The following is a 567,538-nucleotide window of genomic DNA, read 5'->3' as shown; positions in this document are numbered from 1 at the left end:
CTCAAGAAAATTAGATTTTTGCTATGTAAAATACGGTATTTACTGTATGCTACTCGAAAATTCATCTCAATCATAAATTTGTATCAGTGCGGTGCTAGTCACTCATTATTGATTATAATGATTGCGCTGAGCTTAACCATTGTTAATGATCTGGCCCGGTGCGCGCTACTTCGTAGCACTTGCCTTCACATAGCCATGTGTATGGTGTATACACGTACTGCGTGACGCTACTTTGTAGATTTATAACCTACCAGGACGCGCGCCGAGTTGGACTCGTCGACGGTCCCAAAATATGAAACAAATATTACGAGTATCACCCGTTAAGACGCTACTAGCTGCAAGCGAAAGGGCTTTGGTTAGAGCAAGCACTTGCCATCGGAAGAAGAAAGCGGCGCGCGCTACTAGCTTCGAAGAAATTTAGACGAGTAACGAATTCAAGATTAAATAAAAATTCTAAAACAGAAGTGAAAATTATTTAAAGAATAGTTCATTGATTGACTTGTATTTTAAATGTTTAAATTTCATAAATCGAAAGTCCCTAATGCCTTAGCTTGTTTCACTTTGTAGCGTTAAACAAAGCATTTTTGTCCCAGAAATCAGCAAGAATCTAGCTTGATCTAAGCTCCATTAAAAACAAAAAGGCCATGTCACAGTTATAGCTGTTTACAACCTACCAGGACGCGCGCCGAGTACGGAGCAGATATTTTACGAGTATCACCCGTTAATGTCACAGGAGGAGCAAAGTGCAAAGAAACTGCCACAAACTGCCACTATCTGCTGCAGTCGCGCCCATGCGTTCGCGCGCCGTTTGCAGCAGTTAGTGCCAGTTTGTAGCAGTTGCGCGCGTGTCTTTACTTTACTGGGCCGCGCTCAGCCTGTCATTCCGCCAAATCTTTATTCGCCATGTTAATGAACATAATAGCCTGGGGTCCTCAGGTAAGCTACAAAACTGCCACAAACTGCTGCAAACGGCGCGCGAATGCGTGGGCGCGAAATTGCAGCAGTTAGTGCCAGTTTCTTTGCACTTTGCTCCTCCTGTGAGGTAGCGTAGTTGGTTAGAACGCCAGCCTTACAATCGTAAGGTTGCAAGTTCAAATTCCACTGTCTGCCTGGTCGTGGGCGTTCAGCTAAGGATCAGCGCATGAGTGGTTTGTGCAGCCCCCGGTCTACTCAGCCGAATATTCGAGAAATCGGGTGTGAGGGTTAAATGAGGAGCTGCACATTGCAGCAAAGTCTCGGGCAAAGAAAGTATGGTACACAATACCTTAAGTGTAACCGTCACTGGCCAAATAAATCCTTCACCGAAAATGCGCCCCCCTGTTGGCACCCCTCCCCTTGTAGGTTTACAACCTACCAGGACGCGCGCCGAGTATGGAACAGATATTTTACGAGTATCACCCGTTAACCCTCGGCCTCCCCTTTTGGTGCCCCTCCCTTTAATTGAACAAATTTAAGACTAAGAGGATACACTGGAAAATATCGAAAAAAGTGTATTTCTAGAGCAAAACTCGCAGTTTGGTAGTACCTCAGTTAAGTTTTTCAAAATTGTCCCACATTCAAATGACGATTTTGCGCCCCTCCTAAGATGTGTACATTTATTTACTTTTAATTCAATCAACTTTTTTACATCCTTCTAATTTAATTTTAAAGCCTAAAGCTATCGGCTTTTACTAATTCGCTCGCCCAAAAATTTCACATGACTTTTTTATTGTATCACGTGGTGACCCCCACGGTCGCTTCTTTATATCGTCTTTGACGATACAGGGGGAGCCGCGCACTTCGTGCGCGGCGGGTCATACAACGTATCACAAGGTTTTTATGGTTTTGCAGCCGTACAAAACGGCTTTACATAAACCCTAATCCCAACCATAACCATAACCCCGTTACTGGGCCGCAGGGCCGCGCTCAGCCTGTCATTCCGCCTAATCTCTACTACTTACTTGGGTTACTTGGTGTTGCTTCATAGATCCTCTATCGGGTCATCAGAACGGCTGACCACCCGTGCAGCGAAGTTGCTGTCTTTTCTGCGCTCCAGTTCAATAACGAATTCCCGTTCTGGCAACAATATCCAGTAACAGGAGGTTCGTCCGGAATAGATGTAACAAACTCCGTCAACAATGACTTGAAGCGTAGGGGGTCCTCGATAAGGTGCAGGTTTGCGGGAATGATGTTCCACAATCGAGGTCCCATCACTACAAATGAGCTGTCAAAGATCGATTGATTCCTTTGGCTACTGGACGTTGACAAGCTAGGGACTACTGCTTTCTGGCCATAACGGAGTGTATCTGTAAACTGAACGTTGACATCATTAGGGCACTTCTTGTGTAAGATCTTCCACATATGAATGATAGTGTAACGTTCTCTCCTCCGTTGAAGTGACATCAATTTTAAGGCCTTCAGTCTCTGCCAATAGTTCAGATGTTGCACACCATGTATTTTGGACGTAAATGTACGTTGTACTCCCTCTAGCTCAGCGATATCAGCTTGCTTAGTTGAATTCCAGAGGGGACAACAGTACTCGAGATGGCTTCTGACTAATGACTTGTAGAGGGTCAGCATAGTGATCTTGTTTCTCGATCTAAAAGCGCTCAGAACCCAAGAGGCAACTTTACGGGCACGATCTGCTATCATAGTAATATGGGAGCTCCACTATGAACATGATAGCCTGAGGACCCCAGGTAATAACCCCGAAGCTATAAATAACCCTTACCACAACCCTAACCATAACCCGAGCCCTAAACAATCGAATTCATGTTTTACTAGCCTGTCACGTGACCAAAACGGTTTTTTGTCCATAACCCGGGCCTTTTCACAAAAATTTTCTTAAAATTTGGGCGAGCGATTTAGTAGGAGCGATAATAATTAGCTAAAAAGAAATAAACATAGGTCACTAGTCATTTTAAGAATAAACTGTCCATAGCTATAGTGTTAGTTCACAAAATAACTGAGAGTTAGCTTCCAATATTTTACAACAGGAGGTTTAGCAGGAGGAGTAGAGTCCATATTTCACATTTTAGTTTCCCATCAACTCCTGAACCCTTTTCTACTGAAAAACATAAATTTGAGCTTAGAACAATTTCGGTAATTGTGGAGCAAATTTTTTTTTAATTATTTAATGTAAATGTTGTTATAGTTATTTGACCAAAACCCATAATCATGGGTAGAGTGAACCGCTGCCAGTGTCTCTCTTTTCCAAACAAAAAGGAAATGATATTAATTTGAGGAACCGTCCGCAAATGCAAATTGATACCGAGAATGAAATCGGTCGCTCGCTTTTCCCATTCAATAAGCTTTATTACAATTCCTAAGCCGTGAATGAATGGGAAAAGCGAGCGACCGATTTCATTCTCGGTATCAATTTGCATTTGTGGACGGTTCCTCAAATTAATATCATTTCCTTTTGTTTGGAAAAGAGAGACACTGGCAGCGGTTCACTCTACCCATGATTATGGGTTTTGGTCAAATATCATCTCTTTTTGATTATAATGTCAGGATAATTTACACAGTCAAAACTTCATTAATAAGGAGGTAATTTCAACGATTTCGAAATTTTACCTTTGAAAACATTTCCTTGTGTTCAGGTAGGTATATCTGTCGATAACAGACTGAATATGGCACTTTTTACTCATTCAAGTTGGCATTTAATTCATATATAATGCCATTTAAATATCGTGGGAAAGCAGAATATATTCGAAATCACGAATGAGCAAAATTATCACCTTTCGCACGTGCAAACTTTGAGCGGTCATTGCGTGCGCATACAATATTGAATCACCGTAAAATTTTGCATAGTGGTATTTGATATATAGTTTGATAAGCATGCAAAGTTTCAGAAGATTTCAAAAAGAACTTGAATCACAGCGGGACTCCAAAGTTGATAAAAATCGTGAAAATAACAATTTTCAGTGATATAAGCTATTTTAAATCAATTTGGGCGTGTCCCCACGTGTGCAACTTTTCGATTTTCAACTTTAAAACTAGCCTATAACACAATTTAGAGCTTTAAGAAGCAAAATTGACCTCCACAACCCAAGGGATGGTCCAACACCAGAGAATACTATTACTAATTCACAACTTTTGAGTTTTTATAAAATTATTCTTCAAAAAAGCACTAACTTCAATAGCGAATATCTTTATGAAGGAGTAAGGTAGGAAACTTTTCCGGTAGATTTTCAGAATGCTTGAACAATTATCTAGGATGAAAATGTCCTCAGATTTTGAATAAAATTACTTTTTAATGGTGTAAAATCGATTTGAAAAGTTATTATTTTGTCAAAAATCAAGTTTAAAAAACACTTAACTTGATGACGTCATCAAGTGATGATGATGACGTTAAATTATTTTTCAATATAATTAAAACTGAAGTATAAACGATTATCTTCAAGAACTGTGGTTCAAAATGACTGCATCTTTTATGCTTTTGAATCTACGGACACTTGAATCTAGGCTACAATTGACTGCCAATTGACTGCCAAAGCGTCTATAGATAGATACATACCTTACCGGACCTTATTTGGACGGACATTACATGAACGGACATATTTATGAACGGACATTAATATGAACGCTCGAAGGCAATCAAAACCATCAAAAATCCGAATTTTTTTCAATTTTGTTGACGTTTTTTTAATTTCAGCAAATGATTTTTAAATCCATTTTTATACAGTAAGTAAGAAAAGCAGTCATTAAGCAGTAAAAATGTTAAAATATGTGTACATGATCAGTTTCTAATATCACATATCATCTTTATCAAATGGGTTTTCGTGCATGAAATAGTCCATACTTAAAGTTAAAGCATCAGTGATTTGTAGCTTTATGGAAACCTTTTTTATCAAACTACCCCGGTCCTGCATTTTAGTGTTAACTTTTACAAGCCATTCGGCGTGAAGTGGTTTTATCTTAGACAACTTAAGGTTAACCTTAACATCACGTGGAGCTTTCCTAGCACTTATCTGTTTCATTACCTCCCCTGAGTAATATGAGCTATAACAACGTCGGACAATTTCCTTGGCAACACGATTTACCGTAATATCTAGAGGATGGAACAAGTTTGTCATGTTGGCGGGGACTAGTTCATGAACTATGTTGTTGAGTGCCATAATTTCGTTGACTTTTTTCAAGTGACCCTTGAAAACATCATATACTAGTAGTAGTAGTAGTAGAGGTTTCTGTGCCTCCGGCAGACCAAGAAGAACCTTTCCGTCGTTAACTTATGGCACAATAAAGTTCTCCAAGTTGTCATATTCTGGACAAAAAGTTCGAAATGGAAAAATTTTTGAGAAAATTTCAACGGACTTTAACTTGGACGGACATTAATTGAACAGACTTTATTTGAACGGACATTAAGATGAACGCCAGGGCCTCCAGCGCTCAAGTAATGTCCGTTCAAATAAGGTCCGATAAGGTATACTTCACGACAATCTGTTGTAAAACAGGGGTTCCAGAAAACCCACTTCCCGATACTCCTGAAACATGAAATTTTTTTTACAGTCGATTTGGACAAGGTCTAGACGCCCTGCAACGTTTCAGATCTCTGACTCAATTCTAACATGGTTTTTAAGTCACCTGAATATGGCGATTTTGGGTTTTTTACCTAATTTCGTATAACATGCTGGCGCGTATTTTGCGCAAATTTCTTAAATACCTCCACATAACTATTTCTTATTCCTGTCATCTTTAACATTGAATTAGAATGTTTTGAACTTAAATATACCTAGGCTGAACTACTTTCGATGAGTCTTAATGCCTGGAAAACAATAAAGGGGATATAATAGTATAGGGGGTAAATAGTGTTGTGAATATAAGGGCAACGGTTATGCTTGCCAGCATTGTGATACTGTAGCCTCAAGCAGTGTAAGGTTTGTCCCTTTGGTATGAATTATGTAAATTTATGATTTACCGGTCGAAGATTTAGGTTAACTTTCTTAACTCAATATTCATGTTATTTTCTGGGATGACTAGTTTAAACACTGCTAAGTATAAGGTTATTAAATTTCAATTTATTATTATCAGGTTTGTAATTTTTATTCTACCTGTGGTTTTAACGGGGTCACCAGTTACCATCGGTCCCTGATAGACATGGAACCGTTGGTCGTTCAGTTCAGTTTTTCCGTCTACGGACCTCTTCCGTCTGCTGTTGGAGCACAAATCTGTGCAGCCAAAACTGAAAGAATTAGGAAATGATAAGATGCGGTTTAGTATAAAATATTAATAGGATGATTGACCTTTAATTAGAACTAACTTGCTGGGAATCTATTGAGATTATGACCGTATCCAATATTCATGAACACTGGATAGTGGATACGGGTTTCATTACTGATTACGGAAGAAAAGTTAGCAGGAACGGTCAGCCTTAATGATTATTTGTTTTATTATTTAAATTCTAACAGAACGTTTTTGAATGTTAAACATTTTTCTAAATAATGCACTCTTATAAGAAGCCTAAAACAGATATTAAGAAAAGTACCTGCTATCCGAGACACTGCAGACTTTGACAACTGCATGAACATATATTGCAGTCTGGGAATCCAAAAAGTTGAAAGATTTAAAGGTAAATCTTTTTATTTTGGAGTTGGAATCTTTGTTGATAAAGGTGAAGGTTGAGTCTTCAATACAACTGTGGTAAACTATATAAGATCCCAACATTTTAACTAGTTATTGAGATATATGTAACTTAATACAATTACCTTACTCGGGAATATTATAGCGGGCTAATTTATGACTGGGAAAATTAATGACCGGGAAAAATATGGTGGACTTTCCCAAAACCCGCCAAATTATCCCGGTCATGAATTTACCGGTGGCCGACCTTTCAAGTTTTTTTTCAACCGAAATTTCTGTTTTTTGTTACTTGTTAAAGAAGTTATTTCAATTTACAGTTATTGATATTACTCAGAAATAGAAAAAAAGACACGAAAGGAAAATAAATCACACGAAAGGAAAATAAATCTAAGCAATCATTAGTCAAATCTTCATTAAAGCGTATTCTCATTCTCATTATCGCTAATGTCACATTAGGGATAATCAAATGTCCCCTCCATTATCATTATTGATATCCCCTTGCTGCTGACCGTCAAATTCGAAGTCGTATTGTTGTCTTAACAAGACTTTCATTTTGTCCGCTAGTGAGCTAGTGGGGCTACAGGGCTACTGCTCTGAAGGTCAGCCGGAGCTTGATTTCCTGCCCACCGCTTGGTATTTGGAAACGTCTTGGCTTTGCATCTTCAACTGCTCCAGTAATCAATCCACCGTGGACCATGAAATAGTGGCACAATTTACTCACTTCTAGCGGGATGTGGCCACAAGTTACTTTAACGGGAAAAACTCCCTCTTTTTTTAAGTCTACACACTGCAAACGAGAAGCGATCAATCTTGAGCGACTCAGCTGATGTCTCTCGCTCCACTGATTTCTTCTATAACATATAAATTGTTTTCTTCTCTACGATTCACTGATTCATGGGCAAGGCCAAGAGAAATGAGAATCACGGTTCATTCTGAAATCTGATTTCTATAACCAAATTGTGATTTTTATAACGAAATTATGGTAGCAACAGCCAATAAAGTTACAGCCCTCCATCCACTGCTTCAAACGTCTTCTCTAGCACATATGAGACTTCAGGTAAAATATGATGATCACCACCCCCTTGGAACCCCATAATCTGACTCGGCGGGTTTTATTATGACTCGTAAAATTTTTGACCGGGAAAAATATGGCGGAATTTTTCAAAACCCACCACTTTATCCCAGTCATAATATTCCCGAGTAAGGTAGTTAAGCCGCAAATATCTAAGGAATTATTTAAAGAAACATACTTGAACTTACTTAACAAACTATTTTTGTAATATCCGTCCTTGTAACTCAATGAAATTGTTATGTGAAAATGATTACCAGCATACATAAAAAGTAAAATGTCAATAGTATCCAGTGTGTATCTGACCTGGTTTTTATATACTTATATATAACGTGGGTGCTATTAAAAGACACTTTTGTTCCGCATTTCTCTTAATCTGTTTTTATCTCTTGTATTTCTCCCGTGAATTCGCAATCTGCAACGAAGTATCGATAACGTGAAATATCTGATAAACGTTCAAATAGCGCAATGACGGCAATGTTCGGGGAAATTAACAATTTCTATTTACAAAATATAAACAAATAAAATACCTTTTTCGTTCAGTCGAATAGTATCAAAACTACTCTTCTCTGCAAGGGTCAACTTCAGTTCGTTCTCGTCACATGTCACTTTGGCCACTGAAGACAACGAGAATTAAAATAATAACAGGCAGAAGGAAGAAATCAATTTGTAATGGCAATATCAAATTAACAGTTTGTATCATATGAGTTTTATGATTCGAGCTTAAGAGAATTCAAACATTACATTTTCGATCCTATTTACAACTTAATCTTTTATTGAGCAACCATTCAAGTACCTTTAAAAGTCATGTTTGGTAGAAATGTACCTGGTACACACGTTGGAGATACGGACAGCTGGCTGTTGGTGCAGGTGATTGTTGACGATCCAGAGAGCACGAACCCGTTGTCGCATGTTGTCTCGTATATGGCTCCCGAAATAATTATCGAATCAAGAGTTACCGTGCCTTTTTCGATGACTGGTTTGATACATGATGATAATTCTGAAAAGAAAACATCCGATCAAGAAAACTGTGTAGTGACTAAGGCATGATTCATAATATATTAATTCTAATCATAATTATAATTTTAAGATTGAGAAAAACGAAAGCTTTGTATTCAATTATCGCTAAATTGACTGTAGAAAAATAGCAATAATAATAAGCCAATGATATAGACTCCTACCTCTCCCAATGACAACGATTTCAGAAACGTAAAGAAACCCATGAGTACTCCCATCAAATTGAACAGTGTCTCCGATCATGCAATCAGAAGGAGCATTGTCCGGGACCGTTCCATCCTCAGAGTACACTGACATGACGGGCCAAGAGGAGCAGTAGCCAGTAACCACCACTGCAGGTACACGCGTCCCTCGAACATGTGTGTGTGTTAAGACTACTACGATACCAATTACGTACTTCCTCTACACGATACTGCTTATCTAACTTAGCCTTAAGCCAGGTGTCATATCCTTGTGACCAAGCTAAAGTACCTGTATTCCTGTCTATAGCATTGTTTACTACACAACTTGATTCATACTCTTTAGTCATAGATACAGAGACAGGTTTTATCTCACCATCTACCTCTCCTATAATTTCACCTGAAATAATGACAACGATAAATTGTCGTGTTTCACTACTTAGCACCCGCAGTTTAATTAGAGACATATAGGACTCCAACTTAATTTGTGTACATATTATGTATTTAGTGTTAATTCTGATAAGGTCGTGATATAAAATAAATATTACAATTTGAACAAGTTAACCTTGGATGGGCGGTAACCACAATAGAGTCGTGAAGAGGATTATCTTTATCTTCGTGATCATTTGGTCGCTATAATACATGAGCATATTCATTATTCATTGCGCATTTGTATATTCATTTATTGCTTGTTTAATTTGTTTTTTGTGTTTAATTTACGATTATTTGTATTTGAGATTCTGCGATTAAATTTATTTTGTTGATCGTAATGTTGTGATATTGCATAATTTATTGTAAATGTAATATATGTTTCAGAAAATTATGTAATGTAACGCGATGGAAGTTCTTTAAGCGGGCAATTCCAGTCCATACCCTGGATACATGACATAAAAGATTCGTTTTCACTTGTTTGCATGAAAAGCATTAATAATATAGCAATTATTTAAATCAGTCAAGTGTTTTAACGTTTAAAAAATAATCAAGTATCTGGCTAAAATTCGTCACTGATTATAATGGAAGAGTGAGGATACCGAGTGAAAGCCAGGACAGAACTGTTTACCCTCGTAGGTATAGAATTAGATTTATCTAGCATATTCCCGGACTCATTTATTATAACGGATTATAGACGCTTCTCGCTCATATTCTAGTCAAGTTTTTGTCCTAACGGGCGTGAGATTCCTGATCACTTAAATTTAAAACTACAGGGTGGCCCAAAAGTGACTACCCACACGCAACCTCTTAATAACTCACGTAATTCGTCTTCAAATTGCATCAAAATTTCTGAGATTATAGATATGGGTCAAACTTAGATTTCCTGAAAGTTTTGTAAGCCACGCCCAATTACAGTGGGCGTGGCGTGACACTCCCTCTTTTTCACTATTGTCTTCATAAAATGAGAACGCTTTAAGCTAAGAACTTAAAATTTTTTGCACACATTTGGCTTGATAATTTAAAACCTTTCCCAAAGTTTCAAGTTCATTGTTTAAAATTTGGCTGAGTTATGACCATTTCAAAATTCATCGGATACGTGATCCGAGCACTCAGTCAGTAGTGATCTCTGCACTTGGTTAATGGCCTGTTTGGCTCACATGCACCGCTTGATTGGTTGCAGGGCTTGTTAGCCTTGCTAGTCACAGGTTCGTTCCTTACAATCGATAAAAAGGAATGAACTATCCATTGAATCATCGAAAATGGTTCACTATCCTCCCTATACTGCGGAACAACGATTGTTTGTCTACCTGAACAAAGAGAATGGGGAGTTCTGCCCTCAGCTTAAACGACAATTTCAAATGAAATTCAACCGACCATCCCCTTGCCGGAAAAGCTGCTTTGATAAGCATCACAAGATCAAGTTCACTTTTTCTGCAAAAGACGAACTGCGAGGACCGAATAATACATCACCATGGTTGTTTGTGACGTGATGGATACACCTAAAATTGGCACTCAGCAGAACATCCCTTCAACGAATCCTAAAGCGAGATCTTTCTAAGTTTACTTTCGTAAGGTAGGCCCTTAACTGCCCGTCCGAGAGATACTGCACCACAAAAGTGAAGGTTATGGCTAATCAAGTCATATTCTGTGCTTACTGGACACATCTATTCTTTTAGCGACCACAAGACGGATCAGTGTAAAACCATAGATTAAGATAAAACTGAAAGTAAACATTGTTACGGAAATAATGCCTTCCTCTGCATCTCCTTGCTATTTATAAGCAAGGTAGACAGGTTAGCATCAAGTGACTGTATTCCGAGTTTCGTATTTCGAGTTGATTATGAGGACTAGGATTCTGGTGAGGAGGACATTGCCATGCAGCTCAAAAACGGACATGTGATGGCTTTGACATTCTTTGCGATTGTCATTCAGATTCTCTTTATGAATCTTGCTACTGGTTTGGCTATAGAGGATGTGAAGGAGATAAGGGACAACTCTAAAGTGGAGGTGAACATTGTAAAGATTCGGAATATCTACAAAACTGAACAGCTTCTTCTGAAACTTGGAAGGTTACTGAGTACAGATTTCTTCCAGCCAAAGCTTGTGGGTGAACTAAGAAAGTATGTGAATATTCCTCTCTCAGATTTCAAAATCAAACACAATACCTGAGAGCTGAGAAAAACGTTTATTCATCGGATGCAATTTCTAGGTTTGATGTACTAAAATATAATATAATATATGTTGTGACTTGTTGTGTTTCCATGGCGACGTTTATATTGATAATAACTTAAGCTGTGTTTTGTTAACAAAGAGGCATTGTGAAATTCACAAAATATACATTGTATCATTGTCCGATGCAGACGTGCATTTTGTAGGGCTCACTTTTTAATTTTATGAATTTGGTGACATCCTCTGGATCAGTCAGAGGTCGAGTGTTATCTGGTATACTTCTGTAGTGGTTGTACAGCAACACTTAGGCAATGGGACTACTGCGGACCCTCCACCGAATTAACGTGTATCCATTTAGCCAAGGATTATACAAATTTGAATCGTCCTTTCAAATCGCCATTTTTTTGTCTTCGTATGTTTTACTCTTTTTGGATTGTTATTGTGTAATGATTATTGTGTAATGATTCTTATGATATTTATAAGTTCAATAGGTGATTTTATATTTTTTTTCCTTACAGCACATCTTATAGAACCAGTTTATTTTTAATTTACTCACAGACAGTCCTAATTTCATCCCCTGTTCACACTTCCATAATGGAAAATGTTTTAGTTAGTTACCATTAATCACATATTATTTAACAGTAATGGTTTTTTTGATTGGCTTACTTTTACCATATCAGTGCTATAATCGTGTCTACTGTCTAGATTATAAGTTTGTACAATTAATTCGTAGCTAATTTACAGTTGGCGGTAATATTTTGTATTTCTAAGGGTTGTAATGCCCGTTTAATCTACGATTTTAGGATTCAATTTATTTGTTTGTTTGCTTTTAGAACCCATCCCCAATCTCGTATCGGAAAATGACTAAACTCAGGTCTGAGTGTGAATACGGGTGGTACCTGCAAGAGTCTTCATTAAGCATTTAGAGTCCTGTAAAACTGCAGTTACAATTGTGCTAGAGTATTTTATCAGATCTTTATCCCTACATGCTTCCAAAATTTGTAAAGCCGTAGTACATACGTATCAAATTACACCGGAGCTTGACGGATGTTACTCGTCTAAATTTCTTCGAAGTAGCGTGCGCCGGGCCAGATCATTAACAATGGTCAAACCGGAGCCTACATAGTGCAATCTCCTCCAGTCGATCTGCGCTGCGTATGTTTATAAGCGCGTGGCGCAGACTGGAGGAAACCACACTCTGCAAGCTCGATCTAGTGCAATGCAACATGTACGTACTACGGTTTTATCTCCAACTTTCGGCACAATGTACTGGAATGTTTTGAAGAAGAAAAAGAAAGAAAAAGAAAGAAAAAAAAAGAAAAAAAAGAAAGTGATATAAAAATAAAATCAGCGATTTAATGATAGGAGTATGACGGTAACTTTAATTCCCTGGTTTCTTAAGTCAGCTTTTTTAAAAAATAATAAAGTATGTAACGTCGATACCAAACCGATTATTGAGCGATGATTACTGAGTAGTTGATTCCTGGGTTGCGGAGTCATTCAGATGTTTCAGTCTTCGAATGTGGTTCTTGTTCAGTTCTGTCCATATTTCCTCGTGTTATGTTCAAAGTTGTAAGTGTCATGTTGTCCTCAAATTATTTGTTTGTTAGTTATTAAGTAGTGTTGAAAGTATTAAAACTCTAGGATTCAATTTATGGCCTTTATTAATTCCAAGCTGAATTTGTCGCAATTTGTAAAAACAGTACATGGTAAGAAATTCCAGGTGTGACCTCAAGAATTGTCAGAAAAATGGTCGTTCAAGACCAAGGTTCTCTACATGATATACCTGCAGCAGGCACCTGATCCTACCCTATATCTGCTGGCTACCATATATTATCATATTATGCTAACTACCAAAGTTTTTTAGTTCCCGCAACAGTTCTAGTGTTTGTGCTGATTTCAGTTCCGGTAATAGTTGGAGATGGTTGAAATAAACGTTTAGTTTAGATACTTCTCACTACTACTACTACTCCACAGACATTATACACAACCTAACAACTATAACTATAGCAACCATCACTAATCTCTGTGCAGGAAGTGAGACAATTAGCACTAATACCATTTGCAATTTAAAAATAGAATGAAAATAAACAATGCGAACAAATTTATTCCTTTTAGTTTGCTGACGTTATATCTACTTCTCTGCACTTAGAATTTTCTGTTTAACTTTTTGTCGAACTGTTCATTTGATTTGTTTCCAAATGTTCATTCGTTTGATAAGAATCGTTCTTGGACACATTCATTTATGATTTTTTTGTCGATTGCAACAATTTCTCAAACATTTCACACTTATACACGTTTTATCCTTTTTGTACATTTCAGGTTTGAGCTTGCTCAAGATGGCAGAAGATCCGGAACAAGGAATAGAAATATCAATTCTTCCCCACCAAGATAACAGCCATGTAAACGGAGAAGCTTCCTGCCTCCTCCCACCACGAAGCAACAAAATAGACTTTGCTAATGGAACCTGTCCACTGGACGAGGTAGCTAGTCCACTGGACGAGGTAGCTAGCTCCGAGAACGAACAGCAGGAGTTCGTACCGGAACTTCCCAAGGTATGGGAACCTTTCCCGCCATTTAAACGCTCCAATAATCAGAGAAACAGGCAAGATAACCGGTACTGGAGTCCTCTCCATGAGGCTATTGATCAGCCGGATTTGAGAAGGATAGAGGAGATGGGTCCTGAAAGGAAATTTTTGAAGAGTTGTATTATGATCCAGGATCCTGAAAAAGGCATGACCCCGGCACACCTAGCAGTTTCTAAAGGTAAACTTGACCTTGTTAAAATCTTACTCGAGCAAGACCTTGATTTTACGGAGGAGCAAATAAAGAGCCTCAAAATACAGAATTTTGACGGTAGGACAGTCCTACATGAAGCTTGTATGTTAGGACATTTAGATATAGTAACCTGGTTATGTGATGAGAATGGTTGGGTTGGCTGGGATCCAGCAGATAAAAACAGCTTGAACTGCAATGCAGCTTTCTTCGCAGCATCTTATGGTCATTTGGGTGTCTTGAAGTATTTGCTATCACGTTGTAGCGAAGAGAAAAAGATAAAACTGATTAGACAGCGACACAAACAGAAATACACGATACTGCACGGGGCTGTTTACTACAAGAGGCTGGATGACTTAGATCAGGAGACGGAAGAAAAAGAAGCGGAGGAGACAGAAAAGCGGAAGCTTCTTCAAAAAAGAAATGAGGATTTGGAATTGAAGAAGCAAAAGCCTAAGAAAATGACCATGTTTATGTTAACAAAAGCTGTGCAGCAGCATGCATCAATAAAAGCGGAGGAGCGTACAAATGCCGAAGAAGAGGAAGAAAGAAAACAAGAAAAAGAAAAAAAACGGATTGAAAATGTACAAAAACAGGAGGTAATCGACGAAGAGAGGCTTGAGCTTGTTCAATACTTGGTTGACGAGATTGTGAGACTGCAGATATTAAAAATAATGGATAAAAAGTCAAACACAGAAGAGATAACTGCATTGTATCTTGCCGCAAAGCTGGGTCACGTGAAGCTGGTCGCGTTTCTGTTAAAGTACGTCACAAACATTGAAGTAGACTGCCGGAACGTTAACAATGCAATAATGCTGCACGACGCTGCAGAGCACAACCGAGTAGACGTTGTAAAGTATCTTTGTGAGGAGTCTGTTTTCAAGGACTTTATAATGGATAAAAAGAATATTTGGGCCGCTATCCCTTTCAGCGGGGCAGCTTCGGGCAACAACCCCAAGATAATGAGAATGATCCTCGACTACGGCAAAGAAGTAGGAATAGCTGAACAAGATATGATCCTCTACCAGAACATTTATAATTGGTCATCTCTACACGACACCGCAGTGAGAGGACACATTGAGGCCACCAAATTCTTATGTAATCACACGGACGGAATCCACATTGTTCCTCTGAGGGATAGTTTCGGCAGTTTAGCTTTGCACCTGGCTGCAATGGGGGGACATAACGATATCTTAAAGATCTTGTTTCCACTGACCGAAGCAATCAACGAGAAGAACAACAAGAGGAATACATCGCTGCACGAGGCAGCCTCTAGAGGAAGATCTGAAACTGTCCAACTCTTTCTTGAAACCCCTCACGTGTTCCTGTTTAGAAGAGGACAAGATGACTCCTCTGTGCTCCACGAGGCAGTCCGATCAGGCTCCACGGATTGTGTGCGGAGGTTTCTGGATTTCAAAGACAAGATGCCTCTGCCTTTAACTATGGTGATGAAAACAGACGGCAATACTCCACTTCATCTTGCTATATCCTTGCAGTACACGGAGATTGCTCTCATGTGCCTGGAAATGGAGACAGGTGGGGGGCAATTCCGTGCTGTCAATATAGCAAATAAGAAGGGACTGACCCCTTTAGCTCAAGCTGCTATGGCTGGTAACTTCACTATAGTCGATGCTATCATGGCAAGGATTGAAAAGATTGAGTTGACGCCGTACAGAACAGAAAGATCAGATTTTAACTACGGAGATTACAATCCTTTTGGTACATTTCCTTGGATATGTGAGGAGGGAAGATCCGAATTTATCGAGAAAAATAAAACACCCATTAAGTTTCACGGTAATGGCACTATCAATGAGACCTCACCGATCAATTGTCTGATTCGAAAGTACCCAGAGGTAGTTGTGGCAGCTTTGGATAAATGCTGGTGTAACCACCTGACTAATGACGAGGAAAACAAGAAGCCAGGGCAAATCGGGTCAACAGAAGGAGAAAGAGTGGATCCGGAAGGCGCTGGAAAAAGTGAAAATGAATTAAAGAGTATTGCTGACTACTTTCGAGTAATCATTGACTTCAACATTATTGAAAAATATGTTAAGAAGACTAAAACAGATTCGAACGGCAAACTAATTGCCGATGAAGGAAACTCTTTCAAAACAGTGGGGCACCCCTACGAACCCGGTGCTTACATAGAAGATGAAGCACCACTTCAGGTTATGTCCCGTGAAAAGAACGTCGCGCTGTTGACCCACCCTGTAGTACAAGCTCTAGTCGACATCAAATGGCGGAATTATGGGTTCCACTACTATGCTAGCTCAGCACTGATCAAACTCATTTTTGTAGCTCTCCTTCTCAGCTACACTCTCATAGTTCACAACGACGTGTTCAAAGATTCAACCTGGAACTGTACAAAGCCTAGTAATGAATCCTCGGAAACAGTGAAATGCACGATGCTGTTATCCAAGAAGTCGGATACCGCTTCAGGTCTGGGTACTGCCCTACTGGTTTTAGTGACGGTGCTACTACTAGCAGAGCTTGTAGACTTTATAGACGACATTTTGGATAAGAATCGAGGATTCAAAAGATACCTCCAATCCAATCTGAATATCGTAGAAAGCGTTTCCTACATTGTAGCGCTGGTATTTGTCTCTATGACAGTCTTCTCCGACGAAATTTCGTCTGGAATGTGGCAAGTGAGCGCCGCAGCGGTCGTGTGCTCCTTCGTAAATATTCTCTTTACTCTGCGGGCAATCAGCTTCCTCAACATAGGTCTACACATCATCATGTTCTTTAAGATAGTGATCACATTTATCCGGAGCATTGGAGCCCTGTTGGTGGTCTTCGTGCTAGGGTTCGTCTGTGTGTTCCATCTCTTATCTGCGGGAGGTATCAACTCTCAGTACTCCTCGTTTACCACCTGGTCAGCGTACTATAAGACCTTGTCTATGGGTGTGAGTGGAGTTGCTTATGAGGACTATGATTCCGGTGAGGAGGACATTACCATGCAGCTCATAAACGGACATGTGGTGGCTTTAATATTCTTTGCGATTGTGATTCAGATTCTCTTTATGAATCTTGCTACTGGTTTGGCTATAGAGGATGTGAAGGAGATAAGAGACAACTCTAAAGTGGAGGTGAACATTGTAAAGATTCGGAATATCTACAAAACTGAACAGCTTCTTCTGAAACTTGGAAGGTTCCTGAATACAGATTTCTTCAAGCCAAAGCTTGTGGGTGAACTAAGAAAGTATGTGAATATTCCCCTCTCAGATTTCAAAATCAAACACGATACCTGATAGCTGAGAAGATCGTTTATTCATCCGATGCAATTTCTAGGCTTGATGTACTAAAATATAATGTATGTTGTGACGTGATGTGTTTCCATGGCGACGTTTATATTTATAATAAGCTGTGTTTTGCTAACAAAGAGGTATTGTGACATTCAAAAAATACACACTGTACCATTGTCCGATACAGACGTGCATTTTGTCTCACTTTTTAATTTTATGAGTTTTATCATTCATTATATCAGCATGCAGAATTATACTTAAACATAAAACAAAAATCCTTTAGTGGTATCCATAAGAAATTAGTTAAATTGTTAGAAAGACCAAAAAAGTTTGCTTTTTTTATTCATTAGGTATTTTCTTATCTAGGTTTCAGATAGATACAATTGTTCTATTGTGTTATTATTATACAGACCCTACTCATAAACATGGCATTACAGGAGAGCTATCAATTATCAGTAATGATAAACTTCGTTACCTCCTAATGAAAGGATTAAATTATAGAGACCAAGCTAAACCATGCACTGAAAAAGCTTTAAAATCAGTAAAGATGGCACTCAAAAGCTATTGCAATAAATTGTCTAATTTATGGCATAAACCTATAGAAGAGTTTCAAGAGTGGAAAACACTAATCATAGAGCAAGTAATAGTTCAACTTCAAGGAGCTAAACCATATCCCTATTATTCAGTATTATCAGATGTTGACGTCTCAGCAGATTTAGATGAGCTTTATAAAGAGTTTGTATTGGTTCCTACTGATAAAGCTAAAAATAATATTACTATTGTTTGTAAAAAGTTCTATATTAGTATGATTGAAAAGGAATTATCATCGAATACATTTATTAAAGTTAATCGTTCAGAAGATTGTATAATTAATGAGCACAAGCCACAAAGCGTTCCTACTTAAACATCGTATTAAATTTGATGAAGATGATGGTAAATTACCTTATTTATATATTACACCAAAACAGCATAAAAAGCCAGTCGGAGTTAGATATATAACGTCTGGTAGTGGAAGTAGTTTACAACAATTATCAGTCTATCTTAGCATTTGTATTAAATCTATGCTTCACTCAGCTAAAAATAAATCTATATATGATAATAAATTTCACGTTAGAAATGATTATTTTGTTATTGATAATAATGAACCTATTTTAGATTTTCTTAGTTATGATAATACCCAGCTCCAGGAGGGTTTAAAGTCTGTCAGTACATATGATTTTTCAACTTTATATACATCTATTCCCCATGTTCAATTGAAGGATAATCCTCGCATGTTTGTAGAAAGAGTATTTGATTTTAAAGATAAGTCTTATATTATTTCTAATCTTTATACTAAGAAGGCCTATTTCTCTAACAATGTTTATAAAGATAAAGTTCAGTTTTCTAAAGAAAACTGAACTTATCAGGGTCAAATTTATAGTCAAGTTATTGGAATACCAATGGGTACCAATGCAGCACCACAAATAGCTAATGTTTATTTACATGTTTAAGTAGGGTAATATTGCTCATTATACCTCACTACATACTTGGAGTAGTTTTAAAGTTATATACTTATAACTCAGTTTGGTTGTAAAGCTATATTCACTTTATAACTCAGTCTGTTTTCAAAACATTATAACTTTTCAACACCATTAGAGTCGGTTCTTTCAAGCATGCATGAAGGTTGCCGCTCTGACTTTAAATAAAGTATTTTAAATTAAAAGAAATAGGTGCAGAATATACGAGCATTTTACCATTGGTCAACTGCTTTGCTCGGAGCTGTGCAGTGATCTGAGATTAATTGTTTTTTTCCTGTAGGGATGGAAACAATTGCATTAGTACTATACTAACTGTCAAGATAAAATCACGTGACTAAGAACATGCTCCCTCCATTACCCGTGCCATGATCGTAAATTAACAAAAACCTCATTAAAAAAATGCTTTTAGGAACACGTTCTGGTCCGCTGAGAAGGTATTTAAGCTTTTAAGGAATGTCCTCTGTTCGGAACCGTGCAGTGCAAGTGGTCTGAGATTAATTGTTTTTTTCCTGTAGGGATGGAAACAATTGCATTAGTACTATACTAACTGTCAAGATAAAATCACGTGACTAAGAACATGCCACCAAGCTCCCTCCATTACCCGTGCCGTGACCGTAAACTAACAAAAATCTCATTAAAAAATGGCTTTTAAGGAACACGTTCTGGTCCGCTGAGAAGGTATTTAAGGAATGAACTCTGCTCGGAACCGTGCAGTGGTCTGAGATGCATCAGTGGTTCGACGGACAAGTATTCTAGCATCCGCCTTCAGCAAGAGAATTTTACCTGTTCGAAATATAACTCGTGTTCTCTCGCCACTTCTCGTACTCTCTCGTCACCTCTCTTGCCCATGCCAGTTGCCGTTACTATGACATTGCTTACCATGCTACATGACAGTAGTTGCGGTTACCATAGCAATGATTGCACGCAAACAAACTCTGTGTTATTACTTAAGTTAAGACGAAGTTAGGAGAGTATTAATCTCTACCATTTGCTATTCCTTACTTTCCTAATTAGATGTTGAATGACTCTTAGCGGGGGAGGAATCTCACTTTGTTCTAGAAACTACTGTACCTCAGATTTTGAAGTTCTACCGTTGTTTTGAAATATCTCCTAGTATCATCTATATTGTTAAAACCGTTTTATGTATTTAGACTGAGGTTTGCTCTATGAACTAGTATTGAACTATTTTCATGTTTTTTCTTATATTAATTCGATTTTTACTTTAGCCATGGAATCTACAAGCGAAAAGAGATATACCTATGTAAAAGGGGTAATCAAATTCCTCCGCAACAAGTCCACCAACAACGGCAAACCGATGCAAATGTTTGCCGTTGTTGGTGAACACACTGAGGTGTGTTCATTTTTCCCGGACGAAGAAGACCGGTTTGCGGTAAGTCTTAGCGGATATTATATTTTTTAATACATGATTCACAAATGACTTTATTTATAATAATAATTAATCCTTAAATAAATATAAGATACTTTAATGAATAAACAAATCTTCATCTTAGTCAGAAAAATGTTATCTATGTTGTATCCAACTGAGAGAAAAGAACATGTTTTCTCATGAGTAAAAAAGATTTCAGAACGGGGACATGATCGAGGGTATCGCTGCCACAACAAACGGCTACGTTACTCTAAAAGTGTACGAAAAGGAACCAGCTGCACATGTCACTAGTGCCCCGGCTAAGAAAAAACGAGCACCCCGAGCACCCGCACCAACCACCAGCAAGGGAAAGGCCCTGGTGAGTAACTAATTGTTTTCTTTCTAAACTAGTTTTTTCATGACTTTGTAACAAAGCACATATGTATATACACAAGTAATACTATTATATTGACGTTTATTCAGAATGAGCTGAATTTATTATAATTCAACTATAGTATACTTATTTCAAATAATATTGTTAAAACCGGTTATGTATTTCAGGATCTCAACCCCCGCTTTCAATCATCAAAACCGGAACAATCGTCTAGTCTACATTGATTGGAGGACTACCCCGCTACCAGTCACAATATCAGAACGTCTATAATGATTTTAGAGATAATCCGAAGAGAGCCCCCACGAAAGAAATGGTCCTGGCAATGAAAAAGGACGATGTAATATTCTGTCATGTCGTGTTCGCCAAGAACCTGGACGGAGTTGGACGAAAGGCCAAGGAGTTTTACTACCTGGAGGGGTGGCAGAAGAAGGATACTCGCAAAAATTGCCTCATCATTTATGAGAGCATACCAGCATGGCAGATATTTAATTTCCAATATTTTTTATTACTATTTTACTCATTTTAACCTTATTGTCCAATTGATTTACTTTTGATTAGAATAGAAAACACGGGTAAAGCACAATAATTGTACAATAAATCTTGAAAATAAAATAAATCAACAGATTATTGAAGGAATGCAGCTGTTGCAATTTAAGAAAATATATAATGAGGAATGTTTAGGGCACCCTGACAAGGAATGCTGAATTGACGAATAGTGTAGGATTACTTGATGACCTGGAAGTGCTGGGAATTATTATAATATCATACAGTCGCAAGCATATAACACACAGAAGGCACAAATAAGTTTACTTTGTCACGTCATACTCTTGATGATATCTAAGCTTGTGTGAAATTTAGCAAATAGTTATATTGATTGCGAGAGTGGAAAATTAAATATTGCCCAATAACTCAACAACCTGAAAGTGAAGTATTTAAAGTTTTAAAACATGCTCTACCCCACTAAATTTGATGATTCTGAACAGTTTAATAAATAATGTCTAACAAGATTTCTTTACTTCAATCAGAAACCGATTTTGATTTCAATTGCTGGTAATCTTATCTCATTAAAAAAAAGGCCTGAAGATAGCTCCGAAGCTCTTCCTCCTGGAGCTGGGGTGGGACGGGGACTTTGATCTATCAGACAGCATCGTTGGGACCCTCATTGCAAACAAAGATGTGTATCACAAAAGTTGCGATGTGCAACATTAGTTAACAACCCTTAAAAGAAAGATAGCATAAATGCACACACCTGTAGAGAGGCGCAAGAGAAAATCGATGGAGATCACCCCACAACCGTCGCTCCTTCCATAAAAAGCTGATAATTCACAGGAAGCAAGTGAATCAACCCCGGTGAGAATTGGGGCCTGTTCCCTAAAGTCACCGTCTATAGACTCGGATAATTCCGCTGCTTTACTATCAATAACTGCCCTACACAAGATGATTTATATCATTGAGGAAAGTGAACGCATGTTTTTAGTTCAGAACATGCTATTAATATGTTTTCTTGCTCAGTTAAGCAACTATGCATCGGTTTGGAAGATATAGAATCTCAACTGTTACCCTGCTCAGAGTTCACAATCTTAAAACTGTTAAAACCCACAGCAGCGAGCATTTAACGGTTGTGTCAAATGCTAATGGAAAAAAAGGGTTTTATTTGTCTCAACAGAAAACTATTCAACGGTCTAGCCCAACTTCACTTCATTCTCTCGTCTCAGGGTAAAGGTGACAAGAATACCTGGGCCCCTTTGGCAAACTTTCTGAACTCAGGCAGCTTGAACGACTAAATTTGAAAAAATAAAACTTCTTGTCTGAATGAACTATTAGAACCTCAAGAAGCTGATCCGCATGTCTCCGCTACTAAAATGTTTAATGAGCCCAATCACTCATCACTTAACAGTTTTATCTTCAAAGTGAGTTGTACAATCTAGGTTGTTTTAAGTAGCTGTTGATAGTGTAAAACAGGAGTGACTTGATCGTTTTCATAACTTCGATTTACAATTTGTACCATAATAAAACTAGCACTGCCATGGGGTTCAAAAAGGGTCATTGTAAGCCTCCAGCGTAATGGTCCTAAGTCTCTGCCCCATGCAGTGCCTGTCAGCATCAGCTAACAGAATAGCCCTAACATAACGATCAAGCCACAAATTAGGTTCTATAATGATTTAATATTGTTGAATAAAGAGATTTGAATATAATATTTGTTTTATTCTGAATATTTGTTTTATTCTGAGTGAGGAAACCTTGGATGACACAGTTATGGAGGTTAGAAATGAGGCACTTGCCATGAAGAATGAGTTTTTTGTACCTTTAACGATGAAATTATCCGCAACCAATCTCCCGCTGATGATCTTATAGAACTTGTAAACCTACTCTTGTATGGACAACCTGTTAGTTAAAGGAGAATTTGCATACATTGCTCGTAGTATTGCGAGTGTAATTCAATACAACGCAACATGATGGACAGGATAAAAAATCAGGTAAATGTTATTATTATTAATGATTCAAAATTGGATCCATAGTAAATGGAATTCCTCCGAATATCGCAGTTCATGCAGTAGCTCAAGCTTAATATTTTCCATACTATTCATTTAACGAATCAGTTTATAGATCCTTTTTAATCAGTTTATATACAGGATGCTGGATATAGGAGACGAGATCCTAGTAAAGAGTCACCACTTATACACTATACAGTACCTGTCGTTGAAAATATATGCTACCACACAAAGTGCTAATTCGGTTGATACCTTACACTCCAGTGGACAGGTTTCAGACTCTTTATTATTAACTTATTAAGAGATCATCAATATTGCAAATTGCAATGTGTTAGAGATAGCATACTTCCAAACAACCTCTTTCCAAAATAATCATCTGAGTGTTTACTTCAGTTACCAAATTATAGACGCTGCCTTAGTCTTATGATCAACATGGGAGAAGCAGCAAAACATACTATGAAAATAAACGTGGTGCCAACCATCTGTGTTCTACGGTGTCATTTTACTTTGGGGAAAAGACAACCTGGATGCAGACAGGACTAACACACAAGGAAAGGGACAATTCCATGGAACAGTATTTCTGGAGAAGATGTATAGAGATTAGAGGTGATGCTTATTGATGCGACGAATCAACAAGCCTCTCACGTGCAGTGGGACCCAGGAGGTCCGTGCGAGAACAAAAATACTTTATAAGGCAGCATGCAGATTACGTATACTTATATAGTGTTATTTGATATCTTATTATTATAATTCTGTTTGTTTTGTGTTGTGGAGAGACAGTGTTATTACATATTAGAACAAGAGAAAGAGAGACTGGCGGAAAGAGTCTATATGTGTAGGAATCGTTTAGGTAAATCTTCTTGCATTGAGATTTTAGTTTAATCTCTTTTGTTAAATTATTTCTTTTTATTTTTCCAAATAATTTTCATTTTTCTTTTTCTTTTTAGCCCCTCTTATCTATTACAAGGAAGAAGTTGGTCAGACTATAGCATTTTTGAAAATGATTCGCATCCAGATTTTTATATTTAAACGATCTTCCAGCATATAGTTTAAGTTTTGTATCTTTTTTAAATAAATCCCTTCTCTTTCTTTTCTTTGATTAATGTAATTCTTATTTTCGTTCATCTTTTTATTTCATGTTTCAAATATCTTTGAACTTTTTCAGTTTTTAGTACGTAACCTCACGTTAATAAAAAGGCGTCGAACCAGTCAAATTAAGCCACTGCTGGTAAAGATACCTTTACCACCTCGACTTATCGTGGTGTGTAGTTAAATTATCTGACCGAGCGCTCTGAGGCATTGCTAACTGATGAGCTCAGCGATGCAATCTTGCAGATTGGGGGAGTAAAGAACTTAATTATCCTGCAAACGACGAAAATGCTCAGAAACCTATCTATTATTCTAGTTAGCACTATTTAATATAATTTATAAGCAACGTTTTATTAACCCATTTTGTTAACTTCCAGTACCTGATTATATTTCTCCTTAGTTGTAGTGAACGTTCGGGAACGTGCGGAACTAAAACTCATCTCACGTTCTGAACGTTATGGATAAATTACTAGTAGTGTTAAGTAGCATAAATGGGGGGTAGGAAGCTCAATCTCAATTCTGAAACATGATTTTTCCGAAATTGAGATTGAAAAAATTTTAAAAATTTAAAATCTTTTAAAATCATTTTTCCGTTTAACTCAGTTCACTGATCAGTCCATAATGTTCCGATTACTGTTAAAATTACGTATACAGGAGTACAATAATCTGTATGTATCACTTTAAACCATCACTTATATTATGATAGTTATACTTTTAAATTCATAAAAGTATTCTTTGCAATGTATTCTTAATATACCTACCATTACTTTTAATTATATCCCGAATCATCCAAATCTTATCTTTCTTACCATACTGATACAGAATATTAATAACCTTTAGCTAATGCCCAAGTATGTCCAATGTAAAAACTGGCGGTGTGGCAAATGCCACCAAGAAAATCGTGGCACTACCTCCAACAAGTGCCCCCGGTGTGGAGAGGATAAAGCAAAGGGAGAAAGCTTGGACAAGTTGCCTGGCGACTTGCGTTGTCCTCGATGTGGGGCAAATAACTTTGCTCGTAAAACCAACTGCTTCAAGTGTAGAGCACGAAAAGTAGAGCTGTGAAACTCAAAACGTTATTGAATTTGTTTTGTTCTCATTGTGCAGTTTAGGGTTATACTCATGGTGAGCATGATCAGAATCCAACTGAGTCAATGAGCCCCATGGAGAAGAATGAACACAGCGGATCTTGTTTTTGAGAAAGATTATGTTTTTTAAGACTCCCACTTAGACCTTTATTATATATAATACTAGAAACCCGCTAGTCGAAAGCTTTGTTCGAGGAAATTTTAAAAATCAGTTATGTTTTAATTTCTCTTCATCATACAGCTCTGTTATACAGTAGACATAATGGAATTTATTTAACAATGGCGACAGCGTTGTTAGTATTCGGATTCCCAAAACGATACTTTTTACCGCATCAAAAAATACCAATTACAACCAAAGTTATGAATATAAGTCATAGCGTGAGCGTAAATGTGAGCTAGTTTTGAAATTATGACGTAGCATACAGCATAACAACGCGCGTTGTTAATCTGTGGTTGCTCGCGCACGTGCATTTTTATCGTTGCTACGCAACAGCGCAGTAAACCTTTGCTAAAATAACGCCATTATTCTAACGATTATTTAACCTCACTTCCGACGTTAATTATAAAAAATCTAAAGCCTAAATCAAAATTCTAAGAATGCTATAGCCTATTCCTATCCTTTTTCTACAACCCTGCTAAAAATGGCGAGGTTTCAACTCCATTTGCGAGCTGGGTTTGATTTCACCAGAGGGTCATTTTGAGGTCGATATTCGGTGTTTTTTCTTCTATGTCCCCGTTGCCGGGGAAATTTCGTCAAGTTTAAAATATAATATAGATATTATTCTGAATTCTTAGTTGCCCATACTAAAGCGTTCGCTATTTGTTACAATTGTAATTACCAACCGTACCTCTTTCAATTGTGGACCGTGGTGAACAAGATTTGATACGACAATGTGTTCATCTTTGGACGAAACGATTCTTGTTTGGAACAAGAAACCATTTTGGGGTTCTGGGACGAAACGATTCTTGTTTGGAACAAGAAACCATTTTGGGGTTCTGGGACCACCACCAATCGATTTCTTGTCATATTTAAGTACAGAAATAGCTACCTATATATCGCCTAGAAACCTCAGAGGAAAGATCCCCCCTCCCAATTTGTACCTTTCTCCTTTCTCTCAAAATGGGGATGAAGGAGACAATTTATATATAATACATTACCGACTAACAATCATATCTGTCCCCTTTAGCAAAACCATGGGTCGTTCACGGAAAAAGTCTACCTTTGATGAGGAGTTACTTTCTACTCAGTACTCCATCTACTTCAACAATCAAGATTATTACTAAATCTCCTGCACCTTATAGTGCTAAAACGAATGTGAAAAGAAGAAGTAACGCAGTCCCGACGGCGATGAAAGATGAAAAGTGTTCGAAACTGAACAAAAAGAGCAGATCCAGCAGACTTACCAAACAGAAGCTGAAAAGAAACTCTGTACTTAATAAGAAAAACGTTTCTCAGCTATCACGTAGACAAAAAGCAAAAGCTGTGAGGCATAATATTAATGCTGAGCTCGGTGAGGAAATGATTGCTACATCAAAAAGATTTATTGAACAGATTAAGGAGACAAATAGCGTGCCTTCCATCAGGCCGAAAGAACCAACATGGAAGCAGATCTAAGAAGTATGTGCAAAGTTTGTTTGTGAACTTAGTAAATCAGTGATTGACTGCACATTTAAAGCCAATTATAGAATAAAACCTAGCAGGAGATTATATGAAGTGATGAAAGTAGCATTGTCAGCATATCGGTAAACATACAATTGTTCAAGTTTACCAAGGCACGACCTACTCCTGTCACTACCCCTGTCACGTCACCAACCCCTCGGATAATAACTGCCGTTTTCTCAGAAAAGGCAGTAAGTCCAATTTTTCGAAATATGACAATATTGGTATCAAAATTTTCAGTAGAAAATTCTCTACACATGAGCTACATATTAATGTATAGAAACATTGTTGCATGCAATTCCTAAGGAAGTAAGTCCCAGTTGAGAAACATTATGTTCGGTTTTGGCCAATTATTTTCTGAGAGAAGGACGTAAGTCCGGACTTACTGCCTTTTCTGAGAAAATCTTGAAAATTTTCTGAGATAAGGAAGCAATTCCGTGGACTTACTGCCTTTTCTGAGATAAATTATATGTGATAGGAAGAAGTAGCTGGACTTACTTCCTATAAAAGCATGCTAAAAACGGAATTTTAGAAAGCGATTCCCCAAAAAGAACATAACTTTACTGCCGATTGATATTTTCGCTTGAAATTTTCAGAATCGATGTATAATTACATTTCAACCTTACGTAAGTGATCAAAATTTTCATTTAGGCCTCAAAAAAAATTTGGTGGCCGATTTTCAAAAACGCCGGATGTATTTTAGTCGCAAAACATAAACATTCGAGCAGTTATTGAGCTGTAATAATCGCAGAGAATGTTTAGTTTAGGTATAGTAAAACAAATTTTTTTTTTTAGTAAAACAAATTTTATTTTATACCCACAATCAATTCATATTTAGTTCAAATATTTAAAGTCAAAATAACCATTTCACATAAGTGGTTATATTATAATAAAATAATTTGTGATAAATTAATAAATTAATAAATAAATAAATAATATATCTTTTAGATCAAGTTCATTTTCATCAAAATATCGATAAGATATCATTTAATGCACTGAAATCGTTCAAAATTGGCGAGTTTGCCTAAATAAGGGCATACTATTATTCAAAAACATTTATTATATGATATGGAGCAATTTAGATTTACCTAATTGTTTATATTTTGCCCACTGAAACTAATTTAAGGAATTTAACAGTTATACCCTTATTACATCTTAGTTCAAACTTCTTATTTACTTACTTGAACTCCTCCTAGTCGTTGGAGTGGCCTGCACCACATAGTAACTCTTTTCTCCGGTGTATTAGACCTCTCCAGTGAACCCTGTCTGTAGCTTGTTGTTCTGCATCTTCTATCGTGATGTTATCGACACCTGTGAAGATTGCTGTATCCTCCCGGACACATGACAACCAGTTTTTCCGAGGTCTACCTCTTGACCTTTTACCATGCTTTGGGATCCAGTGCAGAAGATAGTTGGGTATTCTTTCTTCTGGCATCCTCATCACATGGCCAAACCATTGGAGCCTAGCTGCTCGTACGAAAGTATTAACAGGGGCGATGTTAGCCAGCTTAAGTACGTCATTATTAGATACATGATAAAACCATTTGATTTTCAGGATTCTTCTCAGACATCTATGATTTTCAAACTTCAAAGTGGTTAAATTTCCTTGATTACTCAACATTACTGACGAAGAATCTCCAATAATGTAGGAGTGTAGTGCAATGAAGTTTTACGAGTAAAACTTCTTGAGCGGGAAATTTTCATGCTCTGTGATAGGCTCTTAAAATAATTCTTAATTTTTATTAGTTATATATTACATAACAGCGATTGAAATAGGTTAACCCGACTAATGACATGTTTAATTCTTTGCTTGGTAGAATAATTTTCGAAAATCATAGAATGCCACATTATTTCAGCACAAGCTACGTCACCACGGAAACGAAGAGTTCCATTGTGAGATTTGTCACAAGGGGTATCCGACGAAAAAGGCACGGAATCGACATGTGCTTAGAGTTCACCCGAAACGGACTATTGCCTGCCCATTTTGCAACTACAAATCTAAGCGAGGTCTGTGCCTACTTTTAGGAGCATCACCAATTATCATCTTTGACCAATATTCAAAATGTTATAACTTATTATGGAATTAAATCATTTCCCTCCGTCAGTGTTTTTTATATTCACCAATCCACAGCTGACCATCTGAAAAGGCACGTGGAGAAACAGCACGAGCAGGCCATCTAGGTAAATACTTGATCGATCAAAAGACAAAAAAGGATGCACAGTTTTTTTCAACTGTTCCTTCGCTCCTTTATAAAATTATTTTCTCATGTCAATAATTTAACCGGCTCAACCGTTAAATATTATTATAAACTTCCTAGATTCGTGAGCAGATGAATTATAAAATAAGATAAGCATCAATTTGTAATTTCATTCATTTATCAGCATCTTTCAGTTCAAAAATCGTAAAACTTTGCAGGTAGCTGAGCCAACTGAATGAAGGAAGTTATCCGACCTGAACTTTACCTACTACTATGCTGCGTCTACTACACTAGACAACACATGACATAACACCAACTAAGCCTCCTAAGCGATGAGGTAAGATTTTCTAACTATATGAGCGTGCCCTGCAACTATATTAGTTTTTAGCTTTTAGTAACTAATTTTGTGTTATTTTATTACTCAAATTTAAACAGCTCAATAACCCAATAATTTTGCGTGTGTGATTGTAGATAGGAGTTTTTGTGTGTGAGTATGTTTGAGTGCATACATGAATGTGTTAGTGAGTGAGTTTCAGTGGACGTTTTTTGATAATTTTACTACCTTGATCATAAGTTGCTTCTTATAAATTGTAAAATATGCTCTTGGACTGTTTACGAACCATTAACTTGTATTAAAATGACTGGTTCTATAATTCCAGAGATCGATTTTACCGGATACCACAAAACAACTCACACAAAAACAAGTTTATCAAACAGTGGTCAGGCTACCTTGAATGGAACATTGATTCTTTGCTCCTTCATAAATATTTTAAACACACTTGTCCACAAATTTTTGTCCAAGTCATTTTTGTATACAATATACCACTTGAACTATATCCTAGGACAATTTCTCGATATCCTGAAGTACAATTAATTTATCCTGTCCATTTTTATTTATAAAATATTTTATGTTCAAGGTGACAGAACGACGACTAACCTCCCGCTCCTACCCAGTACTCAGTGCTATCACAGGGACTAAGCACCCTTCAGACTCTGCAGGTCCTGAAAAGTACATCAAATGTCGCTAGGTTGGTGAAGTAACATTACAATAACCTATTATAAAACAGGTCAATTTCTTTTGAATACCTTCATGGGTAGGTAAAGACTACAGACCCTATGAATCATTGTAAACTAAGAATGTCTAACTGTCGTATTAAATTAATGTTAATCAATTGATATTTGAATTTCTTCAACGACCAGGAACCTATACCGTCCTACCTCCACAATTTACTCCGAAGTGACAGTTGGAGACGACCAGTGTGAGAAGCTAAAGCCATCAGTATGGGACTCATCGAAACCATCCGGAAGAGCTAAAGAAGTCAGACCTTACGATCGGCATGCTGGTCCCCGGGGTTACAAGGGTGTTAGGGACGTGGGGAAATATAAAGTTGATGAGTGCAGATTCTCAAAACTTTAGCTAAGGATTTAACAATGTGGAGGGGATTATTCTTTTAATGTTGTGTATTGTATAAGACTCTATGTATACAACTGCTGGTATACAACTGGTATACAACTGCTGACGGTAATCAAGAAACAATGTTTCCGTGTTTTATAAAAATTTCGTCGGAGAGTTTATAATTAATTACAAGATCGTGATCATTTGTTCACTTCTGTCACACAGAGAAAACAAACAGCGCTCTTATTTCACAGTATACACTCACGGCTCACGCCGGGTGTATTATGTGGTCCCCCAGTTAACTAGAGTTTTTAAGAAAGTGTTGTTTACCACATACATATTTACCGATACATTGAATTCCTTCCAAGGAAATCAAAACACCGCCTTTATGTCTCGGCAACCTTCATGATAAGTACAATACACTTCGTAATAACTACATTTTACTCGTTATATTACAGTTATATAATGTAGTTTATTTTTATTATCTCACAGTAATTAACTGTGTGCCATTGTTATGTATGACCAAACTAGTCCTATCACAACGAGAACCGAAATATCCACAATTTCAGTTTCCGTGGTTAGTATAATATAAGTTTGTAGCTACTTGGCTAGCTGGAAACAAGCGCGCTCCTCAAGCGCTCGACTCAACGTGTCCCCAAAGATTTTTGGGGACACGTTTATGTTGCTTTTTGTAAGTCGCGGGCGAATTTTACTTTTTAAAAGTTTTTACGAGGTGTTAGAAGCCGTCTTAAGGTCTAAAGAGATGAAATCTTGACTAGCACCTACCTAAAAGGCTTTTATCCAACGGGTTTTTCTCAGATTCTTGATATCTCACCTACTTTTTTCACAGGTGACCGAAACGTACACGTCATTCTGTCGTTAAGGCGACTACTATCGTTACTGAAACAAGTGCTGTGCGACACACGATTATCCTAGGATGATGAGAGTTAGTTTCTGGGAAAGCCCTAACGATGCTTAGAACGATAGGGGCTGAAAATATTATCAATTATTGAAAACTTGTCCCCAGGACTTCGTTGAAGTCGCGAGATTCGATACCCGTAAAATAACGTCGCCAACTACTAGCAAAAACGTGTCCCCACGCGCCAGGGTTGTGATAAGAAAAGAGTTGAGAAATCGAAAATTTCTATCAAGGCAGAACGACCAAGTACAAGCTCAGGAAGCTCAAATCCCCTGAAGAAACCTTTAGTCAGAAAGACACCCACAAAAACTCCCCTGATTATTACTGTTATCAAAGAGAATGTAGGACCACCGAGACTTCTCGAAGGAGATAGAATGAAAAGGAAAGAAGACGGTCAGAAACTAATTGCACAGTTCAATGAAGGTATCCTAAAACACAATGGTAGGAACTCTGTTCCGATGAAAGATATCGGCGAGGTTCTGCTAAGAAATGGTCTACCCCGCTACCAGTCACAATATCAGAACGTCTATAATGCTTTTAGAGATAATCCGAAGAGAGCCCCCACGAAAGAAATGGTCCTGGCAATGAAAAAGGACGATGTAATATTCTGTCACGTCGTGTTCGCCAAGAACCTGGACGGAGTTGGACTAAAGACCAAGGAGTTTTACTACCTGGAGGGGTGGCAGAAGAAGGATACTCGCAGAAATTGCCTCCTCATTTATGAGAGCATACCAGCAGATATTTAATTTCCAATATCTTTTATTACTATTTTACTCATTTCAACCTTATTGTCCAATTGATTTACTTTTGATTAGAATAGAAAACACGGGTAAAGCACAATAATTGTACAATAAATCTTGAAAATAAAATAAATCAACAGATTATTGAAGGAATGCAGCTGTTGCAATTTAAGAAAATATATAATGAGGAATGTTTAGGGCACCCTGACAAGGAATGCTGAATTGACGAATAGTGTAGGATTACTTGATGACCTGGAAGTGCTGGGAATTATTATAATATCATACAGTCGCAAGCATATAACACACAGAAGGCACAAATAAGTTTACTTTGTCACGTCATACTCTTGATGATATCTAAGCTTGTGTGAAATTTAGCAAATAGTTATATTGATTGCGAGGGGGGTACCAATGGCATAATTGGCATAATGGAGAATTGGCCAAGCAAAATTTCCATTTATGCCATGAAATTTCTATGCCATTTGACGATTTTTATGCCATTTGTCTCCATTTTATGCCATTCGAAATATGAAATTTTAAAACTTTGAACTGAGAATTTAATAACGAATAGTCTGCACCCCACTAGTACTGTCCACCTTTATCTCTATTTGTTGTACTGACCCTGGTCATTAGAAACACCCCTAAAAGTTCGTTTTTTGACAAAAAATTTAAAACTTCTGTAATTTCATTTCTGTTTTAGTTACGCATTTGATTTTTGGTATGCGTATAGAAAATCGATACGGCTTTAAAATGAGATGTTCGGCGACCTCCAAGCTCACTCACTAGACTCAGTAGGAGTGATTTAACTGCGAGGGACAATTGAGGCTAACAAATTAGCCTCACCACTTTCAAAAAAGAACTTTCTCATGTTACGTCCATGATATCCAAGTTGCAAGTATAATCCATAGTGATTATACTTGATCGAGATCTAAGCTTTGGGGGTCGTTGACGTTCAGCTAAGGATCCTGAGTGGTCTATGCAGCCCCCCGGTCTACTCAGCCGAATACTCGAGAAATCGGGTGTGAGGGTTAAATGAGGAGCTGCACATTGCAGCAAAGTCTCGGGCGAAGAAAGTATGGTACACACTACCTTAACCGTCACTGGCTAAAAAAAACAAATCCTTCGGCTTCCTGTAATTGGCTGGTTGCACTTGTGTAACAATGTGGCTGTTGGAATACTCCGAAGTAAAATAAGTGTCTTGATAAAAAATAAAAAAAAGGTGAAAATGAGGCTAACCACCTTTTGAGAGGGTGAAATGAGGCTAACAAGTATACTTTTGTTTATATTTTCGAGTTGGTTCGGTATTGTGACTATCTAATATGTCAACAATAAAGATTGATTCATCCTCTTCAAACTCAACATTTCAGAAATCGCTGAGTCTACTTGTAGGAGGCCAAAATGAGGCTAATAAATAATTCGACCGCATTTTAACTTTAATGTACGGAAACAGGTTAACAGCTCACACGTTACTTGATATCCATGTTGCACATGCAATTCCTTGGGATTATATTTAATCGGTATTTAAGCTTCAAATATTCGAGGTGAAAATGAGGCTAACCACCTTGTGAGAGGGTGAAATGAGGCTAACAAGTATACTTTTGTGTATATTTTCGAGCATGTTCGGTATTGTGACTATCTAATGTGTCAACACCGCATTTTAAGTTTTAACTTTAATGTACGGAAAAATGTTATAGACCCACTATAAAACTTGTAATTGTAGCCCGAAGGTTATTGAGACTTTATCGAAACTTATGTGAGGTTGGATTGAGGCTACCTTCCCTCCTTGAGGCAAAATTGAGGCTAACAGATACACTACGCAGACAATTGTCACTGTGCCAGCTGTCAAGTAGTTGCTGAGCAGCAGCAGCAGTTAGATGAAGAAAATGAAGTTGAGGAAGGAAATGTATTAGAGCTGTTGGCTAGAGTAGGCCCCTTACTTCTATGGAGCTCTCTGGCCAACTGCTCTGGCAATGCTCTCCATGGGGATTGGGCCATGTAATATCACATGATCTGATATCATGCCAAATTAGACTCTAAACTATAAAGTATAATAAAAATGGAACAGTTTGAGAAAAAACATTTTTCGTTACTTGGAAAGAGAATACTTACTCAGCTGTCAGCATAACGAATCAGACGTACCTTGATCTTATATGTACTTGTGACGGTCTTGTTTTGTATTTAACTCTGCTGAAGAAGCAATTCCCTAATGCTGAAATCGTCACTTATTACCTTGGAAGTGATCAGAATGAGCAACTGTTTGCATTTATTCGGGTTTCTTTTCATCTGGTCGCTCAAGAAATATGGATGCGATAACTATGGCCCATGGAATGGAGAGAAAGAATGTGTACAGTGCTTTATCATTACATGAAGACACATCTGCAATTGCACATGCCGGGGAAGTACAGTTTTGCATCCTACAGTTCACCTCAAAAAGGTTAAATCTACAGGCCAGAAAGCAGAACGAGTGAATTGTGAAATGGACTGGTGGTATGATAAGCCTAGGCAAGTTGGCAAAAACGCTGGACAGGGCATCGAGGGACTGCATTCGAGAAGGGAAAAGAAACAATTTCCCTGTGTTCGCCGCAGTCGCAGATCCTGAAGAACGGAGTGGGAAGCCAATCGTCCATGGCCAAGAACTTTCTTGGGAAGCTGTAGATGATGAAGCTGGATGCCTCGAGTATGAGGACGACTTAGCTTATGAGGTAGAACCTGGAGTTGATGATTGTGATGATGGAGAAACAATATCAACAGATAAATATGGAACACTATCCTTCCGGTCTTTTGAGACACTCACGCTCAATGGAGGAAGAAGCACTTTATCAACAAAATCTCGTCTTTCAAGATTCAAGGGGGACGCGTTTGGAGTGTCTTCTGATGTTCGCATATATACAATCAACCTGAATGCGGATGTTCAACAGTTTTGAAAGCTGGCAGTACAGAAACTCTTAAAGTCTTCAAATCTCAGCAGAACTTTGCAACAGGAGTGGTTAGATTTATTTCTTATAATCATGCCCGATGAAGTACTACTGCCAGGAACATAGCCTAATCAATGGATCTCCTAATGTATGGCTACTCGTCGAAGACAAATACATCAGATGCATTGTTCCTTGATGACATTCAAAATCGTTGTGTTGTCAATGTTTGTATTCTTGAATAGTGAAATGTTTGGTATATATTTGATATAATACATTTCTATTTTCTTTATTTAGTTATTTGTCATATGAATCTTTGACGTTAACGATCATTCCAAGCGTTATAAAGCATGAAACATGTCTCATGTCACATTCAAGTACTAATAGTATTTGCGAATCTAAAGTCATCCTAAAGGTCAAATATGAAGACCTAAATTAATGGCATAAATTGGCATAAATGGAGAATTGGCCAAGCTAAATTTCCATTTATGCCATGAAATTTCTATGCCATTTGACGATTTTTATGCCATTTGTCTCCATTTTATGCCATTGGTACCCCCCCCCGATTGCGAGAGTGGAAAATTAAATATTGCCCAATAACTCAACAACCTGAAAGTGAAGTATTTAAAGTTTTAAAACATGCTCTACCCCACTAAATTTGATGATTCTGAACAGTTTAATGTCTAACAAGATTTCTTTACTTCAATCAGAAACCGATTTTGATTTCAATTGCTGGTAATCTTATCTCATTAAAAAAAAGGCCTGAAGATAGCTCCGAAGCTCTTCCTCCTGGAGCTGGGGTGGGACGGGGATTTTGATCTATCAGACAGCATCGTTGGGACCCTCATTGCAAACAAAGATGTGTATCACAAAAGTTGCGATGTGCAACATTAGTTAACAACCCTTAAAAGAAAGATAGCATAAATGCACACACCTGTAGAGAGGCGCAAGAGAAAATCGATGGAGATCACCCCACAACCGTCGCTCCTTCCATAAAAAGCTGATAATTCACAGGAAGCAAGTGAATCAACCCCGGTGAGAATTGGGGCCTGTTCCCTAAATTCACCGTCTATAGACTCTAATTATTCCGCTGCTTTACTATCAATAACTGCCCTACACAAGATGATTTATATCATTGAGGAAATTGATCGCATGTTTTAAGTTCAGAACATGCTATTAATATGTTTTCTTGCTCAGTTAAGCAACTATGCATCGGTTTGGAAGATAAAGAATCTCAACTGTTACCCTGCTCAGAGTTCACAATCTTAAAACTGTTAAAACCCACAGCAGCGAGCATTTAACGGTTGTGTCAAATGCTAATGGAAAAAAAGGGTTTTATTTGTCTCAACAGAAAACAATTCGACGGTCTAGCGCCCAACTTCACTTCAGTGAGGAAACCTAGGATGACACAGTTATGGAGGTTAGAAATAAGGCGCTTGCCATGTGGAATGAGTTTTTTTGTACCTTTAACGATGAAATTATCCGCAACCAATCTCCCGCTGATGATCTTATAGAACTTGTAAACCTACTCTTGTATGGACAACCTGTTAGTTAAAGGAGAATTTGCATACATTGCTCTTAGTATTGCGAGTGTAATTCAATACAACGCAACATGATGGACAGGATAAAAAATCAGGTAAATGTTATTATTATTAATGATTCAAAATTGGATCCATAGTAAATGGAATTCCTCCGAATATCGCAGTTCATGCAGTAGCTCAAGCTTAATATTTGCCATGCTATTCATTTAACGAATCAGTTTATAGATCCTTTTTGATCAGTTTATATACAGGATGCTGGATATAGGAGACGAGATCCTAGTAAAGAGTCACCACTTATACACTATACAGTACCTGTCGTTGAAAATATATGCTACCACACTAAGTGCTAATTCGGTTGATACCTTACACTCCAGTGGACATGTTTCAGACTCTTTATTATTAACTTATTAAGAGATCAATAATATTGCAAATTGCAATGTGTTAGAAATAGCATACTTCCAAACAACCTCTTTCCAAAATAATCATCTGAGTGTTTACTTCAGTTACCAAATTATAGACGCTGCCTTAGTCTGATGATCAACATGGGAGAAGCAGCAAAACATACTATGAAAATAAACGTGGTGCCAACCATCTGTGTTCTACGGTGTCATTTTACTTTGGGGAAAAAACAACCTGGATGCAGACAGGACTAACACACAAGGAAAGGGACATTTCCATAGAACAGTATTTCTGGAGAAGATGTATAGAGGTGATGCTTTTTGATGCGACGAATCAACAAGCCTCTCACGTACAGTGGGACCCAGAAGGTCCGTGCGAGAACAAAAATACTTTATAAGGCAGCATGCAGATTACGTATACTTATATAGTGTTATTTGATATCTTATTATTATAATTCTGTTTGTTTTGTGTCGTGGATAGACAGTGTTATTACATATTAGAACAAGAGAAAGAGAGACTGGCGGAAAGAGTCTATATGTGTAGGAATCGTTTAGGTAAATCTTCTTGCATTGAGATTTTAGTTTAATCTCTTTTGTTAAATCTTTTCTTTTTATTTTTCCAAATAATTTTTATTCTCGTTTTTCTTTTTAGCCCCTCTTATCTATTACAAGGAAGAAGTTGGTCAAACTATAGCATTTTTGAAAATGATTCGCATCGAGATTTTTATATTTAAACGATCTATTAGCATATAATTTAAGTTTAATCTTTTTTAAATAAATCCCTTCTCTTTCTTTTCTTTGATTAATGTAATTCTTATTTTCGTTCATCTTTTTATTTCATGTTTCAAATATCTTTGAACTTTTTCAGTTTTTAGTACGTAACCTCACGTTAATAAAAAGGCGTCGAACCAGTCAAATTAAACCACTGCTGGTAAAGATACCTTTACCACCTCGACTTATCGTGGTGTGTAGTTTAATTATCTGACCGATTGCTCTGAGGCATTGCTAACTGATGAGCTCAGGGATGCAATCTTGCAGATTGGAGGAGTAAAGAATTCGATTATCCTGCAAACGACGAAAATGCTCAGAAACGTATCTATTATTCTAGTTAGCACTATTTAATATAATTTAATAAGCAACGTTTTATTAACCCATTTTGTTAACTTCCAGTACCTGATTATATTTCTCCTTAGTTGTAGTGAACACTGAACGTGCGGAACTAAAACTCATCTCACGTTCTGAACATTATGGATAAATTACTAGTAGTGTTAAGTAGCATAAATACTGTATGTGATCACTGATCATGGGCTCATGGCGACGAAATAGAGTCTATAAGAGCGATATGATAAATCTTGCAGATAAGAGATATTGGAACGAGCTGCACTCGCCAATTCACTCAGTGGGTTTCTGTGTTCACCCGGCTTATCATGGCTACGATCAACACACAAACCAACATAATATAATATATGGAAAGAGTTCCTAGACGTTCCTAGAAAGATTTCCTAGACGCTATAGACAAGTGGTACGAAGTGAGAAAACCAAGAAAAATATCCTCTCTCAGTACACGTTTTACTGAGAGAATAGGGGCTAACAAGTACTTTCACTTATAGCAGCAATGACCAGTCCTTAGGAGCTGCTGTTGGTTGTCGATGCGGTTACATGTTCCTACTGTTGTTAGCTGTCACTAGGAAGAGTAACTCTAGCTCTGGAACTGTTTGGTGTTTTAGGAACTCCGGAAGTCTACGGTGTGGAGAACGGATCTGTGTGAGGAACTATCGGTGTTGAGATAGGTTCCAGTGTCAGGAACTATCGGTGTAAAGATAGGTTCCAGAGTCAGGAACTATCGGTGTAAAGATAGGTTCTAATGTCAGGAACTATCGGTGTTAAGATAGGTTCCATTGTCAGGAACTATCGGTGTATAAGATAACTCCAGTATTAAGGAACTCTGGAATTGTTCGGTGTGCAGAACTATCCAGTGTTAAAGGAACTGTCAGTGAAGATCAGTTCGGTGTCAAGGAGGAACCACAGAAGAACTCATCAGAAGATCAAGAACCAGTTAGGGGGGGGGGGTGACATGTCTCCAATGTCTCCAATGTCTTTTGTCTTTTTTGAAAAGATAGGGTGCAGAGACATGTCCTGGAGACATTGGAGACATTGGAGACACAGCTTTTGGAGACATTGGAGACATTGGAGACATTGGGGACATTGGAGACATTGGAGACAAAGCTTTTGGAGACATTGGAGACATTGGAGACACTGGAGACGTAGATGTATGATTGGAGAAGGAGGAGGATCTAGGAGGAGGATGACCCAGGAGGAGGACTCAGGAGGAGAAGGAGGAGGATGAGGACTCAGGAGGAGGACTCAGGAAGAGGACTGAGGAGGACTGAGAAGGAGGAGGACTGAGGAGTACTGAGGAGGATGGCTGAGGAGGATGGCTGTGGAGGATGGCTGAGGAGGATGACTGAGGAGGATGACTGAGGAGGAGGACCTAGGAGGGGGAGGACCCAGGAGGAGGAGGACTCAGGAGGAGGAGGACTCAGTAGGAGGACTCAGGAAGAGGACTGAGGAGGACAGAGAAGGAGGAGGACTGAGGAGTACTAAGGAGGATGACTGAGGAGGATGACTGAGAGGTAGAAGGAGGAGAACAATGACTGAGGAGAAGGAGAAGGAGGAGGACCTAGGAGGATGAGGACCCAGGAGGAGGACTCAGGAGGAAGAGGAGGAGGAGGATTCAGGAGGACTGAAAAGGAAGAGGACTGAGGAGAACTGAGGAGGAGGAGGACTGAATAGGAGGAGGAGGAGGGGGACTGGGGGAGGACTGAGGATGAAGAAGACTGACGAGAAGGATGAGGAGGAGGACTGAGGACTGAGGAGGATGAAGAGGAGGAAGACCCAGGAGGAGGAGGGATGAGGACTGAGGAGGAGGAGTAGGACTGAGGAGGAGAAGGAGGGGGACCTAGGAGGAGGAGGACCCAGAAGGAGGACTCAGGAGGAGGAGGAGGAGGAGAACTCAGGAAAAGGACTGAGGAGGACTGAGAAGGAGGAGGACTCAGGAGTACTGAAGAGGATGACTGAGGAGGAGGAGGAGGAGGAGAAGGACTGAGGAGGAGAAGGAGAAGGTGGAGGAACTAAGAGGAGGATGAACCAGAAGGAGGACTCAGGAGGAGGACTCAGGAGGAAGAGGAGGAGGACTTAGGAGGAATGAGAAGGAGGAGGACTGAGGAGAACTGAGGAGGACTGAATAGGAGGAGGAGGAGGGGGACTGGGGAGGAGGACTGACGAGAAGGATGAGGAGGAGGACTGAGGACTGAGGACTGAGGAGGAAGAGGAGGATGAAGAGGAGGAAGAGGACCAAGGAGGAGGAGGACTGAAGAGGACAATGAGGATGAGGACTGAGGATGAGGACTGAGGAGGAGGAGGAGGACTGAGGAGGATGGCTGAGGAGGATGACTGAGAGGGAGGAGGAGGAGGACTGAGGAGGAGTAGAAGGACTGAGGAGGAGAAGGAGGAGGACCTAGGAGGAGGAGGACCCAGGAGGAGGACTCAGGAGGAGGACTCAGGAGGAGGACTCAGGAAAACTGAGGAGGAGGAGGAGGAGTGAATAGGAGGAGGGGGAGGACCTAGGAGGAGGAGGACCCAGAAAAAGGACTGAGGAGGAGGAGGAGGAGGAGAACTCAGGAAGAGGACTGAGGAGGACTGAGAAGGAGGAGGACTGAGAAAGAGGAGGACTGAGGAGTACTGAAGAGGATGACTGAGGAGGAGGAGGAGGAGGAGAAGGACTGAGGAGGAGAAGGAGAAGGTGGAGGAACTAGGAGGAGGATGAACCAGGAGGAGGACTCAGGAGGAAGAGGGGGAGGACTCAGGAGGAGGACTTAGGAGGATTGAGAAGGAGGAGGACTGAGGAGAACTGAGGAGGAGGAGGAGGAGGACTGAATAGGAGGAGGAGGAGGGGGACTGGGGAGGACTGAGGAGGAGGAGGACTGACGAGAAGGATGAGGAGGAGGACTGAGGACTGAGGAGGAAGAGGAGGAGGATGAAGAGGAGGAAAAGGACCCAGGAGGAGGAGGACTGAAGAGGAGGATGAGGATGAGGACTGAGGAGGAGGAGGAGGACTGAGGAGGACTGAGGAGGATGGCTGAGGAGGATGACTGAGAGGGAGGAGGAGGACTGAGGAGGAGGAGGAGGAGGAGAAGGACTAAGGAGGAGAAGGAGGAGGACCTAGGAGGAGGAGGACCCAGGAGGAGGACTCAGGAGGAGGACTCAGGAGGAGGAGGAGGACTCAGGAGGAAGACTCAGGAAAACTGAGGAGGAGGAGGAGTGAATGGGAGGAGGAGGGGGACTGGGGAGGACTGAGGAGGAGGAGGACTAAGGAGAAGGATGAGGAGGAGGACTGAGGAGGAGGATGAGAACTGAGGAGGAGGACTGAGGAGTACTGATGAGGATGGCTGAGGAGGACGGCTGAGGAGGATGGCTGAGGAGGATGACTGAGGAGGATGACTGAGAGGGAGGAGGAGGAGGAGGAGAAGGACTGAGGAGGAGGAGGATGAGAAGGAGGAGGACGTAGGAGGAGGAGGACTCAGGAAGAGGAGGAGGACTCAGGAGGAGGACTCAGGAAGAGGACTCAGGAGGAGGACTGAGAGGGAGGAGGACTGAGGAGGACTGAGGAGAACTGAGAAGGAGGAGGATGAGGACTGAATAGGAGGAGGAGGGGGACTGGGGGATCGGGAGGACTGAGGAGGAGGAGGAAGACTGACGAGAAGGATGAGGAGGAGGACTGAGGAGGAGGACTGATGATTGAGGAGGAAGAGGAGGAGGATGAAGAGGAGTAGGAGGACTCAGGAGGAGGAGGACCCAGGAGGAGGAGGACCCAGGAGGAGGACCCAGGTCCCAGGAGGAGGACTCACGAGGAGGAGGAGAACGACTGAGGAGGACTCAGGAGGAGGAGGAGGAGGAGGAGGAGGAGGAGGAGGAGGAGGAGGAGGAGGAGGAGGAGGAAGAGGAGGAGGAGGAGGAGTCTCCAAAAGCTGCGTCTCCAATGTCTCCAATGTCTCCAATGTCTCCAAAAGCTGTGTCTCTAATGTCCCCAATGTCCCAAATGTCCCCAATGTCTCCAATGTCTCCAAAAGCTGTGTCTCCAATGTCTCCAATGTCTCCAATGTCTCCAATGTCTTTGTCTTTTTCGAAAAGATAAGGTGCGGGAGACATTGGAGACATGTCACCCCCCCCCGTTAGGGTATATTATCAGAGAAGTGACAGTTGGTATATTATAATTGAAGTGATTTGGTTGTGTATTAAGTTCTCTTTGTTAGTCTCAGCAGTGAGAGTGAGCGTGTGCTGTGTTGTGGGTATTATCATTTTAAGCTATTGACTTACAGAGATAATATAGTGAATTATCATTCTATTGACCTTTTACAGTTAATCATTATTATAACTTGTGTCGTTACTTATATCTTTTCTCCTAGTAATATCTAGTTATCAACAAGCGCTTTCCATCCGAGCTCTGTCACAATCCGGATCTGCGTCACCATGTGAAACCAACTGGAGTTTGTATGATTGGATCGTGAATAAAAAGAGGAATAGACCGACCGTAGACAAGCAGAGAGATTTGATTTTCCTCAATGCAAGCTTGCGCCTCATGAACGCTAGCTAGATAGGGGGCTACTTTTAAAGGAAGAATAAACTAACTAGTTGAAACGGTTAAATTTCTACTCAAAGGTATATGGTAAGAAAGATTATATAATAAGATATTCCGAGAAATACAATAATATCTTTAAACTACATTAGTGGTAACTGTGGATTTTCCTGAAGTCGAGGATTTTGGGAACTCTCTGGAATGAATCCTGGGACCTGTCCCGACCATATCCCGTTAAAATCGCTTTGTTGCGAATTTTGTCCGACAAAAAGACGGATTTGACTGTACTACATGTCTAATTATAGAATTTATTAAAATCTTGTCAAATTCACTAAGTGTGCAATATCAGAATTTTTGGGGTACACGAAATTAACTCAATGACATATCATCATCACTTATTCCCCCAATAGTTTTGCACCACTTTTGTTCTGTTGTTGAGACATGAAAAATAGAGATAAGATGACCCTACAGTGACATGGTGATGTAATACAGTACTTATGGGGAGAAACGTTAATGTTCCTACCCAGGGATTCGTTGTAGAAGTTGTTATATTGAGACTCATGTAAATTCATTCAGTAATGTATTTTTCTGTAGTTAATTATATACATAATATTATATATAATCTATTATTTAAATGTATATAGTTACCTGTTGCAAGTGTAACTATTACTCTATTCAGGAAAAAAATAAGGATATCAGATTAAGTTCGGGGAACTGAAAGAAGTATTTCTTGGAAACATGAGAGAAGCGAAAGAAAGAGATTATGTAATAGAATGTCTCGAGGCCCTCAAATTATCTACACAAGATATGTTCCCGAAAAGAACAAAGGATCTCATAACGTTTATTATATATAATCTATTATTTAAAGGTATTCAGTTACCTGTAGCAAGTGTAGCTATTACTCTATTCAGGAGAAAAAGTTATAAGGATATCATATTAAGAACTTGTTTTACTGCAGGAATAAAACAGCTATCTCCATGTATAGCAGAAGCCAAAGACATGACAATATAGTACAGTACTTACCAGTTGAAACGTTAAGTTTCTACTCAAAGGTATATGGTAAAAAAGATATAAAATCGGACGAGCAACCGACAACTGAAGTTATCGAGAAAGTAACAGTGTCAACCAAAGTTTTAAACTCCCCCAATTGGAAAAGTTTAGAAGAGGAGAAAACGTTCCTAAGTTCTGCGAGAAATTCCTTGAATACGTCACTCTTGGCAACATCGGTGGCGAGAATTGGCCCCTAACCTTTCTCTAATAAGTAGATGACTTTACAAAGGAGAAGTTAAAGAAGATACACCTGACTCTTGGCCAGAGCAGGGGAAAATACAATATCTTAAAATTACATGTTAAATAAAAGAATTCATTAAAATCTTGTCAAATTCACTAAGTGTTGTTATATATATTGATTATTATTATTATTTATGCTAATGTTACTTCTATTCCCTTAGCCTCTATGCTATGAATTAATCGTCTCAATTGTCCCCGCTCACGTGTTAACAAATGGCGACGAGGATTTAAATGGAACCACTCACCATCCAGTGATCCCACAGGTCAAGGTTCGAAAGGTTTGAGTTCAAGCTGCTGGCAGAAGACCAGGCAGTAGGGTTTCCGGTACTGGCTAAGGACAATTCTAACCGTGAGGTTAGAAATGCGGCAATAAAAAATAACCTAGCACTCTTCATTGCACGTACCGATAAAAATATCTACAAGCTTTTAAAATCAATAACTGTGAAGAAACTTGAAGAGTGCAGCTACGAGGGATGTAAAAAGCTAATACTAGATCATTTGGCCCCGTCTCCAACAAAGTTCGCACAAAGGTACAAAGTGAGAAGCTGCGTGCAGGAGGGCGAGGAATCTACAGCAACCTATGTCTCAAGACTTAGGACCATCGCAAACGAATGCGATTACGTTAATTACAACGAGGCAATCCTGGATCAGCTGCTCGCTGGACTTAGAAATCAAAAAGATGTTTCCAAGTTGTTGACTAAAGATCGATGATCTAACCCTTGCAACTGCTGTCAAGGAAGCTTTAAGTCGTGAGCAACCAAACAGAGAGGCTCAATTTATGAACAGAACGCTATCTTCTGGTGGAGAGTCATCGAGATCTGTGAACTTTGTCAAAAACCCAACCTTTAAAAGAACAATAAACGTGAAAAACCCCGTGAAGAACCGTAATGTTCCTGATATGTATTAACCATTTCATCACTAACAGGATGTCCCTAATAATTCGTGACTTTTACTGGACTATAATACAATGGCGACGAGTGGGTTTATTGAACAACTGTGTATGAAGCGACTCACAGAAAATACAAAAGATTGGTTTGAACGATTCGAATACACTGTATCACTGCAACCTGGCTTACTAGTTGAAACGGTTAAGTTTCTACTCAAAGGTATATGGCAAGAAAGATAATAAGACAGAAATAATCCGAAAAATACAGTAATATCTTATTGCTTACATTAAAACTTAAAGGGAGCAGGAAAGGACTAATATATTTTTGTTAATAAGTGAGCACTCAACCCCCAAGATATAGGTAATTCAATATATTCAAGTTCCATCATGCCAATGACATGGTGATGTAATACAGTACTTATGGGGAGAAACGTGTATGTTCCTCCCCAGGAATTTGTTGTAGAAGTTGTTATATTGAGACTCATGTAAAATCATTCAGTAATGTATTTTTCTGTAGTTAATTATACACATAATATATATAATCTATTATTTAAAGGTATTCAGTTACCTGTAGCTAAAACTCTATTAAGGAAAGAAAAGTTGTAAGGATATCATATTAAGAACTTGTTTTACTGCAGGAATCAAACAGCTGTCTCCAGGTATAGCAGAAGTCAAAGACATGACAATATAGTACAGTACTTACTAGTTGAAACGGTTAAGTTTCTACTCAAAGGTATATGGTAAGAAAGATATAAAATAATCCGAAAAATACAATATCTTAAAATTACATGTTTAATTATTAATTATTATTATATAGAATTTATTAAAATCTTGTAAAATTCACAAAGTTTGCGATATCAGAGTTCTAGGCTACACGAAATAAACTCAATGGCATATCATCATCCCTTATTCCCCCTATAGTTTTGCACCTGATATATATTCGGATGTTATGTAATATAATGAGTATAATGTATATAATGTAATATATTAATCATACATATATTAGCCCATGTTTTATGTCTATAGTCATTCTACAGTTGATATAAACACTCATTATCAATTGTACTTAAAGAAGTCAACGAACTCACAAAGTAAAGATCATAGAGAATCATAAAAATGGCGACGAGGCTGTACGATCAGATGTTGACTACCGCTATTGGATACAACATTCGTTTGTGGTTTACTCAGTTCGAAGTGTTTGTGAAACATCAAGGAGCCATTGTAGAGCCCGCGATCGAGGCTGCTCCGGAGGACCTGGAGACAGGGGCAGGAGAAGCCTGGACTGCAGATCAGGACAGGAGGAATGAACGGATAAGGAATAATTCTGTTTGTTTTGTGTTGTGGAGAGGGAGTGTTATTACATATATTATTTAAAAAAGAGATAAAGGGAAAGAGAGACTGGCGGCATAAGTCTGTATGTGTAGGAATCGTTTAGGTAATTTGGTAAATCTTCTTGCATTGAAATTTTAGTTTAATATCTTTTGTTAAATCTTTTCTTTTTATTTTTCCAAATAATTTTACAGAAAAACCTGTAAGTGTCTCCATCGACAGACTACCAATACCATGTTTCAAAGGTTCAATCATATTCATAAAAGTACCTTTAACATTAAGTTGATAATAATTATTAGGTAGTACGTATATCAACATAAAAGAAGGTAATTTTTTTTCAAGCAGAAACCTTTATCTACTTTGAGATAAGATCACCCTACAGTGACATGGTGATGTAATACAGTACTTATGGGGAGAAACGTTAATGTTCCTCCCCAGGGAGGAGTTGTAGAAGTTGTTATATTGAGACTCATGTAAAATCATTCAGTAATGTATTTTTCTGCAGTTAATTATATACAATTCCCAGTTATACCAGTTAGTTTACTAAGACCAGTTTACAACATCTGGAGGCCACGGACCGTGGCCGCCACGGTGGGATATGAACCCACGCCCCGGAGGACATTGGAGCAGTGGCGTAACGTAAGGCCCCGCAGACCCCGCTATGCGGGGGGGGGGGGGGGGCACCGTGAGAGGGGGGCGCCAAAATTCTGCCGCCCCTCCTAATAATTTGGCGCCCCCCTGTGGATAGGCGCCAAATTCATCGATTTGTGTTTACTCTTTGATTCAATCTCCCCCTCATGTAATTCATTGCCCCAGGTTATGTCTCAGTCTCAAGATGAGAATCAGAAAGGGCCAGAATGGCAGGCTATGATTGTTGTGGGTAAAAGGAAGAAAGGAGGAGCTAACAATGATACGGTGAAGTGCGTTTATTGCGACAAGATTTTCAGTGGTGGTGGCACCAGAATAACAAGTCACCTATTGAAGCAGAGAGGAAAAGGTGTTGCAATGTGCAGCGGATCCCCCCCAACTAACCTAATTGACCACATCCTGAGAGTAGAATCAGAAAAGGAGATGGCGAAGGATGCGTTGAGCTTTCTCCGTTTATTACAGGCTGTGATTCTCCAGGTATAGCAGAAGTCAAAGACATGACAATATAGTACAGTACTTACTAGTTGAAACGTTAAGTTTCTACTCAAAGGTATACGGTAAGAAAGATATAAAATAATCCGAAAAATACAATATCTTAAAATTACATATTCAATTATAGAATTATTAAAATCTTGTAAAATTCACTAGGTGTACGATATCAGATTTCTTGAAAACTTGCCGCTTAAAATTGTAGAACGTATTGAGGTAGAATGGATTCAACGGTTTCTCGAGCAAAGGGAAGATTTTCCAAGGAAGAAATCAAAAAAGATCTCAAAAACCAAAGAAAAAATAACAAACAAAAAGTAGACAAGACAAATAGGAAAATTGAAGAGGACATAGATATCTGTAAATGCCCTAAAAAATGTGGGGAAAGTTTTTTAATGTTAGCAGACTTCCAAAGAGAAAGACGTATATATTGGGGCATGGAATGTTAGGACCAAAACGAATATTTGGCAAAGCTGCTATACGCAAATGCACACGAGAGTTCTTTGTCCCGAACAAGGACAAAGAACGTGTAAAAGTTTGCAAATCAATATTCTTAAATTGCTTTGGAATAAGTGAAAGAAAGATGAGAATCGTAATTGAGAAAAAAATATGACTAAAACATAATGTGTAAACCACAACGGTATAAGCACCGCCATGTTGTGCAACAGAAGCGTAGAATGAAGCCACAGGTTATGAAAAGGATCAGTGAGCACATACGCTCATTTCCGACTGTCCCATCACACTACTGCAGAAAGAACAATAAGAAGTTATATTTTGAACACGGTCTGACAAAATCAAAGATGTTCAGCCTGTTCACAGACAAATATGGAACAGATGTTGCCAGTTTCTCGAAGTATAAAGCAGTTTTGGCCCAGTAAGACCTGTGTTCGCAGTGTAACAGGCACCGGAATATTTATACAGAGGACCAGGACGATTACTTAGAACACCTCAAGAGGAATATAAGGACAATTCAAGGTTATTAAAAGAAGAACACAAGCATACAGCGGAGGATAAATACTCAGATTTCTCATCAATTATTGTTGACCTTGCAGAAGTGGACCCATGCTCAGTCTCAGGAAACTTTTTTAGGTGACCAAATTGGCCTGCTATAATTGTAGCGTCTATGATCTGGGATCACATAAAATGTATGCATACAGATGGAACCAACAACAAAGTGAAATAGGAAATTACTGCTATCACAAAAACCCTAATATCTCAAAACTGTCTTTTTTGAGATAAGCCATTTTAGAATAACACCGACGATATAATATAAGAGTATAAGACAATACCACGTTATTAAATTATTTAATTATTCAATTAACTTAAAGAACAGTCGTGCGCGGCTTATGCTTCTAAAAAATAATGTCCGCGCGCTACATAAAAGTGATAAGAAAGCGTGTTCAACAGTAGATGTTTTCTTCTCAAAGTGTGGGTATGTCGCTTTTCAAAACTATGGTTATGCGCACAAATTTGATCCTAAATATTGCAAAAAGGTAGGGTAGGTGCGTGCGCGGGTTTACATCTAAGATAATCAATACTGTCTGGAGTAGTGAAGTCAATCAAGATGTCGATGTTGCACGTGTTGTAAAATATGTGCTTAAATTCTGTGGAGTGTGGTTGCTTTGCTGCGCGAGAGTTGGTTTCGTTTACACGTCAATTGATCATTCCGACTTTATTACTTTTTGCAACAAAGCTAGATGTCCGAGTCTAATTCGGATTCAGGTGACGATGTAGAAGTTCTTGAGGTTCAAGATCACTCTCAAGATTATTCTTCTTCACTTTCTGTGACTCATAGTGAAACCAACAACACCAAACAATTCTTTTCAGAAGTTCCTTTTTCTTCAAAATGTTTTGCTGCTTGGCAGCAGTTCAAAAAGGGACATGGACCCAAGTGAACACTGTTCGAAAGTTCTAAAGACCAGTGGAGGATCAACCAAAGGATTGTTTTCTAATCTGCTTTCAGCACACCACATTTTGATACCGACTACAAGAACTAACTCTTCAAAAAGACAACGAACTGAACCATCGTTGACCACTTTCTTTGCATTGAAAATTCTAATCAAAATTGCGATTGACACTCTATAATATACTGCTTCAAGTACACTTTTATAAAACTCGTAGTCGAACTCCAGGATTGGCACCACTATATGACCCCTATACGGCTACTATACGGCCTTTATACAGCCTCTATACGGCCTTTATACGGCCTTTATACGGCAACTATACTGTCTCTATACAGCCACTAAACGGCCTCTATACGGCCACTTAAAAGATATATTTCATAGCCTTTATACGGCCTCTAATCTATGGCCTCTATTCGAAATGTTTTGCTGCTTGGCAGCAGTTTAAAAAGGGACATGGACCCAAGTAAACACTTCGAAAGTTCTAAAGACCAGTGGTGGATCAACCAAAGGATTGATTTCTAATCTGCTTTCAGTACACCACATTTTGATACCGACTACTTGTCTTCAAAAAGAAAACGAACTGAACCATCGTTGGCCAATTTCTTTGCGCCGTAATTAAAAATTCTAATCAAAATTGCGATTGACACTCTATACTGCTTCATATACACTTTTATAAAACTCGTAGTCGAACTCCAGGATTGGCATAATTGGGAAAATGGGTGATAAGATTTGGCGTCTATACGGCAACTATACGGCCACTTAAAAGATATATTTCATGGCCTCTAAACGGCCATACAAAACATCTAATCTATGGCCTTCATACGGCCACTATATGACCCCTACACGGCCACTATACGGCCTTTATACGGCCTCTATCTATATGGCCTTTATACGGCCTCTATTTATATGGCCTTTATACAGCCTCTATACGGCCACTATATGGCCCCTACACGGCCTCTATACGGCCTTTGTACGGCCACTATATGGCCACTTAAAAGATATATTTCATGGCCTCTAAACGGCCACATAAAACGTCTAATCTATGGCCTCCATACGGCCACTATATGACCCCTACAGTACACGGCCACTATACGGCCTTTATACGGCCTCTGTATATATGGCCTTTATACGGCCTCTATACGGCCACTATATGGCCCCTACACGGCCACTACACGGCCTCTATACGGCCTTTGTACGGCCTTTATACGGCCACTATACGGCCACTGTATCTATACAGCCTTTATGCGGCCACTTAAAAGATATATTTCATGGCCTTTATAAGTTTATACGGCCTCTAAAGGGCCACACAAAACATCAAATCTATGGCCTCCATACGGCCACTATATATATGATCCCTACACGGCCACTAAACGGCCTTTATACGGCCACTATAGTGCCTATATCTGTTGCTTGAAACCTAATAGAAGAGCATATGCGCCTTAACTTTAAAGGGACAACAACGGAAGACGTTCCAGGAGCAGGCAGAAGAGCTACATCAAGCGAGAATAGGGATGTTGGCCATGCAGCAAATGCAGATGTACCTTTTTCAGGTGGTCTTCTCGCTGAGCTTGAGGGTGAAGACATAACTGATTTATCCTGATTTTATAATGAATACTAGTGTAACCCGGCCTTCGGCCGGGATTTCACTGCCGCAGTTAAAAAGGGTAGGAGCATTTACCCGTTGAGTCAGAACCCGCATTAGGTGAGCAATTCTATTCGGAGTGCCCTCACGTATCCAATGGTATCTTAAACAATAGTAATAGTATCTTAAACAATAATCAATAGAAATTAACCCTTAACACCACACCCGCCTATCATATTTGTGAACACGCATAACATTGTCGTATGAAAGTATGAACTCTCTCTCTCTGCAGTCCAAACAGTTCCCCCTCCCCTAATAAGATTATAGTATAGACAGCGAATCTTACCCGGGTAACTCAATTACACTAATTATGCAGCTACATATATATATGCGAGCCCCGTAACTCTTACCGTTCTGCTCAAGCCATTTTATGTAACATTTGTGGTACAAAACCATCAATTAAACCACCTACCAACGACCGATTTAAAAAACCTTTATCATTTAACTTCGTCAGAGTTTTGTCGGCACTTTACCGAAAAAATCAGTCCCGCAACTCTTACCGTTTTCTTGATTAAGCCGCTCGGAAATTACAAACAGACAGACAGACACACATTCTGGGATTATTAGTTAGATGTTTTAAAGCAGACTACTTTAATATTTACTCTAGTTTTACTCTTGAAACGATATTGTTTTATTGTTTGTCACACGGCACAAGTACACAATTCACCGTTACATGAGTAGATATCTTAATTTTTGTAGATTTATAGAGTTGCCAATTCAACTCCTTTTTAAGTGCAACCTTATCCTTAAACTACTGTTTAAGTATGACCTAAAGGTTGGTAAAACAACATTCAACATGATGCAACGTTTGGTGGCACAGTTCAGACTAGTTAAGGTAATCCAGATTAGTAACATGTTCTAATTTCTCGTCTTATATCGTTCGTTTGGACCGTGATCAATTTTTATTACTTCGCTAAAAAACGTAGTGTCAATAACCATCGATTGCTATTTAATTGGGTCGCCGGATCGGAAAATATCAATCTCGATGTAAAGTAGGGTTCGAAGCGAGAGCCATTGTAATGGGCAGACAGATTTACTTAAATAATTTGTGAATCGAACTTTGTTTAGCTAAAAAGCTTTTAGATGCGCACATATTTTACAACACGTGCAACATCGACATCTTGATTGACTTCACTACTCCAGACAGCAATATTTAGGATCAAATTTGTGCGCATAACCATAGTTTTTAAAAGCGACATACCCACACTTTGAGAAGAAAACATCTACTGTAATCATGTGGCTTTTGTAGTTATTTTAAACTATTATTAAAGTTTCTAGGACATTCAGTGACTGTAGGATTAGGATTAGCGAGACACATCGCAATGACCCTGTGTCGTCAGAAATAATGTTCATTGAAGTGCACACTCAACTTCACCCTGTAAGCATACCTAGGCCAACTAATAATTTTCACTTTGTAAATAAATTACAGGAGAGTTTGTCCAGACAAGGGTTTGATGCAGAGTTTGAAGTAGTACACAATTTCTCAAGCTGGTGTAAAAGCAGTTGCGCTAAGACCTTGTTTGGTAAGATTTTCGAAACTGTTAATTCAAATCACTTCTTCCAACTATATTTAACTAAACCCGGATTTCGAATGAACTATATAAGTGTAATAATCAAAACAAAATTGATAATGATAAAATTCCAGGAGAAGATGGTCCCACAGACTTCAGTATGTTGACCTTGGCTGTAAACTCCGGTGCAGATGGATGGGTTCTTTTGTCGAACATGAGGAGCCCGTCAAATTCGTGTCAGGTTCAGATGTTCTCGCTGGATGGTCAACACATCGACCTCAGTCCGGATAGGGAAATAGCCATTTGCATAAAGCTGTGTTTTCCTGGGACAAGCTCTGTCGAGACATTCGTGCACAAGGGAGACGATGGGCACAGTGGAGCTGTGCAATGCAGTTTGACCGCATGGTCATTTTTCTTGCACAGATCCATATGGGACGACACGTTCGCGTTTGACGGAGATTTTGCTCAAGATTTCACGTTCATGAAGAAAGAAATAAAGCCACCGATCAACTTGTTCCAGGCACGCCTGGTTCAGGGATAACGTTTATCCTGACAAGCGAGGAGGAACAAGATCGGAAGGATGAAAGACGACGGAAGGTAGAGGGGATCTCATTTCTGGGGAAAGGTGACTATTCAATACAAAAAATTTCTACCGATCAGTTGTAGCACTGAAAGAATTCACTATATCAATAACCGTATATTAAATTACTTAAGTAAATTATAATTAACGAATCTTTTAATCTACAGTAGGTCAGCTTAAGAACTACTTACCAGAACTCCCCCAACAAGATACACCCGTTCCTCCGAATAGTACGTCAATCTTATTTTTTATACTAGTAGCATTAGATAATAGAAATTGAAGCGTCAAGAAATAAATTCCTCTATTACTTCAATACTGAGTTTAAAGGATTTAATTTCTATGTAACTTATTTAAATATAAATTTCTCAATACAATCGCTCAATCGGTATGATTTTAGACTTTTTATAACTAGACTCATTAATGACGTTATATTATAATGAATAATGATGTACATTATAATTACATACACTACCTATCAAATGCCCTGATTCCTAAAATAAGCCTATTTTAAAACATCTGTAACGTCTAAACCATTGTAGGTAAGTTTAAGAACTCACCAATGAGTATTGACGATGAACAAGAAACTGCAGTGTTCAAAGAGGAACTGCTAGATCGTAGTACACCAGTAAAACAAGGTATACCTCAAGGTATATTCCTAACAAAGAGCAGGTAAGATACCACCAACAAAAAAAAACCACCAGAAAAAAAGTTGCAAGTTATTATGCAGGAGGCGGGGAAGAACACAGCTATCATCAAAGGCCGATTCACCCCTACTGTAACCAGCGAGGCAAAGGAGAAATTGTGGTTATCAATAACGAAGTCGGTGAACGCGATCAACGGTAAAGGAGACAGAGAATGGCGGGATGTTAGGAAGAAATGGATCGAAACTTCATGCTCTGCTAGTTCCGACTGCGTGAATTAACTTGTATTGTGAAACTGTAGTCAAGGAACTGTCGGTGTTAAGATCAGTTCAGTGTTGAGAAAGGTTCGGTGTTAAGAACTTTCTCGTATACAATTGTAGAAGGACAATTCTGTAGTACTCAGTTTGAAGAGGAACTACAGAAGAACAAGTTCATCAGAAGAACCAGTTAGTGTTGCAGAGAAGTGACAGATTATACTATAATTGATTATATTTGGTAGTGTAATATTTCTCTTTGTTAGTCTCAGCAGTAAGTATGACTGTGTGCTGTGACTTGTGGCTATTTTGGTAAGCTATTGACTAATATAGAGATACTATCAGTTATTATTCTAGTTATCATTATCATTGTCTATTGACTAATATAGAGACTTTTGACTAGTTATCATTATCAGAGATTGTGTAGTTACTGTCTCAGTCACTCATGTATTTCCTCTGAAATTAGACCCTGAAATCTATCCATTATTAACTTCCTTAGCAAAAACAGCCAGAAAAAAAACAGCGGATTTTGTTGCACGGCTTAGAGGATTGGCAGTAAAATGCAAATTCACGTCCTCACCTTTGCCAGCCCCTCCCAGTTGCTCTTCTCTCGAACTGCAAATATATAGAGGGGTTTTTCTGTAATATTATTAATATTTATTTTTTCCTATATTGGTTTTAAATTGCATGAATATTTGCTGCAACAATTTTTCACCTTTTGGTTTAATATTTTCGGGCCCCACTTTTAAATGTATTTTATCTAAGTTAAAACATTACGACATGCCTCATCCGTGCTCACCAGGACATAACCTTAACAAGAAGAATCGCAAGCCAGTGGATCTGAAAATTCCCAATCCGCTCCGGTCCATCTTGAACTTAGTTTCCAGTTAGAAGAAGAGAGTTCAGTTGACGTGACTCCGTCGCCAAGTAGATACAGAGCTAGGGAGACCCCGGCGAAAATAGTGGATTCTGCAGCTAGTTTTGTAGAAAGCTCAGAAATAGTCACTCTGATGATGTTGTCGAAGTTGGGTGAAGGTGTGATTAAACATTGCAAGACATTTGTAGGGTCTGGTTTAAGGGATCAAACGGACTTCAAATCCCTCTGCAAGGAGTTGTTTGACTTAGACTAGACGTTTTGGACTATAACATCTGTTGTTGGATGTCCGAGATGATAAAAATCAAGCGCCCTATGTATTTTCATGAAAGAATGGTAGCCCATGTTGAAAACAACTTCAACAAAAACAGAGGTAAAAAAGGCTGCATAAGTTCCTCGATATAATATGACACACCATCCGCAAGGATTTGTTTAAAGTCTGTATTTTAAGTTTTATCTTTTATCTTCAAAAACGAAGACTTGAAGTAAAATAACAATAATATGATGGTCACAATCATATTGTCAACTATCAAAAGCTAATAAATTTCCTTAAAAGATGATGTAGAGGACATCTTGTGAGATGAGTAATTCAGTATATTATATCTCAGTTACACGTATATTATATGCTACTAAAAGAATTTGACGAGTTCGAATGAGTAATAATCTGTTTGAGAGAACAAGAACGATAAACTAACGAAAACGACTTCTATAGTTCTATTTGAGCTAATCATTCATCTAAAAGCAAAACAGTCTAAAGATTCCTCGAACATATTTCTAATTGGATTAATATGACAGAGACAGAACATAGGAAGTCATAATATTATAGAAGGCTGTAGAAGCTACTAGATTATATTATTCTGAACTGCTAATTTAGGCTGTATTATACAAAAAAAAGTGATGACACAGTTGACACAGACTATTCCTTTTGGATGGTGATCTCGCCATGTAACATGTATGTGATTTAGGCCTTTCTTCTTTAAACTTGAAAAAAATTAATATTTTGGCTTATGAGTGAGGGCAGTATACAACAATACCACCTGAATAGCTGAATGTTTTGTCTCATTTTCCTTGTTCTTTTAAATTTGTATTTCTTTATCTTTTCTTTATCTTCCCTTTCTTCTTCTTCAATTTTATCTGCTTTTATCTGTTTTTATCTATTTTTTTTTCCTTTTGTCTCACATCTATCTTTTATGTCTTTGTATTTCTTCGTTATTTATTTTTTTTGTTTATTTATTTTTTGTTTTTTCTTCTTTGGGCTGCAATGGGCAGTAAATTCAAGTCTTAAAAAGTAGTGTTCAGTTCACTTGCAATCGAGTGGTGGTTCATTTGCAGTCGAATAGTGTGCTTTTCGTATAGTCTCTTAACTTTTGGAACATGTCTGAATCATCTGATAAGGGGAAAGGTCGCAAAAGGAAAAGAACCAGCGACAGCAAGGATGCAGAGAGGCATTGTTGTAATATTTAATATATTACTAATTATTCATTATCCCTTTTAGGTTTAGTTTTCAGTCCTAAGTCCTGTTTTACTTCTCCAACCCGCAAACCCTCAAAGCCCAACATGGTGTCAGGGATCCAAGAGGTGATTCAGCCGTACACTCATCAAAACACGGAAATAGACATCTGGATGAATGATTTCCAGATTGCGGTACTCGCGCTATACGGAGACAATGTGTCAGATGCGCGGAGAAAAGCCTGTTTAGCAACATTTATTGGTGATAAAGGAAATACTTTATTTTAGATTATATTATTCTTCTGCTAATTTAGGCTGTATTATATAAAAAAGTGATGACACAGTTGACGCAGACTAATCCTTTTGGATGGTGATCTCGCCATGTAACATGTATGTAATTTAGGCCATTCTTCTCTAAACTTTAAAAAAATTAACATTTTGGCTCATGAGTATTTAACAGCAACAAGACCACCTGAATAGCTGAATGGTTTGTCTCATTTTTCTTGTTTTTCTTTATTTTTATTTCTTTATCTTTTCTTTATCTTCACTTCCTTCTTCTTCAATTTTATCTGCTTTTATCTATTTTTATCTATTTTAATTTCTTTTGTCTCATATCTATATTTTATGTCTTCGTGTTCCTTCCTTATTTATGATGTAAAAGTTTACAAAAATTTGAAATTTGTCCCAATCACATTATAAAGTAAATACAACAACCCCACAAAAAACTTTTATGCTTTCTACGGCGCGGGGTAGGAATGATTTTAAACAAATTAATGATTTTAACAAAGTTACACCCCGTCACAAGGTATAAAAGTGGTCTGAGCAGTGAGAAACTTTGGAACAATCGAGGATTTCCTCGAGGAAGGTAAAGTTGCTGTTATACAGCTATTTCAAATAAAGCAGCTGAAGCCTTCATACTTTAATGATAAATCAAAATACCAAACTCCGCTGCCAAGCAAGTTACCAAAGAGAGAGAATAGTGAAAAAGTAGCGCAAAAAAAAGTCGACCTTCTGCCTATAAAAGTTCCCATTACAAATCCCGAGGACAATCGTACTTGGTTACAGGCTGGAAGAAGATCTTTATTCATGTATCACCGCAATTGGCTCTTATCGAATTCGGAACTCTATGACGATGCAATCATGGACGCTATGTGTGCTATCATTAACAAAAGCTTGAACCCTGAGTAGGTACACAACGCAACCAGTGATTCTTTCAGCACACAATTATAAGTTCAATGTTTTAACCAACCATACCATTATATCATACTTTATACTCATTAACCTATCATCTATTTACTATATGTTTTAATTCCTAGTCCTTAGAAGGGTACTCTATTAACAGTTTTTGACTGATTTGATTGTCCTGCACATCAGATTGAAGCATCTCTAAATTATTTACTATTATTATTGTATTGCTATGTAAATTTGATTCTAATTCTAATTCTAATTCTAATAAAGGGCCCAAGTTTAAGCCTGTTCTTAACTCCAAGTTCACTCAAGTTATGATCAGAAATGGGGACCATTTTGTGGTCATATCGAATGCCATGACGGACGACTTGAAGAAAATTGAGGTCTACGACAGCAACGCCCGTAATTACACTGCATCCATCTCTGGAGGAGCTTTTCTAAGTCCAAAGAATGATATCACTAAAGCTGTTAAATCGTTAAGGCCAGATGCCTTCTTTGTTTCCTTCGTGGATTGTATGCAGCAGGATGACTCCTATAGTTGTGGAGAATTCTATCGACTTAGAACACCCTAGGAAGGGCATATTAAGGACTAGATCGAGACGGAACAATTGGAAAACCTGATTGAATCGGCTCCACAAGTTATCAGAAAGTATGCATTTAGATCATGCAGGATGCCTCAGTGGAGATATACAATGCTGTTTTAAAAAGGACATATTTATTAATAAGTCTTTTATGTGTATTATTTGTTAGAGCTTTCGCTGACGTTGAGGTGGAAAAAACAAGCCAATATCGAGTTTTGTAGCCACAATTGCCCCGGAATTGTAGCCATCACTATCGCAAATAGAAGAGGCAGTAACATAAGTGACCAACTCTTCAAACGAAGAAAATTCGCCACTACACCAGCAGAATACGTGGAACAGTCTAGAAGAGACAACAACACCTCATCACAAGCATGTAAAAGACCAAGATGCCTGACTTGCAAACTCACGGAAAACAACGCTGATGGGAAATTTATTGTTAACAATCAGATATGTGAACTAGATATGAGTTTAAATTGTAGTGATGAGAATGTTATATACGTAGCTCAATGTAAGTTATGTTCAAGTGGCTTCTATTTTGGCCAGACATGGCTATCCCTCAATAATATACGCATGAATAACCACAGAGCAGCTTTCAAACCAGAACATTATAATAAGTCATCATTAGCTCTGCACATTCACGATGTGCATTATGAAATGTTAGATGATAAACTTTCTAGTTTTAACTTTGGGATTATCCGTAAATGCAATAGAGATGACTTGAACATGTATGAGGATATGTTTATCGAGAGATTTAAAGCCAGGATAATTGGTTTAAATAGGAGCAAGGTCAGTGGCAATTAATGTTATCTTTGGTTCAGGTCACACCTCACGTTCTATCACTGGGTGTACGGCTATATTTTCCGCTTCCTAGTTCTCACTTTTGTACAACGAGTTTACACTTTGTTTCTTTTTCTGCCCCATGAGTTTGTAACTTTACTATGGATTTTCAGATTTACTAATATGACATATTCTTCTGATATCAGTTTATTAAATTCTTGACATCTGCTAGGTGACACTCCTGTGGATGGCCCTCAAAGGCCGAACTAGTTGAGTCTTCAGCAGATCACCCTGGAATACGTCGTATCATTTGTTTGATGACACTTAACTATGTTGTATTATTAGACTAATGTCTAATTTTAATTTTAAACCCATTCGCTTCGGAATTCTCCACACTACGTTCATTAAGAGATGGGATGGAGATCCCACAGTCAGCTGAGATTGAAAATTCCATCAGGAAACTTAAGACACTTGGTAATGAACAATACAAAGAGTATGTGACAGAACGGCTACTCAAACCACTGCCTGAGAGGAAGCCTCTTACTGACGCTATACATAATAACATATTACTTATTACTTATACTTGTTATTGTACACCAAAGGAATTTGTTCAATAAAAACGTACTTATTTATTATCGTTGAAACATAAATTTTAGCTGATTGTATTTAAAGTAATGCAAACACGAATTTCGTTTTTCCCTTAGTTTTGACTATTTAAAGTCATCTGAAAACTTAATTTATTGATATTACACACCACATAGACAAATATAACAGTATTCGAGTAAAACTTCGCAACAAGATTTAAATTGGTCACCACTATAGACTGTGAACAGTTATAAATTACAATAACTATTTGAAACAATCTGGTATAAATAACGAAACATTTACGGTTATTGCCAATATATCAAAGATGAACCAATAAATTCTTGTACCGTGAAATATGTGCAATATCGAGGCCCGAGGGAACCCGTAAAAGTAGAACAATTTGAAAAGGTATGAGTCGGTATAGTTTTATGAAATCTGTTAATTTATTGCCGATGGATTGGCCTTTCTATGCACTTGAACTGGTCTCATGGTTCACCGAAGTAACTAACTGAAAGTGAGGGAATGAGGTTCCGAGTAAATTTCTTCATTAAAGATTTTAAAAAGTAGCCTCTTAAAGTGTAGAACTAACTTATTAATGCTAGCACGTAATTAACTTATTAACACTGTATTATCATCATAGCAATATGAAATATCAGCAAATACAGCAAAACGTATCATGGGCATATCAGATGAAATTAAAGCTGATAAATCTGGACCAACAAATGCCCAAAGCACTTTGCCTCACTTCAAACCAGGAAAACCATACTTTTACCCCTGTTTGAAGATACACAAAGTCAAAAAAGAGGATTTGAAACCTGGTATCTGTTAGAATCTCAAGTCAATAATATTGTTATATTTGATATTACATTAATATTATATTTGATATATTGTTATATGTTAACTAACCCTTTCAGCTGTGAACACAATGAGGAAAAAAGTAGTTATACATCTACTGAATTCAATGGACACCGAGATGTTTACTAAGATCTAAAACCTGCTGGTAAAGAGCTGTTGGATATAAGTCTCAAATCAATTGAAAAGGTACTTGAAGCACACATGGCCCCAAGGCCAACAATCCTCAAAGGTAAGTTCATTACCTTTTATTTTGTTAACCTATTCAACCTATCTAACCCTGTATTTCCCTATAGCATTAGCAAAGGTTTTAGTTTCCAGTGATGTATATTATACAGTGTTGGGGGTAGAAGGACTCCGGAGACAGGATCGACGAGAGACCCTAGGCTAAAGGGAGAGTTGTGGTCCTGTAGTGGTTCGACTCCAGACTCTATTTCTCTATAGCGGTCCGCAGAAGAGAGAGGAGTGTCCCAGTTTATTTAGTTCCCACAGATTCTGGTCGACAGTAGATACGTCAGATCTGTGACGCGGAAAGAGTGGTGAGTAGTGACTTGACGGTATAGTTTTTTGTCTAGGAGTTCTTGCTTCCTCTTTCCCTTTTCTGGTTTCACTTGGTATTTACTATTTACTTTTTACTATTCACTCACGGTAGTTTTCCCCCGGGTTTTTTAGTTCCAGTTTATCATCAGTGTTTTGTTCACCAATATAGACATGCTTATGGGCACTTTCAAAAACTATGTTAACGAATCTGTCACGGGAAAAATTTCAACTTCTGTAAAGAATTCTTAGATGCCCACTTTCAATTATCTGAAATATGTTACAGCACTGAAATACTTGCAGAAGTAGATCTGGAAAACGCCATAAAAGAGCGAAAGTACTTAAAATATGACACCATTCATGGTTCCAGTAAGTTTATGGTCATGATATTTACACCTGACCTTGACCACTTCTTGGCATCAGAAAGAATCTGTTTATGCAAAAGTTGCCCGATTAATGACTTTGATCAGTGTGAAAATAGTTTATTCAATAGCTACAAGCTTTCCTCCAGTACTTTGAACCGGATTATCCTGAGAGATGAAGTTTCCAGACCTGTGCTTGTTCCAGATGACCTAATAAGGTGGGACTGAATAGTTATTTACTTCAAAGCTCTTGTTTCTGCTCTTAGATTCAGTCGTGAATGTATAAGTTAAAACTGGTTGCATTTGTTTAACTTCGAGATTTTTCAGAGAAGAATGTGTTGTAGAGTTGTAGCAGTGAGAGCAGATGATTATATGATATACCCCTTCTATTTCATCTTCATAGAAAAATTTGTTGCTGACAATTCTGAGCAAGTTCAAGATTGCTACGGACATAAAATTCCAGCAGGTAAGCTGTTTAAATACCAATTTTCAAATATAATATCAAAAACTATTTTCCAACCCGAAATTAAAAGTGGAAAATGTACCAAACTTTATAAAAACCTTTAATTATTAACCCACTAACCAACCAATCAGTTTGTCCACCTAATCCTCACACTTTTCCGGTGACATACCGTCACCAGGCAAGATAAGAAGGGCCATGGTCATTGGTCATTTGTAAGTCTGCATGTTGTGGCGCATGTTACATGTTGCATGTTTATGTTGCTAGATATTTTGAAGCACCTTTTTAAATGTTGATATTTACTGTTGCTAAAGCTGTATTTCATGATTTGCTGCTGCTAGTTGTTTATTTTCTGGCACTAACTATCCGCTGGTTTTTGATGCTGCTGTTACTTGCTGAATCATCGAAATAATATAATTCCTAATTTATCTTTCAGTTTACTATACTACTTTATTGGCTTTAATCATTGGAATTGGAATTGTATTCATCCTAATAATTTATGTCTAGCGCCTTATACAAGTTATCACAGGGTTTCCATACATAATTGGACACTACCTGGATAAAAAGGAAGATGCAAGGAGAGAGAGCAGATATATCATTTGCAAAAAAGAAGTTTATTTCTCGTCGGACAACATAACTTATCCTTGTGTGGTATTTGACAAAAAAATAATATGATTGTCATTAGTAACGAATAATTAGTTGCTATTACCCAGGCCATTCAATAGACTTATCCACCAAACTGGGCCCTTATATAAATGGACATATAATATGTTAATTCGATTTTAATACATTGAGCATTGACAGTATAACTTACCAGATATGTATTTAACTATTATGACAGTACAATATCAGCAATTTGGTTAATTTGGTTAATTTATAGATTTATCCACCAAATTGGCCCTGAAAGGCGATTCAATAACAAAATTTATCCACCAATTTGATCCCATATATAAATGTACCTATTTTATTCATCAGTATAATGTTTTTCAATTAATACATTGAACATTGAAAGCCTAGTACACGATTTATATTTAACTATTGGTACATAATAGATAAATAGATGTAAAGAAAAGGATTTTCTTCAAAATCTTATTACTATCTCACAAGTCACTGTTAGGATTGGCACCAATTTATCTGCAGGACATGTTCAAGTATGCTCATCATGGTCACTCATTGAAGCTTATTGTTCCTTCTTGTAATTCAAAGTTTGGTGAGCGTAGCTTCTCTGTAGTGGCTCCAAAGATCTACAATCGTCTGCCTGTTACCATCACCTCTGCTCAATCTCTGGAATGTTTTAAAGCTTTTCTAAAAACTTACCTTTTCAAAATGTCTCCAGATGAACTTGAAAAACTTTATCGATAACTATTGTGGTCATATTTGGAATTCGATATTTGCATAATATATTTAAGTACCATTTTCGGGCTTTAGTATTGACGATATATTTTCAAGCATATGTTATTTTTTAGCTCAGCATTCATGATATTTTCTGGGATGGCTAGTTCAAACACTGCTGAGTATAAGATTTATCTTAAAAGCGGTGTTATTAAATTTCAATTTATTATTATTATTAATAATATCATATATTTTATTTGCACTGTATAAATTTGATTAATTTATCCACCAAATTGGCCCTAAAAGCTTAAAATACCATACTACCTTTTACATTAATGTTCAACATCATATTATATTTTATCTTTATCAACTATTTCTAATCTGTTAATATTTTAATATTGATATTTCTAATGTTCTCATGTGTTTAACTGCTTCATATTGACTTATATCCACTAAAAATAGCCTTTAAACTTAAATCTCGAACTCTAAGTTGGTGCCATTCAATTAACATTATCTTCTGTTTGCCTTTGCACCATTTTAAGACCAGTAAATTGATGTTAGCTAACAAATAACAGTCTTAAAAAAGAGGTAAAAAAATATATCCACCAAATTTGCCCCTTAAGAAAAATCACAGCCCTTCTTATGAAATTGTGAAGTTATAACGATTATTTTTAAGTCTCAATCATATTTTAGGAGTTTAGATGGAATTAAATATTTTTGAAGGCCACCTGAAGTGGATTGGTCTGTTTCACTTTTATCCACCAGATTTAGCCCTAAATCGAAACAAAAAGTGGCAGAAAGAAACTTAAATAAAATATTAATGTCTTTCACAGCAGCAACAAGACCACCTGAATAGCTGAATGTCTTGTCTAATTTTTCTTGTTTTTCTTTATTTTTATTTCTTTATCTTTTCTTTATCTTCACTTTCTTCTTCTTCTTCAATTTTATCTGCTTTTATATATTTTTATCTATTTTCATTTCTTTTATCTCACATCTATCTTTTATGTCTTTGTGTTCCTTCCTTATTTATTTATGATGTAAAATTCAATAAAAATTTGAAATTTAATTGTTTTGAGAAAACCTGCTTCATAAAGTAAATCAACGTTATAAAGTAAATAGAACAACCCCACCGAAAACTTTCGTGCTTCCTAGAGGTAGGGTTGATATTAAACAAATTAATGATTTTAACAAAGTTGTACCTCGTCACAAGGTGTAAAAGTGCTCTGAGCAGTGAGAAACTTGGGAACAATCGAGGAATTCCTCGAGGAAGGTAAATTTGCTGTTATACAGCTATTTCAAATAAAGCAGCTGAAGCCTTCACACTCTAATGATAAATCAAAATACCAAACTCCGCTGCCAAGCAAGTTACTAAAGAGAGAGAAGAGTGAAAAAGTAGCGCAAAAAAACGTCGACCTTCTGCCTAAAGTTCTCATTACAAATTCCGAGGACAATCGTACTTGGTTACAGGCTGGAAGAAGAATTGTGTTCATGTATCACCGCAATTGGCTCGAATTCGGAACTCTATGACGATGAAATCATGGACGCTATGTGTGTTATCATCAACAGAAGCTTGAACTCTGAGTACACACCGCAACCAGTGATTCTTTCAGCACACAATTATAAGGGGCCCAAGTTTAAGCCTGTTCTTAACTCCAAGTTCACTCAAGTTATGATCAGAAATGGGGACCATTTTGTGGTCATATCGAATGCCCTGACGGACGACTTTCAGAAAATTGAGGTCTACGACAGCAACGCCCGTAATTACACTGCATCCATCTCTGGAGAAGCTTTTCTAAGTCCAAAGAATAATATCACTAAAGCTGTTAAATCGTTTAGGCCAGATGCCTTCTTTGTTTCCTTTGTGGATTGTATGCAGCAAAATGACTCCTATAGTTGTGGACCTCTAGCCTTGGTGAATTTCTGGGTGATTGCTAAAGGAATTCCCCCGCATCACATCAAGAATTCTATCGACTTAGAACACCTTAGGAAGGGCATATTAAGGACTATCGAAACGGAACAATTGGAAAACCTGATTGAATCGGCTCCACAAGTTATTAGAAAGTATGAATTTAGATCATGCAGGATGCCTTAGAGGAGATATACGATGCTGTTTTAAAAAGGACGTATTTATTAATATGTCCTTTATGTTGTATTATTAGTATTATGTTGTTTTAAAAACATTTGTGTCTGTAAGACTAATGTCGAATTTTAATTTTAAACCCATTCGCTTCGGAATTCTCCACACTACGTTCATTAAGAGATGGGATGGAGATCCCACAATCAGCTGAGATTGAAAATTCCATCAGGAAACTTAAGACACTTGGTAATGAACTAGTGTCACGCTGTTACTGACGCTATAGATAAAAACATATTACTAAAGGAATTTACACCAAAGGAATATATTCAATAAAAACGTACTTAAATGTAAGAACCTCGGCCCCCTATTCTTTTTGCCGTTCAGTTAACAACTGAGCGCCGAGAGTTGACACTTCATACCTAGTTCATACCGTGATGGACCGGACGGGACCCCTCTAGCAGCGAGTGAAGGCTCATTAGGAGATGCAGTGGCAAGGCTTCCATCAGCTTGTGGAGCGCACCAATCACCGTGGCAACCATACGAATAGTAACCAATCACGGAGCCCCCGAACCGGTGTCCTGACGGTGAAATCTCATATCTCAGTGCACCAGGAAAGGATGAGTTAAACCGAGCTGATATGATCAATTATCGGACCTCTAAGTTTAAATGGTAATTATCACAATCTGGGAAACCATCCGAGGACGACGACCCGAACTTCTCTCCACTTCTACTTAGTTCCATTTTTCCAACTTCGAGTTGGCCACTCAGCCTCCGATCGTTCCTGCACTGACCCTTTTTGATGACCTCACTTCTACTCAGTTCCATTTTTCCAACTTCAAGTTGGCCACTCGTCCTCCGATCGTTCCTGCACTGACCCTTTTAAATGTATTTTATCTAAGTTAAAACATTACGACATGCCATTTTTCTTTAAACTTGATCTAAAAATATCACTGTTTTGGCTCGTGAGTATTTCACAGTATTTCACAGCAGCAACAAGACCACCTGCTGAATGTTTTGTCTCATTTTTCTTGTTTTTCTTTATTTTTATTTCTTTATCTTTTCTTTATCTATCACTTTTTTTTTCCTTAATTTGATCTATTTTTATTTCTTTTGTCTCACATCTATCTTTCTATCTTTTATGTCTTTGTGCTCCTTCCTTATTTATTTAATAATAATAATAATAATAACGCTTTATTTGTATACCGCTTAGGCCGTATAAGCGACCAAAGTCCAAAAAATGGAGTTGATACTGGCCAACAAAGCGGTGCAGATAAATTTACCTTAGTAGTCCCTTTTCTAATCAAAAATTCAAATTTATAAATTGTAGATAGATCTTAAAGTCCTGCGTCCATGACTACTGAATCACCAAAAATACTGTTCGCACATACAGGATAGGCTTGATGAAATAGATGGGTCTTGAGAGCCTTCTTGAAAACATCTAGTCGAGAGATGGAGCGTAGTGAGTAGGGAAGTGTATTCCAGATTTTAGGAGCAGTGTGAGAGAAAGCACCAGCTGTAGCCCTCAGCCTTGATAAAGGAGGGCGTTCCAGTAGGAAGAAGTCATGGTCCATTCTGACATGATGTTTACTAGTGTCCCTAATTTTGACCATTGTCCTTAGATATTCAGGAGCACAATCGTTTAGGCACTTGAAAACCAGTAACGCTATCTTGAATTTGATTCGCATTGCTACAGGTAAGAAGTGTAATTCAATCATATAGGGTGTGATGGGCTCCTGTCTCAACTTCCCGTGAAGTCCGAATATGAATCTCACAGCAGTATTCTGCACTTTTTGAAGTTTTTGGAGAAGTCTTTCAGAAAGGGCACCATAAGTAGCATTTCCATTGTCCAGAATGGAATGAATTGAAGCGTGTACCATTTGGATTTTGAGCTCCTTACTCAGTTTGGAACCTATTCTGCCAAGATTTCGCTGATTTACATAGCAAACTCTGACAACGTTGTTGATCTGTGCCTCTAAATTGAGATGGTTGTCAAAAATGAATCCCAGATTCTTTGCTGACTTGGTAGGTTTAATGGAGCATATATGCTGTCAAGATTGAATTCAACTTGTTTTGGGGCTTTGGAGTTTGTAGAGATCTCGATTATCTCACTTTTATTGTCGTTGAGTTTCAGGTAGTTCTCACTCATCCATGATTTGATGTGCTCGAAACATTCTTTCAATTTGCTCTTAATAGATTCAATGGCCATGTCTTTTTTAGGATCAAATGAGAAGTATATCTGAGTATCATCAGCATATAGATGGATTTGGAGACCATGCATACTTGCAATATCTTGTAGCTGTTTAGTGTAAAGGATGAAAAATATAGGACCAAGAATTGAGCCCTGAGGAACTCCAATCTCGAGGTCACAGAGAGAGGAATATTCACCCTTAACACCAACGATAAAGGATCGATTTGACAGGTAGCTTGCAACCCATTGAAGAATAATACCACTAAATCCATAGCTATGTTCGAGTCGTCTCAAAAGTCTTTTGTGATTGATGGTATCAAATGCAGCTGACAAGTCAAGAAGAAGAACAGTATGACTCTCCTTGTCAACTTGGAGGAGTATATCATTATGTACCTTGAGCACTGCAGTTTCACAGCTCATGTTTTTCCGGTATCCTGATTGATTTGCTGCGAAAAGATTGTTCTTATTTAGGTACTCGGAAAACTGTGAGTGGGCACACTTTTCTATAACCTTGGAAATAAAACTGAGGTTACTCACAGGTCTATAGCTTTTCAAGTCGTCTGCATCTAGAGAGGCTTTCTTTAGGACTGGTCGTACTATAGCAGACTTCAGAGCATGTGGAAAATAGCCCTCTTGGAGGGATAGGTTAACTATGAGGGTGATATGAGGGAGCAATTCATCGAGACAGTGCTTGAGGAGCCATGTTGGAAGAGGATCGAGTTCACACGACTTATTATTCATCGTCTTAGTAATCAGGGAAAGAACCTCTAATCGAGTAACTAATCTGAAAGCTGTAGCAGAGCATGGTAGAGAACTATGTGTATCATTAGGCATCTCTAACTCTTTTACACAAGGTTTGTCTTCAGATTGACTATCAGCACTGGACAGGTTTTCCTCTGAGATAGACCCATAAATCTTCTTTACTTTATCGTCAAAGTAGTTTTTGAGACTTTCTGCAACTGCTTGATGCGTGGGCCCAGAAGGGGACTTCCGAGAAAGATCTTTATCCAGAAGGTTATTTATAATTCTGTATACATAGCTTTTGGATCTCCTTTAGCATCTGTAAGTCGTTTCTCATAATAGCGATTCCGTTCTCTAGAGATGATTAAGGTAGTATCTACACAAGCTTCCCTGTAGATTTCTCTATAATCTTGAGCATCAGCCATACCTTTATGCTTCTTCCAGAGTCTTTCAGCAGCTCTGCGCTTTTTACGGGCATCATTGCAGTTTTCATTCCACCAGTCACTACGACCAGGTATAAAATAGATGTTCTTAGCTGGTGCATGCTTATTATTTATGATGTAAAAGTCAATAAAAATTTGAAATTTAATTGTTTTGAGAAAATCCACGTTATAAAGAGATAAAGTAAATACAACAACCCCACCGAAAACTTTTATGCTTCCTACGAGGTAGGTTTGATTTTAAACAAATTAATGATTTTAACAAAGTTGCACCTCGTCACAAGGTGTAAAAGTGCTCTGAGCAGTGAGACACTTGGGAACAATCGAGGAATTCCTCGAGAAAGGTAAAGTTGCTGTTATACAGCTATTTCAAATAAAGCAGCTGAAGCCTTCACACTCTAATGATAAATCAAAATACCAAACTCCGCTGCCAAGCAAGTTACCAAAGAGAGAGAATAGTGAAAAAGTAGCGCAAAAAAAGGTCGACCTTCTGCCTATAAAAGTTCCCATTACAAATCCCGAGGACAATCGTACTTGGTTACAGGCTGGAAGAAGATATTTTTTAATGTATCACCGCAATTGGCTCTTATCGAATTCGGAACTCTATGATGATGCAATCATGGACGCTATGTGTGCTATCATTAACAAAAGCTTAAACCCTGGGTACACAACGCAACCAGTGATTCTTTCAGCACACAATTATAAGGGGCCCAAGTTTAAGCCTGTTCTTAACTCCAAGTTCACTCGAGTTATGATCAGAAATGGGAACCATTTTGTGGTGTTATCGAATGCCATGACGGACGACTTGCAGAAAATTGAGGTCTACGACAGCAACGCCCGTAATTACACTGCATCCATCTCTGAAGGTCCAAAGAATGATATCACTAAAGCTGTTAAAGAAGGCCAGATGCCTTCTTTGTTTCCTTCGTGGATTGTATGCAGCGGGATGACTCCTAGTTGTGGAGAATTCTATCGAATTAGAACACCTTAGGAAGGGCATATTAAAGGGATCATGAAGTGTCCCCGACTTAATCGTCAAAACATTTCACATATACTATCACATAGAAACACTAAAATAACAATAGGGCTCGGCATTCCCAGATTCGTAACTTAATTATGTCGCGTGAAATCGATACAGGAAGATCGCCCGAATTTGTTGGATTGTGGCTAACTGTCAGACACCGCAATAGAAACAGTGTTAAAACGCACATTTTTATTCATGTGCTGTGGCGCCAATTTAATTGATAAAATCTTCAAATTAACGACACTTGATAGATTTGACTTTTATCTTTCGAAAATTGTGGTTGAATAATGTGCATAATATACACAAGCATCAAATAATTGTCTTATAAGTTTACGTACTGCTGTGTTATGTTGTAGGAAGAAAAACATTCAATTACCAAACACTAAATAACAATACACGTTTGTAAGAACCTATTACTTAAACTAACCTTAAATTATAAATAGTTTTTTCTGGATACAAACATTTACTTGTTAACTTCATGGCAAAATATGTCCATCATCAGTTCCGATACTGATAAAACCCGTATATCTTGATCCATCTGTGTTTGGAAACTTTTCTCGGATCGCCGACACAACACATGATGGAAGTACGTATCGAACCTTTCTATCCAAATCTTGGGAGCTTATCAAATTCACAAATGATTTGTAGGCTAAATATCTCCACTTTTTTGGTGTCAAATGTGCTTTTAGATAGTCTCCCCGTTTTACAGCATCATTGATGGTGAAACTAAACAGGTATCTTGAATATCTAAGCCCTTGTTCAGATAAGACCATATGAAAAACCAGAAAGCTTCTCCTACTACTGGTGTCTCTTCCCTCACGGTTGTTACAACCTCCGACTGCACAATGTCTTACCATCAACCGTCTTTTGATAAATTTTAACTAGTAACGAGTTGTTGCAGTGATAATGGAATGAAGCTAAACTAATATATTTAGTAATGTCATAATTGCAAAGCTTGACCTACTATACTCTGAAAACACGTGCCGCAGTCGACAACAAACGCGAAAATTTGTAACAGCTCTGACTTAGTTATTAATTCTTAATTGGAAGATAAGACTTTTATCTACGGGGTACAGACTACGGATACATATGTTAGGTTCGTGTCTACACATTACACGTTATTCAAGAAAGCACACATTCGCAAGCTTTAAAATACAAAGACCATACAGAACGAAAGTAAACAAATTGAACACTGATCGTGCTACATTCAAATTCCATGAAGTGAGCTGTCTTTAATTGCTTGTAGGAACTAGATTAATCGCTGTACACCAAATTTAGGAAGATATGTGAAATATAATGGTTTATACCTGATGGTAATCTTGTCGGTTCAACAAAAAAACCAACAGAAAACTTGTTATATGGACAATTAAAATCAGGCGTTTTTACACATGTCGTATATGCTATCCCGTCACCTAGCCACAACTTGGAAAAATGTAATTGATATACCCCATATTATCTCAGCTTGTGAAGCAATTACGACGGAGCTATTTTGGGATTGCGGCAGAATTACCCAGCCTAGCTCACTACCCAAGTTTCGAGTATTTTTGAAGAATTCGCAAATTTACACTTCATGATCTCTTTAAGGACTATCGAGACGGAACAATTGGAAAACCTGATTGAATCGGCTCCACAAGTTATTAGAAAGTATGCATTTAGATCATGCAGGATGCCTCAGAGGAGATATACGATGCTGTTTTAAAAAGGACGTATTTATTAATACGTCCTTTATGTTGTATTATTAGTATTATGTTGTTTTAAAAACGTTCGTGTCTGTAATCTGACTAATGTCGAATTTTAATTTTAAACCCATTCGCTTCGGAATTCTCCACACTACGTTCATTAAGAGATGGGATGGAGATCCCACAGTCAACTGAGATTGAAAATTCCATCAGGAAACTTAAGACACTTGGTAATGAACAATACAAAGAGTATGTGACAGAACGGCTACTTAAACCACTGCCTGAGAGGAAGCCTCTTACTGACGCTATACATAATAACATATTACTTATAATTACTTGTTATTGTACACCAAAGGAATTTATTCAATAAAAACGTACTTAATTATTATCGTTGAAACATAAATTTTAGCTGATTGTATTTAAAGTAATGCAAACACGAATTTCGTTTTTTCCTTAGTTTTGACTATAATGTCATCTGAAAGCTTAATTTATTGATATTACACACTACATAGACAAATATAACAGTATTCGAGTAAAACTTCGCAACAAGATTTAAATTGATCACCACTATTATAGACTGTGAACAGTTATAAATTAAAATAACTATTTGAAACAATCTGGTATAAATAACGAAACATTAACGGTTATTGCCAATATATTAAAGATGAACCAATAAATTCTTGTACCGTGAAATATGTGCAATATCGAGGCCCGAGGGGAACCCCTAAAAGTAGAACAATTTGAAAAGGTATGAGTCGGTATAGTTTTATGAAATCTGTTAATGTATTGCCGATGGATTGGCCTTTCTATGCACTTGAACTGGTTTCATGGTTCACCGAAGTAACTAACTGAAAGTGAGGGAATGAGGTAAATTTCTTCATTAAAGATTTTAAAAAGGAGCCTCTTAAAGTGTAGAACCAACTTATTAATGCTAGCACGTAATTAACCTATTAACACTGTATTATCATCATAGCAATATGAAATATCAGCAAATACAGCCAAACGTATCATGGGCATATCAGATGAAATTAAAGCTGATAAATCTGGACCAACAAATGCCCAAAGCACTTTGCCTCACTTCAAACCAGGAAAACCATACTTCTACCCCTGTTTGAAGATACACAAAGTCAAAAAAGAGGATTTGAAACCTGGTATCTGTTAGAATCTTAAGTCTATGATATTGTTATTATATTTGATATTACATTTATATTATATTTGATATTGTTATATGTTAACTAACCCTTTCATATCTTTTATAGCCTTTCATTATGGATTGAAATAGTCAGAGTATAACTTCTACCGCAAGAAATTGATAATGACGACGAGGATTTACAAGGATGTACTGACAGCTAGTTCTGACATATGGAATTGGTTCGATAAGTTCAAATATCACCTTATGGAAGAAGATCTCATTATGCCAGTAGTCGCACTTCTGAACCAACCAATAGAAGCGGAGACGACAGCTGTGAACACAACGAGGAAAAAAGTAGTTATACATCTACTGAATTCAATGGACACCGAGATGTTTACTAAGATCAAAAACCTTCTGGCCCCTAAAGAGCTGTTGGATGAAAGTCTCAAATCAATTGAAAAGGTACTTGAAGCGCACATGGCCCCAAGGCCAACAATCCTCAAAGGTAAGTTCCTTTTAGTTTGTTAACCTATTCAGCCTATCTAACCCTGTATTTCCCTATAGCAAAGGTTGTAGTTTCCAGTGATGTATAATGTATATTATACAGTGTTGGGGGTAGAAGGACTCCGAAGACAGGATCGACGAGAGACCCTAGGCTAAAGGGAGAGTTGTGGTCCTGTAGTGGTTCGACTCCAGATTCTATTTCTCTATAGCGGTCCGCAGAAGAGAGAGGAGTGTCCCAGTTTATTTAGTTCCCACAGATTCTGGTCGACAGTAGATACGTCAGATCTGTGACGCGGAAAGAGTGGTGAGTAGTGACTTGACGGTATAGTTTTTTTGTCTAGGAGTTCTTGCTTCCTCTTTCCCTTTTCTGGTTTCACTTGGTAATTACTATTTACTTTTTACTATTCACTCACGGTAGTTTTCCCCCAGGGTTTTTTAGTTCCAGTTTATCATCAGTGTTTTGTTCACCAATATAGACATGCCTACCGGCACTTTCAAAAACTATGTTAACGAACCTGTCTCGGGAAAAACTTCTGTAAAGAATTCTTAGATGCCCACTTTCAATGATCTGAAATATGTTACAGCACTGAAATACTTGCAGAAGTAGATCTGGAAAACGCCAGAAAAGAGCGAAAGTACTTGAAATATGACACCATTCATGGTTCCAGTAAGTTTATGGTCATGATATTTACACCTGACCTTGACCACTTCTTGGCATCAGAAAGAATCTGTTTATGCAAAAGTTGCCAGATTAAAATGACTTTGATCAGTGTGAAAATAGTTTATTCACTAGCTACAAGCTTTCCTCTAGCACTTTGAACCGGATTATCCTGAGAGATGAAGTTTCCAGACCTGTGCTTGTTCCAGATGACCTAATAAGGTGGGATTGAATAGTTATTTACTTCAAAGCTCTTGTTTCTGCTCTTAGATTCAGTCGTGAATGTATATGTTAAAACTGGTTGCATTTGTTTAACTTCGAGATTTTTCAGAGATGAATGTGTTGTAGCAGTGAGAGCAGATGATTACATATACCCCTTCTATTTCATCTTCATAGAAAAATTTGTTGGTGACAATTCTGAGCAAGTTCAAGATTGCTACGGACATAAAATTCCAGCAGGTAAGCTGTTTAAATACCAATTTTCAAATATAATATCAAAAACTATTTTCCAACCCGAAATTAAAAGTGGAAAATGTACCAAACTTTATAAAAACCTTTAATTATTAACCCACTAACCAACCAATCAGTTTGTCCACCTAATCCTCACACTTTTCTGGTGACATACCGTCCGCGTCACCAGGCAAGATAAGAAGGGCCATGGTCATTGGTCATTTGTAAGTCTGCATGTTGTGGCTCATGTTACATGTTGCATGCTTATGTTGCTATATATTTTGAAGCACCTTTTTAAATGTTGATATTTACTGTTGCTAAAGCTGTATTTCATAATTTGCTGCTGCTAGTTCTTTATTTTCTGGCACTAACTATCCGCTGGTTTTTTATGCTGCTGTTACTTGCTGAATCATCAAAATAATATAATTCCTAATTTATCTTTCAGTTTACTATACTACTTTATTGGCTTTATTAATCATTGGAATTGGAATTGTATTCATCCTAATAATGTATGTCTAGTGCCTTATACAAGTTATCACAGGGTTTCCATACATAATTGGACACTACCTGGAGAAAAGGAAGATAAAAGGAGAGAGAGCAGATATATCATTTGCAAAAAAGAAGTTTATTTCTCGTCGGACAACATAACTTATCCTTGTGTGGTATTTGACAAAAAAAATAATATGATTGTCATTTAGTCATTAGTAACGAAGAATTAGTTGCTATTACCCAGGCCATTCAATAGACTTATCCACCAAACTGGGCCCTTATATAAATGGATATATAATATAATATGTTAATTCGATTTTAATACATTGAGCATTGACAGTATAACTAACCAGATATATATTTAACTATTATGACAGTACAATATCAGCAATTTGGTTAATTTGGTTAATTTATCCACAAAATTGGCCCTGAATGGCGATTCAATAACAAAATATATCCACCAATTTGATCCCTTATATAAATGTACATATTTCATTCATCAGTATAATGTTTTTCAATTAATATATTGAACATTGAAAGCCTAGTACACGATTTGTATTTAACTATTGGTACATAATAATATCATATATATTTGCACGGTATAAATTTGATTAATTTATCCACCAAATTGGCCCTAAAAGCTTAAAATACCATACTACCTTTTACATTAATAGACAGTTTTTGGGTTTTTCCAAATAGTTTCTGATTATTCTGATTTGCGACAAATGATATTGAACTGTTAGGATAAACGACGTTTCAAAGTAACAACTTCTTATTCATGCTGACAAAATTGGTAAATATGTGAGAAAACTGTCTCATAAAATTTATTAATCAAAAATGGCTAAACGACAACAAATTGTTCAAATACTCGACTAAAATTAGAATCAAAATCTATATTATATATACAACACTACTCGATCTGCTATTCAATAAACTTAAAACATCCACTAAACAGCAAGTACGTGATTGTGATCGTGTGATGGAATGACATGTACAGTGATAACAAATGATTTAAGATGTAAGTGATAACAGATGATAAGGTAAAAGATATAATACATGTGAGATGGTGTATACACAATGTGAGTGAAAAAAAAATTTACATTAATGTTCAACATCATATTATATTTTATCTTTATCAACTATTTCTAATCTGTTAATATTTTAATATTGATATTTCTAATGTTCTCATGTGTTTAACTGCTTCATATTGACTTATATCCACTAAAAATAGCATTTAAACTTAAATCTCGAACTCTAAGTTGGTGCCATTCATTTAACATTATCTTCTGTTTGCCATTGCACCATTTTAAGACCAGTAAATTGATGTTAGCTAACAAATAACATGAACAGTCTTAAAAAAGAGGTAAAAAAATATATCCACCAAATTTGCCCCTTAAGAAAAATCGCAGCCCTTCTTATGAAATTGTGAAGTTATAACGATTATTTTTAAGTCTCAATCATATTTTAGGAGTTTAGATGGAATTAAATATTTTTAAATGCCACCTGAAGTGGATTGGTCTGTTTCACTTTTATCCACCAGATTTAGCCCTAAATCGAAACAAAAAGTGGCAGAAAGAAACTTAAATAAAATATTAATATCTTTCACAGCAGCAACAAGACCACCTGAATAGCTGAATGTTTTGTCTAATTTTTCTTGTTTTTCTTTATGCTTATTTTTTATCTTCACTTATAAAGTAAATACAACAACCCCACCGAAAACTTTCGTGCTTCCTAGAGGAAGGATTGATTTTAAACAAATTACTAAATTAATGATTTTAACAAAGTTGTACCTCGTCACAAGGTGTAAAAGTGCTCTGAGCAGTGAGACACTTGGGAACAATCGAGGAATTCCTCGAGAAGGTAAAGTTGCTGTTATACAGCTATTTCAAATAAAGTAGCTGAAGCCTTCGCACTCTAATGATAAATCAAAATACCAAACTCCGCTGCCAAGCAAGTTACCAATAACCAAAGAGAGAGAAGAGTGAAAAAGTAGGGCAAAAAAAGGTCGACCTTCTGCCTAAAGTTCCCATTACAAATTCCGAGGACAATCGTACTTGGTTACAGGCTGGAAGAAGAATTTTGTTCATGTATCACCGCAATTGGCTCTTATCGAATTTGGAACTTTATGACGATGAAATCATGGACGCTATGTGTGTTATCATCAACAGAAGCTTGAACTCTGAATACACACCGCAACCAGTGATTCTTAAAGCCCACACTTAAGAGCCCAAGATTAAGCCTGTTCTTAACTCCAAGTTCACTCCAGTTATGATCAGAAATGGGGACCATTTTGTGGTGATATCGAATGCCATGACGGACGACTTGCAGAAAATTGAGGTCTACGACAGCAACGCCCGTAATTACACTGCATCCATCTCTGGAGGAGCTTTTTTAAGTCCAAAGAATGATATCACTAAAGCTGTTAAATCGTTAAGGCCAGATGCCTTCTTTGTTTCCTTCGTGGATTGTATGCAGCAGGATGACTCCTATAGTTGTGGAGAATTCTATCGACTTAGAACACCTTAGGAAGGGCATATTAAGGACTAGATCGAGACGGAACAATTGGAAAACCTGATTGAATCGGCTCCACGAGTTATTAGAAAGTATGCATTTAGATCATGCAGGATGCCTCAGAGGAGATATACGATGCTGTTTTAAAAAGACGTATTTATTAATACGTCTTTTATGTTTTATTATTAATATTATGTTGTTTTTAAAACATTCGTGTCGGTAAGACTAATGTCGAATTTTAATTTTAAACCCATTTGCTTCGGAATTCTCCACACTACGTTCATTAAGAGATGGGATGGAGATCCCACAGTCAGCTGAGATTGAAAATTCCATCAGGAAACTTAAGACACTTGGTAATGAACAATACAAAGAGTATGTGACAGAACGGCTACTCAAACCACTGCCTGAGAGGAAGCCTCTTACTGACGCTATACATAATAACATATTACTTATTACTTGTTATTGTGCACCAAAGGAATTTATTCAATAAAAACGTACTTAATTATTATCGTTGAAACATATATTTTAGCTGTACTGATTGTATTTAAAGTAATGCAAACACGAATTTCGTTTTTTCCTTAGTTTTGAATATAACGTCATCTGAAAACTTAATTTATTGATATTACACACTACATAGACAAATATAACAGTATTCGAGTAAAACTTCGCAACAAGATTTAAATTGGTCACCACTATAGACACTATTACAGCCCCTTGATCAGCTTAACTCCCAACTACACACAGCATACAGTGAGAATAAGAAGAAGATCTTTGTTGGAGAACATATTAACAGAGAAACATTCATGACTATGCAGGGGGAAATTTGGCCAACTTGGGTCAGCAAAGATTCCATCATTGGCAGCTTCAGGAGGTGTGGGGTTACTGGCGAGAAACTGGACATTTCTTATTATATGCAACAAGATAAGTTTGCAAGCGCCGCTGCTCTGATTGAAGAGACTGACAAGGATGAGCCATCAACACCTGTGAGAGTAAATAAGCCTTGGGAGGGAGACTCCCCTGCAGGGGTAAAGAAGGGTTCAAAAGAAGGGTTGTTTTAAAAACATTCGTGTCGGTAAGACTAATGTCGAATTTTAATTTTAAACCCATTTGCTTCGGAATTCTCCACACTACGTTCATTAAGAGATGGGATGGAGATCCCACAGTCAGCTGAGATTGAAAATTCCATCAGGAAACTTCATACGCTTGGTAATGAACAATACAAAGAGTATGTGACAGAACGGCTACTCAAACCACCTGAGAGGAAGCCTCTTACTGACGCTATACATTATTTGTAACATATTACTTATTACTTGTTATTGTACACCAAAGGAATTTTAAATTCAATAAAAACGTACTTAATTATTATCGTTGAAACATATATTTTAGCTGTACTGATTGTATTTAAAGTAATGCAAACACGAATTTCGTTTTTTCCTTAGTTTTGAATATAACGTCATCTGAAAACTTAATTTATTGATATTACACACTACATAGAAAAATATAACAGTATTCGAGTAAAACTTCGCAACAAGATTTAAATTGGTCACCACTATAGACACTATTACAGCCCCTTGATCAGCTTAACTCCCAACTACACACAGCATACAGTGAGAATAAGAAGAAGATCTTTGTTGGAGAACATATTAACAGAGAAACATTCATGACTATGCAGGGGGAAATTTGGCCAACTTGGGTCAGCAAAGATTCCATCATTGGCAGCTTCAGGAGGTGTGGGGTTACTGGCGAGAAACTGGACATTTCTTATTATATGCAACAAGATAAGTTTGCAAGCGCCGCTGCTCTGATTGAAGAGACTGACAAGGATGAGCCATCAACACCTATGAGAGTAAATAAGCCTTGGGAGGGAGACTCCCCTGCAGGGGTAAAGAAGGGTTCAAAAGAAGGGTTGTTTTAAAAACATTCGTGTCGGTAAGACTAATGTCGAATTTTAATTTTAAACCCATTCGCTTCGGAATTCTCCACACTACGTTCATTAAGAGATGGGATGGAGATCCCACAGTCAGCTGAGATTGAAAATTCCATCAGGAAACTTAAGACACTTGGTAATGAACAATACAAAGAGTATGTGACAGAACGGCTACTCAAACCACCTGAGAGGAAGCCTCTTACTGACGCTATACATTATTTGTAACATATTACTTATTACTTGTTATTGTACACCAAAGGAATTTTAAATTCAATAAAAACGTACTTAATTATTATCGTTGAAACATATATTTTAGCTGATTGCATTTATAAAATAATAAATAAATTCTAACATTTATTACACGCTTCGACATTAAAATATACCCAACAAAGATGTACATTTAAGTCATTCAAGCGAGACTTAGTGTTGAAAAACCGAGATTATGGACTTTTTTATCAGTTCAGATTTTATGAACAAATATTTGTTTGAAGTTACCAAAATTATGCACTTTCATAGCAGTTCAGATATTATGGACAAATATTAGAAATATTATCAAAAGCTAGGTGGAAATAAAACGTCTTTAGGGCATTTTTAAAATATTCTACAGATGATAATGATCTCACTGAGTAGGGTAGTTCATTCCAAATTTTTGGTCCACAAAACATAAATATGCAGCATCCGTTCGTCTGAAATGAGGATTGAGGAGCAGGAGAACTTTCAACAAATAAAAGTCATCATCTAGTCTTCGTACTTCCCTTAGATTGATGTGTCCTTGTAAGTACTGAGGGGCTATGTTATTAAGACACTCGAAGACCAGAAGTGATATTTTGAACTTGATTCTGAACCGAACAGGTAGAAAGTGGAGCTTTTTGAGGTAAGGCATGATAGGTTCACGTATCTTTTTTCCGTAAAGACCAAATATAAATCTAGCAGCATTGTTCTGTATCTTTTGTAGCTTATGGAGATTCTTTTCTGTTATACCATAATAGGCTGAGTTGCAGTAGTCTATGAAACAGAGAATATTGGAGTGAACTAACTGAACTTTTAGAGATCAATTATCATTATTGTGCTGCATTCTATTAATTGATAGACTCTTTCTCCATGGAGCTGAGGAAAGGATCATGTTATGATCCTGAGATGAAATTTTCATTATGAAGTAATAGCATAACTTTATATATTTTCAGATGCAGTTCAAGCCAACAAGGAAACACAACAGATTGTAGAGTCTCAAACCAACGAGGAAGCCCAACAGATTGTGGACTTGTGGAGTCTCAAACCAACGAGGAAGCCCAACAGATTGTAGAGTCTCAAACCAACAAGGAAGCCCAACAGATTGTAGAGTCTCAAACCAACAAGGAAACACAACAGATTGTAGAGTCTCAGACCAACGAGGAAGCCCAACAGATTGTAGAGTCTCAAACCAACGAGGAAGCCCAACAGATGGTAGAGTCTCAGACCAACGAGGAAGCCGAACTGATTGTAGAGTCTCAAACCAACGAGGAACTTCAACAGATTGTGGAGTCTCAAACCAACAAGGAAACACAACAGATTGTAGAGTCTCAAACCAACGAGGAAGCCCAACAGATTGTGGAGTCTCAAACCAACAAGGAAACACAACAGATTGTAGAGTCTCAAACCAACGAGGAAGCCGAACTGATTGTGGAGTCTCAAACCAACAAGGAAGCCCAACAGATTGTGGAGTCTCAAACCAACAAGGAAGCCCAACAGATTGTAGAGTCTCAGACCAACGAGGAAGCCGAACTGATTGTAGAGTCTCAAACCAATGAGGAATCCCAACAAATTGTGGAGTCTCAAACCAACAAGGAAGCTCAACAGATTGTAGAGTCTCAAACCAACGAGGAAGCCCAGAAAACAGCAAATTGTCCCACTGCCTGATGTTTTCAAATTCAATTTTAGACCAAGCAAAGTGAGTGGAACAGCAATTCCAAAAAGCAAGTACGATGACCTCACAAAACTCTGCGAGAAACTAGTCATACCAAAAAGGTATCACTCTTGGTACCAAGCACTCAAGCACTGAATGTTGCATTTAATGTGCCCCAAGAGGGTTTATAGTATTTTATGCTTTTATGGTATGCCAATTTCTTTTTATACAGGGGTAAAAGAACAATTATTTTAAATTTCAAATCGATTTTATAACTTATAAAACGTTTTAAAACAGCAATGTTATCTTATCAAATCAATTTCTTTTCTATACTTCTATACGGGGTATGATAACAATTCTTTTAGTTCAGTTGTTTCTAAGCGATTTTGTAAAATCAAGTTCGATAATACTTGTATATGCCCAGAGGTTTTCTACTGTATTACATGTCTATTGTAGTACAAGTTTTAGTTACTGTCATAGCCTGTTTCATCATTTCTTTATTTCATTGCGTTATTCTCAAGCCTTAAAATTTAAGGCTTTTCTCTTATGAGTGATTTTATCAACCCTTGATCTAATCCTGAATGTGATGGCATAGTGATCGGAATGACACACAGTGTGCTGACTAGCCACTGATATCTCATTGACCATTGATTCCCCACTAGCCAGGACCAGGTCTAAGGTTCTGCCTCCTTGGTGAGTTGGTGTGCTTATTAGTTGTCTAAGTCCAAGATTAGCCTACAAAGGACATTTTGAACTTTGAGCACCGTGATTTTGATATTTGTGTCATGTAATTGTCTGGTCACTCGAATTTGGCCCATCTCAATTGGGTTTGATGTAATGTTCGATTACTTTAAATGGGACACATATTATTATTACTGGAAACTGGGTACAGTATATAAAATAGTCTTAATAGGATCTTATTTTCAGCATGGAGGGTCATTTCAGGAATAAGCTCGCTGAAAAGAGGAGATCATCTAGATTGAAGCCTCCTGCACTATCAAAGGTGACCTATGTAGTCATAGTTGATGTCAAAGGGAACATCAAATTTAAATTGTGTTCGAAGTTACTGTTTGCGGAGTACCCATCAAGCACCCTCTCCATCCCTGAACTAAGAGCTGCCATCCTGCAAGATCACGTAAAGAGGGAAAAGATGGAAGGTCGTAACTGCAAAGAGAAATCTGTTAAGTTATACCTAAGCGATAGGGGTCAAGGCTGCATACAGAAAGGTCTAATCTACATATAGGCCATTTTTGAGTATTCGTATAAAACGGCTTAATTAAAGATAAGCACTTTTGTCAAACGGCATCTGGGCCTATATAGACAAAGGCCCTTTGTCATAAGTTTTTTTTAAAGGGCCAATCTCTAAAAATAGAAAATAACGTGATAGCCAAGAAAGCTATTATACAAGACCATTCTACAATATCGCATGAAGCATTGATAGATGCAAGTTATACTAGAAAATTACGCCAAAATATCTTAAATTGACAGAGTGGCAGGGAAATAAGGAATCAACAAAAATTTGACTGCCAATATCTCAAAACAGCGTTTTATAGATAGGCCCTTTTGTCATATGACCGACGATTTGTGTATTCTTTTGTAACAAGTTACTCAGAGAAGGGTAACAAGCCCCATTTGTCTCAATTTTCTTGTTTTTCTTTATTTTTATTTCTTTTCTTTATCTTCACTTTCTTCTTCTTCAATTTTATCTGCTTCAGTACTTCAGTAATCGACCGGGATTCCCGGCGCCGTGAAATCCCGGCACCGGGGGAGATATTTCTTCCCGGCCCCGGCCGATTTTCAATTTTTGCCGGGAATTTGGCCGGGAATTTTTGATCGAAATCGGCCTAAAACTTTCATATAAATCTTAAAATGGATTTTCAATTTTGAAAGGATGATGTCCAGAGTGCCAACTTTCAAGAGCAGTCCTTTGTTTTTGTAACCTCTGATAGTTTTTACAATTACGATATTCCACCCAAATCCTTAAATCTTAATAAATAATCATTGAACACAGGACCGTTATTATATTCTAAATTTACACTCTCACTGAAACGAGACACGAGTTCAGTGAAAGTGGTAGCGAAGCAGCAGACGAAGGAGAACTTATAAAGGGGCAGATTGATGCATACTTGAAGGAACCATTGCTGGCCAGGGGCAAGGATCCCTTGAAATGGTGGGCTTCTCACCAGAAAGAGTACCCCCTGCTGGTGGACCATGCTAGGAAGTATCTTTGTATACCAGGGTCTTCAGCTGCGTCCGAGAGGGTCTTCAAACAGACAAAAAGGATCGATGAGCCACGCCCCCGCATCCTCCCTAAAAACATGGAAATGCTATTGTTTATTAAATACAATCTAAGGGCGATAGGATATGAGACCGAGCTGCCCCAGCCTCCGTCGGATTGGAGTCCTCCCAACAAGAACAAGATACCTATCTCAGATAACATTGCTCAGGAACCAGAAACTTCCGATCCACTTTCGGAGGGACACAATAGCGAGGACAGTAATTCTGAAAGTGATGAGTAAATAGTGTGATAACTGATAACTTTTGGTTTCAAAATATTAAATATTTTGGCATTTCCCTGTGTTCGGTCTTCACTCTTCATTCACAAACTGTTTCTGCTGGACTAGAAGTCCAGGAAGTTATACTATTTTTAATTTATATTTTTACAACTTCACGTTGGAATCTTTCAATACTGCATTATTTACTGTTTCAGCTGAACAAAATTATTTTACCAAAATATATAATATGAAATCTAATTACCTTCTAAACTGTTCAATTGATACGAACATTATATCGTCATGTAAAAATAAGTTCAGATCCTAAGTCCTGAAAAGTTCTAACTTGGCCGTGGATTTATTAAATTCACGGCCCTGGCCAAATTCCAGAACGGCCAATTCCCGGCCCCGGCAAAATTTGGACATTCCCGGCCCCGGCCCCGGCCAAATCCTACCCCCGGTTGTTTACTGATCTGCTTTTATCAATTTTAATTTCTTTTGTCTCACATCTATCTTTTATGTCTTTGTATTTCTTCCTTATTTATTTATGATGTAAAAGTTAATAAATAAAAAGTTTGGACGACCATAAACTAACCTGTTTTCGTTGATCAAGTGTGATTTAAGTAACCGTAATATTATCTTAAATAATTTAAAGATCTTTTATATTTAAGAAACTTAGCGTTGAACAAATTTTTGGAGAAGATTTACTTTCAGTTTGTGCGAAGGATTAGGCAACAGCGTTGTTAAGTTTTTAGCTATCTGTTGTTTAGAACTTTAGTATATATTATAGTTAACAGGAACTGAAGAATGGTTGCAACAGAGATTTGTCAGTCAAGCACTGGAGGTTTCTGAGACAATGGAGTTCTCTCAGTCACAGTCGCCACATTTTTACATTTGTTGGCTCTACTGCGGTTTATTGGTTTACAGTCATATAACTAACATTTAAATTACTGAAAAGGTATATAATTATATAATATAATGGCTATGCCAATCAAGTTTAACTCATAAGCCATAAGAAATATCTGTTGTGAGCTTCATTCGAGCTCGAACCTGTTCAGTTATGTAACATTAAATTCTCACATAAAACTATTTTATCTAGCGTGTGTAATATTTTCAAAACTGCTTTCGCCAGCGTATCTCTCTATTTTATATTGCATCCGGTAGCGTGATGAACTTTGCTCATTTTAAGGCTGGTTTTGAACCGATCGGAAATTTAACAGTTATGAAAATTTAATCAGAAGAAAAAAAACTATGAGAAAATTGATAGATAATGACAGGGATCAGGATAAAATCTCTAGTCACGTGGTTAACTTTCACCACAACTTGCATAATTGTACCAACCCCACTCCCGTCTCCCACCGAGATAAGGAAACATCTAACTGGATTTTAAACTGAAAAGCTGAAAACACATATATACGATATTTGGATCTCTAATTCTATTTACAAAAAGAAAGACTCACCTGTACAGCATACTGTTATATAATTACATACATATATATATAATAAATATTTTTACTGCTTGATTCAGAGAAATCTAGCTTTTTCCGAGAAACTAATCTTTAATAGATTAGATAAGATGTACTCAGCCATTCTTTTCGTTTGATTATTACTCAGTATATTTTAGTTTTGTACCGTTTGAAGTCACATAGTTTTGTACATCCTCCTAAGACTTGTTTTCCTTTCCTAGTTTGTAAGTTATTTTAAAGATTTGTGAATATTCCAGTTGCTTTTAGAACAATTTTCTCTCAGATAACGATTTTTAATAAAATGATGCAAAGACTTCTTTCGAAGATCTAATCAACACCGACTTTTAATGTGTAGGAGTACAGCAACGAAATATATTATATATACATAATATATATTATATATATAATATATATATAATACAACTGGTTTTCTTCTCTTATAGAAAAAGGGCTCTACTAGCTGTAGCTAGGAGCATGAACAGTTTCAAGACACGGTGGTACAATCATCGACAAAGTTTCAAGAATCCTAAGCACAGACTGAGTACCGAGTTATCAAAATTGATATGGGACCTCAAGGAGAAGATGATTGAATATAGCATAGACTGGAAGATTATTACTAAATCGAAGAAATATAAGGCTGGAGCGGGGCATTGTGGCCTCTGCTTAGACGAGAAACTATACATACTTAAAAGCCCAGGCACTATTAATAAAAGATCAGAAATTATTTCTAAATGTAGGCACTCTAGGAAATTCTTAGTTAGACATATTTAGTTAGTATTTATTAGTTATTAGTATTTGTAGTTATTTATATAGGTTTAGTAGTATTGAGTAATTGTTAATTGTTAATTATAAAATTTGATAAAGGAGCACTGTGTTGTATAATTTTTGCCATTTTTATGTTAATTATGTCACTGAAGATTGCTGTTCACACATCCATGAAACTTATAGTTTGACAATAACATAGTTTGCTTTGTACCGTAATATACAGGGTGGGCCAAAAGTCAGTGTGCAAACGTTGGGTCTTATACCTCCGCCGTGTTTTATATTTGAGAGCTGTTGCTTTGCAGATGGCATACTGTACTTACTGGTTCGAGGATTCCGTCGTCAAAATTTGAAAATTCGAATATTTTAGACCACGCCCATTCAATATTAAAACACCTATATTGTTTTCTCTGAACATGCTGAACGCCTAATTTTTTCAGAGACGGTAGATTATCAAATGTTGCATATGATCTGAAAACATGAGGCAAAACGGATTAGAAATGACGAAGTTATCAAGCATTTTGTGTATCTCGTTAACAAAATTGACTGGGTGATTATGTGACACCGTGACACGACACCTTAAATGGGCACCCTTAACAATTCCCATAATGTTTAACGGGGTAGTTAACGGGGTCACCTTATCACGTGATTAGGTAAACCAATCACCTGATCACACGTAATGAATAAACTCGTTATGCTTCATATCTCGGTCATCTGAGAAGCTACAGTTCTAATTTTTTCAGGACAAACGTAATTCGAATGGCCAAACACAATTCAATATAATTTAGCTTGATCCGACTATCCAAACTATCAAATAAATGTGAAAATGAACCTCCATTTGAAAAAAATGAACGCGAATATTTTTCGAGTTGACAAATTCCTCGAACCAGTGGTGGTACTAAGTCATACCAGAAGAAAGTATTTCAATTGGGCACTCAGTGACTGAGCTATTAAGGCCAACGTTTGCACACTGACTTTTGGCCCACCCTGTATATATATATATTATCAACCCAAACAGGTCTTAGTGGCACGTTTCTAATCGAAGCATTGAGACAAAGTCGTGAAGATGCATACAGCTACACGCTTATAAAAGATTGCACTGTTATGATATACATCTTAGCAGACGTGATGAGGGAAGCAAGTAACGTGACATACTTTCCAAGTAAGAATAATACATTTTGGAGAATATTCTAGATTTAAGTTTAACATGTATTATTCATAAGTTTCGATTTAAAATTGCTCAATATTTCGATCGAAATATGCAAATAATTACAAATGTCATGTTTTCACTTCCAGTATTTTGGTATCCTGCTGCCACTGAATTGGGATGTGAAATCGACAAAGCGGTTACCGAGTACGTTCTCGCTGAGTTGCTAAGACGTGGTCTTGACGTTGTGGCCTCATCCTTTGACGGCAAAAATCAACCGAGAGTGACAACCGGCATGAATGGAGAGCCACAGACCCTTATCCAACGAAACAGCACTGGAGGAAAATCTAAAAACTAACAACTGTGAATGTTATATATTTATATTTAAATTGTCATTGATTAATATTAAAACCTGTTATATTTTATAGCTTCCCATGATCTAACTTGGTCTATTATTTGGTACCACTTCTAACATGGCGACGAGGATATCTAAGTATCAACATACCCTAAAGTTGGAGAACCAACACACAGACGACTGGTTCGATCAATTTAATGAGCATCTACATGAGGAGGGGTTAATAGTGCCGGTAAGGACTAGGGAGGAGGAATTGAGGAAACCCCCACTGACGACAATGCTGAAGGTGAGGATCAAGTGTCTGGAAGAGAAAGAAAAACAAGGTGGAACATCAAATATTCCAAAATTAGCTTTCATCGCACTCGAAAAAGTAACTCAGCTTAGGTGAGTGATAAAGACACAAAATAAACCAAACGACTACCGTGATTTAGAATGTACCCACAATGAAATGCAATTTGCAATTTCTGCTGAAATCAAATAAAACCATTTTAGGGTAAGCTGCCAAGAAAGATTGAAGGGGGTTAATTCAGGCTTGCCACAACGATATCGGTAAGTCACCTGACACTTCACATATGATATTATATTGAAAAAATCATTACACTGAAATAGTGATAAAGTCTTCGGTCGCAGCGTAGATTTTAAGCTGGTATACAATTAAAATTGCAGGTCCCAGATAGACCTGCACTATCCCGTGCAGAGTATTACTGTTTGGAGGAAATAGCTCGCGTACCTGACGTTTGGAGAAAAATGCACGGAGTTTAGAAATAACAACGAATACCACTCGGAGGAAATGGAATTTGTTGTTTGGAGTGGTTTTTTTATAATCCTCCACAAGTCTGTAAAAAACCCTCTCTGAGTCTTCTTGACTATACCCACAACTTAAACAGGTTTCTATTGCTCTTATCTTATAATGTCAATACAAACTACATGAGTTAAAGTGTGCTATGAACAAAACAGTCTCAATAGCTAGCTTTTAAGTTAAACATATCTTACCTGGCATTAAATTTGAATAACTGGAGGAGTCATTAACTTCAACAGCCTTTTATATTTGGTTCAACGTTTTAATTAATCATAAAATATAGCAATAACACTCAGGCTGAGGACATTTACATACTCCGGGAGAATACCTGGAGTGAATCCAGAGGCTTGGCAGGTAGCGGCAGATACGAGGGACCCTGTTACCCACCGACCTGCCACCAACCTAACCAGGTCCATGTTAGATACATGTGGGAAGGATCAGATGTCTGTCCGGCAAACACGGACATTCTTCTCACCGAAAGTCCAGTCTGTCATGAGATTAAATGGGTAGGATGGAATTTGTTGCTTTTTCCCTTTAAAGAATGACTATTGTGTTATATTTGTTGATATATTTGATATTATACTTTGAATTGATTAATATGTATATGGTTATTAGATATTGTTTACTAACTCATTCCTATTTATTTTATAGCCTTTCTATGGATTAAAACGAGTTGTTACTTCTCCACGACATTACCACATATTGTAAGCTGACAGACTAACTGTAAGCTGTTTACTTATCAGGAAAACTCTTAAAATTATTTAACGTGCAAAGGTAAAGAAATGTTGTGAAGTGGGTCAGGGGTCAGAATAAATAAAATACTTTGTTTTAAATACTTTGTTTTGTTTTGAAATCACCTTCTGATAAAAAAAAAACGAGAAATGTGATGATTAAAAACTTATTATTTTTCAATTTGTTAACGTCTGTTGACGACAAGAATATAACTGCAGAAAACAGGCTTAAATGTTGGGTTGAGTTGCGGAGATCATAGGAAAGTTTTGTGAATCCGATAATATTTCCACCGTTAGGAGCACGACTTCCTTTCTTCGAATGCGATGTGGACCAGGGAACTGGTATGCCAGTGGTACGTTCAAAGCAGATTATTTGACAATTTAAGAAGATCCTCATAAATTCAATATAGATATGGTAGACCATTCCCAGTCCAACCTGCAACTAATGTCATACACAATTGTCATTTAAAGCGAACTAAACAGTTTATTATTACGAATAGCAATATGACTGGTTTAATAATATTGCAGCTCAGTAGTCAGCTAATTCGATACGATATAAAAAGTTGACTTTCAGGAGCTTTTTGAGGCAACGTGAGCGGCGATTCAGGCTCGTGTAAAGCTGTACGGGGCATGTCCTAATGGCTATGCAGCAAGAGCCATATCCAGCATAGACACTGAAAATTTGCATGGTATACTACACAGGTACGATAAAGAGACCCCTATATTACTATTAGTCTTTATATCTATTGTGACCCTCGCTTAATCGATCAAGAGCATAACTTATCAAATGCTAACACGCTATACCCACTAGGAGAAGAGCCGCCTCCAACCCCCACTTTTAAAGTGGGAATCTGTCTGAAAACATTGCAGCCCCTAGATCAGGAAACTCTGGATAGCATTAGAACGATTCTACTCATCGCGACACTAGAAAAGCCTGCACTAGCAAACCTTGATATTACCAGTAACATCACTGATTTTCGGGGCAACAAGATAATAATCAAAACCAAGAACTCCCACACAGTAAACCTGGTAAGAGAAGTGATGAACAATCACGATCAATATTGTGCAATAGTGGAGGAGGATCTACCAGGACTGCGAGTAAAAATTCACCTGCCGGGGTGGATGAAAATGTTTGTGGAAAATAAGCAAATTATTCAATTGTTTACTATTCATCACCCAACTCTATCAGAATCGTCCTTCCATCAATACCAACCTGTGAAGAACTTAGACAATGGTGCTACCCTAATATACTTGACGCTCGATTACAAAGCTCAACTATATTTCGTGAAACAGACCTGGAAGATCACTCTTCTAGGATCTACACTGTCAATATGCGATCCAGATAAACGAGAGCGTACATCACCCGATATTACCCAGGATCTGGGCAACGTGGAATCAATGGGACTCGAAGACCAAAATAAATAAAAATCTTGTAATACCTCGCTAAGTACACAGCCTTCTGGGGCAATCTGTTTTTATTGTAAAGATTAAACGATCTAAATGTAACTGTTTGAAACTTTGTAACTAATTTTAAGACTTTATTGATGTAAACCATTTTTATCGCTGTTAACTATAAATTTAACGATGAATATATCTGTATTGATAGGAACTAAGTCAAGCACAATAGAGTTTGTGACACTGGCTAAATTTTCTTGGCCTTTGATATGTGAGCTCTCTGTGAGAGCGTACAATGTTAAGAATATGTTTCAACAAAACTGTACTGGGAGACTGATCGACTTTGAATTGTAATTTAACTTAAATTTAATTTAATTAACTTAAATCAAATCTGTTAATTCAAATATGAGTAAATTGGACGATATATTTGTTGCCTAGAGCTCACTCAAATAATAAAAGCTGATGCAATGGAGACTCAACATATCATAGTTGTAATTGTATTTCACTATGTCAATTGTGTCTGTTTTAACGAATCAAATGATAATCTAACATTGAAAATAGTTAGACCATCCGTGTTTTACTAAATTTAAGTACGTAATCATCAGCGAGTAATTTAACTGTAATCACGCAGTATTAGCACTTCTAATATAATCTGAACTCCTCCAATATTTACTCCTCAGCACTAGAACTTTATAGTCTTACAGGACTAACTAACTAAATTTCAAAAAAGATGGAGTGAGTGCAATATCAGCAAAAACACTAAAGAATTAGTCAAAAAAAATGTTGACTCAGAAAATTTTCGGTCTGAGTCATTCTCGATACGTACCTCCCGCTTCCGAGCTCGTGTTGCAAACGGGAGGCCTGCCTTCCAAGATCGCATTACCAGGGGAAGCTTTAGTATTGCTTTTATCACGTTTTATTATTATTATGATCAAGTTTTGGCTCCGAGTGCAGACAGCAGACTGCTGTCTAGTAAAAACGATCCAGTGATAAAATATGCTTGCATGCGAATCAGGGTACTATTGTGCCCTGAATGGTGTATTGCTGTGTCGTTTAATTGGAACTAACCAGTGATTAAGTGTGCCTGCATGCTAAAAAGGTACAGTTGTGTCGTGAATTGGGATCTATTGTGCTTTGATACTCAGGCCTGCATGACAAAAAGGGAACAACTGTGTTTCACACGTGCAATCGCGCTCAAGGGGGCTGGTAGGATATGCCAATTGCATGCCATTCTTGATAATAACTTGTCTACTCTTGTTACATCTTGTCTGCTCTCGTAATTCGTTGCTTTGTACTGCTTGTAGATCGTTGATTTTATATTTCACCCTTGGCTGTAATGTCTACTGCTAAACAGAAAACATCATCGGTCTGGTCATACTACTCAGAGGAATGCGGAACCCCGTATGCACGTTGCAACAAGTGTTCAGTCAACTTGCATTTCAATTATGACTTTCATTTGGATGAAAATTGAACGAAAATTAGCTAAAAATTATTCGAAAATTTAGGTGGGGCACACTAAGTGTTAGACTTAGCAGAATACTAATCATTATATATTCATAGCATGAGAACCGGTTGAAGTTTGTAGAAAGAAGATTTATGTTATTGTAGAGTATCAACCGGTACGTATTCCTTTAAACTATATATTTACAATGATCTATATACTACTATATATTTACAATGGATAATTGGAACTTGATATAACTATTTGAGTTTATATTATTGGTGTAATAAATCCTATTTATTACAGGTTCTGTTTCTATTTCAAACCCAGCGAGTTTCTCTTGTAAACAACTCAAGTCCTGTGAACACAAATATTAACAGTGGTAGCAGTTCAGTTAACTTTTGTGAGAGACGACAGATCCACCGAAAAAGAACCAGAGGAAAGGAGAGAAAAGGTAATTGGAAGAAATTGTTATAGACTGTTCAGTTAATTTAAAGAAGAAAGAGACTAACTAGAAAGTATTGAACTGATTCAAGTGTTGAAAGTAATTTAGAATTAAAACTCAGTGTTAGTTAGTTATAGTCAGTGTACATTTGTTTGTGTCAGTGTACAGTAGTTTTGTGTTTGTAGTAATTGTCACATTCATTCACATTATGAGCGAAAAGATACCGAATTTAGAGGATGACAGCGACTACAGCCGTTGGAAGAAAGCAGTCAAAGTGTGGCAGTTGGGAACAACAGCAAAGAAAACTCAACAAGCCAGCCGTCTGATTGGATTCATGAATGGAAGAGCGTATGAAGCAGCACTACAAATAGCACCAGCAGAGTTAGGAGTTGAAACCGGAGTTGATAAGCTGATAACAGAGCTGGATTCTCTGTTTCTAAAAGACGCCACACACGATCTGTTCATGGCAATTGAAGATTTCGAGCACTATAAGAGACCAGAAGGTGTAGCAATGGACCTGTATGTGCGAGACTTTGAACAGAAAAGAAAGAAGATAGACCAACTGAGGGAAAAAGAAGTGTAACAAGCAAACCTTAACCCGGACCAGAAACGGCTTGTAAAAGCAACAATAACGAAGCTAGACTATAAAATGATGGTCCAATCGTTGAAGCAGACATTTGGAGATGAAGTACCATTTGAAAGTCCTACCCGGATAGAAACTGTTATTAAGGAAGAACAAGGCATCATGTTTACAGATCAAAGAAGTAGACAAAGCAGCAGTGCCAGTGGAGAAACTGCAGAAAGTGAAGATGAGGGTGTTCTTTACAATACCGGAAGGTTCAGGGGGAAAGGAAAGTTCAGAAAGTATGGTAATGGCAATGATAACCGAACAAAGCAAACCAACCAAAACTACCAGGGTTGTTATATTTGCAAACATCCAAACCATCGTGTAGCAAACTGCCCTCATAATACTTACAAGACTGAAGGTCAAAGAAATACTCATAAGACAGAAGGTCAAAGACAAAGGTATACATACCTGGCTGATATGACGAGAGAAGTAGTTCTACCTGAAAGAGACGAACAGTATACATACTTCATCGGAGAAACTGTAAACAAAGGTTTACTAGACACAGGTGCGTCTGCAACGGTATGTGGAAAAAGTGGCTAGAAGTCTACACAGAGTCACTCACAGGGGAAGAAGCGAGGAAGTTAAAGACAAAGAACAGTAAAGCAACATTTCGCTTTGGAGATGGTGAAAGCGTTGTGGCTAGAAAGCTTGTAACTTTACCTGTGAAAATGTTTGGTAAGAACATAGTGATTAGAACACATGTTGTCGACACAGACATTCCGTTACTGCTGTCAAAACAAACCATGAATGAACACAGGTTTGTCATCGATGTAGGAAATAAGAAAGTGTATGCTCATGGCGGAGAAGAACCAATCCTTGACACAGCTTCAGGACACATGGGGATGTCAATTGGGAGAGGAGAGGATTCTAGAGTTGTACCGCCACATGATCAGGAAATGACAGTGAATAAAATGAGAGCTGGAGGAAAAGACTGTTATATATTCTAGTAATTTATTGTGTTATTGTATTATTAACCGATATACTATTCAGGATGACAACCTGGGTTTTGGTTTAGCTTTTAGCTTTTAGTCTTGCGTTTACCTTGTCACAACGATTCATAACAATGGCGACGAGTCTGGTTTCGAACTTACGCTTATCCAAGGAAACTGATTGTGTCAGAGAGTGGCTGGAAATCTTTGAAAACGCTGCTTCTGTGTTCATTTTCGCACACGCAGATAAGTTACCAGATGACGCAGAAGAGAAAACTGCTAAAAAAGCAGAACTCATGAGAACACTGTTAACAGTCAATCTGGGGCCTGACGCGTTGAAGAAGTTGCGTGCATTTACATTTCCAGCTGAAATTAAAGACACTGACTACGCTACCCTGAGAAAAACTCTTGTTGATCGGTTATCACCCAAAACAAACATGTAGCTCAACAGCAGAAGTTTATGACGTTGAATCAGATTGCTGGTGAATCCTTATGTACTTTTATGTCACGATTGAAGGAAGCTGCTAATGTTTGTCAGTTCGGTGATTTGTTTGATTTAATGGTGCGTACACGTTTTGTGGCTGGACTATCCTCTGATAGGATACGTGCTGAACTCATATCAGAATCTGCTACCAACGACACGTCTGCCAGCCTGTTTGATAAAGCTCAGACGAAGGAGAACGCTCTGCAAAGTTCAATGTCAGTCACAACACACTATGTTCAAAAACCCGGGAAGTTTCAAAAACCTCAAAACTCTAAGTTCCAGCAGAAGGCCGACCTTAGCATTGTTTGTTCACGTTGTACTGTTCGTGGTCATGTTGCGAAAAACTGCAAAGTTCGTTGCAGAAACTGTCGCAAACCCGGACATATCGCGAAGAACTGTCGTTCAGCTAAGAAGCAATCCCATTGTGTTGAAGGGATTGGTGATCATGATGATGGCAACGCTTGCGCTGCTGATTATGGGTACACAAATCAAGAGTTGGAGAACACGTTGTACTGCGTGGAGACGGCTGATCCTGTCCAGATTCCAGTACAGACTCCTGTTCCTGATGGTACTCTTCCTGCATCAGTTGTTAGTAATTTATCCAGTTGTATTGATTGTAATCAGAAACCATTTCTTAAAGTTAAGATTAATGATAAGATTTTGAAAATGGAGTTAGATACTGGTTCATCTTTAAGCTGTATAAGTAAGTCTGATTTTGCTAGACTAGGACTAACTGATTGCCAGATTGTTCCATGTTCCCAGAAATTGCGAGTAGCTAATTTTAATTGTGAAAGCATTGACTGCAAGGCCCTTGCAAACGTTGAATTTAGAGGCAAGAAATGGATTTTACCACTATATGTTGTCGATTGTCGGTTTCCCACACTCCTAGGTCGAGAGTGGATCATCCAGATGTTTGGTAAAGACTGGTTGGATCATATGATAGGACTTGTTGATGTTGAGCAATCTTACGCTGTCTCCAAGCTTCAGAGAGATGAATTTGTTAGTGAGATACTCCGCAGTCCTGTGTTCAATCCTGGTGTTGGAACTGTTAAAGGATTCGAAGCTTGTCTACAATTTAAGCCTGATGCGAGAGCAAAGTTTTGCAAGGCAAGGCAGGTCCCATTTGCCATCGTAGACAAGGTTGGGAAAGCCATAGACGAGTTAGTGAAGTATGGACAGCTGATTCCAACAGAGCACTCAGACTGGGCTTCACCCATAGTTCCTGTCATGAAAGCGGATGGTACGATTCGCATATGTGGTGACTACAAGACTACCGTAAATCCTAATCTTGACACAGCTATTTACCCACTTTCTACGATAGAGGATTGCTTGAGTAAGATTGTCGGAGGTAAACTGTTTACTAAGCTGGATATCAGAAACGCTTATAATAGTTTGAAGTTAAGAGAATGTGACCAAAAGATTGTGACTTTGAACACACACAAAGGATTGTTCAGTCCTACTTCTCTACCATTCGGTATTTCATCTGCCGGACCGATATTTGAACGCAAGATTGATGATACCTTGAGAAAGACAGAGAACATGGCGTGGCGTGTTGATGACATTCTAATAACAGGACCTGATGATGAGAGTCACATGAAGAACGTGAGAACGGTGATTACAGCACTAGAGAATGAAGGCTACAAAGGCCGGCTAGACAAGTGTGTTTTCATGGAGCCTAAGGTGACATTTCTAGGCCATGAAGTATCTGCTGACGGAATAAGACCGCTGAGTTCGAAAGTTGAAACCATAGTAAGAGCACCGTATCCTACTACTAGAGCGGAGATGATATCATTTCTTGGTGGTGCACAGTACTATTCACGTTTTATTCCCAACATGTCAACAGTTGTTGAACCACTTAACCGTTTAAGACCCGCTGACAGTATTTTCCACTTTGGAGATAGAGAAAAGAGAGCTTTTGATGAGTTAAAAGCGCTGTTATCGTCTGACCTGGTTCTAACAGTCTACAACCCTGAGCTGGAGTTAAAGCTTGACACGGACGCTTCATCCGTTGGTTTAGGAGCTGTTATGTCACATATTGATGAAAATGGGACAGAGCGACCGATCGAGTATATATCTCGAACACTGACGAAATCTGAGAGAAACTATTCCATGATAGAAAAAGAAGCATTAGCAATAGTTTGGGCGACTAAGAGACTGCACCGTTATCTTTTTGGACGACCGTTTACCCTAGTTACAGACCACAAGCCGCTGGAATCTATCTTTCACCCTAGTCGTGGAATTCCTAGCATGGTGGCAGGTCGTTTACAACGATGGTCATTGTTCCTTAGCGGTTACACTTACAAGATCCAGTTTCGACCCACTGGTAAACACTGTAATGCTGATCTATGTTCCCGTTTTCCACTGCCTGTAGACACATCGGCAGAGACGAGAGAGTTTGATGACGAGTTAACAGAGGAGTTTGAAATGAAACCTCTAGATACTGTTTTCAGCGTGCACTACTTCGGTGATGACAAACCTTTGATTGAAGCTGAGTTAATAGCTAGTCACACAAGAAGAGACAAGACACTTGGTCGAGTGTTACAGTTTGTTAAAGACGGCTGGAACGAGAAACCCCCTGTTGATGTCGAGCTGAAACCGTTTTACACACGTCGAAACGAGTTGTCAGTAGACCAGAACTGTATTGTCTGGGGATCTCGAGTTGTTATTCCAGAGAGTATGAGAAAGAGCGTGCTTTCAATGCTTCATGCAACACACATGGGCATTTCACAGACAAAAGCACTAGCGAGAGGCTATGTTTATTGGCCAAACATGGATGCTGAGATCGAGAAAATGGTTAAACTATGTGAACCATGTCAACTAAACCAGAAGAAACCCGCTAGATCTACACCACACCCATGGGCTAAAACTATGGAGGCTTGGGAGCGGATTCATCTAGATTTCTGTGGACCCTTTCTTGGATCTATGTGGCTGATAGTTATCTGTTCGTACTCAAAATAGTTAGAAGTTGTTAGAATGACGAACATTACAAGTAAGAGAGTGATTCAAGAGTTACGAGACATCTTTAGCCGTGGATGGATCAAGATGGATCGAGTCTAACTTCAGAAGAGTTTAAAGTATTCACGAATAATAACCAGATTCGACACGTGCTTATTCCTGCTTACTCACCTGCAAGTAATGGACAAGCAGAAGTTGCAGTCGGACTGTTTAAAAGAGCTATGAAACGGATGATCTTGAAAAACCCTGACGTTATGTGTAACCTGGCTGACTGGCTACTAAATTACCGTAACACACCACACACCACTACCGGAGTAGAGCCTGCAGTTGCGATGATGAAACGACGGACGAGAAACGCCTTGAGTTTTCTACACCCGAGTTCGAGTAGTAAGTTTTCCAAAGTTGCTTTAAACGATCAGAACACGATTGCTGAATCGAGACTTCGTGATCTGAAGATTGATGACACTATATCGTTCTTTGATGAGAACAAGAAGTGCTGGAGAAACGGTGTTATCGAGGGTAAGGAAGGTACCAAAGTGCTACTGATCAAGACACCTGATGGAGTCTACCGCAAGCATTTGGACCAGGTGATCAAGAGATCTGTTGTGTCAGAACCGTTGCAACAAACAGATCCGGATACACCGAGAGTTGAGCTGGAGATAAGAGATGGGCAGAGTTCTACAGCTACTGATGGTGATTTAGAGAAGACAGCTAGCTTACCTGAGAGTACAGAGCCGGAAACTTCGATTATAGTTGGTAATAATCCAAATCTACCCGCTGAGCCTGACCATAAGGCAGCCGTTGAACCTATAATCACTGCACAACCTGTACTTAAACCACGTGAGCTTGCCATAGAAATTAACCGTAGCACTATAAAACCTAATATTGTTAGAGAGCATGAATTGCAAGGACCTAATTTGCTTCTGCCAGCAAACTTTGCACGTGATAGTAAACCACCAGACAGGCTAAGTTACCGCAAACTGGGAGGAACATAAAACACGTTTCATTATCACATTTTATGACAGTTGTTTTATTTTGAATGTGTAAATCTAACCACACATCAATCCAGTTAAATTATCCAGATCAAACATAAAGTTATAAATATTCCCTGTCACGTTTATGTTTTGAAGAGAAACACGTTATTTTTGGTTTTAAACGGAACGCGCTGAGTTTTAAATCGTGTAGCGAGCGCAACACGTTTCAATATTTTCACGTAAGTTCACTTCACACTTTTGTAGATTTCATTTTGACCACGTTTTCAGACATTTTAAATTTTGTACGATTAATTTATATCACATTTTTTACGAATTCAGTTGAATTATTAAATCTATATTGTTTTTAACACTTTTTAGTTGAACGGGATGTTATATATTCTAGTAATTTATTGTGTTATTGTATTATTAACCGATATACTATTCAGGATGACAACCTGGGTTTTGGTTTAGCTTTTAGCTTTTAGTCTTGCGTTTACCTTGCCCTCATCTTATGATAAAGATGAGGAAGACACTGACAAGGACACTAAAGAAGAACTGACAAAGACTCGTAGCACGCGTGCTGGTGGGATTGCAGTTGATAAAGAACCCTGCACAAAGGCAAAGACCCGTGGTACTGACGGGAGCGGGAGGGTTGAAGAATTGAATCAACCAAGTGATGACAAAGAAGAGCTGACAAAGACTCGTAGCATGCGTGCTGGCGGGATTGCAGTTGAGAAAGAACCCCGCACAAAGGCAAAGACCCGTGGTACTGATGGGAGCGGGAGAGTTGAAGAATTGAATCAACCAAGTGATGACAAAGAAGAGCTGACAAAGACTCGTAGCATGCGTGCTGGCGGGATTGCAGTTGATAAAGAACCCCGCACAAAGGCAAAGAACCGTGGTACAGACGGGAGCGGGAGGATTGTAGGACTCCAAGTGGGAGTGGAACAAAGGAATGTCACACGTGGGATCCGTAGACAAAGCGGAAGTCGTCTTTATGGAGAGATAATATTGAGCGACCGTGAGGAATCTGAAGGAACAGAAGAACCAGTTGTGAGCAACTGTGAGGAGTCTGAAGGTACAGAAGAACCAGTGGAAAGCGACTGTGAGGAATCGGGAGATACAGAGGATCCTGTTGTGCAGGTGTTGAATGAAACTGAAGACAACACTATTAGTCGCGTGGTTGAAAAGAACTGGTCCAGTGTAGAGCCAGTGAAGATTGAAGGGAACTGGAAAAGTAAAGAGCCAGTGAAGATTGAAGAGGACTGGACCAATGTAGAGCCGGTGAAGAATGGAGCTCTCAATCTCAAGAAGGATGATATAGTGAGATTTAGAGGCCAAGAAACCGAAGACTGGACAAAAGGACTCGTGACAAGTCGTGCAGGAAAATCGACTGGTCAGTACAAGAATGAGTATAACTTGGAGATAGAAGACGAAGAATCGGATGAAATGACTCGTGAGGTGTATTTGAAACCACCTGCCGATATCAGGAAGCAGGGTGTGATGTGGAGGTTAAAGAAACCGGAACAGAAGAAACCCCCAGAGTCAAAGCTGACAGAAGAAGAAAAGAAAGTGTACCAGAAACAACTCGGGAGAATGTTGTGGCTTAGTGGCCAAACCCGTCCAGAGTTGAACAAAGTTACTAAGAAGATCGCAGGAGGACCAAAATCACTGTGTTTCAAAGGCTTGGATCTGCAGAGAGACAACATTTCGATCACATTCTACACGGATGCTAGTGCTGGAAACACGTTCACAGAGAACGGAAGACAGACACAGAGTGGGAGAGGTTATCTTGTTTTTCTAACTAACGGAAAAACGGCTAACTTAATCGACTGGAGTTCTAGGAAGATAAAACGTGTCGTGCACTTGGCGTTTGGAGCCGAAACTCTAGCTTGCATAGATGCCATGGGAGCTGCAATCTATGTCCGACAAATACTGTCAGAGATACTGTACGGAGATCCGAAGAGTGAAGTCATGCCAATCAAAGGTTTCGCTGATTCTAAACAGTTACATGATCACGTTCATACATCGAAGCAGTGTGAAGAAAAGAGAAAAAACAAGCACTCTCCAACAAGACACTGAAGTCATTAACATGGATACCTACTGACATCATGTTGGCAGATTGTTTAACAAAGAAAGATGCAAACTGCGAGCAGTTGTGCACTGTGATCGAGAGAGGAGAGTTTTTGTAGAGAGATTAACTTTGTTTGTTTGAATAATTTATTATTTTATTAGCGTTTTTAACTTGCTAGTTATTTTTTTTCCCCTGACTACACGTTTTGAATAACGTATATTTTGGTGATTACACGTATTGAATATGATTTTATTACGTGATTACACGTTTTGAGCTTACTTACTTACCTTATATTCCTCATAATATTACGAGTATAGTTTACCTTACCGTATATAATTTCGATTAGAATAATGTTGCAAAATCACCATTTCTACCCTAACATTTCACAATGACATTCATTCGAATTAGTATGTTAGTACATGTCAGTACAAGTAGTTTCACAGTTCATGGTACTAGTGTGGTTTATGTGACAGTAGTAATGTTCGTATAGAGTGTTACACTGAGACTGTGACATATGTTGTGACAGATTATATTTAGTTACGATATGAAAGAGGTGAAAAGATTGGTTATTTACTGTGAATTTACCAGTAGATAATGTTAAACACACGTTTGCTACGTGTATGGCAGTCAAAATTTTCTGTCTGAGAGATTGGGACATTTTCTTTGTTTGAAGTAACTAACGACTAGCAATTTTCTAATATTGGATTGTGAAAAGTTGAAATATATTTACCGCGCACGCGCGTTCTTTTAAGCAATTTGTAGAATTTAGGATGATTACGTGTCAAGTGTTTTTAAGTGTTTTTAAAGAGCTTCGAGCTATTTTCAAAAGTTTTTAAATAGGGGGGAATGTTAGACTTAGCAGAATACTAATCATTATATATTCATAGCATGAGAACCGGTTGAAGTTTGTAGAAAGAAGATTTATGTTATTGTAGAGTATCAACCGGTACGTATTCCTTTAAACTATATATTTACAATGATCTATATACTACTATATATTTACAATGGATAATTGGAACTTGATATAACTATTTGAGTTGATATTATTGGTGTAATAAATCCTATTTATTACAGGTTCTGTTTCTATTTCAAACCCAGCGAGTTTCTCTTGTAAACAACTCAAGTCCTGTGAACACAAATATTAACACTAAGAACTGTTAGTTAGACTGTAAACACTATCTTAATCTGTAATTCCACATGATAATGAAAAAAAGTCTAAAAATAAGGATATAAATTTAAATTTTCCGGCAAGTTCCGGCTGCCTTATATTTATTGGTCCGGCAGAATCCGGCTAACCGGATTTTAAATTGATATCCGGCAAGATCCGGTCCGGCAGCCAAAAGACCATTCCGGTCGGTTCCTAAAACAGACACACTGATACTCATACATGTTGCAGGCAATTCCTATACGTTTATATGAACCACCACGGGAGCTCTTCCCGTACGAGCTGCAGGCAACCATAAAGCTAACAAAGAATGCTGAAAGACACGTTCATTAAGTGGCACTGTTTGGTTGACTTTTCCTAAGTAAAATGTTAGTTCAAGTCACAGAATTAAGGTCAAGGCGTGACTGTGTTTTTTATGGACAAAATGATTTTAACCTTATTTCTGCACGACAATGTTTAACCTAATTTCTACATGACTATGTTTCAGCTATCAGGAAAATTTAAACATTTATTACGGCCATTGCCCCAGGTCAAGATTCATGCGAGATTGCGAGCTAGACTCATCGCACAAAATTTGTAAATAAATGAGAAAACAGAAAAAGTTTAACTTAAAAGTTGAGGGACACAATAATTAGGAACTTAACGTGTATTTTATACACTTAACGTGTATTTTAATTATATCATTAGAACTTCATTTAAAAGTATCGAAATCTAAATTCTATTTTTACAGTCACCTTTTTAACTATTTGATTCCTACAATTTACAAACAAATTGTCTATTCCTTGATCCATGGGTATGTAAATCTCCCAAAAATTAGTTTGTCTAGAAAGATGTCGAAAATAGTATTAGTGAAGGTATTAGTGTTACAACTATAACTGCTGCCAAAGCGGAAATTATAAGTAACTAATATAATCCTAAACACAGAATCCAAGTGTAGTTGAGTTCAATGATTGGTAACTTGCTAACTTTGATTTACTCTTTAATTAAAATTTGCTGAAATTAAAATGTTGTATGATAAAAAGGTACAAATAATCAAAAACTTACCGAGTGATCAATTAGTCGATTAAACTCGTTTCTGGCCTGCGTCCAAACTTGCTTATTAAAGTTAAATGTTAGAATTTATAAATAATAGTAAAATGGAAATAACAAACAAATAAAACAAAATATGAAATAGTCACACCCAGATCTTCAGTCCCAGTTTCAAGATGTAAGTTATACCAGATAAAATAACCCCAATATACAAAAAAGATAACGAAGAACTGATTGAGAACTACAGGCCTGTTTCCACACTTTCAATTTTTGGTAAAATGTTTAAAAAGATAATATACAAACGTCTTTACAGCTTCTTGAATCTTGGTTAGTCAAGGAATCCTGAACGACAGCAAATTCAGATTCCGAAAGAGTCACTAAACATCACATGCCCTTAACTACTCAGTTTTTCACATCCAAAAGGCCCTACAGCAAGGTCTTCTAATCTAGGAATTTTTATTGATCTAAGCAAGGCCTTTGACACAATAACCACAAAATTTCGCTTATGAAATTTATAAATATATGGGATTAGAGGAGTCCCACTTAAGTTACTGGAAAGTTACTTGTCGGACAGTGGGCAGTGTGTGTCTGTCCTGGGCGAAGTATCAGACAGACTTCCCGTTCTCTATGGCGTTCCACAGGTAAGGGGAGCTGCCTTGACAAAAAAGCATACCTTGATAAATTTATGACATGTGCTAGAACTAGACCTGTCAGTGAACAGAATCTTACGAGCAAATTCTTTGAGAGAGAATACACCACCCAATTTTTGCCCGTCATGACATTGCATAATTTATATGCGTATCACTGCTGCAATGACTTTTTAAAGTCATTGCAGCATACAGTGAAGCGACAGTGGGGGTCACTACGTGATAAAATAAAAACCTAAGTCACGTGAAATTTTTGGGAGAGCGAATTAGTAAGAGCCGTACAATTTAGATTATTTTAAGTAGCTGTTGATAGTGTAACTGTAAAACAAAAGTGACCTAATCGTTTGCATAACTTCGATTCACGAGTTGTACTATAATAAAACTAACACTGCCATGGGGTGCTGTCGCGCTCGCGCCATTTGCAGCAGTCAGCAGCAGTTGCCCGCGTTGTAGCGCGATGCACTACTGGGTCGCGCGCGCATCAAATAATGCTTCTCGCAACCACGTATGCAGATCGGCGAGATGCGAAGGATTGACATCGTGAATCAATTGCCCGCGGCGCAGTAAAGACACGTATAAAACTGCTGTTAACTGCTGCAAATGGCGCATACGCGACAGCAGCAGTTAGCAGCATTTAGCAGCAGTTGCAGCAGTTAGTAGCAGTTTTTTGCACTTTAGTTTCCCTGTTCACGCTAGCCATGAGTCTACACGTACGCGTACTGCGTGACGAGGGGCGCTTGTTTCACCGCCTTCGGCGGTTGTGCGCTACTGCAAGCGAGATGGCTCTGGATAGAGCAAGTCTCCCTGTGTTCGGGGAATCAGACGAAGATCAACAGCCCAGCATTTTGACCTTCAATTTTTCATCCTTTAGAAGCCGAGGAGCCGAGGGAGTGAGATTCCCAATCCACCAACCCAACGCCTCGGCGGGTAGTTACCTGGGGACCTCAGGCTATTTTGTATCACGTGGTGACCCCCACGGTCGCTTCACTGTAGAGTTTCGACGATACAGGGGGAGCCGCGCACTCGTGCGCGGCGGGTCATACAACGTATGAAAAAGGCTATTATGTTCTTGAATAGAGATTCGGCGGAATGACAGGCTGAGCGCGGCCCAGTAAGGCGGGTAATTGATCATTGATGCACTTTTTATTTGATGGATGTTACTCGTCTAAATTTCTTCGCGGCGCGCCGCTTTCTTCTCGAAATATTGTGTTACGAAGTAGCGCGCGCCGGGCTAGTCCATTAATTGCTCTATCCAGAGCCCTTGCGCTTGCAGTAGCGCGCGCCCGCCTCACAGCGGTTTTCTTGACTTGTGAAACAAGGCTTGTTTTACAAGCGCGCCCGAATTGTCATACGTTGTATGACCCGCCGCGCACGAAGTGCGCGGCTACCCCTGTATTGTCAGGACGATAAAGGGTGAAACGACCGTGGGGGTCGCAACGTGATACAACGCCCGAAGTGGCGCGAAAGCACATGGTTAGATGAAATCCATTAACAATGGACACACCTTTTACAAGCAAGATCCACTTCGGTTTATTTGCTGTGAGGTGTCTCAGCTCCATGGGTTGGAGGTCCCTCCTTTAAAATGTCATAATATATACATAATCATGTCACGAGTTAAATGTGGTCACTAGCCAGTTATTAGCCGGCTACTAGTATTGACCATTGTTAATGGTCTGGCCCGGCGCGCGCTACTTCGTAGCATTTGCCATCGGGCAGAAGAAAGCGGCGCGCGCTTGGCGCTACTTCGAAGAAATTTAGACGAGTAACATCCGTCAACTACTAGTACTACTACTTGCTGGTTACTAGCGCGCTGGTTATGGCATGGTAATTAGGCGGTCAGGATTCTATTCTATGGCCTTTTTATTTTTTGACATGAGGTTTAATTTGAATTCTATGTATTCTATTTCTATGTATACTGTTTAAGACAGCTGAGATTTAATTTAATATTTAAGTGTCATTCACATATCATATATGACGTAATCAATCATAAGACGTAATCAATTTCGCCCCCCTCTCCGTTATCAGCTTTACATATAATATAGCTGTTGTGTTAAAATCACACTAGCGTTTTCATTTAGAAACCCCGTACCTCCCCCTCTGCAGTTATTTCGTAATTTAACGACCCCTAAGTACGAAAACGTATTTCCGATTATGCTGCTGAGCTATTTTCTGAGGTGTGAGTCAATTCACTTACTTAAGTGTGTTTATAACGAGATGCCAACAAAGTATTTCCAAAAATATTAGATGAGAACAAAGTATTTCCAATAATAATAGTACATATAACATATGAAAATATTAAACATTTGTAGTTCAAGTTGTAAAAATGTAAAATTCGTGTAATACTTAAAGTGAGGGATAAAAATACAATTTTGTATTTGCATGAATGTGTTAGGTAACCGTGTTAGCTGTGTTTGTATAATAATAATGTATATTGTGTTATAGGGACGGATATTTGAAAGATCAAATTTAACAATGAACTGAGATTCCTGGTTCCTCAAGACCATCGTTTTTCTATCGATTTTTGTAAAGTAATATCACACTGGATTCAATTACAGGAACCAGTGTGTGCTCTGTATTACATTTCTTCATTGCAATGTAACTGTAAGGTAATCCAAATTGCTGCGAGATTCAAACGGTAGTTTCGTGAAGAGATCAGGGGTGGTAGACGGCCAACTAAAATCATTCAGAAGTCAGAGCTTCGCATTAAATCAATACCGTTCAATCAAGCATATTAAACTTAATTGCACAGCTGCCACTTCTGAAAATGAGTTACTTATGATCTCTCCTAGATTATATTATGAAGCTCTATTGCAGCAAACAACGTTATACACACTAAAGAAGGATCACACTGGAGTTAATTACAGGGTCTTGTGTGAGCTCTGCGTTGCATCCCTCTATTGTTTCATTGCATCATAATGTGATGATAATCGCTGTAATTTCCAAACGTCTGCTGCGCAGTGTTATATTGTATTATAATTATAGTGCTGCTACATCAAGAGTGAAGAGTTGTAAATTCCTGCGGGGTTTTGTCAATGCCTTTCTGTTGAAGTTCTTAATGTGGGAGATAAAGTGCGGTAAGAACTCTTCCTCGCAGTATTTCCGACTCAATTGGGTGACACAAGGACTGCAACATACTTCTCAACTATCAAGTCGGTAAAGTTTGTCATACGTTGTATGACCCGCCGCGCACGAGTGCGCGGCTCCCCCTGTATCGTCGAAACTCTACAGTGAAGCGACCGTTGGGGTCACCACGTGATACAAGGTAAAGTGGTCCTCCTTTAGTAGCATGTAAACGTCTTGTTTGCGGTACTGTCTTTCTTTCAAGTTGTTCCTGAGACAGTTTGTGCAGCTTGTAAAGTGGGTATGCGTATGGTACTGAGGGCTCCGGAGTCTTAATAGTTCATAACGTGCTAAACTATTAAGACAGTTTACCAAAGGAGTACGTAAACTCAGTATCAATGACAATATTATAAATATCACAACAAGAATTGATATGATAATTCATAATAACGAATTGTTCTCGAAGTTGTCTCAACGCGGTTCATTGCATCACTTGGAGACTTAGATTCCTTATGTGGTTTAACTTCAACTCAATATATTCTAACAGAGGTAAACGTTAACTCAGGATTTATGTAAGTAATTATAATAATTGCGCCATCACGGGATTCATGTTAAACTTATCGAAATTGTACGAGATTTACTAACAATGAGGATTATATAAGGACAGCTGTTTACCATAATCAATAATAATTTTCATGGCTATATTTGTAAAGGTCATAACTTGTCGGCGTGAGACGAGTCCCGGACAAGCCACTAGGCTTTTTGTCATCGCATGACCAATGACATCTTTCCTTATAATTAAATTGCTTAAGTTTTATTATATAGCACACGTAGACTTAGAGATAATCGTGCTTTATTAAAGTGATAAGAGTACATAATTACATTTTAACCATACTTCGGCGGCATTTTGAGAAGACTAATAGCATGTATGTTAGAAAATTTTGAAAAGCTACAACTGTAAAATCAATCACTTCTAAAGCAATGATTGGCAAAAATAACCCAAATGTAACAGAAAAATCCAAAAGAGTAAGAATAACCGAACATAAGTGAATTGATACATGTTTTCTGCTTAACGTTTAAAAGCTTCTGCTCAAATTTTTGATGACTGCATCAGTCTTATCCCATAAATTTTAACCAGAGTTTATAAAAATAACTATAGGTAACGCACCATCACAGTAGGTTACAGAGTTTATCACAGTATCTTTGAGACCCTTCGTTTACGCTTTCTTTTCGATGACTCAGCGGAAACTTGCTCCCTGGTTGCAGAACCTATAACATGCTCCATGATATACTCTCTTTCAGTAACCTCTTCTCTTACCTGGTTCTCGAGTAAGACGATAGTAACCTTCCTTGAGGTTGCTAGAGACCGGTAGTAATAAATCATGAGTACAATCAAGATGATCAAAATAACGAAAACAGATGTGGTTTTGATGTTGTCGAGAATGTATTTTTGTACTACAGATTGGTCGATGACTCTTGAAAAAGAGTCACTGAACTTGGTGTCACCTCTAAACGGTCCACAAGTAGCACTCGGGTGAAAGTTAAATATGACAAGCCCCATAAAGACGAAGACAACTAGGAGCGAAATGAGGAAAAGGCAGTTAATCGTGAAGGTGCTTTGGTGATTTAATACTACAGTTTTCGGAGAAATCACATTTCTCAAAGAACTGGTCTTTTTCAAATAGAAAATGGCAATTACTTCAATGACTGAAAGAACAGGAAAGAGAGGAGAAAAGTAGAAGCCAGACCACCATATCATTTGCTTATGAACTAGGTCCAAGATTTCGGTAGCTATGTCAAATTCAGGCTTACCCAATCTCTCTCTGCAAAAAGAAATCCTGCTGACGAAGAGACTTTTCATATCGGCAATAAGCAGGGTAATGCAGAAAACGATGAAGTCGACTATGACAAGTTGGTAAAGTTGAGAAGCAATGTAATCCTCCCAGCAGTTGAAGAGAAGGGTGTTGTCCATGGTTTGCCACGGCTCTTTCCGTCCACCACTTGGCCCCACTGCGATGTAGAGTATGTAGAGGAACATGGAGATATTGAACAGCTTCATTATGAACATCCTCAAAAGAGTGATGCCTACCCTAGTACTCTGGAACCGATACATTTCAAAAGTACCCACGAACTGGAAGAATATAGGCAGTATAACATTACTTCCAGAAACTATGATGGAGGCAGAGTAAGTGCTCCAAAAGGCCGCTAGATGCTCTGTAATGTTTGCGTTTGTAATGCCTTCGAGATCAAGAGCCTCCAGTGGATCTTCTTGGACAAGTCTTCCGCAATGGTCAGTTGCATTTGCCCGAGACTCGCTGGAATCAGTCAAAATCTGGTGAATATACAAATAAACAGTGCCGATCATACCTGCTATGCAAATTGTGTTGGTGGCAAGTCTAAGAAAGAATATTCCAACCTTAGTCCAGAAATCCCGTTTTAGGGCCTCTTGGGCGTCTTCTGCAACTTTCTCCTTGAGAGAATGGACGATCGTTTCTCTCTGTCGATCACTAGCTTTCGTTTCATGAATAGTGTAGTCGAACGTCAAGACTTTGGAAGCGTACGGCTTTGTCTCAAACTGCTCAGCGGCTGATTTGTTGAATTGTTTAGAGAAATTGTAGAGCATGAAGAGGAGGGATATGAAAAAGTAAGAGATTCCGACTGTGAAATATGCTACAGAGAAGTGGTACACAGTCTTCTCCTCGTCTTTAGCATTTCTAGTTAAGTTTTCTGTTGGATACCATCCATAAAACATTGCAGTACTCTCCATCCACCCAGTTCCGGTCAGCAGCTGAAGCACTGAGTTAACAAGTTCGACATGACAACCAGTACCATTAACGAATCTAGGGTTGGTACAGTCCAGATCATCTTTGTTGTAAACTGTATCTTCGACATGAGTATGGTCGTGATGCTGATGAACCATGTACCCCCCTGGACCCACTATCAAACAGAGACCTAGAATCATGCACAGGACGTTTATCTTCAGAAGCCACACCATAACTTTGAAGTAAGTGCAAACCCCAGATCCAAATTGACCCTCAATTTGTTTGATCGAACCACCCCAGATCCTGACATAGCTTGAACTGTCCTTAACACTTTGTAAGGTTTCAGAGATGAACTTGGTTAATTTGAAGGAAATTTTTTCATTTGTCCCAAATCGCAGTCGAAGCTCCTGAAACCTGGTCTGTTGTCTGGTGAGTATGGACCGTCTTTGGCTGAGAGTGAGAGTTTCGGGGCCCGTAGAGAATGTTCCATAACTCTCCTCGGATAAATCTTTATTGTGAATCAGCTCTGCCTCTTCCTTGGATAGTAAAGGGGAAAGTTCATCAGATTCGGAGGATTCAAACTCGATACCCTCTTCGACTTTAAGGAAGTTATTTTTCTGTCCATCCATAAAGCTACAAATAGTTAAAGTGGGTAAAGCAACTGTCCACTAAAATAGTGTTTACGGATGGATATTTTGATATCATATACAGTGACAGTATATATAATATATATCACAAGACTTCAAAGTAAAATGTCTTCAAAAGAGTGACACAGCTTTAAACCAGCGAGATATTAATTGATACAGGGTATGAGGCTGGTCTGGGAAAATAACTTTAATGCTTTGGCATTCAACTCAATGTCTAGTTTGGGATGATATTGTCCGGGTATTAATTGTTCCTATTGTGCAGATCCGTCGTTCACATGATTTATACATTGTTAAAATCGTCTAAAAGACGAGTAGTTTTATTCCAATTGTACCAAGCAATTCAAACCCACGGTTATTAGGCCAAATATGTATCATTCGCTGCAAGGTGACAGGAGTACCTTCAGTGCACTAATGATCTAGCAAATTAAAATCCAAAATGAACTGATTTTGACTCATGTTAGATTTGAACAACACGTTCAGCAGATTTGTTAGGAACCAGAATTGTGTCACACAAATATCACAGCTCACACTTATGTTCACTGTTCAACAGGGCTCATATTATTTAAACTTTAAATATACAACGGCTGCACCAATTCTCTTTGGGTTGCTTTCCGATCTAGATCACTTTTATGCCTAAACTTAAAGGGCCTTTTCACAAGAATTTTCTTAAAATTTGGGCGAGCGATTTAGTAGGAGCGATATTTTGTACATAACAAGGAATGTACTATGACCCCATCTACAAAGTGTTCATAGGCCCCTAGCTACAAAGAGAAACATGTTAAAGTTCTCCAAGCTTATAGTTATTACAATACCACTAACTGTAACATCACTATGGATTTGACTTGGAAAGAAGGTTGACGGTATGTTCACTCAGCAACGCCAACATGGATCTTTGAGTAGACGCGTCCAGTTCATTTTTATGGTAACGATTATACCATATGGTCTGCTTATTCAAGTACTTTGTTCGTAGTGACGATGCAAGAAGAAGCCCGAAGAATCAGACAATCGATAGAAAGTACAGCAGACATAACAGATCATAAAGGAGATCCAGTAAATAGGCTAGTTAGGCTAATGCTTGGTGTGAACTTAATCTGCTTCATCATAATCACTTTTTGCTACATAGTTATAAATATCCAAACCAGGCTTTCTTCGCGGAGATCAGGACAGCATCACAACCCAGAAAGAGTGAGAGACACTGATAATAGGGCTGTACAAAATAAAATTGCTGTTATTGTTGAGACTGATTTCCTTTGCTGGGTACCATTTATTTTTATCATTCTGGGTATGCATTTAACCTCGGCGGTATGCATAACCTTGGCGTTTTTGATGCGATTAAATGGTATGTTACGTATGCGATGTCCGATGATAGCTCTTCCACTTAATTATTTTATCAACCCGCTGATATACGAAAAAACATTAGCGGAGTTCTTAGGCAGAAAGTTAGGAGGGGTAAAAAGACTCATCAGGCTCAGTACCTCCGCAGTTATAATTATATTATGACTTTTGTCTTCGATTGCAAGATTCATTCAGTCAAACTCAACAGCTTCAAGGAGTGAAAACATACAGAGCGGGAACAATGATCTAGATGTCAAACAGCTATGGAACCTCTAAGGGAACTGGAGGATCATGAACTTCAAAAGTATTAGCTGAGACAGTGAGACAGACAATTTTTGATACATGTTTCGTATCCCAAATATCAGAGATATTATTTTTCCTTCGCGCGCGAAAAGTGGCATGCACCGTATGTCAAGAAAATTTGTGAAACAAGGAAAAAGTGATGAACAAAAAATGACATTAATTAATTCACCATAGAAGTGTGATTTTAAACAACCATTATTAAGTTATGTGATTTACTTTGTACTATAATCTTTAATTAAGGTGAGTGTTGTTATCTATGAGAAATTCTGCGTTTAAAAAACTTTTTGTCACAACCTGCACCATACAACTAGGACGAAAGAAAATCGCGATTATTTAGGCCAAAAATCGCGGCGCCGCGGCAAGCCAAACTAGGCAAAATCGTGGCGGAAATCTCGAAAATCGCAGCGAAAGATAATGTATTTGCACGAATAGAATTATGAATTAGGGGTAGACTGGTTTTTAGGGTAATGACTTGCTAGTTGGTTTGTGTGTACGACTTAGAGGTGGCTACTTAGAGGTTGCGGCATGTTGCCAGCATTATGACATCCTTTGTATAAGTTTTTCACTATCACTATGTTCTTAGAAATATTTCCTTTACCCTCATGAGTTTTTGTCCATATCGTGTTCGCAAAAGTATGTTATAAAGTTATACTTATAATATAGATTAATTGTCTTAGCAATTGATTAATGTTCTCTTTGTTCCAAATCTCACTATACTAATAACAAATTTGTCGCGGAGAATGGGAAAAATCGCGATTCCGCACGTGCCGCCATTTCCTTTTGACCTTGGCACCATATGCTATGATAATGTTTAGAATTGGTATTTATTTTAAGCTAAATAATGTCGATCTACAAGTTCAACCACAGACACTACCTTTTATTAATGAAGTGAATTTGTGCTTTGAAACCAATGTAAATATCTGATAACAAATAAAACAGCTATTAGTTTAAAATTAAATTATTTGAGTAAATGTAGACATTAATGATTAAAATCACACAAATGCAATACAAATTCGTTACAATTTGCAAGCTTCCTCTAAACGGTGTCCATTAACAATGGATGAAAAAGGCGGACACAAACCAACTTTAATCTATTAATCAACTAATGCGACACAGAAAAACATCACAAAACATAATTGCAGCTATCACTTCTTACCTGGGCACCCCATGTAAATCACTTCTTGTTTTGTATTCTTAACAAATTCAGAAACAAATGAAAAGATTTTCGCACTACTCTGACTTATATTAATATTTGATATTGCTATTGAAAGGCGTGATGAACAATTATTTAATCTATTTGGGCGATACTCCAAGGACAGTCGGTTGGTAGCCATTGCATAACACTATAATAACAGCCATAATCACCCTTAACATTTTATAATACAAGTCTTTTCTGTTAGTGTTGTTGGATATTTTTACATATTAAAGTTCCCAGTTCGCAGTTCTGAGTGCACTCTTCATCACATAGTCTATCAGTTCAACTGTTACTTACTTTGGTTACTAGTTACAACACAAAATAACATGTTTCCCTCTTCCAACTGCCTTGTAAGAAAGTCGGGTAGAAAAGGTGGAAAATATGATTATAACAACACAACTCCATAGTTACTACATAGTTACCATAGATACACTGCTAGTTACCATAGTAACACAACTTCCCACTAAGAAGTTACCATAGGTACACTGCTAGTTACCATAGTAACACAACCTCCCACTAAGAAGTTACCATAGATACACTGCTAGTTACCATAGTAACACAACTTCCCACTAAGAAGTTACCATAGGTACACTGCTAGTTACCATAGTAACACAACCTCCCACTAAGAAGTTACCATAGATACACTGCTAGTTACCATAGTAACACAACCTCCCACTAAGAAGTTACCATAGGTACACTGCTAGTTACCATAGTAACACAACCTCCCACTAAGAAGTTACCATAGATACACTACTAGTTACCATAGTAACACAACTTCCCACTAAGAAGTTACCATAGATACACTGCTAGTTACCATAGTAACACAACTTCCCACTAAGAAGTTACCATAGGTACACTGCTAGTTACCATAGTAACACAACTTCCCACTAAGAAGTCCCGGGAGTCCAGCTCCAGGTGACAAGAACATTAGAACACGTGATCCTTCAACAAAATGTGATCTAACTGATTTGAGAGTCACACACAGATATCAGGTCATCTTGTTGGTCAGCAACTGAAAAATTACACAAATTAATTGCATTTTAAACAATCATATTAATTAACGACGTCCCAGTTTTTGCCAATCTATTCTAATCAATAATTATATAAACTTATAATTATAATTACATATAATTAGCATTTACCCTGTTCGCACTGGATGAGAAACTGTATAGCTTCGTTATTAAAAGCAGTGTTGCGAGGTTTCCTGTTGTTGTTATCAACAGACGTTACTGATAAGCCAGCCTTAACAAGAAAAGCTAGGGTTGGTATGTCGCCTGATACCGCGCCGTAATGTAGCACTGATCTGTTCTGAGGGAAGAACGGGTTAGTTTATTAATTAATCAACTAATTAAATCTTGAACAAACTGATTGACTCCTGAACTAACTAATTAACTCATGAACTAACTAATTAACTCATGACTAACTAATTAACTCCTGAATTAAATAATTAACTCATGAACTAACTAATTGACTCATGAACTAACTAATTAACTCATGAGCTAACTAATTAACTCATTAACTCATTAACTAACTAATTAACTCCTGAACTAACTAATTAACTCATTAATTAACTAATTAACTCAGTTGGGGAGTATTATATCTACACCGACAAATTGACATTATATTTAGTTCGCCATGTTATTAATCCCATGTAGCAAGCCAGCGACGATAGAATACACATGTATTTAGAACCCTTTAATCCTGCAGTCCTTGGTAAATTGTAGACAGCTTCTATGTTGCCCAATAAACTTAAGTTGAATAAAAAATCGATTAACTAATAAGTGAATAATTATCCGATACCTTAGAGTCGAGTAGTTTGGTGTCAGCCCCGTTGTTCATAAGTAGTGTTATCATGTCCACGTTACCGGTCCGAGCTGCAGTGTGCAGTGCTGATACGTTATCCTGTAACGTGTAATTCAATGAGTGTGCAGCGCTGATACGTTATCCTGTAACGTGTAATGATGAGTGTGCAGCACTGATACGTTATCCTGTAACGTGTAATGATGAGTGTGCAGTGCTGATACGTTATCCTGTAACGTGTAATGATGAGTGTGCAGTGCTGATACGTTATCCTGTAACGTGTAATGATGAGTGTGCAGTGCTGATACGTTATCCTGTAACGTGTAATGATGAGTGTGCAGTGCTGATACGTTATCCTGTAACGTGTAATGATGAGTGTGCAGTGCTGATACGTTATCCTGTAACGTGTAATGATGAGTGTGCAGTGCTGATACGTTATCCTGTAACGTGTAATGATGACTGATTAGTTGTGTTGTAAAATCCAATTAATTTCCCCCCATTCTTTTCTTGTCTGTCGGAACAGATTGTCAGAAAGCAAAAACAGCAGTGTACAGAGTCAAACGTGCCATTTTTTTTACTGCAAGAGGTGAAAATAGCGCATTGAACAACCCCAGAAACAATGGGGAATATATTGTCACAAAGGCACAATAAAGTTAAAGTTGTTAAATTCGTAAGTTCACAAACCTTGCAAGTGATGTTGATGTCAGAAACAGGGATCAGTAGTTTGACAGTATCAATATGGCCACGTGACACAGCCCTGTGTAGCGGCAACTCTCCTTTCTGAAAGGCTCCCTCGTTAGTTACTCTTTATAATACGTTCATTTGTAGGTCAGGTTCATTTTCCAATAAATTTCTCAATAGCTCAATCGAAATACCGTACTTGAATAATGAGGATAATAGATATCCCCATCGAAATGTTCACCTCGTTAATGACGGAGGGGTCGGATTTGTTGCTGAGAAGCATCTCTACACTTTCATTGTGACCGTTATATGCTGCTACGTGTAGCGGCGTGTTACCTCCCTGATAATATACAACATCCAGTACAAACAGTGCCGTTACAGCAAGGCAATGTTACAGCACTGTACTGTTATAGTACATCTTACTATATATAAAGCGAGACGATATATTATATCCGTGCCATTTTACTGACACCACGGCATCAACTTTAACGCGACTTTCCGCAAAAACCGTAAAAGATGTACAACTGAAACATTTTTGGCTGGGTCAAATGCTTTAATGGCCTCCAAATCAGCATGAAAAAATAAAAAATTGGCCAAGTAATAATGATTTTAGAACCGTACTGAATATTATATTACTTGGTATAGGTACTAAATAGCATTGCACTCACCACGTTTTGTCGTGACGGGTCAATACACCCTTTCTCCAGTAATAATTCCAGAGCATAAATGTTGTTGAATCGTGCTGCGTCGTGCATATAAGAGTCGTTTATCTGAGAATTAATGGTTGAAGCAATGATGGACCCAGCACCGCACACTACAGTCTACACTACACTTATACACTACACTACACTACACTACACTACACTACACTACGATACACTACACTACACTACACTACACTACACTACACTACACTACACTACACTACACTAAGTACACTAAGTGCACTACACTACACTACACTAAACTACACTACACTACACTACACTACACTAAACTAAACTACTCTCCACTACACACTAAGTGCACTACACTACACTACACTACACTACACTACACTACACTACACTATACTACACTACACTACACTACACTACACTACACTACACTACACTAAGTGCACTACACTACATTACACTACACTAAACTACACTACACTACACCACACTACACTAAACTACACTACACTACACTACACTACACTACACCACACCACACTACACTACACTACACTACACTACACTACACTACACTACACTACACTACACGGTCGTAGTGCACTACGGTTGTTTAATAAACCAATTGCTCACCATATCACCATCCCTAAGATGCTCACTGAACATGTTGGCTTTCTGTTTGAAGACATCGTTATAGCCCATCATTATGCAGTGCCTCATTGACGAGGTGACGGTCATATCTGCTGCCAGCTAAATGTTAAGTTAAAATAGGGTTGTTTACTCTAGTTTAAATAGGGTTGTTTACTCTAGAGAAGAGGCTTATAAAATCTATTCAGATTTCAAAATAAAGTATATATATATAATATATATATATATATATACAGTAATTATATATGGCGGTTCTACTGTATCGACTTACTAGAATTAAATCAAAACATATTTGAAAATTAAAAAGGCCCGATTGTAATACCGGTAAAAAAAAATTTAAACGAACTTCTGTTCAAACAGAAATATTACTTAGGTAGGAAAATTGTATAAATTTACAAGCCAAAATAAACAGTATATTCATTAAAAACCATCGTTTACAAACATAAATATGAAATATTAAATATGAACAGCACTGCTAATAAAATGACACCCTATGAAAATGCAAGAATTTCTAAAACAATGAATCTTAAACTGTCTAAAAAACGCATAAAATATACTAAATATGCTAAATAGCATGCAAAGTTTTTACTATTGTCTGATATCACACACTACTTCCTAAGAGCTAGAATATTCTTGCCGTGTACAGCGAATATACCATCTTCACAATCATGCGATTCCATGGAAAATACAGGACCTGACAGAAGAACTGTGTCATCGGGCTTTATAAAACTAAGAGTTCCGGGATCCACTATCACTGCTTCGTTGTTTTCCGTCGGCCTCAACAGCACACAACCTAGGTGAAGTGTCGTTTATTTACTCGCGTTTGAAATAAAATCAGATTTGAAGCCGGCTACATGGAGATCGTTGTATCCAAACAAGAAAAATAATTTCCCAGTACTTTAATTCCGAATGGAGAGTAACATGATCCACAGTCTCACTCTACCTGGAGCAGGAATAAGGGCTTGTTGTTGAGAGGCGAGCCCTCCTTCTCTTTCCCCCCATTTAATAAAGAAAGAGACCATTTTGTAGGTTCCCAGCACAGTTAGAAGCGCTAGAGTCGACGTCACAAGCGTAGAGATAACAGACTTCTCTTCCATCCTTATTATTTGTTTTAATGAGGGTAGAAGTGTCTACTGACTAATCTTAAAATATTGGGCAAACTTTTGAAATGATTTATAGCAATATAGAAAATAACGCATAAAATAAAATTAAGTAAAATGTAACACTTAGCTCTTCAGAAACTTTATATATTAACAAAATCGTAACATCTATAATAAACAAAAGTTGCAATTTCTAAAGACCCTTAAGATGTGAAGTTTGCCTCGTACGCGAATAACAGAATCAAGGTTCAAGTCCCACAAAACTTCATGTATTGGTAGGCTCAGTTTTTAAAGTCAGACCGTGCATATTTGCAACATCGTCCTTCAAAATAGTCTTGATAAGTTTGTGTTGTTGAAGAGGTCGCAGACCGTTGAAATTCTCCGCTTGCACGTAAATCTGAGGCAGTAAGTGAAATTGAATGCTGAAAAGAAAGCAAATCAAGGATATTAAAAATCGTGAACCATGTCGAGGAAATGAAATGTCAAGATGTTGGAAATTCATTTTGACTTACTTGGAACATAGCCCCACAACCTCCGCTTATATCTTGCACATTGATAGACTTTACTTTTAGAGACAGCTCAAGCTTTTCTTTGATGCTTTGCTCGGTCGGAGCAGGAGCAGTGGACATAAACCGACATATTTGAGGGGCGAAGATTCGCTGTCGCAGTAAAAGTCGTAACATTGTAATAACTGGGGAGTGTTAATAGGCAGTTAGATTATACTGTGAAACAGATGAAAGAATATTAAAATTGTTTTAACTTTCTAATTTGTTAGGAAATAAAGCGCTATATTGTAGTTACGGGATATTCTTCAAAATAAGCAGATTAGATTAAGAATTATGACACGAACATCATCACAAGTTTTAAACATTCTTTCTTATTTTTTCCTTATCAGCAGAGGAAATGAATTATTCGGTTCATGCAGGAGGGAAAATTAGCAGGAAACAGCAGAGTTCATAAACGATTTATTCGGCTTGATTAACTTTAACTGCAATATGTCACAAAAGGTGAATTCCTGCAGTTCATTCTGTTCTACATTCTAGGAAATGTAAAAACATGAACCCGCGCGCGGATGCGCGCACGTCACTGAAGTCACGTGATAAAATTTTGAGCAATGATTCTTTTCGTAGTTAAAATGATTTAGCGCCGTACGCAAACCGAATGCGCGCGTAAATTTGCCACTTTTTGCACGTTTTACACAAGAGTCAAGAATGCTACTTTAGCAAAATACAATACGAATCGGAAAATTCAATGATATATTTTCACAACCACAACTAAAAATATCAAATATGCATCACTAATTAAATTTGAATAAACAATCACTGTCATAAAATGTTTCACTTCTGTCATAAGACATAACCACAACATAAATAAAATACTGTTATCCAAAACTTTAAAAACTTACAAAACTTTGCTGATAAAATCAAACAATGCCCCGCCTTTACCCGAACCCCTTATTTCACAGTAATCTAGAATAGCTTGCACGACTAATCCAACAGTTAGCGATTTCTCACTAAGATAACGAACAACGGAATCCAACCCCTGACAGTTCCTGTCATTGAATGTGTAGTACCTGACCCCTCTACCAGCAGCGCTGGCAGCACACCATTGCAACAGCGACTTCAGCTGAATGTTACCTCCAAACGCTCCACATCCCCAATTACCTGTAGCCACATCAGACTCTTTGGTTGGGAACTCGTGATCAAATCCAACTAGTGCTTTGTTGAGTTCCCGCAATAACTTTTTTTGTGAATATTGCTGATCAGATCCCGTCCCCCGCCCATAACAGGTCGCATCAATAGCTACCCTGCACACCCCTGAATCTGTCTCAACATAATCTCCGGCAAACTGTAACCCCGTGTTGTAACCTGAATATTCAGCTATCCTTTCAGCGTTGACAAGAACCAGGGCTTCGTCATCAGCCATGACACTGCAGAACATAAGGGACACTAGCAACTCGGGACACGCACTGAACATTATCTCCTCTTGTACTGCGCCCATGTGCAATACTCCCCCTCCGATATACTCATTAGCAAAGTCCACATGCAGCACATTACACCCATTACTCTCAGTTATACCACCCTCGTTACAAACTGTGAACTCAGTGAGGGGCGAACTGTTCTTAACCCAGCTAGCAAGGGAGGGCCGCTTTGTTAACTTTATGCGGTGTATTTCAAACTTATCATCTTTTATCTCTAGTCTAGAGCGTTCGAAGTAGTTCATCAACATAAACAGTTTAGCTTTGCTGCTGTAGCTCGGTGACTGAAGCCACGAGTCGAAGTTAACAAGAGTCTGGTAGTTATCGGCCGGTAAAGGTTGGCAGTCAGCAGTGTTTGCACAGAAAAAAGCAGCGGCTAGAAGAGATGCACATTGGTGTTTAGTCAGGGACAAGTTACTGGCACTAACACCGTCAACAAGCGGGATTTCTTCAGCGAATAAAACTGGTAACTCTACGAGTAATTTGACGATGTGAGGCAATGTCTTCTTCATAAACCAAAACACTATTTTAGGAAATTCCTGATCTCTACCCCGAAATAAGTTCCACCCCAGGCTAACCCTTCATCTCCTTCAAATTGCTCACTCTCTTTAAATAGCTCAAGTAATCTCTGATACCGACTTTCAGGAGTTGGTTTAAGTGGAGTGTCCCTCTGGAGTTGCTTAATATGGTGTAACTCTTGTGCTAGAATAAGCGGTGACCATGCTGTAACGCTTTGAATGCTTTCTGTTACTTCTTTCCAGTAAGTAGTGTCACTGAAATATGGGAATATGGCGTGTTTGGATGACTTGCGGGACCCACCTGTCATTTGCAGCCTCTGCGTGGAGTGTTGTGTTATTTTTATTTGGTAACAATCCAAAAGATTGAACTACTAATTAGTGTAAAAATCTCTACATATTATATACTATATACTTATATAGCTATATTACTATAATTATACTCATTGTATCATGTTAAATATAGATAATGATTTGCTAAATGAAACAAAAGGAATGCATGTTATGTACAAATCTTAGTAATAAGTTACGGAATCCATCAATAAATGATAACAAAACCGCTTTCAAAACAGGAGATAACGTGCCGTGTCACTTACTTTATCTGTTAAAGTATTTAGCATGTTTCACTGTTCACATACCATACTGGTATTAACAGTGACCTCATATTAGCTGCTCATCGAGTCTCTACATTCATTAGAACTAAATGCTTGTACCTACTCCAGTCCAAAATTAACTGTAACTTCGCGTTATAAACCCGGATCATATTAGAAAAATCAATAATTTAATGAGTTAAGTTACAAAAGTAAGTTGAGTGGTTTCTCAAGGTAGCCCTTGAAGGAGTCGAGCCACTGCGAACCAACCGCACCGTCCACTACGCGGTGATCACAGCTCAGGGAGACGTTCATCACTGTCTTTATTTCGAACCTGGGAATAGTGGGTCTTTTTAACACGCCCCTTTCAATAATTAACTCATTGTATACGTCATAGGTATCTGATTAATGATTATCACATTCATCGATACATAATTTAATAAGCACGACAACAAGGTTTTCAATTAGTCACCACATTTCGCTAATATTTGCATATCAGTTCAGTAATTAATTAACTTATTAACCAATTAACTAATTAATTAATTAATTAATTAATTAATTAACTAATTAACAGTAACGTACCCTTTCTCATTGTCAGCAGGGACCATCTTCTTCTGGGGGGCTCCCACAGCTAGAATACAGCTCTGTGGCGGGTTTATAACAGCAGTGAAGTGCTGGATTCCCATCATACCCAGGTTAGAGATTGTGAAGGTGCCTCCCTGACGAGTATTACATATTATTACACATAATGTTACATATTATACAACATTATAACATTAACAATAGATTTAGCAACTCCCTGACGAGTATTACATAATATTACACAACATTATAACATTAACAATAGATTTAGCAACTCCCTGACGAGTATTACATAATATTATACAACATTATAACATTAACAATAGATTTAGCAACTCCCTGACGAGTATTACATAATATTATACAACATTATAACATTAACAATAGATTTAGCAACTCCCTGACGAGTATTACATATTATTACACATAATGTTACATATTATACAACATTATAATAAATAAATAAATAAATTCTAACATTTATTACACGCTTCGACATTAAAATATACCCAACAAAGATGTACATTAAAGTCATTCAAGCGAGACTTAGTGTTGAAATAGCAAGATTATGGACTTTTTAAACAGTTCAGAATTTATGAACAAATATTTGTATGAAGTTATATTTGTATGAAGTTACTAAAATTATGCACTTTCATATCAGTTCAGACATTATGGACAAATATTAGAAATATTATCAAAAGCTAGTTGGAAATAAAACGTCTTTAGGGCATTTTTAAAACATTCTACAGATGATAATGATCTCACTGAGTAGGGTAGTTCATTCCAAATTTTTGGTCCACAAAACATAAATGCAGCATCTGTTCGTCTGAAATGAGGAGCAGGAGGAACTTTCAACAAATAAAAGTCATCATCTAGTCTGGAACTTTGTCTTCGTACTTCCCTTAGATTGACGTGTCCTTGTAAGTACTGAGGGGCTATGTTATTAAGACACTTGAAGACCAGAAGTGATATTTTGAACTTAATTCTGAACCGAACAGGCAGAAAGTGGAGCTTTTTGAGGTAAGGCATGATAGGTTCACGTATCTTTTTTCCGTAAAGACCAAAGATAAATCTAGCAGCATTGTTCTGTATCTTTTGTAGCTTATGAAGATTCTTTTCTGTTATACCATAATAGACTGAGTTGCAGTAGTCTATGAAACAGAGAATATTGGAGTGAACTAACTGAACTTTTAGTTCATGGGAAAGCTTTGAACCGATTCTTGATAAGTCCCTTTGATTCAAATAACATACTTTGGACACAGCATTTATTTGAGAGTCCAGATTCATTTGGTGATCGAAAAGGAATCCCAGGTTCTTGGCCTTGCTAACAGGGCAGATTGAGAGGTCTCCTAAATCCATTGTCTGGATTGGGCTGACATATGGTCCTATATCAATGAACTCTGTTTTTTCATCATTCAGTTTTAGGAAGTTAACTGTCATCCATTGCTTTATCTCCAGAAAGCAATTTTTCACAGCTGTTAAATCAGGATTAGAACTGTGAACATCAAAAGTAAAGTACACCTGTGTGTCATCTGCATACAAATGTATCGAGAAACCATATTTTGTGACAATTTCTTCAAGATCTCTGGTATACAATATGAACAGTAGTGGTCCTAAAATGGATCCTTGAGGTACACCAATATCCAGATAGCCTTCAGAAGATGTGGCTTTTTTTACTTTAACCTTGAATGTGCGATTATTAAGGTAACATTGTAACCAGCTGAGTGCTAGTTCTGTAATACCATTCGCATTCTTGAGTTTCGTAAGAAGGAGGTTATGGTTTATGGTGTCGAAAGCAGCTGATAGATCTAAGAGTAGAAGCACAACATTCGATTTGCTGTCAATCATCATTAGAATATCATTATGTATTTTGGTAACTGCAGTTTCACAACTATGGAATTTTCTATAGCCTGATTGATATGGGGAAAACAGGTTGTTGACATCAGCATATTCATTTAATTGGCAATGAACTACTTTTTCTAGTATTTTGGACAGATATGTTAGATTGCTAATCGGTCGATAGTTTTTCAGCTCATCAACATCTAAGGTAGGTTTCTTGAGTCCAGGCCTAATAGATGCTTCTTTTAGGGCAGATGGAAACTTTCCGACTCTTAGTGATTCATTCACGATGTAATGGATGATTGGGAGAAGCTCGGGTAAGCAGTTCTTGAAGAGCCACATTGGTATGACATCGAGTACGCTTGATTTATTGGGAAGACTCTTAATTAAGGTTTCAAGGTCTGATAATGAGACTTCCTTAAACTGATTAAGTCTACACTTTGCATTATCTATCGAAGTAGAGTCCTTGGTACCTTGACCGTTTAGGGAAGTGTTTTGAATTTCCTTCTCAATATTAGAGTAAATGGTCTTTACTTTTTGATCGAAGAAAGTCTTGAGTTTGGCAGCCACTTCGATATCTTCACCATTTGGCAATTTGTTGGAGCCATATTCCTTATCTAAAAGTTTATTTATGACTTTATAGGTCCCTTTCGAGTCTCCTTTGCAAGAACTGAGCTGTTTATCATAGTAGCCATCCCTAGCTCGATTGATAGTGATTTCTGCGTCAACACATTTTTCAAAATGAGTAGTTTTAAACTCATCATTCTCTGGATACTTTTTGGCTTTTCGTTTTGCCCTTCTCCTCTCTCTGACAGCAATTTGACATTTATTATCCCAAAAATCAGACTTTTCAGCAGTAAATCGTTTCGTAATAAGTGGGGCATGTTTGTCCAGCACCTGTTCAAGGACATTTTGATAAAGGTTCACAGCCTCGTCTAAGGATTGATATTCAGAAAGGTTAAGCTCTGAACAAAACAGATCTTCCCTGAACTTATCGATGTCAATTTTGCTTAGCTCTCTGACATCTTTTTCTTCATATGTACGAGCTTTATGAAGATCGAATGTGACTGGGACCTGAAAACTTACTAGATAGTGATCAGAGCTGGTTCCAGTGCTTGTCTCTACCATCATATCTGTTACAGACAATGAGTCACTTACACAGCCTAGAGTAAATAACAAGTCCAGTGTCCCGCCGGAGATGTGAGTAGGAGAGTCGACATGCTGAAGGAAGCCTTTGCTCTCACAAAGAGCAATAAAGTTCTGGGCAATATTATTGTATATGTCTTCAACATGGAAATTAAAGTCACCACAAATAATTGGAGATCCAGTTTTAAGCAGAAGATTGTCCAGGTATCCAACAAAGTCATCCATAAACTTAGATATTTTTGTTTCATCGTATTTCGCTTTGGCCTGAGTGCTGCGATAAACTACACATAGCCTGATAATCTCACCAGCAGTTTTAATGACACATTCAAGTACTTCAAAAGATGAATATTTAGTAACATCATTGCGTACAGGCGATATCATTTTGGGGTTGAAGAGAAAACCAACTCCACCTCCCCTACCTCTTCGAGGGGCACTGATAATATCGAACCCAAAATCACGGATTTCGGCAAATTTTGCCCGATCATTAGTTTTTAGCCAAGTTTCCGTGATACAACAGATAGAAATCGAGTTATCCTTAAGCATTTCTAGTACGCCACAAGTTTTGTTGCATAGAGACCTTGCGTTGAAACAACCAATAGAAAGCTGTGATTTCTGTCGATTAGCACCTAATTTCACATTACGTTTTTTGAAATAAAGTCAGTGTTAGCAGCAATACGTTTAGTTTCTCTTACCAACACAGGACAATCGTAAGCTGCCGCATTATGTGTTCTTGAATTCTCGGCATCATTAGTGTGTGTTGAAGCCAAACATCGAGCACAGGCATGTTTGTCCTTCTTCTGCTTAAATTGGCATGCTGAAGACCGGTGACTTCCCATACAGTACATGCAGGTCGGATGTTTATTTGTTTTGACTTCATTACAGTCAACAGAAGTGTGTCCAATCATTTGACAATGATAACACTGTTTGATGTAGAAGCGATCAGTTACTTTGTATCTGCGACTACCTAAATAGAGAGATCCTTGTTGTTGGTTAAAGAGGACTCTATAGACAGATGGTGATAGTTTGATTCCAATAGTGAGCTCTATGCGTTCCTGTTTATCGTTGGTGAAACGTTTTATCTTATTGAGATAGACAATACTGATGGTGTGCCCTGCTTCATACAAATCTTTGATGGACGAGTTTTTCTCCACAATTTGGGCGACTAAGTGGTTCTTTTCAAGATCCCTAAGTTTATCGGCATCATTCCCTACAGCTGTAGTGTCTATATCGTCAAGAACTTCAGAAGAAACACCATAAATAGTAACTTTTGGCAGCATTTTGTTGCCATTCTTAGACTGATATCCATACGAATCTAAGGTATTTCCATCATTGAGAAGTGAAGTAGCCTTATCACGAATTTCAGCATTAGGGAAGCCAATTGAAACTTTCTTGTTGTTTTCATTACATCTGAGAAATACTACTTGACTGCTCTTTAATTTATCAGTAGCAAATTTTTTCACATTCGTCATTGTTGCAGCATTTACCGATTGTTCTTCTTTCGGGGACAGAATTAGAATCTCGGGTGATGAAGGTTGTGTACGTGTTGGAGCAATTGGAACATGTGGTGGTTGAGCAGATGGTGTGGAACTGTTTGAGTCGGTAAACAAGCTGGAATAGAGAACGTCCTTTGTATGAGAAACAGTACCGGATTTTGTTACAACAGTGTTTACTTTATTGTCAATAACATCATTGATATTTTTCGTGAGGTCTTCTTTTAAAGATGAAAACTGTTCAGCAAATTGTTTCATAAAATCAACCTGATCTGAGGATCGCTCTTGAGCTCTCTCAGGTTTCTGGGACAGTTGTTCCTTCAGCAAGGTTTTAAGTTCAGACATCTCTTCCCTGAACTCCAAATTTATGGCATCTATTTTATTATCTAACAATCCTACTCGATCTACGGTAGTAGCAGCCCTCTTGTCCTCCTCAGCAGTACTACAATCATTACAGATAAATAGAAAGCGACCAAATCGTTTAGCATAAGAAGAAGTGTTGTTCACAGCATGAGACAGGTGAGCAGTAAAAACCGTGGGCGCACTGACATTGCAAGTTTCATCACAGTTGATAGCATGAAAACTGTCCTTACACCAAAAACACTGTACAATGTCGGTACTTTTGACAACCTCATCATTCGAACAAGCTTTACATAAACCGTTGACGAGAAGATTCTTTGCAGAGTTATGAGCAGACTTTTCCATTGCAATTGTGTATTTGTACTTGTATAGATGTACAAAGGTAAAGTACAAACACCGTGCAGTAGCAGTGCAGTGGCAGTTAAAATTTCCGATTAAACAGAGATAAGGGAGCTCTGTTTTTCAACACGTAACAAAACTACAAACAAATATATATTATATTGTTTAATATATATATATATTAATTAATATATATATATATATATATTATATATTATAACATTAACAATAGATTTAGCAACTCCCTGACGAGTATTACATAATATTATACAACATTATAACATTAACAATAGATTTAGCAACTCCCTGACGAGTATTACATAATATTACACATAATGTTACATATTATACAACATTATAACATTAACAATAGATTTAGCAACTCCCTGACGAGTATTACATAATATTACACATAATGTTACATATTATACAACATTATAACATTAACAATAGATTTAGCAACTCCCTGACGAGTATTACATAATATTACACATAATGTTACATATTATACAACATTATAACATTAACAATAGATTTAGCAACTCCCTGAAGAGTATTACATAATATTATACAACATTATAACATTAACAATAGATTTAGCAACTCCCTGACGAGTATTACATAATATTATACAGCATTATAACATTAACAATAGATTTAGCAACTCCCTGACGAGTATTACATATTATTACACATAATGTTACATATTATACAACATTATAATATTAACAATAGATTTAGCAACTCCCTGACGAGTATTACATAATATTATACATAATGTTACATATTATACAACAATATAACATTAACAATAGATTTAGCAACTCCCTGACGAGTATTACATAATATTATACATAATGTTACATATTATACAACATTATAACATTAACAATAGATTTAGTAACTCCCTGACGAGTATTACATATTATTACACATAATGTTACATATTATACAACATTATAACATTAACAATAGATTTAGCAACTCCCTGACGAGTATTACATAATATTATACAACATTATAATATTAACAATAGACTTAGCAACTCCCTGACGAGTATTACATATTATTACACATAATGTTACATATTATACAACATTATAACATTAACAATAGATTTAGTAACTCCCTGACGAGTATTACATAATATTATACATAATGTTACATATTATACAACATTATAACATTAACAATAGATTTAGCAACTCCCTGACGAGTATTACATATTATTACACATAATGTTACATATTATACAACATTATAACATTAACAATAGATTTAGCAACTCCCTGACGAGTATTACATAATATTATACATAATGTTACATATTATACAACATTATAACATTAACAATAGATTTAGCAACTCCCTGACGAGTATTACATAATATTATACATAATGTTACATATTATACAACATTATAACATTAACAATAGATTTAGCAACTCCCTGACGAGTATTACATATTATTATACATAATGTTACATATTATACAACATTATAACATTAACAATAGATTTAGCAACTCCCTGACGAGTATTACATATTATTACACATAATGTTACATATTATACAACATTAACAATAGATTTAGCAACTCCCTGACGAGTATTACATAATATTATACATAATGTTACATATTATACAACATTATAACATTAACAATAGATTTAGCAACTCCCTGACGAGTATTACATAATATTACACATAATGTTACATATTATACAACATTATAACATTAACAATAGATTTAGCAACTCCCTGACGAGTATTACATAATATTACACATAATGTTACATATTATACAACATTATAACATTAACAATAGATTTAGCAACTCCCTGACGAGTATTACATAATATTATACAACATTATAACATTAACAATAGATTTAGCAACTCCCTGACGAGTATTACATAATATTAAACAACATTATAACATTAACAATAGATTTAGCAACTCCCTGACGAGTATTACATAATATTATACAACATTATAACATTAACAATAGATTTAGCAACTCCCTGAAGAGTATTACATAATATTAAACAACATTATAACATTAACAATAGATTTAGCAACTCCCTGACGAGTATTACATAATATTATACATAATGTTACATATTATACAACATTATAACATTAACAATAGATTTAGCAACTCCCTGACGAGTATTACATATTATTACACATAATGTTACATATTATACAACATTATAACATTAAAGGACCAGTTAACTGAAAAAAAATGTATCCTCATATTTTGACAGATTGTGACAAATAGCAAACTAAGCAACGAGTCGAAATTCCTAAATCTCTAACTGCTCTCTAACGCGTGTAAATAGCGTTTGTATTATTTTGGCGATGACGTCATAAAGTCCCTTGCGCGCGCAGAAGAGCTCGTGAGACTGTATTTTACAGGTAGAAAATGGACATAATACAATGTTTTCCCCCGAATAACTCGAAAAGTAAGTAATTTAGGGTACATGTTGCTTCATAAGTTGTATATAAACATGGCCATTCTGCACAATCTGCACGCATTCAAAAACCTTTAGGGCCTTCATAGCCCAATTTACCAGATACCCATAGTTTTGCATGATTTCTGGAACCGAAAATCAGTTTTTCGCCAATAACTGAAAAAGTAAGCACTTTAAGGCATATGTTTGTTCGTAAGTCATATATTAATATGCTAATTGCGGTTCTTTTGCACCCTGTCTAAATACTCTATCACGATCCTATCGAAAATGGGCTCAGCACCACGCCCAAAATGGTTTTTGACGAATTTCTCGAAAAGTAAGGATTTTAGGCCATGTGTTGCTCAATAACTCCTATATAAACATGCATATGCGGCTTCGTTTAAGCCTATTTTAAAGTCTCTACGACCTTCAGAAGCAAGGGGTCGGTTACACTTACTTTATTGGGTCAATATGGGCGTGGCCCTCCTGGGTTTTCTCCACGGTCAAAAAAATGTCTCCAAACGAAAATCGTTTATTCATACCTTCGGGAAGGTCTGTGCAAAGTTTCGTGAGTATTTGAACATTTGCAGGTTCATTTCCATAAATGTCCATAAATGACTGGACTACACAACTTTAGAGTTAACTTTAGAGAAACTCATAACAATAAGTCATTTATCTCAAATCAAGCTGTTAGTGTCCATGATCAACCTGTGGCGACAATGTTTTACGTGAAATGTAAAAATCAGGAGTAATATAAAAAGTGTATTTTTAGATTAAAGTGCTAGCTCATAGTTTTAGACTTGTATAGATTAACGTTGGTCGTTTAGCCATCTAACAATCGATCGTGCCGTAATATATGGCCAGAGAATAATAGGGTCTTGGAAATTCTATACCTAGTTGTTCAATGGGTCGATTGACTGAACACGTTTGCACTTGGTATTTAAACTTACCAGTAGTTTATTTATGTTATGTACCGATGATAATCCAATTAGGATAACAACTAGGTAAGCCGTAAGTCTAATTCAAAACACACCGCACACCGTACACTCCAATCAGTTTTACTATTTGGTAGACCCGAGACCGGGTATTTTGGCGGGAATTCTGTTCCCACGGCACTGTTCTGATAGAAGCTACTTCTACTAATGGTCCCAGAGAAACGGCCGTAAAGTAGCCAGACTTCTTGTCGCCTGTACTGGCTGACACATGCGGACTAAAGTTATAAATTTCGCTATGCTATAAATATAATTGCTCTCGGAATTGAACAAACTCCTACTTATCTAGATCCTTTCTAAACTCGTTAGAGTTTCATGGACTGGGGAGAAAAATAATCGGTACAGTCTCCCTAGCTGCTTGTGTAATTAAGCAATGAAAACAATCCAAAATTATCACATATGACATAAGTTGTAATAGCAGAAACTTTCTAACCGTACATTCACCCGCCACTGTTCAAGAACCTATATCACTGTTTTAAATCATGACGTGAGCACTGTACATCCAATCAGCTATTCCTTTAGTTAGAATGATAGCCAAAACTATAAGGATTTTGGAGAACTAGGGTAATAGTCATAATTCTAAAATTTGAGTGAGTTACACGTGTTTTATTGACGATGATAAACATTTGTAATGTAAATTACGCTATGCAAGCGCGCACTGAGGGACTTTATGACGTCACGAGGCCACAGCTTATTATTGCAATAACACGCGTTACACGTACGCTAGAGAGTTGGTTCTTTCGGCGATACGATTCTTTACCGGTTTGTCACAGCTGATTTAAATCTTAGCCAAATTGGAGACTACAAATTTTTCAGTTAACTGGTCCTTTAACAATAGATTTAGCAACTCCCTGACGAGTATTACATATTATTATACAACATTATAACATTAACAATAGATTTAGCAACTCCCTGAAGAGTATTACATAATATTAAACAACATTATAACATTAACAATAGATTTAGCAACTCCCTGACGAGTATAACATAATATTATACATAATGTTACATATTATACAACATTATAACATTAACAATAGATTTAGCAACTCCCTGACGAGTATTACATAATATTATACATAATGTTACATATTATACAACATTATAACATTAACAATAGATTTAGCAACTCCCTGACGAGTATTACATATTATTATACATAATGTTACATATTATACAACATTATAACATTAACAATAGATTTAGCAACTCCCTGACGAGTATTACATATTATTACACATAATGTTACATATTATACAACATTAACAATAGATTTAGCAACTCCCTGACGAGTATTACATAATATTATACATAATGTTACATATTATACAACATTATAACATTAACAATAGATTTAGCAACTCCCTGACGAGTATTACATAATATTACACATAATGTTACATATTATACAACATTATAACATTAACAATAGATTTAGCAACTCCCTGACGAGTATTACATATTATTACACATAATGTTACATATTATACAACATTATAACATTAACAATAGATTTAGCAACTCCCTGACGAGTATTACATAATATTATACAACATTATAACATTAACAATAGATTTAGTAACTCCCTGACGAGTATTACATATTATTACACATAATGTTACATATTATACAACATTATAACATTAACAATAGATTTAGTAACTCCCTGACGAGTATTACATATTATTACACATAATGTTACATATTATACAACATTATAACATTAACAATAGATTTAGTAACTCCCTGACGAGTATTACATATTATTACACATAATGTTACATATTATACAACATTATAACATTAACAATAGATTTAGCAACTCCCTGACGAGTATTACATAATATTATACATAATGTTACATATTATACAACATTATAACATTAACAATAGATTTAGCAACTCCCTGACGAGTATTACATAATATTACACATAATGTTACATATTATACAACATTATAACATTAACAATAGATTTAGCAACTCCCTGACGAGTATTACATATTACACATAATGTTACATATTATACAACATTATAACATTAACAATAGATTTAGCAACTCCCTGACGAGTATTACATATTACACATAATGTTACATATTATACAACATTATAACATTAACAATAGATTTAGCAACTCCCTGACGAGTATTACATAATATTATACAACATTATAACATTAACAATAGATTTAGCAACTCCCTGACGAGTATTACATAATATTATACAGCATTATAACATTAACAATAGATTTAGCAACTCCCTGACGAGTATTACATAATATTATACAACATTATAACATTAACAATAGATTTAGCAACTCCCTGACGAGTATTACATAATATTATACAACATTATAACATTAACAATAGATTTAGCAACTCCCTGACGAGTATTACATATTATTACACATAATGTTACATATTATACAACATTATAACATTAACAATAGATTTAGCAACTCCCTGACGAGTATTACATAATATTATACAACATTATAACATTAACAATAGATTTAGTAACTCCCTGACGAGTATTACATATTATTACACATAATGTTACATATTATACAACATTATAACATTAACAATAGATTTAGTAACTCCCTGACGAGTATTACATATTATTACACATAATGTTACATATTATACAACATTATAACATTAACAATAGATTTAGTAACTCCCTGACGAGTATTACATATTATTACACATAATGTTACATATTATACAACATTATAACATTAACAATAGATTTAGCAACTCCCTGACGAGTATTACATAATATTATACATAATGTTACATATTATACAACATTATAACATTAACAATAGATTTAGCAACTCCCTGACGAGTATTACATAATATTACACATAATGTTACATATTATACAACATTATAACATTAACAATAGATTTAGCAACTCCCTGACGAGTATTACATATTACACATAATGTTACATATTATACAACATTATAACATTAACAATAGATTTAGCAACTCCCTGACGAGTATTACATATTACACATAATGTTACATATTATACAACATTATAACATTAACAATAGATTTAGCAACTCCCTGACGAGTATTACATAATATTATACAACATTATAACATTAACAATAGATTTAGCAACTCCCTGACGAGTATTACATAATATTATACAGCATTATAACATTAACAATAGATTTAGCAACTCCCTGACGAGTATTACATAATATTATACAACATTATAACATTAACAATAGATTTAGCAACTCCCTGACGAGTATTACATAATATTATACAACATTATAACATTAACAATAGATTTAGCAACTCCCTGACGAGTATTACATATTACACATAATGTTACATATTATACAACATTATAATATTAACAATAGATTTAGCAACTCCCTGACGAGTATTACATAATATTATACAACATTATAACATTAACAATAGATTTAGCAACTCCCTGAAGAGTATTACATATTATTACACATAATGTTACATATTATACAACATTATAACATTAACAATAGATTTAGCAACTCCCTGACGAGTATTACATAATATTATACAACATTATAACATTAACAATAGATTTAGCAACTCCCTGACGAGTATTACATAATATTATACAACAATATCACATTAACAATAGATTTAACAACAAAGTTCTCAATACTGATAGCATTAAGTATTATATTAATACTTTCAACACTACTATATAACAAATAATTTGAGCCTGAAGATGGTGTTGACGCCGAAAATTTGTCTACATTCCTAACTTCCTGTGTCATTTTTCCTTGTCTCTTCCAACCGGATATTATCCAGCTATCAGTATTTCAATCATGAGACTAATAAACAGCGAACTACTCCATCAATTGAAAAGTTGTCAATGTCCTTGAAAGTCAGTGCAGACACTGTCTTAAGAGAAAGTGTTATTATATGAGAATTAATAGTTCACCTGGAATTCGTGTGGTTTGAGTTTACCCTCCGCTGCTTTGCTCTTTAGCTCGCTCATGTCACTGTTTATCTGTTTAAGACCCTTGTTGTTCGCAGTGTATACTATGGGTGTTATGAGGCCATTATCTGTTGCTACTGCCACAGAGATATCTGCATTGTGGAACCTGAAATATACATTTTTATCATATACACCATTTATAGCCGTTCTATAGAATTTTTTCATTATTACAAAAAAAATTTTGTTAATACGTTATACTCTTGTTCATTTTTACACATTTGCTCACATCACTCACAGTCAGCCGCTCTGACATGGTTAACCACCTTCCTTGTGTTGTTGGTTAATCATATGAGCGGGATATAAATACCTCATTTCATTTCATTTCATTTCATTTCATTTCATTTCATTTCATAAATTGTTTGTCGTTGCCTTTGAAATGATTTGACAACTTTACAACTCATTAATAAATATAGAAAGAATAATTTAATTATCTCGTGAATATTTTCCACGTGGAAAAAGTATGTACATCTAAGTGCGTGAACACTCAATAAACATTTTCTTGAAATAAAACTGTACTAAAAGTATGTTGAATTTGGCTTCGAAAGTGCAAGGAAATTAAAATGTTGCTCAATTTTAATAGATGTAACCACTTTGTTTTCTGACGTTACAAAAGATGAGCCGACGTTTTTGCAGAGAATAAAAAAGAAATAAAGATCATCTGACAAACACCAAGAAGAAGGAAATAAAATGCTAAAACATTTCATTATCTGCACATTAAAATTCAGTTTGTTTTATTGACCCTCTCCTCGTTGTCTTAGGTGATCTATAAGACCTATTTAAGCTAAGACGATCATAGTTGTTAAGAGAGGATTGTGGAGAACGGGTTTCTCCCTGTTTACTGGGATAACGTCCATACTCCACTGATAGCTGAGGTGAGCGCGCACTTCCATTCGCGTAAACACTAGGACGCCGTGTGCTGAGCGGGTAATCTACCGAGAGTTGAGGGTAATTATAGTTACCGGCACCTACCGATAGTTGTGGGGACCTACTGCCTCCAAGACGAGGGAAGTCAACAGAGGGCGAGCACCTACTGAGAGCGAAACGGTCAAAATCCGCACTGGATCTAGCTGGCTTAGTCAGTATAGTCCTTATACTCCCCGGGTTCTGAGATAAGAAGTTCAGCCAGGATCGGTAATGAGGCATGCGTAGCAGGTAGAGACATGGGTTAAGTGCTGCATTAAGCAGAGTCAGTATATTGGAGATAAGGCCACTGTACCATCTGAAGGTAGAGTTGTTGTAGACGGACATGTGGAACTGGAGCGAGTACACCTCGCACAGGAACACTAGCTGTGTCAGAAAGTAGGGCAGGTTGCAAAGTAGAAACACCCCAGTGAACATTGCTATGGTTACGGAAATGCGCCTGTTTTGTATCTCCTCCTCTCCCGGAATCGGGTCGTGATATTTTGATTTGCGGAGAAGAGCACACGTAAACACTATGAAAGAGAGTAATACGATGAAGCCAGGTAAGAAGAGTTCCATCTGCACTGATATCGCGTACAAGTTGAATGTGGAGCGTGGTACACCGAGCGGCACTTGGTAGCCGCAGAAAGCAAGCCACTTGCGATACACAGGCTTCAGCCACCCTTTACCCAGGTATACAGTGTCAATAGTCACTAGCACTGCACTGTATATCAATATAGCTGGCATGATCAATGCATTCCGTATCTTGTAGTACGGCGATGCGATGGCAAGCGTGCGCGTAAAACTCAGCAGCATGACTAGGAACATGGAAATCTTCTGAGTGAAGGTCATAACAATAAGAGTAGCCTTACAGATGTAGCTAGAGCCCTTCATAAAAGTAGGATCCCGACCATTAAGAAGACTGGAGATGATGGGGAATACAGAGAAGCTAGTAGCTATATCCACTACACTGATAACAGTATACAGGAGTGGGGCCAGACACTTGTTCTTCTTCTGCCAGAAGTAGAGGAACGCGGAGATGTTGCCCACAGAGGCAACTACACTGAACAAGATAACCAACACAGCGAGTACCAGGTCAGCTATTTCGTTGTGAGTACCAAAGTTAATTAGAGGAACAGTGGAAGGGAAGTAGGTGTAGGTGTAATAGTAGGTGGGGTCTACATCAGGGTTACCTGGTGACTCTGTGGTGTTGTTTGACATGGTCTGAGAAGCGTGCAGTGAGGGGGGATTATTAAATAGTTATCTGTCGAGCCGAATTTTGAGATAGGCCTTAGAAGATTTTTTATTCAATTTTGAAAATCTTGGACCTGGAAAAATCGTAAAAAAATGAGGTCCAAGATTTTCAAAATTGAATAAAAAATCTTCTAAGGCCTATCTCAAAATTCGGCTCGACAGATATCTTCTAAATGATCTATAGAACATATCCTAAAAGTTTCAGGGTGATTGCTCAAAAAATGTAAGAGAAGATAGATTTTTAGACTCGATTTTCAGGGCGCGCGATTGAAAATCGCTCGCGCAATACAATTACACATAAGCGCTGACCTTTGACTGGCGATCATTTTGGCTAGGAACAATATTTTTCCATGGGACCAAAAGCAGCTGATAGATATCACTCCCCTCTATCAGAAACAACTATAAAATCAATTTCGAGAGAATTTTGATGAAGACCCCCCCCGGCCCCCTTAAACCTAGCTAATCATGAACATCAAGTCACAAACAACTAGAAGCTTTGTTGAGGAATTCCAGATTCCTTGATACCAAGTTATTAACCTAAAAATAAGAAATAACTGCTAAATTGCGAAAGAAAAGAAAAGTAAATATTTGGAACTGATGGAGAGACTAGCTGTTCCATTGCAGACTGGCTAGACTAAGTTATATTTTGTAGTTATGTATACAATGATTTTATATCCGTGAATTATATTTGCTAAATGAAAAAGGAATAATATGTTAACATTCCTACTGCTGGGTATCAGTATGTTACATAGCACAAAATACATTTTACTTGTAGAGATACTGAAAGGGAAACATTGTAAATGTTAAAGGTATGATATGACGGCTTCAAGTTAAGGAGGAGTCCCAGTTTCAAAAGATAAGCAAGATAGTGACACTTGATTATAGAGGTATACATGTAATTATAGAGAATGGTACCATTTCCAGCAGCTGAAAACCAATGATCGGAAAGTTCAATATGGTCTAACCACACGCACACGGTAATTAGTTTATCTTCAAAATAAGAATCCACTACGAAAATCTAAAAGATGGATTATTAGCCCAAGAATCGTACACAAACAGCCAAAGGTGACAATTATATCTTAGCGGCAACGTAAACTACATATATTTAGATATAACTACATATATTTAGATATTCCTCAGCTCAAAGGTACTTAATATAGCCAGTTGTTGACATATGTCAATATCATACTAGATCCACAAAGCATTTTTTGGTTAATTGTCCATCACGGCCATTAAGATATATGAGATAATTTCGGGAGGAAATTGTGAACAAATTGCTTGGTAACAAAACTGAATAAAACTAGAATAACTCCACACAACATAGGATAAAATTTGTACGTTTATATAAAGGATACAAGATACAACTATTTATAACGGCATACATATGTTCAGAATTATTGAGAATGCTTGGTGCCATCTCATTTTAGTGGTTTCTACTGGAATGATGTTAAGACAATTGATGTCGTAACTAACAGAGAACACAAAATACCAGCTCAGAGCTCACGTACCCCAGTCAAGTTAACTGCCAGGATTACAAAACCATAATACAAATTAGGCAAATCATATTAAATAATGATTAAAATTATGGTTAAGATTGTTTAATATAAAATATCAATAAGAAATAGTATGCCGTTCATCTTACTACCTATTATTTAACAACCTAGTAACTACACGTGTTACCTAGTAACTACACGTGTTACCTAGTAACTACACGTGTTACCTAGTAACTACACGTGTTACCTAGTAATTACACGTGTTACCTAGTAACTACACGTGTTACCTAGTAACTACACGTGTTACCTAGTAACTACACGTGTTACCTAATAACTAAACGTGTCATGCTATATTGGGGGCCTCTAATATATTGAATATAAGAATAAAGTACATTTAGAAAAAGGATCTGCACTAAAATAAAAAGATAAGATAACACTATCTACCCGAGGGCCCCAATAGATAATATTAGCTATCCCTGTCGACGTAGCTTTCCCGGAGGTAGATAACTCCAACCCAATCAACAAAGGTCAGATAGGTGGTAACTAACCAACAAGGGTCAGTTACCATGGTAACTAACCAACAAGGGTCAGATAGCGATAGGTGGTAACTACCCAACAAGGGTCAGTTACCATGGTAACTAACCAACAAGGGTCAGTTACCATGGTAACTAACCAACAAGGGTCAGTTAGGTGGTAACTAACCAACAAGGGTCAGATAGGTGGTAACTAACCAACAAGGGTCAGTTACCATGGTAACTAACCAACAAGGGTCAGATAGGTGGTAACTAACCAACAAGGGTCAGTTACCATGGTAACTAACCAACAAGGGTCAGATAGGTGGTAACTAACCAACAAGGGTCAGTTACCATGGTAACTAACCAACAAGGGTCAGTTACCATGGTAACTAACCAACAAGGGTCAGATAGGTGGTAACTAACCAACAAGGGTCAGTTTCCATGGTAACTAACCAACAAGGGTCAGATAGGTGGTAACTAACCAACAAGGGTCAGTTACCATGGTAACTAACCAACAAGGGTCAGTTGCTATGGTAACTAACCAACAAGGGTCAGATAGGTGGTAACTAACCAACAAGGGTCAGTTGCCATGGTAACTAACCAACAAGGGTCAGATAGGTGGTAACTAACCAACAAGGGTCAGATAGGTGGTAACTAACCAACAAGGGTCAGTTGCCATGGTAACTAACCAACAAGGGTCAGTTGCCATGGTAACTAACCAACAAGGGTCAGATAGGTGGTAACTAACCAACAAGGGTCAGTTACCATGGTAACTAACCAACAAGGGTCAGTTTCCATGGTAACTAACCAACAAGGGTCAGATAGGTGGTAACTAACCAACAAGGGTCAGTTGCCATGGTAACTAACCAACAAGGGTCAGATAGGTGGTAACTAACCAACAAGGGCCAGTTTCCATGGTAACTAACCACCCATATCCAAAAACCCGCATTCTCGCATTCTAAGAATGTAGGAAATTTTTAAAAGTAGGAAATTTTTGACAAAAAGTAGGAAATTCGAGAGCCAACTCTGAGAATTTTCGATAATATTTCAGTAGGAATTTAAGTGAAAGAGCAGACTAAAAGTTGCTGGACCGTTATTTAAATGTCCTCAGTCAGGGATCCACTGATCCAGTCTATCAAATTTCGTTTCACAGACCAAAGTTTGTTGCTATTAGCTACAAAATCTGTGCATCAAGTAACCACTAACCAGATGCTAATTATTGGGGCATTTTCGCGTACACGACATAAATAGTTGTCATTATTACTTTATTAACATTTTACTATCTACTTATCTAGTCTATGAAACGGGCTTGAAAGCAGAAAGTGATGGTAGTAGATGAGAAAACATTTTTGCCAAAATTATAAACTCTTGATACTTCATGCTGTCTCCTATTTCGTGCTTTAGTTAAGCCAAGTGTTTAGGGATTCTAGAATCCAGACAATTTATCCCAATAAAAATTGAAATCAGAAAATAGTATGCTAAAATCGTTCTCCATTGTCAGATTCGTTCCAGGAGGCCAAATCTAGTTTAAATTTCCAAAATTTTCGGGGGCTTCGCCCCCAAAAGTAACCTAGGATTATCTATTAAAAAGCATTCCGGGCACGTAGACAGGGGGGGGGGGGGGGGGGGGGGGGGGGCTAGGGGGGCGGCAGCCCCCCCGGAAAAAATCGAACCCCAGAAAAAAGATAAGCCCCCTAGTCCCCATGGTCGCCTGGTAACTGGGCTGTGTTTATGACTGCAGTCAGTCAAAGATTTGAACTGTGGATTAGTAAATATCTGTCATTAAATCCAAGCAAACATTCTAGAAGACTTCTATAAATAGTCAATAGTGTCCCCTAGACCGTAGGAAATGTAAAAATCTTAAGACGATGAGGCCTGAGTAAGTCGTAAATTCTGATTGGAGAATGCAGATTGCTGTTGTGAAGTTACCAAATTTACGTGAGTACTTGATTCTTTTCAATCCCAGTTCATTGCTGTCCTACAAATTTCTTTAATGCCAAATGTCGTCTAAAACACCCAGTTTCGCAAAAATTTTCCGGGGGGCTGCGCCCCCCTAGCCCCCGCCAAGGGGCTCCGCCCCTGGACCCCGATGGGGGCTGCGCCCCCAGACCCCTGCCACAGCTTGCTCGCTTCGCTCACTGCGCAGCTGGATTGGACGCGTCGGCTCGCTTCGCTCGCCAACAGCCCCCCTCAAAGAAAAATCCTGGCTACGTCCCTGTTCCGGGCCCTAAAAAAGTAAAATCGAGAATCTGGAATCCGCCATGAAAAACCTTTGAACCGCGCGAATACAAAGACTTTTTAAGCGAGCGAAGCGAGCGGGCCACAGAAAACGAAAAAATTGAGAATGTAGGAAATTAAAATTTTTTTGGATATGGGACTAACCAACAAGGGTCAGATAGGTGGTAACTAACCAACAAGGGTCAGTTGCCATGGTAACCTGGAGGTTCCAGTGTAATACACAAGATGTGCTAACTAACTTAAGTTATAATAATTGTGATAATATCTGTAAACTGATTTCACAGAAGTTCGCTCAGAGGGTTCACTTACCATCGCTATTATCACTAGTTACTAACCATGTCATTCAGACTAATTCAACCAAAAAGAGATTTAATCAAAGATCTAGGCCATGGAAAGCCCTAACAGTTAAAGTTCTTCTACAAGTAAATAAATAAAAACAGCCCAGTATTATTTTCAGTAACACGTGAATACGAATATAATAGTAACACAAGTCATAAAAATAAGCTACGAAATAAAAAAACCGTCGTACGCAATAGCCGTCATGTCAGTGGAAATCGTACTTCCAATGTTTTTACTTTTTTACAAAGTGCACTGAACAAAGCTCAACAAAATGATGCCTGGTCTGCAAAACTAACCGAGGAATTGATCACATTTCATTCTAGACAGCAAAACCTCTTACTATACTAGAAGTAAGAATACGCAGTTTAAGAACTTTTAAAAAAAGTTTACGATCTACCTATTAATGCTTTTCAAACAAAGTTACAACGAATTATTCATTTAGTGCATCCTGGGTTTGGACAGGATATGCCCGTTTAAAATATTTCCATCACGTTACATTACATAATTCTCAATAAATGTAATAGATTTGTAGTGTTGTAAATAGTTTAAAACCTATGTGACCTATGATCGGTAATTAAATATCCAATCTCTAGAATATCTCGATTGTCCACTAGGAATGTGATGCTTCACAAAGCTTAAAAGAGACGACTAAATTGAATAAACGTGATACTCTAATAAAGACGCGCTGCACGCTCAAATACTCTAATAAAAGACATACTCGATACTACTGTTACCTTGGTACATACTACTGTTACAGTGGGTTATTTATAGCCAGCTTAACAAGTAGTTAGTAAACCCTGTTTTAGACCAGGGGTTGTACAATACCCACTATAATTTAATTATTGATTATACTAAATATAATGCTAGATACGTGGTGGATGTTGTGAAATACCTTCAAATATCTCCCGACCCGCAAACCAAAAATTAGAACTGAGCAGTGCTGAGTTAATGTGATTAACCATGAGATAACTGGAAGTTAACTAGTAGATGATAATCAGCGATTATCTGTACTATCTGTACTATCGTTGTCATGATTATCATGAAGTGCAGCATTCAATGGTAGAGTGATGTAAACGTGTTCCAGAAAAGAGTACACCCAGTAAATACACAATGATCAGTATTTATTCAGGGATTGAATATTGCACGTGCTAAAAGTAAATACATAATAATCAGTATTTATTCAGGGATTGAATATTGCACGTGCTAAAAGTAAACACATAATAATCAGTAATTATTCAGGGATTGAATATTGCACGTGCTAAAAGTAAATACATAATAATCAGTAATTCTTCAGGGATTGAATATTGCACGTGCTAAAAATAAATACATAATAATTAGTAATTATTCAGGGATTGAATATTGCACGTGCTAAAAGTATCTGCTGCTTATGAGACCATAAGCAGCTGATAGATATCACTCCCCTTTATTAGAAGCAACTATAAAATCAATTGCGCGAGAATTTTGATGAAGACCCCCGGCCCCCTTAAGTAGTCGGAGGGACTGAGGGAGGGGCATTACAAGACGCCCTCTATTCAATGATCTTCAATACACTGGGTATTAGATCGTCCGGGCAAAAGTTTATCAGGCTTAGCAAATCGAACGTATACTGTAAAGTGTAAGACTTAGAAAATCATTGTAAGGAACTCGATACAAAATGAAACTGAAGTGGGTAATAATGGGGATGGGAGGAGAGCCGGGGGAATCATTAGTTCTGCTGATGCCAGAAATCATTGTATGTAAGATGTATTATATATATAAATAGACTCTAAACGTATAAATAATTACAATACCAGGAGGCAAGGTATAGTCGTATTTAGCTAAGTAGATATTGTATATCATTATATTGAGATAGCACAGTCCGGCTAACCAGGCACTTATCATGTTAGACACTGCCCAAAATAGAACTATAGAACAGCGCAAATAATACAACTTATCATGTTAGACACTGCCCAAAATAGAACTATAGAACAGTCGCAAATAATAAAACTTCAGATACAAACTGTGTAAGGGTTATGATATGAGAGACAATATACCTCGGTAAATTATGATATTACGTCTGAGCTAAGGTTTGGGTCATAAAGAAGGCCCTGGTATTTATGAAGGAGTAACAAAGAGAAGTATATTCTACAGAACATGTTTTTGTGTGTCTCTTAGATATTCGTTATTCCGTATTCTTTTTATTGTCATATATTTCTTTACTCCTCTATAAACGTTTAAACGTTTCATTAACAATTAACAATATTTATTATTTATTACTATTATAGGAGGGCATCATCGTGCACACAAAAATTGTTTTCTTCTTTGTCTAAAAGCTAAAAGTAAGCCTCGCCGGTTCCAAATCCAAACATTTAAGAACGAATATAGCAAAGAAAAGCATACAGAGATATCGCACAACTTCATGGCAATGCGCAGAGAAATCACTCACGGTGTAGTGCAATAAACGATTGTTTTGCAGAGTAAATCCAATCTTGAGGCCACTAAGTTTGATTACTAATTAATTATAAAAGTGTGTTTTTAATACGAACAGTGCAGTGCGAGTCAAAACAAAGTGATTGATTAAGAGGGAGTTGGGACCTTGTAATTTTGACAATTTTAAATATAAAGATTTTGAACGACAACACGAAACCTTTTCGTAACTGTTATTATTCTAATCGCTTTTCATGACGTTCATTAATTAAGTTTCGAGAAAATTAAACCTAACCATATTTATCGGAATAAGGAGTGAAAGTTGTGGTAGAAAATTACTAAATCCGATTTAATTAACTAATAAGTAGATTACGGTGGAAGTATGATATTAAGGTATAAAATAACATAGTTATATAAATATGAAACTCACTGTTTAATGCAAGTATCTGCCCACTGACTGTTAGCAGCTGGAACATCTAACAAAGCTTTAGAACTAGCTTTAATGAGGAAGTCAGTGACAGAGAGTTTGAAGTTGCCAGCCCCCTCCTTGTTGAGCTGTGAGCGGACTGAGAGGAGATCATCTAGCACTACCTCTATAGTAAGATAATAGTGTGGGATCTCCTGGGTGAGGAAGCACTATTAGCGTCAGCTTAACATTAAGAATAAAGATACCAGGAATTATTTTAGTTCTAGTGCTCAACTTCACACGTGAGGAATTAATAGAGAGCTGAAACATGTTATAAAATAGGAGGAACTTCGTTGAACTGTTATAAAGACAAATTATCTTAGCTGTCACCTGTTTGGACGAAGTAAGCCGCTTAGCAATAGCTTTCCTCATGTTGGTGAGAGGAATCTCAGTGAAGGAGCCGTCTGGAGAAACTACAAGAGGAGCAGCGGCTACTGGAGCAGCGGCTACTGGGGCGGCAGATACTGGAGCAGTGGCTACTGGGGTCGCTTCAACGTCTACTGCTCGTATAACACCATCAGCACCCGACCCAACAACTTGCTGGAAGAAAGAGTTTGACTACTACTGCTAGTGTGAGTTGTGACTACAATCATAATAAACGGAAATTTCCTTTCCTGCGCTTGAAAGAAAATCAAAATTAGAGAAATATTATGATACTGTTCATCGAGAATATTCTTGTAAACAAAAAGGCAAAGCAGATTCCATTTATGTCAACCTCATTACATCACTGAAGAGATGTAATTTAGACTATAGGTAACTTCGCGAGATCCCACTTACCGACAGATCAATACCCTTTCTTGCAGCTAAAGCCTTTGCCATGGGACTAGCCATGATCCTACTGCCCAGTACAGGTGGTTGAGCGGCCACTGCAGCTGGAGGGGGAGGAGCGGCCACTGCAGCTGGAGGGGGAGGAGCGGCCACTGCAGCTGGAGGGGGAGGAGGAGGGGGAGTAGCAGGGACAGGGGTAGGAGCTGGAGGGGGTGGGGCAGCTACTGGCTCTGGTACTGGTTCTGGTGCAGCTTCTGCGGGGGCAGCGTCACCAGCAGGAGCTTCGTAGTTCGCAAACTTAGCGATGTCGTCTTTATCTTCGACAATGATACAAACCGGCTGAAAGGGAAAACAGTTCTTCATAAAGAGCATATAATAAACTAAACAGGTTACTGTAAAGGGTACAGAGCTCAGATAATCGAACTACTTCATTTCTTATCATTCCAGACCAATTCATCTGCTAAAACGGGTGTCTTATCGTATAACATAATACAGCAGTAGTTGACTGGATTTGATTCGACCTATTGCGAGAACGTCGGACGAAGATTCATTTACAATTGGGCGGTTATAATCTCTCAGATGTTAGATTTAAATTAAAAACAGGTTTACTTTTAAAAGGAAGTGAAATTTGGAAATTATCAATATATAGAAATTTATACATATCATGTTATCAGATATAATAGGATATAATACTAGAAGTATAGTAGTAATAGTAACCATGGCAACAGTAACCATGGTAACGAACAGGAGACTCACCACTCCAAGTTTAACATCAGGAGTACCAGCCGGAATAAGTATTTTAGCCAAGAATCCAACTTCAGGAGCCTCAAAGTCCATTGTAGCCTTGTCAGTCTCTATCTGAGCTAGCAGATCACCTTCTCCCAACTCATCTCCCTCTGATACGGACCAGGACAGGATTGTACCTGAGAGGGAGGTTTATTAATGTGCAGAATTCTGTTTAGAATATAATAAGGGGCTGATAGTAATTAAGTACAAGAGATTTGTTTTAAAACACCTCCGCCTGAAGGAGCGTGAATTTTGCAATCTAAGGCAGTGAGGTGGAGTTTCAATTGTTATGGACAATTTTTTAAATTTTATTCTTGGCACTTCCAATTTTTCAAATTGAGGAGCTAAAGTTTGCACGAACCTGCCTCCATAGTGGGTGAGAGGGCAGGCATGTCTATCATAAAGTGGGGAGGGTAGTTGCTCATCATCCTCACATGTTGTATCGTCAGTTGAGGAACACTCAGTACCCTGTAGTAGAGGAGGACACATTAAGTAGAGGAGGTTTAGTGGGAGAGTGGAGCACTCTGATAAAGGTTATTATAAAGGAGCACTCTAGTCGTGGAACTAATAAGAGAAGGACCTCATACCATTCACAAACTGTATTTCGGACTTTTAAGTCAAATTACTGGTGACATAGAGCAATGGGCATCTAATTTCGAAAATTCTTATAATTACATAATTCCTGGTACGTATCATTAAAATTTGAGCTGTGAGACGTAATTGTAATCGATTGCTCCAAAACATGTTAATATACTTACAATCAATTGATTAGATATTCGAAAAGAAAACACAGTATATTTTACTACCCTGCTTCTATGTGGCAAAGATATTGTATAAAAAAGCTAAATAAAGATATTGAAATTATTGGAATATAATAAATCTATTACTATTAATTAACTAATTAAGATGTGGTGTAATTACTAATTAGTAATTGATTAACTAGTTAAGTTGTGATGTAATTATTAATTAGTAATTAATTAACTAATCAAGATGTGGTCATGGTGTAATTACTAATTAGTAATAAGTTAACTAATTAAGTTGTGGTGTAATTACTAATTACTAATTAATTAACTAATTAAGATGTGGTGTATCTAAGATACCTGGAGTTAGGCAGAGATCGAACTAGCAGGTTAGAGAGTGATCTGACTGCTACACAATGTGACTTGGTTACACGTGGCACAGTTCGTACCAACGTCCGGGACACGTGCCTCAACATCCTTCCTAAACACGTGCAAGGGATTTTAAACACGTGACATTTCAAGTAATACCTTGGACACGTGATAATAAAATATAAAAGAATGCAAGGTATCCAGATGAAATTCGCCCCGATGTTTCTTGACGATTCTAAACTTCACAAGATGATTAATCAATTCATGTAGGGGACGTGAAATTCAGGAATTTCGGGTTTGTCGGGATACCTAATTTCAACAAAACGGATGTTACAGTACGATTTATTGATCTGCACAAGTGGAAATGAATACGGAAATATGCTGAGCGGGTTACAAGGTATTTTAGTTTAAAACAGAATGAACACACGCGTTTAGGAACAAATGTCATCGACATCATATGATTGAAATATGGGTCAGCATAACAATTTTACAACAACATGCAAGTATTTGACTCGAAATTGCAAAAATCTGTGAAAATTGATGGATTGAAAATTACTGAAAGTTTTATAATTTAAATGTTGGTATTTTCTTCACATAACTGATCATAGGTATGATCTTTAAAACATTTTGTGAGACCATGGACGATGCATTAAATACAGTATACAAATAGAATTATTACCCATTCATGAATAAAATCTTAAATTTCTAACTCGCATAAAAATATTTCAAACTCTTTAATCCTTTAAATTAAAACGCAACTTTCTCAATAATCGTTGCTCTATCGATTATCTTTGAATATAACATCCACTATGTTTGTATTTGGGATAGAGGGATCAAATTTAATGAATACTAAGCCGACTTATCCAGTTGGTATTAATTAAAAGCTTCCTTTCTATTCCAAATACAACTATAGTTAAAACAAACAACCTACTAGAAAAACAGGGCTCTACAGCGTTAAAATTGTAGAAAATAAGAACCTCCAGAAAATGTAAGAAACAAGACAACTATAACATCCCAATATATTCAAGTACTATACTGGCGAGTACTGCACGTACTGGTATTTTCCATTTCTTTCATATAACTGCTCTTTAATTTGCTTCTCTCCTCACATTTATCTCGTGATAATACACTTCATATCTCCTGTTCTACTAACTCTATCTCATATCTCCTGATCTCTCTGTTCTACTAACTCTATATCATATCTCCTGATCTCTCTGTTCTACTAACTCTATCTCATCTACTGCATTGAGGTTCTGCGGAGGAAGGTTGACTGTCTCGTCTGAGTTTACAGATCTGTGTGACTGACACGATGTGGAGACGTTAGCAAAGTCCACGTGTCGTGATCTGTGTTCCTCTTTCTCCCAGCTCATCACTATGAAGGGGCGCTGAACGTAGAAATAGGTTACCTGGATACCACCCCTGGGTTTTACCTGGGTAACTTTAACTTTGTCTTTATGGGTGGGGAACCCTTCTATTCCCAGTCTGATCTTCTTCAGCCCCTTCTCCTGGAGCACTGTCTTAGCAACCTCCCTGTTCTCTATATACTTGAGAAAGCGACTAATCTCGTTATTCTTCACTACAGAGAGTCTGTCTTCCCCCACAGCAGGGGGGTACTCGGGGTCCCAGTCTACGATATCATCATCTTTTAAACACACTATGTGACACTCCCTCTCCCCCTTCATTGCTGCCTCTGCCATGCCGGGCACTATATCAGTCTGGAGGAAACTCTCGAACTTTCTCCGAGAACCATCGTTAGAGAGCTCGTTCATGAAAGCACTGAGGTTCTCTGATACGACAGTAGTGGTGTTGAAGGGGATGAGGAAGAAATCACACGCTTCCTTGATCTCGTACATATTCAGATCATAAGGAACTTTAATCTCTCCGTTCACGTAATACCCTAATATAGCTCTGAATATCTCCGGAGAAACACTGTCTATCTTGAATTCTCCATCTCCGTTCTCCTTGGTAAACCGCTCCATGTTCTCCCCGAACATTCCTCCCAACATAGTCTCCGGATGTGAGAGAAGAGTCTTGCGCTTCAACAGAAACCTCACCCCATCTACCAGCAGTAACACAGTGTCCTTTTGAGATTTGAGGCGGGTAAACGCGTCGTCATCCTCCAGTGGTCCTTCCTTTCCCGTGATGAGGTTCACGAGGGATGTAGAGCGCAGCATGTCAGATGAGCTGCCAGCAGAGGAGTTACGCGAAAGATTGCTCAACTCCTCAGAACTTTTGCGCCGTAACATTGAGTGGGACAACTATCTTATAAGATGAGGTAACATCCAACACCTATAGAGGGGTTGCAAGTTAGTTCTGATCATACCAGCTGTTACTAGAATAAAGGAATTGATCAGAAAATCCTTGCAAGTTTTCTGAAGACTAATTTAAATATTTCTTTTAGAACTGTGGATAAATTTCAAAATTTGATAGAGCTAAAATCATATCCTCCAATAACAATAATAAGAGTTTAGAGTGCATAAAATCTTCAAATACCATATCATATTTATAATTTAAATATAATATTACCAATTCAAATAAATACAAACAAACTGTTATCATATGAACATAATCTTAATAAAATTGGCAATATTCTGATAAAAACAATATTGAAAACCATAGAAATTCAGTGTCACTTGCGGAAACTTTTTATTTAAAAACATATAAAGACCTACAAAAAAACAGCCAGCTGTCATAGAAAGTAACATGGAAAACTCTCGGTCCAAATAGTAACTGTTCAAACGCCCCCTCATTATTTAAACTTGTGATTTTCTCTCAGTTGGATGTGATATGACTGAGTGAGGTTGCTCGAAACACTACCGTACGAGGTATTGTTACCATCTAAGTAACACCACAGTTATCATAGTAACACACTAACACCACCATATTATAACCATAGTAACCGTAGTAACACCACCATATAAGGTGAGATATGACTGCGTGAGAGTGAAAGAGGTTCAAAACACAGTTGGCGTCATGGCTGCTAACAGTTTGTGCTCTTTTATCTCCTCCGCTTCTATCTCCTCATCATCTGATCTGTCTTCATTTCCTGGAGACATATATATTATATAACAATAACATCAGGAGACAGGTTCAGTTAGGGGACATCCTTTTATTACAATAACTTTAGGAGACAGCCTCTTATTACAATAACTTTAGGAGACAGCCTCTTATTACAATAACTTTAGGAGACAGCCTTTTATTACAATAACTTTAGGAGACAGCCTCTTATTACAATTACTTTAAGAGACAGCCTCTTATTACAATAACTTAAGGAGACAGCCTCTTATTACAATAACTTAAGGAGATAGCCTCTTATTACAATAACTTTAAGAGACAGCCTCTTATAACAGTAACTGTAGGAGACAGCCTCCTATTACAATAACTTAAGGAGACAGCCTCTCATTACAATAACTTAAGGAGACAGCCTCTTATAACTTTATAACAATAACTTTAGGAGACAGCCTCTTATTACAATAACTTTAGGAGACAGCCTCTTATAACTTTATAACAATAACTTTAGGAGACAGCCTTTTATTACAATAACTTTAGGAGACAGCCTCTCATTACAATAACTTTAAGAGACAGCCTCTCATTACAATAACTTAAGGAGACAGCCTCTTATTACAATAACTTTAGGAGACAGCCTCTTATTACAATAACTTTAAGAGACAGCCTCTTATTACAATAACTTAAGGAGACAGCCTCTTATTACAATAACTTAAGGAGACAGCCTCTTATTACAATAACTTTAGGAGACAGCCTCTTATAACTTTATAACAATAACTTTAGGAGACAGCCTCTTATTACAATAACTTTAGGAGACAGCCTCTTATAACTTTATAACAATAACTTTAGGAGACAGCCTTTTATTACAATAACTTTAGGAGACAGCCTCTTATTACAATAACTTAAGGAGACAGCCTCTTATTACAATAACTTAAGGAGATAGCCTCTTATTACAATAACTTTAAGAGACAGCCTCTTATAACAGTAACTGTAGGAGACAGCCTCCTATTACAATAACTTAAGGAGACAGCCTCTCATTACAATAACTTTAAGAGACAGCCTCTCATTACAATAACTTAAGGAGACAGCCTCTTATTACAATAACTTTAGGAGACAGCCTCTTATAACTTTATAACAATAACTTTAGGAGACAGCCTCTTATAACAGTAACTGTAGGAGACAGCCTTTTATAACAGTAACTTTAGGAGACAGCCTAATCAATTTCTGGACCATTTCAACAACTAGAACTAAAAACACAGACTAACCTGCGAGGGCAGTGAGACTCATCTCTAACAACTGAATAGTAAAGGGATCTTGTCGCTCCTTATCTAGTGCCTTGTGACAATACTCCACAGCTAACAGCGCATTTCCTTGTAGTGCGTACACAAATGCTGGGAAAGTTAGTTTTACAAGTTGGTTAGTTAGTTAAACAGATTAGTTGGAGAAGAATTAGAAAGTACTGCAAAACAGCAGTAAAAAGGGAGTAAAAACTAAGATTAGAACGAACAAAATTTGAAGAACAGGTAGTTTACAGCTTTTTAAACCGATTTTTCAGTATTTCTTTATTATTTGAACAAAATCGTCAACTTGAAGCTCGTCATTCATTCCAAGAAAACAATATCACTCTTTATATATAATATTGCGGAACTAGTTCATTTTGATAACACTAACGAACTGCTTACCTAGACCAGTGTATACAGTAGAACTGTCACAAGCGAGGAACTGTGCATGCTTGAAGCACTTGATAGCCTGAACGTACTGTTTGTGTATCCTGTACACCTGACCCAGGTTTATATACAGAGGGGACCAGGTGGCAGCCGCCCACTCGTGCTCTCCGTCCTTCACTTTAGATAACGCCTGGTCATTAAGTTAATTTTAATTTCCGTGCAGAGTTAGTTAGGGGTAACTTTGCCCTAAAATATCTGCAAGTATGATAGAGTACTACACCCCCCCCCCCCACCCCCCTCGGCCCTCACTGTAGTACCTGCTGTAAGTATGAGAGAGCGTATTCGTATTTTCCGATCTGAGTATACAGAGCTCCCATCTCAGAAAGTACAAAAGGATCTTGCGGAGCTAACTCCTTCGCTTCTTTGAAGAACTTCTCCGCTAGTAGAGGGTTGTTGGTGCTACCGTACTGCAACCCTGTAGGTTTTATACATTTAATAAACTGGTAGAGGGTTGTTGGTGCTACCGTACTGCAATCCTGTAGGTTTTATACATTTAATAAACTGGTAGAGGGTTGTTGGTGCTACCGTACTGCAACCCTGTAGGTTTTATACATTTAATAAACTGGTAGAGGGTTGTTGGTGCTACCGTACTGCAACCCTGTAGGTTTTATACATTTAATAAACTGGTAGAGGGTTGTTGGTGCTACCGTACTGCAACCCTGTAGGTTTTATACATTTAATAAACTGGTAGAGGGTTGTTGGTGCTACCGTACTGCAATCCTGTAGGTTTTATACATTTAATAAACTGGTAGAGGGTTGTTGGTGCCACCGTACTGCAACCCTGTAGGTTTTATACATTTAATAAACTGGTAGAGGGTTGTTGGTGCTACCGTACTGCAACCCTGTAGGTTTTATACATTTAATAAACTGGTAGAGGGTTGTTGGTGCTACCGTACTGCAATCCTGTAGGTTTTATACATTTAATAAACTGGTAGAGGGCTGTTGGTGCTACCGTACTGCAATCCTGTAGGTTTTATACATTTAATAAACTGGTAGAGGGTTGTTGGTGCTACCGTACTGCAATCCTGTAGGTTTTATACATTTAATAAACTGGTAGAGGGTTGTTGGTGCTACCGTACTGTAATCCTGTAGGTTTTATACATTTAATAAACTGGTAGAGGGTTGTTGGTGCTACCGTACTGCAACCCTGTAGGTTTTATACATTTAATAAACTGGTAGAGGGTTGTTGGTGCTACCGTACTGCAACCCTGTAGGTTTTATACATTTAATAAACTGGTAGAGGGTTGTTGGTGCTACCGTACTGCACTCCTGTAGGTTTTATACATTTAATAAACTGGTAGAGGGTTGTTGGTGCTACCGTACTGCAATCCTGTAGGTTTTATACATTAAATAAACTGGTAGAGGGTTGTTGGTGCTACCGTACTGTAATCCTGTAGGTTTTATACATTTAATAAACTGGTAGAGGGTTGTTGGTGCTACCGTACTGCAACCCTGTAGGTTTAGTACATTTACTAAACTAGTAGAGGGTTTATAACGTATTAATTAAGCTCAAAACATCAATAGCATTATCTATGCTTCCAAACAGTGTGGCGTGAAGCTATTAAACAAGCCCACCAACCAATGTAAAGTAGAGGAAGATGACACCCCTTTAGTAGGCGACTAGCAGTGAAGTATGTAGCAAGAGCCTGGTCATTTTCACCCTCCGCTGCAAAAGCGTGCCCGTAAGCAAGCCATCCAGCTGCGAACAACTTGTCTGAAATATACAGTTAAAAGGGTGACCAATAGTGACGTGTTGTCATCGTTCCAAGGTAATATGTTATTAACAGTAATTCGGGCGAATCAAAACAAGTTCTCAAAACAGGAATTAGATATTCAAAAACTTCAATGAAATACAATTTGAATCGACTGGTACAGTAGGCGCTTTAAAAGAGAGAGCTTAATACAATATTGGATAAATTTAGTGAAACTCACTCAAGCTGGTAGATTTAGATAAACACTGCCTAGCTGACTCCCACTTCTTTATTAATGAGTAGTAAATACCAACTGCGTACCACGATATATAGGCTTTCGGGTACAAATCTACTAACTGAGAAAATGGGTGATACTTAAGTGGTAACTGAGGAAATAGTTATCTTAATTTAATTATATATTGGAGAATCAAGAAAATACTCAGTAAATATCAGAGCGTGGGATGTCTTTAATGACTGGACTAATTAGAAACATCTTTAGTCTTTACGTAAAGCAAAGCCAAGAAGCTAAACATTTACTCTCAGAAGTCAGAAGTAGACTACTCAGTAAATATCAGAGCGTGGGTTTGAGATAAGGTTTACCTTATGGCCGAGGATAAAGAGATCGTTCTTCTTTCCCAGCTCATATAAACAGCCAATGTGTACTAGTAATGTGGGGAAATGGTAGGGGTCTATCTTCAGTGCCCTGCAATAACAATACACTTAGAGAGAGGGAGAGAGAGAGAGAGATAGAGAGAGAGAGAGAGAGAGAGAGAGAGAGAGATAGAGAGAGAGAGAGAGAGAGAGAGAGAGAGAGAGAGAGAGAGAGAGAGAGAGAGAGAGAGAGAGAGAGTGTGAGAGAATAATACATTTATACATTATACATTTATACATTATACATTTATACATTTATACAATAACAATACATTTATCAAAATATATAAGATTAAGAAATGATATGAGTCAAGAGGACGAATGTTTTAAACTTTCTCCAAAATGTATAAATTTTTGTTCTGCACCACCACAGCTACAATCTTTCAGCATAAATTTCAAGTTTTGTTTAAAATTTGTTCCTCCCTTGTACCTACACAAGCGATTTATTGCTATATTTGCCCTGAAATTGTTGCTAGGTTAGTTGTTAGTTTGTTAGTGTTATTGTTGCTAGGTTGTTAGTTTGTTAGTGTTATTGTTGCTAGGTTGTTAGTTTGTTAGTGTTATTGTTGTTAGGTTGTTAGTTTGTTAGTGTTATTGTTGCTGGGTTGTTAGTTTGTTAGTGTTATTGTTGCTAGGTTGTTAGTTTGTTAGTGTTATTGTTGCTAGGTTGTTAGTTTGTTAGTGTTATTGTTGTTAGGTTGTTAGTTTGTTAGTGTTATTGTTGCTGGGTTGTTAGTTTGTTAGTGTTATTGTTGCTAGGTTGTTAGTTTGTTAGTGTTATTGTTGCTAGGTTGTTAGTTTGTTAGTGTTATTGTTGCTGGGTTGTTAGTTTGTTAGTGTTATTGTTGCTAGGTTGTTAGTTTGTTAGTGTTATTGTTGCTAGGTTGTTAGTTTGTTAGTGTTATTGTTGCTAGGTTGTTAGTTTGTTAGTGTTATTGTTGCTAGGTTGTTAGTTTGTTAGTGTTACCTGAGACAAGTCTCGTAGGATGAGTTGAAGCGACAATTGTAGTAGAGTCTCTCAGATTGGGAGGTGAGCACAGTGACGTTGTTACTAAAACAGGTCAGTGTATTGGGCACTACCTGGTATCAAGACAGTTAAGTGAGATAAGGATTGATAAAGAATACATGTTACTCATTGTCACGTGATAAAAGAGGCATTTCACGTCTGATTTTCGTGATCCTTCATCATCAAGATAAGAAATAGTTTTCATGCAACATCGCTATTTGACATCATAATTTCACCTGTTTTTGTTGGTTGTGGTACTTTTTAGACATTCCTGAGTACAAAAACCGGATCAAGTCAGCTTCTTCTGTAGTCAGATCATCTGGGAAGATCACATATTGTCACAGAGAACCTCCTGGTACATACCACAGAAAGTGTGACTTTTTTTTCACACTTTATGCGGTACACCCTGTACATGTAAACATTATTATGAAATAGCATGAGATTGATTGATGAAGGGATAATATATTATACAGTATTTAATATGACTGTAAGCTCTCAATAAACCTGAGTTGTCTATAGTATCTGATATTATCTCCTCCTCACATTTCCCGGTGTAGTAATGATTATAGACCAGGTTTTCGTATGCTTCCACACAATACGGGTCCTCCTGTACAATAATAATAATACTTCTAGAGTTTACAGACAACAATAATTAACTTATACTTAAATACCAATACTGGGACACTGTGACACACAAAGTGCTATGCCATCTGAACTGATTAAGAACAAGGAAGGACACAATAAATAGTGGAAGATTATGTAATGGCGTTGAACTTGAATATAATTCAAGTAGTCGTATAATAAACCAGTGTCCAGGTAAACCAGGTAAGATAAGGTTCTACCTTGAGAGCGAGTTTGAAGCACTGAGCAGCAAACTGGTGGTTATCTAAAGCTTGAAACACAGTCCCCTTTAGTAGATACACACTCGCCATCAACTCCTGCTCCGTCATTACTCCTGGTTGGGAATGGTAATCCATTAGTAATCCTTATAAACTAGTGGCATGGTGAATATCTGTTGTAATCCATTAGTAATCCTTATAAACTAGTGGCATGGTGAATATCTGTTGCAGCTCCAACACTTCGGTATTTCCCCCCATCTCAGGATAAGAAAATGACACGCTAGCTTGTACAAAACAGTGTTCGGAATTGTAAACCGTACAGACCTACAGTATATAAGGGAGGGGGAGCAAGAGGAGAGGGCTCAGGTAGAACCTCCAACGTGTCCTTAGCTTCGTTCCAGTCCCCTCTAGCAGCCTGGCACTGAAAACAGGGGCTGTGAAACACTACAAGTAACGTTAGTGAGACACTTCGGAGTTTATAAGTGTAGCTTGTGTTGCAAATATCGAGCTCTCTTATCTTTTGTAAATTTGCAATAAGTTCAGTTTGCTGCTACCGCGTAGTTTACCTTTGCGTGTGTACTTGTACATTACTATACAAGTACACTATGGGGGATGACCCAACTTTGACCCGATCCCAGGAGTTGATTAAGGAGTTCAACTATGATCAACAGGAAGATGTGGAAGGCTGTGTTGCACGCTGGTCCATTCAGTTAGAAAAAGACCTGCATATGGACTACCGTGACATTGACTACGAAAGTCGTGAAAAGATCAAGACTAAGGATAAACAGACTCTGTCTGGCTGGATTGTGGATGCAGTGGACCTTGTTCGTAGGCAGAGTAGTCAGATGTATCTCTTGAAGGAGATCATCGAGTGCTTCAAGACGGAAGCACTAGCAGACAAAGAAAAGGTGATCAGACTGCAGGGCCAGCTGCTGATGCAGAAGGACGAACAACTACAGTTGCTTAAGACGTCTGTTGAGGAGACAGTCCAAACAACGGTGGAGTCAGGGATTCAGAACTATAGTGCAGCTGTTCAACAGAACAGTGTAAGTGGTACGGTCTGCAACAGTAAAATCCTGAAGAAGGTGATGAAGAGTGTGGCTGCAGAAGAGGACAGGAGCAAGAAACTGATCGTGTTTGGGCTGAAAGAAGAGGAGGAAGAACAGCTTCCAGCGCTAGTTACCGCAGTTTTGGAGGAGATCGGGGAGAAACCTCACTTCGAAGCGACTAGAGTCGGTTGGAAGAGGCCAGGTAGTACGGCTATCCGACCAGTCAAGATCACCGTCCCAAGCTCAACAGCGGTTCATCAGATTCTGATGAAAACAGGGAGACTGAGGGAGACGCACAAAGATGTATGGATATGTCCAGACAGATCCAGCGAAGAACGAGCAACAAGGAAGCATCTGGTCACTGACCTGAAGAAGAAGAGGGCGGAACAGACTCATCTCGACCACTACATCCGGTACGGGAAGGTATGTAGCCGTGATAAGAAGTCATCATGAGTTACACTCTCGGACACTGATCAGTATATGAAGGAGTGATGATTATTTTAAGAATTTTCAGACGTTATCTGTATTTAAGAGACAACTATATATTTTGAATATTTTATTATTTGATTGTTTCACACTTTTCATATTTCATAATTTTATTACTAGGTGGAGGTGATGTTATTGAGACTTTGGGCGGCCATAAAACTCCTGTTTTGAAAGTTGTCCTCTGTACTTGTTTCACTGACCCACGCTTTATAGCATTTATACATTTCGGCCCATTTTATATGTTTGTTCGACTTGCTGTACATTTGTATATTTGCTATTTTGTAAAAGTTTCAAATCAAAATCATAAGGTACTACATAATACATGTCAGTACTGCATAATACATGTCAGTCCTATGATATGTCATGCTGGTACAAGCGAAGCAATGTTCAAACCTTGGCTATGAGGTAAGCTCCGTAGAAAGTGATATGAAGTCTGTTGGTTTGAATAAAGTACCTTGGCTATGAGGTAAGCTCCGTAGAAAGTGATACGAAGTCTGTTTGTTTGAGTAAAGTACCTTGGCTATGAGGTAAGCTCCGTAGAAAGTGATATGAAGTCTGTTGGTTTGAATAAAGTACCTTGGCTATGAGGTAAGCTCCGTAGAAAGTGACATGAAGTCTGTTGGTTTGAATAAAGTACTCAGCTCTGTGGTACTCCCCTCGCAGGTATAATAAGTTCACAAACGTGAAGATGTCTTTAGGGTCTCCTGCAACAATCAATAAGTTAGTGAAGCCAGCTCTTCAGATACGATACACTACCACTCAAGAGAATAAAACAAGCAAACATTCGAATAGAGGAGATAGACATGGAGAAATAATGTGATAGAAATCATATCCTATCAATATCAAGAAGAAAACTTCATAAAGTAACTTAAGACGCAAGCTTGCTTTTTATTTTAAATGAGCACCTAGCTAAGACTAGATGGCTAAATGTTACGAACCTCCCCCTAGAGAGATGGCTTTGTCAGCCCAGAAGAGAGCATTCCCGTACTGGTGCTTTTGAGTTTCCTTCCCCACTTTAGACCTAATAGCTTCCAACATCTCATGTGTCATTCTCAGTGCTAATGCCTAATACTGGTAACGATATTAAAATTCCATGATATCATCAAACAGCAAAATATAAACGTCCATAACTGACTAAGGGAAACCGAAGGGGAGCCGGGAGAGCCAAGGATACAAACAAAACATATAATTACCTTGATTTTTTATAGCCGGCGATGGCGGTTCTGTTACTTGACGAAAGATATGACTACAACGGTAATTTCATTTTTGGAAACATTTGAGAACCAAAATAGGAAACTCTTATTCTCAAAAAGATCACTAAGCTCTATGACTACTGGCAGAGTAGCATGTAAATTAGTTTAAAAGTGGTGACAATTTGGTTCTCATATATTAGACTTAATATCTGAGTTAAACGCTATATTTAATATTACAGTGGGAGACATTATTTATCAACTCGGCAGCCAGCAGGATTACTTTTCCATCATCACAATTGTGTTACCTACTAGACCCCTTTGAGTTGTAATAATGAACCTTAAAATATTATATGAAAAACAATTTTTTTTTAAAGGTAGAAAATGTAGAAAATTATTACATCAAAACTTAACCTTTTATTAATTCATATCGTAAATTATTAGTATTAACATAACTGGTAATTTTTATGATTATGATATAAGAAGTTCATGAATAAAAGTTCATCTAAATGTCGTGAATCATAGTCTGTACATAACTTTAAATTTGACGCCTCCCTTGAAATGAAACGTATTCTCCCATAAGTCTCTCGTCGAAGCCGATTCTTGAAAACATAAGAAGTTTAACCATGATAAAGAAAAAATTACTTTGTAGCAATTTACTACAAACACATGCATATCTTCTGCTCTGACCTCACTGTGATAGTGTACTGGCTCGTTTAAGTACTCTTCCTTTTCAGTACACAGTTTCAAAGTCCAAAGCGATCCTTCAGAAGGGACTGTTTTTAGAATAAAGCCACAACAACCAGGCAAATTGCATGGGGTGACTGAAGGATGTTTGAAACGGAAGACTATTTTCGAATCTTTTGACAGAAAAGACAACGGTTCGTGATCGCAAGTACCAATAGCGTCAATAACAGTTAATGTAACTTTCATGTCTTTATAATTGTTTTGTGTGCAAAATGATGAAAAACCAAGTCTCGGAACTCCATTCTGAAAATCGGTGAAGTCAGAGGGCAAATGTAACCAGCCTCGCTGTTCAACGATTCCACTAAATCTTTTAGGCAACTCTTGCCCATCACTCAGAGTGATGGTCATTCTAGGTGTTTTGATATAACGTCTGTTAAAGTTCCATATCTGAACAGCTTCTATCGCCATCAACAAACTTGTAACCTTTTCGGAAACAGATATCCAATCTAGAAGTTGATTAAATGTCATTATATCAAAATTAAAATCATGGTACAGGTTTGGTATCTTGTTACAACTGGACATTGTCAAACTGAATCCACTTGCTTCGGCAACGTCATTGTCTCTCTTTATCATCGACTTACGATGGAGTTCGAACGTCCACCTTATCTTTTCATCGGGAAGCCCCCCAAGCACATCAAATAAGCGATTGAACAAGACTCGATCAGACTTTTTACAAAAGTATAAGCAACAGTTATCCAGCAGATATTCACTAGAGACAGGAAGACTTGGCTGAACTTTCAACATTTCTGCCAGTTGATTAGTTAAAGTTTTTACAATACAGTTAACTTCAGAACCAGCTAGCTCTATCACCATGTCTAGTTTCTGAGTAGATAATCTGTCAGCATTCTCCAGATACCTGTCTATAAATTCCTGCTTCCATCTCAACATTGCTATCTTCTCAAAGGTGATGTTCAGATAATCTTTTGTCTTAAGGTTCTCAAACAAAAAACATGCTTCTTCAAAGAGATAAAGTAGTTCTGTATATGACGGTGTTTTGACTGAATCGGCAACTTCATTAAAATACTCAGCACACTTTTCAGCTAACCAAGACACCTCAAACACATTTGCCATCTTGTTGATGTCTCTGAATTGTTCCCTGGTTATCCCCTCTGCAGTTCCAGAGTAAGCTGCATCAACAAGCAGCTGAACAGCAGCTTTACTGAACTCCAGCATGTCCACACTGGTCATGTGGAGGGTAGTTGTCATGTGATCTAATACTGGACTGTTGAACGAGAGGATCACTGAACTGGCACACACCTCACCTCCCTCACTTGTGTTTAGTTTAAGGTTGCTGTGAGTCGGGGATCCTATCAGGTGCCTTCCAAAATCCATCGGGACACTCACTTTGGGTGCCATTGCAATGATATTTCCTGACAAATGATTTTATGATTTAGGTATATTATAATATAGAATACATTTCACTGAATTGAGTGTTTTTTGTTTCGACAATTTGATGAACTTAGGGCAAGTGCGAATAAAAACATAACACTAAACTTAGATTTGTTGCTACACTTTGTAAAATTTTGTTGAATGAATTTCATATAATAAGCTGCTATTTATTTAAATCTTTACATTGAACTTTTTCAAAAGTTGACTTTTGATTAATTAATTATTATATATTTTAATTTCTACAAAACGTGATGAATAACAAAAGAAAGTATAGATTTTCAGATGAAATAAATAAATCGTGATTTAAATTGGTTGTTACAATGTTACAGTAGGTAGATATGTAATTGAATTCCATAAATTTCACAACACAAGTAAAGCAAGGCCAGAAAAAGCAAATTGTTTAAAAACTGCTGCTCGAAATTTAAAATTTCATCTGAACTGATTAAAAACAAGAAAGGACATGGGGTAATAGATATTAGAAGGTATAAAACTGATGGAAATTATGAATCAGACTGAAAGTGGTCAGCACTATTTGTCACAACTTCATTTAGTCAAAAAATAAAACACTGAAATTTCAGCAGACTATTATACCACAATAGCTGTAGCAAGTCTAAGTCCCACAGCTTCAAAGCCAGCATAACAACTTAAAATATCTTCTGATCAACCAGACCAACAATTGATCAAATTATTTATTATCTATCCAGATCTATATTAGGGTCAAACTCTGTACAGTACTTTAAACTTACTGCCATCATAAATTCCGTATTTGCTTTCCCATGTGTCCCTTTCAGTAACATCATTTCCAACGTGAAGCCAGTGAAGCCATGATAGAGGAATCAGTAACGATTTACTGAAACCACTAAAAACTTGGAAAAAGTAAATATGCATTTGTTCTGCTCGAATCTCATCATGAAAGTGCACTGTTTCACCCAGGTAATCTTCTTTATCAGTACACAGTCTCAAGGTCCACAATGTAGCTTCACTGGGGACTGTTTTTAGAATAAACCCGCAGTCACCAGGAAGAGTACAAGTAGTGACTGATGGGTGTTTAAAGTGGAAATTCAGTTTAGCTTCTTTAGACAGAAGAGTAAGTGGTTTATTGCACTTTTCTATACAGTTAATGACAACATAGGGACTATTCTCGTTAGAAGTTGAACAAAATGGAGACAAATTTAATTCTACTATTGATACTTTCTGACCAGTAAATTCTGATGGTAAAAGTGACCAGCCACGTTGTTGAACCATTTCGGTTAGCTTAGAAGAGAACACTGATCTTTTCGCATTCGTCAAGTATTCACTCTTATGGACAGCCCATGTCCCCAAAGCGTCGATAGCCATCATTAAACTTGTGACATCTTCTGAAACAGAAAGCCAGTGCATAAATTGATCAAATGTTACTGTATTAAGGTTGATTTGATGGTACATGTTCGGGGGAGAATTACATCTAGGTAAAGTTGGCGAACTCAAGTTGCTAGTAGATTTCAACACGAGCTCAAAAGCCCATCTAATTTTTTCATTGGGCAGCACCTGCAGTGAGCTAAATAGCCGATTGAATAAGGCTGAGTTGGACGCCAAACAGAGGGAGAGGTCTAAGTTATTCAGCAGATATTCACTAGAGGCAGGAAGACTTGGCCCCTGGACTTTCAACAGTACTGACAGCTGATTAGTTAGAGTTTGTACAACACAGTTAACTTCAGAACCAGCTAGCTCTATCACCATGTCTAGTTTCTGAGTAGATAATCTGTCAGCATTCTCCAGGTACTTTTCTATAAACTCCTGCTTCAAGTTCATCATTACTATCTTCTCAAAGGTGATGTTCAGATAATCTTTTGTCTTGAAGTTTTCATACACAAAACCTGCTTCTTCAAAGAGATAAAGTAGTTCTGTATAAGACGGTGTTTTGACTGAGTCGGCAACTTCATTAAAATACTCGGCACACTTTTCAGCTAACCAAGACACCTCAAACACATTTGCCATCTTGTTGATGTCCCTGAATATATCCCGAGTAATCCCCTCTGCAGTTCCAGAGTAAGCAGCATCAACTAGCAGCTGAACAGCAGGTTTACTGAACTCCAACATGTCCACACTGGTCATGTGAAGGGTGGTGGTCATGTGATCTATTACTGGACTGTTTAAGGATAATAATAATAATAATAAGGCCCCCGCTCAGAACACCAGAGCTAGTGAGTAGTGGGTCCGAGGCTGATACTTGTGGTCAGCACACCCGGGGTCGGTAACGGCAGCAGTCCATTGGATGGCTGCTGGCAAGAGCTACTCACTCCCTGGCATTGCCAAATGCCTTCTCCCTGAGGTCCAGTTATAGTACAAAGTTTAAACTTTTAACACTGTTAGTTCCCCCGTTACTAGTCCAAGTAACGGGCTAGAACTTGACCAAACAGCTGGTGAAACACCTGTAGACCACCGGAACCTCAGGCTCTATTGTCCTTCTCAACATCATTTAATGTTATCGTGAGATTTTGTAATTGCTTAAAATTCATGTTTAGGAAGGAAAAAAAAAGAAAGAAAATTACAAAAAAAAGCTTTAAAAGAAAAGAAAAAAAAAAAAAAAAGCACAAAATGGAAAAACCAAGAAAAGTATCTGTGACTGAAACAGCAGTATTTTAAGATTTATCCCTTATTATATATTTATTCGTTATCATAGCATCATAGACTGCCGGTGCAAAGATTCTCCATCCTTAGTAAATAATTACTATTTATAGTGTTACCACTTACCATACCCATTGTATTAGTAATTACATTGTAATTGAAATTATATTATATATATCCTTGTATTTGGTGTTACTTGTCCCCCGGTTAATTCCCCTTCTTGCCTCTCGTCTGTAAAAAGCTTTTATCCTTCTCTCCTAGTTCTTGGTATCTTGACTAGGTGCAATTGACACCTAGTGGTTTTCTTATCGGGCGTGGACTGACCCGCAGAAGTCCCCTAATCTTAAGTTGTGGACTCGTGGCGAAAGGATGTGTGGCCATGGGTTAAATGGTTACTAACGGGTCTACTACCCAGGAGGTAGCTACCTGGGGAGCTGGGCGACGCGGGGCAACGCTCAGTGCTCTGTTTTCCCTGCCAACTCTCTAGGGGGTGTTAAGTCCCCCAGTTATGATATGAATTCTCTCCCAAATTTTACAAACTCTCCTACTCTCCCTACTAATGGGACAGAGCAGGATCAACTACCTAACATCGCCCCTCCAGCTCGCCGTGAGAGGAAGGCTCGCACTGAGACTTCCACTCGTCACACGTGGAGCAAGGAGGACAACATACAGCTCATGACGCTGTATTATCAGAGCCGACCATCCCACTCTGGTTACAGAAGGAGACTCCGGTCACTGTGGGATGACGCTGGACTCTTTACCTGTACGGAACAAAGATTGGCAGACCAAGCAAGGTCAATCAGAAATAACAATCTCCTTTCAGACATAGAACTACTGGAGATTCGAGGAACACTCCCAACTAGTGTAGTGGAAGAGACTCCAACAAGTACAATTACAAGTCAAGCCTTACCCACTGTCTCCCAAGCTATCAGGACATTGAGGGATGCAAGTATCCCAACTGTCGCCGCTGAAGAACTCACCCCCACCGCAATGGTACCTGATATAGACAAGGAAGCAATCACTGAACGGCTTAATGCACTCCTTGAAGACCCTTCAGTGATAGAAACCAAACCTCTTAGACACGTGAACAGGAAGAAGCTTATGGAGGAAACATCTCTCATTAACTCATGTATAGCAGAGATTCATACTTCTTCAATCACTGAAACCAACACTCTATTGCTAGCAGGAGCACATTTAGTCAGTGAAAGACTTGGTGAAAAACCTACAAATAAGAATACAGAGAAACGGAAAACGCCACTCTGGAAAAGAAGAATCGAAGATAAGATTACCCAAGTTAGGAAAGACATCTCTTATCTCGAGGAAAAGAAGAAAGGTACTGCCCTTAAACAAAAAATACTGGAAGGGCTTAACAGACGACATCCCCTGTTGAAGAAAAAGGGCATACCATGCATCATCGAAGAGCTCAAGCAACGTCTCCGTGCAAAAGCTGCTAAGATAAAGAGATTTAACAAAAGATGTGAACGATTCCACCAGAACAAGTTATTTGGAAACAACCAGAGGCAGTTCTATAGAAACCTTAAATCAAACCCTGAAGAGCATGATATCTCCCACCCTGAGGCTGACAAGGAATCTTGTTTGAAGTTCTGGAAGAACATATGGGAGAAGCCGGTTGAACATAACAGCGATGCTGAATGGTTACCAGATGTCAGAACAGCATTAGCCTCAGCAGATGAACAAAGACAGTTTGTTATAACCAGCACCCTGGTTGCAACTAGAGTGAGGAAAATGACCAACTGGTCCTCCCCTGGTACAGATGGACTGCATGCTTATTGGATAAAGCACTTTAAAGAACTCCACAATAGGATTGCAGATCAACTGATGAATTGCCTGTCCAATGCTGATATCCCAGAATGGATGACACTGGGTCGCACGTACCTGCTCATTAAGGATCATTCCAAGGGACCCATCCCAGGCAATTTCAGACCAATTACATGCTTATCAGCAATGTGGAAATTGTTCACTGGGCTAATCTCAGATTCCATTTACTACCACCTAGACCAACAGAAACTCCTCCCCCCTGAGCAGAAAGGGTGCAAAAAGAAGAGCAGAGGATGTAAAGAACAGTTAATGATAGACAAACTTATACTGAAGAATTGTAAACGAAGGAAGCGGAACTTGAACATGACGTTTATAGATTACAAGAAGGCGTATGATAGCGTCCCACACTCCTGGATCCTGTCTTGTATGACCATGTGCGGTATCTCATCATCCATCATAGACCTCTTTGAAGCCTCATTCAATCAATCATATGTTAACCTGATGCTTGGTAAAGTTTCCCTTGGGAGGATTAAAATTAATAGAGGTTTATTTCAAGGAGACTCAGTCTCCCCTATCCACTTTATCATTAGTCTTATACCCCTTTCCATTCTTTTGAATAAGCACAACATAGGATACTCTCTGGACAGAAATGATGGACCAAAAGTGTCGCATAGGCTATACATGGACGACCTCAAGCTCTATGCCGAGAGTGAAGATGAAATGCAGACACTAGTTAACACCACGTCAGAATTCAGCAGCGACATCAGAATGGAGTTTGGGCTTGAGAAATGCGCCGTGGTGAAGGTGAAGAAGGGAGCAAAAGCCGCTATTGAAGGCATCACCCTACCCACAGGCGAACAGATCCATGAGTTGGAGGACGAGGGCTATAAGTATCTGGGAATACTAGAAGCCAATAATATTCTACACAAAGAGATGAAAGCACTTGTCACAAAGGAGTATATCAGAAGAGTCAAAAAGGTGTTAAAATCCCAGCTTCATGGTAGGAATAGTATACAAGCAATTAACACCTGGGCTGTACCTGTGATAAGATATGGAGCTGGAATTCTTTCTTGGAACGCTGGAGAAATCAAAGCCTTGGACGTCAAGACCCGGAAACTAATGAGGATAAATGGAGCTCATCATCCCCAAGGAGATGTTGATCGGCTATACGTCAGCCGTCAACTTGGTGGCCGTGGGCTTCATAGTATAGAGGAAGTCGTAAAGAGAGAGGAGAATGCACTCACCACCTATGTGATGAAGAGTAGAGACCCGGAACTGATTGCTCTGAAGGACTACTTTGTCAAAGACAAGATACTCTTAGGTGAAGAGATAGACAAAGATACTGACCGAACACAACGCGAGGAAATACGCAAGGAGAAGTGGACTACTAAAGTGATGCACGGACAGTTTCCAAGGCAGATGACGGGTATAGCAGATCCGATAACCTCTTGGAACTGGCTCACTCAACAAGACTTGAAGAAGGAGACAGAAGGATTGTTGATAGCAGCCCAAGACCAAGCACTTAGGACTAACTATGTAAAGAATAAGATTGACAAAACACCTGGCTCTTCTCCACTCTGCAGACTCTGCAGAAATCATTATGAGACAATAGATCACATACTGAATGGGTGCCCAAAACTTTCACAGACAGAATATAAGTGTCGGCATGACAAAGTAGCTGCCGCATTGCACTGGAGTCTGTGCAAGGAATACGGCTTCCCACGCAGTAAAAAGTGGTACGAACACCGAGCAGAGAAGGTGTTGGAGAACGAAAAAGTCAAGCTATTGTGGGACTTTCACATCCAGTCAGACCACGTTATCGAGCACTGCAGACCGGATCTTCTCCTGGTAGACAAGGTAACCAACGCAGCAACCATCATCGACGTTGCAGTCCCAGGAGATACCCGGATCTTGGATAGAGAGCAAGATAAGATACTAGCTTATCAAGACCTAAAAAGAGAGATTAAGAAGAACTGGAATTTACGAAAGGTTACAATTGTCCCAGTGGTGGTAGGCGCTTTAGGAACTGTCACCATAAACTTTCGTAAGCACCTCGATGCAGTCCACTGCAATCTGAGCATCTCTAATCTTCAGAAGACAGCTCTGCTTGGATCAGCCAGAATTCTCAGGATGGTCTTGGACATCTAATTGAGTGTTTAATACACACTTCTTTCAGTTTTAGTTTATTCTGTATAACTGTAATATATACTTTTTGCCTGGTCCTCTTTTATCTCTTCCCTTGCTCCGCAAGCCCTGTCTCTTGTTTATACAACTTTTAACTCATATCAATGTACATATCGGAAAGTTATTGTATTTATTAAGTATACTGTATTGAATTTACTCCCAGATTTGTGCAAAGATTATTTTCGTCTAGACTTTGTGATATACAATTGTTACAGTTATTTCTCTTGTTTTTCTTCCCTTGCTCTGCAAGCCCTGTTTCTTGTATAAAAATTGTGTTTAGTATTTCATATATTCTTGTAATTATTGTGATAATTTGTGATTCAGTTTTCAGTATTAGTAATAGGTGTTTGCTGAATTACTGTATTATACACTCTGTGGCCAGCTCTTATGTGTCCCATCTCTTGCCCTGCAAGCCCTGTTTCTTGTTTATACAACATATTATAATTATGTAATAAACATTTATTGTAGTGTAGGATTGTTTGAATTTCTAAGTCATTTAATATGCATTTTGTGTTTGTTTCTCCCGTTTTTCTTCCCTTGCGTTGCAAGCCCTGTCTCTTGTAAAAACAACCACTTTTGTAGATACACACAGTCTCTACGCCTTTATCCTCTGGTCCCTAGGGTCAGCTGACTCCGGGCCAGAGGAAAATTACCGATTGCCAAGGTTTGATGCCTAGGCAGTCGAGACCTCTTATTGAGACCCGATATAATAATAATAGGATTATGGCCACGTGGCCATCTCGACAAAACTTGAAACCCAACTGCACTCTACGCTATTGCAGTTCGCACAATATTATCAAAAAGAAAAATGTTCCTATCCGGAACATTTAATGATTAATTATTTTTAGGACGTTAACATGTAGTTCTGAATTTAACAATCAAGAAACATTGATTCCTCGGTATTTAGCAATCAATGGGTTATTAGACATGAAATGTGCATATGAATCATGCTCACATGTATTTATTTTTGACATCAAGGTTTCGCTGAGATCCCAGAAGTGACCCTTTGACGATGCTCCACTCGCTATCAGTTCATTTTTATAACATTGAAGTCGAGCTTTGAATGCGTCTACTGAACTGGCTTCTTTAACCGAACTTGGTACTTTGTTCCAGTAATTGGCAACACGGTTACTGAGGACCTGATTTCCTCTTTTATCTTTTAGGATCTTGGTACCGCTACGTGATATCCTGAAAAGATCTTGTCCATAGTCCACTTTACCCGTCGTTATTTTAAAGGTTTCAATAAGATCACCCCTCATACGGCGCTCCAGTAGTGTTGTTAACTGGAGGATTCTCAGTCTCTCATCGTATGGTAGGATACCAATCCCGTCGATTATTCGTGTAAATTCTCTCTGAACGTCTTCTATCTTCTTAATAGTCCTCCAGTTTCCGTGCTCTGCTGGTAGATTCCACACTTGCACAGCGTATTCGATGTGAGGTCGAACTAGAGTTCTGTAGACATTTAGCATAACAAATTTGTTACGGCAGATCAAACTTCGTTTGATCCAGCCTATAACAGACTTTGCTTTTTTCACGGACTTATCTATATGATCACTCCAGTCCAGGTTTCTGGTAGTTAGAACTCCAAGATCCTTTTCTGCCTTCACTTGGGGGAGGCGTTCCCCATTCATGAAGTACTAGTGCATTGGATTGTTACGCCCAATATGTAGTACCTTACACTTGCCATCCTTCACATTGAATCTTAGGAGCCATTCCTTCTCCCACGCATTGAGTTTCAGTATATCATCTTGTGCAACACTGTGCTTAGCTGTGCTCGTTACTAGCTTAAGATCGTCCGCAAAGAGTGATACGAAGCTCTCAATTCCATCAGGGAGATCATTTATGAAGAGCAGGAAGAGCAGGGGGCCCAGCACGGTTCCTTGAGGGACCCCAGATGTTACAGCAAACACTCTAGAAAATGATGATCCAACCCTGACGCGAAATGTTCTTCCTGTTAGAAAGTCTTCCACGACTGCAAGGGTGTTGCCAGATATTCCAAAGGATTGTAATTTTCTCAGCAATCGTTTGTGTGGTACAGAATCGAAAGCCTTCTGAAAATCGAGATACAGTATATCAGCTGACCCGTCCTTCTCTAGTATCTCACTGACAATGTCCATACATTCCAGTAGGTTCGAGACGCAGGATCTTTTTGGTAGGAAACCGTGTTGTTCATTCACAATCATGGGGGATACGTGAGCTAGAATATGGTTCCTTAAAAACCTCTCAAAGATCTTGGAAAGAACGCACGTTAGGCTAATAGGGCGATAATTGCTGGCTTGGGATTTATCCCCCTTTTTATGCAATGCAGTGACATTTGCCTGCTTCCAGATTTCGGGAATCTTTCCCTCGTTGTAGCATTTTTGGAACAGTGCTGTGACTGAATCAGCAAACTGTTTGTTTTCGGCTAGTGTTTTCAAAAGCTTGGGGTGTATATCATCAGGTCCAACGGACTTCCAGATGTTAACTTTACGAAGTTGATCTTGAACTTCACTTGTATTGAATTTCAGGTCAGGAATCGTCTCCTTTGCGCTGTCTCCGGGTAGTGGGTCAGGTATTGAGGCCTGATCCTCCTTTACAAACGTGCTCTCAAAGAAAATCCCAAGTTGGTTAGCCATATCATGTGCTGAGTGGAGTTCATCCCCACTAGCATCTCTGATTCCAGATATTGCAGCCCTAATCTTGCGCTTGGAGTTCATATAGCTGTAGAAAGCTTTTGGATTTATTTTTAGCTGGGCTGCTGCTTTATTCTCATAGCATATCATGAGCTGCTGTTGCTTCTTCTCGTAAGCACTCTGCTGATGTAGTGCATGATTCAGGTTTTTTGATGTCGGGTCGTTTTCAAAAATAGACCACAGTTTTTCTTTTAGCTTCCGTGCCTTGATTAGACATGGTTTGTCCCAGACCGATCGTGATTTTATTGCACCTGCACGATTTATCCTCAATTTGACGACTGGAACAGCTTCAGCAATGGTGTTGGCATTGGCCTGAATCAGATTCCAGTGCTCTTCAATAGTCAAGTCATGATTGGCACTCCATTGCAGCGGCCCTGCTGTATCAATGATTAGATCTTTGTTTGCTTTTGACCAATTTTTCTTCTGTTGAGTCACATACTCATCATGGTTAGCAATTGACCACTTACTGATAATTCCCACATGGTCTGATTTTCCCAGCGGTGCGGTTATTTGAACTTCCTGAAATATGGCGGGGTCTGAAGTCATAACATTGTCAAGAGTTGACGATTGCACTGTTGTTAAAACCTTCCTTCTGCGAGTTTTAACATCGTCTCCGATAACCCAACTGAGATCATGTTTTGCGAAAAAATCAAGATAGCACTGTTGAATCAGGAATTTTTGATTAATTGAATTATTCGGACATTTAACTACACCTAAATCCCACACAACATCAGGAAGATTGAAATCTCCCATCATGATTAGTTCGGTATTAGGGGCTAGATTTTCAATCGCTACGGACAGATTAGATAACATTGATTGACACTTATCGATTGTTAATGAAGGGGATCGGTATATAACAAATAATGCAATATCAATACAATCAGAATTTAGCATGACACATATGCAATCAGGTACATTTATTGTTACATTGTGAGATTGGATAGAATCATGCACATATATACAAGAACCACCACCTTTCCCCGTTAATCGATCTACTCTATACAGCCTAAAGTTCGCTAATGCTACCTCTGCATCATACACATCTGCACTGAACATTGTTTCTGTAATTCCCAAAACCTTGCAGTCGCTGGATTCGGCTACAATTTGCAGTTCACTGATTTTATTCTTCAAGTCATTTGCATTTGAATAAAAAACTTTCAGAAAATGACTAGCATTGTTTCTTAGTTTAGAGTTATAACTAGAGACAGCTAATAGGTCGCAACGTTGCCGGAGTTTTCCGATTCCGTACCACCTGTCAATAGTCCCTTGGAACCACTGTCCTTCGTCCGCTCCCGTCTTTTTTGCCGCGCCTCGTAGTTCGCCCTTCTTTCAGCCTGGGATAAGTCTGGATTTATCCAGTAGTCCTCACCATCCTTGAGAACCTTGCAGCCATTTCCGTACTTGTGCTTGCTACGGGCAAGATCTGGTGTCGCAAGCACAACAACAAGGGGTCGTGGCTTTGTTCTTTCCTTATTAGAGCCAGACCCGAGAGGGGGACCAGCTCTGTAGCAGCGTTCTATCTGGTCGGTTGTGACATCTAGAACCGTGGCAGCTATCAGCTTATCGGCTGCGATCCTGTCCTTTATCTCTGTTAGTGAGCTCTCGGGAACAGTAGTGATCACGACGTTCCTGATACGCTTCTCTTTGTCGAACACATCAGCTTCCTGTCGAGCTGTGGTCTGAGATACAATCTCAGACTGGCTTTCCTTAAGCGCAGATGCTAAACTGTTCTCGAAACATTTCTTCGTCTCGAAAACATTTCTTCGTCTCGCGGATAGGATCACTGAACTGGCTCGTACCTCAACTCCCTCACTTGTGTTCAGTTTTAGGTTGCTGTGAGTTGGGGATCCTATCAGGTGCCTTCCAAAATCCATCGGAACATTCACTTTGGGTGCCATTGCAATGATATTTCCTGATAAATGATATTAAGGTTATACTTTAAATCAAGTGATATTTTACTTTCAATGGGTTCAATTGAGGTATAGAATAGATTTCACTGAACTCTTTGTTTTTTGTTCCGACAATTTGCTTCAATGATGAACTTAGGTGCATATACGAATACTCGAATAGATACATTTAACACTAAACTTAGATTCGTTGCTACACTTTGTAACAATTTGTTGTCATGAATTTCATATAATTAGCTGCTACATTTTGAAATCTTTACATTGAACTTTTTCAAAAGTTGAACTGCTCTGAACTATATTTTAATTTCTACAAAACGTGATGTAATGAGTAACAAAAGAAAGTAAAATATATATTTTCAGATGAAATAAATAAATCGTGATTTAAATTGGTTGTTACACTGTTACAGTAGGTAGGTATGTAATTGCTGATTCCATAAACTTCACAACACAAGCAAGGCCAGAAAAAGCAAATTGTTTAAAAACTGCTGCTTTAAATTTAAAATTCCATCTGAACTGATTAAAAATAAGGAAGGACACGGGGTAGGTAATAAATATTGGAAGGTATAGAACTGATCGATCAACTGGCGTTACATTTAAACTATGCATATAATTGTAGTAGTCATATAAAATAAACCAGTTATGTTGGAGCCAGTTACACCCAATAGCATAGTAAAAACAGATCATGGCTGGATACTCGATAAATAAAAAGGTTAAATAGTCCTCAGGTTATCTCACAGAAGTTGTTCCATGGGTTTTAGAGCTAGGACACTGTCCACGAACTGCCATCTCGTTATCTCAAATAACTCAGAAAACTCCTGAAACAGAGAAAATCAGTAAAATAAGGATTTAGTCGGGAAGAACTAGAAGGAATATTTCAAACGGGTAATTAAAATTGTTCTTATTTCTCACAGTACGGTGTACACATTTTAAGATTTGTATTTAACAGTTCTCTATTACCTTATCATTATCTAGAAACTCCTTGTTGAGTGAATCTACAGTAGCACCATCATCATACGGTTCTATATCTGTAGCTTCGTTATACTGAAAAAAAAACATTTCATATTTCACTACCAACTCACAAAAAGTGTACCGTGAACATCCTGTTCCAAGGTAAAGCTAGATAGGTCATAAAGTGAAAGAAGACGAACATTTCCTACTCGCAGTAACAAAGAGATATATTCTAAATTAAGATGGTCACAGAAGACTATAATACATGTTGCATCATACCTGTTGCTGGTACTGGGCCATGTTCTGATTGTACTCTGTCATCTGCTGCTGGTACTGGTGCCAGGGGTCGCTGCCTCCTTGAAACGGGCCCGGGGGAGGGGGCCCTCCTTCCTGCATGTTGGGGCCTCCTCTCTCACCCCTGTGGGGGGAGCAACTCAGTTATAATAGTGCCTCTAAGTTGAGGACATCATAGCTCCACTGCGATTACAGATTACATACTGAATTACTGTTCAATAGTCAAAAATGAGTATGAACCATTAAACTTACTGTTTAGGGAAAGCTTTACAAACACGTATCCTATTCTTGCCGAGCCCGGCCATCAAGTTGAAACTACTGATAGCTTTCTTGGCATCCTCGTCCATACTGAACCTCACAAACCCGAACCCTTTACTCTGACCATTCTGCTCCGTGACTACTTTAGCGCTCTTGCAAGAGGAGAGGGAGGTGGCAAAGAACTTAAACAGGCTGTTATCATCAACCTGGTCAGGGGAGAATAGTCTTAGTGGGAGAAAACTAGATTTATCAGTCTAATCAGTGGGAGAAAACTGGATTTTGAGTAGTCAGCACAATGTCTAGAAATAGTTATTTGTAAGACAAATTAGATCCATCTAATTCATATACACCAGGTTTACGTCATTTATTCAGTTATCATTTATTAGTAAGCGGGAAAAATTGATTAATTCCAAGCAACATTACTAAAGAGAGCCTAACCTCATCACCTCAGGACTAGGATACTAAAGAAAGAGAGTCTAACCTCAGGACTAAGATACTAAAGAGAGCCTAACCTCAGGACTAAGATACTAAAGAGAGAGTCTAACCTCAGGACTAAGATACTAAAGATAGCCTAACCTCAGGACTAAGATACTAAAGAGAACCTAACCTCAGGACTAAGATACTAAAGAGAGTCTAACCTCAGGACTAAGATACTAAAGAGAGAGTCTAACCTCAGGACTAAGATACTAAAGAGAGTCTAACCTCAGGACTAAGATACTAAAGAGAGCCTAACCTCAGAACTAAGATACTTAAGAGAGTCTAACCTCAGGACTAAGATACTAAAGAGAGTCTAACCTCAGGACTAAGATGCTAAAGAGAGCCTAACCCCAGGACTAAGATACTAAAGAGAGTCTAACCTCAGGACTAAGATACTAAAGAGAGAGCCTAACCTCAGGACTAAGATACTAAAGAGAGCCTAACCTCAGGACTAAGATACTAAAGAAAGAGAGCCTAACCTCAGGACTAAGATACTAAAGAGAGTCTAACCTCAGGACTAAGATACTAAAGAGAGCCTAACCTCAGGACTAAGATACTAAAGAGAGCCTAACCTCAGGACTAAGATACTAAAGAGAGCCTAACCTCAGGACTAAGATACTAAAGAGAGTCTAACCTCAGGACTAAGATACTAAAGAGAGCCTAACCTCAGGATCGGACTAAGATACTAAAGAGAGCCTAACCTCAGGACTAAGATACTAAAGAGAGCCTAACCTCAGAACTAAGATACTAAAGAGAGTCTAACCTCAGGACTAAGATACTAAAGAGAGTCTAACCTCAGAACTAAGATACTAAAGAGAGTCTAACCTCAGGACTAAGATACTAAAGAGAGCCTAACCTCAGGACTAAGGTACTAAAGAGAGTCTAACCTCAGGACTAAGATACTAAAGAGAGTCTAACCTCAGGACTAAGATACTAAAGAGAGTCTAACCTCAGGACTAAGATACTAAAGAGAGCCTAACCTCAGGACTAAGATACTAAAGAGAGTCTAACCTCAGGACTAAGATACTAAAGAGAACCTAACCTCAGGACTAAGATACTAAAGAGAGTCTAACCTCAGGACTAAGATACTAAAGAGAGTCTAACCTCAGGACTAAGATACTAAAGAGAGAGTCTAACCTCAGGACTAGGATACTAAAGAAAGAGAGTCTAACCTCAGGACTAAGATACTAAAGAGAGCCTAACCTCAGGACTAAGATACTAAAGAGAGTCTAACCTCAGGACTAAGATACTAAAGAGAGTCTAACCTCAGGACTAAGATACTAAAGAGAGAGTCTAACCTCAGGACTAGGATACTAAAGAAAGAGAGTCTAACCTCAGGACTAAGATACTAGAGAGAGAACCTAACCTCAGGACTAAGATACTAAAGAGAGCCTAACCTCAGGACTAAGATACTTAAAGAGAGCCTAACCTCAGGACTAAGATACTAAAGAGAGCCTAACCTCAGGACTAAGATACTAAAGAGAGTCTAACCTCAGGACTAAGATACTAAAGAGAGCCTAACCTCAGGACTAAGGTACTAAAGAGAGCCTAACCTCAGGACTAAGATACTAAAGAGAGCCTAACCTCAGGACTAAGATACTAAAGAGAGCCTAACCTCAGGACTAAGATACTAAAGAGAGCCTAACCTCAGGACTAAGATACTAAAGAGAGCCTAACCTCAGGACTAAGATACTAAAGAGAACCTAACCTCAGGACTAAGATACTAAAGAGAGTCTAACCTCAGGACTAAGATACTAAAGAGAGCCTAACCTCAGGACTAAGATACTAAAGAGAACCTAACCTCAGGACTAAGATACTAAAGAGAGTCTAACCTCAGGACTAAGATACTAAAGAGAGTCTAACCTCAGGACTAAGATACTAAAGAGAGAGTCTAACCTCAGGACTAGGATACTAAAGAAAGAGAGTCTAACCTCAGGACTAAGATACTAAAGAGAGCCTAACCTCAGGACTAAGATACTAAAGAGAGTCTAACCTCAGGACTAAGATACTAAAGAGAGTCTAACCTCAGGACTAAGATACTAAAGAGAGAGTCTAACCTCAGGACTAGGATACTAAAGAAAGAGAGTCTAACCTCAGGACTAAGATACTAGAGAGAGAACCTAACCTCAGGACTAAGATACTAAAGAGAGCCTAACCTCAGGACTAAGATACTTTAAAGAGAGCCTAACCTCAGGACTAAGATACTAAAGAGAGCCTAACCTCAGGACCAAGATACTAAAGAGAGTCTAACCTCAGGACTAAGATACTAAAGAGAGCCTAACCTCAGGACTAAGGTACTAAAGAGAGCCTAACCTCAGGACTAAGATACTAAAGAGAGCCTAACCTCAGGACTAAGATACTAAAGAGAGCCTAACCTCAGGACTAAGATACTAAAGAGAGCCTAACCTCAGGACTAAGATACTAAAGAGAGCCTAACCTCAGGACTAAGATACTAAAGAGAACCTAACCTCAGGACTAAGATACTAAAGAGAGTCTAACCTCAGGACTAAGATACTAAAGAGAGCCTAACCTCAGGACTAAGATACTAAAGAGAGAGTCTAACCTCAGGACTAAGATCCCCCACGTAAATACTGAACTCCTCTCTAGACCCTCTAGAACTGGAACTCGCCCAGTTTAACTTGAGCAGCTTGTCTGTGCCCGGCCAGGGTTTCAAGTTCTGTGTCATCAGCACCTGCTGAGCTGCTTGTTCGCCTGAAATGTGATAAGATCCTGTCATCTCCAGTACCAACTACAGTAAAAGGAGTAGCGAACAGACTGAAGGACATGACCAACAGGAATATAAATAAAATATATTATACAGGGTGGCCCAGAAGTAACTACCCAGGCCCACACGCATATATCTTGATACGTTTTAATAATTATACTATTAATTATAAAAACCAATCGCTTCGTTTGTTTCAACACGATATGCCTCATAACAATCAGTGAAACAAGAATAACTCACTGTCGAACTCGAGGAAGCAATAACCCTGAGGTCTGCCCGTCATCCTGTCCTTTATCAGTCTAACACTGACTACGTTATGTCCCATTCCTTCGTACAGCTGGGTTAAATACGCCTCGTCCATATGGGGCTCCAGCTGGGAGGTAACAGTGTTTAGTATGGGGCTCCAGCTGGGAGGTAACAGGTTTAGTATGGGGTTCCAGCCACCCCTGCAGATTTCGTCGATTTCAGGTGCCGACAGGAACTTACAAATTAAAAGCAAACTTAAATTTTTTCCCCTAAAATCGAGCGCTTTCTGCGCAAAAAATTGACCTCAACAGAAAAAATTAAACATGGCTTCAAATCCAAATTTGAACCAGAGATTTTTCACTTCCTCCGATAAACTCAATTTTCAACCCAAAATAAAGTCTCAAAGGAGGAAATTACTCAGGTCAGGATTGTAGGCAATGATTATGCCAAACCATACATTTTTGTAAATTCATTAAACTTTCAATTTAGCCTAAAACACCCTATTTCGGAAAATTTTTCCGGGGGGCTGCGCCCCCCTGGCCCCCGCCAATGGGGTCCGCCCCTGGACCCCGCTGGGGGCTGCTCGGGAACTTAAAAGTTCACCTCAAAACGAAATCTGCACCTATGGTTCCAGCTGGGAGGTAACAGTGTTTAGTATGGGGTTCCAGCTGGGAGGTTATTAGGTTACCTCTTCTATATAAGTGCTGTTTATATCAAGCACAAAGCATCTTAAACGATAATCTCAGAATGTGTGTCTGTCTGTCTGTGCACGTGTAATTTCCGATCGGCTTAATCAAGAAAACGGTAAAAGTTTACACTTTACACGGGACTGATTTTTTCGGTTAAGTGCCGAGAAAACTCTGACGAAGCCAAATAATAAAGGTCTTTTAAATCGGTCGGTGGTAAAGTGGTAAGTGGTTTAATTGATGGTTTTGTACCACAAAATATATGAAATAAAATGGATCACCTTTTCTCCCTCCTCGCTCGTTATGCGTGTTTTCTAATATAATAGGCGGGTTTATATTTTTGCATTTCAACTGCGATAGTGAAGTCCCGACCGTAGGCACAGGTTACACGGGTTACATCATCATTATAATACGTACTTGATACGTTATTTAATATATATATAATATACAAATTATACAAATTATATATATTATATATATAGATATAGATATATATACAATATATACAAATTATATAACGTATAATATTAATACTGCACGATATTCAGATTTGCGCCACGGGGTAGCCACGTGCATGTTCTTATGTTCCTTCTAGACACAAGTCTGCAGCTGCACACTACAAAAGTACCGTTATTAGTTTCTAAGTTTGGACAGCTGTAAATATCAGCTTTATTAATTCTGTTGTTGGATTATAATAAGGGAGACTGTGCTATAGCTTTTATTTAGACTTGTATTGTCTTCTGTAGAATAGAAATAGTTCATGTTCTTCAGTAGTTTTGCCGATGTTTTCTAAACCGTTTTTGTCGCGTCATGTTCAAATTATTATATTGTTCCTCGAATAGTAATTGTACCCCCCCCCCCCCCCCCTGTATTATCATGTCAAGTCATGTAAATCATGTTATTCTAAAGTAAAGCACGAATTAACGTTCATTCTTACCAAAGAAAGTGCATACAAATATCAGCACAACAAAGCAGCCACAAGATACCAACATCTACTTTGATTCACATCAAGAACCCCCCTCCCCCTCTCCCCCCTCTCCACCAGTCACCCCTCCCCTTAAGTGATAAGAAATTAAGATTACTCACATCTCCCATCCAGAGACTGCAAGCATTACCAGGATTGTAGGGATTCATATTGTTTACTGTGTATAAGATAACTGTGTAACTTTTGTATTATTAGCCTGCTTCTCTCTTATAACATGCCACCTTTGTTGGGATTACATGTTAATACCCATCTCTGAAGTATGGGTCTTCATCCACAGCTGTTGAGTCAGTGGATTAAAATTATCTTGTACTTAAGTATTATATATAAACAGTATGTGATACGTTAATATCTCTTAAATTGTTATAATGAGAAATGATACAAAGATGAAGGGTTAGAAAGTAAGTAATTCAGAATGCAGCACAGTATACAGAGGAGATGATAATAATGAAGTAACAAATAAACACTTGAAGAGTATAGCAGGTACCTAAATAAACTGATCATAATAAAAGAAGAATAATACTCTTGACTACTTGAACATTATTGCACATCGCAAAACTATAAATATACTAGCATTATAGACGGACGTGTCACCCCCCTAGCAATATCGGATAATTTAAAAAGGCGGGAAATACAATTATTACTCCCTAAAACTTTTGATTATAAATAGAATAAATAATGCAAAAAATGTTAAAAATTCGATGGCTTATAATAAAAAGCTAAACTGATGTAAGAGATAAGTTTCTAGCTACCTGAGCTGATAGAAATCAATACGGCTCCTTTAAAAACAAAGTATCTAATAGAAAGGCTAAGGAGCCTAATCTTACACTAAAATCATAACAACAAAAAAACTAAAAGTTCACTTAAAGGATCTCTCCTTCTTCTTATGGTCCTTGTAGATAGTGATAACCTTTGCTTTAGGAATAAGAGTGTCTGGTAAACCGAACTTTCTCTTCTTCTTCTTAGGAGCTCCATCCTCTTCCTCCTCCTCTAAAGGGTGTTCGTAACCAGGCGGTGCTGAGTAACCACTACCTGGAATTTAGTTGTTATAGTAACCAGGCGGTGCTGAGTAACCACTTCTGGAATTTAGTTGTTATAGTAACCAGGCGGTGCTGAGTAACCACTGCTGGAATTTAGTTGTTATAGTAACCAGGCGGTGCTGAGTAACCACTACCTGGAATTTAGTTGTTATAGTAACCAGGCGGTGCTGAGTAACCACTACTGGAATTTAGTTGTTATAGTAACCAGGCGGTGCTGAGTAACCACTACCTGGAATTTAGTTGTTATAGTAACCAGGTAATGCTGAGTAACCACTACCTGGAATTTAGTTGTAATAACGTTTCTTAATATTCTAAACAACACGGTTTCATCGATGTATAGACGGATGTCGGATAGTAGGGGTTTGAATTCTGAAACTTCTTACCGAAAGCAGGAGTTGCTTTAGAAGGAATAGTGCCGGCTCCGTTGAACAGGTCGTTATCATGAGCAAACCTGCACTTGTGCCCTTGTCTGCATCTTCCGTGCTTACGAAACTGCCAGCACACTTTCTTTCCTAGGACAACAATAATATGTCAATTAATCTTATCAACTGAACTAAAATTAAATAGTTTTACTAATAATAGAGGGGTGTGATCTAAAACTGAACTACCTCATGACTTCATCAGTCCTAATCTTTCCAGTAGTTTATTATCTCTAAAGGGTGCACGTGCAGGTGACTTCCATTGTACCTTATTCGGATTAAGGACCATACGTCATGATTTCAGATACGAGCTCCCTAATCACTAACCGAGTAATTGATAACTGGGTAAACAACAAGCAGCCTCTTTCCACTGTTTAAACGTATCATCTCACTCTGTATCCTAGACCCTAGTAGCATGAGGGTACACACATCCACTTTCTTTACGATGCTAATCCAGTACTTGATCATTCATTCGACAGCAACCAAGTAAACAACGGCAATTCGCAGCACAGTTAAACCATACTTCCACATACCAAATTTTAAATCTAATCATACACCCGACTCTAACCCTCATTCTATCTTCATTTCGCTTCAAACCAAACATGAACACCAGACTTTTAAAGGTAACCCTGCACAGCGTACTAGTTAGCTGCCCACGTGCACAGCGTACTAGTTAGCTGCCCACGTGCACAGCGTACTAGTTAGCTGCCCACGTGCACAGCGTACTAGTTAGCTGCCCACGTGCACAGCGTACTAGTTAGCTGCCCACGTGCACAGCGTACTAGTTAGCTGCCCACGTGCACAGCGTACTAGTTAGCTGCCCACGTGCACAGCGTACTAGTTAGCTGCCCACGTGCACAGCGTACTAGTTAGCTGCCCACGTGCACAGCGTACTAGTTAGCTGCCCACGTGCACAGCGTACTAGTTAGCTGCCCACGTGCACAGCGTACTAGTTAGCTGCCCACGTGCACAGCGTACTAGTTAGCTGCCCACGTGCACAGCGTACTAGTTAGCTGCCCACGTGCACAGCGTACTAGTTAGCTGCCCACGTGCACAGCGTACTAGTTAGCTGCCCACGTGCACAGCGTACTAGTTAGCTGCCCACGTGCACAGCGTACTAGTTAGCTGCCCACGTGCACAGCGTACTAGTTAGCTGCCCACGTGCACAGCGTACTAGTTAGCTGCCCACGTGCACAGCGTACTAGTTAGCTGCCAACGTGCACAGCGTACTAGTTAGCTGCCCACGTTCACAGCGTACTAGTTAGCTGCCCACGTGCACAGCGTACTAGTTAGCTGCCCACGTGCACAGCGTACTAGTTAGCTGCCCACGTGCACAGCGTACTAGTTAGCTCCCCACGTGCACAGCGTACTAGTTAGCTGCCCACGTGCACAGCGTACTAGTTAGCTGCCCACGTGCACAGCGTACTAATAAGCTACTTAACAAAACGTTTATTACCCAACTACCCCTAATTGATAGCAAGTATAATTATTTGTTCTGTTATTAAGACTGTTGTTTATACTATCTGTATAACAAGGTGTTATATAAAATATAAATACATTATGTTATATTATGTTGATATTTGTTTTGATTATTATTTGTTCTTTTGTTTTATCTTTGCATTAGTAATACCGTATATAATACATTTTTTGGTGAACTTCAGTACGTTTTAAAATGTTTTAAAATTGTTAGTAAATTTTGTTTTCGTAACTATATTTATTCAGGACGTTACAGAAGGAATTAATTTAATGTAGTTTGAGGAGTCCTCACTCTCCTCACGTCCAACAATGGTATTTCTCTTATCGCTAATATATGTAAAATTTTACGACAGAAAAATTAAACCTTAAACCCTAATTACGATTCATTATTACCCCTATCATTGTTAACCAAACCTTTATTCACAAGTTTGTTTGCAAATGTATATTGCTCAGATATTTGTCATAAGATCTTTTATTTAGATTAGACCAAATTCTCGTCCAAAAATTGTTCTGATTGTCACGCAACAAATCAGACCACGTGACTGCCCACGTGCACATAGTCACGTGACTGCCCACGTGCATATAGTCACGTGACACCCTACCCTGTCTGAGTGTGAGAACCTAAAATAATTAGGCCGAGTTGTCGGTCAGCGAGTTACTATTGATACTTATAAATCTCATATAAGTATTAATAGACCGTTCTGTTGGCATGTTAATTTGGTATGTTGAACGGACCGTTCAACATACCAAATAAACATACCAACAAATTACCTGGCTGTCGTTTGACTGTGCGATTTATGTTGTTAATCAACTGATAATAATTTCTGATCGGATGGTTGGAATCTGCAGTCTGAGGCACTAATATAGACCGTTCAACATACCAATTACCTGGCGCGGGCGGTCGTTTGACTGTGCGACTTCTTTTGTTAATCAAATGGATAATAATTTTTGATCGGATTGTTCGAATTTGCAGTCTGAGGCACTTCTTGGAGGTACCAACTACCAGCCTGGACTATTTATATTGTCCTTACTCCCACACTGGTCGAGTTGTCGTTTACGGTCTGATTACAGTAAGAGCATAGCAGTTCCGTTCATGTGAAATATTTGTCATTCAAATCTCAGACATTTAGTCATTGTTTTTCATTTTGTTCGGCTAGTCGAAGTTTCGATAATGGTTTGCTTATGATTGATCATAATGATTTCATTTGTTGGATATAATTCTTCGGTGACTCTTTATGCGTTTTAATACAGTGGAAATTCCTTCTATGCTAACCACCAACACTCATTTCCTTTATCTAATTATTTTTTTCTAAATTTTGTCGTAAATTTGAATTCAATCTTCACAGGTTCAAACCATTGTAAAATTTAAATTTCTTTTAAGAAGTATGGATTGAAAGTGAGGTTGAACAACTAACCCTCATTCTGGCCCAGGAACTATGAATGCGTCACACAACCCCCATGTCAAGTCCTACCCTGACTACCCGGGCATGAAGACTCCCTTCATTTCCCTTGATTACTCGCTGGGCTCCCTACTTCTTCTCTGCGCTCTGGTCGGTATCCCAGGTAACATCTTAGGAGCTACCTTCTTCACATCCACCAATAAGAAGGACCGGGTAACCTTGCTCTACATCAGCATTTGTTGTATTGATAGTGTTACCTCCTTCACTCACCTGCCCGTTACCATAGCAATGTTCAGAGGTAGAAGACCCGGCATGTTCAACAGTTACTTGGTCTGTGTTGTCTGGGAAATCCTCTACACAATCCTGCAGAAGATGTCCATATTCCTGGTTCTCCTCCTCAGTACGTCGAGGACAGTGGCAATAGTGAAGCCCTTCTACAAGATGAGGATAAGAACAGTGATGGGCTGTGTGGTGGGTTACCTGATAATCCTACTCCTAATACCCTTCCTGCAGTTCCTTATCCCTCCTCTCAGGGGCGAGTATAAGTACTCCTGGGACGGGGCCTACTGTTATTACAACTTTGAGATGAAGTTCGAGCACGCTGTAAACCTGGTCATGGTGGGACTGCCTCCCATTTTAACCTTCATTACCCTCATTGTTTCCATCACCAAGCTCTACTTCTCCGCTAAGAAATCTGTTTCTAGCAAGCCAAAGAGCCCAAGAGCCAGGACTATAAAAAGAATGAAAAACAAGGCCACAATAACGATAGCCATGTTCACCAGCCTCTTTCTAGTGTGCAACTTCCCTCTCTTTATCAACATGATGCACAACATGACAACCCGTTTCTTTGGGGTGGAGTACCCAGGTGCTTACTTCGGTACTCGGTTCATGTACTGGTACTCCTGGCACATTGCCAAGATGGAGAGTGTGGTGGTGAATGCTGCACTCAATCCAATCTTCTATTACTGCAGAATGAAGAGATTCAGGAAATGGTGTAACCTGCTCATCACCTGTAGGTTCCCCAAATCGGAAGTTTACCACACGCAAGGATTCACGCAGTTACAAGCCAGTGATACGGTTCAGCAACAAGTAGTTCGATCGGATTCTACTTCAGAAACAGGTCGTCCACGAACGCCTCGTCCTTCACAAGTAGGTCGACCAGTTTGTACTTCAGAAACAGGTCGTCCACGAACGCCTCGTCCTTCACAAGTAGGTCGACCAGTTTGTACTTCAGAAACAGGTCGTCCACGAACGGCTCGTCCTTCACAATTAGGTCGACCAGTTTGTACTTCAGAAACAGGTCGTCCACGAACGCCTCGTCCTTCACAAGTAGGTCGACCAGTTTGTACCTTAGAAACAGGTCGTCCACGAATGGCTCGTCCTTCACAAGTAGTTCGAACAGTTTGTACTACAGGATGGGTCCACCCTTCACAATCTGAAAATGTGATGACTGAAATCGACTGTGAAATTGACAGGTCAGTGTAAGAATAGTCATGAGAAAGTAGACCCTTGGCTGGCTGTGCCTTCTACTACATCTAGGAATCAGAGTCACCGTAATTCGTTATCTCAAAACTCTGGTTTGTTGTTATCTATATGAATGTAATGATGTAATATTGAATTGATAGTGAAAAATGTTTCCTGCAATGGTTTTTGCGCCGAAGGAACAAAAAGACATGCATATCTAGAAATGCTGACGTAATGACAAAACTAAAAAAATCCATTCCAAACAAAGCGCAAAAATACTATACAATAGCTTAATTCAATCGCACTTGTATTATTGCGTTTCTGTTTTGGGTACTAAATCTTTACATATCTTTATATTATATCTTTATTAAATTCCATATAGTATTTTTTTCTTCTCAAGAGAAAGCTATTCACGCTACTGATTTGGAATATCATAACTATCTCTACGACTATGAGTTGTTACATTGAGATTTGAGTCTGATTTTACCTTGAGTTTCAACAGAAGAAATGACTGAATTGCTCAATTGGACGTGTTGCTCCATGACTGCCTTCTTTTCCTCCCTTTCAGCAACATATTCATTCCTGAACACTGACACCTGAAATGTCAGCAGATAGCTCAATTTTGCCAGGATGATTCGTCATCAGAATCTCCAACTCAGAGCATTCTTTATGCGGCAAACTTAAATCAATATTCATGTACATTAAAATATTTGTTTAAGTTGATAAAAGATGCTAGCTCCTAAGTAACTAAACCAAAAATGACCTTGGGATCAATTTTCTCCCTAGATTTCCCCATTCCACTAGAGTCTATTTCAAATTCTGGGAGTGGTATTAAATCTTCAGTTTTTTCCGTCTCGCCTTTATCCACGTCTTCCAACTCGCTGTCATTTTCTGAATCTGCAGAGCTATCCGAGTAGTTACCAGCTATCAGATCCATCTGCACCTATTGTCATTTAAGTGCTATGGTAAATGGTAAGGTAAATATTTTGGGAATCTTAATTGTAAATTATGGCTTCTTCGGTAGCTATAATTCAAATTCCGTTAACTCTCAATTGGGCTGACATATTGAGACACACGAAAAATTAGATTAATAAGAGAAAAGCAATGAATTGAAATGACAAATATACTCTAAAGGGTCTAAAAGTGTTATTATTGAAGAACATGATGTTAAGATGGTGTGATACTTACGAAGGATATTGAATTGAAATCTTTGACAATCATAATAATACATAATACACCCTAGCTGTACCAATACAATATATAATACACCCTAGATGTACCAATACAATATACAATACACCCTAGCTGTACCAATACAATGTATTATACACCCTAGCTGTACCAATACAATATACAATACACCCTAGCTGTACCAATACAATATATACTACACCCTAGCTGTACCAATACAATATATAATACACCCTAGCTGTACCAATACAATATAATTAACATACCAAGCCAAAATAAATAAAACTGCAGAAAATTTAAGGATACATACAGATTACAGGGGGGGGGGGGCAAAAGTCAGTACCCATACGTTGGTTCTTATACCAACGCTGTGTTTTATATTTGAGAGTTGTTGCTTTGCAGATGGCATACTGTACCTACTTGTTCAAGGATTCCGCGACCAAAATTTTAAAATTCGATTTTTGGGGGCCACACCCAATCAACATTAAATTGCTTATACTGGTGTTTGTGAACATGTTAGAGACTCCATTGTAACATATTGCAATAGGTCATTTAATCCGGAATATAATGACAAAGTTATTGAAAGCAATTTGTTTATCTCATTAGCAAAATTGATTGGGTACTCAATGATTACCCAATTACGACACCGTAATTGAGCTCTCTGCACGATTCCCGTAATGCGGATCTAGCCTCAACCCAATCACCTGATCACACGTAATGAACAAACTCGTTATGCTTCATATCTCGGTCATCTGAGAAGCTAGAACTCTAATTTTTTTCAGGACAAACGTAATTCAAATGGCCAAACACCATTCAATAAAATTTGGCTCGATCCGACTATCCAAACTATCTAATAAATGCGAAAATGAACCTTCATTTGAAGAAAATGAACACGAATATTTTTCGATTTGACAAATTCCTCGAACCAGTGGTGGTAGTAAGTCATACCAAAAAGAATTATTTCAATTGGGTACACAATGATTGAGCTATTAAGGCCAACGTATGGCTGCTGACTTTTGCCCCCCCCCCCCCCTGGCCCTGTATATTAACAAGGACAAGTTTAGTGAGGTTTCGAGTAAACTTCATATTATCAATGATAAAAGTGTGGGTTGGCTTTTATCAAATTCAATTGAACAAATTCAATATGGGACAAAAAGCCTTTTTGACTACAATGTACCAGATTATTAGGTTTAACCTAAAGTTGGGCAGTTAGCATTGTTTTCTTTAAATAGGTTAGAAAGGTAGAACCGGGTACGGTGGCATTATAACTCAAGAATACAAATTCTTAACAACTGATGCAACAGAATATAAATAAATAAATTAGTCTGAATTTGAAATTGCACGTTACGTTTTAAAGCTTCTAGTTTAAAGTATAGGAATAAGATTGAAGTCGGGAATGCTCTCTTAATTAAGTAAATAAAGTGCTAACAAAGTATTTAAGCAACATGCATGTCACATCGGTAAATTCATCATTGAAATAATAATGCCCCAAACTAAATTAAAGACTATTTCAAATTCTGTCATTCCAACTTTTGTCTAAAGTAATGTTTGAAAGCAACAGGTATCATGCTCACGAAGCCCAGTCCGATCAATAAGATGAGTTGAAGTGGAGAAACCGCATCGCTGGCACTAGTCAATGTGTGTAATGTTTTCCCAGCCTGTATTGCCAGTAGCGAGGGCGGGGCCACACCTGCGGGAAATAACAGTTTACACTTTAAACAAGCTTCAAATTTATTTATATAGATAAAATATTCAATTACTTCTACAGGCGAACTGAGACTCCTTAACAAAGCAGTTTAGTTTAAATTTCTTTCATGGAGGTGCACAGTAGTTAAATACAGTAAAATAGCAGGTAAGATTCACATTAGATTACAACTAAAACCAGTACTATAAATGTTAATGGGCTCCAGTCAACATCGTGAGTTATACTGATAACGTATAGTACTATGTTTACAGTACACTACAATTTAGTGTACATAATATGTATTCACTTATAAAAATATGCAGTCTGCTAAAGACTCATTACCGGCTAGGCCCATAACATTCATCTGCATATTTATGACTTACATCAGGAGGCACTAAATGAGCTTAGTATTTCTTTTGATATCTATTCAGTCATTAAATGGTAAATGTGCAGTTAATCAAGGTTTGACTGGAGTAGTAAAACTATGAACATATTATATTAAACTCACCTATGAATGTCCCAAAAACGAAGGGAAAAACAGGAACACCAATAACAGGTGATGTCATGTTGATAAACCAGTTGGGCAGAAACGGTGTGATCCTCAAAAATATGATGTAGTTTAAAAGACTGTCTCTGTGTTTGTCAACCTGGATTTAAATAACTTAGGAGAGGAGAATAGATACACAATATTATCGAACACATTTCTTTTTAAAAACAACATGGCCTTGTATAGTGTATAAGAAATTTAAATGTAAGTACATGATTCACTCAAGTGTAATTAGAAAATATAACATATCTAAAATTGGCTATGACAATCCAATAGCTAAAGAAAGTTTAAGTTAAAATTGTTCTCAAACCTGAGCATTCCATGTCTGAATTCTTTCTGGAAAATACTTCATAACAATCTTTCTGCCAACCAATGAGAACAGGAGGAAGCAATTAGTTGCACCAAGAGCACTGCATGAACAGATCAGAAATAGATTTACTGGAAACGAGAACAAAAATCCTGAGAGAGAAGTTTACTACTATGTTTTTGGTAATTAACAATAAGAAATAGGCTTAACATACACAAGTAAATCAAATATTTTTGATTTTCTCAAGATTCAAGCAAATGATCTTACTTATTTTTCATAAGGATTACCTGAAAGTATAGACAAAAATATAGAACCAGGTATTGCAAAGGTTTGTAAGAATATGTAAGCAGCAAAGAAGAGGCCCATGACAGAATAGTAGTGTGTTTCTTTGTATATAGAAATCACTTGCCCCAATTTCTGAAAATTATTTTGATTACTGATTGTATAAGATATGATTTGTAAGAGACTGAAAATCGGACTTGCAATCGGAATACAAACAGTTGATGAGTTGGGCAGTATGAATAATCATATAATTTCTCACTACCAAAACGTAAAGATACATGCACTGTGTTACTTACTTTAGCATCTTCAATGTCACGTGGAAGTACTATGCTAGCTCTATGCTCAGGGGGGAGATCAGGCAAATTGGAATAGATGAGATACAGAATTGATACAGCAGCACCAAACACACCAGCCAGAATCACAAATGATTTTCTGCTACTCTCAACAGTCATTGCTAACTAGATAGAATATAGAATAGAAAACACAAGTATCTATTGTCAATATAATACCATTATATTATAATAATTTGTTATTGTTTAAAGAGTGACAACCATACTACACATTGAATTAGGATTCCTTTAAATATCAAATTAAAAATAATAATAATAACGCTTTATTTGTATACCGCTTAGGCCGTATAAGCGACCGAAGTCCAAAAAATGGAGTTGATACTGGCCAACAAAGCGGTGCAGATAAATTTACCTTAGTAGTCCCTTTTCTAATCAAAAATTCAAATTTATAAATTGTAGATTGATCTTAAAGTCCTGCGTCCATGACTACTGAATCACCAAAAATACTGTTCGCACATACAGGATAGGCTTGATGAAATAGATGGGTCTTGAGAGCCTTATTGTAAACTTGTTTACTCTGTAATAAATGGCACAAAATTGAAATTTTTGTTTAACTGTAAAGTGTGTCATTTATGATTATATTAGGTTCAGTCATTCTGATGATTTGCCTTAGATGTTTCCTGTAGCAAATATCCAGTTTATTCAATAGCTGCTCAGCAGCTACAATTGTACATTAAGACTGAGACCAGGCTTATTATAACCATTGATACAAAGGCCATAATCTTTTGCCAGCTCTCCAATATCCACCTTGAAGCTGCATTTTATATCCTTGAACTACGCAATATAAACTAAAGCATATTCTAGTGTAGACTTTTTGTCACAACAAGACTGCAACCTATAGTAACAACTATAAACAGAACCCTTAATGTCTGCTAACAATTTTCTTCTAGTCCTCATATGAGCTTTGTCTCTAAAACCTCACTGAACTAGCGTTTCGGTGTGTGCAAAAGCTTTCAGACACACGCATTCCTTGCCCCGTTAGTTACCTGTCCTTCCAAAACCAAACTAGCAATCAAGGACAAAAAGTCATACACCAAATGGGCATTATATTTTAAGAATTGTTTTACATCTTTTTATTCTGTTAAATGTGCTAAAATTAAATTTCTTGTTTCATTGAAATTTCTTGTTTCATTGAGATCAAGAAAGCCGTGCAGCTTGCAGCCACCTGGGTCGTTATGTTATCATTATATTATCCTTGCCGCGGGTCATAAATAGGAAAAAGGTGAGACCCCGAACCACGTAGCTGAGAAAATTCAGAGCAAGTAGACCAGTGGCGTAACGTTGCCTGTTGGAGCCCCCTCCCCTTTTGGTGCCTCTCCCTAAAATTGAACAAATTAGGTGATTTTAGAGGATACGCCGGTAAAATCTCTAAAAAAGTGTGTATATAGAGCAAAACGCGCAGTTTTGCAAGTACTTTAGTTAAGTTTTCGAAATTGTCCCACATTCAAACGACGATTTGGCGCCCCCCTAAGACAGCGCCCCCCTGCACAGTGGGGTCAGCGGGGCCCTTCGTTACGCCACTGAAGTAGACCAAAGTGGTTCTTGCTTGTGAAAGGTGCATCAACTAGCCACCGAAGCGGTGGGTTTGTAGTCCCCCCTGGGATCATTTTGTCAGTAAAATTGTACACAATATAACAACTACAATAAATTATCTACAATATTACATAACCAAATCTAGGATGAGGTTAAAGAATAGGCCTTGCAGTCCAAGCTGCTGGGCTGTTGACCTTCTATCCCCTCAGTGCAATGTGTTTCTTGACAGATCAAATTTTAATATTGTTCTGATATGATTTTTGATCTGACTCTTGGCTTCTTTTTTATCAGCTATCCTCTCAGAGACATGATCTACAAATACAGTGCAAAGAGGTCCCATACCTCCATAAGTTGTGAAGATTAGAGGGACAAAGAATTCTTTGACTGATCAGTGAAGTACTCTTTTATCAATTACAAATCTTTCTTTTTCATGCTCACTGCAAATTTTAATTAGTGGCTTAAATGTATAAGACGGGCAGTTAGGATGTGACCATATCACATATTATGTCAAAGAATGTTCTTTTGTCTTTGTTTTATTTTGATTATTTTCCTTTTAAAACCATCAACACGGGGGTTTGTCATTTTTAATATATTGTTTAATTGGAAATACGGAATACAATTTAAAGCTTCTTTCGCCCGAAAGAATTTAATTGGCTATGTTGATCTGTGTTCTTTCTCGGACAGTATAAAACCAAAATAAATATTTTTGCCCGAGCGTGCTAAATCACTCTACAGTCGATCTTCAAAATTGTTCTAAAAGGGCCCCCGACGGTTGTAACCAACTTCAATCGATGTATTTTCGGACGCTGATTCCGAAAAACTGTCTCGATCACGTGATATGACCGTATAAGGAAGTTAGTCTAATTTTTCGTTAGGGTTAGGGTTTCAGCATATTTTTTGTTAAGGATTGGGTTAGGGTTAGGGTTGGGATCAAATTAGAGGGTTAGGGTTTCGAAAAGTCGTTCAGAACTAGCTAGAGAACGGGTTGAAAAAGTTACGTAACGTGACAGTCGAGTGTAGAATGATTAATTATCATCATCCATTTTTGCCCATGCCGTGGGCTTGCCGCAAATAAATACGTGGCCACTTCGCAGCGGGTAGTTTGGTAAAGAAATTAACACGTGACCGGCTTTTTAGTTTATCACGTCATGTAGCGCGATGCGTTACTGTGCCGCGCACTCAATTATGCTTCTCGCAACGACTAGATCGCGAGATCGGCGACATGCGTTACTGTGAGATGCGCTACTGTGCCGCGCCGAGCTGCGATGAATTGACATCGTCAATTAATATCACATCGTGACCCTTAACGGTTGATACTCGTAAAATATCTGTTCCATATATTGGAACAGGACCGTCGACGAGTCCAACTCGGCGCGCGTCCAGGTAGGTTGTAAACCTACAATACAACGTGACCCCCACGGTCGTTTCACTATATACTAATAAAGTTTCTGATCTACGATACAGGGGAGCCGCGCACTCGTGCGCGGCGGGTCATACAACGTATGACAAATCGTGACGAAGTGAGGGGTTGTTCACCTATTACGTAATTAGCCGAGTGGAGGGGGGGGCTTCCAAATCACAAATGCTTACGGTTGATTACGTAATGAGGGGTTTTGGTCGTTTATTACGTAATCAAAATTTTGTAATTTTTTAAAACCCTCTTAATGGAATTATGACAATTTGACAATATTTTAACTCAAATTCCACTCTAATAGTGATCAAATTTAGAAATTGATCAAAAATCCGGCTATAATAATTAACAGTTTAAAAGGTGCTTGGCTGGATATCATAACAATGATTTCGGCTCATCATGATAGCATGATCAGGGTAGCATGACAGTACATGTAGCATGACAGTACATGTAATGCAGAGAAAAGAGTTTTCACGGGATAAAAGTCAAAGGGGGGGGGGGGGTGTCAGGCCATGATTACGTAATATTGCTGTCAGGAATTGGGTGCTTGGGTCTTGATTTAGGGGGTGCACGATAAAAATAAACTTGCTCGGATTTTAAAAATTTTTGTACCACTGTTTTCTAGAGACTGTGAGAATTTTCACAATACCAAATTTGTCATACCTTCTTGTATTGGAAAGATTAGTAAGTTTCGCCTAGGTGCCATATTTCATGGTGCGCGGCTTTTGGAGCAAAAGTAGCTGTAAAAGTCGCGTAATTTGACCAAATTTGACCAAATTCGTTGATTTTTGTCGTATTATTTGGATATATCTTCAGTTCCTTGAATGAGATCATTCTGAAAATTGGCGACGACCTTCCAATAGGGCTTTCACAACTGTCCGAAAAATTTGGTGGATATCGGAGTTGATATAGTGATGAAAATGGGGCAAAATGCGCTGCTTTTAGCTGTAACATAATATCTGATGGTTGGATATGCTTTAAATTTTTCGGACACTTTCCTTGTAAATTAATGAGTAAGCTAACCAATTTTTGTTGCAATCGGAGGTCGGGAAGTATACTGAATATCTATTTGTTTGAAGAAAATTGTGCTGGCCGAAATTAGCGCTAAAAAACCATCCTACAGTCGGCACGCGCGGCTCACTGTCGATGGCGCACTACCTACTTGATTGCGGTAAAAATTGTTTACGTAATATTGAATTGTCATACGTTGTATGACCCGCCGCGCGCCCCCCCCCCCTGTTGCCTGTATCGTAGTAAAACGACCGTGGGCAGTGGGGGTCTCGACGTGATACAAATATTGAATATGTGAACGACCCCTTAGCATTACAATGCGCGATGAAGATCTCCAGGTCGCAGAATATTTTTTCCAACTCGGCGCGCGTCTTGGTTGTTGGTAGATCGTTACTTTGAAGTTACCTTACAAGACATATTTATAACGTACGAAATGTGGCGGTTTTCCGAAAATTTCGCCATATTTTCGGACCGCCAAAATTTCGGTCGTCGTAATAGAATCCGTCGCATTATCTTTTAGCTTATTTCAATGACTGTGCCTTCACTGCTTTATTTTGTTTCTTAAAAGTAATATCAAGTAAAATAAATAAATAAATTCTGGCATCTTGGGACAAATTATCACCACACCAATGACGAATTGAATGTCAAGCAATACAGTTTAAATTTGCATTAAAATACACGTATGTGCTAACATGAAAGTCTTACAGTCTTAATACAGACTAAGTTTGAACATGATTTTGCCGAATTTCAGAAATTTCCTTACTGCTTACTGTCACAAAAAATGATGAAAAATACCCTTATTTTCTGTGAGTGTGACGTCCGAAATTTGACGGTTTTTGTTCAATTTCGCCATATTTTCGGACCGCCAAAATTTCGGTCGTCGCAAATTGGTCCGCCACAAAAAAGTCTTGTAAGGTATATGAATGTGGAATTCTTCCTATATTCTAAGAAATTACTTTAATAAACTCATATTCGTAATATGGGGAGAGTACTTTTTGCGGGGATATAAATATAAATATTTTTAATGGATTGACTTGAAGCGTTATACTGCAGTTTTAGTAAGGAAAACTAAAAGTAAAACTCCTTTTATCGCAGAAATAGATGGTGACGCAGCTGTGATAAAAACAGGAAACACGCAACAGCTTATAATAGTAGCACTAACAATTAGTGAAGTCAATCCCGACATCGGGATTCCCCGACGATTTTCGGTCGGGAATTCCCGACCGGGAAATTTTCTCAATCCTCGACTTTCGGGAATTTTCAATATTTGTATTAAAGTTGCAAATCTTAGAATGTCAATATTCGAATGAATTTACTGCAATATAGTTACACGGTAGCGTTAATCAGGTTTTTGAACGTCGTGGAGACTGTTAGCCTGTGTCGTCGACGTCAAGGTTAAGAAAAACAAAAATAAAACGATTTATGAGTTTTTAGACGAAACAAAAGATTCGTCCAGCAATCATGAATGCTTAAGCCAGCCAAAAAATACCAACAAGTGGAGATGAGTTGTTTCCCCCAACCAGGGCCGGGGTTAAGGGGAAGATCCTGGCATTTATGGACGCTGCTATAAAAACGATCAGGCCGTCCTGATCGATTGAGTCTGGACTGACCTTTTCAACAGCTGGCAGGACGAAGACAAAAGCCCGTAATACTAATAGAATGGGCCCAAGTTGTTTCTGCAACAGTAGTCTTAAGGTACTATTTAGGGGTCTTCACATATTACGTAATCAGCTGAGATGGGGGGGGGGGGGGGGAGGGGGTTTCGAATGATTACGCTAATGTAATTTTGACACAATAGTTATGTGTAAAACTGATTACGGAGGGGGGGGGGGGGGGGTAAAATGTTCCAAAAATGATTACGTAATTCGTGAACGACCCCTTAAGAAAAGAAGGCCAATGATGACACTTGTGGTATCTTCTTGTGACATGATGAGGCAGCTTTAATTGTACTATTGAACTTAAACAGTCTACAAGTACAACCATAAAATTAAAAGTTGGGTCATGGCATGGAGTTTATTACACCAAATAGGAATTAAAGATGAGTGCCATTTGCTTTCGGGAATCCCGATTTTCGGGAAATCCCGGCAAATTCCCGGTTTTTGGGAATCCCGATTTTATTTCCCGATTTTTTGTTGCTCGGGATTCCCGAATCCCGGGATTAATTATTTTGATCGGGATTGACTTCACTACTAACAATATTGAATATACTGAATCAGACACCGCTAACTTGAAGCAACCGTTTCAGAGGTATTTTTCCGGATTAATGAGGTCATACTTTATTCGGTCCCACAAAATCACTCGCCAGGGATTTTTAATTTTTATAGAATAGGCCGTGAGCCTATGAAATTGAAAGTATCAACATTCGATGTATTTTCGTTTTACTTTTAGTCACGTGACAGGCTAGTAGCTAAAAGCGAATTCGATTGTTTAGGGCTCAGGATTATGGTTAGATTCGGGGTTATGATAATTACAAGGTTTTCCGAAGCAGTATTAGCAACCAATGCAAGTCACGTGACAGCAGTGAGTTTCACACCCTCTGAGCCTTTTCGGAAGTTTATTTTAAGATTTGGGCGAGCGATTTAGTGGGAGCGGTATTTGATAGCACCTGTGATGGTCAGGTGTTACTACTGCTGTTACCAACCGCAATACGACACCATGAAGTATTCAGCTAGTGCTGTAGTTATAAAATAAATAAACTTATTATATTTAATTGCTTTATTATTATTTTATTAGAACTAAAAATTAACTGCCATATTTTATGTACCGGGTCCTATATATCTTTCAATCCTATAACATAATAACATTTGAAATCTAGAATCGAATATAAAGTTATCATTAAAAACTAGCCATTAATTAACTTTCTTTGCTCTTAAGAGAACCCGCTTCGCAAAATACAGTATTCCTATTTTACAACGAAACCAATTCCTCTCGGTTTCTACTTCATTTCCTCCAATTCCACACAGACACAAACCTACATAACAAGACACGTTTCCATTACTACACATCAAATAAATAGCCTATCTGATTCCAGCAACACCTAGCCAAACAACAGAACTAGATATCAAACAACCGCCCTCGCAGCTCGCAATATAAACTATTTTAAAAGTAATCAACTTATACACATCTAGTGAATATAACAAAGTTCACCCTACACTCGGAGTATCGTGTCACCCCCCTTTACTCCCAACTACAACTCCGCCCTTGCTCTTCTCCTCAGCCTTCTCCTCCAATCCCCCCGTTATCTGACTCACCAGCCCGTTCAGAGCAGACTTGGTCGTGTCCAGCAGAGCGCGGAACTTCCGGGCGGACAGCTCTGACCGAGTCTTCTCCTCGGACAGAATGTCTAGTTCGTTCTTACGGACCTTGACTTCCTCCTCCAGGTCCACATAGTTGTGCTTCACGTTCTTAGATTCCTCTATACCTGGAGTAAGGGGGTGGTTAAGGGGTGGTTAGTTAGGGGGGGGGGGGGGGGGGCAATGTTAGTTAGGGGGGGGGGGGGGGGGTGGGGCGCAATGTTAGTTAGGGGGGGGGGGGGGGGCAATGTTAGTTAGGGAGGTGGTTAGGGGGAGGGGGCAATGTTAGCTAGGGGGGGGGGGGGGGGGCAATGTTAGTTGTGCAACTTCTCCTGAATTGCGAGGGCTCTCCTTATCACCTTCCTTGTCGTTCACAACATTGGGTGTGAACTAATTTAACTTTAATCGAAGGGGTCGTTCACAAATTACGTCATGTTTGGCCAATTTTGATAGAATGGAGAGAAAAATACTAACGTTTCTCAAGTTTCTCATTGTGTCTCTCCAAGTCTCTAACTTTGCCCTCCAGCCCCGTCACTTTCTTCATGGCTTTTGAGAGGAGCTCAGGTAGTTCTGACCTCACAACGTAGCTACCTGTAACGGAAATAATATTATTAATATTAGGTGCTAAGTTAAGCCAAATGTTGGTGAATACGGGCCGTAATATTACCAATAATATTAGTTTGAATAAACTGGGAGTTCACCATTTCACACGAATATTAAACATGATATTATGTAGTACTTATCCCGTTCAAAACATGAACATAATCGTTAATATAAAGCAGCGACAGTGTAGTCATAGCAATAAGATAAGGCGATAACTAACCTCCGACCACTACGACGTCGTTTTGATCTCTAGGTTTAGCGAGGACGGGCTCCACGGATGCGGCACGTTCAGTGTGGGGGGCATCTGTTACATCTACCTGTATTTTATTATATTATCTGTATTTTATTATATTACCTGTATTTTATTATATTACCTGTATTTTAACATATTACCTGCATTTTAACATATTATCTGTATTTTATCATATTACCTGCATTTTATTATATTACCTGTATTTTAACATATTACCTGCATTTTAACATATTACCAGGTATTTTATTATATTACCTGTATTTTTATTATAATTATATTATCATATTACCTGTATTTTATTATATTACCTGTATTTTAACATATTACCTGCATTTTAACATATTACCTGTATTTTATTATATTACCTGTATTTTTATTATAATTATATTATCATACTACCTGTATTTTAACTTTTGAGAACTTCGTAAAAACCGAAGCTGGCACACTACGATGCTTGTCACACTATCTATATAGTAAAACTAACCTTAACAACATTGTTGCTAGCTTGGGAACCAAGTAATAATACTTCCTCGATCTCTTTCAACTTTACAGTTTCCTGTTGAATAACGTTAGGTCCGCCAGTCGACACTTTCTCACACAACCCTCTGTAGTTTAACTTGGACTTTCCCATCAGTACTTTGTCAAGTATTACCTGAGAAATAAAATTGAATATATTGAATTCAATAAAATTGAATATATTGAATTCAACAAAAAAAAATCTAAATCTAATATATTGAATTAATAAAGTCCCCTGATAAGGTGTTGGAATATCAAAATAGTGAGATAAATCATTTTAACGAAATAATGTCTAGATCTTCAAGAAGTTATGCTACCTTAACGTAAGAGCGACTGATGTTGAGCCCGATAGAGTGTACGAATAACGAAAGTGAACTTACCTTAACATAAGAGCGGCTGATGTTGAGCCCAATAGAGTGTATGAAAGTGAACTTACCTTAACATAAGAGCGGCTGATGTTGAGCCCAATAGAGTGTATGAAAGTGAACTTACCTTTATTTGAGAGCGACTGATGTTGAGCCCAATAGAGTGTATTATAGCCAGCACATCATCCTCCGTGAGATAGCCGGCCCTATATCTGTCGAAGAAGAGGAAAGCCAGCAAAAGGTCAGGCCTGTGAACGTACTTCTCCGGTCTGCGGGACGGTTTCCATGGTTACGTTAGTTAATAACAGTTATATTAGTCTGGTAAATAACAGTTATATTAGTCTGGTAAATACTCAGAATATATAATCATTATATACAGATAGATATCGGGGGTAGTGATTTAACGAGTTTCTTTTCTAGAGATGACTCAGTGGGAGGCATAATATTAGGTTGAAATGAAAATTTCAACACTTCTATATTTAAACAAGAATTTGAGAAGCAGATGAATAAGAAGGGGGTTTCCCTGGAGTATCTATGACGTATCACGTATTTGCTGTTATTAAATTTCCAATTTCATTCGAGCCAAATATTTTGCTTTTCACTGAGTCTACTCCAGATACAAAATTTTTAAATCAGTAATCATCAGTATGCTACTCCAGAGTCCAGAACTATTTGTTATTTAAGGCAAATAAGCAGTAGTTTTCCACAAAACCCATTTTTAGGTTTTGGTTAAAAAGCAAAGGTTTTACTGTCAGTGAGGACGGTTACCATGGAAACATTTCTTTTGAATATGCTACAGTTTTAAGGCCATGGTTAATTTCGTTTGATTTGGTTGCATAACCTTTCATCTTCTTAATTAGACTCAAGAAGTGGAAAATAAAGTACCTAGTTTCAGCACTACTCAAGAAGTGGAAAATAAAGTACCTAGTTTCAGCACTACTCAAGAAGTGGAAAATAAAGTACCTTTTTTTATCTAGACACTTATTTTACTTCGGTGTATTCCAACAGCCACAATGTTACACAAGTGCAACCAGCCAATTACAGGAAGCCGAAGGATCTTTTTGGCCAGTGACGGTTAAGGTAGTGTGTACCATACTTTCTTCGTCCGAGACTTTGCTGCAATGTGCAGCTCCTCATTTAACCCTCACACCCGATTTCTCGAGTATTCGGCTGAGTAGACCGGGGGCTGCATAGACCACTCATGATCCTTAGCTGAACGTCGACGACGCTCACCCCACGACCAGGCAGTCAGTGGGTTTCGAACTCGCAACCTACCGATTGTAAGACAGGCGTTCTAACCAACTGCGCTACCTAGTTTCAGCACTACTCAAGAAGTGTCAAATAAAGTACCTAGTTGGGGGGGGGGGGGGGGGCCAACCATATTAAAGTATATTAAAATGTAGGATTTTTCCCGATTTTGACCCGGGGATATACTTTAATATACTTTAATATACTTTAATATACTTTAATATATCCCTATCTCCTTGGAGGCCTACATCAAAAATTGTTGCCCAAAATATGCTTGAAATGCAATCCTTAATCGATTCCAAAAAGTTCTTGAAAAAATATTGAAAACTGATAGAGTTATTTTAATTTTAATGAAGTTATTTTGGCTAGTATTCTGAACCGAGATATTATGTGCAATTTTCCCAATTTTGTTCATGGAGGTCTTTTTACTTAGTATCCACTATATCCAACAAACACTGAGTTATATCTTTCACATAGAGTTAGTCTCATTAAAAAATATTGAAATTTTATCGAATTTGGGCAAAAGCGAATTTGGACAAAAGCGTATGCCCAAATATGGGCATATTTTTTAAAGCTCATAGCTCAGCCAATTTTTGACCAATCTGGATGGAAATTCATGTACTAGTCCTAAAACAGGCTTATCTTGCAAATCTGAGTGAAAAATATAGTTCATCATGTAAATCTTAACGAAGAATATAAATCTTCTAATTGTAGGTATATTAAAGTATATTAAAATGTAGGATTTTTTCCAATTTTGACCCGGGGATATACTTTAATATACTTTAATATGGTTGGGCCCCCCCCCCTAGTTTCAGCACTACTCAAGAAGTGGAAAATAAAGTACCTAGTTTCAGCACTACTCAAGAAGTGGCAAATAAAGTAACAAGTTTCAGCACTACTTAAGAAGTGGCAAATAAAGTACCTAGTTTCAGCACTACTCAAGAAGTGGCAAATAAAGTACCTAGTTTCAGCACTACTCAAGAAGTGCCAAATAAAGTACCTAGTTTCAGCACTACTTAAGAAGTGGCAAATAAAGTACCTAGTTTCAGCACTAATTAAGAAGTGCCAAATAAAGTACCTAGTTTCAGCACTACTTAAGAAGTGGAAAATAAAGTACCTAGTTTCAGAACTACTCAAGAAGTGCCAAATAAAGTACCTAGTTTCAGCACTACTGAAGAAGTGGCAAATAAAGTACCTAGTTTCAGCACTACTCAAGAAGTGGCAAATAAAGTACCTAGTTTCAGCACTACTCAAGAAGTGGCAAATAAAGTACCTAGTTTCAGCACTACTTAAGAATTGGCAAGTGAAGTACCTAGTTTCAGCACTACTTAAGAAGTGGCAAATAAAGTACCTAGTTTCAGCACTACTCAAGAAGTGGCAAATAAAGTACCTAGTTTCAGCACTACTCAAGAAGTGGCAAATAAAGTACCTAGTTTCAGCACTACTGAAGAAGTGGAAAATAAAGTACCTAGTTTCAGCACTACTCAAGAAGTGGCCAATAAAGTACCTAGTTTCAGCACTACTCAAGAAGTGGCAAATAAAGTACCTAGTTTCAGCACTACTCAAGAAGTGGCAAATAAAGTACCTAGTTTCAGCACTACTCAAGAAGTGGCAAATAAAGTACCTATTTTCAGCACTAATCAAGAAGTGGAAAATAAAGTACCTAGTTTCAGCACTACTTAAGAAGTGGCAAATAAAGTACCTAGTTTCAGAACTACTTAATAAGTGGCAAATAAAGTACCTATTTTCAGCACTAATCAAGAAGTGGAAAATAAAGTACCTAGTTTCAGCACTACTTAATAAGTGGCAAATAAAGTACCTAGTTTCAGCACTACTTAAGAAGTGGCAAATAAAGTACCTAGTTTCAGCCCTACTTAAGAAGTGGCAAATAAAGTACCTAGTTTCAGCACTAATTAAGAAGTGGCAAATAAAGTACCTAGTTTGAGCACTACTCAAGAAGTGGCAAATAAAGTACCTAGTTTCAGCACTACCCAAGAAGTGGCAAATAAAGTACCTAGTTTCAGCACTACTCAAGAAGTGGCAAATAAAGTACCTAGTTTCAGCACTACTCAAGAAGTTGCAAATAAAGTACCTAGTTTCAGCACTACTCAAGAAGTAGCAAATAAAGTACCTAGTTTCAGCACTACTTAAGAAGTGGCAAATAAAGTACCTAGTTTCAGCACTACTCAAGAAGTGGCAAATAAAGTACCTAGTTTCAGCACTACTCAAGAAGTGGAAAATAAAGTACCTAGTTTCAGCACTACTCAAGAAGTGGCAAATAAAGTACCTAGTTTCAGCACTACTCAAGAAGTGGCAAATAAAGTACCTGGTTTCAGCACTACTTAAGAAGTGGCAAATAAAGTACCTAGTTTCAGCACTACTTAAGAAGTGGCAAATAAAGTACCTAGTTTCAGAACTACTTAAGAAGTGGAAAATAAAGTACCTAGTTTCAGCACTACTCAAGAAGTGGCAAATAAAGTACCTAGTTTCAGCACTACTTAAGAAGTGGCAAATAAAGTACCTAGTTTCAGCACTACTTAAGAAGTGGCAAATAAAGTACCTGGTTTCAGCACTACTCAAGAAGTGGAAAATAAAGTACCTAGTTTCAGCACTAATTAAGAAGTGGCAAATAAAGTACCTGGTTTCAGCACTACTCAAGAAGTGGCAAATAAAGTACCTAGTTTCAGCACTACTTAAGAAGTGGCAAATAAAGTACCTAGTTTCAGCACTACCCAAGAAGTGGCAAATAAAGTACCTAGTTTCAGCACTACTCAAGAAGTGGCAAATAAAGTACCTAGTTTCAGCACTACTTAAGAAGTGGCAAATAAAGTACCTAGTTTCAGCACTACTTAAGAAGTGGCAAATAAAGTACCTAGTTTCAGCACTACTCAAGAAGTGGCAAATAAAGTACCTAGTTTCAGCACTACTTAAGAAGTGGCAAATAAAGTACCTAGTTTCAGCACTACTTATGAAGTGGCAAATAAAGTACCTAGTTTCAGCACTACCCAAGAAGTGGCAAATAAAGTACCTAGTTTCAGCACTACTCAAGAAGTGCCAAATAAAGTACCTAGTTTCAGCACTACTTAAGAAGTGGCAAATAAAGTACCTAGTTTCAGCACTACTCTCCGTTTTATCGGACTCGGAGTCCTTCCTTCCCCCGTCAGAGCTCTCCGTGTCGTTTCTCTGTCGTTTTACTGGCTTCTCCTCCTCCTGCTCCTGATCGAGAAATACTGGGTTTAGCACTTTTTATAATCCGCTATACTGGACAGTTATCGACCGAGTGCGGGTTTTATGGCCGAGGGGGACCATATTAAATTAAAACGAGGAATAACGAGGAACAGCTGTTCGGCCGAAGCCGCGAAGTGAGTTTGTTGTGTACTCGTTTTTAGCAGTATTTTAGCGTAGTATTTTAGGGCATATAATTATATTAGTGTACGACATTTAGTACAGCCGGGTAGTGCAGAAAGTTCAGTTTAACCTCTGTTTTGGTTACAAGGATGATAGTTTAAGAATTGTTTAGAGATTGCTAGAGAGAGTCGGAGATTGTTTATACTATCTGGGATAATTAAAAGTGGGCCTTTTGAATGGCAGGTTACCCTTTTTGGTTTGAATACAGCAGGAGTTTAGTAATCGCAAATCTGAATTTATGTTGAGGAACATTGAGACATTGTATTTACAATTCTTAATCACATATTAAATTTGAAGTACTTGTCACCTTCCTGAACCAAATTGTAAGGAAAAGACCGCTTTATCAAGTTGTTTTGCCAAGGCCGGGGAATTTTCACAAGAAATTATATCTGTTCTAGTATCTACCTGTCACCAAGTTGTAACTAGGTCGAACGAAGACATTAGGTCTCGCGCGTGAGACCTAATTTCTCCATTCGACCTAGTTACATATTTGATATTGGTGACAGTACAGAAATAAATTTACTAGCTGTATTTTCTTTAGTCATACAGATGATACAAAATCTATTGACAAAAAAATATCATAGATCTCACCAAATAAACAATAACTGATAATTTATAAGAAATAACAGAATGAATGAATAAAATCTGAATAAAATAACTTAAGTTTATAACGACCTATTTATAAATAGCAAAAAACGGCAATGGTTGATTTTACTTTTAAATAAATCAATCAATTTTGATCGATGGGCCTATTAATTAAAGTATCCAGCACAAGCATTCAGCTGTCATGCTAAATGTTTCCTATACGTCACTTTCTGAACTTGTACTAAGCATTGACTAATATAACACAGGAGCTAAGATAAAATATAGATTTTCTTCCCAAGATCACAAGTGTTCTCTCTCTCTCTCTCTCTCTCTCTCTCTCTCTCTCTCTCTCTCTCTCTCTCTCTCTCTCTCTCTCTCTCTCTCTCTCTCTCTCTCTCTCTCTCTCTCTCTCTCTCTCTCTCTCTCTCTCTCTCTCTCTCTCTCTCTCTCTCTCTCTCTCTCTCTCTCTCTCTCTCTCTCTCTCTCTCTCTCTCTCTCTCTCTCTCTCTCTCTCTCTCTCTCTCTCTCTCTCTCTCTCTCTCTCTCTCTCTCTCTCTCTCTCTCTCTCTCTCTCTCTCTCTCTCTCTCTCTCTCTCTCTCTCTCTCTCTCTCTCTCTCTCTCTCTCTCTCTCTCTCTCTCTCTCTCTCTCTCTCTCTCTCACTTGTCAAGTTACCACCTGTTAAACAGTGTTTAAAGGTGGTAACCACTAAACTATCCACTTGTTGTGGATGTTCCACCTGTTACAGAACAAGTTTCTCATCTGCTGCTCCCTACCATGTCTCAGTCCTTTATACCCCTTCACGTTCATCAGCTTCCCCACCCCTCTCCTGTTCTCCACTTGGAAGTCAGGACAGTACACTACTTTCTTCTCCGCTGCTTTTAGCCTCACGAACAGGTCCTTGTGTTCCTGAGTCTTCAGCTCGCTACTCCACCCTCCCACCTCCAATATATCCCGTGTTCTGGCTAGGAAGTCGTTAGAAGTCAGCTCACATCTCACACATGTTGGGAAATGTGGGACAGTCTCGTTAGCTGACACGCACGTTCCGTGCCCTAAATGTAATGTACGGGAATGTTTCTTACCGTAGCCGAAACTGAGGAAACCCGCGAAATCGTTATACCCCGCAAAATTGCCGCCAGCTAAAGTAGCGTCTGTAGTATCTAGAATATTAACGAGTAGCTCTATATCAGTAGAGTTAAGGAAGATGTTGTCATCGTCCAGCAGCAGGAAGTACTTGGTCTTAACTTGGCTCAGTGCCAGGTTCCTTCCTTCAGATATCCCTATATCCTCCTCCTTCCCAATTATATACTGCAGGTTAGGATACGTCGCTATCTGCTCCATTATCTCTCTGGAGTGATCCCCTACCCCGTCATCATATGCAATTACGGGTAGGTCTCTGTACTTCTCGAACTTTCTCATAGACTCCACCATTCTCAGAACTAAGAGAGGTCTACGAGCAGTTTTAGTAACCACGGTAACACAACGAGAGAGTTGCTGACACCTCTGTACTCTGTGAGGAGGGAGGGGTACAACAGGAGGGACTGCCTTATTAATACCACAAGCAGGGAAATCACACAGAGGATCTAGCACTGGGAACAGAAGATACTTCCTGCTCTCTTGAAAGGAGCTCTCCTCAATAAGAGTTACTCTGGAGGCAACCTGATGACATGTGGTCAGAGCTACAAGGTCCTGGTTTAACGGCCGGGAGTTGGGAACCAAACCCCCGTCAGATACAGCTACAGGAGTTAAACACTTCAGATCATGCTCCATTGAGTTGAGGTAGGTTGAATTAGAGTTCAAAACTAACTTGAGCGCTGATCTACAGTCCCCTAGTATTAACCCATTCTTTCCTAGCTGCACACATTTCCCATTATTTCCATCATTTCCATTATTTCCGTCAATTCCAAACATGACTTTACCATCTTGTAAAAGCTGAAAGTAATGTTTCTCTCGTGGATTACAGAAGATTACTTCCAACCGTCCCTCCTTAGAGGCCCCGATACACTTTCCCTCGAACCAGAGCTGGAGTCTGTACAGAAAGACCGGACTATCAGCTACAAGAAGGTTATTGTAACTAGTAGTGTCGAGGAGTGTGTATAATAAGAGTAGAGCGGCTGACAGGGACAATCCTAACAGAAGTTTCTTTCTTTTGGGCACTCCGTTTATCAGCAACATTAACACAGCCTTTCAATTGTAATTATTTTATTTAAATAAAATTGTATGTATATTAATTGATAATATTATATACTTCCCATATTTACATATCAATTAGTAAGGTCAACTAACAATATTATGGTTAACGTATACATGCGAAGAAATATCAACGGAGAATTAAAAGAAAAGGTAACACGCATTGCAGTAACTTGTATACAGTCGTACGCATTAAAAGAGAGGAGTAAATTAAACCACATGGAAATTAAGGTTGACAGTTTCATTATTTACAACGACATTAGTTATATAGAGGTAACCGGTATAGAGAGCCACAGTATATTAATATGGAGACTAGAGAGGCACAGTATATTAATATGGAGACTAGAGTCAGAGAGGAACATAAATATGTCTTATTATTATTATATTATAAAACAGGATCTTACCGACAAAAATGATTCTTAAAAATACCTTAATGCGGTAAACTGTACCCTTGAAAAAGATTTTCCCAACATCTGTTGCATGCAGCTATATCTTTAATTTCGTTCAATTCATACAAGTTGTCCATTTGCAAACTTCTACTATTTAAATCACTTCTTAAAACCGATAACAAGTTCATTCTAGGTCTTATCTGATTCAATAGCAAATGAGAGAGCCGTTTGGGCTGGGGTGTTCTCCATACTCCTGAGAATGTGTCCAAACATTTTCCACCGCTGGTGTTCAATACGCTTGGATAACTTTTCAACTTTGCACCTTTCATACAATGCTTTGTTGCTTATCATACCTTTAGGCCATTTGATGTTTAAAATGGACCTGAGGTGTCTACGATGGAGTGTGTCCATTTTCTCCATGGTTGCTTTCTTAGGACTCCAACTATTTGAGTTGTAAATCAATACAGATACAACTTGAGCATCGTATAACCTCAGCTTTCTTTCAAGGGATATTTTCTTACCAGACAGCCAAACTTTTTCAAAGTTCTTAAAAGCAATCTCAGCTAGGATTCTTCTTCTTTGAATGTCCTTCTCAGTACACAGTAAGGAACCTAGTGACTTGTTACTTCTCCATGGTTCGTTATTAGCTAATGGCTGACCGTTTGTATCTTTATCAGATTTTGTCGCTAGGTAGAAGGTACTGAATTCAGTTTTACTTTCATTTACTTGGAGGTTCCAGTCTTTGAGAATCTCCTTCACTGTAGGAAGGAAAATTCTCAGTTTCTCGATGTCCTCGTCAGCAAAGTCACAATCGTCTGAATATTCCCACTCAGTTGGAAAACCTAGTTCTGATACTGGTGGGTTTGGTCTCCCAGATACAGCTCTGAGGTGGTGTAAGGCTGCTGCAAGAATAAGTGTGAATAGCTTTCCAGATAAACTGTCACCTTGAAAGGCTCCGAGTAAACTTTCAAACTCTTCCGACAGTGAGGAGTTAACACGAACTCTAAGGAGAGTATTCGATAGAAGGTATTGAACTAAACGAATGTCGTCCTCCGAACAACCAGCATCTTTCAAAACATTGATGATAGTGTCCCTTTTCACGGTATCAAAAGCTCTACTCATATCAATACCCATTTTGCTAAATGTCCATAAATATGTCTGGGAAGTTATATACATGACTGTTCTAAACTAAGATTATCATAATCCATGGACAATGGCCGCCCTTGCTGACATAATAGCAACAAAACAGCTGCGTTGGTTTGGACATATCAGTAGAATGCCTGAAGATCGGTTACCCAACTATCTACTTGAATGGAAACTATCTACTTGAATGGAAACCCAAGCATGGGAAGAGATCAAGGGGCAGGCCTAGGAAGAGCTTAAATGATGTATTTATTGAGGATGCTGAGCAGAAATTGGATCGGAATGGACTCACGATTGATTGTATGAGAAGATTAGCTGCAGATCGAAAGGGATGGAGAAATGTTACCCGCCGAAGTTGTATAATACAAAGTAATGACGCAGTTGACGCAGACTAATCCTTTTGGATGGAGATCTCGCAATGTAACATGTGTGTATGGACAACGGTGCTTCTCCGCACAATATAATGTCAATAGTACATTATATAATAAGATAACAATACGGAACTAATATTCAACTTTTTGAAAGCCATTGTACCACCCGGCTGCACGGATCATGTCACCTGCTTCAAAATGCTTGGTTTAATTCGTAGTCACGTGACCACACGAACTGGTCTATAAAACACGTGAATTTCCCAGCTGCTGCACAAAGCTGGTCGCTAGAAACTCGAAATTACAAGCTGCTAGTTAATGTTACAATTACAAAGTTGGAGGCTAACTTTTTGTTATCTTATAAAGTAACATGGTTTTCACTTTTCTGAGCCTTCAGAAGCCGTGTACCGTAATAATAAAGACATTTTACACCATATTACTTTATGTTTAAACTTCCTAACCTGCACCTTTTTACACAGAGGTGTACCTAATCTTCACACCACGATTCATACTGATTCATACTTTGCACGACGTCGGTTTTCAATTCAGAGGAATTAATGTTAAAAAGGGCATTTAGAGGGCAAATGAAAAGCAAATGAAAGGAAAATAAAGGCAAAGCATACTGAAATGAGGACGCCATCACGATCAACACTCGAGTGGAAATAATGTCCAGTCTTACAACTAAGTTACATGTACTAGATGTACTAGAGTGGTTATCTCTACCTACTTACTCATTTTCTCTTGCTTTACAGACTGGTTTGGCAGTAATTCCAGGAGCTGACGTAATAGGTAGCGAAGTAAACGGCTAAACAGCCATATTTATAACAATAATTCATAAAACATAGCAGTATCTCATCCGACGGTGGATACTACGGCGGGGTACGGGGGTACACTACGCCTACGGCGGGGCACACTACAACATGACATATAATCATGGTATTAACATTAAATTACTCATGAGTCATGACTACTACAGCTACTACTACTATACTATGTTTACTAATGAACTGTTGCTTAAAGTGCTCAACTGACAATCTGACATGCAGAAACATTATATATCAAGCAAGTGGAGTTACAGTGAGGTTACAGTGAGGTAGTGCTCCTCAATCAAGCAAGTTCTAGTTCTACAGCAAGACAGCAAGTGGAACACTCGAAATAAATATTATAATTAAGGACATAACAATAGCACAGATTATTGGTTATGAAATTATTCGTCTTTTAGATGTTCTCTTTACTTGTCTTACACGTGTGACGTGACTCGTGAGGATAATTAAAACATTAACATTCGTGTAAGCAAGTATAACAAGAATTGCGCCGGTTAGCGGACGCTAGATTTCCATCGCCCGTAATTAATTACAATTAACGATCGTTTCATATTGGTTAAATTACCAAATTTCTTTGGGGCGTTACAGAGAACAAAATGGAGGGATTGCCGTTGTCAATTATTTGAATCGAAAGTTAAACGACCGGACACCGTATAGCGCAGCCTCTGCGGTGATATGCATGATGCAGTTAAAAGGACATCTGTCCGACAGCGACTCTTGTCCGACTCAATATGTTACCAGAAAAAAAAGACATCTGTCCGAAATTGTGATCTAATTGCAATACGACACATTTCCATTTTCCAATTAGAGACATGATCTGAACTGAGATATGACCTGAGCTGAACTCTACCATAGTTTATTTTCATAAAAAATTGGACAATAGTTTAAATGTTATATAAATAACTGATCTCCATACCGCTCTCCTGTGTGTAATGTAGGCTGTGATGTGATTGGCAGCTTGTTACAGCTTGTTAGTGTACGGCTAGCATGATCCTGTCCTCAAATAGTCAATCACGTATCGATGGATCAGATCTCAATGGATCAAATCAGCATTATATTAGGACTGTGGGAGCAACGTCACAAGATTACACGTGAGCTTGTGAAATACGAACGTGATCTGAAATTGCAAATGTGATCCGAAAGTTGGACAGATGTCGCCAAAAACGACTCCTATCTGACAGCGACTCTTGTCCGAAACCGGTAATTCGACTGTCGGACAGATGTCACCCAATCAAATCTGTGGTAGTTAATACAATGTGAATCATAATAATATAAAATGTATCGTTCATTTCGTCTAAATATAATGAATCAATCTATGGGCAATCATGTTCAACATGATAGTCATAACATCATAATTTATACAACAACATAACGAATTACTAATATCGGGTTGCACCAAGCACCCACAACAAAATGAGAAGTTTGTATCGCATGAAGTTAACGAAAGCTTAAACGACAAATATCAATGCGAATCAAAATGTATAATAGCGAAAAGAGATATACATGCGCGCCGTACACGATTTATTAGGTCGATTCTTGGTATAGAGTACACCTTGACATAAAAGCATTGTAAAACGCGCGCGCGACCATCAAAAGATAATTTGTAAAGGAGCACGTGTTTGCGGAGGTTAATGCATGTTTTGCTTTGTGACACGACGAAAAACCTATACCCACTATACCCATTCTCAAATCCTACCACTTCTAACCATCTATTGCCTTTTTAGGCGATGGAAAAAATACAAAAGCTGAACTTCGCTGTAAGCTCTGCCACAGCCTATCAGACACTTAAATGTAGTTTTACAATTCGCATGTTCAAATTATCAACACATTGTATTAATGCAGATACTTGCTATACAGGCAATTCATTGTCTTTTAAACTCATTTGACGACTTCACAAAATTACATTCATGTATTGACGTAAACATGTCAATGTAGTGCAGAGAAAGAATATCGCTTGTCATTTTAATATCATCATGTTGACGGTACACGTACTCTAGTAGTATGGGAGATATAATATATATATCTGTAACATCTGAAGAAGTATACGTACTCTAGTTCGACAAACCCTTAAGTTCGCTAGTTGTCGAATAAGAGTAACCTGGACTAGATTACGTGTCGAACTATAATACGTGAATGATTATAATTATTTATTTTGTTGTATTATATATTTAGTCGCGCAAAGATACGCCTCCATTTCTGAAAAACAGCTACAATTTTTAGTAAAAATAAAATATATTAACAGTTACTTGGATAACCAGTCAATAGCATGCAGTTACATGATATAATAGAAGTTACATGATAGAGCGCTTCTTGCTATCATAAATAAGATTGAAAGAAGTGAAAATGGCGTTTTAAAAATATATTTTCTATGAAGTGTACTAAATTATTAAAGAACATGCACGTGCTAAAGAAGATACACGTGCTAAAGAAGATACACGTGCTAAATAAGATACACGTGCTAAAGAAGAGCACATACCTCGGACTCGCCGTCAGCCTCAATGAGCGCTCTGAGGATGAGAAGAGCAAAGTGTCGCTGGAACATCTCCGTGAGCACCTCTGCAAAGAGGGACACTTCAAATACGCGCTCTTTCTTGTCAGACTTGTTATAGTCAAGTAGGGAGGAGAGTGTGTAGTCCTGGACTTCTACACCTGTAATTTATTTCATTAATTTTTAACAAATTTTTACTTATTTTTGCTAATTTCACGATTGAAATAGTGAGAATGTCTTTCGACCAACAGTATGTAATTTGTACATCCAATGTGTGATTTAGGAAACCACAGGGGTAAGCACTGGGCTCTAATGCTCTATATTATAGTAGTCACCCTAACCACAGCCCCATACGAAGAAGAAGAAACACAGCGCTGCAAGCTATATTCTTGTTCCTTTATAAAGCAGGCCGGAGAGACACATGCGGTGATAAGTTACCAGGTAACCATGTAACCAGGTAACCAGGTAACCAGGTAACCAAGTAACCAGGTAACCAAGTAACCAGGTAACCAGGTAACCAAGTAACCAAGTAACCAGGTAACCAAGTAACCAGGTAACCAGGTAACCAGGTAACCAAGTAACCGGGTAACCAAGTAACCAGGTAACCAAGTAACCAGGTAACCAGGTAACCAAGTAACCAGGTAACCAAGTAACCAGGTAACCAGGTAACCAAGTAACCAAGTAACCAGGTAACCAGGCAACCAGGTAACCAGGTAACCAGGTAACCAGGTAACCAGGTAACCAGGTAACCAGGTAACCAGGTAACCAGGTAACCAAAGAAGTTACATTAGCACCGACTTATTCTAGCACTGATTTACTTTCCAGAATGTTGTTTCTGAACAAAATAAGTTCCAACTCCCTGATTATTGTAATCTCACACACGGAACTTATATACAGTACTTGTAGTACTTATTATAGTAAATACATATAAAAGTAGTAGAATGGATCCGTCGCATCACTTTATTAGTAGACTAACTCTTAAGTCTATTTGGAAACAATTTACTTTTCCTGGTACAGTAAAACCGCGGAGTTTTGGGAAAAAGAAACATCCGCGGTAAATCGGGGTTCGCGGTAAATCGGGGTTTTGTTTGTTTACATTATGCACGTTAGGCCCTATTTCTAGGGGAAAGGAGATGGCCGCGGTAAATCAGGGTTTTACTGTACTGAGTATTCTGCACCTTGCCAATCACCGTAACTCTTTTCAACGTTTTTCAGGGATTGTTGCTCCACAACTCACTGTATCACTCCGCAGTCATTCCTAATTTGTCGTGCAAATATATGAAGAATCCAGTACGTGAGAAAAGGCCGAACTAATAAGATTAGAATTTAACATGAAATAACTGGCTGTCACGGCATTAGGGTGATATGCAATAATAAGGATGTAGAATATGCGGGCTTCAGACCCGCCTCTGGGACTGTTTCTTAACTTTTCTAACCTTAAACTTATGACTTTACTGTGTATTCCTTGTGAGTTTTATGAACTAGGAAGTGCTAATTTAATATATTTATCACGAACAAGGTTGCAAAAACAAGGATCTCAGAATTGTACATATTATACGTGAACTTTGCTATTCGTCAGTGTTTTGAGTGCGATCACTCTGATTTAGTCTAACCACAAACAGTAGCAGGAGTATATGGCTTGGGCTTTGATCAGGGGTCAGTTTTTAAATTCAGTAAACTGTTTTTAAATTTTACCTTCTCCAATTTAATAAAAAGATTTCAAAGATAATTTACAAAGTTTGGGGGGGGGGGGGGGGGGGGGGGGCAACCATATTAAAGTATATTAAAATGTAGGATTTTTCCCGATTTTGACCCGGGGATATACTTTAATATACCTACAATATACTTTAATATATCTCCTTGGAGGCCTACATCAAAAATTGTTGCCCAAAATAAGCTTGAGATGCAATTCTTAATCGATTCCAAAAAGTTCTTGAAAAAATATTGAAAACTGATGGAGTTATTTCAATTTTAATGAAGTCATTTTGGCTAGTATTCCGAACCGAGATTTTATGTGCAATTTTTCCAATTTTGTTCATGGAGGTCTTTTTACTTAGTATCCACTATATTCAACAAACACTGAGTTATATCTTTCACATAGAGTTAGTCTCATTAAAAAATATTGAAATTTTATCGAATTTGGGCAAAAGCGAATTTGGGCAAAAGCGTATGCCCAAATACGGGCATATTTTTTTAAGCTCATAGCTCAGCCAATTTTTGACCAATCTAGATGGAAATTCATGTACTAGTCCTAAAACAGGCTTATCTTGCGAATCTTAGTGAAAAATATAGTTCATCATGTAAATCTTAACGAAGAATATAAATCTTCTAATTGTAGGTATATTAAAGTATATTAAAATGTAGGATTTTTTCCGATTTTGACCCGGGGATATACTTTAATATACTTTAATATATGGTTGCCCCCCCCCCCCCCCCCCCCCCCCCAAGTTTATGTTGGAATGACAGTCATTATACCTGACCGTTACAGCCACAAGTTAGAGTTCAGCGCGTAGCTACCGTGGGGATTGCCGTGTCTTTAAATTACATTAAATCATCTTATAACATGGGACCAAGTAGGAGGGCCTACTACTGTGTACATACTGTATCTAGTAGATCTACTCGAATGGTCTAATATCTCTTGCGCAGTACACACATTGTTCAGTTCAACGTTGTAAATATTCCACAGTATCTCCTATCAAGGGGGGTTCCCATAGAAACAAGGAAATACACTGGGGAAGTGATACCAGCAACCTAGTTCTCTGCGGTTATTTTATTTTGTAAGTTCACTAATAACTAAGTTATTAAGTTAGTTATTTGTTCAGTTGGTTAGTGAGTTGTTGAGCTAAGTGGCTGAGTTAGTTAGTAAATGGCTGCAGTAAATAACCAGGCTTTTACAGTAGTAGTAGCTAGTAGTAGCTAAAATTCACTTAATATAATTCGCTTAATCCGTTCTCATTACTTTTTTTAAAATTATTTTAATTTCACAGGATAAGTTTTACTACCTATATTAGTATCAAATTTATCGAGACCGTTTTTTATTGTACATCCTATTAGTATTTGATTCAAATTTCAACGTTAAATCCACAGTTCTTCAGTAGCAATTAAACGCACTTTCTTTGGTGTAAGGGTGTCTCATCCGTATGTTGGTTTGAATACTGTGTTCTGATTGGCCGAGGTCCCAATAAAGTGCATCTTATCACCACTAACCGTTGTCATGCCACCTGTATCACTGCACCAATCAGACACTACTACTGCAGACACAGTACTACGCAACTAAACGCCTAACAGTTAGGTTGTAGTTAGAGGAAACGTCGCTAATTCCTCCAAATGTGCATTTTGACGTGCACAAGTAACTGTCACCTTTAATATGCATTCTTCACTACTGAGTCATTTCGCTACTTTAGTCACTTGCTCCGTTACTTCTCGTGTAAACAACGGAGCGTCAAGCGTAGGCTACAGACGGAGGGGGGGGGAGGGCTACAGACAACAGCGACACTAATATTGATACTGGTAGAAATGTTTGGATAACATCTCATCCCTTATTTTACAATCCATAAAATAATATTTACAATTAGGTGTGAACCTATGATAATTTTAGATCGTTTTCAGTTTTTTGCAATATTCCGTGACGCAAAAGATCGGTTTGTTTACTTATTGAATCAGTGGCTGGTACAGGGGTGTACACTGTACAGGGGCTGATCGTTTTTTATTACGTCAATCTGACATTTATTTAATTAGCGGCTATTTCATCAGTCACGTATCTAATGATGATGCACATGAAGGCACATGAAGGCGTCCATCCCATCTTCAGTTATTACCACCTGACAGCACCTTACTTCACATACATGTAACATTGTGTAACAGATCGTTTGCCCGCCAATTTGATTGTTTTCAATTGTTCGAAATATCTATACTAATAATACCAATAAATCTGTGTGTGTGTGTATGTGTGTATGTGCGTGCGTGCGTGCGTGGGTGCGTGTGTGTGTATGGGAAATTTCCGAGCGACTTAGCGACTTAATCAAGAAAACGGAAATAAGCCAATAAGCAAATCTTTTAAAAATCGACCGGTGGTAAGTAGATTAATTGATAGTTTTGTACCATAAATATGACAACACGGCTCATATTATGTGGGTGTGTACGTGTGTAATTTCCTAACGGTTTAATCAAGAAAACGGTAAGAGTTATGGGACTGGTTTTTCCGGTATAGTTTCTAAAAAACTCTGACGAAACCAATAAGCAAACTCTTTGCGGGGTTTGACAGGTTACACTAGTATATACTAGCAGGAACCCGTCTAACCCTAAAATGGTGGAACCCCAAGTTGTGTCAAAAACGCGAATTTATTGGGTAATAATTATTTTAGTCTCTTGAGTCTTGACACCACTTTAGGGTTAGACGGGTTCCTTGTTAGAATACGTAACTGTTAGCGCATACACAGGATATAGGATACAGGACAGTAAACACAGGGTATAGGATACAGGACAGTAAACACAGGATATAGGATACAGGACAGCATACACAGGATATAGGATACAGGATAGTAAACACAGGATATAGGATACAGGACAGTAAACACAGGATATAGGATACAGGACAGTAAACACAGGATATAGGATACAGGACAGTAAACACAGGATATAGGATACAGGACAGTAAACACAGGATATAGGATACAGGATAGCATACACAGGATATAGGATACAGGACAGTAAACACAGGATATAGGATACAGGATAGCATACACAGGATATAGGATACAGGACAGTAAACAAACAGAGCAAAACAAAAGAAACTGTGTTAATATATATAACGAGTAAACAATCAACAAAATAACGTTATAATTCTGAGAATTCGTAGGAAGTAAATCTTAATTTGATTGGGTTTTCTCAAGTGAGAGTATAATATAATATGATAATAATATATCATATATGATGTTTCTTTTGGAGAAATCCAGTTTCAAGAGTGCTCTACCCGGGAGGGGAGCATTGTACAATGAAAACAACGATTCTACAAACTCAGAGTTTCATGCAAATGCAATCATCAGTGTCAGAATAAGTTTACTAAATTAATAAATCCATGTTTTCCTTACAAGCTCCTTCATAAAATTAACTTAACTAAACTAAATCAAAAACAAAATCAAACGAAAAGAAACGAAATTGAAACGAAAATGAAATACAAGAACAAAAACTAAAATTAAAATAAAATATTCCTAAAAGCATTTCTTCAGCATAAACTTGTTGGTGTGCCTACATTTACTTATGAGTTCCCTCCTCCTATTTAATAGATTGCCATCTTTATTTAAAATAATATAAAGGGATTTACGGAACAGCACTTAAAGAAAGCGGCCACGACCACCAACTAGAGTTTACAGATACTAGCACCGCCTTGCCACGAGCCAACAGGAAGAGATCCAGGAAGATCATATGGTTCAACCCCCCATACAGCTCAAATGTAACAACAAACATAGGCAAGAGCTTCCTCCGATTACTAGACAAGCACTTCCCCAGAGGACACCAATTTCACAAAATGTTCAACAGAAACACAATTAAGCTATCATACAGTTGCCTACCCAACGTAGGATCCATCTTAGCGAGCACCAGACACCAAGCTCAGAAAGAACCTACAATTAAATCGAAAACGTGCAATTGCAGAAAGCCGGAAATGTGCCCACTGAACGGACAATGCCTGGAAGCAGCAGTGATATATGAAGCAACTATTGCAGTGGAAAATGAAAAGAAAGAGCACAAATATATTGGGCTTACTGAAAACACTTTTAAGACCCGTTTCAGTTCACACACAAGCTCTTTCAAACTCGAGAAGCTACGAAATCAGACGGAGCTATCTAAGAAAATATGGGAGTTGAAAGATAAACAAACACCATATAAAATATCTTGGAAAATAATCAAACATGCTCATCCGTACAAGGGGGGTACGAAAGATTGTCATCTCTGCCTTACTGAAAAACTTTATATTATTTTAAATAAAGATGGCAATCTATTAAATAGGAGGAGGGAACTCATAAGTAAATGTAGGCACACCAACAAGTTTATGCTGAAGAAATGCTTTTAGGAATATTTTATTTTAATTTTAGTTTTTGTTCTTGTATTTCATTTTCGTTTCAATTTCGTTTCGTTTCGTTTGATTTTGTTTTTGATTTAGTTTAGTTAAGTTAATTTTATTAAGGAGCTTGTAAGGAAAACATGGATTTATTAATTTAGTAAACTTATTCTGACACTGATGATTGCATTTGCATGAAACTCTGAGTTTGTAGAATCGTTGTTTTCATTGTAATATATCATATATATATATATATGGCCATACATAATATGTATATACATTGTACATTATACATATACATTATACATTATACATTATAAAATATACATACAGTGTTATACTATGGAAGGTGTTGTCTGCTGACAACGCTCTAACCGGTAATACAAAATGAAATGACGGGTTCCCGACGAATCATTTAGTTTTGATCAATTAAATATCACTATATACTCTATAATATAAGTAACCTACTGGAAAGCTTTCACACATACTGAACTAGTATTGGTCTTACGATTCAAGCTAAACAAGGTAGATGTAGTGTAGGTGAAGCTTCCTAAGATTCACAAGTCCTACTATATACCCTCTTATTTCAATATAATCAAAACAAATTGTCAGACTCATTCTGTTGTACCTGGTTTTTCAATATCAGCCTGCATTTTGTGAAACTTGTTTCCAAGATAAGACAAACTAGGAACCGTGACCGCAGGGCAGCCGCGCCCGTATTTGGTCACTTTTTGGTCCACTGCCAATTCCCCTGAACATACTACTATATCAACAACATTTTAATAACGTTGTTTTTCCGAGATTTATTCGCAAACTCATACCATAACCGGAGTATAACATTTTTATAGGTTTTATTTCGTCGGAATTAAACTGGTCGGGGTTTAAACTTGTTTTTAGCAACTAAATTCTAAGCAGTGACTCACTAGTGTATATATAGTGTATAATATATTTGATACAAGAGAAACGCCATTTTCGGACGTGAGGAGAGTTAGGACTCCTCCAACTTCATCAAATCAATTCCTTCTGTAACGTCCTCAATAAATGTAATAGACTTGTAGTGTTGTAATTAGTTTAAAATATACTGCCTCACTAGTGTCTATTGCCTTGCTACTACTTTCGTGACGAGTTGACAAGTGGTAATGAGGTAATCCCACAGTGGGTACATAAGATTATATCTAATATAATGTATAAAAATAGGTACATAAGATTATATCCGGCAAAACGTTATATACTATTTAACTACCGACTTGTTTATCGTGTACGTGCTTTATAATCCAACTGCATTTAAATTAAGTCTATAAGTTACTGTATTATAATTACACGTGTCTTTCTTGCGCGTTTCTTGTTCCTAAGGGGGCCAGGGGAAGGAATTGCCATACAATTACCCAACTCTCCGTGATATCTGAGCAGTTTCCACATACTCTTGCAAGATCGAGTATTTTGACATTTGTTTGCTGTAGCCTCAGTGTTTTGGCACGATATGTAGAAAACTATTATTAATGTATTCAGTATTCAGTATTCAGTGTTCAGTGTTCAGTGTTCAGTGTTCAGTGTTCAGTGTTCAGTGTTCAGTGTTCAGTGTTCAGTATATACAGTATTCCGTATTTAGTATTTAGTATTTAGTATTCAGTATTCAGTATTCAGTATTCAGTAAATTTGATTAATTATCCTACGAAAAAATGCCTACTGACTTGTTAATTTGAATCAAAAGTGCAGAGTATGTACTCTAAGGGTTGAGCAGACAAATCTTAAAGATCGTGTTTACTTCTTAATGTACAGCTATGATGAACAGAGTTGACATAGATGCCCCTATATCTATCATATTTCTAGGTCAATTAAATTCTACTGATGGATTATATATACGCTAATCTAACTGCGTATAATGCGATTACACTATTAATTGCACGAGGCGCAGCCGAGTGTAAATTGATATAATAATCGCACGAGGCGCAGCCGAGTTCGATTATTGCAGTTATTTCACGAGGCGAAGCCGAGTGCAATAACTGGTGTTATCGTATTATAACGTGTAGGTCAGCTAGCTGTACTATTTAGTACCACAGTCGGTACAATGTCGGTCCTCCTTTCTCACAACACATAACATACTACACAATACACAGTACACAGTGAACAGTACAGAGTATAGAGTACAGAGTATAGAGTATAGAGTATAGAGTATAGAGTACAGAGTAAGGAGTACAGAGTACAGAGTATAGAGTACAGAGTATAGAGTACAGAGTACACAGTACACAGTACACAGTACACAGTATAGAGTACAGAGTATAGAGTACAGAGTACAGAGTACACAGTACACAGTATAGAGTACAGAGTATAGAGTACAGAGTACAGAGTACACAGTACACAGTATAGAGTACAGAGTATAGAGTACAGAGTACAGAGTACAGAGTATAGAGTACAGAGTACAGAGTACAGAGTACAGAGTATAGAGTACAGAGTACAGAGTACAGAGTACAGAGTATAGAGTACAGAGTACAGAGTACAGAGTACAGAGTACAGAGTACAGAGTACAAAGTACAGAGTACAGAGTACAGAGTATAGAGTACAGAGTACACACTGAAGAGTAACCGAATGACGAAGTTTCACGTGAAATCTCCGCTGCTTTCTAAAAAGCCCATGTGTTACAAAAGTAAGCCCGCCAAGATGATGTAATGAGGTAATCCCCCAGTAGAACATATTTCTTGCATGTGAAAAGATAAGAAATTTTCCAGAACATAACTGAGATTGATGCCAATAAAAGAATTTTCCAGAACACAGCTGTGACTGTGACCAATTGTAGAATATGCATGTTAGTAAAGATGACCGAACTTTTAGTTGTTTGCATCAAAATATTGGTGTAGTGAAGCTTGCTTATTAAAACATGACATAGCATGCTCTGTCAACCACGTACTAGCTTACAAAACTGTTTGTAACACAACGGTTTGGTGACTTGTGTTGTGTCCAGTTGCACTACTACTACACACAGTTCTTCTTTTAATTATGGTTAGTTCGACGCAGCAGCTTTATTTGGTCTTCACATTTTAAAATACAGTTCCTGACACGTGTAGTAGTGTAGCCTTGTTCTCAGTTCCTGACACGTGTAGTAGTGTAGCCTTGTTCTCAGTTCCAATGGAATATTGTATCTGATACTACTACTAATATCGTATCTGATAATAGTTAGGTTACACTATCGCTTTACTTCTTGTGTGTGAATATTAAAGTTTAGTATGAGCTGTCTTACTATGCAGTACACAAGTACTTTACACAGGTACTCAGGTACTTTACACAGGTACTTTACACTGGATATTTTCGTATTACTTCCCAGATCTTATTTGCATTCCACAGAATGTGGTTACTGTTATTAAGCGCCTTTGCTTTTGTTTAACTAGTTTTAACCATCAAATTCCTTCTTAAGATTGTATTATTTACTGACTAGAAACTCTTTCACTACACAAACAAGCTAAGTTAAGTTCACTTATAAACATGTCCACTAAAGAAACTTCTTCAGGAGTAGTAATGTCACGGGTTGAAGTACCGGCAGATTTCGGAGTGGAGAATATTGACTCTGTTGTGCACGGAAACGTTACTCTACTCCTCTCCGACGGGCTCAACATGAAGGCTAACTCGATAATCCTGGCCTCCAACAGTCCTGTCTTTAAACGTATCTTTATAGAACAAGAGCAGACCACTGTGGACTTTAAGACGTTCGATGCACAAAGTATAAGGTTGTTTATAAGGTCCCTGTACTCTGGAAAGTGTCACTTTGCTCTGATGACAGTGACAGAGGTTGATGAAGTGATGGAGGCTAGCGAGGCTATGGATGTGGCCTGGTTAAAAGTTAGATGTGAGAAATACTTAGCAGAACACAGGAACTCCGTGTTTCCTGCTGTTCCTATTATAGAGAGACCATCTCGTCCCAACTCTTCAGCCAGCACGTGTAAAGACAGCACGTGCAAAGACAGGACCTCAGAGAGCAATGCTAACGAGAAGATCATGAAGAGATCACTATCTGATCTAAAGAGAGAGCTGAGTGGAATAGATCTAAAGTTAAAGGCCACCACTCCTTCTTCAGAGGAGATCCCCACCACTTCAGATGAGACACGGACTACTAGGTCAGATGAGAGTGTAGCTTCCAGAGGGAGTAACACTTCGGACTACAAGAGGATCAGGAGAACAGTACAGTGTAGCTCAGAGAGCTCCTTATATGGACATCACGTGGAACTGGATAGCGCTGGGGAGAGAGGAGGCTCTGTTAGTAAACGACACCGATACAGTGACTCAGACACCAAGCACTCAGATACCAGCTCGATACACTCTTCCCAAGGGAACATGAACGAGAGGAGACGTAGTCTCGTGTCCCTGGTCACTACACCACTCACACTAAAAGATCTGGAACCTGGAGAGACGGTGTTTAGAGATTGTAACCCCGAGTTACCAAACCTGTTCCACAACTTCACAGACACTCTGGGCACTTTAATTAGGAGTAAAACTAAACTGGGGGATATTTTAGAGGTACTAAAAGGATGCAGAGAGGTGAAGAGTCTGTACATGTTGTTTGAAGCGCTGGATTTGATCGAATACAACAAAAATACACTGTCAGTGTCAGATCTGAAGTCCATCTCAGAACTACGTAGAAGAAAACGGTGGGGCAGAGTGTCTCCTCACTTTCTTGAAAACTGCTCCTTTTACAACCGCCACTTTGTAGACGCAGAGGAACTTGCTAAAGAGAGAAAAGAGCTGACTTCCAGGAGTGATAGTAAGAAGATCCCGGACTCGCTGCCTCCCTACAGTATCCGACTAGAAGACCTCCTCAGATCAGTCCGAGTGGTCGAGTTCCAGTTCAAACACCCTGACATTGAAAGCTGCACTAAACGAGGCAAGTGCGGGTTCCTGCTCCAGCTGACCGGGGAGACACAGAGGAACAGGGCTACCCAGCGAGACAGGTCCACTCTGCTCCACATCCGACTACTGAGGAACGCCAGGTTCTACACCAACTCTAAAGTACACTACCACGAGGAGGTGATGAGCCCGGAGAAGATGCACCTGGTGATAGAGGAGCACTTCACCACAGCTACTAGCGGAGACAACAAGACCACCTATATCTCCTGGCGGGGGAAACCCCACATGGACAGAGGGCACAAGTCGGAGAGCGTTACGTGGGGCGACCTGCTTATACCCAGTCAGAGGCATGTCAAACTGGTGGTTTATTACGATGTTACTAGTTACAAGGCTGAGAGAGCCTCTGAGCCCAAATTTAACCGGTCAAAAAGAAAGAGTAGACCTTGTTAGAGGACCATGTTTTTATATTTTGTAAAGTTAACTCAATATTTTGTAAAGTTAACTGATGTTAACTAACTCAATAAACTCAATGTGGGATTTTTTGTTTAACTACGAAAAAAATTGCAGAGCATGTAATTGATATTGGAACTTATTTGATTTGATAAAATTGGTTTTTATCATGTTTTTATATGTAATAAACGAGGTAATTATGTTTTTTTTGTAGTTTTATCCGTGTAAATTAATTGAGTGATTATGTTTCTGTAAACATCCATCGAATTGAAATGGTAATAAATTAGATCATTGCAAGATCTGTGATGTACGATAAATTATACGACTACAGTACCGGCCAATTTTTTAAACATTTGCACATTGTTAGTATTGATAGTGAAGTCAGTAACTTTGAAACCTGTCCTAGAAAGAGCTAGAGTTTTCCTTGTCCTTACCAATTGGTGATAATAAGAAATTCTGAAGAGTAATGAAACCCAGCCTAATAATATTAAAGTGCTAAACTGAAGACGTACCTTTAGCAGGGTGCAGCACAACAGAAGTGCTAAACTGTGCTAAGTCACGTACCTTTAGCAGGGTGCAGCACAACAGAAGTGCTAAACTGTGCTAAGTCACGTACCTTTAGCAGGGTGCAGCACAACAGAAGTGCTAAACTGAAGACGTACCTTTAGCAGGGTGCAGCACAACAGAAGCCAGATCAGGTAGTTCAGGAATATCCTTCTCCACAATACCCAGTCTGGATATCAAGATATTCATCTTCTTCTGTACCTCCGGCTGCAGTTTCCAGTGCTGAGCTGCTGTGGTAGTGTCGGCTCCTGGTTGTGGGTCTGAACACAATCCTGTTAAACCCTCTGTCTCGTCCTTTATTGCTTTCTGCAGTCGGGCTATCAGCTGTATCTTCAGTCCTTTAGTACTTAGTCCACGTCTGTCTAACTCACTACGCAGCTCCGTTACCTGGGAAACGGGAATATTGTTACCTGGGAAACGGGAATATTGTTACCTGGAAAACGGGAATATTGTTACCTGGGAAACGGGAATAATGTTACCTGGGAAACGGGAATATTGTTACCTGGGAAACGGGAATATTGTTACCTGGGAAACGGGAATATTGTTACCTGGGAAACGGGAATATTGTTACCTGGGAAACGGGAATATTGTTACCTGGGAAACGGGAATATTGTCCAAATTAATACTTCTTTCTAACGAGAGGAAAAAATGTATTTAAAATCTGCATAATTAATAAGGTTTGAATTGTAATGATGTTAAGGGCTGCACCTTCATAGCCTTAATGTCTGCCTCAGTAAGCCCCTCAGTACCCTGTCCCTCCCTCGAGGGGGGTTTCTCAACAGAAGCAGGTTTCTCTGTGGTAACTACTGTTGTAACATCTGTAATAACGGCAACTTCCTCCGCTCCTTCAGAGCTTGCCACCTCAGGGTCGTCTCCCTCGAAATCTATTTCCTGAATAAGGATAGGCTTTAAACTTAGTGAAGTCAATCCCGATCAAAAAATTCAATCCCGGGATTCGGGAACCCCGACCAAAATTAATCCCGGAATTTCCCGAAAATCAGGATTCCCGAAAGCAAATGGTGCTTTAAATCTTTAGGTCCCATTTTGTGTAATAAGGGGTCGTTCACATAGTACGTAATCAGCCGAGTTAGATCAGGTCTTAGAACCATGTCGTGTTAGTCCATCACATTACAAACGCACAGTGCAGATGGACGGACGGACAGACGGACAGACAATGTACTTACGATCTGACCAGCGGGAGTGAACTCTGCATCTATACTATCTTCTACTTCTTCTGTCTCCTGTTTCTCCTCCGAGGGGGGAGGAGTCTTATAGACCGGCCTTTTTAATATATCCCAGTCTTCCTGTAGCACAGTTTTATCTTAGTTTACGTACTCTATACTCAGTTATTATTCTATAAAAACAGAGGATCAGTATTGTCCTTATATGGGTATCACGTGAACACATTAGTATTGTTTTGAGATCTAACCTGACTGGGCTGGCAGTCCCAGATGCTGGGCAGGTACATAACTGTTTTCTCCACATGCTCTTCTGTGTTCCTCTTGTCGTTAACTCGGTGGTAATGAACCTGATAAAACATAATTAATAACAGAAAGTACAAGTGGCATTACAAAGTTACAAGTTTATAAAAACCCCCATCATGATAAGAATAATAAATTACCGTTAAAACTTGAATATCCGGATATGTTTGGTCGAGGCCCCAATTAAACATGACCCAGATCGGGGGCCTGATCTAATTATTACACTCACCTCACAAATCTTGTACCAAGTCTTACAGTACGACAAATCCAGACCTAGCTGAGCTTTAACATTGCGAATAGCGGTGTTGATAAGAGTCTGAGGATTATTCTCAGGATCCGGTCCGTCTAGCTCTGCACTCCATGTTCCACCTGAACAACAGACATGTGCAAAACGGGGGATAAAAACACGTGCGAATTATCTGTTGATGTAAAATCTTGGCAAAATAGTTTTTTTAATTTGAAACCCCGTTCTCCCCGTAATACCATACCAAAAGCAGTTATTTCCTTGTCGCTATAGTTGCACCAGAAGCTGATTAGCTTTAGGAAGTGCTCCTTTTTGTCGTTGAGAATAGTGTGGTACAACTTGGTCTTACTAACGCTCCGCATCAACAGTACTTTTGATCTGTAGGCTTTACTGCCAGCAGTCGCTGCTGGAGTCTGAGACAGTGTAGCGTTAGTACTGCGCGTGATGCCCATATAAGGAGCTTTAGTGCACGTGATGCCCATATAAGGAGCTTTACTGCACGTGATGCCCATATAAGGAGCTTTACTGCACGTGATGCCCATATAAGGAGCTTTACTGCACGTGATGCCCATATAAGGAGCTTTACTGCCAGCAGTAGTTGCTGGAGTCTGAGACAGTGATCATTTGCCAATTCAATATTCAAATTGCTTTCCAAAAACTACTTGGAAGTAGGTGGCATTCGATAAATTGATTAATTAGTCGATAAGTTAACTATTTATTTATACCTGGGAGTAGCTGGTGACGTTATACCGGATAATGTTTGTATAAGGGATGATTAATTAGTTAATTAGTTTATCAATTAGTTAATTAACTCTACCTGGGAGTAGCTGGTGACGTTATACCGGATAATGTTTGTATAAGGGATGATTAATTAGTTAATTAGTTTATCAATTAGTTAATTAACTCTACCTGGGAGTAGCTGGTGACGTTATACCGGATAATGTTTGTATAAGGGATGATTAATTAGTTAATTAGTTAATCAATTAGTTAATTAACTCTACCTGGGAGTAGCTGGTGACGTTATACCGGATAATGTTTGTATAAGGGATGATTAATTAGTTAATTAGTTTATCAATTAGTTAATTAACTCTACCTGAGATGAGCTGGTGACGTTATACCGGATAATGTTTGTATAAGGGATGATTAATTAGTTAATTAGTTTATCAATTAGTTAATTAACTCTACCTGGGAGTAGCTGGTGACGTTATACCGGATAATGTTTGTATAAGGGATGATTAATTAGTTAATTAGTTTATTAATTAGTTAAGTAACTCTACCTGAGAGTAGCTGGTGACGTTATACCGGATAATGTTTGTATAAGGGATGATTAATTAGTTAATTAGTTTATTAATTAGTTAATTAACTCTACCTGGGAGTAGCTGGTGACGTTATACCGGATAATGTTTGTATAAGGGATGATTAATTAGTTAATTAGTTTATTAATTAGTTAATTAACTCTACCTGGGAGTAGCTGGTGACGTTATACCGGATAATGTTTGTATAAGGGATGATTAATTAGTTAATTAGTTTATTAATTAGTTAATTAACTCTACCTGGGAGTAGCTGGTGACGTTATACCGGATAATGTTTGTATAAGGGATGATTAATTAGTTAATTAGTTTATCAATTAGTTAATTAACTCTACCTGAGATGAGCTGGTGACGTTATACCGGATAATGTTTGTATAAGGGATAGTTTCTCCACTCCGTATAACAGCGTGTCTGAACACGTGGCCCACATCGGAGGGCACATACAGGGACGGGTAGTGGGTCTGCATGAACAGTATGTCCATGGAGGGTCTGCAGGAAAAGCAGGGAGTTAGAACTTAGTCCAGCTTCAAACTGATCAATTCTTTATTATAAAGGCCGGTTTTTAGTTTTTGAACTTATAATTCTACGTTACATAGTGGACCTCTGGCCCACTTCTATCATATGAGCAGCTTCATGATAATGAATGAGGAAATAGTGCTGAGCTGTGATGCCCATATAAGGGCACGTGATGTCCAATAAGGAGCTTTCTGGGCTGCTTCAGCAGCCGTCCTGAAACTCAGGCATTATATTCCACGGCGGTTGAGCTTGAGGCCGTTCCTTAGTCTTGCAGGTTTCTTTTCACGTCTTCTAATTTGGGGGGAGGGCCCCTACTTTGATCTTCATTCTTACAAAATAGCCCATGTATTTTGGTTGAAGACTTCTGCAAAAAGGCTTGACTCTGGGATTTAAACGGCTCCTATCGCCAGGATGGGAATTTTATGATATGTTATCGGAAAAATCGTAAAACTCTGAACTTCTCTTCTATGCTACCTAATTAGGAAGAAACAATTAAATAATTATACGCTAAATTGTCGTGTCACACCGTGGTTACTGGTAGATCTTCACACTGAAAGTAAAGGGTAGTAGCTGCTGGTTATCATTGCTCAACTCTTCAGATGCCTCTGAAATTAACTTAGTCTAATAATCCTAATACTTAAAAAGTAGTAGTAGTAAGTTAACTCATAATAATAAACTCAATCAATTTCTTCTAATCTTTTTATGAACAGTTTTTAGTAGTTGTTTAGGGTAGGTAGATACAATTGTTTACTTAATATCAAATCGAAAGTAAAAAATCGGAAAGTTACAAGAAACAAAAGAAAAGAAAGCTGAAAATCCACTGACCAGTAAAGAGAAATCTGTCGCTGTGAGGAGTTAAGCAATGCACCACAGCACCAAAGAAACTGAATGGCATGGTAAGACCGCCTTCTAAAATATGGCAGGGCTCAATTACATACAAATTACACAATCAGACAGTAATATTTAATTGTAACAACAATTGTGACTTGAAAAAATGTTTAAATGGATTACACTGACCAAAAGTTGATCTCACAGCCGACTCTAGTGAACCGATTTAGAATAGGTGGTTTTTTAGAAATTGACAGTATGGTCAGCCAATCAAAACACATATAAAAATTAATCCAATCATTACCGGACCACTTTTAATCGATTCTACGGTCAAAAATAAATCTCAACCGCCAATTCTAAATCGTTGCACTATAGCAGATACATTTTTCCAAAATAAAATGCCCATTGCCTGATTCGAAATGGATGAGTTTTCCGAGGATCTGATACTCAATTGACGTCAAATTATGCTGAATTAAATTTTGGTAATAAATTTTCGTATCAAAGATTTCACTTCATGCCGACCCAATTCATAATAAAAATAAAACAAGTTACCTGAGTAGGCTGAACTTGGCGAACTTGACGGTATATCTGTTGCGGGGCGATCGTTTACGTCGTGGTGAGCGGGATCTTCTGGGGGACCGGGAACGGCGTGGAGAGCGTGACCTGCGCGGGGACCGGGACCTACTCCGGGTCCGAGATCTTGAGTAGGACCTCTTCCGGGGCGGGCTGCGAGATCGCCTGGCCTTACCTGGGCGATATTAACCATTAACTCTATGTAAATCTAAACTATCTATCTAAATCGAGTGTCTTTCAGTTACATAACGAAGATAAATAAACCTTTATAAAACTTACGGTCATTTCGGTTATCTGGATTAGATTTGATTTGGAAGACGGGTATAACGCGCCCCTTGTGATCTAGGTTTTGGGTAGCTCCCGCCGGCCCAGTGTCAAATCTTGATCTCTTACCTCCTGAGAAAAGTAACTTTGTTCATGTAATCGGAATCAGTGTTCTGATATATATATATGCTACACAGTTATTCGCCAGATAGATTCATGGGTAATTACGAAACAATCAGCTTAGTATGACCACCATGGGGTTATCTAATATATTCTCCTACTGAGCAGTGGTGTGCTTCAAAGAACATGCTAGACTATCTTGGAATCACACGATGTTTACGATTTTGAACCGCCATATAATGCACGCGCACAATCAATAAACGCGCGTCAAAAACGCGCGACGATCTTTAAGATTTTGAAGTCAGCGTTTTCCGAAATATTTTAAAACACCGTGACCGGCACGTACGTGACAGCTGAAATTAAGACTTCGACAGAGTTTAATCGTAATGCCAAATTCGAACATGACTAGTCAGGGACCTTAACTTCACAATGGTAACGCTAGGGTCGGATTTCGTTCGTCTCATACTCCCCATACTTACCTTTGTAATTTGAGTCGAGCTTTCTCTTAAGTTTCAAATAATTCGAAAGATTATGGAATCAATAATGAATTGCATTACAGATTGTTGTATGACTAGCATTAACAGCATTTATAACAAATAGGAGTTCCCAACAGAATCCGTGTAACCATTTTGAGAACGCGAGAAATATAAACTAGAAATATTCACACGTGGCATTATGCAAGGGACCAAATCTAATCCGGAAGCTTAAATATTCTTATGACTAAGTTATGAGGTCATAATTGAGGGTATTCACACAATATACAATACAAATGGTGCCGAAACTATAAAATCGTTAAAGACTCATATTTGGCGCCAGTTAATCTCATGACAACCCAAATATTATTCCTGAACCGCAGCCAGATGTCTTTCACTCAATTCAGACGATTTTATTCTAACAACCAATAACGACACTGCAGTCATTAAATTGTTGTAAACCAATAACATCAGAAAACGGAAGATCACCTTATATTATAATGCTACCTGTCACTGACTGAGATTTCAAACAAGTTTACATTGTTTTGTGAACAAGTTTCTTATCTTAATTAAATTTTAAAACTTCTAACGTCCTTATGATGTTGAAGCTTTCAAAGTACCCAGTGGTTTGACTGATTATGGATCGGGTATGTTCGGAATGAGCAGATCCGGTCTTAATCTAGTAAGCGTGTAACTGAGATTAAGAATCATCAGAAGTCGTTTCTTCCGGAGCGAGTTATTCCTTACTGGAACAAACTCCTTTCTGAGGTCAATAATTCAGAAAGTGTTCAGAGTTTTTAAATTGAACTGGAGGAATTTAAGAAAAGATGTATTGTTTTTATTTACTTTTAATTTTGTATTGTTAATTCTTTAAACAACGATAAATATTCCTGGGAATAAGTTATCAGGAGAAGTTGCTCTTAGAATAATTGTAGGAATTTAATAAAAGTAATAACATTGAAAATAAAAAGAAACATAACTGGTAACGAAATCTTTGGTTTCATACGCGGCAAAAAAAATGTTTACATTTTCTGGGAAGTATTTATAGGCTTTTAAAATATAATGTACTAGAAACCCGCTAGTCGAAAGCTTTGTTCGAGGAAATTTTTTAAATCAGTTATGTTTTAATTTCTTTTATTCGTCTAGCTCTGTTATGCTGTAGAAAGTATGGCTTTTATTTGGCAACGTCGACAAAGTTGTTATAGTATTTAGATTCCCTAAACGATACTTTTTACCGCATCAAAAAATATCGATCATAACCAAAGTTATGAATAGTCATAGCGTGAGCCTAAATATGAGCTAGAGTCATGACGTACCTTAATTCCCAAAAATTTGGGCGACCAAAAATTTGAGCGGGCCTCTCGCCCAAATTTTTTGCAGACCAAATTTATTGCATAAATCTTTTCCGTCTGCTAAATTTTTTGCTAACCAAACTTTTGGCATTTGGCCTGTGGCCCTGAAATCTATAGAAAGATGGCTTTTTCTTCATATCCTAGTGAAATAATATTTGAAATTTTAGTTTTCTAATCTGTCATTCATGGCTTGGCCAAGTAAAAAGGCTTATATTTTTAAATGAATAGAAATAACTGGAATAGCTAACAGCTATTAATAAAACAAATGGCTAGAGGTACAGATAGCTAGAGATTTAAACAAGATCTGCAAATGGATTATCATCCACCGTAAAGTCTGATCTACAAGCATCAGTTATACCCGATTTCTCAAAGCCTTTCCTTATGTCATCTGGCCTCCCTTTTAAATATACAAAAAGTTCGTTGATCCAACGAGCGCGTACTTCACGGATCACTGTCAAGCGGGTATCAATTTTCACATTGTCTGATGAAACTCCTCCATTGAGCTGACACACTATGTTTTTCGCGTAACAATCTTCGTACTTATTGCGCATTAATTTCTTAGCCAGTCCAGGGGCTAAAGAGGGACTAAATATCACTATTGTATATCTATCATTTTGTACTGTGCCATCATCACTGTATTTTTTAGTAGTTACTGGGCAGATCGTAAATTTCATAATGTGAAACAACTCAGACTACCACATACATGCTTAAAATTGAAAGCAAAATGACTGGAATAATAAGGAATAATAATGAACTAAGGCAAATATCTAACTGAAATTTTAGTGGAAAATCGTTCATTTTTCGAAGAATTTGTGCCCAAATTTTCGGTCGCCCAAATGAGTTCAAATTTTCTGCCCAAATTTTTCGGGCTCAAATAAATTGTGCTCAATATAATGGCACACAAATTTTTGGGAACTAAGGTATCATGATTATAAAGCATGACAACAAAATATAATATTGATGATGCAGTGGATAAATTTGATGTTTCGTCAATTAAAAGCTCTTCATTCAACGTTATATCTCGGAGTATTTGTTGACGGCAGAGGACAAACAATAATCGGATGCTGGGAGTTGCTTTCCGAAACGTTTGTTATGTTAAGCTTACCGTGACTGAGGGTCTGCATGAAATATAATGTCAAGAAGCATTATCAATTACCGATATTGAAAATCAGCATGAAATTTGGTTTGACATTGGCAGCTTTCCAGTCTACCCTAGTTTAGTTTCCAGTCCCTCCTAATATCCTGATATAATCAGTAATCACTCGCACCCCAGCTACCACTAACTTTATGATATAAAACTGTAATCACTCGCACCCCAGCTACCACTAACTTTATGGTTAAAACTGGCCTCTAAATTTGGGTTTAACGAAAACAATTGGTTATCGTAAATGTTTTTGCAACTTTTTGAATTAGTGATTACCGTGACAATTCAGTAGAATATGCGAGATTAAAAGATTGTCTTGGTAAGAACTGATATTTTGTATCTAATGAAACTAGAACCGTGATTGAAGTATTATTATATCTGTACGTGAGGGTATGACAGGAATCCCTAATTAGCGATGTATCTTTAGAGACTCGTCTAGGGGCTAAACAAGATTTGACCATATTATCTCATCATTAATGGAATGAAATGATGATAGTTGTAAAAACATTCCGATAATAGTTACTGTTAGGGCGTTATGAATACTAGCAGGAACCCGTTTATTAATTATTAATGTTGGCGAAGTAGTATTTATATATATTTTTATGACCGTTCAGTTCCCCAGACCTTTATCCACTGGGAGACTTTGGGACCGGAAACTGATCCGGCCCCCAAAGAGGGGTCAGATCACGTCACCAATTGGTGACGTATAATTAGTGATGTGATCCATGGATTGAATATAATTGACAAAGAAATGGGCTAGATCTGGGGTAGACTTCACATGTCAATTTTGTAAAACATAGCTGTACATTAAGAAGTAAACATGATCTGACTGCTCGAATCGTAGATCACATAAGGGACGGCAACCTTGCTAAAGGGGGGGGGGGGGGGGGGGGGGGGGGGGGGGGGGGAGGGGGGGGAGGGGGTGGTTCTCGTATCAAGAGATCAAGGGATGTGAGACGTACGTGTCAAAGGCATGCAAGGGGAGTGAGCCGATCTAGTGTTCTAGGTATAAATCATCTCACTACAATCCCTCTCAACCAAGTTATATAATGTCATGAAAATCAACGATACGCCGACTTTATGGCTCTATTCTTTATATTATACCAAAACAGGAATCATTGCCGAGAAATAAATCTCGATTTCCAAGTAACTCGGATTGTAAAGAAGAAATGTCACCTTTTAGGTAGGTACTAGATGTTTTAGCGACTACGTTCTACTGCATAATATAGGCTATGATAGAGCCATCTGGTGGGGTTATATGCCCAGGGCAGGATACCACTACCTACCCCGCTGTATAGTACACACAACGAAATGTGCCGACAATTAACCCATACATGGGCAGTAATGAGAACTTCCTAGAACTATGTATTTTAACAGCTGCCTATTTTTATCTCACTGCCTGGGAGTGCTCTCTCTGAAACAGTTAATACTTTAACGGCGAGGAAGTAGACATGTTTTGACACGTGACTCTGACACGTAACTCTGATTTGTTGCTTTTAAGCAGCTTCCAGGTGCCGGAGAAGTAGGTCTAGTGCGGGTAAAACTATGTTATACAGGATTACCTGTTCAAGTTTTTAGAACTCTCAACACTGTAAACATATAGTAGTAGTGTTAGTAGTAGTGTTAGTAGTGTTAGTAGAAGCAGTGTTAGTAGTAGTAGTGTTAGTAGTGTTAGTAGTAGTGTTAGTAGTAGTGTTAGTAGTAGTGTTAGTAGTGGTGTTAGTAGTGTTAGTAGTAGTGTTAGTAGTGTTGGTAGTAGTGTTAGTAGTAGTGTTAGTAGTAGTTTAAGTCACGTAGTGTCTCATATAACATCTCTGTAATATTTTTAGATCATGAATACGATGTTGTCACATTGAAACTTTGATTAAATCCCTTCCTGATAAGAGCCTTTTCCTTGTCGCATCAAACGGGATCAATAGAAATTTATCCAAGAAAAACAAATCGCTGTAACAGAGAGATCGCTGTAAGAGCTTGTGAGTATTTTAGTATTTTAGTACTTGTCTCAGTGTGGCAGGAATGTAATATCCGGACTAGAAGTGATAACATTCATCACTTTATCTAGCAGTTAAACACTCATACTCAAAGTAAGATGGCTTGTGTATTGTGTATGTGTATCTAGCCGCTGTTTAACACTCATACTCAAAGTAAGATGGCTTGTGTATTGTGTATGTGTATCTAGCCGCTGTTTAACACTCATACTCAAAGTAATATATGAGAATTATCCGTCGTTACTACTACTATTTTATATCCGGATACTAGCAATATTTATTCAGTACGAAACCAACACAATGTTTTACATCAAATAAACCGTATTAGTACAAGCCGATTAAGAAGGTGAGACCTCAAGAGTGGAATAAACGATCGACAAGATACATCCTCAGTAAGATTTCAACGGATCCGACGTTTATTCTCGAAATTTTCGTTCAATTTTGGTCATCCAGTGTCTGCACTTCAAGGACAATTCCAATGCAGATCAATAAAAAGTTAAACAAGTTCGAATCACAAAAGCACAGCATGAGCTACACGAGATCCTTACCATTATGGTCATTTGATAGTTCTTTCGTTCCAATTTCTTATTGTTTCTGAATAGACTCAGTCTAGACTGAGTCTATTCAGAAACAATCAGAAATTTGAATGAAAGAACTATCAAATCATGAGACTCTATAACACTACCCGAATCCACCAGATTATGGTCATTGGCTGAGTGCCAGTAAATTATCAGGTTAAGTAAACACTAACTTAGTTTACATACTTTAAACTATAAATATGTTATATATAGATGTGCTTTATTATACATATTACATTACTAATCTTATAGAATCATATTATGGTTACATAGAATGTAAGATAATAATATTGTTATGTTATTGATAGGAGACCTATAATAAATCTCACCAGTAGGAGGGAAGCTAGTAGTGGGCTTTGCGATTATCTGTGCCATGGGAGGAGGGTTTGCAGTGCTAAACCGGGGTGCTTTAACTGTTTCCTGGAACTGATAATAAGTGTGTTACAGTTAGAATAATTTAAACATTTCGTCACGTTTAAAATGATAACTCTTACTTCTTAATTGATGTACATAAAGCAAAGCGCGCATTTTTAGGTCAAATTGTACATCAAACTGTTTATAGGGACTAGAATATTGCTGTTATCGTTCGGATTATCCCAGAATATCAACAAAGGAATTGATAAGCCTTAATAGCAGACGCGATAACATGAAATGAGAATTATTTAATTTAATTATGATAATAAAATTATCACTAATTGCAGGAGTAAAATATGAAGGACGTCATCGAGAACTAGTCGAAAACAGGTTATATCGGCTAGAAATGACGATCAGGCGTGGCGTTAAACGTGTTTCTCATTTTAAAACACTTAAACTAGCAAATCTCATTACATAATGTTATTTTTAATATTTCTTATTATAATTTCTTATATTTGATACAAGGGAACGCCATTTTCGGACGTGAGGAGAGTTAGGATTCCTCCAACTACATTAAACTAAGAGAGGCTGGGCCATGATAGCCCACGAGAGAATAGCATTGAGATGCTCTGCCTACCTCTGGGGTGTGGCAACCCTGGGGAAGGTTGCCGGAGAAATCAGAGTGAATGGCATGGTGGAGGATGGTGTTAAAAGTGACATGAGTCAAAATGATACGCTTAAGTGCGAGCTGGGTTTGGAAAAGTAAAATGAGACGATACAGCATATGAGTTAATACTCTAAGTCACCCCGGTCTGATCCAGCTCTTCCGGCATATGTCATTGACAGAGAGGTAGTAGTCCTGGAAATATTGACCTCTTATTTTGGCAATAGACGGACACTGTCCAAGGAAGCGTGAGACACTTTCCTCTTCGTCGCCGCACGTATGACAAGTTAAGCACTGGTGCTTGATTTGCAAATGGTGTGAAGGTGTTTGTTTAAGCCGCAGTGACCCGTGATGAGGTGAACTGCAGAGCAAGTCTGTGTGCACACGGGGGGGGGGGGGGGGGGGGGGGCTGCACACGTACGTTTGCAACAGTTTGTACAGTCACCCGGGGTATTACTGTATGTGGATTAGTTTTCACAATGAATCTAATCATTTATAATATAACCAGTCGCCGTGCCAGATAAATTAGGAGCGATAACAACACACTAATATATCTAGAGGGTGGCCCAGAGGTAACTGCCCACACGCAACCCTTTAATAACTCACGTAATTCTTCTTAGAATTGCACAGAAATTTCAGAGATTATAGATATGGGTCAAACTTAGATTTCCTGAAAGTTAACAATATCTTCACTCAATCAATGCCCTGATTGGTTGGAAACTGCCTGCTTAATGGACAGCAACCGAAGCGCTATAACGCGAAATTCTTCGGTTTTAAGGAACGTCACTATCAGTATTCACTCAAAGTTATCAGATCGTCATCCATTATTGCTAGCTAGCGAATAGCTCCCGATGAAATTACTGATTGGATGACGAAATCACTGATTAAGTTCCGAGATCACGTATCTGCAATATCTTAAAAGAAGTTCCTAGCTGAAAGCGTTATCACTTTATGGTGACAATAGCGAAAAAGAGGGATTGGTGTGCCACACCCACTGTAATTAATTAAATTTGACAAAACTTTCAGGAAATCTAAGTTTGACCTATATCCATAATCTCTGAAATTTCTGCGCAATGCTAAGAAGAATTACGTGAGTTATTAAAGGGTTGCGTGTGCATGTGGGCAGTTACTTTTGGGCCACCCAACACTCTAACAATATATAACACACTAATCACCTTCATGTCACTCCTTCATAATAGCCTTTACAATTAAGCTAGGTTAAAAATCGTACCACGCACAAATTTGACGCCACAACGGACGATAAAAGGCCCTATACATTCACTTGGGTAAATCAAAACTTCATTTTTTCCTCGAAAAACTTTGGTAACCTCTTATCTATCTTTTACTTGTTGTACTTGGCAAGAAATGCTTTTGTCTGAAACAAAGGACTAAAGGACTGCAGTCAGCACAATATTACGGAAAAGCGAACCGAATAAAACTACAAACATAACCGGCTCCAATTTCAGCCGCTTGTTTTAAGCAGCTTTTCGACACTTTGTCGCATATTTTTGACACTATCTGAATCTCACAGAGTCTGTTTAAACTCTAACTGTTCCACTGCTCTGCTGCGGATAAAACATTCCTAACTCCGAACAGAGCATAAAATCGAGTGTAAACCAGAACACACTACACATTTCTAACTAGAACATATAATTATAACACATTTCTAACCAGTACACATTTCTAACGAGATTACACTACACATTTCTAACCAGTACATAGTACACATTTCTAACCAGTACATAGTACACATTTCTAACCAGTACATGTAGTACACATTTCTAACAGGTACATAGTACACATTTCTAACCAGTACACAGTACACATTTCTAACCAGTACATAGTACACATTATTAACCAGTACATAGTACACATTTCTAACCAGTACACAGTACACATTTCTAACCAGTACATAGTACACATTTCTAACCAGTACATAGTACAAATTTCTAACCAGTACACAGTACACATTTCTAACCAGTACATAGTACACATTTCTAACCAGTACATAGTACACATTTCTAACCAATACATAGCACACATTTCTAACCAGTACATAGAACACATTTCTAACCAGTACATAGTACACATTTCTAACCAGTACATAGGACACATTTCTAACCAGTACATAGAACACATTTCTAACCAGTGCACAGTACACATTTCTAACCAGTACATAGTACACATTTCTAACCAGTACTGAGTACATAGTACACATTTCTAACCAGTACATAGTACACATTTCTAACCAGTACATAGTACACATACCTTGCTAACACTCCTAATCTGTTGAGAATTGTAGCCGCCCTGCTGGGACTGATTCTGAGCTTTCTGCTGTGCTTGTGCGGGTTGTGATCCCACCGCTGGTTGTGAGGGGAAGCTGGAGAAGCGCGGGTTTGCGCTCTTATTAGTCTGGGAGTATGGGGGCGGGTACATGTAGTTACCTCCTGCTGCACTCTAAGAGGGGTGGTTGTTAGGAGGTTGTTAGGGGGGTACCCCCAAACGTGGTGATGATATAGCCAGCCCCGCTACCTGAGTCTGTGCGTGACCCGTCTGCTACACAGAGACTCAGGTATTCAATTGTGTTGAGAGGGGAAATAATGCGAAATTATAAGAATAATAAATCCGGCCAGTAAGCTAATTAAGGTGGCTAATAATCCAATAACGGACTAAGTTATAGGAGACATCCGCTAAACTGTGGTAGTTTCAGCAGGAATAATATCTGAACTTACGTGAATCGTTTCAGTACAAAAAACAAACTCGATTATAAGAAAGGGAGACGAACATGACAACTAATTGTTTTGGCAGTGCTATCAGGGACAACAGAGTTGATGAGCTACAATTTCAAGACAAACATAATATTTGAATCCTTAATTATTATTAAAAACTCACAGAGGGCTCCTGCTTCTTGACCGCGCTCTGTTGAAACTGCACTACTTTAACTTTAGTAGCGTTCCAGCACTGCGCTGCGGTTGTTCTCTGTGCTTCGTAGCTTACTTTGTCTCCTATGTTGGGTAGAGGCCCCTAGAAGTAGCAATTATTCATAAAATTTAAGTATTTTTATTCTATTTGCATTTTGTTCGGGTGCAGATTTTATTATAGTCATGGTCTCAAAACTTCGGAAAAATAGCAGAATTCACCTGAACTACCCCGAAGTTGAACATAGTGTTTTTGTCGATACATCCGTACCCCAGATACTTTTTAGTGACGTACCCTTCTGATTTTATATTCTGTACTCCTGGAGGAATTAGATAGAATAAAAGAATAATAGATTAATAGAAAATATAATATTGTTATACACAAAAGCAGTTCAGAAGATGTTTACTAAACTAATATACTAACTTATGAATTGATAGAAACACATAACGAGAACCACTATCAGATGTGATACACTAAAAAAGGTTTCACAGAAACGTTCCCAAATGTTGTTAGAGCAGCTGACAGGGATACTTCCTTATTTGGTAGTGTTACCATGACAACACTACCTTATTTGACCCAGTGTTACCATGACAACACTACTTTATTTGACCCAGTGTCACCATGACAACACTACCTTATTTGGTAGTGTTACCATGACAACACTACTTTATTTGACCTAGTGTTACCATGACAACACTACTTTATTTGACCTAGTGTTACCATGACAACACTACTTTATTTGACCTAGTGTTACCATGACAACACTACTTTATTTGACCTAGTGTTACCATGACAACACTTCCTTATTTGACCTAGTGTTACCATGACAACACTACTTTATTTGACCCAGTGTCACCATGACAACACTACCTTATTTGGTAGTGTTACCATGACAACACTACTTTATTTGACCTAGTGTTACCATGACAACACTACTTTATTTGACCTAGTGTTACCATGACAACACTACTTTATTTGACCTAGTGTTACCATGACAACACTACTTTATTTGACCTAGTGTTACCATGACAACACTACTTTATTTGACCCAGTGTCACCATGACAACACTACCTTATTTGGTAGTGTTACCATGACAACACTACTTTATTTGACCTAGTGTTACCATGACAACACTACTTTATTTGACCTAGTGTTACCATGACAACACTACTTTATTTGGTAGTGTTACCATGACAACACTACTTTATTTGACCTAGTGTTACCATGACAACACTACTTTATTTGACCTAGTGTTACCATGACAACACTACTTTATTTGGTAGTGTTACCATGACAACACTACTTTATTTGACCTAGTGTTACCATGACAACACTACTTTATTTGGTAGTGTTACCATGACAACACTACTTTATTTGACCTAGTGTTACCATGACAACACTACTTTATTTGACCTAGTGTTACCATGACAACACTACTTTATTTGACCTAGTGTTACCATGACAACACTACTTTATTTGACCTAGTGTTACCATGACAACACTACTTTATTTGGTAGTGTTACCATGACAACACTACCTTATTTGACCTAGTGTTACCATGACAACACTACTTTATTTGGTAGTGTTACCATGACAACACTACCTTATTTGACCTAGTGTTACCATGACAACACTACTTTATTTGACCTAGTGTTACCATGACAACACTACTTTATTTGACCTAGTGTTACCATGACAACACTACTTTATTTGACCCAGTGTCACCATGACAACACTACCTTATTTGGTAGTGTTATCATGACAACACTACTTTATTTGACCTAGTGTTACCATAACAACACTACCTTATTTGGTAGTGTTACCATGACAACACGTTCCCAAATGGTTTCTTGTTGTCCCTCCCATAAACAGTATCTCTTGTAATTATCCAAAATAGAATTCAATAGTGTGCAACATTTAGTATGTTACGTTAAATAATAGGAATATTGTGTGATACTAATGTATGAACAGAGAATAATTATAGATAAGTATTAGTGGTAGTAGTAGTGGTAGTAGTAGTGGTAGTAGTAGTGGTAGTATTAGTGGTATTAGTGTTAGTAGTGTTAGTAGTAGTGTTAGTAGTAGAGTTAGTAGTAGTGTTAGTAGTAGTGTTAGTAGTAGTGGTAGTAGTAGTGGTAGTAGTAGTGGTAGTAGTAGTGGTAGTAGTAGTGTTAGTAGTGTTAGTAGTGTTAGTAGTGTTAGTAGTGTTAGTAGTAGTGTTAGTAGTAATGTTAGTAGTAGTGTAAGTAGTAGTGGTAGTAGTAGTGTTAGTAGTAGTGTTAGTAGTAGTGGTAGTAGTAGTGTTAGTAGTAGTGTTAGTAGTAGCAGTAGTAGTAGTAGTAGTAGTAGTGGTAGTAGTAGTGGTAGTAGTAGTGGTATAAGTAGTGGTAGTAGTAGTGGTAGTAGTAGTGTTAGTAGTAGTGTTACTAGTAGTAGTAGTAGTGGTAGTAGTAGTGGTAGTAGTAGTGGTAGTAGTAGTGGTAGTAGTAGTGGTAGTAGTAGTGGTAGTAGTAGTGGTAGTAGTAGTGGTAGTAGTAGTGTTAGTAGTAGTGGTAACTAGTAGTGGTATTAGTAGTGGTAGTAGTAGTGGATAACTTACCATTGCTCGATATCTGGATGTTACCCCCACCACCTATCCAGGAGGAAGACATTCTAAAAACAAAATAGGATATTATTATATAGTTATACTAGAAAACCCGTGGTCACAGGGAGGAAGCTAATACTAATAACTATTTTTTGTTAGTAAGTTTAAATCGCGTCAAAAAATATCCTACACAACCGAAGATACAGCTCGCACTAAACACAACGTAATTACCACAAAACCGATCAAAATGTCGCTCACCAATCATTGCACGTGCACGTGCGTGTAATAACCCTCGTTACCATGGTTACTACGCAACTTATATTTGTTTACCCAATTTTCACGTGGGCGGTCGTACATTATACATTATACATACATTATACATACAGAAATAATTCTTTGAATTATATAGTTATATAGTTATATTCTATAACAAACTATTTATTACAACTAATACATCACTATCTTTTCTGTATAACAGACAAAATGATTGGTCAGTAATCGCTATCATTTGAGAATGTATTCAATTGTATAAACTTATAAATGAAAAACGTGTTACATGTAAAATGTCGAATTACAGCATATTAAAAGAACAAGAATTCATAAATTATAATACTTATCTGTCTGGAAGTGAAATATCAATAATCTTTGAGCATCTAAACAATTGTATATTTACACTATATTTTATACATTATACCATGACTTGAGAAAGGTTTAGAGTGCAGACAATTTAAAATTAATATCAGTTTGTTCACAAAAATGTGGGTGTGCAGTTAAAATTGCTGTTGTGCAGGCAACAAGGTTACCAGGTTACAGGTTATTTCTACCCATACATTATACATACTCCTATTCCTGTTTAGATTTAAAAACTTTTCTGCAAGTACACTTCACCAATTTAAATATACATATCAAAATGCTAACCATTATACTCAGAAAGATGATCAGAAAGAACATTAAAATATCTAAATTGTACATCTCTACAATTGACTGTTGCTTAATTTCTGAGTTCCTCAAGTAATCTGCATTCCCAAACTTTAAAAGACGGTCCACATGGTATTTCAAGACAGCTTCTCCTGATCCTGGATCATCAATAACAGCTTCAGTAGCTTCTCTCATAATTTTAGAGTATACTCCCTTTTCCTTCAACATTGTATCAACAGCCATCTTGAAACTTTCATGAGTGAGGTCCTCCTTCAATAACATGACTCCAAACTTGTTCCTCTTCACAATTGCAGCATTGTGAACCTGATCAGCAAACAAGGGTACACAAAACAGAGGCACATTGTAAAAGATGCTCTCCAACCGACCATTGTTCCCACAGTGGCTAACAAAGAAACTAATCTTACCGCTTCCAAGTAAATCTTTCTGGGGAATCCATGACTTGGCTAGAACTTGATCCTTGGCAAATCCAAACTGATCTTCAATTGTTTCAGTGAATTTCAAAATGAGACACGCATTAGTAGCTGCTAGTACCTCCAGCATAGTGGCTGTGTGTTTAAAAGACTTTATAGTAAAACAAATTTTTAGTAAAACAAATTTAAATTTTGGTATTTATTAATAACAATCAAAACATATCATATCATAAAAATAAAGCCGCGCGTTGGTTGACTGCCTCAGTATGGTGAATAATTTAAGCTTGAAGGTGCCCTGCGCATTTACAGAACATTATGCGGCGATCACATGATCACGAGGACCTGTGAGCGCCAAATTTAATTTAAACTTTCTAGAAATCGTACATCACTACGAGTTACTCATGCTTTTGAATTATAGGAGTGCGGATTGTCAGGTATTTCATTCATTCATACTTAATCGGTTTAAAGCTGTATATTTAGAGCTCACTATTGTTTGAACTATGAAAGCAGAACGTAAATAATGGACAATATACCGACGACAATACCAAGGACCCGAGTGCCGCATTGACTTTTCCGGATCCGTTTTTACCGAAGGCTTATCCACCAGTTACTCATGCTGCATGTATAGTCTGATAATATTTTGTTTTATCTCTAGCAAGCATTCTGTAAGTTGGAGTGTCGTATTTATTATAGAAGAGCCAGCCAACCTCCGCATTACAATCTTTTGTATATATTTGCAAAGAATGAGCCAAATGACAGATACACAATATTATGGTGGGGACAATTTGCAATGAAATTGTTTAAGTCATCTGGAAGTGGATTGAGTTGATGCGTTTTCAAATGAAAGAAACCGAGAGAAAATGTGTTTGGAGGGAGAAGATAAGGAAATCCTACAGCTGGATGATCCATAACAAATCTCACATCAGCAACTCTATCAAGTTCTTCCATGTTATATTTAGTAAACTTAGGCTGTTCATAGAACATGGATCCAGAAAGTTTAATTATGCTAAATAATCTCATTGTTGCATCCCATCTGTCTCTTAAAGTGGGAGGAAATTCCCCTCCAAGTAAAGAATTGGGCTCGCTAAATTGTAATGTTGAATAGCCCTCTTTTGATCTGAGGAATGCGATCTCACTAGTACAAGTGAGTCCTAATACAGGTAGCCCTGCAGTTGCAAGAAAGTATGCTGCTCCAATTGCAGTATCTTCCATGACAACCAAATCGAAATTTCTTTCTCTCATCAGATGCTCAAAGTTCTCTCCAGTAAAGTAATCAAACCCATATGAGAAGAAATCCAGAGATCTTTTCCTGGCTAGTTCAGTTCCAGCCAGCAAGTCACTCATCATATCTTTTGATGGCAAATCTACCAGTTGTTTAATAAGCTCATTGACAGATTCCAACTCTTTCTTGCTCCCCTCTCTATCTGTTACAGGATTCCAAAGAAATTTCCTTGATGACATATCAACGTTCATATCATCGTACAGTGAAAGAACAGTTACATTGTGTCCAGATTCAACAAGAAACTCGGCAACAGCTGCTGAAACATAGAGATGGGATCCATATGTTCCTACAGTCACCAGAATATTGGCAGAATAGGATATAGAGACCAGTGTTGACAGAAGAACATACAACATAGACGATAATCTTTCCATTGCTTGTAAACCTTTAATGAGTGTTATTTAGCCCTCAAAAGGGAGAAAAAGCGGGGTTTTTTAATGAACAGGTTCATGAATATGACTGTTTATTGTGTATGTGTGCATTTTGCAGATATCAGCGAATTTGGAGGATTGGACAAACAATTTCTTATTCATCAGAAAATTATACTTAGGCATTTTAAAACAAATTTACAGTGCCAGTGCTGCCAGTGGCGTAACGAAAGCCAAAGGCCCTGCTGACCCTGCTACTAGCAAAATTGTACGCTTTGCTCAAGAAAAAGCAGTCAACAGTAAAACAAAGTATTTTTTAGTAAAACAAAGTATTTTATTTATCAGCAGTGCAATCAATTCATATGATATAATTATAAGAATATAATAGTATGTCACACAGTGGGTGTGGCACGCCACTCCCTCTTTTTCACTATTGTCACCATAAAGTGATAACGCTTTCAGCTAGGAATTTTTAAACAAAAAGGTTAACGGGTGATATTCGTAAAATATATGTTCCAAGTATTAAACTGTCGAGTCTAGATCGGCGCGCATCCAATGGTAAGTTATAAACCTACAACAAAAAGAATTTTATTTTTGAAGCGAAGGTTTTGAAAAGTTATTGCAATGCTTACCTGGCTCGCCAATCCTGGTAGTGCGATGCACTACTATACTGGGCCGTGCATCATTTCGCTAATCCCTGTCATGTGCGCGGCGCTTTTTCCAAGCTTCCTGAAAGGAGCAAACGATAAACTGGTATGCTAAGTAACTGCAATGCTCCATGCTCGCAATTTAGGATGTATAATGCGCGCAATTCAATTTCAAAGTTGTGGTAATATTTGCTTCACGATGTCTTTCCTTCGCATCTTTCCGATTTGCATACGCAACCCAGTAGTGCATCGCGCTACAATGGTAATATAAACTGTAAACTGCACTTTTTATATTGTATAAACTCAAAATCTTATCGACATATATTTATATTAATTGATAATTGTAATGACCTTTTTTTTTCTTTAAAAATAATATAAAAATTGAAGTCAGGCGATGTGCTTTAAAATAATATATCGCGCGCCATGAGTCAATTCATTAATAATGGAAAATGTATAAACAGGCTTCGCGCTATTGTGTACTGTAAGCGCGAGCGCTCCTACTAAATTGCTCGCCCAAATTTTAAGAAAATTCTTGTGAAAAGGCCCTTTGGCATGGAAGTGATCTAGATCGGTGTATTTTTTGACGCTGATTCCGAATCACCCCCCATGACGTAGGGTTAAAATTAGAGTGGCGGGTTTTTTTCGATTTTTTTCGAGGAAAATACCGTTGTAATGCTTATTTCGAGAAAATAAGGATGGCGAAAGTTTTTTCGAAAATGGACTTGACCCAGCAACAAAAATCGTTAATAAACAAACTAACAATTAACAACAATCCAGTGTGTTAGGGAGCCGCTCCAACTGTTTACTAATTGATCTTCCAAGCCTTAGGGGAACCCCGTTGTTCACGTGATCATGTATGAAAAAATGTACGACGACCGAAGCGGGAAGCCCCTTACTAAACCGGGCCGGCCTAATTGTCTATTTTCGATTTAATGAGGTTTCCGAGCTGCTATCTTGAGATAAATGGTCAAGTTCTACTAGTAGTAATACTACACTCACACTATATGTTATATCATATAATTATAAGTATAATACACTACACATTTAAACAGCTAACGCAGCCTAGTTTATCATGTTAGAATTATGTGGAAGATATATTAAATGCCAGAATATGCCAAAAGTTTACAACGAGAAAGATTGTGATTGATTGAATACGCCCAATGGGCGCTGGTCTGTACCGAAATATAAAAAACATACAATATAAAATTATAGAGAAACATAGAGAATAAAATTCTAGCAAGCCTCCGAAAACTATTTAGCATTGTGTGTCGACGTAACTAGAAAATAGCATAAAAATATGAGTTGCAGTTCAGGTTCTGTTACTTTAACATTTACCAGTCTCAGCACTGAAAAAAACACACTAAATAAGCTTTCAACGCGGTTCATTTATTAATTGTAAAAAGTGGTAAATCTACACACGGCAACTCCAGTCAGCACCAAATAACACTCAACATACATCATACATTAACTCTTATCAGGAGCTTTGGGACGTTTGAGATGATAAGGTTTTATCAGCCGTGCAGATCTTTCTGTCGCGTATGAAATAATGTTTATTTGAGTCTTTCTGGATCATCTGTTTCATCTCCTTAACAAGTTTACTATGCGCACGCTGTTCCTCTTTGGTTCTGTCCGGTCCCAAATAAACATGTTTGAAAGAGTCACTGTCTCTGAGGTTTCGTGCACGCATCAGAATCAAGTCTACCTCACTGGCACAACCAAATTCGACCTTGATAGGCCTATTCTTACCCGGTTCCTTCCTTCCGATTCTGTAGACCTCACCAGTGCGGAGCACGGGGAAAGCGTCAGTTCCGTAAAGTATGTCCTTGACAACTTTGTTGAGCTCAAAATCGGCTTCTTTATCACTTTCATGGCAACCGTAGATCATCAAGTACTTCGATCGTTTCTTCTCTTCATTTACAGTCCTGACGGCTTGTTTGATAGAGTTTTCTGTTAAAGGTTTCCCGCAAGGACGCTGAGCAGTGTTTTTCTTGACAACATCCGTCCAACTTTTCATTTCTGATTTAACTGTCTCCTGAACTGAATTCATCTGTCCTTGTTGAGTTTCAATAATTAGTTTCTGATCCGCTATTTTCTCCGATTTCATGACATCAATTTTCCCAGCAGCACTTTTACAAAGTTCAATATTCTTCTCCGCCAATTTCATTAAGCTGCCGATGATTTTGACGAGTGGATTTTTGTTCAGTTTCATTAAAGCGGTCTCAGTAAAGTCAGATCTACATGAAACATTGGCAACCTTGAATATTTTCTGAATTTCTGATGTCATCTCATGGTCCATCGCGTTGAGCCGGTCCACTGAAAAATCCATGCTACACAGTCGGCGCTGTTGAAAGTCGACGTGGCGAGTAACACTTTCACTGATAACGATCACTGATAAGCGAGCTAAAAAACAGTGCAAATACAAATTGGTTTACTGCGAACTGATTGGTTTACTGCGAACTGAATTGGTTTACTGCGAACTGATTGGTTTACTGCGAACTGTACAACTATGATACTTGTACAACTATGATAAAGTGATAAGATGTTGGTAATGAAAAATGTAATTATATATGCTAATCTAACTGCGTATAATGCGATTACACTATTAATTGCACGAGCCACAGCCGAGTGCAAATTGATACAATAATCGATACAAGCCGATAAAAGCTGATAAAAGCCGATACAAGCTTACTCGTCGGCACTCAGCCTGTAATTCCGCTTAATCTCTATTTATGAACATTATAGCCTGGGGTCCCCAAGTAAATAAAACCCGTTACATACCAATAATTACAAACCAATAATAACAAACCAATAATCGATACAAGCTGAAAAGTTGATTAAAGCAGTTAGCAGAGTTCAATTATTGCGGTTATTTCACGCGACGGGCGTCAGCTATCAGTTTTCTAGCTTATCAGTTCATCACGTGACTATGCTAACAACCATCACGTGGCTATGCTAACAACCATCATGTGATTATGGTAACAACCATCACGTTACTATGCTAACAACCATCACGTGACTATGGTAACAACCATCACGTGGCTATGCTAACAACCATCATGTGACTATGGTAACAACCATCACGTTACTATGCTAACAACCATCACTTGACTATGCTAACAACCATCATGTGACTATGGTAACAACAATCACGTGACTATGGTAACAACCATCACGTGAATATGGTAACAACAATCACGTGACTATGGTAACAACCATCACGTGACTATGGTAACAACCATCACGTGACTATGGTAACAACCATCACGTGACTATAGTAACAATAATCATGTGACTATGGTAACAAATATCACGTGACTATGGTAACAACCATCACGTGACTATGGTAACAACAATCACGTGACTATGGTAACAACCATCACATAAATATGATAACAACAATCACGTGACTATGGTAACCACCATCACGTGACTATGCTAACAACCGTCATGTGACTATGGTAACAACCATCACGTGACTATGGTAACAACCATCACGTGACTATGGTAACAACCATCACGTTACTATGCTAACAACCATCACATGACTATGGTAACAACCATCACGTGACTATGGTAACAACAATCACGTGACTATGGTAACCACCATCACGTGACTATGCTAACAACCATCATGTGACTATGGTAACAACAATCACGTGACTATGGTAACAACCATCACGTTACTATGGTAACAACAATCACGTGACTATGGTAACAACCATCACGTGACTATGATAACAACCATCACGTGACTATGGTAACAACCATCACGTGACTATGGTAACAACAATCATGTGACTATGGTAACAAATATCACGTGATTATGGTAACAACCATCACGTGACTATGGTAACAACAATCACGTGACTATGATACAAACCATCACATAACTATGGTAACAACAATCACGTGACTATGCTAACAACAATCACGTGACTATGCTAACAACCATCACGTGACTATGGTAACAACCATCACATAACTATGGTAACAACAATCACGTGACTATTCTACCTTATAAGGAGTGTAGTGACAGCACGTGACTACCTTATAAGGAGTGTAGGTACGACACGTGACTACCTTATAAGGAGTGTAAGGACGACACGTATAGTCACGTGATGGTTGTTAGCATAGTCATATAATTGTTGTTACCATAGTCACATGATGGTTGTTACCATAGTCACGTGATGGTTGTTAGCATATTCACGTGATGGTTGTTAGCATAGTCACGTGATGGTTGTTACCATAGTCATGTGATGGTTGTTACCATAGTCACGTGATGGTTGTTACCATAGTCACGTTATGGTTGTTAGCATAGTCACATGATGGTTGTTACCATAGTCACGTGATGATTGTTACCATAGTCACGTGATGGTTGTTACCATAGTCACGTGATATTTGTTGTCATTGTCACGTGATGGTTGTTAGCATAGTTACGTGATGGTTGTTAGCATAGACACGTGATGGTTGTTACCATAGTCACGTGGTGGTTGTTACCATAGTCACGTGGTGGTTGTTACCATAGTCAGGTGATGGTTGTTAGCATAGTCACGTGATAGTTGTTAGCATAGTCACATGATGGTTGTTACCATAGTCACGTGATGATTGTTACCATAGTCACGTGATGGTTGTTACCATAGTCACATGATGGTTGTTAGCATAGTCATGTGATGGTTGTTAGCATAGTAACGTGATGGTTGTTACCATAGTCACATGATGGTTGTTAGCATAGCCACGTGATGGTTGTTACCATAGTCACGTGATGGTTGTTAGCATAGTAACGTGATGGTTGTTACCATAATCACATGATGGTTGTTAGCATAGCCACGTGATGGTTGTTACCGTAGTCACGTGATGGTTGTTAGCATAGTCAAGTGATGGTTGTTAGCATAGTCACGTGATGAACTGATAAGCTAGAAAACTGATAGCTGACGCCCGTCGCGTGAAATAACCGCAATAATTGAACTCTGCTAACTGCTTGAATAAACTTTTCAGCTTGTATCGATTATTGGTTTGTTATTATTGGTTTGTAATTATTGGTATGTAACGGGTTTTATTTACTTGGGGACCCCAGGCTATAATGTTCATAAATAGAGATTAAGCGGAATTACAGGCTGGGTGCCGACGAGTAAGCTTGTATCGGCTTTTATCAGCTTTTATCGGCTTGTATCGATTATTGTATCAATTTGCACTCGGCTGTGGCTCGTGCAATTAATAGTGTAATCGCATTATACGCAGTTAGATTAGCATATATAATTACATTTTTCATTACCAACATCTTATCACTTTATCATAGTTGTACAATCTTTCTCGTTGTAAACTTTTGGCATATTCTGGCATTTAATATATCTTCCACATAATTCTAACATGATAAACTAGGCTGCGTTAGCTGTTTAAATGTGTAGTGTATTATACTTATAATTATATGATATAACATATAGTGTGAGTGTAGTATTACTACTAGTAGAACCTGACCATTTATCTCAAGATAGCAGCTCGGAAACCTCATTAAATTGAAAATAGACAATTAGGCCGGCCCGGTTTAGTAAGGGGCTTCCCGCTTCGGTCGTCGTACATTTTTTCATACATGATCACGTGAACAACGGGGTTCCCCTAAGGCTTGGAAGATCAATTAGTAAACAGTTGGAGCGGCTCCCTAACACACTGGATTGTTGTTAATTGTTAGTTTGTTTATTAACGATTTTTGTTGCTGGGTCAAGTCCATTTTCGAAAAAACTTCCGCCATCCTTATTTTCTCGAAATAAGCATTACAACGGTATTTTCCTCGAAAAAAATCGAAAAAAACCCGCCACTCTAGTTAAAATGCTTCCTTGGAGAGTTATGGGCAAAAACCGTTTTGGTCACGTGACAGGCTAGTAAAACGTGAATTCGATTATTTAGGGCTCGGGTTAGGGTTAGGGTTGTGGTTAAGATTATGGATAGCTTCGGGGTTATGGTTAGGGTTAGGGTTGGGATTAGGGTTTATGTAAAACCGTTTTGTACGGCTTTGTAGGTTTACAACCTACCAGGACGCGCGCCGAGTTGGACTCGTCCAATATATGGAACAGATATTTTACGAGTATCACCCGTTAATGTACGGCTGCAAAACCAAAAAAACCAAAGTCACGTGAAATTTTTGGGCGAGCGATTTAGTAAGAGCCAAGCGCGAGGGCTTCCGTTCGATTGTAAATCGAGTAATTAGTAATAAATGAAGATGCTGTTATGGGAATTATTTCTTAATTAGTAATATTATTAAATATTGTCTGCTCGATGCCTCAAAATCATTAACATTACTAATCATTTTCAAAACAAGTTTTGAAAGTGATTAAAAATTGTTTTCTTTTGGGGTGTCGCTTACCATGAATGATGAAAATCCGCGAATAAATCTTGCTGCTGCCTGCAACGGCTTAGTATTCTCAACCACTGGATGTATCGACCCCAGGAAACCATACCATGTTCCTTAAACGGCGCGGGTTACAAAACTCCTAGCAGCCAAGACTGGCCAGGACAAAAGCCTCGTTGTTGCTAAACGTTTAAGGTTTGAATTGCTCAAGACCTTACTCATAGCTGTGAGAGGCCATCAAGGACAGTACTATCAAGAAGCGATCCCTGCTGACGAGCTTGAAAGCAATTTGGTGCACTACCAACATAACAATGAAGACACGGTGACGATATTGATGATGTAGATGATGTGAATGAAGTGCAGTGGATGATGAGGACAAGGATATAGAAGAGTTATAATAAAGGATGACGAGGAATGTGATGCTATTATGCCACACCGTAGATGTGGATTCTCGTGGGGAGGTGAGGTGCATTTGTTTACTTTTAATAGCAAGTACATGCTCAGCAGGATCAAGAGGTGATGCACATTTTGTATTATGGAACGCTTGTAACTCCTTCTTGTTATGTGGTGTTGGTAACCTACCTTCATTGTGTTTCATTTAACTTTGCTATCGTGCTCTGCTTTGAAAATTGTGATAGTACCCGTTCGATTTGTTAATGAGACGACCTCCTTGTTGCAGGATCAAAATGTTCTTCGTTTGAATAAAACATGAATTTTGAGGGATAAGGAAGTGTTGTTGGGCTGTAAAACCAACTTAAATCAATTTCTCGTGTAATTTTAGGTGTGGAACAGTCACCAAAATGAGTTGCTTACCTGCTGTGTGTTTTTGTACTCAGTTTCGTGCTCTTTGCAAAGCTGCGGCAAACATATTAAAACGAACATTTCTCTTTGAAAATTGTGTTAGTACCTGTTCGATCAGTTAAGGTGACAATTGCCTTGATCTTTCGGTTTCAGCTTAACTCCCTAGGCTCTAGGTCATGAGCAGAACCGAAGGATCCAAATATATATGTTGCTTGTTGCTCGTATTAACTACAAAATATCAATTTCGAGGGATAAAGAAGTGTTTATAGTTTCAGAAACCTAGTTAAATCGATTTTTCGTGCAATTTTAGGTCAGAAACAGTCATCAAAATGAGTTGATAAGAAGGAATACAAATTTTTAAAAAAAGGAATAAAAATTTGAATTTTGATCTTTATTACAGATTAAACATATCATATATAACCATAAAAGCCGCGCGTCAGCTGATTGCCTCAACTTGAGAAGGTCGATTTCTCGGTTATTTCTGAACTTTCGTTCAGAAAATAATTCGGGACCTTACAAGAAGGAGTTACAAGCGTTACAAGCATTCCATAATACAAAATGTGCATCACCTCTTGATCCTGCTAAGCAGGTACTTACTATTTTAAAAGTAAACAAATGTACCTCATCTCCCCACGAGAATCCACATCTATAAATAATAGATTTGACAACTGGAAAAAAAGATAAGATTCCATTTTAAACGACAATATTAAATTGATTACAATAAACACATAATATCCATTACCTGAGCAGTGATGACAGGAAGAAATACTTTTCTGCCCATAATTCCTCAGGGCTTATTCGGGATCAGCGTTTAAAAATACATTGATCGAAGTTACTTCCACATGGCATTATTTTTCAGTCAGTTAAACAAAAATTTCAGTTAAACAAAAATTTCAATTTTATGCCATTTATTACAGAATAAACAAGTTTAAAATAAATCGATTTGATATTTAAAGGAATCCTAATTCAATGTTTTGTATGGCTGTCACTCTTTGAATAGATTAGATATAAGTTGACGGGGCAAAGGAGTGTGCGTGCTGTTCGCTATTGCTCACACCAAACGGCAACCTAGTAAAAGTTTTGTATGGACACCGCCCACCGGTCTCCATCACGATACAAAATTAGGATTGAAGAATTTATTGTATAACTACAGGGTGGGCCAAAAGTCAGTGGGCATACGTTGGCCTTAATAGCTCAGTCACTGAGTGCCCAATTGAAATAATTCTTTCTGGTATGACTTACCACTATCACTGGTTCGAGGAATTTGTTAAATCGAAGAATATTCGAGTTCATTTGTTTCAAATGAAGGTTCATTTTTGCATTTATTTGATAGTTTGGATAGTCGGATCGAGCTAAATTTTATTGAATTGTGTTTAGCCATTTGAATTACGATTGTCCTGAAAAAATTAGAACTTAAGCTTCTCAGATGACCGAGATATGAAGCATAACGAGTTTATTCATTACGTGTGATCAGGTGAATGGTTTACCTAATCACGCGATTAGGTGAGCCCGTTAACCACCCCGTTAAACATTATGGGAATTGTTAAGGGTGCCCAATTAAGGTGTCGTGTCACGGTGTCACATAATCACCCAGTCAATTTTGTTAACGAGATACAGAAAATGCTTGATAACTTCGTCATTTCTAATCCGTTTTGCCTCATGTTTTCAGATCATATGCAACATTTAATAATCTACTGTCTCTGAAAAAAATTAGGCGTTCAGTATGTTAAGAGAAAGCAATATAGGTGTTTTAATATTGAATGGGCGTGGTCTAAAGTATTCGAATTCTCAAATTTTGACGACGGAATCCTCGAACCAGTAAGTACAGTATGCCATCTGCAAAGCAACAGCTCTCAAATATGAAACACGGCGGAGCTATTAAGGCCAACGTATGCCCACTGACTTTTGGCCCACCCTGTATTAGGAGTGGATGTAGCGGTGTGGTGCATTATTAGAGTGACAGCCTACTGATTTAGAGTTGTTTTTAAGTGAGCATAGTGGGTATGCAGTATAAAGGCTGCAGTATGGCAACTTTAAAATTGGTTCTTTTAATCATTTATTAAATATCAGTTAAAAAATATATAATAGATCTGGAATCTGTTCACACTGTGAACCAGTCCTATACAAATTTCAAAAACCCTCCTAAATTAAATATTAAAAACGTCTCAGTAATGGAAATAGTCATATTAAGAAATTTACCAAATTCTTAATATCTACCTAAATTAATTTTACCTGTAATACACTAAATATTAGGTCAAATCTTACTATATATAAAGCGAGACGATATATAAAATATATATATATATATGGATCCGTGCCATTTTACTGACACCACGGCATCAACTTTAACGCGACTTCCCACAAAAACCGCACAAGATATACAACTGAAATGTTTTTGACTGGGTCAAATGCTTTAATGGCCTTCGAATCAGCATGAAAAAATAAAAAATTGGCCAAGGAATAAGAATTTTAGTGCCCAAAATTTGGACTCCCAAATGGTGTCAAAAACACGAATTAAATATGTAATAATTATTTTAGTCTCTCGAGTCTTGACACCGCTTTAGGGTTAGACAGGATCCTGCTAGTACATATAATAGGTAGATTTTTAACCAAAATCAAATTTTTTAATAGGAGGAACCTGTGGGCCGAGAGAACACTGGATTAAATTTGTTGAAGGGGATTGTTTTCAAATGACAGCTGCATTATGTCATAAGCACTTTAGGTCCATGCTGAATCAGGGCTCAGGCAAACCGCTTAACTTAATCCTTGATTACTGTAAAGTATATTATTTTATTCTAGAAGTTGAAAGTATCAACTGTATTTACTAATGGAGTACACTTGCACTAGTTGAAAGTATCAACTGTATTTACTAATGGAGTACACTTGCACTAATTGAAAGTATCAACTGTATTTACTAATGGAGTACACTTGCACTAGTTGAAAGTATCAACTGTATTTACTAATGGAGTACACTTGCACTAGTTGAAAGTATCAACTGTATTTACTAATGGAGTACACTTGCACTAGTTGAAAGTATCAACTGTATTTACTAATGGAGTACACTTGCACTAGTTGAAAGTATCAACTGTATTTACTAATGGAGTACACTTGCACTAGTTGAAAGTATCAACTGTATTTACTAATGGAGTACACTAGCACTAGGGGACAATGAAATACATTCTGGTGACAGGGGGAGTGTTCAGCGGAATAGGAAAAGGAGTTATTTCTTCTAGTATCGGTCAGTCATTTTACAGTTCCATTAGATGCTAGCAGCTTTAAATATTCTGTGTGTTTTGAGTCTAACTGAGTGACTGAGTCAATTAATGCCTCTTTCTCTCTCCCCCTCAATTATCCCGTTTAACCAGGTACTGTGTTAAAATGCAGCGGATTAACAGTAACGTCAATAAAGATAGACCCCTACTTAAACATAGACGCAGGAACTTTTAACCCTTACGAGCATGGTGAAGTGTTTGTCCTGGACGATGGGGGTGAGGTAAGGACTGTCTGTTTTCTAGCACCAGCAACGTATTTGTTTACTAGCCGGAAAACAATATTCTACTAGCCGGACAACATATCTGTTTTCTAGCACCAGCAACGTATTTGTTTACTAGCCGGAAAACAATATTCTACTAGCCGGACAACATATTTGTTTGCAGCCGGACAACGTATTTTTTTACTAGCCGGAAAACGTATTTGTTTACTAGCCGGACAACGTATTTGTTTACTAGCCGGAAAACAATATTTTACTAGCCGGACAACATATTTGTTTGCAGCCGGACAACGTATTTGTTTACTAGCCGGAAAACGTATTTGTTTACTAGCCGGACAACATATTTGTTTACTAGCCGGGCAACGTATTTGTTTACTAGCCGGACAACGTATTTGTTTACTAGCCGGACAACGTATTTGTTTACTAGCCGGAAAACAATATTCTACTAGCCGGACAACGTATTTGTATACTAGCCGGACAACGTATTTGTTTACTAGCCGAACAACGTATTTGTTTACTAGCCGGAAAACGTATTTGTTTACTAGCCGGACAACGTATTTGTTTACTAGCCGGACAACGTATTTGTTTACTAGCCGGACAACGTATTTGTTTACTAGCCGGAAAACGTATTTGTTTACTAGCCGGACAACGTATTTGTTTACTAGCCGGACAACGTATTTGTTTTCTAGCACCAGCAACGTATTTGTTTACTAGCCGGAAAACAATATTCTACTAGCCGGACAACATAATTGTTTGCAGCCGGACAACGTATCTGTTTTCTAGCACCAGCAACGTATTTGTTTACTAGCCGGAAAACAATATTCTACTAGCCGGACAACATATTTGTTTGCAGCCGGACAACGTATTTGTTTACTAGCCGGAAAACGTATTTGTTTACTAGCCAGACAACGTATTTGTTTACTAGCCGGACAACGTATTTATTTACTAGCCGGACAACGTATTTGTTTACTAGCCGGACAACGTATTTGTTTGCAGCCAGACAACGTATTTGTTTACTAGCCGGAAAACGTATTTGTTTACTAGCCGGACAACGTATTTGTTTACTAGCCGGACAACGTATTTGTTTACTAGCCGGAAAACGTATTTGTTTACTAGCCGGAAAACGTATTTGTTTACTAGCCGGACAACGTATTTGTTTACTAGCCGGACAACGTATTTGTTTACTAGCCGGACAACGTATTTGTTTACTAGCCGGACAACGTATTTGTTTACTAGCCGGACAACGTATTTGTTTACTAGCCGGGCAACGTATTTGTTTACTAACCGGACAACGTATTTGTTTACTAGCCGGACAACGTATTTGTTTACTAGCCGGACAACGTATTTGTTTACTAGCCGGACAACGTATTTGTTTACTAGCCGGGCAACGCATTTGTTTACTAGCCGGGCAACGCATTTGTTTACTAACCGGACAACGCATTTGTTTACTAGCCGGACAACGTATTTGTTTACTAGCCGGACAACGTATTTGTTTACTAGCCGGACAACGTATTTGTTTACTAGCCGGGCAACGTATTTGTTTACTAACCGGACAACGTATTTGTTTACTAGCCGGACAACGTATTTGTTTACTAGCCGGGCAACGTATTTGTTTACTAGCCGGACAACGTATTTGTTTACTAGCCGGACAACGTATTTGTTTACTAGCCGGACAACGTATTTGTTTACTAGCCGGGCAACGTATTTGTTTACTAGCCGGAAAACGTATTTGTGCCAATTCCCTGTCCCTATTGTTTTAATTTGGGTGATAAGCCTTGTAATATTTAGTATCGAGATCTAAGCGATAAGCTTAACATTTTGACCAGCCTTACATTTAAAAACATCATCAACGGAGTTTGAGAAAATGAACGCAGTAATGATGGATACAATGTATGATTCCATCATTCAGGTGGATTTAGATTTGGGGAACTACGAGAGATTTCTAGACATCACTCTCCATCGAGATAACAATATTACTACAGGGAAGATATACCAAAACGTTAGTTTAACTAGCTATTTTAAATTACCTTGATGTCTCTATTCGTTAGTTTTGTTTTAACTGGTTGCATCATCATATGTATATACTTTGTTGAAATATACCAATCATTCAATTTACAGTTGAGAGTTAATTAATTAATTACTAATTAATAAGATACCTATTATACAGGTGATATCACGAGAGAGGCGAGGAGACTTCCTGGGTAAGACAGTGCAGGTAGTACCCCACGTGACAGACACTATAATGGACTGGGTGGAGCGAGTAGCCCAGATCCCTGTTAGTGAAACTGGAAAAACTCCAGATGTGTGTGTTATCGAGCTGGGCGGTACTATCGGGGATATTGAGGGTCAGTAGTAGTCAGTTTGTTGTTACCCTGCTTTTTAATAGTTTGTACACTCTCCGTAATCTTATATAATCTAGTTTGATTGAACAAACTGTACTCATCAATAATCAATTGTTGGTACTTGAATCTTGATCTGTAAGTTTTAGTATTTCTGGTCCGCATTTAGTGGTCAGCTGTAAGTATCTTTTATAAAATCCTCTTAAACATGTGAACCTCAAACTTAGGACTCTGATTTTGGTTGTTTTCACTGCCACTTGAAGTTGTGTGTGGATATTAGGAGATAATATCATATTCTTAAAATTAACCTAGTTCTTTAACTTGACTGCCGAGTAACGTAAGTTAATGTATTGCAGCTAATGTATTGGCGGATTAAGAATAATGTTTTAGTAAACATACAGTAATTTATACTATACTATTGTAATAATTAATAGTGTGTACAGCTTCTAACAATTGGAACTTATTGTACAAATTGCAACTGACAACAATTGCTTCGCTCATACTGCACAATTGTCTTTAAGGAAAAGGTCGCTTTTCTAAACTAATAGGCTTTCGCTGGCAGGCTTTAATCTCTAATATGAAATATGGACAGGTTTAAGGACAGTGAATGCAGCTGATGTACTAGCGTTTGGCGTGATATCTTGAATTTGGAACATAGAAATTCATCCAAACTTGCTTACACCCATCTTAATATGTTGAAAGTTTGAAAAAAATCTTGTAGTCAGTCAAAAAAATTCTATCATTCAGATCGCCAATTTGAGATATTTTCTTGTGTTTGAAATCATATTTCTAGTTTGGCACATAGAAATTCGCCCAAATTCGCACATATTATCCGTCTTATAGCCATGTAACTATCTGGAAAGTTTAAAGAAAATCTATCAGTCAGTTCTTGAGAAAATCAAAAATATATTCTAAGTTATTGACTAAAACACTCGATTTTCGAACTTTTTCTTTGGAACAGAAAGTCCTTCTGAGGCATACCTGATACCGTGAGGATTTAGCTTTTGTAGCGCGCGAGGACAACAATGCATAACAAACAAATTGGCTAACCATAAATGTGGCGCGCACCGTGCTGCGCGTTCTGTTTTATAGCGTGGCATTATATTTGCGAACTGAACGTCCCGCCCTATGTAATGATGAGTTTACTCTTCACACTTCACGATATATCTAATATATCACATTCAACTTCGCCATATCAAATTGAAACGTTCCTCAGGCATGCAGTTTGTGGAAGCATTCCGTCAGTTCCAGTTCAAAGTGGGTCGGGACAACTTCTGTTTGGTACACGTTAGCTTGGTGGTGGAAACTAGCGGTGGTGAACAGAAAACGAAACCAACTCAACACGTAATATCTTTACTCGTCCTTTGAAATCCTGGTATTAAAGATTCGCTAAACAAAGCTTTGTGAATTTTAGCATTCTACAATGAAGACTTCTGGTAACCAACTTGCAATTTCCTGATCTTTCTGTAACAACTAACAAGTTGATAAACCATTCGCATTAAGTAACAAACAGCTAAGTTAGGCCGTGCTAACCATCTGAACACTCTACTTTCAACAGAACGTTCGGGAACTCCGAGCACTGGGTCTAGCACCGGACTTTATAGCGTGTCGCAGCAAGAGACCCATCTCAGACTCAGTCAGATCCAAGATATCATTGTTCTGCCACGTTCCCGAAGTCAATGTCATTAACGTTCACGACGTGTCTAATCTTTACAGGTAACATTCACAGTGACTGTTGGACGGCTGATATAGAAATCAACCCTCGCTGACAAGCTAATTATGTTTATATTCTGCCCAAAGTGCAAAATTAAACAACTTTTATCTGGTTCTGTTCATGAGAACATACTATAAGTAGTTAAAGTTGAGTAATTTGCTTGCTTACTAAGTGAATATCATTTAGTCATCTCTGACTGGTAATATCACCTGATATCAGTCACAACTCGTGTTGTGCTCAGTTTACTTACTTTGTGTTACTTTATATTACTGTGTTATGATCAGTGCTTATTCAGAGTGCCGATACTGTTAGAAGGCATGATAAAGTTGATAAAAGTACAGCTGGATATCAAGCCACGTGGTAAAGTCCGACTTATGAGGAAATGGCACGATCTAGCTGAAACTTACGACAGGATATATCAGCCGGTTAGTGTTACCATGGTTACAATAGCCGCTTAGTGAACATTTTACTGTACCAATACACGTGGTAGCATCCCGTCAAATTGCTACTTACAGAAATCTGGCTGTATTTTACCACTAAAATAATCTCTAGGTTAACATTTGTCTTGTTGGAAAGTACACTAAATTGGATGACGCGTATAAAAGCGTGATAAACGCTCTCGAGCATGCCTCACTCTTCCTCAACCACAAACTAAAGCTCAGTCTCGTGGAGTCAGACGACCTAGAGGTTTGGCTTACGTCTCTCTTTTAACCCTTCTCTAACACAAGAATATATTTTTAGTAAACCATTAAAGTTTTAAGTAGACAAAAAGCTAAGTTTTGTCGAACATCGAAATTCTTAACCCAAGGCGTTAATATCCCCTGAAATGAAAACCACACGATAGAAGACAATGTACAACGTACAATGTACAATGTACAATGTACAATGTACAATGTACAATGTACAATGTACAATGTAAGCTGACTGAATATCTGTCTCCAGGAGGAAGTGCAGAGCGCGGACCCCACCCGGTACCACGCCGCCTGGCATCAGCTCTGTAGCGCTAAGGGGGTCATTGTTCCTGGTGGGTTCGGTCATCGCGGCACTATCGGCAAAATGAGCGCTATACGCTGGTGCAGAGAGAAAAAGGTATTTACTGTAGAATATAGCACACACCCTCTTCGGCCTCACACACCCTATCCATTTCAAATTCCTACCATTTGCTGATGTGTTCACCAGCAAATGTATAGAAGAGGCACGTGGTGCCCATATAAGGAGCGTTCACATCTAACACTCCTCAGATTCCTATGTTGGCGGTATGTTTGGGTTTCCAGTTGGCTGTGATCGAGTTCGCGAGGAACGTGGTCGGTTTGACGGACGCTAAAAGTGGCGAGAGTCCTGAAGTATCCAGTAAGAATTCTTCTCTTCAATATTTTTTACTAGATTTATAATAAATAGATAATTATTTTGAACTGGTGCTCGATGTATATAATCCAATTTTTTTAAATGAAGTGATACCATATTATGAGATACGTTAATCTAAAACTTGCAGATAACACGTGACTAACTCCATCTCGCAGATAACGTGGTAGTTATAGACATGCCTGAACACAATCAAGGGCAGCTCGGAGGAACCATGTTACTTGGCTCACGGAGCTTCAACTTCACTCAGGAGTGCAAACTCAAGAACCTCTACGGGAACAAAGACGTGTCCAAGGAACGACATCGGCACAGGTTGGTACACGTTTCCGGCCTATTTAACATATACTTTTCTTTATCTTCTTTACTTCTCTAGGCATATTTTCTATATCAAATTATAAAATCCCTATAAAAGAAGTTAAGAATACAATGTGGCATCTTCTGTCACAATTCAGAAAATCTCTCGTCTTGTGTTGGTAACGAGGTTTTTAAACTGCTTTAAATGGTTAAACATTTAACATTTATATTTGTATAATCTCTCTAAAAAGAAGATAAAATGTAAGAGTAGTTAATTAGTAGTATTGGATTACACTACTTTAATTCAGGTACGAAGTTAATCCTGACTACGTAAAACAGCTGACGAAGGCAGGAATGCGGTTCGTAGCTGCTAACGAGGACGGGACGAGGATGGAAGCGTTCGACTTGTCCGGACCTGATCACCCTTACTTTGTAGGAGTCCAATACCATCCGGAGTACCTGACTAGACCCCTCAACCCCTCCCCGCCATACCTGGGTCTCTTACTTGCTTGCTTAGGTTAGTACCTGACTAGACCCCTCAACCCCTCCCCGACATACCTGGGTCTCTTACTTGCTTGCTTAGGTTAGTACCTGACTAGATCCCTCAAGTTTGTTATAGAACTCACAAAGTTATGTAGAATTATAGAAGAAGAACAAAGGTTTGGATAATCTATAAAATCATAGTTGGATCTGATTTGTACTGAATTCAGTGCCCACAGAATTCAGTACAAATCTTGAATCCTGTTACATAATAACAAAGAGAAAGAGAAAGTACCTGGTTTCTCACAAGTGGGTTGAGAGAGGAAGCTGAACCCTGAGAGGGAGCGAGTGTTGCACGTGACAACGCTACTGCCACTGAGCTGGTATGCGGGATCTGCACAGGACACTGTCAGTGTGGTTCCGTGCAGGACAGGCAGGTCCGGGGATACTGTTCTCCAGTTGGGTGGGAGTTGTAGGCACACTGAGTATAAGGTGAGATATTGAGACATGAGTACTGCTATCCTACTATACAGTAGGATAGCAGGGGCTCCTGTCTGATTCTTGTCACATTTCCATTTAGTTGATAGATTACTTGATTAATTAACTCAGATCTGCTTACTGAATACAGCTCTAAATAAAATTAGCACTTACAGCTCTAAATAAAACTAGCACTTCCAGCTCACTTCTAGCTCACTTCTAGCTACCTGCTACAACTTACTGCCTGGGTCAGCTCTGTAATGGCTAATGGCGTTGTCCTCTGAACGGACTTTAAAGGCCTCTAGTATCCTGGCACTTCCCTCGCAGTTAACCCAGGTTGACTCGGAGAACTTGTAATCAAGTATTGTCACCCCATCGCATTCAAGAAGGAGCGAATCTTCTTCTTTTTGAATTGTCCAAATGTGATCGTGTCCCTCGGGCATGGTAAAGGTTTGGTCATCAAAGCAGGCGCCTATTTTATAATAAGGAGGATCAGCGAAGTGTAGTTGAAATCCTAACTCGTTACCAGCTCCCTGAAACTTAATCACTATTTGGTGACCACTTCCCACTTTAGAACTAGTCCTGAGCTGCAAGGGGGCAGCTGAAATGGAGTAGGGTATCCAGGTGTTGTCCACTGCTATCCAATCTGAAGGTAATGGTTCTAACTAAGAGATATATAGGATAAAAAGGTTGAAAGAGGTATATCTGGGGGTTGCAGCCCCCCGGTCCCCTTTCTATAAGAGCTCATATTATCATTGACACCCCCTTCCTCTACCTATCATTATTGATAGTGTTTGCTAAAGTTAGAAAGCATTGAAAGAAACTGTAAGATAATTAACTCTGTACCAGTTACCTGTGGTAACTATGTAGACCTCGTTACCGAGTTCCCCTCCCGTCCCGTCAGTTCCACAGTCTTCTGAAGGTCCGCTCTTTTTAAAGTCCTGTATTGCTGTATGGGAGCCCAAACACAACCCATCTTTCTTTAAAGCAAATGCTCTAAACCCTGTAAAGAAATCACTCAATAGGTTAGATTACTTAATATGGGCGTCACGTGCCAGATTACCTAATATGGGCATCACGTGCCAGATTACCTAATATGGGCATCACATGCCAGATTACCTAATATGGGCATCACGTGTCGGATTATGTGTCAGATTACCTAAGGCGAGTGCTGCAACTTCACACTTCTTGATAGGGTCTGTTCTCAAAGTGTGTGGACTTTGTATTAGTCCTGGGTGCTGCTTCTCAATACTCGGTGTAGCATGGGATTTCCAGCAGCCAGCCCTCTCTGTTGAGTATAGCCCCTCGGGTACTACTGGAACTGTTAAATATATCATGAGAAGGCAGCAAGAAAAGATTCTTCAAAGCAAAACCGGCGAATAATCATTTTCATCACCATACTTTATATTATCACATTTTCGAGCCAAATTTGGCAGGAAACCAGAATTGATATTACATGCCCCGGTGGGGAGCACTGGCTCTCACCGGGGGGCATGAAATATCAATCAGTTGCTCAGAGAGAGCCCGATATTCCCATAGGAACAAGGAGCCCACTCTCAACAACTGTTCTACTACTGTGAGGTACTGATTTAAATAAAGATTTAAATCAACAACCTGATGTAGTATATGACCGTAAATGCAATGATCAGATAAACTTTCCAGGATTAGGAAAAATTTACATTTATACTTTGTTTTAAAAATATTTCCTTGCGTTTGAGATGTGTCAAGCAAAATACAATTTTTTGTTGTAAAACTTTTTCAAGCTGTTCCTTTTTTACTGCACTTCATAGTTCAAAGTCTAATTAGGCTTCGGATGATGAAACTAAGTAAAAACTCCCTGGCTTGTACGAGCTTTAAATGACTTAAGGTTACTGAAAACGAGATCAAAGTTTACAAGCAGACTTGAAAGTTGCACAAAGTTTTGGTACTTGTCAGCGATACAATCAATCAGGCTAATTAATTTCCTTAATCGCTTACTTGAAATTAAAAAGGAAGTGTCAGAACAAACTACAGTCACCCTCACAAAAAACAGTAAACACTAAACGATGTTTGATTAATTCGAACGAAGAAAACACACAAAACAAAGCCAGATTTCAGCCATTTCAGACCTCAATTTTAACCCCCTCTGATCCCTTCTTTGAGCCATATTCGATATAGAAATTGTGCAGAAATTATACTTGGCTTTTCCAAACCGGTTTCGCCTAGATTAGCTTGCGAAATTCGTGGCTGATCTATAAACAGACTGATAAAGAGATTTATAGATTCTGTACAATAAAGAGCGAAAATTCTATCCCAGGACCAGTTTAAATTTTAGTTAGTGCAAATAAGTGCAATAAAAACATCCTATAAAATATATTATCTATATAAATATATCAAGGGACGAATGACGTAACTTAATCAGCTAATCTGGTTATAAATCAGTCTGGGCACTGGGGCAAACAGGTCTGATGATTAATGTGCTGCCATTCTTTAGACCAATTCAATATTGGTAACAGTACGGGTGAACTACCTGGCCATGACCAGCGTGGTTATAGGCTGGTGGAGTACTGCGTTCTAAAATGTTGAAGAGATACATTTAATTATTACAACTGTTCCGATAATTTCCAGTTCAGATGATTTCTAGCGAAGCAGATAATGGCAAATAATGGCAAGTAAAGATGAATACTGACTAAGAACTAAGTAGCTACTATACTCGATAAAATTCTAAGTCAACGATTACAAGTTGCATTGATTAAATCATTCTGAAATAACAGACAATCAAGAATCAAGACGGACGATGATATTGTTCATGTAAATTAGGGTGTGTAGTGTATAATGTGGACTGATAAATAGCCCACAGCTCTATTCAAATACAAGAACTAGGAAATTCTTTCACCTTATCGCAGATACAGATTATACGATAAGGACTGTGATGTATAATCAACGCTTAAACGGATGTTCTATACATCATACATCTACAGTTTTAATGACTTCAAAAATATCTAATAGAAATAAAGTATTAGAATCACCAAACATCGATTGATTTGCAGGATGTAATAATTACGTATCAAACGCGCTCGTGGCGGAATATTCTAAACGCCAATAAGTACAAGTCCCATGCTCGATAAATATATTAATATTCAATGCACTACGTATCAATTATCTGTATAAAGCAAATTGGGCGCGGCATACAGCATTCACTGTGTCATAAATGTGATGAGCACGTGAGATCTTAATTGTACGTATTGTATCTTCGATATCTGAAATACTAACTCATGATCGAGAGCTATATATAGCTTGGACATTATAAACATAAATAAGTTCGACATGTCTAGTTTGCTTTGGCGAGATTTATAACTAACGTTTGATCAAATTCTGCTTTCCCGGCCAAATTTGGCTCCAAATAATGGCAAATAATGGCAAGTAAAGATGAATACTGACTAAGAACTAAGTAGCTACTATACTCGATAAAATTTTAAGTCAACGATTACAAGTTGCATTGATTAAATCATTCTGAAATAACAGACAGTCAAGAATCAAAACGGACGATCACATTTTTGATGTGAATTAGGGCGTGTGGTGTATAATGTGGACTGATAGATTATAGACACTAATTATAGCTCCACAACTCTATTTAAATACAAGAACTAGGAAATACTTTCACCTTATCGCAGATACAGATTATACGATAAGGACTGTGATGTATAATCAACGCTTAAACGGATGTTCTATACATCATACATCTACAGTTTTAATGACTCCAAAAATATCTAATAGAAATAAAGTATTAGAATCACCAAACATCGATTGATTTGCAGGATGTAATAATTACGTATCAAACGCGCTCGTGGCGGAATATTCTAGACGCAAATTGGGCGCGGCATACAGCATTCACTGTGTCATAAAAGTGATGAGCACGTGAGATCTTAATTGTACGTATTGTATCTTCGATATCTGAAATACTAACTCATCGAGAGCTATAAGTATATATAGCTTGGACATTATAAACATAAATTATAAGTTCGACATATTGTCTAGTTTGCTTTGGTGAGATTTATAACTAACGTTTGATCAAATTCTGCTTTCCCGGCCAAATTTGGCTCCAAAGAAAGTGTGATAAAACATTAATCACATGCCTTCTCATGCGATATCAACATTTTCAAAACTCGGCAAGCCTCGTGATTGAAAATGTCGATATAACCCTCGGCAAGCATCGGGAAATATCGAAACTTTCGCTAACTCGGCAAGCTTCGTGGGCGAAAGTTTTGATATCGCATGAGAAGGCATGTGATAAATGTATAATATGCATATACATAATATGCATATATATACTGATTACTGGTATACCATTTGCACGTGCAATCACCGCACGTGCAATCACCGCACGTGCAATCACCGCACGTGCAATCACCGCACGTGCAATCACCGCACGTGCAATCACCGCACGTGCAATCACCTGAGGTCACTTCCACCTCCGCTAAAACCACCGGACTGCCTCCTTCAGACTTGATTTCAACTTCACTTCCGAACTTGTAGACAGGGAACAGGTACTCATGTTTACTGTCTTCTAGTTCTAGGGTTCCCACTTCTACTGAATCTGCGGATATTATGATTATTGATCTCTAGGTCTTTATACTCAACTAAACCTATACCTACCTGGTATAGGTAGCAGGACAGTATACTACCAGAGTATTAGCACGTTGTGACCTGGTTTTGTTTTAAATATGTTTATGTTGAAGTTAAGTACCTTACAAGACTTTTTTGTGGCGGACCAATTTGCGACGACCGAAATTTTGGCGGTCCGAAAATATGGCGAAATTGAACAAAAACCGTCAAATTTCGGACGTCACAGAAAATAAGGGTATTTTTCATCATTTTTGTGACAGTAAGCAGTAAGGAAATTTCTGAAATTCGGTAAAATCATGTTCAAACTTAGTCCGTATTAAGACTGTAAGACTTTCATGTTAGCACATACGTGTATTTTAATGCAAATTTAAACTGTATTGCTTGACATTCAATTCGTCATTGGTGTGGTGATAATTTGTCCCAAGATGCCAGAATTTATTTATTTATTTTACTTGATATTACTTTTTAGAAACAAAATAAAGCAGTGAAGGCACAGTCATTGAAATAAGCTAAAAGATAATGCGACGGATTCTATTACGACGACCGAAATTTTGGCGGTCCGAAAATATGGCGAAATTTTCGGAAAACCGCCACATTTCGTACGTTATAAATATGTCTTGTAAGGTATACAAATATTCGCATTCCTTACCCAGGACGATTTTAGCGTTTTGCATCCAAGTAGTATGTTTGAGGGCTATGTTAGCGTTCTCATTGTTGCTGGTGTGAATTATGATCTGCTTTATATTATACCTCAGCATGAAGGTCACTTTCCACCAGCTTGGTCCTTCATCAGTGTGAGCTAGTAACCTGCGGGTAGTAAGTATTAAGTAACCTAGTAACCTAGTAACCTAGTAACCTAGTAACCATAGTAACCTGGCCTAGTAACCTAGTAACCTAGTAACCTAGTAACCATAGTAACCATAGTAACCTAGTAACCTAGTAACCTAATAACCTGCTAGTAACCTGCTAGTAACCTAGTAAGTGTAGTAACCTAGTAACCTATGTATAATTGTATATAGCATAACCACATTACTACTTAATCTACCAGTGTCCATGGGTTAATGTCTAATAACTGACTGTACTAATGTGCGAGATACTAAAACAATAAAATTACCCTTTAATTGGTCAGAACGATTACTTCAGTAATAAATAAATGAGAAGAATACAATTAATATACGTAGTACTAGTATTAGTATTAGTAGTTAATATATCTATCAAACCCTTGATCTAAGCCATCCGTATTCCCATCGACCGCATTCTCCGCTATTGTACCGAACTCATTATCACCGGACTGACTTACTTTACCGATTCCTGCTATGTTTCCTTCTTCTGAGACGTTATAAATTATTTGGAAACATTGAAAAACTCGATAATATTGTGGCTGATGCTGTTCTGAAGGAACTAGTTGGTCATTTGCGCCCCAAATTACTCATTTTGTCAAGAAATAAGGTAATATTCTATTTTTTAAAAAGTTGAAACACAAAGTGTATATTAATTAAATAAAGTTGTTGTTCCCTTTCTTATTTTGCTAATTTAATGAAGCTATCTGACTTACTTGGTTCCGTGACAAACATGCGAACTTGGTTAGCTAGAATCCCTCCTAGTAACCATAGTAACCTAATAACCATAGTAACCTAGTAACCTGCTAGTAACCATAGTAACCTAGTATCTGACTTACTCGGTTCCGTGACAAACATGCGAACTTGGTTAGCTAGAACCCCCCCTAGACCGTCAGGTTCACAATCTTCAGAAACCCCGAACTTCTTGAAGGTTTGCGCGGCTTCAGCAGAACTCCCACACCAGCCTCCATCTTGAAGTACAAATACTCGGTATCCTGGGTACATGTTGTCATAGTTACTAGATAACATGTTGTCATAGTTACTTATCTATAATAAAATACGGTATGATGTCTTGCACGTGAAGAGTCCGTCCTGTTAATTGTAACTCACCCAGACTGTGCGACAAGGCATTTCCAGTAACCTAGTAACCTGCTAGTAACCATAGTAACTCACCGAGACTGTGCGCAGCGACAAGGCATTTCCAGAGTTTATTGTTTCTGGTTTTATAGTCTCCAGTCAGTGAACTTGTACCCTCCAGAGTAGCAATGGCCTTGTCTGGATCCTGATCTTTCCAGCACTCCAAGTGGAGCACGTAATACTGCCCTGCTTGGAACATCCTCCCTGGGAACATTACAGCTTCCAGTATTGGGAGACCCGCTCTAAATTAAGCTGTAGAATATGTATGAATATTGAATACGGTATGTATGAATATATTGTATGTGCTTCATGTAAAGAAGGAACGTTTAAATAATATCCAAACTCAAACGTTACTCAATAGGTTTTCTTACCGTTGTACCCGAGAACAAGGGTTGCGGCGATCACTAGGAAACTCTGCATCAAACTTTATTCTAGAGAGTTAGCTAAAATACCATATTCTAATGTTAATGTTAGAAGTAAAATGCCCTGGCTATTAGATATCTAAAAGAGTAGATACTAACAAATATTCCAAGCTTTAAAAAAACCCGGGCTAACCAAAGAAAACTACGTACTGAGATTAACACACAGTGCACAGCTAGCTACACGCAGTGACCCATATGAATAACAACGATAAGATAAGAATGAGACGTTCAACAGACTGATCCTTCTCACGCGAGGTCTAAACCAATGACCATATAACAGACATAATACATAATGTAGGAGCTAGAGAACCGGTTACTAGGAGAACAAGCACATTAAGCCAGGGATCTCCTGTCTTACTTCTACACTAGCCGGAGATAATGTACTAAGCAGGGGCGGTGTTCTCTAAGCAGGGACAGCTTGTAACGTGTTGTAATAGTATTCAGCTGAATAGCATTACGTGAGGCAGCATGAGTTAGAGGGTGTGGGAGTTGAGGCAGCATGAGTTGTAGGCAGCATGAATTGGAGGGTGTGGGAGATAGCTCTAACAATGCGAGAGTGGTTCTCAGATACAAGGAGGGGAGAATAGGTCCAATCACTGTATGGGACGGTCCTCTTGACATATAGCTAACCTAAGTAGCTAGTTCTAAGTTCACAATACATCAATTTCAGATCAGTTGGATAACTACCTGGCCATCCCGGTAGAGAAGCGTTCCAAGTGGAGACTGCAGACTAGGCGGGATTTAATAGACCGTGAGTGAAGTAACATTCATCCTTTTCTTTTTCTTATCGTTTTTTTAGTATCTTAACATGAATTTTCAGTGCACTGATTTATTGGTCATTGAGTGAAATTTGGGATGCGGAAAACTGAAATTTGAAAATGTCTATTTGCAAATTTTCGTTGCATCATTGTTTTCTCTGGATATGCTGCTTCCAGTACCTCGATGGCGACTTGTATCACTCTCACCGACCTCACTGATTGGTCACTGGTCAAAAATTCAGTCCAACTGCGCAATTTCGGTCAAGGAGACGGCAGAAAAGTTTCTATTAAAAATTCTTCCTAAATGATTTCTGCTATTGTGATGATTTTCCGTTTATCTTTGGCAATAAAATTTACAGTACCTCAATGGTGTGTTGCACAGTGTGCCCACTGTGTGTTGTGCCATCCGCATTATTTAATAATATAATTTGGAACAAGTTTGTTTGTTTGAGCGCATTAGAAATGTAAATACATCTAAACATATGTTTAGATGTAGCTTTCTTTGGTAATCCAACAAAGCGATATCAACATTACATTCCCACGCAGAGTCTGATGAGTACGATGAAGAGGAGGAAGAGGAGGATGAAGACACAGCGAGTACGAGTAGAGTGTCAACCAGTACCAGTCAGGTGTCAGTAGAAATAGCTTGATCTCAGGATGGTGTTTAGTCGGTTCCTTGTTATTCTAGTTTTATCATTTACAGTCACCAAATGTATTAGCATTAGTTATTATTTGAAAATATGAGTCATATCCCCTTTCCCATGATCTGATATGCTCCTTTTAATATACTTAAAATTGATTTCACTAGTTTATTCACGACTTTGATTTTACATTACCGTTTATAAACTTAATTTCTTTAAGTTCTCATTAATAGATTAACAAATATATTATATAAATTAATAAATATATTATATAAATTAAGAAAGACCGAACTGACTGTCATCCCATCTTTATTTTCTGTCCATCATGGATAAGTATCATCACATAATGGTTTTACATTTAAATAATTTGAGAATTTAAATACACAGATCGAGCTATACTAGTCATTGGTCAAGAGGCGGGTCCTTTCTGAATTACTGTTTACCGTTTCTATGTTTGTTAATTGTGGTTTTATTAGGTAGTTTAGATTTTACATGTAGAAGGGCACGTGATGCCCATATAAGGGCATAGGCAGCACTATAGCCCTACTAGTGGTTCCGTTTATATTGGAGTATTTGTTATTTTAAAGGTTTTTTATTTAACTGTGTTTTATATATTCGAAATGCTCTATTAGACGATGGTTTTTAGTTGACGTTTATATGTTGAATCTAGATTAATCATGTTATGGAGTTTTTACACTATGTATGTTTCACTTTTAGTCATATTCGAATTTGGTTCAATGTTTTACTGTTGACTAGGTAATCATAGGTTTCAGTGTTGTTTGGGATACTTTGCTTGTTACTTCCATATTAGCATACTACCTAGTAGTACCTATAATAGTACTACCTGGTAGTACCTGTAGCACCTAGATCCTAGTAGTAGTAGTGTTTGCTTGTTTGCGTCTGTGAAGTTTCAATATAATTCTGCTTGTTACTGTAACTCCCCCTGCTTGGAACTGTACTGTTACTGTACTGGTACTGTACTGAATAATGATTGTAATACTAAGAATAAAACTGACAACTAATAACCAATAAAAACTACACTAACTGAACACTAACACATGATATCATATGATAGGATTTAGTTGTGTTCCGAACAGTCAGAGCAGTTTTCCATCTCTCCAGAGCTTTACATCGCACAGCTACACTCATGTCTGAAGGTAAGACTCTTAGTGTTGCTAAGCAACCTACACTCATGTCTGAAGGTAAGACTCTTAGTGTTGCTAAGCAACCAACACTCATGTCTGAAGGTAAGACTCTTAGTGTTGCTAAGCGACCAACACTCATGTCTGAAGGTAAGACTCTTAGTGTTGCTAAGCAACCAACACTCATGTCTGAAGGTAAGACTCTTAGTGTTGCTAAGCAACCTACACTCATGTCTGAAGGTAAGACTCTTAGTGTTGCTAAGCAACCTACACTCATGTCTGAAGGTAAGACTCTTAGTGTTGCTAAGCAACCTACACTCATGTCTGAAGGTAAGACTCTTAGTGTTGCTAAGCAACCTACACTCATGTCTGAAGGTAAGACTCTTAGTGTTGCTAAGCAACCAACACTCATGTCTGAAGGTAAGACTCTTAGTGTTGCTAAGCAACCTACACTCATGTCTGAAGGTAAGACTCTTAGTGTTGCTAAGCGACCAACACTCATGTCTGAAGGTAAGACTCTTAGTGTTGCTAAGCAACCAACACTCATGTCTGAAGGTAAGACTCTTAGTGTTGCTAAGCAACCTACACTCATGTCTGAAGGTAAGACTCTTAGTGTTGCTAAGCAACCTACACTCATGTCTGAAGGTAAGACTCTTAGTGTTGCTAAGCAACCTACACTCATGTCTGAAGGTAAGACTGTTAGTGTTGCTAAGCGACCAACACTCATGTCTGAAGGTAAGACTCTTAGTGTTGCTAAGCAACCTACACTCATGTCTGAAGGTAAGACTCTTAGTGTTGCTAAGCAACCAACACTCATGTCTGAAGGTAAGACTCTTAGTGTTGCTAAGCAACCAACACTCATGTCTGAAGGTAAGACTCTTAGTGTTGCTAAGCAACCAACACTCATGTCTGAAGGTAAGACTCTTAGTGTTGCTAAGCAACCAACACTCATGTCTGAAGGTAAGACTCTTAGTGTTGCTAAGCAACCAACACTCATGTCTGAAGGTAAGACTCTTAGTGTTGCTAAGCAACCAACACTCATGTCTGAAGGTAAGACTCTTAGTGTTGCTAAGCAACCAACACTCATGTCTGAAGGTAAGACTCTTAGTGTTGCTAAGCAACCAACACTCATGTCTGAAGGTAAGACTCTTAGTGTTGCTAAGCAACCAACACTCATGTCTGAAGGTAAGACTCTTAAACTTGCACTCATTGGCTTCTTTACTAAGATGACTGATTGTAAATCACAAGGGTCTCACTTCTCCTGTTGCCAGGTAACGTGATAAAAACGCCGGCTCAGCTGAAGAAAGAAGCAGCCAGACAGGCTAAATTGGAGAAGTTCCAGAAGAAACAAGAGACCCTGAAAGCAAAGGCAGCCGCCCAGGTACAATTTAGTATTCAAGCAGGAACTTTTAGAGCAGGAGTTTCACTTTATGAAATCAATGTTTAATACTCAATAAAGCACTAATATAAAACTGTCTTCAGGCGGAGAAGCCTAAAGATGCCAAGAAGAAACCAGTGAAGAGCGGTAAACCAGTTGTGACAACCTACACCTTCGACCACGCTGAGGGGGAGAAGAAGAACGTCTCTGGTTAGCAATAATTATTAGTAATAATTAGTAATTATTAGTAATAATTGATAGGACAGTGGTGTTCAGTGAATAAATTGCAACTTAGTCTTGTTGAGAAAGAGGACGGTCAGGGTTGAGATAATCATGTGGCATTATATGGCATTATGTGGCATTATGTGTCATTATATGGCATTATGTGGCATTATGTGTACCAACAACGTCTGACTAGTTGTCCTTCTAAAGTTTTCATAGGTAGGCCACCATATTATCTTATACTACACAGTATAAGCCATATTTATTGGTTACTTGAAGAACACATTTAGTATAACACACTACTGACTACACAGTATAAGACTGCCTGTTCCATATTGTACACGATGTCACGTGTCACGTGTTCCAGTATACATATTGTACACACTGTCACGTGTTCCAGTATACACAATGTCACGTGTCACGTGTTCCAGGTGACATGCCCGCTAGTTACAGTCCTGGTTACGTGGAAGCAGCATGGTACTCTTGGTGGGAAAAGGAGGGATTCTTCAAGCCTGAGTACGGCAGAGACATCTCCCAAACTAGTAAGACTTGTTGTTCTATAATAGTAGTGTAGTATACTAGTGTGTATAATATAAGTGTTTCTACTTATTTCAAGCTTCTAGTTTCTAGTTCGTTTCCACTTTCAAGTTTGTTATTGTATATTGTTTTTTTTTCTCAATAAGCTGGTAAATTAAAACACAACCATTGATATTAAGCTCTTTGCAATGGAAATCAAAAATAATAATAAAAAACTAAACATGATAATTTCGAATTGTAGAAGCTTTTAACTTTATAAATACTATACGTTTTAGAGTTTTAGAATTTATAAATATAAATAATAAAATTTGCAGGTTCATTAAACCACCATCTGAGTAATACTAGTTCCGTTAATACTAGTTTAAAATTAAATCGATTTAACACCGCAATTCCAGTCGCAAGCCTGGGACCACTACTAGCATAGTCACAACATCTACAAAGCTGCCATATAGCCTGACTGACAATTTTCTCGACTGACTGACAATGTTTCTTCTTTTCCCCATTTAGAATACAAAGATTAGTACATTTTAGCTTATGATTAATATTATATTTTTACCTATAGTTTACCTAGATTATATAATAGTTCGTTAGATAATGCAAATTTTGGTACATGAAAAATTGTCGATCAGCAACATAACCTACGGTCCCTTGTCTTTTTTAGTGCAAACGTTTACGCTTCAAATTTATTCCCTTTAATAATATTATCATTGATAATAAAATAGTTACAGTCCTTGATCTGGGCTGCTTAGTGCCGTGAATATAATATATAACGTGATGCCCATATAAGGAGCGCTCTGTTTAGAGGTTGACCACTACGTCGTCAGCAGTAATGAGGATGTAGTCCTCCTTGTACTGTATTGTTGCGTCGTTGATGAGCAAGTTGTCCGGGATGTTCAGAGGGTAGCCTGTCTTCAGCTCCTCCCTGATCAACGCTGAGGGGGGTTTGTGTGGTGTTAGGGGGGGGGGGGGGGGGGGGGTTGTTAAGTGCCTAAGACTGGTATTTGAGTGAGTCGTATTTTATTTAGAAACACATCCAAGAAAACCAAGTTTACAGTATTTCATAGAGATGTTGTGAAAGGATCTTTTCTTTTAAAATAGAAGGACATTTCTTTCATCATCTAAAAGGACTTTGCCCCCCCCCCCTCCCCTGTATATTAAAGACTAACCTGGCAACATTTCTCCAAGCATCTCGTCCAGCTGTCTCTCCACCTCTTGAACTATGGGTTCCGGTACCTATAATGGTAATAACAACTGCATTAAGATAAGTCGCAAGGTTAAGTTTTCGTAAAAGAGAATAGACCGCCTGAAGATTAAGTAGCCTGACATACAGCGGACAGAAATTATAGTTTCGGGCATTATCGCGCCGTCCCGCGCAGCCCCCAAATAGAAGGTATTATGGTATTATGAATCATTAAGTGGGTTATCACGTGTTCAGTCAGATTACCTGCATTGTTGCACTTCCGCCCATCGTGAACTTAGCGTTAGTAATGTCCGAGCTCCCGGTAACCTCGGGGACCAGGAGGTAGACACCATCTGTAATAATTAGTTAAATACAACAACAATAACAACAACAACAGGTACCTCTATCTGTAATCATTAGTTAATTACAACAACAATAACAACAGATACCTCTATCTGAAACCAGATAGGGGTATTATCAAATTATAGAACAATTAAGGTTGAGGTTACGTTTATACCCACCAAAATAGACTGGAATGAAGGGTAGTTTATCTACACTAACTAACTACACTAACTACACTAACTACACTAACTACACTAACTACACTAACTACACTAACTAACTACACTAAACTACACTAACTACACTAACTACACTAACTAACTACACTAACTACACTAACTACAACTACACTACACTAACTACACTTACTAACTACACTAACTACACTAACTACACTAACTACACTAACTACACTTACTAACTACACTAACTACATTAACTACATTAACTAAACTAACTACACTAACTACACTAACTACATTAACTACACTAACTACACTAACTACACTAACTACACTAACTACACTAACTAACCTTCGAAGACGAAGGCGAGCGTCCCAGTGAACTTGAGACTGGTGTGTATTTCCACCTTTATCAGCATTGAGTTGGTTCCTACCAGAGTTACTCGAGCCCTGGAGATATAACTGGTTGTTATTGCAACTAATAGAGTTTTTATAGCAACTAGTAGAGTTGTTATAGAAACTAGTAGAGTTTTTATAGCAACTAGCAGAGTTTTTATTGCAACTAGTGTGGGGTTTATTATAATGTTGCTCACTGTTCGTTATATTTATCTTACGTCGATTTACTTCCCTTGGAACGTCACGTAAAGCTTGCTTTAACAACCCTAGTTGCTATAACAACCCTAGAGCTAGGGTTGCTATAACAACCATTGTTGCTACAACAACCCTAGTTGAACTATCGTCATTTTCCATGTTCGTGTCGTAAGAATGTAGGCAAAAATATATAAGAATATTCGAGGTCGCATCTGTTTTGACAGCTTGTATTTCAGAACAATTATTGTGTTAACAAAAAATCGCTGTTTTGGTAAGTAATCGTATTAAATAAAATGATACCGAACGCAAACAAAGAAAACATTTTACAGTCTGGCCGAAAGGTGTACAATTTGTGAATCAACAAATAAAAAAGATCAGATGTCGAAAAAACAGTTGTACAACTCCCTCCCTCAAAAATCTTCACAAATTTCTGACAAATTTCCGGTTTAAAATGTGTCTAGAGGAGTCTACCCTCCTGATATGTTTGCCTGCCTTGAGCGTGAGAACCCGATACCCAGGTCCCTGACCGCTGTGCACGGTATCTATTGTTATCTTTATAATGGACCTTCTGAAGGTCTTTATCCTCCAGAAGTAGAGGGCGGGTCCTATAGCACTCTTGCAAACAGGGAGAAGGATGTACACACTCATCCAGATATAGTCCCACCCGTAGCGACCGTAGCTGTTGTACGTGCTGATCGAGAAGTGGTAGAACTCCTCGTACGTGTCCCGGGTGTCTAGGAGATAGTAGGATCTACCGTACAAGTATGTCAGGTAGATGCCCTTAGCGAGGGTGGGCAGGTTGAAGAGTACGTACACAAACGTGACTAAGATAACTGTTCTCGCTGCTTCTACTAGTCTATCCTTGTGGTTATCCTGCTGGTGGTTTATCTCCCGTGTCAGGAAGTATAAGGAGAACACTAGGGATAGCAGGATAGGCATTACTGGCAGCCCGAAGAAGAAGGACTCTACTAATGTTTTTATCAGCATTTTTCTCATGAATTCAATATCTTCTGGATGGGGAGAAATGAAGAATGTAGATTGAGTAGTTGCACCTTGAGTAGGCGAGGTTGTGGCTGTTGGTAAAGTGTCTAAACGCTGCTGGTCAGTAAGCCAACACATGGCTAGCTCCTTCCTGTAGATAACAGAGGTGTAGCTGCTAGCTAACGGTAACACACACAGTGCTAACACTACCAACGCAGCATAAACCAGAGGGGCCAGCCCCGCTAGAGGAGCATACAGCTTCTTGAGAGGATATTTCAGCAGATACAACCTTGACAGACTGAGGAGGGCTACCAAGAAGAGGGTCTCCTGCTGGACTATAATCCACACAATATACCAACCAGTACAGAACACTGTCTCTCTGAATAACAACATGTCACTGCTCCTACCAGTCAGTAGAGCTTGTATGACAGGAAAAAGTGCAGCACAACTAACTGTGTCCACTGCTGTTATCACTATGTATATGCGCCGGAAGAAGAGCGCGTTGTTATAGCAACCAGCGGTGCAGTTCTTAGAGCGCTGTTTGAAGAAGAGGTAACAGGAGAAGATGTTAGCAGGAACCCCCACTATAACAATGATAACGAGGAGGGCGCTGATGAGGGTATCTGCTGTGGTGGAGTAACAGATTGTAGCGTCATTCCTCTCGTCACACTCTGAGGTTACCATCTTCAAGGGGCCGGGTAAAACGCTCCTTATATGGTCAGTTTGGGCACCACGTGCACTCAGAGCAGGTACTTGCTACTGGAGTGGTGGTATTAGTGATGAAAAGAAGTGAAAAGGTTAATTAAACACTAAATATGTCATCACAAGGGCAGAAGATAAGTCAAACACAATATAATACGTTAGGATACGAGGACAATAACACTTAAAAACACCATAGTCAACAACCAGAAAGACAGTGATGAGTGATTATTCAACATAACACGTCATATACCTACTGCACGTAACACGCGTATTCTCACTCAATTTGCACGTGGACAGAAATACAGAAAGAAAATCTCGAATTATAATAGAGATACCTGGTATAGACAGGAATTGTAATAAATGAATAAAGGACGGGAGAAGGTAATTTATTCATAGTTTCGAACAACTTTTGTTTTAATATTAATTCAGCGAAGCTAACGTCGACAAAATAATTAAAGTAACCGGTTGAAAGAGATAAGGACAAATGAAACAGGAATTTATGAATTTAGGCAAATTTTCGGCGTCAACGCCATCTTCAGGCCTTAAAAATAAGAAACACATCGGGTCATCCGTTGATTAGGCGCCAGCCTTCGCCGTTCGGCCATCAAGCTCGTAACACAATTTAAAATAATAAATTATATACTAAATTTGAGCCTGGGGATATCCCCGAATTAGTTTTCTGTATTTTTAAAAGTATGTCGTACGGAAGGTTTGTGTAATAAAGTAATTTGAAAATACGTCTTATTTAAAAACACTGCTATAGCCTAATCAGAACATTTGAACTTAAAGCAAGAATGTGAACAATCTAGAAAGCACCCACAAAATAAAGCACGGTTAATTAACGCTAATCGAAATCGAATTAGTATTGGAATTGAAAGAATGAACGCTATGCGCGTTAGCACTTAGTGCTGACACGTTAAAAGAATAAGCACTATGTTCCTTTAAGTTTTGGCATTGTTGCTGTCCGATAACTTGAATATCTCTAACGGTAAACAGTGTGGACATTGTTCCGTATAGTGACATTCCTGCACTATCAGAGAGTAGCAGAATTAATCCTAACTATTAGTATAACTTACGAGACATATTTAAATGGTACGAAAGTTGGTGTTAATATATATATATATTTTCGGACTAACAAAATTTAGGTCACCATTATTGTTTTCCCCAAATTATTTTTCACGTATTTTACTTATTTATGACTTTATCGATTTACTATCAACTTATCAGTATAGTAAGTTATAAATATGATTCATCAAACAATTAATGAACACTAGTATTCGATCATGAATTGTTTTGCTTAAAATATGATTTTGGACACGTTCAATTAAAAATAAGCAAGCTCTGTCACTACTTTATTGACCATGTCGGTGAAATTTTGGGATTAGTGCAGTGGAATACTGTCGGTCTCCTATACCATCTGGGGGATTATAGGTTAAGTTGAGGCTAACAGCTGACCAGAGAAGATCTTTGTATCTAATTTTCTCAAATATTGGGTTTCATTTTTGTAAAATAAGGAGATAAAAAAAATCCCCAAATACCATGATTTAATTTGGGGTACGAAATGTGGCGGTTTTCGGTAAAAATTCCCATATTTTCGTTCCCAAATCATTTATGTCTCGTATAAATATTAAATATGTCTCGTATAATTATTAAATATGTCTCGTAAGGTAGCATTGTTCTACATGGACTTTAATCATAAAGAAGTAGAAATAGTTCGAACAGCAGCATTTTGTTCTAAATCTAAATAGCTAATTAACAGGTCTGGAGTATTAGAATGCTGTATATATATTCTCAAGTCTGCAGCCCGTCTCCAGCTCCCGTGCTTAATTCGAATAATTCTGTTAGGGCCTATTGCTGATTCGGACAATTCAGGGTCTAATTGACGAAAACATACCAGGTTACCATGATTAATACATACCAGGTTACCATGATTACTACATACCAGGTTACCATGATTACTACATACCAGGTTACCATGATTACTACATACCAGGTTACCATGATTACTACATACCAGGTTACCATGGTTACTACATACCAGGTTACCATGGTTACTACATACCAGGGCAAATAGTTTGACGGGTAGACTAATGCCGTGTTAATTAATAATAAGAACGCGGCGGCCATTTTACTCCGCAAGCATTTTGTCAAGTAGGTTCAACATATAGACCATAGACCATACTTACTACATACAAATACTGTCTAATCCTTTTCTGTATTTGATATAGACGTTTAATACAGACTTGTAGAATATTACCTGCAATGAATTATGACTGGTGCAAAGTATTATTATTATTGCTGAGTATAGATGTGGATTGTGGATTTTCGTGCAATTTTAGGTCAGAAACAGTCATCAAATTGAGTTAATACGAAGGTCGATTTCTCGGTTATTTTATATGTATCACCTCTTCAACCTGCTGAATAGAGGCGCCACTTAAAACGTAAACAAATGTGTATCACCTCCCCGCCAGTATCCACATCTGTTATAAGATAGTACTCACAATAACAGTTAATTCTAAACGGTCGGGAAACTAAGCTCCGATATGTTGCTACTACTATAATACTATGTTGTTGTCAAACAGTTGATTGGCGGGCTAAAAGTGGTGATGTTAGTGCTAAGTATGCAAGTTGGACCTACCTTGATTGCTCAATGCGTGTGATAGTGGTCTGTTGTGGCAAGGTAAATGTCAACAGCACATTTATGGAGAAAAAAAGTAGAAGTAAAAGTATTCAGCTTAAAGATGTATTATTAGAATGGTTGAACTTGTAATTGTAATGCAGGACCAGATGTGTAATAATTACATGTTCTGTCCAAGGTGTCTTCAAAGAAAATAATGGCAACGAAATCAATTGCAACGTCTGTTAGAGATGTCATCAGTATTGTGCAAGGTTTTCTGTGGTAAGAACTATCAAACAAAAGGCCATTTGCCGGGGGAGGGCATTTGGTTAATAAAGCCGAATAGAACTAGCTCGTATTTGGCTGATAAAGCCAAATAGAACTAGCTTATTATAAGGACTGTTAAAAACTTTAAGCCGAGCTTACCCTAGTATCAGGGACTCGTAGCAGGGAGGGGTTGAGTAACCAGCTCGTAGAATGACTGTCAAAGACTTAAACTGTTAAAGACTTTAGAAGGCGGAAATTGTCAAACAAAAACAGCTTTTAAATGTCTAGAAACCTGACGCTTGTTAGTCCGCTGAGCTTTAACGATTATTACTGTATAATTACTGTATAAGTACTGTATAATTACTGTATAATTACTGTATAATTACTGTATAATTACTGTATAATTACTGTATAGCATAGCATGAATACTACGGTAACTTAGCATCCCAAATTCGAATGAAAAAGAAACTTTGAACCTTTTAAATGGGTCGGTTAACTTGTGTCTACATTATGATACTGTATTCTGGAAAGAGCTTATAAGTTATATTTATAACCACTATCTTATAATAGTGTCTTAATATAATCTTACAACCACTAAAAATACTCTAGCACAATTACAATTGTAACTGCATATTTACAGAACTCTAACTGCTTAATGAACACACTTGCAGGTACCACCCGTATTCACACTCAGACTTCAGTTTAGTCATTTTCCGATACGAGATTGGGGACGGGTTCTATAAACAAACAAACAAACAACATAAACTCTATCTTGATCTAACAACTATAGCTGCCCTTTTTAAAACTAAATATGAAACACCGAAATTTTAGTTTTTGCAATTCTAAAAGTCTTTAAAAAATATTAATGAAACTTCATATTCACTTTAAAAGACATATCTAAATATTCGTATCCAATAAAAGGGAAATTGTTTCGGTACGATACGGATAAAAGAATAATCGTTTGGAAGTTTCAATGTAAATTGTTTAAAAACGAACCTTAGTCTTTGAATTACATGCTTTATTAGCTGTTGAAGTTTGAACAATGCTAATTTTAACAATGTTAACACAAAGGTAATGTGCATTATTAGATAAATGATCTGGTTATGGTCGGACAATTGGCGCTCAAATGGTAAATTGCTCTTTCAATCCTCGCTTTTAAAGCTATAGTGTTTAACTGGAGGTACAACGAGGTTATACAGACAACTATAACTAGGTAGTCTGATTTCAGGACAAAGTTATGTTATCTATATACACACATATTATGCATGTGGTCCACACGGAGGCAGGGAAACAAACAGCATAATAATTACGCTGATAATTACTTTTCAAATGTCCGGCGTCCTGTCCGGCCCCCTGTCCAGCCCCTTGTCCGGCCTCCTGTCCGGCTATATGTCCTTCCTCCTGTCCAGCCCCCTGTCCTGCCCCTTGTCCGGCCCCCTGTCCGGCCTCTTGTCCAGCCTCCTGTCCGGCCTCCTGTCCGGCCCCCTGTCCGGCCTCCTGTCCTGCCCCTTGTCCGGCCCCCTGTCCGGCCTCTTGTCCAGCCTCCTGTCCGGCCTCCTGTCCGGCCCCCTGTCCGGCTACCTGTCCGGCCTCTTGTCCAGCCTCCTGTCCGGCCTCCTGTCCGGCCTCCTGTCCGGCCCCCTGTCCGGCCTCTTGTCCGGCCCCCTGTCCTGCCCCTTGTCCGGCCCCCTGTCCGGCCTCTTGTCCAGCCTCCTGTCCGGCCTCCTGTCCGGCCCCCTGTCCGGCCCCCTGTCCGGCCTCTTGTCCAGCCTCCTGTCCAGCCTCCTGTCCGGCCTCCTGTCCGGCCCCCTGTCCGGCCCCCTGTCCGGCCTCTTGTCCAGCCTCCTGTCCGGCCTCCTGTCCGGCCTCCTGTCCGGCCCCCTGTCCGGCCTCTTGTCCAGCCTCCTGTCCGGCCTCCTGTCCGGCCCCCTGTCCGGCCTCTTGTCCGGCCCCCTGTCCTGCCCCTTGTCCGGCCCCCTGTCCGGCCTCTTGTCCAGCCCCCTGTCCGGCCTCTTGTCCGGCCTCCTGTCCGGCTACTTGTCCGGCCCCTTGTCCGGCCCCCTGTCCGGCCTCTTGTCCAGCCTCCTGGAAATTCATCCCCGTGGGGCACATGCATAAATATAAAATGTAAAGGAAATCTCAAACTATTTAATTTAGACTCTACTGGTAAAGTATGCAATGAAGGTTTATTAGTATAATATTTATTCGGTATCCTCAAATGAAATAACAGACTTGTCTACTAAACGTAAATACTGGACGCAACTGAGCAGTTACAAGAGTTAAATACTGAATATAATGCACGATGGACCCTGTTTCAGGTCCATAGTGCACAGGACATATTGATTAAACAATACTGATTATGTGACTAGTCCGACTAGAATCAAGGTCTTGTGAACACACAGCAGAATTAACATCGCAGATAATTCGATACTGTAGTTGAGCTATTAGTTCTGCGTAATTGATGCTTCTGGCCGGGGACTAATTGATAATTAGACTAATTAGTCTAATTAGTGCAATTGATAATTAGACCTGATATATTCCAACTTGTTTAGCTGGAAACTTGTTTTATATTAGCGACAAGAGAAACACATACTTACATATTATTATGTTATGTGCGAAAGTTGTCAACAGTAGTGTGTGATATACTGTAATTGCGTGGAGCCTGTACTGAGCGAATTTATTTATAATAGTATTTATATATATATTATATATAATATAATGAAAATATTTGGTAACCAAGGTTACAACGTACCATTATCAGCTATATTAACTAGTCGCCAATACTAGCGCAACTTACACTACTTACCTATTGTAGCACACAAGTGAAAGGTAAGGTTGTTGACAGGAAGCACTCTTTGTCAACTAATCTGCTTAGCAGGGAGGGGTACTGGAGTATTAGGAGTACTGGAGACTACAGACTTATTAAAAACAAAGCATTCTCAGAGTTATTGGTTTGAATAGTCGCCAATAAACAAGTAATCTAGTGGAGACTAAACATCTCAGAATCTTTAGCCAGGCTTTAAAAATAAAAAAAGGCTTTTAGCCTGAAGATGGCGTTGACGCCAAAAGTTTGCCTACATTCCTAACTTTCTGTTTCATTTGTCCTTGTCTCTTCCAACCGGATATTATCCAACTATCAGTATTTCAATCATGAGACTAATAAACAGCAAACTAATCCATCATTTGATATTCCTTAACCTCGACAAGGAGACTATAAGGCAAATAATAATAATGATAATAACATAAATAAGACAATAGGCAAGTAATCAACTGGAGACTATAAGCTAATTAAAACAAACAGTTCTCATGAATAGTAAGTCGTTAGTTTAATAAACATTTCAGAATCTTTGTTTGGACCTTTTCAGCTCCTTAGCACGTGTTCTAGCGATATTGTGTTATCAATTAGTCATTGTTAACTTAAAAGAAATTTCACATGTGGCTAATTAAACTATAACTATTAAATACAATAATTATACTATTATAGAAATGTCCCTCTACTCCGGTCAGAAGCAAAGAGAGATTTACAGGCACAATGTGCTTTACATTATCAAGAGATAGATACACAAGTATTGTTACCCAAGGTTTTGTAAAATACAAGGATACACAGACAGGAACAAACGAAGTTATGGTAATGAAACTGGAAGTTACTTTCATTATTATAGTAGTCATAGGAACATTAAAAGTTACACAAACAGCTGAGAACTTAAGGGACAGCTATCTTCCCTTTATGTAAAGAACAGAAGCCCCTGGTGTCAGGGATAGTTAATAGTACTATGTTAACAGTATCCATTGAAGGGGTATCCTACGAAGTTTCTTGAACTTTTAACAGGTACCCCTTTTAACAGGTACCCCCACTTTTAACAGGTACCCCCATCAGCTGAAAACTGATGGGACAGCTAGCTTCCCTTTATGTAAAGAATTAATGCCCCTGGTGACAGGGATCAAGCTGATTGTACTTTTTGCCAAAATGGTTTAAAACCACTGTTGTAGACATTTCTACCGTTTCATTAATGAACAGCTGGAAAATTCAGCTATCAGCAATATAATTAAAGTTATACTTATGTAACTTACATATGATTCCGCCGGGCAATCTAATTTATTCCGACAAAAATGTGCAGTAGTAACTGATAGTAATTAGACTTAGAAAAACGACACTGGCAAGTGCGAAGATTGTCCTACTAATATAGGGTTTGTTTAGTTATGAAGATTGAAGGCTTGAAAAATATCCAAGCTAAGATGATCGAAATTTCTCAGTAAAAGAGCTGAGAATATAATCTACTATAGCATGCAACATAATATTATATATTTTATAACATACTAAAAAGCCCGAGGTCACAGGGAGGAAATTAATAATATTTTTTATTAGTCAGTTTTTATAACATTAACAAATATCCGTCCAGACTAAACACGACGTTATCACAAAAACAATAAAAATGCCATTCAAAAATGTTTTCACGTGCACGTGCGCGTTTCAATCTCGTCACTATGCAACCTTCTAATTTCGACCCAGTTAACACGTGGGCGGCCAGATATAACTAGAAAGTCCGTTTTCACAGAGAGGACACTGATTGTACTTTTTGATACTCTATTTTTTATCGCAAGAAGAAGTATCCATCCTTACCGAATATACAGCCAGTTATTTTGTAATCACAACAAATCAGATCAAAGTGTCGTTCGAATAATCATTGCACGTGGACGTTCCACCCTCATAACCATGCAACTTACTAGTTCTCAACAAATTTGCACATGGGCGGTCAGACAAAGACAAAGACAAAGACAAAAACTATTATCAAGAGGTTAGCCTCTTGCGAACCTTCCTAATGATCGGGGTCTATACTAATATTTCTCCAGTGCTAATGATAATGGGTTAAAATATCTTATGTGATAATCAGAAAGCCCGTGGTCAAAGCTAGTAGTATTCTGTGATTGTCAGTTTTTATCGGATCAAAAATATCCATCACAACCAAAGATACAGTCGATTTTAAACACAACAAAATCACCATAAAACCGATCGTAATGTCGTTCCAATAATCATTGCACGTGCACGTGCGCGTTTCAACCCTCGTAACTATGCAACTTATTTATTTCTAGTCCAATTTGCACGTGGACCCACACAACCATCCTGGATGATATTATACTGTATATTGTACAACTGCTATGACTATCTACACACTATTCCATTTTACAGGTCCCTACCCTAGCAATTATCATACTGTTCCATTGTGAGCGAGCAGGTAGAGCGACTCTCTGTGCGACTAGGTTCTTTATAATAAACTAATAAAGTTACCAGCCTGAGATCAAAGAGATTTTTAATTAAAATTATCTTTCCACTACGCATTTTAAACTACTAGTACTACTACCACCACTACTACTACTACTACGAACCTGAGTTGAGAGTAAACAGCGACGCCCTCAGGGTTAATGACTACAGAGGGGGCAGCAGTGCTCGTCACTCTGAAGGTGACCTGGAAGTTCTTCAGTACCTCGTGATCCTTAGTCGGTATCCGCATCGTCCCTGGGACACGTGCAATATTAATGTGTGACTGTTAGGGAACACGTGCAATATTAATGTGCGACTGTTAGGGGACACGTGCAATATTAATGTGCGACTGTTAGGGGACACGTGCAATATTAATGTACGACTGCGAGGAGACACGTGCAATATTAATGTACGACTGCGAGGATACACGTGCAATATTAATGTGCGACTGTTAGGGGACACGTGCAATATTAATGTGCGACTGTTAGGAGGCACGTGCAATATTAATGTACGACTGCGAGGAGACACGTGCAATATTAATGTGCGACTGTTATGACAAGCCTTATTATCTGGTTTAGGTTGTGCGGTGTATTGACATCATGTCCCAGTGACTCACCAACGTTCTTGCCACTCCACTCTACTTGGTATTCCTCAGTAGTACCGGTTCCTTGTGTAGCTGTGTAGTCTATCATTCTCAGCTGATGGAGGTCCTCCGCAAACCGGGATATTACTGACTCTGTTACTATCACTGCCACACCCCTCCCTGCTCCTGAGTCGGGGGAATAAACTAATTAATCAACCTATTTCAACTCCACCTTAACGCTTAAATTTGTCTTATCAGTCCTTCCTTTCCCCTTCTACAGAAGTAACTAATATCTGTATTGTGGTATGTAGCACACTACTAACCTGGTAATACACTGCACCAGTCCTCAGTGTCTCTCCTCCTCCTCCTCTCCACTATAGTATCCCTCCTCCTCCTCCTCTCCACCATACCGCTAGTAGAGGGAGGGGAGGGCAGTGTCTCCAGGTACACAAGACTGGACGAAGAAGTGAAACCTGTCGTGAACTCTGTCGTTCCTGTCGTCTCAAACTCATTCTTATCCTCATCCTCCTCCTGCAGCGGTTTGTATAGACAATAAATGTTGTTATATTGTAAGACAACAGAAAATCGGCATAATGATTGTGGCCGCTTTTATTTTGTGAGCGGTCGCTTAATTTCGAGATCAATCGAGTCTCATAGAAGTTCTAATTACCGGTTTATCGTACTAACGAGGATTTTGAGGGCTTATTAGATTCAGGAAAATCAATCAATCAATCAATCGAAAGAGTGAACTATCATTGCGAAGTTTTTACGGTTACAGGACTGCGAAAAATCTCAAGAATTTGTAAGATGGAGTGAAATATATCGGTTTCTAGATTACCTTAGGAGGTTTAGTAGGCGGGAAGAAAGGTGCTGTTTCTAGAATACCTTAAGAGGTTTAGTAGGCGGGAAGAAAGGTGCTGTTTCTAGAATACCTTAAGAGGTTTAGTAGGCGGGAAGAAAGGTGCTGTTTCTAGAGAACCTTAAGAGGTTTAGTAGGCGGGAAGAAAGGTGCTGTTTCTAGAATACCTTAAGAGGTTTAGTAGGCGGGAAGAAAGGTGCTGTTTCTAGAATACCTTAGGAGGTTTAGTAGGCGGGAAAAAAGGTGCTGTTTCAGTTTCATTCCTGTCCTCCATCTCCAGATCTGTCTCCCCGAGTCCAGTAACAATAAGACACGAGTCTCCGCCTGTCACTCTGGTCGGCCTGTTGTTTATCTCTACTCTGTGTCCTGAGATGCTTGCAACTATCACCTAGCAACTATCACCTAGCAACTATCACCTAGCACTTAGATAGTGTTACCAAACTGTCACCTTACTTTACTGACTATTATTACCCGGTTGTTTTAGTTTGTGAACTGGTATTGCAACACCTGAACGTTAAATGATCTATACATATTGTTATTTATTATCATAAATAGTATCTTACCTAGAATGTGAACAAAGTCGTATCTATCAAATACGGCATTCTCCAGTTCACTGGCTCCTTCCTTCACCTTTTCGTTTATCTCTATGCAGATGTAGTGTTCGAGCACGTCTCTTATCTCTCCCTCGAAGAAACTGTCAGAGTGATGACATTACCATTACAATCTTACCTTATATGGTAGTGTTACCATGACAAATTTATTTCAATCAATCAATCAATCTTACCTTATGTGGATTGTGGTAGTGTTACCATGACAACACTACCTTACATGGTAGTGTTACCATTATAATAATGAATAAGTAAAGTGTTCAGTTTTGAAAAAATAATAAGTTTTAACAATACCCTACTATACCCGATAAAGAGGTTGATGAGCCAGCTGAGTTTGCTGCCAGTAAAGTTCAGGTCCAGTCCTCCCAGATCCACACTGCAGGCACCTGGGTCGTGTGTGAACCCTACCACTCCCTCCTCGTTCTCTCCTGGGAATTTACGAGGTTACCAGGGTTACCATGGTTACTATGGATACCAAGGCTATCAGGGTCACCAGGATAATCATTATGATCAGTGTTACCATGAAAACCATGGTTTTATAACTTACCACAAGTCAAACTGTTCAGTTGGATTAGTTCGCATAATCTAACTAACCTCACCGCGGTATCTCACCTAGTATAACTCTGGCAGTAATGTCGTATCCACTCGAACTCACAGTCACGCCGCCGTCAAACAGAAAGTCGTAAATCCAGGTTTTCTTAGTGGCCCTCCACCGAGCTGCTGCGCTTAGGTCACCTCGTATTGTACCGTCCAGCTAGAGGCAGTGGTAGATATTTACAGCTGTTACGATGGTTACACAGTACTGTCTACCCAGCTGTTACCATTTTACATCTAGTTCTTCTTAAGCCAAATTGTTTGAATATTTATTCCATTCACACCCTTTTATTTTTTTTATTTTGTAAAAAGGCAATAGTGAAAGGTTGCGAATGGTCGTTTTTGCAGAAAAAGAGGGATTTTGCCAAAATCATTTTGGAGAACGAGGTGGGTGGGTTTAAATATGTCGTATTCCTCCCGTCCGTTACCATGACAACTAGCCGCGCGCGCAGCGCGCAGGGTTGCTTGCCGAGATGTGATTCGATGTATAGCTAGCTTGTGGTCAATGAATGCGCGGCACGAATGTATTATAATGTATTTTAATGTAATGTATAGTATTAGGTAATAAGCCCAATTTGTACGTGGCACGCGTAGTGTACTGATGTGTATAAAACATGAGTATAGTTTACTTTTGCTTACAATTTCTTAATTTACAGATACAAGTTAAGTTCTACGGCAATTGAATTGAATTTCAAGTGTTTCCCGTATTTAAAAGTTTAAAGCATGATTTATCAATATTATTATTATGAAGTGAGCTGATTAGAGCTTATACTCATAGTTATAGTGAATGGAAATCTAGCGTCCGCCAAAACGAAACAACGGGCGCAATTTTTTTTCAATTTTTCCATATAAAAGATAGTCAAAGTGAGATGTATAACAATATTGGCCCCCTGCCCCTGCCCCGCCCCCCCCCCCCCCCCCCCCCTTAACTGACCAGTATTTTGTCACGTGTCGGATCTTTAGTGAGATCCACAGTAGGAGACATGGTCAGGCTAGTGAACCGGAGGTGCCAGTACTCGAACTTTACTCCGCTCTCTCTTATTTCTCCTGACATCATTAGGTCCTGAAATAATGTTATCCAGTATTTACTACGTGTCCAAAACATTTACCTCTCCACCAGAATCCATGTATATTATATCATCAATAACTTTGAAAACATGTTGTTAAGTTCAATACCTTGATATCCCCGACTGCTTTGTCAGTGATGGCACGTGCTATGTCCCTGGATTAAACGAATAAGTGACTAGTATGATTCATCACAAAATAGTAGAATTTATCTTATGTCTCGCCACAAATGCCAATTTGTGTGACCCATCATTTCACAGATCTAACGGAGCCTATATAATCCGCTCAACCGTATGATAGTGCCATAGTGACCTTATACGGTAATGTTGTCATAACGACATTACCTTCTATAGTAGTGTTACCATGACAACATAATAAGGTTCCTTTACCTGATAAGTTCCTCTGATACTTTCACAACGACTCCTTTGTCTAGTGGAGGTGTAAGGGTGCTCTGAGAAAGGGAGAGCAGGACTGTTAGCAGTACCAGTGTTACCGGAGTGACCAGCGTTACCGGGGTAACCAGCGTTACCGGGGTAACCGGGGTTAGTCTCATTGTTCTGTAGGGAGGACTTAGTGTTATCTAACAAGGGAACAAGGAAAACATTGCCACTATCTGGGTGTGACAAGGGAAACTGTGGTTACACTAAATATTGTGATATTTTACTGCACTGGAGCTCCCAGGTTAAGATGCTCTAAAGAAATTCAGACTTAAACTAAATGGTGATACTGATAGAGACTAGGGAGTTTTGTACATCGTTAGTGCTGTTTAAAATTCAAATTTTAGCCAATAGGAATTGCCGTCGTATGGTTGGAGATTTATAAGAAAATTTGCATTTAAAAAAGCAAAGCAGTTCGTCCAGGAAAACATACAGAAACAATTAACAAGTGATAATTTGGATGCTATCAGTATTAATGAACACAACGAATGTGTAATTCGAATGTGTTACGAACGAATCTGTAATTGGAATGTGCAATTCGTACAAACTGGGTGGTTGTGCCAAGTGGACTGATAATTGTCGCGACGCTAGCAACGATCCCCTTTTATGTGAGGGCAGTGTATGTGGGTTGTGGGGATCACACCAGTCACCAGATCCAGTAACCATCCTCTGATTTAACACCTGATAACGGTTTATAATTTCCTGAAGATTAATCAGATTACCCATCTGGAATCAAGTCATGTTTTAGAGGAGGAAATCGGGGCATGAAGTGAGGAGGAACATCTTCATATGATGGGCTTGAGAATTCTGGATGAGTTTGTTACTTTATTTGGATATATCAAGAAATAAACAACGACGTGAACTATTCTTTCGTACTCACTGATCAAATAAAAACACACCTAAAAGATGTATTATATGTATACGGTTAAATTCAATTATCGCACCCAATTACAGTTTATGAACTGGCTGCTGATTAGTTACTGAAGTAAGGAGGTCTCTGCTGCCAAAAAACAAGGAGGGGACGTTTTCCAGCACTCTGGACTGGACGTTATCTTAGATCACCAACCACTGACCAGTGAATAAGACTACCTTGTACCAACTCTAAACGGAAACCACAATTAAACAATTATTGGAAAATCGGGAAAAAAATGTATTTGTATTTGGGAGGCATCACTGCCATTTAACTGTGACTAACTATCCAACTTGCCTCATTCAGGGATGGTAATGAGGTTACCTTATATGGTAGTGTTACCATGACAACATAACTTTATATGGTAGCTTTTCCTGAGATTTTAAAATTTACCTTTAAGTGTATCTCAGACTAATATCAGTAGTTCATGAACAAACTATACCGTCGCAGCGGAGGAAACATTTAAAAACTGTCGTCCTGCAAAGTAATGAGGTTTGATTAACTCAAACATATCCTAAACAAGTTCAAAATTCGGTAACCCAAAAGTTGAAATATATAATAACAATCATATGAATTTAAAACTTAGATTTCGAAAATGCTGAAGAAGGATGCTAAATGGATTCAATGTTTGATAGCAAAAATATCAACATAACCTTAAATATGGTAATGTTACCATGAAAACGTTACCTTATATGGTAGTGTTACCATGAAAACGTTACCTTATATGGTTAACTGTTTCAGACCCAGAAGGTAGCTACTGTATGGTGATTCCACCTCCCAACGTAACTGGAGTTCTTCACATTGGACACGCTCTCACCAACTCTATAGAGGACGCCCTCGTCAGGTATACACACACCATAGTTACCGTAGCTGAACTATGCTTCGTCACGTGACGAGTATCTAGCTCGTTCTGACATTTTAACACTATATTTTATTTTCATGTTTAGTAATCTATCAGTTCGGTAACAAGAAAATGAAATAAGACCTACAAATAGTACAAGTATACCAAATTATTATGATATAACCGAGTAATGACAGTAAATCTCGCACACCATAGTTACCATAACAACCTCACGGCTCACACACCTTGTCCCAGGTATAACAGGATGTTGGGGAAGACTACTCTGTGGGTACCTGGATGTGATCACGCTGGTATTGCTACTCAGGTCTGTTCTCGTATCTTACTCAGCTTACTCCTGATAAGCTCCGGATCTCTCGCTTATATCCGTCCACAAACCTATGTCTTTATAATAGTAAAAACATTGTATATATCACGTGACTGTATCACACTAGTATCACGTGACCATGACAACCTCAACAGGTGGTGGTAGAGAAGCAGCTGAGGAAGACGCGTGACCTGAGCAGGCACGATATAGGAAGAGAGGCGTTCATAGGGGAGGCTATGAAGTGGAAAGTAGAAAAGGAGGCCTACATTTACAAGCAGCTCCGTATGTAATATCTTTAGAACTTCAGATTGGAACTTATTACCTATAATTACCATGACAACACTATAGTTACCACGACAGATTGGAACTTATTACCTCTGGTATTTATTCGTGGTGTAGAAGGTTCACAATATAACCCAAAATTAGGTTTCGGCTTGTTGAATGTCTCTAATGAAAATAAAATTCGGTATAGTTAAACGGTTACGCGATTTTTATGATTGATCTGCTTTTTGAAATCGTCCAAAAACGGTAAAAGCTCAAAATATTTCCTTGTGTTTGACTTGCCTCATTGCAGGAGCGATGGGAGGAACTTACGACTGGGACAGAGCCTCGTTCACAATGGACCCTAAGATGTGTAAAGCTGTTACTGAGGCCTTTATTAGGATGCACGACAAGGGTCTTATCTTCAGGTTTAGTTACTTACTGCTAGGTTGCCTGATTAATGATCACATTTATCATTAATCAGTCATATAGAGGTTAGACGTTATTAAATATTTTGTGCTCATTTTTTACATTAATTTTGTATCTATAATAATATACATTTGAAGTAAACATTGGCCAGTAAGCAAAGCTGGTCCCCAATAAAAAAGGTTTTTTTAAAATATTTTGGCCATCCTTCATTATTCCTTGGCACTCCGGATAATTGAAGATATCATCTAACATTTTGAAAATTATTTGATGGTTTGTTTTGGGATACATTTAACAGTAAAACGTATAGTAATCACTCAAATTTTACACATCAATGATTGGACACATTAAATATAAATACACATCGATTAAAATCTTAACAGAGTCGGATATTTTGATTTTCATTAGAATGTATCATCTATGACAGAGATGTTGTGAAATGGTCCTACTATTCATAGACATAAGCATAAGTTCCAATCAGATATCACCAAATAAAATAGCATTTAAAGTCAAGAAAATATGTTGCCTCTCAGGAAATAAATTTCTATCTATTGAGGTTTAGATGTGCATCGCATTTTGCTATTCTAAAAAAGATAGAAAACATCAAATTTAAGAAATGGATACAATTGTTTTTGAATATGTATGTAATATAAATTAATTCTATTATGACATTAATTAGTCAGTGTCAAATGGCATCTTCCATGCATATTAACAAAAGCCATGCCATGCTGTCTGGAAGCTAGTGCTAATTCTTCGCTGCTTTCTTGCTGTTTTCTCTATCAGAATGATACTGTAAACCCAGCCTTCTGTATCAGTCATTGATACCACTATTATTACGCTATCTAATGTTTCTAAGTTTCTACCTCTGCATTTGGTGAGTCGAATATATTTGTGAACCATTCCATGACTTGTGTTGCAATACTAATCTCCTCAGCATCTGTTCCCGAACTTTCACCAGCAACTGCATCAGCATCTGTTCCGGAAATCTCACCAGCAACTGCATCAGCATCTGTTCCCGAACTTTCACCAGCAACTGCATCAGCATCTGTTCCCGAACTTTCACGAGCAACTGCATCAGCATCTGTTCCCAAACTTTCACCGGCAACTGCATCAGCATCTGTTTCCGAACTTTCACCAGCAACTGCATCAGCATCTTTTCCCGAACTTTCACCAGCAACTGCATCAGCATCTGTTCTCGAACTTTCACCAGAAACTGCATCAGCATCTGCCCCCGAAGATTGTTCAAAACTGTTTACTGTCCCATCAAGATTAGATACTCCTTCTTCTGCTGCAGTCAACACATTTGAAACAACTTCAATGACTTCTTGTGGCAGATGAACCTTAGCATCTTCGTAGACTTTAGAAGCAGCGTTCACAACTTCTTGTTTTAACTGTACTTTGGCGTTATCTAGTGCTTTAGAGGCAAGGTTAGTTACTTCTTGAGGCATTTGTAGCTTGCCATCTTCGTAACATTTAGGAGCAACTTCAATGACTTCAATGACTTCTTGTGGTAAATCGTCCTTGTAATCTTCGTAGACTTTCGTAGCGGCTTTCACGGCTTCTTGTGTTAGCTTAACCTTGGAATCTTCGAAGACTTTGGTAGCAAGGTTGGTAACTTCTTGAGGCATTTGTAGCTTGCCATTTTCGTAGCATTTCGGAGCAACTTCAATGACTTCAATGACCTCTTGTGGCAAATCGCCCTTGTATTCCTCGTAGACTTTAGAAGCACCGTTCACGACTTCTTGTTTTAGTTGTACTTTGGCGTTATCTAGTACTTTAGAGGCAAGGTTAGTGACTTCTTGAGGCATTTGTAGCTTGCCATCTTCGTAGCATTTCGGAGCAACTTCAATGACTTCAATGACCTCTTGTGGCAAATCACCCTTGTATTCCTCGTACACTTTCGTAGCGGCTTTCATGGCTTCTTGTGTTAGCTTAACCTTGGAATCTTCGAAGACTTTAGCAGCAAGGTTTGTGACTTCTTGAGGCATTTGTAGTTTGCCCTCTTCGTAGCAGTTAGGAGCAACTTCAATGACTTCAATGACCTCTTGTGACAAATCGCCCTTGTATTCCGCGTAGACTTTCGTAGCGGCTTTCACGACTTCTTGTGTTAGCTTAACCTTGGAATCTTCGAAGACTTTGAATGCAAGGTTAGTGACTTCTTGAGGCATTTGTAGTTTGCCATCTTCGTAGCAGTTAGGAGCAACTTCAATGACTTCAATGACTTCTTGTGGCAAATCACCCTTGTATTCCTCGTAGACTTTAGAAGCAGCGTTCACGACTTCTTGTTTTAGTTGTACTTTGGCGTTATCTAGTACTTTAGAGGCAAGGTTAGTTACATCTTGAGGCATTTGTAGCTTGCCATTTCGTAGCATTTAGGAGCAACTTCAATGACTTCAATGACTTCTTGTGGTAAGTCGCCCTTGTATTCCTCGTAGACTTTAGAAGCAGCGTTCACAACTTCTTGTTTGAGTTGTACTTTGGCGTTATCTAGTACTTTAGAGGCAAGGTTAGTTACATCTTGAGGCATTTGTAGCTTGCCATCTTCGTAGCATTTAGGAGCAACTTCAATGACTTCAATGACTTCTTGTGGTAAGTCGCCCTTGTATTCCTCGTAGACTTTAGAAGCAGCGTTCACAACTTCTTGTTTGAGTTGTACTTTGGCGTTATCTAGTACTTTAGAGGCAAGGTTAGTTACATCTTGAGGCATTTGTAGCTTGCCATCTTCGTAGCATTTAGGAGCAACTTCAATGACTTCAATGACTTCTTGTGGTAAGTCGCCCTTGTATTCCTCGTAGACTTTAGAAGCAGCGTTCACAACTTCTTGTTTGAGTTGTACTTTGGCGTTATCTAGTACTTTAGAGGCAAGGTTAGTGACTTCTTGAGGCATTTGTAGTTTGCCATCTTCGTAGCATTTGATCGGAGCAACTTCAATGACTTCAATGACCTCTTGTGGCAAATCGCCCTTGTATTCCTCGTAGACTTTAGAAGCAGCGTTCACAACTTCTTGTTTGAGTTGTACTTTGGCGTTATCTAGTACTTTAGAGGCAAGGTTAGTTACATCTTGAGGCATTTGTAGCTTGCCATCTTCGTAGCATTTCGGAGCAAGTTCAATGACCTCAATGACCTCTTGTGGCAGATGGACCTTAGCATCTTCGTAGACGGCTTCTTGTGTTAACTTTACCTTGGAGTCTTTATAGACTTTAGGAGAATCGTTAATGATTTCTTGTGACATTTTTATTTTACCATCTTCGGAGCCTTCGGGAGCAACTTCAACATCTTGTTGTGGCACATGTACCTTGGCATCTTCGGAGGCTTTATAAGCATCGTTAATAATTTCTTGTCGCATTTGCATTTTATAATGCTCGCTGACTTCAGAAGCGGTGCCCACGACTTCTTGCTGAAGTTGTTCTTTGGCATCACCGAGTACTTTGGAAGCAGGTTCATGATCTTCCTGTGGCACTTGTTCCTTAAAATCTTCGTAAACCTTAGAAACAGGGTCAATGGCTTCTTGAAGTTGCTCCTTGGAAGTGGAGTCCACAACCTCTCGTGGCTCTTCTTTCGTGCCATCTTTGTTGATTCCAGAATTAGCGTAAATTAGATCTTGTGGCATTTCCTCCATGTCCGGGGTCTTGGTATTTCTCTTCTTACAGTTAACGCAACCCATTATCTGTACGCGTAGTAAGTCCGAAAGAAAAAAGAGTGCGAATGAGTGTTTTGGCGATTATGCGACTGTAGTCGATGCTTTTGAGCGTTTAAAAGCAGCGAACTGCATTTGAAATGTGTTCAGCAAGCTAGCTGTCGAGTGTAAACAAATGCAGCGTAGTAAGTAAGTAAGTCAAGTATTAGCGTAGGTATTCAATGATTGGTAATCAATGACGAGCAAACATACTCGCATTTCATGTGGCAGCTAGGTACACTATATAACACATTGTCCTCACGCTAATTGATCTGTTGTCGGAGTGTGCATTCCGACGGGGGGAGGGGGGAGGTGGGAGGAGGCTGAAGAGGGGGCTGGGTATTGGTTTCAAGTGTCCCAAATAGTTCTGGTAGTTTTTATATAATATTTAACTCTCGAAAGTATTGGACACTCGTCGCCAGGGACAAAAGGATTTCGCGATTATTTTGGCCGAAAATCGCGGTACCGCGAAATTTAACAGGCTATACATTAAACTATACATAAAATTTGTCGCGGAGAATGGGAAATTTCGCGATTTCGTACATGCCGCGAAATCCTTCTGTCCCTGCTCGTCGCTTGTCCAACTGATAAGAACCCCATGTAGTTAAGATTTAGCTAGTAGCCTGTAAGTCTGTTTTAACAAAGGCGGACAAAAATCAATAAAATAATATTGTTGCCATGGTAACAAAGCTTATTTTACTCTTTTCAGACAGAACAGGTTGCCATGGTAACAATGCTTATCTTACTCTTTTCAGACAGAACAGGTTGCCATGGTAACAATGCTTATCTTACTCTTTTCAGACAGAACAGGCTGGTCAACTGGAGTTGTTCTCTTAAGAGCGCTATCTCGGATATTGAAGTGGAGAAGATAGAAGTGAAGGGCAGGACTCTCAAGAAGGTTCCTGGTGAGTAGTAGTAGTGAGTAGTAGTAGTAGTAGTAGTAAGGTGAGTGACACTCTAGGAATTTATTAAAATGTACCCTGAAAGGTGCCTAGATATCTCTTCAAATAACCGACTATATCACCCCGATCGATTGATCGTGTAGAGTTCGCTATTCCTTACTATGACATCCCCTAGGTTACCTAGATCCAGTAGAGTTCGGTATCATAGAAGAGTTTCAGTATAAAGTAGTGGGTAGCAACGACACGGTTACCGTAGCAACTACCCGTCTAGAGACCATGTTAGGAGATACAGCTGTAGCTATCCACCCTGAAGATGCTCGCTACAAACACCTTCACGGCAAATCTGTGCAGCATCCCTTCAGGTTATTTAACCATCAACTGATCAACTAGGTCTCTCTAGTCACAATTATTTCACGTACTCTATTGCTACAATGGGGGGGGGGCTAAAATGATGGGGGCTAAAATGATGGGGGGTGGGGGGCTACAATGATGGGGGATAAAATGTTGGGGGAGGGGGCCGGGGGCTACAATGATGGCGTAGTTACCATGGTGATGGCGTAGTCTTGAAGAAATACGAATTAGTAATATCAGAGACATATGGTTTAGGAATTATTATTGTGAGAAAGTACCGACTATCTGGTTATACTTACCTGTTTAATGTTTATAATCCCGTTCCCATAGTTACCACCTGTTATAACCACAGGAAGTGTGAGCTACCAATAGTGTTAGACTCCTTTGTAGACATGGAGTTTGGTACAGGCTGTGTTAAGATCACTCCTGCTCACGACTTCAACGATTACGAGGTCAGTTATACTTTGCTTTTATTAATAAGTTGTGAAACTAGAAAAAAAGAATTGCATCGGTTTAATAATTTGTTTTATCTTTTGTGAACAAATTTACTTTCTGATTATTAGTTAACTTACCATTCTCTGTTAGAAAGTGTTAAAATAATGATAAACTAAAAGAATATATAGAAACTAAATCTCACCCTAACTTGCCCCTGGCTAACATCACCTGTTCTCTCCAGGTCGGAATGAGACACAAGCTTCCCTTCGTCGAATGTATCAGCGGTGACGGTCTTATCAACGACGTGAGTACACTAACTTCAACACTTCACCATGTGTTTTATAGGCGTGATTTATTAAGTGTGCTTAACGTGATATTACAAGTGGATCACAGTATGAACATGCACTGCACAAGTACAGCCCTGTGACCGTGCAGTACACGTCATACTGTGATATTGAGTGTTACCAAGAAAACCATAGCATATTATAGGGATAGCAAGTTTGAATATTTATTCTAGGATTACTGCGACTTGTAAATGTAAGGTTCTTTTAAAACACTTACTGAAGAATTTCAAATGAACAGCGGAAATCTTTTCTATCATTCCTTGTTTGACGAGACACTTGAAGGTTGTATCTTGTTTGCTTTGATCACCAGCAACAGTTAACACTGTTGTTTGGGAACCTTCTCCAAAGTTGCCTTGGGAACCGTCTGCAAAGTTGCCTTGGGAACTGTCCGCAAAGTTACCCTCACTAAGAATGTACCCATCCTCACCAGAGACTATATAACTGCTATCAGACTTCTGCCATTTTACTTCTGTCAGCTGTTTGGTTAAACCTGTTACTATACAAGAAATAGTTGCGTCTGTACCAGCGAGCTGTTCTTTGTTAACTGCCGTTATCTCTAAAATGAAATATAAATATAAAGTACTAGTGTATTATTAGTACTAACTACTAGTGTATTATTAGTATAGAAAGTATTATCCTTTTTTGGCTCTCCTGGTTTAGAAGTCACAGTTTTACTTTTATTGAACTGTTTGCCTTGGTCTTACTCGATGTAAAAGGAAAATATATCCATGAACATATTATAGTGACTCCGTAGTGACCAAACTATGCTCATTGCTCCTACGAGTGAAGATCAGGCAAACCCCCTATACTACGACTCGGTCAAAACACATGCTTCTTTTATTCTATAAGTTAATAATCAATAACTACTACTAATAATAATTACCGTGTATTGGATATGGTCTGTAGAAATCGCTGGCTGTATCAGTGGTGGCTACCTCGAACGCAGTCACACCAAGGCTCCAAGCTGTAGCACATTCGCTTCTACTCGATCCTGAGAACTCGTATGCGTATATTTCAATTCCATCGCAGTGCAGTGTTAGCTTAGTTAGGGATTTGAAGATGGTCCAGACATGTATGTCCCCAGGAGGCATGGTGAAGGCGGGGTCACTAGAAGTGCAATAGCCTATATCATATGTGGGAGGGTCGCTGAAAGTAACGTCTAACCCGACGGAAGAGCGAGAGTCATCCTGAAACCGTATCCACATCAACTCCCCGCTTCCTGCTGCTGAATCTGTTCTGATATGTAGAGGAGTGCTCTCCATGTCGTAGTCTATCCAAGAACCTCTGCTTGGAGCTGACATCCAATCTGAGTTAATAAAGCTTACGTATTTAACTCTAACAAAGTTGTTCTACTTTCAGACGATATAATTTGGATGGTTACATATTATATGAGTGTGAATTTGTTTCTTTTACCTGACCAGAGTAACACTACTGGACTATATTAAGTGTTACCATGGCAAGTACGATATTAAGTGTTACCATGGTGACTGCACATGTTAAACACTAACGAACGTTACCAAATTTCACAGGTTCTATTCATTAACTAGTTGCTTCATTTAAAACCTTCCTTGCGGAAAAAATTGATATGAACAGCACCTGGGAAACAGAGTGTTTGAGTTTCACTATTGTCCAGGTAAACATAGGGAGTCCTGGTAAAAGTAGCTTTCTCAATTCCATCAACTTGCATCCTCAACTGAAAGGAAGACCAAATTATTAGAAACCCTTTCATTTAATCAGTGTTGTTTATTTTATTTTTCTTTACTCTTCGCTCAATTTAATTTCTGAAATTTGAACAAAATTCCCGATAAATTAAAGGCTTTCGAGGAAACACCCGGCATTTAAGAGCTTTTCACTTTTTCAATGACTTTCGCCAAGCATCAAGTGTTTTAATAAATGTTTTTACCTGATTAAAGTAAATACCATCGTCACCACCAGTTCTCCACACGACACACCTGTATTCTCCTATATTAACTGCACTGTTGACTGTACACATCACTTCCTGTCCGCTTCCACTAAAGTCAGCATCACATCGCCCCTCCGCTGTCTCACCAACAGTTCCCAGGATTGTAACACGTTGTTCATCTTCAGTGTTACTATCCGTAAAGTCTTCCATCCTGACTGTTATCTTGTACTCAACTGAAATTTGGATGATAAGTGTTCGCTTGCTCTGTGGGGTCTGCAATCACGTTGATCATGATGTTAGATTCACTCTCAGCTAAATAATCTAAAGAAGACTTTATAATTAATTAGAAAATGTTCTAGTGCTGCTCCTAATATTGTAGAGAATTGTTACTATGGTTACTATGGTGTTACTATGGTAGTGTTACTATGGTAGTGTTACTATGGTAGTGTTACTAATACTATGGTAACCTGCTGAAGAAGCTGGTAGTTGTACCAGCATTAGTAATGCCAACACACAAATCATCCTCTTCTCGTTTCACACTAGTCGTCTAACATAATTTCTACTGACAAATGTATTATTCTTGATTATCAAAGCAATGAAAATGGCATTAAAGCCAATAAGTCACTTCAAGATACAGATCCCTGAAAGCAGAAGCGCCCACGACGACACTCCTGCCCTAAGAGGAGAAATACGTTTCGTACCGGGGGTTAAATACGTACGATACAAGCAGTCGGATAGTACGTACGATACAAGCTGTATTTTATTCTTGAAAAATACCAAATTTTCAAAATGTCATTTTTCCCCCGAAATATTTATTTTTTCAATAAAACGTAAATGAGTGATTAAATTAACGCTCAGATACTATACTATTTACGCTCAATACACGATTAACGTTCACGAATTAAAGGCCCCTTCCAGCCATTGCCACTGCGAATTTAACCTAAAACCTGCCCAGTTAATAGCGAAGACTGCGAAATTACCACTCCTGCCTAGTAATCTAATTTACCCTGTCCAGATCAGCAGTATATTACACTAAATCCGCAGGTTTTCTCTTAATTTTGTATGTCAAAACCTGCCTAATTAACTAGTGATCCTGCATCAACAGCGCAGGTATTTGTTATTTGGCAGGTTTTCTATTAACTTGGCAGGATTTGCTATAAAATTATCAATCCTATCCGGATGGATTACGGCAGTGATAAAGTTAAATCGGCAGGTTTTCCATTAACTTGGCAGGATTTTTTATAAAATTATCAATCCTTGCCGGATAGATTACGGTAGTGATAAAGTTAAATCGGCAGGTTTTCCATTAACTTTGCAGGATTTGTTATAAAATTATCAATCCATGCCAAATAGATTATAATGCTATAATCTTATTATGGCAGCGTTAAATTTATAAATTGGCAGGTTTCTTTTATCTTTCTTTTAAGTTCTTAAGTTATTTGGAATTTTGCTTATTTGGCACCAAAACTAAAAGTCAATAAAACCGAGTTGATTAGCGCAGTCAAGAAATTGGCCGGAGTTGATAAAAAGCTGACAACCATGGCACTGAATCTCCAAATGAGAGGTATAGTACGCTATATACTTATATAGTACGGTACCGCAACAATTGACCCCCTCCCCCCCCTCCGACAAATGACCCCCTGATGCAATCTACCCCCGACAATTGACCCCCCATGTAATTACACTGGTGTCAATTCAGGGTTAGGGTAAGGGTTAGGGTCAGGGTTAGGGTCAGGGTTAGGGTCGGGGTTAGGGTCAGGGTTAGGGTCAGGGTTAGGGTCAGGGTTAGGGTCAGGGTCAGGGTTAGGGTCAGGGTCAGGGTTAGGGTTAGGGTTAGGGTTAGGGTTAGGGTTAGGGTTAGGGTCAGGGTCTGGGTCTGGGTCAGGGTTAGGGTCAGGGTTAGGGTTACTGGGTAACACGACTCCTGTCAGCGACATCTGTCCGACAGCGACATCTGTCCGACTCAGGGTACCAGAAAAAACGACATTTGTCCGAAATTGTGATCTGATTTCAATACAACACATTTCCAATTAGAGACGTGATCTGAACTGTTAATTTGAATACGTAACATTGCCAATTTGAGATATGATCTGAGCCATAGTGTACTACTAGTTTATTTTCGACCTAGGAGGCAGGCATGAAGCAACTGCGTTGTGAATGGCGAGCTCGTAGTCCATGAGAATGTATTGTGGTTGGTAGCCCCATGAAGGCCTCAGAAGCCCAGGTGTCTATCTCCTCGAACATGTTGCGGTAGAGGGTCGTCGATTTTCCAGGAATGAGTCCTTAGAAGAGGGGGAGGTGCCAGCCGTCAGGGATGAGTCCGTGGACTGTGAAGAGCTGATGGAAGAGATTAGGTGCGGATTTGAAGGTACCGTTGGGCGTTGACTACGCAATGCTCCGCGTCCACCATATGATCTGCGTTCCTAGGAGTCCCCCAAAGGAATGATCGACGAGTCTGTTCGTCCCATCCAGAGTCCCAGAGCATCATTGGACTGTTGTCGGTAGAGAGGATGTAGTTTGCAGGAATGGATAGCGTTTCCAGATCTCTCGGGTCTGTTTGCTGCAGATCTGGGTCTGTTTACTGAAGATTGGTTGCCATTGTGGATTGCGATAACTGATCTCCATACGGCTGCTATCCTATATGTACTCATGTAGGCTGTGTCCTGTGATGTGATCGACAGCTTCCTGTCCTTAAATAGTCAATCACGTATCGATGGATCAGATCTCAATGGATCAAATCAGCATTCGAACAATGGGAGCAACGTCACGAAATTACCCGTGAGTTTGTGAAATACGAATGTGAACCGAAATTACAATATGATCCGAAATTCGGACAGATGTCGCCAAAAACGACTCCTGTCCGACAGCGAAATCTGTCCGAAATCCCCAATTCGGCTGTCGGACAGATGTCGCTGTCGGACAGATGTCGCCCAATCGGGTTACTGTTAGGGTTAGTATATTAAATATATTTGTTTGGTCAATTGTCGGGGGGGGGGGGGGGGGGGGTCAATTTTCAAGTATTATATCACTTGCACCGTTTAGCTCCACGTGGTTTCTTAAGCTTAAATACTTAACTGTCCTGTCAAGATAAAGTAAATCACTATCACCTCTCATTCTTAATAAGTTAGTAAGCAAGCATCTGATCATTTTAAAACAGTCACCTCCCAATTTAGCAAGTTCTTACATCTATATTACAGTCTACACCCTTCAATAATGAGATAATATGTTTGGCCGGTAGAGGGTCCGCAGTAGTCCCATTACAGCATTACCTCATTACCTTAGCATTGCTGTACAGTGTACAACTACTATAAGAGTATAAGATATACATCCTTCACCAAAACTGGTTTGTCCGCTTTCTATTACTAATTTTCCGCTGAAAGTGCCACATCAGTGATCAATTAATATTGGTAAATAGCAATAATTTGAGTTATAGGTTGACCTCCCACTTAGAGCATATGTGGGAGGTCAACCTATAAATTATAGTACGAGCTATTTCCAATTCGTGAATACGAATTTCGATTAAGGTCCAACTTATTAAGTGTCACTTTAACGTGTGACAAATTTCCGATCAAATATCTCATAATCTGAAAATAACTGCATATTTAGAACTATTATATTTATAAGTTCTAGTTTGTTGGTCAACTGCTATGATCCGAAATCAAGAAAATAGGCTAATATAAGGAATAAGAAATTTAGTGCCAAAATTTTGGACTCCCAAGTGGTGTCAAAAACGCGAATCAAATAGGTAATGATTATTTTAGTCTCTTGAGTCTTGACACCATTTTAGGGTATAACATTAAGCGTGCCGGTGTTTTGTGTTAACCCTTTAAGTTTATGTGCAGCATCCGGCATCAATTGAATCATTTTTACGCTGTTCAGTCATCAGCGATCAAGATATGAGAGCGTTCAAAAGAAAACCTTGACCCTATATATAATAACCCTTAAATACTAATAGTGTACTGATCTACGAAAAAAGGACCGAGGTGAACTTTGTATGTCACGTGTACCCATCGCCTTGCACCCACCCGATGCCTCTTACGAGCTTCTCAGACAGGGAAAAAGGATTTCACGAGATTTTGGCCAAAAATCGTGATACCGCGAATTACATTTCGCGGTATATTAAACTATACATAAAATTTGTCGCAAATAATGGGAAAAATCGCGATTCCGTACATGCTGCGATTTCCTTTTGTCCCTGTTCTCAGATAAGCTGAAAACTAATGCACGATTAAGCTCATGAGTTGGGGCAGCCCATTGGTTTGTGAGAGAATCAGGTCTCACCTGTAGCACTGTAGGTTTGAATATTCATTGTTACTAGAAAATCTGGGCCAGCCAAGTGGTCTGTGAGAGAATCAGGTCTCATTTCCTAATTATTGTACAGCAGATATATATGAATATATGAATATTAATTGTTTCCAGCAAACCAGGCCGGAGAGCTTTGCAGTACATGGCAAACGCCATGCAATAAAAGAATAAAGGTGAGGGATCGTGAATGCTGCACCTTCACTGTCTCGTCTACGAAAAGATGATGAGTCTAGCAAATAGTGAGTGCACTGTTAGAAAATAGCGCAAGTAAAGGAGCGCACAAGAGATTCTATGTGAGTTTTATTTTTAATCGTTTCCTATATACCTGCGTCATTCTATTCACTACATTCGGCCCATTATGTGATCAGGAGTGAGCTGTCGAGAATCTTTATCGCCTCTTCCAGATATCCTCCAGTCAGCGTCTATCCTATACCCGTGAGCTATTACGATTTCTCGTGGAAGAGGCTGACATTTGCCGAGTGCAGTAATGAAGACCGATTAGGCCCGCCTGGACAAAGGGACACACAGTGCTGTTTTACTTGGCGGTGCTCAGAATCTCTATTCTAACATAATAGCCTCGGGTCCCCATGTAAAGTGCTGTTAGGAAATAGTGAACTGAGATGTTTTACACAGATTCACAGAATACGGTTTTTGCGAAGACGGTAAATTCTCTATATAAGGCCCCTTCCAGCCATTGCCACTGCGAATTTAACCTAAAACCTGCCCAGTTAATAGCGAAGACTGCGAAATTACCACTCCTGCCTAGTAATCTAGATCTCTCGGGTCTGTTTGCTGCAGATCTGGGTCTGTTTACTGAAGATTGGTTGCCATTGTGGATTGCGATAACTGATCTCCATACGGCTGCTATCCTATATGTACTCATGTAGGCTGTGTCCTGTGATGTGATCGACAGCTTCCTGTCCTTAAATAGTCAATCACGTATCGTTGGATCAGATCTCAATGGATCAAATCAGCATTCGAACAATGGGAGCAACGTCACGAAATTACCCGTGAGTTTGTGAAATACGAATGTGAACCGAAATTACAATATGATCCGAAATTCGGACAGATGTCGCCAAAAACGACTCCTGTCCGACAGCGAAATCTGTCCGAAATCCCCAATTCGGCTGTCGGACAGATGTCGCTGTCGGACAGATGTCGCCCAATCGGGTTACTGTTAGGGTTAGTATATTAAATATATTTGTTTGGTCAATTGTCGGGGGGGGGGGGGGGGGGGTCAATTTTCAAGTATTATATCACTTGCACCGTTTAGCTCCACGTGGTTTCTTAAGCTTAAATACTTAACTGTCCTGTCAAGATAAAGTAAATCACTATCACCTCTCATTCTTAATAAGTTAGTAAGCAAGCATCTGATCATTTTAAAACAGTCACCTCCCAATTTAGCAAGTTCTTTTAATACTTTCAACACTACTATATAACAAATAATTTGAGATTATGTGACTGATTAAATGCTGAAGATAAAAGAAATATATTCATTTTGCTAAGATTATGTTTGCGTTTCATTGCTCAACAGCTGTTCGAAGGATCAAATATAAGATTCTTACATCTATATTACAGTCTACACCCTTCAATAATGAGATAATATGTTTGGCCGGTAGAGGGTCCGCAGTAGTCCCATTACAGCATTACCTCATTACCTTAGCATTGCTGTACAGTGTACAACTACTATAAGAGTATAAGATATACATCCTTCACCAAAACTGGTTTGTCCGCTTTCTATTACTAATTTTCCGCTGAAAGTGCCACATCAGTGATCAATTAATATTGGTAAATAGCAATAATTTGAGTTATAGGTTGACCTCCCACTTAGAGCATATGTGGGAGGTCAACCTATAAATTATAGTACGAGCTATTTCCAATTCGTGAATACGAATTTCGATTAAGGTCCAACTTATTAAGTGTCACTTTAACGTGTGACAAATTTCCGATCAAATATCTCATAATCTGAAAATAACTGCATATTTAGAACTATTATATTAATTGTAATTGAAGATTCTTTCAGAATCACTTCATTCACTAAATCTTACAATGTGAACAATGAACAGGTAGAGGCACTGCAACTGAAAAAGTGCTGTCCTCACTACTTAAGAACATAGCAATCTAATCTAAAAATGGCAACCTAAGAACTGAAGTTAAGCAAACAGTTATTTTCCAATAATGTACTTTTATACTCAAACTTATCATAGACCCCGTGTTGGAAACAGTGGATAATATGCAGTGGCGAAACGTACCTAAGAGGCCGCAGCTGCACCCCCCATCCCCTTCCGCATAGCAGGGGTTGCCGGAGTGTCGGGCGGTCGTTTCGCCACTGACTAGTGACTGCATGTATAAAAGTATAAACTATAGAGCCATGTAGGCATGTAGCATTCTGTACTTCTGTAGCTTTGCACAAACCAAGTCTCAGTCCTACACCCTACCTAGTAATACTAATAAGGTTATACGATCATTACAGTATTCCACATTGTACACTCAAATTATCCAAAACCCCTGCCAATATAGGTTTAATCACGACACAAGTTGATTCAAATTATCTCAACTTACGCAGGATTTGCGTTAAATCTGCAGCATTCGACTTTATATTTAACGGAAAACCTGCCAAAATAGAGCAAACCTGCCGAGAGTAGGTGAAAGGTGAGGCATGTTTTGTGTTAATTTTGAAGGCTTTTCTATATAGTAAGGGGAAAAGTGGTCGATTTAAGGGTTCCGTTGGATTTGAATGTTCACAAGGATTTCTCAACGGAATATGGTAGTTAGGACCCCTACGAACATAATTAGACTTGTTGCCAATTTTGTATCTCAACAGAAACACCACTTTTACCACTTTTTACCACCTTTGTACCACTTTTCTGGTTTGCCAAATATCTTTAGTTGTGAACGTCGTAGAAGGCTGAAAATTAACCTAGAATGTTTATCTTATCAAGGAGTAAAACTTTTGTACCAAAAATTTTTACATTGGACAATCAGCTAATATAATTGGATAATTACCAATTAGTTAATCACCAAAAAAAGTGAAAATTTTTTATTGGCTCAAAATGATTGAAATCGTTTGAAACACGGAGAAATGTAGTTTTTAGAAAAACTTCAAAAATTGTTCACTTAAAATTTTTTTTCGAGACTTCAAAAAAAAAGTTTGAAAATTTGAAAATATTTTTTTCCGCCAAAAGTGATCGAATTGCATGAAACGTGGATAAAAATGCCTTGCAGAAAAATTTCGAAGATTTTTAGATTGAGGAATACTAAAATCATCAATATTTGAAGTTGGAGTTCAGTAAATCTCGACATATTTTAGTAATTAGGAATAGCTTAGCGGAAAGGGCTGGACCTGAAAAAGGTTAACCACACAATATTAGAGTTTCGTAACTAATTACAATACAGCTTTATCAAATTCCACATAAAGAAACAGCACAAAAGGACCATTTAAGATCGAACCGATTTTACCTGCTGTACTATCATTTTATTGATTTCAATGATCAAAACCTCTGTCAATCTTGCCAATCTATACCGGGTATCTGAATGTACCGGACCTCTTATTTACCTCTATAATTAGACCCAGTTGTGCAAGAAATGCGATTTCTCACAGGGGTTTCTTTAAACTGTGCACTTTTTATCACTCTCGCAACTCGCAAGAGGCCTGGTATTATAGGAAGCGAGTGTAAATATACCTTCCATCATCCATTGTGGCTTTTTTGTATTGTGAATGCGCATGCCGCTTCGTTTGCTATGCCATATACCTCGAATAACCCCCATATGTCATTGCCAGGGTCGGGATAGAGCTGGAGATAGCATTGAAAAGTTGCTAGAAATAGCTAGATTTAGAGTAAACTGGTGGTAGCTGGGTGGTGCTAGCATGGATGTAGCAGAACGTAGCTACACGGGGTTTCATTGGAGTTGGTTATTTTAATGGCCAAAGAGTGCCGGAACTAAAGTTACTTAAGATTGCAGTTTAGGGGCAGTGTAAACCACGGTGTAGTCAGGGACACAGAGCTACAGTGCAGGAGTACTGCAATAGAACAGTGCAAGTGATACAGTCTGCAACAGTAAAACGCCGACGAAGCTAGACTTAGAGTGAACTGATGGAAGCTGGGTGGTGCTAAAATGGAGGTAGCAGAACGTACTACATGATGAAAACAGGAAAACTAAGGCTGGTTGAGACCTGAAAAGATGTGAATCTGTCCTGATAGATCCAGCGAAGAGCGAGTAGCGAAGAGTTTGATCACTAACCTAAAGCTCTAAAGAAGAAGATGGCTAAAGAGACTCACTTTGATCAATAAATCCGGTACGGCAAGGTCTGTAGCCTTGATAAGAAGATACCATGAAGTAATTCATGCAGAAAAGTCGATTTATATAAAGGGTTTCGTTGGATCTAAAAAGGGTGGGTCAGTCTCTCTGTTTTCATAAGATTCTGATGAAATGCTGTTAAGCTCAGGACGGTGATCTTAATAGGTCGGATAGCTGTATCTGGTTGCTTCCAGCCCACCCTTGTCGCTTGAAAATAAGTTCTCACCCCACCTCTTCCAAAAATACAGTTACCAGAGCAGGAAACTCTTCTTCCTCCTCTTCTTTCAACACAAACACAATCAGGTTCCAGCTACTCTCCTCCTCTGCAGCCACAATCTTATCTCCTTCTTCGGAGTTTTACTGTTGCAGACTGTATCACTTGCACTGTTCTTTTGCAGTACTCCTGCACTGTAGCTCTGTGTCCCTGACTACACCGTGGTTTACACTGCCCCTAAACTGCAATCTTAACCCATTAGGGACGACGAGTTTTAAAGTTTGCCGATTTTGATGCCGTTTAACACACTAGGTCACTTTACAGCAAAAATGAGATATCCAAAAAAGCTAATCTGTATCTCGTTTACTTTAAAAGATACAGCTATGGTCGCATACGACCCACTCGTCCGGGTCGCAAACGACCCATCACGGTTTTTCGGCTTTAACTTCTGAAACAAAGACGTTAGGATAAAATAAAATAAAAAGCATAAGTTAAAAACATATGGTCAATACTGTGTGACTCTAACCTTTTAAAAATAAAGAATTTGGGTCATTAACGACCCACTCGGCTCACTTGCTTATTACTACATATGTCCATGTAACTTCTTGAATTCAGCCTAAAGCATGACATCATAAGTTCAAAATCGCCTCTCAGCAAGTGATAATCATCATAAACTGCGAAAAATCGGTTAAATGGGTCATTAGCGACCCACTAAGACCACAAAATTGATTAATTAAATATAATGTTGTCAAACTTTTACAAATATTAGTATAAAAACATGTTATATCTTGGTCATTACTCCTGTACGTTGATTTAAATTTTAAAATCGATCAACTGGGTCAATAACGACCCACTCGGAAGTTGAACCACGACATTAATTATCAGTATCATGTTGTTCTACCATCAAGAAAGACACTCGTAGGTCTTAATTCCACACAAACCACGGGTGGCTGACTACTAGCCCTTCTGAGATCTGGAGTCTCACGGTAATCTGCAGATCACGTCACCCAATGACTGACGAATAATGGGCAGAATTGGATTGATAGGTAGGTGAGTTTATCAGCTGTTAGTACACGACCGTAATGTCGTGAGACAGCAAACAACATGCCTATCTTTTCCCGATTCCTAGAACGTCCAAGAAGAACTATACAACTGCTGGATTCAGATTTCAGATGGCTGCATCTACTCTCTTCGCAGCTCCCTTTCTTTACTTCTTAGGGGCCGTTCATATATTACGTAATCACTTATTGGACAATTTTTACGCCCCCCCCCCCCACCACATAGCTATTATGTCAAAATTACACAAGTTTTTTAAATTTTGGGAAAATCCCCCCCCCCCCGGGGCCCTTTCGTTTAAAGCTTGTTTTTGGTTTTTTAAAACGCCTCGTTGTTTGGGGGGGTTTGTTACCCAAAACGGGTAGTTGTCTGAGGGGATTGGGAGGTTGCAAACACCGCCAGCCAAAAGGGGGGGGGGGGGGGGGGGGGGGGGGGGGGGGGGGGGGGGGGGGGGGGGGGGGGGGGGGTTTTTTCTTTTTTTGTCCTTCTTCACGAGCTTAAATGTACCTTTTGGGAAAGGGGGCAGTTTTTTAGGGGTTTTTCTCGACTTTCTAGGAATGAAAAAAAAAAATTGGATGTTGGATTAAAAGGAAAAATGCAATTTAAACCCCCGGGGTTTTTCCCCGTATTTAACCCAAGGGTTTCCCCTGAATCCGTTTTACCCTTTGGTTTAGGGGATTTTTTTTTGGTGGGAAGATTGATCACCGTGGGGGCCCTGGGTCTCAAGCTGGGTTGTAGCAGGTGTTTTACCCCAAGATTCGAAATTGACGAAATTAACAGAATCTAATAAGCAACAACAACAGCATGGCTATTACCTAGCAAGTTAGGAACGAGGGCCGATTCCTTTTCTTTTGCGGCCACGGCCACGGTCCCTTTTCGGTACAGATTTCCACGCACCATAGTATTATAGTCAGACGCAACTCCAGCAATATGCAGTAGTGTTATTCTCGCAGGCTCTTTGATGAGTGATGACGGCCCTTCAGTTGGCCCTGGATCTCAGAAGGGCTAGTAGTCAGCCACCCGTTGGTTTGCGTGGTATTAAGACCTACGAGTGTCTTTCTTGATGGTGGAACAGCATGATACTGATAATAATTGATGAGGTGGTTTCAACTTCCGAGTGGGTCGTTATTGACCCAGTTGATTCGATTTTAAAATTTTAAATCAACGTACAGGAGTAATGACCAAGATATAACATGTTTTTATACTAATATTTGTAAAATTTTTTTACAAATTAAAATTTAATTTCAATTTTGTGGTCCCAGGGGGTCGCTAATGGGACCCCCATTTTAAACAATTTTTTTTTTTTCGCAAATTTTTTGAAAGTTAAAAAAATTTTCTGAAGGCCCATTTTTTTTAAAATTTTGATGTCATGGCTTTAGGGGTGAATTTTAAAAAGTTAAAATGGACATTGTAGTAATAAGGGAAGCCCAGCCGATGGGGTTGTTAATGACCCAAATTCCGTATTTTTAAAAGGTTTTGGGGTTTACACAGGGATTGCCATTTGTTTTTTAACTTATGCACAGTTTTTATTTTAAACCCCCCGTCTTTTTTTGGGAAAAAGTTTTAGCCCAAAAACCGTGATGGGTGTTTGCGACCCGGGATTTTAAGAAGGGGGGTCGTATGCGACCCCCAGTTATAAAAAGGTCTACTCTGTTTGTTTTAACATCTGGTTTATCACGGGGGTTTTCCAAAAAGTCTCAAAAAGGAAATTTTGCCCGTCAACTATTTTGTCCTCAACAATATAAGCCTACATAAAGTTTTAACTGTCCCCAATCAAGGCAAGAAGTAAAGTGAAATATTTTCCAATTATGACGACTATTAGCCTAATTATTTAGTTGTTAGTAATTAATTGGGTCTCGACTGAAAAGTCATAATGTAGCCCAATAATTTTGAGCATATGTGCGAAAGATTCGTTGCGTTTAGTATTATGGTTTGTCCTCTATAGCCTCTAGAAAAGGTGGGTCGTAAACGACCCTATCGTCCCTAATGGGTTAAGTAACTTTAGTTCCGGCACTCTTTGGCCATTAAAATAACCAACTCCAATGAAACCCCGTGTAGCTACGTTCTGCTACATCCATGCTAGCACCCACACCAGCTACCACCAGTTTACCTCTAAATCTGCTATTTCTAGCAACTTTTCAATGCTATCTCCAGCTCTATCCGAACCCCTGGCAATGACATATGGGGGTTATCGAGGTATATGGCATAGCAAACGAGAGCGGCATGCGCATGTCACAATTACAAAAAAAGCCACAATGGAATGGTTGGTGGTATATTTACACTCGCTTCCTATACCCCCCCCCCCCCCCCCCCCCCCCCCCCCCCCCCCCCCCCCCCCCCCCCCCCCCCCCCCCCACCCCCCCCCCCCCCCTATAATAACAGGCCTCTTGCGAGTTGCGAGAGTGCAAAAAGTGCTCAGTTTAAAGAAACCCCTGTGAGAAATCGCATTTCTTGCCAACAATGGGTATAATTATAGAGGTAAATAAGAGGTCCGGTACATTCAGTACCCGGATAGATTGCAAGATTGACAGAGGTTTGATCATTGAAATCAATAAAAATGATAGTACCAGCTGTAAAATCGGTTCGTCTTACCTTTTCAGGTCCAGCCCTTCCGCTAAGCATATTCCTAAATTACTTATATATGTCGAGATTTACTGAACTCCAACTTCAAATATTGATGATTTTAGTATTCCCCAATCTAAAAATCTTCGAAGTTTTTCTGCAAAGCATTTTTATCCACGTTTCATGCAATTCGATCACTTTTGGCGGAAAAAAATATTTTCAAATTTTCAAACTTTTTTTTAAAGTCTCGAAAAAAAATTTTAAGTGAAAAATTTTTGAAGTTTTTCTAAAAACTACATTTCTCCGTGTTTCAAAACGATTTAAATCATTTTAAGCCAATAAAAAATTTTCACTTTTTTTGGTGATTAACTAATTGGTAATTATCCAATTAGCTGATTGTCCGATGTAAAAATTTTTGATACAAAAGTTTTACTCCTTGATAAGATAAACATTCTAGGTTAATTTGCAGCCTTCTATGATGTTCACAACTAAAGATATTTGGCAAACCAGAAAGGTGGTACAAAGGTGGTAAAAAGTGGTAAAAGTGGTGTTTCCGTTGAGATACAAAATTGGCAACAAGTCTAATTATGTTCGTAGGGGTCCTAACTACCATATTCCGTTGAGAAATCCTTGTGAACATTCGAATCCAACGGAATGCCACTTTTCCCCTTACTAATAAATCAACAACTCGATTAAATAATTACGTGAGATAAATCTCTGCACGAATACGATAAATAGGCAGGTTTTCGGTTAATTTTGCAGGAATCATTTTAAGACTTCAAATTGATTATCAGTCTTGATGTAAAACCTGCCAAATTAGGTGGCAGGTGGCAATGGCTGGAAGGGGCCTAATTAAGGGGGGGGGGGGGGGGGGGGGGGGTTCACCCTGATTTTTTTGTGAAACTTGGTTTCGAGATAGCAGTTGACCAACAAACTAGGACCAGTGAACAAACTTTTGAGGGGGTTCCGGACCCCAACCGCCAAACGGTGCCCGCGGGGGAGCCACGCCCATATTTGGTCCAAATCAGGCCCAATTTAGCCAAATACCCTGAAAATGCCCAAAACCCAGATTTTAGGTGCTCTACTTGTAGCTGGTGGTCCCCTAAATTCGTATATGAATTTTCATCAAGATTGGACAAAAAATGACTGAGTTATGAGCTAAAAACTATATACCCATATTTGGGCATACGCACTAAATTTGATCGATTTTGGCCCATAAATTGGTCAAATATCAATATTTTTGAATGAAACTAACTTAATATGAAAGGTAAGTCTAAACTACACATTCTCTATGATTATCAGCTCAATATATACCTAACTGTGGATTCTGTGTTCAAATAATCGCAAAAAATAAACAAAATCGCCCATATCTCAGTTCGCGATATTTGCAAAACTGACTTCGCTCAAAACAATAGAACTCAATAGGGTTTCAATATTTTTTCATGAAATTTTCAGAATCAACGTAGAATTGTCTCATGACCTTAAGTTTTGGGACAGAATTTTGAGTTAAGCCTTTAAAAAAATTTGGCGGCCAAATTCTAAATTTAGCAGTGCAAATTTTGGAATTTGGCCGCCAAATTTTTTTAAAGGCCTAACTCAAAATTCTGTCCCAAAACTTAAGGTCATGAGACAATTCTACGTTGATTCTGAAAATTTCATGAAAAAATATTGAAACCCTATTGAGTTCTATTGTTTTGAGCGAAGTCAGTTTTGCAAATATCGCGAACTGAGATATGGGCGATTTTGTTTATTTTTTGCGATTATTTGAACACAGAATCCACAGTTAGGTAGATATTGAGCTGATAATCATAGAGAATGTGTAGTTTAGACTTACCTTTCATATAAAGTTAGTTTCATTCAAAAATATTGATATTTGACCAATTTATGGGCCAAAATCGATCAAATTTAGTGCGTATGCCCAAATAAGGGCATATAGTTTTTAGCTTATAACTCAGTCATTTTTTGTCTAATCTTGATGAAAATTCATATACGAGTTCAAGGGACCACTAGCTACAAGAAGAGCACCTAAAATCTGGGTTTTGGGCATTTTCAAGGTATTTGGCTAAATTGGGCCTGATTTGGACCAAATATGGGCGTGGCTCCCCCGCGGGGACCGTTTGGCGGTTGGGGTCCGGAACCCCCTCAAAAGTTTGGTCACTGGTCCTAGTTTGTTGGTCAACTGCTATCTCGAAACCAAGTTTCACAAAAAAATCAGGGTGAACCCCCCCCCCCCCCCCCTTAAGAAATAATCCTACAAAGTAACAAGGCTACAAGCAATTAAAACAGTCGATCTTTTGTCTGGGAAGGCCTCAATAATTTAATTGCCGTACTGTTATCCTATACCGCCACTTACAGATTAAAAGGGCCTATTTCAATTCTTTAAGTTATGTGGTCAAAAAATCTTTCAATGAAATGTATTATTCTATAATATTGTAATCTTTGCAGTACACTGCAAATTGATAAACACAACAGCAGATAAGTAATAAAATAGTGGATTGTACACGACCAGCGTGTCAAAACTCAAAGTCAAACGAGACGTGTAACGTTTCAAACAGGAATGGCGGACAATTTTAATGCGCGTGTTCGACCACATGTTCGATTTTTCCAGAATAATCTTGAAGTTGATCCAATGCGTGTGTTCGATTTTCTCATATTAGCTCCTGCTTGAACACGCCCAGTAATGGCTAATGGCTATAAACCAGCTGCTGATAATTTAATACGTGTTCGCCGAATTAAGATAGGAGTATTACAATAAGCCATAAACTCAGCTATTAAACTTATAGTCCGAACGTGATCCCAGTTTTATAGCTGACACAAGGTACACTACTACTATAAAATATGTAGATGTGGAGCTGGGGGGGGGGGGGGGGGGCAGCACCTCATGCCGTGTCATTCCTTTGCATTGCACGAGGTTTTGATGTTGACTATTGAACAGGTATATCTCACCTTAGGAGCGTGGTAATTGTACGCCTTCTCTCCTCTGGCGTATTAAAGTGTGCGAGTCCCCCCCTCCCCCCGTGCTAGCAGCGAGCAGCGAGCTGGTCTCAGCTGGTGCAGCTTAACAGTTTTCCCGGTGGTAATTCCCCCACTGCCCTAATCTGTTGAATTATGGAGTAGAGTCTCTGTTCGCATAAGCCAGTATGTCTTTATTAAACGGCCTCGCTCGCATCAGGGCTAAGGAGTTTACACTAGGAACCGGCCGGTCTTGGGTATTGGCTAACGGCCAGATTTCAATCTATTTTCCAGTTTGCCGGGTTTTGCCGGACTGGAACCGGGTGTTCAGAAGGGAAAATTTGAGAAGCACAATTTGAGGAGCAAAATAAAGAATGTCCAACTAAATGTGTTCATACTTCATGCCCTCAAATTTCAACAAATTTTCTGCTTTGCGAGCAGCAGTCACTGATTGATATGTTGTGCGAGCAGTGCAGAGGTCACTGATGGGCTGACGGAAAACTGGGAACCTTTCAATTTTACCTAGTTAACTAATTAACATGCAAGCTTGGGAAATCCAATCAGCTCCGTCAACTGGGAACCAATCATTACATATCCCCGACAACTAGGAACCACTGGAGATATCAATCTCATGGCCAAAGTATTTGGATACGAGATTACTAGAACCAGCCCCTTTCGGACCCGGCTCACGTCCGTTATCTGAACACATGCCGAGAGCTCAAACACTTCTTAATATATTTCATAATACACATCTACTTACTAATCGGGTAATAAACCCTACCCAGGTGGCCAGGTTCTTGGTTGTTCTATGCTGTATGAGCAGAGCTAGAAATGAGTTGGAATAAAATCAGAACGTATATTTGAAGAATGTAGAGATTGTTCTAGAAATAAAACCAAAAAGCAGCTCTGAAACGTTCGTGGCGTCGCTATAACTAATGAGATTACACTAGGAACCTGTCACCAAGGATAATGTATCTAATTTTAATACTTGGTATAAGGGGAGTTAGCGACGGACTTGCTTGCCACAATAAAGTAGGAACCCTCTGCTTGCAATGGTCATGAATGAAGATTGTTTTATGATTATCATTGATCTGGGTAGCTGCTTTGACTCCTTTCTTTGTCTCAAATAAACGGGTCTTTAACATTCGCTGACAGATTACAAGCTACCATGAATTCACCGAGGGCACTGACTAGAGACTGGATGTCCCTTTGCAAAGATTTAGACGACAAAATATATACATTTCAGGATTTTTGATGAAAATTTTTTAGGAGGAATGTCCGGTTGAATGTCCGGTCAAGTTATTGGAAACTAGACTGGAACGGATATTAAAGCCGTACCGGATATCTGGTCGGTTCTAGTTCACATTCTGATGGTTTTTGATGGTTATCAGGGATTTCCCATAAAGGAAATTGGATAATGGAATCCAAAATCTCGAAAATGGCACGTATGTCAGAAAACGGAAGGAATTGATTAGCATTTCACTGCACGCTAAAGTAACTACCTTCTAATCCCCTGCAGGTGTGTCCGATGTTCGAGGGGATGCGCAGGTTTGACGCACGTGTCGCAGTGCGCCGTGCGCTAGAAGAGCTCGATCTCTACGTGCAGTGTCTGGATCACGATATGGTGGTGCCCACGTGCAGCAGAAGTAAGGACATAGTGGAGCCCCTTCTTAAACCTCAGTGGTAAGTAAGGGCATAGTGGAGCCCCTTCTTAAACCTCAGTGGTAAGTAAGGACATAGTGGAGCCCCTTCTTAAACCTCAGTGGTAAGTAAGGACATAGTGGAGCCCCTTCTTAAACCTCAATGGTAAGTAAGGACATAGTGGAGCCCCTTCTTAAACCTCAGTGGTAAGTAAGGACATAGTGGAGCCCCTTCTTAAACCTCAGTGGTAAGTAAGGACATAGTGGAGCCCCTTCTTAAACCTCAGTGGTAAGTAAGGACATACTCAGGTAATGGGTGTGACCAGTATTTTCCTAACGTTGAGGTTTACCCTATGTTTTACTTGTTATAACAGGTGAACTTCAAACTTTTGCGCCCAATATCTCAGAAACGCAAGGTCGGATTTCGATGCAGTTTTTCTCTACTTGTTCTTCTCCAGCAGCTCTGCTGCTCTGTCACATAATATGTGAAAATAGAAAACATGTGTTTACCCCCCTCTCCTCTGGCCTTACCCAGTCTGGAATTGAAGCCCGAAGATTTGGTTAAAATTGTTCTAATTTCCATTTTCCAAAGATTTGCTTTGTGCTTTGGTGATCTTTATAAATAAACGGTCACCACACAACAATTGTATTAACGCGTAAGAACACAACCTTTTGTATTAGTTGCAATAATCTCTTTATCAAATTATCTTATGTCAAGCTAGCCATTCTCTGTTCACGAAGTAATTTTAAAACAACAAAGGAAGTATCGCAATATAAAACTCGTCTTACCGTTGATTCACAACATACTACTACTGGAGTAACAGAGCGTTACATTAGAAACATAAACTTTCTGCTAAAACAATCAACTTATTTAATATTTTAAATTTGAACAGAAACAATTGTTCAGTGTTAACTTATTAGCCAGTCTTGGTTGAGTGTGCTATTATTTGGTTTCTTAATTAGTTTCTCTAGAGCTGCTCAGTCTGAAGAACATCTGTCTGACGGAGTTAAAGGCAGGTCCAGTACCTCTAACTAACAGTGTGAGAGGGGTGAGCGTGGAGCAGATCAGAGCACATGTGGATAAGGAGAAGTATATAGCTGTCAGATCACCCCACGGAGTTGTAGTCCTCTTTTTTTCTAGCAAACTCTCGTAATTACTCTTGGAACCTAGATACCCTCCTCTTCCATCCACTACCAGCCAGGTTACTATGGAAACAGCTGAGGTGCTCACGTAGATACAAGTCAGTAGGAAGATAGTTAAGCTAGCTTTCGGTAACATGGAGATCTCCCTTTTCAGCTGCTTTACTCCATTCTCCTGAGTCAGTACATGGCGAGTATGTTTCCTTGACAAGTGGCAAAGCTGCACTATCATTAGCACAAAGCAGAACAACGTCGGTACAGCAGTAGGTAAGATAAACTGGAAGAGATTACCAAGATGGTACCCGAAGTAGGTGGGACCGTACTGTTCCTTCTCCATGGTTACAAGACTCAGTCCGAACCCGGACAGCCCCTTTATAACCAGTGACTTCACCAGGAACACCTGGTTCTCTATCCCTACCTTCTCACTAAACTGCCACAAATCCACACCTACTATTATAACACAGACCTCCATATACAGTAACGTGCACACAGAGATTACCCTCTTGTTTATCAGATAAAAGGGCTGAATGATGTTCAGACACCGGACCACTCCCAACACACAGTTCATGAACACGCTCATCCTGATTGCAAGGGCCGTCACAAAGTAGATGATATACACTGGCACAGTTAACCCGGACACTTCACTCCCTCTGGAAATCATGAGATACAACACAGGGCTCTGTGCGAGTACCCCCAGTCCTAGGAAGTAGTCTGCTATACTGTTCTGGAGGTACAGATCCTGAACGAACCCCCTAGACGCTCTCTTACCGTGCATTGTGTAAGTTAGTATGATGTTGAGGACAATACAACACACTGATAATAAGAAGTTCACTGTGTTCAGGACAATGATTCCAGTCCAGTCCTCTTCTGCCTGAATAGTTGTTGTGGGAACTGGAGCGTACGCCTGCTCTCTCTTTACAGTTGTTTGTTGAGGATACGGGATTCTCTCCGGCTTGTCTATTGGAGTATTCTTTGCTTCATCTTTTTGCTCAATAGGATAAGTTGGATCCTTCATGTTACCCTCGGCTGTGGGAACCTCATCAACAACACTATGATTTACTCCGTTACTCTGGACTGTAAGAACTCCCAGAGTTACCAGTAGGATTGCTGGTCTGACGAACACGATCATTACAATTGAAACAAATGGACAAGACAACTAGTAAGTTGTGTTCTATCTGATGATGCAATGTTTAATTGTTTATTCAATAACGAAGGTGAGTATTATAGACAATACAAATATTGCTCAACCCCGCACAATAAATTTGAACAATGGTTTATTCGAATTCTGGGTGTATTTTAAATTAGTCGAACTGCCGCTCTACAAATACATATGTTGTGAAATCCATTAACCAGTGAAGATATGAGAGAGGTACAAAGACTGTGTCACGAATTGGCTTAATAAAAGAATAGTTCGTTTTATAATAAAGGAAAATGTGACTTCTTAGTGTTTAAATACACTAGCTACGTATAAGAATTGGTACAGCTAATACAGGATATAGAGCATTGTGTCAAAATACACTGATAAATATAGTCTCAGAATGCTAGCAGCTTACTTAACAAGAGAAACAACTAGTGTTGTTAACTTAACAAGTGTTATAAGATTAACTAGTGTTATAATGTTATCGACATCTTCATCAGGTTTCCATTTATCAAAACCGCAAAATTACAATGGGAAATATTTTAAAATTGCAATTGGAAATATTTCAAAATTGCAATGGGAAATATTTCAAAATAACAATGGGAAACATTTCAAAATATTTCAACTCATTTTTCATTTCCACTGCGCAAAGTTAAACTTATCAAGAGGCGATGGATTTTGTTTATATGATGAGATAATTATTCACTATTCAGGTGGATAAACTGTAAAGACATGGCAGCGAGGTCCATCAAGAAAGTACAAGATGGTGAACTGAAGCTCATCCCGAGCCAATTCGACAAAACTTGGTAAGTTCTTGGAAATTATTTCTACTACTATTGAATCATGATAGATATTAGGACCAATATTATGATGTTTGGTGTCTGGAATGATGTAGATGTAGATGTTCTCGTCAATGTTTGTTGGCCATTTACCACGCCCTCTTTATATCATCTTAACATGAACAGGGAGGGACAGGGATTATATCTCCCTGTTTGTTGTCCTGATCTCTAGTGGTGCTCTCTTACTTCAAACCAATGCCTCTCTTTTAGACAGATTATTACTAGCCTTGTCCGCCTCAATGTTCATGCTAGGACCCGGTCTGTTCCCCGGTGGGAGAGTCTGATAATATCGTTCCTATAAAGTCCAGGTATTTAGAAAACTTTTCCAAATACTCTACCTCCGGACTGACAAACTCTTCTGTGTCACTGTTGTTGTTTGTCTAGTGTGAGACGTGCTATCTGGTTAGACACTGAGCTCTGTTTTAAGGAGTTCCGTAGTCCAGAGATCTCTTTAGATACCACCTGGAATGATATGTTAACATCAGTTACAAACTAGTATATCTTGAGATTAAAGAGGGATTAACAAGCTGGGCGGCCCCAGTTTGTTTTTTTCTTTAAGCGGGGCCCCCAAAAGATCAATATTCGCGTTCTTCACAGGTTGAGGCGGCAAAACCGGATTTTGCCCCACAAGCAATTCACTACTTTTATGTTATACTCTAATTATATCAAATTTGAGGTGTATTAGAATTTAACCCCCCATTTTTCCCCAGCGCAGACATTGCCCTCCCTTTTCCCACTAGTTTTGTACTTTTAACCTGATCTTAAGGGGACAGTTGTTTTAAGTTATCTTTTTCCCCCTGCAGGTGTCTATTTGCCTGGGGTAATTAAAGTGCAATTAAAACGGGATAATTAAACAGGCAATTAAAACAGGATATTAACTAAACAGTTCCCCTTATCTTTTTTAAAAACTGTCTCTTCTTTGTTCAATTCAAATCAAAAAAAATTTTTCCCGTTTAATCATTAGTTCCAAAAACGGGTTCACGGTTCCCCAAAAATACGTCCCTAATAGAGAGGGTAACTTTGGTCTTGGGGCTCTTTTAACTTGATCGCCCGACCCACCCTGAGGTATTTAGAAACGAAACCCCCTTTTTAAAACCTGTTTCTGGGGGTGTGGACGTAAGTACAGATTTATCATGTATCCTGTTAAAACCCGTCTATCTGGGGGAGGGTTAGGTTACCTGGTTACTATTTTCATTCGGGGGGTAATTTTACTTGTTCCAGGTTTTGTTCTACCCGGGGGGGTTTATTAGGGTTCCCATGGTTATGTTCTTTTGGGGGGATTGGTAGGGTTCCCTGGTTTATTTTTTCTCTTGGGGGTTTTATTTTGGGTTCCCATGGTTATGTTTATCCGGGGGGATTAGTTATGGTTCATGGTTATATTTTCCCCTCCTGGGGGTTTGGTTATTGTTCCCAGGGTTACGTTTTATTGGGGATTGTTAGGTTCCTTGGTTACTAGTTTCTTTTACGGAATTATACGTTAAAAAATATAAGTGATTATGTTGCTATAAATACGAATGGCATTTTGTCACTTTGCATGTGGGGTTTCACTTGACAGAAAGCAGTTGCCCCAGGGGGAATATTGGCCTTTCCCCCAACATTCTGTGGTTATCTCGTACCGGGGAGGGAGCCGGGTTTATTTCAAGCTTGTTATCAGTTAACAAATGAAGTTTAGTCCTGACTGATGGGGAAAAAGAAGTTTATCCCCCTTTATGGGCATCAGGCCCTCTTTAGAAAGACGATTCCCCCATAAAAGGAACATTTTGGGAAAAACATCCCCAAAAAGGGTATAAAGGCAGGGTTTGATTGACCGGGTTTGTTTTTTGGTAGCTCCCTGAACGTAAAAAGAACCCCGCCTTCCCCTTTCAATTTAAAAATTTTTATGTCCCTTCTTAACACCCCCCCCCTGAAAATTGTGTAGATGGGTATTTTTAGGGACAACCTCATCGCTCAAACCCCAATCGTTACAAACCCACAAAAGATGCTTTAAACCCCAGAACTTGTAGCGCCCTTTCCGTTTTTCTTGTCTTAAGAAGAGTTTTCATAAATTTTCCTACAGGGGCCCCAAAGGGAGTTTCCCTCTAAACAAAGGCTAAGGGGTCCGAATTTCTCTCTTGTGCCCAGGGGGACGGTAAAAGGGGCGTGGTTTCTAAGGGAAGGGAGTCGCTTCCCCGGCGGGGAGGCCCCCATAAGGTTTCTGAAACTTTTGGGGCCATCACGTTTTCAATAAAAGTGCACAAACGAAAAAAGGAAAATTGTTGTTGGGGATGTGGAGTTACATTACTATTTTTTTACGTGTGTTATCTTCATCCATTGGGGTTTTTACTACTTTCTTCTTTTAAGTAATTATTATAAAAGGTTTTGGTGTCGTCTGGTTAGTCGGTTTGTTGTCTGGTTTTTTGTTGTGTGTTGTCGTCTGTCTGTTGCGTCTTGGTTGTTTCTGCTGTCGTCTGCGCTGTTGTCTGTTGTTGTCTGTTTCGTCTGTTTTTCCCCCCCCCCCCTTTTGTTTCTGTTGTCTGTTGGTCTTTTGTTGTCTGTTTTTTGCTGTCTGTCGGGTTGTTGTCTGTCTGTCGGTTCTGCTGTTGTCGTCTGTTGTTTTTTTTTCAGTTGATACCCCTCTATCAGGACCCAAATGGTTGATAGCAGAGAGGGGGCATTTCCAGACACCCGGTGGGGACACCGTTTTCCCTTAAAAATAAACCCTCTCCGGGAAGGGAGTTGGAGAATTGGGAAAACAAATTTGGGGTAATTTAAAAGTAGTTTGTACCCCTGGTGTTCAAGATCTGCCCAAAATTTAAATTAAAATTTTTTTAATTTTTGAAGGAGCAAAATTAGAGCACTGGGTTTAAGGATCTTGGGTTTTTCTTAATTTTAGTTAATTCTTTTTAAGATAAAGAGGTAGAGGAATTAATTCCCAAGTTTCCCATCAAAATTTTTGGGGTGTTTCTGGGGCATGTTTTCTGAGGTATACGAAGGGTAAATTTATTCCACCCCCTTCGGAAAGTGCCATCGAAAAGGAAGCATGGAAAAGCTGGGGAAAGTTTAAAGGTTTTGCCTCTTAGTACTTTATTAGTTATAAGTGTAATATGCCATATTATTTAATAGTTATAACTTTATTTAAAAATTGTCCCCGCCACCCGGTTTGACGTTTCGAGACAAATAACAGTATTTTTGTATGTAAAAAAGGGTTTTAAAGAAAAGGAAATTTTATTTGGGAAAAGGGATATTTTAAATTTGGGGGGTTGGGGAAAAAACAAATTTTAAAAAAATTTAAAAAAATTTAAAAAAAGTTAAATAGTTTTAAAATTTTTTTTAATTAATAATTTAGTAATTTAAAAAACCCCTTTTAAATTCCCAACGTGAAATTCCTGTCACCCTTTTCCCTTTTAAAAAACCGACCGGGACGAGGGTTTTAAGTGTAGGTTTTGGGGCTTTTCCCCTTTTCCCTTTTAATGGGGAAAAAGGTAGGTTGAAATTCTATTTTTCCAAAAAATGTTGGGGAAAATACACATTTTTTTTTTTTGGGGGGAAAAGTTTGGGGACTGGTATGAGGGGGTTTTGTAAAAAATTTTTTTTGTGGTTTTTGTTTTTAATTGTTTTAGCTTTTTTTGTTTTGTTAAGAAAGTGGGGTTTTTTTTAAAAAAGGGGGGATTTTTAAATTTTTTTTTTTGGTGGGAAAAATTAAATTATACTGTTTTTTTTGTTTTTTTTTTAAAAAAAAAAAAAAGAAAAAGGGTTAAAATTTTAAATAAAAAGATAAAACCTTTAATTTAAAAATTTTTTTATTTTGGGTAAAATTTTCCAAAAAAAAAAAAACCCCAGGAAGAAAAAAAGTACTGCCTGAAAAAATAGCAAAAAACGTTTTTTGTTGTTTAAATCCCTTCAGAAAGTAAAAAATTCCCTTTTAAAAAATTTTTGTTAAAAGGGCCCCAAAAGTAAAAGGGGGGGTTTGGGGTTTTTCAAAGAATTTTCGTCCTGTTTTTTAAACTTTGGGGGTTTCCCCTCCGTTCTGGTGCCCCTTAAAATCGCTCGAATTCCCAGGGTTTCCCATTTCTCCAAAACCTCCGGGACTTTTTTTAAAAAAATTTTCCCCGGGCCCCATTTTCCCCGGTGAACCCTGTTTCCCCCCCCCTGCTCCCCCACCCATTCCCCCTTTGTGTGGGGGTTTTTCCCCCTTCCCCGTTTTTTCCCCCATTTTTGTTGTTTGGGAGCAACAAAGAATTCCGTAAAAATTCCCCGTTTCCGGTAAAAATTTCCCATTTCAGGTACCCCACTTCCCTTTCCATTTTTCCCACATGAAAATTTTTTGCGCCCTTTTTCTTTATTCCCCGTGTTCGGCTTTTCAACTACCCCCCACCATCCCCCACCCAAAAAATTTTCTATTCCCACCAAAGATTGACCGTTCCCCCAAACTTTTAAAGTCCTTTAAGCTTTTTTTCCAGAGGGGGTTTTTTGGGGGGGTTAAAGGGGGCAAAAGTCCATGGGAGGATACGTGGGCAAACTTGGTAACCCCGTTGTTATTCTACCCCCCGTTTACAAAAATTTCCCCAAAATATTTGGTTTTTTAAATTTGACCTACCCCCTTTTCCCTGTTCCTTTAAGCAAACCAAATTTTTCCCTCCCCAAAGGAAATTTTTCCCCTTTACCTCCCTAACGGAAGGGCTTTTTGGGTTATTTTTTTGCTTTTTAAAAAAATATTTGAACATGCTAAAATTTTATCCCCAACTTTCTACCTCCCATGGGATTCCCCTTTCAAAATTTATAAAAAAAAATAAAATACAAAATTTTAAAAACTTTATTTAGCCCTTAAATACTCTTTATAAACCATAAACCCCCCCCCCCCCCTTTTTCCTTTTTTTTACTTTTAAAAAAAAAACCCTTATTTGGGGGGTAAACCCTCTTTTTCAAAACCAACTTTTAAATTTTAATAAAAAACAAACCCTTTTTAAAAAAAATTTTCCCCTCATCCCCCCATTTAAAAATATTTCCCCTTTATTTTACCAAATTTTTACAAAAAACCTTATCAAATAAACCCTTTTTTAAAAAAAAAAATTTTTTTCCAAAATTAAACTTTTACAAATTACTTTCCCCCCCCACCCAAAAAACCCCCTTTTTAAAAAATTAAATTTTTAATTTTTCCCCCTTTTCATAATTCAAAAACACTAACTTTAAATTTATTTATAACCCTTGTCCATATAAATTAAAAATAAAAATAATAACTATAAGGTTTTTTTAACCATTTTATTTTTTTTTTAATTTTTTAAAATTTGGTTTTGAAAAAATTTTTTTTCCAATTCTTTAAACCCAAAGTTTTTTTAATCTTTTGTTTTGCTTGTATGGTTTTTTTTTACCTAAATATACAAAATATTATATTCTTTTCAAGAAATTTTAAAAAAAAACACTATTAAAACTCAACAACCAAAAAAAACCCCCAAAAAAACCCATTAAAAACCTTAATTGTCTTTCTATTTAAGGTTTTTTTAAAATATTAATAGGTATATAAAATAAAATTTTTTTTTTCGTATTAATTCTAACCGGGAAAAAACCAAATTTAAAAACCCCTTATTATCCACAAAAACAATTAGTAAACCCAATAAACAAATACCAAAAGTTTTAGTTTTTATCAACTCATTTTTAAAAAAATTTTAAAAACCTTAAAAGTTGGCCCCGATTTAAAATTTTCATGTAAACTCAAAAATGGTAAAGTTATGTTGTAAATTCTGTTTTGTAAAATTTTTTTGGGGAACCCCAAAACCATTCCCCCCCACCGTTTAAAAAATTTAAAATTCTAAAAAAATTTTAAAGGGCACAATGGGGTTTTAATAAAAAAAAATTTGCTATGCCAATTAAAAAGTATTTTAAAATTTTTCCCCCTTTTTCCTTGCAAAAATTTTGAAAAGGAAAGGGTTAAAATGGGGGGATTTTTTTTTTAAAAAGGTTTTTTGACAGGAAATTCGGGTTTCATGTTTAAAAAAAGTGAAAATACATATTTTGTTAAAGAGGTTAAATTTTTTTTTGTCTTATTTTATAACTTGTTTTCAAATTTTAAATTTTTAAAAAGTCAAATTTGGGGTTTTTTTCTTTTCACCGTTTTTTTTGTAAATTAACCATTTTTTGTAATTGAATTTGGGTTTTCTTTAGGGAATGGGGTAAATTTTAGTTGTTAAAGTTTTCTTTTTTTATAAAAACCCCAAAGTAAAAAGTTTGTTTGAATTAAAATAAGGTTAAATGGGGGTTTCAAAACTCATTTTCCCCTTTTATTGCTTTTAAAATTTTTCAGGAACATTTTTATATTTTTTCCCCAAAAAAAAAATTTGTATTAAAGGAAAAACTTTAAAATATAAGTCGTTAAAGCTAAACTTTGTTTTTAAAATTTCCTTTTTAAAATTGCTATTAGTTTTATAAAAAAAAACTTTTTTGGTTTTTGCCGGGGATTGGCTTTTTCTCCCAGGACTCTTTTAAAGGGGTTTAAAGGACTTTTCCCCCAATGGGGGGAAATTCAAATAGTGAACAACGTTTAATTTTGGTCTTTTTTATAGCTTTTAGTTTTTGTGGTTTTCCCGGTTTTGTACTTTAGGGTAAAAAGTTAATGTGGTGGGGCCCCAAATTTGCTAGTTCAAAAAAGGGGAAAATTTTGTTTGGGAAAAGTGTTTTCGTCCCCTCCCCTTAAATTTTTATATCCCCCGTTTTTTTTTTGAAATCTTTGTTTTGGGGTTTAATTGGGAAAACCCCTTTTTTGTGCCCCAAACAATTTTTCAAAGTCGGGAATAACAATTTCCCTTGTTAAGTTTTGGCGATTGTATGGGAAATTGGGCGTGTGCTTATGTTTTTGTTTGTTTTTTGAGGAAGTTGGTTGTGTTTTTTGAAAGAATTGGTGGTGGGCCCCGGGGGTTTGGTTGTTAAGTTTGATGGAGGTTGCATTTTGGGTCAATTGCCCCCTTCTTAGAAAAGGGAAAAAAGTAAACAAAAACCCAAACCCCGATGCCCAAAAATTTTTCAAAAGAAAATGTGCCCGGGCCCAAACCCTTCTTTATCCGAAGGTTGTACCCCTTTTTTTTCTAGTCCGTAAATTGGTTTTCTTCTGTAAACGTTGCAGGGTGTTTGGCCCCAAAATTTTTGGAGGGAAAAAGGAATTTCCCCCTTTTTTGTGAAATAGCGGCTTGATTTAATTTTTTTTAAAGATTTTTGGTCTAAGTATGTAAGGTAGTTGATAAAAACCCGCCGGCCCCCCTTTTAAGTGGAAAATTTTTTGGAAATTTAAATTTTGGGAAAACCCCCTGAGTAGAAAGGGGGACGGGCCTGGGTGGTTAAAGTTTTGAAAATTTTTTCCCCGGGAAGATTTAGAATTTTATTTCTTTAACCTTTTCCCATTTAATTTTTTGATTTTGCGGGAAGAATCTAGTTTAAATCCAGTGATTTGTTTTGGGGTTTCTTTCCCATTCCCCCCTTTTAGCAAAACCTTTTCTTTAAAAAGCCAGAATTGCAAAAAAAGTCATTAAGGGTACCTTTGGAGGGAAGTTTTCGTCCCATTATTTAAATTTTTTTTCTAATTTCTTTTTTTTTTTTCGGGAAAACAATTATTTCCCTTTTTTTTGTTTTTTTGTGTCGCTAGAAATTTTTAATTTCCTTAAAAATTGTTTTGGGGATAAAGGTTTTTTTTCCAAAATTTTATTGTTTTTCCTTTTATATATTTTGTTTCTTTTGTTTCTATTTTAGGAAAAAATGGGATAAAACCTTTTGGGATCCCCTTTGTGTTTTTTTTTAAAACGCCTTTGGGGTTTTTTTTTTTTTTTGCCCCCTTAAATTAAATTTTCCTTTTACTATATTTTTTTCGGTCTTTTTATCTCAAATTATTTTAACCCAATTCCCCCCAAACCCAAAATTTTTCGCTTTTGGTTGCCGTTTTTTTTTCAAAAAAATTTCGGTTTTTTTAGTTTTACTATATTTTTATCAAAACCTATTTTTTTTAAAAAGTTTTCCCCCAAAGTTAGAGAAATGCTCGAATTTTTCTCCCCTTTTTTAAAAAGGTTTATTTTTTGGAAAAAAACAATGATTTCGCCCTTTTATGTGACCAGTTGGCAGTTTCAAGGACGAAATCCTGAGGAATATACAATATGCAGAGTCACTTTTCCGTAAACTAGTTGGTCTAGTTAGACAAAAAATCCCCCATTAATTTTTTTTCGAGTCTTTAATTTCGGAAAGGAAAATTTTTAAGCAAGGGAAAATTTTTTAAACCCCCTTGGGAAAATTTTTTTAAATTAAACCCTTTTTGTTTTTTCAATAAGTTTGGGAAAAAAATTCTCCACAGGATTCGGGGGGAAAAAGGGGCCCTTAAAGTTTTTAGTTTAAAATTTAATATTTTTTTTAAATTATAATCCCCCACCCGTTTTTAGCTTGGGGGAGTTGAACTCGGTGGATAGAACGTTTAGTTCGAGCTCCCCCCCCCGAAAGGAAAATTCCCTGTTTCAATTTTTTATTTTAAGCAGGAACGTGTATTTTTTTGTATTTATCTATTTTCTCCCCAAATTCTTTAATGTTCCCATTAAGTGACCCAACGTTTAGGAGAAAGTTTTTAAATTTATACCCTTTGTTTTTTTTATTGCTTTCGGGTAAGGGGATTTGAGTTTATTTTCTAATTTTTCCATGGATTCAAAAACACATTTTTTATCCCAAAAAATACCTATTTTGATTTGATTTTTGGGTATAAAGGGGTTTTTAAAAAAAATTTTTTAAAATTTTCATTGAAAGCGCTTGGGAAAAATTTCGGGGAAAAAATTTTCAATTCTTCCCCTTTTTTTGGCCCCGGAAAAATTTTGGGGGGATGGTTTTCCGTAAATTGGGGATTTGGCCCCATTTAAATTTTTTGAATGGATTTTCCTTTTTGGAGTTGGGGTTGTAGGGTAGGGGAATGGGGGTGAACCCAGGAAGAATTTTAAATGGGGGAGAAGCCTTTCGGTTTTTAGTTTTTTTCCATTTGGTACACATTTTTGGGGGTATTATATCGTCAAAGGGGGTTATTTGTTCTAGGGTTTAAATACAGCAAAATTGGGAAAATACCCCTTTTTTTTTGGGGAAATGGGCGGGAAAGTGAAAAAGGGGGTTTTTACTTTTTTTTAATTAAAAAAAGGAAAAATTATAAGTTTATCGGGAAAGAAAAGGGGCCCGGGAAAAAGTGAAAAAGTGGAAATTTTGTTTAAAATTGTCGGGTCCCCATTCAGTTAATAGAAAAAATAATTCGTTTTGGTTTTTTTGTGGAGAAAAAGTTTTTTAAAAGTTATGAAGATTTTGAATTAATTATTTAAAATTTTTGTATTTTTTTTGTAATGGTTTAGGGGCTGATTTTTGGGGCAAATTTTTAAAGGGAAAAATTTTTTGATTTAAGGGTGCGATAAACTGGGTTGAAAACGACATTTTTTGAATTTTTTAGTAAATTTTTTATGATAAAGGTTTTTTTGGGATTTTCCCCGTTCCCAATGGAAAAAAAAACCCCCCCTTTGGGCCCTGTTTTCAAAAAAACTGGCCCCCCAAATTTTTTAACCCGGGGGAAAAAAAGGGACTAAATTTTTTTTTGGAATTTTTTTGGGGTTCCCTTTCCTTTAACACAAGTTTTTTTGGATAAAAAATAAAAAATTTCAGAAAAAAATTTGACATTTTGAGCAAAAATAAAACTGTTAAAAAGCTTAACCTCCTCATTAAGCCACGAGAAACGTGTGAGAACTAAAGAATTAAATATAAAAGTCGTGTTAGGATATTTCTCAATTAGATAATCAATATTTCTTTTAAAATCACATGAAAGGGAGTGGTGGTGGTGGTCATAGCGAGATAAATCGTTTATACCAGAAGAAATTATGACAATTTTAGAGCCAGAAATATACTGTTCGTGATCTAAAATTTTGGATAACTGGTACATTTCGCGTTTGATGCAGTGTACGTTAGGAAGGTCGAAAGGAACATCTCTGAGAAGCGAGTCCGTCAAGAATAATAGACGCTCCTTAGGTTGAGACTGCTCAGTAACTGTAGGCTTATGAATCGGTTCGTGGATCCTCGGGATTTTTTTGCGAGGGGGGTTATTCTGAGAGAGGCGTCTGAACATAAGCGATATTCTGCAGTCCTGAGTTTCTGGTTGTGGCAATATACCATGCTCCCAGAAATTCTGTGATTCACGTGTCTTCACATACACACATCCATGATCAAGTTTGTGGATCTGTTGTTTGACCGGACCGACTTTGCTACGAAATACCAGGTCTCTAGAAGCCCCAAGACTGAGTGTAATGATGTCACCAGTGACCTCATTTTCATCATCACTGTGGAAGGGTATATGGCACTTGCCGTTTTCATATTTGGTGATTAGACAAGTTACCTGCTCCTTATTAAACGTAGGGTCATCTAATGCATTCGAAATGTTTGTAAAAATGTGGTCAATAACGGAGTTCTGAGGATAGTTTCTGGCATGATGCACGGTTGACCCATAGCGGTAATCTGTTGCTCCGAAGTACTGTACGGATCGGGATGCGATTCTGCGGAAGTTCATGCCCTTGCAGATGTCCATCCAATTAATGTCATTAAAGTTCACACTTAGATTACATACCGGAGTAGGTAGAGCTGCGGAGGGTGAGCTGATCACTAACTGTGGTGGGGCTGGAGCAGAAGGGAGTGCGCTGTTTCCGACGCAGTCTGCGGTTGTTCTCCGAACTTCTGTCTTGTAGTCCTCTAGTGTTGTTTCTGCCTTCTCCAGCAAACCGGAAAAATGGTTCATTAACGAATCTATTTTAGCGACATCTACCGTAAACGAATTGATAAAGTTAGCATTTTTACAATCGTTCTCCAGTTTTTGTTTCAATAGAACTTTACGTTTTGAAGTCTTAGTGTTGGATTTAATCCCTAAATCAATTCCCAGTGAATTGTTGTACGAGATTTCGTGCGCCATGTGCTCGTCCTTAACGTGCTCGAACAGATCGAGACATAGTTTAGGTGACAGGGTAGGAAGCCACTGTCCAAAAGTTATGTCTGTTTGAGTACTAACGCACATACCGTGTGTGGTAGGGGTTGCCAGGCAGTGTTCTGTAGAGGTAGTGGTATGGGCACCACTACCTGGCAGCCCGGAGTCCGAAGAGATGATGTCCATATTAGGAGTTGGTTGGATGTACATTTGTTGTAAATTTGAGTGTAAGGCAGTCTTATCAGCACCAGCTTACAATCTATCGGCGGCTTATCAAACTATACTAGCGATTTAAAAGCATGCGTAATACATAAAACTATTTTGATGAAAACCATAGTAACACTACCATATAAGGTAATGTTAGTGCTCGTATCTAACTAAGGTTAGTAACCATAGTAACACTACCATAAGGTTAGTGCTCGTATCTAACTCAGGTTAGTAACCATAGTAACACTACCATATATGGTAATGTTAGTGCTCGTATCAAACTCAGGTTAGTAACCATAGTAACACTACCATAAGGTTAGTGCTCGTATCTAACTCAGGTTAGTAACCATAGTAACACTACCATATATGGTAATGTTAATGCTCGTATCTAACTCAGGTTAGTAACCATAGTAACACTACCATATAAGGTAATGTTAGTGCTCGTATCTAACTCAGGTCAGTAACCAAAGTAACACTACCATATATGGTAATGTTAGTGCTTGTATCTAACTCAGGTTAGTAACCATAGTAACACTACCATATAAGGTAATGTTAGTGCTCGTATCTAACTAAGGTTAGTAACCATAGTAACACTACCATAAGGTTAGTGCTCGTATCTAACTCAGGTTAGTAACCATAGTAACACTACCATATATGGTAATGTTAGTGCTCGTATCTAACTCAGGTTAGTAACCATAGTAACACTACCATATAAGGTAATGTTAGTGCTCGTATCTAACTCAGGTCAGTAACCATAGTAACACTACCATATAAGGTAATGTTAGTGCTCGTATCTAACTAAGGTTAGTAACCATAGTAACACTACCATATAAGGTAATGTTAGTGCTCGTATCTAAATCAGGTCAGTAACCAATATGTTTCTGCATTATAATTATTATTTTCAAGACATTACCCTGTCTCCAGGCACGTGACTTGAACCTAGACGTGTTGAGAATAGAAGGGTACAGGAAGTTCTGCAACAAGATGTGGAACGCTGCTAAGTTCGCTCTAATGCAGCTGGGAGACAGCTACACTGCTCCTGACAGGGACCTGATGACCTGCAAACTGGAGACTGCTAACTTCTCTACTATTGGTGAGTTTTACGCGCGTACCACGTGTTACCACGTAACTTTTGCCTTCTCGCAGTATTTAGGTTATTACTTATTGGTTGACGCACTACTCACAAGCGTCAGGACATTGTACACAAGCGTTTTGCTTTTTTTCAAAGTTTACTGGTCACCCATCTGAGCTGACGTAACATTAAATAGGTAATACTAATTGCAGTTACACTAGCTAATACTAACCTTATTCCCTTCAGATAAGTGGATATTGCACAGAGCAGCAGTAGCTATATCAGACACTAACACCTCCCTTAAAGAGTACCAGTTCCAGCAGTGCACCACTGCTATCTACAACTTCTGGTTATACGACCTGTGCGATGTTTACTTAGAGGCCACAAAACGCGTCTTTTACAAGGTAACCATGGTAACTGTTATTGTTAACGTCACGTGCTGTTTACACATTCTAAAAGCCATGATAACAACACGCTGTCTATTACCCTACATCTCTCTCAGGGTAGTGAGGATGAGAAGGAAGCAGCTAGACACACTCTCTGCACTTGTCTGGATGTGGGACTCAGGCTCATCCACCCCTTCATGCCCTTCATTTCAGGTAATTAGTCGTTCTGAACTTTTAGCAATAGTTAACATTACGGTTTCAAACGTCGGTCTGGAAAAAGCGATGAAACTTACCCGGCTTGCTGGCTTGGTTCTATGTGGGAGAGATGCACACAGCTGAGGGAGCATGTCTCGCTCCTTATCTTGCTCCTTATCTCGCTCCTTATCTAATATCTAATAAAATACCCTGCCTATTATAGAGGAGCTGTGGCAGAGATTACCTCGGCTAGGAACAGAGACAGCACCCTCACTGGTGGTAGCTTCCTACCCCCGAACTGGAGCGCTCTGGTTGGACACTCAGTTGGAGTCTAGAGTAAACCTCGTCAAAGACATTGTACATACCGCCAGGTTAGTCTAGAGTAAACCTCGTCAAGGACATTGTACATACCGCCAGGTTAGTCTAGAGTAAACCTCGTCAAGGACATTGTACATACCGCCAGGTTAGTCTAGAGTAAACCTCGTCAAGGACATTGTACATACCGCCAGGTTAGTCTAGAGTAAACCTCGTCAAGGACATTGTACATACCGCCAGGTTAGTCTAGAGTAAACCTCGTCAAGGACATTGTACATACCGCCAGGTTAGTCTAGAGTAAACCTCGTCAAGGACATTGTACATACCGCCAGGTTAGTCTAGAGTAAACCTCGTCAAGGACATTGTACATACCGCCAGGTTAGTCTAGAGTAAACCTCGTCAAGGACATTGTACATACCGCCAGGTTAGTCTAGAGTAAACCTCGTCAAGGACATTGTACATACCGCCAGGTTAGTCTAAAGTAAACCTCGTCAAGGACATTGTACATACAGCCAGGTTAGTCTAGAGTAAACCTCGTCAAGGACATTGTACATACCGCCAGGTTAGTCTAAAGTAAACCTCGTCAAGGACATTGTACATACCGCCAGGTTAGTCTAGAGTAAACCTCGTCAAGGACATTGTACATACCGCCAGGTACAACAAAAAAAACATATCGCCAGGTTAGCAGTAGTTGTTTAATGTTTTTCTCACTTTTACTTTTATTTTACAGCAAGAGTCAGCTTACCACTATATATGTGGTATGTATAAATAATAAATATGATATTAAGACTGCGAGACCCAGATGTTCTGATGGTTAAAATTTGCAGATCTGTGAAAGATACGTATTTGGAGTCAAAAGCAAAACCAGAAGTGTTCTTATCGACCTCGGAATCATTGTCTGATCTCATAGCTGTTATGGAGGACTTGATAGGAAGTACTAAGTTACATCTTAACGAGTCAATACCCCTCGGTTAGTGAACCTCTATATCCAGATACCCTTATACAATGCACGGGGGGGGGGGGGTCTCTACACTTTTATACAATGCTATCATGTGTTCTCCCCATTACTACTTCCCACTACGACGATACTCTACTACCCTGACTAAACCCTTCTCTCCTCTAAACTGTACTCTCTCAGGTACTGCTGTAGGCACTGTGGGTAACAGATGTGAAGTTCATGTTCTGGTGAAGGGACTTGTGGACCCTGTTCAGGAGATTAACAGGTTCACTTCTTACTGATAATTATTATAGTGTCTACTAATCACTTACTAATCACTTACTAATCACTTACTAATCACTTATTAATCACTTACCAATCACTTGTTGATCACTTACTAATCACGTATTAATCACTTACCAATCACTTGTTGATAACTTACTAATCACTTACTAATCACTTACTAATCACTTACTAATCACCTATTAATCACTTAATAATCACTGACTAATCACTTACTAATCGCCTATTAATCACTTACTAATCACTTACGAATCACTGATAGCTTATTACTAATTTTTAAGTACGATTGAGATTTAGAAAATAATTTCACTTTGCTCATGATTGTCCCATTCCTGATGTAGTGATAGTTGTTTGGATCATTCTGAATTCTAATCTTCATCTCTTTCACAAGTTGTTCATGTGCAGTTCGTTCTTCGCATGTTCTATCGGGACTAATGTACACGTTTTTGAAGTTGCCTGACTCTTTCAGTTTTCTAGCTTGGCTCAAAACCATTTGAACAGAATCAGAACTTCTGACGACAACTTTGACCGGCCTGTTGCTCGAACCTTCTGAAAAAGTTCCTAATCTAACACAGTCCTGTGTACACGGTTTTTGGCCAATAGAGACCATCAACTCGTTGATCTTTGCTGAAAGATCTTCTTCTTTCTCATCATGAAGTCCGAATACCATAATGTTTTTACCTTTGTCCTCCTCCTTCACTACTGTCTTAACTCTTAACCTCTTTTGTGAGCTTCTCTTGGGTGACAACTGATTCAATGCAGCTTTTCTTAGCTATGTCGCAATTACGTTTCATCTCCGACTGAACCGTTGAAGTTACTGTCTCAAGCTGGTCAGTTTTGTTCGTGATGACTTTCTCTTTCTCTTTCTCTTGCAGTTTTATGCAGTATCTTTATCTCTGATCGCGGCACTTTGAAGCTTTACGATAGTACTGTTGGCGACCTTAAGCAATTCATTCGAAAATTTGAAGCTTTTCGCAATTTCGTGTATCCATTTTTATAAAGATCAGCGATAAGAGAGCTCAAAATGAGTAACAAAAGCGATAACAACTAAACAACAACACTTTTAAGTACCACATTTGGGGTACAAAATCATCAATTAAACCGAAAAAACCAGTCCCATAACTCTTACCGTTTTCTTGATTAAGCCGTTCGGAAATTACAAACACACACACACACACACACACACACACACACACACCCCCCCACCCACACCCACACCCACACCCACGTCCCACACCCACACCCACAGATTTGTTGGGATTATTGCTATAGATCCTTATCCTCCCTTTTCCAGACTGCAAACTAAACGTGAAGGTGTAGAGAAGTTCGTGCAGCAGACGAAGGAAACAATAGACAAACACACGGACAAGGTTCCGGAACACGTGCGACAAGCTAACTGCAATAAACTCGGTTCTTTGCAAGACGAGCTGGTTACCATAGACACAGCTATCGCTAACTTCAGGAAACTCACTGATAATTAGGAGTTTTCAGTTTTAATTTAGGAGTTAGATCTGTTCATATTCATCATCCGACACATCGTTTAATATTTAAAAGGGGATGTTTTTCCGCTGACTTTAATTTATGTGATTTTCCTGTTTTTACGGAAATATTTGAGATAATGAAGAGATTAATGAAATATATAGTGTTTTATTTGGTGACAAGTAATTTAAGTCTTTGCTTCAAATTTAGTTAATTGTATTTAAACAACGTTATTTTCCTTATAACTGAAATCTGAGAAGCAAGACCGTGCGTCTTTCACATATTTTCATCGCGCGTGTGTTCGCCTACCACCTTGTTCATTGTTATAGTAGGCATATGTGGAAGGAATTAATTTAATGTAGTTTAAGGAGTCCTCACTTTCCTCACGTCCAAAAAGGCTAAAGTGTAGTGTCAAATTGTCTCAAAAAGTGTAAAAAAGTGACATTTCTTTTCCCATCAAAGGTATGTCTTACATTTGGAAATGTACTCTGTGAAGACTTATTGGATAAATAAGAAAAAAGAAGATTTTTAGAAGATAGTTTTGTTTAACGTAATTATAAGTGTAAAAAAGTGTACGGTTTTACTACACTTCTTACTACACCATACCAGGGACAAAAGGATTTCGCGATTATTTTGGCCAAAAATCGCGGTACCGCGAAATTTAACAGGCTATACATTAAACTATACATAAAATTTGTCGCGGAGAATGGGAAATTTCGTGATTTCGTACATGCCGCGAAATCCTTTTGTCCCTGTACTGCACCATACACCAAAAAAGGCAAAAGTGTAATGTAAAAAAGTGTAGCAGACCACCCCCCCCCCTCCCCCCCCCCCCCCCCCCCCCCCCGTTGTAGTTGGCTGAGAGCCCGGTATCAAGAGGAGCTGTAAATGAGGACATTGGTTACGCCCTATAAGTATTATGCTCACTGTACACTCCCTTTGCTCGTCTTTTCTGTCTGTGTGCTGAAACACGTGGTTGTCAAAACAACATGAAAACTTATCCTTTAAAATCGTCCTTCCATTTCCACCTATATTTTACCAGCGTACTAAATCATTGTCATACGTTGTATGACCCGCCGCGCACGAAGTGCGCGGCTCCTTCTGTAGCGTCGAAGACGCTATAGTGAAAACGACACTATAGTGAAACGACCGTGGGGGTCACCACGTGATACAACTAAATCACTCTACAGTCGATCTTCGAGATTGTTCTAAAAGTGCCCCCGGCAGTTGAAACCAATTTCAATCAATGTATTTTCGGACGCTGATTCCGAATCATACGTTGTATGACCCGCCGCGCACGAGTGCGCGGCCCCCTGTATCGTCACAGTGAAACTTAATTGACGATGTCAATTCATGGCAGCTCGGCGCGGCACAGTAGCCGATCTCGCCGATCTAGTCGTTGTGAGAAGCCTTATTGAGTGCGCGGCGCGGCACAGTAACGCATCGCGCTACAAAATGAAACGACCGTGGGGCCGGTCGCAACGTGATACAATATTTTATTTAAAGTAGAGGCACTCTTCAGTGTACTTTTGAGTTGTATATCACGTGGTGACCCCCACTGTCGCTTCACTATAGTAGAGTTTCGACGATACAGGGGGAGCCGCGCACTCGTGCGCGGCGTGTCATACAACGTATGACAACGTTTGAGCATCTGCGGTCTGCCGTTTGCGCTTACTGTCGCTGTTGATCCCAGGCAAGTAGATGTCCTTGAGTTGTTCAAAGTTGGCCTCAGGATGAAGCTGATAAAGTCCCTGTCGTTAGAAGATAAGGGGAAGAGGCCGTGGTAGTTCCAGTAGCTTGGTAGCTATATAAGAACTACTATTACTATTGACGGATGTTACTCGTCTAAATTTCTTCGGAGTAGCGCGCGCCGCTTTCTTTCTAGCACGAGCTACGAAGTAGCGCGCGCCGGGCCAGATCATTAACAATGGTCAACTACTACTACTACTAGTACTATTTGGTCGCTAGGAAGACGAGGATTAGGAGGAGTACGATACCAGTCCTGCGTATGGTAAAAGTTAATAACTATTATCAGAGGAACTATAAGCTTTTTTGTGTTCTGTAAATATTGTTATTTTATAATACTAATAGTTTAATGGGCATACGACGCTTTTTGTCATCGAATGCAGAATGAAATGTTTTCTTACTTTATCAATTTTATAAAACAGGTTGACTGGTTAAGCATGCAATTTACTTTTGGCCTATTATTCAAACGCGCAAGCGGGCGCATTTTTGCGATTTTATAATCCAATAATCAGATTTTACAACCTAACACAGCGCGCGGCTTTTGTACTCACTTCACAGGGGGAGCTGAAACCAGGTTTTCGATCAACCGCTGCCATGTGTAGTCAAACGTCGCCAAAAGTTGCTCTTGTCCAATGAAATCGCTGCATTTTGCAAGGCAAGCTCCGCATATGAATATATGTAATTCAATTATGCATACTGACTTGCAAAATGCAGCGATTTCATTGGACGAGAGCACCTGTTGGCGACGTTTAACTACAAATGGCAGCATTTGATCGAAATCCTGGTTTCAGCCCCCCCAGTGACTTGTAGCATTTGTAGCGCGATGCACTACTGGGTCGCGCCGCGCATCAAATAATTCTTCTCGCAACCACAGATCGGCGAGATGCGAAGGATTGACATCGTGAATCAATTGTAGCACTTCTTTCAAATTTAATTGGTAGTTATGAGTTAGCGTTTACGTGATTTGTTTCGAGTCCGCATTTGATTATAAACGATTATGCGAATGCTGGTCACGCGCGCAGTAACTTCCAATGAGCATCCGAATTTGATTCACGATGTCAATCCTTCGCAGCTCAGTGAGGAACAGTGGTGCATCTTGCCGATCTACCGTGGTTGCGAGAAGGATTATTTAATGCGCGGGGCGACCCAGTAGTGCATCGCGCTACAACATCCGAATTTTTTTCAGTGTGACGAAAGTTGTAATTCACTCAGCCCGAATAAAGATTTGATACCTCAAATTTGGTATTGTATAAAAGCTCAAAGTCTTGATTCTCAAGAAATCGATGGTACAAAATGTTTGAAAATCCGAGCAAGTTCAATTTTTTTGAACATTGAAACAAATTTAGAATCCTTTACTTTACAATCATAATATAATAATATTTATAAGCCTTCGTTTTGAAAGTTTTAAATTTTAATATATTTACATTTCTATTTAAAATTCAATTTCATGTATAAGTCAATAACTGGCCGCCAAAGCCGCGCATTCATGAAAACAGGATTAATATACTATATATAACTTGTTTATAGTTATAGTTGTACGACAAATAGAAATAAATTTTAAATTATCCGTGTTTTTAAATAAATTATAGTTTTACCTAAATCCTAAGTAAACGCTTCACAAATTAAAATACTTACAACATGCAAAATCTAAAACCATCAACACGGTTAATTAATATTATGGACAGTGAAACAATTTTACCGTGTACCTCCTATTCAAATCTGTGTAGCAGATAATTATAACTTAAGGATCTATACTCTCTTCCGAAAGTTTCTTGGTTAACAGTTAAAGTTGTGTAGGTTTACAACCTACCAGGACGCGCGCCGAGTTGGACTCGTCGATGGTCCAATATATGGAACAGATATTTTACGAGTATCACCCGTTAATTAAAGTTCAAATGATGGAGTAGTTCGCTGTTTATTAGTCTCATGATTGATATACTGATTAGATAGTTGGATAACATCCGGTTTCAAGAGCAAAGAGACAAGGACAACGCCATATGTTGGCTAAAATTGGTAAAAAATATTAGTATTAAATTATAAATGGTTCTACATTAAAACTACTAGTTATAATGTCGAATCAAAATCACACACACTGAATACTGTTATTACATAAAATGGTGATGTCCACACGTTTTAAATTCTGTCCAATTACATACTATTTACCGAACATGAGGGTGAAATTAAGTTTGTCTCTGAATATGTTGTAAAAGAAATCCCTTCTCACATTCTTCCTTATTATTGATACTGGGTTTAAAGTTCTACAGAAAGAAGCAGAAAAAGAAGCAGAAAAAGAAGATCACACTTCACGCTAACAGCCACCATATTGAGAGAACAAAAATAGCCACCATCAAGAACTTCTACAAAACGGCTGCTCATTGCTCATCAACACCAGAGTATAAAGAAGAGTCCATGAAGATAGTAGACAACTTGTTGGTCAATAACGGTTACCAAGACCCACGACGTATAAACCAAACAGGACGACTTCAACCTTTTTCACCTACAACACGACACAACCCATTATCATCGCACATACAAGATACCAACCACGTGACATGCACCTTACCATTTAATCAACAAGCCATTTTCCAAAGAAGTCACTCAATTAGCCCTCTCACACAACTTACCTGTCAAATTCATATTCACACCAGGTAAGAAACTCTCAGATATTTTATGCTCATTAAGACCACACGACCAACCGCACTGCACCATACCAAACTGTGTCATATGTCCACTCATCACAACAAATCACAACTGCAAACCTAAATGTGTAATATACAAAGTCATGTGTAAATTATGTCAAGAGCTATACATAGGGGAAACGAGTAGAATAGCACACGATAGATTTTCAGAACATCGAAGAGCAGTCAACAGGCCTTTAACCTATCCTGATAATGCATTGGCTGTTCATTATTTAGAATTTCATACAAACTTAGATTCAGACATTTCTTTCTATATTTTAGAAATTAACTTATATAATAGCACCATTAAAAGAAAAGTGACTGAAGTGTACTATATTAATTCATTTAAACCCAGTATCAATAATAAGGAAGAATGTGAGAAGCTTAAGGGATTTATTTTACAACATATCAACAGTTAAAGTGACTATTTAAAGTAAACGCAATTTTGTTAAATAATTACAAATCAATTTAATATTTTAAGGAAGCATAATACATAATATAGCTGTCACTGCACTCTTTATTTATTGTATACAAGAAAACAACAAATTTCAAGAAAACAACAATTTTTTTATTTAAATCAATTATAGCAACAATTTGAAAAAGTTCAAAGTTTAGTTCCAGTGCGTCTTAATATATAAATTGACAGGGCAAAGGGAAGTGCATGCTGTGCGCCATTGCTCACACCAAATGCGGGCAACCTAGCAAAAGCTCTTGATTCGTGGGTCTTGCATTAACAGAGATTAGATTATAAAAATCATGTATTACTATTTTAATGTGCTATTTGACCCTTAGATAGAATTCTTGTTACAAACTTATTAAAACTAGAAATACTGAGATAATAAATCAGTGGATTAGAGGAGAAGTTTATGTAATTAATGTACACAGCGACTGTGTTAAAACCTGCCAAGAATTCAGCATTAATTCGCTTAAAATGGTCACTTGAAAATGACATGATGCAATTGTGAACACTGTTAGGTGCCCAGGACACGATGAAGACGATAGAAATGAATACCAAAGTCATCGAGCCCTGAGCATTCAATCCTCTTGCTTTTTGGACAAACCTTAATAACCAAAGAGTAGTGAGGACAATGGATATAACTGGTAATATCAAATATACAGCAGTTACCAGCTCTTTGATGGAATGATACTCTGCAATCTCCAAACAGTGCATTATGTTCCTTCTAAAGGTTGCCGTCCACTTCGTCAGCACTCCACAAAAAACTGTTGAAATGACAGCAAATACCCAGACACAAACTGCTATAACATGTCCATCTTTTTTCGATTTCAGTCTAGACTTTAGGGGGAACTTTAAAGCCATAGTCTTGTTTAGGTTCAGGGCACAGATCAGTAATAAGGAAACAATAGATGTGGTGTAGGTGGTAACCATTGTTTGAGCGCACATGAATCTACCCAGGACCCAGTACTTTAAGACCAGCCCTGGAATGGACATGATGGATCTGGGGACCAGGTAAATCATGTCAGCTACAGCAAGATGGCGAATCAGAATCACTGATACTCTGTCAAGGTTTATAGCTTGGTATTTGATGGAGGAAACAAGGACTAGGGTATTTCCAGAAAGGGAGAGGAGTAAATTTAGGACATTCCAGAAGACCAGGAAGTATCTCATTGCATCTGTTGGGTCATGAGAGTACACAAACTCTACGGCTGTGAGGGTGGTTTTATTGTTCACCATGCTGTTAGACCAATGCAAATGTAGCAAAAATATAATATGTCTACAATATACACTATCAAAAACGAGAGAAGTAATCTTGATGCTATGGCCACGATTTTAGATGAAGCAGTGGGCCGGTTTTTGCAGACACAGGTGTCTAATCACAGAACTACAAGGCAGCTGTTCAACACTGCACAATCATGTTGCTATGGCCACGATTTTAAACGAAGCAGTGGGCTGTTTTTTTGCAGAAACAGGTGTTTGATATAGACCTATAAGGCATATGCTGAACACTACACAATTAAAGGAATGATCAATTTAGTCCTTCAGTGTAGAGTGCACTTAATACCAATAAAAATTAATAGAATTTCTCTGCAAGTAGTAACACTAGGATTCAAAATATAGAACTTAACTTATATTATATCTACTGTCATTAAATATAGTGGTAGACTAAATTGCACTTCGTCTGACCACAAGATAGCACCTGCTTCCTCCACTTGTATTCAGCCACTCACAATAGCTTTGGTACCTTGTAATCATTCACTCAAACAAAAAAGGTAACACTGATATTATATACATGATGGAAAAAAAAGAGGTAAAAAGGTAGGTCATTAGTCTTTGGCTACAAAAAAACATATATTGTATAACTATAAATACTTAATTCTACCAACCACTACATACTAAATGACTTATTTATATTTATATATGTTTATAAATGACTTGCTAGAACCCTAAACCTCAGCCAATTGAGAAGCACCTGTTGATAGAAATATTGTGCTGTATTTAGTGAATCGCATCAATGTATTAATTACATTTATTAAATGTGTACAGTCCTAAAGATAGTGCCAGATATGGTCTATTCAGTGTTCAATTTGGGAATACAGTGCGCCAATCCAGTTATTACTAGACTATTTAGGTCTTCTGTTGGTAAGATATTTAAACTTTCAATGTTGAACAAAATATAACTTACTTTCAACTTAAGGATGATATTGTGAAATGGACGAGTTACCAAGCTTGTTACAATCACATCAACCCCTTGCAGTAAGAAAGGGAGCTGCTGAACTTATTTTAGGTTAGTGACACTTTTTAGTGACAATTCATTGTATGGAACGTTTAATTTGTCACAGCATGTTACATTTAGGATCAATTTGATTAGAACAATGTAAATTAATAACCTCAGGACTAACGAACGATGCATCATCTCTTCTCCTCATCACCGGAAACAAAGAACTTATAAACTCACTGTGGGATGCTCTGGGGGACAAGGACAGGAAACTGTCAGTAACCTCATCTCAGATTCTTGTGAATATAACCTCACACAGTGTCCAGGCACTAACAGCACAGGACACAGTGCCCCGGGTACTTCAGATTCTTCAGCATGCTAACACTGTGCATCTTTATAACAGCATGGCTATGATTCTCAATAACATCTCAAGGTCTCCTGAAGAAGCTGATATATTTACTACGGTGCTCACTCTGGCAGATTGCCAAATGTTTGTGAAGCTGGTGTCACGTCACCAAGAGCAGGGCTATCTAGCCGCTGTGTTGGGGAACATAGCAGTAACACCAGTGGGTAGAGAGCACCTCTCCCATGAGTCTGTGTTCCCTGAGATCATATCATTCCTAACAATGCCCGGTAACATCATAGTGAGACGTAACACTGCGCGCCTTCTCAGGAACCTCTCATTCGATACTAAAACACACACAGCACTAGTGGAGTATTTACCACAGATAGTGTACCCTTTAGTGGGTGGTGAAGAGATAGATGAGGAGGACATGGACAAGTTACCAATAGATTTACAGTATCTCCCTGAAGATAAGTGTAGGGAGCCGGACCTTCAAACCAGGACCTACCTCTCTGATACACTGTTCCAAATGGGGGGCACATACTCAGTGAGAGAGAAATATAGAGATGAGAACTACTATGAGTTACTAAAAAACTACGATCAATGGGAAGAGGACGATGACGCAAGGGAACGTATACAGAATACTATATACCTGATAGTACAGAACGATGGAGAGGTAGATCTGAGGAAGGATGGGGATGTTCCTGAGGGGGTGGAGGAGGCGGAGGAGGTCGTTATTGTTAAGAGGGATGAAAGTGAGAAGACGTCTTCAGAGAATATGGGTAGTTGATGTTATTTTAGGGGGTTACTGATTGTTTAATTGTCTCTGTGCTTGCTTTGTGTGTTAACTTATTAACCTAAGGATCTAACATTGTTGTTTATCGTCTGGTTCATCGACATTGGCACAATTGTTGTAAGAAACATTTTATTGGTGCCAAGTGTACAGAAATTTAATGATCATAATGACAAATCACTAGATCTTGAGCCACCGATTGATCAAGGTTTTTTAGAGTTTTGTCAGCTGATAAATGTTATTGTGATTAGGCTTAAATGACACCTAAAAGCTTTGAAGAGGAGAGTTTGCTGGCCGGTGATGAAAGGAACGAGACAAAAAGAGCAATGCTCATTTTAGAAGATGGGACAACATACAGTGGCATATCATTTGGAGCTGACTTCAACGCTTCCACCAGCGGAGAGGTTCCAATTTTATAATGTCAAATATTCTATAATTATTCACTCTTGTACTAGCAGATAATATAATATGGCCTTAATATGTTCTCTGGATATGGTTGTTCCCTAGCTTTTTCTCTAGATGATGTGTATTTTGCTTATTATTCAGGTGGTATTCCAAACTGGTATGGTGGGGTATATAGAGTCACTTACTGATCCTAGCTACGACTCTCAAATACTGGTCCTAACCTACCCACTGATTGGAAACTACGGAGTACCTGAACTAGCTGCTGATGAGTTTAATCTTCCCAAGTTCTTTGAATCAGATAAAATACACGCGTCTGGTAAGTGAAATGTTAAATGGTGGTGAAGTTTTTGATACTGTTAAGTTACAATAAGACATGTTAAACTTTTCAACAGTGGAATTGAATCATCATATTGGATTTGTTGAAAGTTTAATGTTATATCACTCTCAGTCCTTGTATAATATAATGTGCAGGTTTGATTGTAGCAAACTACAGTGATGAAGCAAGCCATTGGGCCTCTGTGAGAACCCTGTCTGATTGGCTTAAAGATCAGAACATTCCAGCTATTACTGGTAGGTACTTGTTACCATGGTAACGCACGTGTTAAGAATTTGAGTGGATTAGTACAAGCTAACACGCGACAATGTGAAGTTTGCTAAAATGAATTAATATGAATAATTAATACCACTATTATATTCATTGAATATAATAGTGGTAGCTCACGAGCTCAGTTATCAATATTTTATAAAAGTGAACAAGTGTATTTTATACTGTTCCATGTGATTATTGTAGAGGTGATTACAATGATATAGAGTTAACTTGACTACATCCTAGTGTAATCAAGTTTAGTGTGTCTGTGATAGCGTTACCCTCCACAGGTATCGACACGAGGAGTCTCACTAAGAAGATAAGAGAGCACGGTACAATGCTTGGCAAGATAATAACAGGAGATACTGATCCGGATACTATAGAGTTTGTGAACCCGGACCTGCAGAACCTGGTCACACGGGTCTCCTGTCCTACTGTCAAGAACTACAACAGAGGTTAGTAGTGTGTTATATCACGTGTTATATCACGTGTTATATCACGTGTGTTACCACGTGTGTTACCACGTGTGTTTCCATGGTAACAACTACAACAGAGGTTTCAGATGTTAATAGGAGTTGCGGCTTCGTAAATATCTATCAAAGTATTATTTAAAAATTTATTATTCCATGATTGCATTCTATAGTTCAAAAAGGTCTTCGTTCAGTTTTCAAAACATTAAATCGTGATAATATGAGTTTGACAGTGACTCTGCCCCACAGAAGGCGATGTTAACATCTTGTGTATTGACTGTGGGATAAAGAACTCCCAGATCCGATGTCTTGCTGAGAGGGGCGCTTGTGTTACTGTTGTCCCCTGGAACATGGACTTCTCCGTCATTCTCTCCAAGTTTGATGGCTTGTTTATCAGTAACGGTCCCGGTAATCCCGAACACTGCTCCGTTCTCATTGAAAGGTTGGTTTTAGGAATGATGTTATCTTTAAACTTCCTGTTGTATCTTCTTTAGTATAGTAGTTAAGCTGGTTTAAGGTTTAAAGTTTAAACTCATTTATAAAGGGTTTATATACATTTCCAAATTCATAAAACCTCATTATTTAACCTTGTCAAAGTAAAACATTATTTCCCTCCCTATCTCTCACTCCCCCTCCCTATCTCTCACTCCCCCTCCCTATCTCTCACTCCCCCTCCCTATCTCTCACTCCCCTCCCTATATCTCACTCCCCCTCCCTATCTCTCACTCCCCCTCCCTATCTCCCCCTCCGGCCTCTCTATCTCTCACTCCCCCTCCCTATCTCTCACTCCCCCTCCCTATCTCCCCCTCCGGCCTCTCTATCTCTCACTCCCCCTCCCTATCTCTCACTCCCCCTCCCTATCTCTCACTCCCCCTCCCTGTCTCTCACTCCCCCTCCCTATCTCTCACTCCCCCTCCCTATCTCTCACTCCCCATCCCTCAGACTCACTGAGATCCTGTCTCACGACACAGTGCTCCCCACATTTGGTATTTGCATGGGTTCCCAGTTAGTAGGCATGGCTCTGGGTTGTACGCTTTACAAGCTAAAGTACGGTAACAGAGGCCACAATCAGCCGTGTACCCACGTGGAGACCAAGCGGTGCTTTATAACTAGTCAGAACCACGGCTTCGCTCTCGATACTTCCTCGCTTAACGATGGTAATGTTTAATATGATACATTTTCATTATTATTATTCCGAATTGAACTGGTTCGCAGTTATAAGGTGACCAATTTGCACTGACTGTATGATGTTGCAGTTACAACTAACAAGCTCTATTTCTCTCAGATGTAGAAGAGTTGTTTGTTAACGAGAATGATAAAACAAATGAAGGTCTGATCCACAACACCCGACCTATAATGACAGTTCAGTTCCACCCGGAAGCTATGGCAGGTCCTTCAGATACTAACTTTCTCTTCGACGTCTTCCTCGACCATGTCAAGCAGACTAAGATAGGTAAATTATGCGCATAATATTGTGAATATCTTGTTATAATGTGCACAATGTTTTGATTTCTTTGTGACGCAACTCTTATTTAATAAGTCAACGAAACGACGTGTAGGTCTAATATTACAGTAGATTCATAATATATAGATGGTACATGGTAACTCCATCCACCAGGGCAAGTAACGATGACACTGAAGGAGCGTCTAACCCACAAACTGCTACAAAAGAAAGGGCTCTGTCCCCGCAACACTCCAATAATACAGGCCCCTTACAAGGTCCTCATACTAGGATCAGGGGGCCTCTCTATTGGACAGGCTGGCGAGTTCGACTACTCTGGCTCACAGGTTAGACCTATCTTTCTCTTTCTCTTTCACTTTCAGTTTCTATTTATTTTCTATTTCAGTTTCACTTTTCTTCTCGTATCTTACTTTCTCTATAACAAATTCAATGATATTAATATTACTACAATTGCCGTCAATCGAAAGGCAAAGTACCTAAAATACCTGCGAGTACTTTGCGTCGCCATTAGTGTTACTGTAATGTATAACATAATAACTGTACAGGCTATAAAAGCACTAAAGGAGGAAGGAATGCAGACAGTACTGATCAACCCTAACGTAGCCACGGTACAAACTAGCAAAGGACTAGCTGACAGGGTCTACTTCCTACCCATCACTATCGACTATGTTAAACAGGTAACTTATTTAAACAGGTGATTACTTCATTAACTAACAAGTAATTAACTTATTTAAAGAGGTAATTTATTTAACTAACTAAAACCGAAATTAGATTAATTATTTTACCAGGAAGGAGCTGTAGTTAGTCGAAATCATCATCATACATCCTGAAAATAGCATAGTTTAAATCAGTGTTTTAATTCATGACTTTATGTATGAATTTGTTTCTGTGACTCTAAAATTGTTAGTACTTCTTGTAAAGTTGAATTATCAGTATTTATCGGAGATAACGAAAAGGAATTATCTAAATACTGTACAGGTGATAGAATCAGAGCGCCCAGATGGAATACTCCTCTCTTTTGGGGGCCAGACTGCTCTGAACTGCGGAGTTGAGCTCTTCAGGGACGGGGTGCTCGAAACTTATAATGTTAAAGTCCTAGGTCGGTGCTTTTATTTATTTGTTAATAGTAAAAGATAATCCTACAGGGCCACTAATATGATATGACGTATTAAAGGCCATTCTAAAACCCCTCTCACCGGCACCCCATTATAATCAGGTTCAGTAGAAAATGTCAGTATACACTTATAAAGTATTTATACTGTTGTTTCTAACCATGTTCCTTTTTTGTAGGCTAGAGATGTAATTTTATTTACGAAGATATCACCTACTTGATGCTGTTTCATTGCTTATCCAATTTAACAGCTTTTAGTATAAAGTATAAGTTATTACAACCCTGTACTGTCCAACAGGCACACCAATACCAAGTATAATAGCTACAGAGGACAGGAGGGAGTTCGCAATAAGGTTATCTGAAATTGGAGAGAAAGTTGCTCCCAGTGACACGGCTACTAACCTACAGGATGTACGTTATTTAACTTAGGGGGGGGGGGGGGGGGGCTCATTATCAGCATTCTGGCAACATTGTCAGCATTCTGGCAACATTGTCAGCATTCTGGCAACAGTTTCAGAATTCTGGAAAGTATTTGGGGATACTTTTACAAAGTTGGTAATATTAATTCTAAAACAAACCAATGCACCAGTTTCTTCACACACCTCTAGGATTGATTATCCTGTATCTCAGGTGCTGAGTATCGGTAACAAGCTAGGGTTCCCAGTGTTGGTCCGCACTGCCTTCGCTCTGGGAGGGATGGGGAGCGGGTTTGCGAGTGACGAGACCGAACTAGCAGCCCTGGTCAAGTCTCCTCTAGCTAGCGGCAGTCAGGTGATAGTAGATAAGAGTCTGAAGGGGTGGAAGGAGGTTGAGTACGAGGTGGTCAGGGACGCGTACGATAACTGTATAGTTGTGTGCAACATGGAGAATGTGGACCCTCTCGGTTAGTAAATAATTAATTTACATACTTTTACATAGTATTCCTTATATTCTTACACTTCGCTAGTAAAGTTATAGTATTAATTATTCATATTAATTATTCATCATTGAAAAGGATTGTATGATGCTGTCGTCATAACGAATCTACATCGCTTGTTTGTACCGCCCCAAGCAAGCCCCTACAAACAATATATTATGTAGTTAGCTCTTTAGCTGTCCAGAGATGTAAACCTCATTATATTATGTAGTTAGCTGGAGAGATGTAAACCTCATTATATTATGTAGTTAGCTGGAGAGATGTAAACCTCATTATATTGTGTAGTTAGCTGGAGAGATGTAAACCTCATTATATTGTGTAGTTAGCTGGAGAGATGTAAACCTCTTTATAATTGTGTAGTTAGCTGGAGAGATGTAAACCTCTTTATAATTGTGTAGTTAGCTGGAGAGATGTAAACCTCATTATATTATGTAGTTAGCTGGAGACATGTAAACCTCATTATATTATGTAGTTAGCTGGAGAGATGTAAACCACTTTATAATTGTGTAGTTAGCTGGAGAGATGTAAACCTCATTATAATTGTGTAGTTAGCTGGAGAGATGTAAACCTCTTTATAATTGTGTAGTTAGCTGGAGAGATGTAAACCTCATTATATTATGTAGTTAGCTGGAGAGATGTAAACCTCTTTATAATTGTGTAGTTAGCTGGAGAGATGTAAACCTCATTATATTATGTAGTTAGTTGGAGAGATGTAAACCTCTTTATAATTGTGTAGTTAGCTGGAGAGATGTAAACCTCATTATATTATGTAGTTAGCTGGAGAGATGTAAACCTCATTATAATTGTGTAGTTAGCTGGAGAGATGTAAACCTCTTTATAATTGTGTAGTTAGCTGGAGAGATGTAAACCTCTTTATAATTGTGTAGTTAGCTGGAGAGATGTAAACCTCATTATATTATGTAGTTAGTTGGAGAGATGTAAACCTCTTTATAATTGTGTAGTTAGCTGGAGAGATGTAAACCTCATTATATTGTGTAGTTAGCTGGAGAGATGTAAACCTCTTTATAATTGTGTAGTTAGCTGGAGAGATGTAAACCTCTTTATAATTGTGTAGTTAGCTGGAGAGATGTAAACCTCTTTATAATTGTGTAGTTAGCTGGAGAGATGTAAACCTCATTATATTATGTAGTTAGCTGGAGAGATGTAAACCTCATTATATTATGTAGTTAGCTGGAGAGATGTAAACCTCATTATATTATGTAGTTAGCTGGAGAGATGTAAACCTCATTATATTATGTAGTTAGCTGGAGAGATGTAAACCTCATTATATTATGTAGTTAGCTGGAGAGATGTAAACCTCTTTATAATTGTGTAGTTAGCTGGAGAGATGTAAACCTCATTATATTATGTAGTTAGCTGGAGAGATGTAAACCTCATTATATTATGTAGTTAGCTGGAGAGATGTAAACCTCATTATATTATGTAGTTAGCTGGAGAGATGTAAACCTCATTATATTATGTAGTTAGCTGGAGAGATGTAAACCTCATTATAATTGTGTAGTTAGCTGGAGAGATGTAAACCTCTTTATATTGTGTAGTTAGCTGGAGAGATGTAAACCTCATTATATTGTGTAGTTAGCTGGAGAGATGTAAACCTCATTATATTGTGTAGTTAGCTGGAGAGATGTAAACCTCATTATATTATGTAGTTAGCTGGAGAGATGTAAACCTCTTTACCACCTCCCCAGGTATTCACACCGGAGAGAGTATAGTAGTGGCTCCCTCCCAGACTCTCACTAACATTGAGTACAACATGTTACGTACTGTGGCTATTAAAGTGGTCAGACATCTGGGCGTAGTCGGAGAGTGCAACATTCAGTACGCTCTCAATCCTCAGTCACAACAGGTAATATACCCTGACCCTGACCCTGACCCTGACCCTGACCCTGACCCTGACCCTGACCCTGACCCTGACCCTGACCCTGACCCTGACCCTGACCCTGACCATGACCCTGACCCTGACCCTGACCCTGACCCTGACCCTGACCCTGACCCTGACCCTGACCATGACCCTGACCCTGACCCTGACCCTGACCCTGACCCTGACCCTGACCCTGACCCTGACCCTGACCCTGACCCTGACCCTGACCCTGACCCTGACCCTGACCCTGACCCTGATATCTCTAACTCTTCACCAACTTCAGTACTACATCATAGAAGTGAACGCTCGTCTATCACGGAGTTCAGCTCTGGCCAGTAAAGCTACAGGATACCCGCTAGCTTACATCGCTGCTAAGCTCGCTCTTTTGTACCCACTTCCTGACCTCAAAAACAAGGTTAGACATCTGGAGGGGAGGGGTATTAAAATGTAGATCCTACAGGATTTTATTTAAGATTTTAAAACTATTAGAATAAATATTTCACTAAAGTGAAGAGCACGAGAATGTTTCAGTTTAAACTAACAAATAACTACACCTCATGTAACTAACAAATAACTACACCTCAGGTAACTAACAAGACTACAGCTTGTTTTGAGCCCAGTCTGGACTACTGTGTGGTTAAAATACCTCGCTGGGATCTGGGCAAATTCCATCACGTTAGCAAGAAGGTAACTAGTAGTGTAACTATGGTAACGCATATTTTATACATTTTATTTTGAATTAGCTTACTAACTAATCTATCAATTCAGGCTGATTTAAACTGTCTTGTTTTGTAGTGTAAGTAATGTGATATAACCCCCCAGATCGGCAGCTCAATGAAGAGTGTAGGAGAGGTCATGTCAATAGGGCGCACATTTGAGGAAGCACTACAGAAAGCTCTGAGAATGGTGGAGAGCTCTACTCTCGGGTTCTACGGGGACAACCGTGTAGTGAACGAGGAGGAACTGCGGAACCCATCAGATAAGCGTATCTTCATGATAGCCCAGGCTATTTCTAATGGATATAATGTTAACGAGCTGAACACTCTCACCAACATTGACCGCTGGTTCCTTATGAAGATGCAGAACATTATAGTACAGCAGCGCAACTTGGAGGTGAGTGTACTATTCTGTGGTTTTAGAGAAAGTCGATTCAACTTAAGTGTAGTTGTTGGGTGATCGCTTATTAAAGATATTTTAATGAAAACTTACGACAGGAAAGTTTAATTCTGGGAAGTCTGCAAGTTATTTAATTCTGCAAATTATAAGTTATTTCATTCTGCAAATTTATTTAATTCAATTGCTAACTTGTGAATATTTCAGAGCTACAGAAGCAGGTTGAACAATCTGCCTAGATCGTTACTCCTTACAGCAAAACAGTTGGGATTCAGTGACAAACAGATCGCTCATTTTGTAGGAAGTACTGGTGAGTTATAACTTTAAATAACACCTAATCTGGAGCTGAGGGAACTAAAAAACATTTAGCTTAGTTTAAGAAAATAAAATCAAACGGGTATCATCTCCAACTATCGACTGAATAGAGAATGAATTTATATCTGAACGGCTCCTTTTGATATTGGTCAAGTCATTCCTCTAGCTCTCTAGCCTTCTAGCACTCATTATTCTCTAGCTCTCACTTCAAACTCTAAAAACTAAGCTGAGTCTGCAAATCAGTATTGTGTCATACTAAGTCTGATATAATATGTTTATGAACCTTTATGATTCGGATAATATTATCATAAACAAAAACTTTGAGAAAGTGAGATTGGGAAAACAACTAATTGAGCACTATTTTAGCAGCCCTCGATACTAAAATAGCGACAATTCATTGTTTCCTCATTCCCCAAAATTTAAAAATAAAAGTTAATTTGAGAACAATACAAGTTCAGTAACTGTAACTGTAACAGAAAGTTTCCTACCTGGATGCGGCTCCCTCCTGTACCCCAGTGAGGCTGTGTCTTGTCCACTAAAGTAGATAATCCTCTTACTTCTCCTCCAGAATGGTTTCCACTTGTTATTGTTGTAGTAGTTACTAGTGCAAGTAGCATCAGATGGAGCTAGGTACAGCAGCACTGCTCCGTTAAAAGATACAGATATCTTGCTATATCTCCATTTTACAGTCCATGTAATCTGGGAGATGGATAGTAATGGAGTAGTGAAGGGTTTCCAATCTGAGCAAGAAGTTAACTTGAACTGCGGGGAAGGGTGAAACCTCACTTGTAAACCTCCTGCTGGTGAGGCATCAGAGTCTTTGAATTGGACATTTAAGCATTTAATATCATGTCGTTATTGCCCTCTGTAAAACTGGACTTTATTTGGAGAGCAGATGTCTCTAGATCGAAAGGAATGTCATGTCCCCGTGTGATCGTGGTCCAATCTAGGGAGAAAGTATAATATAGATAGTAGATACAAGCATTCTTTTTTAGTTTCTCTGTTTAGGCAATATTATGTTGGTAAAATTTAAATAAACCATGTCAGGTGTCTATTAACTTATTAAAACAAATCATCAAGAAATAACCTGTATTATTTACCTGTATTATTTACTGGTGAGGCATCACGGAGCACAACTACTATTCCTAGCAGTGTCATCCACAACGAATCCATGGAGCTACGCGTTTAGTTAGTGTCTCAACCACTGTGCTGTAGTAGTTCCAACCACTTCACCGACCAAAGATAATAAATGAAGTTTGTTGATCAGACTTGTTGTTCACTGATAGTTCTAACTCCCATGTGGTAGACTCTACCACTGGTAGAGCTACACAAAACAGTGGGTTTGTGAACCGTATCACATAACGTAGCAGTGGAGCCTCATGATGTTTACCTACGCCACTTTATTTTATATAATACTTTATTTGAATCTTGACTTCATCACCTGGTACCTGAAGTTGTGAAAAAATGTAGCGTCCGTAATAAGTAGTTAGTGGGATGGGGGAGGGGGGGGGGAGGGGGGGGGGGGGGGGGGGGGGGGAGGGTGCCGGGGGTACCTACCTTGGGGGGGGGGGGGGGGAGGGAGCTGGAGGGGGAGGTCATTCAGCCGAGTGGTGGGTTAAGGTTCATGGCTGGAACCTGCAACCTATCCAGTGCAGGATGTGTAAGCTGTCACTACTACACAGATCCTGTTTGATAATTCACAAACTCTCTGTTCCGTGTTTCTTTACCGTGTGGCAGTAGCATCGAAGAGCAGTTTATGAAAGAAGACAGAAGACTGGTAATATTTCATGTGATCACGTGACATTGTCAGGAGGATATTGTCTAGCTGGATACACTAAATAAAACAACTTAAATTATCTAAACATGCTACAAAGTATCTCCACAGTCTGTAACATTACATAACGTCTCGTGTTGTCGTACAACGTTACTACACTCAACGTTACTCTTTGGTTCGAAAAACGAGGATGACACTGATAAACGTGTTATCCCAAGTCTGGTGCCACACATCCCTCCTTCTGGGACTCATCGGTAACAGCTTTGTGATCTACTCAACAATCTACCACAAAGCCATCAAGTTGGGACAAGCTCTCAGTTTGGATCATACAGAACTTAGCTGTGTCGGATCTTATCACAAACAACATCCTTATCTTGATTCCTGTTATCATCTCTCTCTACGCAAACAATCTGTGGGTATTGGGTGATACGTTCTGCAAGATCATGTTTATCTACAAATATGTAGGGTGTGTGGTTAATGTTTTTCTGATAACACCCTGGCACTGAACAAGATCATGAGATGCTGTATCCTCTGCGGAATCTAGACTGTTCCAGAAGACAGCTATGGTCTGTAACAGTGAGCACTATAGTTGCGGCGATGGTGTTTCCGTTCTATTATTTCTATGGAGCGATAAATGGAGCGTATATTGGATCGTTGAATTCTCAACTACTCAATGTATGTGGTGGGACGAACCGAACCTCATTCGACAAAACATGGCATCTAACTTTTGAATTTGTCGTCTACAACTCTTCTTAACTGGCTTGCCTTGCCTGACTTTGTTTCTTATGAACACTTTCCTAGTGATCTATGCTGTTAAGAAAACTAACAGCTCCGTTAACAAGATGAATATCGTGATAGTAATTCTAGTTACCGCCACTTTCCTGGTCTCAGTGCTGCCCTACTTCATTAACACCATGCTACAAGGTGTTACATGGGATGACACTGACTACAACCTTGCGCCTCGTTACATTCATTATGTTCCTCTCTTTCTGGTCCAATCCTATCATATACTTCTCCACTAACAATCACTTTAGAACGTACGCTATTCAGTGTGTTCTTAGAAAGAGAGATATTGTGGAATCTTCGGGTCAGAGCAACACAACGAGGATATCTAAAACAGGAACTAGTAGTTGCAATGAAGCTCCTCTCTGAGCTCTTCTCAATTAGTCATGATACTGCGGAACTTACATCAACCATAAGTGAATCTAAATTTTGAATAGAATTTGAATTTACTGATATATCATTCTACACGTTAAACCTTCTTGAAGGGGAAAACCCCGATAAATCTTTAACTAAGATAATTTTATGAAATCTATATGTCGTTATACCTACTATTAAAATTATTAATATAAGATATAGCTTAATATATACCTAACTTAAGTTGTTTCTTTTTAAGATTACATAGATAGTACGAATATCATGCACTATCAATTATCATCATCCAGCAAATCTTCATAAAATACATCGATATCAATTCTTGTCTTTCACTTACTATTTTACTAATGAATCTACCTCCACGTGAATGTCTATTTATTTTAACTATATCGAACTGACTATAAATCGTTGTTTTAGAGTTCATCCTTTCATCACAATATTGCAGGCATCTAGTATGTTCTTCTTTTTAACACGAACGTTGAGACCATATGGGAAAACTGTATTTACTGCAACATACAAGCTTCTTCAATGTCTTCTCTTTCTTTCAATGTAGTATTATTAGGTAAGAGTTTAATCGGCATGATAGCCATGTTTTCAGTGCTATGAATTTTTAGTGAAGTGATCACGAAGTATTTTGCAGCCTCCACCACGTTTTATAGTAGATTTATGTTCGGCTTATTCTAGAAGCAATTGAATTGATCGTGTGCCCAATGTTGATATTTACCAATCTTTATGCAAGCATTTTATCAAGTAGATGCAATTCTTCGTTTGACATGGTCATGATCCATTACAAGTCAATGAGGAAAGTAGAGTTTGTAGTGCTATTAGTGTAGAAGTTGTCAAAGAAAGGCGGTTTAAGCATGTAACGCATGATTTTCTATCACATGGTACTATGTTAAAGGTTTCAAGAGATTCTGGATCATTTATACTCTGATGATCATCAAAAGATTGTTCCGACTTCATGTAGAAAAAAGATAGCTAGGCTATCATTGACCAAGCAGGGCGCAGAAACAGCCACAGTAGATCACTAAATATTAGTGCTTTTCATGCAACAAGTAAAACAAATCCTTTTATGTCATGTTTCCAGGGTTGGACTGGAATTTCCCGCTTAAAGAACCTCCATCACGTTACATTACATAATTTTCTGAAACATATATTTACATTTACAATAAATTTATGCAAATATCACAACATTACAATCAACAAAATAAATTTAATCGCAGAATCTCAAATGCAAATAATCGTAAATTAAACACACAAAAACAAATTAAACATGCAATAAATGAATATACGAATGCGCATCTTTTGTCAACTTACTCCTTCATAAAATTAATTTTAGACAAAAAATTTTAGACGGTAATATAATGGTTACTAATTTGTAAGTCACAAATAATAAATCAATACAAATTAATCACAAATACTAGAATAATTAATAGATATAGGTAACTTATATAACTGAAAAAACGATATATGTCGATACAAATTACAAAATAATATTAGGTGATTGAAACATTTCAATAAATTCATCATAAATATCACTACCATATTTACCCCAAATATTTAATCTTGATTTATAAAATATATTATGTAGTTATCTGGAGAGATGTAAACCTCATTATATTTTGTAGTTAGTTGGAGAGATGTAAACCTCATTATATTGTGTAGTTAGTTGGAGAGAGTGTAAACCCTCATTATATTGTGTAGTTAGTTGTGGAGAGATGTAAACCTCTTTATAATTGTGTAGTTAGCTGGAGAGATGTAAACCTCATTATATATTAGTTAGCTGGAGAGATGTAAACCTCTTTATAATTGTGTAGTTAGCTGGAGAGATGTAAACCTCTTTATAATTGTGTAGTTAGCTGGAGAGATGTAAACCTCTTTATAATTGTGTAGTTAGCTGGAGAGATGTAAACCTCATTATATTATGTAGTTAGCTGGAGAGATGTAAACCTCTTTATAATTGTGTAGTTAGCTGGAGAGATGTAAACCTCTTTATAATTGTGTAGTTAGCTGGAGAGATGTAAACCTCTTTATAATTGTGTAGTTAGCTGGAGAGATGTAAACCTCTTTATAATTGTGTAGTTAGCTGGAGAGATGTAAACCTCTTTATAATTGTGTAGTTAGCTGGAGAGATGTAAACCTCTTTATAATTGTGTAGTTAGCTGGAGAGATGTAAACCTCTTTTAATAGTGTAGTTAGTTAGCTGGAGAGATGTAAACCTCATTATATTGTGTAGTTAGCTGGAGAGATGTAAACCTCATTATATTGTGTAGTTAGCTGGAGAGATGTAAACCTCTTTATAATTATGTAGTTAGCTGGAGAGATGTAAACCTCATTATATTGTGTAGTTAGCTGGAGAGATGTAAACCTCATTATATTGTGTAGTTAGCTGGAGAGATGTAAACCTCTTTATAATTATGTAGTTAGCTGGAGAGATGTAAACCTCATTATATTGTGTAGTTAGTTGGAGAGATGTAAACCTCATTATATTGTGTAGTTAGTTGGAGAGATGTAAACCTCTTTATAATTGTGTAGTTAGCTGGAGAGGATGTAAACCTCTTTATAATTGTGTAGTTAGCTGGAGAGATGTAAACCTCTTTATAATTGTGTAGTTAGCTGGAGAGATGTAAACCTCATTATATTATGTAGTTAGCTGGAGAGATGTAAACCTCTTTCTAATTGTGTAGTTAGCTGGAGAGATGTAAACCTCTTTATAATTGTGTAGTTAGCTAGGAGAGATGTAAACCTCTTTATAATTGTGTAGTTAGCTGGAGAGATGTAAACCTCTTTATAATTGTTGTAGTTAGCTGGAGAGATGTAACCTCTTTATAATTGTGTAGTTAGCTGGAGAGATGTAACCTCTTTATAATTGTGGAGTTAGCTGGAGAGATGTAAACCTCTTTATAATTGTGTAGTTAGCTGGAGAGATGTAAACCTCATTATATTGTGTAGTTAGCTGGAGAGATGTAACCTCAGTATATTATGTAGTTAGCTGGAGAAATGTAAACCTCTTTATAATTATGTAGTTAGCTGGAGAGATGTAAACCTCATTATATTATGTAGTTAGCTAGAGAGATGTAAACCTCTTTATAATTGTGTAGTTAGCTGAGAGATGTAACCCTCTTTATAATTGTGTAGTTCGCTGGAGAGATGTAAACCTCTTTATAATTGTGTAGTTAGCTGGAGAGATGTAAACCTCTTTATAATTGTGTAGTTCGCTGGAGAGATGTAAACCTCATTATATTGTGTAGTTAGTTGGAGAGATGTAAACCTCTTTATAATTGTGTAGTTAGCTGGAGAGATGTAAATCTCATTATATTATGTAGTTAGCTGGAGAGATGTAAACCTCATTATATTATGTAGTTAGCTGGAGAGATGTAAACCTCATTATATTATGTAGTTAGCTGGAGAGATGTAAACCTCTTATAATTATGTAGTTAGCTGGAGAGATGTAAACCTCATTATTATATATTATGTAGTTAGCTGGAGAGATGTAAACCTCATTATTATATATTATGTAGTTAGCTGGAGAGATGTAAACCTCATTATATTATGTAGTTAGCTGGAGATATGTAAACCTCATTATTATATATTATGTAGTTAGCTGGAGAGATGTAAACCTCATTATATTATGTAGTTAGCTGGAGAGATGTAAACCTCATTATATTATGTAGTTAGCTGGAGAGATGTAAACCTCATTATTATATATTATGTAGTTAGCTGGAGAGAGGTAAACCTCATTATATTATGTAGTTTATCTGGAGAGATGTAAACCTCATTATTATATCTTATGTAGTTAGCTGGGAGAGATGTAAACCTCATTATCATATATTATGTAGTTAGCTGGAGAGATGTAAACCTCATTATATTATGTAGTTAGCTGGAGAGATGTAAACCTCATTATTATATATTATGTAGTTAGCTGGAGAGATGTAAACCTCATTATATTATGTAGTTATCTGGAGAGATGTAAACCTCATTATTATATATTATGTAGTTAGCTGGAGAGATGTAAACCTCATTATAATATATTATGTAGTTAGCTGGAGAGATGTAAACCTCATTATATTATGTAGTTAGCTGGAGAGATGTAAACCTCATTAAATAATTATGTAGTTAGCTGGAGAGAAGTAAACCTTCATTATATTATGTAGTTCAGGGAGAGATGTAAAACCTCATTATATTGTGTAGTTAGCTGGAGAGATGTAAACCTCTTTATAATTGTGTAGTTAGTTGGAGAGATGTAAACCTCATTATATTATGTAGTTAGCTGGAGAGATGTAAACCTCATTATATTATGTAGTTAGCTGGAGAGATGTTAACCTCTTTATAATTCTGTAGTTAGCTGGAGAGATGTAAACCTCATTATATTCTGTAGTTAGCTGAGAGATGGTAAACTCATTATATTATGTAGTTAGCTGGAGAGATGTAAACCTCATTGACCACCTCCCCAGGTATTCACACCGGAGAGAGTATAGTAGTGGCTCCCTCCCAGACTCTCACTAACATTGAGTACAACATGTTACGTACTGTGGCTATTAAAGTGGTCAGACATCTGGGCGTAGTCGGAGAGTGCAACATTCATTACGCTCTCAATCCTCAGTCACAACAGGTATATACCCTGACCCTGACCCTGACCCTGACCCTGACCCTGACCCTGACCCTGACCCTGAACCCTGACCCTGACCCTGACCCTGACCCTGACCTGACCCTGACCCTGACCCTGACCCTGACCCTGACCCTGACCCTGACCCTGACCCTGACCCGACCCTGACCCTGACCCTGACCCTGACGCCTGACCCCTGACCCTGACCCTGACCCTGACCCTGACCCTGACCCTGATATCCTCTAACTCTTCACCAACTTCAGTACTACATCATAGAAGTGAACGCTCGTCTATCCACGGAGTTCAGCTCTGGCCAGTAAAGCTACAGGAACCCGCTAGCTTACATCGCTGCTAAACCCTCTTTTGTACCCCTTTCCCGACCTCAAAACAAAGGAACCCACTTTTAAAAAATTTACTCAACAACAAGAATTTTTAATTTTAAAAAACTTAAAAAAATATTTCCTAAATAAACACAAACATTTTAACAACAAAAACTCCCTCATTTAATAAAAATCTTTAACCCATTAATAAAAAACAATTTTTTTCCCCCCTAACTTTTTAAAATACCTCCTACCAAAACCATCAAATCAAAAAAACTATAAACTATTTAAATATTTTTTAACATTTTAAATTTTAATTCTTACCTCACAAACACTTTTAAACTTCTTTTTTTTTTTAAAATTTTAACCCCCCTTTTCCCTAATAAATTAAATTTCCCCTTCAAAACCACATTTAAAATACAAACCAAATTTAACTCAAATTTTCCGTTTTCCCAAACCTTTTTCAAAACTCCCCATCAATAACCAAAACTTCATTCCCAGCTATTTTTGGATTAATTTTTCACTAAAAACCACCAACTTATTTTTTCAAAATCAAACTAAACACCCAAATTATAAAACTATCTTTTTAAAAACATTTCAATAATTGTTGTTATCCTATTAAAAAAAATAAAACTCAAAAATTTAATTTTAGGGCCTCAAAATTTAAAATTTAATTCTCTTATAAGATTTCATTCCAAATTTATTTAATTCAACTAACCCTTTTTTATTTCGGCTCAGAAGCATTTCAAACCCCTGTGTTTCTCCTCGCCTTGGGATTCATGCAAACCGCTCATTTTTACTTAGTAAAACTTTAAATAACAAAAACAAAAACAAAAAACAAAAAAATTTAAATAACTTTAAAAAAAATAAATTTAAATAACTTTAAAAACAAAATAACACCTCCCAAACCCCCCAATCTAGTTTAGGGGGCTAAAAAACATTTTCAATTTAAAAAAAACAAAACTAATTCCATAAAAATAAGTAATTTTTACTGCCTCCTTTTATTTTTTTCACTCAAAGCATCATATTCCAGCCTCACCAAAACCTTAAAATTTTTGTTCAAATCACAACTTATTGTTAAATTAAAAAACCAAAAACGGTTTTTCTAACAAAAAATTTTAGAAAAATGAAATGAGAAAAAAAATTAAGCACTATTTTCACCCTCATAAAATAAAAAGCGACAACATTTTTCCCTTTCCCCAAAATTAAAAAAAGTTAATTTGAAACAAAAATTTAGTAACATAACCTTAACAGAAAGTTCCCCCTGGGCCCCCCTGTAAAGGAGGCGGTCTTTCCACTAAAGGATAAATCCTCTACTTTCCGAAGTGTTTCCACTTGTTATTGTTGTAGTAGTTACTAGTGCAAGTAGCATCAGATGGAGCTAGGTCCAGCAGCACTGCTCCGTTAAAAGATACAGATATCTTGCTATATCTCCATTTTACAGTCCATGTAATCTGGGAGATGGATAGTAATGGAGTAGTGAAGGGTTTCCAATCTGAACAAGAAGTTAACTTGAACTGCGGGAAAGGGTGAAACCTCACTTGTAAACCTCCTGCTGGTGAGGCATCAGAGTCTTTGAATTGGACATTTAATATCATGTCGTTATTACCCTCTGTAAAACTGGACTTTATTTGGAGAGCAGATGTCTCTAGATCGAAAGGAATGTCATGTCCCCGTGTGATCGTGGTCCAATCTAGGGAGAAAGTATAATATAGATATTAGATAGTAGATACAAGCATTCTTTTTTAGTTTCTCTGTTTAGGCAATATTATGTTGGTAAAATTTAAATAAACCATGTCAGGTCTAGGTGTCTATTAACTTATTAAAACAAATCATCAAGAAATAACCTGTATTATTTACCTGTATTATTTACTGGTGAGGCATCACGGAGCACAACTACTATCCCTAGCAGTGTCATCCACAGCGAATCCATGGAGCTACGCGTTTAGTTAGTGTCTCAACCACTGTGCTGTAGTAGTTCCAACCACTTCACCGACCAAAGATAATAAATGAAGTTTGTTGATCAGACTTGTTGTTCACTGAGAGTTCTAACTCCCATGTGGTAGACTTTACCACTGGTAGAGCTACATAAAACATTGGGTTTGTGAACCGTATCACATAACGTAGCAGTGGAGCCTCATGATGTTTACCTACGCCACTTTATTTTATATAATACTTTATTTGAATCTTGACTTCATCACCTGGTACCTGAAGTTGTGAAAAAATGTAGCGTCCGTAATAAGTAGTTAGTGGGAGGGGGGAGGGGGGAGGGTGCCGGGGTACCTACCTTGGGGGGGGGGGGGGGGGGGGTGCCGGGGATACCTACCTGGGGGGGGGGGGGGGGGGGGAGGGGGAGGGGGAGGGGGAGGTCATTCAGCCGAGTGGTGGGTTAAGGTTCATGGCTGGAACCTGCAACCTATCCAGTGTAGGATGTGTAAGCTGTCACTACTACACAGATCCTATTTGATAATTCACAAACTCTGTTCCGTGTTTCTTTACCGTGTGGCAGTAGCATCGAAGAGCAGTTTATGAAAGAAGACAGAAGACTGGTAATATTTCATGTGATCACGTGACATTGTCAGGAGGGTATTGTCTAGCTGGATACACTAAATAAAACAACTTAAATTATCTAAACATGCTACAAAGTATCTCCACAGTCTGTAACATTACATAACGTCTCGTGTTGTCGTACAACGTTACTACACTCACCGTTATTACTCTTTGTTTTGAATAACGAGGATGACACTGATAAACGTGTTATCCCAAATCTGGTGCCATATATCCCTTCTTCTGGGACTCATTGGTAACAGCTTTGTGATCTACTCAACAATCTACCACAAAGCCATCAAGTTGGACAAGCTCTCAGTTTGGATCATACAGAACTTAGCTGTGTCGGATCTTATCACAAACAATATCCTTATCTTGATTCCTGTTATCATCTCTCTCTACGCAAACAATCTGTGGGTATTGGGTGATACGTTCTGCAAGATCATGTTTATCTACAAATATGTAGGGTGTGTGGTTAATGTTTTTCTGATAAACACCCTGGCACTGAACAAGATCATGAGATGCCTGTATCCTCTGCGGAATCTAGACTGTTCCAGAAGACAGTTATGGTCTGTAACAGTGAGCACTATAGTTGCGGCGATGGTGTTTCCGTTCTATTATTTCTATGGAGCGATTATGGAGCGTATATTGATCGTTGAATTCTCAACTACTCAATGTATGTGTTGGACGAACCGAACCTCATTCGACAAAACATGGCATCTAACTTTTGAATTTGTCGCTACAACTCTTCTTAATGGCTTGCCTTGTCTGACTTTGTTTCTTATGAACACTTTCCTAGTGATCTATGCTGTTAAGAAAACTAACAGCTCCGTTAACAAGATGAATATCGTGATAGTAATTCTAGTTACCGCCACTTTCCTGGTCTCAGTGCTGCCCTACTTCATTAACACCATGCTACAAGGTGTTACATGGGATGACACTGACTACACCTTGCGCCTCGTTACTTTCATCATGTTCCTCTCTTTCTGGTCCAATCCTATCATATACTTCTCCACTAACAATCACTTTAGAACGTTCACTATTCAGTGTGTTCTTAGAAAGAGAGATATTGTGGAATGTTCGGGTCAGAGCAACACAACGAGAATATCTAAAACAGGAACTAGTAGTTGCAATGAAGTTCCTCTCTCTAATGTAGTTCCCTTATTGGATACAGTGTCGGAACTTACATCAACCATCAAAACCAGTGAACTCTGAATTAATTTGTTTTGGATAGCCAACTTTGATATTTACTGATACTATCAGATTCTATCAGTCTGATAGAAGTCAAGATCACGTCTTGTTTACGTCATGTTTCCACGGACTTGTATGTCTTTGAAAGACTGATATGTAGTAGAAAAGCATCGAAGATTGAAGAATATTATATAATATTGTGATAATGATTGAAACAGCTAAGCTCACTTTTGATGAGGGACAGTTAAATTCAAAAGATATAGTATATTAATACATTATGTGATATAACTATTTATAATGTTAAATCTGTTAAAAGTTGTTACTATCTTACACTGCTCTAAAACGTTTTGTAATTTTCGGATATTGAATAACTATGAGGACAAATAAAAATAAAATTCATAGAGGTCGCCACCCGTTCTGATTGCACTGTTAAATAACACAGGTGTGTTTCACTACAGTAACACACCTCCCCCTCCCAGAGATTGCAGTTCGGGGAGTAAGACACTCCTTCAACCTCCAGCCTTGTGTAAAACAGATAGATACTGTAGCAGGCAGAGTATCCCGCAGAAACCAACTATCTGTACCTGACTTACAACGGGTGTGAAGACGATGTGGTCCTTCATCAGGGTGAGATAATTAGTTATTTAGTTAAGTAGTTAATTAGATAATTAGTTAATTAGATAATAAGTTAATTAGTTAATTGGTTAATTAGTTAAGTATTTAATTAGTTAATTTATTGTATGGTGTTATTGGTATAATGATGAGGCGCAGGCGATGGAAAACTAAGGCTTCGCTTGATGTAACTATCTCCTTGAATACTCGTCTTCATTACTTCGCATTATCGAACATTAACTTACCATCCGATTAACTATATAATTGCTTAAAGTATCTAATTAGCAATCAATTAGCAATCAATTAGCAATCAATTAGCAATCAATTAGCAATCAATTACTCTTCTCTCCCAGGTGGAGCGCACATGGTGCTGGGTAGTGGAGTGTACAGGATAGGGTCCAGTGTAGAGTTTGATTGGTGTGCTGTGGGCTGCACTCAGGAGCTTAGAAAGGTAACGTTCTATTGTACTTATTTGATGTTTTAAGTATCATGATTAGAATTTAGATGGAATCTTCTCTACAGCCGGCAACGATCGAGTTTGAAGCTGATTACTTATCTTTCTGTTTCAGTTGGGTTACAAGAATAATGGTTAACTACAATCCTGAGACAGTTTCTCATTGTATAAATGTATCTAATTAGCAATTAATTAGCAATCAATTATCAGCTGATCACTTATCTTTCTGTTTCAGTTGGGTTACAAGACTATAATGGTTAACTACAATCCTGAGACCGTGTCGACTGATTACGATATGTGTGATAGGCTCTACTTCGAGGAGATCAGCTTCGAGGTCAGCGCCATTCCAGTTACAACTTTTGATTCAGAGGGGGGAAATATTTTCTTTGCAACAGATTATTATATAATCGACTTCATCCATGATCATAATATTTCAACTGAAATGTTGTTAATTTGCTTTTATTTTGCTTTTATCTGAAGATTAAGTGACCTGTAACCCTGGTATGACAGGTTGTAATGGATGTGTACGAGTTGGAGAACCCAGAGGGAGTGATAGTGTCAATGGGAGGACAGCTGCCAAACAACATAGCTCTTCTTCTACACAGAGCGGGAGCTAATGTACTGGGCACCAGACCAAGCATGATAGACAGCGCCGAGAACAGGTAACTAGGTAACAGAGTAACAGGTAACTACTAAGTAAGTGAGAAAACAGGTTAGAGGATAGGTCAGAGAGGTTGAATATTCCAGAAAGTTTTATTTTCAGAATTGTCTGTATAGAATTATCATCAGTTTGTTGAATTTTGGAATATGACTAAGTAACAATCCTCTTTAAATTTCTTTTAACAGTTTAAAATAGAGAAATGAATAAAAAACAAACAAACCAACCGAAATGTAATGGGAAATTTAATGTTCTCGAAAATAATTCCAAACAGCTTTAAAAATCCTAACTCTGATAGCATCTCACATATAATTAGCGTATATATTTTCCTCAAACGCGGCCTCTCTCTGCCCCCTTGTTACTTGTTGAGAAAGTTGGGCCTCTGCCAACTCTGTTATGAACATCTCCCCCTTCCTCTTCCTCTTACTCCACAATCACACTGATATAGCTATCACTAGTACCACTACTACCCCTAATGTCATGGTCACTAAGAGCACTGTGTTGAACACTAAAAATGAGGTGTTGTCCTGACTATGTTTGTTTCCTGGTTTCTGGCAGTACTCTGGTAACTCTGGTAACTCTGGTAACAGAGTAAGTGTAAACTCTGGTAACTCTGGTAACAAAGCTAACTTCACTTCAAACACAAACTACTCTAAGAGCTGAGGGGCTACTAGAGTAACCTCAGATCCAAACTTTTTTTTCTTCTTTATTTTATTTTTTTAAATATGCAACCTACTAAAACCCAATGAAGCCCTCCTCGGGGTCATTCCTCTCGCATTTGCGAAAGTCGTCCCAAAGGTGTAAAAGGAAGTCAGGATTTGTTCCCACCAAGCTCTTACATCGCTATTTGTTGACCATCGGCCTTCACTGAAGGTAAGTTTTTTAGAGTGGAGGCCGACCGTCAGCATGGGATGCAGGGCCAAGCGGGAAACAACGTCAAGGCCCCCTTCTACTTGGGCCATGTTGGTTTTGGCAGATACTGTGGTAATAAAATATGAAGTGAATGAGTGAAATGAAGTGAGTGAAAAGGGTGTAAGAGAGGAGGAGCTTGTAAGGAATTTAGGAAAGGAAGGAAGCAGGGCATGTACTACAAAAAAACAGCTACTAGTAGATCCAAACTTAATAATATATGATTATTAGTAAGGGTATTACGTAGGAATATGAGGGGAGTGTTGGGGGGAGGGGGGTGGTATATGATTATTAGTAAGGGTGTTTGTTAGCAGTGTTGATAGTATAATTTAACCTGGAGGGGGATTTGTTTAAAACATATTATATATAATAAGTGATACGAAAAGTTTGTTTTAGCAGGAGCTTTCAAAATACATGATGTGTAAATCGTCTTCAGCTCGTCTTCCTAACTCTACAAATTGCAGGTTCAAATTCTCAAGAATGCTGGACTGGATGAACATAGCCCAGCCCAAGTGGAAGGAGCTGACGGACCTGGAGTCAGCTGTAGACTTTGCTACACAAGTCGGCTACCCGGTCCTAGTGAGACCTTCTTACGTTCTCTCTGGAGCCGCCATGTCTATCTGTCACAGGTAATTTAACCTTTAACAGTAACTCGCAGTAGTTACATGTTATTTAACAGACCATGACACTATTGTCTATTAGTAGTAGTAGTAACGAGTGGGGTCAGTCGGGTTTATGTCTCTCATTGTGGGACTCCGCTCAGTGATTTGTACTATAGATAATTATGACACCATTGAATGCAGAATAAATACTAAACTCAATGAAAAACACCATTTTTACTATTATATAAATTGTTGAATAATTGGAATTCTTAAATTATTGTTTAAATTTAATTGAAATTAAGATCCAAAAAGGGCGGAGTCTGAAACATGTATACATACTACTTTCCAATTAATTTAGAACTCAACATGACATATATTTATATAATTAACATACATGATATAATTAAATTTTTAGAAAACTTGAATATACTAAGCTATATCCCAGTTCAGATCAAACCAGAGAACTTCTGTATATTGGTGTATAATGTATATTTGTAAAACACTAGAAGTTCAGATCAGTGGTTCACAGAAAACAGATGGGGTAAATGGGGGTTCGCGATAAGGAAGTAAAACCGAAATTTACGATGCACAATGCGAGTCGAGATCATTCTAGGGGTGATCCTGTGGGATTGTTCTTTGCAAAATCCCTGAAGCAAAAATCTAGACCCATCATCAAGTCACCTCTTCATCAGATTACGTGAAAATAGATTCTGATAAAATGTCTGTAGACCTAGAAGATCTCTCCAGTAACGACCATCTTGTCTGTGTATCGTCTCTGGAAGGAGCTCGACTCTGTCCGACAAAGTGGGGGACAGATCCGCAACAGGAAGAAGAAACCTATAACCACCAAGCAAAAAAAGAACCCCACTATCATCAGGTTCCTGAAATTCTCCGTCTTTCCGTTTTTCTCCTCCGCTGAATCCCCCACGTCTAAATCGGCGGATCCCTTGGAACCGTTAGAAGATATTTGTATGATAGACAGAGCACACAGAAGAAAGACCGTTGTTAGATTGAGAAATCCCATAGCACAGGGTGTAGAGTGTAGTAGAGTGTTACTATGGTAACTAGTAGAGTACAGGTCACAGCTCAAATAGTTGTGCAAACGCAAAGAAATGTTTTCACGCAAAAGAGATTGAAGAGACTAGAGTGATAGTGTGGTAAACGAAGCATAATAGATTTAAGGAGATGGAAATATCCGAAGAGGGTGTATATTGTTAATCTAACACACATGTACGGTTATTGTGAGTGAACTCACTAAGTTAATAGAAATATTAATTAGGGTTAGAGTTAATCAGTAATGTAATATCATGAGGTCCCAGACAAAGGTATCGGTTTGGAATGAGGTGGAAATTAACTATGGAATATTATGCAACTTTACAAAGTTATAATAATGTTATCAATCTTAATATAGACTTATAACTTAACATGCAACTGGTCATGGTTCTGAAATTTAAATGCTACATCCTATCAGTGCAGTATTCTACAATTAATGTTGAATTAAATCCAACTCTTAAGAACTTCCGATGTAAAGATCAAGACCTCATCAATTTCAGAATCCTTAACACTTGTGTTGAGCCGCCTCTTAAACGGAAATAAAAGCAAGCCCTGATAAAGTTGTAAAATTGCTGGGTCACTACTGGGTCACTGCTGGGTCACTACTGGGTCACTACTGGGTCACTGCTGGGTCACTACTGAGCCACTGCTGGGTCACTGCTGGGTCACTACTGGGTCACTACTGGGTCACTGCTGTGTCACTACGTATAGATCTCCCCGGTTATGAGTTGAGTATCTGTGTAGTGCCTAAGGACGAGGCCTGACTCCATTCTGCAAAGACGAGGACATATCTCTAACAAGAAGAAGAAACATATAGCTATGAGGAGTATACAGAAGCCAGTAATTGTCATGTTCTTTATATTTTGATGCATCAACTCGTTTGCGTGCTCTTCATGATCTCCCTCCTCTTCCTCCTCTTCCTCCTCCTCTTCCTCCTCTTCTTCCTCCTCTCCCTCCTCTACTTCATGGTAAGACTCCTCTTTTTCCTGTTTGTTGGAGGTGATTTGTTTGATAGATAGAGTGCACAGAAGAAATATCGTATACAGATCGAGAAAACGCATACTGTCTCACAGGGCAGAGCGATGTTTAAACTTAAAGCGTAAATAAATGTTTTCACGCAAAAGAAACAGCTAACTAAAAATGAGCTGTGTCTTGGTCAAACCACAATAAACAAGGCTGATGGGGGGTGGCATATTGTTCTTCAACAAAGTCTCAGCACAAAGAAACATAGTTTGTAACAATAAAGTAGCATTGGTGGGATCGAAGACAAAGAAACAAGTTTTTGATATAGTTTAATGGACATAAACTATAGTTCTATAACATAAACTGTGATATATTTTGCAATAAAAGGTTATATTGTTATAATATTATCAATCAACGTTTAGATTTAAAGTTTCATTATATGTATACACGAGTTAAAACGTGTTAATCGTTCATGTGGTATAAAGGGGAAAAGGCACAATAACCTACTGAATTTAAAGAATAATTTAAATACATTTCAGTTCAAATTATAAATTTCATCATACTTCAATTCCATGTTAAATTAAAAAATATCGCATTGGCCATACACACACATGTTTTATTCTCATGAATTGGAAAACTAGACCAGGGGAATTCAGTTGTGTGGGACTAGCAGGTTATGATTTTTGGAAGATTACATTTATTGCCAATTGTGTCATTTTTTTCCAATTGTGCCAATTAGTATCTTTGCAAGATACTAAATCTTTCCTCTCATTTATTTTACAACACATGGTGCCCAAACAAATTGCCATCTTAAAGATGGATCACTTCCGCACTAATAGTTGATTCCGCTAAATTTGGTTTCCAAACAGAGCTAAAATCCCGGTTCCGGTCCTGGTCAAATTTGACTGATCCCGGCCAATTTCAAATTGGATAAAAAAATCCCGGTCCCGGTCAAAATTGACCAATCCCGGTCCCGGCCATTTCAAATGTCTTATCCCGGTCATTTACTGGCCCAACATCGCCAGTGTCTAGCTGCTTGTCAAGATATAACCTCTTCTTATCCTCCCTGAGAAAAGGAGGGCACACTTCCAGGAGTAGTCTGAAGATAAGCACCAGTATCCCTATGATAAACACTATGATAGCCAGATTATCCGAGCTGATACTTCCTCCTGTAGGTTGTGCAGTCTCTCCGTGGATACTATCCAGCTCTCCCGACATACTGTTAAACAGAGTGTTACTATGGTAACTAGTAGTGTACTATGGTGACTTTAACATACTGTTAAACAGAGTATTTAGTCAGACTTTCATGTCAATACAGTGAAATACACAAGATAAAACCTATTGCCAATTTTATAAACAATCAACAATGACAAATTCCTAACAAATTCTTGAATTCTTAACTGCTGTCGGATAGAGAGAACTGACTGAAAGCCACTATAGATTAAAACAAGCTGTAATTTCAAAGAAATGATTAAAACGCTACTTTAGAATTTTTAAACACCGTATACTTACTGCAATAGGATTGGGTGTAGTCAAAGAAAGGGGTAGCGTCTAGTCTATCTATCGTGTGGGGCGTATCGTACACAATTTGCATTGTTTATGTTCTAATTATGCCTTGAAGTGTTGAATTCTGGCACGTCGTTAGTCCCACATCCAGAAAGTCGGCTAATCGGCAGATAATCTGGGAGAAAATTTTAGATTTTAGAGGATTTTTTGTGTTACAGAGGAAAAATGTAGAGGACCTGACCTTTTTTGGGGCATTACAAACTTTTAGGGGGAGGGGGAGGGGTTGATCTGCAAGGAAATTTAAACTCTGGATGTAGGTAATTCTAAGTAGGATTCTATAGTGGCAATTACAATAGCTATAATGATTCTAAGTGGTAATATACAATAACACTATTGTAATATTATACAATGTGCCGGCTTTTGGGGTGGGTATGATTTAATAGTTCAATGATAATACTTAATAGCCATGTACATGTAATGGTGTTGTACCCAGTAGCATTAAAATATACCCAACAAAGATGTACATTCAAGTCATTGAATGTTTTGTTGGCAAAAAGGAATTTAATTATATGAAACGTTTACTGCAGGAAAAGAAAATGGGATTAGCAAAGATATTATCCAATAATAAACGATATGTTGACGATTTATCTATTATTAACTACCTTTACTTTCATAAATTGATTAAAGATATTTATCCTAATTCATTGGAGATGGAGCGAGCTGGTTCCAATAATAAAATCATTAACTACCTTGATTTAAATATTAATATTTCCACAGAAGGACTAGAAATATCAGTGTATAACAAAACTGATGATTTTAATTTTCATGTTGTATCCCTTACATTTCCTCACAGTAACATCCCAACCGAGGTTGGCTACAACGTTTTTTCAAGTCAAGTTCTTAGATATGGTAATGTTTGCACTAGATTGGATATCTTTACCTCCCATCTTCACAAAATATTCAAAATTCTAATTGATAGAGGATATAGCCGTGATAGACTGATTAAAGGCATTAAACGTTGTCTGAGGAAATATGATAACGTTTTCAGGAAGTTCGGTATTCTAGATGACCGTAACATTATTAAAGAACTCCCCTGATATCTTTTGATTTATTGAAACACGGGTACTAACTCTGCTAAACTGAACAAATTCTGAAACTTAGGTGAATAAGTGTACAACGTGCTAAACCGAAGTTCAGACTGACCAGTGAAAATGGGCGAGCGTACCAAGTGTCATTTTAATTAGAAGTTTTAGTCAGTGATTTATTATTGAAGCTTGTAATTACATTATCTAATGCTCCTATAAATACTTTAATTAATTGTTTGTCCCGTTATTCTTTTTCCTTCCTCTTTTCCTTATCATCCCCTTTAGTTTTAAGATTCTTGCTATAAATGGCTACAGCTAACACTATTAATGCTAAGTACCAAACAACAAGTGGGAGGTGGATCGTTGGTACCATTAAATCGATTTAACACCGCAATTCCAGTCGCAAGCCTGGGACCACTACTAGCATAGTCACAACATCTACAAAGCTGCCATATAGCCTGACTGACAATTTTCTCGACTGACTGACAATGTTTCTTCTTTTTCCCCATTTAGAATACAAAGATTACATTTTAGCTTATGATTAATATTATATTTTTACCTATAGTTTACTTAGATTAGTATGAAAATATCAAGATTATGCAAGTGTGCTTTTTATCGCTTACTTAAACAGTTCAATCAACCCTAAACACCAGGATAAGTTTAAATAATACTCAACTTTACCCTCAATTACCATGACAATAGGTTACTAGGTTACTAGGTTACTAAGTTACTAGGTTACTAGGTTACTAAGTTTAAATAATACTCAAACTTCCCCTCACCTTCTAAATGCTAATGCTTACTTATCTAACTATCTAACTACATGTACTAATTGTTACTACTACTACTATTACTACTATTACTATTACTATTACTATTACTATTACTATAACTATTACTATTACTATTACTATTACTATTACTATTACTATTACTATTACTATTACTATTACTATTACTATTACTATTACTATTACTATTACTATTACTAATGCTAACTACTTCAGAGATGACGAGTTGAAGGAGTATTTAGGAAAAGCAGCAGCCCTGTCGCCTGACCATCCAGTTGTTATCAGCAAGTTTATCATGCAAGCCAAGGTTAGGGTGGCTAACAGTAGTTATCAGCAAGTTTATTATGCAAGCCAAGGTTAGGGTGGCTAACAGTTGTTATCAGCAAGTTTATCATGCAAGCCAAGGTTAGGGTGGCTAACAGTTGTTATCAGCAAGTTTATTATGCAAGCCAGGGTTAGGGTGGCTAACAGTTGTTATCAGCAAGTTTATCATGCAAGCCAAGGTTAGGGTGGCTAACAGTTGTTATCAGCAAGTTTATTATGCAAGCCAGGGTTAGGGTGGCTAACAGTAGTTATCAGCAAGTTTATCATGCAAGCCAAGGTTAGGGTGGCTAACAGTAGTTATCAGCAAGTTTATCATGCAAGCCAAGGTTAGGGTGGCTAACAGTTGTTATCAGCAAGTTTATCGTGCAAGCCAAGGTTAGGGTGGCTAACAGTTGTTATCAGCAAGTTTATCATGCAAGCCAAGGTTAGGGTGGCTAACAGTAGTTATCAGCAAGTTTATCATGCAAGCCAAGGTTAGGGTTGCTAACATTTGTTATCAGCAAGTTTATCATGCAAGCCAAGGTTAGGGTTGCTAACATTTGTTATCAGCAAGTTTATCATGCAAGCCAGGGTTAGGGTGGCTAACAGTTGTTATCAGCAAGTTTATCATGCAAGCCAAGGTTAGGGTTGCTAACATTTGTTATCAGCAAGTTTATCATGCAAGCCAAGGTTAGGGTGGCTAACAGTTGTTATCAGCAAGTTTATTATGCAAGCCAGGGTTAGGGTGGCTAACAGTTGTTATCAGCAAGTTTATTATGCAAGCCAGGGTTAGGGTGGCTAACAGTAGTTATCAGCAAGTTTATCATGCAAGCCAAGGTTAGGGTGGCTAACAGTAGTTATCAGCAAGTTTATCATGCAAGCCAAGGTTAGGGTGGCTAACAGTTGTTATCAGCAAGTTTATCATGCAAGCCAAGGTTAGGGTGGCTAACAGTTGTTATCAGCAAGTTTATCATGCAAGCCAAGGTTAGGGTGGCTAACAGTTGTTATCAGCAAGTTTATTATGCAAGCCAAGGTTAGGGTGGCTAACAGTTGTTATCAGCAAGTTTATCATGCAAGCCAAGGTTAGGGTGGCTAACAGTAGTTATCAGCAAGTTTATCATGCAAGCCAAGGTTAGGGTTGCTAACATTTGTTATCAGCAAGTCGTGCTTTGTTTTGGCACGCTTATATATATTATTGCATATTTTAATGAATACTGTATATATATGCACTATTTTTAGAGGATACTATTTTTATACGTGCTTATGAATAATTACCTGTATAATTATGATAAATAATTTATTTTACAAGATACTCTACCCAGGAGATCGATGTAGACGCTGTAGCGTGTAACGGGGAGGTTCTAGTAATGGCTATCTCAGAGCACGTGGAGAATGCAGGAGTACATTCCGGGGACGCCACTCTTATCTGCCCACCACAGGTACACACTGCACGTGATACATATCACTCTTATCTGCCCACCAGAAGGCACAAGTACACACTGCACTTGGTTACACTTCTTCAAACTACCTTGCAAAGTATTACATTATTATATTTGAAAGGTGTTGGGCTGAAGTTCTGGACCATTTACAAAGATGTAATATCCGGATCTTCCTCTCTAAAAAATAAGAAAAGGTTACAAACCTATAACCACTGCAACAAGTACTGCAACGATTACAAGTGTAACTGTAACTCTAACTATTACTCTAACTGTAACTCTAACTGTTACTCTAACTGTCACTCTAACTGTTACTCTAACTGTAACTCTAACTGTTACTCTAGAACTGTTACTCTAGAACTGTTACTGTAACTGTAAACTGTAACTCTAACTGTAACTCTAACTGTAACTCTAACTGTAACTCTAACTGTTACTCTAACTGTTCTCTAACTGTTACTCTAACTGTTATTCTAACTGTTACTCTAACTGTCACTCTAACTGTTACTCTAGAACTGTTACTCTAGAACTGTTACTGTAACTGTAAACTGTAACTCTAACTGTAACTCTAACTGTAACTCTAACTGTAACTCTAACTGTTACTCTAACTGTTCTCTAACTGTTACTCTAACTGTTATTCTAACTGTTACTCTAACTGTTACCCTAACTTTTACTCTAACTGTTTCTCTAGAACTGTTACTCTAGAACTGTTACTCTAGAACTATTATTCTAACTGTCACTCTTAATGTTACTCTAACTGTTACTCTAACTTTAACTGTTACACTAACTGTTATTCTAACTGTTACTATAACTGTTACTCTAACTGTAACTCTAACTGTAACTCTAACTGTAACTCTAACTGTAACTCTAACTGTAACTCTAACTGTAACTGTAACTGTTACTCTAACTGTAACTCTAACTGTAACTCTAACTGTAACTCTAACTGTAACTATAACTGTAACTCTAACTGTAACTCTAACTGTAACTCTAACTGTTACTCTAACTGTAACTCTAACTGTTACTCTAACTGTAACTCTTAATGTTACTCTAACTGTTACTCTAACTGTTACTCTAACTGTTAGTCTAAATGTAACTCTAACTGTAACTCTAACTGTAACTCTAACTGTTACTCTAACTGTTCTCTAACTGTTACTCTAACTGCTACTCTAACTGTTACTCTAACTGTTATTCTAACTGTTACTCTAACTGTTACTCTGACTGTTACTCTAACTGTTACTCTAACTGTTTCTCTAGAACTGTTACTCTAGAACTGTGGGGGGGGGGGGGGGGGGGGGGGTCCAACCCGATGTCCGATATGAGGGTTGATGAGGCCAAAATCGGAATCGGAAAAATCGGAAAAATCGGAAAATTGAGAAATTTTAGAGAATCGATCTCTAAAACCTCTCAGAAGTGAGGAAGTGATAAAAAACCCCTACATATGCTATATTGTTATGAGAAAACGAACTAATTGGACATTCCATTAGTATGTTTTATGTGTTTTTCCACTGCAGGGGCTAGTATGCTCACTACTAGTTGGAGTTGTCATGTACTCCCAGACCCGAGTGCTTTGGCCTCTTGACGTGAGATCGATTGTTTCTGCTCATTAATTTTATCCCTGTTACTTGTTATTATGTATTAGTACACTGTACAACACTAGGGTTATATTTTGTGGTCCGGTCTTTAAACATACCATAATATCACTAGTACACTGCACCTTAAATGTATAGTCAAGTACATTTGTATCGTAACACATGCTTGGCTGGGGGATCATGTTTTGTGTCCGTTCGGTACCCTGTATTTTCAAAACGGACAAAAAGTAGGGCGGACAAAAACAGACAAAACATTTAGATGTCCTCCTCCTCCTCCTCCTAAGTCTTCCTCCTCCTGAGTCCTTCTCCTCCTCAGTCCTCTTCAGTCCTCTTCCTGACTCCTCGTCCTTGTCCTTCTCCTCAGTCCTCCTCACCCTCCTCCTCAATCCCCTTCTCCTCCTCAGTCCTACTCCCAGGCCTCCTCCTTCTCCTTCTCCTTCTCCTCCTCCTCATCCTCATTTCTCCTCCTGATCCTCCTTCTCCTCCCCATCAGTTCTCCTTAGTCCTCCTCATAGTCGTCCTCCTCCTCCTGAGTCCTTCTCATCCTCCTCCACCTCCTGAGTCCACCTCCTGAGTCCTCCTCCTGAGTCCTCATCCTCCTCCTCAGTCATCATCCTCTTCCTCCTGAGTCCTCCCCCAGTCCTCCTCCTCCTTCTCCTCCTCATCCTCCTCCTCCTTCTCCTCCTCATCAGTCCTCATCCTCTGTCCTCCTCATAATCGTCCTCGTCCTCATCCTCGTCCTTAGTCCTCCTCCTCCTTATCCTCCTCCTCAGTCCTCCCCCAGTCCTAATCCTCCTCCTTCTCCTCCTCCTCTTTCTTCTCCTCCTAATCATTCCTCCTCCTCAGTCGTCCTCCGCCTCCTCCTCGTCCTTAGTCCTCGTCCTCTTCAGTATTCCTCCTCAGTCCTCCTCAGTCCTCATCCTCCTCATCCTCCTCCTCCTCCTCAGTCCTCCTCCTCATCCTCCTCCTCCTTCTCCTCTTACTTCTCCTCCTAATCAGTCCTCCTCCTCAGTCGTCCTCCTCCTCTTCATTAGCCCTTGTCCTCATCCTCCTAGTCCTCGTCCTTAGTCCTCGTCCTCATCCTCCTCAGTCTTCCTCCTCAGTCCTCATCAGTCTCATCGTCCTCATCCTCCTCCCCAAGTCCTCCTCTTCCTCAGTCCTCCCCCAGTCCTCCTTCTCATCCTCCTCATCCTCTTCAGTCGTCATCTTGTTCCTCCTCAGTCCTCCTCTTCCTCCTACTCGTCAGTCCTCCTCCTCCTCCTTCTCCTCAGTCCTCCTCCTCCTCCGCAGTCCTTCTCCTCCTCGTCAGTCCTCCTCCTCGCCAGTCCTCCTTCTCCTTCTTCTCCTCCTACTCCTAAGTCCTCCTCCTCCTCCTCAGTCCTCCTCCTCCCTCTCATTCTTTTCCTCCTTCTCCTCCTTCTCCTCCTACTCCTAAGTCATCCTCCTGCTCCTCAGTCCTCCCCCAGTCCTCCTCCTCATCAGTCCTCCCCCAGTCCTCCTTCTCCTCCTCCTCATCCTCAGTCCTCCTCCTCATCATCCTCCTCAGTCCTCCTCCTCCTCAGTCCTCCCTAAGTCCTCCTCTTCCTCAGTCCTCCCTAGTCCTCCTTCTCCTCCTCCTCATCCTCAGTCCTCCTCCTCATCCTCAGGGATCGGATTCCTCAGTCCTCCTCCTCAGTCCTCCTCGTCCTTAGTCCTCCCCCAGTCCTCCTTCTCCTCATCCTCAGTCCTCCTCCTCAGTCCTCGTCCTTCTCCTTTTTAACAGTCCTGTTTGTTTGTTTGAAAACCAGTTTTTGCTGGTACCCATAAGGGCTTTGGAACCAATATATAATAAATTGTATGAATAAATCAAATCCCCGTGGGGCACGCGACATTCAAGATCTAGTTGCAAGCACATGTTATAAAACATTGTAAAATAGCCTCAAGACCAGAACTGCATATTGCTTGGGCTTCCAGCCCAGTTTGCTCAACAGTTCGTGGCCTACTTACCTAACTTAAAACCTTAGTGCAATGCTTGCAACAACTAAAATCCTATTCTATAACTAAGTTACCCTATTACGTATAATCTAGAAGAGTGATGCAAAAAGTCAACTGATAACGCAACACAGTCTAATCATACTCTTATCAGTAGTTCCTCTAACCTCTGTTCTCAGTTATACAAAAAGTTTTAACTCCATGAAATTAACGTCACACACATACACAAATGCTTGACTTTCTCAAATAATTAGTCACTCAGCGACACAAACTTTGTTGTTTTTAATGTAATATTTCTTGCTCGGGTCCTTCTTGATTCCCTCTTTCATTTCCTGTACGAGCTTTTGGCGAGAGATTCGCTCATCCTGCGACCTGTCTGGAGATAAGTAGAGTTTGTTGTAGTTGAAATTGTAGTCTGCCACATCAACCGATTTCAAGACTTTTGCTCTGCTCAGAAATTCACGTACAATTTCAGGATCTCGCAAAGTAACTTTTATCGGCCGTGATCGAGGGCTGTCAGACTTCTTTACTCCCACTCTCTCAATGTTTGTTATAGTCGGCCTTCCAATGAACTTCATAAAACCCCAAATATCACCCACGAGATCCCGTTCGTTCATTTCTTGCTCTTCACATTCGAGCTGTTCTGGGGCCCCGAAGATGATAAAGTTTTTCGACCGATCATCTTCTGTAATCGCCGATTTCACAGCCATTTTGATTTTAGCTGGAGAGATATCAGAAGCTACGCTGTTATTCTTCACAACATCTGTAAACAGTTTCATTTCTGTTTTCACTGTCTCCTTCACTGAAGCTAGTTTACCAGATTTGCATTGGATGAGCTCGTTCTGAGTTTTTATCTGTTCTGATTTCTGTTGGTCAAGCGTCTCTGCTGCTGATCTCAAAACATTTCTCGATTTACATATCATAGACCCCATCTTCAAAACTATTTCGGTTATTACATCCTTTGTAACGCCTTTTGGCTTGAACAAGTCATGAGTGAGGTCCTCTAGTTTCCTGCAATTAAGATTCGCTAAAACCGAGTCTGATAAGTCCTCAATCTGTTTCTCCAGTTCGTGAAGTGTACTGACCGAAAATTCCATATTGTGTATACTTCGTGTATAGCAAAGCTGCACAGTAAAAGGCAGTGCAATTACCTATTTACTGATAAGAGACAACTGATATCAACTCACAAGCGAAAAGATTGATTGCACACTGCCTCCTCCTCAGTCTTCCTCCTCGTCCTCGCTCTCGTCCTCCTCCTTCTCGTCTTCCTCCACACCAATCCTGCTCCTCTTCCTTAGTCCTCCCTCTCCTCTTCAGTCCTCCTCCTCCTCAGTCCTCCTCGGTCCTCCTCTTTCTCCTCAGTCTTCCTCCTTTTCCTCCTCCTCCTCATTTCTCTTCCTCATCCTCCTCCTCCTTCTTCTCTTCCTTCTCCTCCTAATCAGTCCTCCTCCTAATCAGTCCTCCTCCTCAGTCGTCCTCCTCCTCGTCCTTAGTCCTCGTCCTCATCGTCCTTAGTCCTCGTCCTCATCCTCCTAGTCCTCGTCCTCATCCTCCTAGTGCTCGTCCTGGTCCTCCTCAGTCTTCCTCCTCTGTCCTCCTCAGTCCTCCTTCTCCTCAGTCCTCCTCCTCCTCCTCATCAGTTTACACAATTTATTGTTACTAAAATGTTTTTAAACGCATTTGAGTCTGTAACATATTGACATGTTACTGTTACTGACTCAAAATGTGCCCGAGAATTTTTTTGTTTAACAGAGTTTTACTCTCCAGTACTATGGAAAAGTTGTTACATGATAAATAAAGATTTTGATAAATAAAGTGATTTTCATCCCTTTTAATGTTATTGAAAATTGTGTAGACTATTCTTTGTATCTAACTGAGGATTGGAAGTTTGAGAAAGGACCATAGTCATTAACCGTGCTACCCATTTCTGCAGATAGCCTGTTACAAATTGTGGAGACAATTTAAATCAAAAGTTACTAAAGCGTTCGCTATTTGTTACGATTGTTATTACCAACCGTACCTCTTTCAATTGTGGACCGGGGTGGATGTTTCTGTCAAACAAGAGTTGGTACGACATTGTGTTGTTTTTCGGACGAAACGATTCTTGTTTGGAACAAGATACCGTTTTGGGGTTCTGGGACCACCACCAATCGATTTCTTGTCATATTTAAGTACAGAAATAGCTACCTATATCGCCTAGAAACCTCAGAGGGAAGATTTAAATTTTCCCGATTTTTCCGATATGAGGGTTGATGAGGCCAAAATCGGGATCGGAATGATCGGAATTGATCGGGTTGGACCCCCCCCCCCAACTGTTACTATATATGCTACTCTAACTGTTACTCTAACTGTTACTCTAACTGTTACTCTAACTCTAACTGTTACTCTAACTGCTACTCTAACTGCTACTCTAACTGTCACTCTTAATGTTACTCTAACTGTTACTCTAACTCTAACTGTTACTCTAACTGTTACTCTAACTGCTACTCTAACTGTTACTCTAACTGTTACTCTAACTGTTACTCTAACTCCTCAGGATATGAACGAAGAGACTCTGTTGAAGATAAGGAAGGTGTGCAGAGCAGTGGGTCACGCCCTACAAGTATCAGGCCCCTTCAACCTGCAGATAATAGCTAAAGAGAACAACCTGAAGGTTATAGAGTGCAACGTGCGAGTGTCTCGCTCCTTCCCATTCGTGTCCAAGACCCTGGAGGTGGACTTTGTAGCTCTCGCTACTAAAGTGATACTGGGGTTACCTTGTGAGCCCATTACCCCTGATCCCATGACTGATTCTCGGAGGATTGGAATTAAGGTTAGATGATATTATATAATAATATATATGATATAATATAAGTTAGATAATACGAGCAGGGTACCTTTAGATATTAGATAAGGTAACATAATACAGGGGGGGGGGGGGGGGGGGGCAAAAGTCAGTACCCATACGTTGGGTCTTAAACCACTGCCGTGTTTTATATTTGAGAGTTGTTGCTTTGCAGATGGCATACTGTACTTACTACCTACTTGTTCGAGGATTCCGTCACCAAAATTTGAAAATTCGATTTTTCGGGACCACACCTAATTAACATTGAATTGCTTATACTGTTTTGTGAACATGTTAGAGATTCCGTTGTAACATATAACATATTGCAATAGGTCATTTGACCCGGAATATAATCTGAAAAGATGGTGGAAAACAGATTTAAAATGACGAAGTTATCAAGCACTTTGTTTATCTCGTTAGCAAAATTGATTGGGTACTCAATGATTACCCAATTACGACACTGTAATTGGGCTCTCTGCACGATCTAGCCTCAACCGGTCATCTGAGAAGCTGGAACTCTCATTTTTTCAGGACAAACGTAATTTTTTTAAATCTCACACTTATTTTACTTCGGAGTATTCCAACAGCCACATTGTTACACAAGTGTAACTAGCCAATTACAGGAAGCCGAAGGATTTAATTAGGCCAGTGACGGTTAAGGTAGTGTGTACCATACTTTCTTCGCCCGAGACTTCGCTGCAATGTGCAGCTCCTCATTTAACCCTCACACACGATTTCTCGAATATTCGGCTGAGTAGACCGGGGGGCTGCATAGACCACTCAGGATCTTTAGCTGAATGTCGACGACACTCACCCCACGACTAGGCAGGCAGTGGGTTTCGAACTCGCAATCTCACGATTACAAATCCGATGATTAACCAACTACGCTACCTGGCCATTTAAATGGCCAAACACCATTCAATAAAATTTTGCTCGATCCGACTTTCCAAACTATCAAATAAATGCGAAAATGAACCTTCATTTGCAAAAAAAGAACACCAATATTTTTCCTCGAACCAGTGGTGGTAGTAAGTCATACCAGAAAGAATTATTTCAATTGGACACTCAGTGACTGAGCTATTAAGGCCAACGTATGGGTACTGACTTTTGCCCCCCCCCCCCCCTGTATTATTAACGTTTATGGAGTATTTGTCGCAGAATTATAATTTCAATCTTGTGTAATGCAATGTATCTACCGACCTATCTTGCTAGATCTATTTATTTAACTAAACAAATGACCAGGTCCCTAATGTAATGTAATAATATGTATTAAGATAATATACAGTATATATAACATATTATCTCAATCTAATCTGTCAGGAGCTAATGAAATAACACCCCCCTTCCCAGGTAGCCCAGTTCTCCTTCTCAATCTAATAAAATAACACCCCCCTTCCCAGGTAGCCCAGTTCTCCTTCTCAATCTAATAAAATAACACCCCCCTTCCCAGGTAGCCCAGTTCTCCTTCTCAATCTAATAAAATAACACCCCCCTTCCCAGGTAGCCCAGTTCTCCTTCTCAATCTAATAAAATAACACCCCCCTTCCCAGGTAGCCCAGTTCTCCTTCTCAATCTAATAAAATAACACCCCCCTTCCCAGGTAGCCCAGTTCTCCTTCTCAATCTAATAAAATAACACCCCCGTTCCCAGGTAGCCCAGTTCTCCTTCTCAATCTAATAAAATAACACCCCCCCCCCCCTTCCCCAGGTAGCCCAGTTCTCCTTCTCAATCTAATAAAATAACACCCCCCCCCCTTCCCCAGGTAGCCCAGTTCTCCTTCTCAATCTAATAAAATAACACCCCCGTTCCCAGGTAGCCCAGTTCTCCTTCTCAATATAATAAAATAACACCCCCCTTCCCCAGGTAGCCCAGTTCTCCTTCTCAATCTAATAAAATAACACCCCCCTTCCCCAGGTAGCCCAGTTCTCCTTCTCAATCTAATAAAATAACACCCCCCTTCCCCAGGTAGCCCAGTTCTCCTTCTCAATCTAATAAAATAACACCCCCGTTCCCCAGGTAGCCCAGTTCTCCTTCTCAATCTAATAAAATAAAACCCCCGTTCCCCAGGTAGCCCAGTTCTCCTTCTCAATCTAATAAAATAACACCCCCCTTCCCCAGGTAGCCCAGTTCTCCTTCTCAATCTAATAAAATATCACCCCCGTTCCCCAGGTAGCCCAGTTCTCCTTCTCAATCTAATAAAATATCACCCCCGTTCCCCAGGTAGCCCAGTTCTCCTTCTCAATCTAATAAAATATCACCCCCGTTCCCCAGGTAGCCCAGTTCTCCTTCTCAATCTAATAAAATAACACCCCCCTTCCCCAGGTAGCCCAGTTCTCCTTCTCAATCTAATAAAATAACACCCCCCTTCCCCAGGTAGCCCAGTTCTCCTTCTCAATCTAATAAAATAACACCCCCCTTCCCCAGGTAGCCCAGTTCTCCTTCTCAATCTAATAAAATAACACCCCCCTTCCCCAGGTAGCCCAGTTCTCCTTCTCAATCTAATAAAATAACACCCCCGTTCCCCAGGTAGCCCAGTTCTCCTTCTCAATCTAATAAAATAACACCCCCGTTCCCCAGGTAGCCCAGTTCTCCTTCTCAATCTAATAAAATAACACCCCCCTTCCCCAGGTAGCCCAGTTCTCCTTCTCAATCTAATAAAATATCACCCCCGTTCCCCAGGTAGCCCAGTTCTCCTTCTCAATCTAATAAAATATCACCCCCGTTCCCCAGGTAGCCCAGTTCTCCTTCTCAATCTAATAAAATATCACCCCCGTTCCCCAGGTAGCCCAGTTCTCCTTCTCAATCTAATAAAATATCACCCCCGTTCCCCAGGTAGCCCAGTTCTCCTTCTCAATCTAATAAAATATCACCCCCGTTCCCCAGGTAGCCCAGTTCTCCTTCTCAATCTAATAAAATATCACCCCCGTTCCCCAGGTAGCCCAGTTCTCCTTCTCAATATAATAAAATAACACCCCCCTTCCCCAGGTAGCCCAGTTCTCCTTCTCCCGCCTGTCAGGGGCTGATGCTCTATTAGGGGTCGACATGGCCTCCACTGGAGAGGTAGCTGCTTTTGGGTACGATCTCTACTCAGCTTACTTGAAAGCAATGGTTAGCTCCGGGTTCAAACTACCCAAGAAGTACATCTTACTGTCTATTGGTAGTTATAAGGTATGTGTTATTAAAGGTGTGTGGATAGTTTATATTGTGATAGTTGATTGTGTTCTATTGTGATAGTTGATTGTTGGGCACAGTGCCAGAGTCGCAAGCATGATATTAACTCAACATGTAAACAAGAGCTTGCCACACAGACTCACTCGCAACGTTTATATTACAACTTAAACATTATTCATCTGATAAATATTATCAATGGTTTTGCAGATAGCACCGTCATATTATGACCATTTCCATTCATAGCAGAAAGGTTTTATGGGGATTCCATTAATTTTACTTCATAAAAGAACTAGATTGTAATGGGGTAGTTGTATTGTAACCAGTAAGTTCCTTTATTAAAGTCATGTATCACGTGACTTGGACCATGTCGTTACCAATTACCAGGACAATAACAGAATAACATGTTGTTTGCAGGGTAAGCAGGAGATGCTGGACAGTGTTAAGTTGTTGCACAATATGGGCTACACTCTCTACGGATCGTCTGGTACTGCTGACTACTACAACGAGCACGGGATTACCGTACGTGACTATATTATACTGGTTACTACTACATAGTAGTATACTTATAATAATACTCATAATATATTAGATAATGTATTCAGCAGTTCAATATATTATCAGATTGAATTAGTTCTGCATCAAAGATCTGCATCTTAGATCTGTAATAACACAATTTATAAAGCTAGTATAACACAACCTCTGTAATATTAACACAATATTATAACAGTGTTATAACAGTGTTAACACACACAACCTCTGTAACAGATTACCTCCATCTCGTGGCCGTTCAATGAGAACGGTGAGGCTAGCTCCAGCGACACACCCAGTATCGGGGACTACATGTCCTCTCAGCACTTCGACCTTGTCATCAACCTTCCACTGGGTATGATATACGCGCGGCTTTGCGCACGTGCTGCTGTGATCCCTGCACGTGCTGCTGTGATCCCTGCACGTGCAGAATAAATCATACTTCGTTTACTTTGTATACTACTTTAGCATGATAAAAATAAGATAATAAATCATATTACTGGATGTAAAATCGTAAATTTGAGTCTAGAGACAAAAAAACATTTATTTGGTTATGTTATCTTATTAAAAGACATGTAAATTCAATCGTTATCAATTTTAAATTTATCCACCAACAACGGGTAATTTGTGCCAGAATTTTCAACATTACAGCAGTTAATTAAAATTCAGTATAACTTAATAACCTCTTTTCTCAGCTCACAATGTGTACAGCAGCTACAGTAGACAGAAGAAGAGTAAATCGTACGGTTACTTAACAAGACGAATGGCTATTGACTTTGCTATTCCTCTCATCACGGATATCAAAGTCGCCAAATTGTTTGTTATGGTGAGCTGATGATACAGTAGTAATTATAATACACTATACTACTATTACTAGTGATATCAGCTGTAGTAATAACGTTTAAAAATGTATAAGTCTACTTCTCGAAGGACATTGCAGATTTTGTACTGTGTTATATTTGATAATGGTACAGTAATATACCCAACAAGTCAGTTCTGTAATCCCCCACAACTTGCTGTAACCCCCACAACTTGCAGTAATCCCCCACAACTTGCAGGCGGTGTACAAATGCAGAGGACCGCCTCCTTTGTCGCTGTGTGACATCCTCTCCACACGCAAGACCATCACCCTCCCCGGTCTAATAGACGTGCACGTGCACCTGCGCGACCCTGGGGCTACCCACAAAGAGACGTTCACAACAGGCACCTCCGCCGCGCTGGCTGGTGGTGTGACCATGGTGTGTGCTATGCCTAATACTAACCCGCCCATTGTAGACAAGGAGTCGTTCGAGCTGGCTAGTAAGATAGCTACTAGTGGGGCAGTGTGCGATTATGCACTGTTCGTGGGGGCTAGTCTGACTAATTGGGGCGAGGTGTGCGAGTTAGCGCCGCAAGCTGCTGCTCTGAAGATGTACTTGTGCGACACCTTCACTACTCTGAGACTGGATGACAATACTGTCTGGTTGAAACATCTCCAGGTACTTTATTAGCACTTACTACTAGTATATTATATTATAGTAGTATTATTTAAAACACTTTGTACTTTTACTAATTACTATTATTTCAATAAATATCAAACTTGAATATTAGTTGTTCTCTTCGTCATGCCTAGTTATAGTGATAGCCCATTTGCTATTTTCTTATTATTTAGCATATTTTATTTCAGAACTGGCCCGCACAGTACCCGCTGTGTATCCACGCTGAACAAGCTGAACGCACGTGCAGTTTACCAGCTATATTGTTCCTGGTATCTGTTGCTAGGCGACCAGTGCATATCTGTCACGTGTCTAAACGTGTAGAGCTGGAACTCGTCATCACTGCTAAACAAGCTGGTCAGTTATTTTATTATTATATTTATTTATTTTTATTCCATTAGGGATCGTTCATATATTACGTAATATTATTACGTAATCACTTTTTGGCCAGTTTTTAATAGATACAGGCCAAATTGTAACATGTCACGCGATTGTAACATGTCACGCGATTGTAACATGTCACACGATTGTAACATGTCACGCGATTGTAACATGTCACGCGATTGTAACATGTCACGCGATTGTAACATGTCACGCGATTGTAACATGTCACGTGATTGTAACATATCACGTGATTGCCCAGGATTGCCGGTTACCTGTGAAGTGTCTCCCCACCACCTGTTCCTGACCAATCAGAGCACAGTACTCAACTCTGCTGTAAGACCTGCTTTGGGCACCGACGAGGACAGGCAATTCCTGTGGGATAATCTCAAGTTCATTGACATATTCGCTACTGATCACGGTTAGTAATCTTTCCTCTTTGAGTGTATTGTTTATCAAATACCTTTAAAATTTTACAGCAATAACAAATAAATGATCTTAAATAAAACCGTTCTATAAAATATGATGGGCTCCCAAACACGGTAAACACATCGTGTACTATGTCCGCAATCACTTGGACCCATAGATTTAAATATTAAATGTGTTTTAATCAGATCCCATTATATTTAAATTTCGTCGAAAATCTGTTAATATAATTCATCAGAATTAACCATTACATCTGCTGATCCAAAACGGTCTCTGTTAATTAACTATAGATGTGGATTCCCGTGGGGAGGTGATACATATTTGTTTACATTTGAGTGGCGCCTCTATTCAGCAAGTTGAAGATGTTATGCAAATTTTGTATTATAGAACGCTGGTAACACTTGTAACTCCTTCTTGTTACCCCCCTTTGAAGGTCCCGAATGGGTGACCACGTTGATAACTTTGATCGCGTCACGTATATTTAGAATAAGTTAAAACCATCGAAAGAATGAGAGCATCACTAAAAGGGAACCTTTCTGCTCTCTAACTTGAGTGCTTTAACAAAATTAAATTGCTATTTATTTGGGCGAACCACTACAAAGGGAAAATATCATAGAACTTCTTTTAAAGATCATGAATAAATGCAAAAGGTAGAGATCAATGATCACTCATAAAAGATCGTTATAAATAATTCGATGAAAATAATATGTAATACTAATATATAATAAAATTGCTAGCTAAGGGTTTATCTTGTGTTTTATGCTAACGTCCAAAAAAGCAATTACCGTGAATTTAGTACATAAATCCTGGTAAACAAGCTGATTATGTTTTGATATCACAGTATGCCTGATGATAGGTAGTTAATGTATAGTTAATGTAATAATTAATGTATAGTTAATGTATAGTATCTGATGAAACATCTTCAGCTCCGCACACGGTCGAGGAGAAGACTTCAGACAAACCCCCAGCTGGTTTCCCCGGATTGGAGACTATGCTGCCGTTACTCCTGACTGCTGTGGCGGAGGGAAGGCTGACTGTGCAGGTCGTTATTATATTAGATTATATTTAATACTTACATTATATATGGACTCTTATTTAGGGCGTTTCTTTTTTACTAAAATGATACATAAACGCAGGAGATTTAAGCAGTAGTGACAAGTATTAAGTAATGATACTACTATACTACACTACTAGCATAGTCACAACATCTACAAAGCTGCCATATAGCCTGACTGACAATTTTCTCGACTGACTGACAATGTTTCTTCTTTTTCCCCATTTAGAATACAAAGATTAGTACATTTTAGCTTATGATTAATATTATATTTTTACCTATAGTTTACCTAGATAACAGGAGATGAGAACAAGGCATGTTATTACTTTGTTATGGAGTGAGGTACAGTATCACATTATAATAGTTACCTGTTCAGGACATAATACTGAGACTGCACACCAACCCCATCAAGATATTCAACCTCCCTGAACAACCTGACACTTTCATAGAGGTGGACATGGAGGAGAAGTGGACTATTCCCTCCGCTATGAGGTACGTGGGGGCGCGGGGGTTCCAAAGGGGGAGGGGGTTCCAAAGGGGGGGGGGGGGGGGGGTTACTTGGTACTATTGTACCTTAGTGGGGGCGGGGGGACCTCCGAGGTGTTTATAAACTAATCCTTGTTCCAGGTTTTCTAAAGCTGGTTGGACCCCGTTTGAAGGAATGGAAGTTCAGGGCTCAGTCTCTAAAGTGGTCCTCAGAGGAAACACTGTCTTTATTGATGGCAAGGTACAGTGTTGTCATGGTTACAGTAAACCAATACAGATAGCGACTGTTATACAGATACTTACTAATAATTATTTGATCAGCTGATTCGTTAATAAGTGAGTTATATTTTTGTTTTAAATCAATTAAATAATAAGTTAACTATTTAAAGAACTCGACCCCAGGTGTTAGCAGAGCCGGGGTACGGTGAGGACGTAAGAAGAAAGTCTCTGTCAGCACAAGTACAGGACACTAGTTCCTCCGTGTTAGTTCCCAGCTCTCCCGCCAGTCCCGGAGTTGACAGGGTCAAGTTTACTAGCGAGGACAGTGACAACGGTCAGTTCAATGTTTAGTTAATTGAGTGTTTAGTTAATTGAGTGTTTAGTTAATTGCGAGATTAGTTAATTGAGTTACAGTGTAATAGTGTAACCGTGTAATAGTGTAATAGTGTAATAGTGTAACAATGTAATAGTGTTACAATGTAACAGCGTAACAATGTAACAGTGTAATGGTGTAACCGTGTAATAGTGTAATAGTGTAACAATGTAATAGTGTTACAGTGTAACAGTGTAACAATGTGATAGTGTTACAGTGTAACAATGTAATAGTGTTACAGTGTTACAGTGTAACAATGTAATAGTGTTACAGTGTAACAGTGTAACAATGTAATAGTGTTACAGTGTAACAATGTTATAGTGTTACAGTGTAACAGTGTAACAATGTAACAGTGTAATAGTGTAACAGTGTAATAGTGTAATAGTGTAACAGTGTAATAGTTTAACAGTGTAATAGTGTAACAGTGTAATAGTTTAACAGTGTAACAATGTAATAGTGTAATAGTGTAATAGTGTAATAGTGTAATAGTGTAACAGTGTTACAGTGTAACAATGTAATAGTGTAATAGTGTAATAGTGTAATAGTGTAATAGTGTAACAGTGTTACAGTGTAACAGTGTAACTTCTCTCTTAGAGTATAAAGCTGGAGGAATGGTGACTGCTTCCCCCAAATCTGTAGTGTTCCACGACCCTGTCAGCAAGCTTACAGCTGGTTTGTATTAATTATAGTATGTAGTAGTAATAATTTTTTCCCTGCTCTTGCCGAAGGCAAAAAGATCGTAGGGAATAAGTAATCGGGTTTGGATATATGAGGTGGCCCGACGGTCCTACGATGATGACAAAAGTCTGCTCCTTCGCAATATAGACCACTCCCCTATAATTATGTGTATAAAAGGAGTCTATTTTGCGCGCGCGACGCCAGTTATGTGTTAATTAATTACAGCCATAGCAACAAAATTTTGGTGCTTGACGACTGGTACACAGGTTTCCATCGGGTTACAATTCACTCTAATTCATTAATATAGCATATTAGTCATCTGAGCGGATCAATCATCAACATAAGTGTTATTTTGGTGAAACAAGCTTAATATATTACCGAGTGATAATATTCAGCAAGTCAAAACAAATTAAATTATGATATCAGCTGATAAACTCGTGGCTGATTATTTAACAGTTGATTGACACTTAATGGTAAAAAGCGAAAACATATAGTTGAGAAAAGATGTTACTTCACATTTACATTCAAGAAGCAACTAAGATCAAGATTGTGGTATGCTTTTAAAGAATCCTATATCAAATCAAAGGCTCGAAAATCGATGGTGCTGTAGATGTGTCGAGTATTCGAGTAAGCATCAAAATGTATTACTTTATGTTAGATAATAACTAAGATGATACAGACTATTTTATAACAGTCATTAAAGTTGGCATACGATGCAATAATATGACGTGACATGATTGATGATACGCATCGTTAACACGCGTAACAAAATTGCGCAAAATATGAAATGATCTACAACCAAACCACATACAGATCGACGGCGACACCTCAGATGCGCGCAGAATTTTTCAAGTTCTGCGCGCCTAATATAATATAAACGATTATCACGTGCGCAAAACACCACTCTGGGATAACAATAAAGTAGAACAATTACATTGTAGGCAGTAGGGAAATTTGATCGTGCGTGGTGTTACCGCGGCGAAATTCTTGTTGTGTTTATGTTGTGTTTATAATTAGCCAGTTTAAACGACGTGATGATCGGTTCCCGCAGAGGTCACCCTTTGCGGAAAATAACTAGCGAGATTTAGAGGAAGCATCGACGAAAGCAGAATAGACAAAGTTCGGGCAGTCTGGCCCAGTGGTAGGCAGGACAAGGCACCAACACCTTAAGGGGCCGGGGGGGGGGGGGGGGGGGGCTAATGGGTATTTTTTTGTGAAACTTGATTTCGAGATAGCAGTTGACCAACAATTCGACTTCAAAGTGATATAAATAGAGTCCACAACCTGAAAACTAAATTAGAAGAATATCTAGAAGTTAAGAAAAGAGGTTTAGGTTACCAGCTGTAGGAAAACAAACTGAGGAAATGGAAGAGTGAAGACAAAAGTAAAGTCATAATAAAACTTCAGCACAAATGAAATAGTTGATGGATTTATGGAGTGAAACACCAATCCGTGAGCAGACTTCGTTCTCTACGAGACCGGACTTCGCTCTGTCTGTATATAAGTGGATCATTTACCTGCTGCACATGACCAAATAAAAGAAGTAATTAGGTGTTAAAATCCAAACTGTTCATAATTCAATATTCTAGAGAACAAAGAGTGAATGTGAGTATTTTGCTGATCGCTGGCGGTGTCCAGACTCTAAGGCCACAAAAATATGGAGTAACAGCCCAGTTCCACGGCTCAGTTTTGCGACCAGATTTGACACAAAACTCCGCGAAAAGAGTTTTGAAAGGCAAAACTCCGCGAAGGCAGTATTGTTTACAATGTACGTTCCCACGGTTGGTATTTGCACGCAGATTTGCGCGCGCACGTGGGCGCATTATATAATGAAATTTCCCACGCAAGCGCCCAGGTTAAAACTGCTTTCACGGAGTTTTGGGTCATATCAAAAATATTTCTCCGTGCGGAGAAATATTTTTGAATTTCATTTCCGGTCGCAAAAATGTGAGGTTGCAAAACTGGTTGCAAAACTGAGCCGTGGAACTGCAGGGTTAGGAACCTGACCACAAACGTTACCCTTACCCTAACCTTAACCCAAACCCGTAACGGTAATTCATGTAAAAAACAAAAGGACAATAAAACCAATAAAAATATGATTATCTTTTGCGGCTGCCCATGAGTCATAACTACTACGACGTGCATTGGTCAAAAATATCACGTGACCTATAACTTAACGTAAGAACTATAATTAATATACTTGATCTACGTATCGCTGTATCAGTCGAATTGCAGGCGCTGGCAAAGTTCCAGCACACTGCTTATTATTAGTATTACATTACTTGGACCAGTTCCAGAACTTGTCTTGACGGTTACATTTGCCCTGTAAATTTTGTCGTAGCAATTTGTTTGATATGAGCCATGTAGAGGTGGATTACGTGGAATATGCTAAGTCATTCTTACATGTATTCTATACCGTGCTCTACTAACTATAAGATATATGAACTGTTATTATTACCAGGCAGACAGAGACACTACTCTCTAACAGACGCTAGTGGGTGTTTGAGACAGATCTCAATGACTGAGACACTGAATGAGACAGATGTGTCGCGACTTATACCTGTCGTGAGACACAACCTCAACAACAAACACATCCTAACTGTGAAGCAGTTCGATAGGAACACTGTGAGTTACACAATGTTATAATATAACATTAAGAGATATTATCGGGCTGTTTAATTTTATTTCCATACTTTGTCAAAACAAATGAGCCCCACTTAATAATAATTCAATTATTCTAATGAATGTATAATTTCAGCTGCACCAGATCTTCACAGTGGCTCACCAGTTTAAGAGGAAGTTACAAACAGAGATACACACGCTAGCTACAGGGTGTGTTCTGGGGACTATGTTCTTTGAGCCTAGTACTCGCACCCATCTCTCCTTTACTAGCGCCATGCAGCGCTTAGGTTAGTTAAATACTGTAACTTCAACAACACTGTAACCATGGTAACACTGTAACCATGGTAACACAGTAACCATGACAACGCTGTAACCATGACAACACTGTAACCATGACAACACTATAATCATGACAACACTGTAATCATGACAACACTGTAAACATGACAACCTTGTTTAGGTGGTACAGTGATAACTCTTAGTCCAAGTGAGAGTAGTTTGCTGAAAGGAGAAAGTGTAGAGGACACAGTTAGAAATATTCAAGGTTATTGTGATATTATGGTAATGAGACATCCTACCCCTGGACAAGTCACTACTGCTGCTAGGTTAGTAATAGTTATATTATATTATCTTTATTAAACCCTTTAAAACCATACTAAGTTGTGACTTTATCTTGTGACTTTAAATGTGCACGTATCTAACATATCCACACTACAAGGCACCTACATAAACCCCTGATAAACGGGGGAGATGGAGTGGGGGAGCACCCAACACAGGCTCTACTGGACGTGTTCACTATCAGAGAGGAAATAGGAACTGTTAACGGAATAACGGTACAATATTCTCATGTATTCCTCTTAATCTGTTAATTAGGGCACACTTGAAGCCTACAAGGACTAGTGCAACACACTAATGTGGTAATATTAAGTAATTTTTACATTTAATTACACTACACAAATGATAAGACACCAGATAACACTGATATTACCCAGGTGACGATGGTGGGAGATTTGAAGCACGGAAGAACTGTTCACAGTCTGGCGAGGCTACTCACTCTGTACAATGTTAAGCTGCAATACGTGTCCCCGTCTGAGCTGGACATGCCTGCTGATGTGATAGATTATGTCAAGAACAAAGGAATACCGCAGGTAATGGATTATTTTCCAAATATTAGCTGATATTTTGTGGTTTAACGGACTAATTTCATTTCCATTTGTCTAAAATAGGCATGAGACGGATATAATATTACACTAAGTCTCTACAGCAAATCTTTAGCCCCGATTAATTTCAGACTAGCTACAGAGATCTGCTGGACGCCATGCCATCCACTGATGTGCTATATGTAACCCGGATACAGAAAGAAAGATTCCCGTCGCCTGAGGATTACGAAAAGGTTGGTTCAAAGCTCGGTCTCACTACAAAAGTGCTGGTTATGTATCACGCATTGGTTCCTTAGTATTGCGATCGCGCGGACTAATTTTAATTTTACCGCCGCGCCGCGCACGCGTGTACTGTACATGTGCTCTGAATCAGATGTGAATCAGATGTTAGGACACAAGTGGCGTGCGAGTTAATTAAAGACCTATTACCCAATTAATTAAACGCACGTTTAGGGCCAGAGTGGTTTAAACGCGATACTGCGGGGTTATCAAATACCGTACTGTGTTACAACTAGGCATTATAATAACGAACAAACTGAAGAGTAGGATACGTCTAGTCAAATTCTAGTCTCAATTTTTTAAATGAGCCGCACGAATAAGTCACACTTGACACAGTTTCTGTTAACTCTGCTCGCATGCGATTGTGGCACTGAAAAAGTATGATGTTTTTAATCTAAAAGAGTTTCTTTCAGGCGTTTGTTTTGAGTGTTAACTTTAGTGTGTAGGTATATAGCACGGAGTGATTTATGTAAAGATGTTTTGTTTTCCTGCCAAAAAGAAGTGATTTATTCTGTTGAGCGTTGATACTAACTCCTAGGTAAAGGATTCCTACCTGATAACGCCTGAGACTCTGATAAAAGCTAAACCTGGCATGGTTGTCATGCATCCTCTACCTCGCGTCAACGAGATCAGGTCAGTTTCTTTAGTACAATGTTCTAGAACACTGTTCTTTGAATCACAGCCGTTTAGTGTAGATAACAGTGTTGTCATGGTTACAGCGTTTAATTCATACCCCTTTTTTCTCACTTCAGTGTTGAGATAGATGCAGATCCACGAGCCGCTTACTTTAGACAAGCTGAGAACGGAGTGTATGTTAGGATGGCACTGCTGGCTATGCTGCTGGGCAAATGTTAGGATGACCCGGTTACAGTTTGTCATAGATCTGGACTCGAAGTCTGGATCAGGAATGGATCTTGAGGTTATACTTTTTTATGTAATTTTGTAGAATTTGTTTTGGTTGGAGAACCTGGAATTTAACATATCTTAAGTATAAAACTATAATTATAACATGGTGCCTGTTTTCCCTCCGTTAATTGGAATTTGGCAATTATTTTTTATCTACTGACATGAGAAATTTGGCATTTTTTCGTTAATTTCTTGGAAAGACGCATTCTAGCTTATCAATTCAATTTTTAGAAATGAAATTTGATTCGTCAAGATCCTCAATTATCACGCCACCTAACGATATTTTCGTTTTATCCTTTGAAGTTTGGGCGATTTTAAATCAATTAATTACGCTCGCGGAAACATTTTCAATTTACAAATGTTAAGGTTTGCTGTTTCGTTTTCAATTTACATGGCTCATAGTCATGGTATTGGTAAGAAAATAAGACCGCCCATTTGTAGAACAGGTCGCCAGATTGATAGAAGTAATTTCTAATGAGTATAATGTTATTAGTACTACTAATATTATTAGCCAGTCATAATCACAAATATCTAGATAGCATTAGTGTTTATCAATGATTTATAAATTATTAATATACCTCTTTTATTTATATTTCTTTATTTCTGCGAAGAATCTAAATCATCTCATCATTATCTTATTATTTCTAATAATTAGAAGCATTCAGATTAAAGATGGCGCACTTTTTTTAATGGTTACCCAACTACAAATGTGATATTGATAAATAAGAAGCCTTGTGATATGGCTATTAAGAAGGTGAAACCTCCCACTCAAATGTTAAGTACGGTTTGCTGTTTCGTGTGCTGGCCACGAGCGGAACAGTAGGTTACTGCTGCTAGTGCTAGCATTGTTTTAATCTAAATTTACCGTATCTATATTCGACAAATTTATCGTCTACTTTATGTCGGAGGGGTCCGGGACTTCTATGTGCAGCTTTGCTTTAAAAGAAAGATATGACCTCTATTTCGGAAAGAAATTATATTTTTATCAAAACGTTTATTTTTTAAAGACGCTTTTTAAAAGGTTTTATTGTAGGTTAATTTATTACATAGCTTTAAAAGCTACATTTTATGTTTGTGTTACTTTATCTGTAGTCTGTATTAAAAACAATATTCTTAATTTATTAACTAAATGCGAAGTTTAATTTGTTGTAACACCTCTTACATTTAGCTTACTGAATGCGGAGTACTAATCATATAGTTGTTGTCAGCTATAAAATTATAAGAAATGAAAACTTTTATCAAAGTGAAGTTAATAAAATCAAAAATGTACAAAGCAGCGCGCCTATTATATTATCAGGATAACGGGAAATATCGTAGTTTGACAGTCAAATCAAAGAAAATTGGGGCTGTCAAAGATAGTGGGCTAGAGCAAAAGGTACAGCCAAAGAAATGTTTAACTTTCAAAGAAAATTGGGGCTGTCAAATGTCGATTAGCGAACAGTTATTGGAATCTGTGGTAGTGATAGGTGGGGTCCAATCCTGAAAATTAAAGATTTGATAATAAAATGCTTTTAGGACAACATGGGACTTAAAAATAATGACAGGCGCAAAGTTTATCCCAGTCCCACTAATAGGCTTTGTTTAATTTTGACAGCTGCTTTTATTTAGGGGCCATTATATAAGGGTCCTACTCTGGTGCAGTTTACTACAGTTCTCGATCTGCAACTGCAAGGTAGAGCAACTGTCCCCTTTTTATTATTATGGGCAGAATTACTGTCTTCTTGCTCGTAGGGGCGTGGTCACCAGGACCACTGTGTAAAATCAGTAGTAGTACTAGTATATACAGTAGTAGTAGTCTCTGTTCTCGTATGTAAAAAATGTGATTTGATCTGCGAGCGAAATATCATGAGCAAAAACTATGTATGAATTTAAGTGCGAAGAACACAAAAACCTGGGGCCCCCAGGTTATACTCATAATATTACATCGATTAGCAGATTTTTGATTTCGTCGTATCAGGGTGATGATCCCTTATATTATTAATTGTATTGAATTTTCAGTAAAAGATTGAGGTAACGGTCGCTGTTAGTGTTACCTGGGGACCCCGTCCCCAGGCTATAATGTTCATAAACATAAAGATTCGGCGGAATGACAGGCTGAGCGCCGCCCAGTAACGGTCGCTGCTAGTGCTACTCAGGCGATTTCTAATATCATAATTAGTCAACAGTTGATTGAAAACAGGGTCATATCATTCTTGTCGCGCAAAATACCTGATATCGAGCAATTTTTCATTTTGTCGGTTGCCACAGCCTAGTAGTATTATAACTATTATATGTTATAACTATCAGTATCACAGTGCTAGCAACGAACATTTTATCATTTTTACAATTCGTAAGCCGTGAATGGTGAATGAATGGGAAAAGCGAGCGACCGATTTTATCATTTTATATTTTCGGTATCATTTTGCATTTGCAGACAGTCATTCAAATTAATAATAATATCATTTACTTTTGTTTGGGAAAGAGAGATACTGGCAGCGGTCCACTCTACCCAATTATGAGTTTTGGTCAAATATAATATATATATTGTATATTAATATACTATAGTGTGTAGTTTTCAATGTCCACTGCGTTGCTAAAACGTAAATTGGACATAATTCTTGCAACTGCACAATAACGTAACTGACCCCTTGCTTCTTGAAGGTCGTAGAGACTTCAAAATAGGCTTAAACGAAGCCGCATATGCTGCGAGTTATTAACATAGAACGGGAGCAAAAAGCTGATATAAACCAATTTGCTCTAGTTTGTGCAACATTCCTCCAAATAACTCCGAAAAGTAAGTGCATATTAGGGTGCATGTTTGCTTCATAAGTTGTATTATAGAACCATGCCATTTCTGCACAATTTGCACTCATTCAAAAATCTCTAAGGCCTGCATATGCTCAATGTAACATACATACCCATATTTTTGCATGATTTCTGGAACCGAAAATGCAGTTTTTTCGCCATAACGTGTAAAAGTAAGCACTTTAAGGCTATGATTCTCGTAGTCATATATAAAAGTGCCACTTGCGGTTCTTTTGCACCTCTATCCAAAGACTCTATCAAATCCTATCAAAAGTTTAGTAAAATCGGCTCAGCGCCACGCCCACAATGGTTTTGGGTGAAATTTCGCGAAAAGTAAGGATTTTCGAGGCAATGTGTTGATCATAACTCTTATATAAACAACTTATGCGGCATTCGTTAAAGCTAATTTGAAGTCTCTACGACCTTCAGAAGCAAGGAATATTTACACTCGCTTTCCTATACCCCCCCCCCCCCCCCCCCTATAATACAGGGGCCTCTGCGAGTTGCGAGAGTGACCAAATAAGTGGCACAGTTTAAAGAAACCCCTGTTAGAAAATCGCATATCTTGCACACTGGGCCAATTAAAGAGGTAAAAAAGAGGTCCGGTACATTCAGATATCCCGGTATAGATTGGCAAGATTGACAGAGTTTTGATCATTGAAATCGATCAAATGATAGTACAGCAGGTAAAAATCGTTCGATCTTAAATGGTCCTTTTGAGCTGTTTCCTTTTATGTGGGAATTTGATAAAGCTGTATTGTAATTAGTTACAAACTCTAAATATTGTGTGGTTAACCTTTTTCAGGTCCCAGCCATTTTCCGCTAATTCTATTCCTAATTACTAAAATATGTCGAGATTTACTGACTCCAACTTCAATATTTATTGATTTTAGATGTATTCCTCAATCTAAAATCTTCGAAATTTTTTCTGAAGGCATATTTTATCCACGTTTCATGCAATTCGATCACTTTTTGGCGTAAAAAAAAAAATATATTCAAATTTCCCAAACTTTTTTTTTCAAGTCTCGAAAAAAATTTTTAAGTGAAAAATTTTTGAAGTTTTTCTAAAAAACTACATTCTTCTCTCCGTTTATCAAACGATATAAATCATTTTAACAATAAAAAATTTTCACTTTTTGTGATTAACTAATTGTAATTATCCAATACTATTGTCCGATGTAAAAAAAAACTTTGATACAATAGTTTTACTCCTTGATAAGATAAACATTCTAGTATAATTGCAGCCTTCTATGATGTTCACAACTAAAGATATTTGGCAAAACCAGAAAAGGGGTACAAAGGTGGTAATAAAGTGGTAAAAGTGGTGTTATCCGTTGAGATAAAAATTGGCAAACAAGTCCTAATTATGTTCCGAGGGTCCTAACTACCATATTCCGTTGAGAAATCCTTGTGAACATTCGAATCCAACGGAATGCCACTTTTCCCCTTACTATTCATGGCTAATAATGCATGACATTAATGTCATGACTTGAAGATTCTTAGTCCAGTCCCATTTATGGACATGTGCCTGCAAATTTTCAGATACCCACGAAACTTTGCACAGAACTTTCTCCCAAAGGTATGAATAAACGATTTTCGGTGAGAACCATTTTTTTTACCTGGCAAAACCCAGGAGGGCCAGCACGCCCATATTGGACCAAAACGTAACTGACCCCTTGCTCGAAAGGTCGTAGAGACTTCAAAATAGCTTAAAACGAAGCCGCATATGCATGCGAGTTATTAACAAAGAACAGGAAGGCAAAAGGCTGATTAACCAATTTTGCTCTATTTTGTGCACATTTCCTCCAAATAACTCGAAAAGTAAGCATTTTAGGGTGCAATGTTTGCTTCATAAGTTTTATAAAAACATGCCCATTCTGCAAATTTGCACTCATTCAAAAATCTCTAAGGCCTTCATAGCTCAATGGTATCACATACCCATAGTTTGCATGAATTTCTGAACGCGAAAATCAGTTTTTCGCCAATAACTGTAAGTAAGCACATTAAGCATATGATTTTTGTCGTTAGTCCATATAAAATATATGCCAATTGTGGTTCTTTTGCACTCCTATCCAAAGACTCTATCACCAATCTCGTATCAAAAGTTAGTAAAATCGGCTCAGCGCCACGGCCCCAAAATGGTTTTTGGCGAATTTCTCGAAAGTAAGGATTTTAGGCAATGTGTTGATCATTAACTCTTATATAAACATGCTATGCCCGGCCTTCGTTTAGCCTATTTTGAAAGTCTCCTACGACCTTCAAAGCAAGGTATATTTACACTCGCTTCCTATACCCCCCCCCCCCCCCCCCCCATAATACCAGGCCTCTGCGAGTTGCGAGAGTGACAAAAAGAGCACAGTTGTTAAAGAAACCCCTGTGAGAAATCGCATTTCCTTGCACAACTGGGTCTTATTATAGAGGTAAAAAGAGGTCCGGTACTTCAGATACCGGTAAAGATTGGCAAGATTGACAGAGGTTTTTGATCATTGAAATCAATAAAATGAAGTACAGCGGTATAATCGTTCGATCTTAAATGGTCACTTTTGTGCTGTTTCTTTATGTGTGAATTTTGATAAAGCTGTATTGTAATTAGTTCGAAACTCTAATATTGTTGTGGTTAACCTTTTTCAGGTCCATGCCCTTTCCGCTAAGCTATTCCTAATTACTAAAATATGTCGAGATTACTGAACTCCCAACTTCAATATTGATGATTTTTAGTATTCCTCAATCTAAAATCTTCGAAATTTTTTCTGCAAGGCTGCATTTTATTCCACGTTTCATGCAATTCGATCACTTTTGGCGGAAAAAAATATTTTCAAATTTTCAAACTTTTTTTTTCAAGTCTCGAAACAAAATTTTAAGTGAAAAATTTTTGAAGTTTATTCTAAAAACTACATTCTTTCTCCGTGTTTCAAACGATTTTAAATCATTTTAAGCCAATAAAAAATTTTCACTTTTTTTGGTGATTAACTATTGGTAATTATCCAATTAGCTGATTGTTCCGATGTAAAAACTTTTGATACAAAAAGTTTTACTCCTGGATAAGATAAACATCTAGTTAATTTTGGCAGCCTTCTATTATGTTCACACTAAAGATATTGGCAAAACCAGAAAGGTGGTACAAAGGTGGTAAAAAGTGTAATAGAGGGTTTACGTTGAGATACAAAATTGGCAACAAGTCTAATTATGTTCGTAGGGGTCCCTAACTACCAAAATTCCTTGAGAAATCCTTGTGAACATTTCGAATCCAACGGAATGCCCACTTTTCCCCGTACTATTCATCTAATAATGCCATATATATGCATTATGTTCATGACAGTGAAGATTTCTTAGTCCAGTCATTTATGGACATGAGCCTGCAAATTTCAGATACCCACGAAACTTTGCACAGAACTCCCAAAGGTATGAATAAAAACGATTTTTCGGGTTGGAGACATTTTTTTACCTTGGGCAAAACCCAGAGGGCCACGCCGAAAAAACACATATTGACCCAATAACGTAACTGAACACCTTGCTTCTGAAGGTCGTAGAGACATCAAAATAGGCTTAAACGAAGCCGCCATATGCATGCGAGTTATAACATAGAAAGGAGCAAAAATGGCTGATATAACCAAATTTTTGCTCTATTTTGTGCACATTTCCCCTTCCTCCAAATAACTCGAAAAGTAAGCTTTTTAGGTGCATGTTGCTTCATAAGTTGTAAATAAACATGCCATTCGCACCAATTTGCACTCATTACAAAATCGCTAAGGCCTTCATAGCTCAATGTACCTACATACCCGCCACATACTATTTTGCATGATTTCTGGAACCGAAAATCAGTTTTCGCCAATAACTGTAAAAGTAAGCACATTAAGGCATAATGTTTCCTTTCGTAGTCATATATAAAATGCCAATTGCGGTTTTTCTTTTGCACTCTATCCAAAGACTCTATCACAATCCTATCAAAAGTAGTAAAATCGGCTCCGCGCCACGCCCCAAAATGGTTTTTTGGCGAATTCTCGAAAGTAAGGATTTTAGGAGGCAATGTGTTGATCAATAACTCTATATAAACATGCATTATGCGGCTTACGTTTTAAAGCCTATTTTGAATCTCTACGACGCTTCAAAGCAAGGTAATATTTAACACTCGCTCCTCTCCCCCCCCCCCCCCCCCCCCCTATAAAACCAGGCCTCTTGCGAGTTGGCGAGAGTGACAAAAATGCACAGTTTAACAGAAACCCCTGTGAGAAATCATCGCATTTCAAGCACAATCTGGGTCCTAATTATATAGGTAAAATAAGAGGTCCGGTACATTCAGATACCCGGTAAGATTTGGCAAGATTGACAGAGGTTTTGATCATTGAAATCAATAAAATGATAGTACAGCAGTAAAATCGGTTCGATCTTAAATGGTGCCCCTTTGTGCTGTTCTTTATGTGGAATTTGATAAAGCTGTATTGTAATTAGTTTACGAAACTACTATATTGTGTGGTTAACCTTTTCATTTCAGGTCCAGCCCTTTCCGCTAGCCTACTAATTACTAAAATATGTCGAGATTTACTGAACTCCAACTTCAAATATTGATGAATTTAGTATCCTCAATCTAAAAATCTTCGAATTTTTTCTGCAAGGCATTTTTAATCCACGTTCATGGCAATCGATTTCACTTTTGGCGGAAAAAAATATTTTCAAATTTTCAAACTTTTTTTTCAAGTCCTCGAAAAAAAATTTTAAGTGAAAAAAATTTGAAGTTATTTCAAAAACTACATTTCTCCGTGTTTCAAACGATATAAATCCATTTTTAAGCCAATAAAAAATTTCACTTTTTTTTGGTGATTAACAAAATTGGTAATTATCCAATTAGCTGATTTGTCCGATGTAAAAACTTTTTAAACAAAAGTTTACTTCCTTGAAAGATAAAATTCTAGTTAATTTGCAGCCTTCTATGATGTTCACACAAAAGATTATTTGGAAACCAAAAGGTGGTACAAAGGTGGTAAAAGTGGTAAAAGTTGTGTTTCCGTGAGATACCAAAATTGGCAAACCAAGTCTACTTATGTTCGTAGGGTCCTAACTACCATATCCGTGAGAAATCCGTGGTGAACATTCGAAATCCTTCGGAATGGGCCACTTTCCCCTCACTATTCATGCTATAATGCATACATTATGTCATGACTGTGAAAGATTCTTAGTCCAGACATTATGGACATGTGCCTGCAAATTATTCAGTATACCCACGAAACTTTGCTGCACAGAACTTCCCAAAGGTATAATAAACGATTTCGGTTGAGACATTTTTTTACCTTGGGCAAAACCCAGAGGGCCACGCCCATATTGACCCAATAACGTAACTGACCCCTTATCCCTTGCTTCTGAAGGTCTTAGAGACATCAAAATAGCTAAACGAAGCCGCATATGCATGCGCGTTATCTAACATAGACGGGAGGCAAAAATGGCTGATAAAACCAATTTTGCTCTATTTGTGCACATTTCTCCAAATAACTCGAAAAGTAAGCAATTTAGGGTTCTGTAGCTTCCATAAGTTTATAATAAACCTGGCCAGTTCTGCACAATTAGCATCATTCAAAAAACTCTAAGGCCTTCATAGCTCAATGTACCCACATACCCATCATTTTGTTTTTGCATGATTTTCAGGAAACCGAAAATCATTTTTCGCCAATAACTGTAAAGTAACACTTTAAGGCAAATGTTTTCTTCGTAAGTCATAATATAAATATGCCAATTGCGGTTCTTTTGCACTCTATCCAAAGACTCTAATCACAATCCATCAAAGTTAGTAACAATCGGCCTCAGCGGCGCCACGTCCCATAAATGGTTTTTTTGGCGAATTACTCGAAAAGTAAGGATTTTAGGCAATGTGGTAGATCAATAACTCCTTTATATAAACATGCTTATGCGGCTTCGTTTTAAGCTATTTGAGTCTCTACGACCCATCCAGAAGCAAGTAAATGTTACACTCGCTCTATACCCCCCCCCCCCCCCCCCTCCCTATAATACCAGGCCTCTTTGCGAGTTGTGGACAGAGTGACAAGAAAGTGCACAGTTAAAAGAACCCTGTGAGAAATCGCATTCTTGCATCGACTGGGTCAAATTATAGAGGTAAAAGAATAGGGTCCGGTACATTCAGAATACCCGGTATAGATTGGCAAGATGAACGAGAGGTTTTAGATCATTGAAATCAATAAAATATAGTACAGCAGGTAAATCGGTTCGATCTTAAATGGTCCTTTTGTGCAGTTTCTTTATGTGGAATTTGATAAAGCTGTATTGTAATTTAGTTACGAAACTCTAATATTGGTGTGGTTAACCTTTTCAGGTCCAGCCCTTTCCGCTAAGCTATTCCTAATAACTAAAATATGTCGAGATTACGAACTCCAACTTCAAATATTGATGATTTTAGTATTCCTCAATCTAAAAATCTTCGACATTTTTCTGCAAGGCATTTATCCACGTTTCATGCAATTCAACACTTTTGGCGAAAAAAATATTTTTCAAATTTTCAAAACTTTTTTTCAAGTCTCGAAAAAAAATTTTAGTGAAAATTTTTATGAAGTTTTTCTAAAAACTACATTTCTCCGTGTTTCAAACGATTTAAATCATTTAAAGCCAATAAAACATGTTCACATATTTTTGGTGATTAACTAATTTGGTAATTATCCAATTAGCTGATGTCCGATGTAAAAACTTTGATACAAAAGTTTTACTCTTGATAAGATAAACAATCTAGGTAATTTGCAGCCTTCTATGATGTTCACAACTAAAGATATTTGGCAAACCAGAAAGGTGTACAAAGGTGGTAAAAAAAAGTGGTAAAATTGGTGTTTCCGTTGAGATACAAAATTGGCAACAAGTCTAATTATGTTTCGGAGGGGTCCCCTAACAACCATATTCCGTTGAGAAATCCTTGTGAACATTCGAATCCCACGGAATGCACTTTTCCCCTTACTATTCCTGCTAATAAATGCATACATTATGTCATGACTGTGAAGATTCTTAGTCCAGTCATTTAAGGACATGTGCCTGGCAAATTTTCAGGATACCCACGAAACTTTGGCACAGTAACTTCCCAAAGGTATGAATAAACGATTTTCGGTTGGAGAACATTTTTTTACCTTGGGCAAAACCCAGGAGGGCCACGCCCAATGTGAACCCAATAACGTAACTGACCCCTTTCATTCTGAAGGGGCGTAGAGACTTCAAAATAGCTTAAACGAGCCGCATATGCATGCGAGGTATTAACATAGAACGGGAGGCAGAAAATGGCTGATATAACCATTTTGCTCTAGTTTTGCAACAATTCCTCAAATAACTTCGAAAAAGTAAGCATTTTTAGGGTGCATGTGTGCTTCATAAGTTGTAATATAAACATGGCCAGGTCTGCACAATTTTGCACTCATTCAAAAATCTCTAAAAAGGCCTTCTAGCTCAATGTACCACATACCCATATTTTTTGCATGATTCTGGAACCGAAAATCAGTTTTTCGCTCAATAACTGTAAAAGTAAGCACTTTAAGGCATATGTTTCATCTCGTAAGTCATATATGAAATATGCCAATTGCGTTCTTTCACTCGTATCCAAAGACTCTATCACTATCCTATCAAAAGTTAGTAAAATCGCTCAGCGGCCACGCCCCAAAATGGTTTGGCGAAATTTCTCGAAAAGTAAGGATTTTTAGGCAATGTGTTGACAATAACGTCTAATATAATACATGCAATGCGGCTTCGTTTAAGCCAATTTTGGAATGTTCTCTACGACCTCAGAAGCAAGGTATATTACAACTCGCTTTCCTATAACCCCCCCCCCCCCCCCCCCCCCCCTATAATACCAGGCCCCTTGCGAGTTGCGAGAGTGACAAAAAGTGCACAAGTTTAAAGAACCCCTGTGAGAAATCGCATTTCTTGCACAACTGGGTCTAATTATAGAAGGAAAATAAGAGGTCCGGTACATTCAGATACCCGGTAAAAGATTGGCAAGATTGACAGAGGATTTGATCATTGAAATCAATAAAAATGAAGTACAGCAGGTAAAAATCGTTCGATCTAAATGTCCTTTTGTGCAGTTTTCTTTATGTGGAATTTGATAAAGCTTGTATTTAATTAGTTACGAAACTCTAATATTTGTGTTAACCTTTTCCAGGTCCACCCTTCCGCTAAGACTATTCCTAATTACTAAAATATGTCGAGATTTACTGAACTTCCAACTTCCCATATTGGATGATTTTTAGTATTCCTCAATCTAAAAATCTTCGAAATATTTCTGCAGAGTCTTTTTTTATCCACGTTTCAAAGCAATTCGAATCCCTTTTGGCGGAAAAAATATTTTTCAAATTTTCAAAAACTTTTTTTTCAATCCCCGAAAAAAAATTTAAGTGAAAATTTTCGAGTTTTTTCTAAAAACTACATTTCTCCGTGTCTCAAACGATTTAAATCATTTAAAGCCAATACAAAATTTTCACGTTTTTTTTGGTGATTAAACTAATTGGTAATTATCCATTTAGCTGATTGTCGATGTAAAAACTTTAGATACAAAATTTTACCTCCTTGATCAGTAAAACATTCTAGGTAATTTTGCAGCCTTTCTATGAAGTTCACAACTAAAGATATTTGGCAAACAGAAAGGTGGTACAAAGGTGGTAAAAAGTGGAAAAGTGTGTTTTCCGTGAGAGATACCAAATTGGCAACCAAGTCTAATTATTTCGTAGTGTCCTAACTACCAAATTCCGTTGAGAATCCTTGTGAACATTCGAATCCAACGAGATCCATTTCCCCTTACTATTCATGCTAATTAATGCAACATTATGGTCAATGACTGTGTAAGATTCTTAGTCCAGTCATTTATGGACATGTGCCTGCAAATTTTCAATACCCACGAAACTTTCACATAACTTCCCAAAGTAATGAATAAACGATTTCGGTTGGAGACATTTTTTTTACCTTGGGCGCAAAACCCAGGAGGGCCACGCCCAAATGACCCAATTAACGTAACTGAACACGTTTGCTTCTGAAGGTCGTTAGAGACTTCAAAATAGGCTTAAACGAAGCCGCATATGCATGGCAGTTTTATTAACATATAACGGGAGGCAAAAATGGCTGATTAAACCAATTTGGCTCTATTTTGTGCACATTTCCTCCAAATAACCCTTCCCCGAAAAGTAAGCATTTTAGGGTGCATGTTAGCTTCATAAGTTGTATATAAACATGGCGCATTCTGCACAAAATGCCACTCATACAAAATCTCTAAGGCCTTCCATAACTCAATGTACACTATCCCATATTTTTGCATGATTTTCTGGAACCGAAAAATCAGTTTTTCGCCAAAAACTGTAAAATAAGCACTTTAAAGGCAATGTTTCTTCGTAAGTCATATATAAATATCCAATTGCGGTCTTTTGCACTCTATCCCAAGCCTCTAATCACAATCCCTATCAAAAGTTAGTAAAACGGCTCAAGCGCCACGCCCAAAATGGTTTTTGCCGATTTCTCGAAAAGTAAGGATTTTAGGCAATGTGTTGATCCAATAACTCTTATATAAACAATGCAAATGCGCTATCTTTAAGCCTATTTTGAGTCACTACGACACTTCAGAAGCAAGGTATATTACACTCGCTTCCTATACCCCCCCCCCCCCCACCCTATATACCCGCCTCTTGCGAGTTCGAGAGTGACAAAAAGTGCCCAGTTTAAAAAACCCCTGTGAGAAATCGCATTTCTTGCACAGAACTGGTCTAATTATAACGAGGGTAAATCAGGGTCCGTACATTCAGATTACCCGGTAAAGATTGGCAAGATTGACGAGAGGTTTTGATCATTGAAATCAATAAATGATAGTACAGAGGTAAAAGACGTTCGATCTTAAATGGTCCTTTTGTGCTGTTTCTTCTTAGTGGAATTGTGATAAAGCCTGTATTTTAATTAGTTACGAAACTCTAATATTGTGTGGTTAACCTTTTTCAGGTCAGCCCCTTTCCGCTAAGCTATTCCCTAATTACTAAAATAGTCGAGATTACTGAACCCAACTTCAATATTGAGATTTTAGTATTCCTCAATCTAAAAATCTTCTGAATTTTTTCGCAAGGCATTTATAACCACGTTTCATGCAATTCGATCACTTTTGGCGGAAAAAAATATTTTCAAATTCAACTTTTTTTTCAATTCTCGAAAAAAAAATTTAAATGAAAAATTTTTGAAGTTTTTTCTAAAAACTACATTTCTCTGTTTTCAAACGATTTAAATCATTTAAAGCCAATAAAAAATTTTTTCACTTTTTTTTGGGTGATTAACTAATTGGTAATTATCCATTTAGCTGATTGTCCGATGTAAAAACATTTTGAAACAAAAGATTTACTCCTTGATAAGATAAACATTCAGGTTAATTTGCAGCCTTCTATGATGTTCACAAACAAAAGATATTTGGCAAACCAAAAGGTGGTACAAAGGTGGTAAAAAGTGGTAAAAAGTGTGTTTCCGTTGAGATACAAAATTGGCAAACAATCTAATTTATGTCGTAGGGTCCTAACAACCATATGCCGTTGAGAAATCCTAGTGTGACATTCGAATCCAACGGAATGCCACTTTCCCCTTACTATTCATGCTAATAATGCTTACATTATGTCCTGACTGTGAAGAGTTCTAGTCCAGTCATTTATGGACATGTGCCTGCAAATTTCAGATACCCACGAAACTTTGCACAGAACTTCCCAAAGGTATGAATACAACGATTTTCGGTTGTAGACATGTTTTTTACCTTGCAAAAACCCAGGAGGGCCACGCCCATATTGACCCAATAACGTAACGACTCCCTTGCTTTCTAAAGGTCGTAGAGACTTCAAAATAGCTTAAACGAAAGCCGCATATGGGGGGGGGGGGGCATGCGAGTAATTAACATAAGAAACGGGAGGCAAAAAAGGCTGATATAACCAATTTTGCTCTATTTTGTGCACAATTTCCTTCCTCCAATAACTCAAAAGTAAGCATTTTTAGGTGCATGTGCTTCATAAGTGTATATAAACATGGCCATTCTGCACAATTTGCACTCAATCAAAAATCTCTAATCCCTTCATAGCTCAATGTTACCACATACCCATATTTTGCAATGATTTCAGGAACCGAAAATCATTTTTCGCCTGAATAACTGTAAAAGAAGCACTTTAAGGGCATATGTTTTCATCGTAAGTCTTATATTACATATGCCATTGCGGTTCTTTTGCACTCTATCTCCAAAGACCTATCACAATCCTATCAAAATTAGTAAAATATTCGCTCATCGCCACGCCCAAAATGGGTTTTGGCGAATTTTCTTTCTCGAAAAGTAAGGATTTTAGGCAATGTGTATTGATCAATAGACTCTTATATAAACACATATGCGGCTTTCGTTTAAGCCTATTTTGAAGTCTTCCTACGACCTTCAGAAAGCAAGGTTAATTACACTCGCTCCTCATACCCCGCCCCCCCCCCCCACCTATAATACCGGCCTCTTGCGAGTTGCGAGAGTGGACAAAAAGTGCACGTTTAATAGAACCACCCCTGTGAGAAATCGCATTCTTGCACAACAGGTCTAATTATAGAGGTAAATAAGAGTTCCGGTACATTCAGATACCCGTATAGATTTTGGCAAGATTGACAGAGGTATTTGATCATTTGAAATCAATAAAAATGGAAATAAAAAGTTTTTTACAGCCAGTAAAATCGGTTGTCGATCTAAATGGGTCCTTTTTGTGCTTCTTATGTGGATTTTGATAAAGCTGTAATGTAATTTAGTTACGAAACTCTAATATTGTGTGGTTAACCTTTTTTTCAGTCCAGCCTTTTCCGGCTAAGCTATTCCTAATTACTAAATATGCGAGATTTACTGAACTCCAACTTCAAAAATTTATGATTTTTAGAATCCTCAATCTAAAAATCTTCGAAATTTTTCTTGCAAGGCATTTTTATCGCACGTTTCATGCAATTCGATCACTTATGGATGGCGAAAAAAATATTTTCAAATTTTCATACTTTTTTTTTTCAAGTCTCGAAAGAAAATTTTAAGTGAAAAATTTTTGAAAGTTTTCTAAAAACTACTACTTTCTCCGTGTTTCAAACGATTTAAATCATTTTAAGCCAATTAAAAAATTTTCACTTATTTTTGGTGCTTAACTTAATTGGTAATTATCCATTAGCTGATTGTCCGAGAAAAACTTTTGATAGAACAAAAGTTTTACTCCCTTGATAAGATAAACATTCTAGGTGAATTTAATTTGCAGCCTTCTATGATGTTCACAACTAAAGATATTTGGCAAAAACCAGAAAAGGTGGTACAAAGGTGGTAAAAAGTGTAAAGTGGTGTTTCCGTTAGATAACAAAATTTGCAACAAGTCAATTTGTACGTAGGGGTCCAAACTACCATATCCCGTTGAGAAATCCTTGTGAACATCGAATCCAACGGAAAAATGCCACTTTTTTTCCCCTTACTAGTCATGCTAATAATGCAACAATTATGTCATGACTGTGAAGATTCTTAGTCCAGTCATCTGTATGGACATGTGCCTGCAAAATTTTCAGATACCCAACGAAACTTTGCACAGAAATTCCCAAAGGTATGAATAAACGATTTTCGGTTGGAGACATTTTTTTACATTGGGCAAAACCCAGGAGGGCCACGCCCATATTGACCCATAACGTAACAGACCCCTTGCTTCTGAAGGTCGTAGAGACTTCAAAATAGGCTTAAACGAAGCCGCATATGCAAGCGAGTTATTAACAACATAGAACGGGGAGGCAAAAATGGCTGATCATAACCAATTTTTGCTCTATTTGTTCACATTCCCTCCAAATAACTCGAAAAGTAAGCAATTTAGGGTGCATGTTGCTTCATATAAGTTGTATAATAAACATGGCCCAAATCTGCACAATTTTCACTCATCAAAAATCTCTAAGGCCTTCATAGCTCAATGTACACATACCCATATTTTGCATGATTTCTGGAACCGAAAATCGAGTTTTTTTCCGTACGCCAATAACTGTAAAAAGAAGTCACTTTAAGGCATAATGTTCTCTTCGTAAGTCAGGTAAATAAATATGCCAAATTGCGGTTCTTTTGCACTCTATCCAAAGACGCCTATCACAATCCTATCAAGAAAGTTAGTAAAATCGCTCAGTCGCCACGCCCAAAATGTTTTTGGCGAAGTTCTCGAAAAGAAAGGAGTTTGGCAATGTGTTGATCAATAGCTCTTATATAAACATGCATAATGTCGGCTTCGTTAAGCCTAATTTTGAAGTTCTCTACGACCTTCATAAGCAAGGTATATTTACACTCGCTTCGTATACCCCCCCCCCCCCCCCCCTTAATAATACCAGGCCTCTTGCGAGTTGCGAGAGTGACAAAAAGTGCACAGTTTAAAGAAACCCTTGAGAAAACGCGTATTTATCGCAATTTCATGCACAACTGGGTCTAATTAATAGAGTAAATAATGAGGTCCGGTACATTCAGAACCGCGTATAATTGGCAAGATTGACAGAGGTTTTGTATCATTGAAAACAATAAATGATAGTACAGCAGGTAAAACCGGTTCGATCTTAAATGGTCCTTTTGTGCTGTATCTATTATGTGGAATCTGATAAAGCATGTTATTTTAATTAGTTACGAACTCTAATATTGTGTGGTTAACCTTTTCAGGGTCCAGCCCTTTCCGCAAAGCTATTCCAAATTACTAAAAATTTCGAGATTTACTGAACTCCAACTTCAAAATTGATGATTTTAGTATTCCTCAATCTAAAAATCTTCGAATTTTTCTGCAAGCATTTTTATCCACGTTTCATGCAATTCGCTCACTTTTGGCGGAAAACAATATTTTCAAATTTTCAAACTTTTTTTTCAAGTCACGAAAAAAAATTTTTAAGTTAAAAATTTTTGAAGTTTTTCTAAAAACTACATACTCTACATTCCTCCGTGTTTCAAAAAACGATTTTAAAAAAAATTAAATCATTTAAACCAATAAAAAATTTTCACATTTTTTGTGATTACCTAATTGTAATTATACCAATAGCAGATTGTCCGATGTAAAACTTTTGATACAAAAGTTTTTTTACTCCTTGATAAGATAAACATTCAGGTTAATTTGGCAGCCTTCTATGATGTTCACAACTAAAGATATTTGGCAAACCAGAAAGGTGGTAACAATGGAAAAAAATGGTAAAAGGGTGTTTCCTTGAGATAAACAAAATTGGCAACCAGTCTAATTATGTATTCGTAGGGGTCCTAACTAACTACCATATTCCGTTGAGAAATCCTTGTGAACATTCCGAAACCAACGGAATGCCACTTTCCCCTACTATTCATCTAATATGCATACATTATCATGACAGGAAGATTCCTTAAGATCCAGTCCATTTATGGACATGTGGCCTGCAAAATTTCAGATACCCACGAAACTTTGCACAGAACTTCCTCAAAGGTATGAAATAACGATTTTCGGTTGGAGGACATTTTTTTTACCCTGGGTGGGCAAAACCCAGGAGGGCCACGCCCATATTACCCAATAACGTAACTGACCCCCGTGCTTCTAGAAGGTCGTAGAGACTTCAAATATTGCTTAAAACGAATCCGCATATGCATGCGAGTTATTAACAATAGAACGGGAGGCAAAAATGGCTGATATAACCAATTAGCCTCTATTTGTGCACATTACCTTCAAATAACTCGAAAAGTAAGCATTTAGGGTGCATGTTGCTTCATAAGTGTATAAAAACATGGCCATGTCTGCACAATTTGCACTCATTCAAAAATCACTAAGGCCTTCATAGCTCATGTACCACATACCCATATTTTTGCATGATTTACTGAACCGAAAATCAGTTTTATTCTTCGCTATAACTGTAAAAGTAAGCACTTTTAAGGCATTTGTTTCTTCTTCGTAAGTCATATATAAATATGCCAATTCTGCTGTTCTTTTGCACTCTATCCAAAACTCTATCACAATCCTATCAAAAGTTAGTAAAATCGGGCTCAGCGCCACGCCAAAATGGTTTTTGGCGAGTTCTCGAAAAGAAGATTTTTAGGCATGTTTTGATCAATAAACTCTAATATAAACTTGGCATATGCGCTTCGTTTAAGCCTATTTGAAGTCTCTACGACCTCAGAGCAAGGTATATTTACACTCGCTTCCTATACCCCCCCCCCGCCCCCCCCCTATAATACCAGGCCTCTTGCGAGTTGCGAGAGTGACAAAAAAGTGCACAGTTTAAAGAAACCCCTGTGAGAAATCGCATTTCTTGCACACTGGGTCTAATATAGAGGTAAAAGATGAGTCCGGTATCATTCAGATACCCGGTATAGATTGGCAGAGATTGACAGGAGGTTTGAACATTGAAAACAATAAAAAGATATACAGCAGGTAAAATCGTTCGATCTTAAATGGTCCTTTTGTGCTGTTTCTTTTGTGGAATTTGATAAAGCTGATTGTAATTAATTACGAAACTCTAATATTGTGTGTTAACCCTATTTCAGTCCCAGCCCTTCCGCTAAGCTATTCTAATTAACTAAAATATGGTCGAGTATTTACTGAAACCACCAACTTCAAATATTGATGATTTTAGGTATTCCTCAATCTTAAAAAACTTCGAAATTTTTCTGCAATGCCATTTTTATCCACGTTTCATGCAATTCGATCACTTTTGGCGAAAAAAATATTTTCAAAATTGTTCAAACTTTTTTTTTTCAAGTCTCGAAAAAAGAAATTTTAAAGTGAAAAATATTTGAAGTATTTTTCTAAAAAACCCACTACATTTCTCCGTGTTTTCAAAACGATTAAATCATTTTAAGCCAATAAAAAATTTTCACTTTTTATGGTGATTAACTATTTGGTAATTATCCAATTAGCTGATTGTCCTGATGTAAAAAACTTTGATACAAAAGTTTTACTCCTTGATAGATAAACATTCCTAGGTAATTTTGCAGCTTCTAATGATGTCACAACAAAGATATTTGGCAAACCAGAAAGAGTTGTACAAAGGTGGTAAAAAGTGGTAAAAGCGTGTGTTTTCCGTTGAGATACAAAATTGGCAACAAGTCTAATTTGTCGTAGGGGTCCTAACTACCATATTCCGTTGAGAAATCCGTGTGAACATTCGAATCCAATCGGAGATGCCACTTTTCCCCTTACTATTCAACTAATAATGCATACATTATGTCATGACTGTGAAGATTCTTAGTCCCAGTCATTTATGGACATGTGCCTTGCAAATTTCAGATACCCACGAAACTTTGCACAGAACTTCCCAAGGTATGAATAAAGCGATTTTCGGTTGGAGACATTTTTGTTACCTTGGGCAAAACCCAGAGGGCCACGCCCATATTGGACCATAATAAACGTAACTGACCCCTGCTTCTGAGGTCGTAGAGACTTCAAAATAGGCTTAACCGAAGCCGCATATGCATTGCGAGTTATTAACATAGAACGGAGGCCAAAAATGGCTGATATCACCAAATTAGCTCTATTTTGTGCACATTTCCTCACAATAACTCGAAAGTAAGCATTTTATGGTGCATGTTGCTTCATAAGATGTATATAAACATGGCCATTGTCTGCACAATTGCACTCATCAAAAATCCTAAGGCCTTCATAAGCTCAATGTACCACATACCCATATTTTGCATGATTTTCATGAACCGAAAATCAGTTTATTTCGCCAATACTGTAAAAGTAAGCACTTTAATGCATATGTTTCTTTCTAAGTCATATAAAAATAATCCAATGCGGTTCTTTGCACTCTAATCAAATACTCTAATCACAATCTATCAAAAGTTAGTAAAATTCGCTCAGCGCCACGCCCGAAAATGGTTTTTGGCGATTTCTCGAAAGTAAAGGATTTAGGCAATGTGTTGATCAATAACTCTTAAATAAACATGCATATGCGGCTCGGTAAGCCTATTTTAGAAGTCTCTACGACCCTTCAAAAGCAAGGTATATTTACACGCCACTCAACTCGCTTCCTATACCCCCCCCCCCCTCCCCCCTATATACCAGGCCCTCTTGCGAGTTGCGAGAGTGACAAAAAGTTGCACAGTTTATTACAAGAAACCCCTGTGAGAAAATCGCATTCTTGCACAAACTGGGTCTAATATAGAGTAAATAAGAGGTCCGGTACATTCGATACCCGGTATAGATTGTAAGATTGACAGAGGTTAGATCATTGAAATCCAATAAAATGTAGTAACAGGCAGTAAAATCGGTTCGATCTTAATGGTCCTTTTGTGCTGAGTTTCTTTTAGTGGAATTTGATAAAGCGATTGTAATTAGTTACGAACTCTAATATTGTGTGTTTAACCTTTTCAGGGTCCACCCTTTCCGCTAGCTATTCCTAATTACTAAAATAATGTCAGATTTACTGAACTCCAACTTCAAATATTGATGATTTTAGTATTCCTTCAATCTAAAAATCTACGAAAATTTTTCTGCAAGCATTTTTACCACGTTTCATGCAATTACGATCACTTTTGCGGAAAAAAATATTTTTCAATTTTCAAACTTTTTTTTCAAGTCTCGAAAAAAAAATTTTTCAGTGAAAAATTTTTGAAGTTTTTTCTACAAGACAACATTTTCTCCGTGTTTCAATCCAAACGATTTAAAAAATCATTTTAAGCCAAAAAAAAATTTTCACTTTTTTTGGTTGATTAACTATTGGTAATTATCCAATTAGCTGATTGTCCGTGTAAAAACTTTTTGATATACAAAGTTTACTCCTTGATAAGAAAAACTTTCTAGGTTAATTTGCAGCCTTTCTATGATGTCACACTAAGATAGTTGGCAAACCAGAAAGGTGGTACAAAGTGTTAAAAAGTGGTTAAAGTGTGTTTCCCGTTGAGATACAAAATTGACAACAAGCCTAACTATGTTCGTAGGGGTCCTAACGTACCATATTCCGTTGAGAATCCTTGTGAACATTCGAATCCAACGGAATCCACTTTTCCCCTTACTATCATGCTAAAAATGCATACATTATGTTCATGACTGTGAAGATTCTAGTCCAGTCATTTATGGACGAATTGTCCTGGCAAATTTTCAGATACCCACGAAACTTTGCACAGAACTTCCCAAAGGTAATGAAAAAACGATATCGGTTGGAGACATTTTTTTACCTTGGCAAAAACCAGGAGGGGGGTCCACACGCCCATATTGACCCAATAACGTAACTGAGACCCCTTGCTTCTGAAGGTCGTAAGAGACTTCAAAATAGGCTTAACGAAGCCGCATATGCATGCGAGTTATTAACAGAGAACGGGAGGCAAAAAATGGCTGATATAACCAATTTTGCTCTATATTTGTGCACAATTCCTCCAAATCACTCGAAAAGGTAAGCATTTTAGGGTGCAATGTTGATTCATACGAAGTTTGTATAAATCACATGGCCATTCTGCACCATTAGCGACTCATTCAAACTCTCTAAGCTTCATTGCTCAGATGTACCACATACCCATATTTTTTGCATGATTTACTGGAACCGAAATCAGTTTTTCGCCAATAACTGTAAAAGTTAAGCACTTTAAAGGCATATGTTTCTCGTAAGTCAATATAATATGCCAATTCGGTTCTTTTGCACTCTATCCAAAGACTCTATCACAATCCTATCAAAAGTTAGTAACATCGGCTCAGCGCCACGCCCAAAATGGTTTTTTGGCGATTTCCTCGAAAAGTAAGGATTTTAGGCAATGTGTTATATCATAACACTTATATAACAGCATATGCGGCTTCGTTTAAGCCTACTTTGATCTCTACTCTACGACCTTCAGAAGCCAAGTATATTACACACTGGCGCATCCTATACCCCCCCCCCCCCCCCCCCCTATAATACCAGGCCTCTTGCGAGTTTTCGAGAGTGACAAAAAGTGCACAGTTTAAAGAAACCCTGTGAGAAATCGCATTTCTTGCACAACTTGGTCTAATTATAGAGGTAAATAAGAGGTCGGTACATTCATGATACCCGGTATAGATTGGCAAGATGACAGAGGTTGTGATCATTGAAATCAATAAAATGATTATACGCAGGTAAAAATCGGTTCGATCTTAAATGGTCCTTTTGTGCTGTTTTCTCTTTATGGGAATTTGATAAAGCTGTATGTAATTAGTTACAACTCTAATATTGTGGTGGTAACTTTTTCCAGGTCCCAGCCCTTTCCGCTAAGCTATTCTAATTACTAAAATAATGTCGAGATTACTGAACTCCAACTTCAAATATTGATGATTTTATATTCCAATTCTAAAAATCTTCGAATTTTTCTGCAAGGCATTTTTATCCACGTTTCAATGCAATTCGATCACTTTTGCGGAAAAAAATAGTTCAATTTTTCAAACTTTTTTTTTCAAGTCTCGAAAAAAAATTTTAAGTGAAAAAATTTTTGAAGTTTTCTAAAAACTACATTTCTCCGTGATTCAAACGATTTAAATCATTTAAGCATAAAAAATTTCACTTTTTTTGGTGATTAACTAATTGGGTAATTATCCAATTAGCTGATTGTCCCCGATGTAACAAATTTTGATACAAAAGTTTTACTCCTTGATAAGATAAACATCTAGGTTAATTTGCAGCCTTCAAGATGTTCACAACTAAAGATATTGGCAAACCAAAAAGGGGTACAAAGGTGGTAAAAAGTGGTAAAAGTGGTGTTTCCGTGAGATACAAAATTGGCACACGTCTAATTATGTTCGTTAGGGTGTCCTAACACCATATTCCGTTGAGAAATCGCTTGTGAACATTCGAATCCAACGGAATGCCACTTTTCCCCTTACTTATTCAATGCTAATAATGCATACATATGTCAGACTGTGAAGATTCTAGTCCATCATTTATGGACATTGTGCCTGCAAATTTTCAGATACCGCACGAAACTTTGCACAGAACTTCCCAAAGGAATGATAAACGATTTTCGGTGGAGACATTTTTTTTAACCTTGGGCAAAACCCAGGAGGGCCACGCCCATATAGACCCCAAATAACGTAACTGACCACCTTGCTCCTGAAGGTCCGTAGAGACTTCTATACTTAAACGAAGCCGCATATGCATGCGAGTTATTAACATAGAACGGAGCAAAAAAGCTGATATAACCAAATTGCTCTATTTTGTGCACAGTTCCTCCAAGATATCTCGAACAGTAAGCATTTTAAGGTGCATGTTGCTTCATAAGTTTATATAAACATGGCCTTCTGTCACAATTTGCACTCCATTCAAAAATCTCTAAGGGCCTTCATAGCTCAATGTACCACAAACCCATATTTTTGCATAGATTTTCATAACCGAAAATCAGTTTTTTCCGCCAATAACTGTAAAAGTAAAGCACTTTAAGGCATATGTTTCTTCGTAATCATATATAAAATATGCCAATTGCGGTTCTTTTTGCACTCTAATCCAAAGACTCTATCACAATCCTATCAAAATTAGTAAAATCGGCTCCAGCGCCACGCCCAAAATTGAGCTCCCAATAGTGTTGGGACTCCTTTGTAGACATGGAGTTTGGTACAGGCTGCGTTAAGATCACCCCTGCTCACGACTTCAACGATTATGAGGTCAGTTATACTTTGCTTTTATTAATAAGTTGTGAAATTAGAAAAAAAAGAATTGCATCGTTTTAATAATTTGTTTTATCTTTTGTGAACAAATTTACTTTGTGATTATTAGTTAACTTACCATTCTCTGTTAGAAAGTGTTAAAATAATGATAAACTAAAAGAATATAGGAAATTGTTGAACTTTACAACTTCTACTAAATCTCACCCTAACTTGCCCCTGGCTAACATCACCTTTTCCTCTCCAGTCGGAATGAGACACAAGCTTCCCTTCGTCGAATGTATCAGCGGTGACGGTCTTATCAACGACGTGAGTACACTAACTTCAACACTTCACCATGTGTTTTATAGGCGTGATTTATTAAGTGTGTTTAACGTGATATTACAAGTGGATCACAGTATGAACATGCACTGCACAAGTACAGCCCTGTGACCGTGCAGTACACGTCATACTGTGATATTGAGTGTTACCATGTTGAAAATAAGTGTTACCATGGTGATATTGAGTGTTACCATGGTGATATTGAGTGTTACCATGGTGATATTGGGTGTTACCATGGTGATATTGAGTGTTACCATGTTGAAAATAAGTGTTACCATGGTGATATTAATTGTTACCATGGTGACATAGGGTTAGAACAGTGTCCTGATAAGTTAGTCAATAACTAAAATGGTAGTGTTAAGTCGTAAGAAACTGTTACGTGATTTACACAATGTATTATAATAACCTGGCGTGTAGAAACAGTGAGGTGTCTGTGAGGACTGGAAGTAGTTACCATGGTAACACTCCACTCTGCGGTCCCCTGCTTGTACCATGTTGTTATCTCTACACCTCAGATAGATATGTGTGCCTTGTATCACTGGTAGTTGTGCAGATGTTGTGATCAGTGTCCAGGTCGAGGGTAGCTCACTGCAAACTGTGGGGTGTGTTTAGAACCTTTAGTGGGGCAAGAAATCAAGCCAATGATGGATTTTAAAATGCTCAACAAATTTTGAAAAGTTATTGTATCCCGGGTTATCATCGTAATGTCAACTCAATCACTGAACTAGCTGGTGTAGTAGTGGACATTACCTGTTGAGAGAAGGTTAGCCACTATATCCAGGTCCAGTGAAGCAGGAGAGGTTGAGTACAGTGCCGAGGTTACTGAGCACTTGTAAGAGAGGGACTGGTCACCATGGTAACTAGCCAGCTTAGTGGTCTTTACAGTCAGCACTGCTGACTGTGTCCCACTTCCATTAACTACTCCCTGACTGAAGGAATAGTGTGTGGTGTCTGTCTCCGAGAGTTGCGCTTCAGTTGGATCCTTCCAGACTACAGTTACTGCTGGTCCACCATAGTATAGTCCTCTTATCGTGCACGTTAACTCCTGATCTGTAGTGGGTACCACTGTCTTGGGTATTGAGCTGACAGCTGAGATAAGTAATATTCATCAAGAAAACCATAGCATATTATAGAGATAGCAAGTTTGATTATTTATTCTAGGATTACGGGCGACTTGTAAAATGAAAAGGTTCTTTTAAAAACCTTACTGAAGAATTTCAAATGAACAGCGGAAATCTTTCTATCATTCCCCTTGTTTGACGAGAAAACTTGAAGGTTGTATCTTGTTTGCTTTTTATCACCAGCACAACAGTTAACACTGTTGTTTTTTTGGGAACCTTCCCCCAAGTTGCCTTGGGAACCGTCTGCAAAGCTGCCTTGGGAACCGTCCGCAAAGTTACCCTCACTAAGAGTGTACCCATCCTCCCCCGGAGACTTATAAACTGCTATCAGACTCTGTGCATTTTACTTCTGTCAGCTGTTTGGGTTAAACCTGTTTTCTATAAAAAGAAATAGTTGCGGTCTGTAAACCAGCGAGCTGTTTTTTTTTGTTAACCTGCCCCTTATCCCTCTAAAATGAAATATAATTTTAAAAGTACTAGGTGGTTTAATTAAATTATCACTAAACTGACTAGTGTATTGGAGTAAGTAAAATTAAGAAAGTAATAAATCCTTTTTTTTGGCTCCTCCCTGGATTTAGACAGTCACAGTTTTACTTTTTATTGAAAACTGTTTTGCCCCTTGGTCTTACTCGATTTGGTAAAAGGATAAATAAATATCCAGAACATAATTATAGTGACACCGTAGTGGGGACCAAACTAATGGCCTCATTGCTCCTCCGAGTGAAAAGGATCAGTGCTAAACCCCTTTACTACGAACTCGGTTCAAAACCACATGCCTTTCTTTTATTTCTATAAAGTTTCATAATCAATAACTACTACTAATAAAACTTTACCGTAGTAATGGAAATATGGTCCTGTAGAAATCGGCTGGCTGTATCAGTGGTGGGCCTTCCCTCGAACGCAGTCACACCAAGGCCTCCCCAAGCTTTATGCACAGTTCGCTTCCCTAAACTCCGATCCTGAGAACTCGAAATCAAATGCGTAATTATTTCAATTCCATTCGCAAGTGGGCAAGTGTTAGCTTAGTTAGGGGAATTTGAAGAGATTGGTCCAGACATGAAAATGTCCCCCAAGGAAGGCCCATCGGTGTGGAAGGCGGGGGTCCAATAGAAAGTGCAAATAGCCCTATAGCCATATGTGGGGGAGGGGACCGCTGAAAAGGTAACGTCTAACCCGGACGGAAAGAGCCGAGAAGTCAATCCCTGGGAAAAAACCGTAATCCACATCACCCCCCCGCCTTTCCTGCCTGGCTGAATCCTGTTTTTCTGGGATAGTGGTAAGATGGAAGTGCTCCGTTATCCATGTCCGTAGTAACCCTATCCCCAACAACCACCGTAGCCTTGGAAGCTGACATCCCCAATCTGAAGTTTAATAAAAGCTTACCGTAATCTTAACTCTAACAAAGTTTGTTTTCAACTTTTCAAGAACGAAATAAATTTGGGGATGGTTACAGTTAATTTATTATGGAAGTGTTGAAATTTTTGTTATCTTTAAACCCTTGACCAGAGTAACACTCTGGCACCCTATAATTTTTAGTTGTTTACCATTGGCAAGGTAAACGATAAATAAAGTTGTTACCCATGGTGACTGGCACCAATGTTAAAACACTAACCGAAACGTTACCAAAAAATTTCAAACAGTGTTGTCTCATTTCATTAACTGTTGCTCATTAAAACCTTCCTTGCGGAAAAAAATTTTGATATGGAACAGCACCCTGGAAAATACCAGAGTGGTTTGAAGTTTCACCACTATAAGTTTCCAGGGAAACTGGGAGTCCCCCCCTGGTACAAGTTAGCTTTCTCAATTCCATTCCCAACTTGCAACCCATTCCAAAACAGTAAAAAGGTAAGACCAATTATTAGAAAACCCTATTCATTTTAAACCAGTGTTTGTGTTGTTATATATTATTTTATCTGTGTTACTCTTCCGCTCGGATTTTAAATTTCCTGAAATTTTGAGACAAAAGTTCCGATAACATTAAGGCTTATGTTTCGAAGGAAACACCACCGCAAATTTATAAAGGGATCCTTTCTTATTTTCACTTTTTCCAATGACTTTCGTCCGGCCCAAGTATCAAGGTGTGTTTTTAATAGAATGTATTGTATTATCCCTGATTAAAGGTAAATACCAATCCGTCCCACCACCAGTTTATTCTCCCACCCGACCCAAAACGACCTGTAATTTACACCCTCATATAACTGCCTTCACTGTTTGAACCCTGTAACACATCACTTCCTGGTCCCCGCCTTCCCCACTAAAAGTCCGCCTCACATCGCGTACCCCTTTCCGCTGGTCTCACCAAACAGTTTTCCCCTGGATTTGTTTTAACAGCTTTTGTTTGTTTCCCCCACTTCCAAGTGTTACTCCCGTTAATGACCCTACCCATCCCTGACTGTTTTATCCTTGTAACCTTCCAACTGGAAATATGGATGAAACAGTGTTACGCCCCCCCCCCCTTGCTCCTGGGACCCCCCTGCCAATCACGTTGAAATCCCATGGAATGTTTTTTAGATTTCACTCCTCACTAAATCTATTCCTAAAGCCTCAAGACAGCCTACGCCACCAACATCCCTTATATTGGATTAAAAAAAATGTTCTAAGTGCCCTTGCCATTCCTAATTATTGTAAAAAAGAAGGAATTTTGAAATACTATGGTTTACTTTGGTGGTGACGATGGTAGTGTTACTGCTGGTAGAGTTACGATGGTAGTGTTTATTACTAATACTAATGGTAACCACCTTCTTGAAGAAGCCTTGGCGTTTTGTGCCCCACAGCAATTAGTAAGGGCCAACCCACACAAAAAATCCTACCTCCTACGTTTCAAACAACTAGTCGGCTAACCAAAATTTCTACTGACAAATGTATAATTCCTTGATATCAAGAGCAATGAGAAAATGGCATTAAAGCCATAAGTATCACTTCAAGATAACAAGAATCCCAGGAAAAAGCAAATACTCCCCCACGAACCGACAGCTTCCTGGCCCAACGAGGGAGAAAAAACGTTTACGTTAAACCGTGGGTTAAATAACGTACAATACAACAGTCGGATAAGTAACGAACAATTTACAAGCTTGTAATATTAAAATTCTTTTGAAAAAAATACCAAATTGTTTCAAATGTTCCATTTTTTCCCCCCCGAATATTTATTTTATCCAATAAAACGGTAAATGAGTGGCTTAAATTAAACGCTCCAGATTACTATACATAAAATTTACGCCTCAATACACGAATTAACGTTCACTGTAATATTAAGGGGGGGGGGGGGGGGGGGGGGGGTGGGGGGGGGGGGGGGGGGGGGGGGGTTCACCCGGATTTTTTTTTGTGAAACTGTGTTCCGAGATAGCAGTATGCACCCAACAAAACCTAGGAACAATGAAAACAAAACTTTATTGAAGTGGTGGTTTCCCCGGACCCGCCACCGCCAACCGGTGGGGCCCCCCGGGCCGGGGGGAACCACGCCCATAATTTTTGGTCCAAATCAGGACCCCAATTTTTAGCCCAAATAACCCTGAAAATGCCCAAAAACCCCCCAGATTTTTAGGTGCTCTTAACGTTTGTGCTGGTTAGGTCCCCAAAATTCGTATAATGAGAAAAATTTTCATCAAGATGGAACAAAAAATTGACTGAGTATTAATAATTGAAGCTAACAAACTATAATACCCATATTGGGCCTACGCACAAAAGAACTAAAATTTTGGATCGATTTTGGCCCAAAAAAAATGGTCCCACATATCAATATTTTTTTTGGAATGATAACTAAACTAACAATATCGAAAGGTAAAGTCCTAAAAACTATTCACCATTCCTCGATGAATTATCCAGCTCGAGAACTATTACCCTAACGTGGATTCTTGTTGGTTGTTCAAAAACAATCCGCAAAAAATAAATAAAAAACAAAAAATCGCCCATATCTCAGTTCGCGAATATTTGCCAAAAACAAGACCTATCGCTCCAAACAATCGCACCTCAATTAGGGTTTTCCAAAATCATAATTTTTTTTTTCATGAAATTTTTTCAGAATCCAACGGTACAGCATTGTAACTTCATGACCTTAAGTTTTTTGGGCACAGAAATCTGAAGCGAAAACTTACCGCCTTATTATAAAAACAGTTGGGCGGCCAAATTCCCTAAAAAGAATTTAAGTGCCAGGTGCACATTTTGGAAGTTTTGCCACGCCACAAATTTTTTTTTTTAAAGGCCCTAAACTCAAAAATACTGTCCCCAAAACCTTAAGGTCCAAATGAAGACAAATTCCCTAAGTTTGAAAATTTCTGAAAATTTCCCCATGAAAAACATATTGGAAACCCCTAATTTGAAGTTTTTATCTATTGTTTTGAGGCGAAAGTACCAGTTTTGCGAAAAAAACTGCGAAACCTGAAGATATGGGCGAATTTTTTTTGGATCTTATTTATTTGGCCGATTTAATTTTGAAACAGACAGAAGTCCACAGTTCGGTAAAGATAATTAGAGGCTTGATAAACATAGAGAAAATGGTGGTAGTATTTAGGCTTACCTTTCCTATATAAAGATTATGTTTTTCCATTCAAAAATATTGATTTGGACAAATTTTATGGGCCAAAATATCGATCAAATTTTAGTGCGTAAGCCCAAATAAGGGGGCAATAACAGTTTTTTAGCCTTATAACTCCCAGTCCATTTTTATTGTCCCTAAACTTGATGAAAACAAAAATTCAAAATACGAGGATTTTCAAAAAGGGAACCACCTAGCTACAAGAAGCGCACAACCTCAAATCTGGGGTTTTTTGGTCAATTTTTCAAGGTAATTTGGCCTAATTTGGGCTGAAATTTTTGGACCAGAAAAATATGGGCCACGGGCTTCCCCCGCGCGGGGACCCGTTTGGGCGGTTTGGGGGTCCGGAAACCCCCCTCAAAAAAGTTATTGGTTCCCCTACAGGGCGTCCAGTTTGTTTTGGTTCCCACCTTGCTATCCTCGAAACCCATAAGTTTAACCCCCAAAAAAAATCAGGTGAACCCCCCCCTCCCCCCCTTTAAAGAAATAAATCCTACAAAGTACACAAGGACTACAAATCAATTAAAAAACAGGTTCCGGAGTCATTTTTGTCCCTGGGAAGGGGCCCGTCAATAATTTAATTGCCGTACTGTTTATCCCTATTACCGCCCCGACGTTACAGAATTAAAAAGGGCCTATTTCAAGTTCTTAAGTTAAGTGGTCAAAAATAATCTATCAATTGACATGTGATTTCTTCCTATAATAAATGTCATCCCCCCTATGCAGTACAACAGCAAAATTGGATAAACACACTAAACAATCAGATAAGTAATAAAAATGTGGATTGGGTAACACGTAACCCGCGGGTTTCCCAAAACCTCCCAAAGACAAACGAGAACGTGAAAACCCGTTTCCCCAAACCAGGAATGGCGGACACTTTTTTTAATTGCGCCGGGTGTTTCGGACCCCACAAATGTTTTTTCGATATTTTTTTCCCAGAATAATCTAGGAAGTTGCTCCCAATGGGCCCGTGTTGTGATTCCGATTTGTTATTCCTCATAAATCGCTCCGCCCCCTTGAAAACACGAGCCCCAGTAAATGCTAAAAGGCTATAAAAACCAACCTGCAGAAACTGATAATACTTTGTTTCGCCCCCGAATTAAGATAGGAGTCTTCACAAAAAAGGCCACCACAACATACAAGCTATTTAAACTTCATAGTCCGAACGAGTGATTTCCCCAGTAAGTTATAATTTTAACTGGACACAACCGTAACACTACTACCAAATAAAATATTGTAGATGTTTTTGGAGCTGTGGGGGGGGGGGGGGGGGGGGTGGGGGGGGGGGGGGGGTTGGTGGGGGGGGGGGGGGGGGGGGGGGGGGGGGGGCAGGCACCTCCATGCCGGTTAGTTCCCCCCCCAAAATCCTTTGCATTGGGCCACGAAGGTTTTTTTAGAGTTGACCCTATTGACCAGGTATTCTCGACCTTAGGAGCGGTGTAAAATTGGTTAACGCTTTCTCCTCCTCCCTTGGCTGGCGTATTAAAGTTTGCGCGTCCCCCCCTACCCCCCGTCTAGCTAGCGAGAAGCAGCGAAGCTGGTCCCCTCAGCTGGATGCAGCTTAAAACAAGTTTTCCGGTGGTAATGTCCCACCCAACCTGGCCCCTAAAAACTGTTGAATTCTGGAAGGTAGAAGTTCTTGTTCGCAGTAAGGCCCTGATACATCCCCCTTTAATTAAACGGCCTCGCCCTTCGCAAATCAGAAAAAAAGCTAAGGAGTATTTTAACACTATGAAGAACCGGGTGCCCGGTTCCACCCCCCCTTGGTTATTGGCTAACGGCAGATTCTAATCTAATTTATCCCCAAGTATTGGCCGGGTATTGTGCCCCGGGAACCTGAAACCCCGGGTTGTTTCAGAAGGGAAAATTTGAGAAGCACAATTTGAGGAGCAAAATAAAGAATGTCCAACTAATGTGTTCATACTTCATGCCCTCAAATTTCAACAAATTTTCTGCTTTGCGAGCAGCAGTCACTGATTGATATGTTGTGCGAGCAGTGCAGTAGGTCACTGATGGGCTGACGGAAAACTGGGAACCTTTCATTTTACCTAGTTAACTAATTAACATGCAAGCTTGGGAAATCCAATCAGGCTCCGACAACTGGGAACCATCATTACATATCCCCCGACAACTAGAACCACTGGAGATATCAATCTCATGGCCAAAGTATTTGATACGAGATTACTAGAACCAGCCCTTTCGGACCCGGCTCACGTCCTTTATCTGAACACATGCCGAGAGCTCAAAGCACTTCTAATATACTTCATAATAAACAGCTACTTACTAATCGGGTAATAAACCCTACCCAGGCGGCCAGGTTCTTGGTTGTTCTATGCTGTATGAGCAGAGCTAGAAACGAGTTGGAATAAAATCAGAACGTATATTTGAAGAATGTATAGATTGTTCTAGAAATAAAACCAAAAAGCAGCTCTGAAACTTTCGTGGCGTCGCTATAAACTAATGAGATTACACTAGGAACCTGTCACCAAGGGATAATGTATCTAATTTTAATACTTGGTATAGGGGAGTTAGCGACGGACTTGCTTGACACAATAAAGTAGGAACCCTCTGCTTGCAATGGTCATGAATGAAGATTGTTTTATGATTATCATTGATCTGGGTAGCTGCTTTGACTCCTTTCTTTGTCTCAAATAAACGGGTCTTTAACATTCGCTGACAGATTACAAGCTACCATGAATTCACCGAGGGCACTGACTAGAGACTGGATGTCCCTTTGCAAAGATTTAGACGACAAAATATATACATTTCAGGATTTTTGATGAAAATTTTTTAGGAGGAATGTCCGGTTGAATGTCCGGTCAAGTTATTGGAAACTAGACTGGAACGGATATTAAAGCCGTACCGGATATCTGGTCGGTTCTAGTTCACATTCATCATACGTCATTAAATACTGAATTAAAAACTAGTAGCTTTAGTGTGCACGGTACAGCTAAACTGTGCAGCTAAACTGTGGTGTAAATCTGCCGTTTTCTGACGAAAGTGTTTAAATGGGGGTAATGCAACGACCATTAATGTCAGTATTTGAGATTTTTCCGAAACTGACATTGTCATTAATGGTCATTAATGGTCATTAATGGTCATTAATGGTCATTAATGGTCATTAATGGTCATAAGATATCTCAAATTTTGAAATATCTGGCTGTCAGAGCGAACTGTCGAAGTTGGAGTACCCGCCAGTATTTTACTTCAACAAAACAGGAGACTTTCCCTGTTCCCATGCAGGACATCTGTCATGTGTTGAAAAAACTGGTTAACTGTCTCCATTACCTCAGTACTAGATTCATCATAATGGCCGATTCTGATTCGATCGAGGACACGAAGTTCACCCTAAAACTGGGGGATGATTCTTAAACTCGCTACGGAAAGTGAAGAATTCAGAGACTCTGTATCCCCTATTACAACTCTGCAGCACTCTGATAGACAAAACCCGCAGTGTGCTGCAGAGCTAATGGCTACATGGGATGTTCTAAAACAAGCAGGATTTCTGAGCCTCTCGGCCTATCTTAAGGCCGGGTTTTTGCTCCTGGCAGCGTTTTATGACAAATCGCTGACTGTTTCAGAAAGAGCTGAAAATGCGTGGACTGTTTTCACGTTCTCTCACTCTGTGGGGAGAACACTCGAAGAAATTCAATACCAGCGAGAACTTCATAACTAGAGAAAGCTTCAAAGACTTAATAACCGCAGCTAACGGCCTTGTCTTGTATTTTGTCGACTTGATTTGTAATCACCCCAAAGCACCAGTAATACCGTGGTTTTTATCGTCTGATCATAATGAACAACTCTTCGCTCGAATTAGGGTTGGACGGCACCTCCGGGTAGACGCACACAAATCGACTCTACAAGACTCCCTGAAGCCACGGGTCGTTACAAACCGACTATTAGAGGTGGAGAATACGCTTGATGTTGAATGTGGTACAAGTGTTAATAAAACCGCTCATACCCGGTGGAAGACACTCTTTCGTTCTGAGTGGAGCAAACATCCAGAGAAAAAGATTGCTGTTGATTTTGGAGGTTTCGGTCAAGATGAGTAACCTTATCCAAAGCTTAAAAAAGAGGATCCAAAGATTGGAGAGGAACTCTTTGTTTCCTCTTCTAGTTATAGAAGTTTGTATCTTTCAGGTGATAATGGAAATGTTATTTCTGAAAGACGGCGGAGTCTCCAATTTCCACTCTCATATGGTAGTGAACAACAATCAGATGATGAATCAGACCATGAGAGTGAAGACAATTTTTCTTATTATGAGGACGAAGAGCTGGTTGTTAGCTCCACTAAGGTCAGAATTCGGGGGAAGGAGATAGACTATCGGTCTGCCGTGACCAAATATTGTAACCAAGGCAAGACCAACTTTGGTGCGAAAAGCCGAAGGAAAAGATTTTTTGGTCTTGCCTTGGATACAAGTATCGGGTTGTATCGCCCAGTCCTGTAAAGGTTTAGCAGAACCAGAGCTATGCAACGCTCAAGAGGTGCAAGTTGGTGGAACAATAACTGGTATACTCATAACAGGCAAGGATGAAAAAAGAAGGCGCACGGTTGTGCAGGGCAAAGTGGCTTTCTATATCTGTTAAGACATCTAAAGCATCACAAAGAAAAGGAAATGCTCGATCGGGAGAGAGAAGACCTGCGGTGGCGATCTGTATTGAGCACGATATATCTTCCCAGTGTTGGGTGAAGACCCAGGATGGTTCAATAATAAGTTTAGATTGAGAGAACATTCATCGGAATTAAATCTTGCTCGGTACCTTGATGCTTGATGTTATCATTGGTATAAATCTCTTTCTTAAATAGAGCTTAAATAGCGATCTTCATTAATTGTTATGGTATAATTGGGTTAGTTGTAATATGTGGTAATATGAGTGTTTGAGAAAGTTTGTAAAATTAACTTTTCATCCCCTTCCAAGACGTAAAGTACCGTCTACTTATTGTTAATTAACTTTAGGTAGGTTCTAAGTGGTCCTCGTGTCCGTCCTTCTTGTTCCAGGAAGTGCGGAAAAAAACATGACCATTAATGTCAGTATTTGAAATTTGGCAAAACTGACATTGTCATTAATGGTCATTAATGGTCATTAATGGTCATTAATGGTCATTAATGGTCATTAATGGTCGTTGCATCACCCCCGTTTAAATTCACTTCATAATTCGACGTTTTTAAACTCTTTTGGCAACTTCAATGGGGTCCCAAAAGGAGGTGGCGGGCGGTTGGTTCTGATGGTTTTTGATGGTTATCAGGGATTTCCCATAAAGGAAATTGGATAATGGAATCCAAAATCTCGAAAATGGCACGTATGTCAGAAAACGGAAGGAATTGATTAGCATTTCACTGCACGCTAAAGTAACTACCTTCTAATCCCCTGCAGGTGTGTCCGATGTTCGAGGGGATGCGCAGGTTTGACGCACGTGTCGCAGTGCGCCGTGCGCTAGAAGAGCTCGATCTCTACGTGCAGTGTCTGGATCACGATATGGTGGTGCCCACGTGCAGCAGAAGTAAGGACATAGTGGAGCCCCTTCTTAAACCTCAGTGGTAAGTAAGGGCATAGTGGAGCCCCTTCTTAAACCTCAGTGGTAAGTAAGGACATAGTGGAGCCCCTTCTTAAACCTCAGTGGTAAGTAAGGACATAGTGGAGCCCCTTCTTAAACCTCAATGGTAAGTAAGGACATAGTGGAGCCCCTTCTTAAACCTCAGTGGTAAGTAAGGACATAGTGGAGCCCCTTCTTAAACCTCAGTGGTAAGTAAGGACATAGTGGAGCCCCTTCTTAAACCTCAGTGGTAAGTAAGGACATACTCAGGTAATGGGTGTGACCAGTATTTTCCTAACGTTGAGGTTTACCCTATGTTTTACTTGTTATAACAGGTGAACTTCAAACTTTTGCGCCCAATATCTCAGAAACGCAAGGTCGGATTTCAATGCAGTTTTTCTCTACTTGTTCTTCTCCAGCAGCTCTGCTGCTCTGTCACATAATATGTGAAAATAGAAAATATGTGTTTACCCCCCTCTCCTCTGGCCTTACCCAGTCTGGAATTGAAGCCCGAAGATTTGGTTAAAATTGTTCTAATTTCCATTTTCCAAAGATTTGCTTTGTGCTTTGGTGATCTTTATAAATAAACGGTCACCACACAACAATTGTATTAACGCGTAAGAACACAACCTTTTGTATTAGTTGCAATAATCTCTTTATCAATTATCTTATGTCAAGCTAGCCATTCTCTGTTCACGAAGTAATTTAAAAACAACAAAGGAAGTATCGCAATATAAAACTCGTCTTACCGTTGATTCACAACATACTACTACTGGAGTAACAGAGCGTTACATTAGAAACATAAACTTTCTGCTAAAACAATCAACTTATTTAATATTTTAAATTTGAACAGAAACAATTGTTCAGTGTTAACTTATTAGCCAGTCTTGGTTGAGTGTGCTATTATTTGGTTTCTTAATTAGTTTCTCTAGAGCTGCTCAGTCTGAAGAACATCTGTCTGACGGAGTTAAAGGCAGGTCCAGTACCTCTAACTAACAGTGTGAGAGGGGTGAGCGTGGAGCAGATCAGAGCACATGTGGATAAGGAGAAGTATATAGCTGTCAGATCACCCCACGGAGTTGTAGTCCTCTTTTTTTCTAGCAAACTCTCGTAATTACTCTTGGAACCTAGATACCCTCCTCTTCCATCCACTACCAGCCAGGTTACTATGGAAACAGCTGAGGTGCTCACGTAGATACAAGTCAGTAGGAAGATAGTTAAGCTAGCTTTCGGTAACATGGAGATCTCCCTTTTCAGCTGCTTTACTCCATTCTCCTGAGTCAGTACACGGCGAGTATGTTTCCTTGACAAGTGGCAAAGCTGCACTATCATTAGCACAAAGCAGAACAACGTCGGTACAGCAGTAGGTAAGATAAACTGGAAAAGATTACCAAGATGGTACCCGAAGTAGGTGGGACCGTACTGTTCCTTCTCCATGGTTACAAGACTCAGTCCGAACCCGGACAGTCCCTTTATAACCAGTGACTTCACCAGGAACACCTGGTTCTCTATCCCTACCTTCTCACTAAACTGCCACAAATCCACACCTACTATTATAACACAGACCTCCATATACAGTAAGGTGCACACAGAGATTACCCTCTTGTTTATCAGATAAAAGGGCTGAATGATGTTCAGACACCGGACCACTCCCAACACACAGTTCATGAACACGCTCATCCTGATTGCAAGGGCCGTCACAAAGTAGATAATGTAGACTGGCACAGTTAACCCGGTTACTTCTCTCCCTCTGGAGATCATGAGATACAACACAGGGCTCTGTGCGAGTACACCCAGTCCTAGGAAGTAGTCTGCTATACTGTTCTGGAGGTACAGATCCTGAACGAACCCCCTAGACGCTCTTTTACCGTGCATTGTGTAAGTTAGTATGATGTTGAGGACAATACAACACACTGATAATAAGAAGTTCGCTGTGTTCAGGACAATGATTCCAGTCCAGTCCTCTTCTGCCTGAATAGTTGTTGTGGGAACTGGAGCGTACGCCTGCTCTCTCTTTACAGTTGTTTGTTGAGGATACGGGATTCTCTCCGGCTTGTCTATTGGAGTATTCTTTGCTTCATCTTTTTGCTCAATAGGATAAGTTGGATCCTTCATGTTACCCTCGGCTGTGGGAACCTCATCAACAACACTATGATTTACTCCGTTACTCTGGACTGTAAGAACTCCCAGAGTTACCAGTAGGATTGCTGGTCTGACGAACACGATCATTACAATTGAAACAAATGGACAAGACAACTAGTAAGTTGTGTTCTATATGATGATGCAATGTTTAATTGTTTATTCAATAACGAAGGTGAGTATTATAGACAATACAAATATTGCTCAACCCCGCACAATGAATTTGAACAATGGTTTATTCGAATTCTGGGTGTATTTTAAATTAGTCGAACTGCCGCTCTACAAATACATATGTTGTGAAATCCATTAACCAGTGAAGATATGAGAGAGGTACAAAGACTGTGTCACGAGTTGGCTTAATAAAAGAATAGTTCGTTTTATAATAAAGGAAAATGTGACTTCTTAGTGTTTAAATACACTAGCTACGTATAAGAATTGGTACAGCTAATACAGGATATAGAGCATTGTGTCAAAATACACTGATAAATATAGTCTCAGAATGCTAGCAGCTTACTTAACAAGAGAAACAACTAGTGTTGTTAACTTAACAAGTGTTATAAGATTAACTAGTGTTATAATGTTATCGACATCTTCATCAGGTTTCCATTTATCAAAACCGCAAAATTACAATGGGAAATATTTTAAAATTGCAATTGGAAATATTTCAAAATTGCAATGGGAAATATTTCAAAATAACAATGGGAAACATTTCAAAATATTTCAACTCATTTTTCATTTCCACTGCGCAAAGTTAAACTTATCAAGAGGCGATGGATTTTGTTTATATGATGAGATAATTATTCACTATTCAGGTGGATAAACTGTAAAGACATGGCAGCGAGGTCCATCAAGAAAGTACAAGATGGTGAACTGAAGCTCATCCCGAGCCAATTCGACAAAACTTGGTAAGTTCTTGGAAATTATTTCTACTACTATTGAATCATGATAGATATTAGGACCAATATTATAATGTTTGGTGTCTGGAATGATGTAGATGTAGATGTTCTCGTCAATGTTTGTTGGCCATTTACCACGCCCTCTTTATATCATCTTAACATGAACAGGGAGGGACAGGGATTGTATCTCCCTGTTTGTTGTCCTGATCTCTAGTGGTGCTCTCTTACTTCAAACCAATGCCTCTCTTTTAGACAGATTATTACTAGCCTTGTCCGCCTCAATGTTCATGCTAGGACCCGGTCTGTTCCCCCGGTGGGAGAGTCTGATAATATCGTTCCTCTTAAAGTCCAGGTATTTAGAAAACTTTTCCAAATACTCTACCTCCGGACTGACAAACTCTTCTGTGTCACTGTTGTTGTTGTCTAGTGTGAGACGTGCTATCTGGTTAGACACTGAGCTCTGTTTTAAGGAGTTCCGTAGTCCAGAGATCTCTTTAGATACCACCTGGAATGATATGTTAACATCAGTTACAAACTAGTATATCTTGAGATTAAAGAGGAATAACAAGCTGGGCGGCCCAGCTTGTTATTCTTCTTTAAGCTGGGCCCCAACAAGATCAATATTCGCGTCATTCACAGGTTGAGGCGGTCAAAACCAGGATTTTGTCCACAAGACAATATCACTACTTTTACTGTTACTACTACTATATATATCATAATATTGAGGGTGTATTAGTAATTTAACCTCCAGTTTGTCCAGCAGCATGACATTGTCCTCCCTCATCTGCCCAGCTAGTTTCTGATACTTCTTAACCTGACTCTTCAAGTAGCCGGACAGTTGTATTAAGTTATCTAGTTCCTCTGTCAGGTGCTCTATCTGTCCGTCCTGTGGTAATTAACAGTGCAATTAAAACAGGATAATTAACAGTGCAATTAAAACAGGATAATTAACTCACAGTTACCTTATCTTCTCTTAACTGTCTCTTCATTGTTCAATCTCATAATCATAAAAATATTTCCTCGTTTAATCATTAGTTACAAAATCACATGGGTTCACGGTTCACACAATCACGTACCTGAATAGAGATGGTAACTTTGAGTCTCTGGTGCTCTTTTAACTTGACTCTGTCCATGAGCCTAGCCTGAGTGTAGTTAGTAATACGAGTAACCCACTTTAACCTGTCTTCTGGGGTGTAGGACGCTAAGTACAGACTCTTATCATGTACTCCTGTTAAACCGTCTATCCTGGGGGATTGGTTAATGGTTACTGGTTACCATGGTTACTAGTTCTCATTCTGGGGGATAAGTTACTTGTTACCATGGTTACTAGTTCTCATCCTGGGGGATTAGTTACTGGTTACCATGGTTACTAGTTCTCATCCTGGGGGATTAGGTACTGGTTACCATGGTTACTAGTTCTCATCCTGGGGGATTAGTTACTGGTTACCATGGTTACTAGTTCTCATCCTGGGGGATTAGTTACTGGTTACCATGGTTACTAGTTCTCATCCTGGGGGATTGGTTACTTGTTACCATGGTTACTAGTTCTCATCCTGGGGGATTAGTTACTGGTTACCATGGTTACTAGTTTCTATGGTTACTGGAATTATACGTTATGTAACTATAAAGATGATTATGTTTGCTGACCTGAATACGAACTGGCACTTGTCCACATTGTCCATGTCAGGTTCACTCTGACAGAAAGCAGTTGACCCCACGTGGAAATATTGGCACTTTCCCAACATTACTGTTGGTATATCATCTGCTACCTGGGAAGGGAGCACGTGATTATTTACAAGACATTGATTATCAGTTACACAAATGAGAGTTTATGTCCCTGACTGATGGGGAAGAAGAATTTATCCCTCCTTATATGGGCATCATGTGCCTCTACTATAGAAGTATCGATTCCTGCCATAAAAGGTAACATTGTCATGGTAACACTACCATAAAAGGTATACAGGCAGGGTTTAGTATCTGACCTGGTTGCTCTTCTGGTAGCTGCCTGCATCACAGTAACACAGAACACCGCTCTCACTTTCAAACTTAAACATTTTCATCGTCCACTTCTTAACAGCCCCTCCCTGCAAATATAGTGTAGATTAGGTAGTTGTTAGGGACAACTTCTTCATCGCTCTAAACCAATCAGTTACAAACCCACAAATAGATGCTTCTAACTAACCTCAGACACTTCGTAGCAGACCTTTCCGTATTTCTTGTCATTAAAGAAAGGAGCCTTCATCAGTATTCCATACAGAGGCTTCCTAAGCGAGTCTTCCATCTCAAACAAGGCTATAGAGGATCCTGACATTTCTCTCTTGTGTCTCACGGGAGGCGTGTAACTTAGGGGCAGTGTGTTTCTAAGGGAAGGAGTCTTGTCGTTACCATGGCGACTGAGGCTCCCAGTAAGGTTCCTGTCAAGCTGTTTGGTGGCCATCACGTTCTCAACTACAAAGTGCATCAAACAGAATAAGAAGTGAGATTGTTGTTGGGGAATGTTGAGTAGCTTACACTTACTATGTTATTATACGTGTGTTATCTTCATCCATTGTGGTTTACCTACATTCTTCAGTATAGTAATTAGTAGTACAAGCAGTTGTGTGTCTGTCTGTGTGTCTGTCTGTGTGTCTGTCTGTGTGTCTGTCTGTTTGTGTGTCTGTCTGTCTGTCTGTCTGTCTGTCTGTCTGTCTGTCTGTCTGTCTGTCTGTCTGTCTGTCTGTCTGTCTGTCTGTCTGTCTGTCTGTCTGTCTGTCTGTCTGTCTGTATGTCTGTATGTCTGTCTGTCTGTCTGTCTGTCTGTCTGTCTGTCTGTCTGTCTGTCTGTCTGTCTGTCGGTCTGTCTGTCTGTCTGTCTGTCTGTTTCTTTTGCACGTAATGATATCCTCTGATCAGGTACAACTGGTTAGATGACTGCAGAGACTGGTGCATTTCCAGACAGCTCTGGTGGGGACACCAGATACCTGCTTACAAAGTCAACCTCTCCGGGAAGGAGTCTGGAGATCTGGACAACGATATGTGGGTAAGTTGAAAGTAGTTCTAGTACACCTGGTGTTCCAAGACTCGTGTCCAAATTTGAAATTATAATATTTTAATTTTATGAAGGAGCAAATTAGATGCACTCGGTTTAAGGATGCTTGTTTTTTCTTACATTTTAGTTAATTCTTATTAAGATTGAAGAGGTAGAGACAGTTACATTCTCCAACGTATTCCATACAAAACTTTTCTGGGGCATGTTTCTGGGGCATGTTTCTGAGGCATACTACCGAATGGTAAATATTATTTCACTCTCTCAGGTAAGCGCTCACACAGAAAAGGAAGCTATGGAGAAAGCTGTGCTGAAGTTCAAGGTGCCCTGCTTCAGGTAGACAATGATTACAGTGTAATATTGCTATATTATTATAATAGTTATAACTTGATTTAGAAGTTGTCCCTGCCTACCCCTGGCTCTGACGTTTCGTAGTACAAATAACAGTTGTATTGCTAGTGGTCAAATGACACCGCGGTTATTGTAAAGAAAATGAAGCTTTTACATTGGAGAATGGAGATATGGTCGATAGGGATTGGGACCCATTCATACAATTATAAATTCTGGCAAATATGCATCTTTAAAAACTTGTTAATAGCCTTCTTAAGTTATTTTAATTCACTCAATTCAGTACAGTGAGTTCCAATCAAGTTTTAAAATAATCCTCACCGTAGAAGTACCCCTGATCCCCTGTTACTCCTTTAGAAATATCCCTGATCCGGGACGAGGATGTGCTGGACACGTGGTTCAGTTCGGGACTGTTCCCCTTCTCCACAATGAACTGGCCGGACAACACGGTAGATCTGAAGACGTTCTATCCTAACAATGTGCTGGAGACAGGTCACGACATTCTCTTCTTCTGGGTCGCTAGAATGGTCATGATGGGACTGGTATGTAGTGTTAGAATAATACTAGCTACTTGTGCTCTAGTGTTAGTATACTACTAGCTACTAGTACTTTAATACTAGTGTTTAGTAGCTGAGTTAGCTTTAGTTAACTCGTGGAGTCTGTGTATTGAGGTTTAGTTTTAAGTTTTTTAATTGATTGGTGTGAATACTTGAATGGGAGTTAGTAGCCTGTTTTTTTTGTTTTTTGTTTAAACCAGAAACACAGGAGTGGTATTTGTAACATAACCGGATAAACACAATAACTTGAATATTTTTCGTAACTTGGTGAATAAAGACTTTTCCAAAAACATTCAAAAATCTCACTGGATCAGAAAAAATGCTACTAGTACATACTAAGATAAAAATAGCCGAAAAACGTTGATTAAGATTGTAATGTTATCAGATCAATTCAGTTAAAGTAAAAATCTCCTTGTTATACTTATTGTTAAAGGAGTTCAACAGTGAAATATGGAGCTGTTAACTGGAGAGTTTACAAGAAGAATCAGTCGTCACATGTCTTCCCGTTGTGGAATAGCTTGAAGTGTGTGATAAACCGCTCCGTTACTGTTGCGCCTTCAAAATCGCTCAGAATGTCACAGGCTTGTTTCAATTTCTCAACCAGCTCAACGGAGACCGTTTTGTTAAAGAACTTGTCCCCTCGAAGCAGATCCCAGCGGCTGAACACTGTTGCGTCCCCCTGCTCACATTCGCATTCCTCTGTGCTGTTTGTTTCTTCTTCTCCATCTTCCTCCGTTGGTTTTTCTCCACTTTCCTCTGTTAGTTCCTGGGTGCAACCTACGTCAATCTCAGTAACATTACCTGATTTCTCCTCGAGTAACAAGTCTTCCCATTTCAGGTACCTACTTCGTCCGTACTTTTCCTCTACATCAGAACATTTTCCGGCGTCCGTCATCTCCTTTACTTCAGCTGCTTCGAGTTCTTTGTCAAATACATTCACCTTAAAGAGCTCTCCACCAAAAGCATTTCTATCTTCAAACCCACCCCCATAAGAGTCGACTCGTTCCCCAGAACCATATACCCGTCCAATCCAAGCTTCCTACCAGAGGGGGTTGTTCTTGATCCGATAAGGATGCCATCAAAGTACACACTAGCTGCTCTAGTAGTGAGACTCCACGTGTGGCAAACGTGTCTCCATATCCCTAGTTGTTCAGTTACCTTACTTCTCTCGTTTACACCAGTGCCCAACGTATGGAAATATCCGTCATCGTCTGACCTGATCTCCTCTTTATCACCAGATGTTCCGTAAGCAAACCAGACCTTCCAATCTCCAGGCATTATCCTCTTCAGCCATCCACATACCGAGAAGGACTTATCTAGGGGTTCCATTCTTGGCTTTAACAGAACGTAGTCTTGAGCAGTTGCTCCAAACTTTAGTCCTCTGTAGCGTCTTTCTACCAGTCCAGCATGGTCCGAGGTAGAGTCCGCGGTGGTGGTGGCAAGGGTTCCGAGTAGGAGGAGGAGAGATAAGGTGAGCAACATGGTAAACAACTGTTCGATTGTGAGCTCTCCTACAAATACTCGGGTTTATAAACACGATCACATTGTCAGACGATAGTTTTCGGGTTTTGACTTTGACTTTATTAGAAAGATTCCGGATAGGTGTTGAGGAACTGCTACTCATGGCAATGTTTCATCATACCAAGCATTTTTATCTCCTAATACGGCTATAAGCAACCTGGTTTGTTAGATAATATTATCTCCTCCATGTCTCACGGTTATACGGAGTAATGTCACGTGTTACTGCACGTGTTACTGCAGTGATAAGTACTAAAATACCAGGTTGATCACGAATAAACCTGTTTTAACAGTTTCTTATCCAGGAACTGATGGACGAGCTGCCGTTTACAGAAGTGTACTTGCACCCCATCATACGAGATGCCCACGGTATTAAGATGAGTAAGAGTTTGGGTAATGTAGTGGATCCTTTACATATAGTGTCAGGGATAACACTGGAGGAGCTTCATAAAGCTGTGGATAATGGGTTAGTAACCATAGTAACCATAGTAACCATAGTAACAACTAACACTACCATAATATAAGGTAATGGTGAGCCAGTCTTATGAGCCATTCTCTTTTGTTTCTGTATTTAATTGAGATCATGTGAAATTCCAGCTATTCTAGTTACTTATGAAACCCAAAGGTTATTTGTTAATATGCATTCTGTTTTAAAAGCTTGTATGCTGTGTTTATCTACTGCTGAAGATATGACAAAGATATTCACTATTCCAATTGGCCAGGTATTTAGATGAAAAGGCACTGAGTAAAGCACGTGCAGGACAGACCAAACTGTACCCTAACGGAATTCCCGAGTGTGGAACTGACGCTCTACGCTTCGCTCTCTGCTCTTATCTAACGCAGGTTAGTAACCATAGTAACACTAGGTCATATAAGGTAATGTTAGTGCTCGTATCTAAGTTCTAACTCAGGTTAGTAACCATAGTAACACTACCATAAGGTTAGTGCTTGTATCTAACTCAGGTTAGTAACCATAGTAACACTACCATATAAGGTAATGTTAGTGCTCGTATCTAACTCAGGTTAGTAACCATAGTAACACTACCATATAAGGTAATGTTAGTGCTCGTATCTAACTCAGGTCAGTAACCAAAGTAACACTACCATATATGGTAATGTTAGTGCTTGTATCTAACTCAGGTTAGTAACCATAGTAACACTACCATATAAGGTAATGTTAGTGCTCGTATCTAACTCAGGTCAGTAACCAAAGTAACACTACCATATATGGTAATGTTAATGCTCGTATCTAACTCAGGTTAGTAACCATAGTAACACTACCATAAGGTTAGTGCTCGTATCTAACTCAGGTTAGTAACCATAGTAACACTACCATATAAGGTAATGTTAGTGCTCGTATCTAACTAAGGTTAGTAACCATAGTAACACTACCATATAAGGTAATGTTAGTGCTCGTATCTAACTCAGGTTAGTAACCATAGTAACACTACCATATATGGTAATGTTAGTGCTCGTATCTAACTCAGGTCAGTAACCAAAGTAACACTACCATATATGGTAATGTTAATGCTCGTATCTAACTCAGGTTAGTAACCCCAGTAACACTACCATATATGGTAATGTTAATGCTCGTATCTAACTCAGGTTAGTAACCATAGTAACACTACCATATATGGTAATGTTAGTGCTTGTATCTAACTCAGGTTAGTAACCATAGTAACACTACCATATAAGGTAATGTTAGTGCTCGTATCTAACTAAGGTTAGTAACCATAGTAACACTACCATAAGGTTAGTGCTCGTATCTAACTCAGGTTAGTAACCATAGTAACACTACCATATATGGTAATGTTAGTGCTCGTATCTAACTCAGGTTAGTAACCATAGTAACACTACCATATAAGGTAATGTTAGTGCTCGTATCTAACTCAGGTCAGTAACCATAGTAACACTACCATATAAGGTAATGTTAGTGCTCGTATCTAACTAAGGTTAGTAACCATAGTAACACTACCATATAAGGTAATGTTAGTGCTCGTATCTAAATCAGGTCAGTAACCAATATGTTTCTGCATTATAATTATTATTTTCAAGACATTACCCTGTCTCCAGGCACGTGACTTGAACCTAGACGTGTTGAGAATAGAAGGGTACAGGAAGTTCTGCAACAAGATGTGGAACGCTGCTAAGTTCGCTCTAATGCAGCTGGGAGACAGCTACACTGCTCCTGACAGGGACCTGATGACCTGCAAACTGGAGACTGCTAACTTCTCTACTATTGGTGGGTTTTACACGCGTACCACGTGTTACCACGTAACTTTTGCCTTCTTGCAGTATTTAGGTTATTACTTATTGGTTGACGCACTACTCACAAGCGTCAGGACATTGTACACAAGCGTTTTGCTTTTTTTCAATGTTTACTGGTCACCCATCTGAGCTGACGTAACATTAAATAGGTAATACTAATTGTAGTTACACTAGCTAATACTAACCTTATTCCCTTCAGATAAGTGGATATTGCACAGAGCAGCAGTAGCTATATCAGACACTAACACCTCCCTTAAAGAGTACCAGTTCCAGCAGTGCACCACTGCTATCTACAACTTCTGGTTATACGACCTGTGCGATGTTTACTTAGAGGCCACAAAACGCGTCTTTTACAAGGTAACCATGGTAACTGTATTGTTAACGTAACGTGCTGTTTACACATTCTAAAAGCCATGATAACAACACGCTGTTTATTACCCTACATCTCTCTCAGGGTAGTGAGGATGAGAAGGAAGCAGCTAGACACACTCTCTACACTTGTCTGGATGTGGGACTCAGGCTCATCCACCCCTTCATGCCCTTCATTTCAGGTAATTAGTCGTTCTGAACTTTTAGCAATAGTTAACATTACGGTTTCAAACGTCGGTCTGGAAAAAGCGATGAAACTTACCCGGCTTGCTGGCTTGGTTCTATGTGGGAGAGATGCACACAGCTGAGGGAGCATGTCTCGCTCCTTATCTTGCTCCTTATCTCGCTCCTTATCTTGCTCCTTATCTCGCTCCTTATCTAATATCTAATAAAATACCCTGCCTATTATAGAGGAGTTGCTCAGGGAGCATGTCTCGCTCCTTATCTTGCTCCTTATCTCGCTCCTTATCTAATATCTGATAAAATACCCTGCCTATTATAGAGGAGTTGCTCAGGGAGCATGTCTCGCTCCTTATCTTGCTCCTTATCTCGCTCCTTATCTAATATCTAATAAAATACCCTGCCTATTATAGAGGAGTTGCTCAGGGAGCATGTCTCGCTCCTTATCTTGCTCCTTATCTCGCTCCTTATCTAATATCTAATAAAATGCCCTGCCTATTATAGAGGAGCTGTGGCAGAGATTACCTCGGCTAGGAACAGAGACAGCACCCTCACTGGTGGTAGCTTCCTACCCCCGAACTGGAGCGCTCTGGTTGGACACTCAGTTGGAGTCTAGAGTAAACCTCGTCAAAGACATTGTACATACCGCCAGGTTAGTCTAGAGTAAACCTCGTCAAGGACATTGTACATACCGCCAGGTTAGTCTAGAGTAAACCTCGTCAAGGACATTGTACATACCGCCAGGTTAGTCTAGAGTAAACCTCGTCAAGGACATTGTACATACCGCCAGGTTAGTCTAGAGTAAACCTCATCAAGGACATTGTACATACCGCCAGGTTAGTCTAGAGTAAACCTCGTCAAGGACATTGTACATACCGCCAGGTTAGTCTAGAGTAAACCTCGTCAAGGACATTGTACATACCGCCAGGTTAGTCTAGAGTAAACCTCGTCAAGGACATTGTACATACCGCCAGGTTAGTCTAGAGTAAACCTCGTCAAGGACATTGTACATACCGCCAGGTTAGTCTAGAGTAAACCTCGTCAAGGACATTGTACATACCGCCAGGTTAGTCTAAAGTAAACCTCGTCAAGGACATTGTACATACAGCCAGGTTAGTCTAGAGTAAACCTCGTCAAGGACATTGTACATACCGCCAGGTTAGTCTAAAGTAAACCTCGTCAAGGACATTGTACATACCGCCAGGTTAGTCTAGAGTAAACCTCGTCAAGGACATTGTACATACCGCCAGGTTAGTCTAAAGTAAACCTCGTCAAGGACATTGTACATACAGCCAGGTTAGTCTAGAGTAAACCTCGTCAAGGACATTGTACATACCGCCAGGTTAGTCTAAAGTAAACCTCGTCAAGGACATTGTACATACCGCCAGGTTAGTCTAGAGTAAACCTCGTCAAGGACATTGTACATACCGCCAGGTACAACAAAAAAAACATATCGCCAGGTTAGCAGTAGTTGTTTAATGTTTTTCTCACTTTTACTTTTATTTTACAGCAAGAGTCAGCTTACCACTATATATGTGGTATGTATAAATAATAAATATGATATTAAGACTGCGAGACCCAGATGTTCTGATGGTTAAAATTTGCAGATCTGTGAAAGATACGTATTTGGAGTCAAAAGCAAAACCAGAAGTGTTCTTATCGACCTCGGAATCATTGTCTGATCTCATAGCTGTTATGGAGGACTTGATAGGAAGTACTAAGTTACATCTTAACGAGTCAATACCCCTCGGTTAGTGAACCTCTATATCCAGATACCCTTATACAATGCACGGGGGGGGGGGGGGGTCTCTACACTTTTATACAATGCTATCATGTGTTCTCCCCATTACTACTTCCCACTACGACGATACTCTACTACCCTGACTAAACCCTTCTCTCCTCTAAACTGTACTCTCTCAGGTACTGCTGTAGGCACTGTGGGTAACAGATGTGAAGTTCATGTTCTGGTGAAGGGACTTGTGGACCCTGTTCAGGAGATTAACAGGTTCACTTCTTACTGATAATTATTATAGTGTCTACTAATCACTTACTAATCACTTACTAATCACTTACTAATCACTTATTAATCACTTACCAATCACTTGTTGATCACTTACTAATCACGTATTAATCACTTACCAATCACTTGTTGATCACTTACTAATCACTTACTAATCACTTACTAATCACTTACTAATCACCTATTAATCACTTAATAATCACTGACTAATCACTTACTAATCGCCTATTAATCACTTACTAATCACTTACGAATCACTGATAGCTTATTACTAATTTTTAAGTACGATTGAGATTTAGAAAATAATTTCACTTTGCTCATGATTGTCCCATTCCTGATGTAGTGATAGTTGTTTGGATCATTCTGAATTCTAATCTTCATCTCTTTCACAAGTTGTTCATGTGCAGTTCGTTCTTCTCATGTTCTATCGGGACTAATGTACACGTTTTTGAAGTTGCCTGACTCTTTCAGTTTTCTAGCTTGGCTCAAAACCATTTGAACAGAATCAGAACTTCTGACGACAACTTTGACCGGCCTGTTGCCCGAACCTTCTGAAAAAGTTCCTAATCTAACACAGTCCTGTATACACGGTTTTTGGCCAATAGAGACCATCAACTCGTTGATCTTTGCTGAAAGATCTTCTTCTTTCTCATCATGAAGTCCGAATACCATAATGTTTTTACCTTTGTCCTCCTCCTTCACTACTGTCTTAACTCTTAACCTCTTTTGTGAGCTTCTCTTGGGTGACAACTGATTCAATGCAGCTTTTCTTAGCTATGTCGCAATTACGTTTCATCTCCGACTGAACCGTTGAAGTTACTGTCTCAAGCTGGTCAGTTTTGTTCGTGATGACTTTCTCTTTCTCTTTCTCTTGCAGTTTTATGCAGTATCTTTATCTCTGATCGCGGCACTTTGAAGCTTTACGATAGTACTGTGGCGACCTTAAGCAATTCATTCGAAAATTTGAAGCTTTTCGCAATTTCGTGTATCCATTTTTATAAAGATCAGCGATGAGAGAGCTCAAAATGAGTAACAAAAGCGATAACAACTAAACAACAACACTTTTAAGTACCACATTTGGGGTACAAAATCATCAATTAAACCGAAAAAAACCAGTCCCATAACTCTTACCGTTTTCTTGATTAAGCCGTTCGGAAATTACAAACACACACACACACACACACACACACACACACACACCCCACCCCACACCCACACCCACACCCACGTCCCACACCCACACCCACAGATTTGTTGGGATTATTGCTATAGATCCTTATCCTCCCTTTTCCAGACTGCAAACTAAACGTGAAGGTGTAGAGAAGTTCGTGCAGCAGACGAAGGAAACAATAGACAAACACACGGACAAGGTTCCGGAACACGTGCGACAAGCTAACTGCAATAAACTCGGTTCTTTGCAAGACGAGCTGGTTACCATAGACACAGCTATCGCTAACTTCAGGAAACTCACTGATAATTAGGAGTTTTCAGTTTTAGTTTAGGAGTTAGATCTGGTCATATTCATCATCCGACACATCGTTTAATATTTAAAAGGGGATGTTTTTCCGCTGACTTTAATTTATGTGATTTTCCTGTTTTTACGGAAATATTTGAGATAATGAAGAGATTAATGAAATATAGTGTTTTATTTGGTGACAAGTAATTTAAGTCTTTGCTTCAAATTTAGTTAATTGTATTTAAACAACGTTATTTTCCTTATAACTGAAATCTGAGAAGCAAGACCGTGCGTCTTTCACATATTTTCATCGCGCGTGTGTTCGCCTACCACCTTGTTCATTGTTATTAGTAGGCATATGTGGAAGGAATTTAATTTTATGTAGTTTAAGGAGTCCTCACTTTCCTCACGTCCAAAAAGGCTAAAGTGTAGTGTCAAATTGTCTCAAAAAGTGTAAAAAAGTGACATTTCTTTTCCCATCAAAGGTATGTCTTACATTTTACCAAAACCCATAATCATGGGTAGAGTGGAGCGCTGCCAGTGTCTCTCTTTCCCAAACAAAAGGCAATGATATCAATTTGAATGACCGTTATCAAATGCAAAATGATACCGAGAATGAAATCGGTCGCTCGCTTTTCCCACTCATTCATGGCTAACGAATTGTAATAAGTTTCGATTTATAACATGTAATCTATTTCAATTGTAAATGAATGGGAAAAGCGAGCGACCGATTTCATTCTCGGTATCATTTTGCATTTGATAACGGTCATTCAAATTGATATCATTGCCTTTTGTTGGGAAAGAGAGACACTGGCAGCGCTCCACTCTACCCATGATTATGGGTTTTGGTAAAATATCATCTCTTTTTTATTATAATGTCAGGGTACTTTACAAAGCCGAAATGTAAATCATAACTTCATTAATATTAATTTGCCAAGCATCTCGATTTCCCGATAACCACGCACCCCCCCTCTAACTTACTATACAAGCTCAAATTTTAATATAACATCCGATTGGAATGCTTCTCCACTACTTATCGTCACCAAGCGTACAACCTCCCTACGCGCCACCGCTCCCCCCAGCAATGTGTATTAATGGGGCCTATCACATCCTTGCCGAGCCACACATGACGCCCTCAACCCCAGCCCCTCCCCCCCCCCCCCCCGCTCCACTACCCTCACAAACTAGGCCCTTCCGCAAGGATTGCCATGCACAAAGGGCCCATTAATATGCCCGCATTAGTCACACTCGAGCTTTCAACACGGCCATCCCCCCCCTCGGTTACTCGCTATAGTGTAGAGGCCCGTATCTCCCCTATCCCCATTCACTGCCCCCCTTTGCCTCCCTAAAAGTTAAATCCATTCTGCCATCCAAAGGTAAGGGCTTGCCTTTCACCCCTGACATCCTCAAAGTGCCCCTTCTCTCCTTCCACCTCTCGGCCCCCCCACCCGGCTCTCAATACTCACACTCCTGCAACCACTCTAGCCTCAGTCCAACTTACTCTTTCCCGCCCTCACCCTCCCGCCGGTGTTCAAGCCGACTGAGAGCTCACTTTGATCAATTTTCAGGAATATCTTCTATTCCACCTGGCTTCAGCTATATCTAATTCTATTTTTTCGAGCTCATCTCTTTGGAAACCGACTTCCTCTTTCCTTGAGTGATTATCAGACACAGGTGTGTTTAAACAGAATTAATAAACACCATCTGGAAGGTACATGTTTGTACTGATTCTGTAGATATTGACCACCTAGTTCCTGATCCTGACATTTCTTTTTCTCCAGACTCCGGGTAGTGTATTTCTTATTATTTTTGTTTAATTTTTTTTTTGAGGTAATCATCACGAATTTTTGATTTATTCGATACATTTTGATTTTAGTCTTTTATATTCAACTTAATTAAAATTTTATCGTTAAAAACTTCATTCCCATTGGAATTATTACAAAACAGCCACTTGATATTGAGAATTTTGGGTGTGGCAATGATCTTAAAAAACCTAGAAAAGGCCTCCTAAGTTCACAGCTAATATTACTTTCAATTGCCCATTTTTTCTCCCTTCTGCACTTGGGGCCCCAAGTAATTGCTCGACTTTTCATCAGGTCTCTTCGAGGCCTTTTGTTTGGTTATTTGGGTGTATTGGTGTCCCTATTGTTATCAATCGCCTGTACACTTGTCACAGGCCATTTTTTGGTTTCTCTAGTCCTTTTTTAGACAATTCTATTCAACATCTGATATTGTTATAAATTCTGATGAATACATAATTGAATAGATTTCAATAAAAGAAAAATAAATCTGGATACCATATTATGTTAGCCCGTAGGCGGTTATTGCGGTAGAAGACACTTTGATTTCCTTGACCTGGTGAAGATTAACCAACAATTGGTAGGAATTGATACTAAGAGAGCGAAATCGATAGAAAAAGTTTTAGAGAATAGTGTGGTATGACTAACATCTGCCATTTTTCAAGTACGTCCGCAGGAAAACCTGTTCTTTACAACACAGTTTTAGATTATATAAGATCTTCAATATCGCTATTTGGTGAATATTAGATCTAATCTTTTAACTCTAAATGATTGTATAAAATCTCAAGCTTCTAACTTTTATATGGATTTTAAAATAAGTTGTATTTATAATTTTAGCGATTATGATCCATGATAAATTTAATATGTTATTTTGTTTTGATATCATGTGTTAATTTGATGAATAGCTGCTCGAAACCTTTACTCTTGATGGCATGTACCGTTCGGTACAGGGCTCTAATATGTACGGTTCAGATACTTAATCTCTTTATAGGTAACGTACCGATATGGCCACATGTAATGGTTCAACATTTTTTTCAAATTTTTTAGTATCAACTTCACAAAGTTTTGATTTACTTGCAATCTTCCTGTTTGTTTTATATCATATTTTTTGTGATAGAAAGTCGAAAATTAACAAGTGGTTAAAACAATAAAAGATTTAAAAGGTAAATTTGTGTACTGGATCACGCTCCTTAAACCGGTATCTACACTACTATTACTGGTAATGATCGATAAACTCAACGCTTCATCCTTTTGGTGCAGTATACGAAAACACCAGATTTTCAGCTAGCTCAGGGTCGCCTACCCTTAATCTACGCTTGTCCTCATAATATACCTTAGTAATCTCTAAAAATTGGTCTCACAAATTGACGAAAACACTGACATACTATTTGGGCCAATGTTTAATGCAGAAAAAAGTGCTCTCCAAATTCATTTCCAGTTATATTGGACGGATTAATAAGTTCATAGGTTACTGATCGCATCAGTGTAGGTATTTTCACCTTCTCATGTCGATCGTACGTTCTAGTTTTTTGTTTCCTTTGCTATCAAAAATGGTTTTCAAACCTTCAGCCTTCTTTTTTAAGTACGTCACGTACAGCTAATTTTAATGGTTACGTACAGTAAGCAACTTACACATCCTTTTGCAAAACAAACCACAAAGTATCTTAAAATTATACGGGCGGGAAGGTGAAGCACACTCATATTGGATACTAACTGTCAAAGTCTAGAGTTATTGCTCAGAAAATTTAAAGGTTGGCGTTGTTTGTGGGCTTTATTTGTAGGTTCACAACTCAATATCATCAAACGTATGTTCGCCTAAAAAGCAAATATGGCGCACTATGCAACTAAGTGCATTTGGGCTAATCGGTCATTGCGCTAAACATATTTGGAAATAGTCCCAACACAATACCAAATGAAGTGCGAGTTATGAGCTGAACGTTCCGTATTGAATTTGAATTATGAAAGAAATGTGGCGCAGTATTTTTCTCCGCAATGTTATTGAAATATGCGCACGATCATACACACCATACGATGTACAGGATAGAAAATTTTAATTGGCACTGTATATCATATTTGTTATACGCGACGGCGCATTACATCAATGATAAAATGTTATAAATTTGGGTCCATTTTTGTTAATATTGAGATGTCAATCTTCCGCAGCTCGGCGAGAACCCAGTACTCATTAGGATCTCGACGATTTTTTATTCTAGAAATAGATTCTTTTATTAGAAACATTCGGATAGCGTGCTGAGGAACTGGCTATCGTTTTGCAGACTATATAATGATATATAGAATAAGCTATTTTGGAAGGTGGGAAAAGTAATGAAATTTTAAAGGTCGATTTGAGGGTGAAGATGCGTTAGTACTACCGCTATTAGTGTAGCCCCTTTTGTGTTGAAAAAATTTCTGAAGTTTCTTTTGCCTCTTGGTCACCTTCTCATCCCCCAATCTGCTCCATCTCCCCCTTGTTTTTTCTTATGGTGCCATTTATCCTTTGTAAATAATTGGCACAGCCACTTTTACATAAATGGAAAGCCACCCCGTACCCCCCAGCCTATTCCGTAAAACTGCGTGTTTGGTTTTATGGCCAGTAAAACCTTAATGGTAGGTGCCGGATATGTAAGGAAAAAGTCGATTAAGATAAACTTTGTCAATAATATAGTGTGTAATTATATATTCACGTTTTGCAGACTATATAATGACAATAGATCAGCTTTCATTTTAATAGTGATTGTCATTATATAGTGTTGTCATTATCTAGTGTGAATACCTTGGGGCCTTACTTTGAAAATAAAAGAAATTAGAATACGCTTCCCCCCCCCCCCTCTGCGTTCCCCCCCCCCTTAACCCCCCCACAACCCCATCATCCCCCCTCCGCCTTGTATAATTAAAGCTTTCAGCACCAGGACGGCGGAATTTCTACTCAACATAAAGTCGATTCTGAACCTATCCGCCGAGAACTCCTTAGTGTGGGACCTTATACATAAGTCCCCTCGCCCCCACACGCACCCGCCCGCCCCCCTCTACTTTGGGATTCTTGTCTCTCTAGTATTGCCCCGTCTCGTTATCTGCGAAGTGGTACGTGTTGCCAATTGCTTGCTTGGAATAAGGAAGAGTGCTAGTCTAATAGACACTCGCAATGACCTAACCGAAGCGCAGTTTATATACCCGCGCCCATCCAGGAGCACCTTTTGGATGTTGACAAAATCTTTAGTTTCTTTGTGGTATTTTAAATTGATATTTGATCTTATTTGGTGGTGATTTTGTTTGGCAAAGTTGGAGCGTTTAAAAATGAAAGCGAAAGTCTTTTATTTTACGGCGAGTGGGGTTTTACATTGATACATGTTTCGTTTCCGCGCGAAAAGTGGCTATGCAATACGTTTATGTCAAGTTTTTATGTAATTGTACGCGCACTCGAGTTGGACTCGTCGGGACGGTTTTGTAAAATGAGTAGGGCGCGGTGCACGATTATAATAAACTTGCTCGGATTTTCATTGTTTTTGCTACCATTCTGTTATCGAGACTGTGTGATTGGCAAAAATAAATTGATTAGTATTATGTGATTGACGCGGGATGTTACTCGTCTAAATTTCTTCGAAGTAGAAACTTCTCATCGTTTTGATATTTTTGCATTTTCTGTCAGATGATATCTAAATCATTCCCTATGCTTGAAGACAACAGATATTGGTAAAAAGTCTTGCAGTTAACCCGGTTGTCTCATAGCAGTGTAGGCCAGGAGATCATCGGAACGTACCCCCTACACAAGTGTCTATCACCTGCCCCTGTACCCCCCCCCTCAATCAGTACCAGGTTCCAAAGGAATGGGGGAAGGATGCTCTTATGGGCACCTCTCCGGATCGAACTCTTCTCGACTTATCCTTATGATATTGTCGTGAGAATTTAGTTACATGTTGATGATCATTGTGCTATGGCCAGATTTCCTCTTTCGTGGTCCCTTGATAATGATTTGCGTAAGAAATTGCCTTGATAGAGACAGTATCAAAGGCTCCCTCTAGATTAGAAGATTCCTACGACGTATCCTTTTGTGCTATCCTGCGCTCTATGGTGGAAGTTACTTTTTGAAAGGGATTGCTTCTAGTCATTCAGTGTTCAGTCGGACATCCCTTATTAAGCCGATATTGTCGTTTGTTGATGTCGTTAGGATATTATGGTCATGTGTGCATATGCCTCAAGTATCACATGCTCCTGTAATTTGAACATTCACGGGAGATGCTGCATGTCGTTCAGGAGCTATCAGTCATTAACTCATCTTCCATTTATAGAGACACGTTAAAAAAAGGTGGCACTAGAGATGATTTTTAAAAATGCGTTTTAAAAAGTCATGTTTCTGTGTTGGTTGATATATCTATCTAGACTTTAGAAATTCGATTAAATTTACATGATCCTGATCTGGCTGTCCTCCTAGTGTTTAGATCACACAGGTAAGTATCGTTATTTGTGTGCAATTGATGCAAATATCACACAATAGAATGCAAGATGAATCAACACTAGATAATCGTGAAATGTACTATTCACAAAGTCGCCAAAATTGGTTATGGTGATTTAAGGCATGTAAGAATGGGATATGTTTATCTGATTTGTTATTGTTGCTCAAACTGATTTCAAAAAAATACAACTTAAAAGTTGGAAATGAGCCTATTTTGAGCAGTGATGATTGTTTCATCCTTTGCTTTTTATTGCTGTCTTTCATTTTTTTGGGTACAAAAATAGTATTACATAGTATTAAAACCAGGTAATTTGATTCAATAAAATCACATCTGTCGTTAGAAGGGCGATATATTAGTCAAAGGGAAAAAAGGATTCGCGTTTATTTTGGCCAAATAATCGCGGTACGCGAAATTTAACAGGCTTTTCATTAAACCTTTTACATAAATTTTGTCGCGGGAGAACTGAATGGGATAATTTCGCGATTCGATCCTTTGCCGCGTAATCCTTTTGTCCCTGTTAAGTCACCTCTTTAGTTTAAGCCTTAAATTAAGTGAATGATATGGACAATTTATATCCATTCTATGTTCTTATTATGGGATTTTTGATTCATGTCACTGCTTTACCATGTGTAGGTCTTTGTGCGATAATTTTTGATCTCGAGCTTAAATGATTCAAAAATCACACACTCTGGCTACCAAATCTGGATTTTCGTTAATGTGTGTTAATTGAATCATAGTAATGTTCAAAGTTGTAATGACATTTTGAAAGTACATAGGTAATGAATCGATATGCTACATTTCAAAAATTCGTTTAAGTTTTAATTGTTACTGATTTGATTCCATTCTGTAATTTTGGCAGACACAATAATATCAGGGCTTGAGTAAGTAAAAAGTACTTGGCCTAGTTAATTCGTTGAAAATTCAGTGTTTTGTGATTTTTTGATTCCACTATTTCCTCTAATAACGAACTTCTCCAGACCATAAACAAGTGTCAACAACAAATTATCTTCTGATTTCTATGAATACCAACCTGATATAGATCCAAAAAGTGATACCTTCCCTTGATACTGCCATAATTCAATACATGCTTATTTATGTGATTTTTTGACTCAGTATGGCACTTTAAACCATGCTAAATTCTCTATATATAGTTGTGCATGATATATTGGTGATTGATTGAGTTCATTGTTACACAATCATTCCGTGATATTCATATCACATTCATCATTATAATACTCCTTAGTCAGAATTAACCTGTGTGTGGATAATTGCATCGTCACTCCACATTTAACCGGTGATACTTTGCACTTTTTATCACTCTATATTTCTCAAAAGGTTCAATAAATTCATTGAGAAGCAGGTCACACTCACAGATTGGTAATTTCATTCTTTAGAGGTGCATAGAAATGAATTTTTTTTGATTTCTGCTCATATCTGCCAAATTTAACAGATAATAACGAGATGAATGTCTTAATTATGTGATCATTTGAATCTTTTTGGTCCAAATATTAAATTTTGGTTAACTTTCCATAGCATATCCTTGTGATACATGTATTTTCCAAATGCGTCTACACCAATTTTGGGCAGTGAAAATATTCAATCTCTATTGTGCACACACATTTTTATGAACGTGTGTCCTATATGGGTTATGATGTATAGTTCTCTGTATGTCTATGTATGATTGAAATGTCAGGTGCTTGCAGGCTTTCCAGAAATCATGATTCTGGCAGCCACTTGATTCGAGAGTGTACTGTCGTTGGATGCTCTTCAAATAGCTTCACTATATCGGCTGCTTTTGTCAGGAATCCACACCGGCAGGAGTATTCGAGTTTGCTTCTCACCTTGGTACAGGTCATTGTAAAGGGTGAGCATGCGGAAGGTGACCTATCTCTGAATACGATTTGGACCCATGACGTCAGCGTCACTTGCTGTTTTAGCCTTCTGTTGTATTTGTCTGGGAGAAGACGTGAGCAGTCATTGGACAGGCGAACCCCTAGGTCTCTCAGTTTGGGCTGGGGCAATAGTTCTTTGATCTATCGATCCAGGACACGCCAAAAACTGAAAGGGAATTCATTCAGGGGGCCAATGTCGAGGATACCATTTGTGGTAGTCTATTGCCTCATATAAGTTAAATTATTACGATATTTTATGGTATATTAGGTCGTTGGTACACGACTCTCACCGCTGAATATGAATTTCGCGTGCGGTAATGTGATCCAATAGTGCACTTGCCTATGATGTGAATCCCTGCTTGTGTCAGTGTCAAGGGGTTCACTTCATCGCAAGGCATACTAAGCAATGTATGTTACTTATTATTATGGAGTCATTTGATCTGGTAACCTCATGTCATAAGGTGTGACGAACACCTGTTCGCGTAACCAGGGGTCGGGCTATCTGGTTACTGCCCAAACTTTTACTTTATCAAAATTATTGTGGAGAATGTAGAGAAGGCAAAAAAAAAACTTTACTTCACGGTATTCCAATCTGTTGAATTTTGTAGTTTAATCACATAAAAATCTACAATTATCTACAAACAGTACAAATTCTACATCAAAAACTACATTTTATATATTGCTTCAGACTTTGAATGTATAGCTGTTTGCCGTTGCGGGAATGGTTAAAATCCCAACTGCTCGGTGGCTTTCTGTATGCTGTCCAATCAGGTGACAGGATCCAAACAAGTTGAACCAATAACTGTACAAATATAATACCAATAAATAAACTTACTGTCGAATAAATGCGTCTAAAGAATTCATGTTTTATCTGAGAAAATACACAATCACGAATTTACATCAATTTTATTATAACTTAAACGATGTAATTTAATGTGTGATCTGAACCAGATGATTGAGAGGGGAAAATGCAAAAACCATATTAAACTCCAAAGTGATGCAAAAGCTGATTGATGATAATACCAGGGAGGCCCCAAAAAGTAATACCCCACACGCAACCGTTTAATATACTGACGTAATGTGTGTTAGAAATTTCACACAAATTCAGAGAATATAGATATGGGTCAACCTTAGATTTCTGAAAGTTTCGCAAATTTTCATTGATGACTGAGGGTGTGGCACGCCACTCCATCTGTTTCACTATTGCCGCCTTAATGTATAAGATAACTTTGTGCTAGGAAGGAACTCCACAAAAGTTTATATACTAACATTCGTTCAGATAATTCAAGTGATTTCCCAAAAAATTTCATTTTGATGAACACAATTTAGCCGAGTTATGACTCTATCAAGAAATTAAAGATCTTGCAGTACGTGATCTCGGCACTTAATCAGTGATTTGTCAACCCTATTTTTGTGATATTTATGACACGAATGAAGTGAGTTATTAAAGGGTTGCGTTGTGGGTTGTTACTTTTGGGAATACCCACAAAGGTTTTCGTTCTCGCCATAAAGCTTTGAAAATTTATAATAGTAACCCCCCTTTTTAGGGCACTCTTATTTTGTTAACACATATAATACAGATATAAGGCGGCGTACTTTCTCTTTTAAAGTATCACACGAAATTATTTATGACTATAAATAATAAGCAAAGTTGTAAGGGAAAGGGACTTAATTTAGGGCTTTACCTACCATAATGAGCGGAGTTTTGCTTTGCTCTTATAGCTGCTGGATTTTGTCTTTCACAAAATGGTTTCACATTTGTACCATCCAGCTCTATCACATGTAATACTATATCTTAGTTTGCCAAATACGGCACGATATTCCGAAACAGTAGCTATAAATATATGAATATGTTATTAAATATTCATTCTACTGCACATTTGGACACTTCTTATGATTATTTTAATGTTAATTATTATCTTTCTCGATAGTGAATACGCTCTTTGCTAATTACTGCACAAATCAATGCCAACCAACTTCGACGAATCGCAATATAGCAAAATTTCATCAAAAATGGGGGGGGGGGGGGGGGGGGGGGGGGGGGGGGGGGGGGGGGGCACGATATTCACCTAATTCATATATTTTTGGGTATCACTTTAAAGTTGTGACTACGGTGATCGTTCACATATAGTAAGCTAGGCTAGGAGGGAGGATGGTTTGGAAAAAGGTTTATCTGAATTTCTAACATTAGCTCCTAATCTCTTTTCTTCAACTAAAGGTCTTCGGTCAACAAAGCAGGTTTTGGCGTGATTAGTTGGCCTTTAAGTATAGGTTCATTGCAGTCAGGATAAGGGTTTTATATCAAATTAATCTCAGTTACTTGTAAGTATTTAAATATAAGGTCTTATAACTAATATCAATAGTAACATAAGATAGAGTATATACTAACTTACTTTTACTGTCAAAATATTATGCTAACAACTAGCTGATAAAACTACTGTTATCCGAGATAAAACATTTCTTTTACAAAATTACAAGTTATTTCGCAATATGTCGTCTGATGGATTTGCCGTCATAGTTCATGCACTATTGGTTCTGGTTTACTCATCTCTTGTAAAAGTAATTAGTTATTAATTATCAAATGTAATCCTGCCTTATCTGATTAATTCTTTAGAACAGCATTTTTCTTTCAACACACCACCTTGATGGACATTCTCATTCTTTCAGTGCACACAATACGTGTACTCATAGGCGCTTGAACGCGGTGAGTAATAGGAGTAATCCGTGTGTCAGGAGTAATTCGTTGTCCAGGAGTATATCGTGTGTCAGGGTTATCCTACCGTGTGTCAGGGGTATTTCCGCGGTGTCAGGAGGAGTGATAACAATTCACACTTTCAATTCGGTGGCAGCTTTTTCTTCAGACAGTTTTAGCCTTCTGTGATTCTGCACTGGTTTTGCATGATATTCGATCATCGGGCACCGACTTGCATCTAACTTGGATCAAATCTGTGAAAACGTTTTTTAATTCATAATATATTGACAATTAGCTTGAGATTTGAGTCAGAATAATTTAATATTGTTGTTCTTCGGTCGCTTTCAAATTTTAAGTTGTGATAATCGTCTTTATAAGTCTGGGTGAACCGGTGAGTTATAATCTTACCTTGGCTCATTGGCTTAGCTTATCCAGTATGGGCTGCAAAATCTGAATTCCGCCTAGCCATGATCAGTGAGAAGAGTTCCTCTGGTCCTTATTTTTACTTCTGAAGGGAGGGTAGCCGCATAAAGGATGTCGTTTATCACTCCGACTGCCCTCATAGCAATCTCTTCCCTTATCTGAAATTTCTAAAATGGGTAATCATGATCTACTTCAGGAGCCATATCATCAAGATCGGCTTGTATACAAACCAAGGTGTTTAGTAACAAATATGTACATTGTTTTTTTTATTTGAGTCAAGTATTTTGTTAGAATTTAGAACATTGATATATTAAGGAGTATCATGAAGGGACTTACCCAGCTTTCACAAGGATTCTCTGGTGTCTATATATGCTAGGTGTACCTACAATTGTGATTATCGCTCTTGCATCCCACCTTTGACAATCCAAAATCTCCTAATTTTTAATCGAACCTCTCTCGAAATACGTTTAATTAATTATTTTCTCTCGGTTTTTTGTCCAGTTGTCTTCTTCTCCGACGAGTGCATGTATTCCAGGGCAGTTACATGTCCAACATCTTCCCTCTCTCTCATGTCCGCGAAAATCGATTTTTTACTGATTGCAGTCGAGGGGTCACCATCCTTCACAAGCTCGGTTACCAGAGAAATGTGAGGCCTCACTCACTCCGCTATATATCGTACTTGGGGGAATATAGGTCATAGATATGAACAGTATGGTATATGTGAGATAAGATTTCTATTTTATATTAAGTTAATGTGTAATAAAAAAGGAATTGATAAGTTACAGTCGGCCAATTAACTTGTGTGACACAATGATCATGATCTAAACGTTTCTCATGATCCCTTATTCTCATTTATCATCATTCACGCTTTTCCTTTCAATTTTTCTTGTCGATTATCTTTATGGCGTACTCCATTCTTGTCGCTTTATTGATAGCTGTCTTTCCACGATAGCTAATTTCCGTCCCCAAAGAGTTTGTCCCATAAAAGAAGGTATTGTTGAAAAGGTTTTCCGTACGTTGGCTTGAATTTTTATCCAGCATTGGCTTGAATTTGAATCTCCTCGACTGCTAAGACGGAAGCTTCATATTTCTGTTTCTCAGTGACAGGGGTGCGAGTTTGTTTTCTACAGCTTGGTGCCTGTCAATTGAGTATATCAGTAAAATAAACACGTGTATTGTGTTGAAATTACTGTTGCGGCGTTCAGCCTGTATTCCGCCGAATCTCTATTTCCGGCGGTACTTTTATAGCTGGGGTCCCAGGTAATGTTGAAACATAAAAATAGAAAAGTAGAATCGTTATAAAAGTGTTTGTCATGGAATACTTTTTTCAGTGTGCTTAAGAGGGAAAACGATTTTTACGTTCTTAATATTTGAGAGTAAAAAATACCACTTTCTTGTTAGGCGACGGTTCCGGAGACTGTTGCTCGAATGTCAAGGAGTGCACTTTGTCTTTCGGCTCTCAGTTGAGGTCCGGACTCGATTATATCGCCAACCCACTATCTCCCTAGTTAACTTGGCTGTCTGATATCGTCGGTCTGCTGGGGACTGAGGAAGATAAGTTCATTGTTACAAAGAAATGTCTCGAGTAGTACTTGTGGCTGGACGTAACCCCACTCAAAACAACAAACCCATTCGGAATATAATTCCTCGACAAATTTAACGATTCTAATAACCTAACCTAATCCCAATACCTAATTCTACTTCACTCTTATACTGTCACTTAATTAACCTTTATGTGGAGTATGTTGCGGGATATATGATACAATACCAACTGTTTTACCGCTCGTTTTAATTATCATTTCTCGAAATCGAAAAATCAAGTAAGCTATAGCACAGGACTGAGATACAGTACTCGTTTCAAAACGATATAATTACAATTTTTAAATCAAACCTAGGTAAGGCAAAGTAGTACCGCAATCTGAGTTAAACAAATTTGGTGGATACTCTTACATCGTACGAGGCAGTTTCGGGTGTTTTGAAGTAGGATTAGGCGTCATATCCCATAATCGTCATTTGTTGAGGGGTAGGCCCTCTGCATAGTATCATCTTCTGGTGTTTCCTCGGCTTCTTCCAGTCAAACTTTACAATTCCAGAAAGGAAGTACGAAACTTTATCTCAGAACTTGTTACGTCGTTGCTTGGCGATCGGAGTTGAAGGTCGCTTTGGCTGGAGTTGAAAGGTCCCATGATGACTTCAACGGGAGGTGCTAAAGGAGGAGCTGATTTATCTTATGTAAAAGATTCTATGGAGACTGGAGTCGCTGTGTGTTCAGATGAAGCGGGGTGATGGGAGGTGGCCACTGACTAGTGTGACCGCGGGAGTGTATTTGAACCACGTCAAACCGAAGATACTTCGCCACCAGTCAAGGTGATTTTAATGTTGAGAAATTCATATCGATTAGTGAGCTGATCAGATGCTAGTTATAACTTATTCACAGTTCGTTTGGATTCTCGATTCTTGTCTACACTGTTATCGGGAAAAGAACTAGGGCGCTGTGGAATCTCACTTGTAGTTTATAAGGTTATATATCTATAACCTTGGACGTGCAAAACTATCAGTTATAATACGGGGGGAATCGTTATTTATTTCGGTATTAATTTTAAAATTGTATTACGTCGTCATCCGACTGTTTGGAACCGTTTTTATTGAATTGTATACTGCCCAGTGAAAAATATTTTTGGGCTCGTTGCTTATGACGAACCCCCGCCAACGGTCCTTGCGCGCAACTTTTCATACAATTTATTTAAGCGCAGACGCTCCGTCTTTGATGCGATCATCCTCACGATTTCAGTTATTCAATTTTCATAATTTTGTACGGAAGGGTTGGTGCCAGTTTTAAATTTGAACGTTGAGTGGGAAAAGGGGTCCTATCACGATGGATCTCGTACATGCACATGCACATTCCACATAGAAATAGAGCATTACACATACTAACAACTGCACCTGCTGTTCGTTTAGGACGCTTTGATAATAAAACAAAACAATGGGAACTATACTCTGATGATTTCAGGTTGTAGTTTAGCTTTGGCTTATTGATAGAAAGGAATTGGTTGCTCCTCACTGGTATTTGGGAAACTTCGGAAGATTCTTCTCGTTTTCGTTTTTGGGTGCTGGTATTCCGTGATTTGGTCTTAGGAATCTGAGACAATGGAATGTTGATTATAAGTTACAATTGTTACCATATCTTAGTTTAAAAAGTCATTATAATATTGTGGTGAAATACTAAAGGAATGTCTCATGTGATGATACAGTACAACTGTTTATAAAAGTTGAAAAGACATGGTAATTTTGTTAGCTTAAAGTTGGGATCATGCTTGGTTTCTCTTGTTTTCTTGTCTTTCTGGACACTCTGGCAGAACAGAGTGTTGATTTGTGGGAATTGGGCAGGGTTTACTACGAGGAGTAGTAAACAGGTTACCCACCATTCTGATGGTATTCTGAGGCCCTGTGGTCTCCCAACCCCTTACTTTGTAGTGCCTATTGAAAAGAGGTGTTAAAATTTGATAGCACAGTCTTTATTGGATGTGGATGTGTAATGTGATTAAATTCTAAGGGTCGGACTGTGGCTAAAACATGAGAAGTTCAACCAATTGAATTAAAGAATATGATAACAATAGAAATAAGTTGCTAAATTTTCTCTGGTTTTTATAATCATCAGTTATAGCTTTGATCAATGTTATTCACATACTCGAAGATGCCGCAGTAACATCATTTAGCCTCCACAACAGAAAATCGAAATAAATATGGACCCACGATTATTGAATTTTCTGTGCCCTGTTTGCTATCGCGTGAATGCGGAGATCCGTACTCGAAACAACAATTACTTGATTACATGTTGTCCTGGAAAACTAATAATAAAACAGATAGAGTAGTTATCTACTTACCAATTCTCTTTGGATATCGCTTTTTATGACCGCACTTCTCAGTGGTTTATATGATTGGTGCCTGACAAATTTTATCCTATTATGACGCTTACAGAAAGAGCTTTAGGTTAACTCTCTAATCAGTTGCAAGTATCATGTTCAGAGCTCGGACTTCAGTTTATTACTTCCTTTTCTGGGCCCCATAATTAGGCTTACGTTCATTTATTATATATACCTCTTTACTGACTTTATTGCCAAAGATAAACTTTTTCACACTTTCTAATAAAACTACTTTTTATTGACTGCCAGAATAGAAAATTGTTATGAAAGCGTTTGATGGGACTCTAATTTGTATCGAAAGTTTTGTTATAAATCTAAAGTTAATTGAGTGCTCCTTACAATCTTTGCTCCTGCGTCCTGGAGGTAGGTGCTTCAAAGCAAGGTTCTGTTACGTTCCAAACGAATCTGATGATCAGGCCCTTCTCTGTCGCGTCGTGGGAGTAAAGTATTGTCTGATACTGAAATGTTTGTCATTTGAGCCGGAGTTTACAAGGCAGCAATGTAACGAATGATGTAAAAAAAAATAAACTTATTTTGTGGAATACTTTATATCTGTGCGTTTTTCTAATACAAATTGAAAAAAAGTGCAGGTTTGAAAGCAACACAAGGAAGCAAACAAGGATAGATCTCAAACCTCCATCGCTGACTCGTCCAGTCAGCTTATTCATTCGGTTTGAGTGTATGGCGTTGTATTCTCGTTTCTTCTGTCGCTCGTAACCAACCGCGTTTGGCATTTATATCTGACACGTGCCTCCTGCCGTCCGCGCTATTGTCCCCCCAACCTCCACTGCAGATTAGAGTGATGAGGAAATATTTAATTAAAAGTAAATATCGATTATTAAACTGCGCAGATAAGCGTGAATTCCATGTAAAATATTATGAAAATATCATGATAAAGTTGGTGACGCACCAGATATCGGGAGGTAGTCGAGTTGTGAAATCTTTGACCATAGCAGGAGTCGGAGTCGCGCGCCCCTCTTGCTCCTGTGAAGGTGGCCGGAATCGCTGATAAGCCCCTTAGCTGCGGTGAAACCTGGTTGTAAACTAAATCACAATTTAGGAATAGTATTGGCGTCTGTTTTATCGCAATCGGAAATGAAATAATGTGGACGTTATCCAAAAAATCTACATTTAAACTTGGTACTTTGCAGTAAGTCTAATGTTCCAGGCTTAGGGGACCGAAAGGTGTTGTCTGTGACGAAAACATTTTTCAATATATTGAAAGTTAAAACTACAAAGTAAGAAAGGACACAATGTGATTTTATAATCCTGTTAATGTATGATAGGTCAAATTACTGTTTTTACTTGGATACCCAAAAATCACGTGACAGCGTTTTTAGAGCCGTTCTTTCTATGATGTCTGGATGGTGATTTGAAAGGAGACATGTAAATGATTGCGAGTAGGAGAAGATCTGAGGAGAGATTTAAGAGGTTGGATGAGTGGTATATGAGGGTGTTGAGGTATGTCAGATTGATTGATGTGATACATTCAACTGTTTCCTCTTCGTTACCTAGTGGATAATTTACTTGTGGCTAACCTATTCGGTTAACTAACAACTGACACAGGAAATACGAAGTAATAATGTGTTTATTTTACTGTTGAAACTTGTCGGGTATAACCGTAAAGGGTGGGCAGAGGCAATTCTAAACGTTGGGGTCTTATAGAAGGCATGTCAACACAAAAAATAGCACAAATCTACTGAGCGGTAAAAACGTTCCCGTCCGTAAAACATTACAGTAAAAATTCATTTCCACTTAGTACATGACATGTCTTCGCAGTTTGGTCAAAGTAAGGGTTCAACGTGCCTCAAGCCCAACCATACCTTTTCTGATTTGATTGAATTTAAAGTAAATGGCATTTAGTAGGTCGTGGGATTTTCAATACCCAGCACTATCTTACGGTTAGAACGAAATCTAGAGAGCGAGGTCCGTGTAACGTGACATGCCTGAGTGAATGATGACCATTTCCTGCAGGGCAAAGGTGTCCCGAATGCAGGTACAATCCACGACAAGCATGCCCATATACGATCAACATATTACATTGCCCGGCTGAGCACGAGTGCGGCTCTGTTTCATAGTTTCGTATCATTTCTAGATATTAAGAGGGGGGGGGGGGGGGGGGGGGGGGGGCGTTCATCTCTTGGGCAGGAGCCAAACAACCACGTTTCTAATATAATTATATTTAATTTCTCTTTTTTCGATTCTGAAGAGGAAGTAACTAATTATGCCCTATTTTAGCACATGTCCGCGACACAGCAGTGTGCGTATAAAAGATGATGGATTGCATTTTTAGAAACCTTTTTGTTCCTTATTTAAAAAGTTCAGCTGGAGCTCTAATCACTTAATCCGAGCCGCATCAAAACTAGCGCAATGCGCAGTCATCCAATTTGGCCTTGATAGAAAAGATGTGACACCAGGAACATATAATCTACTGGTTGATGAAAATCGGAGAATTCAATTCATTGACGTCATGAAATGAATAAAGATTGTGTGTTACCATGACTACTTACAGGTTTTTTTAGCGGCCATCAAAATATCAAAGTCACACATAATAGTACAAATACAGTGTATGGTAACTACGCAACATTTTGTGGGTTTATTGGTATTTTCAGACAAAACTGATAACAGAATAACTAATAACTTCAAAACCTTGTTAACCTGTATTACCGTGCCTGCTTTTTAGTTCGTTTTGCTTTCTAGCCAGAGTTCCTGTTTGCCATACATCAAGGTCAACAACATGCTCACAAAACTACAACCTGTCTGCATAGTTAACAACGTTTTCAGAACAGCTTACTCAACTCCATGAACAACACTTACTATGAAAAACAACACTCAAAACTTTGAACAACACTATTACTCAACAGTTTATAACTAGTTTACGGTATGCTGTATTAGTATTGCTCTATAAGTATACAAGCACAACATAAACAGATACGAAACGTATTAACAATAACTCCGCTAACCACCTGAATATGATTGTACATTCTCGAGATATTTTTTTTTTTTTTTTTTTTTAAAGGAGGCTGGGCCTGGTTGGCCCACGGCGGCATAGCATATTGGATGCTTTGCCTAACTCTGGGGTTATGGCAGTCCTGTGGAGGATGCCAGCGAGAATCAAGATGTTTAATCACGGATGATGGTAAGTGGTGTGGGGTGTGTTATAGATAAACGGTTAGGTGGTGGTTGGTGTGGAGGTGAGATGGGCGAACCAAGACGGCGTTAAAGTAGTCGCTTTGTTAACCTGTATGGTCACATACTCCCTCCGGCACCACTAAGCGTTTAGTGTGGTTTGTAAAGTTGTAACCAATGGTGGAGATGTGTTGGTGTCGAAATGTGCATTGGACAGAGAGGTAGTAGTCCCGGAAATATTGACCTCTTACTTTGGGGCTATGAGCCGGGCACTGTCCGAGAAAGTGTGAGACAGTCTCCTCATCGTCGCCGCATTTTGGACAAGCACTTGTGTATGATTTGTGGCTGGTTGCTGTAGGTGTTTGTTGAGGGACACAATGTCCCCGTGATGAGGTGCACTGCTGTTCGGTAATTTTGTCTGTTGTTTGCTGAGTGTTGTGTTGTGATTTTTGATGATGTTGATGTTTTTATGTCAGTGTCAGTTTAGTGTGGTCTGGGACACATTAGTTATCCCATGATTCTTGATTAAGTTTTGTGACTTTGTCGTGGATCTCAGGCGTTGATGTAAGATTGTGGGAATTGGGCAATCAAGTGGATTCATGGTTGTGCCATTTTGGCCAGCTCGTCTGCTTTTTCCATTACCCCACAATCCGATGTGTGCTGTATCCATCTGATCTCTTAGGTGTTAGTGGATCCGAGTGTATGAGGGTGTCGTAGCAGTCTATAGTGGTTCTACTCCTCGTTGAAGGTGAGGAATATAGCTTGATAGAGGATGTGACTGTTCTGACCAGATGTGGATATTGTGTGTTGGTGTAAGTTGATAGATATTTCACAAGCTTCGATGATGGCAGGGTGAGTTCAGTTTGATAAACGGTGCAATAATCAGGAAGCATTGAATGATCCTTTCATATAGTTAGTGTTGTTGTTTGTCTGTGGTGACTAATATAACAAGCCCCGCTACCTGAGTCTGTGCGTGGACCCGTTGTTGTAGCAGGTGATGGTTTCACTGGGGTTGGGATGTTGTCGATGGTGTTTTGGAAGTGAGCCTATTTATTTCTATGTTTGGCAGCTCCAGGAGTGGTGACCGTGAAGGGTTCGTTCAACATCTTGGTTGGTATAGATAGGTCTCTCTCTGCTTTTTGGGTGGTTAGTTGAGGTTTTCCTACCATGAATGGTTGTGATAGTGGTGTGAGTTGTGATGGTAATTTTCTGGGGGCGATTAGTTTCGAGGGTTAGGCTTCCATATGCTTGAAGCCTGGCCTGTGCCCTTTGCTGCTTCACCTCTCAGGGAAAGTATGATATCTGGAGTGTTTGTGAGGTTGGTCAGTGCGATCGTTTGGCGCAGTACTTGGAAGGCACCAGGCATCATTCTCAATGCCTATGCATGAACTCGTTTCTTGAACTTCTCGCGTTTGTGTCATGTTTGGGTTGACCTAATCCTATACTACAGCAGCAGGTTGATTGAATAGGTTGATACAGCGGTTGTACATCCATTTGCATGTTTTAGGGCTCTTTCCCCAAGTGGGGCCGTATGCTCTTCTACATTGCATAAGGGATGCCGTCCGTTAGCTTTTTTTAGTTGGTATTGGTGATATGTTTCAATGAAATTGAGCTTGCTGTCCCGAGGGTCAACTCCTTGGAATTTGGCAGATTTGGATAGTCCTTTAAGTGGTGTTACCCACCACCAAGGTCTAAGTGTCCATTTCTTATTTCCAGGGTAAACATGATAGATTGTGTGTTGAGTGCGCTTATGGATAGATCTTGGTTTTGTACCATTTTTTATTGCCCCTGTTGATGGTTTTGCGTTTGTTTACGGTTCCAGATGATGTCTAATTATTCCCTCCGCTAGAAATGCAGATCATCTGCAAAGCTTGCAGTATCCTGGAATGTCTCTTTCGGTTGTTGGCAGGATGATCATCGACTTACCAGGATCAATGGAAAGGGGAAAGGATGCTTACCTTGGGGGCACCCTCTCCGGATCCGACCCTTTTCGGCTTATCATTATATTTAATGGTTGACATCGTTAGTTACACATGTTGATGATCCATTGTTGCTGTCTGTGGCCGGGTCCACTTTCGTGGTCTTGATTGCGTCAGAAATATGCTTGATAGAGGAAATTATCAAAAGCTCCCTCTATATCTAGAAAGACTCCTAAGACATATCCTTCTTAGCTATCCTTGCGGCTCGTGGTGTGAGTAACATTTATGAAAGGGCTGCCTTCGGTTGAAATCCCTTTTTTAAAGCATAATTGTCAGTTTTGTTGATGGTCTTTAGCGATATTAAGGTCGTGTTTGCTTATGCACAGTATTCACCTTCTCCTGTAGTTTTAACTTCAATGGAGATTGGGTGATAGTGCGAATGATTTTGGTTGGTTGTAGTCAGTTTTTCCAGGCTTTGGGAGATGATTCCTAGGTGGTGTCTTCCACAAAGTTGGATTGTGTTGGGTTTCATGATTTTTTGTTCTAATGGTTCTGGTGATGTCTTTGATGTGTGGCAAGCTTTCTGTATGTTGATAGGTTTGAGGGTGTCGGGTCCAGCAGCTTTTAACGGGATCAAAGGAGTTAAGGAGCCTCTCGATGCTGTCTGGGCTGTAGATGGGATTGAGTATGGTGGTGGTGATTGCGTAGAGGTCCCAGTTGCCAGGCACTGGCGGGTCAGTGACACGATCACTTGAAGTGGGTTACCACTTGTGTCTTGGACCTCCAATGTCTCCTCTGCATTTTTGGTGATGTCTCGGTGGTTTGGTAAAACGCCTTCTAGTGTGTGCATTGTTTCGTTGCAGGATTTCAGGGAATATTGTTCATCCTCCCTGATTCTTAACAGACTCTGTTTCCTACAAAAAAGTTCTCCAGGCATTACGCTGGGGGGGAGGTTTTGGATAATAGTCTGGTGTTATTGTTTGTTGCTCTCCTAGAGCGAGCCACAGGGCATCAGTTTTCTTTTTTCGGGCTGTATTCAGTTTTTGTCTTATTTTCCCCTCTGTGCTTTCCTTCTACTTCGCGATGTTAGCCAGGGGGGTTTGCGGACGGATACTTGAGATGTATGTTAATGGGGCATGCCTCCTCGTAGGTTCCTTTAGTGGCAGTATTGATGATGTCTATATTGTGATCAATTGCGGTCGTAGTGTTGATTTGTGTGTGTTTAGGTTGGGGGTTATTCGATAGGATCTCATCAAATCTGTCCAGTCAGTGTTTTTGACTCAGTAGGATCTGTTTGGGTTCCTTCTTTGGCCCTGGTACGTTATGTCGAACATATATAGCGATGATCAGAAGGATGGGAGTTGAGGTCACTAACTTGCAATTGCTAATGAGGTCTCCTCCCAAATGGGTTTGTTAATGTAAGGATCGATATTGATATTGTGGCCTCGGAGTTGAGGAAGGTTGGGGATGATCCTTGTTGGCACATGACCAGCCCTGGGAGGAGAGGGAAAGTCAAGTAGCTCCTCTCCCCTCGTATTGATGTCTTGTTCACCCAAAGGGTGTGATGGGAATCGTGTCGACCCTATAATGTGGCGGGATGTTGTTATCATTGGCATATTTCGCTAGTGGTGATGTTTCTTGTGGCAGGTTCGGTCCGTTTATATCCATGTATGAAGCTGCCAGAAGGAGTTCTGTCGTCTGCTGAGTTGGATTTTAACGGCACTGATGGGTGTTGTGTATTGTGTATGTTCCCACCATTTAGCTGTCAGGTTTTTGTGCGTACCAAATTGCGGGAACGGGGTCTTTATCCCCGATTTTGTAGTAGAAGTTGGACAGATCTTTTATTCTATAGGTGGTATGATATTTTTGTTATTCGGTACGGTTCAGTAGCAAGAATGACTGGATTTTTTCCTGCCATGTTGTTGGCTAGGAGGGTTTTCCTTGCATTAACTGCGTTTGATGTTATTATGAGTAACTAGGCATAAGAATCCAAGCAATTCCTTACATTTTTGTGAGTAGTCTTTTTGTTTGACACAGTCTGCACTCTGTGTCTTACTTAGTGTTTTTTGTTTTTGTTTTTGTTGTTGTTTGTGTTGTTGTGTTGTTGTTTGGCTGGAGTGTTGATGTTTTGGGTTGCTATGGGTGGTCGTTTTTAGGGGGGGATTATTGTTGGTCTGGGGAACAGTAGTTGAAGCGAATGATACTCCTCCATCATGCTAGGTCCTAGGACCTGTTTATACGGAAGGTGCGGTTGCGGGGGGCCTCCCTATCACGAGATATTTAAACTTTTTAAAATCATTATCCTCAGAGTCAATACTTGTCAACGGATAAAATTTGTTGTGGTTACGATACAAAAGGGCTCTATCAAAGGAACTACCGCATCGTGGGACTACAATTTTGACAATATTCAATTTCCCTTGATTATCGGCCACAAACCATGAGGGGTTCGTGTGGAATGCGAACATTTCAGTTTCATCAATCAGAAGTTCTATACTTCCAGGAATAATTCTAACCGGTAGCACAATCAATGTGGATGCGTTTCTTAAACTTCGTCATCAAATTAACGATATGTTCGTGGTTTGGAGCGATTATATTTGATTTAAAATGTAAAGAATTGCTGAATAGTCAAAAGAATTTTTAAACGTTAATCAATCAGTCAATCAATCAAAAAATTGTGGGGGGGGGGGTTTTCTTGTCTTCAGTGGTTCGCTTTCATGATTGATCGGCATTTCTTAAAATATCTTATATAAATCTTCATCGGTATCGTATTGCATGAATCCATTGGAACGTTATCTTTTAAACATTGTATCAAAGGTTATATTGTCTCGATTGTTGTGTCGACCAACTGATCATGATTTTTGAAAAAATTTGTAACATTATTCAGAATATGAAAACCAACTTTTAACAAATTCACTACTTGACCCAATTTGGTGTGATTTTACAACAAATGAAGATAATTGTGAAAGAAACAGATTTAATACACAAGTTCTAAAATAATTTAATTTGAAAAATGGATAATCTTACTCAAGCTGGGTTCCGACGTTGAGTGTATACTTCTTATCAAATTCCTAGGAAAACTAGCGATTTTATTGTTGTTCTTGTCCGTGAGAATATCTACACCCGACCGTACCTAATGGTGGTTCTACCTTAATTAAATAGTGAATAATTTAAATTGTAGTTTCATAAAGCTAATTAAGTTTAATAAGTAGCTGTAAATAGGATTCTGTAACTGATATCACGTAACTTGCTCTTTTGTTTTAAAACAATCGGTTAGGTTTTATTTGATTTCAGATTTACCTCAAGTTAAACGACCGTGATTCTGATTTAAATTTCAAGTGTTCAACCATGGTTACGATTTACCTGGAATATCGATTAGTTGAAAGTTCCTTATTCTAGTTATTTCGGGTACATCAGTTCACTTGAATCATTGACATTATCCGTTACTGTCATTCGCTTTTCAAACTTGTATGTCTGAGAAAACTTGGTTTAACGTAAATTCAGGATGGTAAATATGTAAATCGTTAAAGTGAGCACTTTTTAACTTATTATTGTAAGGAAATGTTAACTGTTAACTGTTATCATGCACAAACATAACCAACATTTAACACCGAACTGTGCGACAACAAAGTGATGGTTGGTGGGTTTTTTATAGGCTTCATGAAACTGTTATAAAACATAATAAGTCCAAGGGACACTTTTAAGAACCAATTTGGTGGAGGCCCCGCCCATAATTGGACATGAGTGAGAAAAACAAAAAATACGAAGAGAATTTCGGAGCTTAACTAGCATGAAACATCGGCCAATTAGCATGGCCAAATTAGCATTGTCCCGCTGTACTTAAATGTGTATCACGATGAAATATTTATGGGGTGTTTTAAAAACTACCATTACAAAGTACTTAATGTTTGATCGAAAACATAACACTGTACAAAACTCTGCGCCATTTTTTTGCATAATCTGAGAATGGTTATATCGTTACACTGTCATAAATAATCATGTATGGAGGTTCAAGCAATGATACTGGGCAGTTCGGTGCAGTTTTAAATGTAACAATTGTGACTTTTGAATGAAAAAAGAAACGGGATTTTTACTCCGATAGCTCGCTGGAATTCTATAAACTATGCGAAAAGACTTAACAGGTTGCAATCTTGAAAATGCAAAATCGTTTTGATGCTGAGCTTGCTTCCCATGGATCAAGATGGATCTAACGGAGTTAAAGTCTCGCCAGCATGTCAACAACACCCGATAGAGTGGGTGGTTTGTGGTGACTAGTATTATAATCAATTCATTTGGTTCAAAGGGTGTCAAATTGTCACGATCTCAGATGTCTTGATTTGTTTCTCGATTATGCGGATGGTCAAACGGATGAAGCTGTTAAGCTCACTACGTGGTTTTGTTCTTGATAAAACGCGGAGTGCACATTTCTGTTTCATCAAAAGGACTTTACTATTATCTAATTTATAAGCTATATGATAAATTGTATCAAGGTGAAAGGTTGCGAGCTAAGTTGGCGGCAGAAGTTTACACTTTTTTATTGATTCTCCGGTAACAACCTTGCATAGTCGCACTTACCGAGAAATAGTTTTTTTTTCTGGTATTACAGTTCTACTGCATCTCAATCTATCGTCAAATTTTTATGGGATTGTTAAAAATAGCAAGTGAAGGTTTGTTGGTAGGCGCCAGAACCAGAATGCCTCATTATATGACGGGATCATCACTTTCAATCGCTAAACTAGGTTAGTTATAACAGTGGCCTCACTTTCAAACTAATACATCAAAGGAAAAAAACAAGGATACTCAATGTAAGTCAAACTTATAAAGGTTACAATACACAAGTCGCAACAATTCAATAAACTTTATCACCAATTATCTCATTCAGTGATTAAGGCTGATTCACAGGCAGTAGTACAAACTTCAGACTAATCTGTTGTTTAACTATGAAGAACAATGAATGAAACGCTTGGGTGCATCTTTAATTTTTTTATATCTAGAAAATTAACTCAATTGGACAGATGTCGGGGAATAAAGGAAACATTTAAAGATTGGTCAACTTTTTCGATCTATTATACGGAAACTGATCTACTGGTACATGAAAAACGTAATACAAACTGGTTTTGTGCATGATAGTAGATTACATGGAGTGTGTATTTGGAGCCACTCGTCCCTGCGGCTATTTGAAAATTATGCCTCTCAACTAGCGAGGTTAAACTTGTAATGAAAGATCGTGGCTGTTGCTATCAGCTATCAATATCTTGTCCTCAAGCCACTTAATTAACACTGCACACTAAAATTACGAAGTATCTTCTGGAAAATCAATGTCTAAAAAAGAACAAAACGTTACAATACATCAAATTATGGGTTGTTAATATCATTTTATTGGACTGCTAAATCCCAGGAATATGGTTGAACATTGAGCTATCAAAAACTATGATGTTAATATCAACAATAACGTATCTAGTCACTGCTAGGCAGCTAACCTTTGAGGACACTGACAGAGCTTTATGAAGCAACGCTAGTCATTGATGTTAGTTATATAGATATTTCCTTAGGTTATAGATTTTCCTAGATTAAAGTATGCTGCCAAGAAGAACTATATTATATGTAGTCTTTATAGTTACAGTTGTTGGTCTCGTACTGATAAAGTTGCCTAATTGGTAATGATTTTCCTAGCAGCGTAAACAGGCTCATCAACTGTTGCATATAGGAATAAATGTCGGCCCATTATTATTAAGAAATTATAAATTTGCCTGATAAGATAGCTCAGGAGTACAAATAAAAGTAGCGAAGTCCATTGTCCCCTGTCCGTGAGATAAGAAAGCACGTTTCTATATTCAGGTATTGAAAAGAATGAGTAGTCAGGGAAGTACGATGACGTCACAGTTTTTAACGACGGGTTCGATCTTACTAAAACTATAATGTCCTACTCTTGTAAAATGGGCGGGCATCAGGTTTGCCGTTGGATAACATAATAAAACTAACACGATATACGTCGTTAATGGCCCAATTAGGAAAGGTGAGTTTAGACCACATTTTAAGTTAAACATTCTTGCTCTAAACAGAAATAACAACGCAGTCATTGTAGCTTAACAAGAAGTCTTGATATGATCTTCACGATCGTGCCCAATACGCCGGCAATCTTTGTCACCGTCTATGTTTCATAAACTCTTAATTATCTCCACCCTAAGGCAGCGGTTAGAATTAATAGCACAAAGTTCAGTAATTTATGATTCAGATAACCTAATTTTGCTGATGCGGGGTGGGCAAAATACAAAGATTGCGCTTTAAAAGCTTTTTTTTTGCATATTATAGACCTGACCAATTTAACAGAAGTGTCGATGGTAAATTCGTACAGCGTTCTCTGAGCGAATACCTCAATAGTAAACGTGGTTGCCGGGAGTCCAATAACTTGATATTCGCTATTTTATATTTCCTATCTGACCCAAATGTACTAATTATCCAACCTTGGTTATTTGATCGGTTCCACCTCCGTGGAGCCACCGCCTTAAATACCACACACTATTTTTACTTCTAATCAAGAACAGCTCGGTCTCCCCCACGAAACCTAATTACAATACCATCGGACACCGTACGAGTTGCCTGGCAACCTTGACAAATACATTGACCATTTATCCCCACTCTTCAAGCGTTACAGTGGTCTAACGTTTCAAAAATATCTTTAGCTGGGAAACTTGTGCGCCAATTCTCGATATCCAGTGTGTAGACAATTGGTTGAAGCCATATGTTGCTGTACCGCAGTATGTATACTCTTATATTTATAAAACGTATATCTCTTTATTTCCTAGTCTAGAGGAAAAATTGTAATTATTGTATAATTTAATTTCTCATGCAATTAAAAAAGTGCTTTCAAATAGTTTCCTAATCAAAAATACGACGCTTATTGCTGTTTAATCGGCAGATTGGAAATGTTGAAGCATATTAAACGCTGCAACGTCAGGACGAAAACCACACCAAAAATGCGGTATATTTATTGCGGTATAAATGCGGTATAAATTGCGGTATAAAATGCGGTATACAATTGCGGCTGAAGAACAGCTGGATTGAGAACTAACTGGTAGATATATGCGAAGGATAATCCGAATACTGCCTTAATAGTTGGTTGATATACGGGAACCAATATCCGTCTCAAAGAGGGTAAGAAATTATGTCAATGAATCTGTCCCTAATATATAAGGGCATAATCTTGTCACGGGGATCCTTATTGGGAGTGTTTTAAAGGAATATATGTACGATCAAAATGTGCATTTGTGATCGGTTTATAATGTTGTCAAAGAACGCAAGATTTTAATTCAATTTCAGGATTATTCATCAAGATCAATATTTAAGACAGAACGATTCTAAACGTCCTGCTAAACTGTTAATAATATAATTGAAATTGATCAGTTTTTATACACACGGTTAAACTGTTTTAGAAGATATGCCATGCATATAACCGAACGTTCAAGGAGATACATCTAAATTATAGAAAAACAGTTTTAGACAAAACAGCTAAAAACCCATCGTTCTATCGTTTAAATTAACTCATAAAAGGTTTTTCAGCAATGTAATGGAGTTGGTCCGTTTTATATCAAGTTTTAAAAACATTTCGAACAAAGGGGCGCGCCCCGTGTTAATAGTCGCGTGTTTGCGGTATTATTTTGCTAGGAACGTTTGTGGCTCTTTCTCCGCCTCCATTCAGTATGTTAATTTCAATTGGTGTTTCGATCCGGGTTCTATCGTCTTGTACTGACGTTTTGCCGCCGGAGTCTTTGACTCTGATCTTGGCTAACCCACAATCTATTTCTAGTCGTTGCTAGTCGAAGTTTTTGGATGTTAACAGGAGGGAAACTCATATATTTTTTATTCTTTCAACACTACTTTATAACAAATAATTGAGGCTATGTAACCAGGCGGCATATTTGAACTGTGTTTTGACTGGGTCCGTAATTGTCCCCACCAACATAGTAGCATGTCCTTGTTTTACTGACTTCTTCAATGAAAGAACGGTACATAATAAACTTATATTATGTCAAGATGGTCAGATTTTGATAAGAGTGGGTAAACCTTCGCTATTAAAGATAAAGTATGGATCAACACAGTTTAAACATGTGGGCGACAAGGATGTCAGCACAGTTGATCAAGCTCAGGGACAAAATACATGAGATTTATAACAATGGGTTGGATGAAGAGAGTGAAATATTGCTATTCATTATCATAATAAAGAGAAGATATTTGAGATATCCAAAACAGCAAACTTTTGTAATAAGTGCGGTTATGTCTAGCTGACTTTGTAATATAGAAACGTTAAGTGTTGGGGAAACACGCCCTAAATGTGAGGCTAAAGAGAAAAAAGAGTCTGAACGCATAATAGTTAATCGAGTAACATTAATATTGGATGCATGAATTCCCCGACCTTGTGACCAAGGGACTTTTATACAATAGGATCACAAAGAATTTTCCTATCAGCAATGCATTTTGATCGAACATGGGAACAGCCCGCGTAGGTGGGAGGGAGATATTAAGTACCGTTTTAAACATTGTTTGAATTAGAGTGCTTAGAGTGGCTTTTTAAGCATTTTGTCGAGTCGAATAACACCTGGAACGGGTAAGTAGTAAATGCGAATACAAAGCGGATTCAGGAAACAATGGGGCAGAATAATTTAAACGCCAAGTACTGGGACAATGAGCTATGATAGTTGAGGTTACATGCGGACTTCTATTCTTCATTCATTAAATTAAAACATTAAGCTATTGGTTATTCATTAATTCATTTATAGATTTCATCAGTCAGGCATTGCGCATACTGATGTTTTATCCGTCAAAATAGAAGTGACCAGAATTTTGGTGGATTCGGTACAATTTTTAACAATAATGATCAGACAATAGTCGATTAACAAACATATTTGGCGGTGGGCTTAGGATCGTCGACTCTCGTGCGTATATTCCATCTGTTGTGGATTATAATTGAAAACCTATCAATGAAATTTAGATTCCCAGTGGATTTGATACATATTAAAACACTTTTATATTTTTTTGGGGAACATAAAAAAGTCGACTGCGTTATCTGGGGGAGAGGCTTTAAAAAAGGTTAATGAGTTAAAGATTGAATCCCTTGTAACCACGAGATGAACTATAGTTTCAGTTAATACTGTAAGTGTTCAGGGATACTACTTTTTTGATGAATTTTTGTTATCTGCCTTCATTGGCTGATGCGTAATAATTAATGCGACTTAATCAATATTATAATTCGAAAGTTTAAATTTTTTAATGGCATACAATTTTTCAAAGAATTCATTTGTGCCTTCCTACCTGTGACCACGGGCTTTCTAGTACTTTATAATATGATCATTAAAATAAGTAAAAACCAGGGACCCTACGATGATAAAAAATTGGGCCGACCACATACAATGCCGTGGTCCTTGGTTATACTATCACCTTAAAATTTATTAAATCAGTTAGGTTGAGTCAGAATGATTCAAGATGAAAGATGTGCTCATGAATTATAATTGTAGGCAGTTTATTTGAGATTGCAAAATTCTCGGCCTGAACAAGTTGGGCAAAATTTGCTTAGAATTGTTGTTAATCATATGCAATAGTAATATATGCTATTGATATACATCTACCTCTTAACTTTAGTTATTTATTCTGGCATCCTAATCGTTAAATTCGAAAAATTTACAATGTGTGATTCATTTTGTCCTTTAAATTTAGCTCCCAAATGCTCAAATGGACAATTGGAGTTGGGCAAAGTTTTTAAATGATGTTAGAAAAGGAGTGGTAATTCACTATTCAGCAACATGGTGATTTTATGATTTCTTTTAGGCGTTACTTACGGGGAAAAATACCAGGTGTCCCCTTTGTCCAATCAATTAATTAAAATAAACTATTTAAATACTTATCATTAGCGAGTATCATATGTTTCAATTTTTTCACGTCGAGGAAATACCTACTTTAATCAATGCTTTTAAATTCTCACTTAACAATTAAAATTAAATTCGCGTCGATTTTTTTACTGGGAAAATTGCGCACTTTAAAAAAATTTACGGGAACAGGGAATCAACGTGCCCATATCAAAATGTGTATGAAAGTTGGCTTTGTTCATGGTGGAATATTTGCCAAAACATGTTCCCGGCAACACAGTGAGTGGTTACTGGTTCGGTTAAGTGACTAGCGTCGGGTGCCTGTCCAGATCGCACGGGGTTTAAATTTAGGGTCATACCGAAGACGTTATGCAATGGAGTAACACTAACTTTCTTAATTTACTTGAAATTACTTTTTTCCTTCCGTCTACAGTTTGACAATTTTCGAGATTTGTAAGTTTGAGATTTGAATTATATACTATAACGTTCACATTTCACTTATTCAATTAAAATTATAGACTCGAGAATGCTGCACGTTCCCAATGCCGATTTTTACCGAATTTTCGCGCATTTTTTGGAGAATTCTAGCCAGCACTGAAATTAAAACCTGTGAATTGTAACTTGGCGAATTATTCGCTACTTTCTGAGGAACTTTTAAATAGCGCCGTACTTTTTGACGTATAAAATTTGGCGAATTTAACAGCCGCTTTAATTTAAAGTTAAGATGTGGTGACTCTTAAATCGTTTTTTAGAAAGCAAAATTTAATAGTATTTGATTTGAAAATTTGAACAATTTGTAAAAATGGGTGAGTAACCATCATTAATTGTTTGCATGAGAATGACGTGAATGAAAACATCTTCTGATTTAAATTAGTAGTTTATACAATTGCATGCACGTCAGGACTCTCGCCTGTGCGGATTCAGTCCTATCCTGATCACCATGATTGAATTCAAGAAACAATGAATTAGGGCTGATCACGGACCATGGTCCTCTCAGTTATCCCGATCCTCAGCGACTGATAAATAAGCCAATAACTTTTGAACACTGACTAATATTCCCCGCCCCTCCCCCGTATATATAATAAATGTCCTTAATGATAGCCTAGTTTAATCTACATGCCTCCACCATGGTGTTTGCGAATTGACATTTTCACTGGAGTTGAATCCCCTAAATACGTCCGTTATTTCCTCTAGACTTGGTCCAGAGAGGTGTGCCCAGGCAAACTAAATCCCGACATCATCTTCCTGGGCTTGGACCGTGCTTGAAAAACTGGATAATCCTGATAAAACGGTAATATGTTGTTTTGTATTGACCCCCGTCAAAATGAAAACTTTTGTGGTGGGAAAACAGTTTTACTTTACGCGATTAAGTTGTTATACAGTGTACTTTTCAACTTCACAAATTTTTTTGATTTTATCTTCAATGAATTTATTTGAATCTTGATTTTAATGTCAGTGTGCCACGTGAATAAGTGAAATTGGATCGCATCCTTTACCAGTTGTGATCGCTCCCTCGATCATCGTGCTGCAAATTTTTTCAAACGTTATGATAAGAAAACTCTAACCGCCTCGAAAAGAAACTTTAAGAGCATTTTGTTAAGCAATGTCTAAAATTTTAAAGTGATAGCTTGCAATATAAATTCGCTTCACCAAGGGGCCAAAAAAGCTAAGAAACAAGATTTTTATGCGTGAGATTCAAATTGTAAAACTTTATCACGGCCGTTAAAGATTGATTGTGGGTCTATAGGTAATATTTGCGTTGATGGCTACCAAACATTTTTATCTAATCTTCACTTCTTGTAAATTTGGCCTAGTTTTACCTGGCTATGTGTTTGTGTGCAAAGTCACACGAATTCGGTTCACGTTTTACTGCTAGCCCGTTTGAACGTGATTATAAAATCAAGCTTATATAAAAATCCCAATTTTTTATTCAATCTTCTCCACCTGGCTCACCGGAAGGCTAATGAACGCGTATGTGCTTGCTTTAAGTGATAAAATATTCTAGAATATTTCTAAAATTCGGAATTTTTAATCTTGGTTTCGTATGTGTTTATGTACATACGTACATAATTTATTAATTATCTGTATCATATCACGTGGACTGACGAGGGAGGGAATAATGAGAAGATTCATTGTTTGGGTCGTTAAAGTTTTAAGCTGTTTTTAGTTGATGCCTATACCGTTTGACCAAATTTGGGGAATAATTGGGCATGTGGTTCCAGGGGTTGCCCCCGCCCCCCTAATTAAGCGAACTCACAAATCTTTACAGTTGAAGTGTTATTTTCATAATGATCTTATTTGATTTTGACTCATATTTTATTTTAACTTAGGTAGTATAGTATATTTTCTTTTGTTGTACAATGTATTAGGTAATCCCCCGCAAATTGTTAGTTTTAGATATTATGCAAAACATATCAATATTTCAGGCCTATCTTGTCACTAGAGTTGGATATTTGAAACGCCAAATTCGGACAAAAAAATTTCTAATTTTATTATTTTTTTTATCGGACAGGTAGCGCAGTTGGTTAGATCGCTGTCTTACAATCGCTAGGTTGGAGTCTCGAATCCCACATGACTGCCTGTAGTGGGGTGAGCGTCGTCGACGTTTGCTGGATCATGAGTGGTCCTATGAGCCCCCCGAGTTACTCAGCGAATTCTCGAGGAATCGGGTGCTGGGTTGTGAGGGTTAAATGAGGAAGATTGCACATTGCAGCAAAGTCTCGGGCGAAGAAAGTATGGTAAACTAAATAACCGTCAATGGACAAAAAGACTACTTCGGGTTCGTTAATTGGCTTGGTTGCACTTGTGTAACACTGTGGCTGTTGGAATTCACGAAGTTACAAATAACGTGATTTGATAAAAAAAGGGAACACGCATCCGACTGGATTGGGTGGAATAACTGAATTTTAGAATCTGCTTTCGTTGAACGAACACCGTCTATACGAGGACACGGTTCGACTATCGACACTAAGAGCAAAACACATTATTTTTCTCAACAATATACTGAAATAGGGGACAAGATTAAATTGTTGAAAAGACATGTTGCTTTTGAGCTTCATATTGGGGGCTTCTGTAAGAGTCGCATGTTTTCCTGATTTCCTTTTAACAATAAAATCACCTTAAAGGAAAGTACTTAGTTTATAAGTCGATTATTTCTCAGAAAAAACGTATTGACAGAGAATTAAAATGGTCAAAATCATATTTTAGACATGTGAGCTTTATTTCCCATGGCTTCATTGCCAAGTGATTACCTAATGTTCTCCAACTAAGGCCACAAAATTATCAGCATTAAAAATAGCAGAGTTTAAAAATAAAATATATCAAGTGCACTGAACACTGTACCGAGGCTCAGAGTAGAGTATTTTTCTACTCTATTTGATAAAAGAATTTAAGTTATTGCATATAAACAATTAACATTAAAACTGTTATATCGACCAAATTGAAAATGTTGATGTACGAAAAAAATTTCCTGCTGTTTGGTCTAATTTTCAACTTGTCCAGATTTGGACCAGGACAACTACGAAATCTTTAGATCAGAATCAATACCTGAAACCACGATGGTCAGTTCAAAGGTTGATTTGTTCACTTTTCACAGGACTGATAAATATCTTTCACATTAATATATATATTTAAAGTCTCAATTGCCGATCAAATTGACGCCAAGGATGCACTATGATACAATCCTGATTTAGTTCTCTTTTAAACATTCAATAGAAAGATTTGGTAATTATTAACAAAAATTAACGTTCAATTATTGAAATTTCGAAGTCAAATTCACTATTTTTCAAAAATGTTTTAAATCAGCTACGGGATAATTGTGGTTTAAAAAACGATTGGTCGGCGAAAGTAAGCGTTAATATCGTCCAATAAAGAGTTATGTTAGCATTAAGTAATGTACAAACGCGAGTATACAAAATGCTGTTCAACCGGAAAACATGGCTTACAACTTATCCGAGTTCCAGATGAGAGACGAGCCTTTAAAAACACCCACATCTGAAAGTTTTAAATTTCTTCGGAAGATCATTGTTAATAAGTTAATGTTTCCACTCTACAATTTTTTTATGCCAAAAAAGAGGGAAAAGAGAAACGTCAGGTCTTCTATTCCAAAATTTCGTCCAAAACTCAAAGTCCTCTCAGAATATGTGCCGTCTTTCTGGATGTGGGGTGAAAAACAGTTCAAACTATTATTGACTTTAATTTAATGAAGGAAGTGAATAACTTGAACAGAAAATTGATCAAGGTTGTGCCAAGTACGTGGGTACTGGGTCTTCAGTGTCATGTGCCAGTGTAGACTCTTCACTGGCACATGGAGACAACGCCTTCATCTGGACAACCACACGAACGAGCGTCTATTTCGATAACAAAAGATGCATGATAACCGGCTTCTCTCACATGTAAGTTTTTTTAAAAAATCAACAAATACATTATTGGTAATTCAACTTGCATGGAATAGTTCATTTTCTGATAGCTACGCAAATTGTCCAATTTCGATAGAAAAAAGTATCCCGCGGACTTCAATGCCATTCCCATCTGCAAAGCGGTAAATTGATAAGCTGAAAAAGCTGTGAAAAAAGCTGAGCTGTTTCTTCAATGTCTACCATCGTCTGCTAAAAAAGGAATTTAATTTGCTGACACCGTCATATTGAAGAAAAAGAATCGCTCAGGTTACCTACAATTTTGGACAATTTACTACAGCCACATTGATTGCATGAAGATAATACTTCAAGAACGTTTGCCTGGTTTGTGGACAGGTAATCTGCCTGGTTTGATGAGACAGGTATCTGCATGTTTGAGGACAGGTTTCTGAATCAGTACCACTGATAGCTTACAGTTTGTTTAAAATGGGGTTTAGGGATGAAGAACGGTCACGGTCTGGATATTGGCAAACGGGAGGAGCTCTAGTTCAGATGGTAATGATAAATGTTAGGTGATACGTAAGTATAATGTTTGGGTAGGTCATTGTGTACGGACTACGTCTTAGTTTTTTTAGATGAAAGACGATCATAACGACAGACGAACTATATTATAGTGAGGTAAAAAAGTTTGCGCCACACTCTTATTCATACGGACAGCCTTTATCGCTATTGTACGTGCTTGGTTTCTCTGAACGGGCAATCAGGACAAAACGGGAAAAGCTAAAATTAACTTGATGGGTGTTAGGTATGTAAACAGAGAGGATTTAAAGATACATTGGTCGTTAAGAGAGGACGGGGATATGGCTATTAGTAAAGTTATCACGAGTTAGTAAGTATCACGCGTTTGAGAATGATATTGTTGGATATACAGTTGACAGTAACATTGAAGGGGTGGGGATAGCTAATGTGAGACGATACAATTTACATTAATCTCTCTATCTAACCAGTTCTTGTCACACCTAGTAACTAGTTATTGTAACGCTTAGTAACCAGTTATTGTAACGCTTAGTAACCAGTTTTTGTACAATAGAGGGTAATGATTCTACCTAATTATAACGTTACCCTCCCTCTGGTTACCATGGTTACTTAATGTAACTATGGTTACCCTCCACTCTGTACATGTAACTGTACTGTATTTACAAGTAACCTGTGATATTGTGTTGCATTGTGAGCTTGTGTTTCAGCTCGCAAAACACGTAGTCTGGAAAGTATGTCCAATCTTCTAGCTCTAGTGTCCGAGCTGGATAATGGTAAGTCACGTGTGATGCTGTGGTAACTGGCCGCGTTGCTATGGTTACTGGCCGCGTTGCTATGGTTACTGGCCGCGTTGCTATGGTTACTGGCCGCGTTGCTATGGTTACTGGCCGCGTTGCTATGGTAACTGATTTGAGTGGTTTTAAGCTATGTTACTCAGATGGTTGTGCAATGTGGTTGAGTTTGCAGTGGTGGTTTCAGCTATTTTGAGTGAGGTGTTCCAAGTAAACTAGGGCATGGCAATAGTGGTGGGATGATTCTTGAATTATAAAGAGTGTCTTCTTTTTTTAAACTATGTAAACAAAGAAAGTAAGTAAGTATTAAAGTGAGGTCAAACCTTCCATAATCTCGCACCTGTACGAGGTGTATTTTTCTGAAAAGTCGAGAACAATCCTCTAATATATTTTCAGCTAAAAACTCCATTATATTGCATGTCCAACAGGATTCCTTTTTTTGGAAAGTAATATCTTGTTTATATTATGTTCATGTTCGTTAAATACAATGCTTGTGTGTCTTATCACATGACTTTAAGTAACAGCTCTCTCTCTCTGAAGTCCTTGAAACTGGTAGCAGTCCCCTGGGAAATCAGTGTAAAGTTCAATATGAACGAGGTTATCTAATTAACAGAGCTTACTTAAATTACCATCTAGAGACTTTCCTCTTGCTTTTACTGGTGCCAGTTAATTTTACACAGAGTAATAGTGTTAAATGTGCTATTTTGATAACTTTAATAATAATTGGTAAATGCTTGTATTGTGATGATTCAATAGCAGTATTGCGAGGGTGATATTATTGGTCGCAGATTCAATTTACAAGTAAAATCATTTGGCATGTACATTGTACAGTTGTCAAATCAATGATAGTGAAGTAATGAATTACATACAAACAATTCGTCAGTAATAAAGTAATGAGTGTAATAAGAAGGAAGTTTGTAGAAATTTAACACTGCGTGATCACGTGATAAAGTTGGTTGTATTAATTGCTGCTGAAAACTGTACATTTATTGTAAATATCTCCGGCTGAAAATGGTGCTATTGTCAATTAAATAATTAACAATCTCCGGATAAGCGAGCCAGTATAAAACTGAACACCGGACATGTAATCCCCGGACTAGAAAATATTCGGACTAAATCATATCCGGACTAGATAATATCCGGGCTAGATAATATCCGGACTAGATAATTATATCCGGACTAGATAATACAATCCGGACCAGTTCCGTTATTTGGCTCTTGCCCACATCCAGAAACACGCCATCTTGCCAGGCAGCCTGGGAGGAAATTTTTTTTGGGAGGAAAAACGGGAGAAAAAGAGGAAATTTTTGAGAAGTTACTCCTAAATTTCGAAATATTTTTTTGGAATAAAGACAAATTATTTGAGGAAATTTTTGAAGAAAATGTTTCGATTGTATAGGAATCAAAGAGGAACATCCTGTCAGTTTTGGAACACAGTGAAATATTCTGATTGGAGAATGCAGATTGCTGTTGTGAAGTTACCAAATTTACGTGAGTACTTGATTCTTTTCAATCCCAGTTTATTGCTGTCCCACAAATTTCTTTAATGCCAAATGCCGTCTAAAACACCCTATTTCGCAAAAAATTTCCGGGGGGCTGCGCCCCCTAGCCCCCGCCAAGGGGCTCCGTCCCTGGACCCCGCTGGGGGCTGCGCCCCCAGACCCCTGCCACTTCGCTCGCAGACAGCCCCCTCCCCAAACTTGCGAGCGAAGGAAGCGGGCCACAGAATTTAGAAAAAAACGCATCTGGGAGGAAATATAAAACTTTCTGGATGTGGGGGCTCTTGTACTTATACAACTGATGTATAAAATGAACACGAATATTTTTCGAGTTGACAAATTCCTCGAACCAGTGGTGGTAGTAAGTCATACCAGAAAGAATTATTTCAATTGGGCACTCAGTGATTTAGCTATTAAGGCCAACGTATGGGTACTGACTTTTAGCCCCCCTGTATAATGTATAATCGCATGTATAATCGCATATATAATCGCATGTATTTAGCTATATGTTATGTATTCAGCTATATCCATGTCATAACACGGACGTAATTGTGTTAAGCCGCGGTTTGCACTTTCCACCAATTACATGTTGTACATTAATTGCCTTTTTTTAAACTGGTGTGGTGTTTATATCCTGGTTTGTTAATAAAGATTTAATAAACATGAAGTTCGCCGTCAACTGCTGTAAAATATTAACTTTTCACGGTACTGGATAACAACATGAACTATCTCTACAAACAGTTTAGTACTGACTGTGCTGACTCAGCTACAACTAATAATAAATAATCATATAGCCACAACTATACAAGGTGCCACTCAGCTACAACTAGCTGAGCCACAACTATAATACTAGGTGCCACAACAGCTAGCTAGGTGCCACTCAGCTACAACTAGCTGAGCCACAACTATAATACTAGGTGCCACAACAGCTAGCTAGGTGCCACTCAGCTACAACTAGCTGAGCCACAACTATAATACTATGTGCCACAACTATACTATGTGCCACAACTATACTATGTGCCACAACTATACTATGTGACTTACTTGACTTAAGGCGGCTTCAGCGTCCGAGTATTGATGCGCTGTCTCCATAAAACTCTATCCGCCATAAGTCCGCCCATTTCTCCAGTGTCGTTGAGACCCGTGTCAGCTCGTAGGCTATCAACATAGGTCATGGCTGGTCTCCCCCTACTCCGCACCCCATGAGTTGGTTCCCAGAGTAGCAAGCGGTTTGCGACTAGTTCTGGGTGCCGGTGGATATGGCCTGCTAGTCGCATCCTGCGCTCTTGGATCTTCATGGTTGCTCTCGGTAGGTTGCCATAGACTTCTTTGTTGGTTTTTCGCTGCTTCCAATCCACATTAAGTGCCATCCTTAGCATTCTAGTGTAGCAGCCATCAATGCGTTTCTTCAATTGCTCTGTCAACGTCCACGTCTCAGAACCATAAAGAAGTATTGACTCCACAGTAGCAACAAATAGACGGATCTTTAGTCCTCTTCTAAGGTCAGACTTCCACATCTTCTTTAGCTTGTGGCAAGCTGCCCAAGCCTTAGCTTTTCTGACCCGCAGGTCCCTCTCTGTTGTTGCTATCCAAGCTCCAAGGTAAACAAAGTCTGTCACCTTTTCCAGCTGGTTTCCAGAACAGCTATTAAGACTGCTCGCCTCCTCTGTCATGTTCAGAGTCATGAACTTAGTTTTAGTGCCGTTCATGGCTAGCCCAACACTCAGTGCTGCTTTCTCAAGCCTGTCCAGGAGTAGTTTTGCCCCTTCAATGGTATCAGTGATAAGGGCAACATCATCTGCAAACTCGACGTCTGCGATCTTCTCGGCACCAATCCTTCTACTCCGTGCAGGCCTGAGAGTGAACCCAGAGTCCGAGTCATCATCGTCTATAGTCACTGTCATGATATAGTCAATCACGATAATGAACAAGTACGGGGCTAGAGTGTCTCCTTGCAGTACTCCAGCCAGGATATCAAAAATTTCTGTTATACCATCGGCTGTAACTACTTTAGCCTTTGTGCTCGTATAGATACCCTCAATGAGCCGCACTATGGCTTCTGGTATGCCATATGCTTTCAATATCTTTATGAGCAAACCTCTATGCACACTATCGAACGCCTTTTTGAAATCAATGAAAACCATGGTGGCCTTAAGATTTTTGGCTCTAGCACCCTCCATAATTCTTCGTAGAGCAAGGATGTGCGATGTTGTAGAGCGCCCAGGTCTAAAGCCATTCTGGTTGTCCCTTAAAACTTCCTCAAGACTTGGCTTCATCCTGTTCAGCAACATTTTGTTCAGAGTTTTACTGACTATCGATGTCAGAGATATTCCTCTGTAGTTGTCGGTCTTAGTGAGGTCCCCTTTCTTTGGCACAGGAACAATATTGCTGAGCTTCCATTGATCGGGCATGAGACCATCACATAATGCATCGTTGCAGAACTTCAGGATGACGTCATCGATGTCCACCCTCTTCATCACTTCAGGTGAGATACCATCATCACCATAAGCTTTGCCTTCTACTATCTGCTTTTTGGCAAGACGTAGTTCCTCAATGGTGAACGGGCCATCCTCTATATTCAGTGGAGGGTGTATATTCCTGATCGGAATACTATTGTCAGGGACTGTGGGTGGCTGTCCAAGTAATCCAGGGAAGTACTTCCTCCAGTTCTCGAGACGTTCTGTTGAGCTGCCCCCTTCCACGAGTCCACAGCTGGGATTTGTCCTCCCTGAAATATCGTTGACAAGCTTCCAGCTTTCCTTGTTCTTACAACGATCAGCAGTATCCTCAACTTTCCTGATCTTTCCTTTCAGGATCTCCTCCTCTACCTCTTTGTAGCAGGCCTTTAACAAATCCTTTTTAGTGGCGACTTCCTCTCTCTTCTCCTCACAAGGCTCCTGATGGTATTGGTCCTTGGCCAAGAACAGTCCCCTCCTTGCACTGTCCACTCTTGGGTCACTTGAGGGGTCAATCTGCTTTTGTCGAGTCTTCTTTGGCAGAAGGCTCTTGTTTGCCGCCTCAATAGCAACCATAAGCTTCCCGTAGCTTTCAGTGGCCCCATCATCCTCCTCTACCAGGCCAGAGAATCTATTCCGAACTTCAATTGCATACTTTTTTTGAAGCTCACCATCCGACTTCAGGGCACTATAATCATAGTTAACTTTTTTCGGAGGCCTGTGTCCTTTCCTAAAGCTAACTTTGATCTTACACACTACAACTCTGTGATCAGATCCCAACGACTGAAAAGTGTTGTAAACTTCAGTGTTCTTTAATGAGTTTTTCCACTTCCGCCGTATGAGGATATAGTCAATCTGACCTTTGTTAAGTGTCCCATCGGATAAGAAGGTCCACCTCTTGTTGACCTTCTTTCTGAAGCGGATATTGGTAATTTCCATATCACACTCCAGGGCAGTGTCTCTCAGTAGCTCTCCATTCCGATTGGTACGAGTATGAAAGTACCAACGGGAATCTTCTTCACTCTCCTTTCCAAGCCGGGCGTTCATATCTCCCTCTGTGATCAGCAGGTGGTGCGCTGGCACATCATTCATAGCCTGTCTAAGGGTGTTATGGAAATCCTCCGCTTCTTCAACTAGTGCTGCCTCGGTAGGACTATAGGCAGTTATAGTTGTGAGTCTGGGATTTCCGTTGAAAGAGATAGTCAGCACCCTTGAGCCATAGGGTTTAATGAGGCTGATTGCGCTGTATGCTCTTCTAGTCAGCAGAAAGCCCACTCCACCAGTGGCTGCTCCTGCTCCATTCCTCCATGCTGAAACAGTTACCAAGCTAACCCCCTCCTTGAACTTTTCGATCTTGATCGGTTCCTGGTGGACAATCCTATGTTCTTGGATCCCAAGGATCTCCATGCCACTCTCCAGAAACTGAGTCACGAGTTCAAGGCGCTTGTAACCTTCTCTAGCAGTTCGGACATTAAATGTCCCTACTAGAGCTACCTCACTACAAGAAACCAATGCATCCCCATCCTTTTTTTGTTGTTTTATGTTATTTTTTGTGCCGGGTGAAGGAGCCGGCATATCATCTGTCACCCCTCTCCTAGGGAGTTTTAGGGTGAGAGAGTCATCAATCCGGTCCCCTCCGACATCTAAATCAGTGGTAGGGACTTTAACCCTAGTGTTATTATAAGACATCATCAAACTTTTCAATGGCTGGTGTCTCATGCGCAGTCCCCTGCACATCAGGCGAAGTGAGACACCTACTTAACGCCGGGCGCCACTTGAGCGTTAAATGACTTATCCATCTTGGCCACGTGAGTAACAACTTCCGCTAGAACACTTGTTGCTACTAATCAGTAAGAGTGGGTTTTGTGATGATGTCCTGTCGTTGTATTATTTCTTCTTTCTTCACCAATTCCAGTAAATGACTATACGCTTTTGTCCCAAAGCTTAGGGAGATTAGAGTGTGAGCCAAGGCTCCACTTTTACGGGAGCTAACCTTCCCCCTGACTACCTCGTTACCCCAGGCATGGGGGGCCGATCCTGTTACCAGAGCGTGGTCCAGTTTACCTGGGTCATAGAAACAAGGTCAGAGGCAAACGGCCAATACCTCTTTAGCTACTGTTCACTCCACAGCCGGGGGAGTCACTGATTCTCTGCACCTCTCTTCTCTTGAGGTTTAGAGTTAGGAGACAATTATGTGATCCAATAATTGAAATCCGCGGGGGTCAGTGAGCCTCCCGTCGCCCTTCGCTGCCTTTAGCCTGGAGATCACCACTGTTCATCCAGTTTCCAGTCTTCACCACGAGGAGGTATCAGGATAGGACTTGTTGTGGAGAGGCTTCATCTTGCTGTTCGATGTGGTACTGGAAAAGGGCACCAACGGAGTAGCCCTTTTTCGAGGTTCTGGCTGCTGCAGGCAGATCCAGGGTCTCTATCCAGCGGTGACGCTTTGGGTCACCTGCGCTTCACACAACCATTGGAAGACCAAAACTATGTGCCACAACTATACTAGGTGCCACAACTATACTATGTGCCACAACTATACTATGTGCCACAACTATACTATGTGCCACAACTATACTAGGTGCCACAACTATACTAGGTGCCACAACAGCTCACAACAGTTGTAGGGGCAGTGTTAAACAGCTCTACACAACACACATCACTAAGAGAGTAGTAGTAGTAACTAGAGTTAGTGATGGGTACATTTCTTCAAACATGGCGAGCATTAAACTCTATTTTAGTTGGACTTGTTAAACCTCACCAACGCGAATGATATTAGCTGGATCTTTAGTGTAACCTTCGTTTTAACGCTGGTTTTACTTATTATAATGTATAAAGTTATTATATGTATTATTATATATAATTTATAATATATGTATAAAATTTATAAATCTATACTTGAGACAATGCTGCCCGTTGACACATCCAAAGTCTTTTAACTGTACTGTACTGTAATTGTAAAGATTATAATCAAAACAGTGCGATTGAGATGTCATGCTCTTTTCATACTTTAAAATTGTAAAGAATTACTTTATATTCGAGCTTTTCATCTAGAATTAATACAAATTTTTCATATTACGGAGCAGGGTGTGGACTGGCTACAGTGTAGCCAGTAGCCGCTACACCTGGTTAAAACTTTTCCATTCCATTACATGATACTCAATAAATGTGATAGATTTATAGTGTTGTAATTAGTTTAAAACCATAGTTACACTACCATATAAGGTTATGTAACCATAGTTACACTACCATATAAGGTTATGTAACCATAGTTACACTACCATAATATAAGGTTACATGACAACAGCACGATTGACATTATTTGCACACTTTAAATTGTGCAGCACAACTTGTTGACATGCAGAACCTAGAAACTAGAGAACTTTTTAAATCTCTTTCAGCTGATTTGTAATTATATAACTAAGCATTTAATAAGTGCGGTTTAAATATTTTATTAAATATCAGACTAATAACTTACTGTATTTTCTAAAACATTTCGCACAATCTGGACGCTATCTTTTGTTCAATGTTTCATAACTTAATTAATGAAAGAAGAATGACACATTATTATTGCGTGTGAAGGTGTGGTTAAGCTGCATACTGTCAACACTTATTACAGTGCTACTACAATGTATTACTACAGTGTATAGGGTAGAGGTATACAATATACACTACATCTAGCTACAATGGGGTATAGTTTAAAAATCTAGCTGTACAGTGTACAGTGTACAGTACACCGTATAGTATAAGTAGTAACATAATATACAAGATATGATAATGGTAACAAGATATGTTGGACTGTTTACCACTGAACTAGGTATAATATTCTAATCCCATCTGATCCTGGTAATAACATACCACATAACATACCACATAACATACCACATAATTATGGTAATAAGATCTCTATTACTTTACTATCACTATACTTATACTGGTTATCCGACTAAAGAGTACTTGTGTCTTGTCGTACTAGTAACAAGTCATATTACATATTGGTTTAATAAACACTTCACAGAATACCTGGCTACCAATAAACACTACAACTTGATCATGTTAGACATAATAATATAATAGTAGATATAAGTACTTATAGATAAATGAGCCAATCAAGTTAGAGTGTCTCTGATATTCCTGTTCCTTAGGGAGGTTTTAAGCTGCATTCTTTAAATTCCTTAACTAAGAGTCACACCAGGACATCTAAATTAGCTACTTATAATTTTACTAATATTATGTAATACATATATTGGTTAAATTATAACATAGCCTTGTCAGATTTCAGGACAGCAATTAACTTAAAACATTTATGTCTTAAAAACCTTGAAGAGCTCTGCGGACTGCGAGTAATCGTCGTAAGATCGATACTGAGTTCAAACAGTCCGGGTCCTTAACTGCAAATTCGGACTTTCAAAGCTAAGGACCCGGCATATTGTACCATCCTGATAAGACACCATCATGGCTGGACTATTAGTAGATGCAGATGTGTGGGAATTATGTCCCGATATATTATGGCACTGTTACCATAGTAACACTACTATGTTACCATAGTTTCACTACCATATAAGGTAAAGTGAACATGTTGACAAGTCACGAGGAGTGATTGGATATTTATGATTAGTCGCCAGATCGTATTATTCTCTACCCTGTTAATCTTATTCGGTTATTTCATTATACTCACTTTTTGTTCCTATTCTCAGATTTATATCAGCTCAGAAGAGAACAGGGTAAGAGTCCCTTATTTAGTACAACTTTATACTTATTTAGTACAACTATTTAACTAAATTATAAATTATAATGAATTATTACTATCATATTTTCTGATTCACTTCTGATTCTGGAGTTTTATTAATAATCAAATAATTATCACTCTGAGCTGATTTTATCACTGTAATTATTATACCAAGCTGTCTTCTTCGCTGATTATTAGAAAATTAGAATAAATAGCACAATAGCAATAATATTCTGATTACGATACTTAATACTGATTATTATATAGTAGATTCCTGATTACTTTCTCGATCAATGATTACAGATTACCGTTTAAAGGTGAATTACAGTGGGTTCTACACAGTAGTCAAAGTTTAAATTATGTATTATTTCTTAGTTAAAACCACTAATTATTCACATAATGTATTATTTCTAAGTTAAAACTACTAATAATACACATTCAGCTCCCTTTCTACCTCCTTATTTTGCGTTACTTTCTCTAGTCCGTGCAGGCTGCTTTACTTTAACTGAACAGGAGTTTACAGTATTTTCATTACTAAGTGTTGACGACCTGTAATATAGTAATATTATAAATTTATAGTAATATTAGTAATATTATAACGTAATAATATTATAATATCGTTATATAGCTTCCTTGTACATGATCTTCATAATATGTAATAGAACAAGATATTGTAATCACACGAGTTTATAAATAACAATCAAGATCTTGTAAATACAACACAGCTATTTTACTTGATACCAAGCAGATTTACAGTGTACATTATACAATACAATCTACACAGTACGATCTACACAGAACACTCGCTCCGGAGTTTGAGGTATGCTCACTGTGCACTGTCTTACACTGTGCAGGTTGAGGTATACTCACTGTGCACTGTCTCACACTGTACAGTTTGAGGTATACTCACTGTGCACTGTCTCACACTGTACAGTTTGAGGTATACTCACTGTGCACTGTCTTACACTGTACAGGTTGAGGTATACTCACTGTGCACTGTCTCACACTGTACAGTTTGAGGTATACTCACTGTGCACTGTCTCACACTGTACAGTTTGAGGTATACTCACTGTGCACTGTCTCACACTGTACAGTTTGAGGTATACTCACTGTGCACTGTCTTACAATGTACAGTTTGAGGTATACTCACTGTGCACTGTCTTACACTGTACAGTTTGAGGTATGCTCACTGTGCACTGTCTCACACTGTACAGTTCTAGAGATCGTATTGTATAATTTGGTGCAACCACTCTATCTAAAGTATATAATTTGTAATACGGCACCCGTAATAGAGTTCTATATTGTCTGAATAACGAATTATCTGTACAAATTATGCACATAATACGTCTAATATTATGTGTTAACTTGATAAAATACGTGTATTTTACCAATATCACGTGATACTCACTACCACGTGATATAATATGTTAGTTAATATTAGGTTATCTGGTTAGGAACAATCTGCGAACTACTGGATTGGAGATTGCATTATGTATTGTTATAGTGTCGATGTTAAAGTGTAGTATTATGTTCGGATAATATAAATAGAATGTGTTATTAAGCTTAATAAATATTAGGTTATCACTTCGAGATGGCCAGGCCTACTCTCATGCTGTCTATATGTGATGATTAACTCTGAAAAACTAGGGACAACTGGGGAATGATCCCAGAACCTCGAGATTTCGCGTCTCTTGCTCTACCAATTGAGCTACTGACCCTGATTCTCAGAGCGAAATCACCACTCATATACAGCACAATTTCATGCTTTGTGTGGAATATCATTTTATCAGTTATTTAGAATATATATTCGCATTTTATCCACACTATATTTACATTACACGTACAACGTGATATCGTTATCAGTGCAGTGTGTACAACACCAACTACACCGATCAATTGCCAATCTGCGAAACATTTAATTATTATTATCACTTCGAGATGGCCAGGCCTACTCAACTGGCCTGGCCATCTCGAAGTGATAATAATAATTAAATGTTTCGCAGATTGGCAATTGATCGGTGTAGTTGGTGTTGTACACACTGCACTGATAACGATATCACGTTGTACGTGTAATGTAAATATAGTGTGGATAAAATGCGAATATATATTCTAAATAACTAATATTAGGTTAATAAAGATAATAATTATATGAAGCTTACATAATATAACCTGTTGAATATTTTATCTAATAAACTGCCCTGGTTTAAGAGTGTTCAGATTTTTAAAGGAATTTTGGGTTTTACTAACTTTTTACAATTTTTAGGGCTTATGTCACTGAAGATGACGCCTTGCAACATGTTTGACGATAGCCTGTAGATTGATAGTTTGATCGGCAAGTTTCCATAACTAATTTTTTGTGATCAGCGGTAATAACCGCTTTTTTTACGCTAAAAAAGCGCTTATTGATAAAACCCACCGTTATTTGGCGATTATAAAGCGATTATAAACGGTCCCGTTAATAAACGGTTAAAAACGATTATAATCGCTTTTTCCATAAAATATTTTTGCAAAAGCGATTATTAGCGCTTTAAAAGCGATAATAAATCGCGAATTAAAATTATTAGTGATAAAAAAACGCTTTTATTTTAGGGTTGTCGATTATTATCGCTCCGTAAGCGCTTTTCAAAAAAACGCTTATAAACCGTTTTTTGGACCGTTTTTAAAACGCTTTTAATCGACTATAAGCGATTATATTCACTAGGGAAAGTTCCAAATTAAAAAGCGCCTACTAATCGTTAAAAAAACGCTTTTTTATTTTAAGTTAATAAGCGGTTTAAATCGATTATAAAACGATTATAAGCGACAATAAGCGATTTTTTGAAATCTGCTAAAAAGCGATATTTTCACTATGATCAGCGCTTATAACCGCTTTTCTTGAAATTTTCCTACTGAAAAGCGTTTATAAGCGCTTATTTATTTGCTGTCTATAAGCGATTATAAACGATTATAAGCGCTTTTTTACGTATTTGAAACGAGGAAAAAATTGTCAGGTACGAGATATTATAAGCGATTATAAGTGATTATAAAGTATCGTAAATGTTATTGTCTTCAATTGTCGCTTATAAGCGATTATAAACGATGAAAAGCGCTTTTTGACGCATTTTAAAACTATGATCAAAATATGTTTTGATTTGATTTATTTGGGGTATATAAGCGATTATGTAAGCGGGGTATATAAGCGATTATAAACGATTATGAGCGCTTAATTTTTTACGTATTTGGAACGAGGACACAATTAACAACAAAATTACGCGATATTATAATAATAGTCCAGTTATTAATGGACATTTATGGAAATAAACCTGCAAATTTTCAGATAATCAAGAAACTTTGCACAGACCTTCCAAAAGGTATGAATAAACGATTTTCGGTTGGAGACATTTTTTTACCATGGGGAAAACCCAGGAGGGCCACGCCCATATTGATCCAATAATGTAACTGACCCTTTGCTTCTGAAAGTCGTAGAGACTTCAAAATAGGCTTAAACGAAGCCGCATATATGCATGTTTATATAGAAGTTATTGATGAACACATGGCCTAAAATCCTTACTTTTCGAGAAATTCGCCAAAAACCATTTTGGGCGTGGCGCTGAGCCCATTTTACTAACTTTTGATATGATCGTGATAGAGTCTTCGGATAGAGTGCAAAAGAACCGCAATTGGCATATTTATATATGACTTATGAAGAAACATGTGCCTTAAAGTGCTTACGTTTTCAGTTATTGGCGAAAAACTGATTTTCGGTTCCAGAAATCATGCAAAAATATGGGTATCTGGTAAATTGGGCTATGAAGGCCCTAGAGATTTTTGAATGGGTGCAAATTGTGCAAAATGGCCATGTTTATATACAACTTATGAAGCAATATGTACCCTAAAATGCTCACTTTTCGAGTTATTAACATAGAACGGGAGGCAAAAATGGCTGATATAACCAATTTTGCTCTATTTCATAAAAATTTTCTCTGGTTTTCCCCCAAATAACTCGAAAAGTGAGCATTTTAGGGTACATATTGCTTCATAAGTTGTATATAAACATGGCCATTCTGCACAATTTGCACCTATTCAAAAATCTCTATGGCCTTCATAGCTCAATTTACCAGATACCCATATTTTTGCATGATTTCTGGAACCGAAAATCAGTTTTTCGCCAATAACTGAAAAAGTAAGCACTTTAAGGCACATGTTTCTTCATAAGTTATATATAAATATGCCAATTGCGGTTCTTTTGCACTTTGTCCGAGGACTCTATCACGATTATATCAAAAGTTAGCAAATTGGCTCAGCGCCTCGCCAAAATGGTTTTTGGCGAATTTCTCGAAAATTAAGGATTTTAGGCCATGTGTTGATCAATAACTTCTATATAAACATGCATATATGCGGCTTCGTTTAAGCCTATTTTGAAGTCTCTACGACCTTCAGAAGCAAAGGGTCGGTTACGTTATTGGGTCAATATGTGCGTGGCCCTCCTGGGTTTTCCCCATGGTAAAAAAATGTCTCCAACCGAAAATCGTTTATTCATACCTTTGGGAAGGTCTGTGCAAAGTTTCGTGAGTATCTGAAAATTTGCAGGTTCATTTCCATAAATGACTGGACTATAAGCGATTATAACTATAAGGTATTATAAATGACATAGCTCGGCGCGCTCATACTAAATCGCTCGCCCAAATTTTAAGAAAATTCTTGTGAAAAGGCCCTTTGGGTATGAAATTGATCTGAATCGATGTATTTTTGGACGCTAATTCCGAATCGCCCCCCATGACGTAGGGTAAAAATGCTTCCCTGGAGAGTTATAAGCAAAAAAAACCGTTTTGGTCACGTGACAGGCTAGTAAAACATGAATTCTAGGAAAGCTTGGGATTTTTTGCACATCTGCCAATATTTTCGCAGCAAATTGGAAATAAAAGATATATCTTTTGCCGTCATGACGATAATTTGCGTTTTGATTTTTAATAATTTGCGTTTTGATAAATTACAACCGCTTCTTAATCTTGAGTTAATTACATTTGTTTCACTATATGTTATATGGAAATATATGGTTACACTGTACACATTGACATAATATTTAGCGATCTATCTTAATCCTTGTTGCCAGAGAACTGAAAGTTTGCAACCACAAAAATTGTACAACGATGATAAGATGTTGGTAATAAGGAGAAGGAGAAGGAGAAGGAGAAGGAGAAGGAGAAGGAGAAAGAGAAGGAGAAGGAGAAGGAGAAGGAGAAGGAGAAGGAGAAAGAGAAGGAGAAGGAGAAGGAGAAGGAGAAGGAGAAGGAGAAGGAGAAGGAGAAGGAGAAGGAGAAGGAGAAGGAGAAGGAGAAGGAGAAGGAGAAGGAGAAGGAGAAGGAGAAGGAGAAGGAGAAGGAGAAGGAGAAGGAGAAGGAGAAGGAGAAGGAGAAGGAGAAGGAGAAGGAGAAGGAGAAGGAGAAAGAGAAGGAGAAGGAGAAGGAGAAGGAGAAGGAGAAGGAGAAGGAGAAGGAGAAGGAGAAGGAGAAGGAGAAGGAGAAGGAGAAGGAGAAGGAGAAGGAGAAGGAGAAGGAGAAGGAGAAGGAGAAGGAGAAGGAGAAGGAGAAGGAGAAGGAGAAGGAGAAGGAGAAGGAGAAGGAGAAGGAGAAGGAGAAGGAGAAGGAGAAGGAGAAGGAGAAGGAGAAGGAGAAGGAGAAGGAGAAGGAGAAGGAGAAGGAGAAGGAGAAGGAGAAGGAGAAGGAGAAGGAGAAGGAGAAGGAGAAGGAGAAGGAGAAGGAGAAGGAGAAGGAGAAGGAGAAGGAGAAGGAGAAGGAGAAGGAGAAGGAGAAGGAGAAGGAGAAGGAGAAGGAGAAGGAGAAGGAGAAGGAGAAGGAGAAGGAGAAAGAGAAGGAGAAGGAGAAGGAGAAGGAGAAGGAGAAGGAGAAGGAGAAGGAGAAGGAGAAGGAGAAAGAGAAGGAGAAGGAGAAAGAGAAGGACAAGGACAAGGACAAGGAGAAAGACAAGGAGAAGGACAAGAACAAAGACAAGGAGACAAGGACAAGGACAAGGAGACAAGGCCAAGGACAAGGAGACAAGGACAAGGAGACAAGGACAAGGAGACAAGGACAAGGAGACAAGGAAAAGGAGACAAGGACAAGGAGACAAGGACAAGGACAAGGACAAGGAGACAAGGACAAGGAGACAAGGAAAAGGAGACAAGGACAAGGAGACAAGGACAAGGAGACAAGGAGATAAGGAGACAAGGAGACAAGGAGACAAGGAGACAAGGAGACAATGAGACAATGAGACAAGGAGACAAGGACAAGGAGACAAAGACAATGAAACAAGGACAATGACAAGGAGACAAGCTAGGTGACAAGGACAAGGAGAAAAGGACAAATAGACAAGGCCAGGGCAAGTACACAAGGAGACAAGGACACAAGGACACAAGGACACAAGGACACAAGGACACAAGGACACAAGGACACAAGGACACAAGGACACAAGGACACAAGGACACAAGGACACAAGGACACAAGGACACAAGGATACAATGACACAAGGAGACACGGAGACAAGGAGACAAGGACACAAGGAGACAATGACACAAGGAGACAAGGAGACAAGGACACAAGGAGACAAGGAGACAAAGAGACAAGGACACAAGGACACAAGGACACAAGGACACAAGGACACAAGGACACAAGGACACAAGGAGACAAGGACACAAGGAGACAAGGAGACAATGAAACAAGGAGACAAGGAGAAGGAAAAGGAGATCAAATGAGGTTATTCTCTTGCCGACACATGAACACAAAGTGCACATCTCTCAGTAACACTTCTACTAATACTTATAGCTATAATCTATATAGAACTAGTAACATGGTCGCCTTTCATCCGTTTACGAATACGTTTATGATACCGCGTGTTTCGGGATTTTCCGTGAGGCCGGGATTAAAACTGATTACGCGTACGATTTATTTAACTAGCAAGCCGTCGGCTAGAGAATAACAACAATTTGATATGATACTCCGTCTCCGTCTCCGTCTCCGTCTCCGTCTCCGTCTCCGTCTCCGTCTCCGTCTCCGTCTCCGTCTCCGTCTCCGTCTCCGTCTCCGTCTCCGTCTCCGTCTCCGTCTCCGTCTCCGTCTCCGTCTCCGTCTCCTTTTCCTTTTTTGAATTCGATTGTTTAGGGCTAGGGCTCGGGTTAGGGTTATTATTATGGTTGTTAGGGTTGGGATTAGGGTTTATGTAAAACCGTTTTGTACGGCTGCAAAACTATAAAAACCTTGTATCACGTCGTGACCCCCATCGTTACCTGGGGACCCCAGGCTATTATGTTTCATAAAGAATAAAGATTCGGTGGAATGACAGGCTGAGCGCCGCCCAATAACCCCCATCGCCGTTTCACTATACCCCTGTAGAGTTTCTACGATACAGGGGAGCCGCGCACCTGTGCGCGGCGGGTCATACAACGTATGACAATAAAAACCAAAGTCACATGAAATTTTTGGGCGAGCAAATCAGCGAATTAGTAAAAGCCAGTTCGGCAAGGCCCAATAATGCATTTTGCTGCGATCTACGTGGTTGCGAGAAGAATTACCTATTTGATGCGCGGCGCAGTCCAGATTCAGTCTAGTAGTGCATCGCTCTACAAGTAATTGTTCTACTTTATTGTAAATCCCAGAGTGGTGTTTGGCAATTAGAAAAATTGATCGTGCGTGGTTTACCCGCGGCAAAATTTTTGTTGAAATTCTTGTTAAAATTCTGCACGCCTAATATAAACAATTATAACGTGCGTCTTACCTGGGGACCTCAGGCTATTATGTTCATAATAGAGATTCGGCGGAATGACAGGCTAAGCGCCGCCCAGTAACGTGCGTCAAATACCACTCTGGGATACAATAAAGTAGAACAATTGCTTGTAGCGCGATGCACTACTGGGCTGCGCCGCGCATCAAATAATTATAATCCTTCTCGCAACCACGTAGATTGCGGCAAAATGCCGAGCTGGCTTTTACTAATAAATAGGAGGTGCACCATAAAAATAAACTTGCTCGGATTTTAAAAATTTTTGCACCATTGTTTTCTAGAGACTGTGAGAATTTTCACAATACCAAATTTGTTATACCTTTTTGAAAAGATCAGTGAGTTTCGCCTAGGTGCCATATTTGATGGTGCGCGGCTTTTGGAGCAAAATTAGCTGTAAAAGTCGCGTAATTTGACCAAATTTGACCAAATTTGACCAAATTCGTTGATTTTTGTCGTATTATTTGGATATATCTTCAGTTCCTTGAATGAGATCATTCTGAAAATTGGCGACGACCTTCCAATAAGGCTTTCACAACTGTCCGAAAAATTTGGTGGATATCGGAGTTGATATAGTGATCAAAATGGTGCAAAATACGCTGCTTTTAGCTGTAACATAATGTTTGATGGCTGGATATGCTTTAAACTTTTCGGACACCTTCCTTGTAAGTCTATGAGTAAGCTTACCAATTTTTGTTGCAATCGAAGGTCGGGAAGGATACTTAATATCTTTTTGTTTGAAGAAAATTGTGCTGGCCGAAATTAGCGCTAAAAAACCATCCTACAGTCGGCACGCGCGGCTCACTGTCGATGGCGCACTACCTATAATAAATTCGCTCGCCCAAAAATTTCATGTGACTTTGGTTTTATTGTCATACGTTGTAAGACCCGACGCGCCGCGCACAATTGCGCAGCTCCCCCTGTAATTGTATCGTAGAAACTCTACAGGGGTATAATGAAACAACGATGGGGGTACAAGGTTTTTATAGTTTTGCAGCCGTAAAAAACGGTTTTACATAAACCCTAATCACAGGAGGAGCAATGCGTGGGCGCGATTGCAGCAGTTAGTGCCCGTTTGTAGCAGTCAGTGCCCGTTTGTAGCAGTTAGTGCCAGTTTGTGGCAGTTAGTGCCAGTTTGTAGCAGTTAGTAGCAGTTTGTAGCAGTTTGTGGCAGTTTCTTTGCACTTTGCTCCTCCTGCGTAATCCCAACCTAAACGACCATAATATATATAACCCCGAAGCTATCCGATACCCTTACCACAACCCTAACCCGAGCCCCGGAGCCCTAGCCCTAAACAATCGAATTCAAAAAGGAAAAGGAGACGGAGACGGAGACAGAGACGGAGACGGAGACGGAGACGGAGACGGAGACGGAGACGGAGACGGAGACGGAGACGGAGACGGAGACGGAGACGGAGACGGAGACGGAGACGGAGACGTTACCTGGAGACCTCCGGCTATCGCGTAATTTTTGTTGTTAATTGTGTCCTCGTTCCAAATACGTAAAGAATTAAGCGCTCATAATCGTTTATAATCGCTTATATACCCCGCTTAGATAATCGCTTGTATACCCCAAATAAATCAAATCAAAACATATTTTGATCATAGTTTTAAAATGCGTCAAAAAGCGCTTTTCATCGTTTATAATCGCTTATAAACGACAATTGAAGACAATAACATTTACGATACTTTATAATCACTTATAATCGCTTATAATATCTCGTACCTGACAATTTTTTCCTCGTTTCAAATACGTAAAAAAGCGCTTATAATCGTTTATAATCGCTTATAGACAGCAAATAAATAAGCGCTTATAAACGCTTTTCAGTAGGAAAATTTCAAGAAAAGCGGTTATAAGCGCTGATCATAGTGAAAATATCGCTTTTTAGCAGATTTCAAAAAATCGCTTATTGTCGCTTATAATCGTTTTATAATCGATTTAAACCGCTTATTAACTTAAAATAAAAAAGCGTTTTTTTAACGATTAGTAGGCGCTTTTTAATTTGGAACTTTCCCTAGTGAATATAATCGCTTATAGTCGATTAAAAGCGTTTTAAAAACGGTCCAAAAAACGGTTTATAAGCGTTTTTTTGAAAAGCGCTTACGGAGCGATAATAATCGACAACCCTAAAATAAAATCGTTTTTTTATCACTAATAATTTTAATTCGCGATTTATTATCGCTTTTAAAGCGCTAATAATCGCTTTTGCAAAAATATTTTATGGAAAAAGCGATTATAATCGTTTTTAACCGTTTATTAACGGGACCGTTTATAATCGCTTTATAATCGCCAAATAACGGTGGGTTTTATCAATAAGCGCTTTTTTAGCGTAAAAAAAGCGGTTATTACCGCTGATCACAAAAAAATAGTTATGGAAACTTGCCGTTTGATCTCGGTATTTACAACAATTCATCTAGTTTGATTGATTCAAAGGGAAACAAATTCCTCAAACTGCCCTGGTTGGCTATGTAATAATATATAAATATGATATATATTATAATAAATCTAATAAATAAAACTGGTTGGCTACGTAAGCTCACTGTCTAAGCTAGCTTGGTATTGTCTGAGCAGTAAACATTCATATCTGCCAATTTTATAGAATATGAAACAAAAGAAAACATTATACCTATAATGCTACATAATATATAAGACATTTATAAATGTTATATATATTATAAAGGTATAAATACCTTTATCTTAACCTTATTCAATTAATTATTAAATAAAAGTAAGAACTGTAAGCAACTCTTATCTTCTTATTAAAGCTTTAAACGCACTAAGTTGACTGTCAAAGTGCCAAGCATTGCCTAATAATTTACCACCTTCTAAAAGCGTACCTCGCCTACTTTAGCAGTCGGGTGCTAAGATTAGATTACTTTATTAGAACTTTAAAATAAGTCTTTGTCAAGCACAGTGGCGTAACGTTGCCTGTTGGCGCCCCCGCCAAAAAAGCGCCCCCTGTTGGCGCCCCCTCCCCTTTTAGTGCCCCTCCCTAAAATATAACAAATTAAATGATTTTAGAGGATACGCCGGTAAAATCTCTTAAAAAATGTGTTTCTAGAGCAAAACGCGCAGTTTTGCTAGTACCGTAGTTAAGTTTTTCGAAATTGTCCCACATTAAAACGACAATTTGGCGCCCCCTAAGATTGCGTCCAGTATCTGATATTTAGTGTTAAGAAATCGTCTTTACTCTTCTGCTGTCGGCAATAACAAGATCAACAACAAGTAACAACAAGATCATGTAATAACTAATACTTGGTTAATATGAATCTTAATTTCTGCACATAACCAACCTGTTGTATTGTGGCTGTGTGTACATCAGCAGTCAGCACAAGTTTCTTATCTAACTAAACAGTACAGTAAGTACAGTAAGTAAGTAACATAATATTACAGTGAGAGAGAGAGAGATTATCAGATACTAATAAGTAATAAGTAGTAACAAGTGTGTGTGATAGGCGATAGCTGTGTGTGATAGCTGTGTGTGAACATGTATGATAGCTGTGTGTGAACATGTGTGATAGCTGTGTGTGAACATGTGTGATAGCTGTGTGTGAACATGTATGATAGCTGTGTGTGAACATGTATGATAGCTGTGTGTGAACATGTGTGATAGCTGTGTGTGAACATGTGTGATAGCTGTGTGTGATAGCTGTAGCTGTGTGATAGGTGTGTGTGATAGCTGTGTGTGATCATGTGTGATAGCTGTTTTAATACTTGATTAGTGTAACATTATAACTATATTGTAACTATATATCTTGATCACCTAGTTTCCTAGATATACTCCGTGTATTAGTGTTATAGGAAGAGACTGCGAGTGTGTGTGTGTGTGTGTACTGTGTAGTGTGCACGTCTTGTTTCACTATACAGATTAAATGCTTTGTTAATATGGTTAGTTAGTTACATAACGATATTATCCGAGGTACATACGTGAAGGTCAGTGTGTTGTGTGTAGTGTGTATTTATGCAGTGTCAAACACCGAATTTAATATTTAATTAAATATCTAAAATTCACGACCGCTTGGTTAGCAAAAATCTCTAAGTCCTTAAGAGACTATGGGAATTAATATAACAGTAATGTAACAGTAATGTAACAGTAATATAACAGTAATATAACAGTAATATAACAGTAATATAACAACTTAATATAACAGTAATATAACAGTAATATAACAGTAATATAACAGTAATATAACAGTAATATAACAGTAATATAACAGTAATATAACAGTAATATAACAGTAATGTAACAGTAATTTAACAGTTATGTAACAGTAATATAACAACTTAATATAACAGTAATATAACAGTAATATAACAGTAATATAACAGTAATATAACAGTAATATAACAGTAATATAATAGTAATATAACAGTAATATAGCAGTAATATAACAGTAATATAACAGTAATATAACAACTTAATATAACAGTAATATAACAGTAATGTAACAGTAATATAACAGTAATATAACCGTAATATAACAGTAATACAACAGTAATATAACAACTTAATATAACAGTAATATAACAACTTAATATAACAGTAATATAACAGTAATATAACAGTAATATAACAGTAATATAACAGTAATATAACAGTAATATAACAACTTAATATATAACAGTAATATAACAGTAATGTAACAGTAATGTAACAGTAATGTAACAGTAATATAACAGTAATATAACAGTAATGTAACAGTAATATAACAGTAATATAACAGTAATATAACAGTAATATAACAGTAATATAACAGTAATATAACAGTAATATAACAGTAATATAACAGTAATATAACAGTAATATAACAGTAATATAACAGTAATATAACAGTAATATAACAGTAATATAACAGTAATATAACAGTAATATAACAGTAATATAACAGTAATATAACAGTAATATAACAGTAATATAACAACTTAATATAACAGTAATATAACAGTAATATAACAGTAATATAACAGTAATATAACAGTAATATAACAGTAATATAACAGTAATATAACAGTAATATAACAGTAATATAACAGTAATATAACAGTAATATAACAGTAATATAACAGTAATATAACAGTAATATAACAGTAATATAACAGTAATGTAACAGTAATATAACAGTAATATAACCGTAATATAACAGTAATATAACAGTAATATAACAGTAATATAACAGTAATATAACAGTAATATAACAGTAATGTTAACAGTAATATAACTGTAATATAACAGTAATATAACAGTAATATAACTGTAATATAACAGTAATATAACAGTAATATAACAGTAATATAACAGTAATATAACAGTAATATAACAGTAATGTTAACAGTAATATAACTGTAATATAACAGTAATATAACAGTAATATAACAGTAATATAACAGTAATATAACAACTTAATATAACAGTAATATAACAGTAATATAACAGTAATATAACAGTAATATAACAGTAATATAACAGTAATGTTAACAGTAATATAACTGTAATATAACAGTAATATAACAGTAATATAACTGTAATATAACAGTAATATAACAGTAATATAACAGTAATATAACAGTAATATAACAGTAATATAACAGTAATGTTAACAGTAATATAACTGTAATATAACAGTAATATAACAGTAATATAACAGTAATATAACAGTAATATAACAGTAATATAACAACTTAATATAACAGTAATATAACAGTAATATAACAGTAATATAACAACTTAATATAACCGTAATATAACAGTAATATAACAGTAATATAACAGTAATATAACAACTTAATATAACAGTAATATAACAGTAATATAACAGTAATATAACAGTAATATAACAGTAATATAACAGTAATGTTAACAGTAATATAACTGTAATATAACAGTAATATAACAGTAATATAACAGTAATATAACAGTAATATAACAACTTAATATAACAGTAATATAACAGTAATATAACAGTAATGTAACAGTAATGTAACAGTAATGTAACAGTAATAGAGTAATATATAACCGTTATATAACAGTAATATAACAGTAATATAACAGTAATATAACAGTAATATAACAGTAATATAACAACTTAATATAACAGTAATATAACAGTAATATAACAGTAATATAACAGTAATATAACAGTAATATAACAGTAATATAACAGTAATATAACAGTAATGTTAACAGTAATATAACTGTAATATAACAGTAATATAACAGTAATATAACAGTAATATAACAGTAATATAACAACTTAATATAACAGTAATATAACAGTAATATAACAGTAATGTAACAGTAATGTAACAGTAATGTAACAGTAATATAACAGTAATAGAGTAATATATAACAGTAATATAACAGTAATATAACAGTAATATAACAGTAATATAACAGTAATGTAACAGTAATATAACTGTAATATAACAGTAATATAACAGTAATATAACAGTAATATAACAGTAATATAACAGTAATATAACAGTAATATAACAGTAATGTAACAGTAATATAACTGTAATATAACAGTAATATAACAGTAATATAACAGTAATATAACAGTAATATAACAGTAATATAACAGTAATATAACAGTAATATAACAGTAATGTAACAGTAATATAACAGTAATATAACAGTAATATAACAGTAATATAACAGTAATGTAACAGTAATATAACTGTAATATAACAGTAATATAACAGTAATATAACAGTAATATAACAGTAATATAACAGTAATGTAACAGTAATATAACAGTAATATAACAGTAATATAACAGTAATATAACAGTAATATAACAGTAATATAACAGTAATATAACAGTAATATAACAGTAATATAACAGTAATATAACAGTAATATAACAGTAATATAACAGTAATATAACAGTAATATAACAGTAATATAACAGTAATATAACAGTAATATAACAGTAATATAACAGTAATATAACAGTAATATAACAGTAATGTAACAGTAATATAACTGTAATATAACAGTAATATAACAGTAATGTAACAGTAATATAACAGTAATATAACAGTAATGTAACAGTAATATAACAGTAATATAACAGTAATATAACAGTAATATAACAGTAATATAACAGTAATATAACAGTAATATAACAGTAATATAACAGTAATATAACAGTAATGTAACAGTAATATAACTGTAATATAACAGTAATATAACAGTAATATAACAGTAATATAACAGTAATATAACAGTAATGTAACAGTAATATAACAGTAATATAACAGTAATATAACAGTAATATAACAGTAATATAACAGTAATATAACAGTAATATAACAGTAATATAACAGTAATATAACAGTAATATAACAGTAATATAACAGTAATATAACAGTAATATAACAGTAATATAACAGTAATATAACAGTAATATAACAGTAATATAACAGTAATATAACAGTAATATAACAGTAATATAACAGTAATATAACAGTAATATAACAGTAATATAACAGTAATATAACAGTAATGTAACAGTAATATAACAGTAATATAACAGTAATATAACAGTAATATAACAGTAATATAACAGTAATATAACAGTAATATAACAGTAATATAACAGTAATATAACAGTAATATAACAGTAATATAACAGTAATATAACAGTAATGTAACAGTAATGTAACAGTAATATAACAGTAATATAACAGTAATATAACAGTAATATAACAGTAATATAACAGTAATATAACAGTAATATAACAGTAATATAACAGTAATATAACAGTAATATAACAGTAATGTAACAGTAATATAACTGTAATATAACAGTAATATAACAGTAATATAACAGTAATGTAACAGTAATATAACAGTAATGTAACAGTAATATAACTGTAATATAACAGTAATATAACAGTAATATAACAGTAATATAACAGTAATATTACAGTAATGTAACAGTAATATAACAGTAATATAACAGTAATATAACAGTAATATAACAGTAATATAACAGTAATATAACAGTAATATAACAGTAATATAACAGTAATATAACAGTAATATAACAGTAATATAACAGTAATATAACAGTAATATAACAGTAATATAACAGTAATATAACAGTAATATAACAGTAATATAACAGTAATATAACAGTAATATAACAGTAATATAACAGTAATATAACAGTAATATAACAGTAATATAACAGTAATATAACAGTAATATAACAGTAATATAACAGTAATATAACAGTAATATAACAGTAATATAACAGTAATATAACAGTAATATAACAGTAATATAACAGTAATATAACAGTAATATAACAGTAATATAACAGTAATATAACAGTAATATAACTGTAATATAACAGTAATATAACAGTAATATAACAGTAATATAACAGTAATGTAACAGTAATATAACAGTAATGTAACAGTAATATAACTGTAATATAACAGTAATATAACAGTAATATAACAGTAATATTACAGTAATGTAACAGTAATATAACAGTAATATAACAGTAATATAACAGTAATATAACAGTAATATAACAGTAATATAACAGTAATATAACAGTAATATAACAGTAATATAACAGTAATATAACAGTAATATAACAGTAATATAACAGTAATATAACAGTAATATAACAGTAATATAACAGTAATATAACAGTAATATAACAGTAATATAACAGTAATATAACAGTAATATAACAGTAATATAACAGTAATATAACAGTAATATAACAGTAATATAACAGTAATATAACAGTAATATAACAGTAATATAACAGTAATATAACAGTAATATAACAGTAATATATAATTAATATATTTGGGACTGATTTTTGTCACCTCTAAACAGGAAGGGATGATCTCCTCCTATTGTGACAGACTAATAGCTTACTTATACTAAACTTAATGATCTGTGATTAGCATGTCAATGTGGTGAACAATGTAATTAAGCTGTGCTATTTTAACTTTCCTATTTAACAAGATCCCTTAAGTGTTATACTCGGCTTTATAGAAGCAATGTCACTTGCTACCAAGCAATTGTGCACTGTCACTTGCTACCAAGCAATTGTGCACTGTCACTTGCTATTCTGAGATATCATCAAGCAATTGTGTACGGTTAAATATGTGATTAATCAAATAATAAAGCAACAAATTAGTTGATTAATTAGGAAATTAATTAATTATTTAATAAATTGGTTAATGACGATGTTGTTTCAGCTGATGTTACCCAAGCTACCAAGATACAAAGACCTCACTCGGTTGATATCTACGCATTTGGTATTTTGTGTTTGGAGATTCTCTGCGATCTCAGTAAGTAGATTATCTTCTACAAGAAAACAGTAGTCAAATTTTTTATAATTAGTTTTCAGATCTACCCATAACACATAAATCACTATATTTTACTTTTAAATCTCCCATAGTTACCTCTACATATGTGTTGTTAGGGTAGTATGTGTTGTTAGGGTAGTATGTGTTGTTAGGGTAGTATGTGTTGTTAGGGTAGTATGTGTTGTTAGGGTAGTATGTGTTGTTAGGGTAGTAGGATCATATCTCCTGCTCAGTGTGTCAATCTTCATTCGTGTCATTAGCCTCCATACATTAACCCCCCCCCCCCCCCCCCCCCCCCCTCTCTCTCTCTCTCTCTCTCCCCCAACTTGACTAAGTCTTATCACTACAATCCCGTGTACAATACACTTACCATATTATTATACTAGCAAGTCTTTAGCCTACCCTAAATGAAGAACTAGCGATCTGATTAACATTGCGCTACCTTACTAACAAGTATATAGCTAGCGTGTAACTACTGTTACCTTGCTAGGGGCTTGTATACACTCTGATTTATACTTCTAACGAGACTACTATATAGTTGTACAGGAGCATGTATAGGTGCAGTACTATACACTAAATTTACTGAATTCACCCTTGTCACATTCTTCATCATCATTACTTCTATCTTTCTATAGTCAAAATCTCCTGATCGCACCGCTTGGTAAATGAATTCATCAGTTAATTAGCTAATCAGCATATTGCCCGCCAGGTGAGCACAAGATAACCCAAGAGTCGCCAGTAACCACACTAGACGATGTAAAGCAAGCCATAGCTAGTCTTGAGCCACACCAGCAAGACTTGATAAACCTGTGTATGGAATATGATGGCAGTAAGAGACCTGACGCTGCCTACCTTCTCAAACTTAATATCTTACACGAGGTGACCTATTCTCACCTCATATTTAGAGTTTTTCAACTTTTATTTTTAAGTTTCTGGTGAATATGCATTTTTATGGGAGGATTTTGCGACTTGATGTTCTTATTTTATCAAAATGAAACTTCAGATACCAGATTTGCGGATAATGTGTGTGAACATGTTGCTACACGCTGATGATGTAAACTACAGAGATGTGGAAGAGAGTGCTGGTCGTCAACAACACTTTTCAGTCGACAACAAACCTTGCTCGGCATTCACTCCTCAACATCTAGATATTGAGAAAATAGAGCGAGAGATAAAGTAAGAATAATGTGTTTTATTGATTTACTTTGAATTATTTGGTAAAATATCAGTTGGTCCCGAAATCATAAGAGAACTGATTGCTAAGTAATAACTCCTGAATCGTACTAAAATCTAGATTTGTTGCTGCGCCCTAGATGTATGCAAGAGCTGCAAAATCAGTTACGTAAAGCTAAAATTAGAAAGTTTTGGAATCGTGCTGCAGTAAGACGCGATGTCATTTTGTGTGGTTACGTACGCGCTGAAAACGCAATTAATATCATGCACGCGCGCGTGGTTCATTGTGTAGCGCGCGCTGCACTGATCTGCATCATTGCAGCTATAATGCTATAATGCTATAACATAAGTATGATTCAGAAGACGTTTCCCTGAAATGTGTATGCGATTTTGTATGCGATTTGCGCGCCGCACGTACGTTAAAATAATTATATTTGTAGAATTTATGACGGTAACCCTTCAAAAGTCAAAATAAACTGCTCGTATATTTATAGACACTATGATATGAATAACTAAATAACACCTTGAACCCAACTTGGAACCACATCCAAGGGCCGCACCGACCCCAGAAAAGCTATAATTCAAGTCAAAAATCTTTACTCGGCCCTGTATGTGATTTGTGTTCCGGGGTAGGTGACAGATGTTTTAGTGGTTGAATAGCTAGTACCTATCCCAAACCATCATAAAAACAAAGTTTTGACATCTCAAACCACTCAGGCCACTCCTAGGAGCAACGCCCATCCCAAAATAGCTGAAATCCAGGTCAAATCCCATACAAATTCAGACTGAGAATCTTTACCCCCGTATGCGATTTATGTTCCGGGGTAGGTGGCCCAGGGGTAAAGATTTTAAAGTCTGGATTTTAGCTGGATTTCGGTAATTTTGGGATGGGCGTTGCCCCTGGGAGTGGTTTGAGAGGTCGAAACTTCGTTTTTATGATGGTTTGGGATAGGCAGTACCCATTTTTATACTAAAACATGGGCCACCTACCCCGGAACATAAATCGCATACGGGGGTAAAGATTTTTAATCTTGATTTGACCTGGATTTCAGCTATTTTGGGATGGGCGTGGCCCCTGGGAGTGGCCTGAGTGGGTTGCGAGGTCGAAACTTGGTTTTTATGATGGTTTGGGATAGGCAGTACCCATTTTTATACTAAAACATGGGCCACCTACCCCGGAACATAAATCGCATACGGGGGTAAAGATTTTTAATCTTGATTTGACCTGGATTTCAGCTATTTTGGGATGGGCGTGGCCCCTGGGAGTGGCCTGAGTGGGTTGAGAGGTGGAAACTTGGTTTTTATGATGGTTTGGGATAGGCAGTACCCATTTTTATACTAAAACATGGGCCACCTACCCCGGAACATAAATCGCATACGGGGGTAAAGATTTTCAATCTTGATTTTACCAGGATTTCAGCTATTTTGGGATGGGCGTGGCCCCTGGGAGTGGCCTGAGTGAGTTGGGAGGTCGAAACTTGATTTTTATGATGGTTTGGGACAGGTACTAACTATTTAAAACCCTAAACCTGTTCCAAATACCTCGGAACACAAATCGCATACAGGGGTGAAATCGCATACAAATCGCATACACAAATCAAGGAAACGTGCTCTCTAATGATTAGATAAGCGCATACAGGGCACAGGCAGCAGGACGACCATAAAGTTATAAGCTTCCATCGATGGTATTGCCCTTCTGTATCCTTCTGGCTTCTACAGATGAGTGAATTTGTTATCAGTCATTTATTTCTCATTTCAGGAACGGGTTTCACTCTATTCCCGAAGTTGGTGTAATCGGGAAAATCAGCCCCATTCGTTTCAAGACTTTGTCTCCTGATACCAAGTAAGTTTTCTGAACACCGCTCAATTTGTTGTATATTTGGAAACTTAAACATGTGATTTTTTGTAAAAATTTTTATTCAGGCGAAAAATGATTTTCGGTTCCTGAAATCATTGCAAAATATGGGTATGTGGTAACATTGAGCTATGAAGGGATTAGAGATTTTTGATTGAGTGCAAATTGTGCAGAATGGCCATGTTTATATACACTTATGAAGCACATGCACCTAAAAATGCTTACTTTTGAGTTATTGGAGGAAGGAAATTGTGCACAAAATAGAGCAAAATTGGTTATATCAGCCTTTTTTGCCTCCCGTTTCTTATGTTAATTACTCGCATGCCCCCCCCCCCCCATATGCGGCTTTCGTTTAAGCTATTTTGAAGTCTCTACGACCTTTAGAAAGCAAGGGAGTCGTTACGTTATTGGGTCAATATGGGCGTGGCCCTCCTGGGTTTTTGCAAGGTAAAAAACATGTCTACAACCGAAAATCGTTGTATTCATACCTTTGGGAAGTTCTGTGCAAAGTTTCGTGGGTATCTGAAATTTGCAGGCACATGTCCATAAATGACTGGACTAGAACTCTTCACAGTCAGGACATAATGTAAGCATTATTAGCATGAATAGTAAGGGGAAAGTGGCATTCCGTTGGATTCGAATGTCACACTAGGATTTCTCAACGGCATATGGTTGTTAGGACCCTACGACATAAATTAGATTGTTTGCCAATTTTGTATCTCAACGGAAACACACTTTTTACCACTTTTTACCACCTTTGTACCACCTTTTGGTTTGCCAAATATCTTTTGTTTGTGAACATCATAGAAGGCTGCAAATTAACCTGAATGTTTATCTTATCAAGGAGTAAATCTTTTGTTTCAAAATGTTTTTACATCGGACAATCAGCTAAATGGATAATTACCAATTAGTTAATCACCCAAAAAAAAGTGAAAAAATTTTTTATTGGCTTTAAATGATTTAAATCGTTTGAAAACAGAGAAATGTAGTTTTTAGAAAAAACTTCAAAAATTTTTCATTTAAATTTTTTTTTCGAGAATTGAAAAAAAAGTTGAATTTGAAAATATTTTTTTCCGCCAAAAGTGATCGAATTGCATGAAACGTGGTTATAAATGCCTTGCGAAAAAATTCAGAAGATTTTTAGATTGAGGAATACTAAAATCTCAATATTGAAGTTGGGTTCAGTAATCTCGACTATTTTAGTAATTAGGGAATAGCTTAGCGGAAAGGGGCTGACCTGAAAAAGGTTAACCACACAATATTAGAGTTTCGTAACTAATTAAAATACAGGCTTTATCACAATTCCACTAAGAAGAAACAGCACAAAAGGACCATTTAAGATCGAACGTCTTTTACCTCTGTACTATCATTTATTGATTTCAATGATCAAAACCTCTCGTCAATCTTGCCAATCTTTACCGGGTAATCTGAATGTACGGACCCTGATTTACCCTCGTTATAATTAGACCAGTTCTGTGCAAGAAATGCGATTTCTCACAGGGGTTTTTTAAACTGGGCACTTTTTGTCACTCTCGAACTCGCAAGAGGCGGGTATATAGGGTGGGGGGGGGGGGGGTATAGGAAGCGAGTGTAATATACCTTGCTTCTGAAGTGTCGTAGTGACTCAAAATAGGCTTAAAGATAGCGCATTTGCATTGTTTATATAAGAGTTATTGGATCAACACATTGCCTAAAATCCTTACTTTTCGAGAAATCGGCAAAAACCATTTTGGGCGTGGCGCTTGAGCCGTTTTACTAACTTTTGATAGGGATTGTGATTAGAGGCTTGGGATAGAGTGCAAAAGACCGCAATTGGATATTTATATATGACTTACGAAGAAACATTGCCTTTAAAGTGCTTATTTTACAGTTTTTGGCGAAAAACTGATTTTTCGGTTCCAGAAAATCATGCAAAAATATGGGATAGTGTACATTGAGTTATGGAAGGCCTTAGAGATTTTGTATGAGTGGCATTTTGTGCAGAATGCGCCATGTTTATATACAACTTATGAAGCTAACATGCACCCTAAAATGCTTACTTTTCGGGGAAGGGTTATTTGGAGGAAATGTGCACAAAATAGAGCCAAATTGGTTTAATCAGCCATTTTTGCCTCCCGTTATATGTTAATAAAACTGCCATGCATATGCGGCTTCGTTTAAGCCTATTTTGAAGTCTCTAACGACCTTCAGAAGCAAACGTGTTCAGTTACGTTAATTGGGTCATTTGGGCGTGGCCCTCCTGGGTTTTGCGCCCAAGGTAAAAAAAATGTCTCCAACCGAAATCGTTTATTCATTACTTTGGGAAGTTATGTGAAAGTTTCGTGGGTATTGAAAATTTGCAGGCACATGTCCATAAATGACTGGACTAAGAATCTTACACAGTCATTGACCATAATGTTGCATTAATTAGCATGAATAGTAAGGGGAAATGGATCTCGTTGGATTCGAATGTTCACAAGGATTCTCAACGGAATTTGGTAGTTAGGACACTACGAAATAATTAGACTTGGTTGCCAATTTGGTATCTCTCACGGAAAACACACTTTTCCACTTTTTACCACCTTTGTACCACCTTTCTGTTTGCCAAATATCTTTAGTTGTGAACTTCATAGAAAGGCTGCAAAATTACCTAGAATGTTTTACTGATCAAGGAGGTAAAATTTTGTATCTAAAGTTTTTACATCGACAATCAGCTAAATGGATAATTACCAATTAGTTTAATCACCAAAAAAAACGTGAAAATTTTGTATTGGCTTTAAATGATTTAAATCGTTTGAGACACGGAGAAATGTAGTTTTTAGAAAAAACTCGAAAATTTTCACTTAAATTTTTTTTCGGGGATTGAAAAAAAAGTTTTTGAAAATTTGAAAAATATTTTTTCCGCCAAAAGGGATTCGAATTGCTTTGAAACGTGGATAAAAAAAGACTCTGCAGAAATATTTCGAAGATTTTTAGATTGAGGAATACTAAAAATCATCCAATATGGGAAGTTGGAAGTTCAGTAAATCTCGACATATTTTAGTAATTAGGAATAGTCTTAGCGGAAGGGTGGACCTGGAAAAGGTTAACACAAATATTAGAGTTTCGTAACTAATTAAATACAAGCTTTATCAAATTCCACATAAAGAAAACTGCACAAAAGGACATTTAGATCGAACGATTTTTACCTGCTGTACTTCATTTTTATTGATTTCAATGATCAAATCCTCTGTCAATCTTGCCAATCTTTTACCGGGTATCTGAATGTACCGGACCTCTTATTTTCCTTCTATAATTAGACCCAGTTGTGCAAGAAATGCGATTTCTCACAGGGGTTCTTTAAACTTGTGCACTTTTTGTCACTCTCGCAACTCGCAAGGGGCCTGGTATTATAGGGGGGGGGGGGGGGGGGGGGGGGTTATAGGAAAGCGAGTTGTAATATACCTTGCTTCTGAGGTCGTAGAGAACATTCCAAAATTGGCTTAAACGAAGCCGCATTGCATGTATTATATTAGACGTTATTGTCAACACATTGCCTAAAAATCCTTACTTTTCGAGAAATTTCGCCAAACCATTTTGGGGCGTGGCCGCTGAGCGATTTTACTAACTTTTGATAGGATAGTGATAGAGTCTTTGGATACGAGTGAAAGAACGCAATTGGCATATTTCATATATGACTTACGAGATGAAACATATGCCTTAAAGTGCTTACTTTTACAGTTATTGAGCGAAAAACTGATTTTCGGTTCCAGAATCATGCAAAAAATATGGGTATGTGGTACATTGAGCTAGAAGGCCTTTTTAGAGATTTTTGAATGAGTGCAAAATTGTGCAGACCTGGCCATGTTTATATTACAACTTATGAAGCACACATGCACCCTAAAAATGCTTACTTTTTCGAAGTTATTTGAGGAATTGTTGCAAAACTAGAGCAAAATGGTTATATCAGCCATTTTCTGCCTCCCGTTCTATGTTAATACCTCGCATGCATATGCGGCTCGTTTAAGCTATTTTGAAGTCTCTACGCCCCTTCAGAATGAAAGGGGTCAGTTACGTTATTGGGTTCACATTGGGCGTGGCCCTCCTGGGTTTTGCCCAAGGTAAAAAAATGTTCTCCAACCGAAAATCGTTTATTCATACCTTTGGGAAGTTACTGTGCCAAAGTTTCGTGGGTATCCTGAAAATTTGCCAGGCACATGTCCTTAAATGACTGGACTAAGAATCTTCACAGTCATGACATAATGTATGCATTTATTAGCAGGAATAGTAAGGGGAAAAGTGCATTCCGTGGGATTCGAATGTTCACAAGGATTTCTCAACGGAATATGGTTGTTAGGGGACCCCTCCGAAACATAATTAGACTTGTTGCCAATTTTGTATCTCAACGGAAACACCAATTTTACCACTTTTTTTTACCACCTTTGTACACCTTTCTGGTTTGCCAAATATCTTTAGTTGTGAACATCATAGAAGGCTGCAAATTACCTAGATTGTTTATCTTATCAAGAGTAAAACTTTTGTATCAAAGTTTTTACATCGGACATCAGCTAATTGGATAATTACCAAATTAGTTAATCACCAAAAATATGTGAACATGTTTTATTGGCTTTAAATGATTTAAATCGTTTGAAACACGGAGAAATGTAGTTTTTAGAAAAACTTCATAAAAATTTTCACTAAAATTTTTTTTCGAGACTTGAAAAAAAGTTTTGAAAATTTGAAAAATATTTTTTTCGCCAAAAGTGTTGAATTGCATGAAACGTGGATAAATGCCTTGCAGAAAAATGTCGAAGATTTTTAGATTGAGGAATACTAAAATCATCAATATTTGAAGTTGGAGTTCGTAATCTCGACATATTTTAGTTATTAGGAATAGCTTAGCGGAAAGGGCTGGACCTGAAAAGGTTAACCACACCAATATTAGAGTTTCGTAACTAAATTACAATACAGCTTTATCAAATTCCACATAAAGAAACTGCACAAAAGGACCATTTAAGATCGAACCGATTTACCTGCTGTACTATATTTTATTGATTTCAATGATCTAAAACCTCTCGTTCATCTTGCCAATCTATACCGGGTATTCTGAATGTACCGGACCCTATTCTTTTACCTCTATAATTTGACCCAGTCGATGCAAGAATGCGATTTCTCACAGGGTTCTTTTAACTGTGCACTTTCTTGTCACTCTGTCCACAACTCGCAAAGAGGCCTGGTATTATAGGGAGGGGGGGGGGGGGGGGGGTATAGAGCGAGTGTAACATTTACTTGCTTCTGGATGGGTCGTAGAGACTCAAATAGCTTAAAACGAAGCCGCATAAGCATGTTTATATAAAGGAGTTATTGATCTACCACATTGCCTAAAATCCTTACTTTTCGAGTAATTCGCCAAAAAAACCATTTATGGGACGTGGCGCCGCTGAGGCCGATTGTTACTAACTTTGATGGATTGTGATTAGAGTCTTTGGATAGAGTGCAAAAGAACCGCAATTGGCATATTTATATTATGACTTACGAAGAAAACATTTGCCTTAAAGTGTTACTTTACAGTTATTGGCGAAAAATGATTTTCGGTTTCCTGAAAATCATGCAAAAACAAAATGATGGGTATGTGGGTACATTGAGCTATGAAGGCCTTAGAGTTTTTTGAATGATGCTAATTGTGCAGAACTGGCCAGGTTTATTATAAACTTATGGAAGCTACAGAACCCTAAATTGCTTACTTTTCGAGTTATTTGGAGAAATGTGCACAAATAGAGCAAAATTGGTTTTATCAGCCATTTTTGCCTCCCGTCTATGTTAGATAACGCGCATGCATATGCGGCTTCGTTTAGCTATTTTGATGTCTCTAAGACCTTCAGAAGCAAGGGATAAGGGGTCAGTTACGTTATTGGGTCAATATGGGCGTGGCCCTCTGGGTTTTGCCCAAGGTAAAAAAATGTCTCAACCGAAATCGTTTATTATACCTTTGGGAAGTTCTGTGCAGCAAAGTTTCGTGGGTATACTGAATAATTTGCAGGCACATGTCCATAATGTCTGGACTAAGAATCTTTCACAGTCATGACATAATGTATGCATTATAGCATGAATAGTGAGGGGAAAGTGGCCCATTCCGAAGGATTTCGAATGTTCACCACGGATTTCTCACGGATATGGTAGTTAGGACCCTACGAACATAAGTAGACTTGGTTTGCCAATTTTGGTATCTCACGGAAACACAACTTTTACCACTTTTACCACCTTTGTACCACCTTTTGGTTTCCAAATAATCTTTTGTGTGAACATCATAGAAGGCTGCAAATTAACTAGAATTTTATCTTTCAAGGAAGTAAACTTTTGTTTAAAAAGTTTTTACATCGGACAAATCAGCTAATTGGATAATTACCAATTTTGTTAATCACCAAAAAAAAGTGAAATTTTTTATTGGCTTAAAAATGGATTTATATCGTTTGAAACACGGAGAAATGTAGTTTTTGAAATAACTTCAAATTTTTTTCACTTAAAATTTTTTTTCGAGGACTTGAAAAAAAAGTTTGAAAATTTGAAAATATTTTTTTCCGCCAAAAGTGAAATCGATTGCCATGAACGTGGATTAAAAATGCCTTGCAGAAAAAATTCGAAGATTTTTAGATTGAGGATACTAAATTCATCAATATTTGAAGTTGGAGTTCAGTAAATCTCGACATATTTTAGTAATTAGTAGGCTAGCGGAAAGGGCTGGACCTGAAATGAAAAGGTTAACCACACAATATAGTAGTTTCGTAAACTAATTACAATACAGCTTTATCAAATTCCACATAAAGAACAGCACAAAGGGGCACCATTTAAGATCGAACCGATTTTACTGCTGTACTATCATTTTATTGATTTCAATGATCAAAACCTCTGTCAATCTTGCCAAATCTTACCGGGTATCTGAATGTACCGGACCTCTTATTTTACCTATATAATTAGGACCCAGATTGTGCTTGAAATGCGATGATTTCTCACAGGGGTTTCTGTTAAACTGTGCATTTTTGTCACTCTCGCCAACTCGCAAGAGGCCTGGTTTTATAGGGGGGGGGGGGGGGGGGGGGAGAGGAGCGAGTGTTAAATATTACCTTGCTTTGAAGCGTCGTAGAGATTCAAAATAGGCTTTAAAACGTAAGCCGCATAATGCATGTTTATATAGAGTTATTGATCAACACATTGCCTCCTAAAATCCTTACTTTCGAGAATTCGCCAAAAAACCATTTTGGGGCGTGGCGCGGAGCCGATTTTACTACTTTTGATAGGATTGTGATAGAGTCTTTGGATAGAGTGCAAAAGAAAAACCGCAATTGGCATTTTATATATGACTACGAAAGGAAACATTATGCCTTAATGTGCTTACTTTTACAGTTATTGGCGAAAACTGATTTTCGGTTCCAGAAATCATGCAAAATAGTATGTGGCGGGTATGTAGGTACATTGAGCTATGAAGGCCTTAGCGATTTTGTAATGAGTGCAAATTGGTGCGAATGGCATGTTTATTTACAACTTATGAAGCAACATGCACCTAAAAAGCTTACTTTTCGAGTTATTTGGAGGAAGGGGAAATGTGCACAAAATAGAGCAAAAATTTGGTTATATCAGCCATTTTTGCTCCTTTCTATGTTATAACTCGCATGCATATGGCGGCTTCGTTTAAGCCTATTTTGATGTCTCTACGACCTTCAGAAGCAAGGTGTTCAGTTACGTTATTGGGTCAATATGTGTTTTTTCGGCGTGGCCCTCTGGGTTTTGCCCAAGGTAAAAAAATGTCTCCAACCCGAAAAATCGTTTTTATTCATACCTTTGGGAGTTCTGTGCAAAGTTTCGTGGGTATCTGAAATTTGCAGGCTCATGTCCATAAATGACTGGACTAAGAAATCTTCACTGTCATGAACATAATGCATATATATGGCATTATTAGATGAATAGTACGGGGAAAAGTGGGCATTCCGTTGGATTCGAAATGTTCACAAGGATTTCTCAAGGAATTTTGGTAGTTAGGGACCCCTACGAACATAATTAGACTTGTTGCCAATTTTGTATCTCAACGTAAACCCTCTATTACACTTTTTACCACCTTTGTACCACCTTTCTGGTTTTGCCAATATCTTTAGTGTGAACATAATAGAAGGCTGCCAAAATTAACTAGATGTTTATCTTATCCAGGAGTAAAACTTTTTGTATCAAAAGTTTTTACATCGGAACAATCAGCTAATTGGATAATTACCAATAGTTAATCACCAAAAAAAGTGAAAATTTTTTATTGGCTTAAAATGATTTAAAATCGTTTGAAACACGGAGAAAGAATGTAGTTTTTAGAATAAACTTCAAAAATTTTTCACTTAAAATTTTGTTTCGAGACTTGAAAAAAAAAGTTTGAAAATTTGAAAATATTTTTTTCCGCCAAAAGTGATCGAATTGCATGAAACGTGGAATAAAATGCAGCCTTGCAGAAAAAATTTCGAAGATTTTAGATTGAGGAATACTAAAAATCATCAATATTGAAGTTGGGAGTTCAGTAATCTCGACATATTTTAGTAATTAGGAATAGCTTAGCGGAAAGGGCATGGACCTGAAAAAGGTTAACCACAACAATATTAGAGTTTCGAACTAATTACAATACAGCTTTATCAAAATTCACACATAAAGAAACAGCACAAAAGTGACCATTTAAGATCGAACGATTATACCGCTGTACTTCATTTTATTGATTTCAATGATCAAAAACCTCTGTCAATCTTGCCAATCTTTACCGGTATCTGAAGTACCGGACCTCTTTTTACCTCTATAATAAGACCCAGTTGTGCAAGGAAATGCGATTTCTCACAGGGGTTTCTTTAACAACTGTGCTCTTTTTGTCACTCTCGCAACTCGCAGAGGCCTGGTATTATGGGGGGGGGGGGGGGGGGGGTATAGGAAGCGAGTGTAAATATACCTTGCTTTGAAGGTCGTAGGAGACTTTCAAAATAGGCTAAACGAAGGCCGGGCATAGCATGTTTATATAAGAGTTAATGATCAACACATTGCCTAAAATCCTTACTTTCGAGAAATTCGCCAAAAACCATTTTGGGGCCGTGGCGCTGAGCCGATTTTACTAACTTTTGATACGAGATTGGTGATAGAGTCTTTGGATAGGAGTGCAAAAGAACCACAATTGGCATATATTTTATATGGACTAACGACAAAAATCATATGCTTAATGTGCTTACTTACAGTTATTGGCGAAAAACTGATTTTCGCGTTCAGAAATTCATGCAAACTATGGGTATGTGATACCATTGAGCTATGAAGGCCTTAGAGATTTTTGAATGAGTGCAAATTTGCAGAATGGGCATGTTTTTATAAAACTTATGAAGCAAACATTGCACCCTAAAATGCTTACTTTTCGAGTTATTTGGAGGAAATGTGCACAAAATAGAGCAAAATTGGTTAATCAGCCTTTTGCCTTCCTGTTCTTTGTTAATAACTCGCATGCATATGCGGCTTCGTTTTAAGCTATTTTGAAGTCTCTACGACCTTTCGAGCAAGGGGTCAGTTACGTTTTGGTCCAATATGGGCGTGCTGGCCCTCCTGGGTTTTGCCAGGTAAAAAAAATGGTTCTCACCGAAAATCGTTTATTCATACCTTTGGGAGAAAGTTCTGTGCAAAGTTTCGTGGGTATCTGAAAATTTGCAGGCACATGTCCATAAATGGGACTGGACTAAGAATCTTCAAGTCATGACATTAATGTCATGCATTATTAGCCATGAATAGTAAGGGGAAAAGTGGCATTCCGTTGGATTCGAATGTTCACAAGGATTTCTCAACGGAATATGGTAGTTAGGACCCTCGGAACATAATTAGGACTTGTTTGCCAATTTTTATCTCAACGGATAACACCACTTTTACCACTTTATTACCACCTTTGTACCCCTTTTCTGGTTTTGCCAAATATCTTTAGTTGTGAACATCATAGAAGGCTGCAATTATACTAGAATGTTTATCTTATCAAGGAGTAAAACTATTGTATCAAAGTTTTTTTTTACATCGGACAATAGTATTGGATAATTACAATTAGTTAATCACAAAAAGTGAAAATTTTTTATTGTTAAAATGATTTATATCGTTTGATAAACGGAGAGAAGAATGTAGTTTTTTAGAAAAACTTCAAAAATTTTTCACTTAAAAATTTTTTTCGAGACTTGAAAAAAAAAGTTTGGGAAATTTGAATATATTTTTTTTTTTACGCCAAAAAGTGATCGAATTGCATGAAACGTGGATAAAATATGCCTTCAGAAAAAATTTCGAAGATTTTAGATTGAGGAATACATCTAAAATCAATAAATATTGAAGTTGGAGTCAGTAAATCTCGACATATTTTAGTAATTAGGAATAGAATTAGCGGAAAATGGCTGGGACCTGAAAAAGGTTAACCACACAATATTTAGAGTTTGTAACTAATTACAATACAGCTTTATCAAATTCCCACATAAAAGGAAACAGCTCAAAAGGACCATTTAAGATCGAACGATTTTTACCTGCTGTACTATCATTTGATCGATTTCAATGATCAAAACTCTGTCAATCTTGCCAATCTATACCGGGATATCTGAATGTACCGGACCTCTTTTTTACCTCTTTAATTGGCCCAGTGTGCAAGATATGCGATTTTCTAACAGGGGTTTCTTTAAACTGTGCCACTTATTTGGTCACTCTCGCAACTCGCAGAGGCCCCTGTATTATAGGGGGGGGGGGGGGGGGGGTATAGGAAAGCGAGTGTAAATATTCCTTGCTTCTGAAGGTCGTAGAGACTTCAAATTAGCTTTAACGAATGCCGCATAAGTTGTTTATATAAGAGTTATGATCAACACATTGCCTCGAAAATCCTTACTTTTCGCGAAATTTCACCCAAAACCATTGTGGGCGTGGCGCTGAGCCGATTTTACTAAACTTTTGATAGGATTTGATAGAGTCTTTGGATAGAGGTGCAAAAGAACCGCAAGTGGCACTTTTATATATGACTACGAGAATCATAGCCTTAAAGTGCTTACTTTTACACGTTATGGCGAAAAAACTGCATTTTCGGTTCCAGAAATCATGCAAAAATATGGGTATGTATGTTACATTGAGCATATGCAGGCCTTAGAGATTTTTGAATGAGTGCAAATTGTGCAGAAATGGCATGGTTCTATAATACAACTTATGAAGCAAACATGCACCCTAATATGCACTTACTTTTCGGAGTTATTTGGAGGAATGTTGCACAAACTAGAGCAAATTGGTTTATATCAGCTTTTTGCTCCCGTTCTATGTTAATAACTCGCAGCATATGCGGCTTCGTTTAAGCCTATTTTGAAGTCTCTACGACCTTCAAGAAGCAAGGGGTCAGTTACGTTATTGGTCAATATGGGCGTGGCCCTCCTGGGTTTGCCCAAGGTAAAAAATGTCTCAACCGAAAATCGTTTATTCATACCTTTGGGAAGTCTGTGCCAAAGTTTCGTGGGTATCTGAAAAATTTGCAGGCACATGTCTTAAATGACTGGATAAGAATCTTTCTCATCAAGAACATAATGTATGCATTATTTCCATGAATAGTAAGGGAAAGTGGCATTCGTTGGATTCGAATGTTCACTAGGGAATTTCTCAACGGAATATGGTACGTTAGGACCCTACGAACATAATTAGACTGTTGCCAATTTTGTATCTCAACGGAAACACACACTTTTACACTTTTTACCCACCTTGTACACCTTTCTGGTTTGCCAAATATCTTAGTTTGTGAACATCATGAAGGCTGCAAATTAACCTAGATTGTTTTATCTCATCAAGGTGTAAACTTTTGTATCAAAGTTTTACATCGGGACAATCAGCTAATTGAAATTCAATTAGTTAATCACCAAAAAAGTGAAAATTTTTTATTGGGCTTTAAATTGATTTAAAAATCGTTTGAAACACGGAGAAATGTTGTTTTAGAAAACTTCAAAAATTTTTCTCTTATAATTTTTTTTTTCGAGGACTTGAAAAAAAAGTTTGAAAATTTGAAATATTTTTTTCCGCCAAAGTGATCGAATTGCATGAAATGTGGTTAAAATGCCTTTGCAGAAAAATTTCGAGTTTTTTAGATTGAGGATACTAAATCATCAATATTTGAAGTTGGAGTTCACGCGTAAATCTCGAACATATTTTAGGTAATTAGGAAATAGGCTTAGCGGAAAGGGCTGGACCTGAAAAAGGTTAACCAACAATATTTGAGTTTCGTACTATTTACAATTACAGCTTTATCAAATTCCACATAAAGAAACAGCACAAAAGGACATTTAAGAGCGAACCGATTTTACCTGCTGTACTATCATTTTATTGATTTCAATGCTCAATACCTATGTCAATCTTGCAATCTATATACCGGGTATCTGTATGTACGGTCCTCTTATTTACCTCTATAATTAGGACCCAGTTGTGCACGATAATGCGATTTCTCACAGGGGTTTCTTTAAAACTGATGCACTTTTTGCACTCTCTGCAACTCGCAGTAGGCATGAGTATTTTATAGGGGGGGGGGGGGGGGGGGGGATAGGAAGCGAGTGTAAATATACCTTGCTTCTGAGGTCGTAGGACTTCAAAATAGGCTTTGATACGAGCCGCATATGCATGTTTATATAAGAGTTATTGATCATCACATTGCTAAATCCTTTACTTTTCGAGGAAATTCGCCAAAAAAACCATCTTGGCGATGGGCGCTGAGCCGATTTACTAAACTTTTGATAGGATTGTGATAGGTCTTTGATAGTGTGCAAAAGAAACCGCAATTGGCTATTTATATATGACTTACGAAGAAACTATGCCTTAACAGTGCGTACTTTTACAGTTCATAGGCGAATACTGATTTTCGGTTCCAGGAAATCATGCAAAAAATTTGGTATGATGGTACATTGAAGCTATGAAGGCATTAGAGAATTTTTTATTGAGTGACAACATTGTTGCAGAATAGCCATCGTTCTTATTATACACTTATATGAAGCAGCATGCTCCCTAAAATGCTTACTTTTCGAGTTATTTGGAGGAATGTGCACAAAATAGAGCAAATTGGTTATATCAGCCATTTTTGCCTCCCGTTCTTTGTTATATAACTCGCATGCATATGCGGCTTCGTTTAAAGCCTATTTTGAAAGTCTCTACGACCTTCACGAAGCAAGGGGTCAGTTACGTTATTGGGTCAATATGGGCGTGGCCCTCCCTGGTTTTGCCCAAGGGATAAAAAAAAAGTCTCACCGAAAATCGTTTTTCATACCTTTGGAAGTTCTGTTGAAAGTTTCGTGGGTATCTGAAAATTTGCAGGCACATGTCCATAAATGACTGGTTTGCGTGTCTTCATGATTCCTCCTCTTCCTCCTCTTCCTCCTCCTCTTCCTCCTCTTCTTCCTCCTCTCCCTCCTCTACTTCATGGTAAGACTCCTCTTTTTCCTGTTTGTTGGAGGTGATTTGTTTGATAGATAGAGTGCACAGAAGAAATATCGTATATAGATCGAGAAAACGCATACTGTCTCACAGGGCAGAGCGATGTTTAAACTTAAAGCGTAAAGAAATGTTTTCACGCAAAAGAAACAGCTAACTAAAAAAGAGCTGTGTCTTGGTCAAACCACATTAAACAAGGCTGAGGGGGGGTGGCATATTGTTCTTCAACAAAGTCTCAGCACAAAGAAACATAGTTTGTAACAATAAAGTAGCATTGGTGGGATCGAAGACAAAGAAACAAGTTTTTGATATAATGGACATAAACTATAGTTCTATAACATAAACTGTGATATATTTTGCAATAAAAGGTTATATTGTTATAATATTATCAATCAACGTTTAGATTTAAAGTTTCATTATATGTATACACGAGTTAAAACGTGTTAATCGTTCATGTGGTATAAAGGGGAAAAGGCACAATAACCTACTGAATTTAAAGAATAATTTAAATACATTTCAGTTCAAATTATAAATTTCATCATACTTCAATTCCATGTTAAATTAAAAAATATCGCATTGGCCATACACACACATGTTTTATTCTCATGAATTGGAAAACTAGACCAGGGGAATTCAGTTGTGTGGGACTAGCAGGTTATGATTTTTGGAAGATTACATTTATTGCTAATTGTGTCATTTTTTTCCAATTGTGCCAATTAGTATCTTTGCAAGATACTAAATCTTTCCTCTCATTTATTTTACAACACATGGTGCCCAAACAAATTGCCATCTTAAAGATGGATCACTTCCGCACTAATAGTTGATTCCGCTAAATTTCGTGTCCAAACAGATAGTACAGGGAAATCCGTCTGAAAAAATCGATCTGCTGACACACGAAGCTTACAAAGGATTTTTGACGTTTTTGAGTCCTATTAGGTGCCCTTTATGGCTGACCAACTTTTCCAAACTTTTCCACGTGGCTTAAGGCCACTTTTTGCCACTTTACCACTTTTTACCACCTTTCTTGTTTGTCGAATATCTTTAGTTGTGAACATCGTAAAAGGTTGCGAATCAATCGAGTGTGTTCATATTATCAGGAAGAAAAACTTTTGTCCTAACAATTTTTACGTCAGATAATAAGTTAATTGGATAATTATCAATTAACCAATTAGCAAAATTCTAAAAAATTTTTATTGGCTAAAAATGATCGGAATAACTTAAAACACGGAGAAAAGTAGTTTTTAGAAAAAAATTTGAAAATTTTTCACTTACATTTGTTTTTCGAGACTTTGAAAAATTTCGAAAATTCAAAATATTTTTTCCCGCCAAAAGTGATCAAATTGCATGAAACGCGGAGAAAAATGATTTTCAAAAAAAACTTAGTCAATTTTTCGTTTCAAGAATACTTAAATCACCAATATTTGTAGTTGGAGTTTAGTAAATCTCGGCAGATTTTAGTAATAATCAGGAATTACTAACTCTAAGTGGAAAGGTCTGAAACTGAAAAACGTTAAGTTTAACCATACGATCGTGATATAAGAGTTTCATAACTAATTACAATACAGCCTTATCGATTTTCACAGAAACTGCACCAATGGCACAGTCAAGATCGAAACGATAGCCTGCTGTACTGTCATTTTATTGATTTCAATGATGAATCAGTGGGGTTAAGATTTGTAATAAATAAAACCTCTCTGTACCGTCAATTGTGCTAATCTAAACCGGCCTACCTGTATTACCAGACCTCTTCTTTTCCTCAACAATCAAACCGAGTTGTTCATATCGCATTTGGTGGGTGATGTAAACTAAGTAGTAATACATATCGAGCTATATTCAATCACAATACGACACAATGCAACACGTGTATATTATATTATGGCCCTTAATGAGGTATATGAAATGTTCTATACGGTACACTTCTCGTTTCTCCCGTGAGAGGCCCGATATGGAGAGGTTTTACAGTTTATCACGAAAATGTCTACTTGGTCTCATGGCTCTTTGACAGCTCAAAGAAGGCAAGAAAAGACCAAAAAGCTTGGAATGTCAACTCGCAAGAGCGGGCTACCGGACAACTGAACCCAATTTAGACATTTAGATTAACCCTAACTCTAACCCTAACCCTAACCCTAACCCTAACCCTAACCCTAACCCTAACCCTAACCCTAACCCTAACCCTAACCCTAACCCTAACCCTAACCCTAACCAATTAAGCTGATTGGTTCAGGTTAGTGGGAACTAGGTTCAATTGGGTTCAGTTGTCAGTCTTCGATCTGTCCCACATTAATCCCGAGCTGATCATCATGGGCCCCGAATATCCTGCGGGAAGAACCTGTATTTTTACTTCACGACGTCCGGATTTCAAATCAACATCCTCAATAACATTAACATTAACAATCCTTCCTGATCAGGATCTGTCTCTATTAGCAATTTCCAAAATATCCTGACTCTCGTGGAACATTTCACTGAATTAATTATTACCGGTTCTTTACTACCCCTTGCCCGACACTGTACTCGTATCTAAATCTTACCCTTTCCCGTATGTTACCCTTGTTGATTTTACTTTTAGCCGACCCTGACATATGGGGGTGATTTGAGGTATCCCGCAAATGAAGCGGTATGCAGTACAATACAAAACAGTTACAGTAGATGTTGGAAGGTGTATTTACACTTGCTTCCTGGACCTGGCTGTTCCTCAGTTTCCCTGATCTGTTCTTGCCCTTCTTCGAACTGTAAATGGGCCATGAGACCAAGTAGACGTTTTCGTGATAAACTGTAAAACCTCTCTATACCGGGTTTCTCACGGTATAAAGCGTTTCATAAACCTCATTAAGAGCCATATAATATATACGTACTGTGTCGTATTGTGATTGAATATAGCTCGATATGTATTACTACTTAGTTTACATCACCCACCAAATGCGATATGAACAACTCGGTTTGATTGTTGAGGAAAAGAAGAAGTCTGGTAATACAGGTAGGCCGGTTTAGATTAGCACAATTGACGGTACAGAGAGGTTTTATTTATTACAAATGTGATTATCTTAACCCCACTGATTCATCATTGAAATCAATAAAATGACAGTACAGCAGGCTATCGTTTCGATCTTGACTGTGCCATTGGTGCAGTTTCTGTGAAAATCGATAAGGCTGTATTGTAATTAGTTATGAAACTCTTATATCGCGATCGTATGGTTAAACTTAACGTTTTTCAGTTTCAGACCTTTCCACTTAGAGTTAGTAATTCCTGATTATTACTAAAATCTGCCGAGATTTACTAAACTCCAACTACAAATATTGGTGATTTAAGTATTCTTGAAACGAAAAATTGACTAAGTTTTTTTTGAAAATCATTTTTCTCCGCGTTTCATGCAATTTGATCACTTTTGGCGGAAAAAAATATTTTGAATTTTCTGTTTTCGAAATTTTTCGAAGTCTCGAAAAAAAAAATGTAAGTGAAAAATTTTCAAATTTTTTCTAAAAACTACTTTTCTCCGTGTTTTAAGCTATTCCGATCATTTTTAGCCAATAAAAAATTTTTAGAATTTTGCTAATTGGTTAATTGATAATTATCCAATTAACTTATTATCTGACGTAAAAATTGTTAGGACAAAAGTTTTTCTTCCTGATAATATGAACACACTCGATTGATTCGCAACCTTTTACGATGTTCACAACTAAAGATATTCGACAAACAAGAAAGGTGGTAAAAAGTGGTAAAGTGGCAAAAAGTGGCCTTAAGCCACGTGGAAAAGTTTGGAAAAGTTGGTCAGCCATAAAGGGCACCTAATGGGACTCAAAAACGTCAAAAATCCTTTGTAAGCTTCGTGTGTCAGCAGATCGATTTTTTCAGACGGATTTCCCTGTACTAAGAGCTAAAATCCCGGTTCCGGTCCTGGTCAAATTTGGCTGATCCCGGCCAATTTCAAATTGGATAAAAAATCCCGGTCCCGGTCAAAATTGACCAATCCCGGTCCCGGCCATTTCAAATTTCTTATCCCGGTCATTTACTGGCCCAACATTACCAGTGTTTAGCTGTTTGTCAAGATATGCCCTCTTCTTATCCTCCCTGAGAAAAGGAGGGCACACTTCCAGGAGTAGTCTGAAGATAAGCATCAGTATCCCTATAATAAACACTATGATAGCCAGATTATCCGAGCTGATACTTCCTCCTGTAGGTTGTGCAGTCTCTCCGTGGATACTATCCAGCTCTCCCGACATACTGTTAAACAGAGTGTTACTATGGTAACTAGTAGTGTAACTATGGTGACTTTAACATACTGTAAACAGAGTATTAAGTCAGACTTTCATGTCAATACAGTGAAATACACAAGATAAAACCTATTGCCAATTTTATAAACAATCAACAATGACAAATTCCTAACAAATTCCTAACAAATTCTTGAATTCTTAACTGCTGTCGGATAGAGAGAACTGACTGAAAGCCACTATAGATTAAAACAAGCTGTAATTTCAAAGAAATGATTGAAACGCTACTTTAGAATTTTTAAACACCGTATACTTACTGCAATAGGATTGGGTGTTGTCAAAGAAAGGGGTAGCGTATAGTCTATCTATCGTGTGGGGCGTATCGTACACAATTTGCATTGTTTATGTTCTAATTATGCCTTGAAGTGTTGAATTCTGGCACGTCGTTAGTCCCACATCCAGAAAGTCGGCTAATCGGCAGATAATCTGGGAGGCAATTTTAGATTTTAGAGGATTTTTTGTGTTACAGAGGAAAAATTTAGAGGACCTGACCTTTTTTGGGGCATTACAAATTTTTAGGGGGAGGGGGAGGGGTTGATCTGCAAGGAAATTTAAACTTTCTGGATGTGGGTAATTCTAAGTAGGATTCTATAGTGGCAATTACAATAGCTATAATGATTCTAAGTGGTAATATACAATAACACTATTGTAATATTATACAATGTGCCGGCTTTTGGGGTGGGTATGATTTAATAGTTCAATGATAATAGCCATGTAATGGTGTTTTACCCAGTAGCATTAAAATATACCCAACAAAGTTCAAAGATACACATTTAAGTCATTCAAGCGAGACTTAGTATGGAAATATCAAGTGTGCTTTTTATCGCAGTTCAATCAACACTAAACACCAGGATAAGTTTAAATAATACTCAACTTTACCCTCAATTACCATGACAATAGGTTACTAGGTTACTAGGTTACTAAGTTACTAGGTTACTAGGTTACTAAGTTTAAATAATACTCAAACTTCCCCTCACCTTCTAAATGCTAATGCTTACTTATCTAACTATCTTTAAACTACATGTACTAATTGTTACTACTACTACTATTACTACTATTACTACTACTACTACTACTAAGCTACTATTACTATTACTATTACTATTGCTATTGCTATTACTATTACTATTACTATTACTATTACTATTACTATTACTATTACTATTACTATTACTATTACTACTATTACTACTACTGCTACTACTACTATTACTATTACTATTAATATTACTATTACTATTACTATTACGATTACTATTACTATTACTATTACTATTACGATTACTATTACTATTACTATTACTATTACTATTACTATTACTATTACTATTACTACTACTACTACTGCTACTAATGCTAACTACTTCAGAGATGACGAGTTGAAGGAGTATTTAGGAAAAGCAGCAGCCCTGTCGCCTGACCATCCAGTTGTTATCAGCAAGTTTATCATGCAAGCCAAGGTTAGGGTGGCTAACAGTTGTTATCAGCAAGTTTATCATGCAAGCCAGGGTTATGGCTTTATGGTGGCTAACATTTGTTATCAGCAAGTTTATCATGCAAGCCAAGGTTAGGGTGGCTAACAGTTGTTATCAGCAAGTTTATCATGCAAACCAAGGTTAGGGTTGCTAACAGTTGTTATCAGCAAGTTTATCATGCAAGCCAGGGTTAGGGTGGCTAACAGTTGTTATCAGCAAGTTTATCATGCAAGCCAAGGTTAGGGTGGCTAACAGTTGTTATCAGCAAGTTTATCATGCAAACCAAGGTTAGGGTGGCTAGCAGTTGTTATCAGCAAGTTTATCATGCAAGCCAAGATTAGGGTGGCTAACAGTTGTTATCAGCAAGTTTATCATGCAAGCCAAGGTTAGGGTGGCTAACAGTAGTTATCAGCAAGTTTATCATGCAAGCCAAGGGTAGGGTGGCTAACAGTAGGGGGCTTTATGATTATCCTCTTTTGAACAGCCGTGCTTTGTTTTGGCACGCTCATATATTGCATATTTTAATGAATATTGTATATTATATAATATATATATTATATGCACTATTTTTAGAGGATACTATGTATTTTTATACATGCTTATGAGTTATGAATAATTACCTGTATAATTATGATAAATAATTTATTCTACAAGATACTCTACCCAGGAGATTGATGTAGACGCTGTAGCGTGTAACGGGGAGGTGCTAGTAATGGCTATCTCAGAGCACGTGGAGAATGCAGGAGTACATTCCGGGGACGCCACTCTTATCTGCCCACCACAGGTACACACTGCACGTGATACATATCACTCTTATCTGCCCACCACAAGGCACAAGTACACACTGCACTTGGTTACACTTCTTCAAACTACCTTCCAAAGTATTACATTATTATATTTGAAAGGTGTTGGGCTGAAGTTCTGGACCATTTACAAAGATGTAATATCCGGATCTTCCTCTCTAAACAAGAAATGCGGCCGCTTTTCTTTTGTGGATGGCCGCTCAATTTCCCGATCCGTGATGGCGTATTTATCATATTCCATACAACCTGGGGACGGCCCAGTCTTTACTGTTTATATAAACATGCAAATATGGCGAAGTGACATGCCGACTGCCGAGCGCCGCCCAGTTAATATAATTCTATATTGAATTTGAAAATCGTGTATACTTCTATGTAACCATATGTTTATTGTTTTAGTTTATGCAACCTGACACGGATCTGTGCAAAATAGTAATACTAACTCAAAATAATAATAATATGCTATCAATTAGTGCCTAGTGGGATACGTACATGATGAAATTAATAATGTACTTGGTTGGTTCAGCGCCGCGCGCCAACAATTATATAATTCAGATTATCACGCAAATTAACTTTGCGCAGGTAGTCACGTGGGCGATAACAGTGCTCGCAGGCACGTACGCACGCACGCACGCACGCACGCACGCTCGGTCGCAAAGCTACCATATACAAAAAAAAACTTCGATCGCTAACCCTTGTCCTTGACTCTTTTGTGCCTTCGGCACGAGTCATGGATCGGGAAAAAATAAGAAAAGGTTACAAACCTATAACCATTGCAACAAGTACTGCAACGAGTACAAGTGTAACTCTAACTGTTACTCTAGAACTGTTACTCTAACTGTTACTCTAACTGTTACTCTAGAACTGTTACTCTAGAACTGTTACTGTAACTGTAAACTGTAACTCTAACTGTAACTCTAACTGTAACTCTAACTGTAACTCTAACTGTTACTCTAACTGTTCTCTAACTGTTACTCTAACTGTTATTCTAACTGTTACTCTAACTGTTACTCTGACTGTTACTCTAACTTTTACTCTAACTGTTTCTCTAGAACTGTTACTCTAGAACTGTTACTCTAGAACTGTTACTCTAACTGTCACTCTTAATGTTACTCTAACTGTTACTCTAACTTTAACTGTTACACTAACTGTTATTCTAACTGTTACTATAACTGTTACTCTAACTGTAACTCTAACTGTAACTCCAACTGTAACTCTAACTGTAACTCTAACTGTAACTCTAACTGTAACTCTAACTGTAACTCTAACTGTAACTCTAACTGTAACTCTAACTGTAACTATAACTGTAACTCTAACTGTAACTATAACTGTAACTCTAACTGTAACTCTAACTGTAACTCTAACTGTTACTCTAACTGTAACTCTAACTGTTACTCTAACTGTAACTCTTAATGTTACTCTAACTGTTACTCTAACTGTTACTCTAACTGTAACTCTAAATGTAACTCTAACTGTAACTCTAACTGTTACTCTAACTGTTCTCTAACTGTTACTCTAACTGCTACTCTAACTGTTACTCTAACTGTTACTCTAACTGTTACTCTGACTGTTACTCTAACTGTTACTCTAACTGTTTCTCTAGAACTGTTACTCTAGAACTGTTACTATATATGCTACTCTAACTGTTACTCTAACTGTTACTCTAACTGTTACTCTAACTCTAACTGTTACTCTAACTGTTACTCTAACTGCTACTCTAACTGCTACTCTAACTGTCACTCTTAATGTTACTCTAACTGTTACTCTAACTCTAACTGTTACTCTAACTGTTACTCTAACTGCTACTCTAACTGTTACTCTAACTGTTACTCTAACTGTTACTCTAACTGTTACTCTAACTCCTCAGGATATGAACGAAGAGACTCTGTTGAAGATAAGGAAGGTGTGCAGAGCAGTGGGTCACGCCCTACAAGTATCAGGCCCCTTCAACCTGCAGATAATAGCTAAAGAGAACAACCTGAAGGTTATAGAGTGCAACGTGCGAGTGTCTCGCTCCTTCCCATTCGTGTCCAAGACCCTGGAGGTGGACTTTGTAGCTCTCGCTACTAAAGTGATACTGGGGTTACCTTGTGAGCCCATTACCCCTGATCCCATGACTGATTCTCGGAGGATTGGAATTAAGGTTAGATGATATTATATAATAATATATAATATGATATAATATAAGTTAGATAATACGAGCAGGGTACCTTTAGATATTAGATAAGGTAACATAATACAGGGGGGGGGGGGGGGCAAAAGTCAGTACCCATACGTTGGGTCTTAAACCACTGCCGTGTTTTATATTTGAGAGTTGTTGCTTTGCAGATGGCATACTGTACTTACTACCTACTTGTTCGAGGATTCCGTCACCAAAATTTAAAAATTCGATTTTTCGGGACCACACCTAATTAACATTGAATTGCTTATACTGTTTTGTGAACATGTTAGAGATTCCGTTGTAACATATTGCAATAGGTCATTTGACCCGGAATATAATCTGAAAAGATGGTGTAAAACAGATTTAAAATGACGAAGTTATCAAGCACTTTGTTTATCTCGTTAGCAAAATTGATTGGGTACTCAATGATTACCCAATTACGACACTGTAATTGGGCTCTCTGCACGATCTAGCCTCAACCATTCATCTGAGAAGCTGGAACTCTCATTTTTTCAGGACAAACGTAATTTTTTTAAATCTCACACTTATTTTACTTCGGAGTATTCCAACAGCCACATTGTTACACAAGTGTAACTAGCCAATTACAGGAAGCCGAAGGATTTAATTAGGCCAGTGACGGTTAAGGTAGTGTGTACCATACTTTCTTCGCCCGAGACTTCGCTGCAATGTGCAGCTCCTCATTTAACCCTCACACACGATTTCTAGAATATTCGGCTGAGTAGACCGGGGGGCTGCATAGACCACTCAGGATCTTTAGCTGAATGTCGACGACACTCACCCCACGACTAGGCAGGCAGTGGGTTTCGAACTCGCAATCTCACGATTACAAATCCGATGATTAACCAACTACGCTACCTGGCCATTTAAATGGCCAAACACCATTCAATAAAATTTTGCTCGATCCGACTTTCCAAACTATCAAATAAATGCGAAAATGAACCTTCATTTGCAAAAAATGAACACCAATATTTTTCCTCGAACCAGTGGTGGTAGTTAGTCATACCAGAAAGAATTATTTCAATTGGGCACTCAGTGACTGAGCTATTAAGGCCAACGTATGGGTACTGGCTTTTGCCCCCCCCCCCCTGTATTATTAACGTTTATGGAGTATTTGTCGCGGAATTATAATTTCAATCTTGTGTAATGTATCTACCGACCTATCTTGCTAGATCTATTTATTTAACTATAAAAATGACCAGGACCCTAATGTAATGTAATAATATGTATTAAGATAATATATACAGTATATAAAACATATTATCTCAATCTAATAAAATAACACCCCCCTTCCCCAGGTAGCCCAGTTCTCCTTCTCAATCTAATAAAATAACACCCCCCTTCCCCAGGTAGCCCAGTTCTCCTTCTCAATCTAATAAAATAACACCCCCGTTCCCCAGGTAGCCCAGTTCTCCTTCTCAATCTAATGAAATAACACCCCCCTTCCCCAGGTAGCCCAGTTCTCCTTCTCAATCTAATAAAATAACACCCCCGTTCCCCAGGTAGCCCAGTTCTCCTTCTCAATCTAATAAAATAACACCCCCGTTCCCCAGGTAGCCCAGTTCTCCTTCTCAATCTAATAAAATAACACCCCCCTTCCCCAGGTAGCCCAGTTCTCCTTCTCGATCTAATAAAATAACACCCCCGTTCCCCAGGTAGCCCAGTTCTCCTTCTCAATCTAATAAAATAACACCCCCGTTCCCCAGGTAGCCCAGTTCTCCTTATCAATCTAATAAAATAACACCCCCGTTCCCCAGGTAGCCCAGTTCTCCTTCTCAATCTAATAAAATAACACCCCCGTTCCCCATGTAGCCCAGTTCTCCTTCTCAATCTAATAAAATAACACCCCCGTTCCCCAGGTAGCCCAGTTCTCCTTCTCAATCTAATAAAATAACACCCCCGTTCCCCAGGTAGCCCAGTTCTCCTTCTCAATCTAATAAAATAACACCCCCGTTCCCCAGGTAGCCCAGTTCTCCTTCTCAATCTAATAAAATAACACCCCCCTTCCCCAGGTAGCCCAGTTCTCCTTCTCAATCTAATAAAATAACACCCCCGTTCCCCAGGTAGCCCAGTTCTCCTTCTCAATCTAATAAAATATCGCCCCCCTTCCCCAGGTAGCCCAGTTCTCCTTCTCAATCTAATAAAATAACACCCCCGTTCCCCAGGTAGCCCAGTTCTCCTTCTCAATCTAATAAAATAACACCCCCCTTCCCCAGGTAGCCCAGTTCTCCTTCTCAATCTAATAAAATAACACCCCCGTTCCCCAGGTAACCCAGTTCTCCTTCTCAATCTAATAAAATATCACCCCCCTTCCCCAGGTAGCCCAGTTCTCCTTCTCAATCTAATGAAATAACACCCTCGTTCCCCAGGTAGCCCAGTTCTCCTTCTCAATCTAATAAAATAACACCCCCGTTCCCCAGGTAGCCCAGTTCTCCTTCTCAATCTAATAAAATAACACCCCCGTTCCCCAGGTAGCCCAGTTCTCCTTCTCAATCTAATAAAATAACACCCCCCTTCCCCAGGTAGCCCAGTTCTCCTTCTCAATCTAATAAAATAACACCCCCCTTCCCCAGGTAGCCCAGTTCTCCTTCTCAATCTAATAAAATAACACCCCCCTTCCCCAGGTAGCCCAGTTCTCCTTCTCAATCTAATAAAATAACACCCCCGTTCCCCAGGTAGCCCAGTTCTCCTTCTCAATCTAATAAAATAACACCCCCGTTCCCCAGGTAGCCCAGTTCTCCTTCTCAATCTAATAAAATAACACCCCCGTTCCCCAGGTAGCCCAGTTCTCCTTCTCAATCTAATAAAATAACACCCCCGTTCCCCAGGTAGCCCAGTTCTCCTTCTCAATCTAATAAAATAACACCCCCGTTCCCCAGGTAGCCCAGTTCTCCTTCTCAATCTAATAAAATAACACCCCCGTTCCCCAGGTAGCCCAGTTCTCCTTCTCAATCTAATAAAATAACACCCCCGTTCCCCAGGTAGCCCAGTTCTCCTTCTCAATCTAATAAAATAACACCCCCGTTCCCCAGGTAGCCCAGTTCTCCTTCTCAATCTAATAAAATAACACCCCCGTTCCCCAGGTAGCCCAGTTCTCCTTCTCAATCTAATAAAATAACACCCCCGTTCCCCAGGTAGCCCAGTTCTCCTTCTCAATCTAATAAAATAACACCCCCGTTCCCCAGGTAGCCCAGTTCTCCTTCTCAATCTAATAAAATAACACCCCCGTTCCCCAGGTAGCCCAGTTCTCCTTCTCAATCTAATAAAATAACACCCCCGTTCCCCAGGTAGCCCAGTTCTCCTTCTCAATCTAATAAAATAACACCCCCGTTCCCCAGGTAGCCCAGTTCTCCTTCTCAATCTAATAAAATAACACCCCCGTTCCCCAGGTAGCCCAGTTCTCCTTCTCAATCTAATAAAATAACACCCCCGTTCCCCAGGTAGCCCAGTTCTCCTTCTCAATCTAATAAAATAACACCCCCGTTCCCCAGGTAGCCCAGTTCTCCTTCTCAATATAATAAAATAACACCCCCCTTCCCCAGGTAGCCCAGTTCTCCTTCTCAATCTAATAAAATAACACCCCCCTTCCCCAGGTAGCCCAGTTCTCCTTCTCAATCTAATAAAATAACACCCCCCTTCCCCAGGTAGCCCAGTTCTCCTTCTCAATCTAATAAAATAACACCCCCCTTCCCCAGGTAGCCCAGTTCTCCTTCTCAATCTAATAAAATAACACCCCCCTTCCCCAGGTAGCCCAGTTCTCCTTCTCAATCTAATAAAATAACACCCCCCTTCCCCAGGTAGCCCAGTTCTCCTTCTCAATCTAATAAAATAACACCCCCCTTCCCAGGTAGCCCAGTTCTCCTTCTCAATCTAATAAAATAACACCCCCGTTCCCCAGGTAGCCCAGTTCTCCTTCTCAATCTAATAAAATAACACCCCCGTTCCCCAGGTAGCCCAGTTCTCCTTCTCAATCTAATAAAATAACACCCCCGTTCCCCAGGTAGCCCAGTTCTCCTTCTCAATCTAATAAAATAACACCCCCGTTCCCCAGGTAGCCCAGTTCTCCTTCTCAATCTAATAAAATAACACCCCCGTTCCCCAGGTAGCCCAGTTCTCCTTCTCAATCTAATAAAATAACACCCCCGTTCCCCAGGTAGCCCAGTTCTCCTTCTCAATCTAATAAAATAACACCCCCGTTCCCCAGGTAGCCCAGTTCTCCTTCTCAATCTAATAAAATAACACCCCCGTTCCCCAGGTAGCCCAGTTCTCCTTCTCAATCTAATAAAATAACACCCCCGTTCCCCAGGTAGCCCAGTTCTCCTTCTCAATCTAATAAAATAACACCCCCGTTCCCCAGGTAGCCCAGTTCTCCTTCTCAATCTAATAAAATAACACCCCCGTTCCCCAGGTAGCCCAGTTCTCCTTCTCAATCTAATAAAATAACACCCCCGTTCCCCAGGTAGCCCAGTTCTCCTTCTCAATCTAATAAAATAACACCCCCGTTCCCCAGGTAGCCCAGTTCTCCTTCTCAATCTAATAAAATAACACCCCCGTTCCCCAGGTAGCCCAGTTCTCCTTCTCAATATAATAAAATAACACCCCCCTTCCCCAGGTAGCCCAGTTCTCCTTCTCAATCTAATAAAATAACACCCCCCTTCCCCAGGTAGCCCAGTTCTCCTTCTCAATCTAATAAAATAACACCCCCCTTCCCCAGGTAGCCCAGTTCTCCTTCTCAATCTAATAAAATAACACCCCCCTTCCCCAGGTAGCCCAGTTCTCCTTCTCCCGCCTATCAGGAGCTGATGCTCTATTAGGAGTCGACATGGCCTCCACTGGAGAGGTAGCTGCTTTTGGGTACGATCTCTACTCAGCTTACTTGAAAGCAATGGTCAGCTCCGGGTTCAAACTACCCAAGAAGTACATCTTACTGTCTATTGGTAGTTATAAGGTATGTGAACTATTAAAGGTGTGTGGATAGTTTATATTGTGATAGTTGATTGTGTTCTATTGTGATAGTTGATTGTTGGGCACAGTGCCAGAGTCGCAAGCATGATATTAACTCAACATGTAAACAAGAGCTTGCCACACTGACTCACTCGCAACGTTTATATTACAACTTAAACATCATTCTTCTGATAAATATTATCAATGGTTTTGCAGATAGCACCGTCATATTATGACCATTTCCATTCATAGCAGAAAGGTTTTATGGGGATTCCATTAATTTTACTTCATAGAAGAACTAGATTGTAATGGGGTAGTTGTATTGTAACCAGTAAGTTCCTTTATTAAAGTCACGTATCACGTGATCTGGACCATGTCGTTACCATGACAACAGGGGTGAGCGCCGCCGCCGAACGCCGCCGCCGAGTTTTTAGCCCACGCCGCTGCGCCGAACAATTTATCGGCGGCGCAAACGGCGTGAACGTGGTATTTTTAAAATTTGAATTTTCAAAAAATTACTCAAAAAAATTTAATGAAAAGATTTTAAATTTGAAAATTATATGATATGTTCTCTAGCATGTCTGACGTCAAGTAGTTCGATGTAGCATATGCAATGTTTCATGAAATTGTGAATTCCTGTCATACGATCAACGATGAATTGAAGTGAAATTTGCAACTGTCTAAACCTTATTAATACTATTACTAAGTCAATCCTTTACCTAAGCAATGAATTTCCATTTTGTCGAGTCACAACTGAAACTGCCAATTGTCCACAGGCCACGCCGCCGAACGCCGCCGCCGCCGTTAATTTTGGCCACGCCGCCGCCGATTTTGGTAAAACACGGCGGCGCACACCACTGCATGACAATAACATGTTGTTACCATGACAATAACCTTTTGTTTGCAGGGTAAGCAGGAGATGCTGGACAGTGTTAAGTTGTTGCACAATATGGGCTACACTCTCTACGGATCGTCTGGTACTGCTGACTACTACAACGAGCACGGGATTACCGTACGTGACTATATTATACTGGTTACTACTAGTATACTTATAATAATACTCATAATATATTAGAAAATGTATTCAGCAGTTCAATATATTATCAGATTGAATTAGTTCTGCATCAAAGATCTGCATCTTAGATCTGTAATAACACAATTTATAAAGCTAGTATAACACAACCTCTGTAATATTAACACAATATTATAACAGTGTTATAACAGTGTTAACACACACAACCTCTGTAACAGATTACCTCCATCTCGTGGCCGTTCAATGAGAACGGTGAGGCTAGCTCCAGCGACACACCCAGTATTGGGGACTACATGTCCTCTCAGCACTTCGACCTTGTCATCAACCTTCCACTGGGTATGATATACGCGCGGCTTTGCGCACGTGCTGCTGTGATCCCTGCACGTGCTGCTGTGATCCCTGCACGTGCAGAATAAAGCATACTTCGTTTACTTTGTATACTACTTTAGCACGATAAAAATAAGATAATAAATCATATTACTGGATGTAAAATCGTAAATTTGAGTCTAGAGACAAAAAAAACATTTATTTGGTTATGTTATCTTATTAAAAGACATGTAAATTCAATCGTTATCAATTTTAAATTTATCCACCAACAACGGGTAATTTGTGCCAGAATTTTCAACATTACAGCAGTTAATTAAAATTCAGTATAACTTAACAACCTCTTTTCTCAGCTCACAATGTGTACAGCAGCTACAGTAGACAGAAGAAGAGTAAATCGTACGGTTATTTAACAAGACGAATGGCTATTGATTTTGCTATTCCTCTCATCACGGATATCAAAGTCGCCAAATTGTTTGTTATGGTGAGCTGATGATACAGTAGTAATTATATTACACTATACTACTATTACTAGTGATATCAGCTGTAGTAATAAAGTTTAAAAATGTATAAGTCTACATCTCGAAGGACATTGCAGATTTTGTACTGTGTTATATTCGATAATGGTACAGTAATATACCCAACAAGTCAGTTCTGTAACCCCCCACAACTTGCTGTAACCCCCACAACTTGCAGTAATCCCCCACAACTTGCTGTAACCCCCACAACTTGCAGTAATCCCCCACAACTTGCAGGCGGTGTACAAATGCAGAGGACCGCCTCCTTTGTCGCTGTGTGACATCCTCTCCACACGCAAGACCATCACCCTCCCCGGTCTAATAGACGTGCACGTGCACCTGCGCGACCCCGGGGCTACCCACAAAGAGACGTTCACAACAGGCACCTCCGCCGCGCTGGCTGGTGGTGTGACTATGGTGTGTGCTATGCCTAATACTAACCCGCCCATTGTAGACAAGGAGTCGTTCGAGCTGGCTAGTAAGATAGCTACTAGTGGGGCGGTGTGCGATTATGCACTGTTCGTGGGGGCTAGTCTGACTAATTGGGGCGAGGTGTGCGAGTTAGCGCCGCAAGCTGCTGCTCTGAAGATGTACTTGTGCGACACCTTCACTACTCTGAGACTGGACGACAATACTGTCTGGTTGAAACATCTACAGGTACTTTATTAGCACTTACTACTAGTATAATAGTATATTATATTAAAGTAGTATTATTTAAAACACTTATTATTATTATTTCAATAAATATCAAACTTAAATATTAGTTTTTCTCTTCGTCATGCCTAGTTATAGTGATAGCCCATTTGCTATTTTCTTATTATTAAGCATATTTTATTTCAGAACTGGCCCGCACAGTACCCGCTGTGTATCCACGCTGAACAAGCTGAACACACGTGCAGTTTACCAGCTATATTGTTCCTGGTATCTGTTGCTAGGCGACCAGTGCATATCTGTCACGTGTCTAAACGTGTAGAGCTGGAACTCGTCATCACTGCTAAACAAGCTGGTCAGTTATTTTATTATTATATTTATTTATTTTTATTCCATTAGGGATCGTTCATATATTACGTAATATTATTACGTAATCACTTTTTGGCCAATTTTTAATAGATACAGGCCAAATTGTAACATGTCACGCGATTGTAACATGTCACGCGATTGTAACATGTCAAACGATTGTAACATGTCACGCGATTGTAACATGTCACGCGATTGTAACATGTCACGCGATTGTAACATGTCACGCGATTGTAACATGTCACACGATTGTAACATGTCACGCGATTGTAACATGTCACGCGATTGTAACATGTCACGTGATTGTAACATATCACGTGATTGCCCAGGATTGCCGGTTACCTGTGAAGTGTCTCCCCACCACCTGTTCCTGACCAATCAGAGCACAGTACTCAACTCTGCTGTAAGACCTGCTTTGGGCACCGACGAGGACAGGCAATTCCTGTGGGATAATCTCAAGTTCATTGACATATTCGCTACTGATCACGGTTAGTAATCTTTCCTCTTTGAGTGTATTGTTTATTAAATACTTTTAAAATTTTACAGCAATAACAAATAAATGATCTTAAATAAAAACCGTTTTATAAAATATGATGGGTTCCCTCCTTCCAAACACGGTAAACACATCGTGTACTATGTCCGCAATCACTTGGACCCATAGATTTAAATATTAAATGTGTTTTAATCAGATCCCATTATATTTAAATTTCGTCGAAAATCTGTTAATATAATTCATCAGGATTAACCATTACATCTGCTGATCCTAAAACGGTCTTAGTTAATTAACTATAGAGTAAGGACTATGGGACCTTAATTAGAAGAATATAATCTAATTAAGGCCAATAAATTTGGTTCGCAATAAATTTGGTTACAAAAATGTTGGTTACCATAATTTTAGTCACAAATTTCGCAAATTTTTTGTCTGCAACAATTTTAGTCAAATGTTTTCGACTTTTCGAGACTATTTTCCATTCCATTTATTTGATTTTTCCATTATTTAGCTAGTTTTTTTTTCGTTTTCGCACGTATATAATATAATATAGCAGCGGTTTTAAAGGCTAAATTATTCTAGAAGGGATCGTTTCACATGATTACTAGATAAGAGAATGTGAAAACATAAAAGCAGTGGATTGCACATGTAATAATCAAAGTAGTTATGTGCCGGCTATTTTCTCTAAATGACCGTTTATTTTGTTGACTTGGTTCCTAAATACTTCCAAGTCTCGACTCTTGTAGATGATTACCAATTCTTGGTAATAGAACAATACCTTTACTCCTGATTAAGACTGCAATTTGGTAATTGTGCTATGTGCTGTTCGGCTAAAACGGTGGTTTAGTCGGCGGCATCTTATCATTTGTGATTAATAATGAGAGCCTTGATTTAACCTTTAATATGAGCACCAATCACTGCTCACTCGACCGTCCTTCCGAGCACCTCTTCCATCGAATAGGGGTGAAAACAGTTCCGTACAAATTAACCCTCTACCTACTTCGTTATTCCGTTAATTAAGAAACCTAGAAAAGAGAACGATAAAGAGCACTAATTATCACAGCAACATCGATAAGATTAAATTTAAATTTGTTAATTTTTTTCCGGTCAGACTTTTATTAACTCAGTTATACTTCAAGAGTAAAAAGCAAAAGTTATGCGGTTTGTTATAGCAGTACCACTGGCGCTGTGAACATATGCCTCAAACCGAACCGTCTGGTCGTGAACTGATTTAGTGGTCTCTTGGCCTTAGTTTCCACATTTCTATAAATATATAGCTATATATCTTAGAAAATGTATTATAGTTTAAGCTTACCTTTCTTATAAAGTTGGTTTCATTTGCAAATATTAATATTTGACCAATTTATGGGCCAAAGTCTATTAAATTTGGTGCATATGCCCAAATATGGGCATATGGTTTTTTTGCTCATAACTCAGTCATTTTTTGTCCTATTTGGATGAAAATTCATAATATAAGAGTTCAAGGGACCATTAGCTAATAGCTACAAGTTCCGACTAGACATATGAGGGCTATAAACATCATCTTGTTCTGGTTTTTATTCCAGAACAAGATGATGAAGTGTTACCATGACAACACTAACTTATTTGGTAGTGTTACTATGACCACAAGTTTAGTCGTAGAGTTTAAAGAAGAGACATGGGGACAACAAATGAAGAAAGATAGTTCAAGCAGTTGCAGTAAAATTTTTTAAAAAGTTTCAGTTTTACATCTTTTACGGCTTTTGCGGAACGTCGTGTGGAAGTTGATGCCGTGATGTCAGTAAAATGGTACGGATATTATATACATATACGTATATACTAGTGTATTCGTCTCTCCTTCATCAGACACAGGTTTTCTTTCAGCATTCGATGTCGTATCACGGTTTTCGTCTCTCCTTAGTCCAGAGACAGGCTTTCTTTCAGCATACCGTGTCGTATCAAGTTTTTATCGTCTCCTTCTTCAGAGACAGGCTTTATTTCAACATACCGTGTCATATCACGTTTTTATCGTCTCTCCTTCTGCAGAGACAGGCTTTCTTTCAGCTTACCGTGTCGTATCAAGTTTTTTATCGTCTCTTCTTCTTCAGAGACATGCTTTATTTCATCATACCGTGTCATATCACGTTTTTATCGTCTCTCCTTCTTCAGAGACAGGCTTTCTTTCAGCTTACCGTGCCGTATCAAGTTTTTTCGTCTCTCCTTCTTCAGAGACAGGCTTTATTTCAACATACCGTGTCATATCACGTTTTTATCGTCTCTCCTTCTTCAGAGAGAGGCTTGCTATCAGCATACCGTGTCGTATCAAGTTTTTCATCGTCTCTCCTTCTTCAGAGACATGCTTTATTTTATCATACCGTGTCTTATCACGTTTTTATCGTCTCTCCTTCTTCAGAGACAAGCTTTCTTTCAGCATACCATGTCGTATCATGTTTTTATGGTCTCTCCTTCTTCAGAGACTGGCTTTCTTGCAGCATACTGTGTCGTCTCTCTTTCTTCAGAGACAGGCTTATTTCAGCATACCGTGTTGTATCATGTTTTATCGTCTCTCCTTCTTCAGAGACAGAATTTCTTTCAGCATACCGTGTCGTATCAAGTTTTTTCGTCTCTCCTTCTTCAGAGACAGGCTTTATTTCAACATACCGTGTCATATCACGTTTTTATCGTCTCTCCTTCTTCAGAGACAGGCTTTCTATCAGCATACCGTGTCGTATCAAGTTTTTTTATCGTCTCTCCTTCTTCAGAGACATGCTTTATTTCATCATGCCGTGTCATATCACGTTTTTATCGTCTCTCCTTCTTCAGAGACAGGCTTTCTTTCAGCATACCATGTCGTATCATGTTTTTATGGTCTCTCCTTCTTCAGACTTTCAGAGACTGGCTTTCTTGCAGCATACTGTGTCGTCTCTCCTTCTTCAGAGACAGGCTTATTTCAGCATACCGTGTTGTATCATGTTTTATAGTCTCTCCTTCTTCAGAGACAGGCTTTCTTTCAGCATACCGTGTCGTATCAAGTTTTTATCGTCTCTCCTTCTTCAGAGACAGGCTTTATTTCAACATACCGTGTCATATCACGTTTTTATCGTCTCTCCTTCTTCAGAGGCAGGATTTCTTTCAGCATACCGTGTCGTATCAAGTTTTTATCGTCTCTCCTTCTTCAGAGACAGGCTTTCTTTCAGCATACCGTGTCTTATTAAGTTTTTATCGTCTCTCCTTCTTCAGAGACATGCTTTATTTCATCATACCGTGTCATATCACGTTTTTATCGTCTCTCTTTCTTCAGAGACAGGATTTCTTTCAGCATACCGTGTCGTATCAAGTTTTTATCGTCTCTCCTTCTTCAGAGACAGGCTTTATTTCAACATACCGTGTCATATCACGTTTTTATCGTCTCTCCTTCTTCAGAGACAGGCTTTCTTTCAGCATACCATGTCGTATCATGGTTTTATGGTCTCTCCTTCTTCAGAGACCGGCTTTCTTGCAGCATACTGTGTCGTCTCTCCTTCTTCAGAGACAGGCTTTCTTTCAGCATACTGTGTTGTATCATGTTTTATCGTCTCTCCTTCTTCATAGACAGGCTTTCTTGCAGCATACCGTGTCGTATCACGTTTTTATCGTCTCTCCTTCTTCAGAGACAGGCTTTCTTTCAGCATACCGTGTCGTCTCTCCTTCTTCAGAGACAGGCTTTCTTTCAGCATACCGTGTCGTATCTTGTTTTATCGTCTCTCCTTCTTCAGAGACAGGCTTTCTTTCAGCATACCATGTCGTATCATGTTTTTATGCATATGGTCTCTCCTTCTTCAGACTTTCAGAGACTGGCTTTCTTGCAGCATACTGTGTCGTCTCTCCTTCTTCAGAGACAGGCTTATTTCAGCATACCGTGTTGTATCATGTTTTATCGTCTCTCCTTCTTCAGAGACAGGCTTTCTTTCAGCATACCGTGTCGTATCAAGTTTTTATCGTCTCTCCTTCTTCAGAGACAGGCTTTATTTCAACATACCGTGTCATATCACGTTTTCATCGTCTCTCCTTCTTCAGAGACAGGCTTTCTTTCAGCGTACCATGTCGTATCATGGTTTTATGGTCTCTCCTTCTTCAGAGACCGGCTTTCTTGCAGCATACTGTGTCGTATCACGTTTTATCGTCTCTCCTTCTTCAGAGAGAGGCTTGCTATCAGCATACCGTGTCGTATCAAGTTTTTATCGTCTCTCCTTCTTCAGAGACATGTTTTATTTCATCATACCGTGTCATATCACGTTTTTATCGTCTCTCCTTCTTCAGAGACAGGCTTTCTATCAGCATTCCGTGTCGTATCAAGTTTTTTATCGTCTCTCCTTCTTCAGAGACATGCTTTATTTCATCATACCGTGTCATATCACGTTTTTATCGTCTCTCCTTCTTCAGAGACAGGCTTTATTTCATCATACCGTGTCATATCACGTTTTTATCGTCTCTCCTTCTTCAGAGAGAGGCTTTCTATCAGCATACCGTGTCGTATCAAGTTTTTTTAATCGTCTCTCCTTCTTCAGAGACATGCTTTATTTCATCATACCGTGTCATATCACGTTTTTATCGTCTCTCCTTCTTCAGAGACAGGCTTTCTTTCAGCATACCATGTCGTATCATGGTTTTATGGTCTCTCCTTCTTCAGAGACCGGCTTTCTTGCAGCATACTGTGTCGTCTCTCCGTCTTCAGAGCAGGCTTTCTTTCAGCATACTGTGTTGTATCATGTTTTATCGTCTCTCCTTCTTCAGAGACCGGCTTTATTTCAGCATACCGTGTCGTATCACGTTTTTATCGTCTCTCCTTCTTCAGAGACAGGCTTTCTTTCAGCATACCGTGTCGTCTCTCCTTCTTCAGAGACAGGCTTTCTTTCAGCATACCGTGTCGTATCTTGTTTTATCGTCTCTCCTTCTTCAGAGACAGACTTTCTTTCAGCATTATATATCGTGTCGTAACAAGTTCAGCGTCTCTACTTCTTCAGAGACATTCACTATTTCAGTCAAGGTATTTATCCTTATATTTATTATTGGTTTTATTTATTTATTTATTTATTTATTTATTTAATTTTTAAATTCAAATTTTTATTTTATTTATCAGTTTAATTTGAAGCACACTTGGACAAATAGTGCCTCCCATTTTGTTATTATTATCTAGATAGGTGATAGGTTTCATGGACACTGGATCTCAGCAACACACAGAAGATACTACCTGTTATAGTTATAGAGTCTAGTGAACTCTACCCACAGGTCAGTCGGGCAGTGGATCACACTCTGATGACATCTCCTTTTGGAGATTTTCGGACTCTCATACTACCTAGTTGAGTGTGTTCCATAACCTAGCACCCTGCCTAAACGTCCAGTACTCCTGGACCTATGTGGCAAGCCTGCTCCCTGAACAAAAAAAAAACAAAAAAATTCCGGCCTTCGGTCGGGATTTCACTGCCGCAATTAAATAAAGGGTAGGAGTATTTACCCGCCTAGTCAAAACCCGCATTAGGTGAGCAATTCTATTCGGAGTGCCCTCACGTATCCAATAGTATCTTAAACAATAGTATCTTAAACAATAATCAATAGAAATTAACCCTTATTGACTCCGCACCACACCCGTATATTTGAGAACATGCATTACATTGTCGTATGAAAGTTTGAAGTCTCTCTATAACAGTCCAAACAGACCGCTATGAGCGATCCCTCCCCTAATATAAGTTTGTAGTAATCATGATTGTAATTATGATATATGTACCAACGCTACATAATATATGCAGTAATAGGATAGAGAGCGAGCCCCGTAACCCTTACCGTTTTCTTGATTAAGCTGCTCAAGCCATTTTATGTAACATTTGTGGTACAAAACCATCAATTAAACCACTTACCACCGACCGATTTAAAAAACCTTTACCATTTGGCTTCCTCATAGTTTTCTCGGCACTATACCGAAAAAACCAGTCCCGCAACTTACCGTTTTCTTGATTAAGCCGCTCGGAAATTACACACGCACACACAGACAGACGGAAAACACACATTCTGAGATTATTGTTTAAGATAACTACAAGCGTGTTTGTTTCTCCTTTCAGCAAAGTGCTCAACTAATAAATAGGAGCTTTCTATAAGCGTGACAAACGATAACATCGTTTACTTTGTCACGCTTATATAATATATATATAATATCTAACTAATAATCCCAGAATGTGTGTTTTCTGTCTGTCTGTCTGTCTGTCTGTCTGTCTGTCTGTCTGTCTGTCTGTCTGTCTGTCTGTCTGTCTGTCTGTCTGTCTGTCTGTCTATCTGTCTGTCTGTCTGTCTGTCTGTCTGTCTGTCTGTCTGTCTGTCTGTCTGTCTGTCTGTCTGTCTGTCTGTCTGTCTGTCTGTCTGTCTGTCTGTTTGTAATTTCCGAGCGGCTTAATCAAGAAAACGGTAAGAGTTGCGGGACTGATTTTTTCGGTAAAGTGCCGACAAAACTCTGACGAAGTTAAATGATAAAGGTTTTTTAAATCGGTCGTTGGTAAGTGGTTTAATTGATGATTTTGTACCACAAATGTTACATAAAATGGCTTGAGCACAACGGTAAGAGTTACGGGGCTCCCATATGTAGCTGCATAATTAATGTCATTGAGTTACCCGGGTAAGATTTGCTGTCTATACTATAATCTTATTAGGGGAGGGGGCACTGTTTGGACTGCAGAGAGAGAGAGAGTTCATACTTTCATACGACAATGTTATGCGTGTTCACAAATATGATAGGCGGGTGTGGTGTTAAGGGTTAATTTCTATTGATTATTGTTTAAGATACTATTACTATTGTTTAAGATACCATTGGATACGTGAGGGCACTCCGAATAGAATTGCTCACCTAATGCGGGTTTTGACTCAACGGGTAAATTATCCTACCCTTTTTAACTGCGGCAGTGAAATCCCGGCCGAAGGCCGGGTTACACTAGTACCTATATATAATAGTAGTAGGATTTTGCCAATAACTACATGCTTGAATTGTTTCAATGTGTTTTTCCATTCATTTTTCTGCCAGATAGGCACTGATTGGATATTTTCTTAAAGAGCTTACTATATACGGAGCTGCAGCTAAGCATATTTTCGATTAAATTGAATCATTGTATTCAAAATTTGGCTCATTCATGTGATCCATCCTGTAGGTTCTAGTTAACTCGTGGGATACAATAGTATGACACTCGTGGGATCGGTTGATCACTACTCGAACTTGAGGTCCAGATCAGACCTTGTTCATAATATTGGACGTTATCCAACCTTCTAGAGTTATTATAGAAGTTATACTTCTAGAGTTATTAACGCTAATGGCCTTTTCCTTGGGACACCCCGTCGCGTACTAATAAGATTAGAGTGTAGATTAGATACCACAAATTGAAAAGACTTGAACTTGACCTAAATGTACTGAAACATCACTGAGTGCTGAAACAGAACCACCTTACCTAGACTTGAAATTAAATGGTTCGCTAAGTTGATTTAAGGTTCCCATAAAATGGTAACCAATATGGACCAGATAGCGTAACTTCAGATAATAATCATATAACTGGAGGTAAGGTATAACTGAGTGCAAATTATCTGATTTTATTATTATTCCATTTCGAACCATGTTGATGTGCGTTGTACTCCTTGGTTTGGTGAATGCTTACAGGTGAGACTTTGATGTTTGTTTTTTATTAAATACTTTTAAAATTTTAATACTTCTTACTAAAAAAACTTTTCATCATTATCTGCAACATAACCATTAGTCATTACTGGTTACTATGGTTTAGGAACCGACCGGATATCCGGCTGAATCCGGATCCGGCCGGATATCCGGCTTCAATATCCGGTTCGGGTCCGGTTCCAAAAATGTTTGCCGGATATTTCTTCAAAAAAATGTATTTCTAAAATCTTGAAATGCATATATTTTTCGTCACATTTTAACTCGAATCCTTAAACAAAAATTGCGCCCGTTGTTTCGTTTTGGCGGACGCTAGATTTCCATTTCACTATAACTATTAATATAAGCTCTAATCAGCTCACCTTATAATAATAATATTGAAACATCAGTACACTACGCGTGCCACGTTCAAGTTGGGCAAGTTGACATGGTAACGAACGGAAGTAAGCAAGCAAGGAACACGACATATATTTGACCCACCTACTGCAATCCCCAAAATCCACGTTTTTCTGCAAAAACGCCCATTCGTAACCTTTCACTATTGCCTTTTTACAAAAAGGTGAAAAGGAAAAAATCAAAAAATGTTTGACTAGGTGCGGACTTCAAAAAACCGAAAAATTATTTTCAGGTACTAATGAACAGGGTAGCATGAAACGTGGAGAAAATTGGTTTTCAGAAAAATTTCAGGTTTCAATTTTTTGACTTGGAAAATTTTCGGTCCGAGTCATTCTTGATACGTACCTTTGAGGGCAGAGCTCCCGCTTCCGAGCTTGTGTTGCAAAGGGAGGCCTCCCTGCCGAGATCGCATTACCATCGGTAAGCCTCGAGTCCAAAATTGTGTATCGAAGGGTAGGTGTGGACTTCGGAAAACTGAAAAAATATTTCGGGTACTTAACTAATGAACGGGGTAGCATGAAACTTGAAGAAAATTGGTTTTCAGAAAAATGTTGGACAAATTTTGACTTGGAAAATTTTCGGTCGGAGTCATTCTTGATAAGTACCTCTGAGGGCAGAGCTCTCGCTTCCGAGCTCGTGTTGCAAAGGGAGGCCTCCCTGCCGAGATCGCATTACCATCGGTAAGCCTCGAGTCCAAAATTGTTTATCGAAGGGTAGGTGTGGACTTCGGAAAAAATATTTCGGGTACTAATGAACAGGGTAGCATGAAACTTGAAGAAAAGTGGTTTTCAGACAAATTTCGAAAAATTATGACTAGGAAAATTTTCTGTCCGAGTTAATGAACAGGGTATCATGAAACGTGGAGAAAATTGGTTTTCAGAAAAATTTTGACTTGGAAAATTTTCGGTCCGAGTCATTCTTGATACGTACCTCTGAGGGCAGAGATCCCGCTTCCGAGCTCGTGTTGCAAAGGGCCGAGGGGAGGCCTGCTTATAAAATTTTCGGTCCGAGTCATTCTTGATACGTACCTCTTGATACGTCTTGTGGACAAGTGCATGCTGGTGCAGAGACTAAGAGTTACGTATTAAGGTTAAATTTGTGATCAGTCTGTATTTTTGTTCTACATCTGCATCTAAAATATCGTGGTCCGAGTAGAACTGAACCAGCTATACAAAGTTAAGGTTCTTTGATATTTCTTTACATATTGTGTACGTGGCCTCGAAAAGGGTTCGAGAAAGCGGCGATTATATCTCTTCTAGCTTGCTGTCAATTAAGTGAATAATCACTGCTGTTTGAGCGAAATTGCTTTCTCTTTTACACAAAAACACAGTTGCAGTCTTGAACGGTACGAGAGTCTTTAACTAACTCAGTCCCTCCTGCATCCAGTTTTAGATTGCCTTGCTTCAAGTCATCCAAAACTTAGTTCACTGCATCAGTTATCCGGTCATATCTCTCCAGCATACTGCACAGCGATCTCCAACGAGTTTTGCAAGATTTTAATTTTCACGGCCACAAATATGTACACACTGCACAGCACGTACCATCACACTGCAAATTATAGTAGCACTGGAGTTGAACCTTATAAACAAAGACACAGATTCAAAAAATATGTTAAATTTTTGGTCATTCTCCCCTAATAACAAGAATTGCGCCCGTTGTTTTGTTTAGTTGTGGAGGACGCTAGATTTCCATTCACTACAAGATCAGGGGGGGGAAGGATCATGTTTTTTGTCCGTTTTTGGCGGACAAAAAATAGGGCGGACAAAAACGGACAAAAAATGGAAATAACATTTAGATGCTTCCTTCTCCTTCTCCTCCTCCTCAGTCCTCCTCCTCCTCCTCCTCAGTCCTCCTCTTCCTCCTCCTCCTCCTCAGTCCTCCCCCAGTCCTCCTCCTCCTCCTCTTCCTTAGTCCTCATCATCCTCCTTCCTCCTCATCAGTCCTCCTCCTCAGTCCTCCTCCTCCTCCTCCTCATAGTCGTCCTCAGTCTTCCTCGTCCTCAGTCCTCGTCCTCCTCCTCGTCCTCCTCAGTCATCCTCATCCTCAGTCCTCCTCGTCCTCCTCACCCTCCTCCTCCTCCCCCTCATCAGTCCTCCTCAGTCCTCCTCGTCCTCCTTCTCCTCCTCAGTCCTCCTCCTCCTCTTCCTCCTTCTCAACCTCCTTCTCCTCCTCAGTCCTTCTCCTCCTCCTCCTCTTCTTCCTTAGTCCTCATCCTCCTCCTCCTTGCTCATCATCAGTCCTCCTCCTCCTCATAGTCGTCCTCGTGCTCCTCAGTCTTCCTCGTGCTCAGTCCTCCTCCTCTTCCTCGTCCTCCTCAGTCCTCCTCGTCCTTAGTCCTCCTCGTCCTCGTCCTCCTCACCCTCCTCCTCCTCCTCCTCCCCCTCATCAGTCCTCCTCCTTCTCCTCCTTCTCCTCCTTCTCCTCCTCAGTCCTACTCCTCCTTCTCCTCATCAGTCCTTCTCCTCCTTAGTCCTCCTCCTCAGTCCGATCCTCCCCCAGTCCTCCTCCTCCTCCTCCTCCTCTTCTTCCTTAGTCCTCATCCTATCCTCGTCCTCCTTCCTCCTTCCTCATCAGTCCTCCTCCTCAGTCCTCCTCCTCCTCCTCCTCATAGTCGTCATCGTCCTCCTCAGTCTTCCTCGTCCTCAGTCCTCCTCCTCCTTCTCTTCTTCCTCAGTCCTCCTCCTCCTCCTCCTCAGTCCTCCCCCAGTCCTCCTCCTCCTCCTCCTCCTCTTCCTTAGTCCTCATCATCCTCCTTCCTCCTCATCAGTCCTCCTCCTCCTCCTCCTCAGTCCTCCTCCTCATAGTCGCCCTCAGTCTTCCTCGTCCTCAGTCCTTGTCCTCCTCCTCGTCCTCCTCAGGGAGGGTCCAAGGGGAACTTTGGGGAACTTTGGGAAAGTCCCCCAAGATTTCTAAAGTTCCCCAAAAAAAAGTTCCCCAAAACTCCCCAAAGTTCCCCAAAATTCCCCAATATTATTCAAAATTATTCAAAATTTCTCTTATATACGGACACGTTCATTTGAGTTTGAGGATATTGGTAAATATAAGTGACCCTATTAAATGGCACAGTGTAGTTGAATTTGTCACACTATGAAATTACACAAACCCTTGATGGTTAGGATAATCGTCTCATCCTCTAGGCTAACTTTGTCACTTAACGATATCTTAATCAGGTGATAAGATATCGCTTAAATACGGCCGGCACGGAAATGGTTACATTGTCACACTATAAACATGTGACGGAGTAAATATGGACCCCTTGCTGCCGTTTTTGACCAAATTTGTGAGTGTCCAGTTGATTGGATGGGTACATATGACCATTACCTACATATTTGACGACTTTTTTCGTTAGATGGTGCACTCAGGTTTACTCTGTCACACATTAAAGAAAATATGTGATGAATGTTTAGGGCACCCTGATAAGCAATGCTGAGTAGTGTAGGTTTATTTGATGGCCTGAAAGTGCTGGGAATTGTTATTATATCATATAGTCGTAAGGAATTAAAACACAGAAGGCACAACCAAGTTTACTTTGTCACATAATCTTGATGATATCTGAACATGTGTGAAATTGAACAAATAATGATATACCACCTTAAACTCCTTATATTACGTACTATTGATCAAACAACACTGCTAGTACCATGCACCAGTCACATGAATCATTATCAGGTGGTAATATGTTAACAGTGTCACAATTAAACTACCACAACATGGTCAAAAATAGGATAATTTCGTCACAAAAAAATTATTATAACTCTGTTAGCTCCTTGCTGGCAAAATAACTTATCGAAAAATTGTTGATGATTAAGTTTCATAGTATTCTAATAGAGGTATAGTTCTTCAAAATAGGGGCAAGACATGTTTACTTTGTCACATCAGTTATTATAAGAGTTAGGTAATCGTCATCAGATTAAAAGATATTTATCGTAGTTTGGATCGATTAATATACCTGTAATAAAGCACCCTATGCCAATTTTAACGTGCACTATCTTGATATTGTTGGGGCAGGGAAAGTTAATTTTGTCACATTTTCAGTGTAATTGACAAATTAATCTAAAATTGTTAAAATTGAGCTCTGATGTTCTGGACAATATTCTTCCAATCGTTTCTGAAAGAATGTTGAATTCTAATAGAGTTATAGATCTTCAAAATAGGGGCAATCTACATGTTACTTTGTCACATCAGTTATTATAAGAGTTAGGTAATCGTCATCACATTAACATATATTTTGTAGTTTGGATTGATTTATATAGGCAATAAAGCATCCTAGTATGCCAATTTTAACACACTATCTTGATATTGTTGGGGCAGGGAAAGTTAATTTTGTCACATTTTTAGTGACTTTGACAAATTTAACCTAAAATTGTTAAACTTTAGAATGTTGAATTCTAATAGAGGTATAGAATATAGATCTTCAAAATAGGGGCAAGACATGTTCACTTTGTCACATCAGTTATTATAAGAGTTATTATAAGAGACTATTTCATTCTATAATCATTGTTTTTAACCTATTTACGATTTCGTATAATTTTTTGTGACAATGTAAACATCAACTGATCTTAACTTGCATCAACTACATTGTCATTATATAAAGTTTTCCCGCCTTTCAAACCAAAATCAAATATAAATAATTCGCCCAAAATTTAAAATTTCATATATTGTGACAGAATTAACCTCATTTCCCAATAACCAAGTGCCTGTATTAGCTAACTATTCAAAACGATGTATTTTAGGGCTATGATTGGTAGAGCAACCATAAAATAATGAGTTGAAAGGGTTTTTAGGACACCTCACAGTAGAATAGAGGTATGGTATCATGAGTGTGACAAAGTTACCCAAATATTGCCTTGTAACCGTTCGATCCGTGCCCATTAACCAATGTTGTATCATAATTGTAAGATTGACCTAATTTACTATATTTCAGACCAAAGAATGATAATTAGACAACTGCAGTTCACTAAGTCACACAAAATGTGACATTTGAAACATTATAGTGCCTAACAACAATAGATTTTCTTTCTGAGCGGTGCGTATGGGAGTATGGGTTACGTGGCTAATGTTCAGAACTTCTGAACATGCTAGGTTAATAGATGTCAAAATTAAGCCACTATCGTCGAAAACGCTGTTATTTTTGTTTACCAATATCCTCAAACTCAAATGAACGTGTCCATACATTAAGACCCATTAATGTTAACATGTATGTTATTATAAGGTATAATCTTAACTTACTTGTTGATACTTGCAGCATGATAATTATTTGGCATGATAATTTTTTTGGAGAATTTTGGGGGACTTTCTGAAGTTCCCCAAAAAAAGTTCCCCAAAATTATTCAAAATTTCTCTAATTTACATTAATACCCATTAATGTTAACTTGTATGTTATTATACCATTATATAATGGTATAGTCTTAACTTACTTGTTGATACTTGCAGCATGATAATTTTTTGGCATGATGATTCTCAATAGAGCTGTAAGTTACCTTACTATCTGATTTTTTGCATTACATTTGGTTCAACTCCTGTATCATCATTTATCATTGCTCGGTGCAATTCAAATATAGTTGTGCTTACTGCTCAATTTCGTAAGAATGCTATACAGAGCACGTATAGATATGTAAATATATAAAATAAACGAAAAAAACAAAAAACAATACCTACAATCATTGGTAGAATCTGATAATTTTTTTGGGGAACTTTTGGGGAATTTTGGGGAACTTTGGGAAAGTCCCCCAGGTTTCCTGAAGTTCCCCAAAAAAAAGTTCCCTAAAGTTCCCCTTGGACCCCCCCCCCCTCCTCAGTCCTCCTCGTCCTCCTCAGTTATCCTCATCCCCAGTCTTCCTCGTCCTCCTCATGTTTTTTGTCCGTTTTTGGCGGACAAAAAATAGGGCGGACAAAAACGGACAAAAAATGGAAATAACATTTAGATGCTTTCTTCTCCTCCTCCTCCTCCTCAGTCCTCCTCCTCCTCCTCCTCCTCCTCAGTCCTCCCCCAGTCCTCCTCCTCCTTTTCTTTAGTCCTCATCATCCTCCTTCCTCCTCATCAGTCCTCCTCCTCAGTCCTCCTCCTCCTCCTCCTCCTCATAGTCGTCCTCAGTCTTCCTCGTCCTCAGTCCTCGTCGTCCTCAGTTCTCCTCGTCCTGAGTCCTCCTCGTCCTACTCACCCTCCTCCTCCTCCCCCTCATCATCCCTCCCCCTCCTCATCAGTCATCCTCATCAGTCCTCCTCATCAGTACTCCTCCTCCTCAGTCCTCCTCCACCTCCTCCTCCTCTTTTATCTCTCAATAATTTGTTCAATTTATTGTTTGTGTTATTGTTTACACAATTTATTGTTACTAAAATGTTTTTAAACGCGTTTGAGTCTATAACATATTGACCTGTTACTGTTACTGACTCAAAGTGTGCTCAAGAACTTTTGTGTTTAACAGAGTTTTACTCTCCAGTACTATGGAAAAGTTGTTCATGTTACACGATATTTTTCATAAATTAAGTGATTTTCATCCCTTTTTGGAAAAATGTGTAGATTACTATTCTTTTTACTATTTTACCTAACTGAGGATTGAAAGTTTGAGAAAGGACCATGGTCATTAAAACCGTGCTACCCATTTTTGCAGATAGCCTGTTACAAATTGTGGAGACAATTTAAATCAAAAGTTACAATTTTTGTCCGTTTTTGTCCGTTCGGTACCCTATTTTCTGAAAACGGACAAAATCGAATGGACAAAAACGGACAAAAACTAACATGATCCCCCCCCCCCCCCCCCAAGCTCTAATCAGCTCACTTCATAATATTATGCTTCAAATAGGGAAACACTTGTGATTCAATTCAATTGCCGTAGCATAACTTGTATTTATAATTTAAGAAATTGTAAGCAAAAAATGAACTATACTCATGTTTTATACACATCGGTTATATACTAGTACTTCGCGTGTCACGTACAAATTGGGCGTATTGCCTTATACGTATTGCCTTATACGTATTGCCTTATACATTAAAATACACTTGCACCCCGCATGGCATACGCTGACTACAGGCTATACATCACATCTCCGCAAGCAACCCTTACATGCTGCGCGCGTATTTCTCGTTGTCATGGTAAGTGGTAACGGACGGAATGACGACATATCTAAACCCACCCACCTCGTTCTCCAAAATCCCTATTTTTCTGCAAAAACAACCATTCGTAACCTTTCACTATTGCCTTTTTACAAAAGGTTGGAATAGAAAAAATGTGTTGATTATCGCGATAATTCTTAAAAATTATCGTGATAATCGATAACGATTGTTGAGAAATTATCGCCGATAATTATCGGCCGATAATATCGGTTGGCAACCCTACATTTCGGTCGGTTCCTACTATGGTTTCCATTACATGATGAGTAAATTTGTTGATTGAATAACACGTACCTAACTTTAACAACCTCAAGCGGCAACCTGGACGAGACAGCTGATGCAATACAGTTTGCAATGTTTGGAGGAGACGATACACCTACACCTACACCTGAAACTAGAGTGTTTAACTACAAGGCAGGCCCCAACGCAGTCCCCAATAGTATCATGTCAGACGCCACATTAGGCACCGAGTCAGACGACGAGTCAGACGACTTTCTAGACAGCATGGTAGACAGCTTGTTAGGCACCCCCTCCCCCGTCATTTCTTACTCATTTTCTGAGTTGAGTTATATGGCAGTCGCGACAGCTCCTCTTCAGAAAAACAACTTCTACACGCCCATAGAAGACCAGATCCCCCGAGTTATGCCTTGTCAAGCTGTAAAGTGTCACCAGACTACGGTGGTCGTGTTGGACTCGTCTGGGAGTATTGGGTCTGTTGACTACTACAAAGAAATTTCCTTTATAGAGAATATGCTGAAGCTTACAGCAGTTAAAGCAAAAAGAAATAACCTGAAAATGTGTGTAGGCCTCATCTCATACTCTACTGGTGTGCATGTAGAGTTAGACCCCTGCTGCGAGAACAGTTTATGCAAGAGTATGAACCTGTTCGACACTCACGCGCTACAGTATCGGGGAGGGATGACTAACACAGCTGGGGCTCTGAAAGTAGCTAGACAGATGCTACAAGCTGCTGCTAGTTACAAGAAAGTAGCTATGTTGATTACAGACGGGCACTCTAACGATGGAGGGTCACCAATACCCATCGCTAAGGAAATGAGGGACAAGGATAAGGATGGGATCAAGATAATAGCAGTGGGGGTTACTAACAATGTCAACGATGCGGAGCTAAAGGGGATCTCAGGGAAGAAGAAAGTAACTAATATAGCTTCGTTTGATGAGTTCCGCGGGTTATCCAACAAACTGCTTAAAGCTAACAACGTGGCATCTCTGACTGAGTTAAATAGATTGTTTTGCTGCGATGTGTTCCAGTGATACGACCCTGTACAAGGACCAGTGTCCTAGAGCCAAGATACAGCCGTTTAGTTTAGTAGATGACGGTGGTAATTTGGTGGGCGTGCAGGAATTCGAGGGACTCCTCCTCTACAACGGAGGAACAGTGTGTGACGACGACTTCACTTTCTTCTCTGCTAAGAGTATCTGCAAGAGTATGGGGCGACCTCAAGGCCAGGCTACTTGGAAGTCGGGGCTGTACTACTCAGTTCAGAGCAGTCTGAGTATTAAACTGGACGATGTTGAGTGCGCTTCATCAGACTGGGACCAGTGCACCTTCAAGAATAAAGAACACAACTGTGGACACAGTGAAGATGTGCACCTCACCTGCAAAGATTAACAAACCAACACAAGACAGATGAAGAAGTAACTACAGACGGAGGAACAAAAGGTCCCTCTCCCACTTCTGCATCTCCCGCAAAGACACACTGACCCAGTGTACAACTTGATAATATGTTTGTTTGGGGACTGGTTTATTATTATTGAATATCTATTTAAAATAGTACAAAAGAACTAGTACAGTCAAATCCGTCTTTTTGTCGGACAAAATTCGCAACAAAGCGATTTTAACGGGATATGGTCGGGACAGGTCCCAGGAATCATTCCAGAGAATTCCCAAAAAATCTGACTTGAGCAAAATCCACAATTACCACTTTTTTACCACCTTTTTACCACTTTGGTTTTCCGCAAATAAGTCACGTTCTGAATATCCTAGAAGATTCTAGTTTAAAGCAGTGTGTTTAGAAAACAAAGGGGAACAACTTTTTCTTTAACAACTTTTTCAAAAATAAATTATTTAATTAATTAATTAAATAATTAATAAATTTTCAGATATTTTAAAAATATATTTTAATAAAAATGTTCACATTACATTCCACGTATATTGAACTAATTTTTATAAAAAATTTGAAAATTTTCATTTTCAATATTTTGGACTTGTAAAATTTAAAATATTTTGATCGAAAATAATTTTTATAATTTTTGAATATTTATTAAATAATTGATTTATCGAAGCAGCACTTTATATAACCAATAAATACTAGATACTTATGAGTCCTCAGCTGGCACATTGGTGCAATTGTCCTGACATTTGAGGCAGGTTGATCCACAATGTATTCCTGCTTTTCTGCATGAACAAGCATTGCCACAAGCTGACTTTAAACTTTTAAACTGTTGCAACTGATGTTTTGAATGAGCTTTTTCGGAGCTGTACTCATAAGAGTGGTCACTGGTACATGTGCTCCATTGTTCATCTTCCATCCCCAGCTTATCGGATCTAGGTCATTCTCATCCCACGCCTGCAGCTGATGGTAAACACGATAAGAATGTTGTTCAGCTGCCCCAGATGTTGGCGGGAGCTGTTCGCACTTGATGTCTGCTGTTGAAGATTGCGATTCTGTTCAAGAACTGAAAGTCTGGCTTCATCTAGTGATCTTGATTTTGATGAAATCAGCTGCAGCATCAAATGTTCTCCGACATGCTGTATGGTAGCTGGTGTAGAATTTGCCGAATAAAAAGCATCTATTACACTTTCATCGATAGATGCGATCGTACTGAATAGCCGATACTTACCAACTTCGTGGATCCGACTGGTGGTGTCTTCTTTATGAAGCAACATACCACCGTCCATTTTGAATTTGAGGGTCCTGCCCTCCAAACTCCTCGGAATGTTATCTTGTTCAGCTCCAGATAACTCTTCAACTAAACCTAATTTCTCACGTATAGTTTTAGCCAATTGCGACTTGTTAGATGCCAATAGTTGCTCACTTGACTGGTAAAGACTGGGAGGGTAGGTTACTAGTTCGTGTTTCATCGTTTCCTCTAACGAAACTGTGTCTTTTTTGAATAGGGCCGATGTTAACATCCTATAGAACATTTTTATTTGGGTCAACGACCCAAATCGTGGGTCGTTGTTTGCGAACATGCTGTAAACTGCACATTGCAATAGGCCATTACATTCGGAATATGATCTGAATTCTGAAAAGATGGCGCGAAACAGACTGAAATGACGAAGTCATCAAGCAATTTGTTTATCTCGTTAGCGAAATTGATTGGGTAATCAATGATTACCTAATCGCTAATCATGCGACAGGGTGCTACGATACCGTAATTGGGCTTTGTGCACGATCCCTATAGGTGGGAATCTAGGTGCACTAAGCTACGGAGAAAACAATACCCTAACGTATGCCCTCCTACTAAAGGCCCTTTGGGTATGAAATTAATCTAATCAGTGTATTTTTGACGCTGACTCCGAATCGCCCCAAGACGTAGGGTAAAAATGCCTAACGTATGTGTACTATACCACCTCCCCCCTCCCCCCACACAAAACTTACCCTGCCAGTAACCCGACTTGAGGATTTATCATTTGGTGCGATCTCTAGGTTACAGAATGGACATTTGTTTTAAACTATGTTCGTGAACTAAAGATGGTTCTGCCTCAGTTAAGTTACAACAGACTCATCTTCATTGGCCGATAAGAATCTTTGGAACTGGTCTATGGTCACTGTTTGCAATAACACACATAGACGTCACTCTGAGCGGAATCGGTCAGGCCGTTGTACTGCCGTTTAATTTCGTTCAGTGACCAGGGGTTGTTGATCCAATCTGTGGTGCAACAGTTTCATTATATTTATACAGAGTATGAAAGGCTTCAGGACTGTAACTATCCGTTTCAAATTTGCTGGCATAGTTTAAAAGTTAGTGCACTTACTAAAAGATAATTAGTTAAAAAAAGGAACCTGGGGACAGCAACCCTTTCCGTATTTCATTCCTACAAATGTACTTTGTCGATCAATCGCCTCTTAAAGCTATTCACCGGAATTAACTCCTCATTTGCCTGGTAAATTATATACATTGTATTGGTTAAGAATGCCTCTAGTCGCGCTCCATCCGCTGGACATCAAAACTTAATGTAATACGGTAAAAACATATTACTATTATTGTATATCAGTTGACAGCTACTTACATAGAATCTGCCCGCTTACAGTATCAGGCACACGATGTGTTCTTCTGTAGTCAAAATATCCGACTATTCTCGGAGTGATCAGTCCTACGATTTCTAGGCAGGATTCAACTTTTTGACGAAGAGGAAGTCAACATAAATTAAAAGTTTGATAGCTTACAACCTCCAAACGAACCAGTTAAGATCTAGTTTAAAAGCCAACACAAGTCGAGAGATGATGGGTTGTAAATAGGTTATTATCTATAATATAATAGTATCGTACAAATTTTGATATTTTACCGTTTATTCCATTTATCTGCATCTCTTTCTATCTGTTATCTAATCTATGTGACAGTCGTTTGTTCTTTTATTCAAGTAAATTCATTTTACGTGTTACGTCACGGCAAAAATGTTTGGTAAAATTATATTTTTGAAATTTTTAAAAATTTTACTTATTATCTTAATTAATTAATTGATTAATTATCTAATCCAAAGGTTGGGCGATAAAAGTTGTTCTCTTTTATATTTTGAACACATCGGTTCAATCTAGAACCTTCTACGACATCCAGAAGTCGTTTTATTAGCGGAGATCCAATGTGGTAAAAAGTGGTAAATAGTGGTTATTCTATACAAATTTCGAAATTTTTCAAGTCCAAAATATTGAAAGTGAAAAAATTTCAAAATTTTTATTAAAAATTAGTTTAATATACGTGAATGTAATTGTGAACATTTTTTATGAAAAATATATTTTTTAAAACTATTTGAAAATTTATTAATATTTAATTAATTAATTAATATATTTATTTTTGAAAAAGTTGTTAAAGAAAAAGTTGTTCTCTTTTGTTTTCTAAACACACTGCATTAACTAGAATCTTCTAGGATATTCAGAACGTGACTTATTTGCGGGAAAACAAAGTGGTAAAAAGGTGGTAAAAAAGTGGTAATTGTGGATTTTGCTCAAGGTCAGATTTTTTGGGAATTCTCTGGAATGATTCCTGGGACCTGTCCCGACCATATCCCGTTTAAAATCGCTATTGTTGCGAATTTTGTCCGACAAAGGCTCAAATAAGGACGGATTTGACTGTACTAAACCCAAAATATAAAAAAATGTTATAAACAAAAATTTACAACAAAAATCTAATTCGCAAATTTTAGCTTGTTCTCAAGAAGCTTAAAATGTGTAATTTGAATTATTGATAATATTTTTTTGAATGGGCGAAAAAAACAATTTGAACTGAAAGACTATTTTTTATGGATCGATTTTAGGATTTATTGAATGAAAATTGTTAGGCGATAGAGATATTATTTTCCATGAAAAATTATTTTTTGTTAAGACCAAAATATTGTATTTTCTCATCGTTGTAAAATTGATGTAATGATTTTAGTTTTTTTGAAGAATGAACCCTCAAAACAAAATTTTAAAACGGAGTTATGTTATGTCAATATCTGAATATTGCAAAACCATACCTGTCCGTGATCTAGTTCGTGATGTTAATCGTGACTCTTTCCTATAAATCGTGGACCAGATTCATGATCTTGTAATAGGCTAAGCAAAGCTGTGAGGTATCTGATACAGCTGTGGTTTAACTATTTTAACACTATTTTAATCAGCATAAAACGTTACCATTCTCCTTTTGGTCCGATGCACTGGAGATCTGCTCATGTAATGAGTAATCTCATTGTGATCACCAGGGTCACTGAAGCAAACCGCAGAAATCTGTAAAAAGTGATTACTGTAAAAACGTGATTACCGTTCAATCTAAAAGGCCCTAAAATATCATTATAAACACGGGTTCGTCCTTTATTAAGAAAACCATTATTATTCACTGTGACAGTTCGAGATTTCCCCAATTACTCGTTTCAATTGTCTCCTCTGGAAAAAGTCACTAAAAGCTTGGAACTCAACACAATTATATTGTCAACGGTCATGTTGCCACTGATTTCGAATTTATAGTTTTTATACATATGAAGGATCTTCGGAATATTTCAGAAAACTGATTTAATAAAATATGTCATTTGTCTAATAGTGTGTTATAGTTCTTTTATTCAAATTTCTGATTGTTTCTGAATAGACTCAGTGAAGACAGATTCTAATGGAAATAAATAGCTGAATAACGTATCGACATTTCTACGTCCATACTCATATTCTCAATAAATGTAATAGATTTTGTAGTGTTGTAATTAGTTTTAATTAGTTTTAAAACTAATTACAAAAACTCATATTTTTAATATAATGTAATAGATTTGCTAGTGTTGAATTAGTTGTTAATTAGTTTTAAACTAAATTACAACACTACAAATCTATTACATTTATTGAGAATATGAGTTTGGACGTAGAAATGTACGATTACGTTATATCAGCTATTTATTTTCCATTAGAATCTGTTTTCCCAGAGTCTATTCAGAAACAATCAGAAAATTTGAATAAAAGAACTATAAATTATGAGACTCAATAACACTACACGAATCCACCAGGAATAGTGTTTTAATAACTCCGAAAAATCATTTCTTTTCTCTTAGCTTAAGTAAATCAAGGGGAAGGGTGGAGGGGAGGGGGAGAGGAGCAAGAAGATGAGGGGGAGGGAGCAGCAGATGAGGGGGAGGGAGCAGCAGATGAGGGGGGAGGGAAGATTAGTTTTAATTAGTTTTAAAACTAATTACAAAACTCATATTCTCCAATAATGTAATAGATTTGTAAGTGTTGTAATTAGTTTTTAATTAGTTTTAAACTAATTAACAACACTACAAATCTATTTACATTTATTGAGAATATGAGTATGACGTAGAAATGTCGATACGTTATCAGCTATTTATTTCCATTAGAATCTGTTTTCACTGTGAGTCTATTCAGAAACAATCAGAAATTTTGATATAAAAGAACTATAAAATTATGAGAATCAATAACACTACACGAATCCACCAGAATAGTGTTTTGATAACTCCGAAAAATCATTTCTTTTCTCTTTAGCGTAAGTAAATGAAGGGGAAGGGTGGAGGGGGGAGGAGGAGAGGGAGAGGCAGAAGAGAGGGGAGGGAGCAGCAGATGAGGGGGAGGGAAGCCAGCAGATGAGGGGGAGGGGAGATTAGTTTTAATTAGTTTTAAAAATAATTACAAAACTCATATTCTCAATAAATGTAATAGATTTGTAGTGTTGTAATTAGTTTTAATTAGTTTTAAACTAATTACAACACTACAAATCTATTACATTTATGAGAATATGAGTATGACGTAGAAATGTTCGATACGTTATCAGCTATTTATTTCCATTAGGAATCTGTGTTCACTGAGTCTATTCAGAAAACAATCAGAAATGTGAATAAAAGAACTATAAAAATTATGAGACTCAATAACACTACACGAATCCACCAGAAATAGTGTTTTAATAACTCCGAAAAATTATTTCTTTATCTCTTTAGCTTAAGTAAATTAAGGGGAAGGGTGGAGGGGAAGGGGAGGAGGAGGCAGCAGATGAGGGGGAGGGGAGCAGCAGATGCGGGGGAGGGAGCAGCAGATGAGGGGGGAGGGGGAGCAGCAGATGAGGGGGGAGGGAGCAGCAGATGAGGGGGAGGAGCAGCAGATGAGGGGGAGGGAACAGCAGATGAGGGAGGGTGGGAAGCAGCAGATGAGGGGGAGGGAGCAGCAGATGAGGGGGAGGGAGCAGCAGATGAGGGGGGAGGGAGCAGCAGATGAGGGGGAGGGAGCAGCAGGATGAGGGGGGAGGGGGAGCAGCAGATGAGGGGGTAGGGAGCAGCAGATGAGGGGGAGGGAGCAGCAGATGAGGGGGAGGGAACAGCAGATGAGGGGGAGGGAGCAGCAGATGAGGGGGAGGGAACAGCAGCTGATGAGGGGGGAGGGAAGCAGCAGATGAGGGGGGGAGGAGGAGCAGCAGATGAGGGGGGTAAATCCTGGTAAACAATCTGATTATGTTTTTATATCACAGTATATCGTGATGATAGGTAGTAGTATAGTTAATGTATAGTTAATGTATAGTTAATGTATAGTTAATGTTAGGGAATTAAAATTTAGTTAAGTTATTAATTATTTAGTTAATTTTAAGTTAAAATAAAATTTAGTTTTTGTATGTTAATTTATAGTTAAGTAAAATTTAGTTAATTATATTTTAATTTGGTTTATTAAGTTTTTAATAAAAAAATTATAGTTAATGATAGGGTTTAATTGTAAAAAGTATAGATTGAAAACTTTTCCTCCACACGTCGAGGAAAAAAAACCCAACCAACCCCCAGGGTTTCCCCGGATTGGAACAGTTCCTTTTTACTCTGAAAACTGCTTCTAGGAAGGTTTGGAAGGGGATGTTATTATATTGAAATTTATATTTTAAAAAAACTTAACATTATATATATCCTTCCTTTTTATATATATCCTCTTATTTTTAAGGGCTTTTTTTTACTAAAATATACATTAAAAGCAGGGATTTTTAAGTGTAGTGCAAGTTTAAGTAATGATCTACTATAAAACAGGAAATAGAACAAGGGAGTTTATTACTTTTGTTATGGATGAGGTAAGTATCCACATTTAAAAATTAGTTACTGTTCAGGACTATACTGAGATGCCACCAACCCCTCAAGAATTTAAACCCCCTGAAACCCGAACCTTTTTAAGGGGGACTAGGGAAGTGGACTATTCCCTCCGCTTGAGGGACGTGGGGGCGGGGGGGGCCAAAAGGGGGGGGGGGTTCCAAGTGGGGGGGGGGGGGGTTTCCCAAAAAGGGGGGGGGGGGGTTTAGGGTTTAAATTTTTACCTTGTTTGGGGGGGGGGGGACCTCCCAGGTGTTTTTTAAACTAATTCCTTTTTTCCGGTTTTCTAAAGCTGGTTGGACCCCGTTTGAAGGAATGGAGTTAGGGGTGTCTTAAAGTGGGCCTCGAGGAAACACTGTCTTTATTGATGGCAAGGTACAGTGTTGTCATGGTTACAGTAAACCAATACAGATAGCTACTGGTATACAGAGACATACTAATAATTATTGATCAGCTGATTTGTTAATAACTTAGTTATATTATTGTTTATCAATTAAATAATAATAAAACAAATATTTAATAAAACAAATATTTATTTTTACGGCACAATCAAACAATATCAATAATAAATAATCCAGGGGAGGTTTGAAGAGGTTTCAAGTGCCGAAGGCCACTGCTTATCTTTAGGATTTGAGAGTGACCTGTGCTTAAAACCCCCTCAAACCATCACTACGTCAATATACTTATTATACAAATATAGAAAAATATAATTATCTAAGCTAAAATTGCTTATTGGTCTAGTTTGGTGACATAGGAGAGCCCAGTTGAGTTTTAGTTTAGGTTTATGTTTAAATCATAGTTTGAAAGGTTAGCCATGTTTCATGGCAGATAGAGATATCATGTGTGCAGAGCCGTACCGGATGTAGAATTTGAGATATAATTATATAGATTAGTTACTTATATTAGGGTCACCTCGATTTTGGAGGGATAGCAAGTGCTTTTTAAGGTTAGATTTAATAATGCCTGACGAGGCTGATAAGTCTGAATTTTTGGAAGAACCGGGATTATTAAGTTAACTATTTAACGAACTCGACCCCAGGTGTTAGCAGGAGCCGGGGTACGGTGAGGACGTAAGAAGAAAGTCTCTGTCAGCACAAGTACAGGACACTAGTTCCTCCGTGTTAGTTCCCAGCTCTCCCGCCAGTCCGGAGTTGACAGGGTCTAAGTTTACTAGCGAGGACAGTGACAACGGTCAGTTCAATGTTTAGTTAATTGAGTGTTTGGTTAATTGCGAGATAAGTTAATTAAGTTACAGTCGTAATAGTGTAATTAGTGCAATAGTGTAATGCTGTAATAGTGTAATAGTGTAATAGTGTCACAGTGTAACAGTGTAACTGTGTAACAGTGTAAACGTCTCTCTCAGGAGTATAAAGCTGGAGGAATGGTGACTTGCTTCCCCCAAATCTGTAGTGTTCCACGACCCTGTCCGCAAGCTTACAGCTGTTTGTATTAATTATATTAGTAGTAATAATTAGTGTGTATGTTGTGTTTATAATTAGCCAGTTTAATCGACGTGATGATCGGTTCCCGACAGAGGTCACCCTTTGCGGAAAATAACTAGCGAGATTTAGAGGAAGCATCGACGAAAGCAAAATAGACAAAGTTTGGGCAGTTCGGCCAATGGTAGGCAGGACAAGGCACCAACACCTTAATCCTCAAAGGAGAAGACCAAGTGAACATGGTTTTCATACTGTACTCTTTATAATATACTGTACATTGGTTTTTATTTATTATTATTTACTGAGCAAAATGGTCTCATGTTTCCAGTGCATGGCGATGGAATATGAACTACGTGCGCGGGAGTGTTTACACATATCATGCAACTCTAAGAATGAGCACCTGGCTACGTGCCAATAATATCGCCCCCATCTCTAAAAATTATACAGTGTAAAATAAGCTCATGCGCGAGTCTGTCGACTTCAAAGTGATACAATAGAGTCCACGACCTGAAAAACTAAATTAGAAGAAGATCTAGAAGTTAAGAAAAGAGTTTTAGGTTACCAGCTGTAGAAAAAAAACTGAGGAAATGGAAGAGTGAAGACAAAAGTAAAGTCAAAATAAAACTTCAGCGCAAATGAAATAGTTGATGGCTTTATGGAGTGAAACACCAAACCGTGAGCAGACTTCGTTCTCTACGAGACCGGACTTCGCTCTGTCTAGTCTGTATATAAGTGGATCATTTACCTGCTGCACATGACCAAATAAAAGAAATAATTAAGTGTTAAAATCCAAACTGGTCATAATTCAATATTCTAGAGAACAAAAGCTAGTGAATGTGAGTATTTTGCTGATCGCTGGTGGTGTCCAGATCTCTAGGGCAACAAAAATACGGAGTTAGGAACCTGACCACAAACGTTACCCTTATACCCTAACCTTAACCCAAACCTGTAACGGTAATTCATGTAAAAAAACAAAGGACAATAAAACCAATAAAAATATGATTGTCTTTTTGCGGCTGCCCATGAGTCCTAACTACTACGACGCGCGCATTGGTCAAGTGTCACGTGACCTATGACTAACGTAAGAACTATTAAATATACTTGATCTACGTATCGCTGTATCAGTCAATTGCAGGCGCTGGCAAAGTTCCAGCACACTGCTTACTATACTTAGTAGTACATTACTTAGACCAGTTCAGAACTTGTCTTGACGGTTAAGTTACATTGTCCTGTAATTTTGTCGTAGCAATTTGTTTGATATGAGCCATGTGGAGGTGTATTATGTGGAATATGCTAAGTCATTATTACATGTGATTCTATACCGTGCTCTCTAACTATAAGAATATGAACTGTTATTATTACCAGGCAGACAGAGACACTACTCTCTAACAGACGCTAGTGGGTGTCTGAGACAGATCTCAATGACTGAGACACTGAATGAGACAGATGTGTCGCGACTTATACCTGTCGTGAGACACAACCTCAACAACAAACACATCTTAACTGTGAAGCAGTTCGATAGGAACACTGTGAGTTACACAATGTTATAATATAACATTAAGGATATTATCTGGCTGTTTAATTTTTATTTTCATACTTTGTCAAAACAAATGAGCCCCACTTAATAATAATTTAATTATTCTAATAAATGTATAATTTCAGCTGCACCAGATCTTCACAGTGGCTCACCAGTTTAAGAGGAAATTACAAACAGAGATACACACACTAGCTACAGGGTGTGTTCTGGGGACTATGTTCTTTGAGCCTAGTACTCGCACCCATCTCTCCTTTACTAGCGCCATGCAGCGCTTAGGTAGTTAAAATACTGTAACTTCAACAACACTGTAACTATGGTAACACTGTAACCATGGTAATACTGTAACCATGGTAACACTATAACCATGGTAACACTGTAACCATGGTAACACTGTAACCATGGTAACACTGTAACCATGGTAACACTGTAACCATGGTAACACTGTAACCATGGTAACACTGTAACCATGGTAACACTGTAACCATGGTAACACTGTAACCCTTGGTAACACTGTAACCATGGTAACACTGTAACCATGGTAACACTGTAACCATGGTATCACTGTAACCATGCAACACTGTAAACCACTAACCATGACAACACTGTAACCATGACAACACTATAATCAAGACAACACTGTAATCATGACAACACTGTAACCATGACAACCTTGTTTAGGTGGTACAGTGATAACTCTTAGTCCAAGTGAGAGTAGTTTGCTGAAAGGAGAAAGTGTAGAGGACACAGTTAGAAATATTCAAGGTTATTGTGATATAATGGTAATGAGACATCCTCCCCCTGGACAAGTCACTACTGCTGCTAGGTTAGTAATAGTTATAACTATATATAATATTATTTCATCTTTATTAAACCCTTTAAAACCATACTAAGTTGTGAGTTATCTTGTGACTTTATGTGCACGTATCTAACATATCCACACTACAAGGCACCTACATAAACCCTGATAAACGGGGGAGATGGAGTGGGGAGCACCCAACACAGGCTCTACTGGACGTGTTCACTATCAGAGAGGAAATAGGAACTGTTACGGAAAATAACGGTACAATATTCTCATGTATTCCTCTTAATCTGTTAATTAGGGCACACTTGAAGCCTCAAGGACTAGTGCAACACACTAATGTGGTAATATTAAGTAATTTTTACATTTAATTACACTACACAAATGACAAGGACACCAGATAACACTGATAATTACCCAGGTGACGATGGTGGAGATTTGAAGCACGGATGAACTGTTCACAGTCTGGCGAGGCTACTCACTCTGTACAATGTTAAGCTGCAATACGTGTCCCCGTCCTGAGCTGACATGCCTGCTGATGTGATAGATTATGTCAAGAACAAAGGACTACCGCAGGTAATGGATTATTTCCAATATATAGCTGATATTTTGTGGTTTAACGGACCTAATTTCATTTCCATTTGTCTAAAATAGGCATGAGACGGATTATAATATTACACTAAGTCTCTACAGCAAATCTTTAGCCCCGATTAATTTCAGACTAGCTACAGAGATCTGCTGGACGCCATGCCATCCACTGATGTGCTATATGTAAACCCGGATACAGAAAGAAAGATTCCCGTCGCCTGAGGATACGAAAAGGTTGGTTCAAAGCTCGGTCTCACTACAAAAGTGCTGGTTATGTATCACGCATTGGTTCCTTAGTATTGCGATCGCGCGGACTAATTTGAATTTTACCGCCGCGCCGCGCACGCGTGTACTGTACATGTGCTCTGAATCAGATGTGAATCAGATGTTAGGACACAAGTGGCGTGCGAGTTAATTAAAGACCTATTACCCAATTAATTAAACGCACGTTTAAGGCCAGAGTGGTTTAACGCGGATACTGCGTGGGTTATCAAATACCGTACTGTGTTACAACTAGGCATTATAATAACGAAACAAACTGGAGAGTAGGATACGTCTAAGTCAAATGCTAGTCTCAATTTTTTAAATGAGCCGCACGAATAAGTCACACTTGACACAGTTTCTGTTAACTCTGCTTCGCATGCGATTGTGGCACTGAAAAAGTTTGATGTTTTTTAATCTAAAAGAGTTTCTTTCAGGCGTTTGTTTTGAGTGTTAACTTTAGTGTGTAGGTATTATAGCTCGGAGTGATTTATGTAAAGATGTTTTGTTTTCCTGCCCAAAAGAAGTGATTTATTCTGTTGAGCGTTGATACTAACTCCTAGGTAATGGATTCCTACCTGATAACGCCTGAGACTCTGATAAAAGCTAACCTGGCATGGTTGTCATGCATCCTCTACCTCGCGTCAACCGAGATTCAGGTCAGTTCTTTAGTACAATGTTCTAGAACAACTGTTCTTTGAATCACAGCCGTTTAGTGTAAGATAACAGTGTTGGTCATGGTTACAGCGTTTAATTCATACCCCTTTTTTCTCACTTCAGTGTTGAGATAGATGCAGATCCACGAGCCGCTATACTTTAGACAAGCTGAGAACGGAGTGTATGGTTAGGATGGCACTGCTGGCTATGCTGCTGGGCAAATGTTTAGGATGACCCGGGTTTACAGTTTGTCAGAAGATCTGGACTCGAAGTCTGGATCAGGAAATGGATCTTGAGGTTATACCTTTTTTATGTAATTTTGTAGGAATTGGTTTTGGTTTGGAGAACCTGGAATTTAACATATCTTAAGTATAAAACTATATTAATTATAACATGGCGCCTGTTTTCCTCCGTTAATAGAATTTGGCAATTATTTTTTATCTACTGACATGAGAAATTTGGCGTTTTTCGTTAATTTCTTGGAAGGACGCATTCTAGCTTATCAATTCAATTTTTAGAAATGAAAATTTGATTCGTCAAGTTCCTCAATTAATCACGCACCTAACGTTATTTTCGTTTTTTCCTTTGGAGTTTGGGCGATTTTAAATCAATTAATTACGCTCGCGGAAACATTTTCAATTTACAAATGTTAAGGTTTGCTGTTTCGTTTTCAATTTACATGGCTCATAGTCATGGTAAGAAAATAAGACCGCCCATTTGTGAGAACAGGTCGCCAGATTGATAGAAGTAGTATTTCTAATGAGTATAATGTTATTAGTACTACTATTATTATTAGCCAGTCATAATCACAAATATCTAGATAGCATTAGTGTTTATCAATGATTTATAAATTATTAATATACCTCTTTTATTTATATTTCTTTATTTCTGCGAAGAATCTCAATCATCTCATCATTATCTTATTATTTCTAAAAATTAGAAGCATTCAGATTAAAGAGTTCAAGGGGGCTATATTTATGAGTCGATTTGAACTTCAGATTAAAGATGGCGCACTTTTTTTAATGTTACCCAACTACAAATGTGATATTGATAAATAAGAAGCCTTGTGATATGGCTATTAAGAAGGTGAAACCTCCCACTCAAATGTTAAGTACGGTTTGCTGTTTCGTGTGCTGGCCACGAGCGGAACAGTAGGTTACTGCTGCTAGTGCTAGCATTGTTTTAATCTAAATTTACCGTATCTATATTCGACAAATTTATCGTCTACTTTATGTCGGAGGGGTCCGGGACTTCTATGTGCAGCTTTGCTTTAAAAGAAGATATGACCTCTATTTCGGAAGAAATTTTATTTTTATAAAAACGTTTTTTTTTTAAAAAGACGCTTTTTAAAAGGTTTTATTGTAGGTTAAATTTATTACATAGCTTTAAAAGCTACATTTTATGTTTGTGTTACTTTATCTGTAGTCTGTATTAAAAACAATATTCTTAATTTATTAACTAAATGCAAAGTTTAATTTGTTGTAAACCTCTTACATTTAGCTTTACTGAAGCGGAAGTACTAATCATATAGTTGTTGTCAGCTATTAAAATTATAAGAAATGAAAACTTTTATCAAAGTGAAGTTAATAAAATCAAAAATGTACAAAGCAGCGCGCATATTTCGGATAACGGGAAATATTTTGTTTGACAGTCAAATCAAAGAAAATTGGGGCTTTCAAAGATAGTGGGCTAGAGCAAAGGTAAGCCAAAGAAATGTTTAACTTTCAAAGAAAAATTGGGGCGGGTCAAATGTCGATTAGCGAACAGTTATTGGAATCTGTGGTAGTGATGGTGGGGTCCAATCCTGAAAATTAAAGTTTGATAATAAAATGCTTTTAGGACAA

General features: G+C 38.3%; 26 protein-coding genes and 1 long non-coding RNA gene across 29 annotated transcripts; 13 read left to right on the top strand and 14 right to left on the bottom strand.

Moving 5' to 3' along the window:
- The first annotated feature begins 13,766 nt into the window (after positions 1 to 13,766).
- Positions 13,767 to 17,453, top strand: LOC134823292 (transient receptor potential cation channel subfamily A member 1 homolog). The gene has a single exon (XM_063834705.1). The coding sequence runs from the start codon at positions 13,767 to 13,769 to the stop codon at positions 17,451 to 17,453; it is 3,687 nt and encodes a 1,228-aa protein (XP_063690775.1).
- Positions 17,454 to 30,214: 12,761 nt separating this feature from the next.
- Positions 30,215 to 31,162, top strand: LOC134823469 (uncharacterized). The gene is made up of 2 exons (XR_010161305.1): positions 30,215 to 30,279; positions 30,452 to 31,162. It is a non-coding gene; the product is annotated as an uncharacterized LOC134823469 (long non-coding RNA).
- Positions 31,163 to 66,368: 35,206 nt separating this feature from the next.
- LOC134823291 (uncharacterized) lies at positions 66,369 to 67,312 on the bottom strand. Its single transcript, XM_063834704.1, has 2 exons — positions 67,144 to 67,312; positions 66,369 to 67,006 (listed from the first exon to the last, which is right to left on the bottom strand). The coding sequence occupies exons 1-2, from the start codon at positions 67,310 to 67,312 to the stop codon at positions 66,369 to 66,371; spliced, it is 807 nt and encodes a 268-aa protein (XP_063690774.1).
- Positions 67,313 to 106,519: 39,207 nt separating this feature from the next.
- On the bottom strand, positions 106,520 to 109,042 carry LOC134822957 (transmembrane channel-like protein 7). Its single transcript, XM_063834238.1, has one exon. The coding sequence runs from the start codon at positions 109,026 to 109,028 to the stop codon at positions 106,830 to 106,832; it is 2,199 nt and encodes a 732-aa protein (XP_063690308.1). The 5' UTR covers positions 109,029 to 109,042; the 3' UTR covers positions 106,520 to 106,829.
- Positions 109,043 to 111,644: 2,602 nt separating this feature from the next.
- On the bottom strand, positions 111,645 to 115,787 carry LOC134823001 (putative ankyrin repeat protein RF_0381). Its single transcript, XM_063834304.1, has 7 exons — positions 115,671 to 115,787; positions 115,029 to 115,130; positions 114,602 to 114,700; positions 114,364 to 114,459; positions 113,680 to 113,781; positions 113,022 to 113,187; positions 111,645 to 112,891 (listed from the first exon to the last, which is right to left on the bottom strand). Exons 1-7 carry the CDS (start codon positions 115,773 to 115,775, stop codon positions 112,839 to 112,841), a joined length of 723 nt encoding a protein of 240 aa, XP_063690374.1. The 5' UTR covers positions 115,776 to 115,787; the 3' UTR covers positions 111,645 to 112,838.
- A 2,399-nt stretch (positions 115,788 to 118,186) lies between these two features.
- On the bottom strand, positions 118,187 to 119,275 carry LOC134822996 (poly(ADP-ribose) glycohydrolase-like). Its single transcript, XM_063834299.1, has one exon. The coding sequence runs from the start codon at positions 119,273 to 119,275 to the stop codon at positions 118,187 to 118,189; it is 1,089 nt and encodes a 362-aa protein (XP_063690369.1).
- Positions 119,276 to 119,774: 499 nt separating this feature from the next.
- Positions 119,775 to 215,800, bottom strand: LOC134822994 (dihydrolipoyllysine-residue acetyltransferase component of pyruvate dehydrogenase complex, mitochondrial-like). Of its 2 annotated transcripts, none has more exons than XM_063834296.1 (10): positions 215,786 to 215,800; positions 145,351 to 145,473; positions 144,612 to 144,718; positions 144,221 to 144,387; positions 143,474 to 143,803; positions 143,027 to 143,236; positions 142,661 to 142,851; positions 133,029 to 133,191; positions 120,451 to 120,587; positions 119,775 to 120,202 (listed from the first exon to the last, which is right to left on the bottom strand). In XM_063834296.1, the coding sequence occupies exons 2-10, from the start codon at positions 145,464 to 145,466 to the stop codon at positions 120,073 to 120,075; spliced, it is 1,551 nt and encodes a 516-aa protein (XP_063690366.1). In that variant the 5' UTR covers positions 145,467 to 145,473; positions 215,786 to 215,800; the 3' UTR covers positions 119,775 to 120,072. The 2 variants fall into 2 exon arrangements, with proteins under 2 accessions (XP_063690366.1, XP_063690367.1); XM_063834297.1 differs by lacking the exon at positions 215,786 to 215,800 and adding an exon at positions 159,822 to 159,831.
- LOC134822997 (BTB/POZ domain-containing protein 10-like) lies at positions 145,790 to 147,605 on the bottom strand. The gene has a single exon (XM_063834300.1). The coding sequence runs from the start codon at positions 147,603 to 147,605 to the stop codon at positions 146,556 to 146,558; it is 1,050 nt and encodes a 349-aa protein (XP_063690370.1). The 3' UTR covers positions 145,790 to 146,555.
- On the bottom strand, positions 145,790 to 156,886 carry LOC134822993 (cell division cycle protein 16 homolog). Its single transcript, XM_063834295.1, has 14 exons — positions 156,753 to 156,886; positions 156,391 to 156,518; positions 154,604 to 154,700; positions 154,283 to 154,395; positions 153,945 to 154,047; positions 153,677 to 153,759; positions 153,402 to 153,514; positions 152,384 to 152,486; positions 152,025 to 152,139; positions 151,672 to 151,806; positions 150,350 to 150,507; positions 150,048 to 150,222; positions 149,631 to 149,756; positions 145,790 to 148,405 (listed from the first exon to the last, which is right to left on the bottom strand). Exons 1-14 carry the CDS (start codon positions 156,862 to 156,864, stop codon positions 148,314 to 148,316), a joined length of 1,653 nt encoding a protein of 550 aa, XP_063690365.1. The 5' UTR covers positions 156,865 to 156,886; the 3' UTR covers positions 145,790 to 148,313.
- Positions 162,261 to 165,674, top strand: LOC134823288 (uncharacterized). Its single transcript, XM_063834700.1, has one exon. It carries the CDS (start codon positions 162,261 to 162,263, stop codon positions 165,672 to 165,674), a length of 3,414 nt encoding a protein of 1,137 aa, XP_063690770.1.
- Positions 170,641 to 177,131, bottom strand: LOC134822619 (tRNA selenocysteine 1-associated protein 1-like). Its single transcript, XM_063833750.1, has 7 exons — positions 177,010 to 177,131; positions 175,232 to 175,364; positions 174,830 to 174,978; positions 171,784 to 171,995; positions 171,517 to 171,655; positions 171,247 to 171,330; positions 170,641 to 171,104 (listed from the first exon to the last, which is right to left on the bottom strand). Exons 1-7 carry the CDS (start codon positions 177,055 to 177,057, stop codon positions 171,021 to 171,023), a joined length of 849 nt encoding a protein of 282 aa, XP_063689820.1. The 5' UTR covers positions 177,058 to 177,131; the 3' UTR covers positions 170,641 to 171,020.
- LOC134823102 (uncharacterized) lies at positions 177,295 to 183,660 on the bottom strand. The gene is made up of 4 exons (XM_063834450.1): positions 183,468 to 183,660; positions 183,192 to 183,300; positions 178,329 to 178,457; positions 177,295 to 177,937 (listed from the first exon to the last, which is right to left on the bottom strand). The coding sequence occupies exons 1-4, from the start codon at positions 183,639 to 183,641 to the stop codon at positions 177,765 to 177,767; spliced, it is 585 nt and encodes a 194-aa protein (XP_063690520.1). The 5' UTR covers positions 183,642 to 183,660; the 3' UTR covers positions 177,295 to 177,764.
- Positions 184,955 to 187,174, bottom strand: LOC134822962 (transmembrane protein 41B-like). The gene is made up of 5 exons (XM_063834246.1): positions 187,012 to 187,174; positions 186,721 to 186,850; positions 186,437 to 186,585; positions 186,088 to 186,226; positions 184,955 to 185,585 (listed from the first exon to the last, which is right to left on the bottom strand). Exons 1-5 carry the CDS (start codon positions 187,165 to 187,167, stop codon positions 185,416 to 185,418), a joined length of 744 nt encoding a protein of 247 aa, XP_063690316.1. The 5' UTR covers positions 187,168 to 187,174; the 3' UTR covers positions 184,955 to 185,415.
- On the bottom strand, positions 193,729 to 238,058 carry LOC134822991 (cell division cycle and apoptosis regulator protein 1-like). Its single transcript, XM_063834292.1, has 21 exons — positions 238,006 to 238,058; positions 235,627 to 235,724; positions 235,379 to 235,510; positions 234,755 to 234,943; positions 231,798 to 231,894; positions 225,829 to 225,945; positions 225,529 to 225,724; positions 223,968 to 224,121; positions 222,567 to 222,735; positions 222,308 to 222,447; positions 222,027 to 222,125; positions 221,782 to 221,901; positions 221,306 to 221,488; positions 220,696 to 220,984; positions 208,681 to 208,853; positions 200,405 to 200,514; positions 196,178 to 196,319; positions 195,654 to 195,821; positions 195,137 to 195,233; positions 194,788 to 194,904; positions 193,729 to 194,441 (listed from the first exon to the last, which is right to left on the bottom strand). The coding sequence occupies exons 1-21, from the start codon at positions 238,055 to 238,057 to the stop codon at positions 194,188 to 194,190; spliced, it is 3,096 nt and encodes a 1,031-aa protein (XP_063690362.1). The 5' UTR covers position 238,058; the 3' UTR covers positions 193,729 to 194,187.
- A 481-nt stretch (positions 238,059 to 238,539) lies between these two features.
- On the bottom strand, positions 238,540 to 241,124 carry LOC134823286 (UDP-glucosyltransferase 2-like). The gene is made up of 2 exons (XM_063834699.1): positions 240,074 to 241,124; positions 238,540 to 239,474 (listed from the first exon to the last, which is right to left on the bottom strand). Exons 1-2 carry the CDS (start codon positions 240,990 to 240,992, stop codon positions 238,834 to 238,836), a joined length of 1,560 nt encoding a protein of 519 aa, XP_063690769.1. The 5' UTR covers positions 240,993 to 241,124; the 3' UTR covers positions 238,540 to 238,833.
- Positions 241,125 to 251,931: 10,807 nt separating this feature from the next.
- LOC134822990 (uncharacterized) lies at positions 251,932 to 441,679 on the top strand. Its single transcript, XM_063834291.1, has 40 exons — positions 251,932 to 252,015; positions 252,143 to 252,270; positions 254,177 to 254,266; positions 254,435 to 254,612; positions 255,823 to 255,950; positions 256,165 to 256,322; positions 256,616 to 256,745; positions 256,873 to 257,007; positions 257,263 to 257,409; positions 257,562 to 257,670; positions 257,841 to 257,994; positions 258,285 to 258,493; positions 266,607 to 266,687; positions 267,241 to 267,323; positions 268,411 to 268,492; positions 269,749 to 269,858; positions 269,960 to 270,065; positions 270,509 to 270,619; positions 288,534 to 288,636; positions 288,889 to 288,958; positions 289,114 to 289,240; positions 289,533 to 289,647; positions 294,123 to 294,226; positions 294,399 to 294,585; positions 294,927 to 295,026; positions 295,251 to 295,313; positions 426,501 to 426,664; positions 429,612 to 429,704; positions 432,588 to 432,714; positions 432,989 to 433,056; positions 433,426 to 433,610; positions 435,449 to 435,609; positions 435,866 to 435,986; positions 437,217 to 437,385; positions 437,611 to 437,768; positions 437,866 to 437,962; positions 438,465 to 438,612; positions 439,568 to 439,710; positions 439,881 to 439,965; positions 441,275 to 441,679. Exons 1-31 carry the CDS (start codon positions 251,946 to 251,948, stop codon positions 433,541 to 433,543), a joined length of 3,648 nt encoding a protein of 1,215 aa, XP_063690361.1. The 5' UTR covers positions 251,932 to 251,945; the 3' UTR covers positions 433,544 to 433,610; positions 435,449 to 435,609; positions 435,866 to 435,986; positions 437,217 to 437,385; positions 437,611 to 437,768; positions 437,866 to 437,962; positions 438,465 to 438,612; positions 439,568 to 439,710; positions 439,881 to 439,965; positions 441,275 to 441,679.
- LOC134822992 (uncharacterized) lies at positions 270,783 to 287,005 on the bottom strand. The gene is made up of 14 exons (XM_063834293.1): positions 286,835 to 287,005; positions 286,557 to 286,602; positions 286,315 to 286,443; positions 285,399 to 285,540; positions 285,091 to 285,214; positions 284,742 to 284,872; positions 284,393 to 284,544; positions 283,643 to 283,850; positions 283,353 to 283,505; positions 282,862 to 282,991; positions 272,671 to 272,768; positions 272,059 to 272,147; positions 271,781 to 271,847; positions 270,783 to 271,546 (listed from the first exon to the last, which is right to left on the bottom strand). The coding sequence occupies exons 1-14, from the start codon at positions 286,996 to 286,998 to the stop codon at positions 271,413 to 271,415; spliced, it is 1,767 nt and encodes a 588-aa protein (XP_063690363.1). The 5' UTR covers positions 286,999 to 287,005; the 3' UTR covers positions 270,783 to 271,412.
- On the top strand, positions 302,985 to 341,481 carry LOC134822998 (protein HGH1 homolog). Of its 2 annotated transcripts, XM_063834302.1 has the most exons (3): positions 302,985 to 303,013; positions 340,310 to 340,399; positions 340,508 to 341,481. In XM_063834302.1, exons 2-3 carry the CDS (start codon positions 340,324 to 340,326, stop codon positions 341,461 to 341,463), a joined length of 1,032 nt encoding a protein of 343 aa, XP_063690372.1. In that variant the 5' UTR covers positions 302,985 to 303,013; positions 340,310 to 340,323; the 3' UTR covers positions 341,464 to 341,481. The 2 variants fall into 2 exon arrangements, with proteins under 2 accessions (XP_063690372.1, XP_063690371.1); XM_063834301.1 differs by lacking the exon at positions 302,985 to 303,013 and having other exon boundaries at positions 340,308 to 340,399.
- LOC134823000 (valine--tRNA ligase-like) lies at positions 329,277 to 333,331 on the top strand. Its single transcript, XM_063834303.1, has 8 exons — positions 329,277 to 329,288; positions 329,469 to 329,637; positions 329,863 to 330,020; positions 330,119 to 330,215; positions 330,421 to 330,568; positions 331,340 to 331,482; positions 331,651 to 331,735; positions 333,047 to 333,331. Exons 2-8 carry the CDS (start codon positions 329,529 to 329,531, stop codon positions 333,231 to 333,233), a joined length of 927 nt encoding a protein of 308 aa, XP_063690373.1. The 5' UTR covers positions 329,277 to 329,288; positions 329,469 to 329,528; the 3' UTR covers positions 333,234 to 333,331.
- On the top strand, positions 341,722 to 392,955 carry LOC134822988 (multifunctional protein CAD-like). The gene is given in 46 exon segments (XM_063834290.1): positions 341,722 to 341,870; positions 342,013 to 342,187; positions 342,343 to 342,441; positions 342,748 to 342,912; positions 343,177 to 343,369; positions 343,870 to 344,084; positions 344,213 to 344,380; positions 344,546 to 344,715; positions 344,935 to 345,066; positions 345,368 to 345,488; positions 345,799 to 345,911; positions 346,131 to 346,383; positions 348,126 to 348,283; positions 348,582 to 348,713; positions 348,884 to 348,985; positions 349,121 to 349,411; positions 349,619 to 349,721; positions 361,799 to 361,872; positions 361,874 to 361,946; positions 362,285 to 362,382; positions 362,621 to 362,719; positions 362,896 to 363,047; positions 364,417 to 364,581; positions 370,166 to 370,256; positions 371,575 to 371,691; positions 377,782 to 378,057; positions 381,055 to 381,237; positions 381,655 to 381,759; positions 382,006 to 382,123; positions 382,464 to 382,594; positions 382,827 to 383,246; positions 383,435 to 383,600; positions 383,887 to 384,045; positions 384,977 to 385,092; positions 385,481 to 385,596; positions 385,732 to 385,831; positions 385,993 to 386,143; positions 386,777 to 386,854; positions 389,322 to 389,485; positions 389,619 to 389,769; positions 389,943 to 390,087; positions 390,201 to 390,315; positions 390,475 to 390,630; positions 390,774 to 390,875; positions 391,460 to 391,554; positions 391,674 to 392,955. Coding segments are annotated over 46 exon segments (6,756 nt in total). The 5' UTR covers positions 341,722 to 341,723; the 3' UTR covers positions 391,777 to 392,955.
- LOC134823075 (uncharacterized) lies at positions 372,535 to 377,399 on the top strand (the record flags this gene model as incomplete). Its single annotated transcript, XM_063834424.1, has 2 exons — positions 372,535 to 372,594; positions 376,739 to 377,399. Coding segments are annotated over 2 exons (267 nt in total), but the record flags the coding sequence as incomplete, so codon positions are not given.
- Positions 429,341 to 432,167, bottom strand: LOC134822995 (uncharacterized). Its single transcript, XM_063834298.1, has 6 exons — positions 431,878 to 432,167; positions 431,678 to 431,779; positions 431,343 to 431,464; positions 430,772 to 430,940; positions 430,441 to 430,581; positions 429,341 to 430,200 (listed from the first exon to the last, which is right to left on the bottom strand). Exons 1-6 carry the CDS (start codon positions 432,154 to 432,156, stop codon positions 429,925 to 429,927), a joined length of 1,089 nt encoding a protein of 362 aa, XP_063690368.1. The 5' UTR covers positions 432,157 to 432,167; the 3' UTR covers positions 429,341 to 429,924.
- LOC134823285 (valine--tRNA ligase-like) lies at positions 435,106 to 441,461 on the top strand. The gene is made up of 10 exons (XM_063834698.1): positions 435,106 to 435,126; positions 435,449 to 435,609; positions 435,866 to 435,986; positions 437,217 to 437,385; positions 437,611 to 437,768; positions 437,866 to 437,962; positions 438,465 to 438,612; positions 439,568 to 439,710; positions 439,881 to 439,965; positions 441,230 to 441,461. Exons 1-10 carry the CDS (start codon positions 435,106 to 435,108, stop codon positions 441,459 to 441,461), a joined length of 1,335 nt encoding a protein of 444 aa, XP_063690768.1.
- A 42,175-nt stretch (positions 441,680 to 483,854) lies between the features above and the next one.
- LOC134823283 (nuclear receptor-binding protein-like) lies at positions 483,855 to 504,163 on the top strand. The gene is made up of 5 exons (XM_063834692.1): positions 483,855 to 483,858; positions 485,857 to 485,883; positions 502,873 to 502,965; positions 503,693 to 503,862; positions 503,987 to 504,163. The coding sequence occupies exons 1-5, from the start codon at positions 483,855 to 483,857 to the stop codon at positions 504,161 to 504,163; spliced, it is 471 nt and encodes a 156-aa protein (XP_063690762.1).
- A 20,908-nt stretch (positions 504,164 to 525,071) lies between these two features.
- On the top strand, positions 525,072 to 536,536 carry LOC134822987 (multifunctional protein CAD-like). The gene is made up of 10 exons (XM_063834289.1): positions 525,072 to 525,159; positions 525,842 to 525,958; positions 527,842 to 528,117; positions 532,919 to 533,101; positions 534,005 to 534,109; positions 534,349 to 534,466; positions 534,808 to 534,938; positions 535,210 to 535,629; positions 535,813 to 535,978; positions 536,319 to 536,536. Exons 1-10 carry the CDS (start codon positions 525,148 to 525,150, stop codon positions 536,480 to 536,482), a joined length of 1,692 nt encoding a protein of 563 aa, XP_063690359.1. The 5' UTR covers positions 525,072 to 525,147; the 3' UTR covers positions 536,483 to 536,536.
- Positions 536,537 to 544,083: 7,547 nt separating this feature from the next.
- Positions 544,084 to 553,396, top strand: LOC134823396 (uncharacterized). Its single transcript, XM_063834852.1, has 2 exons — positions 544,084 to 544,127; positions 551,961 to 553,396. The coding sequence occupies exons 1-2, from the start codon at positions 544,084 to 544,086 to the stop codon at positions 552,916 to 552,918; spliced, it is 1,002 nt and encodes a 333-aa protein (XP_063690922.1). The 3' UTR covers positions 552,919 to 553,396.
- Positions 553,094 to 564,354, top strand: LOC134823282 (multifunctional protein pyr1-3-like). The gene is made up of 5 exons (XM_063834691.1): positions 553,094 to 553,244; positions 563,218 to 563,381; positions 563,515 to 563,665; positions 564,068 to 564,212; positions 564,336 to 564,354. Exons 1-5 carry the CDS (start codon positions 553,094 to 553,096, stop codon positions 564,352 to 564,354), a joined length of 630 nt encoding a protein of 209 aa, XP_063690761.1.
- The last annotated feature ends 3,184 nt before the right edge of the window (positions 564,355 to 567,538 follow it).

The sequence above is a fragment of the Bolinopsis microptera genome, chromosome 11 (assembly GCF_026151205.1).
Source record: "Bolinopsis microptera isolate Bmic1 chromosome 11, MBARI_Bmic_1.0, whole genome shotgun sequence".
Classification (NCBI taxonomy): Eukaryota; Metazoa; Ctenophora; class Tentaculata; order Lobata; family Bolinopsidae; genus Bolinopsis; species Bolinopsis microptera.
Note: the sequence above shows the minus strand (reverse complement) of the source record. Positions and strands in the feature narration are given on the sequence as shown.

What these genes read in the sequence shown, in the direction of transcription:
- LOC134823292 (XM_063834705.1), top strand. Translation starts at nt 13,767, where the DNA reads ATGGCAGAAGATCCGGAACAAGGAATAGAAATATCAATTCTTCCCCAC.
- LOC134823291 (XM_063834704.1), bottom strand. Translation starts at nt 67,312, where the DNA reads ATGCATGGTCTCCAAATCCATCTATATGCTGATGATACTCAGATATAC. An exon ending in GAAACTCAACGACAATAAAA is followed by an intron (nt 67,007 to 67,143) that starts GTGAGATAATCG and finishes ATCTCAATTTAG; the next exon opens with AGGCACAGATCAACAACGTT.
- LOC134822957 (XM_063834238.1), bottom strand. Translation starts at nt 109,028, where the DNA reads ATGGATGGACAGAAAAATAACTTCCTTAAAGTCGAAGAGGGTATCGAG.
- LOC134823001 (XM_063834304.1), bottom strand. Translation starts at nt 115,775, where the DNA reads ATGACCGTCACCTCGTCAATGAGGCACTGCATAATGATGGGCTATAAC. An exon ending in ACCCGTCACGACAAAACGTG is followed by an intron (nt 114,701 to 115,028) that starts GTGAGTGCAATG and finishes GTATATTATCAG; the next exon opens with GGAGGTAACACGCCGCTACA. An exon ending in TCTCATCCAGTGCGAACAGG is followed by an intron (nt 112,892 to 113,021) that starts GTAAATGCTAAT and finishes GTAATTTTTCAG; the next exon opens with TTGCTGACCAACAAGATGAC.
- LOC134822996 (XM_063834299.1), bottom strand. Translation starts at nt 119,275, where the DNA reads ATGAAGAAGACATTGCCTCACATCGTCAAATTACTCGTAGAGTTACCA.
- LOC134822994 (XM_063834296.1), bottom strand. Translation starts at nt 145,466, where the DNA reads ATGTTGAGGCACGTGTCCCGGACGTTGGTACGAACTGTGCCACGTGTA. An exon ending in TCAAACCACACGAATTCCAG is followed by an intron (nt 120,588 to 133,028) that starts GTGAACTATTAA and finishes AATACTCGTCAG; the next exon opens with GGAGGCACCTTCACAATCTC. An exon ending in CCTGCTGACAATGAGAAAGG is followed by an intron (nt 120,203 to 120,450) that starts GTACGTTACTGT and finishes CACTATTCCCAG; the next exon opens with GTTCGAAATAAAGACAGTGA.
- LOC134822997 (XM_063834300.1), bottom strand. Translation starts at nt 147,605, where the DNA reads ATGTTACGGCGCAAAAGTTCTGAGGAGTTGAGCAATCTTTCGCGTAAC.
- LOC134822993 (XM_063834295.1), bottom strand. Translation starts at nt 156,864, where the DNA reads ATGACACATGAGATGTTGGAAGCTATTAGGTCTAAAGTGGGGAAGGAA. An exon ending in TCTTTATCCTCGGCCATAAG is followed by an intron (nt 152,140 to 152,383) that starts GTAAACCTTATC and finishes CCATTTTCTCAG; the next exon opens with TTAGTAGATTTGTACCCGAA. An exon ending in ATCTAAATCTACCAGCTTGA is followed by an intron (nt 151,807 to 152,024) that starts GTGAGTTTCACT and finishes TGTATATTTCAG; the next exon opens with ACAAGTTGTTCGCAGCTGGA.
- LOC134823288 (XM_063834700.1), top strand. Translation starts at nt 162,261, where the DNA reads ATGAATTCTCTCCCAAATTTTACAAACTCTCCTACTCTCCCTACTAAT.
- LOC134822619 (XM_063833750.1), bottom strand. Translation starts at nt 177,057, where the DNA reads ATGAATCCCTACAATCCTGGTAATGCTTGCAGTCTCTGGATGGGAGAT. An exon ending in TTGCTTCCTCGAGTTCGACA is followed by an intron (nt 174,979 to 175,231) that starts GTGAGTTATTCT and finishes ATCACATTTCAG; the next exon opens with GCGAACAAGCAGCTCAGCAG. An exon ending in TGGCCCAGTACCAGCAACAG is followed by an intron (nt 171,331 to 171,516) that starts GTATGATGCAAC and finishes TTTTTTTTTCAG; the next exon opens with TATAACGAAGCTACAGATAT.
- LOC134823102 (XM_063834450.1), bottom strand. Translation starts at nt 183,641, where the DNA reads ATGGATCTGATAGCTGGTAACTACTCGGATAGCTCTGCAGATTCAGAA. An exon ending in GGGAGAAAATTGATCCCAAG is followed by an intron (nt 183,301 to 183,467) that starts GTCATTTTTGGT and finishes CTGACATTTCAG; the next exon opens with GTGTCAGTGTTCAGGAATGA. An exon ending in TAAAGCAACTCCTGCTTTCG is followed by an intron (nt 177,938 to 178,328) that starts GTAAGAAGTTTC and finishes ACTAAATTCCAG; the next exon opens with GTAGTGGTTACTCAGCACCG.
- LOC134822962 (XM_063834246.1), bottom strand. Translation starts at nt 187,167, where the DNA reads ATGACTGTTGAGAGTAGCAGAAAATCATTTGTGATTCTGGCTGGTGTG. An exon ending in GTGACATTGAAGATGCTAAA is followed by an intron (nt 186,851 to 187,011) that starts GTAAGTAACACA and finishes AATAATTTTCAG; the next exon opens with AAATTGGGGCAAGTGATTTC. An exon ending in CGTTTTTGGGACATTCATAG is followed by an intron (nt 185,586 to 186,087) that starts GTGAGTTTAATA and finishes TATTTCCCGCAG; the next exon opens with GTGTGGCCCCGCCCTCGCTA.
- LOC134822991 (XM_063834292.1), bottom strand. Translation starts at nt 238,057, where the DNA reads ATGTCTTCCTCCTGGATAGGTGGTGGGGGTAACATCCAGATATCGAGC. An exon ending in GCCAAGTTCAGCCTACTCAG is followed by an intron (nt 224,122 to 225,528) that starts GTAACTTGTTTT and finishes CTTTTCCTGCAG; the next exon opens with ACCCTCCATGGACATACTGT. An exon ending in CTAGCAACAATGTTGTTAAG is followed by an intron (nt 195,234 to 195,653) that starts GTTAGTTTTACT and finishes AATAAAATACAG; the next exon opens with GTAGATGTAACAGATGCCCC.
- LOC134823286 (XM_063834699.1), bottom strand. Translation starts at nt 240,992, where the DNA reads ATGGAAAGATTATCGTCTATGTTGTATGTTCTTCTGTCAACACTGGTC. An exon ending in ATTTGGCTCATTCTTTGCAA is followed by an intron (nt 239,475 to 240,073) that starts ATATATACAAAA and finishes TTAAACACACAG; the next exon opens with CCACTATGCTGGAGGTACTA.
- LOC134822990 (XM_063834291.1), top strand. Translation starts at nt 251,946, where the DNA reads ATGAAATACATTCTGGTGACAGGGGGAGTGTTCAGCGGAATAGGAAAA. An exon ending in GACAAGGGTCTTATCTTCAG is followed by an intron (nt 289,648 to 294,122) that starts GTTTAGTTACTT and finishes TACTCTTTTCAG; the next exon opens with ACAGAACAGGCTGGTCAACT. An exon ending in ATCTGGACAACGATATGTGG is followed by an intron (nt 432,715 to 432,988) that starts GTAAGTTGAAAG and finishes TCACTCTCTCAG; the next exon opens with GTAAGCGCTCACACAGAAAA.
- LOC134822992 (XM_063834293.1), bottom strand. Translation starts at nt 286,998, where the DNA reads ATGAGACTAACCCCGGTTACCCCGGTAACGCTGGTTACCCCGGTAACG. An exon ending in CGACTTTGTTCACATTCTAG is followed by an intron (nt 284,545 to 284,741) that starts GTAAGATACTAT and finishes CAAGCATCTCAG; the next exon opens with GACACAGAGTAGAGATAAAC. An exon ending in CGCCTACTAAACCTCCTAAG is followed by an intron (nt 283,851 to 284,392) that starts GTATTCTAGAAA and finishes AAACCGCTGCAG; the next exon opens with GAGGAGGATGAGGATAAGAA.
- LOC134823000 (XM_063834303.1), top strand. Translation starts at nt 329,529, where the DNA reads ATGTGGAACGCTGCTAAGTTCGCTCTAATGCAGCTGGGAGACAGCTAC. An exon ending in TGCTAACTTCTCTACTATTG is followed by an intron (nt 329,638 to 329,862) that starts GTGAGTTTTACG and finishes TATTCCCTTCAG; the next exon opens with ATAAGTGGATATTGCACAGA. An exon ending in CCTGTTCAGGAGATTAACAG is followed by an intron (nt 331,736 to 333,046) that starts GTTCACTTCTTA and finishes TCCCTTTTCCAG; the next exon opens with ACTGCAAACTAAACGTGAAG.
- LOC134822998 (XM_063834302.1), top strand. Translation starts at nt 340,324, where the DNA reads ATGGACGAGTTACCAAGCTTGTTACAATCACATCAACCCCTTGCAGTA. An exon ending in AGCTGCTGAACTTATTTTAG is followed by an intron (nt 340,400 to 340,507) that starts GTTAGTGACACT and finishes TAATAACCTCAG; the next exon opens with GACTAACGAACGATGCATCA.
- LOC134822995 (XM_063834298.1), bottom strand. Translation starts at nt 432,156, where the DNA reads ATGCACTTTGTAGTTGAGAACGTGATGGCCACCAAACAGCTTGACAGG. An exon ending in AAGTTACCATCTCTATTCAG is followed by an intron (nt 430,582 to 430,771) that starts GTACGTGATTGT and finishes TAATTACCACAG; the next exon opens with GACGGACAGATAGAGCACCT. An exon ending in TGCTGCTGGACAAACTGGAG is followed by an intron (nt 430,201 to 430,440) that starts GTTAAATTACTA and finishes ATATCATTCCAG; the next exon opens with GTGGTATCTAAAGAGATCTC.
- LOC134823285 (XM_063834698.1), top strand. Translation starts at nt 435,106, where the DNA reads ATGGTAAACAACTGTTCGATT. An exon ending in TGGTAAACAACTGTTCGATT is followed by an intron (nt 435,127 to 435,448) that starts GTGAGCTCTCCT and finishes TTTCTTATCCAG; the next exon opens with GAACTGATGGACGAGCTGCC. An exon ending in TCTGCTCTTATCTAACGCAG is followed by an intron (nt 435,987 to 437,216) that starts GTTAGTAACCAT and finishes CCCTGTCTCCAG; the next exon opens with GCACGTGACTTGAACCTAGA.
- LOC134823283 (XM_063834692.1), top strand. An exon ending in TCAGCTCAGAAGAGAACAGG is followed by an intron (nt 485,884 to 502,872) that starts GTAAGAGTCCCT and finishes ATGTTGTTTCAG; the next exon opens with CTGATGTTACCCAAGCTACC. An exon ending in AACTTAATATCTTACACGAG is followed by an intron (nt 503,863 to 503,986) that starts GTGACCTATTCT and finishes ATGAAACTTCAG; the next exon opens with ATACCAGATTTGCGGATAAT.
- LOC134822987 (XM_063834289.1), top strand. An exon ending in ACAACGAGCACGGGATTACC is followed by an intron (nt 534,110 to 534,348) that starts GTACGTGACTAT and finishes CCTCTGTAACAG; the next exon opens with ATTACCTCCATCTCGTGGCC. An exon ending in CATCACTGCTAAACAAGCTG is followed by an intron (nt 535,979 to 536,318) that starts GTCAGTTATTTT and finishes GTGATTGCCCAG; the next exon opens with GATTGCCGGTTACCTGTGAA.
- LOC134823396 (XM_063834852.1), top strand. Translation starts at nt 544,084, where the DNA reads ATGTTGATGTGCGTTGTACTCCTTGGTTTGGTGAATGCTTACAG. An exon ending in GGTTTGGTGAATGCTTACAG is followed by an intron (nt 544,128 to 551,960) that starts GTGAGACTTTGA and finishes AACAACCTCAAG; the next exon opens with CGGCAACCTGGACGAGACAG.
- LOC134823282 (XM_063834691.1), top strand. Translation starts at nt 553,094, where the DNA reads ATGGGGCGACCTCAAGGCCAGGCTACTTGGAAGTCGGGGCTGTACTAC. An exon ending in AGAACACAACTGTGGACACA is followed by an intron (nt 553,245 to 563,217) that starts GTGAAGATGTGC and finishes TATTATTACCAG; the next exon opens with GCAGACAGAGACACTACTCT. An exon ending in TAGCGCCATGCAGCGCTTAG is followed by an intron (nt 563,666 to 564,067) that starts GTAGTTAAAATA and finishes AACCTTGTTTAG; the next exon opens with GTGGTACAGTGATAACTCTT.